This window comes from Mirounga angustirostris, unplaced genomic scaffold (genome assembly GCF_029215605.1).
Source record: "Mirounga angustirostris isolate CCGP_5_RB_7025 unplaced genomic scaffold, mMirAng1.0.hap1 SCAF_11, whole genome shotgun sequence".
Classification (NCBI taxonomy): Eukaryota; Metazoa; Chordata; class Mammalia; order Carnivora; family Phocidae; genus Mirounga; species Mirounga angustirostris.
Window position 1 is genome coordinate 89,184,549 of NW_026991719.1, and position 565,732 is coordinate 89,750,280.

Here is a 565,732-nt window from a genome sequence, read left to right on the forward strand (position 1 = left end):
AATGTGGCTTCCCACAATAAAAGTATGATACCAGGCAGTCACTTACATTGCCCCAGTGAAGAGGCCCTTGGGATGTCTGTAACAGGCATTTGTGGAATTTCTGAATTCGGCCAGCAAGTCGTCTGGGATGCATATACAGAAACACTAACATATGCATATACATATATATTATATCCCTCAACAATGCCCAGCTGAAGTCATACATCCCCTCTAACTATGTTCCAGGTGGGACTTGACCTACACACATTTTTGTAGGATAGTGCTTTGGACCTGTTAGGGTGGTTGAGGGTTGAACCCCTTTTTCTTTTGATTTTTTAATTATTTTTAAAGATTTTATTTGTTTATTTGACAGAGAAAGAGATAGCAAGAGAGGGAACACAAGCAGGGAGAGTGGGAGGGGGAGAAGCAGGCTTCCCACGGAGCAGGGAGCCCGATGCAGGGTTCGATGTGGGGCTTGATGCAGGGCTCGATCGCAGGACCCCGGGATCATGACCAGAGCCGAAGGCAGATGTTCAACGACTGAGCCACCCAGGCGCCCTCCCCCTTTTCTTTTTAAAGATCCACCGTTTTTTCTCACACCAGAAGGATTTGCCATCCTCCATTCACCACTAGATGGCTCATCATTCAAAAAAATCCTTCATTCCAAAAAGGTTTATTGATCAAGTTTTCCACAATCATTTGAGTACTGCCCTCATGAATTTCAGCCGTATCAGAGCATATTACTATATACTCTTTTTGTTTCATTTTGGTTTTAAAATATTTATTTATTTATTTATTTATTTATTTATTTATTTGACAGAGAGAGAAAGAGCACAAGCAGTGGGGAAAGGCAGAGGCAGAGGGAGAAGCAGCCTTCCCTCAGAGCAGGGAGCCCGATGCGGGGTTCGATCCCAGGACCCCAGGATCATGACCTGAGCCGAAGGCAGCCGCCCAGGAGCCCTTACTATATACTCTTTTGAATATTTTTCTTTAAGCTGGCTTAATTTTTAACTTAAGTATGCCTGTTTTAGAAGTAAACTGGAAGATGAGGGGGGAAAAGCGAGAGATATACATAGATGAAAAACAGAATGGCGCCAGAGAGAAAGAGCTGCAGCAAAGATTGATGGGAAGAAATCATGGGTCTGGAGGTGGTGATTCAGGAGGCAAGGGACCAAGACCAGTAGAAAGCAGAAAGATGGAGGGTGCAGGTGAGTAACAAGGGATCTCAAAACTGAGAGGGAAAAGCTGGGCAAGAGACAAGGAGAGGAAGGCGTAGAACCTGGGGATGAGGAGGGTGTGAGACAGGTATAGAAATATTGGCATAAGAAGTTTGTATAAGATGGGCAAGCCAGAGGCTGAAAGAAAGGTGGAGCTCAAGGGAAAAGTGCGGGCATGCGATCTGAGGGGCTGAGGAGGATTAGGAGGTGCATCAGATGCTCTTGGCCACCTACCCAGTTTTCATGACCTCTCCCTTCCTTTTTTCCTTTGGGGAACACTGGGAAACACTGTTCAGTAACCAAACCCCAAATTGTGGCCCAATAGACCACAGACTTTTAATGCCTTACCTGTAAACCTTGTGACCATGCGTGTTTGAGAATTCAGAATTGTTGGGATTTTAGAAACTCAATACGAGTACATGCTAGACCTTAGGTAACTAACACACCCAGTGTGGTCCGGGGCAACACCCCATAACCAAACATGTTAATATTTCTGCAGCAAAACGTATGATCTGTCACACTTAGTGGGATAGACAAGGACTAGGAAATAGCCTCAGGTCAGTTCAGATTAGGTTTTGGCACCTAAGGAATTTTGATGCCAAACTTAAAAAAAAAAAAAAAAAGCCTCTTGACTTTGAATCTTTTAGATTGTGCACATTGCTTATGTCTTGATTCTGAAGCTGGGTCATGGGTACATGGGAGCTTGTCATGTTACTGTTTATACCTTTTTGTGTGTGTAAAATACTAATTTTTTTAAGTTGGCTCCACGCCCAGCATGGAGCCCAGCGCAGGTCTCGAACCCACAACCCTGAGATCAAGACCTAAGGTGAGAACAAGAATCAGACACTTCACCAACTAAACCCACCCAGTTGCCCCTGTGTAAAATATTAACATTTAAAACCTTTGAATGACATGGGTTCATGTCTGTTCTGAGAGGGCACATGATTCGGTACTCGGTTCACAGCAGGCTTACTAAATACTTGTTGAATGGAATCAACTTGACCTAGCCCTCCCACCCTCATTATTTGTTATTCTTGCCCTACAAAAAGCAACAGATGCTCTGCTGGTTAGGGAGGTTAGTCTGGTTGTGAATATAAATAAGAGTTAAGCTGGAACAAGGACCGAGCCTAGGAAAAATTCATTTATTCTTTTATTCATTAATTCGACAAATATTTATCAAGGACTGCTATGGGCCTAGCACCAGGCCAGAAGAAGAGAAGCCATTGGAGGCACCACGTAAACAAAATTTCATCTCTACCATTGAGAAACTCACGGTCCGGTGGAGGGGATGATCTGCTCGTATCTGAGGGTGATTTAATGGGCTGAGTGCCACAGGAGAGACACTGAGGGCAATGATAGCTCTAAGCAGGTGTGCCCTCTACCTGGGCGTGCCTGGGTATATTAAAGAAGAGCGGTGATTATCACAGTCTCCATGCTGCTACAACGGAAAATGGCAATGTGCTCTCGGTGTTTCCTAACCTATGGGAGCTTAGGTCTTCACAAAACTGAGTTTCTGAGGTACCCAAGGCTTCCTCTGCACCCAAGAAGGAGGGCAATGGAAGCCCGTGGTTAGGGGCCTTCCAGTGCTTAATGAGCATCATTGTAGATGACCCCCTGAGAAAAGTTATCATGGTCTCCTGGATGATCATCTGAAACATTCCCTGACCTTTCGGCCCCTGCTCCAGACAGTCCTGCCCCAACAACCCACACAAGAAAATGCCTTCATAAGTCAACATTCCTCAGAGAAGAATTTTTCCTGGAGCCCAGAGGCAACAGAATTTTTCCAATAACGAGATCTTGGTTTACTTCTTCCTTGATCTTGGCTTGACTCACCTCAGCCTGGGTCTAGACTGTGATGTGGGCCACAGAGATTCTTATCTGGGGATAATAAAGAAGTTGAGTAGATAAAGTACTTAACATAGTACTTGGCACATAGTAAGCACTGTAGCATTGTACCCACCTCATAGGGTTGGTGTCAGAATTCAATCAGATTACCCATGTAAAGAGCTCAACACACAATAAAGATTAGCAACTGTGATAACGGTGCTAATATGATGATGGTGCTAATATGATAATCATCCTGGTCAAGGAATGCCCCAGAGCAGTGAATTCCACCCCAGAATCTACATCTCGAAGAAGCTGATCCTTGTGGGGTCAACGCTTCGGTTTGGGAAGAGGAGCTGGTACTCAACAAGGTCTGTAAATCCCACGACGGTGTACTCAGAGCCTAGAGGAAGAGGTTGGGACCCCTGCATATCCACTCCAATGACATAACTGTCATAGAGATCACTAATGACCTCTTTCTTGGTAAATTCGATCAACCGCTTTCAGCCCTTATCTTCTGCAACCTTTTTCTGTCAGCAGGCAACAATGGCATGGTCAAGTCTTCCTTTTCTCCTTCATGACACAGTGTGTTGACTTACATGACACCACACCCTGAGGTTTTCCTCTTTCTGGCTATTCCTTCTGGCTCTCCTTTGCAAGCACTTCTTCCTCCATCCATCTCTTAACTCCTGCTAACCATCAGGATTCTTTCTTAGGCAGCCTCCTTTTCTCATTGGACATATTCTCCCCTGAGTAATCTTTTCCACACCCATGGGTTCAGTGACCCATATGCTGATGATTCCTAAATCTCTAGCTCAGATCTCTCTTATGAGCTCTGCACCCACAGATCCAACTGCTAAGTGGACATTTCCTTATGGAAGTCTTATGAGCACCTCAAATCTATAAGGTCCTAATTCAAGTTAGCAGCTCCACCCCATGTCTATAAACAAATACTTTGCTTCCCCTCCTATGTTCCCTATCTCCCTCTCCCTCATCACCTACATCTAATCAATGTGTAGATAGATCTTCTAGAATATAATCTGAATGCATCCACTTCTTTCTGTTTTCATTGTCATCATGCTAATCCAGGCCACTGTCATCTCTCACCTGAAATAATTTTCTAATGGGTCCCCTTCTTTCCTGTTTTTCTCCTCTCCAGTCCACTCCTTATGTGAAAGCTAGAAGGGGTTTTCTGAAACAGCAAAATGATCGGGTCACACGTCTGCTTAAAATCTTTTGACAACTCCTCATCGTTTTTAGGTAATAATAATTACAGCTTGGATTTATATAGTATCTAATATATGCCAGGCATTCCTCTGGGATATATATTGACAACATCCGATGAAGAACGGAGGCCTAGCAACAACTGTGTGGGTGAGTTTGAAACTGGATTATCCAGCCCTAGTCGAGCCCCTAGAGATGACTGCCTCAACCAACAGCTTGATTACAACCTGAGCCTGAATTATCTAGATAAACCACTCCTAGATTCCTGACCCTTAGCAACTATGTGAGATAATAATGTTTGTGGTTTTAAGCTGCCACGTTTGGGGGAAATTTGTTACACAGCAGTAAATAACTAGCACACTACTCTAGAATATTACTTCAAACTTCATTCATTCATCCATTCATTCATTCAACCAATAGCCATTTAATGAGTACCAAATATGAAAAATATGAGTACCAAATATGAAAACTACATCTCTGCCCACCCTCCCTTACCTTTGCCTACCCCCATCACAGCAATAAGGAATTATCTATCCCTCAATCCCAAAAGGTGACATGAGTCTTCATGGGTTTGTGCTTTTGTGCTGCCTGAGCTATCCTTTGCCTCTTTCTTAGCCTGGCTACCTCCCAGTCTTCCTCGAAGTTGGGTCCCTGTATCCCCTTCAGTCTGAGCTACATACTTCCTGCTCCATTAACACTCTATACCCACCTCTCTTAGCATTTACCTCACCATAGTATAATAGATGCTTTCCTTGTCCAACCAAATTGAACCTTGAGGAAGGAACTATGTCTTACTCATCAACATGTCTCCCTGCTTGAAAGCTTGTAGAATGAATGAACCAATGGGTGAATGAATGTAAGCTCTGGGGGCGGGGCAGGTATCTTTGTCTTCTCTGTTCACTGATGTATCCCAAATGTCTAGCATAATGCCTGCTACAGAGTAAGTGCTCAATAAGTATCTGTTGAATGTTGTGGAAAGTTTAATGAAGAAACAAATAAATGAATACAAAGCAAATAGCCCTTGAACATAGGAAAAGGCATTCAATCACACTTCCACTAAATTAAAACTAACTTAAATTAAATTAATGTATTAATTAAAAGTAAACTTGCAGACTATTTCCTTTCTTATTTAATTGGCCCAAATCTGAACATCTGATGGTATTTGGTTGTAAAGCCTTGGGGAAGTGAACACTCTCACGCATTGCTGTTGGGAATGCAAAATGGCACAACCCCTATGGAGGACAACTGGGTGAGACCTATCAACATTTAAAAAATATTTACTCTTCTGGGTATCTATCTTACAGATAGCCTTTCACACTTATGAAACAACACATGGACAGGGCTATTTGTTGCCGTGTTGTTTATAATAGTGAATGGTTGGAAATAACCCAGATGTCCATCTACAGACAACTGGATAAATAAACTGTGGTGTATCTGTACAATGTAGTATCATGCAGTTGTTAAAAGAAGATGATTGAAGGAGCTGTCTATGTACTGTATACTGAAGTATCTTCATGATACATACTACGGTGAAGAAAGCAAAGTACAGAAAAGGATCTAGAGTATGCTACCTTCATGGAAGAAAGCAGGAACATATAAAAAAGACACACATCTATTTGCACAAATATTAAAAAGTTATACAAGAAGTCAATAGAGGTGGTTACCTATTCGAGGCAAGAGGAGTGGACAAAGAACTGGGATAAAGGAAGACAGGGTGAGGCAGGCCTTCTTAATGTATTCCTTCTTGATGGGTTTGAATTTTGAGTCATGTGAATGCACTACCTACTTCAAAACATTAAATTACAAGAAAAACAGCCAGCTTGTAGCTAGCTATGCATTTGAAAAGACAAACTCATTCCCTGGAACATATGAATATGTTTCTCCCAAGGACATGTGTGTTCAAACAGGGACTCAAAGCAGAAGCCAAAGAAATCAACCATGCATTGTGAAATTTTAGGCAGCTACAGCAGTATAGTGAGGGAGAGGGGACAGAGCCTCGCAAGGCCCCCTGCCATCAGATCCTCATCCCCTGTTTGCCATCATACCCACACATTCAGCAAACAGAGCCCAGAAAGAAGCTCTTATATCCCAGGGCTAATACCAGGCCCCCAGTTGTCCCAATATCTGCAAATGCTAGCCCTGGGTAGTACAAATGAATTTCTTTTGCAAATGGAGAATCAAGGCTTTTTGACAAAATATATGTGCAATAGAAATGTAGAAAGGTGCCCTCGGTCTTCCAGAAACAGGAAAAAAAAAAAAGAGAGAGAGATAGGAAAAGAAAAAGCCATAGCCAGCCATCTATATCAAAGCCCGAGCTGTTTATTTGGTGCAGATCTTATGATCATGAATGTCTCAGAGCTGTAATTCTGTCTGATTACCCTGTGTTGTCAGGAGGGTGGAAAACCCCACAAGATTGATGTTTTGTGTGGCAATAAGGTGGCAGGCCTGCAACTCTGAGCTTATCTTCCATGAATCAGGAGCCGGGCTCAGAGGCTTCAAGAGACAGTGACATTGTATAATGATTTGTGTGTGCGTGTGTGTGTGCGTGTGTGTGTGTGTGTGCGTGTGTGCGTGCGCCTGCGGAATGAGGCCTGTCAAGCCCAGATTCGTTAGTTTCTGATGCCATTGGCTTCCTCTGTAGATAGTCAGGCCAAAGGTCCCCGTGCTCAACCCCCTTCTCCAGTTCATTTTGTGGCATCAGTGTATCTAGGACAGAGTGGTATGTATACTTGAGGGGCAGGGGACAAGGCTGATTTGGGTATGGGCTCTGGTTTCTAATCCCTGTCAAAAGGCAGATGCCTTAGGAACTATCGGAAAGCTGTTTCATTGGGAAGCCCAGTTCAGTAATTGCTCATAGCTCTTTCCCAGGGCACCCAAGGAAAGAGGGGCCCATTTAAAACAAGAGTGACAGACGCCTGGGTGGCTCAGTAGGTTAGGTGTCTGCCTTCAGCTCAGGTCATGATCCCAGGGTCCTGGGGTGGGGCCCCACGTCAGGCTCCCTGCTCAGCGGGGGGGGGGGGGGGGGTGCGGGGGGCGGCTTCTCCCTCTCCCTCTGCTCTTGGCCCTTGCTCGTGCACTCGCTCTCTCTCTCACTCGTTCTCTCTCTCGCTCGCTCGCTCTCACTCTCTCTCTGAAATAAATAAATAAAAATCTTAAAAGATAAATAAATAAAACAGCTTCCACTTAAAAAACATAAAGTAAAACAAGAGTGACTGTTCAGTTGGCCTATCTGTTGACCTCAAGCATTTAGGCTATCGCACCTAGAACTTAGGTCCAAACTTTGTAAATTGGCCAATTTTAAATAGCATAACTATCCAAAATTTGACTGGAGAACTAGACTTCATAGAAGCTGCGTGACTTTGGAAAAGTCACTTAAACTCTCGGAGATTCCACTTATGTATAAGATAAGGATAATAATATCATCTAACAAGGTTGTTGTGTGGATGGGATGAGATAGATGCGCACAATGAGTGCCTGGCACTCAGTAAGTACCCATCGTTACTGTGGAAGTCTGGGGTTCAGAAATGAACTCCACTGCTTACTAACCATGTGACCTTTGGGCAACTTACCTGATTTCTCTAAACTTCACTTTTCACAACTATAAAATGGAGCTAATAATCTTCGCAACCCTATGAGGCAAGCACCATTAAGCACAAGTTAAGAACTTAACCACAGTGCCTCTCATAGTAGTCATTCAAGAAATGACAGCTAGTAGGAGTAGTTACCGGTGGGAAATGAAGAGGGGGAGAAAGGGGAGGAAGAAGAAGAGGAGGAAAAGGGGGAGGAAGAGAAGGAGTGGGGGAAGAAGAAGAGGAGGGGGGAGGAAGAGGAGGAGGAGGGGGGAGGAAGAGGAAGAGGAGGGGAAGAAAAAGGAGGAGGAGGGGGAAGAAGAAGAGGAGGAGGGAGAGGAAGAAGAGGGGGAGGAAGAGAAGGAGGAGGAGGAGGAGGACAGAAATGTACATAAAAGCTACAGGAAGAGAAATTTGGTTCAAATGCAAGAACTTAGTGCCTCTGAATTTGTTTTCAAAATTAAAAAATCACCTCACCCCTCCTCTCACACACTTAAAAAAATCTGCCTCCAAACTCCTTAGCATTATGTTCAAAGACTTTTAGGGTTTCTGTCCCCTTACTATCTTTCCAGCATCATTGTCTTCTGGTTTTCTTCCTCTATGCTGCAGCTCAGACAGGAAGTCCCACAGTGCTCATGCCCTGAACACGCAGTGCTATTTATACTATTATTATTAAATTGTTATTTATATGATTATTTATACGATGTATTGAATACTTGCCATATGTAAGCATCTTCCATGCATCATCCCCACCAGACTGTAAGCTCCATGAGGAGCAAAACCACCATCTCTATCTATTTACCACTCTAGCCCAGTGTCTAGCATGGTGCCTGGCACATGCAGCGCCCTCGGTAAATAGTTTTCGATGCTTGAATAAATGTAATCCTCACAGCAATTCTATGAGATGGGTGTAACCATCATGCCCATTTCACAGAAAAGAAACTGAGGCTTAGCGACATTAAATGAAAGTCATAGAAGTGTGGAGCTAAGATCAGACCCCTGAGAGTGGAGCCACTCTCTTGCCCAGCTTATTTTCTCCAACGCACACCATGAATTCTCATGTCTTCCTTCTTCTGCTCATGCTGCTTGAAATGGTTTTTCCTCTCCGTCCGTCTGATAAACTCATCTTTTTTGTGTGTGTGTGAGATGGAGAGTGTGTGCGTCGGGGAGGGGCACAGGGAGAGAGGGATCTTAAGCAGGCTCCACACCCAGCACGAAGCCTGACTAGGGGCTCAATCTCACAACCCTGAGATCATGACCGGAGCAGAAATCAAGTCAGATGCTTAACTGACTGAGCCACCCAGGTGTCCCGATAAACTCATCTTTTAAGACTCACTTCAAGTGTCATTGCCTCTTACAATTAACAGACTTTTTATATTATATTTTATTCTAGAGAATATTTGAGATGGCTTTCAAAATGCATAACAGGAAAACAAACAAATAAATGGTAAAATCATAGCAAAGAGAAATGTAGAATTAGGAAAAAAAAACAAAGATCCAGGAAGGCAAGATTCATCTAGGAAAATGCCTGCTGAAAGATTCTCCTGTTCCTAGAAAGGTAGGCCACACATTTATTTCTAAGCGTGCTGGCAGCCAAGGCAAGGATAAGAGACCTGATCTGTTATAGGACTCATAGTGTTTGTAAGTTAAAAAAAAAAATTCTCCCACCTTTCCATTTTTAAAAGAAGCTCAGTTTTTCTCTGGAATTTGAGAGAAATACCTTCTGAAGCTTCTCTAAAGAGAAAATACCCTGTTAAATGCAAATTTTAAAGAAAAAAAATTAAAAATTAAATAAAATGTTTTATCAAAAAATAAAATAAAGAGAGGGGTGCTTGGGTGGCTTGGTTGAGCAGGAAACTCTTGATTTTGGCTCAGGTCTGATCTCGGGGTCCTGGGATCGGGTCCCATGTTGGGCTCCATGAACAGCAGGGAGTCTGCTTGAGGATCCTCTCTTTCCCTCTCTCTGTCTTTCCCCCTATTCTCTCTATCTCTCTCAAATGGATGAATAAATCTTTTGAAAAGATAAAGAGAAAATACTTAAGATTTAGTGCATGTCATTCTCCACAACAGTCCTCCGATAATTTTTTTAATGGTTTTTTAAGGAACTTCCACACCCAATGTGGGGCTCAAACTCACAACCCTGAGATCAAGAGTCACACGCTCCCCACTAACTGAGCCAACCAGGGACCCCCTACGATAAATTTGATAGCAAATTGCTTTTTTAAAATATCACTCATTGCAAAACAATGGCTTCCTCTGAGGGGTGCCTGGGTGGCTCAGTTGGTTAAGTGTCTGCCTTTGGCTCAGGTCGTGATCGCAGGATCCTGGGATCCAGCCCTGCATCAGGCTCCCTGCTCAGCAGGGAGTCTGCTCCTTCCTCTCCCCACCCCCTATTTGTGCTCTCTCTCACTATCTCTCTCTCTCAAATAAATAAATAAAATCTTAAAAAAACAAAAGAAAACACCAAAACAATGACTTCCCCTGAGAAATCTTTCTTAGCTACTACCCCCCAACCTATCAATGTTTCGCTAGGGCCCTTCTGTGTTCCCATAACATCTTGTCCTTCCTCCTCCCAGCTTACATTATAATTATTTCTGTATCTACATTCCTCATTAGACTGAGAACATTTTGAGAACAGGTAATACGTTTGGGTCATCCCTGTATGTGTGCCTCAACTTCCTCACCGGTAAAATGGAAATAGTCATGGTTCTTCCTTCCTGGAGTTGTCAAGATCAGTAGACGAGTTAATGCCTGCGAAACGCCTGGAACAGTGCTTGGTACATGGAAGGCACACAGTGACTATGAACTATTATCTTCTTCTCAACAAGTACAAGCTTAGCACCAGGCATTCAACCAATCGGTGTTGGAAGAATGCATAAATGAGTGAGCCTCAGATGGAAGCTTGTGGATTCTCTTTGCCTAGAGAGCTCTCAAACTATGGAAGAAAACCGTTAGTCTTAATTTTTTTACCACCCCCCCCCACACACACAGCTTAGATCTTTATTCAAAGGTCACTTCTCAGTGAGGCTTTACCTTGACCTCACTATCTAAAATTATAGCTCACCTCAAAATATTTCTTAGATCCCCCTTCTCTGCTTTGTCTTTTGCCTTAGCACTTCCCGCTCTCTAACATACTATATGTTTGATTACTCATCATGTTTTTTTCCTGCCCCTCTCCATTGGAATGAAGCTCCAGAAAGCCAGGGATGTCCTTTGTTTCTAGATAAGAACCTGGCAAAGAGTAGATGATTGATAGATATCAATTGAAAGCATAGTTGTATGGCAACGAGACAGGGCAGGCACTAGAAGGAGGCTAGCGAGGTGCCCAGGGCAGAACATTTAAGGAGGTACTCACTCTTGAGACAGTGTTCTGGGCCTGCCTTGGATGACCTTGAAAGTGACTGCCACATTACACTTTGCAGCTTAGGCACTTTGCTTGTCTACCCCACTCCTAGCCTGGAAGCAGGGAATGGACCAGATGACCTAGTGAGATTCCCTCTGGACCCGGGCATTGGAGTGCTGGTAAATATTTACCAACCAGCTCGTGTGTGTGTGTGTGTGTGTGTGTGTGTATGTAAGGGGAAACCCTGACTTGTGTTGCAATGTGTGCTGATTTCTGTGGCATAGATATTCCCACCATGGCCAATTTCAAGCCATCAATATGATGTCTCTGAAAATAAGAGTTGCAAAATATGCCCAAATGGCTCTGTGAGCTGATACAAGTTGACTCCAGCACACCTCTGGCCAGGATTCTGGGACTCATACTAAAGACAGCCAGGGCCAGCAGGAAGGGCGGCAGAATTAAGAACAATGGGTGAATCACAGACCTGTACCTCTGAAACAAATAATACATTATATGTTTAAAAAAAGAAAAGAGGATGGTAGGAAGGGAAAAATGGAGGGGGGGCGAAATCGGAGGGGGAGACGAACCATGAGAGACTATGGACTCTGAAAAACAAACTCTGAGGGTTCTAGAGGGGAGGGGGTGGGGAATGGGTTAGCCTCGTGATGGGTATTAAGGAGGGCAAGTATTGAATGGAGCACTGGGTGTTATACACAAACAACGAATCATGGAACACTACATCAAAAACTAATGATGTAATGTACAGTGATTAGCATAACATAATAAAATAGAATTTAAAAAAATAAAAAGAACAGTGGGTGAATCGGTATTACCCATCTCCACCACCAAAAAATGGCCTACACGTTCATATCCTGAATGCAGGGCGAGTGGCATTACTTTCGACTTCCGAGGGATGAAAGGAGGAACTTCGGCGTTTTCTGAGGACTATGAGCCAGTCCCTCTGCGAAGCACACAATTGTATAAAGTGGCTATTACTATTATGCCCATTTTACAGATGAGACAACTAAAGCATAAGATAAGTGACTTGCCCGAGGTGATACATGGAGCAAGTGGTAGAGCCCGGGTTCAAAGGGAAGCCTGGTCGATTCCAAAACCCATGCGTTTTCTCTTACACAGCATAATATGGTTCTATGGCCTCAGAATGTGGTGAAATCACCAAAGGTATGTACTGAGGAGTTTTTGTAGGCCCACGCATGTCTCACGGGCTGTATTCCAGCGAATTCCGTTCTCCCTATCTGCCCAGGCTTCTACTAACCCCAGAGGACAGGCGTCATAGCTGTCTTGTTTTCTATATTCAGTGACTAGCACAGTGCCGGGCACATACGTGGCACTGAGTACATAATTATCTAAGATGAAAAGGAGAAAAGTAAAGAGGGAAGAGGAATGAATTTTTGGCCCGTGGATACTGTTAGTGTTTATGGATCACTGGAGAAGACTTGACGCAAGAACTTTGCCTGGATAGCCCCAAGCAAATTCCTCTTTCCAACTTTCACTAATTAGATGAAGTTAAAGCCAGCAGGAGATTGCTTCTTCTCTGTTCTGCCAGAGGCTCACAGGAGCATGGGCTTTGCGGACGGATTCTGGGATTATCTTCAGCACAGATTGGGTTTCCTGGTGCGTGCATGGGTCGGTGCAGTGTGGGTGGCCACTCCAGCGTGGGTGCCTGGCAGGCAGCAGCAGCGGCCTCTGATAGCTTGAGTGTCAGAGGAAATAGCCACGGGCTCCAGGATTCCCATGGCGAATCCCTAGAGCGAGCAATCCTTCCGTGGGTAATTGAAGAGTGATTGAATTCAGTCGCTGGCTACCTTTCAGGATTCTTCAACTGGGACTCTTACCCAAGCACCTTTCATGAGATTTTAAAAAAGAGAGAGAGAGGGGTCATCTCTAGGTTGGGGATTTTCCTCCCTCTCTCTCCCTCTCTCTCTCCCTCCTCTTCTTGAACATGGCATCAGTGCCAGGCCCAAAGTTGTCCAGACTTGAACCTTCTGGACTGATTCGGTGGCTGGGTTTAGATATTCTGACAGCCTCCAGCGGAGGCAGCCTGCGGGCTGCACGCATCCCCGAGATGTCTTTTGCCCAGGCTGCTTGACATTTGAGAATTATTTTTTGACCATTTGAAAATAGCAAAAAGCAAGGAGAGCTGGCATTTAAGAACATCAGCTCTCCAGATGGGAACTAGACGTAGCATGGTGATCCTTTTGCAATGTATACAAATGTTGAATCATGATGTTGTACATCTGAAATCAATATAATGTACGTCCATTATACCTCGATTAAAAAAACAACAACACATCAGCTCTGTTGGTGTCTCTTGAAAATCTGGAAGCTCTGCCAACTTTTGGCATGCAGTCCGATGTGAGGTCACACTGGGCTGGCGCTGCCTGGCAAGTGCCCTGCTTGAACAGAGCATGCGCTCCCTCTTCCTGCTCTCCCTCTTATCTGTCCAGCACTGAGGCAGGCAATCAGGTACCCGTTATCATCTTCCTTTGCACTGGTGGTTCATAATCTGGATGGGCATGCGCTCTCCAGTTTGCCATGGAGGCTCGCCCACCACGCCCACTAGATTTACTTACTCCAGTTGCCTCGTTGGGTCCAGTCGTCACTAAGTCTGTGTCTGAGTCTCTGACTCCTACCTACTCTAAGGGCACAAGGCTGGTCTGAGACATAGGCAGGGTCCGTCGCTGCCAGCTGCCTGGTGGCCCGCCTGTCTGAAATTCACACTATCAGTCCCATCTTAGGTTCAAGGGCTTCATTGTCTTGCCCTTTCAAGATAAAAACGTGTCCCATGGGAGGCTACACTGCTAGGCCAGTTCCAAGTCACGCAAAGGGGAGAGGGTCTGCCTCGGAAGCACCTTGGGAGGGATTTAGGATTGCTAATGTTGGCTGGTCTCCAGCAACAGAGAGACAGGGAGAGGGAGGGAACGAGACGCAGGACAAGTAAGCTTTGCTGAGGAGAGCGCAGGGAGAGGGACTCAGAGCCTGAGGGCACAGTCCCTGCAGGGAGGCGCTAGTGGGTGGCATGGGGTCCTGTGAGGCAGGGGAGAAGGGATGGAAGGCATTGCTCCAGAGGAGGAGAGGCAAGCGCAAAAAACCATCCGCCTTCTGTGGCCAGAGCCCCTCAGAGAAAGAACCAATTCATTCTTTCGAAAAGATAGCTTGGTGGCGTGTAACTCACAGGTGGTGTGAAGGCCGGAACTCTATAAACAGACCCTCTTGCAGCTACCAGAGGCTATTTTTGATCCTCACAACATCATATGCTGGGCAGACAGTGGCCCTGTTGGCAATCAGAGAGAGTGAAGAGATGTACCAATTGGCAGCTCCCTGGGGAGAGGGCTTCTTGGTGGTTTTCCCATTCCCAGCACACTCTCTGCGCTGCCCCTTTGCCATCCCCATTCTGCAAGCCCGGCCTTTATTAGCACAGTCCCTCCCCAGCATCCTGGAGCCTCGAGCGGTCTGTGTGAACCCCCCTCCCCCAGGGAAGGTGAAGCTGCCCAGACAAGCCCATCCACCATTCCCTGCCCTGCTTCTCCAGACACCAGCTGGATTCCAGAACCTTCCTGGTTCCTTCGCCTCTCCCCTCTCAGAGTCCTTCCTCGTGGGCAGCTCTTTCTTGCTTCTCTGAGCCGGGGCTTGCTTTCTGGGCTTCAGTTAGAATGGGTTCAACTCTCCAGGGAAAGGGCAGTTTTGAATGCATGGAGTGGTTTTGAATACACAGCGGATTGGGGGGGGGGGCAGCCAGAGCTGGGGTTATTATTCTGGTGTTTGGGGACTACTAACCAGACAGGGTCTATGCAATCCAGGCAGTGGAGAAAAGGAGGGGAGTGGATGCAGGGGGCAGGAGGGGGTGGAAAAAGCAGGGGGACTCTGCCTACTGTAATGTTTTTCTCCACATCTCCCCCTCTTACTGACTTCCAGCCTCAGCCATAACCCCTGTGCCTCTCTGAGGGTGCCCCGCACCCTCCACATGCACACCATTGCTCAGGGGCCCAGCTCTGTCCCCCACATTTCCTCCTACTACCTGGGCACAGACTGCATCATGCTGATTTACAGATTAGTCAGACGAGCGCTTAACACCCACCTCCCCTCAGCCTTGGCAGCTTGCATTTCCATGAGAGTGACAAGAAGGGTGGAAATACTTATTATCTACTTTATTTTATATTGAAGTCAATCCTCTCAGGGCCCCCACTAGTCCCCTCCAGCAGTGGTAGGTACCTGGAGAGGCCGCATGAACTTTTCAGGCCACTGGGAGCGCTCAGGAAGTGGTAATTTACTGGAGTCAACCCTTGATTCCTCCCATGAATTACCCACTTTGTGGATTATCTGCTACTAATGCCTTTCTCTAAACTGGCTTCCGGTGCCTCTCCAGCTCATTTCTGAACTGTCTTTCCCCCCTGCTCTCTTGACAGCTTGTGGATGTGTGCTTAAGGAATGCAAACTCGAACATTTGCCTATGCAAAATGGAACTACAGAGGAAAATTGGCTGGGGGCAGGGGTTGCAAAGTTCTAGTTCTTTCCTACGCCAGCCAGAAATGATTTGGGGCCCTCAATGAAATCCCCAAATTCTGAGTGCAGACTGTGTGCCAAGGCCCCAGGTTGGTAGCTGGGGCGGCAGTCCTTTTGTTCATCCTGGTTGGTTTCTTTTTGTTCCATCGGGTGTCCCAAGCTTGGAAGAAGGTAGATGTGAAAGAAAAGATGGACACATAATACGAATTATACATCATCACCATCACCATCATCATCATCATCACAAAGACAGCTAATGTTTCACAGAACCTATGAAGTGCCAGGCATGAACTCCCTTAATTGTCACAGCTCTGATTTGAGATATTTTTAACCCTGGTTTCGAGGCAAGGAAACCAAAGTACGGAGAAGATTCAGTGACTTGTCTGGGGTCACGCAGCCGGCACCGAGACAGCCTTTATCCAGGGGTCACTGGTTTGCTGTTACACCACACTAACCTGCCTCTCACTACACACATTCTGTTGTTACAGAACATTCTGTTGTGGTTTTTCATTGTTACAGCACTCCCTCCAAACTTCATAGCTTAAAACAACCACCGTCTTTTCCTTGTTGGTGATTCTGTGGGTCAGGAGTCCCAATGCAGTGTGGATGGCTTGTCTCCACACCAGGATGTCTGGAGCCTCTGTGCAGATAACTCCAAACAGCAGGGCCTGGTCAGGGTAGTTTGACGGGGCTCCTGTGTCTGGGGCCTTAATTCCTTACTGTCTGCTGGGCTCCCGGCTTCTCCTCCACACGTCCTTTCCATCTGGGTAACTTGGGCTTTCTTGGAACATGGCGGTCTCAGAGTGGTCAGACTTCTTACATGGTGGCTGGCCGCCCCTGAGAGAATGCGGACCCTTTCACGCTGCTGGAACTAAGCACGGTGTTATTTCTACCACATTCTAGTAGCCAAAGGAAGGCAAGAGACCAGGCCAGTTTCAAGGAGAGAAAAAACAGACTCCACCCCTTTATGAATGGGGTGGCATGCATGTACACTGAAAGAAGTCATTCGTGGTGGCCATCTTGGGAGACTACCACACCGCTTATATATAGAATATACACATCATTTATATTATATTTTATATAAGGTAATATATTACCTCATATGTTTCTATACATACACACACACATCAAAATTGATGAAAAAAGCCAACAATTACAGAGTTTTTGACCCATACTCTGCCACCATTGACCCTACCTCAAAAGGCTTACTGAGTGTTGATACCCATTCCCAGGCCTAGATCCCACTAAGTGTTTCAGTGCCCCTTCAAGTAGCTTAGCCAGGTCTCCCAGACCCCAATAACTTAGAGGACCATGATTCTAGTGCTGACCCTGGGTCCTACCTGCGTGGCATTATTTCTTTCTTCCGAGACAGACACCAGGGGAGCTCCTCAAATAGGGTTCTATCCCAGGACAGTAACCCACTGGGACTCACACCGGGAAAACCAGCCAACCTGGCAGATCCCACTGCCTCAAGTGAAGCTTCCGCCATTGAAGGTTGCTGGCTGTGTGGTGCCAAGGGGGAAGAGTGGACCAAAACAAAAGCCCTCAGGAAACCTGAATTTGTGATCCTGGTTCTGCTTTTCTGCATGTGAATGAGGGGAAGACAAGAAGGACGTAGCCTAACCACAGCAGACATCTCTTTGTGAGTTATCATGTCACCTCACTGTCTACAGATCCCAAAGGCCATGAATAAAGTGGCTTTGTTAATCTCCCCTCCCCTCCAGATGTGCTTTTGCATTCTTCTTTTCCCTCCTCAAAAATGGCAGAGCCTTGGGCGCCTGGGTGGCTCAGTTGGTTAAGCGACTGCCTTCGGCTCAGGTCATGATCCTGGAGTCCCGGGATCGAGTCCCGCATTGGGCTCCCTGCTCGGCAGGGAGTCTGCTTCTCCCTCTGACCCTCCTCCCTCTCACGCTCTCTGTATCTCATTCTCTCTGTCTCAAATAAATAAATAAAATCTTAAAAAAAAAAAATGGCAGAGCCTTTGGCATGAAGTGCAATGCTCCACTACCATGCTCAATCTCTTCCCATTCTCAGCCTGGCTGTCACCTTGTTCCTGTTGCTGAGAGCTCATTCATTCATTCATTCAATATTTATTGAGGGCTACTGTATGCGAGGCACTGTTGTAGGCACTCAAGATACATCAATAAACAAATCAGACCCACCTGCAGGGAGCTTACATTCTATTGAAAGGTAATAGACAATAAACTAAATAGGCGAAATACACAGTATGTTAGGTGACAAGTTCTACTGGAGGAAAATAGAACCGGAAAGGGAGGCAGAGATGCAGGGATGGTTGGGGGTGGGGTGCAAGTTTAAATAGTGTGCACAGGGAAGGCCCCTCTGAGAAAATGACATCCGAGCAAAGAACAAAAGGTGAAGCAGGGACTTATGTTGAGAATGGGGTCTAGGAGGAAAAAGACAGAAACAAGAACAGTTAGGGGGGAATGATAGATTGGATTATTGTTCTTAATTTTCACTTCCTTCCTGTTAAAGAATTTTATAAAAAAGAAATAAAAATAAAAATAAGAATTTTATATACATTTCCTGGTCATGTGACTTTGCAGCACTTCCTTCGAGAGCAAGAGGAATATATTTTACCACCCCATTGTTGGTGGACATGGCCACATGACTTGCTACGTCCACCGGAATGTCAGCGGACATGATGCTAGCAGAGATTTTAAACGTGCTTGCCTGATTTAGCTTGGCCTCTTGCACATCTCCCATCTGCCACGAAAAGAACATGCCCTAGCTGGCTACTGGTCCCAGAATGAAGAGATACAAGGAGAAGATACGAAGTTGATTCTTTTTTTTAAAGACCTGTTTATTTTAGCGAGAGAGAGACACGGAGAGAACGTGCACGTGGGGGGGAGGGGCAGAGGGAAAAGGAGAGAGAGAATCTCTAGCAGACTCCCTACTGAGTGAAGAGCCTGACCTAGGGCTCAATCCCACCACCCTGAGGTCATGACCGGAGCTGAAATCAAGAGTCAGATGCTTAACAGACTGAGCCACCCAGCCTCAGAGTTCAACATTTCTTCCATAGACTGTCCTGGGTTCTAGACTTTGAAAAAGCAACAATAGGGGTGCCTGGGTAGTTCAGTAAGTTGAGCGGCCTACTCTTAGTTTTGGCTCAAGTGATGATCTCAGGGTGGTGGGAAGGAGCCCCACATCAGGCTCCGCCCTCAGCAGGGAGTCTGCTTGAGATTCTCTCCCTCTGCTGCTCCCCCCACTTGTGCATACACATTCTCTCTCAAATAAATAAATAAATCTTAAAAAAAAAAAAAAAAAAGAGCAACCATATCTCCACCTTCCTGAATTGTTTAGAATGCTCCGGAGCCTCTACCCCAGCCTGACCCATCACTCTATTTCCCCACCTAGTGGTGGCTTGGAAATTTCTGTGTTGAAGCAATCTCTTCTGGAAGGCCTGCAGGGGACTTTTCTTGAAGCTGCTTTTGAGTTAAAAGCACATGGTTGTCACTTGGTTGTGTGCTATTCGAAGCAATAAAAAGAGTCATTTTTTTCTAAAGATAGGTTTTGTTTACACATTATGTAAGATTGAGAAAATACCAATTTTCTATATCCGATAATAGAAGTTTTTACGGTCAGTCTCACATGATTTCCCAATAGTCAGTGGCCACAGGGCATCGCTGATAGGATGATCTACTTTGTTCCAGGAACTGTGCTAAGTGCTGAGAATACGGTGGTGGGGCAGATTACTGTGTAAATTTTTTGTCACCCAGCCCTGAGAGTGTGTTCCAATGCATTCCAATCTTGTTACACTCAGGAGTGCCCACGCAACTTGCTTTGGCTAATGAAATTGAGTGGAAGTGACTGGGTCATGTCCAAGGAGATGCTTCCAGAGCCATAGAGTGATAACACTGAGGTCTGTCTTCTCTCTGCCGTGAGAACACCAATATCTCAGATAGGAGCTACTCTATGAATCTGGGTCCTGGAGTGAAGACAGCCAGAACCAACCCTTGGCCAAAATGCAATATCAGCAAGAAATAAATGTTTGTTTGGGGGAGTCATTTGTTACTGCAGCATAACTTAGACTACACTGATTACCAAAAATTGGAAATGAGACAGATGTAGTCATTGTCCTCATGGGATTTACAATTCTGTGGGAAAAAAAAAAAAAAACATAGTCAATAAGTAAGAAGAATCAGAGAAAGAGAAAAAAAAATTACTGCAAGAAATAACATGTACCAAAAGGGATTATCAGTGTGCATGGGTGTGTTCACGCACGTAGACCCCCCCCTTTTACAGAGGTGGCCCGGTATGGTAGGTTGCTGAGCCTTGACCTATAAAGCAAAAGCCAACCCTCCTTCCTCTCTTCTCCATCTTCTCCCTTTTCCTCTTCTTATCCCTCACGTTCTCCTTTCCTTTCCATCATACTTTCTCCAAATCCTGTCCTTCTTTTCTTTCAACTCTCCACATTGGTGTGCACATATATACACATATATACACACACGCACAGAAGAAGTGCCTTTGAGACTGAACTTGATAATCATAACCCTGGGAGCCCTGCGCTGCTTTAATTACAGCCATTTATTCACAACACCTCGCACATTTTCTGTCTTGTTGACAGTATTTGGGAAGCAGCAGCTGCTCCCTTACTTTCGCGTTGATTGCTACTGTTTTGCCTTGCGAAGGAATATTAAATATCACAGTTAAACACAAATCTTCTTCAAGGCAGCTTCTGTTCCCAGCCATTCAGATCCCGTCTCTCGCATTCAGCTGAGCTCTGCAGAGCACTTTCAGATTGGCTCCTCTGCTCGAGTTATTTCAAAATGTCTGGCTTTGATTTGATTCCAGACTCCGCCCTGATCCTCCAACATCTCTGCTGCCTTTCCTCTCTAGTTTCCTTCAGTCCCTCTCAAGATGACCTATCTCGTGCAGACCAACTCTCTGTGACTTTGGTCACGAATTCCATGTGGTTTTTAAGGATTCTAGGCAAATCCCTGCCCTCCACCCTAGCTCATTGCTCCTGCAATGACATGATTACAAGTGCATTCCTTCATCCAAAGGCTTCCAGGTAACTGGTTTGTGCATTTTTCTTTTTTAAATCATGGACCCAGGGGCTCCTGGGTGGCTCAGTCAGTTGAGCATCCAGCTCTTGATTTGGGCTTGGGTCATGATCTCGGGGTGGTGAGGTCAAGCCCTGTGTAGGGCTCCACACTGAACGTGGAGCCTGCTTGGGATTCTCTCTCTTCCTCTCCCTCTGCCCCTCCCCACTCTCTCGCTCTCACTCTCTCTCAAAATAAAATAAAATAAAATAAAATAAAATAAAATAAATAAAGATTATGGACCCGTTAACTATCTGATCAAATCTAATGACTGCTCTCCTTAGAAAATTGCACATCTCCACACCATTTTACATACAATTTCAGGGGATTCTTGGATTTCCCAAAGCCCATTCACGCACCACCTCTTTAGGGGTAAAAAAGTCCCAGGTGAGGTTAACTGATGAGAACACCCATCTCCCTGGGAAGGGTCAGCATCTATCAGTGGGAATGAGTATAACAGATTCAATCCAGAGGTTTTAACAAAGAAGATAACATGAGGACGCAGGGAAATTTAGGTGACTTGAAAGGGCTACTTAACTTCAGGTCTTTCCTCCCACTTTCTTCTTTCTACGGTCTGACCCATGCCCAGGCTCTTTCTCACTGCAGTCTTATTTCAGAGAGCCCAATGCCCAAGGGCATTGCCCCAAAGCACACAGGATAGACCAACAGGCCTGACATTTCCCCCACTTGTTTTGAAGTCCCAGGCCACTTGTCAAGGTTGACTCAAGCACCAGCACATTCCCCGCACCCATCTTTTCATTTCTGAGATCTGTAGGAAGCATGTGCTTTCAACTGAAGGCTAGCCCAATGGTGTGACAAGGATGGCAGTGGACACTGGCCTCGGAGTTTAACCTCTGAGTACTTATTTACACAGTAGTGGACACATCCTGGCCAGTTTTGGAAAGCTGCTGCTTTTTCTTCATGACTGGCGAGCTTTGACAATCGGAAAAAAGTAATGCAGATGGGAAATGGTGTGCTTCCTGCCTTGGAAAGCATTCTAGGGCTTCCTTTGATTTTCATAAATAAATAGGCAGATGGGGGGGTGGATAAAAGAGTGGATATACAGAATTGCAACTGAGAGGCTGAATTGAATGAGAACAAAAAGGGAGGAGTTCTTTTATGGGATCCCACAAATGCAAATGAGGTGTTGGGGAGCATGAATATTGAAGCTGATTGGCCGAGAAAGGGAGGCTGTGGTGGAAAGGTCAGGGAATTTGGAGGGCTCCTAGCCTGCTATTAGCTCTGTAACCTTGGGCAAGTCACTTTCCCAGCCTGAGAGGCAATTTCCCTGGTGTCAGAATCTGGTAGACCCATGGCCTCTTCATCTCTAACTATGTCATGTATGTGCTTCCTGAAACTTCTCGCCCAATCAAACAAGTGGGGTGGCTGCCTGGTTCATAATCCCTCTTGTCTTGGGTGGGGGGGTGCCTCATGGTGAAGTGGTTGAGAGCACAGGATCAGGAAGAAGAATGGCTTTCCCACCTGTGTGACTTCAGGCAAACCCCTCTGAACCTCTCTGAGCCTCCATTTCCTCATCTGTAATATGGGAATGAGAGTATCCTTTCTTTAGGGTGTCATAAGGCTTACATGAAATAATATATGTTAAATATTTAGATCAGGGGCACCTGCGTGGCTCAGATGGTTAAGCGTCTACCTTCGGCTCAGGTCATGATCCCAGGGTCCTGGGATCGAGCCCCGCATCGGACTCCCTGCTCGGCGGGAAGCCTGCTTCTCCCTCTCCCACTCCCCCTGCTTGTATTCCCTCTCTCGCTGTGTCTCTGTCTGTCTAATAAATAAATAAAATCTTTAAAATAAATAAATAAATAAATAAATAAATATTTAGATCAGCTTCTGGCACGTGGTAAGCACATATGTGTTAATCATGATTATTATTCCCTGAGAACGACCCATTGTATACATAAAGGTGGACCCCCCCTCAACACACACAGGAGCTATGCCTATATGCTAAGTGACACTGCCCTCCAGTCATAGCTGGATAAGGCTGGAATAGATCCTTGGCTTAGATTGGGCCAGTGGAATTCTCACTCCAGGAGACATAAATTTTGAATGGAGTAAGGCAGAGAGGACAAGCTGTTGGAGTTGTTCCTTTATGGCAGCACTTTGGAGCATGTTTTGTATGGCCCTTACAGTGCTTTTTCATTGTTAATATGACTAAGGAGCCAATATTTAACAACCAGGGAATGTCGTATAACAATTCACAATTCTGACTTCACTGGATCCATCAGCACTGGGCCAAATTCCTATATGGTAACAATTGGCAAAGGAAGTAGCAACTGCCCTGCTCACTACAGGTTCCTTCGACTCTGCTTGACCCCCTGAGTTTGTGATGCTTACACCTCGAGGGCACGCTACTGAGGTGCCCTGATTTCAGCTATTCCTGGGCCATGACTATTGTACTCCACCTTTGGGTCTATGAGATACTCCAGAATCCCACAAAGCATTCCCCTCAACACTGTATACTCCCTTGAGCTACCTAGAGTGTCTGTTACTTACAGACAAAAGATACCAAAGATGCCAGGATGGCTAGACTCCCATGATAGAGCCTCCAAATTAGCTCTCAGTGTGACTGGTTCCAAAGAGCTGACAAATTCTGTGAAGCAGTCTGCAGACAAGCTGATTTATTTATCTGGTTGTCAAGGGTTGTAATAATAAATTTTTCTATCTGGAGTTTCTGTATACTAATATCTAAAAGAACGTGTATTCTGAACTAATCTTCCTAGAGAGATCTAAATTCAAACACTTGGTTCTATTATTCCTAATATTACCATTGTATATTTCAGATCACATGTCCTAATCTGGTGGTTAGAAAATACACTCACCATCTACTTCAAATCTTAGTATTTTTTTTTTTTATCATTTGAAGTAGCTCTGAAAAACATTAGGAGAGGGCATGATATCACTTGAAATCCATTTTAAGATCTTGATAAGCTCTCTTTAAAAGTGGTTTTCAATGGATATTTTCTTGAACAGGCATAATATTATGTACTCTCTGCCTAGAAATCACTACTTCCCTTCTCCACATGTAAGAGCCCTACTCAAGCTTCAAGGTTCATCTTAAAAGCTATCTTTCAGGGACACCTGGGTGGTTCAGTCAGTTAAGCATCCGACTCTTGGTTTCAGCGCAGGTCGTGAGATTGAGCCCTGCATCAGGCTCCGTGCTCAGTTGTGGATTCTGCTTGAGATTTTCCCCCTATCCCTCTTCCCCTGCTCACTCTCTCTCTCTCTGCCTCTCTCTCTCTTTCATTCTCTCTCTCTCATAAATAAATAAAATCTTTTTTAAAAAGCTATCTTTCAGATAAAATTCCTCCCACTCACCTGGGGAGACTATTCACTTCCACCAGTATGTTTCTATAGCCCTTTGTATACGCTTCGATTGCAGCACCTAGCATGTGGTATTACAAATATCGGTTTACTTATCTTTCACACAGACAAGAAAGATCTCTTGCCTGTAAGTTTCTTGAGGGTAAAATTCTTGTCTTATTCATCTTTGTGGCCTGAGCACCTAACTCATAGTAGAGGCATCACCAGTGCTTGCTTTATGGAAGTTTGTTATTGAATGAATCAAAGTTAGACTAGAAAACATTTCTGGGAAAGATGTCTCTGTAGGGTCTACATAGAGGTGAGAAACGTGGATTGCAAATACGGAATGGCAAGGGATAGTGGAATCTTTGGCGTCACCTACAAAAGAAAAACAAATGGCGCACGTCACAAATAACTGGGGTGGGTTTTTTTTGAACTGTGAGGATAAATTAAGGAAAATGGCATAAAGCTATTAGGAGGAGATAGAAAGAATGCTAAGATATCAAAAATAAATATATTTCCACAGTATAGACTTCAACAAAAAATGTTGAAATTGTTTAAATGATTATTTATGGAAAAGTACATGTGCTTTCAGTTAAGAGTGGCTGCTTGACAGAGTTATGGTTACTAAAGCATATGAAAATAATGTTACAAATTAGAAATGGAGGGAGGCTTGGGGCAGAACATAGAAGTTTCCATAACTACCTTCAGAAAACTTAGCCCAGAGGAAGAATGAAAACATGGATAGTATGAATGGAATACTCATTCCCAGTAGCTGGAAAATTGAAGCCAAGACCCAAATAGCTCTATGAACTGAAGTCATCTAAATAAACCAGTTGGGGCTCTGAGAGAGGCATCTGTGATCAGCTAGAGACTTCACAACTGAACTTCCTTGGAGCCTCAGAGCCCAGGACAACCTTAGGAGAAATGAAACACACCAAGATAACTAAATGCAAGATGGCAGAAGGTGAAACTAGAATTAACTTAAGCTGTGCCGTACAATAGGTAGGGAATGATAAAATCTTGTATCTGTTTATTTATTTGTCCAGGTTGTAGCTGAAATTGGATGCCCAAATTCTGTGATTGCAGAAATAGTGGGCTGGTGATCCCAGAAGATGTATATTTGCATAAATTGATAAGCATGGTGTAGACTTTGGGGTGGAGGAGGCAGGGGCCTGAGGAGCGATGAGGAAAATGGAGGAAATATTTTTCTATGAGTTATCTATTGCTGCATAAAAATATTACCATAAATTTAGCAGCTGAAATCAACACACATCTCTTATCTCAGTTTCTGTAAGGAATTTGGATATGGTTTAACTGGAGCCTTTGCTTCAGGGTCTCTTTCAAGGCTGCAATCAAAGTGTCAGCTGGGGCTGGGGTCTCACTGGAAGGTTTAACTGGGGAAGGGTTCACTTCCAAGTTCACATGGTCATTGGTATGATTCGGTTCTTCATGGGCTGTTGAGCTGAGAGCCTCAATTCCCTCCTGGTTGTTGACTAGAGGCCTCCCTCAATTTTTTGTCAATTGGGTTTCTCCAACAGGCTGCTTGCTTCATCAAAGCATGCAAACCATGAAGGCAATAGAAAGAATCAGCTAGCAAGACATAAGGACAGAAGTAACTTCTCATCACCTTTGCCATAATCTTTTGGTGAGAAGCAAGTTGCTCAGCTAGCCCACACTCAAGAGGAGGGTATTACACAATGATATACCAGGAGATGGGGATTATCTTAGAGTCTGTGCACTACAGTCACTGGGTCTGTGCTCTAGTGGTTCTAAAGAAATTGATTTTGGGTCCAGTTAAAATGAGTGTTAGAGAATCTATGTACTTTGGGTGATTCTGTGCATGAGGTGTGTTGCTTTATGGTTCAGGTGACAAAGTGAGTCACAAAGTTGGGGAGAGACCAACCCTCCTCCTGCCTACCACTCTGCTATAGACAACAGTGCTGTTCAGGATGGCCACTAGGAGAGGACAGCTGTGCATTGTCCAGAGTGTTCTTACGAGGGAAGAAGCTATGACAAGGGACTCTAATAAGGAAGCTAAGTGGCATCTGGGTGGCTTAGCTGGTTAAGCGTCTGCCTTCTGCTCAGGTCGTAATCCCGGGGTCCTGGTGGGGAATCTGCTTCTCCCTCTCCTTCTGCTCATCCCCCCGCTGTGCTCTCTCTCATGCGTGCTTTCTATCTCTCTCTCTCTCACTCAAATAAATAAATAAAATCTTTTTTTTAAAAAAAGGAAGTAAGATTCAAGAACATGAGAGGACACGTTTCTAAGCATAAAGTGAAATGCCCATTGAGACTCACAAATATAACTGGAGGAGTCTTTGAGGGAATTCTGTGTTCCTCCTTATGGAAGTGTTTCTGAGAGCTTGCATTTGGTGTCATTTGGGCATTAAATGTTCATATGATCTCTTCATGAAGCCTCTATTCATATCTAAAGACAAATTCATTATCTTTCCTCTCAAACTCATTCCTCCTCCAACTTCCCTATTTCTGATAGTAGTCTTTCAGGCTCAACACCTTGGTGTAATCTTCAATTCACTGGTACTTTCCTAGAGTCACTGCTGCCAAACTATTGATAGTTTGGACTCTCAATATCATCTGGTGCATCAGTTATGCCCTGTATCAGTTATAATATAGGCTCAACTGCACATGACAGAGCACCCAAAATGACAGTGGTTTAAGCAAGGGAGATGTTTATTTCTTGCTAATGTTAACATAGGAAGTCCAGGGTTAGTGATAGCTCCACAATCATTGGGATCCAGAGCTCTTCTATCCTGTTGCTCTGCACTTCCGTGAAACACAACCTCCATGCCTGGGCCAATGTCACATCATGATTCAAGATGGTTGCTCCACCTCCAGCCATCACATCTGCATTCCTACCAGGAGGAAGAAAGAAAGAGAAGTATCCTCCTTTGAAGGATACTTCCTGAAAGTTGTGTCCACCACCAAAACATAGCTTATAGCCCATTGGCCAGAACTTAATCACTTAGCCACCCATAGTTCCAAGGGAGACTGGAAATATAAAATAGATTCTGGCAGCCATATTCCCAGGTAAAAATTGGAGGCTCTATACTAAAGAAGGAGAACTGATAATGGGAGACAACTATCAGTCTCTGTCTTGGACTATCAAACTGAATTGGTTCCAAACTTACTGAACTCAAATTTAATTCTAACTTTAGAGCTAGAAAAGGGACCTTTAGAGGCCATATGGCACAATCTTGGTTTTACAGAAGAGAAAACTGGAATCCAGAGACGAAGTAACTTGCCCATAACAAGTTAGTGGCGAACTTGAGATTAGAACCTGACAAATTCATCTTTGTAAAGTCTTCTACTGTTGTTAATTGGAAAAAATATATAGTTGAAAACCAGAGGTTGGGGAGTTAAGAAGGTTGAACTCATCTCAGTCATGCCATCAGCAAGTCATGTCATGTTGGACAAGTCACCTCATTCTCTCTTGTCTCAATTACATTCCCTGTAAAATAAAGAGATCGGACTATATGTCACCTAGTCATTCTTCCATTATTGCAATTCCATATGATCCTATGATTTTTATGATTTTTCTAGGCCTTCAGTTTTTCAATGGTGGTCTATTGCTTGCTGGTTGGGTGTTTGAGGCCTTCCACGAGGGACCCCAACCTACCATCCCCCTCTTCACACCACACACTCTCTAGTCCCTGAACACAACCCACACTTCCCTTTTGCCCCCTTGCTCATGCTGTCCCCTCTCTTTGTAAAATAAACTGTCTCACCAACCCCCTTCTTTGGCTGCCAGTAATCTTCCCCATGTGTCAAGGCTCATTTTTAGAGAAATACATACATAAAAATTACTAAGCACTTATTATGTGTTAGGCCTTGCTCTGAGAACTTTACATGTATCGACTCATGTTATACTTACAATAAGTCTATGAGATACATGCTATTATTATCCCCATTCTACAGAGGAGCAGACTAAAGCACAAGAAGTTAAGTAAGTTATTGTGACACAGAACATGCTATTCAAATGTCTTTCATCTGCCTCTTCCTGGGCACACATTTCCCACATTGGGCAATCTACCAAATGGGAGAAAATATTTGCAAATGATATATCTGACAAGCGGATAATATCCAACTCATACAACTCAATTGACAAAAACCAAACTAAGTAAAAAACAGGCAGAGGATCTGAATAGATATTTTTCCAAAGAAGAGATACAAATAGCCAACAGGTACATGAAAAGGTGCTCAACATCATTAATCATCAAGGAAATGCAAATCAAAACCACAATGAAATATCACCTCACGACTGTTAGAATGACTATCATCAAGAAGACAAGAGATAACAGATGTTGGCGAGGATGTGAACAAAAGAGAGAACCCTCTTGCACTGTTGGTGGGAATGTAAATCGGTGCAACCACAGTGGAAAACACTATGGAGTTTCCTCAAAAAACTAAAAATAGAGCTACCATATGATCCAGCAATTGCACTCCGGGAATTTATCTGAAGAAAAAGAAAACACTGACTCAAAAAGATATATGCACCCCCACTTTCATTGCAGCATTATTACAATAGCCAAAACATGGAAACAATAACTGTCAGAGAAAGACAAATACTGGATGACCTCACCTATATGTACAATCTAAAAACAAACCTTGTGTGAATTTAAGGTGTAAACATGATGATTTGATACATGTATATATTGGGAAATGATTAGCACAATAAAGTTAGCTAACACATCCATTATTTCACATAGTTACCATTTTCATGTGTGGTGAGAACATTTAAGTAAGATATACTCTCACAACTTTCAAGTGTACAATACAGTACTGTTAACTACAATCACCATGTGGTACATCTCGTTCCCCGAACTTACTCATCTTCTAACTGGAAATTTGTACCCATTGACGAATATCTCCTCCATTTCCCCCTTCCACCTAGTCCCTGGCAACCACCAATGTATTCTCTGTTGGTATGAATCTGGCTTTTTTTTCTTTTTTTTAGATTCCATCTATAAATGAGATCATATAGTATTTGTCTATTTCTGTTTAGATTTATTTCACTTAGCATAATGCCCTCAAGTTCCTCCATGCTGTCACAAAAAGCTGGATTTCCTTCTTTTATTTTTAGAGATTTTATTTATTTTAGGGGTGCCTGGGTGGCTCAGTTGGTTAAGCATCTGCCTTCAGCTCAGGTCATGATCCCAGGGTCCAGGGATTGAGCCCTGCGTCCAGCTCCCTGCTCAGCAGGGAGCCTGCTTCTCCCTCTGCCCTCTGTATGCCACTCCCCCTACTTGTGCACTCTCTCTCTCTCTCTGTCTCTTTGTCAAGCAAATAAATGAATAAAAAGATTTTATTTTATTTTAGAAAGAGAGTACACGTGTGAGTGGCAGGGAGGTGCAGAGGGAGAGCATGCGAGAGAGAATCTCAAGCAGCGTCCGCGCTGAGCACAGAGCCCAAAGTGGAGCTCGATCTCATGACCCTGAGATCATGACCCAAGCAGAAACCAAGAGTTGGTTGCTCAACCGACTGAGCCACCCAGGCGCCCCCTGAATTTCCTTCTTCTTATGGTTGAATACTATTTTTTTGTATATACACCACATTTTCTTTATCCATTAATTCACTGATGAACACTTAGGTCATTTCCTTATCTTGGTTATTGCGAATAATGTTGCAATGAACATGGAGGTACAGATATCTCTTTGAGATAGTGATTTCATTTTCTTCACATATATACCTAGCAGTGAGATTGCTGTATCATATGTTAACTCTTTTTTAAATTCTTTGGGGAACGTCTATACTGTTTTCCACAATGGCTGCCTGATCTACGTTCCCAGCAACAGTGCACCAGGGTTCCTTTTTTCCACATCCTCTCCAACACTTGTTATCTCTTGTCTTCTTGATGACAGCCATTCTAACAGCTGTGAACTGGTATCTCACCGTGGTTTCAATTTGCATTTCCCTGATGATGAGCATCTTTGATAAGTCTCTTAAATATCTACTAATCTCTAGGTACTCCTCACTTTCTCTTCTTTTATTCTTTGTAATTTTTTTTTAAAGAAAATTAGTAGTTTGTGCCTTAGAATTTCCCATTATTTGGATCAATGCCACCTCTTTGCTTTCCTGGTTTCCCCCAATTGGATCATCTTCCCCTTATAGGAACCCTGCTCCCCAAAGGAATTTCTAGCCCTTTAATGGCATTGATCTTAGCCTACTTGGTCTTTAAAGTAGGAGTGTGTACTTGCTCTCCTAAATAAAGGAATAATATCCTTTTCATCTCCATGTGACCTTTCACCCCCACCCCAAGAACTTAGACTTATTTTTTGCAGACTAGGAACTCCATAACTTTTGTCGGCTTGTTGGACTGATGTGCTGGTGTCAGAGTGGCCGTTGAGCTATGGGCTTGGCTGAGAGAGTGGGGGGGTCTTGCTGTTTGGAGAGAAAGCCTTGCCCAGGAAGGAAGGGTGAAAATGTTGAGGAATCAGGCACTGGAGTCAGACATTATCCAAATTTTGTTTGAGGCAAAATGTCACTGTTTGCTGGCTGGATGACTTTGGGCAAATCATTAGTCTTCTCCATATTGGTCAGGGTTCTTAGTTGCAAGTAACAGACACTGAACCTAGTTGATTCAAGCAAAGAATAGGTGTTTTAAAGGTACTCTGCAGAAGAGTTTGGAGGAAGGAAGAACAAGGTTGAGGGCAAGAAGCCAAAAACAATATCCAGAACCACACCATGGATCTATCCTGGCAGGGAAAACAGTGCCACCACCACTAACAAAAACTCCGAGCGCTAGGTGACACAGTTTGTACTGTTTGAGTCCCTGCTGATTCCCACATTCAGGCAGAGGGTTAGAATCAGTGCTGGTAATATCTGGAAAATGTTTAGAGACTACATATGCTTTCTTGGTGTCCTGACAATTGTCATCTAATGAATCAGAGAACAGTCAATTCCAGAAGAGGAATTCGACAGATTCTAGAATGAAAGCCAAAGTCTTGGTGCTATCATTTATCACCCTACCAGAGGAAGACAAAAAACAGCCCCATCCTCCCATCCTCTCCTGTGGCTCTTCAGGAAATATTTCCAAGGTTCCAAGACTCAGAAAACAACTTCTGAGCATTGGATGCAGAGCTAACACTGCCTCCATCAAAGTTTTTACTCCCATCATGTAACTCTTCTTCATTTGGACCCCATTCTCTCCAAAGCTAATCTGATACACTAATTTTATCTGAGAGGTTAATGATTCATAAAGAATTATGGTGTAATGTCTTCTCCTTCATTCTAATAAAAGCTATCAATTTATTAATGCTTTCCTTCCTTCAACAAACATTTATTGAACTTCCATTATGCTCTAGGTACTGTGATAGATGCTGGAGACACAGAGTGAGCTAGACAGACATGGTACCTGCTCTAATGGAGCTTAAAGTCTGGTAAAGGCAGACAGACACACAATTATAAAGAGATGTATGGCGGCTTTAAAATATGTCCACAAATGTTCTTATACTCTTCCTTTCAAGAGTTGAAACTCAATTCCTTTCCCTTTAAAAAAAAAAAAAGATTTTATTTTATTTTACTTTATTTAAGTAGGCTCTATGCCCAGCGTGGAGCCCAGTGCAGAGCTTGAACTCATGACCCTGTGATTAAGACCTGAGCTGAAATCAAGAATTGGGCGTTTAACAGACGGAGCCACCCAGGTGCCCCTAAAGATCTTATTTTTAAGTAATCTCTACACTCAGCGTTGGTCTCGAACTCACAACCCTGAGATCAAGAGCTGCACATTCTTCCAAATGAGTCAGGGGTCCCAATTCCTTTCCCTTTGACTGTGGATTGAACTTAGTGACTCACTTCTAACAAATAGAATGTGGCAGAAGTAATGATGTGTGACTTCTGAGACTTGGTCATAGAGGCATTGCAGTTTCCTTCTTTCTTCCTTTTTTGGATCACTTGCTCTGGAGGAAGTCACTGCCATATTGTGATGACACTCAAAAAGCCCTATGGGAAGGTCTATATAGCAAGGAACTGAGGCCTCCTGCCAAACGCCATGTGAGTGAACAGTTCCTCCAACCCCAATCAAGTTTTCTGATGCCTATGGTCCCAGTGAACATCTTGCCTACAACCTCATATCAGATCCTAAGTCAGAATCACCCAGCTAAGCCACTCCTGACCCACAGAGACTGTGAAGTAATAAATGCTTGGTGTTTCAAGCCACTAAATTTTGGGGTAATTTGTTACACAGCAATAAATAACGAGTATAAGGTGTAAATGTGCTGTGAAAAAGGAACCACAGTGTGCTACAAAAACATATAAGAAAGGATCTTAATCTAGTTTGGAGAGTCAGTTGAGTTACTGAGGAGTCAGTTAGGCTGACACCTCAACAAAAAGGAGGAGTTAGGCAGAACATAGGGACTGATGTAAAAGGGGAAGTATTATGGGCACAGAGAAACTTATGTGTGGAAGCAAAGAGAAGAAAGTAAGCATGATGTTGCACTCCAATGGGTGTGAATAAAACTCTAGAATGAGATGAGTTAGAAAGACAGCTGCAGCCATTCAAATGCAAGCGGGTAGGGACTTGAACTAGGGAAGGGACAGTAGAGGTGGTAAGGAATGAGTGGATTTGGAAGTTATTTGGGAGATAGAATCAATAGATCCTGTCTACTTGGAGATTTGTTGGAAAGAAGTTGTAGAAATTCTCTTCTGATAATGATTTTCTCCTTGAACAGGAGGCGAGGTCATTTGTTCAGATGGGATTGGGAGAAGTAGAGAGTGCAGTGCTTTAAAGGATATGGAGAAGTTTTGAAATAGCTGGAGCTATGAGTGGGGGATGCTCACAAGGAAAATAATATTAGGATTGACAGACAGCACTGAGGACCCATATGGAGGTTGGAGACTACAGATTTATGGAAACATCACTATACGCAATTACTTGATTTTCTCTATGTTCAGCAGCTCAGGTACAGGAATGGGGAAGAAGATTACCTGAATTCACTTAAGGTTGGAGGTTTTGCCTGGACAGGGAACACAGAAAGGCAATGCAACAAGGATTTGAGTACAATCGGAGTGATAAAAAATGGTATATAAGCTGAGTTGGGGAAACAATGAGAACAGGAAGGAGGCTAATAGACTGAGGTATGATACACATACCTCACATATACATACCTGGGTTGTGATGTGCAACCCTGATCACCTTTCAGTGAAGGACTTTTGCCTCATTTGCTGGGAATGCTGTCACATGCTGCCTTCAGCTGTCCTGCCAGGCCTTTCAGGGATTGCTTCATAGCTGCCTAGAGCTAGCTGTCTTACCCAAAGTCACACCCCTTCTCCAGTGGCCCACTTCCAATGACTGACTGAGACAGGGTGCATAAAGGCCTGGCTACCTTGGCCCAACTCAGAGAAACACTTAAGGGCCATAGTAGCCTCAGAACTTCCCTGGGGGATTGACCAAAGCTGTCACCGAGCATCCCCACTTCTGCCCAGTTCTGCTTCCGTCACCTCCTTCCTATAGGTATGTTTTAATCCCAAGGGCACTTCTTCATGAACGTCTTGCACACTAAACTCTCTCTGAGAATTTGCTTTCTGGGGACCAACCTGTGACATGGTGTCTCTGAACTGAGTCACAGTGAGGTTGAAGACTAGTATATTGGGAGTAACTGATCGAGTTTGAAGGATGAAGGGGTGTGGGCACCGGGTAAGATGTCTTAGTTGGTGATTTCAGAATTGGAGCAATTCTGGATGATGACAAGGAGAAGGGTGTAGCCAAGAGAGTGGGCAGCTAAAGTGGGATGAAAGGCAGGGTCGTTGAGAATGGGGAGGTCGCCAAGAATTCACTAAATCAACAGGCATTTATTGAGAATCTACTATATTAGCTATTTATTTTTGTGACCAAATTACCCCAAAATCTACAAGCTTAAAATAGCAAACATTTATTATCTCACAGTGTCTGTGGGTCAGGAGTCTGAGCATGGCTTACTTGTCTCTATCTGAACATCTCTTACAAGGCTTCAATCAAGGAGTTGGCCGGGGCTATATCTCAAGGCTTGACTGATCCATTTCCAATCCCTTTCAAGCTCACTCACATGGCTACTGGCAGGCCTCAGGGGCTCTCTGCATGTTGACCAGAGATATCAGTTCCTTGCTACCTGGGTCTTTCCATAGGGCAGCTCACAACCTGGTGGCTGGCTTCCCTCAGAGTGAGCAAGCAAAAGAGTGAGGGAGGGTATTCAAGACAGAAGCCACAGTCTTGTAACCTAATTTCTGAAGTGACATTTGTCACCTCTGCTGCATTCTATTTGCTATAAAGGAATCAGAGTTCAGCCCGCACTCAAGGAGAGGGGATTACACAAGGGCATGAATAAGAGGAAGTGGGGACCATGGGAGCCATCTTAGAGGCTGCCTACCACACCTACTTTGTGCAGGGCACTATTCTAGGTGCTAGAGATGCAGCAGTGACCAAGCTTTTTTTCTTAACACATTCAGGCTGGGGGAGACAGACAAAAACAAGTATACAGAAAAGATCATTTAAGGACATTTGGGCTATGAAAATAATAAAGTAAGATATTGTGCAAGAGAGTAACTGGGTGGCCAAGGAATGCCTCTCTCAAGTGACATTTCAGTTGTGAACTGGAAGGATGGGAAGAATTTATCCATGCTGAAATTTGGGAGCAAAACTTGCCAGGTAGAGGGAAGAGCAAACATAAAGGACTTTGAGGAATGAACTTGGTGAGTTCATGCGCTAGATCAGACTGAGAGAACCCAAGAATCCTAGAAGAGAGACTGCGAGTAGTTGGGAAACCAATCATGCAGGGCCTTGTAACCCATGCATGGTGAGAAACACGGACTTTATCCTAAAAGCAATGGGAAGCCATTGCAAGGTTTTAAGCAGATGGGAGACATAATCTAATTTCTGTTCTAAAAATATCACTTCGCTATAGGGAGAACATAGACTGAATTTTTGAAGCGCTGAGTGGAAATCCAGAAAGATGGCAGGATTTGAGATGAAGAGGAAGGCAGGAAGGTAGGTGCCTACACCTTCCTTGAATAATGGGCACTTTAGTAGACAGACCACAGTGCACAAGGGGGAAAACAGAGTATTGCGAGCTAGAAGGAGCTTCAAAGAAGTAGAGGTTCTGACATGAATGTGGAGGAATACTGGTCTGGAAGCAGCACTGGGGAACGAGGAGGGCACCTACCCGGCCTTCTGGCATGGAAGTTGATAGGCTATGAGGGACTGAGCTGCTTCCGTGAGACGGGTCTGCTCAGGAAACCAGGTTTTAGTTAAAGCATCAGGACTCAAGAACCCTGGGTGAGGAAGTCAATGCCTGAACCAAGTGGTGGAGAGCCCTTTTGTCATCAGGCATCACTGACTCATTGCAGAGATTAACCAGGGCCCTTCTCCAACTCAGAGCCCTTCTCTGACCCTCATCAAATTCGAGGCAGAAAGAGACACTATAAATTCTGAGAATTCGGAGGTGTTAGCAAGATAAGCTGCTTTTTGAAATTAATTTAGGTTTTCGGCTTCAGCCTTTGAAATTCCAATTAGGTTATTAGCCAGCCACCCTTCACAAATCTTCAACTGCCCTTCATCCTTCTACCTACTGCTCCCCTGTAAATGACTCAGCTAGGGCAGTCTGCCCAGGAACACTTTATTTTCAAGGCCAATGGAACCAATCAAGAATGGTTCAGCAAGGCCCAGAGAAATAACTGGCCAAGCTGGAAATCAGCAGGCCAAGGACCAGATTTGACCCTGGAGTTGGAAGTTCTTTACCTTTCCCCTAAACCAGTGTTTCTCAAACTTCCTTTTTTTTTTTGGATTATTGTTCCACCAAGGAGTCTTTTTAGACATTTATTCCCTAATGTCTTCCCATAAAATGTTAATACCACAGATGTAGTGGAGATCTGTTTGTGCACTGTTGCCCTTTGGAGGGCCACACCCCACTGTAACATCTAAGATCCCTCTACCCCCAAGAACCAACTTCAGCCCCCTAGGCGGTGATATCACTCCCACTGAGAATGCATCCTCGAATGCAGAAAAGCACCTCCAATGGTGAAGATTGGAGGCACAGGCGCAGAGCCTGTTGTGAGATGGTTTAGAACTGGGGTCTGGAAGAAGTTAGCCCCCTACCCAAACCACATCAAATATGGAATATATTGCTGCTGCAGATAGAACTGTCACTGATATTTAATAAATGGGAGGTCATTTGCTCATTTGTTTTGTTTCTTAAAGTCCACATATGAGTGAAATCATATGGTATTTGTCCTTCCCCGAGCAAAGGATTAAAAAAAAAGAGAGCGGGGCTGCAAACCAAGAAAGAGACTCTTAACTCTAAAGAACATACATCACAAGGGAAGGGGGTGGTCATCGCAAGGGAGGGGGGTGGAGGGATGGAGAAAATAGGTAATGGGGATGAAGGAGGGCACTTGTCATGATGAGCACAGGGCGATGTATGGAAGTGTTGAATCACTGTATTGTGCACCTGAAACTAACATAACACTGTATGTTAACTATCCTGGACTTCAAATAAAAAACTTAACGAAAAATAAGTAAATAAATTGGAGGTCAGTTTGGACATCAGCCTTCTGTGCTTTGCTGATTTTATTCTTGATTGGTTCCATTGGCCACGATGGTTCTTCTTGGGACTGAGAGCTGAATTGAATTCCGGGGTGATGGAGAAACTCCTGCACCAAAGGTGACCACGTCGAGGGACGCTGTCGTTCCACGAAATGAGCCATGATGGGCCTCTCTCACCACAGGACCCGGCAGTGTCTGTTCGGTGGAATCTTCCAACCATCTGGCAAGAGGAGCATGTGTGGCCCTCCAGGAGGGCTGCCCTCCCTGTCTCCTCAAACATTGCTCATCAGCTGGAAAGTAGCAGGGCAGAGGCGGGGAGTCAGACAGCTCCCTGGAGAGCAGCCTCTATCTGAGCTCCCTCAAGGGAGGTGGGGGACCCTGCCTGGGGACTGGAGCTGGGGGAGAGGAGGCCTCTCCCCCAGCAAACACTCTCAAGCTGTCAGAAGCGAGACAGGCTGCCATGACGAGATGCTCTGCTATTAACTGGGCTTTGGTTCACCTGAGCCCCATCTCCCCACTGAGCAACATCAGGCTGTCTGCCTCAATGTTCAAGCCCAGGTTTACGTATGGAGAGCTTAGATAGACTGTATCCATAAAGAGAATCGCTGAAGAGCTCTCAGGCTGCCCTATCTTATTCTCTCATCTCCCAAGTGTACCCAGCCTCCCAGCATGTTCCCCAATACAAGTGTGATCGTGGAATAAAACAAAATCGGCATGTTAGCCTCCTTACTTGAAGCGTCCCCCATTAGGCACATGTGACGGTCCCTAGTGCCTTGCACTCCCCTGAGCTCACTGACTTCCTTTGGAGAAGACTCCCATGGGTACTGAAGGATGCCCCCCTAGTTATTACAGAGGAGAACCCTCCAGCAAGGTTCTTAAGTCTGACCAGTAGGTCCCCCACCGCAGTACGTATCAGAACCATCTGGGGAGCTTGTCCGGGCAGAGGGCCCAGAGATTATGGTTCAGTGGGTCTGGGGTGAAGCATGAGCCTTGGGATTTCTTTCATTCTTTAAGATTTTATTTATTTATTTGTTTGTTTGTTTATTTATTTATTTATTTATTTTTTATTTGAGAGAGATAGAGTAGAGGAACAGAGGGAAAGAGGGAATCCCAAGCCGACTGTGCTGAGCAGAGAGCCTGACATGGGGCTCAATCTCAGGACCTTGATATCATGACCTGAGCCGAAATCAAGAGTTGGATGCTTAGCCAACTGAGCCACCCAGGTGCCCCAGCCCTGGGATTTCTAACAAGCTCCCTGAGTGATCTGGTTGCTCAGCCATCCAAGATGAAAGTTTGGGTAGTATTGCCCTAGGGAGCTCATGGATGGGCTTCAGGAACCTCACGGACCCCCAGCACCCCAAGCAAGCTGTGTGTTTGGCGCTTTTGTCCAAGGAGAGGCCCACACAATTAAGAGACACTACTCTAAGACAGTAGTCAGAACATACTGTTTAATTTCATGGGAAGAAAAAGCAAATACAAACCAACAGAGGAGGCCAGGGGATCCCCTGGGGGAAGCTGCCTATCGAAGGAGAAAGTGCCCCCAACACGGAAGAAAGACCCTGTGGCACCCAGAGAGCAACAGCTGAGGTCTGGGGAACCCTGTGAAAAACATCAAATGTCCTTCGAATCATCCCTATCAAAGGCTTATTTGAGGAAGACTCAGGCCTCTATGAAAGCCTGCTTTGCCCATGAAGGACTTCCCCCTTCAATAGCACCTTTCCCTCTTGGAATGAGGATGTGCTTTGCTTGTACTTTAATGAAAGAAGAGAGAAAGAGAAGTGGAGGTAGGGAGAGGAGGAGGAAAAAAGAGGGAGAAATATCGAAAAGGTCATTTCTGATCTACATAACAAAAAAAGATAAAAGAGAGCTTCACATGCGATTCTCCCTGTCCTTCTCACACACACACACACACACACACACACACACACACACACAGTGGGATGGTGTTATAATTGACTGACCGCATGGCATAATTTGAGAGACCACTGCACAAAAGTATCATTTTCCCCATCTGTCACTCCACCTTTTTAGCTTCGTTTGTCTTGAATCCTGAGGGTTTTTTTCCTCTTTCAAATTTTCTGATCAGAATTTAAATACTCTGGTTGGAGACGGGGGTTTCAACCATCAGTTCTTAACCTGGATCCATGGATGCCCCTAGGTTGTGGGATGCTTCTTTGGTGTGTATCATAATTAGCATGATGTGTTTAAATGCAGATTCCATGGCCTCATCCATTTGGAAAGAGTCTGGTTCCTTCGCTCTAGAGAGGGGCTCAGGAATCTGAATTTTAAACAAGGCTCCCAAGAGATTCTTTTTTTTTTAAGATTTTATTTATTTATTTGTCAGAAAGAGAGAGCACAAGCAGGGGGGCAACAGACGCAGAGGGAGAAGCAGGCTCCCCGCTGAGCAAGGAGCCCAGTGCAGGGCTCGATCCCGGGACCCTGGGATCATGACCTGAGCTGAAGGCAGCTGTTTAACCGACTGAGCCACCCAGGCGTCCCAAGTTCCCAAGAGATTCTGCTATAGGTTGTCCTTAGGCCATGGTAACAGGACTCCAGAAGGTTGGGAATGCCCTGAAAGTAAATGCAAAGTTGTAGGTGTGTTATATGTGAGTCTCTTTCTGGGCCACAACTTTAATCAGATTCTGAAAGATTCCCTGACCTGAAAGAAGATCGTCACTAGCCGGCTAATATTTTAGCAAAGAATTGCAAAAAGAGGATCCAGAAGGAAAGAAACTTCCTTAGACTATAGGTAGACTCAGGAAAAGATTCTCAATAGTCACTTTGCTACCTGCTCTGATTGAGAAATGGAAGAAGAAGAAGAACAAGAACAAGAACAAGAAGAACAAGAACAAGAACAAGAACAAGAACAAGAAACTATACGAAGTATCAGGACTAAAGTGAAGGATCTTTAACCTGGGGAAAAAATTTTTTCAATCTACATCACAAAGAGCTGATTTCCTTACTATATAAAGAGCTGCTGCAAATTAATAAAGACCACTAAACCAATAGAAAAAATGGGGGACAGATGGAAACAGTTCACAGAAAAGGAAACGTAAAAGACAAACACATGCAAAGGTGCTCAACGTCACTTATCGTAAGAGTAATGCAGTTTAATATTGCAGTGAGATCTCGTTTTTCATCTATCAGAATAAGGAACATGAAAAAGTTGAATAACACACTGTGCTGGTGGGATTAACGGGCAACGGAGCCACGTGTCTAAAAGTTACAAATGTCTGCACCATTTGATGCAATCATTCCACTTTTAAGAATTTATCATACAAATATACCCCCCATGGGTAAAGATTATTCATTAGCAGAAGGTGGCAGAAAACCTTAACATCTGTCAATAAGAGACTGGTTAAATAATTCATGACAATCCATACAACGGAATAGGATGAAGCTCTAAAATGGCTAGTCTTTGTATGTGCTCATGGAAAGCGTCGTTAAGATGCATGGTTCTGCGAGAAAAGCAAGTTGCTGAACAATGAGTATGACATGCTACCATTGGGGGTAAGAGCATGGGCCTATCTGCTTGTGTTTGAGCCAAAGGCAGATGCAGGGTCCTGGGATCGAGCCCCGCATCGGGCTCCCTGCTCTGAGGGAAGCCTGCTTCTCCCTCTCCCACTCCCCCTGCTTGTATTCCCTCTCTCGCTGTGTCTCTGTCTGTCTAATAAATAAATAAAATCTTAAAAACCTCCCTCACTGAGGCCCCAACGCCATCTCCTATGGGTTAAAGCTCATTTCCATGCTTTAAATGCTCTTCCACAGCATTTTCCTTAATCTCTTCTCGGTCTGCTTTATGGTTTCGATACTACTTTGTATCCTGGTTTCTCCCAGATTAAAAAAAAATCTCAGTGGGGGCACCTGGGGGGCTCAGTCAGTTGAGCAACTCTTGGTTTCAGCTCAGGCCATGGTCTCAGGGTTGTGAGATTGAGCCCCGCATCGGGCTCCACACTTATTGGGGAGTCTGCTTGAGGTTCTTCCCTCTCCCTCTGCCACTGCCCCCCCCCCAAATAAAATAAGTAAATCTTTTTTTAAAAAAAATCTTAGTGGAGGGCGCCTGGGTGGCTCAGTTGGTTAAGCGACTGCCTTCGGCTCAGGTCATGATCCTGGAGTCCCTGGATCGAGTCCCGCATCGAGCTCCCTGCTCGGGGAGGAGCCTGCTTCTCCCTCTAACCCTCCCCCTTCTCATGTGCTCTCTCTCTCATTCTCTCTGTCAAATAAATAAATAAAATCTTTAAAAAAAAAAAATCTTAGTGGATAGGACTCCTTCTTCCCCACCTCTGTCTGCACCCCTCAGTGCCGGGGCAATGAACATAGATGGTTCACGGTAAAGACAACACAGCCCTCCTTACAGGACATCCCCGGCAGGGGTGTGCTCTAGATTGTACCACAGGAGACATCGGCATGTTGGGTGATAATAGTCACAAAAATAGGCCTTAACTGGGCCACCTTGCCATGAGTCACTTGATTCACTCAGATGTTTGAAACAATGTCTCTCACCAGCCAGCCAGGCATTAGCAGATAGGACTCAGCAAATAGTCTGCATTTGTTAGATACCCTGTCCAGTTCGCCAGGCCTGGAGCAGAATGGGGCGCCCTTATGCTTCCCCTCTCTCTTCCCATGCCCAGAGCAGCCTCGTTAATCAAGCAGACTCACTTTTCCATTCACCCCAGATACGGCCTCAAAAGATGGCGGCTACCAGCCTACCAATCAGCTGGGATGGGCATACAAAGCAAAATCTATTTGCCATCCCAGGCCTTGAGCAGATTCATACCTCCCAGGGCAGAGTAGCCTTCCAGCATATTATAGAAGCCCTCCGAGGGGCATTGAGTCCCAGGCATATTCTAGGCCTGCAAGAGTTTTGATCAGGCCACTCGGGAATCTTGGACACTGACGGGCAAATATACCAGCCCTGGTAGCACTAAGCCCTGACTGGTGAACAAGCTGGCTCTGCTGCTAACTTGGAGGCAGGCAGACCTCTTTTAACTGGAATCCCGTTTATCAGAATTTCACGTCACCGGAAACCTCCCGCTCTTTCTCCTGCCTCCCTCCCCAAACAAAAAAACCCACATTATACTTTTAGGGAGTAGAAGAAACAGAAAGGAAACAAGCTCCTATCAGGATTTCCGTTTTATTTTTAATTTTTTTTTTTAAAGAGAGCACGCACGAGTGAGGGGGAGGGGCAGAGGGGGAGAGAGAGAGAGAGAATCCTAAGCAGACTCCACCCCCAGCGCCCAGCACTGAGTCCAAGGCGGGGCTTGATCTCAAGACCCTGAGATCATGACCTGAGCCGAAATCAAGAGTCAGTTAGGCTTAACCCACTGAGCCACCCAGGCGCCCCAAGATTTCCATTTTATTTTATTTTTTTTTTTTTAAGATTTTACTTATTTATTTGACAGAGAGAGAGGGGGAGAGAGGGAGCACAAGCAGGGGGAGTGGGAGAGGGAGAAGCAGGCCTCCCGCCAAGGAGGGAGCCCGATGCGGAGCTCAATCCCAGGACCCTGAGATCATGACCTGACCTGAAGACAGTCGCTTAATGGACTGAGCCACCCAGGGGCCCCCAGGATTTCCATATTTATTTATTTATTTATTTATTTATTTATTTATTTATTTATTTATTTATTTATTTTTATTTGGGACAGAATGAGAGAGAGAGCACATGAGAGGGGGGAGGGTCAGAGGGAGAAGCAGGCTCCCTGCTGAGCAGGGAGCCCGATGCGGGACTCGATCCAGGGACTCCAGGATCATGACCTGAGCCGAAGGCAGTCGCTTAACCAACTGAGCCACCCAGGCGCGCTGGGATTTCCATTTTTAAAACAACGTTACCAGAATATGTCCTGAGGTCTGGCCACAAGGGGCCAAGTCCCCTCCATCCTTCTCCTGGGGTGATTTCCTCTCCCACGTCTGGATAGCAACCAGTGGTGTTCATAATTATGACCCATGAACTTGAAGGACATCCAGCTCAACAGAGACTCAAACGACGGTCTCACGTTCAGGATCTCCAGCCTTCCCATTAGTTTCAGTCAGGAGTCTGCAAACTAGAGCCCAAGCGCCAAATCCAGCTCACCACCTCTTTTTACAAATACATTTTATCGGAACATATTTTTGCTCATTTACATATTGTCTATGGCCGCTTTCATGGGACAATGTGGCAGAGTTGTACAGCGTGACAGAAACTGTGTATAAAATATTTACTATCTGGTCATTTATAGAAAAGGTTTGCAGACCCCTGGCTTAGACCACCTTTTTTTTTAATTTTTTAATTTTATTATTATTATTATTATTTAAGTAATCTCTACACCCCACATGGGGCTTGAACTCATAACCCCAAGATCAAGTGTTGCATGCTCTGCTAACTGAGCCAGCCAGGTACTCCAAGATCACTCTTTTTTTTTTTTTAACGTAAGCTCTATGCCCAACATGAGGCTTGAACTCACAACCCTATGATCAGGAGTCACATGCTCTACCAACCAAACCAGCCAGGCACCCCTGGCTTAGGCCCCTTTTAGAGCTGGTCCTATACCAGTGATGGATGCTTCCTCCTTCTTCCTCCTCTTCCTTTTTCTTCCCTCCCTTCCACTGATGCTCCCCAGACACACACACACGTGCGCACACATGCACCGCTGAAGGGAAACCAGCACTGGCTAGGAAAAAGGAGAAGGAGAATGGAAAAGCAGATGTGAATGCCTTTCAGAGACTGAGCCACCTGTGCATGGAACACAGAGCTAGAGAACCGTGTATTTCTTAGTGTACATTTGTGGAGGCGAAGGGGTAAGTTCAAGATGAAAAAGCATGTGTTGGCAATGGTGTTTTTACACACACGTAACAGGTGTGTGGTCTCCAAGAGTGTCACTGAATCTCAGGCTGAATTGGGAGAGCCACCCGCCCCCTTGCAACCCCAAGTCACCTTTGATTGTCCGCTCCTATTTTCAGCTAGGGGTTGGGGTTTGCGATAGGGATGGTGTGGGATGGGACACGTAGGGAGAATTTCTTTAGACATCTCTTCTCTTTCCTCTCTCTCCAGCCTCCTCTCTCTCTTTCCCCCAGCAACTTCAGGCAGCAGCAGAGGGAAGCCAGCTATTATGAAAACACCAATTCGCAGATGAATCTGGGTAATAGATAAAAGGCTTAGTTAGCTACTAGTGGACGCATAATATTGATTTGTTCATTTTTTTCTTTCTTTTTTTTTTTTTTCCAACTGCTTTGAATGAGTGGCAGCTAATTTGCCCAGATTGTCAATTTGGAAAGTTCCTAAAAAGAGGAATGGAGACAGAATGGACTGAGGGCTGAAGACAGGGTGACGATTTACACTCTCACTACATGAGACAACCAGGTTATAGCAACACCAGGTCCCTCCAGTCCGCCTGTGGGCTTCAGAAATTTCTATTAAATCACAGATGGCAGCATGCAGTGGTCCTCAGCTGAATGGGGTCAGGCTGAACTAGAAGCTTTGGCAATGGTCTGTTCTAGTTGCTCAGGAAAATAGATCTAACCTCAATCAAAGAAGGCTGCTTGGAGGAAGTGACAGTATGAAGGAACTTTAAAAGGCTGACAACCTGATTTTCATGAAGACATAAGAGATATCAGGAGGAAGGACTCGCCTGGTTCAGAGCTTACAGGAAAAACTGGGAAAGCCTCAGACACTGTTCTTAGGAAGGATACCAGAAATGAAATAGAACCTGGCGCCAGCTCTCTGGCTCTTGCCTGCACTGCATTAGTCAGTAAATGCCCCACAGTCTGCCCCCCGACCGGGTATGTCCCTGCTCTGGCCACTTTTCTGCCTGTCAAAACCAGCTGTCCGGGGGTGCCTAGGTGGCTCAGTGTGCCTTTGGCTCAGGTCAGGATCCTGGGGCTTGATCCTGGGGCTTGATCTCTCCCTGGGGTCCTGGGATCGAGTCCCGCATCAGGCTCCCTGCTCAGCCGGGAGTCTGCTTCTCCCTCTGCCTCTGCTCCTTCACCCTGCTCGTGCTCTCTCTCACTCTCTCAAAGAAATAAATGAAATCTTAACAAAAAACACAAAAACACAAAAACAGCTGTCAGGAATGGAACTGAAGTATGCTAATTCCGCCTGAAGTGTGAAGGGCTGGGAAGGCTAAATGTATTAGCTCTCCCGGGGAGGTTTGCGTTGTGATAAAACCAGAACTTCATTAATAACGGGAGTTCAGGTAGGAGGGGGGCTGCCCAGAAGTGTTCTGGGGAGCAAAGAAGTTTTCTCCATCCCCTGGATAACGCCAATATTGCTGGAGTGCTCTCTGCCTCTGTCTCGTCGGCTGTACCATGGGAATAAGAGCATTCCTCACTTTCTAGTGTTGTTCTGAAGATTAAATAAGATAATTAATGCATACAAAGTATGTAGCGCAGTGCTTGGCACATCATAAGAACTAAGCAAATGTTAGATCTTTATTACACTGCTTACTCATAATAGCAGCCCCGAAAAAACCCACACATACTCTTATGCTGGGTGCTGTAATTATTGTACGTAGGTTGCACTTACATACAATTGTGCAACGAGCTGGAGAAGGCACAGAGAGGGAGCCTCCAATAATTGTGGAAACAGGGGCTGCTGCCCAGGGGAGTCCTAGACAAATGATCTCTTTTCTGCGGGAAAAGGTGAAGAGGATGCCATCAAAATGTATAACTCGAGAGCATCCAGAAAGTATGGGTGGAGAGGCAATACAGCGTATTGGTTAAACACTTGGGACCCTGGAGTCTGATAGACCAGGGTTTAAATTCTAGCTCTGCCACTTATTATCTTTGTGACCCTTAGGATGTCATTGTGAATATAAACAAAGACCAACCAAGTAAGAACAAGCAAAGGCTATTTATTTTGAGCTTGCTGTAGAGTCAGTCACTTTTACTTAGGCTAAGGCAGAGACTCAAAGGCAGGCAGAGGAGTGGGGACGTTTTATGGTGGAGAAAGGAAAGGGGACAGGTGTGCCCTGATTGGATACTGTTGGCCTGGGGAAGCTGTAAGCAGGATACATAGAGGCAGAGTATCCCTTTTTTTTTTTTTCCATTTATTGGGGTTTTAAAAGTTTTTATTTAAATTCCATCATAGTTAACATACAGTGCAATATTAGTTTCAGGTGTAGAATTTAGTGATTCATCACTTACATACAATACCCGGTGTTCATCACAAGTGCCCTCCTTCATCCCCATCACCCATTTAATGCATCCTCCTGCCCACCTCCCCTCCAGCAACCCTCAGTTTGTTCTCTACAGTTAAGAGTCCGTTTCTTGGCTTGGCTCTCTCTTTTTCCCCCATGCTCACTTGTTTTGTTTCTTAAATTCCACATATAGTGAAATCGTATGGTATTTGTTTTTCTCTGACTTATTTCGCTTAGCATAAGACTCTCTAGCTCCATCCACGTCATTGCAAATGGCAAGATTTCATTCTTTCTTATGGATGAGTCATATTCCATTGTATATATACATACATACATATATATATTCTATATATATACACACACAGCCTCTTCCATATATATACATTCCATATATATATATTTATATTTGTATATATATACAGCCTCTTTATCCACTCATCAGTCGATGGACATTAGGGCTCTTTCTATAATTTGGCTATTGTAGATAACACTGCTATAAACATAGGGGTACATGCATCCCTTTGAATTAATACTTTGGTATTCTTTTGGGTAAATACCTAGTAGTGCAATTGCTAGATCATAAGGTAATTCTAGTTTTAACTTTGTGAGGAACCTCCATACTGTTTTCCAGAGTGGCTGCCCCAGTTTAGAAGCAGGGTATCCTATGTGATCTGTTAGAGGTACATAATTGACTTTCTTCGGTTGGTCCTAAGTTGGAAGCAAGGACAACAATTACGGAAGCCGTCAGTTATTAATCACATCCTGGCCATTTGGGGCCAATTGTTACAGGGATTATTATTTGGTTCCCCGGATTATTGCTAGAGATAGCAGGCTGACTTTCTACATGTCTAATTTATAGCACGCTGCCCTCATGGTCTGGCCATTATACATTTGTAAATTCAGTCTCTCATTGCTTAACTTCTCTGAACCTCAGTCTCCTCAATTTAACCGGGGTATTAAAACTTTGATTTTGGGGCCCTGGGTGGCTCAATGGTTGAAGCGTCGGACTTCAGCTCAGTTCATGATCTCAGGGTCCTGGGACGGAGCCCTACGTCGAGCCCCGCGTTGAGCTCCCTGATCAGCGGGGAGTCTGCTTCTCTCGCTCCCTCTGCCCCTCCCCCAGCTCTCTCTCTCAAATAAATAAATAAAACCTTTTAAAAAAAACTTCGATTTTTGAGGATCTGAGATTTGTGCGTAAACTTTTGGGCGCAGAATCTGGAACATAAGTGCTCAATACATGTTACCCATTGTCTTACTGGCTTGTTAACAAAATCCTGAAATAAGATAATTTAGTGAAGTGGTATTCCTCAGAGTACAGAGAAGGTAATATTAGCAGGAAAAAAGGGAAAACTTAGTGTGCCTTACAAAAGATCTCGAACACATAATCCATGCCAGCAAGAGCTAATGCATATTAACACTAACTATGAGCCAGATACGAATCCGAATAGGTTACATGTAGTGGCTTATTTAATTGTTACAACCAGCTTATGACGTTGATCCTGCCAACATTGTCATCGCCATCAGACAGAGGTAACTTTGACATGGAGAGGTTAAGTCACTTGCCCAAGTGTGAGCAACGAGTGTGTGGGCCAGGCAGCTGGGCGATAGTCTACATTCTTAATGATTATTGCCATTCTCGCAAGAGATTATGCACGCTGAAATGAAAAACAGCTTCAGAAAAGGAGTGGATAAAAAAAATCTCAGTTATTTCTCCATAAACTAAATGAAGGGGGAAGATGGGGCTATTTGGGATGTTTAAAACGTCCTTAGTCTTTGACCATGGTGACAATACAAGTCATTTGACACATGCCTCTCCCCTCACTCCATTCACCTGCTTAAGTCTGACTTGGATCACAGTTGGAAGCCACTTCCTCAGAGAAGCCCTTGCTGATCTTCCAGACTACATTCCCCCAACCCCCACCCCTGCCCCGCCCCTACACCTACCATAATTGACAAGGTATGTAATTATCTAAAGTCTGTCTCCTACGCTCGACAGAAGGATTCAGCGGGTCTGTTTTGCATGCCATTGTATCCCTCATTCCCTAGCACAGGGCTTCACAACCTGTTTTGGCCTGTGGGCCAAATCCAATCCAAAGTCTGTTTTTATAAATAAAATTTGAATTGGCACACAGCCACACCAATTCATTTACATGTTGTCTGCGACACCTTTCACACTACAAAGGCAGAGTTAAGTAGTTGCAACAGAGGGCACAGTGTCCTGCAAAGCCTAAAAATTATTTACTGCATGACCCGCTATGGCAGAAGCTTGCCAACTCCTGGCTAGCTCCTTGGATGCTCAACAGGTATTTGTTTAATGAATGAATATACTTATTTATGTATTTAACAAACATTTACATAGCACTTACTATAGTCAGACACTGTTGCAAGTGCTTTACAAATATATTTTTTAAAGATTTTATTTATTTACTTACTTACCTACTTATTTATTGTTATTAGAAAGAGGGAGAGAGGGGCGCTTGGGTGGCTCATCTGTAATATGGGAATGAGAGTATCCTTTCTTTAGGGTGTCATAAGGCTTACATGAAACAATATATGTTAAATATTTAGATCAGGGGCGCCTGGGTGGCTCAGATGGTTAAGCGTCTGCCTTCGGCTCAGGTCATGATCCCAGGGTCCTGGGATCGAGCCCCACATCGGGCTCCCTGCTCAGCGGGAAGCCTGCTTCTCCCTCTCCCACTCCCCCTGCTTGTGTTCCCTCTCTCGCTGTGTCTCTCTCTGTGAAATAAATAAATAAAATCTTAAAAAAAAAAAAAAGAGAGGGAGAGAGAGAAGAGTGCGAGTAGGGGGAGGGGCAGGGAATCTCAAGCAGACTCTGCACTGAGCACAGAGCCCGAGGTGGGGCTCAATCTCACAGCCCCGAGATCATGACCTGAGCGGAAATCAAGAGTCGGACCCTTAACCTACTGAGCCACCCAGGCGCCCCAAATGCTTTACAAATATTAATTTATTTATGCCTCATAACAACCCAGTACGATAGGTGGAATTATTATTCCCATTTTACAGAAAAAGAAACTGGGGAGCAGAGAGGTTCAGCGTCTTGCCCAAAGTCACACAGGTTGTAGGTGGCAGGGCTGGGATTCAACCCAGGCATTCAGGCTCTGGAGTCCATGCTGTCTATGCTGTGTGAACAGTTCATAGGTGGGACCTAGTGTTTCTGGTGTTCTTAGGAGAGAACTGCTGAATGGTTTTGAGAAGGGGAAGGAAGTGGTCAAAGCAGCAACAGGCGATAAAGTGGTCTAAATCCACATAGCCCCTAGGACTTGGTTGACGACAAGGAGATGCTGAAAAATACAAATTAACAAAGCATTGTTAGGCTCTCACCGTAGCTCACAGAACCAAGCAAGTTTTCTCCAAAAATGAGCTGACTGTGTTATTGTCTCTCTGCTTGGGACTGGGAAAACCATTGATTAAAGCTTCCAGCTCACTCAGAGGTGGGGACAATTTGTTTTTACTCCGTTATGTGGCCAAATACTCCACCCCTCTCCCACCAGAACCGATTGTCTTTCAAATCCCACCCGGGAACAGGGCAATAACAAGCGATCGGTTTGGTGCAATTCACCTCTACTCCTGAAAAAACAAAAACAAAAAAAATGTGTGAACTATGTTTGTTGTATTAGACACTTCCTCTTTCTGTCTCCACACTGCCTGGGGCTGTATCCCAGCTGCTGGTAGGGAGAGGCCGCAAATGACATCAAATACAATTATAGCTTCAAGGTACAATCCTGGGCCACCAATGAGTCATTGCTGTGGCTTTGGCTCCTTTGTGGTGTGCTGGAGGAAATCATCTTGCGGGCAAGCCTTGGAAGACCTTGCTGCACATGACTGAGGATGAGGGGTCAGCAGAAGCAGCTAATTAAGAAAAGTCCGAGAGAGACCAAGAGAGTCTGTCTGTTCTTCTCTTCTTGGTGGGACAAGCAGGATGCCAGGATACCACATCTGTGTTGGGGGCCTGGGCTGGGAACCTGGGTGGAGATTGGGGTTAGGCCTGCCTGAGGGTTTCAGAGCTTGATACCAAAGGTGATCTGAAAGCCAGTGATCAAGGGAGAAGCTCAATCTTAAATCCAAGCCGAGAAGCACCTGGGTGGCTCAGTGGGTTGGGCATCTGCCTTTGGCTCATGTCATGGTCCCAGGGTCCTAGGACCGAGCCCCCAGTGGGGCTCCCTGCTCAGCGGGGAGTCTGCTTCTCCCTCTCTCCCCCTGCCCTCCCTCTCTCAAATAAATAAGATCTTTGAAAAAAATATCCAGGCAGACAGCCCAAATGAAGTGCCAATCCCAATGGACAGACAAGAAAATCTGGGCTCTTCCAGAGAAAACCAGGCACAGAAGACCAGAGCAAGAGGGATAGGGACAGTGGGTCAAAGGCAGAGCCAATGGAGACTCCCTGAGCTCTTGGGACAGAGTTGCAGAAATTTTTATTGGGCGACTCGGCCTTGGCTTTGAGTTGGGATGACCCTCCTACCACCACCAAAGAGAAGCAGCGTAGCGAGGCGGTTAGGAGCACAGACTCTAACATTGCACCACCAGAGTTTGGATCCCAGCTGTACTGCTTATTAGCTCTGTGGCCTGTGGCTAGTCATTTAGCCTACTTAAGCTTCAGGTTCCATATCTGTGAAATGGACATGGAAAACATGGTAGTTCTTACCTCGCAGGGTTGAAAAAGTAAGATAACATGGTCAGTGCTTAGCACACATAAACAATAATAAATATTGCTGAATATTATTTTGAAGGGGTATCCAATTGGCTCAAAGGATAAGTGTAAGACAGTTCCAGGCAAAACCTGCATATTACCCACCCCGTGACTTGAAACGCATAAGCGGGTCCCCTTAATAGGAAGCAGGAGTTAGGCCCACTGCTCTACTCCGAAGCACAAGGCCAGTGAAATCCCTCTTGACCTCCTCTTCTGGAGGGAGTTTTCTCTTTCCCAGCAACCCTTATTCCTCCAAATGAGCAGGTCCTGCTGGCCTAATTCTGTGAAAGACAAAAACCCATACAAACATAGGTGATAGAGACGTACAGTTTCTCACCATCAAAAACTATATGGATTTCCCAAAGAAGGGTTTGGTCACATCCCTGGAATATGTAGGACGGTAGGAAGGGAAGGGATGGATTTGGGGACCTTATAATTTTGGAGTGATGTGGGGCTGCGTAGCAGAGAAATTGTTAAAGGGAAGGCCCTACATTATACCACAGGGATCTTTATCAACCTTCCTGTTTTGCAGTGTTTAGGCCAGTGTTTTTCTAAGAATAGTTTACTCAGCACTTACATCCGAACCTATCGGGGGAACTAGCAAAAAATGCAGATTCTAAACCCCTGGAGTTCTGACTCAGTATTTTTAACTAGTTTCAAGTAGGTTCTGTTTTTCTATTTTATTATACAGTTTTTGAGCAGATATATTCACATGGCAAAAAACTTCACATATATTAAAATGTATAGAGTGAAAGTGCCTTTTAGCAAACCCGTCCCGGCTCTCATCGGCCCAGTTCCTGCCCTGTCCTGCCCCCACCGGTCATATGAACCTAGGTGTTGGTGCTATTCGTTTCTTTTGAATCCCGTCAGGGTTTCTTTAACTTTTTTAGATATCAAGCAAAGGCAAATATATGTTTTTCACTTCTCCCCCAACAAAAATTAGCTCTCTTTACACACTGTTCTGTGTCTTTAAGAAAAAATAATGTAACTTACAGATCTATCCATATCTGAGAAAAAAGGAACCCTTGTGCACTATTGGTGGGACTGTAAATTGGTGTAGACACTATGGAAAACAATACAGAGGTTCCTCAGAGAATTAAAAATAGAACCACCATATGACCCAGTAATTCTATTTCTATTTATTTACTCCCCCCCCAAAAAAAACCAAAAACAGTCATTTGAAAAGATGTACCCATCCCTATGTTTATTACAGCACTGTTTACAATAGCCAAGGTATGGAAGCAACCCAAATCGCCATCGATAGATGAATGGATAAAGAAGGTATACATACATACAATGCATATGTACGACAGCCATTAAAAAAGAATGAGATCTTGTCACTTGCAACAACATGGACGGACTTCGAGGGTATTATACTAAGTGAAATAGTCAAACAGAGAAAGACAAACACCATGCGATTTCACTTATGTGTGGAATTTAAAAAAACAAAACACATGAACAAACAGGCAAACAAAAATGCAGAAACAGACCCATATGTACAGACAACAAACTGATGGTTGCCAGAGGGGAAAGGGATGCGGGGGATGGGTAAAATGGGTGAAGGGGAGTAGGAGGTACAGGCTTCCAGTTATGGAATGAAGAAGTCACAGGGATGAAAAGTACAGCACGGGGAATATAGTTGTTGGTGGTGTAATAGGGTCGTATGGTGACACATGGCAGCTACACTGGTGGTGAACATACCATAATGTACAAGGCTTTTCAAATCACTATGTTGTACGCCTAAATCTAATGTAACATCATGTGTCAATTATTCTTCATTTAAAAAAATAAAAATAATTAGGGGCACCTGGGTGGCTCAGTCGATTAAGCGTCCAACTCTTGATTTCGGCTCATGATCTCAGGGTCACGAGACCGAGCCCCGAGTCGGGCTTCACTCTGGGCGTGGAGCCTGCTTAAGATTCTCTCGCTCTCCCTCTGCCCCTCCCCCTGACTCACACTCATTCTCTCTCTCTCTAAAAAAAATAATAAAATAAATAAAAATTAAAAAATTAAAGATACATAAATTAAGGGAAAAAAGATCTTTTCCTATCACAGAGAATGTCTAGTACTTTTCACGGCTCTATAGTATTCCATTGTGTGGATGTCCCAGACTTTATTTCACCTGAGTCACTTTTGGATGGACGAATGGGTTGTTTTCCAATCCTCTGGTAACTCACACCATCAATGGATGTAATAAATTACCTTGAACATGTGTCATTTTTCAGATGTAGGATACATTTCCACAACTAGAGTTTCTTCTCTGGCTGATTCTGGTGCACACTGGAACTTAGGAACCACTGGCTTAGGGTTGCTGATGTGATAGAGCCAAGTTACATTTAAGCCCTGCTGTTAGGATGCACAGAATGGCAGAGATGGAGGGGGGGGGACCCTGAGAGATCTTCTTCCTCATTTTACAAATGAGGAAATTCTCAGGTGGGGAGAGGAATTTGCTCAAGGTTACACAGCATGTCGGTAGTGGAGCTGAGACTGGAACCCCGGCCTCCTTCCTCCTAGGCCAGGGCTCTTCTGCCTGTGATTATCATCGACAAATAAATGTGGGGTGTCGCGTGCCGCGTACGAGGGTCTCTAGCTGGAGCAGATGAGGCAGGCACTGGAGAGATAATGTAATGTAGCCTGTGGGAAATATACCAGATCTCTGCGCTCATGGAATGGCAGACTTTCAGAAAAGAGCAGAATTCAATAGGCAAACTGTTCTACAAACTATTGTGAGCCCCCAACTGCTTTCCACAGAATGGAGAAAGGCCGATGGTTCCCTATGGATCTCATTTAATCCAAATTCTGGAAAAAGTAAAACCTTTGGGTTTCCGTGCAGCTCCTTTAATGGGCTTGCTGGAGAAGGGAAAGTAGCTGGTGCCTTTTACCGAAAACCAAACTCCTGAGGGAGATGATTTGGGGTTGGTAAGTCTCAATGGAGGTGCAGCTCTTGTTCTGGAGACCCATTTCACAAAGTCCAGAAGGCCTCTTTGAGCAAACCAAGGTCTTCTAGAAGGAACAAGTGACCTCTCAGAGTCCCCCATCCCAGAATCTCTTCCCCAACATTAGAGATTTACTTTTCAGCGATGGCCTCTAAGGAGATGCTCACGGTCTCTGTCACCTTTTCTCCACCATGGAGGTAAGGTGGGATGGTGTCAAAGCAAATTTCATCAATCTTAAAGCTTTACAGATCCTTTTGTATCATCTTCAATCTTGTTCTCACTATCTTAGCCAAATTAAGTGGAAGTCTGTGTGTGTGTGTGTGTGTGTGCTTACCAGGTTAATCATTTTGTGAGGTCCTATGCAAAAAGGCGGGACAGTTTGTTGTCCTTATGTCTGATCTCGGTGTAAAAAGAGCCAAGGGGCGCCTGGGTGGCTCAGTCGTTAAGCGTCTGCCTTCGGCTCAGGTCATGATCCCAGGGTCCTGGGATCGAGCCCCACATCGGGCTCCCCGCTCCGCGGGAAGCCTGCTTCTCCCTCTCCCACTCCCCCTGCTCGTGTTCCCTCTCTCGCTCACTCTCTCAAATAAATAAATAAAATCTTTTTAAAAAGGGAAGGGTACAAAAAGGAGCCAGTATCCTCATTGAAGTGTTCCCGGCAGGCATCGGGGGAGCCTGGGATTTTGAACTGCAGGGGCTGTGAGTCCCAGCCAGAGAACATGCGTTCTTTATCCCATTATCAGCCACTCTAAGGTTCTCATTTTGATGAGAGCAAGACAATTGTTAAGTGGAGTGCTCCTCACTTACCAGCTTAATCAACCATAGCTGTAACAGCCTCTCTTTTGGCTGGTCAGCAATCACTTGTGATTCCTGAGGGAGGCGAGTGGGAGCGGGGGCCTTCAGAAAGTAGCAGGTAAAAGCAGCTGAAGGAAATTAAATTGTAAGTGTCTTTAACTCTGACACACGTGTGGCCGAAGGCAATCCGGAGAGCCCAGAGCTGGGAGCCCTTCACTCCGTTTCTAGGCTCTTAGGTCACTCTTTCTTGAGGTACAGAATCATCTGGAAAGCTTGTCAGGAAATGCTTCACCTCAGACCACTGAGTCAGAATCTCAGGCATCGGCACTTTCTTACGTCTACTGGGGATAAAAACTGCTGCCTTGCTGTGAGGAACCTTGGTTTAGGGGTTCCTACTCGTTCCATTCAAATAGGTTTCAGTGTTGTCACCATATGGAAACACCATGATAATGGCAGAGCGTATTAACTGAGCACTTACTATACGTCAGCCACTGCGCTAAGTGCTCTGCCCATTAGTATCGCACCTATAAGCCTCCCAACGTCCAAGTGAGGCCGGGGATGTTATCTGTAGCTCAGCTTTAAACAAAAAATCAAGGTTTGGAGAAGCAACGGAAAACAGCGAGTAACTGGCCGACCTGGGGTTTGAATCTAGGTCAAGCCGTCTCCAAAGGGGGTGATCCGAGCCATTAATCGTACCCTGCCTCCAACAATCATTCTAAAGCTGATTCTCATGGCACTTAGTGGTTCTTAAGAGACACCAGAAAATGGGAAGATGTGGAGTTGTCACAGCTGTGGAGGGACGCGGCGTATCTCTGATACCATTTTGTCCCCAGACCTTTTTTTGTTTTTTTTTTAATCTTCTCTCTCTGTCCTTTTATACCATCTTTGGCACTGTCCCCTGCTTGCTAAGTGTAAATCTGACTCTTCTGCTTACCCGACCTTTCAGCATTCTGGACACTGATATTTGTTTGGGTGGATAGTCCGTTACAAAAGTGAGTGAATTCAAGGCATGCTTTCCATGTAATAGGTGTTCAATGTGTCCTCGGCATGCTTGCCGTCCGACTGCCCACTTCGCTGGCTCAAAGTTTCCTTCGGCCAAGTCCTGTGATTCTCCACTTCACCATATCAGTGCTGGAGGTATGGTTGTGCACTTATATTGATTCCCGGGGGGGAAAAATGCATGAGAAAACTCTGATAATCATTGAACAAATAAATATCACTATTTATAGTTCAACTTACCACTTCATAGTATGGTGGTTTTTAAAAACACCAACCACCACAGTCTACCAGTATGCTGGCCTTCAAGGGGCCACCACAGACCTGCTTTTAGAAACTGACCTAGCTGGAAACAAGCACAAGTTGGGTTCCTTATTTTTAGAAAGGGCATTTATTATTGGCCTCTAATAATGCCAAGTACATAAATAAAGAGGATAGCCTCCCTGGATGGTAACAGATGGCAACCCCAGTTGCCTGGGTAGTCTTTACAAGTCCTTTCTTCCTCTCCGGGTCTCATCTGAAATAGCAGGACCTTGGATGAGATGACAGATAAAGGTCCTTCTATTTCTAAACCTTTAGTGCAGAACACCCAAAGTAGGCCACCTTCCAGAACAATCTTCCCACAAGTACTATTAGTTACATGCTCAACTGCTCTAATAAGAGACCGTCAAATATTGTGTTTGAAACAAAATAGCTTATTTTTCATTTACTTAGTCCAAGTAGGTGGTCCAGGGCTGGTATGGAGGTTTGAAGATGTTAAGAATACGGGCTCCTATCTTCTTGCTCCCCATCCTGTTAACATTCCAACTCATAAGGAGGGAGAGCATGGGCATTGGAAGGCATGCTTCTTTCCTTCTTTTTTTTCATGTTTCTTTCTTTTAAGGGTCCCGTTCAGAAGTCACATGAATCACTTATACTTGAGTCCTATTGGCTAAGAACCTAGTCACTTCAGGGTGCCTGGGTGGCTCAGTTAGTTAAGCGTCCAACTCTTGGTTTTGGCTCAGGTCTGATTTCAGGGTCATGGGATCGAGCCCCACATCAGGATCCATGCTCAGCGTGGAGTCTGCTTGAATTTCCCTCTCCCTCTCCCTCTCCCCCCAACTCTCTCTCTCTTTCTAAAATAAATAAATCTTTAAAAAAAAGAACCCAGTCACTTGGCTGTATATAGCTGCCAGGGATGTTGGGAAATGCAGTTTTTACCTGGGCTATCATATGCAGGGAAAGCTCCAATTACTATAGGAAAATATGAGGATAGATATTGTGGGAGTCAACAAGAAGTCTCTGCCAGAGCACTATATTGTGAAAGAATTATCTTGTTTATCTCTTTTCCCCCTCAAAGATTCCTTCTTGGTTCACTGGCTTGTTCCTCACTGGCTGTAACCAAGCAAGAAAATTCTTTTTTTAAAAAATGTATTTATTTATTTGAGGGAGCAGAGAGGGAGAGAGAGAGAGAGAGAGAAACAGATTCTCCAGTGAGCGCAGAGCTGGATGTGGGGCTTGATCCCACGAAGCTGAGATCATGACCTGGGCTGAAACCAAGAGTCAGATGCTCAACCAATTGAGCCACCAAGCAAGAAGATTCTTGATGAAAGAAGTAGGAGAGTCCCATGGACTGTTGTGAACTGGGCCTGGAGCCAGTCTCAAGTGGACTTTGGCTCTAAGAGGGGTGGAATATCTGTTCTCCAAGTGGCTATCATCTATAAAATCTGATTAAGTTGCTGGAGAAATTCACCCCAATCTTTGAATGAATTTCATCCTTCAGCTGGACTCAAACCATAGGCATTTTTAGTAAGGTGTTGGTAAGAACTGGTTGCCATTCTTCTTTTTGGTCCACTTATTTGTATTAGCATACATGTTGTTTACCATCATAAAGAGCATAGTTTTTGATATCAGATTAGTGTGACTGAGGAAATCTTCCACTCTGACCTTTAGTTTCTTCATTTGTTAAAATGCAGTAAAACCATCTAATTCAAGGGATGGTTGTGAGAATTATGTAAGCCAGGGACTATGAAATCACCTGGAATATTGTGCATATTAGGCACTCAATAAATATCCTTTGTATTAACACTAACAATACCATGAATGATTCATTTACTAACTGCTCATAATGTATGTGCCAGGCAATATGCTAGCTTCTACATAAATAGCTGGTTCATGTGTGTAGTTTTTAATATCTTAGAGTCATAGAAAGCTCCTTTACAAATAGTTGCTTAATTAGGGCTTTGTGAACGAATGTGGGTTACTGCTCTCACTTAATAGAGAGCAGAAACTTGCTGTGTATCTGGCAAAGGGCTTGGATGGGGGAGGGTGCAAGGAGAGAGTGAACCAATGGTCCTAATTTGGTGATAGTTTCCATTTCTTTCTTCCTTCAGTAAAACTCAATTTACTGAGTTTTCCCTGCTCTTTTGATACTTCGCCTGTCAGGTCTGTCAGAGAACACCTGGTATGTCAGAACTCTAAGTCTTAAAAGTCTTAACAGTCTTAACATTCTCCCTCTCTGAATCATGCTACCTTGAGACTAGTGTGGTATAGTTGACCCTTGAACAACATAGCTTTGAACTGCACGGGGGCCACTTTTTTTTTTTTTTAAGATTTTATTTATTTATTTGAGACAGAGAGAATGAGAGACAGAGAGCATGAGAGGGAGGAGGGTCAGAGGGAGAAGCAGACTCCCTGCCGAGCAGGGAGCCCGATGCGGGACTTGATCCCGGGACTCCAGGATCATGACCTGAGCCGAAGGCAGTCGCTTAACCAACTGAGCCACCCAGGCGCCCCCGGGGGCCACTTTTTTGATACAGAACTGTAAATGTATTTTCTCCTCTTCATGATTTTCTTTTTTTTTCTTTTTTAATTTATTTTTTTAAAGATTTTATTTATTTATTTTGAGAGAGGGAGAGAGAGAGCTAGCATGAGCAGGGAGAGCGGCAGGCAGGAGAGGGAGAAGCAGACTCCCCCCTGAGCATGGAGCCAGACACGGGGCTCTATCCCAGGACCCTGAGATCATGACCTGAGCTGAAGGGAGACGCGTAACTGACTGAGCCACCCAGGCACCCCCTTTATGATTTTCTTAGTAACATTTCCTTTTCTCTAGCTTACTTTATTGTAAGAATACCATATATAATACATATACAAAATACAGCCACTAATACTCTCTCTGCTCTCTATAAACCCCACCTGGTCCCTATTAACAAGAGAAAGAAAAAAAAACCCTCAATGCCCACCCCCACAAGCCAGCCCTGTGGGAAAAGTCTCTGAAGATGGGATGACAGTCCAGGCATCTGGAGCAAACTGGCAGGCTCTATTTAATGTATAAAAATTGCTGAACACACTTTCCTTTTCCTTAACCCCAAGTAAATATACCCTAGAGTTTCATGACAGTGGTTATGGTTCCTGCTTGATTGAGGTTTGGTGGGCTTTCCAGAATTTTCTCTCCATACCTCTCCCTTTATTCTCTATATTATCAGGATTCTTTTTTAAAAGATTTTATTTCTTTATTCGAGAGAGAGAGAGCACAAGCAGGGGGAGGGGCCAAGGGAGAGGGAGAAACAGATTCCCCCCCGAGCAGGGAGCCTGACGCAGGGCTCAATCGCAGGACCCCAGGATCACAACCTCAGCTGAAGGCAAACTCTTAACCAACTGAGCCACCCAGGTGCCCCTATATTATCAGGGTTCTTGATTGTAAACAGCAGAAACCAACTACAGCTAACCGAATCAAACAAAACAATCCAAAAGAGGGATTTATTGAAAAGATATTAGGGATGGAGGGCTCCCAAAACCAAGGGGGAGATTAGAGAACCAGACTTGGAAGATGACATGAACCAAAGGGGTCCCAGGGGCCACCAGGAAGCACGCAACCTTCTTTCAGCAGAAACATATGGACTGGACACTATTGGTGAGGCTGGGCGTTGTTGAAACTACAGTGACCAGGTACTAACTATCCCTGTCTCCCAGTTAATTTCTCCAGAGGGGCACCTGGGTGGCTCAGTTGGTTAAGCGACTGCCTTCGGCTCAGGTCATGATCCTGGAGTCCCAGAATCGAGTCCCGCATCGGGCTCCCTGCTCGGCGGGGAGTCTGCTTCTCCCTCTGACGCTCCTCCCTCTCATGCTCTCTGTCTCTCATTGTCTCTCTCGCAAATAAATAAATAAAATCTTAAAAAAAAAATTAAAAAAAAAATTTCTCCAGATTCTTCATCCCAGGAGAGGGAGAAGGAGAGAAGATCTTTATCCTTTAACTTCCATAGTTGAGGCAGGGTACTGTATCCCACCATATCTCACATCTTGGGAGCTCTCCCTTCAAATCGGAAGAGGATGAATGATTAGACAGTAAACAAGTAAACTAACAAGCAAAGCCTTCCACACAGTGGTTTTCAAATCACGTATTATTGAGTTGTGAGATTAATTTCAGGGGTGTCCAATTGACTTTTTGTTTTAATTTTTAATAGCTTTACTGAGGTGTAATTGACATAATTGCACATATTTAAAGTAGAAAGTTTGATAAGCCTTGACAGGTGTATGTACCTGTGAAAACAGCAATACAATCAAAATAATTAACATGCCAATCACCCCCTCAAAGTTTCTTCAAGCCTCTTGGTAATCCCTTGGTCCTGGCCCCACCCCGCTTTCCACCCTGTTTCTGTCCCCAGGCGACAACTGATCCACTTTCTGTCACTATAGACTAATTTGCATTTGCTAGAATTTTATGAAAATGGAATCATATAGTATATACTCTTTTTTTTATAGATTCTTTCACTCAACGTAATTACTTTGAGATTCATCTTTGTTGCATGTATCAACAGTTCATTCCTTTTTGTTGATGAATTACAATTCTATTGAATGGATATAGCACGGTTTGCCCATTTGCCTGTTGGTGGACATTTGGGTTGGTGATGGTTAGTTTTGTTTTTTTTTTTTAAAGATTTTATTTATTTATTTGAGAGAGAGAGAATGAGAGAGAACACATGAGAGGGGATAGGGTCAGAGGGCAAAGCAGACTCCCTGCCGAGCAGGGAGCCCGATGCAGGGACTCGATCCAGGGACTCCAGGATCATGACCTGAGCCGAAGGCAGTCGCTTAACCAACTGAGCCACCCAGGCGCCCGGTGATGGTTAGTTTTATGCTTCAGACTTGGCTAGGCTACAGTCCTCAACTATTTAATCAAATGCTAATTTGGGTATTGCTGGGAAGATATTTTGTAGATGTGATTAATGTTCACAATCAGTTGACATGAGGTGAAGGAGATTATCCCAGATAATCTGGGTAGGCCTAATTCCATCAGGAAGAGGAAATTCTGCCTGTAGAATGCGACTTCAGTTTTGCACATAAACTGTGATGTTATTGATGCTCTTTGTCAAATTGAGGAAGTTCCCTTCTATTTCTAGTTAGTTTTCAGTCTTTTTCAGAAATGAATGTTGGATTTGGTCCATTTTTATCTATTGAGATAATCATATGATTTTTCATTTTTCATTGATATGGTTATTAATTGATTTTCAAATACTAACCAAATCTTACATTTCTGAGATAAACTCTAGGTGGTCATAATATATTACCCATTTTTCATATTACTGGATTCAGTTTGCTAAAATTTGGTTTAGAATCTTCGCATCTGGATGTATAAGGGGTATTTGTCTATAGCTTCCTTTTCTTGTACCAACTTTGGTAATGCTGTTCTCATAGAATACGTTTGGAAGGTTTCCCTCCTCTTCAATTTTCTGGAAGGGTTCGGGTAGAATTTAAATCATTTTTTCTGTAAATACTTGGTTAGGCTCACCAGCAAAGCTGTCTGGACCTGGAGTTTCCCTGTGGGTAGGGTTTTAACTACAAATTCAATTTCTTTTATAGATACAGTGCTATTTAAGTTATTGATTTCATCTTGAGTGAGCTTTCATAGATTGTGTCTTTCACAATTTGTGCATTTCATCTAAGGTGTTGACTCCTTAGGAATAAAGTTGTTCATAATATCCCCTGTTTTCCTTTTAATATTTCTATTGGTGTCAACTCTCACATTAATTAGTAATTTGTTTCATTAATTGGTAATTAACTGGTAATTTGGTGTAAGGTAAGGGTCCTACTTCATTTTTTTGCATGTGGATATCTAGTTTTCCTAGTACCATTTGTTGAAAAGACTGTCTTTCCCCATCGAGTGGTCTTGGTACTAATCATTTGAACATATATGTGACAGTTTATTTCTGAGCTCTCTGTTCTATTTAACTGGTCTATGTGTCTGTCTTTATGCCAGTACCACGTTATTTTTTATTTGTATTACAATTATGGACTAGAAATTGCTATAAGCTTGGGTAAATATTTTGGATTAATTGCAGAAAAACCTTTCAGTATCCGAACATTTTGTATTTTCAGTACCATACTGTTTTATTACTATAGCTTTTAGTATTTGTTTTGAAATCAGGAAGCATGAATCCGCCAGCTTTGTTCTTCTTTTTCAAGATTGTTTTGGCTATTCAGTTCCCTGGAGATTCCAAATAAATTTTAAGATTTTAGGATGGGTTTTTTTTTTTTTTAATTTCTGCAAAATACATCATTGGGATTTTGATGGGGATTTCATTAAATCTCTAGATCACCCTGGATAGTACTGAGATCTTTTTAAAAAAGATTTTATCTATTTGAGAGAGAGAGAGCACAAACATGGGAGAGTCAGAGGGAGAAACAGACTCCCCGCTGAGCAGGGAGCCCGACGTGAGGCTCAATCCCAGGATCCCAGGATCATGAACTGAGCCAAAGGCAGAAGCTTAAGTGACTGAGCCACCAGGTGGCCCGATAATATTGACATCTTAATATTAAATCTTCTAATCATGTTGGGAAAACTGGCGAAGAACATGCTAAAGAATAAAACTAGACCTCTATTTCAGGTCATTCACAGAAAGTAACTTGAAATGAATTAAAGACTTAAATGTAAGACCTGAAACTGTAAAACTGCTGAAGAAAACATAGAGGAAAAGCCCCTTGACATCGGTCTTGGCAATGATTTTTTTTTTTTTTTTGGATAGGGCACTAAAAGCATAAGCAAAAAAAAAAAAAAAAAGCAAAAATAAACAAGTGGGGCCACATCAAACTAAATGCTTCTGCACAGCAAAGGAAACCATCAACAAAATAAAAAGGCAACCTATGAAATGGAGGAAAATATTTGCAAACCATATATCTGATAAAGGGTTAATACCTAAAATATATAAAGAACTCACATAACTCAATAGCAAAACAATAAATAATCTGATTTAAAGTGGGCAAAGGATCTGAATAGGTGTTTTTCCAAACAAGATATACAAAAGGCCAACAGGTACGCGAGAAGGTACTCAACATCACTAATCATCAGGGAAATGAAAATCAAAACCACAAGGCAATATCATCTCACACCTATTAGAATGGCTATCATAAAAAAGATAAGAGATAACAAATGTTGGCAAGGATGTAGAGCAAAGGGAACTCTTGTATACTGCTGGTAGGAATGTAAATTACTACAGCCATTATGGAAAGCAGTATGGAAGTAAGTTCATGAAAAAATTTAAAAAATAGCAACTTTAGGGGCGCCTGGGTGGCTCAGTCGTTAAGCATCTGCCTTCGGCTCAGGTCATGATCCCAGGGTCCTGGGATCGAGCCCCGCATCGGGCTCCCTGCTCAGCAGGAAGCCTGCTTCTCATCCTCCCACTCCCCCTGCTTGTGTTCTCTCTCTCGCTGTGTCTCTCTCTGTCAAATAAATAAATAAACTCTAAAAAAAAAAAAAAAATAGCAACTTTACTTCTGGGTATATATCCGAAGGAAATAAAATCATTATCTCAAAAAGATATCTGCGCCCCTATGTTCACTGAAGCATTATTCATGGTGGCTAAGACATGGAAACAACCTAAGTGTTCATCAACAGATGAATGGATAAAGATATGGTACATACACACACACACACACACACACACACACACACACTGGAATGTTACTCAGACATTTAAACAAAACGAAATCCTGCCATTTATGACAACATCAATGAATCTAGGGCACTGTGCTAAGTGAAATGAACCAGGCAGAGAAACACAAATCCTGCATGGTATCACTTATCTGTGGAATCTAAATAAACAAACAAACAAACGAATAAATAAATAAATAACTGCCAAACTCATAGAAACAGAAGAGAGCAGAATGGTGGCTGCCAGGGGATGAGGGAAATGGGGAGATGTTGGTCAGAGGATGCAAACTTCTGGTTATAAGATGAATAATTTTTTTTAAAGATTTTATTTATTTATTCATGAGAGACAGAGAGAGAGATAGAAGCAGAGGGAGAAACAGGCTCCCAAGGAGCAGGGAGCCCGATGTGGGACTCGATCCCAGGACCCTGGGATCATGACCTGAGCCGAAGGCAGACGCTTAACCATCTGAGCCACCCAGGCGCCCAAGATGAATAATTTTAATGTACAGCATTATGACAATAGTTAATAATACTGTATTGTATACTTGAAACTTGCTAAGAGAGTAGCTCTGAAGCATTCTCATCAAAAAAAAAAGGGTAACTATGTGATGTGATGGATGTGTCAATTAACTTGATTTTGGTAAGCATTTCACAATGTGTACATGTATGAAATAATCACACTGTATACTTTAAACATATATAATTTTATTTGTCGATTATACCTCAATAAATCTGGGTGTTGAGGGAAGAGAGTTGTCACCTCGAGATTGGACCCATTAAATCTCAGTGCCAACACTTGATAGATCTTTGGTAAATATTCCTGGAATGAAGGAAGGGATCCCCAGTGATAGCTGAAGGACTGCAATGTGCCTTTGGTGACTGGATGGGGTTTCCCTCAGTTGGGGTCAGAAGGAATTTCTGAAAAGTTGTCAGCTATTGGATATAAGGACTTAGGATGGAAGAGATTTGTTGCCAATGGTTTTAAACTCTAACAAGACGTTCTGGTTTTAAATGTATTCAAATCTGGGGTGCCTGGGTGGCTCAGTCGTTAAGCGTCTGCCTTCGGCTCAGGTCATGATCCCAGGGTCCTGGGATCGAGTCCCACATCGGGCTCCCTGCTCGGCGGGAAGCCTGCTTCTCCCTCTCCCACTCCCCCTGCTTGTGTCTCCTCTCTCGCTGTGTCTCTCTCTGTCAAATAAATAAATAAAATCTTAAAAAAAAATAAACGTATTCAAATCTTACTGCATCACTATGATCTGTAAGGTATCTGTCACCTCAAGAGTTCTATGATTTTGAGAAACTCAAGAGAATTGCTGCCTAGTGAGGAACAGGTAGAAAGTTTTCAGTGTTTCTTTGGGGAAATGTGCAAATGAGAGAGGAAAAAGAAAAAGTAACTTCAGATACAGAAAAAAATGAGATACCCAAAAATGTTCAGTGAACAGTTAATATGGTACTTAACTATTACCAATTTTAAAAGGCCCATTTATTTCAAAAAATATATCTGAAGGAAATAAAAATTCTTAAAGCACTGTTTTGGTTTTTTTTTTTTTAAATTGGGGTATAACTGGCATATAACGTATTAGTTTCAGGTGTACAGCATAATAATCCAACATTTGTATACGCTGTGAAATATTCACCACAATAAGTCTAATGACCATCTGTTACCATATATAGTTATAAAATCTTTTTTCTTAGGATGAAAAGGAATGTTTTGAAAGATATTTTCACTTGGTATGGAACTCTAAGTTGATTACTTTTTCAATACAAGAGTCCCCCCCTCCGCCCCGCTTATCCATGAGGAGTATATTCCAAGACTCCCAGTAGATAACTGAAGCCATGCATAGTAGTGAACCCTAATATACCATGGTTTTTTTCCACACATGGATACCTATGACAAAGTTTAACTTATAAATTAGGCACAGTAAGAGAGTAACAACAATAACAATATTCTGTGATAAAGGTTATGTGACTATGCTCTCTCTCTCATAATATTTTACTGCACTGTACTCACCTTTCTTCTTGTGATGATGTGTGGGCTGGAACTAATGACTTGTTTTTAATGAATAAATTAAAGCAAAGGTGGTGGGATGTCTTCTCTAAGATTAGGTTATAAAAGACTGTGACTTCTGTCTTACCTTCACTCTGTCTTTCTGGCTCTTCTTGCTGGTTTACTCTGATGAAGCATGCTGCCATGTTGTGAGCTACCCTCTGGACAGGCCCACGAGGCAAGGAAATATGGGCGACATCAGACCAATAGCCATGGATGATCTGAGGCCATTAGTCCAACAACCAGTGAGGAATCATGTCCTGCCAGCAACCACATCAGAGAGTCTGGAAGCAGATCCTTTCCCAGTCAAGCCTTGAGATGCCAGATCTAGAAACAGAGGACCCAGCTAAGGAGTACCTGGCTGTCTGATATACAAAAACTATGAAATTGGAAACATTTTTCAAGCTTCTAAATTTGGGGATGATTTGTTCTGCAACATTAGATAATGAATACAGATTTGACTATCAAGGAGTGACCACTGCTTATCGAATACATGAAAACGTAAGAGTGGCTTTGGAACCTGGAAATAGGTAGAGACCTAAATTTCCTCGAGCAGCCCAGTGAAGAACATGTTTTGGAACCTGGAGGAAGGAAGATCCTTGTTACATAGTGGCAGAAAGCTTGGTGACATTGTTGTTTGCAATTACATGGAAAGCAGAACACATGTGTAATGAACCTGGTGATTTAGCTAAAGACATTTCCAAGCAAAGTTTTAAAGGTACTACTTGTTTTCTTCTTGCCACTTGAAGTAAAATGTGAGAGGAGAGAGATAAATTGAGGACAGAACTGTTAAACAAAAGAGAGCCAGAAACTGGTGGTTTTGAAAATTTTCAGCCTCTCCAGAGAGCAAAAGATGCTAAAATTAAGATACTAGAAATTGGCCAAAGTTGAGGGGGAAATTGCCTTGTTGTGTGGGTTGTGGAAAACTCAAGCATCATTCAAGTGGAGGCGATCTGTTGTTTATAGAGCCTGAATTAGGTGCCAGGGGATTTATATGTATTCTCTTTTTTAGTTCTCACAAGACTACCCCCATTTTACATATGAATGTAGTGAGTCATGCTGCTACTGTATGGCATAACTGAGAGTCAGACCCAAGCATATCTAACCACAAAGGGCACTTGCCCTATCTTGCCCCTCCCACAACATAGTAGTTGGAAGTTTTGCCACTGGAATAAGGCAGAAGTAGAGATACCGAGACACCAAGACCAACCTAGCATAAATACAAGTTTTGTTCGATTTTATACTAAATTACTGCCAAAAAGGATCAGAATAGATAGGACAATAGTGGATAAAGAGGGGCCAACATAATATCTACATAGACGGGGGATAAAAATGTCTGGGCTTATTGCCTTAAAACAAAATCTGAGTTGACATACCCCCATCCGGGAAAATGGCTTAAAGGACTGAGCTGATCACTCTCTGTTCCCTGACTTATTATATGAACCAGATCACTTTAGAGAGGCAGGTGACCCAATCCATAATTAAGACCTGAACAAATTGATCATTGATTTGCCACGGGAAAGGATTCCCAGGTAAATAGTATAATCTGGTTTGAATGAAAATTGCAGGGGGTCAGAAGTCAACTGCAGGGGTGCCTGGGTGGCTCAGTCATTAAGCGTCTGCCTTCGGGCTCAGGTCATGACCCCAGAGTCCTGGGATTGAGCCCCGCATCAGGCTCCCTGATCAGCGGGAGCTTACTTCTTTTCCCACTCCCCCTGCTTGTGTTCCCTCTCTCGCTGTGTTTCTCTCTGTCAAATAAATAAACAAAATCTTAAAAAAAAAAAAGAAGTCAACTGCAAATCTACCAGGCAAGAAAGAATGGAGCTGAGAAAGAGAGGGAGGAAACACACACACACACACACACACACACACACATGCACGCACATGCACACCCACATGCACACACACACACGCACATATAAGCATTCAAGGGGAACCTACAACTACCATTCTAAAATCCAAGAATTAAAGAAAGACAACCAACAAATAAGCAATAAAAATGTATTTTCTCTAGAAGAAATTCAAGTGCAGTACAGATGCTATAAAATAAGTAAATTCAGAGTTCTCAAAGAGATAAAGTACATCATCCATACAAATAAGAAAATACTTAATTCTATTCAACAGATCTGGATTAATAAATGGAAATGCTAAATCATAGCAAATAAAAATGTATGTAGTCATTTAACTCAATAGACACTATAATATCTAAGATACTCACTGTCAAATAGGGAATTGAGAACTAAAATAGAGAATATCACCTGGAATGTGGTATTTAAAAAAAGGAGAAATAAAATCATGAGTCATCAAAAGACATGAGAGTTGAGTTGACCAGCTCTAAGATATGTCTTAATGAGTTTCCAGAGGAAGAAATAAAGGAAGTGATGGAGAAACCCCCTTTTAGGAGGAAACATTAAGATTTTCCAGAAATATAATAGCAGGAGTACTCTGATTAAACGTATACACTGTGTGCTGAGAAGGTTAGTGAAGAAGAAGAAGAAGAAGAAGAAGAAGAAGAAGAAGAAGAAGAAGAAGAAGAAGAAGAAGAAGAAGAAGAAGGCAGAGGAAGAGGAGGAAGGAGGAGGAAGGAGGAGGAAGGAGGAGGAAGGAGGAAGGAAGAGGAGGAAGAAGAAGAGGAGGAAGAAAAGGAGGAGAAGAGGAAAGAGGAGGAGAAGGAGGAGGAGGAGGAAAGAAAAGAAATGGTTCCTGGCACTCTGAGGAAAAGTGGTCTAAATGTGTGACTATGCAAACTTTTGTTAGGACCTTGGAAAGATCAAAGGAGTCAGAGTATTCTTCACGTTAAACACCAAGGGCCCACTAAAGCAATTAAGTATATGTTTCACAGATTCTCTAATTGAACAATAGGACTCTAGGAAACTTGAGGACGTTGTCCCTCAGTTGGCTCGGCAGAGTCCCAAGGTAAAGAAGGGATAATTTTATTTTTTTAATTTTTTTAATTTTTTTTTAAAGATTTTTATTTATTTATTTGAGACAGAGAGAATGAGAGAGAGAGAGCACATGAGAGGGGGGAGGGTCAGAGGGAGAAGCAGGCTCCCTGCAGAGCAGGGAGCCCGATGTGGGACTCGATCCAGGGACTCCAGGATCATGACCTGAGCCGAAGGCAGTCGCTTAACCAACTGAGCCACCCAGGCGCCCAAGAAGGGATAATTTTAGAGATTTTTAATTATGTTTTTATCTAATAAGTAAACCCTGAAGAGATTCACAGAAGCCCCACAAACTTTTCAAGAAAACTCTGTCAGCAGAAACACTGTTGGCTTTGACTGAAAGAGAGAGAGAGAGATGGTACTAAATAAGGAGACAGCCCAGAATTCTACTGGCAATAAGGCGACTGACAAGACTACCTATTTGCAAACACGTGCCACCTTTCATGAAAAAAAGGACGACTCAGAGGGTGGATCCAAGAGCCCAGAGGGTGCAGCTAAGTGCCATGCAGAATTATTCCTGGGCCTCCAAACTTAATTATGTGCTAACATTTTCCTGGTAGATTTCAGAATTGCTATGGACCTCCTTCCATTTTGAAGAGAGGCATCTATAGCAGTTATTCTATGCCTGATCCATCATTGTCTGTTGGGTGGGAGTTAGGGAACAGAGAATTTGTCTCTTGTTTTGAGATCTTCAAATCAAGAAACACTGGTAGTTGTATATAAGGAAGTATATTTGAGGAGGATCAAGCACCCTGGATCTCATTTATTTATTTTTTAAAAATACTTTATTTATTTATTTATTTATTTATTTATTTGCCAGAGAGAGAGAGCAAGAATAGGGGGAGCGGCAGGCAGAGGGAGAAGCAAACTCCCCACTGAGCAAGGAGCCTGATGTGGGACTTGATCCTAGGACCTGGGAACCATGACCTGAGCCAAAGGCAGACACTTAACTGAGTCATCCAGGTGTCCCCCTGGATCTTATTTATTTATTTATTTATTTATTTATTTATTTATTTATTTGAGAGAGAGAGAATGAGAGAGAGCACATGAGAGGGGGGAGGGTCAGAGGGAGAAGCAGACTCCCTGCCGAGCAGGGAGCCTGATGCGGGACTCGATCCAGGTCGATCCAGGGACTCCAGGATCATGACCTGAGCCGAAGGCAGTCGCTTAACCAACTGAGCCACCCAGGCGCCCCGCCCTGGATCTCATTTAGATGAAAAGATTCTGGGCTTTGAGCTGATGGTACAATGAGATGAGTTTTTAAGGAATCTGAGTGGTGGGTGAATATACTTGGCCTATGAAAAGGACATGAATCACTGGGGGATAGAGGGCAAACTGTGCTAGATAGCTTCTGATAATGATCCCCACCTCCTGGTATTCATATCCTTGTGTTCTGATGAAATCTGCTGACAGGGTGACCTTCCATATGGAGAAACTGAGGGTGGCTTCTGGCCAACAGCCAGTGAGGAACTGAGGCCTTCAGTCCAATGGCCTGTGAGGAACTCAATTCTGACAATAACCAGTGAATGAACTTGGAAGTGAATCCTGCCCCACTTGAACCTTGAAATGACCAAGGCCCAAGCCCACAAATTGTTTGAAGTCTTGTGGGAGACCCTGAGCTGAATGAATCAGGTAGATTGTACCTAGATTTCAGATCCATAGAAACTGAGATAATACATAATATGCAGTTTCATTTAGCTACATTTTGTGGTGATTTATTATGCAATAAATAGTTCACTATTTTTTTCCTTCTGCAATGTCTAATTAATCCCACTCTGTGTATTTTTTTTCATTTCCTCACTTATTTCCTTCTATCAGTACGGACTCATAGTTCCCTATTTAATTCAATGTGCTACAATCAGATACTTTAATTGTTTATTTGAATGTGCTGAATGTCGCACTTTGACCAATAGAAGCTTCCTGGCTTATATTTCTTTTGACATGTCTCTGTTATTTTTTTGAATACTTCCTTGCTTTTTAAAAGTACAATAAGATTTTCCAAGCTCATCTTGTACTTTTCTTGCCACAGCTTTGGAATCAGCTATTTCTTTCTCTCTCTCTCTTTTTATTTGGTAGATATCCATTTATTTATCTGAGAGAGAGAGAGAGGAAGGGACAGAGGGAGAGGGAGAGAGTGTCTTTAGCAGATACCACACTGAACGTGGAGCCTGATGTGGGGCTCAATCTCATGACCCTGAAATCACGACCTGAGCCCAAACCGAGAGCCAGACACTTAACCAACTGAGTGCCCCTCTATATTTATTTCTATACTTAGCCAAATATATATCTATACAACCTGAGGTGGGCTGAATAATGACCCCAGATCCTGTGGACATGTTCCTTTACAGTGTAAAAGGAAATTTGCAGACGCGATTAAGTTAAGGATCTTGAAATGAGGGTATCTCCAGGATTACTTGGGTAGGCCTGATATAACCATAAGTGTCCTTACAAGAGGGAGGCAGAAGGAGACTTGACTACAGAAAAAAGAGATGTGATAATGGAAGCAGAGGTTGGAATGATGCACTTTGAAGATGGAGGAAAGACACCATGAATGAAGGAATGCAGGTGGCTTCTAGAAGCTGGAAAAAGCAAGCAAACAATTTTCTAGAAGCTTCCAGAAGGAATGCAGGCCTGCTGACACCTTGATTTTAGAATTTTGACCTCTGGAACTGTAAGAGAATAAATCATTTAAGGCACTAACTTTGTGGTAATTTGCTATAGCAAGAAACTCATACACCACAAGTTCATATCAATACCTCCAAGTCCAACCCAGTATTTCAAGGCTCATTTTAGTTTACCCTTTTCCTTATTTGCAACTCCCTTCTAGAACAGTGAGACACCTGACCCCCTTCATCCTTAATCTTCCTGTATGGAAACCGAACTCCCAACTCTGCTATCACCATTTCTGCCTACAGATTCCCTTCTCACTCCACACATAACAATGTGCATGAATCTCACAAATATTACATTGAGCGAAAGAAGTCAGATACAAAAGAATATAACTTCTTGATTCCATTTAAATGGATGTGGAGAAGAGGCCATACTAAGTAATGGCAACACCGATCAGAATAATGTTATGTCTGAGGCAGGCTTATAGACCAGAAAGGGGCATGAGGAATTACGAAAATGTTCCAAGTCTTAATCCAGGTAGGGATTACACAAGTATATATATACATAAAGCTTCATCGAGCTGTTCACTCATGATTAAGACTTTGGATTTGCTTTAATGTATATGTCAGACATCTTTAAATATTTTTAATTTTTAATTTTTAAATTTTTTTTGAGAGAGAGAGCGTGGGAGGGAGGGGCAGAAGGCGAGGGAGAGAGAATCTTCGAGCAGACTCCCTGCTGAGCGTGGAGCCCAACCTGGGGCTCCATCCCAGGACCCTGAGATCATGACCTGAGCTGAAGCTGAGTCAGACACTTAACTGACTGATCCACCCAGGTGCCCCTTAAAATATTTTTTAAAAAGACAACCACCGTGTTTCCTTTTGGAAAGATTTTCAGGGACACCTGGGTGGCTCAGTCAGTTAAGCGTCTGCCTTCAGTTCAGGTCATGATCCCTGGGATCAAGTCCCGAGTCGGGCTCCTTGCTCAGGGGGAAGTCTGCTTCTCCCTCTGCCTGCCACCCCCCCCTTGTGCTCTCTCTCTCTGTCAAATAAATAAAAATTTTTAAAAAAATTTTAAAAAAAGGAAAAGAAAGATTTTCGGATTGCAGAAGGTGGTTGCCTTTTATTCCAGAGTCTTTATGAGGGTTTTGCAACATTTAAATCTCTAATAATTTAAGAATAATTCTGTGAAAGTCTAGAAGTGATCTCTGTTCACCAGGTAGGGTCACAGTCATGTGACAATGGTTAAGTACAGTTTAAATTCCCTCTACCCATCCTCCTTGAAATTATGTCTTCCTTGACAATTTTCATTTGAGGATTGCATTACATCAAATTTTGCTGCCAAGGTGAGGCTTTATTAATACTTTCATATTTGGGAGACATCTGGGTGGCTCAGCCAGTTAAGCATCTGCCTTCAGCTCAGGTCATGATCTCAGGGTCCTGGGATTGAGGCCCCATCAGGCTCCCTGCTCAGTGGGAAGTCTGCTTGTCCCTCTGCCTCTGCCCATCTCCCTGCTCATGCTTTCTCTCTCTCAAATAAATAAAATCTTTAAAAAATACTTTCATATTTTGCCATCTCAAATTTGTATAATTCAGTTTTTTAAATGAGCAAAAGATTTGAATAAACATTTCTCCAAAGAAGATATGCAAACTGTTAATAAGCACATGAAAAGATGCTCAACATTACTAAATCATTAGAGGAATGCAAATCAAAACCGTAATGAGATAGCACTTCACATCCACTAGGATGGCTATAATCAAAAAGACAGATACTAACAAGTGTTAATGAGGATCTGGAGAAACTGGAACCTTTGTACATTGCTGGTGAGAATGTGTAGCCACTTTGGAAAACAATTTGGCAGTTGCTCAACAAGTTAAATACAGAGTTATCATATGATCCAACAAGTCCAGTCCTAGGTATATACCCAAGAGAATTGAAAATACATGTTCACGCAAAAACTTGTACATCAATGTTTATAGCAGCATTATTGAGAAGAGCCAAAAATTGGAAATAAGCCAGATGTCCATCAATTAACAAATGGATGGACAAAATGTGGCATAACCATACAATAGAATGTTATTTGGTCATCAAATGAATGAAGTAGTGACACATGCTACAACCTTGGGCGAACCTTGAAAAACGTTATGTTAAGAAAAGAAGCCAGACATAAAATACCACATGTTGCATGGCTACATTCATAAGAAATGTCCAGAATAGCTGAATCCATAAACACTCCTCTGTATTTTCTTTTTGTCAAGAAGAAGATACACGTTTGAGATTTTCGATCAGCTTATACAGACATACATCCTACTTTCCAGACGTGAAGTGTCAATCCATCATACAGCTGCATGGTAATTTATACAATCAATTCTCTATTAAAGAACACATGGATTCTCTTTGTGCATGAGTATATACTTTTGTGTACTACTACAAATGCCAAGAGGTTAGTGAGCTGTCTGAACGCAGGGGGACAAACATGAAATATTTTCTTCTCCAATTAATGTTTTAAATTAGCTCAAAGCTCCTTCCCTTTCCGTAAATAAGGTCATATGGGCAGCATTCCTGGTTTTCTAGCCAATTTTATATGATATGTTCAATCCATTTGTGTCCAACTTGAACTCTTCACTCTCATTTCTGTTTCTGGCTGTTTTCCTATGCCCCTCAGCTCAGGCATGCCCTGTGGCCTGAGGGACTTGAGCTCTGTCTTTTCTTCCATCCCTCCCCTCTAATGCTTCTTTTTTTTTTTTTTAAGATTTTATTTATTTGAGAGAGAGCGAGAGAGCACGAGCAGGGGTGGGGAGGGGCAAAAGGAGAGGGAGAAGCAGACTTCCTGCTGAGCAAGGAGCTGAGCAGGGAGCCCGACGCGGGGCTTGATTCCAGGACCCTGAGATCATGACCTGAGCGGAAGGCAGATGCTTAACCGACTGAGCCACCCAGGCATCCCCCGCTAAAGCTTTTGATTACTCAAGAATGGGGGCAGCACAATGTTGTGATCAGAAGAAAGGAGTATGGTTATTTAGTGTAACGGTCAGATTGGTCAATTTTGTCCTCTGTCTAGTAGGCATCCATGTGTCTCTCATGAGCTCTTAGGTGTGTCATCCTTCACAGGTGTGATATTTCCCAGCTGGCTTCATTCTGTTCTTACTCTGGCTCCTGACCCTGATGTGTCCCCCTCCCAATTATTATCATTTATTTTGGTTTTGGTCTCAAAGAATCAAAGAGAAAATATTACAGTGAACTAGTATGTTGAAGTATTATTTTGTGCACATTTCGTGTCAATTATATACATGTTGCAGTATACAAGGTGTTTGTGATCTAAGAAGCTGGGAAGCCACTCCTCTGAAAAGTTAATGTTGAGCTCAGGAGGCCTGGTTTCTGGTCTTAGCCCTGCTGTGTATGAGCTTGTTGGTGACCCGGAACAATTCCCTACTTCTCTCTGGACCTCATGCTCCTTTTCTGGAGGGGGGTTGAACTTGCGTGTCTCTTCCGGCTCTTCCTCGTTGGAACGACAGTAACGACTAAGACCCACACTGATGGAGAGCTAACAATGTGCTAGGCACTGCTCTAGGCACTTATGTGCCTGGAGTGGTTTACGTCACCGCAGTTCCGTGCTGTGGATGATTTGTATTACCATCCCAATCTGTAGAGATGAGAAAACGGAGGCCCAGAGAAGTTAAGAGGCAGAGCTGGAATATGGAGCCATGCCTCTGCTCGGTGGGGCTACGCTGCCTTTCTCTGGTTCATTTTGAAGGGGAGATACCGGACCCCTCTTGGCTCAGTGACTACTCAGTGACTTTCCAGGACCCTGGGGCTTTAGTCACTCTTCTTTGGGAAGGTCACTTGGAGTGCACAGACTGGTGTGACATCATGGCCTTAAGTTCTGGCTCCCTTGGGTTCCTCCCGCATTTCCTCTTATCTCATCAAGGGCATAGTTTTATAAATACCAGATTCCCACAAGTTGGTACAGCCACTTTGGAAAACAGTGTGGAGGTGCCTCAAAAAATTAAAATAGAGCTACCCTATGACCCAGCAATTGCACTCCTGGGCATTGACCCCAAAGACACAGATGTAGTGAAAAGAAGGGCCATATGCACCCCAATGTTCATAGCAGCAATGTCCACAATAGCCAAACTGTGGAAAGAGCCGAGATGCCCTTCAACAGATGAATGGATAAAGAAGATGTGGTCCATATATACAGTGGAATATGACTCAGCCATCAGAAAGGATGAATACCCAACTTTTACATCAACATGGATGGGACTGGAGGAGATTATGCTAAGGGAAATAAGTCAAGCAGAGAAAGTCAATTATCATATGGTTTCACTTATTTGTGAAACATAAGGAATAGCATGGAAGACATTAGGAGAAGGAAGGGAAAAATGGGGGGGGGATTGGAGGGAGACATGAACCATGAGAGACTATGGACTCTGAGATACAAACAGGGTTTTAGAGGGGAGAGGGGAGGGGGATGGGTTAGCCCGGTGATGGGTATTAAAGAGGGCACGTACTGCATGGAGCATTGGGTGTTATACGAAAACAGTGGATCGTGGATCACCACGTCAAAAACCAATGATGTATTGTATGGTGACTAACAAAACATAATAAAATTTAAAAAAATAATAAATACCAGATTCCCTTTGTCAATCTCTTCCATCAGTTCCCTCTCAACACAGCTCTCTGCTATCTCTTACTTTCCAATATTAGTTTAATATTCTTCATACCCAAGTGCTTTCTAGCCTGACAGATAAGAGAGAAATCAGTGTGTGTGTGTGTGTGTATTATCTCTGGCCAATAGTCAATATTAAATTTCCTCTTTTTGGACCATGCCATTCAAAACAAAGTCCAACACACTTCTTGCTGCCTCATGAGTTCCAAGAATTTCTGTGGAATCTGCTGGGTTCCCTGTTCCCGAAGCCCTCCTGTCTCCATAGTGGCCCTTTGGAGTCACATAGCCCCCAATCTACAGGCCCTGTGAGTTCTGCCCCATCTCTGGGATCAACCCTGCCCTCCCGCAATTTAAGGGCCTCTAATTCAATGCTCAGGCTCAAGGCAAGTCCTGCTATGACGCAAACTGGGTATCTGTTCTGTTCTTGCCCGTTTCCCTGCCCTGCCCCAGGAATCAGAATTCTCCAATGGCCGTGGCCTTGCAAACTTGTGACTTCCATAATGTGCCTGTTATCTCTGAACACCAGCTGCTTCTAGAGTTCCCGGTGCACTGTTTAACACACCTGCCAGGAAATTCCAAGTCCTCGGCCCCTGAAACTTACTCCACCTGCTGAATTAGGTCCTTCTGTCTAGGATGTGTTATATGAAAGGACGGGGGCCAAATAGATGTTCTGATTTCCTTGGCATTGCAGTTTATACTAGGACATTGTTCAACGTGTGGTCTGTGGAGCTTTTTTAGAAATGCAGAAAATTGGGCCCCGCCCCCTAACCTAGTGGATGGGAATCTGCATTGTTTTTTTTTTTTTTAAAGATTTTATTTATTTATTTGACAGAGAGAGACACAGTGAGAGAGGGAACACAAGCAGGGGGAGTGGGAGAGGGAGAAGCAGGCTTTCCGCAGAGGAGAGAGCCTGATATGGGACTCGATCCCAGGACCCTGGGACCATGACCTGAGCCGAAGGCAGTTGCTTAACAACTGAGCCACCCAGGCGCCCGGGAATCTGCATTGTAAAAAGATCTGATCTAGAGGGAGCAGGCTGCCCACTATCAATGGATCAAGTCAGTGAAACAGCATTTAAGCATCTTCTGCTCATAGGATCACTTACTCCACTGAAGTTTAAGCTCCACGAAGGGCAGGAAATTCACGTGTCTTGTTCATTGCTATATTTCCAGTGCCTAGAACGTGTTTGGCAGATGGTAAGGGCTCAATAAATATTTGTTGAAGAAATGAGCAAATGAAAGGATGAAGGGAGGAATTTTACCAACTAGATGGCCTTGGAAAAGTTGCTTAGATTCTCTGAGCTTCATCATTTTCTTCATCTGTAAAATAAAGCTTCATCTCTACTTCCAGGTACGAGGATTAGGCAAAAAGTAGGTGCAGAGTGGCTGAGGTCTTGTTCTATGTGATACTGTCTGTTTGGAAGAGTCTTATTTGATCCATCTATCCATTTATTCATTCATTTAGCAAGAATTAATTGGATATTACGTGCCAGGCACTATTCTAAGTGCTGGTGAGTAGAGCAATGAATAAAATGAAGTCCCTGTTCCCAAGAAGTTTACATTGGGAAGAGACAGACATTAATCAACTAAAATTATAATATAGCAGATGAGGATATTTCTCAAGGGAAACAATAAACTGAGTAAGGACTCTCTGTGGAGATAACATTTGAGCAGAGACCTGCAGAAAGCAAAGGGATAATCTATGTGGATATCCAGGGAGAGAGTTTTCCAGGCAGAGCTACAGCCAGTGCAATGGTCCAAAAGCGGGAATATGTGCGGTATGTTTAGGGAACATCAAGACTAGTGTGACCGGAGCAGAATGGTAAAATAGCAAGAATGAGAGGGGGGCCAAAATCATGTAGGGCTTCGCGGTCATTATATGGACTTTGGCTTTTACTCTGAGTGAAATGCGGAGCCATGGCAGAATATTCAGTGAGGAATGACATGATCAAAATTAAATTTTAAGTAAGTTGCTCCAGCTACTGGGTTGAGCGAGAATAGACTTTAAGAGATGAAGGGCAAAGGGCCGCCTAGGTGGCTCAGTTGGTTAAGTGTCTGACTCTTGGTTTTGGCTCAGGTCATGATCTTGTGGTTGTGGGCTAGAGCCATGTGCTGGGCTCTGCGCTCAGTGCAGAGTATGCTTCAGATTATTTCTCCCTCTCCCTCTTCCCCTCCCCCCCTAAAATGAATGAATAAAATCTTAAAAAAATGAGAGAGATTAAGGACAGAAGCAAGGAGCCCAGCTGGGAAGCTATTGCAGTAGTCAAGTAGGAGATGATGGTGACCAGGATCAGGGTGGTAGTGATTGAGGTGGGGAGACCCAGTCAGAGGTGGGGAGACCCGGTTAGATTCTGACATTATTTTAAAGAGAAGTCTGATACATTTTGTGGATGTCTTGGAGATGGGGTGTGGGAAGAAATGGAGTCAAGGATGTCTGCAAGGTTTTTTGACTTCAACAGTTGGAAGGTTGGAGCTGCCATCAACAGAGATGGGAAGGATTGAAGGAGAACCAAGTTTGTGGAAGGGGAATCAGGAAATCTCAAAGTGTCACATTAAATTTGACTATTAGATCTCCAAGAGGGAATGTTGAGTATAGAGTTGGAGAGATGCATGTGGAGTTGAGAGAAGTTAGAACCTCAGATACAAATTTGGAAATCTTCTGTGTATCCAGGGTAGTTAAAGCCACAGAACTGGATGTGACCACCTAGTGAAGAGTATCGAGAAAATAAATAGTCCAAGGTCTGAATTCTGGGGCAATGCAATGGTAGAGGTTGGAAATGAGAGGAGAAACCAAGAAAGAGCATGGAGTAGGAGCAGCCAGGGGGGCAACTGGTGACAGACTGTTGTCCTGGAAGCCATGGGGAGAAAGTGTTTCAAGGAGGAGTGTTTCTGTTTGGGATGCTGATGAAATGTCAAGCCGGATGAAGATCGAGAATGGACCATTTGATCTGACAACATGGAGGTTCATTTGTGACCTTGGGAAGAGCTACTTTGATGAAGTGAAAGAGACAGAAGGCTGATTGGAGATGATTCAAAGGAGAAGTGGAGAAAAACTAGAAACAGTGAATATAGACAGCTCTTCCGAGGAATTTTGCTGTAACAGGGAGACGAGAAATGGGACAGAAGCTGGGGGGGGGGGGGGCGGGGATGTAGGGTCAATGGAGGACTTTATTTTTGAAATGGTAGATACCACAACATGTAAATAGGAAGAAATTATTGAGGCAAGAGAGAAGTGAGAATTTCTGGAGCCATGTTCTTAAGCAGGTGGGAGGAGGTAAGATTAAGGGCACAAATGGAGTTAGTGAAAGAGCCAGGATATCCCTTCCTTCAAAGCCTCTTGCTCTCCACCACCATGCTACAGGGCTACCCAGAGAATACCCATCAGGCATCGCCCAGAAGTTGGTTCTACTCTTTGGATTCAGGCCACCATTACCACTTGGCTTTCACTGGGAGGAAGAATTAAATAGAGGAAACATTATTTCAGCTTATCTTCTGATTCCCTAAAAGCCCTTCCTTCCCCCTTCTGATTTCATTTGTCACACTGGGGGGAAAAAATGGACTCTATAAGAAAGGCCAGTGACTGTTCGGTCTTATTTGTAATACTGGCTTAGTGGGCAAAGAGTACCAGTTGTCTCCCTTCTGTTTCTCCTCTTATCCTCCACAGAGCTCTAATGTTGCTCTTTCTGGTTATTATAGCAATCCAAGGAGCCACAGTCATTTCTGCAGGTGCTTTTTTCACCTGCCCGGAGGAATAGGCAAGAATCTTGGCAGATGGGAGTAAGAAGGAGGGTGGAAAGCAGGGAAATATCAGAACCACCCTGTTGCAATCGTGCTTCTCTGTAGGGTTTGAGAATCACCAAGGAAATTCCCTTAGGAAAGGGCAAGTCTTTTTTCCTACCTTCCCTCTGCTCGCCGCAAGGCAGCAGATACAGATGTGCTTACTCTGTGGGCCATTTGCGGTGGCTGGAATGGCTCATCCCAGAGATGTGAGCCCACCTAGAGTAGGAAGGGCCAATGACAAGAGATTGACAAAAAAATACCAGCCAGGTTTCCCAGTCAGGTGGCACTATTTGAACATTTCAGGCTGTGTTTGAAAGTAAATATATACAGATGTAGTGAAAAGAAGGGGTACCTGCACCCCAGTGTTCATAGCAGCATTGTCCACAATAGCCAAACTGTGGAAGGAGCCAAGATGTCCTTCAACAAATGAACAGATAAAGAAGATATGGTTCATATATACAATGGAATATTACGCAGCCATCAGAAAGGATGACTACTTACCATTTACATCGACATGGATGGAACTGGAGGGGATTATGCTAAGTGAAATAAGTTAAGCAGAGGAAGACAATTGTCGTATGGTTTCACTCATATGTGGAACATAAGGAATAGTGTGGAGGACCACAGGGGAAGGGAGGGAAAACTGAATGGGAAGAAATCAGAGAGGGAGACAAACCATGAGAGACTCTTGACTCCGGGAAACAAACTGAGGGTTGTGGAAAGGGAGGTGGGTGGGGGGATGGGGTGATTGGGTGATGGCCATTAAGGAGGGCACGTGATGTGATGAGCACTTAGTGTTACAAACAACTGATGAATAACTTGAACTCTACCTCTGAAACTAATGTTGGCTAATTAAATTTAAGTTAAAAAAAGAAAAAAAAGAAAGTATAATTTTCTGGGCCAAGGGAAAAGGAGAAGTGGAAAGAGACAGGGTAAGGAAGAGAAAAGATAGAAGCAAGAAGGAAGGAGCAGTGACAGACATTTGGAGAGATGGCAGAAGAACAGGAAGTGAAAACCCAGGCTGATCGTGCCTCATGCTAGTTATTTGGCCCCTTTAGCCCTGGGTGCTGGCTATAACAAGATAGCCACTTTTGCCCTACCCCCTCCAGCTTGCATAAATACACACACTTCCATGTGAAACTTAGGACTTCGAACATTTACATCAGAGCAAGAAGGAAAACCGGAAGTCGTTTTTCTGCTCTAAATCTAAGTTATTCTTCTTTTCCTCTTCCTAGGTGTGCAGGGCCTTTTGACCAACATAGTACTCACCGTCTGCTCCTAAGAACCACCTTGGCGGGCATCCATTAAAAATGCCATATATTAGAGAGCTCGAATAATGCAACTGGAGCACAGTATTATGTTATTTCTTTCTTTTTTTTTTTTTTTTAAGATTTTATTTATTTGAGAGAGAGAATGAGAGAGCACATGAGAGGGGGGAGGGTCAGAGGGAGAAGCAGACTCCCTGCCGAGCAGGGAGCCTGATGCGGGACTCGATCCCGGGACTCCAGGATCATGACCTGAGCCGAAGGCAGTCGCTTAACCGACTGAGCCACCCAGGCGCCCCAATGTTATTTATTTCTTAATCTAATCCTCTGCCTTTAGATGCTGGAAATGAGAATTAGTCAGAGTCTAATCTCTCCAGAGATGTTTTCTTTCCAGGCAAGCCTGGTCTGTCTCCTATAGAAAACAGAATGAAATCCAATCTTCAGATGATGTGATGAGAAAGGGGGAAAAAAGCAGACAGGGCTAGGAGGGGCCCAGAAAATGCAAATGGCCCTAGAGGGCAGATAAATCCTTTTTTTTTTTTCCCCCAGAAGCAGCATTTTGGAAAGATCCCTTCCATTTATGGTTGACATGACCATCTCAGACAGATGACGTGACTGGGTTAAAATAAGCTTCGGTTATTGCAGTAGACCCAACTGAGGGGGAGAAAAATCCTGTTAAGGGCAAAAAAAGAGAATAAACAACACCATGAGATAGATCTCTTTCTTTATATTTTTTGTGTCTGTTTTTTGTTTTTTTACTTTTTTCCTTCTTTTACCTCGAAAGAATTGAGGGGCTCCTGGGTGGCTCAGTCGGTTAAGTGGCCGACTCTTGATTTCAGCTCAGGTCATGATCTCAGGGTCATGGGAACGAGCCCTGCATCAGGCTGGGCTCTGTGCTGTGTGTAGAGCCTGCTTAAGATTCTCTCTCTCCCCCTCCTTCTGCCCCTCCCCACCCTGCTCATGCTGTCTCTCTCTCCCTCTCCAAAAGATAAATAAATTAAAATTAACATTAAAATAATTGAATAGGGGAATGGCTTCTGCACTTAGAATTGGAGTTCCTTTGACCTGTGAGGGAAACAGAATTTTTGGACCCAATTATCCACTCATCCCTTTCCTTTGGAAACTCCGGACCAAATCCTGTATGTAAGAATTTTCTTTTTGCTTTTTAAAAATTAAACTCTTTATTTGAAGATAATTGTAGGTCCGTGTGCAGTTTCCCCTTACCCTCTTTATGATTTATGTGTGATAAAAAACACTTCACATTAAGACCTACCCATTTAGCAAATGTTTAAGTATATAATACAGCATTGTTAATTACAGGCACGATGCTGCACTGTATTTACTTTTTAAAGTCCAGTCACATTTTACTTTAGTGGATCCTGTCACTCTTCATCTTCATGACAAAGTTCATAAATATTCTGCCACACAACCTCTGAAAACGTAGGTAATGTCACGTCAGAGATGGCCCATTCTGAAGCAGAAAAACAGAAAGATTCTGAGTCTTATGCCATCACGGCATCTTACAGGTCACCTGCCGTGATGATAAATTATACCTTTCTTTACATGGAGTTCCTGCAAACCATCGTAAGCCAGAGTAAAGGAACCATCAGATATGGAAAGGAATGGAATCTGGAATTGTGCGGGGGACTAATAGTCTATCATGATCTCTACGGGTCAGAAAGAATGGATGGAGGGCTGATGAAGAGAATAGATGGAAGAAAACAGCAGGAAGTGGCCCCGAAGTTAAGGCTTTGCCACGAGTCTCGCCAAGCGGGGGAGGCTCTTGGCAAGAGGCTGGGGGCGAATGGAGATAAACCAAGAATCTGAGGATAAAATGCTCATTTTTTGAACTCTTGGTGTATATATGTGATGAGCATGCCAGAGGCCGATCCATGGGCAAAATGGGGACTCCTGTGTCTTATTCCTCTGTTCTTTCTGTCTCTGTTTCCTTAGAAACAAATCCATCAATATCCGGAGAACCCCATCCAAGAGGGAACTGCTCTGAAGATATTCAGTCCCCAAGGGTTTTGAAAGCAGATGTCAGCTATGCCAAATGAGTCCTTGAAAGAGCAAATCACTTCCTGATCTGAAGCAGCAAATAAAAAAGCATACCCATTTTGAAAGGTAGGAAGTATCACGCAGTGCTCAGATAATTAAAATACTGCGATCATGAGGCTGAGGTCCTGGGCGCAAACCCTGTGTGGCTCATTTGTCTCTCAACTCCCTAGGTCCAAACAGTAGAGACTGTGCTCCTGTTCATAGATTAGTCCTCCACACCTAGTCAGTCCTTTTGCAAGAATAAGCCACAGGTCATATGAGATCCTCTGGGCAGGAGGCAGGGTGGCGTGGGGGTCAGGCTCTGCGTTTGGATAGATCTGGCTTGGAAAGTCGCCCTTCCATTTATTACCACTGGGACCTTAAGCTAATTACTTATTCTCTCTCTCTCTCTCTTTCTCCTTAAGCCTTGCCCCCTGTCCGGGGGTTGAGATAATTTAGCACCTAACTACTCAATAAATGACAGTTGTTACTATTTTTTCATTATCGTTAATAATGTTGTAATTCTCAGGTGCGGATTGAGACACCAAGTGTAAATTTGGAAGCTGATTGCTACTGCCGTGCTTCCCCTCATGAATTCTCAGAAGAGATGCAAATTCACCTGGCCCTGGATACTCTTTAACCCACTCCAAGAGGGGGGTGTTATTATCAATACTCCTTCGTAATCTCAAGTCAAATGAAGTCTATCTCTTTTCCTCCACCTGACTCCTCCGCTGGAACAATGAATGAAAAGGCTCTTGGGCTCCCCACAAGCGGCCCAATCGCTTTATCTTCACTGTAACAGGGAGGAGATAGTGCCCTGAGTGCTTATCTAACAAATGGAGACCAGGTTAGGGTAGAGGACTTGCCTAGAGCTAGAATGGATGCGCTTACAGCTCTCAGAATCCTCCAGGGGTTCCCAAGCAAGCTTTCCAAAATTGCTTTCAGCATATTGATGTCCGACAGCGTTGCGATTCAGGAAAAGAGCAACTACAAACCGCCAGCTTGCCCATATCTCAAAATCAATTGGCACATGTACCAGATGCTTGGTTTCCTTTCTTTTTCTTTCTTTCTTTCTTTCTTTTTTTTTTAAGATTTATTTATTTATTTGAGAGAGCGAGAAAGTACACGAGAGGGGGGAGGGTTAGAGGGAGAAGCAGGCTCCTCGCCGAGCAGGGAGCCCGATGTGGGACTCGATCCAGGGACTCCAGGATCATGACCTGAGCCGAAGGCAGTCGCTCAACCAACTGAGCCACCCAGGCGCCCGTTTTCTTTCTTTCTTTCCTTCTTCTTCCCCTGCAGGAAAAGTGTGAGGTTCCTAATAACACCACTGCTATGTTGTGGCGGGACAGGATGTCAGTTCTACCTGAGGCTACAGCAGCGAAAGGGCATTCAACAGAAAATTGGTCCACTTGACCCACTCAGGGTAGATTTGATTTCTGCTTTAGGATTAAAGCATGCATTTTTTTGAAATTGAAAAGGGGGGAAAAATCCCTAAAGCAAACAGTTATGGAGTCCCTTACTTGCCAGGCAGGGTGCTAGCTACTTTCCATATATATTACCACATTGATCCTCACCACCACCCTGCAAGGTAAATACTGCAAATAACACATTACATAGGAGGGAAAAAAAGGCTCTGAGAGGTTAAGTCACTTGCCTGGGGATGCAAAAGCTCATTGTTGACAAGGAATTGAGTCCATGTCTATCTGATTTCAGGGCCAGTTTGTTCATTTACTTTGTTATTCAAATATTGACACATAAAACAAAGTTGATACTTTCATGTTAATTTTGACATCGGGTCTTAAAATATTTCTTGCAACACTCAACTTCTGCCAAAAAAAGCGATGTGCCTTTATGCATTCTAATGCTCGAACGATGTTTTCTGTGAAATCTTAGCTATAAAATACCTGTTTGCACATCTTACCTGGCACACAGTGTCCCTTAATACATATTTATTAAAAAAAAAAAAACAAACAAAAAAAAACAGTAACAAAGGATATGAGGAAAAACAGCCAGGAGAAATGAGCCTCCCTCAGGAAGATGCCGGGTCTGCCATTTCCATGCACTAACTTAGCTGGCAATGAATGAATGTATGTCTCTATTCAATGAAGCAATTCCTTCATTACCTCATTATGGTATAGACAAGAAAAGGGGTATCAGGGATTCCAAACTGCTGCCCGAATCTGTAAGGCCAGTTCTCCCACACTAACGTGCCCCCATTATTTTCAGGGAATATTGAAGCCAGAAGGGAATTTAGAGGGAGTGACTGAAATCCTTTCAGATTCCAAAAGAGAGAGCCAAGACCCAAAGAAAGGGAGTGACTGGCCCAAGCTAGTCAAATCCATCCCAGGTGTCCTGGCTGCCAGTCCCCTGTGCTTTCAACTATAATACCGGACTGCCCAGCCAGGCTTGCGGAGGCTGTGTCACGGACAGAGGAAGCAGCCCAAGTCCTGAAGAGTGCCCTCCTTTGCCCAGTATGCCACAGCAAGCTTTTGGCTCTGCCTGAGCTCGTGACATTTAACCACAGACCTTTCTTGGAACCCCTGGACAAAAGACAACCGCCTGACTGCTTCATGACTTAAATAGCCAAATAATGCCAAACTGAATTTCTGATGACAGAGTGGTACCTTAGGGACCATAAGCCAAGAAAACATTTTTTCCACGGATGGTCAATGAATGGAATTAAGGGCAAGTTTACATTTGGAAGCTTGAGGACCAAATTTTCGTCTTGAACTTTTTCTTTGACTTGGCTTGGGCTTTCTAGATTATAAATAAAAGGTTTAATAATGTCAGTTTCTGGTCAAAGTTAGTCTACCTCAAACCAAAGACCATTTTTTGGGGGGAGGGGGTAGGGTGTGCTGTCACTGAAGTTTTTATTTCTTTTCTTAGTAGGGACGTGACATGTGTCCTAAGTGTCTTCCCTCGTGAAAGCATGACTTTTTCATTACTTAAGATTTAAGGACGATAATCATCTTTTGGATTCTATATCAGCAAGATTACAAAGAGCCTCATGTGTATAATCTTCTTTGTCCCAGTCATATTCTTGTGAAATAGGGTGGGATTTGCACCTTTCGGCCAAATATGAGGACAGCAAGTCAAGGCAGCAGGTCAAGGACCCAAGGCAAAAAGAGATTCCTCTTGCAAATGTCTCTTACAAAAGAGTAACTTCTCAGTTTTCAGAGATTTTCCAGTGTCTGCTGTTTTTAAAATATAATCAGCCTAAACTACTCCTTATGCCAAAGGGGTGGGGTGACAAGTTCTGCTTCCCTTCACCACCATGAAGGTCCACGGTCACCTTCAGTACCCTGAAGCCGGGAGAGCTGATTTTCCCCCATGATCTCCCTGAAGGGAGCCTGGATTCCAGGTTGCCATTTCACCATGCCCTGCAAGGCTCCACTTTAAAGTTCATTTGCTCTTGTGACTGGAGACAAGAAGCCTCTGGCCTGTGTCCCAGCAAGGAAACGATCGGGACCTTTGTCTGAGTCTTTTCGAGTTTCTAAAATTTGACCCACCATTTTGGTTCAATTATGGCTTGCCTTTTACCCAGGGGGACAAAAATCTCCTAGTGTCTGTCTCGTGCCTCCTGTATTTGCCACTCGGCTAGGTGCTGTAGGGGGAGGGGATTAGAAAAGATTAAGACCCATCCCCTGCTGTCAAAGATCTGAGTGTGGGAGACAGGAGTAACAATGAGAGAACAATGGGAGGCAGTATGTGATTCAGGATAAAATGAGTAGTGCAGGCAGTAACTGCTATAGAAGTTCAGAGGAGGGAGAAAGCTCTGGGAGCTGGGGCTGGGGGTTGGGGGAGACAGCAATATCACGTGAGATCTGAAGGATGGGTAGGATTGTTTATGCAGATGTGGGGGAGGGCACTAAGCTCGAGGGTGTAGGCCTGCTTGTGCTCCAGTACACCCAGCTGCAGAACTGGGTATCCATAATGGGTAGGGTTCATTGAGCACTTTCTCTGCACCCGATACTGCAAAGGGTTCCACATAATTCAACTCATTTACAAGTGCGTCATCCTAGGAATTGGAGAATAACCAATAGCCCTAAGTTAATGGAAATTGAGGAACAGAGAGGTTGCATTAAGTTGCCCAAGGTGACACAGTCAGTAAAGGGAATTACAGCCCGGGTCCTAGAACCACTGGACTCTCCTATCTGTGAAAAAGAGGAATTTGGGACTCAGGTGTGGAAGTTGGCCTGGCTACAGTCATTAAAGGTCATTTTGCAAACACAGGGCCCTCTAGGCCAAATTGCCAACCAAGGTTCAGCATGAAAACCGGAGGGATTCATGAAGTCATTTACTGAATTCTATAACCTCATTCTCACTTCCTCGGAGATAGGAACCCTGAGGTCTCCTGATGCTGCACGTCTCTGCCAGGAGCGCTGCAACCTGATCCTTAATGTTCCTTGGTTATGTTGCAGAGGATTTAATAAAACACCTAAGGAGAATGAATGAGTGAGCCCTAGAATCAATTCCGGTTTGTTGCTGTTTGTTCTTTATTAATTAGCACTTGAAGAGCATCAGGCCTATGGTGGAGACCATACAAAGCTTGGAATTAGATAAAGCTACCTGGCTCTGAAGCTCTTTTTGTCGGGAAAACCAGACTTGGAAAGGATGGGAGGACAATGGCCTGATAATACAGCAGATTGTATTTTAATGTTTTGAGTCTGGCTTGCAGCCAACACCCAAAAGTGTTTCCTAGGCAAAGTGCCTAACTGTGTTTTTCCTGGATATTCTCCTAACTCACTGTGAGTCTTCAATAAATATTAAACCAACATGAAGTAGATGCTGAGGTCCTTTTCCTGCTTTCTTGTCCCAAGAAGAGCGAACTACAGTCTGAGGGTAGGAAACAGCAAGGAAGAGGGGACCTTGTTCCAATCAGAGGCTCTTATCCGATTCCTGGGCCCCTGCAACACCCCCCATTGTCCTGGCGGGCCTCCAGGGGCAGGGCACTCAGCTCCGTGCGGGTTGGGAAGCAGCAGCTCCCTTGCAGGGAGAAGGGAGGGAAGGAGGTCAGGGGAAGCTTCTTTTCCTGCAGCAAATCTACCACGGAGGGCACGGCAGGAGAAAAAGGGAGGAGGGCCGGGAGAGGGAGTGCCTGCGGCCTGAGTAAAGAGAGAAAAATAACTGGAGCAGAGCAGGAGGCAAAGGGGCCTCCATCCCCAGGCGCTGAAGTGGGGGAGTGGGATCGTGGCTACGAAAGGGAAGGGAAGGGGACATCCTGGTCCCGCAGGAGTCTAGTTTCAGGGCGGAAAGGCGGAGACGCGCCGAGCAGAAGGTCATGCCCAGCAAACGCCCCGTGAAGCAAAGCCGGCACAGCAGCTCGGCGCTAGACAGGCTGATTCATTCCCCCCGAGCTTGGTGAGGGCCCGCTGAGCGCCTACTATGTGCTCGGTGGACGCAGACGCGCCCGGGGGAACCGGGTCGCGGGAGCTGGAGGCGGCCGGGAAGGCTTCCCGGAGGGGGCGAACTGTGTAGACGGCGGCGAAGGAAGGTAGAGGTGCACACGTGCTGGCTCGAGGAGCGCCCAACGCGAGGCAGGCCGGGGAGGAGGGGAAGGAGGCGGGGACTGAGGCCGGAGGAGGGAGGAGGAGGGAGGCCGGGCGGAGGGACGGCCGGGAGGGAGGGTGGGAGGTGTGAACGGTGGGAGCGGTGGGGGGGGAGCGCGGGAGGTCGCGGCGGGGAGGCGGCGAGGCGGGGCAGTCGCGGCCCGAGGGCTTGGAGCGCGGGGGGGGGGGGGCGCGAGGCTGCGCGGGACGCCGGGGGCGGGGGGGTGGGAGGCGGCGAGGGGGAGGAGAGAGGGAGGGGAAGAAGGAGGAAGCGAGCGCGGCCGCTGCAGGGGGAGGAAGACGGGGAGGAGGAGCCGCGCGCGGTGGCGGCGGCGGCGGCAGCTGCGGCCGCCGGGGGAGCCGAGCGCCGGGGCGCGGGGAGCGCGCGGAACGCGGGAGCCGAGCGGCCGCCGACCCCGGGCCGCGGGCCGAGCTGCGGGTGAGTGGAGCCCCGAGGGGCGCGGCGGCCGGTTCCCGGGCCGGGCGGGAGGCGCGGGCAGATGCGGCGCCGGGGCGGAGGGAGGGGGCCGGCCGAAGCCCAGCCCCCGGCTGGCCCGGCCTCCCGTTCCCCCCCCCCTCCACTCCCCGCGGCTTCCTCCCGCCGCTGCCTGCGCCAGGGGGGCAGGTCCCGGGCTGGCCGCGGGCGGGGCGGGGGGGGGGAGGTGCTGCCCGAGGGCTGGCGTCTGGGGCCGGGGGTGGAGCTGGGGACTCGGGGGTGGACCCGGGGGCGGGCGGCCGGCCCGGGTCGGCGCTAAATTGGCCGGAGGGGCCCGTCGGCGGCGAAGTAGCTAGCAGGGGGCAGAGACGGCCACGCGGTTGCAGGAGTAAGAGATCCCCCTGTGGCGAGTGCGTGAGACGAGGAGTCCGGCGTCCCTGCCATCCCCGTCGCCCTCCCCGCCTGCCCGGCCCCTCTAGCTCCTCTCCTGGCCTCCGCGTGTCCCCTAGCTCTCACCCCCGCCGCTCCCCGGTTGGCTCCCGCGGCACTGCCGGGTCCTCTCGGCCCTCGCCCTGACCCTCCCGGCCTCCGGCTTCCCCTGACCCCTGCCTGCTTCGCCACTGCCCCTGTTCCCTTTTTCTGCCCTCGCTAGTTAGCCCGCCCCGCTTCGTAATTCCCGATGCAATTGCCTCTTTGAGACCTTTTTTTTTTTTTTCTTCCTCTCCTTCCTTTTAGATTGGCCAACGGCTCCTTTCAACCCTGCCTCGTTGGTGGCCACTGGAGAAGCGCGGGGGGCTCCCCAGACAGCCGTGGGGACAAGTTAGAGCCAGCACTTGACCCCGGGCCTCGCGTGTAGCTCCCCTCCCCCCCCGCTCTAGGTGCCCCGGTGTCTGGAGGGGGGGGGTGCGGGTGCGGGGGTGTGCCCTCCGTACACGTCCCAGCACCCGGGCAACCCTCGGGGCTTGTGTTCCATCTCGCTCTTTCTTCCTGCACGGTGGTCGAGGGGAACCACTTGGCATCATGTCCCGGTATAGCTACCAAAGTCTCCTGGACTGGCTCTATGGGGGCGTGGACCCCAGCTTTGCAGGCAATGGGGGCCCCGACTGTGCTGCCTTCCTCCCTTGGCAGCAGCGGCTGCTGGAAAGTGTGGTGGTCCTGACCCTGGCCCTGTTGGAGATCCTGGTGGCCCTGCGGCACATCCTGAGGCAGACGAAGGAGGACGGTAGGGGTGGCCGTGGCTGCCAGCCAGATAAGGTGACCCAGCGGCCAGAGGAAGGCAAGGAGAGCCTGAGCAAGAATCTGCTCTTAGTAGCCCTGTGCCTGACCTTCGGGGTGGAGGTGGGCTTTAAGTTCGCCACCAAGACCGTCATCTACCTGCTCAACCCCTGTCACCTGGTCACCATGATGCATGTGAGTCTGTTGACTTTTTCCGTGGCAGCCTTAGTGATAAGAGTCATTTTGTGTGCTCAGGACACTCGGAAGTGTAGGGCACTTCATCCGGCGGGAAGTGGGACCCTTAAAAATGATTTTCCAAGGGCTCTGCCACCGTGTTCCTAGGAACCCACTGGCACTCTGGTGGGCTATCCCTCCCCCCACCCCCAGCCCTGCCCTGGCCTTTCACAAGCCGGAAGTGCAGCCCCAGCCAGGTGCCCTTTCTGAGTCACATCTGGGGTCCACGGCCTGCCCCCATCCCCTCTGCTGCAGTTAATTTCCCAGAGGCCTGATGACACTCTTTCCTAGAGGTGGTCACATAAGGTTCCTTGTCCCCACTGTGCTACTTTGGGGAAATACTTTTATGGGTTTCCCTTAATGACTCTTTCATTTGGGATTTTCATGGTTGAGCAAGGTCTGCCTTTGAACTGAGGTGCTGGAGCCAGCACCAAGCTCCTACTAAGTGCGCTCTGAAACAGGCTGACTCGTGAACTTTGGGTGGGTGATCTCTATCCATGGTGAGAGGGTTGTTTATTTTTTGCAGACCTCTCCATCTTCTTGCTCTTACTCTGTTCCCTGTGGTCATGGTCTGGGGTGCTCAGAGAGCTGATTTCTTTACCTCCCATTAGCGGTGCTAAGAAAAACAAATGGGACTGAAAAGGAAAGTTGCCAGATACATAAAAATAATCTGGGTGAGGACCAAGAGTGAGACTGTCTTTCTGTACTCAGCCTGTGTGGAGAGATGTTCTAAAACTATAAAATCATGGAGGAGGAGGAAGAGGAGAAAAGGGAAAAAAAAAATCGTTTTTAGATTTCAGGCTGTGAGAAACCTGGTGTGTTTTATTCAGGGACAGTTTGGAAACCTGTCATTAGCATCTTTATTGCTTTTATATTTGTAGAAGGTTATTCTCAGGAGACTTGTGACAGTCTGGTGTGGGGCAAGAGGTTGAGATTATTATCTTGGTTTTACAGGCCTGGTGGGGCCCAGGGACGGGAGGTCGCTTGCCTGCAGCCCAAAGATGAATTAGCGTCTGGGTTGGAAAGCTAACCCACCCTCTTTGGGGTTGCAGGCTGTCAGTGGAATGACAGGGCTGTCTCAGGGGAGAAGCCGAGGCTGATCAGCATGGCGCTGCCTACTTGCTCGGTCTGTGTGCTAGGCACTCCTTTGATTGCAGCTTCTTGGCCTCAGTTTCCCAATCTGTAAAATGTGGTCAGTGGCCTCGAGCCCCTTCCCGTCTTTACAGACGTGGCAGGGAGGTGTGGATAGCTGTGGAATAAAGAGGGTGTTATTGGTCGGGTGGCTGGCAGCACCGAGCGGGGCTGGAGGGCAGCATTTTTTTCTTTTTTTAAGAGAGGGCTTCTTGGGATGTGATGCCATTCACAAGAAGCCCAGGGCTCTCGCAGCTAGACCTTCTGGGTAAATTTGAGCCAGTCCTCTTTCTTTCTTTTTTATGAATGGGCTTTTTGTTAATGAGAGGAAACAACGCATCTCAGCCGCTGCTATGTGAGGCTCTTGGGACAGGAGTGCTTTTTTTGGATGGCAGGTGGTGAGGGTCAGAGGGTGCCTCTTCTACAAAGGGGTCTTGAGGCCTCTGGCAGCCACATATCTAGAAGGTCAACAAAGGACTAAATTCAGCCTGACTGGGGCTGCTGCTGGTGTGATGACATCAAACCTGGCAGCACCAGGGTTTTCAGTGGAAAGGTTTTTAGAAGCTTTCAGAAGCCTCTGGAGACACGGTTCTGGCATTAATTAGTTGTGTGACTTTGAGGAAAAAGACACTTGCTGGGCCTCAGTTTGCCCATCTGCAAAATGACACAGAGCTGCATTTCCAGCTCTGGGCGGTCAGCGTTCTCTGATTCTTTTCTCCTTAAGTAGTGGCCGGGGATGCAACAGAGAGCCGGCTATTCTGGAAATGCTTTTGGCCTCCTCGTGTGGAAAAAGGGAAACTCGTTTCTTCTTTGCTGACGTCAGGTGGCCTTGTTCATCTTCTGCTTCCTGTATCTCCCCAGTAAAGTCGGCCTGACCAGGCCACCCTTGGGCACACGTGTAGATGATGGCACTTGGGGCTGGCGGCTGCAGAGGGATGGGTGCTTGGGCAGGAGGTGAGGGGGCTGTCTAGGGACTGATTCCTGTCACCTGTGCTTTTTCTTTTGTCCTGTGCTTCCCTTAAACTCTGAAGCCCTAGGGCCGAGGCAGAGCACAGAGTCATGCTGAGGAATTCTTGAGCCTGACCAGGGTTATTCTCCTTTGCTCTTTACTCCTGTCACTGCTTTGTGTCATTTAAATAGTCACCTCAGGCCTGCTGCGGGCCCCAGCCTTTGGTCAGTCCCACATCCCATACCCTGCCTATGGCTCTTCCTGGGAAGCAGGGAAGTATGGATTTTTAAAAGTTGCTGTGAGTCCTTAAAGAAAAATTAACAACAGATGGTTGGAAACAGTTTTCCGACTTGACTGCGGCAAGGACTAAAGATAGCAAGTCTGGTTAATAATACCTTACACTTATCTGGCACTTTACTGTTTATAAGGCACTTTCACGGACATGATCTTGTTTAGGGTCATGATAGGTTAGCCGGGGCCTGGAAAAAGAGACGTTAAAATGTTTCCTGCGGCTGTGTATATTCCAGAGGGGCGATGTTGAGTACAGACAAACGCTTTGGCAAGTGAACTTGCTGAATTAGGCTGCACGATGGCAGGACATTCTGTGGAGTTCAGAGGTCCTGAAAAGGCAAGGGACACATTGGCTGAAATGAAAGAGACAGCTTAGCAGAAACATTTCTGATGTGTTTCTCTCCACAGGATGACTCAATTTGGGCTTCATAGAAAGGCCTTGTTCCTCTGAGTCCACCTAAGTTTATAACAAGGACAGTATTGCTTTAGGCCAGGAAGTGGAAGAGTTGGAGGGAAATTGGTTAGTCTCCCCATCTCCCATTTTTCAGTCTGTAAAATATTTATTCCCAAGGCCTTTTTAAACAGCCCCTCATCATAGCCATGCTGCTCTTGGGTGACTGCCAGCTTTAGAAGCATAAGGAAGGGCCGTTTTTGTGGCTGAGTTCTGGTCTTGATTAATATTCCTGCTGTCCAGTTTCTTTTTGGTCTCATCTGCTTTCTCGAAGGCCCCAGGACTGTGGGTGATAGCGGTTTGTGTGATCCAAGTGCCAGTGTCTCCCATCTCAGCTTAAGCCAGAGACGTGGGAGGGTTCTCAGGGTCAGCAAGTGCCAAGCAAGAATCACACACCGTTGTTAAGCCCCTTGGTGAATATCAGGGGTGTTTCCCAATTACACCAATAAGTATTTCTTCAAACATGGCTACTTCCTTCATGCGTATTATTTTGGCAGGTGGGAGTGACAGGGAATGAATTTACACAGCGATTATGCTATTTGCCAGAAATCACCCAGCAACGTCATGGCAGAGGCGGCTTTAACACTGAGCTGCCACTGTGGGAATCGAGGCCTTAGCAGAAAGCGATTCTCGTAGCCACTTAAGTCCCCAAGTCTACAACTTCTCAGCAGGAGGGTTAAAAAGCCAGAACTTTGACTGGTTGTATCTGTAAAGACTGGTGTTCTTCAGCTAGTGGCCCTTTATCGCCCTTGCATCCTGCCACCTTGTCTCTGTCCTAGGAATGTAATAGAACGATCCCATTTTGGATGTCTTTTCGAATTGTCCAATTCCCATTGGCTCTGAATGTGTCTGTGTTGACGACTCCTGATCAGGTACCAAACTTAGTGGGGCACAACATAAGGCAAGCTGGAAACAAGCTGGATATTTGCTAAATTAACAGTCGATGCCATAGACCCCGGAGCCCCAAGCCACTGGTTTTCAACCAGTAATTCTGAGTGAGCCCCATGATGGATTTATTCTAGAGAAGGACCTGATGGATTTGAGAACTAGGCTTTTTGCAAACCTGCTCCCCCCCCAACTCCTTGACTTGAGACCAGCCATACCTCCTCATCCCCATCTGTTGTCTGGAGCACTGATAACAGCTCTTGCTTGGAATTGACATTGGTGGGTAAATGGGTACAATGAGGGATCCTGCCATCTGCTGACAGCTCATCAGATGGACCGTGTCCTTTGTCATCAGTCCAGGGGGACACAAGAGGATGATGTTTATATGGGCCTCAGCAGTGAGGCATGACATTCCTTTTTAGTTTGTTTTATTTCTCTCCCAAGGAAATCTGCAGAGGATTTTTCCATCTTCCATTGTTACAGTCTTTTGGGGGCGTCCATTATAAAGAGAAGTGGTGTGGATTGGTGGATTAAACACCCCACAGACGGCCCTGGGGTTGAACCTTATGATGCCAGTTTTGCTCATGGCTTGCTATGGGAACCTGAGCAAATTATCTCATCTTTTCCTGTCTCCGTCTTCTTGGTGAAACCGGCCGTGTAGAGGGGAGAGCATTTTAATCCTGAGTAACTATGTGGTCACTTAAACAGAGAAGCCGGGCAGAGCTGATCAGATGACCAATATATATATATATATTTTTTTCTTTTTACCTCAAACTCAGAAACTGACAAACCTCAACTCTTTTGCACCTTTCTTGATAGCTTTTGGAATTCATTCCTCTAAGCATTTCTGTTGCTTTTCTCTGGCTCCCAGCCCGCGCCTGCATACCCCCTTTTTTTTTTTTTTAAGATTTTTTATTTATTTATCTGAGAGAGAGAATGGGAGACAGAGAGCATGAGAGGGGGAGGGTCAGAGGGAGAAGCAGACTCCCCGCTGAGCAGGGAGCCCAATGCGGGACTCGATCCCAGGACTCCAGGATCATGACCTGAGCCGAAGGCAGTCGCTTAACCAACTGAGCCACCCAGGCGCCCGCCTGCATACCCTTTGAACGTACAGCCTCTGAAACTGGACGCTGTGCCTCCTACCAGTCCATACCCAGCACCTGCTAATACAACCCAGCATGGTTCCTGCTTTCAAGTACCAGTGCGTCACTGGCTCCTACCCATGGGGTGATCCCCAGGCTCCCTGGGCTTTTTGCCCCTTTGCAATAGATGTGCCACCATCATCGGCATCATCGGATTTGTCGTGCGTGTATGTTCCTCCCCGCTGTAGATCCTCGTGAAGATTTTCTTTCCAGATGACCGGGACCCAAGTCCAGTTATTCCAGTCATTCTGGTAACACCTTTTGTCTTCCTTTCTCAACCCTCCGAACATTCCTCAGACTATTTGGCTGGCTGACATATGCCTGTGTATACTCTGAGGCAATTTTATGTTTGGCTTGTTTTTGCATGTTTGTTTGGTCTCCACTGTTAGCGCAAACAAATTTTTCTTTAATGGAAAGGAGTAGTTTTTTTTTTTTTCCCTTTGTAACTCCCTGCAGAGTTTAATACAATACCGGACGTGTACATTAATTGTTTAATGTGTACCTGGATAATGCTGACTGACCGACTGACAGAGCTATCTTTTTTCCTTCCTTTTTTGTTTTGTTTTGTTTCCCTCCAGTGGTCCTGTCTATGTTCCCTTGCGGTCTGACGGGCAGGACTCCTGTGTCTCTTGTGCCTGTTAGGAGAATCTCCTGTCTGTTTTTTGAAATAGCCAGAGGAGAGAGGTGGTTTCAGCTCCAGCTCACACAACTTTTTTGTCGAATTTCCATCACAAAGAGCCAGTTATGAGAGCTACAGCCTGCTCTCTGCCCAAAGTATCTGCTCACTTTCATCCTAGTGAGGAAATTAGGCTATTGGATCTTGGTCTTAATCCCTTGGCAGACATCTGGACGGGCCTACTTTCTTCTTTTCTTTCCTTAATATCCTATAAATTAAAGAAATGTTATTAGGCTAGTGATTCACTTTCCATCTCTTTCTGGATTTTTCTGTGGGTAGCTCATTGTCATCGCGCCTCTTTGAAATACCCTCTGGAGGAAGAGCCAGGTTTGTCAACTTCTCCTGCTCTTTCAGATCTTTTTTTTTTTTTTTTTTGTACTTTCATATTTTTTTCAGCTTTATTGAGGTATTATTGACAAAGTTGTAAGGTACTTAAAGCGTCCAACGTGATGATTTGATGTAGACACATACTGTAAAAAGGGCTCCCCCTCATCGAGTTAACGCATTCATGGTCTTACGTATCTTTTGTTAAATTGAGAATATCTCATCCTGGATGCCCCCTCTTCTGCCAATGACTGGCAGAGTGGACGTGTAGAGACTATGCGTGGGGAGAAAAGTGATTCTGGAACTTTCTTTGTGAAAGATGCCCTTGGAAACTTGTTATAATGCAGATGCCTGGCTCTCTGTGCCACCGAGTCTGAGTAGGTGGGGGGCGAGGATGGGAATCTGCATTTATTACAGGCTCCCTGGTAAATCTGATGCCGGCGAGCCTTGGAGCTCACGTTGAGAGACATTATCTCGTAGCTAAAGTATTGGGTGGCAAGTTGGCTCAGAAGTTCATCCTGACTGGCGTGAATCTGGATGGCCTGTGGGCAGGGCATTTAGCCCTTTGGCAGCGCCTCAGTGTTTATGTAGGTGTTAAACATTGTGGCTGCAATTGAAAGTGGAGGGCCCCCAGTTATTGTGGGGTCGATTTTAAGGTAGCTTTAGCATTCCAGGGGCTTGTTTGGTGACTGGAAGTTCTGTCACTGTGAAGTATTTCAGCCAGGCCCCCATCACCTTCCAGTCCTTCTATATTCCCTCCCTCCCTCGCAGTCTCTAAGATCTTTGGGAACCAAGGGGAGGAGATATTGACAAATAGTTATTGCTTGCTAACTCTCTGTTTGCAGGACGCCCGATTTATTTATTTATTTATTTATTTATTTATTTATTTATTTATTTATTTATTTATTTATTTAAAAGGGGGGGGTGGGGCAGAGAGAAAATCTCAAATCCCAAGCAGGCTCCATACCCAGCGTGGAGCCCGACACGGGGCTCGATCTCACCACCCTGAGATTGTGACCTGGATCGAAATAAAGGGTGGGTCGCTTAACCAACCCTGAGCACCCAGGCGCTCCAGGACACTTGTTTTAAACGCTCATGGGAATTTGTTCCTTCTTGCATCCATTCAGGGACTATTTATCAAATGCCTGTTGTGTGTGATATATTGTGCCAGCCGCTGGAGACTCAAAGATAAATAAACATTCTTTCCCTTCATGTTGCTCAGTTTAGATGAGAAAGGAAGGAGTGCAACTAAATAACAATATTACCAGTACAGTGACAGATTTGAACAAAACACAGAGCACAGGGTCTGGGTTTTGTTTGTTTCTGTGTTTGTTTTTTTTTACCTACTGCAATTAAGGCCTTCTAGAAGAGCTGACATTTGAGCTGGCTCATGAAGAAGACACAGGTGTGTGAGAGCAGAGACTCTTGTTTGTCTTGTTTTCTATTCTAGGGCCTCTAATAGGGCCTGGCTCATGGTAGGTGCTCAGTAAACATGTGGGAATGAATGGGTAGGTGTTTGTTGGGTGTCGCAGGAAGGAAGGGAGTCCTTGGCGTAGGAAATGATATATGCAAAGGACAGGAAAGCATCTCGACTGTAACCGGGAGTCATTCGCATGTGATTATCAGGGGCAGATCTCATCTTATTTCTCCCTTGGCAAACCAAATAAAACTCCAGAACTACTCTGTCATTTCTGCGCCATTGATAAGACTACTGCAGTTGCTCATCGGTGCTCAGCTGGGGACTCATGAGCTGGAGCATTGTGTTCTTTGTGCCCTCCCAAGGAGGTCCTGCACTGTCAAGGACAGACACAAAGAACATTGATGAGAGCGAGCAGGCATTAAATACAGGAAATGAGCGAGCAGGCATCCTACCTGTGACCAGAAGATAATTTTTAGTGGCTCATGGGATGGTTGCTACGCAGAACCAAACTGATGCTGTCCTGCTGCCTTTCTCTTTCCTATTCCTCCCGCCCTGCTTCCAAGTCTCTCCCCCAGCCCAGCCCATCCAAGCTTGCCCTCTTCCAGAATAATCCAGGTTGCACAACAATCCCTTGTACAGTCCAAAAATGCCCGTTCCGTCAGAGGAGGTGATATCCACAGGGGAATGAAGAAGAAAGCAGTTCCATTGAAGAGATTCATACTGAAGCATGCATGGCTCATAGACCCAACCGGGAGTGGGGGAGAGGATTTTTCTTTTTTCTTTTTTAAGATTTTATTTATTTATTAGAGAGAGCGAGCGAGTGCACGAGCAGGAGGAGGAGCAGAGGGAGAGGGAGAAGCAGGCTCCCTGCTGAGCAAGGAGCCTGATGCGGGACTCAATCCCAGGACTGGGGGATCATGACCTGAGCCAAAGGTAGACACTTAACTGGTTGAGCCACCCACGCACCCCAGGAGAGGATTTTTCAAAAGGGCCTCATTACCCCAACCTGATCTCAAACTGGTGGGGTATGTCCCAGTGTTTTTGAGCAGGTGACCTTTCCCATGTTCCTTGCCCGGTTTTTGACCCCCCCCCTTCCCCAAGAACGGGGGTTGTCTTGCCACCCTACTGGCTGACCCCCACCCCCCCAGAGGAAGTCTCCCTGTAAGATGCTTGGATGTAGCAGTTCAGTCTGAAGGCTCGGGGAGGACTCCTCCTCTTCTGGGCCTCAGTCCCCTCTGTTTACTTAGCTCCTTCCCAGGGAAAGGGCTGCCAGCTAAACAGGGCATGGCTTGCACATCCGTCAGTGCATGGTGTGTCAGGGGACCTGGACCCGTTGCCAGCTTGAGATCCTGAAGGGGAGGGTTTGGGGCATCTCTCAGTTGGCCGTGCTTCCTTTCCAGTAGCTGCTGGAGGAAATGCCAGAGGGAGGAAGAAGGTAGGATGAGTCTTGTCCTGGGCCTGGAGGTTCTCAGGGCTGGGAATGGATGGCAGGAACCAGGAGGTTGGAGAGGTTTGGCCTGCTGGGCAAAAATGGTCCAAGCTCTGCCCTGTGGGCAGGTGTTTAGGTGGATAGAAGAGGGAGAAGCAACATTGTCTGGAGGAGAAAGCAGGAAGCAAGAGCCCGTTCTAATTCCGTCCCGATGCCTTCAGTCTCCCCGTCTCTATCACATATCGGTGGTGGTATAAACTCAGGGTGTATTTTGCCTGTGTGTTGAATCGCCTTTGCCAATCGACCAGCTGTGTTTGCAGAAAGACTCTGACTGACTGTGCTCTGGCTGTTGCTAGCCAAGAGACATTTCATTCAGGTGCTGATTAAATAAGGCACAGAGCCAGATTGCACAGTAAGGCCCTTAACTATGGCTCTGGGAGCCCTGGGTAAACACTTATTAGATGTTCTGGGCAGAGCAGTGGCCGAGGCTGCTGGATGTGAGGTGCTTTCTTCAGAAGTTGGGTAGAGATGAAGATAGGGGTGAGGAGAGGCTTCTGGAAAGGGTCTTGATCCTCTTGTCCTAGCTGAATCCGATCCGAATTGACACGGAAGGGCTAGACAGTCTTCCTCATTGGCCTTTCCTTGCCACATTCTTGCTGGGACCCTGCAGGTTTGGAGTTGGGGCACAGCAGGGGGCCTGAGGAAGCAGGGCGGTAGAGATGCTCCTTTTCCTCCTGTAAGTTCAGCCAAGCAGCTCAAGCCTTTGGACCATATTTCCCTGGGTTTGCATTTGAGCCGCTTCACCATGTGATGTGAGACGTATTACTTGACTGTGGCGAACCTCAGTTTTGCTCATCTGTAAAATGGGAATAATAGTACCTACCTCGTAGGGTTGTTGTGAGGATTTACCGAAATACATCCAGCATTTTGGGGAAGTTGTGGCTCATTGTGAGCATGCAGTAGATGCCAGCAAGTTTCTCATAGTAGCAGTATTACTACGACGTGTTTCGAGGCAGCTGGGGCGTACTGGGTGAGAGCCCAGACTCTTGGGTGCTAAAGGCCCAGGTGCAAATCTTAACTGCCAGCCAACATCAGGCACCCAAGCCCACAGGGGATAAGACCATAAGGATTAGGTACAGGAAGGCAGTTTTAAGAAGCTCCTCTAAGAAAAGCTCTCCTGGCATCTTCGTTTCATGTCGTGGGCAAAAATACTGGTTCCATTATGTTAGCGCCCATGTAATCTCCTTGGGGCAGGGTGGCTTGGCTGCCTGAGGCCTAAGGACAGCTTCCTGGGCAATTTGAAAAGTTCCCTGCAATCACCCAGTCCTGGCTGAAGAATTTGGAGGATGGCTTTCCTTGGTAGGAAGCTTGGCTTTCCAGGGACCTCTGGGCTGCTCTTCATCACTGGGCTGACTTCATGGGGCCAACTCTCTTGAGATTGGTAGCCTAGGAAACCAGTGAGTGTTTGATCCTCTTGTAGGGGAGGAGTGGTTTGGGGGGGTGGACAGAGACAGGTGTGTGGGTTTCTTTCTTTTTCTTTTATATTAATTCCTTTAGATTGAGGGGAGTGTAACTTTTTCACGTGCCACTTGTTACTGGGGTTCGGTAATCAGAGGAGAGAGGGCTGCTCCCAGAGCTCCTGGGACGAAGGCCGGTTTAAAGGAGACCAGTGCCTTGCCTTACCTGTCAGCAAATGGACAGGAGAAAAAAAAAAAAGTAGACAATCATGATAACTCTCCAGGATATGGTTAACCTCTCGCATTTTCAAGACCGGCTAAACTCAGAACTGCCTTTGCTCTGGGGGTTAAGCTGCCTTTAAGTGCAGCCTTCCAGGGCCAAGGCCATGGTCATATGACTTCACAGCCTTGGAGTGGGGTGTGGCCCCCCCTTGCACACGCCCCACCTCGAGGCCATTGGAAGGCCTCCGGGCATATTCCCAAGCATTGTTGGTAAATAGGCAGTTTCTTAGCTTTGGAGTTGAGAGAATTGGGAAGGCTAAGGTCATGTTTTCTGTAATAATCCTGGTTCCCTGGCTGGAGCTGGCTTGGAGGGCCTGTCTAAAACAAACAGCAATCTGAAGAAACAGCAGCTCTTAGAAATGGAAGGTCACTCGTTCCAAGACCTAGGGGAGATGGCAACAAAGGGTCCTCTTCATATCCCCACTTGCTCCTCATCCTCTTGCATTTGTTAAGAGTTTCCTTTTTTAAGTTCCAGGCACTTGAGTGTGTGTGCGTGCCTGTCAGTGCCCTTTATTCTCGGAGCCCTGCAGGAATGTTGCTGAGGGTCATGTGCCTAAGTGCCTTATTATATTCAGCGTTTTTCCACTTGCTCCCCGGGGCTGCCGTCGCTGCTGGCTACGGCATCGAGTGGGCATTTCTCCCTCCTTCCTGGGCTCCCGGGCCCACAAGGAAGGGCGGGGCGCCCCGAGGAGAGGGGCTGCTTTCACCTTCACGGCACCTCGCTGGACTTTCCAGTTCAGCTCTCAGAAGAGCCCTGCAAGCTTAGCACCAGGCCAAGGTCATGTTTCTGTGTTTGCTTGAGAGGTTTCTGGCCAGTGAGGGAAGAGAACGGATTGTCCCCCCACCCCACAGCCCCGGGGCTGTCCTCCCCGGGCGGGGCTCTTCGGGGGTGGGGGGTGGGGTGGGGTTGCTGGCTTGGACCCAGGAGGTCAGGGGTGTCCTTTGGGCCAAGGCTGCAGTGGACTCTTGGAGAAGCATGTGAAGCCTGCCACGTAGGGCCTCCTGACGCTGCAGGGTGTTTAGGCATACCTCACAGCCGGTGGTGCTGTGTTTGCTCAATGGACACACGTGGAAACCAGGCTGGGATCATCTGCCCAAGTTCCTTACTCCCCGCTTTGGGTCTGAACTGAAAAAACAATTTGCAGAGTACTCTGTGGTCTGCACCTGTTGTTGTCTTTTTTTTTTGTATCTCCCCCACCTTCCACGGACAGTTCTCAGCGAACTGAGGATTCACCCTGGCCCCTCGCACTTACATTTTCTCTTTACCTTCCCCTTGGGCTTGGGCTCTTGCTCTCTAGTCACAACTGTCCATCACTATGAGGACAGTTGGCGCCTCAGCTCCGGTAGCCGCCCCTCCCCCACCCCGCCGCCCGCCCAGACTTTTTTTTTTAAGATTTTATTTTTATTATTTATTTGACAGAGAGACACAGCGAGAGAGGGAACACAAGCAGGGGGAGTGGGAGAGGGAGAAGCAGGCTTCCCGCAGAGCAGGGAGCCCGATATGGGACTCGATCCCAGGACCCTGGGGTCATGACCTGAGCCGAAGGCAGTCACTTAACCGACTGAGCCACCCAGGCGCCCCCGCCCAGACCTTTTAAACCACTATATAAGTCCTGGACCAGAGTCAAGTGGGCAGAAGAGAGTCAAATTTAGGAGAGAGATCTCACTGGAATTTTCCATCATCTCTGTACACTCTCCGAAAGTTAATAGCAGTAATAACCCTTGTAACATTTGTGAGCACAGGTTCCTCCCCAGGCAAGGTGCTAAGTGTACCTACGGCCTGTACAGTACCTCATTTGCAGCCTTCTACAAAGGTCAGTTTTGTTTTATCTAATTCTTCCTTTGCCTCAGTTCTAACCGCTTTTCCCTTTGGTTGACGAAAGATAGCGTATAATGTATTCTAGCAATCCTTCCTTGGGTTTGCCAAAATGGCAGAGCGGGTGCCAAGTCAGAGCCGAAGGAAACCCCAGGGACCCATCAGGTTCACCTCCTCCCTCATTGTTCTGCATGAGCCAGTCGAGATCCAGAGAGGTGAAGCGATTTGTACAAAGTCACCCAGCTGAAGAGAAGCTCAGCCGAGTCTCCCGGACTTCCCCGTTCACTGATGCCCCACACAGCCTCCTTCCACCCCTAACCCATCCAGCACGAAAGGGGCTGGACTTTCGTTCTCGCCCAGCAGTAGAGAAAGAGAAATCTTGTGTTGTTTGAGCAGGACTCAGAAACGTTGGCTAGCAGGAGTGATAAAGGGCAAAGAGGGAAAAGATCAAAGTAATCTGTCAGCTCAGTGGGAGACGTCGGTAAACAACGAAGAGTCATAGAAGCCAGCCCTGGGCCTCCGTTACAGAATTCATCACTAACTGGCTGATGGAACCTAGCAGTGGCGGCTAGTCAGGGGGAACCTCTCTGTGCTTCAGTCTTCCTATGAGACGTGGAATGTGGTCCTTAAGAATGCAGGCTCTGGAGCCGGACTGGCCAGGTTCAAATCCCAGCTCCGTTGCTTTCCAGCTGTGTCAGGGCTTTGGGCAGGTTCAGTGACATTTCTGGGACTGTTTGTTTGTTTTTTGCTCTGCAAAATGGGGAGAACAGTATCTACTTTGTGGGGTTCTCGTGAGAATGAAATGCATGGCTACATGTATTTATTTATTTAAATATTTCATTTATTCATTTGAGAGAGAGGGAGGGAGGGAGAGAGAGAGGGAGAAAGCATGAGCAGGGGGAGGGGCAGAGGGAGATGCAGACTCCCCACTGAGCAGGGAGCCTGACAACTCCGACGACGATGACGACGAGGAGGGACAGGATCCCAGGACCCCGGGATCATGACCTGAGCTGAAGGCAGACACTTAACCGACTGAGCCACCCAGGCGCGCCTACATGTAAAGTATTTAGAACAGTGTCTGGTGCGCCGCAAGTGCTTCGTAAGTACGAGTAATGGCTGTTATCACCATAGGATAGGGATGATTTCTGCCCTTCCTAATTCATAGGGTGAGCATGGGAAGCATGTGAAATAAGGTCTGTGAATCGAAAGCGCTCGCTCAATGGGAGGAATTATCTTTCGAGAGCATGCACATTCAAAGGTTTATTCGCACATTGTCCCTAGGATCAGATAACTGATGGATATTTCTTTGGTGATCTGGTAGGCTTATATTTTATAAAAATGCTGAGGCCATCAAGCCATGAGTACTGTGCTTTTCCGCTCCCAGTGTACTCAAGGGTGCTTGAGAGTCGTGCACCTCAAGTAAAGTGGTTTGAGGACTTGAAATGAAAAGCAATTATACTCTTCCCTCAATGCTCCTATCTTAGTTGATGGCACTGCAGGCCGTCTAGAACCCCGGTTAACTCCCTTGAAACCGGGGCGCATTTCCATTCCTCCCTCTTCCTCCCTTCCATCATCACCGTGTCAGAGTGATCCTGGTTCTGTCTTTCATCATCTCTTCCATCTGTCTCTTCCTTCTTTGATTCCTCTGCCCTAATTCATTCGGTTGTTCATCACCATCACCATCACCATCACCATCTGGCTTATTATGGCAGCCTCCCGACTGATTCCTGCTCTGTTTATCCTTTACACTGCTGCCGGAATGATACAGGTAACGCACATGCTGGGTCATGGCACTCCATTGGTCAAAAGCCTTCGAGAGCTCCCTATTACCTTACGTCTTATGCATATTCCTAATGGTGCCCTGAGCTGCCTTTGCCAATCATTCATAGGCATGCTTTCCCAGTGAGTCGCCACGTAGGTCCCACATCCTTTTTAGCATAGCATTTTAGGTAGCGACTGTCAATCGTTTGGAGTTGGCACATAGACTAGGGCTGGCAAATAGATAAACTCTTTAGAGAAAGCCTGAACTCCTTATGATGATAGGATTCAGGCTCTCCTGTGGTCTTTCTCTCCAACCTTATCCTCTAGTACATTCTTTTTCCGTGTGTGCCTCTCTGAGTTTATACTCTGTTCATGCCATACCCTCAGCCAGAAATATTCTCTTTTCTCTTCCTGTTGAAATGCTAGTCATCATTCAAGGCTCAGCCCAAACACTGCCTCTTGTGAAGCTCTCTTCAAGCCTCCACCCCAGATTTAGCCGCTTTTGTCTATTTTAGCATTTAATTCTGCCTTGTATTACATAATTGTTTATGTATCTTCCCGTTCCTTAGAGTGTATGTTCCCTGAATGCAAAGCCTGTGTTTTTATGAATTGCTCTATCCCCCACAGCATCTAGTGCCTACTAGACTCCTAATTTGGAAAAAAATCCCTGCGTTTTTCAGATGAGGGAACTGAGGCTTAGAGGAAAAGGGTCATGAGTTCATTCTGGGACTTGTTCAGTTTCCGAGGCTTGAGACCTCGAGGCTGGAATGGCCAGCAGGCAGTTGAGTTGTGGTTAGGGCTAGAAATGTCGATTTAGGAAGCTGTCTGGAGGAGATAAAAGAGAAGACTGAGAACGTCGTGCCAGTCAGGGAAGAGAAGGAAGAGAAGTATTCCGTGGACTGCCTGCTTTGTGGGGCAGAGAGAAGACTCGGCGAAGGAGTCATCCAGGAAGTGGAAGGAGTTTCGGGCAGCAGGAGCAGGTCCCCTGTGCCATGTGACGCCAAGAGGGGGAGACCCGGGAGGCCTTGAGAAAGGGCAGTTGGAATTGGTGAGTACAGGCTGGTCCTGTGGCCAGCCACCCACCCACTTCTAAATAGTCACCTAGAAATGTTGGAGTGGGAGGCGTCGCATACAAGGACGTTTATGGCATCAGTATTGATAAATAGAGAATGTTGGGAATCAGCTCACCCGTTGCAGAATGGCAAAACTGGCCAGTGGAGTATTGCGCAGCTTTTAAAAGGGAGGCCCAACCTCTGCGTTCACTTTGAAAGATGTACGTGATATATTGTTAAAAATTAAAAAAAACAAAATAAGTTGTAGGGGCATCTGGCTGACTCAGTCGGTAGGGCACCGAATGGTGCTTACTCCTGAGTGATTAGGGAAAGGGGTGTACTCTCACTTTTTACTTAATACATTTGTGTCCTGTGGATTCAATGCAAGTACAAATTTCTTGTGCAGTTAAGAAAAAAAAAAAAAAGACTTTTTAAAGAAAGAAAGGAGATGACCGGCAGCCTAGGAGAACCGTTTCACTAGAAGAGGTCCAGTGGATGAAGGAAGCCAGCTCACGAGAGAAGATTTGGCAACGTGGAAGACATCATGTGTTTGGGAGGCCGTGCCCGCAGAAGCCTTGCTGCCTGTGGGGCTGGGGCGAGCGAGGCAGGGGGCACGGAGAGATGACCGACCCCTGGAAGGTGGCAGCTACTCCATTGCCAGAAGGTTCAGCTGAAAGGGGGAGGAAGGAGGGGAAAAGAATAGTGGTGAAGTGGCAGAGTAGGCAGAGGCTGATTAAGAAGGAATTAAAAAAGCAAACCCCACCACATGGTGGGGGGGGGGGGAAGGAGAGAGAGATGGGCAAGAGGGAGAGGGAGAGAATGGGGCAGAGGTGGGGGTGGAGGTAGGAGTGGGGTCTGGGAGAGACTGGGCGCTGAGCTGCAGAGGGAGTGAGAAGATTCAGTTTGGGGCAGGGAGTAGGGCAGTCCAGAAGGGACAAATTAAGTATCAGAGGAGTAGAGAAGCTTCCAAAAAAAAAAAAAAAGGATGAGATCTCAGGCCAATTAAGCCTCCAGTAAACAGAATGGTTGGGGCATGGACTGGACAAGCTAATTGCCTTCTCTGACTGAGGGTTGATCAAGAAAGCCTCCTTTCGGTTAAGTTTTGGTTGCCAGAAATGTTGCCACGTCGACTGAGTTCTCTTATGGCTCAGAGAACAGTCTGGCGAGTGAGGGAGGTAGAATTCTGGGGCCCCTTGCAGGCCTCGGAGTTAGCTATCTGCTGGACCTGTCACTGGGTTGGGGGCTAGAAGTGGACGCGGAGAAGGTGGAGGGAGACCAGGAGTCCATCCAGTCACTAAGGAAGTCACTTAGGCCATATAGTCACTAAGGAAGTGTTCGAAAAATTCCAGCGCCTGCTCCCTCCACCCCATTCTTATATAATTGTCTGGGCGGGGGCCTGGGCATCAGCCTTTTTTAAAAAGCTCTTCAAGTGATCCCGACGGGCAACCCCGGGGTGGCACGGCTAGCGTGGATGGCCGGATGCAATGCATTCCGAGGCTGAAGTGGGTGATCGCTAGTAAAGTGCTCATCCCATTGCATAGTTGCTAGCCTGCTGGGGAGAGATCACTGGTCGCCCTAAGATTCAGGAGTTCCTTGGTAATAGCTGCTGTACTTACAGGACCTCACAGTGGGCTGGGTTAATTGCCTCGCCCTGACTCATACAGCTTGTAGGAAGAGCGCCAGCCCCGGGGCCCTGGCCTTCCCCTTTTCCAGTATAGAGCAGGGCGCCTGGCACCTAGGTGTTTAATCATTGTCACGTGAAGTCACAAGGAGCTTTGTTTTCTTACGCAATGCTTCTTTTTGTTAAAAGCCCAGGAATGGGAAAATCTGACCTCTTTGAAAAGTCTGGTGGGAGAGAGGCTGGAGGAGCGCTGCCCGGCATGGGAGAAGCTTTGCTATGCCAGGCACTTTGCAGCGAACTGGTATCACTCACCATTTATTATGCAATTACTCTGGGCCTTGCATCATATCGGGGACCGTGAGATACACAAGGAATAGCCGATACGGTTTCTGCTCCCCAGGGAGCTTATTATCAAGGCTCATTTATAGTCTTAATTACTGCATTTTTAGGTGGCAGGATCGGTGCAGAACGGTGAGCAGGAAAATGCTGGAGGCCCTTCGGAATGCCTGTAGTTTAAGCCCTCCATTTTGCAGCTAGGGAAAGAAACCCAGCGCGGGAAGCTACTTGCCCAAGGTCACACACGCTGCTCGGGAATGGCCGCCTCCCTCTGTGGTCCGAATACACTGTTCTGTGCATCGTTTGAAGGACAAGGGAACCTAATGGCCCATGTGCAAACTTGAATGGGATTTCCATTTTGTGCTTTATGCTTCCAAGGCTTCCTTACAGTCGAGGGGGGTGGGGGCTCTGACATTGAGTCTTTCCTAAAACCTTGCCTGGGGAGGGCCAGCACCGGTTACCCCTGGAATTCTAGCTCAGGCTCAAGAAGCCTAAAGATGGCCAATTTTCCCTTTACTGAAACAGCCAGTGACTCTGTGACTGTATCTAAGCCCTCCCCTCCCACCCTGGGCCCCGTGTCTAATTATGGCACTTTTCTACTCTTTCTAGGGGGTTTTCCCAAACTTAGTGTGTTTATGACTTTTCTGCCTCAGTTCTTTTTTTTTAAGATTTTATTTATTCATTTGTCAGGGGGAGAGAGAGAGAGAGAGAGAGAGAGAGAGCACAAGCAGGGGGAGTGGCAGGCAGAGGGAGAATCGGGCTCCCCGCTGAGCAAGGAGCCTGATGCGGGACTCGGGATCATGACCGGAGCCGAAGGCAGATGCTTAACCGACTGAGCCACCCAGGTGTCCCTCTGTTGTTCTTTTTAAGGTAAACCGGTTGTGAAATGTACCTGAGGGGTAGGAGGTGCATGGTTTGATGTGTGCACCTGAGAATCAGTGCAGTGGGGTAGGCTCCCAGTGGTGCCAACATCAGGCTGGTTCTTTTAGCCCTGTTCCCTATCCGTGTCCAAATCAGAAATTCACTTCCAAGTCTGGGGCCTTCTCTGAAAAGTCAGGGGTAGGTAATTCAACATAGAGAGATACTGGGTTGCTCTTCCCAGCACCCTCTCCCAGCACTCACAGGATTAGGGCCGTCCCGTGGGCCAGGCTATAGTAATAGTCACAACTAATATTTATTGGACACTTACGACGGGCCAGGTACCCTGTGTGATTGATGTTCTTACTGGCACACCTATGTTATGGGTGAGGATAATAAGATTCAGAGAAGTCAAGTGATGTACCTGAGGTAACACAGCTAGAAAGTGCCCAAGCTGGTGTGGACACCTAGGTCTGGCTGACTCCCAAGCTGGTGTTAACTAGTAGGGTAAGAGAGCCTATCATTTAAAGAGGTTACCAGGTGTGTGTGTGTGTGTGTATTGATGAAGAATGATCTGCCAATTTTCTGCAAACTCATTTAAGAACTAACTAGTGAGAAGAGTCCTGCATGCAGTTTTGTTCCACTGTCGGGCACACTGTGTCAGGACACCTGCCACATCAGGTAAGTGACTTCCCTTCTGTCGAATTCATTCTCCGTATCTGTTAAACAGAGGGTTGGACCAGATACCTGAGCTCCCTTCCAGCTCTGACATTTCGTGACACTTTGGTTCATTTCTCACTTCCTGGCAGACTGGAGAAATCAGAGAACGGAATGAAGGACAAAATACATCATGGAGAGAAATGCAAAAGTGGGGAGAATCGAGTGATGCTCCCAGGAGCTTCCTGGATGGATCAATTAACCTCATAAGTCATAAGGCTTTGCCATGCTTAACACATTGGTTCTGTCTTCCCTTGGGAATTTATGAAGAAATAGTTTCAGTTACCCACATTAAAAAGTACTAGCTTTCTTATAGTGGTTATTATTTAATTTCAGGCCTTGTAGTCTCTCAGAGTATTTCTGAAGATCAAATGAAGACTGAATGGTAATAGGGCACTTAAGTATGGGGTGCTCATATTTTATTGCTCTGTTAGAATTACTAGAATTTGTGTTCTATTTTGCAAGAGGGCTTTGGAAGAGAGTGGTTTCTAGGAAAGAAGCAATCTAAATAACAGGTTGTATGCAACCCTACCTCCCTTCAGAGTTTAAAAGCAGATAGACAATAACTAGGTCTAGTGCAATTTACCTTTTATCTGTTTTGTTGTTAAAAAAAACCACCTTGTAGTCAAGAACACTTAAGGTTAATCTTTTTTTTTTTTTTAAGATTTTATTTATTTGAGAGAGAGAGCACAAGCAGAGGGAGCAGTAGAGGGCAGAGGGGGAAGCAGACTCCCTGCTGAGCAGGGAGCCTGATGTGGGGCTCGATCCCAGGATCCTGGGATCATGACCTGAGCCGAAGGCAGACGCTTAACCGACTGAGCCACCCCAGGCGCCCCTAAGGTTAATAATCTATAAGGCCTAGGTGATGCCGTAGTTGGAATGGTAGCTTTGATCTTAAAAATATTTTTATGTTCTTTTTGGGGAGTGTGGTGTGAGTGTGTTCTCGAACCTGGAGACCCTTATTTGGGATGGTGTGTGTATCCGCTTGGCTCAGGCAGGACTCTGAAAGGCTGCCCCCAGAGCCAACCCCTTCCGTCTGTACGGATGAGGAGCCACCATTAGGAGGAACAAACTCGTTTACCTGGGGACAGACGGGGGAAGTCCTGACAGGTGGGCTATGATGGTGGTGGTGCTTGGTGCGTGGTCAGAGCTGCACATACATGAGCCTTGCTCTTCCTGGCCCCAGGTTAAAGCGCTTGGGATGCTCATCACTTGTGGGCAGTCAAGTACGTTAGCCCAGCAGGGTTGCCATTCGGAAGGAGCTAACGGCCCGGTGGCATTCAAAACCGATTTTACTGATTTTTACCTTCTTTGCACCCGGGTCTGGGTCAGCGCGTATGGGATATATGTTCCAGCCATAATATCCTGGCTTTCAGAAACAGGTTTGGCAAAATGGCAGTCTTTCTGTGGGTTTTTAAAATATTGCTCAGTCATGCCATGAAATGGCATCAGCGTGTCATCCCAGCAACATCACAAACACTCACTTGGATACCCTGCTGGTTTGTTGATTTTTCAGCCTTCTCTCCTCATGATGATTGTTTGCACTCCCATTCTAATTTTGGCCTCTGTTTTCAGAAGGAGAATCGAAATCCATAGCTTCATATACACAGTGCCACTTCCCTCATCCATTTCAGGAATTAGTTTCTGTTCTTTGTTTTCTTCAAGCTTGGCAGAGGGCTTTGGAGTCAGACAGATCTGGGTTTGAAGCTGATTTCTATCACTCATGAGCTCTGTGCCTTTTAGTAAGTCATCCCTGTCACCCTGTTTCTCACTAATAACATGGGGCTAAGAATTCCATCTACCTCACCAGGTTACGGAGAAAATTAAATGAGTTCTTACTTGTGAAGCCCGGAGAAAAGTGTGTGGTACATAGTAGGTGTTCAAAATATTTGGTTCTGTCTTCCTCCTTCCCCCCAAGAAATGGAGCCGGTAGCCAAAAGCTTTTCTTCTTAAAACCTCACAAAGGCTTTCTGGCATTAGTCTGAACTAAGAGGCTGAGGTTTGCCTTTTTCTTTTGATGATGAAAGTGGCCATCAGGAACTCTGGATTGCGTCCCCACAGGAAGCCTGAAGTTGTTGACTTGTGCTGCCAGTGAAAGAGTCGGTAAGATTGGGGCAGAAGCCTCCAGAGAAAGGGCATGTGCTTCTGCTGATTGCCCCGTAGACCGCAGGGTGTGTGGGTAATGAGCTGTGCGCTGGGTGTGGGAGTTCGGGAATTCAGTGCCCAGCCTTAGGGAAAACGTGGGTGAGTGTCATTCGCTCCTGTGACAGGGGGCTCCCTGACATTTTACCTCTGAGATGGCTTGGAGTCCAATAGTTAGAAGCTTTGAGCTCTTGGTAATAGGCCTGTTAACTACTACTTCACATTAATAATATCAGCTTGCATTTATTTAGCGCTGCCTTTGTGCCGGGCTCGTCTAAGTGCCTTACATGTATTGACTCATTTAATCCTCTAGAATTCTAACAGGTAGGGTACAGAACAACTGAATAGCTTGCCCAAGGTCACACAGCTCGTGGTGGAGCTGGATTTAGACACCAGACCCAGGGGCCTCACCAACTACTCTGAACAGGCTGTAGTCATTTTTCTTTCTTTTTTTAACTTCCATGTTGTAATCGTCAGCTGCTGGTGTCTAGGAATGCAGTGGATTTTTGTTCATTATTTTTGTGTATAGCAACCTTGCCAAATGCCTTTAAATTAATGGTCATTAATTTATCTGAGGATTCTTTTGGGTTCTCTATGTTGGTAATCATAATCCACAAATAGTGAGACCCTTGTCTCTTTCTTTGCAGCCATTGTCTTTTTCAAAATAGCTTTCTTTTGCCTTACTGTTCTGGTTAAGGCCTTTAGTATAATGTTTAATAGAAATGGCAATGGGGGCACCTGGGTGGCTCAGTCGTTAAGCGTCTGCCTTTAGCTCAGGTCATGATCCCAGGGTCCTGGGATCGAGCCCCACATCAGGCTCCCTACTCTGCAGGAAGCCTACTTCTCACTCTCCCATTCCCCCTGCTTGTGTTCCCTCTCTCGCTGTCTCTCTCTCTCTGTCAAATAAAATCTTAAAAAAAAAAAAAAAAAGTGGCAATGGTGGGTGCTCTTATATTGATCCCTGTGCTAAAGGATACGCTTTCGGTGTTTCCCCATTAAGTATGATGTTTGCTGTAGATTTTTTTGTTGGTGTCTCCTTTATCAGACTATAGATGTTCCTTTCTATTCTGAGTTTGCTAAGTTGTTACATTTTTTTAGTCATGAGTGGATGTTGCATTTTATCAAAGGCTTTTTTCTTCATCTATTGAGATGACTTTTGTTCTTTAATCTTTCAATGTAGCGAATTACACTGATTGATTCATTAAACCAGCTTCGCATTTCTGGAATCAAATCACCGTGGTCATGATATATTAAGTTTTTTGCTCCTGAATATGGGTTGCTAGTATTTGCTTTGATGTTTTTACAACTATGTGAATCAGTCTGGCTCTCGTTTTCCTTTTTTATGTTGTCCTCATCAGGTTTTGGTATTAAGTTTATGCTAGCTTCATAAAAAGGATTGGGTAGTGCTTTCTCTCTTTCTCAACTTTGGAATAGTTCGTTTGAGATTGGAGTTATTCGTTTCTTGAATGCTTGCTAGAACTTGCCAGTAGAACTATCTGGGCTTTGATGTCTTCTTTGTGGGAAGATTGTGGACTACTGATTCAGTTCTTCTCATGACAATAGGAATTTTCAAGTGTTCCATTTCTTCTTTAGTTAGTGTTGGTGGTTTGTTTTTCTATGCACATAGTAACCATCGTGTCTACATTTTTCAAATCAATTGGTTTAAAATTATTAATAAAAGCCTCTTAACTGTAGAAACTGCAGATATTAAAAAGATATCCCTGTTCCATTCATATTACTAACTTTTTAAAAAGTTGTATTTATTTTTTAATTCCAGTATAATTAACGTATAGTTTTATAATAGTTCCAGCTGTACAATGTAGTGATTCAACAATTCTATACGTTACTCAGTGCTCATCACATACGTGTACTCTTTTTTTTTTTTTTAAAGATTTATTTATCGAGAGAGAGAGGGGGGGAGGGTGGGGGGCAGTGGACAGAGGGACAGAAACTCAAGCAGGCTGCGCTCTGAGCACGGAGCCCAATGTGGGGCTCATCCCACGACCCTGAGATCATGATCTGAGCCAAAACCAAGAGTCACACGCTTAAGCAACTGCACCACCCAGGCACTCCTAATATGTGTACTCTTAATCCCCTTCACCTATTTCCTCCTCCCCCCCACCCCACCTCCCGTCTGGCAACCATCAGTGTATTCTCTATAGTTAAGAGTCTGGTTTTCTGTCTCTTTTTTTCTTTGTTCATTTGTTTTGTTTCTTCTACATATGAGGGAAATCACATGGTATTTGTCTTTCTCTGACTGACTTATTTTTCAAAAGATCAATCTCACCGGAAGCTTTTACGTTTTATTTATCTTTTATAGGAAGTAATTTGGGCTTTGTTAATCCTCTCTGTAGTACATTAGTCTTCTATTTTGTTCATTTTTGCTCATTTTTAGAATTGTTTGTCCTTCATATTGTCTTTGAGTTTTTATCTCCTGCTCTTTTTCTAACTGAAGTTGGATGCTTAGCTAATTTATTTTCAGACTTTCTTATTTGACTGTAAGTATGAAAGGCTAATAATTTTGTGCTCCCTACTGCTTCAGCTAGATCCCACAAATTTCAATACGTAGTATTTTGTTACGTTGATCGGTTTCTAAGTATTTCATAATTTTCAATGTGATTTCTTAACCCATGGTGTTCAGAAGGACTAAAACAATTTTTTTCCTAAGCATTTGTTTAGAAATGTTTGGTGTGTTGATTCCTATCTTAATAATACTGTGATCAGAGAATGTAGTCTGCGTGGTCTGTTTCTTTGAAATTTGTCGAGACTTGCCTTGTGGCCTGGCATGAGGCCAATGTCCGCTAGATCAACCTTGTTAATTTTGCTGCTCTTGGACAGCCTCACCCCCCCCTTTTTTTTTTTTTTTTTTGGTCTGCTTCCTCTGTCAGTGGTTGGGAGAGTTGTTAAAATTTCCCACCATAAAGGTGAATTTATCTATTTCTTCCTTTAGTACTATCAGCATTACTTTGTATTTTTTGAAGCTAGGTTATTACATGTAGTAGGTTACTTTTTACATTTCTTTGTTACATCCGTTGATCAAATGTTCAATATAGGGGTTCCCATTGCAACTTAGCCTGTAGATAGATTAATAAGGATGACTTGGTGAAAGCAAAAGCATCCCTCTAGGTGGGCTGGTAAATTGGATTTTGAGCTCCAGGGAAGAAACACATTTAAAATCAGAATTGCACCTTCCCAGTTATAGAATTAAATTCTTAAAGCCATTTGACTTTGCCAAACAAAATTAACATTCTCATACCCTCTAGTGCCAAGGGCCTTTGTCATCATTAAAACAGTTTTGAAAGCCTTAATTCCTTTTGGGTTGGGCAAGAGGTTGGGAAGGAGAGCTTGCTTTCTCTTGGGCCTTACAGGCATTACAGTTGGCTGGTCAGACAGGTTTCAGACCCTTAGGCATTTTTCTTCCTACTGCCTAGCATTTTCTGTGGGACCTGGCCCAAGTCCCGTTACCTCTCTGCCTTTTTTAGGCTCAGTGCCTGTAATTATGTGGGTAGTCCTCCTTTCCCTTCCACCTGACAGAGGTGAGGTGTGCAGGAATTGAAATAATAGTTGCATAGCGGTTCTAAATAATTCATCAGCTCCTCTGCTCATTCTGCAGGAGGAAAAAAAAATAAAGTCTGTGGGAGACAAGTGCTCACAAGGACCAAGCAACAGGAATGATGGCAACGACTACACCTTTTATTAGATTTTCGAAGGGAATCAGACTACATGGAGCTGGAAGTCATACAGAGGCACAAATTACATTTGGTCACATTTGGGTGGGAATGGAACTTTTCAGCTCCAGCTCTGGAGCCTACATGGTTCTGTGAAATCTCATTTTCAGGCTCTGTTAGGGCAACCCCTGATTCTGATTCCATTTCCTAACTGAGCACTCTGAACTGGTCCTTCTCCACTAGGGCCTCCTTCCCTCCCAGAGAATTTCAAAGAAGGGGGAGCAGGTGAGCCATTTAGGACCCCCTGTTTCTGGCTGTCCTTTCATTTAAATGCAACTATGCTGCTCTCTTTCTCCTCTTCATTTTTGAAAACAAGCTTGTATTTTTTTTTTGAAATACAGAAGTAACACGTGATCATAAATGTAAAAACTTAAAAAAAATATAGGAATGTATTTTAAAAAGTGAAAGTTTCTGGGAGTCCATCTTCCCACCCTCCTTCTCTTTCTTTTTAAAGACCTTGGCTCATGTCAAAGAATCTCCCCTCCCTACCTTCTGATTCTTCAAATTTGCTTTTCTCACAAGAGCGTAGTGGAAAAGAAATTCCAATCTAATGATGGGGGGGGGATGGTGGGGGGGGAGGTGAGGGCGGAGGTCTAGATTCCACAGAATATGGCTGCATGAAATAAAGGTCAAGGCTGGAAGGAACTGGATTTGGAAACACCAGTGATTCACCTTTATTTTAAAAATGGATAAATTTTTGTAAGCGCTGGAATAAGATCCAGCTGTGTTTATATGTGTTGAGGGGATGGGTAGAGAAGAGGTACAGTCCAAATTAGATCCTCTTTGTGACATTGCTCTGTAAACTCTAATGTGCCCTACAAATCTGAGATTAGCGTTAATATTGGTCCTGGCTCTGGCATGTGGGCTTGGGTGTTTGTTAGAACAGCTAATAAATATCTCTCAGGGGGCCTTTGCACAGGAACTGACAAAATGGTATCCACTGACATTTCCAAAAGCTTCTTTAATTGCCCTCATTATCTTACTGTGTACCACATCAGTGGGGTAGAAAAGCAGAACTCAAGCTTCGAGAAGAAAGACCGAGAACAAGCGTAGTTTCCTGCTGATGCGCATGCACAGTGAAATTACCCACCTGATGTCAGGAATTGAAGAAACGTGGAAGCATCACAATACAATGAAGTGGGTGACAACACTCTCTAAACTGTAAAGCTGGGTAATAATGCGAAGGATCGTTGTCATCATGACTAGTGAGATTGGCTGTCACCCAGCTACTTAACTGTAATATGCTTCCAGGCAGTTCTGTGAGCGCCTTTCCCGTCCAGGTGCGAGAAAATGCCACAGAAATGCAGCCTCCTGAGAACTGTAAAAGCAGGCAGTTAAATTTAATAAGGCATTTGTCAAGAAGAGAGAAGATAATGACCAATTTTTGGTAGATAGATAGTTGCCTGCTGAAACAAAGCCTGTATTGAACTATTTTGGAGTGGGATGAAGCATTGCTATGACAACAAATTACTTATATTTGATTTAGAAGAAGGAGAGCAGTGCAGCTTAATGTTTCAGAAAGCTCGTGAGAACAATTGTTGGCGGTGGGTATATGTTAAAATATAAAATGTTAAGGATGATCTGTTAAATAATTGAGCACCTCAGTGTGTTTCGTATCTCCTCTCTCCTGAACCAATAACACACAATATAAATAGATTTTTGAAAACCAGCTAGCGGATTTACATGTGAATGGTTCTGTTTTCAGAGGTGCCGCAAATGAAATTCACAGCGTTAATCTGCTGCAATCCCCCAAAATGTCATGTATTTAAAATTAAAAATAAAACAACAACAAACACCACATCCTGGGGCGCCTGGGTGGCTCAGTTGGTTAAGCGACTGCCTTCGGCTCAAGTCATGATCCTGGAGTCCTGGGATCGAGTCCCGCATCAGGCTCCCTGCTCAGCAGGGAGTCTGCTTCTCCCTCTTCCCTCCCCCCACTCATGTGCTCGCTCGCTCTCTCTCTCATTCTCTCTTTCTCAAATAAAATCTTTAAAAAAACAAAAAACAACACCACATCCTGAGACCTATTTCCTTTGGTTTTATTCCATCCAGACCTGAAATTACGGTAGTTTGGAGTTTTTCATTCTGTAGATGATTAATCATCCTGGTGATTGGGAGTATGTTTATTTGAAAGGAAACTACTCTTAAGACTTTTTCCATGCTTTCACTGTGTTCATGCCTGAGAGAATGAGTAAACAATAGTTTGTATGAAAGGATTATTTGCAATGCGTCTAGGGAAGTAGGACTGGGGCAGGTGGTCAAGGCATAGAGAACCCGCAGAAAGCCTGTGAGTGTAGAGACTTCCTGTTAGCTCCTATTCCTTAGAAGCAGGTTTTAGGGTCTTGACCAGGTTCTATGGGTGGGTAGATCCTAGGGGCTCCTTGAGGGCTCTTGAGATGGAAACTTCAGACATTTCCTATTCTTTTCTTTTTGCGCCTTTCTCCGTCCCTCCTTCCCCTTTACGCATTGTCACATCTATCTTCCCATGTCCTTTTAGAACAGGAAAGAAAAGTAGGAGAAAGGAAAAAGCTTGGAAAATGGAGGACTGACTTCAAGAAGCCAGGAATACCGCCCTAAACCTTCAAAGGTCTCTCCAGGCAAAAGTCACAGATTTGCATACGGCCTCCCCCTTTCTTTGGAGGGAGCAATTTGATTGGTCATTATGACAGGGAGGCGGCCATTTCATAGGGCTTAGTAAGAGAAGGAAGTTGGAAAACAATAACAAGCCAAATCTTAAGTTAACCTTCCCCTTTAAGTGAGGAGTGGCCCAGAATCACAGCTGTTGATGAATCACAGACTCTGCCTGGCATGCTGTTTAAATTCCAACCTTTTAAAAGATTTGATGTTCTGTGTTTTACTAGTGGGCATCATGTCAGATCATGTTCCACCCTCAGAAACTTCTAGTGCTCCCAGTTACAAGATAAAATGTGACGTTGTTCGCCTGCTCCTTGTGGCCCTTCGCGGTGCGGAAATAGGCATTTTAGAAAAAAGATTGCCAAAGTAACACATACTCATTATGGCAAATTTGGAAAGTAGAAGGGTTGGCAACTTTTTTCTGTAAAGGGCCAGATAGGAAATATTTTTGTGTCTGTCACAACTACTCAACTCTGCCTTTTGTAGCACAAAATCAGCCATGGGCAATGGCAACATGGAATTGAATGTGCGTATTTTCCAATAAAACTTTATAGACAAATCACTGAGATTTGGTGTGTGGGGCATTGTTTGCCGAACCCTGGTATAGGGAATAAAAGTCACTTGTAATCTTGCTACCAAAATGTAAACATTTTTGCTTATTTTTCTCCTTTTATTCATATTGTTTTACATGGTTGTGACTATTCTATACTACCAGTTTTGTGCCCAGATTTTTTTTCACTTAACATTCCTGTAACATTTTCCATGTCATTTAAAACTTGTCAGAAGCATAATTCTTTTTTTTTAAGATTTTATTTATTTATTTGAGAGAGAGAGACAGAGACTGTATGCGCTGGGGGGGGGGGGGGAGAGGGACAAGCAGACTCCCTGCTGAGCGAGGAGCCCGACTCTATCCCAGGCTCGATCCCAGGACCCTGAGATCATGACCTGAGCCAAAGTCAGATGCCCAACCGACTGAGCCACCCAGGCGTCCCAAACTTGTCAGAAGCATAATTCTTAATGGCTATATAATACTTCATCCTATAACTAGGTCATAATTTACCTAATCATTTCCTATGATTTTCTCAATTATAAATGACGTTGCAAAAAAACTGCCTTGTGCATAAATCTTTGTATTTCAGATAATTTTGTACACCATTTTCCTTGAAGTGGAATGATCAGGTCAGGGGTCTGAATGCTTTTAAGGAGCTTAATTTTGGCTTTTCAAAAAGGTAGTGCCCATTTATATTCCCACCACAGTGCAGAAGACACTCTGTTCTACCTCATCCTTGCCAACAGATAACTCACAAAAGCCAAGTCTTTTTCAAAATGGCATCTAAATTAATATGTAATTCTTTGATTATTAGGTTGGAAAAATTTCAAGTGATGGTGGATGAGCTGCCACATTTCTTCTTTGGCTCGCTTGTCTGTAAACACACCTTGGGCCCTAACGCACTCCCCCTCTTGCTAATGCAGTTTTCCCTTTCATCCCCTGAGCTCCTGCATCAAAATTGTACTCATCCTTTAGGGCCCGATCCAGATCTGAATTCATCTCCCTGTCCATGCACTCCTCTCTCGTTCTTCTTACTCATTTGCTCTCTTTGCTCCCCATAGTACTTCTTAGGACCTTTATATAACTTCCTGCCTCCTGCAGTTTTCTGTGTATGGGCTTTCTCCCCAGAGCAGGGACTGGGCCATGTTATTTGTATTGGTTCCCAGAACCTAGCAGAGAGCTTAGTATTCAGGGGCCTGACTAATCTGCTAGTACTTTGTTGAGAGGTTCCTGATAATCTGCTGCATGTGACTTTTTGGAAAAAAAATGAAAAGAGCGATCTTGCAATCACCTGCAGTGTTTACAGAACTAGTTGGGAATTGCAGATAAGAATGCTTTTCTGGTTACCTCAGAAGGGCTGTATCCCTAAGTCCTGTGCACTCCTTTTTGTGAAATGTGGGTCCTCAAGTTTTCCAAGTGATGATACACAACAATTTTATCTTTATTTTTTTAAAGATATTATTTATTTATTTGACAGAGAACACGAGCGTGCACAAGCAGGGGGAGCGGCAGGCAGAGGGAGAAGGAGAAGCAGACTCCCTGCGGGGCTCGATCCCAGGACCCCGGGCTCATGACCCGAGCTGAAGGCAGACACTTAACAACTGAGCCACCCAGGCGCCCCTGACACACAAGAGTTTTAGCACACATCAGGCTACTCCTCTCTTGCATATATAGTAGAGTTAGAAGTGTCTGTGATGATGGAAATGTTTCATGGTTGCGTTTTCTGATATGATAGCCACTAGCCTCGTGTAGTGACTGTGCACTTGATATGTGCTTATTGTAACCGAAGGACTGATTTTTTTTTTCATTTATTTAATTTCAAATACTTGAAATGGAAATAGCCACGTGTAGTAGTGCCTACCGTATTGGACAGTGCAGGATCGTGTAGAATATTTAAAGGTACGGTCTCTTTTATGGCTAAGAGCTTGGGATTTGTAGTAATCTGCAGTAATGTTGAGTTCGTGGCTGCCTGGACGTCTGAAGAGGCATCCCAGATCCTGGTAGAACCCTGGAGAAGAGGGGAAGCTGTGAGTTTGGTTCACAGTGGCAACTACCTCCCAGTGGGAGGGAGATAGCGCTAGATTGGTAGGTTTGGAGGCAGAGCGTGACAAGCTGGAATGCCAGGAGCAAACATTTGGACTTGATACGGTCGGTAATATGGAGCCATTAAACATTCATGAGACGGGGAGTGACAGATGAGGGTGGTGTCGCAAGGTCAGCTCTGCCAGGGGCGGGCAGGCTGCTGGGAGAGGATGTGAGTTGTTGGCCCCTCCTTTATTGGACAGTAGTGATTCACCAACTCCATCAAACCCAGCCACATCAGAAAACAGAAGTGATTTATTTTCGCATTAGCTTCCAGTTATTGTGTGCCTTCCTGTGGCTCAGATACACACCAGCAAGGAGCGCCGCGGGCTCCTCGGCCGTTGTTGGGAGGTGGGAGGGAATGGCTGTCCTTCTGAGGGGAGGCAGGCCAGGGTCACTGCTGCTTCGCCAGGGGCAGGATTGCCCTCTGTGGCCCTGGCGCCTTGAAGGGCTCTCCGATCTTTCAGAAACAACCTGGGAGCCCAGCCATTCCGTCCTCCCTTGTCTGCTTTCTTGAAGGGCCCGTTGTAAATTGCTAATGTTTTTCATTTTCACTTATGTCAACCAGTTATGTTTCTTTGTTCTGTCTGCTCCTTACTTGTTACCTTGCTTATATTTCCATAACCCTGGCGTGACCCTTTAGGACGTGGGCTTAATAATTAGCTGTCACTGTTCTACAGATCTGCCCCTGGGCTCATTTTTAAGAAAAAGAAAGACGTCATCGAAGGGACCGTCCCTCTGCTCACCCTCTCCAGCGTGCCCAGTGAATGCAGCTGTGCCCATCGTCCACCCTGCCTGGATGCCCATCCTCTGGGTCCAGCTTGGCTCAGGGAGACAGCCCAGCTCAGAAGCAACCTCCTTTTTGGGAAAACACAGGTTCTGCTTAAGTCCTACCTAGAAGGAAGTCTTCCAAAAGCACTGACTGGGACAGGGCCTTGACTGTCCCATCTCCATGTGCCAGCAGGGCTCTGCACTTGAGAACGGAGTGCCCCCTCCACTTCACTCAAATTGACGGGCCAGTTGCTGAGAGAGCAGGTGGCCCTGTGTGGGCCTCCCCTGCACCTCCCGCTCTTGAGACACAGCTAGAGGGAGTGAGTAGCTCTTCCCTCTCCTGTTCCTCCCTGCCGCGTTGCCCCATGGGAGGAAACCGAACACTTCTTGTCTTAGGTTGCCGTGGGCGGTAAGGGGGAGATTTCAAAGAAAAAAGCGACCTGGAGCTGCACACTTCAGATTTCTGCAAAAATAAACGACCTCTTAACGGTTTCTTGCCCGATCACGGAGGTGGTAGAGTTGAAGGGTCAAGAGCGTGGATTCTTGCAGCATGTCCTTACTGAGCACATACTATCTGCTAGTAATTCTGCTAGACGTTAGGATCAGACCCTAGTGGATTCAACTTTGGGTTCTGCCAGTTGTTAGGTCTTGGAGTTTGGGTGAGTTTCCTGACGTCTTTGAACTTCAGTTTATCTGTCCATAAAATGGGAGTAAGGGTGCTCCCCTTGCATGGTGGTTGTAAGAATTAGAGAGGGTCTGTAGAGTACAGTTCCTGGGACCTAGTAAGGACTCAGTAAGAGGTAGTTATTATTATGTTTGTAATGACTTCAAGGTCAAGCCCATTGACCCAGTGTCCTTTTTCCCTCATTCCTCAGGATGCTTGCTTTTGCCTTCCTGGAGCTACATATCCTCAGAATGGGAAGCATTGGGTATGACAGATTTAATAAGAAAGATTTTCTTGACAGAAAGAGGGCCCCTAGGTACTGGATGACTGAGGAAAACTCTAGAGCCACCTTTGCTGAGGAAACCTGAGGTAATTGCCACCAGTCTGAAAGGTTTCTGCCCTGAGAGCCTGGATGGGGTGTGGTTGATGACCGTGCCTCCTCCTGGCCCTTTTGAGAGTCAGGTTCAGGGAAAATGACCTCTACTTTCTGCAGTTGTTGGGGTGGTGGGTGGGGGATATTGTTTTTGAGTTGGGGTGTCCTGGTTGCCCCACCTTGGGATGCTCTATTGGCCTGGCTTTAAGGAAAGCTTTCAAGTTGATCTCTTAATCTTCAGAAATAACACTGGAAATCAGTTAAATGCTATCATCTCCCTTAGAACACTAACTAGACTTTACTTAGCAGAATCATGTTCTTGGGATTCTGTGAGTCTAGATTTTGATTTTCTGTACTACCGGGACCAGAATTTCTTTTGTAATAATGAGAAGAAATGTACTCTTGAAAGATTGCTTGTGGTACAAATCTATATGTTAAAATCCTACTTTTAAGTCCAGAGGGGCAGCAAGCAAACGTAAGGAATTCCATTGAGAGCCTCTTAGGGGAAAAAAAAATCCTTTGGTAATGTGAATTATAGCCTTCAGATTTCTTGGTTGTTAAATCTTGATTTTAATGTGTCGGGTTTGCTTCAAGCAAGTCTGCCTAATTTTTAGGCTACAACTTCCTTTTCACGAAACAAGTGGGTATGTTCCTTTTTTTTTTTAATCTTTTTTTATTATTATGTTATGTTAACCACCATACGTTACATCATTAGTTTTTGAGGTAGTGTTCCATGATTCATTGTTTGCGTATAACACCCAGTGCTCCATGCAGAACGTGCCCTCCTTAATACCCATCACCAGGCTAACCCATCCCCCCCCCCTCTAGAACCCTCAGTTTGTTTTTCAGAGTCCATTGTCTCTCATGGTTCGTCTCCCCCTCCGATTCCCCCCTTCATTCTTCCCCTCCTGCTATCTTCTTCCTTTTTTTTTTTTTTAACATATAATGTATTACTTGTTTCAGAGGTACAGGTCTGTGATCCAACAGTCCTACACAATTCACAGCGCTCACCATAGCACATACCCTCCCCAATGTCCATCACCCAGCCACCCCATCCCTCCCACCCCCCACCACTCCAGCAACCCTCAGTTTGTTTTCCGAGATCAAGAATTCCTCATATCAGTGAGGTCATATGATACATGTCTTTCTCTGATTGACTTATTTCGCTCAGCATAATACCCTCCAGTTCCATCCACATCGTTGCAAATGGCAAGATTTCATTCCTTTTATAAAATACGGCATCGGAACCAGTATCATGGTTTTGCTTGATCTAGGTCCCTGGAGACTAAGACCTTCGAGCTATAGCAGTAAGTTGGTTAGTTCAGTTAGAATGGGGGTTCCTGGCTGCTCTTCCCTGCTTTTATTTTAAGGAGTTGTATGTAGTCACTTTTCATGATGACAGAACACAGAGTGGTATGATTAAAAAAGGGAAAAAAAAGAACTGAGTGATCTCTTTGCTTACTTCCTTCTATTGGTCTTTGCCTTCTCTTGTTTAGCTGAATTCCCTTCCCCCTATGTTCACCCACCATCTGAGGTTACCTGCTGCTTGGGCTCAGGTGCTGAGGCCATGTTGCTTCTGAGGCTAAGAGGACACACCTGAAAACTGACATTTGGGTCCTGACTTTTAGCTGAACTTAGGGAGATACCACTGCTAAATATCCTCTTTTGTTCCTGGATCCATATTGTGAATTTTGGCTCTGACTCTGGATAAAACACCTCTGCAAACAACAGATCAAGTGGGAAATCTTTCCATGAAATAAATCCATTTAACAGTATGACCTTGTAAACAAGTAACAAACATGAAAAATGCACACTCCCTCATCCCTGTTCGCCATACAGCCAGAACGTGGAAGTAGACCATTTTTGTACATTTCTTTGGTTTGATTTTGCCTGAAGTGAATTTTCAGATCAGACACATACCTGTTTGTACAGAAGTCTCAACAATTTTTGTTGCAAATGGATCTGAAAAGCCAGTTTGGTTGTCTGTAGTTTCTAGGTTCTATTTTGGTGGGTATCATTGATCTCCAGTAGTTAAGAGGTAGGTGAGAGCTATAGGTTTCTTCCACACAACCAGTATATTACAGTGAAAGCAATTCAGATCTAATTCTGCCCCACAAACATTAACAGCCTGATCTGTATGCCCAGAGACATTCTCTCTCTTCTTATTTCCAACCACTACCTTGGGTGAAAGGTTCCCTGGAGGTAGACATGACAATATTCTATTAGTAGGGTTCAGCTTACCTTCTTATTAAAAGGCATATTAGGTGTCAGAACATGAGAGTTGTTGAATCTCCTGAGCCCAAGGTGTCATTCCGAAGGGGTGAAGGACATTGGGCCAACCAGAGTCTTCTACCAATTCACACAAGGGTGGGAGTTACCTGAATGATATTTCTAACTGGTCTACCTATCTCGAACACCAAGACATTCCCCAATAAAATATAATTTCTAATATCCCTTGTTCTAATTAACAAGCCATCTGCAGGATTTTGGAGCTGAAGCATTTGAGTGTGGCTATTTTTCCATTAAAAAAATCAAGGCATATTTTACATTCTTTTTAGGATACAGTTCTGTGAGTTTTGGCAAAGGCATACACCATAATCAAGATCGAGAATTGATTCCATCACCCCCCCTTCCCCCACATTCCCCATTACTTGCTTGTGGGCTTTTCAAAATAAACAGCTTTATTGTGATATAATTCATCTACCATACAATTCACCCATTTACAGTATACAATTCAATGGTTTTTGGAGTAGTATTCATTTTTAAAAATCGTAGTAAAATATATGACATAAGGGCGCCTGGGTGGCTCAGATGGTTAAGCGTCTGCCTTCGGCTCAGGTCATGATCTCAGGGTCCTGGGATCGAGTCCCGCATCGGCCTCCCTGCTCCTTGGGAGCCTGCTTCTCCCTCTGCCTCTCTCTCTGTCTCTAATGAATAAATAAATAAAATCTTAAAAAATATATATATATGACATAAAATGTGCCATTTTAACCATTCGTAAGTGCATCATTCGGTGGCACCAATTATATTCAGTGTTCTGCAACCATCACCACTATTTCCAAAACTTTTCCATCACCCCAAACAGAAACTCTGTACCCATTAAGCAGTGACTCCCCATTGTTTCCTCCCACAGCCCCTGGTAACCACTGTTGCACTTTTTGTCTATAAGACTATATTTAACTAGGTACCCTATAGAAGTGGAACCATACAGCATTTGCTCTTCCGGGTCTGGTTTATTTCACTTCACATAACGTTTTCAAGGCTTACTCATGTGGCATATATCCGTACTTCATTCCTTGTTAAGGCTGGGTGATACTCTGCTCTGTGAATATATACATTTAGTTTATCCGCTCATCCGTCCATGGACACTTGGCTTGTTTTTCTTTGGCTATTGTGAATACTGCTCTGCAGTGAACACTGGCTTACAAGTGTCTTGTTCGAGTCCCTGTTTTCAATTTTTGGGGGGATGTATACCTAGGAGTGGAATTGTTGGGTCATAAGGCAATTCTGTGTTTAGCCTGTTGAGCAGCTGCACAATAGTTTCACAACACCTGAGCCATTTGCTACTCCCACCAGTGATGCACAAGGATTCTGAGTTCTTCACATCCTCTCCAGCACTTATTTTCCATTTTTCAAATTCTTGCCATCCCGGTAGGTGTGAAGTGGTATCTCATGGCAGTTTTGTTTTGCATTTCTCCAATGACTAATGATGTTGAGCACCTTTTTCTGTGCCTATTGGCCATTTGCGTCTTCTTTGGAAAAATGTCTGTGTCCTTTGCCCATTTTTTAAAAACTGAATTGTTTGTCTCTTTATTGTTGAGTTCACGATTCTGGGCTTTGATTAGAGATTTCAGTTATTAACTAATCACCCCTGGAGTGTGTCTTCTCAATTAGGGTTTTTTAGATGTTAACTGCAGTGTTCTGGTAAATGTTTTAAAGCACAGATTTAGAGCATTTGCCAATTTCCATGGTCCATTTCAAGTTACCAATCTGTCGTTATTAAAGTAACAAAGGAGGGGCACCTGGGTGGCTCAGTTGGTTAAGTGTCTGCCTTCTGCTCAGGTCATGATCTCAGGGTCTCTCTCCCCCCTCCCCCCCCGTTGGGCTCTCTTCCCAGCGGGGAGCCTACTCCCTCTCCCTCTCCCTCTGCCTGCCGCTCTCCCTGCTGTGCTCGCTCTCTCTGTCAAATAAATAAATAAAATCTTAAAGATAATAAAATAATAAAGGAGTGGGAAGAGATGCACATAATCAGCTCTTGCTAGCAAGTGCTGTTGGGCCTCCAGCACACCACTGAATGTTAACCAACCACCTTACAGTGTAGAATGAAACCAATAGACACACATATACACACACGTTCTACACTATAAGGTAGAACTGTGACACAGTTCTATGTTGAACGTATTTTAAATGAATTTGCAGACGTTACAAGTAAAAGTAAATGAAAATGATTTTCAATTACAATACTTGAGCTCCCTCACTGAAAGTAAGAATAGCTACCATTTGTTGAGCATGTCATATGCTAGGCACGATCCAAGTGTTTAATACATGGGTCACTGCCTTCTGTCCCACTCACAGGCTTTACTTACTGAGTGCCGACTACCATAAACAGAGCGAATGACTCTTTTTTTTTTTTTTTAAGATTTATTTATTTGAGAGAGCGAGAATGAGAGAGAGAGAGAGAATACATGAGAGGGGGGAGGGTCAGAGGGAGAAACAGACCCCAGGATCATGACCTGAGCCAACGGCAGTCGCTTAACCAACTGAGCCACCCAGGTGCCCCGCGAATGACTGTCTTCTAACCCCAGAGACATTCCTTTGTTACTTTGTACCCTCTACCCTTCCTAAAAATCTATTCAAATTGGAAGTAAAAGCTAAAGCTGCGGTGGTACCACCTGTCCATGAACTGTGGGAATTCAAAAATATTCCTTTGTGGATCGCAAAAAAACACAACCCCCCCCCAAAAAAAAACCCACACATGTTTTATAAGGAAAATGTAAGCAAGTCACAAATGGCCAAGAATAGAAAGTGAAAATCCTCCATAATCCCACCCACCAGAAATAATCATTAACAGCTAGCATTTATGATGTCAGAGCTTTTTCTTTGCATCTTTATTGTTTTACAAAAAGGGGTTGATGCTTTACAATCGGAAAGACAGCGGTGCATATAGCCCTACTTCGTTCCTTTTACCAGCTACATAATATCTGTCATGTGACAGAAGTGTAAAGGATCATGAAGGGTTGTTTTGAAGAAGGGGTGATAGGTAGCACAAGGCACAAAAAGGTTGATAACCACTGTTGGGAACCCCAAACAGCATCATTCTGTCTGCCCCCCCCCCCCCCCCCCCCCCCCGAGCTACCATCACTTACCTGGAATGATAAGATGAAAATCAATGTCAAGAGTTACAGGAAAGCTCTTAATCCCCATAGGGATAGTCATGAGATAAGGGTACACATCAGATTCTTTCACATTCTTCAGGGCTTTGCAGCTCTGGTCTTTTTTGTTTGTTTGTTTTAATTTTAGTTCCAGTATAGCTAACATACAGTGTTATATTAGTTTCAGGTGGAAAATATAGTGATTCCACCACAGCTCTGGTCTTTTGAAACCCTATTTAGAATCTCTTCAACTCCAGGGGCGCCTGGGTGGCTCAGTCATTAAGCATCTGCCTTCGGCTCAGGTCATGATCCCAGGGTCCTGGGATCGAGTCCCGCATCGGGCTCCCTGCTCGGCGGGAAGCCTGTTTCTCCCTCTGCCCCTCCCCCCCACTCATGGGCTCGCTTTCTTTCTCTCAAATAAATAAATAAAATCTTAAAAAAAGAAAAATCTCTTCAACTCCAGTTCAAGAAACATTGTCTTCAAGGCAGCACAGCCTTTTTAAATTCCTCTTCATCCGAAGAACTGTTGGTTCTCAGTGTTCTCAGTGTTTGTCAGTGTTTCTTCGTTTTCTCCTCTGTCCAGGCACCTGTCGCTAGCAAAGCTCCTGTTGCCTTTATCCGGTGAGGCATTTATCTTTGTTGCAACTGGGGATTGATAGGAGAGAAGCAGGTTATGTAGGGGAAGGGTACAAGCAGTAGAAGCGTCTGCCAGCCATTCCTGGTGACTGTCAAAATAACGTGCTTTACTCTCCGGCATGTCCCCACTCCCGGGAATGAAATAATCCAAGAATGCTAAGCTCCCAATTGCCATCTGTCAGTTTGTGATGCTGCCTGACTTGTTCTGGTTAACATTGAACGCTGACCTCATGTGGCACTCAGAGAAACGGAGAGGAAGATAAGATGATCATGGGGCGTAAAGCAAACTGACTGAGGGCCTGCCCAGAGATGGGCCAAAGGCCAGTGCTATCAGTTGATCGACGTTTGTCTATCTCGTGCTCTCTTCCCCGTTCTTGTTTACCTCAGAGAGTTGGCAGCGTGGCGTTTCCTCCTGTAATACAACACATTCGCCTTTTACCAGCTTGGAGAAGTTAGTTTAGTAGGGGCGGGGGAGAGGGGGTGCTAAGAGGTTTGGTTGGGGTCAGATGCTATCATTGTTCCTAACTAAGAAGGTAAGAATATGGGTGTCTGAAGCTCATGAATGGATGTGCCATGATCTTTCAAATTACATGCTAAGTATCAGGCTTGTACATATATATTTTACTGTGTCTTCTGGCCCATTTTACTGTGTCTTCTGGCCCATATCCCCTTCAAAGGCAAACCGCTCTGGGCCGGCTCTGCTGGCAGGCAGCGGCCATGATCTGTGCCTTCCTGGCCTGGGTTGATTAGACCAAGAGTTGGCCACCTGTCCCCAAAACAGCCCATCCATCACCTGGCAAGCAACATGGGTTTGACAGGATGAGCTGGGCCAATCATATTCCTCTCCTAGGAAGTTAGAATCGGGAAGCCGACTGACTAAGACAGTTCACAGCAGGGACAAGAGCCAAAAGATGATGGGGAGGGGCGCATCATGTCAGGCCACATCCATGCTGGAGTTGGGAGGAGACAGAAGCCATGAGTAAAGAGAAGCTAATAAGGGGAATAGAGATGCCCTGAGAGACAGAGCAGCTGTTCCCCACAACCACCTTGAACCCAGAACCACCTTCCAGTTCTCCTGAGGCCAAGCTTTATCCTGCACTAGGATTCTCATGGGATATATTTTCATTGTAAACCTCCCTTTTCTTGAGCCACCTTCAGTGGGACTCTGTTTTCTTGCAATAAAAATTGCCAGACCAACACTTGTTGTCTTTTGTGGTTTTGATAATAGTGGAGAAAAAAGATAACTAGGGTTGGTAAGGATATAGAGAAATTGGGACCCTCATACACTGTTGGCGGGAAGACAAAATGGTGCAGCTGCTCTGGAAAACAGCATGGAGGTGTCTCCAAAAATTAAAAATAGACCTGTCATATGATCCAGCAGTCCCAATTCTAGCTATTTCTCTAAAAGAATTGAGATCGAGATCTCAGGTATTAGCCTGCAGTGTTCCCTGCAGCACTGTTCATAATAGGCAAGATGTGGGAAACAACCTAAATGTCCATTGATGAATGGATAAAGAAAATGTATTTAAATACAATGGAATATTATTCAGCCTTCAAAAAGGAGGAAATCTTGGCATATGCTAGGACATGGATGAACCTTGAGGATCATATGGTAATGAAACAAGCCAGTCACAGAAGGATAAATACTGGATGAGTCCACTTATAGGAGGTGTTTGGAGAGTCAAACTCATTGAATCAAAGAGTAGAATGGTGGCTAGCAGGCATTATGGAGGGCTGGGAAATTGCTAATCGATGGGCATAAAGTTTCGATTATGCAAGACGAACAAGTTCTACAGATCTGCTGTACAACATAGTGCCCGTAGTTAACACTACTGTATTGTGCACTTTGTTAAAAGAGTTGATCTTACGTTGAATGTTCTTACCGCAATAAAATAAAATAAATCGTCAGGTCAGGCCTAGGCCTCGACCCTTTCGACTGTAGACTTTGCAGGTGAACCGACAACAGTTGGTTAACTTTTTTTTTTTTAAAGATTTATTTATTTATTTATTTGAGAGAGAGAGAGACAGAGAAACAGCATGAGAGGGGAGAGGGTCAGAGGGAGAAGCAGGCTCCCCGCTGAGCCGGGAGCCCGATGTGGGACTCGATCCCAGGACTCCGGGATCATGACCTGAGCCGAAGGCAGTTGCTTAACCAACTGAGCCACCCAGGCACCCAACAGTTGGTTAACTTTTAGGGTTAGCATTAAGTGCCAAAGTCTATCCTAGGTGTTATGGGGAGCAGTGGAAAAACACAGATACCTCATTATTTCTCTCAAGCTCAGTGCTGACGTACGAGCTTTAAATCTGTGTTCCTGGCAAATGGTGAGAATGGAAAGAGGCAGGGATCCTGACTGTTCACTTATCACCTCACAGCTCTCAACCAACAGGGGGCCTTCGTTATCCTATTTAACCTCTCAGTGGAATATTTGCCTTTGATTTATTCCTATTTCCATTCAACTCTTGATTATTCATGTAATAGAGGAAAGCATTAGTGTGAATAATAGCAGGCTGCCCCACCTTGGCCTCTCTTCCCTGCCACAGCGGTGCTGAGTTCCAGAAATGGAAACCAACTAGCAGGAGAGGTAAGGAGGCTCAGAAAAGCTGGGGCAGGGCCAAGCACATTAACATTGTTTCTTCTCCCACTTCTATACCTTCCTTCTAAATGGTCCCTCTTGAGTTCCTTTTCTGGTGCCTATAGGAGATTGCCGGGAAGGCGATGCCATCTGTTTGATTGAAGTAAAAATATGGGATTTTTAAAGACTAAAATGTAGTTGGGGGCAAGTTGACGGGGATGCTGGTTTTTCCTCTCCCATCTATTCAACCCTCCGTTGGCGTTCCGTGTCAGAGCCAGGCAGCTTTCTGACTGGCAACCGTTATTCTCAGTTCAGGATTTCGGACTCAGCTAGCTAAGATATCTTCAGTGGGGTTTCTCGAAGTTTGGTCCTTGAGCCACTTACATCCTTTGTGTGTGTGTGTGTGTGTGTGTGTGTGTGGCGTGGGGGGGGGGCGTGCTTATTAAAAATGCTGATTCCTGGGCCTTATCTCAGACCTATTGAGCCCAGATCTGGGGAGGGGAATCGGCCTGGGAATTTGAGTTGTAACCCACCCCTCTCCAGGTGATTTTTAGGCACACCCAACTTTGCAAATGACCACGCTGTAAAATGACCTGTGGGGACTTGGGAAATTGCCAACACTTCTGGGAAATTGCCAACACTTCTGTTCCCCTCACTGCTAGTAGACCAAGTGAGGGGGTGGGGGAAGTGGGGCATGGCAGGTGTCATGGGGTGTTTTTCTGAGTACAAATAGGTAAGGATTCTCCGTTGAAAGGAACGCCAAGAAGAAGGGGGGGGTGCCGCCACCATGCAAAATTTGATGGTACTTAACCCTTAATTATTTGTCGAATTACTGTCTCGAGGATTGAGAGTTGGTTAAGCAGGGACGCAGGATGATGTGTGTGTACGCCTACCAGCTCGGATTGCATGTTTCCTTCTAAAGAGACCACCCTCTTCTCTGTTTCTGCATTATCTGTATTTAGAGTAAGGACAGCTAGTCATCGCCAACATATTTGGGGTTCTGTGGTAATTTAAATATATAAATAGGAACTGCATGATGCCATTCAGTGATTGTACCTAAATATAACCCTCCTAATCAAAATGAGGATATTGTGTTTATTTTTAAGACCGTGGTTAGAGTGTTCAGTCTTTTTTTTTTTTTTTTTCTTCCAAACACTGGCTCTGTAGAGTAAAGCAAGGTCCTGTGTTTAGTTGCTTTCCAGGCATTCCCAAACAACTGTGGAATGGGTTTTGTTCCAGAAGTTTCTTTGGAAGTCTGTTTAGAATTCAGATTGCATTTTCCCATGGACACAGTATACTTGGGGGTCAGGTTCCCAGACCAGTTGGCAAAAGTCTATTTAATGTGAAGTAGAATGGAAGAACAGTCCCCCAGCCCCTAACAAGGGCTCCTGACAGTGGTTTTTTTTTTTTTTTTTTTTTTTTTTATGGAAAAAAGCACCAGGCTTTCAGGCCTGTGATGCTAGACACACATCCTAGATTCAGTCTACGAGTAGACTCCTAGGGATTTAGGGTGGGAGGAAACAGTTCAGACTCCTCTACCTGGCTTCCTAGACCTTGTATGATCTGGCTTCTGTTCACCTCTACAGTATCCATCCATCCCTCCCTCCCTCCGTCCCTGCCTTTCTTCCTTTCCTCGTTTTCAAGTAAGCTCTGTGCCCATTGTGGGGCTTGAACTCATGATCCCAACATCAAGAGTTGCATGCTCTACCTACTAAGCCAGCCAGGCACCCCTAGAGCATCATTTCTTACCATGTTTCCCCTGGCACTATATGATCCAGGCAAAAGGAGCTCCCTTGAGTTCCCTAAACTTGTCTGGGTAACCTCTGGGCCATTGAAGCTTTTACCCATGCTTTTCTCACTGCCTGGAACCCCCTCCCCTTGCCTGCTGCCCAGTTGATGGCTCTGTTACAGGCTCTCAGAACTCTGATCGCAGATTTTACTTTAGAGTATGATTTGTGTGTTTTATGTCATTTCTCTTCCATCCTGCCAGCCTGACTACTCCACAAAAGCAACAACTGTGTCTGTTAATTGCTTTGGTAGCCCCAGCACTTAGCCTAGTATCTGGCAGGTTCTTAATAACTGTATGGCAAGTGAGTGAATCATTTAGTCCAGGGGTTCTCAACCCTTTTGTGACTCCTGCGCACATAATGGATGGTCTTCATGTGCTCAACAGACTCAGCTAAGGGCCACATCAACAAGAAGGTAATACTTAGGTTGTGCAGAATTCCCACCTGCTGTCTCTGTAACTTACCTTTGCTCTCCGACCCAAGAGAGCATTACAAGAATGCAAGTGAGAAAGTGAACTATCAGAGGGAGAACAAGCAGAGGAATATATATGCAAGTGATTTGCGGACTTCAGTGTTTTAACTATTATTCATAACAAATCACTTGTGCCACCTCTCTCACCTGTTGAGACATCCCCGTGGCTGCTGAGCTAGGCAAAGAAAAGCCCCAGTCTAGTCCAACTCTCTCACAGATGTGGGCTCTGAGATTTAGGAAGGGCAAGTCTTTGGCCCGGTTTAGTTAGCAGCTGTTCTGGGATTATGGCCTGGGGTTCTAACTCTCAGGCCATTATATTTTCTTCTAGAAGTAGACATTCTCGAAATAAAGTCTGCCAGCTCTGAAACAACTTGTCTGTGTATTGGAGGTGGTCTCAAATCACTTGACCAGGGTCACTGCTGGGCTGGGTTGCGGGGGAAATAGGAGAGTGAAGTAATTTGGGAAGTACATTCTGTACTTTAGGTCGGGCTCATTAATGCTGGGCCTGGAGGAGACCTAAGTGAGTACAGCTTACCCAAGGCATTGCTTGCAGAGTTGAGACATAACAGATGGCTTTTCGTTATTCCAGAATTCCACATCTGTAGAGAGTGGAGAACATGACTGAATGCTCAGTGGGTATTTCTTGATTATGCGATCGGCTGAAATCACCCTGCTGGTGTGATGATAGTACCATTTAGAGTTTGTTGTTTTGTTTTGTTTTTATATACCACTGAGCATTCAGTTGGTCAGCATGAAGTTTGCTAAATGTTGTTTCTGTTGTGAGTTTTATGTAGTTCTGGAGAGCTAGGAGGGGCCTTCAGGCCATTTGGTTTGGGGCCCTGCTTCAGCTATTAAAAATTATATAGTGCCTTAAATACCTGTTGCTAAATGTTATTTGCACTTCTCGTTAGGACTCCTGTGGGTTTCTTCTGCTCAGAATAGAAGCTACCATAGGACTTAATGAAAGGACACAGCCTAATGGGTCACAGAGGTAAAGTTCAAAAGCATTTAGGAGACAGGCCCATCTGTAGGTCCCTGGAGAGGAAAGGAAAGCGGTGCTTTTCCAGGTGTAGGCCTGTGACTCAGGGTTGGATTCTTGCAGAAGGTACACGGCTGGACGGTGTAGCTCATTTCTCTACCTGCCTTCCAGTAGGACACACTCCGGGAGTCCCCCCATCAGGCTGGATTTTTCTCCCCATGGCGAAGGAAAATTAAATTTAAAAAAAATTTAAAATTTAATTAATTAAATAATTTAATTAATTAATTTAGAAAAAGGATTATAAGCCCAGAAGCCAAAAAGCTCAAAGGCTCGTGAGAGCCAAGCATCCTTCCATGGGGCCACCCCAAATCCCCCAGAGATGGGTGGGTCCATATCCTAAGGAATAATAAAGGAAAGCACCATTCGCAGAGACCCTTTAAGACAAGGTAACGTCTGGCTTTGCATTCCCTCTAGCCACCAGTAGTTTGCTTCCCCTGGCAGTTTTGCCTGCGAACCCTTCCTTCACATCACTCTGAATAAACGTTCATCTGTCCCTCTGGACCGAGGGAAACAGAATGTGCTAGAGGGCTACTCCCGAAGTCCTGCATTTCCCTCCCCACTTGTGGCTCCCAAACCACGAAATTCTGGGCCATTTGCATCTACCTCAATTCCTCCTCCACGTGGCCAAGAGTGGTTTGGTTCTAGGTACCATGCAAAGCTTCCTGGAGTGCACCGAATGTGGAAAGCACTGTAATTTGAGGCAGTTTTCAGAAAAGAGCCCCTTCTGGTAAAGAAAAGCCCTTTTTCCTCTTTCTTTTCTTTCTTTCTTTTCTCCCCCCTCCCCACCTCCACTTAGGCCTCATCACATTTTGTCCAATTTCAGCTCATCGCAGGCTGAATTTTCCTTTTGATGTCTGCTTTCCAGAATAGCCCCTGTCTGAAAAGGAGAACAAAAGGCCAACTCTGTACCTTTCAATTTGCAGCTGCTGCAACCCTTTTATCCATCTCCCTGCTTCCCTTCTTGGGAACAAAACCTGAGCTCCAGGGTCAGAGCGCAGCCGGAGGAAGAGCGCTTCCCCCCCCCCCCCCCCACCAACCTGAGCACATGTGGATTTCATGTTTCATTGTCATTCTGCTCTGCGATCGGGTCAGGGCAGGTAGGGAGGGGAGGGAGGGAGGGATTGGCGGGGGGGGGGGGGGGGAGAAAAAAAAAGTGGTTTGTAACCTCCACCAAAGCAGACGTTCCTGTCCTGCTCCCCCACACCCCTCAGAAGTCCGATTCAGAAGAAAGCATTTTTTTTTTAAGGGTGTAGTTTGCTAGTTCAGGGTTGCTTTCCAGCTTGAGGGCCTCTGTTCAAGGTACCCAGTTCCGATGATGGAGCGGGAGTCTGAGGTTTCGGCATTTGGGCGCTCGCTCAGACGCCATGCTTTTGTTAAACTTTAGCTTCCTGTCTGTTACTCAGTGTCTGTGCTCCCGGCTTGTTGTCTTGGTTACAGACTTCTTCGGCCTGCCTTTTTTTTTTTTTTTTTTTTTTTTTTTTTTCCGGAGGGGGCACTTTTTTTTGGAGGGTTTTTAAAAAATAGTGAGTAAGGACTCTTTTCAAGAACGCGGGGCTGTTCAGCAGTGGGGAGAACTGTGGTTTGCAAATGTGGTCATACGTTGAAAATCACTTGCGACACTGCAAAGTGGGACTGCCCCGGCCCCAGGCCTGACCAGGTGAGTCAGGGTCTTGAGGAGCGGGGCCCCAAGAATTGGGATTTTTATTTTCAGGGAACTGCCCAGATGAGTCCAAGGCGCCTGCAGCATTTAGAACCATTGCGTTTTAACAGCAAAGCCAAATACCTGGTTCTGGGCAGTTGAAACAGGACCAACTTTTCTGTACTTTGGTGTTTCCTTCTTGGGATGGGACCAGGAAAGCTTGAGGAGTTACAAGCCCACTGTGAGGGCCCTGTCATTACTGTCACAGACAAAAGAGCGACACCTTCCCTTCAAAAAAAAAAAATCCAATTATCTAGCTGGCTTGATGTCGGGCTGTTAACAGTGGCTTGAGGCTGTCTCGGGGATTAAAATAAATCTTTGCAGTTGCTTGAAGAAGGAGCTTGTCTGTGGGGAGGCACAGCAGTTTCCTTCCCTCAGTGCCATTTGGACAAAGCTTTCTGGGTTTTTGAACCCACCCCAACTTCTAGCTGCCTCCCTTTTTATACCCCAAGTGGTTAGCAGAGCTAGGCACTGTATCTTTGTTCTTTGCAAAATTGCCTTTTTGTCTTGCGATTCTATCATAAAAGCAGCGCGCACTCCCGATCCAAGCCTGCAACATTACAAGAATAGGACACATGACAAATAAAAAGCCCCTGAGAAGTCTGTCTCCTAGAGATTAACCACTGTAAGCATGTGTTCCCTGCAGGTTTCATGTTCAATTAGTTGTTATTTAAAAATTCAAACAATTTGAAAGGAACAGAGTAGGATGTAGGATTCCTTCTAACCCCTGACTTCCCAACTGTTTCTTCCCCCTGGAAACAAACCACCATTACCAGTTGCTTAGAAATCTTGAGAGACATTCTATACATAAGCAAGGCTTGAGCATTTTAGAGTGACCAAGTCTATCTCATGTACCATAGGGACGGCTATGTGCTCGTTTCATTTATTCACTCAACAAGTATTTGTTGAGCGTCTCGTATGTTCCAGGCACTGTGTTAGCTTCTGGATCTACAGTTAAGGACCAGCACACAGCCACTGCCCTCCAAGAGTTGACAGTCTAGCAGGGAAGATGGACATTAAAAAAAACCAACAACACTAGCTGCTATAAAGTGAGAAACAGTAGCAAGTGTCGTGAAGGAAAAGAACAGGGTTTACACCCATCCCTTTCCAAATAATGATCGTGAGTCCCCTTTCCCAGTCTCCTAATACAGAGGTGTAGATGGGAGATTGGCAGCAAAGACGTAACTCCCCAGCCTTGATCTTTGCCAGCAATTTTCTTCTTTCCCACCAGAATTTTCATCTGACAAAACGGCCTGGCTGGGAGTTAGGGTAATCCACCAGCCCCTTGATCACTGGTTGGTGGAGCGCTGGCAGTACTGTAGATCAGAAGACTTTTGCAGACGTACGGTGAACTTCTTGTAGCCAGGAACTCTGTCCTTCATCTCCTTGTGAGCCCAGAATCCCTGGCAAGAACAAACTGACGTAGGCATCAGGCCCCAGGTACTTGGCTTACATTCCTTTTTTTACCTTGGCTGCACTGCACGTGGTAGGTATTCTTCTTCCTATTTTTAAAGATGCCAAAAACCGGGGCCCAAGGAAGTTGGAAAAACCTTCCTTCTTTAAAATTAATGCTCCTATTTCTCCTCCCACCCCAAAGATCCTTGACCACAGTCAGATAGCTTCTCGGTGGCAGGGCTCTGCAAACATTTGCTGGCCCCCATGGCTGTGACCCTGACATAGTTGGTCTCCTTCCTGTGGGGAACTGGATACTCTCCATCCCTCCCATGGGTTGGCCTAGGCTCTGTTCCCTCCGAGTTGTCTGGAAGGGTTTTAAGACAACCAGGTCATTCTATTTTAAATATTTTTCTGGGATTGAGGTCAAGTCAGCAGCACGATCCTCTCTTAAATGGGTCAGCGGAGGCAGACTCCCGTGGCTCCTTGAAAGGTCAAGCCTCTCTGGACACACTACCCCTCTTCCCTTCTCGTCCAGCTGGTGTCCTCAGCTGGATTCTGGCCAGGGAGCAGAGTTGCGCTCGCACGTGTTTCCTTGGGGAACTTTTATGCGTCTGACACCGTGTTATGCACTTTGAGGAGTAGAGGCAGAGACAACTCTTTAAAAGCCAAACTATCGTATAGGGGAGACAGAAGGTAGTATTGGCTACAAACACGGTCTTTGGAGTCAGACCGTCCCGGGTTCAAAGCCCGACTCTTCCACTTACTTAGTAGTTGTGTGACCTTAGGCAAGTCACTTTCGTTATTAGCTCGTTTTCGTCCTATGTAAACAGGGGCTGGGTGGAGGATAGCCCTTATCTCCTAAGATGGTTGTGAGGACTACATGAAACAATACGCGGAAGGTGCTGAATGTAGGGCCAGGCACAGGCACTGCCGTTGCTGTAATTATTATTATTCCTGCTGCTGCTGTCATTATTATTATTAACAACAGTGGGAGACTAATGGAGTGATAAGTGTATAGCACCAGTAAGCACCAATGTAGTGCAGGAGAGGAATGATCACTTTTGGTGGGTGATCCAGGAAGTCTCTGGAGGAGGTAGGAGAAGTGGAATGAAATGTGGGAGGCTGAACTGAGTTGGGGCGGGGACCCAAAAGAAGGAACCTAGTCAGCGTTGGGCATATTCAGTCTCGACCACCAGCTCACCTGTCTTTACAGCTAATATCTCCAACCCTAAATGACTCCCCTTTTGGAGGGTCCTGCGTTACTACTTGCAGTTTAGAGGGGGGCCTTGTTGGCTGGGTGCTCTGGCTGAGCTTTAGAGGGTATCTGTGCCTCGGTGGAGTTGATGTGGGTCCTGACTCTGCAACTTGGTTTGTGGGTTTAAGGCCTCATTTTTATCAGCTCATCCAGGGAGGTTGGTTTCACACTCCACAGCCTTATAGGAGACTTTGCGATAGACCACAAGGTGGATGAAATGGATTGATGATGGGGGAGGGACCCGTGTAGAGACATAACACTTACGTCTATCAGTCGGGTCATATCCTTCCTGATAGCCAGGTTCTGAAGCCAAATTAATCGGGGACTTGTTTGGTAACTTAAAATCAGAACCATCAGGGGTTGAAGGGTTTTGAGAGAGACAGTGTAGGTACTTCATACCATTGTAGTAACCGGAACGTGTATCCTTTTTTCTCTCCACTGCTGGGAAAACATTAATGATGATTTTTCTCGTGGGTGTTTCTGTTTTCTAACTCTATGCAAATACTGTGTGCATGCCATGACCATGTTCTTTTTCTGCGTTTTTTAATCTTCTTAATAAGATTTGGAGAATATCCACTTCTCAATAGCAATATAGATGCAGTGGTTCTCTCACTGAGTGTTCTTTTTGGCTTTCTTCCTAAATTGTACTGATGTTTCTAAGCAGGGCTGCCACGAATGGCTTTGCACTGCACAACCCTAGGAGAGGGTGCCATTCACATAGACTATAATTGAATGGCGCCACTAGGGTTGTGCAGTGCACAACCTACACAACTGTACTCGGCGGCCCTGGCATAATGTCAGTGCTTTTTTCAATGAGGGCGGGGTTTTGGGGAAAGGTAGAGAGTAGCAGTTTGGAACGTTCTCGGAGACTTGGTAAGGGGGCTGAAGCAGTGAGCTGCCACCGTGATTTGGAAAGGAAGAGAGAAGTGCAGTTGTGGCTTTGAGGAGATTATCCTCTGGCCGTATCTCCAGCCTTTGGAGAGTTCTGCATTACTGCTTGCAGTTTAGAGGTGCACGTCCTTCCTCCTATGGGAGGACTACTGACCTTCATTCTTTCAGTAAATCATTTTTTGAGGGCCTCCTATATGAGGGTTGAAGAACAGGGAAAGATTTGCCCAGGAGGGAGCATTTGAACTGGGCTTTATGAAAGAAGCAGGAAATAAACACGTGGAAATGGGTTGTGAGAACAGAGTTCCAGGGGAAGGGGAAGAGCAAGAGGGAAGACAGATGGGAAACTGCATGGTGGGGTTGATGGGGAATGGCGAACAATTCTTTTGGTTTTATGGAAAGGCACATGCAGAAGAGTAGTGAGCAGTAATACTGGTTGGGGGGGGTTGTCAAGTGATGATCGGGGAGGGGAGGAACTTGGATGCCAAATTAAGGAGTTTGGACTTCATTTAACAAGCATTAAAGAGCCATCCTAAATTTGTTGTTTTTTTTTTTTTTAAACAGTTTATTGAGCTATAATTCACTTACTGTACAGTTCACCCATTTAAAGTGTTCAGTCAGTGGTTTTTAGTATATTCCCAGGTACGTGCAGCCATCACCACAATTTGGAACATTTTCGTCCCCTCAAAAAGAAGTTCCGTATCATTAAGCTGTCACTCCCCTACCCATCCTTCCTCCCTCCCCCTGCTCTAAGCAATGACTAATCTGCTTCCTGTCTCTACAGATGTGCCTGGTCTGGACATTTCATAGCGATGGAGTCACGTAATACACAGTCTTCTCTGACTGGTTTCTTTCACTTAGTATGTGTTTAAGGTTCGTCCGTGTTGTAGCATGGATCAGAAATGCACACCTTTTGGGCACCTGGGTGGCTCAGTCGGTTGAGCGGCTGCCTTCGGCTCAGGTCATGATCCCAGGGTCCTGGGATCGAGTCCCACATCAGGCTCACTGCTCAGCGGGGAGCCTGCTTCTCCCTCTGCCCGTTCCCCTGCTTGTGCTCTCTCTCTGTCTCAAATAAATAAATTAAAAAAAAAAAAAAAAAGAAATGCACACCTTTTAATGGCCCAATAGTAGTCCATTGCGAGGATATGCCACATTTTGTGTATCCATTCATTCACTGAGGAGTGGTTGGGTTGTGTCCACCTTCTGGCTGTTATGAATATGGCTGCTACGAACATCCGTGTATGAGTTTTGGCGTGGACATGTCTCTTGGATGTATACATGGAAATGGAGTTGCTGGGTCACATGATAACTGTGTTTAGCCGTTTGAGGAACTGCCAGACTATTTTCCAGGGCTGTGGCACCATTTTACAGTGTACAGGGTTCCATTCCAGACCACCGCAATGAGGCAAATATCACAATAATACGAGTTAAATGAATTCGTTGGTTTCCTCATACATATAAAAGTTATATTTGCACTATGCCATGGTCCGTTAAGTGTGCAATACCATTATGTCTAAGCATACTATGTATGTACCTTAATTAAAAAAATACTTTATTGCGAAAAATGCTAACCATCTAAGCTTTCAGCGAGTCACAGTCTTTCCGCTGGTGGAGAGTCTTGCTTCAATGTTGATGGCCGCTGCCTGATGAGGGTGGTGGTTGCGGAAGACTGGGGTGGCCGGGGCAGTTTCTTAAAAATGAGACAATGCTGAGGTTTGCCGCACCGACGGACTCTTCCTTTCACAAACGATTTCTCTGTAGCATGTGATGCTGTGTGGTAGCATTTTACCACAGTAGAGCTACAAAAATTGGACTCGATCCTCTCAAACCCTGCTGCTGCTTTATCAACTAAGTTGATGTCATATTTTAAGTCCTGTGTTGGCCTCTCAACACTCTTCACAGCATCTTCACCAGGGGTACATACCATCTCAAGAAACCACTTTCTTTGCTCAGCCGTAAGAAGCAACTCCTCAGCCGTTCAAGTTCCATCATGAGATGGCAGCAGTTCAGTCCCATCTTCTGGCTCCACTTCGGATTCTAGTTCTCTTGCTCTTCCCTTTGCACCTGCAGTTCTTTCCTCCACAGAAGTCTTGGCCCCCTCAAAGTCATCCGCGAGGGTTGGGATCAACTTCTTCCAAACTCCTGTTCGTGTTGGTATTTGGAGCTCTTCCCACGAATCATGAATGTTCTTAATGGCATCTGGGATGGTGAATCCTTTCCAGAAGGTTTTCAATTCACTTTGCCCAGATCCATCAGAGGAATCACTTTCTACGGCAGCTATATAGCCTTATGAAATGTATTTCTTCAATAATAAGACTGGAAATTCAAAATGACTCCTCGATCCACAGGCTGCAGAAGGGATGTTGCGTTAGCAGGCATGAAAACAACATTAATTGTGCGCATTTCCATCAGAGCTCTTGGGTGACCGGGTGCATTGTCAGTGAGCAGGAAGATTTTGAAAGGAGTCTTTTTTTTTTTTCCTGAGCAGTAGGTCTCGACAGTAGGCTTAAAATATTCAGCAAACCATGTTGTGAGCAGATGTGCTGCCACCCAGGCTGGCGTTGTTCCATTTATAGAGCACAGGCAGAGGAAATTTAACATAATTCTTAAGTGCCCTAAGATTTCTGGAACGGTAAATGAGCATTGGCTTCAACTTAAAGCATTGGTTTCAACCATCCGTAACCAGCTGCTTTAGCACTCAATAAGAGAGTCAGCCTGTTCTTCGAAGCTTTGAAGTCAGGCATTGACTTTTCCTCTCTAGCTATGATAGTCCTAGATGGCATCTTCTTCCCATAAAAGTCTGTTTGATCTGCACTGACAGTCTGTTGTTTAGTGTGGCCACCTTCATTAACTATCTTAGCTAGACCTTCTGGAGAACCTGCTGCAGCTTCTACATCAGCACTTGCTGATTCACCTGGCGCTGTTATGTTAAGGAGACAACTTCTTTCCTTAAACCTCATGAACCAACCTCTGCTAGCTTCAAATTTTTCTTCTACAGCTTCCTTACCTCCCTCGGCCTTCATGGAATTAAAGAGAGTCAGGGCTTTGCTCTGGATTAGGCTTTGGCTTAGGCGAATGTGGTGGCTGGTTTGATCTTCTATCCAGACCACTCAGACTTTCTCCATAGCCTCCAAAAGCTGTTTCACTTTCTTACCATTCATATGTTCACTGGAGTGGCACTTGTAATTTCCTTTAAGAACTTTTCCTTTGCAGTCACAGCTTGGCTAACTGTTTGGCTCAAGAGGCCCCGCTTTTGGCCTGTTGGCTTTCAACATGCCTTTCTCACTAAGTTTAATCATTTCTAGCTTTTGATTTAAAGTGAGAGACTTGTGACTCTTCCTTTCACTTGACCACTTAGATGCCATTGTAGGGTTAATAAATGGCCTAACTTCAGTATTGTTGTGTCTCAGGGAATAGGGAGGCCCAAGGAGGTGGTGAGAGATGGGGGACCAGCCAGTCAGTGGAGTAGTTGGAACACATACAACATTTATTGATTAAGTTCGCTGTCTTATGTGGGCGCAGTTTGTGACATCCGAAAACAATTACAGTCTAACAGTAAAGATCACTGATCACAGATTACCTTAACAAATAATGAAAAAGTTTGAAATATTGCAAGAATTACCGAAGTGTGACACAGAGATACAAAGTGAGCAAATGCCGTTGAAGAATGGCACAGATAGACTTGTTCAAGGCAAGTTTGCCACTAACCTTCCATTTGTTAAAAAAACCCAAAAAAACAGTATCTGCAAAGTGCAATAAAGTAAAGCACATCAAAATGAGGTGTGCCTGTATGAGGTTTGAGTTTTTTCTCATCATCACAAACACTCGTGATTGTCTTTTATCTAAGCCTTGCTTATGGGTATGAAGTGGTGTGTCCTTGTGGATTTGATTTTCATTTCCCTAATGGCTAATGATATTGAGCATCTTTTCATGAGCGTATTGGCCATTTGGATGTCTTCTTTGGATAAATGTCTATTCAAATCTTGAGCCCGCTTTTAATTGGATTGTTTGTCATTTTATTATTGTGTTTCGAGAGTTTTGTGTATTCTGGATACTAGACGCTTGTCAGAGATAGGATTTGCAAAAATTTTCTCATTCTTCGTGTTGTCTCTTTTCTTTCTTAATAGTGTCCTTTGAATCAGAAGATTTTAATTTTCGTGAAGTCCCATTTAGCTGTTTTTATCTTTTGTTGCTTGGCTTTCTGTGTCACATCTAACAATCCATTGCCAAATCTGGGGTCGTGAAGATTGACTATTATGCTTACTTTTTTTTTTTTTTTGAAGATTTTATTTTGTTATTTGACAGAATGAGAGAGCAGGAGAGCGCAAGCAGTGGGAGCAGCAGAGGGAGAGGGAGAGGCAGGCCCCCCACCGAGCAGGGAGCCTGATGTGGGGCTCCATCCCACGACCCTGGGATCATGACCCAAGCCAAAGGCAGCCGCTTAATTGACTGAGCCACCCAGGGGCCCCTATTATGTTTACTTTTAAAGAGTTTTATAGCTTTTGCTTTTACATTTAGGTCTTTGATTGAATTTGAGTTAATTTTTGCATATGGTTGTGAGGTGGTGAATGGTCTTGGCAGCCTTGTTGAAAATCAGTTGTGTTTATTTTTGGACTTTCAACTCCATTCCACTAGCCTGGGTGTCTATCCTTATGCCAGTACCACACTGTCTTTATTGTTGCTTTGTAGTGAGTTTTGAAATCAAGTCATGTGGGTCCTTCTACTTGTTCTTTTCAACTTGTTTTGGCTATTTGGAGTCCCTTACAGTTCCCTAAGAATTTTAGAATTAGCTTGTCAGTTTCTATAAAGAAGTCAGCTGAGATTCTGATAGTGATTGTGTCGAATTGGTCATCTGAAAATTTTAATGAGGAACATAGCATGATGAGGGCTCTGTTTTAAGAATAAGAACCTGACAATAATGTATGAACTCTAGAGTGAAGGAGGGGAGATGCTGGAGACCTGGGGATCAGATAGGAAATTGTTATAGTAGTTCAAGAAAATGAGAGGGACTAAACTAGGAAAAGATAGTGGGGATAAATGTGAGATATATTGAAAAGGTTGAAATGTCAACATGACAGGACTTGGGGACTGACTACCTGTGGGGGCTGAGGAAGAGGGGTACCATCAAAGATAGCTCCAAAGTTTGAAAATAGGCTAGCCGATTAGATGACAGTACTTTTTAAAGCTGTGTTTTATTCTTTTATTCTTTTTTTTTTTTTTGAGAGAGAGAGTGTGCGCATGCACGTGCATGTTGGGTGGGGCCGAGGGCAGAGGGAGAGGGAGAGAGAAAATCTTAAGCAATCTCCATACTTGGCACAGAGCCCAATGCAGGGCTTGATCTGATGACCTGGAAATCATGACCTGAGCTGGAATCGAGAGTCGGACGCTTAACTGACTGAGCCACCCAGGTGCCCCTAAAATTATTTTTGATTTACAGAAGATTTGTAAAGATATTACAGAAAATTTGTGTATGCCCTTCACTTAGCATCCTTAATGTTAACATCTTGCATAATCATGGTAAAATTATTAACACTGAGAAATTGTTATTGGTGCTCTGAACTGAACTATAGATTTTATTTCAATTTCACCAGTTTTTTCACAAACATCCCTTTACTGTTCCAGGATCCCACATTATATTTAGTTGTCATGTCTTCTTAGTCTTTTCCGTCCACGACAGTTTCCCATTCTGTCTTTCATTACCTTGACAGTTTGAAGAGTACTGGTAAGTTACTTTGTAAAATTTCCCTAATTTAGATTTACCTAATTTTTTTTCTTGCTTAGATTTGGGCAGTTTGGACAAAAACAGCACAGAAGTGATGCTGTACCCTTCTTGTGTGTCATATCAGGGGGTACACGATGATATGTCTTATTACTGGTGATGCTAACCATGGTCACTTGATCAAGACAGTGTCTGCCAGATTTCTCCCCTATGAAGTTCCTGTTTTTCCTTTGTAATGAACACGTAGCTTGCATGCAAAAGTAATACTTGGCGTTACTAATCAGAGTAGCTATCCATGGTTTCTGCCTGTAACAATGATTACTACAGTGTTTGCCTCATGTTGACTTCCTGCTTCCCTCATTCCTTCTGCCTTTGTCAGTTGGAATTCTGCTAGAAGAGTTGTCTCTTCTCTCCCATTCTTTGAGCAGGCAGTTAGAGAGGGAAGAGGTTAGGAAAAGAAGATGACATGTCCACATTTAGACATTGTTAGGTCTGAGGTACTGTGTGACATCTAGACGGAAATATCCAGAAAGCATTTGGTATCTGCATAGAAGCGACAGTTTGAGGTTAAGTGTTGGAGGCAAACACTATTATGCTTTTCCATTTTAGAATTTAGAACCCAGGGTTCAGGGTGGAGACCCGAGGCATAGTGGGAAATAAAACTGGCAAGGCAGTGTGTTGTTGGCGGGGGTGGGGGTGCATTGCTGAGGGCCTTCATTACCCTACAAACAGCCTTTGGACTTTGTTCAGCGTCTCATCCAAATGCCAATTTAAGATTTATCAGGAGGGAAAGATTGATAGTCAGGTCCTGGTTCAAAATCTGTAGCACTGTGTGCAGCAATTGAGAGCTATTTAATACCCCAAATTAAATAAAATCTAAGTGCCTAAAGAGTTCTACAGGCTACTGGAAAAAAAAAAAAAAGAGAGAGAGAGAGAGGCATTATCTGGAGTGATTGGCGAGGGCTTTGTGGAGGAAATAGAACTTGCCATGGGCTTGGATGGAGTTCGGAGTGAGAAGAGAAAGGGCATCCAAGAAGGAGGCTATCAATAGCTCGTGCGTATTTTATTCCTTACAGTATGCCAGGCACTGAACTAAGTGCTTTAAGTGTTCAGTCCTCACCTCTACTGTATGAGGTCGTCCCGTTGTAACCCCCATTTGACAGATGAGGAAACTGAGTCTAGAGGGGTTAAGTATCCTCCCCTTTTTGGCAGCTGGAGAAGGGAAGCCAAATAATACAGCAGCACATTGTTATGCAAGCATGGAGTTAGCACAAGCAAAGTTAGATGAACTGGAAACTTAACATGAGCTGTTGCTGATGTAGCTCACAGTAGGGATGGATTTTCTACTGAGATCAGAATAATTATAGCTCTTAGGTATTGAGTGCTAGCTATGCGCTAGGCGTTGTGCCAAGAGCTTTGCTTGCTCTGTCGCATTTGATCCTCTCCAAAACCTCGTGAGACATAGATACTATTTTTGTCCCTATTTTAGAAACGGGAATTCCTCCAGTTTCTTGCCCAAGCTCACTGTGCTGGTGAGTGGCAAAGCCAGCCTGTGAACCCAAGTTTGTTTTGACTCTAAAGCCCATAATCTGAACCACTTAGCAATGCTACCTGTCTTGCTTCCATTCTCTTAATAGGGATGAATTTGCCAGTGGGACCAGAAAGCTTGGTGTTTATGAGCTAAGCTTCTCTGGCTCCTGGCTAGTGCTTGAGTGTGGACGCTACAAAATACACCTCTCTGTGACTCTCCTTATTCAGTACCTCAGTGGTTGACCAACCCCATTCATTCTCTTCTAAGGTATAATTCAAGCAGGTTACAATCTGGTCTTTGAAGTCTGGGAACCATTCTGGTTTTAAGATGACCTTATAACCTTTTAAATCCATTTTATGTTGATTCTAAAACCCAACTCTTTATGACCCTTATTTCCCTTTTTTCTAAACTCTTGAGAGAAGGCTCTCTTTTTGTAACTTCTTTACACTGACAAAAGTGGTAATTTCTCAGAAAGAGGTAAGCAGAAGGAGTTAATGGAAGGACAGAGGGTGGGCATTTAACCAAAGGCTTCTTGGAGAAAAATATGCTTAATTTTGTATTTGAAGGGTAAATAGGGATTGGCCAGAAAATTTAAGGTGAGAAGGCCATTCTGGAAGAGTGAATCATATTAGCACTAGGGATTGAAATTTTAAAAATAAAATCACGAAAATATTAGGAAAATAGTAGGTGACTCTTCTATAATTCCAGGGTCGTAAGATTTTTAAACATGACATCAAAGACAGAAGCCATAAAGGAAATGACAATTATGCCTGATTACATAAAGATAAAGAAGCTTCTGTATATCAAAAAACTAACATAAGCAAAGCTACAACAGTGACATCCTGGGGAAAATATTTGCAATAAATATCAAATTATCTGTATTAAATGTCATTAAAGCATAAATGGTTCTTACAGCCCAGTAAGAAAAAGAACATACCAATTGTAAAATAGGCAAAGGCCAAAGATGGTCACATCCCCAAAGAAGAAATACAGCTATACAGCTGTCCAAAAAACAAGTTAGAAAATAGTCAAACATTTTTGGTCATTTGAAAACATGCCAAATGAAGGAATAAGTTGTATGTTTGTGTTATTGGGGTGGGAAATAATCTTCTTTCCACTCTTCTTTCTTGGCAGAGACCCCGCCCCCCCATAATAAAAGACCAATTAGCAGGAGAGAAAAACAAATGGAAGTTTGGTAGCATGTGCACCTCCTGCAGACATGGGAGGGACCCAGGAAAATTGAGTAACTCCCCAAAATGGCCTAAGCCACCACCTTAAATACCATCTCTAGCCTAGAGACAAAAGGAAGACATTGGGTGGTAGGGGTAGGGTAGGGCAGAAGGCCAGTTATGGGAGGGGACCAGGAAAAGCATGGTAATCAAGGGTAAGGTCATTATGAAGGTTGAGGTCAGTGTCTTCTCCATTGATAAGAGTGTCTAGAGTTTGAGTCATCCTTTTCTTGGTACAGAGGGGGAGCCATTCTTACACATGGAGATTTTCTTTATAAATGTAAATGTGTCCTACAAAAGGGTAACTTCTACTCACTTTTCAGAGCTTCTCCCATGTCTGCTGGTGTGTGTGTGCGTGTGTGTTTTAAATAACGAGCCTAAAATAATCCTTATGCCAAAGAGACATATTTCAGGGTGGCAAATTCTGCTCCCATTTCATGTTTTGCCTTTTAAACAGGTTGTAGCAGAAACACATTATCATATGTTGCTGGTGGGAGTATAAATTCAAAGAAATTTTCTCGAAGGCAGTTTAGAATTATAGGTTAAAAGCCTTAAAATGTATATTCCCTTTGAAGACCTAGAAATTCTCCTTGTATAAATGTAGACTAAGGAAATAGTAAAGGATCTGAAAATTTAGACATAACAACATGTGCAGTAGGAGGAGATTGGTTGAGTAAATTGTTGCATATCTATATAATTGAATGAAATTGAGCAATTAGAAAATGAGGTTGTAGAAGTGTGTTTATCAACATGGAGTATGTTCAAGGTACAATTTGGCACAAAGCATGAGGCTTCCAGGCTGAAGGACATAGACAGGGTCTGGAGCAGTCAAAGCCTTGCCTGCCATGCTTAAGGAGCTTGGGCTTTTTCCACAGATACTGACAAGTCATTGTAGGATTTTAAATGGCAGATCAGAATGGTGTTTTAGGTAGATCTTTCTAACAGCAGTGTGCATGGAGGTGGGAGACCAGTGAAGAGATTATCTCAGTGGTCCAGGGAGAGAGGATGTGGGTCCAAGGGTATGATCATTAGTGAATAGAGCCTAGAACAGACTTCGGGCAGTCCAAGGAATGGATCTTCTCTATGGTTGGTAATGGTTATAAGCCCTCGGGAATCCCCAAATTGCTGTGTACCATCATAGGAGGTAGGACCAGGAGAACTAGAACTGGAGGACTGGGCCTGAGAAGACTGTGTACCAGGCCAAACACCACTCCCCTGGTCCTCTCTCATGGTTTTTGTTTCATTTAGTTTTCCCACCCTCTTCACTGATTTACCTGGCTAGTCCCTCATTTAGGATGGTCTTGGCAACTGGCCCTTCTTCCAGATTACATTGCCATAGTACCAACACTTCCTCCTGTGAACAAAAATTAATCTTACTTAGGTGTCATGAAGATGGGGGTTTATCAGATCTAATGTTGGGGTGAAACAGTTGATGGGAGACTGGACAGTGATGCCAGTGAACTTGGAGCTGATGTAACTGTGGGAACAGGAAGGAGGACAAGTGATGTCGGAGAGGCATTTGGAAAGAGCTGAATTTACAAATTGCCAGTGTTAAAGAACAAAATTCAACAGGGTAAATTTGAAGATCTAATTGGCTTTATTAAGAGATTCATGGGGCGCCTGGGTGGCTCAGTTGGTTAAGCGACTGCCTTCGGCTCAGGTCATGATCCTGGAGTCCCGGGACCGAGTCCCACATCGGACTCCCTGCTCGGCAGGGAGTCTGCTTCTCCCTCTGACCCTCCCCTCTCTCCTGTGCTTTCTCTCTCTCTCAAATAAATAAAAATCTTAAAAAAAAAAAGATTAAAAAAAAAAAAAGAGATTCATGAGTCAGGAAGCATCCCCTCTAGCAAGGGGAGGGGGGAGTTGTACAAAACGCTTGGTTTTTATGGGAAGTAGGGTGGGGCAAGGAAGTTATTAGCAAAGAAGAAAAAAAGAAAAGATTGTTTCAGGCAAGGTCACCTTCCCTTAGCGAGAAGGGCAGAGGTTCTTATTAGGTGGATTTCATCATCTTCCTTTGGGGAATGGAGTACTTAGTTGGTGCTGACCAGAAAATTCCAGATTGATTGGCTTAAAATTCTACTGGGGGCGTTGAAACTGCAATTAAGTCTTGGTTTGTTACCTTGGGGGTGAGTGACTCCACCTTGGGCCTCTGGCTTTCTTCTAGCAAGGAGAACCTTGAAGTAGTACAGGGAGCTTTCCTGGGGAATCTGAGAGGGTATGGTTTTGAACAGAACCTGTGCATTTTTTCCCCTCCATTTTTAAGGATCCGAGGAGTATCAGAACCCAGCAGACCTGGTTTTGAATGAGGTGGGTTGGAGCTAAGATGAGTACGTCTTCAGGGAATGCTAGACTCTGCAACCCATCTATGTAAACTTAATTTGCTGCCAGTTTGGTTGCGTTTGGAGAGGTCTTGCATTGTAGTGACTAGATCCTGTGAGCTCTGTGGTGGTATAGATGTGGGGCCATTGGGTCAAGGGGCAGGGCTAGAGTCTAAAGAAGATAAGCCGTCATGAGGTGTGGACCATGTCAGGTGTGAGGTGGAAAGTGTGTTGAACTGGGAGTTGAACGGATCTGGGTTCTTGTTGGAAACTTTTCCCTTAGGTTCCTTCATCTGCAAAGTGGAATTTAATAGCAAGGCCCCTCTCATCTCTCCAAACGACTGGAGAGTAGAAGTGCTTTGTAGCACATCTCTCTGTTACCACTTGTCCTTGTACTTTTCTTCAGGTGCTGAACTGGGCAGATTTCAGCATGAATACAGAAGCGCCAGCTTGGTGCTGGGATATGCTCAGATACATTCCCCTCTTCCTACTGTCCTTGTTTGCACTTCTAAGTGTCCTTTCTTCCCACCCTATTTGCAACTGAAGGGATGGTTTAGCTTTCCATCTGCTGGTCTAAAACATGCTACCAAAATTTGGAGGTGGATGGCATCCCAGCAAGGAAGAAAGCAGGGATGTTCAAGCCAAGGCTAGGGGCCATCGGGCCTCTGAATTAAAATGTTATTTTCACATGGCTTCTTTGGTTAACAGTGGTTATGGATGTGGCTCCAGCATGCTAGGACAGAGAGGTTCAATGTCATAAATCTTTGAAGTTCCTGAGGGAGGCCATGAGTTTACCGGAAATGGAATATGATGAACTTGAGGTCTTTTTTCAGATCTGCTGATTCGATATGTCTACATGTATCTGATTTAAAGGTTGCTCAAAGAAGATACCCTTTATCTTGGTGATGGGAATAGACACACCAGATGAGAAAGGCCAAAGTGTTGATTAGAGTGGCTTGGCCACGTGAAACTAACTGTTGGAAAACTCAGTTAGGGTCAAAACTAGATTGATTAGCTGCCTCAAAAGAAATTAGACCCATCATTGGTTGGGGCTGGAGGATTCGCTCCCTTTAGTAGGTTTCTGGGTTTTTGGCATAGGGCTGTCATGAATCAGAGCCAGCCAAATGGAGCAGTTATAGGGGAATCTGCCCCAAGAATCTGCTCATCTCTCCTTGGCTGTGGGAAAAGTAAGAATTAACTGTGGGGCTCAGTGTAGTATTTTTGCTTCTTTGTTTAGCATGTTAGCATGAAGTATCTTGGCTATTCCAGAATCTCAGGAAGGCTGCTGTCATGGCTCTTAGGTGACTCCAGAAATATTGAGGACCTTTCCAAGGTGGTTGGGGACCCCTGTCTGCTCTCTGTATACTGTAGCTTGTGAGAGTGTAGCCTTTGAGGGGCCTGATGCTGGGTAACTGAGTGCAACCTCCAACTTGATCCCTTGTTTAAGGTAACTTTACTGCTGGGTCAGCGGTAGAGAATACCAGCTTTGTTTCTTTCCTTCTTGGATTGCTCCTGAGGGGTGGGGTGGGGAGTAGGGATAAATTAATGTTTGGATGATTGAGAGTCCAAATTGACAGTCCTTGTCCCAAGCCATTCAGGTCAGATGTATTTCAGAAGTCAGAAATTTTTGGATTTCAGAAAGGTAATACAGGGGCACCTGGATGGCTCAGTTTGTAGAGCACTTGACTCTTGATCTCGTGGTTGTGAATTCAAGCCCCATGTTGGGTGTAGAGCTTACTTAAAAAAATCAGAAAGTAATACAATGAATGTGGAATATTTTATATATACTCCCAGTGGGATCTGGGGTAACATCCTATAATCAAAAGATTATTATTATCATTATTATTATTATTCTTTTAAAGATTGATTTATTTTAGAGAGAGAGATTGAGAAAGAGAGCATGAGCAGGGGGAGGGGCAAGGGTAGAGGGAAAGATAGAATCTCCAGCACACTCCCTGCTGAGCCAGAGGAGCCTGACGTGGAGCTCAATCTCACGACCCCCGAGATCATGACCTGAGCTGAAATCAAGAGTCAGATGCTCAACCGACTGAGCCACACAGGTGCCCCTAAAAGATATTATTTTTTATGGAAGCCATATGAATACTCATCATAAGTGGAATAAATAAGTCCATAAATAGTCTCAGCTCAGTTCAAGTCATACTTGCTACCAAATTAGCTTTGAAAAAAACCCAACTTCCGGTTTTTAGAGCTTTTTAGATTTGGTGATTACCAGTGAAGGATTATGGGCCTGTAATTGTCATTGATTTTGCACTATTAATCAAATTGATCCACAGGGGGAAAGGCTCGTTCTTGGTGGATATTTCCTTGGCTGGGTTCTCTAATCAGGTATTTTACGGGTAATGGACTCCTGGCCACATTCCTTTCAAGACCCTTTCTCTTTTCCATTCTTCTTTCTCTTCCTCTTGGTAGGGATTCAAGCAGGTGTCTTTCTTTGTAATGATTTTCCTTATAGTGCCCTTTATTTCTAAATGTAGATTTTGAGAGAACCGAAGAGCCAAATGCTAAAGAATATACACATGACAGAGCCAAACAAGTGCGTAATGCAGATTACTTATTTTTTTAAAGATTTTATTTATTTATTTGATAGAGAGATAGAGAGCACAAGTAGGCAGAGCTTGCAGGCAGAGGGAGAGGGAGAAGCAGGCTCTCAGCTGAGCAGGGAGCCCGATGTGGGGCTGGGTCCCGAGACCCTGGAATCATGACCTGAGCCAAAGGCAGCCGACTTAACTAACTGAGCCACCCAGGCGCCCCATAGCAGATAACCTATTTTAATAAATGCTCACAGCAAGATAGGGACACACATCAATGACTTTGTAAACCACACCATTAAATCACTGTAGAGGAAGGAACTCCACAAATATGAGTTTCATTCTTTCATTAATCCTTAGTCCTGTTGAATGTCTCTGACTCCTATAGTAGTCCAGGCCAAGGTCAAACAGTCATCATATCTGGCTGCCAGGAGTGGTTGAATCTCCTGGGGCATTTGTTAAACATGCAGATTCCTGGAGTCCCAGACTTTTGAGGTCAGCATTCCTAATGGGGGAGCCCAGGAATCTGCATGTTCAACCAGTTGCTCTGAAGGGGTTTCTTTGTCTCCCTTGAGAACCAGTGCTTTGATGAAGGTCATACAGATGCAGTTTTTCTATAACCCAGGCCTAGGTCAAACCAAGTAGCATGGAACTGATTTGACTCTTAGAAGGACAAGGTTCTTCTTGTTTGGTTTGCTCTGGGGAGGAGAATAGAAGAGTAGAACTACCTGGTCATGGTCAAGCCAATCAAATGTGGGGGAGGAAAAATAATTTTCCCTCTGCCCTTCTAGGTTCTTTTTTTTTTTTTTGGAAAGAAAGATTCCATTTATAGGTTTATTTATTTTTTAAAGATTTTATTTATTTAATTGAGAAAGAGAGAATGAGAGACAGAGAGCACGAGAGGGAAGAGGGTCAGAGGGAGAAGCAGACTCCCCGCCGAGCAGGGAGCCTGATGTGGGACTCGATCCCGGGACTCCAGGATCATGGCCTGGGCCGAAGGCAGTCGCTTAACCAACTGAGCCACCCAGGCGCCCCCTTCTAGGTTCTTGACTGAGACCTCCCCCGCTCCCGACAATGTAATAAAAGACCAGTTAACAGGAGAAAAACAAATGGAGGTTTAATAGTATGTATACCTCCTGCAGACATGGGAGAGACCCAGGAAAATTGAGTAACTCCCTGAAGGCCCAAGCCACCACCTTAAATACCATCTCTAGCCTAGAGGCAAAAGGAAGACATTGGGTGGTAGGGGTAGGGTAGGGCAGAAGGCCAGTTATGGGAGGGGACCAGGAAAAGCATGGTAATCAAGGGTAAGGTCATTATGAAGGTTGAGGTCAGTGTCTTCTCCATTGATAAGAGTGTCTAGAGTTTGAGTCATCCTTCTTTTCCTGGTATGGGGGGTGGGGCATTCTTACAAATGGAGATTTCCCTTAGGATTGTAAATGTCTCCTACAAAAGGGTAACTTCTCACTTTTCAGTGCTTTTCCTATGTCTATTGTTTCTTAAAAAAATAATCAGCCTAAAATAACCCTTATGCCAAAGAGACATATTTCAGGGTGGCAAATTCTGCTCCCCTTCAAAATCAAAGGGAGGCTTGGAGCCTGGGCATGGCAATATTGGTAGGGTTGCTAGATAGAATGCAGGAGGCCCAGTTAAATTTGAATTTCGGATAAACAATGAATAATGTTTTTATATAAGTATATCCTAAATATTGCATGGAACATACTTACACAAAAACATTATTCGCTGTTTATCTGAAATTCAAATTTAACTGGGCGTCCTGTGTTTTTATTTGCTAAATCTGGCAGTGCTGGGTATTGATTAACCCACCCTTCCCCGTGGGAGGCAAACCAGATGGCATTTATGTACTTGGTCCCATTCATGGAATACATTTTTGTTTGTGTTGGGTTAAAAGCTTCTCAGACTGGCTACTATATCATATTGATGTTGAAGGGTTGAAAAATTGAGTCTTGTTCTAGAGGTTAAGAGGAAATGTTCTAGAGGCAAAAAAAAAAAGGCCTAAGAAAGGCTTTTTCCATCTTGCCCCCAAACACTCCTTCACTCTCTATCCCTCTCCCTCTCCCCCACTGTATCTCTCTCTCTCTCTCTCACACACACACACACACACAAACAAATGTCCACACACCTAGATGCCTGTGCAAACAGAAACACGTTTGGAAAACCACCTGCTTGCCTTTTTAAGTTTTTATATTGCATTTTTCATGTTAGAGTTTGGTTATTTATTATTACTGTTATCATTTTACTGTTGTTATTGAAGTAACATTGTCTAACCGTGTCCAGTACTGCTCTTGATAACCATACTTAACTCTTTTTTAATTGCAGATCTTTCTCCTGGCCTGCCCTCCATGTCCTGGGGCTATCGTCGTCTTCAAGTAAGGGAAAATTGGTTTTTGCTCTGTTGCCATTGCTATTCCGAATGTTCTGTCTTTGTGATAACCAAGGGTGATGAGCACATTGATGTGAACATCTTGGGCCTGCCCCCGCTTTGTCTCTGGGCTTCCCAAGGAACAAAAGTCTGTGAGGCCCAGTGAAACATGGGGATATTATATGCGGAGATTTGGCTTTGGTCAAGCCCTGACAAGTCCTTTTTAGTGAGTGTTTGTGGTGGTGGTTTATGGCCAAGTCCTGCTCCCTTGGAAGGTTGCTGGCTTCCTGCAGTTTCTCTCGAGAGCATGCTGGGGGCCACGCGTGGCTTCCCTCCTCTCAAGAATCATTGCCCTGTGGTCCTGCTGCTTCCCTGAGGAGCTGATTCTTCACTTTGAAGACCTTTGTTCTTATGTTTCCGTGGTTTTTTTTTTTTTTTTCCCTTAAAGTGCAAATTAAAGTGAGGGGAAGAAAAAAATCACCTTTACAAGTCCTGACTTTCTTAAAAATAGCAAGCATCAAATCCATTAAAGTGTACTGCAGGCAAATCATGTTTATCTGAAGGCAAGTTTGCTTAAAGGAAATTCTCAAGAGTCCCAGAACCCTCCTTTTAACCACAAGTTGTGACCATCTCGCTTATCAAGCCTTTTTATTGGAGTTGCTAATGAGCAGCTAAATTGACCAAATTAATTCCATCTCTTTCCCCCTTCCCCGGCCCCCATTTTGGAGCTGTTCCTGAGCAGAGGAGAAAGGAAGTGAGGGGCCCAGCAGATCCTTGGGTAATCGAAGAGTGGTGTAAATGGCTTTCTGATTTACTTAAGTCATTAAAGTGTTAGATAGGGGGAAATATACCCCATTTGCTGCTTCTAACAGCTCCTTGGAATAGCCACTTAGTCTCTTGCCTTACGTGAGTAACTTTCTGCTGGATGAGGGCAAATGGATCCTGATTTCATATATCTTGTACTTGAAAAGCTCCTAAGCGGAAGGCTATTTAACCGTTTCCCTCCTTTCACTTCCCAAAATGAGCTCTATTTTTCAGTGTAATGTTTTAAAGTAACATTTATTGGTTTTATTTCATAATTATTAAAGTAACAATTCTCATTAGAGGAAATACAGAGACACACAAAAAAGAAAATAAACATCACTCTTAATCTACCACCAAGAAATAATTTTGGTTACTGCTTTTTTTTTTTTTTTCTTAAGAAGCAGAGATCATATTTAGGATTCTTACTGTATCTTTTCTAAATTTAACTCAATTTGTATATATGTGTATGCATATGAAAATACATAAACATGACTGCGAAATTTCTTTTTTTTTTTAGAGTGGTTCTATTTTTTTTCTTTTGTCCTTGTTTTGTTTGACTCCTACCTCTGCCTTTCCACACCTGCAGGTTACCAAACCAGTATATATCCTTCCAGATTTTTCTCCACGCTCATTAGGTGTACACACATGCACAGGGATTTTGGAATGTTTTACTGTTGTTGTTCACTGCTTGTTTTACAAAAATAGAATCTTATATATACTGCAATACATCTTGCTTTTTCACGCAACAGTATCTCACGGGGATCTATCAAAGTTTATTGGTATACCTTATTCCTTTACAAAGCTGCAAAATATTTCATGGATGCACAACTTAGCCATTCTTCTCATTCCTTTTTAAGATTTTATTTTTAAGTAATCTCTCTGCTCAACATGGGGCCCGAACCTCTGACCCTGAGATCAAGAGGCCTGTGGTCCACTGGCTAAGCCAGCCAGGTTTTCCTAGCTCTTCTTCTATTCGTGAATGTTTATATTCATGCTTTCCATATTGCTGCCACTATAATCAATGCTGAAATCAACATCATTGGGCATATGCCCTTAAATACTGGTGCTTTCAATTTATACATACACACACACACACACACACACACGAATGTTTACATATAAATATACATATTTATGTTAATAGATATTTCCATACTGATATACAAAAATAGGCTGTTACAATTCACTTTCCCCGTTTGTATGTAATATATGAGATTATTCTTTTCTTCATATCCATACCAGCATAAGGTGTTATGATTCTTTTATAATTTTTGACAACTTAATGCATACATTTCCTTGGCTACTAATGAATTTCAGTATTTTTTTATCCAATTAAATTTGTTTTTTGAATTGTCTGTTCATACCATCTGCCCCTTTCTTATGGGTTGCTTAGGTTTTCTTAATTTGTAAGACTTCTTTGTATATTTTGGATATTGGCCCTTTGTCTATCAGCATTATTATAGATATTTTTCCCAAATCTGTATGTGCTGACTTGGCTGATGGTATATTTTTCTATGTGTTTTTTTTACATTTTTTCATATTCAAATATGATTACTTTCTTACAGCTTCTGGATTCCCAGTTTTAGTTAAGATGATTTTCTTAAAGATGGCTAACTAGTTGTGCTAGCATGATATATTACATAATCCCTACTTTCCCCTGTGAACTGAACTACCATTTTTGTCACCTATTAAACTTTTTATATATGAGGATCCATGCAAGGATTCTCTATTCTGTCCCATCTGTTTGTCTGTTTGTGCACTCAAATCATGTTGATTTGATTACATTAGCTTAAAAAATATTTTTCTTGTCTATTCATCGGCATTTTTTTTCTTACATGTAAATTTGAAGATCACTTTTATTCAGCCCTCCCCACCAGCCCTATTTGGATTCTAATTAGAATTGCATTAAATGTATATTTCAGTTTCTGTGAGAACTGATGTTTTAAAATCATGTAGCTCTTTTAATCCAAGAAATGGTATTTTTTTCCATCTGTTCAGATCTCGTTTTATGCCTTTCTTGATACATTTATTCCTGAGGAATTAATAGCTTTTCTGTCCGAGTTGAATATTGCTCACCTTTCCATTCCTAAGTGCTTCTTGCTAGACTAGAAAAAGGTTATTGATTTTAACAGTAGTCCTCATATCTAGCCATCTTCTCTTGTTAGTTTTGGTAAAATTTATTTTTATTTTATTCTGTCTTTCCGATGGTTACACCAGTAATTTTCTTCGGTTTTTTTCTTTTGCTTGAAACTCAGAGTGAAATAAAAATGGAGCTGGTGGGCCACTGTGTCTAAATGGATTTTAAATGGAGATTGTTTCTCCATATTTGCTGTTGGTGTTGGTTAAATAGCCCTATTACATGTGAAGAGTTTCCACATGTACTTAGAGATATTTTCAAAGAAAATGGTTCCTGCATTTTATCAAATGCTTTTTCATGTCTGTTGAGTATGGGTTTTTTTTTTTTTTTTCTGTTTAAGTTTTTGATACAGTGAGTTATGTGGATAAATTTTCTGGTTTCCAATTACTCTTATATACTGACGTAAGTCCTGCTGGTCACAGTATATTATTTTGATGCATTGCTGGATTCCATTTGTCAATCCTTTGTTTAGAACCCTTGCTTCAAAATTCATATGTGAGATGGGAGTCATTTTTTGGGATTCTTTTCATCAGGTGTAAGGATTAAAATGGAATTGCAGAGCACTTCTTTTTCTCTGGCCTGGAATAATTTAATTACCCTTAGAAATTACATGTTAATTTTTTTTACCTTTTTAAAAATTATTTTTCTTTCCTTTCTTTTGTTGTTGTTGTTGTTTTTAGAAATTATGTGTTTTTTGTTTTTTTTTAAAGGTCAGGTAAAACTCAACTGTGAAGCTCCTCTGGTCCTAGTGCCTTTTTCAGTTGGTATACCCTTAACCACCTTTCCAGTGTCTTCTATGGTAATTCATCTATTCAGATCCTTGGGTCAATTTTGGTCATTTATCATTTACTGGGGAGTTACCTGTTTCTTCTGAGTTTTCAGATTTGTTGCCATGAATTCAGTGGAACATGTAGTAGTCTCTTATTTTATAATTTTAAAACTCTCTCCTCATCTGTAGTCATGTCTTCTTTCTTGGGTTTAATCTTGTCTGTTTTTGTGTTTTCATTATTTATAGTTTTAGTCAGGTTAGTAAGTACTTGATCTATTTTTGGTTGCTTTATAGAACCTGGTTTTGGAGATATATATATATATGTATCTGATATATATATATATAGTTATATATCTACACGGTCAAAAGGTGTGTATTTATTCCTTTCCCTTTTGCCTTCTTTAATCCTCATTTTCTATTCTGCTTTATTTACTTAATATCATGTTTTCCCCCATTTTATTACAAACTCATCATCCACATCATTTTAAAATTAAACTTTCTATATTTTGAGATAATTATATAATATAATGAATATGATATCATAATACAGATGCAGTTGTAAGAAGACTACAGAGAGATCCTATGTACCCTTCACTTAGTTTCCTCCAGTAGTAACTTTTGCAAAACTGTACTAAAATGTGACAACCAGGATATTGACATTGGCACTGTCAAGGTATAGAACAGTTCCATCACCATGAGGGTCTTCCCTGTTGCCCTTTTATTTTTTTTAAAAAATTTTTAAAGATTTATTTATGAGAGAGAGAGAGTGAGCATGAGCAGGAGGGGCAGAGGGAGAGAGAATCTTAAGCAGACTCTGTGCTGAGTGTAGAGCCCAACGTGGGGCTCGATCTCATGACCCTGAGATCACGACCTGAGCTGAAACCAAGAGTTGCATGTTTAACTGACTGCGCCACCCAGGCGCCCTCCTGTTGCCCTTTTAGAGCCACTCTCATTACTCTCCCACCTGTATCCTGTCCCTGACCCCTGACAACTCATCTGTTCTCCATGTTTGAACCTTTGTTATTTCAAGAATGCTATATAAAGGGCGCCTGGGTGGCTCAGTTGGTTAAGCGACTGCCTTCGGCTCAGGTCATGATCCCGGAGTCCCGGGATCGAGTCCCACATCTGGCTCCGGCTCAGCGGGGAGCCTGCTTCTCCCTCTGACCCTATCCCCTCTCATGCTGTTTCTCTCTCTCTGTCAAATAAATAAAAATAAACAAAATCTTAAAAAAAAAAAAAGAATGCTATATAAATGGAATCATATAGTATGTTACCTTTGGGATTGGCCTTTTTTTTTAACTTATAATTCCTTGCAGATCCATCCAAGTTTTTATCATACACCTAATTTTTCATGGGTGCATACTATTCCACTGTGTTGAATTACGACAGGCAGTGTGAAGTTAAAAAGCAGTATTTTAGAAAATAGTTCTCAAGATAATAACTCCACCTTACTTTAGTATAGGTCCTTACTGTTTTCAAAGTACTTTGTCTTAAACGAGCTCATCTAATCCTTCAAATAATGCTGTGAGATAGGGACTATGTTATTCATACTACAAATCAAGCAGTTGGGGCCAAGAGGTATTGGATAGCTTGCCTAACATTACAGGGTGGCAGAACCAGGATTCCCTTCTTCCTTTCCTGCTAATGCTCATAATCAGGTTTACTGTGTGCCTAGGCATGGGGGGAAATACTTAGCATGGATTATCACATTTAATTCTTCCAACAAACCTATGTGGGTGGCAGAAATGGTATCCCCAGTTACATGAAGGAAACGGAGGCTCGGGAAGTTGAAGTGACCTCAGTGTTTTCTGCTATTTTGCTGTTCTGTTATTATTTTAGGAGGTAGAACCATGAAGCATCCTATTGAACACTCACAAATCTCAGTGTACACAGATGGGCACCATTGTGGTCTTTATGCCAGTATGTTCTGGAGGTTGCATTGACTAGCTCTGTATACCCATCTCTTGTTTTTTCTATTGGTCCTTTGCTGTGCCAGCCAAGCATGAGTTTGTCTGCTTCCCAGCTAAGCAGGGGCTGGCGTGTTCTTCTTGGAGGCGTGCCCAGACGCCGCAGGAAAGGGGTATGGTGTGCCCAGGAGGCCGCATGCCCCATGCTGGGCATGGGCTGGCAAGTCTTTTTGGGGTGGGGAGGGGGCGGGATTCTCCACAGGGTTCCCATGGTGTACTTGACAAGAGGGAATGGCAGCTCCCCAGTGTTCTGGCTGGGTCCCAGAGTGCTTCATTTATGTGCCCCTCAGTTGACATGCGACTGGCTAAGTCTGCAGCTAAGAAAGGCTTTCTCAGCAGCAAGCATGTATGCAGAGGATGGAACTGAGGTCAGCAGGGGTTGCTACCTGGCCTACCATCACAGCAACCTTGGGCACGGTGCTCTTTTGATCGCCAGTATCTCTAACTCCTAGAATTCCAGCCTGGCAAGCTTTTGGCTTCTGAAGGTTTCTACTCCCTTCTCTTCTTGGCTCCTCATCTCTGTGGATGCTCGTATAGCAGCACCCGAATTGCTTGTTGTGTTGTGTGTGGACTTGCAGGACTGTTCTCTGTCTCTTTGAATCTGAGCCATTTTCTTTTTACTCATTTTGGCTGTTTTGAGTGGTTCTTCCCTGAAGAGCCATATCCCGGTACCTTCGATATCCAGGCCACAGAATTCTTCCTCTCACTCAGGTTTGAGCAAAAGCCGTATATTCTTAGAGACCCTTCTGTGTGTACTATCCTGCTACGAACTTCAAAAAAAATTACCTGTCTCAATCACCTTGATCGCACATACCCAGTCCCATATGAACCAGCCTGCCTCGCAGGTTTGTAATTAATTAATTAATTAATTGAAGTATCATTGACATATTATATTGGTTTCAGGTATATAACATAGTGACGCAACAATTATGTATATTACAAATGCTCACCGGGGTTAAGTGTAGTTACCATCTGTCACCATACAGAGTTATTACAGTAGTATTGACTATATTCCCTATGCTGTACTTTTCATCCCTGTGACTTTTTTATTTTGTAACTTCAAGTCTTTACCTTTTCATCTCCTTCACCTCTAGTGCCTATCCCCCTACCCTCCTCCACTCTGGCAGCCACCAGTTTATTCTCTGAATTTATGAGTCTGCTTCTGATTTTTTTTTTTTTTGGTTTGTTTCTTTGTTTTGCTTTTTAGATTCTACATGTAAGTGCAGTCATATGATATTTGTCTTTTTCTGACTGACTTATTTCATTTAGCATAATACCCTCTAGGTCCATCTGAGTTGTTGCAAGGGGCACGATTTCATTCTTTTTGATGGCCGAGTAACACTCCGTTGTCTATATAGACTGTATCTTCTCTATCCATTCATCTATTGATGGATCACAGGTTCTTGATACATAAGACACCCATTTTCAAACCTAAGGGAGTGGAGGAAGGGCCTTGTTACAGCGTAGCCAGGTACTCCACAGCTCATCCCACCCATCTTACTCGTGCGTTCTCCTTTTCCTTCTCCTTGCCATTTTCCTCAGTTTTCTTCCCTTCAAATTTCATTATAGAAAATCCCAAACCTATATATATTATGCCAGTTACTCATTGTATATTTTCCTCTCTGAATTGTCACTTCATGTTCTCTGCCCAGTTATTACATAGGGGTATTTCTCTTCTTGTTGATCTGCATGAATCATCCATATATAGAGTATTAATCCTTTATCAACTTTGCAGGAAGTGTTTTCCCCCGATTGTATTCTAACTTGTTGATCATGCTTCTGATATACAGTTGACATTTTTGTTGGACAAATTGATTGGTTTCCAAGCTGCCTTCAGACCATGGTAATTTCTTCTGGTGTTTTTACGCCTGAGAAGTTTTCCCCTTTAAAGATCAGGTAGACAATCTGGTTTTTTTGTTTTTTGTTTTTTCATTTATTTTTAGAGAGAGAAAGAGAGAAAGAGCAGGGGGAGGGGCAGAGGGAGAGGGAGAGAAAGAATTTCAAGCAGACTCCACGCTGAGTGTGGAGCCAACACGGGGCTCGATCTCACAAGCCCGAGTTCATGACCTGAGCTGACATCAAGAGTCAGACACTTAACCGACTGAGCCACCCAGGTGCCCCGACAATCTGGTTTTTTAATTATTAAAAAAAAAATATTTAGCTATTCATTTTGTGAGTAGTATGAGGTAGGGATATACTTTATATTTTTTTCCTCAAATTGTCATTTTTTGGAACACTGTTTATTGAATAATCATTTCCTGCGATTATTGCTGTTGTGTAAATTCTTATGTATGCTAGGATTGATTTGGGGGGCTTGTACTATTCCAGTGATGTCTCTGTTGGGTCCCTCACCAGTTTCATACTCTCATCTTTGCAACAGCTAGCAGGCCAGATTTCTCTTTGCCATTGTTCATAGCCTGTTACTTTACCCCCACGTTTTTCTTAGCTAGTCTGAACCACTATTTCCTTCCAAAGGAACTTAGAATCTTTTTGTCAGATTCTTCTTCAAATTCTATTAGTTTTGGGGCGCCTGGGTGGCTCAGTCGTTAAGCATTTGCCTTCGGCTCAGGTCATGATCCCAGGGTCCTGGGATCCAGCCCCGCATCAGGCTCCCTGCTCAGCGGGAAGCCTGCTTCTCCCTCTCCCACTCCCCCTGCTTGTGTTCCCTCTCTCGCTGTCTCTGTCAAATAAAGAAAGAAAGAAAGAAAGAAAAATCTCAAATTCTATTAGTTTTGATGGGAATGACTTTAAACCTAAAATGTCATTAACATCAATATAATACAGTCTGTACATATAAGAAAAGATGTGGTAAATTTTTTTTTTAAAGATTTTATTTATTTATTTGAGAGAGAGAATGAGAGGGGTGAGGGTCAGAGGGAGAAGCAGACTCCCTGCTGAGCAGGGAGCCCGATGCGGGACTCAATCCCGGGACTCCAGGATCATGACCTGAGCCGAAGGCAGTCGCTTAACCAACTGAGCCACCCAGGCGCCCGATGTGGTAAATTTCTTAATGTATCCAAGTTTTCTTTTATGTTCTTTAAGGGTGGGCGCATGCATGTGTGAATCCCACATATTTCTCATCAGGGTCATTCCTGGACAGTTTGTAGTTTATGGTATAATTTATTTATTATTTATTATATTTTCAAAGTAGTTATTACTGGTACATAGGAAAGATTTTTTTTTTTTAAAGATTTTATTTATTTATTTGACAGAGAGACACAGCGAGAGAGGGAACACAAGCAGGGGGAGGGTCAGAGGGAGAAGCAGGCTCCATGCAGAGCAGGGAGCCCGATGCGGGACTCGATTCCAGGACCCTGGGATAATGACCCGAGCCGAAGGCAGCCGCTCAACCGACTGAGCCACCCAGGCGCCCCTATAGGAAAGATTTTGATTATACATGTTCATTTTATATTTGGCCACCATGCTTAACTATTTTAATAGTTTTTCAGTTGCTTCACTTGGATTATTTTGGAAATTAATGGTATCAACAGCCATATGGTAATCTTATCTCCTTATAAAGAGCGAAACTTCCCCCACCCCCCCACCCCCCATTGCAAGCCTGATTGTATTGGCTAGAACTTCTAGGACAATGTTAAATAATAGTGATACGGGCAGGAATTGTTTCCCTGCTTCTGATTTTAATGAAAATGTTTCTAGTGTTTTGCTGTTGATTCTGATGAAGGTTGTTGGTTTAGATTGGATGTCCTTTATAATGTTAAGGAATTCTCTTATTCTTAAATTACTAAATTTTTTTTTAATTAGGAATGGTTGTCAAATGTAGCTAATTTAGCTAATGGTTTTTAAGAATCTGTTGAGAGGTTCATTTGGGTTTTCTCCTTTGACCTCCCCATTTGGTATGTTAAATTAATAGATTTCCTAATAACAACCTTTGTGGATTTCTAGGGTCAGCTTTCCTTTTCCTCTGCATGCTTGGGGGAGATTCAGGATTGGCTTCTGTACTACAAATTTGATTGATTTTGCTCTTTGCCATCTCCAATGTGATATTTATTTCTGCTGCTGCAGTCTTCATTTCTTTCTGATTCTTTCTTGCTTTGCTGCTCCATCTTTTCTCCCCAGTTTGGTGTCTTTCCTTCTCAATATATATTTTTTTTAAGTAATCTCTGCACCCAATGTGGGGCTCGAACTCACGATCCCGAGATCAAGAGTCACGTGCATCACCGACTGAGCCAGCTAGGCACCCCTCCTTCTCAATATGCTTTATTCTGATGGCATTCTATACCTGTTTCAGCGAGTCCATGTTTTCTCAGATTCTACTGAGGATGCAGTTTTGTAAAATACTTCTTCTGGTTCAGACACTAAATTCAGACTTTTGCGCTTCCTCCAAGTCTTCAGAATGATACGCACTTCTGCTCCCAGAGGCTCTTGTAGGAACCATGCTGTTTTTTGGGTATGTTTATACATATTCAAAGGAGGATTTATTTATTATTTGTCCAAGATAGGGTCTCTGGATTGCCTTTGAGTATTATCATGTTCTCTTTGGTATTGGTTAGAAGCCCTTCTCAGCTCCTCTCTTGGTGGCAGGTCCATGGCTTCTAGCCTGTTTGCCAGTGCTTAGCAGCTTCATCAAGTGGGTTCTTGCCGGACCTGGGCGGAATCCCCTACCCCTACCACTAGGTTCTTTGATACTCTGAGCAGATATGGTATGTGAAAGACTACAACCTCCCACACACACTGCTACCTGAGTTCTACTTGGGCGGACTCCCACTCCCAGGACACAGTGCGCCAGCCCCAAAGCCATCACTTCCCGCCTTTTGATTTGGGGGAGTAGGGGTCAATCTCCAGATGCATATCGAGCAGTTTGATTTCCTTTGCAAGCTGTAGTCCTGGAGTGGAGGCATGACTGTCCAGCGTGCTGGTTACCAGATTTCTAAGCCACAAGGCCGACAGTGGCAGGATGGATCAGAGTCTTCCTGTCTTGTTTCAGGTTTCTGCTGCGTGTGTTGGCCACAGATTTTTTTTTTTCTCTTCATTTCATCATTAGCCTTACTGGTAGTGGAGATTTCTTCCAGAGTCTCGTAATAGGATGACCATCAGTCTAAGTTTTCAGTGATCTGGGGTTTTTTATTTTTTAATTTTTTATCTTTTTACCTTTTTCTGTCTTTTCGTAGGAATTTTAGTAGGAAGCTTGGTGGGGCTGTGTTATTGGATGTTAGCCAAGTGCTATTTTTTTAAAAGATTTTGTTTATTTATTTGTCAGAGAGAAGAGAGTGTACAAGCAGGAGGAGTGGCAGGCAGGGGGAGAAGCAGGCTCCCCGCTGAGCAAGGAGCCCCATGCGGGACTCGATCCCAGGGCCCTGGGATCATGACCCAAGCCGAAGGCAGACGCTTAACTGACTGAGCCACCTAGGCGTCCCAGCCAAGTGCTATTTTAAACAAGAAATTCAGTGCACATTTTGGTTTAGAGCAGAGGTCGGCAATCTTTTTCTGTAAAGGGCCAGATAGTAAACTTTCTGAATGTTGTGGGCCATATGATCTCTGTTTTAACGATGTAACTTTTTTGTAGTGTGAAAGCACCATAGACCGTACCTAAGTGAATGGGCTTGGCTGTGTTCCAATAAAACTTTATTTACAAACACAGGACGACCAGATGAAAAAGTTCTGGAGCTGGATGATGGTGATGGTTGTATAACAATGTGAATGGACTTAATGCCGCTGAACTGTCTACTTAAAAACGGTTATGATGGTAAATTTTGTGATATGTGTATTTTACCACACCAAAAAAAAGAAAAAAAATCCAGAACATAACAGGGTGACCGTATTTTGCTGACCCTGAGTTTAGAGCAATTAAATCTAGTACACGGAAAGAGAGGGAGTGAGGAAGAAATTAAATGTATCCAGCAGGACAGTGCCACTGTTGAAGCATACCTTAGTGAGAATGGGGCAGGGTTCTGGAAAACTGCGGTTCATTGTGGTGACATCATCCCATGGTCTTTAGGGATGGAGAGACACAGAGTTCATAGTCACACTTTTTGGCATAAGGATCAGATCAGGGATTTTGCACTCCCAAGGCCTTCCTTCTTGGTGACTGGCAGTACCTCCTGTAGATGCAGGGGTCTCTTCTCGGGGCTAGAAAATCCTAGCTTTTTAGTTATTAACTCTGCATAGCAGACTCACTGGGTAAAAAAGAGGAACCACTAGTCAGAGTCCGCTGGTTCTGCACCCCTCCTTGCCATGATTCCTGAGCCATCAGGATTCACCTGTCAGCTGGAGACCCGGGCCCTCGGCATCGGGAACAACGCCGTTCTGGGGACCCCACGCCACTTTTCTCTCAGCGGTGTGGAGAGGATGCTCCTGCTTCCTGGCTCCAGCCTTGGCCTCGCTCAGCTTGACCAAGACCTTGAAAGAGCTCCAAGTCCAACCGGGGTCTTCCATCTGCTCAAGGGAGCAGGTCTCTGGTGTGTTTAATGCTGTTCTTGGAGCGGAGTTAGCAGATCGAGGTCCATGTATATTACTCTCCCCCCTCTCCCAGCATGCGGTAGTTTGGACTTTCCTGGTTTCTGCTGGGTCTGTTATCCTGGCTGAAGGAGGATGTTGTCACCACGTGGTGGCACGCACGTACTCCCCCTTCCCAGTCTCCATGGATCCCAGCACCACAGAGCACTCTGAGTGCAGTCAGCCTCTTAGTTTTCAGCTTACTCGTTGGCACCCTGGCTGCTGGCTTTTTGTTTTTGTTTTTGTTTTTGTTTTTTTGAAGAGGGTGAAATTCTTGGTTTCACAAGGGACTGGGAAGCCAGCCTTTTGGAACTCTCCTCTGTCTGAGCTAGGGTATTTCGAAGGACCAAATGAAGGAAAAGGGAGTGGCTGTTAAGATTTCCCTGGCTTTGGGTTGTGATCAGACAGTTCAGCTGCCTTGTGAGCATCCACGGCTTAACGTGCCTGGTTATCCAAGTGTGTGCCGCGAGGGTCGGGGGTGGGGGGGGACTCGGAGAGTGAGTCACTGAGCGGTGCCGACTGAATGGCAGGGAGCTCTTCCCCTACCCTGCCCCGTAAGAAAAGTGCATAGCAGAGAGCTAGCAGACATCTTCCGCCTCGGAAAGTGTACCGTGGCCCTTCCCCCGTGAGCAAGTGGAAACCCTTAAATCTGCTCATTTTCATGTCCACAAGGAGAAGAGTGGATCTGTGATGCAAGTGGGATTATTTGGTCATGAGTATCTGCTGACTCAGTCTGGAGAGGATTTTGAAGGAGATGAGATGAAATTTCATCTGTGCTGCAGAGAGCAGGGGCGCGTTGCTGGCTGGAGAGAGGACTGTAGGCCGGGTGTGAGCCAAGGTAGGTGAGGGAAGCATGGGGCTGGGTGAGGGGAATGAGGGCAGCCTGACATGTGATCTTGGTGTTACAAGATTGATGCCCTGTTGGCCTTTGGGCCGCATGATATTACGAGAGTTCAGGAGCCCCACGACCTTCTCTTTTTCTAGATCCCACTTATTGTACTTTCAAATTTTTATTTTTTATTTTATTTTATTTTATTTTTTTTTTTTTTAAAGATTTTATTTATTTGACAGAGAAAGACACAGCGAGAGAGGGAACACAAACGGGGAGTGGGAGAGGGAGAAGCAGACTCCCTGCCGAGCAGGGAGCCCGATGCGGGACTCGATCCCGGGACTCCAGGATCATGACCTGAGCCGAAGGCAGTCGCTTAACCAACTGAGCCACCCAGGCGCCCCTGTACTTTCAAATTTTTAAACAGCGGGACTTGGAGCTGGGAGCCTTCCTCTTACTGGGACCGTCCTGAGTTCAGGAGGTGGGTGCAGGTTGGATCTCCTGTGTCTTAATGTCTCGGAATGGCTTGACCATCGCAGCACCCCCTTTTCTAGTGCTTGACACATCAGCTGCCCTGGGACCTCCAAAAGAGCAGCTTTTTGGCACCTTCACCTGGGAGGTGGCTGCTTTTGGGCTTAGCTTTGGACTCACTGCACAGGGTGTTTGGGAGACCGTCTCTGACCCGAGCAGCTTTATTAAGACTGTGATCTTGGCAAGGGAGAGAAAACCCTACGTATGAATGCTGCAGGTTAAAAGGGAGAGACACCTAGAAATCCATCGTAAGTAAGTAGCAATACAAGGAGACCAGTTTCTTGTCTTATGCAGAATGCTGTTCTGGTGCCTGCTTTCCTAGGAGCCATTAACCATCAGGTTGCTGCCTTGCATCCATACATATTCTTTCTTAATGCTTAGAAGGGGGAAGATGCTTTCAGGTTGTCCATGGGCCTCCTGTCCTTCCGTACGCACCAGAAGCTGCCTTCCTTCCCACGTGTACATATTTAATTTTGTTCTCTTTTGGGAGCTTTGGCTGCTCCAGTCCTGGCCCATATTTTCTGACTGAGTATTCTCAGTGCCCCAACCAAATCCTCTCCAGGAAATCTCTCTGAAGGTTTCTGGAGCGGGGACTGCTTTTCTTTTTTTTTCTTCCTCTCGGGCTGCTCGGCTTTAAACACGTGTTTGGATGTTTATCATCTCCTGGTAAAGGGAATGCTGGGGATACAGGTAACTTTTCCCATCTGGGAAAGCATGGAAGGCAGTATTCAGCAGAAGAATGGGGCTAATCATTTGGGGCCTCTTTTTACTTTGTCAGCCCACCCAGTCCTTATGGAAGCTAAGTGGCATATCTACGATGCTATATTATCAGGCAAAAGCAATTCCAGGAAAAAAAAAAAAGCAGTACAGCATAATAGATGAGGTTTGGGCAAGATCCGTAGGTGCTGTGCGGTGGGTAGTGAAGAGATAGAAATACTTTGTTTTTATAAAAGTCATCCACCGTCACTGGAAGAAAAACATTAAACGTTACAGAAAGCAACCATGTGGAAAATGAGAGTACCTGATAATTCCTCTGGTAATAATGTGAGTATAATGTCCTCCCAGGCTTCTGCATGTACATACCCATTTTTTATTTATTTTTATTTTTTTTTAAGATTTTATTTATTTGAGGCAGAGAGAGAGAGAGAGAAAGCACAAGCAGGGGAGAGGGAGAAACAGGCTCCCCACTGAGCAGGGAGCCCGATGCGGGGCTCCATCCCAAGACCCTGGGATCATGACCTGAGCCGAAGGCAGACGCTTAACCAACCGAGCCACCCAGGTGCCCCTGTACCCATTTTTTAAAAACCAAATTTGGGATTATTCTAGGCATCTCCAAAGATACGATTTGCAATCTCTCCAAAGTTAATATACCATGATTGTTTCCCCAGGTCATTAAGTATTCTTCTGCACATGATTTCTTTTTTGTTGTTGTTGTTAATTTAAAATCAATTAATTCACATAGAGTATATTATTAGTTTCAGAGCTAGAGTGTAGTGACTCATCAGTTACATCTCACACCCAGTGCTCATTCCATCAAGTGCCCTCCGTAAGGCACATGATTTCTAATGACAGCATTGTATTTGATAGCTGATCATTCAAATGAATAGAATGTGACGTATTTACACAGCACCCTGTTATTCCACCTGTGGTTTGCTGGACAAATACTGTTTTAAAGGAACCTTACGTGGTGCTGTGAAAGTAGATGACTTAGGTTATATAGTTGTGGTTTGGCCACCTCTTAAGTCTTCTGAGCAAGGCTGACAGTGTCAGCCTCCATTTCCTCATTGGTAAAAGAATGTTGTGAATAGTAACTGCTTCCTCAAGTGGTGGTAACAATTAGATGAGCTGCTCCATGTTCATTTCTTAGCATGGATCCTAACAGACTAATCAGTAAATGTTAAAAATACATAACCTGAGTTTTGTCTTGATGCTTCACCATCTTACGTACTCGTACCTCGCTGTTAGAATTAGGGTCCCAGGGAATGAAAACTGTTTTCATTCAAACAAGCAGAATTTCAGAATGCAGACTGCTTTCAGATAAGGAGCCCTGTTTATTCATTGAGTGCCTTGCACATCGGGGCTTTGGCCAACTGTCTGGACTTCACAGGAAAAGAAAGTTCTGCGGCCTCTGCAGTTGTATGCCCCATTTTGGTCTAGAGCAAAGCAGGTGGGAAACCACCAGTTACAATCAGTCCTGTATTCTGTCTTTAATAGTCTAAAGTCTTCTATCTTCGTGCGCGCAGGCAAAACCAGTCAAACTTTCTTGTTATACTTGTTTGTTTCTTTTCTTGTTTTTTTCTTTTTCTTTTCCAGCTCTTATCCTGAACAAATTTCAAACGTCCAGAAAGGATCAGGGCAGCACACCAAACACTTACATGATCTCTACCTAGGTTCAGCAGTTTTTGTCCTGGTTTCTGATATGTGAGTTAAAAAATGTGAGATCCTGGGACGCCTGGGTGGCTCAGTCGGTTAAGCGTCTGCCTTCAGCTCAGGTCATGATCCCAGGGTCCTGGGATCGAGTCCCGCATCGGGCTCCCTGCTCTGTGGGGAGCCTGCTTCTCCCTCTGCCTCTGCCTCTCTCTCTCTATCTCTCATGAATAAATAAATAAAATCTTTAAAAAAAAAAAAAATGTGAGATCCTGACTGCATTTCCTGCTGTCTAACAGGATTATGCTGCAGAGCCTCACACGGTGGGCAGAAAGTGCACGCTCAGGGCGCCTGGGTGGCTTGGTCGGTTGAGTGTCTGCCTTTGGCTCGGGTCATGATCCCAGGGTCCTGGGATCGAGCCCCGCGTCGGGCTCCCTGCTCAGCGGGAAGCTTGCTTCTCCCTCTCCCACTCCCCCTGCTTCTGATCTGTCTCTTTCTCTGTCAAATGGATAAATAAAATCTTTAAAAAAAAAAAAAAACAGTGCACACTCTCACTCAGGCCAATGGCCGATGGAAAAGAGGTCAGAGTGGAAGGACCCTGGTTAGTGGCAATAGATAGATTGTTTGTATAATACAAGTTATGGAAAATAAATCTCAACGTAGCTTATGGCTGAAGGGAAAGAGCGTAGATCCTGGTGTCTATCAACATGACAAGCTGTGTCGAGTGAAAAATGTAATTTGCAGAAGGATAGAGAGAGAGTATATCGTTTATTTCATGGGATAATCAGGAAGCAACAATGTATGTATATGGTTTGTGGATACATACAAATGTAATAAATCTATATAGTCATAGGAAGGAATCCCACTATTTCTGAATAAAGGTTTCCTCTGGTTAGGGAGTGGAGGGGATGGATAGCATTCAGGAGGGGTCCACAGGGCTTCAGCTGAATCCGTAATGTTCAAATTGACCAAAGTAGGATGGTGGGCACAGAGGTTCTTACTCTTTTTATACTTTTCTGTATGTAAGAAAATTTTAATTTAGAGAACTAGAGTGAAGAAACATTGTTTAAAAGGCTTCTTAGAATCTCAGGCCATTTATTTTGTGGTTGTCAAAGTGGAAACCGGGGGAGTTCAGTGTTTTGTTTTTCATACGTATTTTTAATTACCGTACTATAAAATTGACGTTTTGGTATACAGTTCTGTGAGTTGCTTGCACTTCTTCACTGTTGTGAATGATGCTGCTATGAAATGGGTGTACAAATGTTCCTTAGAGACCCTGCTTTCAATTCTTTTGGGTATATACCCAGAAGTGGAATGGCTGGATCATATGGTAATTTCATTTTTAGTTTTTTTGAAGAACTGCCAAACTGTTCTACACAGCTCCTGTACCATTTTACATTCCCACCAAGAGTGTATAAGAGTTCCAATTTCGGGGCGCCTGGGTGGCTCAGATGGTTAAGCGTCTGCCTTCAGCTCAGGATGATCTCAGGGTCCTGGGATCGCGCCCCATATCGGGCTCCTGGCTCAGTGAGGAGCCTGCTTCTCCCTCTCTCTCTGCCTCTCTCCCTGCTCATGCTTTCTCTCTCTCTCTCTCTGTATCTCTGTGTCTCAAATGAATAAATAAAATCTTAAAAAAAAAAAAAGTTCCAATTTCTCCACGTCTTTGCCAATACTTGTTATTTTCTGTGGGTTTTTTTTTGGGGGGGGTAGTAGCCATTCTAATAGTGTCAGATAGTCTAATTGGGATTTTGATTTGCATTTCATTTTCTAATGTCCCATGTGATTCCTTCTTTGATCCATTGGTTGTTTAAGAGTGTGTTATTTAATTTTCACAAATTTGTGAATTTTCCCATTTTACTTCCATTATTGATTTTTAACCTCATCATGTTGTGGTTAGAGCAGATACTTTGTATGATATCTACCTTTTCTAAATTAAAAAAAAAAAGATTTTATTTATTTGAGAGAGAGAGCATGAGCAGGGGGAGGGATAGAGGGAGTGGGAGAAGCAGGCTCCCTGCTGAGCCCAGAGCCCGACATGGGGCTCGATCCCAGGACCCTGAGATCATGACCTGAGCTGAAGGCAGACGCTTAACCGACTAAGCAACCCAGGTGCCTGGTATCTACCTTTTAAAATCTATTGAGACTTAACTTATGGCCTAACATGTGATCTATCCCAGAAAATGTCCCATGGGCACTTGAGAGGAATGAATTCTGTTGTTGCTGGTTAAAGGCCCTTTATTTCCTTGCTTTTCTTCTCTCTGCTGTTCTATCTATTATTGAGAGTGGAATGTTGAAGTCTCCAGCTATTACTGTAGAGCTGTCTATTTCTCCCTTTGAATCTGCCCATTTTTGCTTTATATATGCTGATGGTCTGTTGTTAAGTATGTAAATGTTTATAATTGTTACATCTTTTTGTGGTGTTGAACGTTTTATTAATAAATAATATCTTCTGTCTCTTGTAAACTGTTCTGATTTATAGTCTGTTTTGCCTAATATTAGTATAGCTGCCCCTGCTCTTTATTTGGTTACCATTTGCATGGAATATCTTTTTCCATCCTTTAACTTTCAACCTGTTTGTGTCTTTGAATCTAAAGTGAGTCCCTTTAGAAAAAACTGTTGGACAGTTTTAATCCGTTTATATCTAAAGTAATTACTGATAAGGAGGGGCTTCTGTAATTTTGCTAATTGTTTTCCATATGCTGTATAATTTTTTTTGTCCCTCATTTCCTGCATTACTGTCTTCTTTTGTGTTTGGTTGATTTTTCGGTAGTCTAACAATTTAATTCCCTTATCATTTCTGTTTGTGTATATTCTTTAACTGTTTTCTTTGTGGTTATCATGGGGATTACATTTAATATCCTAAAGTTATAGCATTTTACTTTGAGTTTATATGAGCTCAATTTAAATAACATACAAAAAGCTGCTCCTTTATAGTTTCATCCCCACCCCTTTCAGGTATCGATGGCACAAAATTACGTCTTTATGCAATGTGTGCCCCAAAACATAAAGTAATTATTTTCAAATGCATTAGTCTCTTAAATTATGCAGAAAACAAAATGTGGAGTTACAAACCCAAATTATAATAGTAGTTTTTACACACTGTGGTTTTTTTATTTTTTATTTTTATTTATTTATTTTTTTTTAAGATTTTATTTATTTATTTGCGAGAGAGAGAATGAGAGACAGAGAGCATGAGAGGGAGGAGGGTCAGAGGGAGAGGCAGACTCCCTGCCGAGCAGGGAGCCCGATGCGGGACTCGATCCCGGGACTCCAGGATCATGACCTGAGCCGAAGGCAGTCGCTTAACCAACTGAGCCACCCAGGCGCCCCACACTGTGGTTTTTTTAAACATATTAATCTCTTAAATTATGTAGAAAACAAAGTTGGAGTTATAAACTATTTAGATAATACTAGCTTTTATAATTGCCCATGTATTTACCTTTCCCACAATCTTTATTTCTTTATATGGCTTCGGGTGATGGTTTGGTGTCCTTTTATTTCAACCTACAGGTCTCTTTTAGCATATCCCTAAACCCCAGCAACCACTGATTAGTTCTCCTTCACTATAGGTTTATTGTTTAGGGAATGTCATCAAAATGGAATCCTGTAGTATGTAACCTTTTGAGACTGGCTTTATTCACACAGCTTTAAGAGTCATCCAAGTTCTTGTCTATATGAATTCATTCATATTTTTGTTGCTGAGTATGTATATACCACATTTTATTGGTATGTCTATACCACAATTTGTTCATCCATTCACCCCTTGAAGGGCATCTGGGCTGACTGCAGATTTTGGCTAGAGGTGCTGTGAACATCTGTGTAAAGGTTTTTGTGTAAACACGCTTTCACTAAACTAGGGTAGATAGGTAGCAGCAGGATAATTGGGTCAAATGATAAGAGTATTTTTAACTTTTAAGGCTTTTTATAAACTTTAGAAGAAGCTCCCAAACTGTTTTCCAAATTGTTTTTACATTTCCACCAGCAATATATTATGAGAGTTCCCATTTCTCTACAGTCTCTCTAACATTTGCTATTGTTAGTATTTCTATTTTAGTGATTCTTACAGGTGAGGAGTTGTATCTTATTGTGGTTTTAGTTTGCATTTCCCTAATGATATGAAACATCTTTCACTGTGCTTATTTGCCATCCATATATCCTTTTTGGTGAAATGTCTGTTCAAATTTTCTAGCCCATTTTTTATTGGGTTGTTTGTTTTCTTACTATTGAGTATGAATATTCTTTATATACTCTGGGTAAAAGTCCTTTGTTGGGTATGTTATTTGCATATGTTTTCTCCCGTTCTATAGTTTGTGTGGTCATTTTTGTCAAAGTGTCTGACACAGCGAAATTTTAAATTTTGACTAAGTTCAGTTTATCATTTTTTGAACGTCTTGTGTTTTTGGTGTCATGTTTAAGAACTATTTGCCTAACTAAAGGTCATGGAGATTTTCTGCTATGTTTTCTTATACAACTTTTATAATTTTACATTTTCTTTGAAGATTTTTTTAAAGATTGTATTTATTTATTTGAGAGGGAGCATGAGCAGGGGGAGAAGCAGAAGGAGAGGGAGAGGGAAAAGCAGACTCCCCAGTGAGCAGGGAGCCTGATGCAGGGCTCTATTCTGGGACTCTGGGATCATGACCTGAGCTGAAGGCAGCCAGTTAACTGACTGAGCCACCTGGGAGCCCCTACATTTTCTGTTTAGATTTATGATGTAGCTTTTATGTAAGTTGTGAGGTTTAGGTTAAATGCATTATTTTATATATTATGTCAAATTACTGTGATACCATTTATTGAAAAGGGTATGGCTTTTCTTCACTGAATTGCTTTTGCACTACTGCGAAAAATCAAATTACTATATCACTCTGGGTCCATTTCTGGACTGTTCTGTTTCACTGATTGTTGTCTTTTCTTGGCCAGTATTGTACTATTTTGGTTGCTATAGCTTTATAGTAAGCCTTAAAATCTGGTAATGTGATTCCTTCATCTTTCTTCTCCTTTTACAAAATTACTTTGGCTATTCTACTTTCTTTACCCTTCCATATACATTTTAGAGTCAGCTTATCTTGTATGCAAAATATCCTGTTGGGATTTTGGTCAGAAGTACATTGAATTTATAGATAATTTTGGTGAGAATTGACATCTTTGCTATGTTAAGCCTTTCAGTCTTTGAACATGGTATGTCTATTTCTTTAGGTCCTCTTTCATTCCTTTTGTGAACTTTTTACAGTTCTCAGTATATAGATTCTGTACATCTTTTCTTAGACTTATACTTAAGTATTTTGGTTTTGGGGGGAGATATTATAAATAGTATTTTTTTAAAAAAATTGGTTTCCAGGGGTGTCTGAGTGGCTCAGTCAGTTAAGCGTCCGACTCTTGGTTTCGGCTCAGGTCATGATCTCGGGGTCCTGGGATTGAGCCCTGTGTCAGGCTCTCCACTCAGTGTGGAGTCTGCTGGAAATTATCTCTCTCTCCCTCTGCCCTCCCCCTGCTTGCTCGCTCTCTCTTTCTCTCTCTCTCAAATAAATAAAATATTTTTAAAAATTGGTTTCTAATTTTGTACTATTATTATGTAGAAATATTACTGATGTTTATGTGTTGACCTTACAACCTTGCTAAATTCATGCATCAGTTCTGGGAGTTTTTTTGTAGACTCTTTGAGATTTTCTACATATATAATCATGTTCTTTGCAAATAGGGACAGTTTTATTTCTTCCTTTCCAGTCTTTATTATTTTTGGTGCCTTATTGATTTTGAGAGTGGGCACTCTTGTTCCTGATGTTAGTAGGGGGAGCATTCAGGTTTTCACCAGTAATTATGATGTTGGGTGTAGTATTATTTGAGAAGTCCTTTATCAGGTTGAGGAAGTTCCCTACTTTTCCTAATTTGTTGGTATTTTTTATCATAAATAGATGTTGATTTGTGGCAAATGTCTTTTCTGTATCAGTTGATATGATCATGTACTTTGTATTCTTTACACTGTTAATCTGGTGGAATTTATTAACTGAATTTCAAACACTGAATCAACTTTTCATTACCAGGACAAAAAACACTTGGTCACAGAATATTATTCTTTTTTTTCTTAATTAGGCTCCACATGTGTGGAGCCCAGTTCAGGGCTTGAACTCATGACCCTGAGATCAAGACCTGAGCTAAGATCAAGACTTGGACGCTTAATCAACTGAGCCACCCAGGTGCCCCCAGAGTCTTATTCTTTTTATATTGCTGCATTAGATTTGCTAAATTTTTTTTTGAGAGTTTTGTGTCTGTGTTCATGAGGGCTATTCATTTAGTTTTAGTTTTCTTTCTTTTTTTTGTACTGTATTTGTCTGGTTTGTTATCTGCATGGTAATAGCCTCATAAAATGAGTTGAGAAATGTTTCCTTCTGTTTTATTTTCTGGACAAGATTGTATAAATATTTGGTAGACTTAGTCACGGAAACCAATTGAGTCTGGAGATTTCCTATTCAGAAGATTTGAACTACAAATTCAGTTTTTTAAAATGACATGTTCGACATGTAACATTAGTTTCAGGTGTATAACATTATGATTTGATATTTATATTCTGAAACATTCATCATAATAAATCTAGTTAATATCCATCACCACACAGTTATAATTATTTTGTGACGATAACTTTTAAGATCTGCTCTCTTAGCAACTTTCAAATATACAATACAGTATTATTAACGATAGTGACCATGCTGTATGTTACACCCCCATCACTTACTTATTGTATAACTGGAAGTTTGTGCCTTTTGACCACCTTCACCCATTTCGCCTACCCTGACTCTCCACTTCTGGTGACCACCAATCTGTTCTCTGTATCTGTGAGCTCAGTTTTTGTTCGTTTGTTTTTGTTTTTTATATTCCACATATAAGCAAAATTGTATGGCATTTGTCTTTCTCCATCTGACTTATTCCCCTTAGCGTAATTTCTCAAGGGCCATCGATGTTGTTGCAGATGGCAAGATTTCCTTTTTTATGGCTGAATAATAGTCTGTTTTATATTTCTTTAATAGGACTGTTCAGGTTATCAATTTCATCTTGGGGGAGTTTTGGCAATTCGTGGTTTTAGGGGAAATTCTCCATTTTATCTAAGTTGTCAGATTTCTGTGCATAGAATTGTTACTAGTTTCTCCTTATTATCTTTTAGTTCCTGGGGGGCGTGGGGGGGTGCTCTGTAGTGATATCCCTGCTTTCCTTCCAGATGTTGGTAAGTCCTGTTTTCTCTCTTTTTGTCCATGTCATTCTTCCTGGAAGTTTATCAATGGTATTGACTTTTTCAAAGGCAAGCTTTCAGTTTCATTGATTTTTCTCTGTTGTTTTTGTTTTTACTTCTAATGATTATTGCTCCTATTATTGTTTCATTCCTTCTGCTTGCTTTTGGTTTATCTTGCTCTTGTTTTCTGGATTTTTATGGCAGAAGCTTGGATGACTGAGTTGAGATGATTCTTTTTTTTTCTAATATCTAAATTTTATATGTTATAAGCATCTGACACATTTTGATATGTTGTATTTTTATTTTTGTCCAGTTCAAAGTATTTTATAATTCCCTTTGAGAATTCCTCTCTATGAATTTGCCTTTCCAGTCACTTATAGAACTTGCCATCTGTTCCATACTTTTAGGTTCTTGGTTGTAATCAAGTGCATTAAATTGAAATATAAGTCATCTCACGAAGATTTTTCGTAGCTTCATTTGTTGTTATGAATAGTAATGTGATATTCATTTACATTGCTTTATTGAGAATAATAGTAGCTGCCATGTATTGAGTGCTTACTATGTCCTAAGCATTATGTTGATCGGTTTACATGGTCTCATTAAATTCTCTCAACAAACTTTTCAGCGAGGTACTGTCACTAGCCCCATTTTATGATTAAGGAAACTGACACACGTATTTTAAGTCACTTGTCCAGAGTCACTCAGCCAAAATGTGGTAGATCTGGAATTTGAGTGTAGGTTTGTGCCAAACCCTGAATTCTTCACCATTATACTACATTTCCTTTCATTATTTCATTTCTTGCCTTGTCAGTAAGATGTTATTTTCTTGAGGGCAGATACTATGTCTTATACTGATCACCTTTTCCCTACAGCACCTGGAACCATGTTAGACACATAGTAATGGATTGATTTATGTTTGTGGAACTCAATTTAACCAACTGAGCCACCCAGGCGCCCCTTGTGGAACTCAATTTAATGGCATGAACTGACCCGGAAGAGAATTAAACCCGTGACATTTGCCATATTGCACCAGTTTCTTACCAACTAAGCTAATTCAGCTTGGTCTCCTACACAAAAACAAAAAAAGCTGACAAAATATTTGTGACCATAGTAATGGCCAAGGCTTTGAGCTGTCAAGGAGATTTATAAGTATGACTAACTGAGCAGGAGTCCATCTCCAAGTTGTGCTGCTCAGTTCTGACCTTCAGTCTTGTCCTTTTGCTCTCTATGGAACTCCTTTTCTTACTTCGAATTTGTTTCACCGTTCAACTCTCTCACACGATTTCCTTTCTCCCCCTCCCCGCCCTTTGCATCTTGAAGCTTTAGGCGAACTCTTCACCATTTGTTTATGAAACACATATGTGAGTCTTACTATATACTATGTGCTCTTCTAAGCATTAACTAAGCTCACTAAGCATTAACTCCATATAACAATCCTACAAATTGGGTACTGTTGTTCCCGTTGTACGGATAAGGGAACTCTCACAGGACTTTCTAGGGGCTCATTATCCATTTCCCATACACAATAGAAATCTGAGCGGTAGGCTGGAGGTGGATATAAAGTGAAAACAAAAGCCTTTGGCTTTCATATGGCCAGTCACTTACCTGTTGGGCTGTGCTCAGGGTCTATAGAGGGCAGTGCAGGTATATAATTGGGGGATAGCTTTGCCACAAAACACCCAGGGGGTTCTGTTGCCCTTAGGCATTGCCCTCTCTCCCAATGGGCAGCCCAGAATCTTTTCCTACCTGGCCTACAGTCTAACTGACTCTCTCTCTCTCTCTCTCTCATACACACACGATCTCAAAACTTGGCGAGACCTGAGTGTGACTTCTCCCTCCGACTCTTCCTAGCTCTGTGATTTGTGGCAAGTCATGTAGTCACTCGGTGTTTTGATGTTCTCAACTGTGAAATTAAAGAAGATGATAAAGATTATAATAAAAACTGAGGGATAAATCAGATGAGGCATTTGACTACTTAACCCAGTGATTGGCATGTAGAAATGCTCTATACATGTTTAAATGCTTTTGTGATTATTGATGTGTAAGACCTTTTTATATATTAGGGATAATCCACGCTTTGGCATATATGTAGCTTGTAGAACTGAATTTTGAGGACCCAGAACAGGCTTGTCTTTATGTGGGAATTTCTTCGTTGTTTTGAATCTTGACATTGGTTTTATCTTCTCTATTTCTGACCTTTCATGGGCCCTTGGGATCAATTCCATCATCCTCACGATTTAACTTTTGGCGCCCAGAGAGCTAATTGGCTTTGTATAAATGCCAGCATTCTTTTAGGGCCAGTGGCAAAGCCTGGCACTGGAGTCCAGCTTTACCTGGACTATTAATGTGATGTTTCCCTCTCCCAGGGTGAATGTTTAGGCTGTGGCTAAACAAGACTGTTTATGCCCAGGGCCTCCCTTAGGCAGGCCCAGGGATAGAGTTAGGCCGGGCCTGGAATGGCCATTAATGACCCCTGCTCTAGGCACTTGAGGCTTGAGTGAGAGTCTTCAGCAATCAGTTCTCAGAGCACAGAGTACCCCCTGGAATGACCCTGTTGTAAAAGCATGGTAACCTGGCCAGCCCTGGGAGGCCGGAGTGACATCACATTGGTGCTGGAGGACCGTGATTGCTTGGCGTGGCCTCAGAGCATTCTCCCCTTGGTCACCCCTCTGAAAGTGTATTACGCCTAGGCCAGGGGATGGATAAGATGGTAGAAAGACCCCTGAAACCCAAAGGGAGGAAACAGGAGCCTCTCTGACTCTCCACCTGAGGTCACATTTGTGAGGGAGGGTGGCGGGGGTGGGGGTGGGGCTCTGGTATCAAGCAGCGAGAGGGATATAAGAGTTTGGGGTCTCAAGTTAGATAAACCTGGGCTTGAATCTTGGCTCTTCTATCTTATGTGTGACATGAACCAGGCCACTTTGCTTCTCTGAATGAACTTGGTTTCCTCGTCAACAAATGGGAAAAGTAATTGTACCTGTCTCAGAAGATTGCTGTAAAAATTAAGCGAGAGAATTTTTTTTTTTTTTTTTAATTTTTATTTATTTATTCATGAGAGACAGAGAGAGAGAGAGGCAGAGGGAGAAGCAGGCTCCCAAGGAGCAGGGAGCCCGATGCGGGACTCGATCCCAGGACCCTGAGATCATGACCTGAGCCGAAGGCAGACGCTCAACCATCTGAGCCACCCAGGCGCCCTAAGCGAGAGAATTTATGTAAAGCAGTTAATTAGATAACTTGCCCAGATTATGTTAAGTGCACGTTATCATCATCCTTGTGGCATTGGTAGAAACGAGCAACAGTAATAAACAGACTGCGGGAAGTGAAAACCATCCTTGGGGCTTCTGTGCTGTTCTCATGGGTCTCCTTGTAATGTCTCTCCATCTTAGGCACACATCTCTGAGCTTTGAGAGAGTACCTAGAGTTCTTGAGGGCCTTCAAAGGGCGCCTGGGTAGCTCGGTCGGTTAAGTGTCTGCTTTGGCTTCAGGTCATGATCCCAGGGTCCTGGGATTGAGTTCCGCACTGGGCTTCCAGTGGCGAGTCTGCTTCTCCCTCTCCCTCTGCCCCTCTCCCCTGTTTGTGCGTGCACACTCTCTCTCCCTCTCTCTTTCTCTCAAATAAGTAAATAAAATCTTAAAAAAAAACAAAAAGTATGGGCTGCTTTCCCCTTCCAAGCATGGGAAAAATCCTGGTATCTCAGGGGTGCTGTGTGAGTGTGTGTGAGTGTGTGCGTGAGAGAGAGAGAGAGAGAGAGAGAGTCGACTCAGCACTGGTTGTACCTGACCCATCAAATCTGCTTTTCTTCACGAGGAAGTCCGTGTGTCATTCTTTTCTTCTCCCTCAGTTGTAAAGGACCATTTGCCTCGAATGATGAAAGAAGCTGCTGAAGTCCACCCTCAGCACTCTCTCAGGCAGAGTTGGTTTCTGACCTGCTTGTTCTTGACTTACAAAGGGTTTCTAGCATATGCTTCAACAAGTCTGGTATTAGGAAATGATTATTTTTTTTTTTTAAAGATTTCATTTATGTATTTGAGAGAGAAAATGAGAGAGAGAGAGCACATGAGAGGAGGGAGGGTCAGAGGGAGAAGCAGACCCCCTGCTGAGCAGGGAGCCCGATGCGGGACTCGATCCAGGGACTCCAGGATCATGACCTGAGCCGAAGGCAGTCGCTTAACCAACTGAGCCACCCAGGCGCCCTAGGAAATGATTATTACCCGATGCTGGAGACCAGTGGTTTTCTTCTTCTCCTTCCTCCCCCCGCCCTTTTCCTTTTTTGTTTTGCCTTTAAGTCACAAAACCCAATCTGTAAAATCGATCAAAGCAAGCCTGAAGACTTTTCTAAGAAAGTCGGGGAGCGCAGTTGACAAAACACTGCAGTCGGCTGGCTGGTTTGACTTGCCTTTTCACGCCTAGGCCGCTATTTGGGCGAAAGGATCGGACATGGGTGTGTAAATAAACAGCCATGTCACACGAAACAGGTACCCCAGTGCTCTAATCACAGGGCACTCGCTTGGCGGAGGCCCTCTTTTCAACTGTTGCCTGAGCTGTGGCGGCCGACGCTGCTGATGGGGACCGACTGGACGTGTAGGGAGCACGGAGCTCATGATGTGATCAAGTGTCATAGCCAAAGTGTGTTCAGGGAGCATCTGGGGGATTTTTGAGACAGCGGTCAGAACATTTGTTTACGTGGCCTCCCGTAGGGCAGGGCATGACTTGGCACATTTTTGCCTGCCCGTGCAACAGAGTCTGAGTGTGACCTGGACTTTATCTTTTTTTTTTTTTTTTTCTTTTTCCTTTTCTCCCCCTCCAGGCTCCAGATGCACATGCTGAATGGAGCGCTTCTAGCTCTGCTGTTTCCTGTGGTGAATACCCGGCTGGTAAGTTGCCTCTTGTAAGAACGTGCTGCCAACGTACAAACCAGTTATTTGCTCACTCCTTCAGTATCCAGCGCTTGCCCTCATCCTGCGCTCACGTACCCATGTGAGCTTTAAAATATGTACATATTTCATACTGCGGTTTGACATCGCCCTTCTTGGACGCAGGGGAGCTTGATAGGTAGGGGTGGGAGTATCTGATGGAACTCTGGGGCTGCATTAAGAGTTCAGGCCAGAACCAGGAGAGACCACAGAAGCCTAAAGGAGCTCTTGAGAGGTTTGGTGGAGAGAAGGGGGGGCAGGGAGCCCCATTTATTAGAGGTTTCCAGGTGTTCTGAGGGGCTCTCGTTTGGATTCAGCCACATTGGCCCAGAATAATCTGATGGGGAGCCTCAAAGCCTGTCTGCTTTGCCAAGGGCCCCATTGAGCAAGAATTAGTTTCTTTCCCCCATTTACCCAAACCCATAGGGCGGTCTGAGCCACCCCATACCCAGTAGCTAGCCAGTAGACTCCCACTGTAGCAGGGGGCTGGGTGTTAAACGAGCATAGAGAGAAGAAGGAGCTATAGGGTTGAGGTGGCAGGGCCCTGTCCTCAGACTCCCTCATGTGGCACTGTGGAGGGATTAGCCAGCCATGTTAGAAAGCACAGGAAAAGAAATCACCTGTAAAATCCTTCCTACTGCTTTCTATTTTCATGACTTAAATTTGCCTCATGCATTCAAGATCATAGTTTAAATCTCAAAATGATAATCCTTCCTCTTTGGATAGCATTTTATAGTTTACAAGGTCTTTTCACATGACAGCTGTGTGATGTAGATAAGGGCAAGCATTATGGCCTCTCGTTACAGAGGAAGACACTGACGTTCAGGGAGTCACACAAGGTCCAAGTGGCAGAGTTAGGAATGGAGAAGCCTCTAGATCCTATACGTGCAGCAATACTTCACTCTCTCCAAGGATTTAGTCACACCCTCCCCACAAGTACTCATGTATACCCCTATGATCATTATATGTTTCTCGGTGCCTATTGTACATCAATAGAAATTAAAAGAAAATGCATTCATCTAAAGCAGTGATTTTGAACCCAGGCTTAAAATTTTGCTCCAGCCTCACCTAGAGGTACTTAAAAAAACAAAACAAAACAAAACAAAAAATGATGAACAACAACAATGGAAAACCAACCAACCAAAATGACTGACGGCCCGGCCCCTCCCTTGGAGTGTCTGAACTCTTGATCTGTGACACAGCCTAGGTGGGCATAGTGTTTTTAAAAAGTGTTTCTAATGTGGAGCTGCAGTTGAGGACCACCGATTTTGTGCAGTGGCTCTGACTTAATGTCTGTCCATAGCAGTTCACCCAAGGAAATGGCTAAGAAATAAGGCTTGCTGGACCTCATCCCCAGAAGGTCAGATTAAGAGGATCTGGGATGACACCAGGAAATGAGCATTGGTAATAAGTCCCCAAGTAATGTCGACTGCTGGGGTCCTCGGACCCCTCTTGGAGAATCAGCATCCTGGGTGATCGTAATTCCAAATTACTCCAAGTGTGGGACTCCAGGTGAGGTCTGAGGACCAGCATCACGAGGGTGCTGCCTGTTAGAAAGGCAGAATTTGAGGCCCTGGCAGAACCCCTGAACCGAGTGTGCCCGGCCTCTCATGACCGGGACAATACTGCCTGCCCTCTCCCACCCTGGCATTCCCCCCACCTCCCAGGAGGTCCGACAGTCTATCTACAAGCGTATGAATAAATACACCACAGCAACATTTCTGCACTAGGCCTGCTGACACTTCCGGAGTATTTACTGTGCGCCCGGTACTGTTCTAAGTGCTCTATGTGGGCTAATGTATTTGATCCTCACAATAAACTTCTGAGGCAAGGCATTGATAATTATCCCCAAGATCAAAGTGCCGGCAGGGTTGGTTTTCTCTGAGGCCTCTCTCCTTGGCTTGCGGATGGCCGCCATCTTGATGCCTTTTCACATGGTCTTTTCTCTCTGCATGCACATCCCTAGTGCCTCTCTGTGTGTCCAAATTTCCTCTTGTAAGGACATTGGTCAGATTGGATTAGGGCCCACCTAATGGCCTCCTTTTAACTTAGTTCTTAAAGGAGGTATTTCCAAATATAGTCACATTCTGAGATCAGGCCTTCAACATAAGAATTTTGGTGGGGACATAATTCAGCCCCTAACAGCTTTCTACTCTGTACAAAAAACAATGTTCCTCTCTCCTCCCCTCTCTCCCTCCCTCCCTCCCTCCCTTCTTTCCTTCTCTTTCTTCCTCTCCCCTTCTTCCCCTTTCTCACAGTAGATTTGCTATTATAGTTGCTATAACACCTAATACTTTCTGAATTCATATCAAGTTGTAGCCAGCCAGCTCATCAGGAATGTTCAAGAAACTTTCCTTAACACTGAAACTTCTTTGATGAGCTTAATGAGTGATTCCAATCAGTCTGGTAAATAATCTTGGTGCCCTTTTTTCTAAAATGAAGCTGAGACAAGCTCAGGGTGATGGTTCCATTTGCATGTGTCTTGTCAACTGGGTTTGGCTTGGTTATTTTAAATGGTTGGGACCCCTCCTGGGCTACCTCTGGCATTAGGACTTTTTGCTTTGCAACCCCTTAGTTGAGCTCAGACTGACTTAAAACAAGACACAGGAAGGGGTGCCTGGGTGGCTCAGTCGTTGGGCGGCTGCCTTTGGCTTGGGTCATGATCCCAGGGTCGTGGGATTGAGCCCCGCATCGGGCTCCCTGCTCGGCGGGAAGCCTGCTTCTCCCTCTCCCCCTCCCCCTGATTGTGTTCCCTGTCTCGCTGTGTCTCTCTCTGTCAAATAAATAAATAAAATCTTTTTATAAAAAAAACAACAACAAGACACAGGAAGACAGGCAACTCTATCTTAAGCCTGATGATCCAATTAGGTTGGAACTTAGCTTTTGACTTCTCTGTGCTCTTTCTTCTCGACCCTTTATATTTTTAATCTTCTTTTGTTGTTTTTCTGAGTAGTAATATGGAAGCAAGGAAAAGAAAATGAGCTGGTGTGTATGTCAGTAACACAGTCACACGTATACTCACATGTACAAGGACAGAGAAGGAGGGAGTTTCAGGAAATTGCCACTGTCAGCTAAAGGATTTGGGGTCATCAGTGCATTTCCATTTGCTGTGCTCTGTCCTGTGACTTACTGGCCCTGGGATTTGCAGACCAGCTAGGGAATGCCCGGGTCCCAGTTTCTCCTGGCTCTCTATCCTAGCAGCTGATACCTTGGAGGAAAGAACATGTATTCCAATGGCTCATATTACAAGGAAATGGTCTTTGCTGCCAGGATTATGGAGAAGGTCTGTTTCTGGCTTCAGATGAAGTGTCTTAAGGGCGATTTTTCTTTTGCTCCTTGGAGGGAAGGAGAGAAAATGCATCATGGAACTATTGATTATTAGATTAGCAGGGAGCTAAAAGCTTGTCTGATCTCATCTCATCTTCTAGATGGGGTCCTTAGAAGCCAAGGTGGGTGCCCCTAAAATCCAGCTCTCCTGACTCAGACTTCAGAGCTTTTTTCCTATTCTATGACTGGCGTTCAGGGCGAGTTTGAAAGCTGGTGAATCCAGATGCTGGAGATGCTTCTTAGCTTCTGTCCATCTAAAAGAGTTGGGTCATAGGTTTCTTTGAGAAGCTGAAGAAGACTGTAGAGTCTCTTCCCAGATAAATGCACAAACACAATTTTGCAGATAATTCCAGGAGACTGTCACCTGCTGTCCCCCCCCCCCCCGCCACCACTGACCCCTAGCCTATCCGTGGAGCCCATCTTAAGATCCCTCACCCAAGCTGACAGTAGCCCATGGCTTGATAAATCGATATGCTGCCTAGTTTATGAGCTCCTTGTTATAGCCATTGGCTTTGGGGCTGGTGGTGAGGCTGGGTTCCTTATCCATTGCCTGTGACTTAGCAAAATATATCTCTTCCAGGCCAAAACACCTTCTGGAAAGTAAAAGCCAAGAGGTGGGAGCTAAGTAGGTTGCCCATGGGACCTGGGTTACATATTAGATTTTCAGTTCCATCTCTTACCTTGCCAGGTTGATCTGGTCCTCAAGACTGAGGCCCTGGGCATAAGCTGCATCCCCAGCCCTGTACCTTTTCTCTTCAAATGCCAATGAGAGTTCCTTCTGAATGCAGAGTGTTCTGAGCAAGGGAGAGTGGAGACAGAAAACAAACTTAAAACACCATATCAGCCCCCTTCCCAGACTGAAGACTCCAGCCCGGCCTATATTTGTGGTTGCAGCCATCTGTCTTCTATGAGAATAATAATAAGAAGAATGGTAATGATTCTTTTCATCAAACTCCTTTCTTCTTCAAGGCCCAAAGCCTCGTGTTTATTATTATCTCATTATCAAAATTGCCCATTATTGTGCAACCCTGTTGATCTCTCATGGTAGTTCTTTCCCCCCTCCTTTCCCATTCTTGCCCGTTTGCTCGGCTCCTGTACTGTCAGATGGTTCTCTTGGATGTCCCTAACTCTGAGACCGAGCGGAAGGGGTTAGTAATGATATTTTCATTACTGGGGCAGCTCCCCAGCTTTCAGAGTCGTTATCTTAATGTTCTCAAGGTGCACCTCGTCCCCATGTGTGCCTCTTGGAAAACTTTGCTTTCACCAAGGCAAATAGGCTTGAGAAACTTACTCTTTGCTAACTGGCACATTGAAATGTGCTAATTGACCTAGAAAAGTTATTTCTGTGACTGGCAAATTGAGCTATTTAAAAAACTTATAGTTTGGATTTTGGACCTCAGCTAGGGACAGAATATCCCTTTGCTTTCCTGAGAGTACTTAAATTATGAAAAGCTTGGTTTCAGAAGAGGCCTTCGCTTTTTGGAGAATCGATGTGGGCAAAATTGTGCCTCGGATGTGAAGAGTCTGGTGTTCCTGGGCCAAACTAAACCAAATGCTAGGGACTATTCTAGAATATGTCTAATCACCACCTTTATTTTAAGGTTAATCTTGGAGAATCTTCCATCCTCCATGAATCTATCCCAATCAAACAGTCCACCCAGACTTTTATTGAGCATGCTTTGGTATGACATATTGTGCTGTGTGCTGCAGAAACAGCCAGGGTGTATTCCTGGCTCTCTAGGAACTTGCAGTTTAGTTAGAAAGATAAGGCATAAATTATGGCAGCATTAGAATTGAATCATGAAAAATGTATATCGCAAGGCAATTCAGGCTTAATTGCTAAATTGCAGTCGTTCCAAGTACTGAGATGGGAAGAGGATTAATGTTAGCATTTATCAGGAGCCTACTGTGTGTCAGGTAATTTACATATGTTATCATTTAACTTGCACAAGAACCCCGTTTTACCTATGACGAAATTGGGGTTTAGAGAGGTTGAATGATTTGCTCAGCGTCACATGGTTTCTTTTTTTTTTAAGATTTTATTTATTTATTTGAGAGAGAATGAGAGAGAGAGAGAGAGAGCATCAGAGGGGGGAGGGTCAGAGGGAGAAACAGACCCCAGGATCATGACCTTAGCCGAAGGCAGTCGCTTAACCAACTGAGCCACCCAGGCGCCTGAGTTACATGGTTTCTAAAATGCTACAGCTAAACTCATGCACCCTGCACTCTAATGCACTGTCTCCTGGAGAGACCAGTGGATTAAGTGGTCCAAAAAGTCTTCAGAGAGAAATAAAGCTCCAGCTGAGCCTCGAAGGGTGATTAGACTATGCATGCAGTTGCAGACAAGCAAAGCTGTTCAACTAAGGGAGTGCCATGGCCGGGGCATGGGGGTAGGATCCCGCACATTCATCACTGCACACTCATCACTAAGATTCTGAGGAGCAGGATGGAGAATCATAATTCTGGTGGTATGTGTAGACATTGTCACTTATTTGAAGGCCATCAGAAGATATCCACAACCCTGCTTCTGTTACGTCTTTTCACCCTTTATCATCGTGTTTAGATTCCTGTGCATTTCTTATCCTTCCCACCTCTAGTGATAAGAATTCTTTACAGGTGGGGATGCCTGGGTGGTTCAGTCAGTTAAGCGTCTGCCTTTGGCTCAGGTCATGATCCCAGGACGAGTCCCGCAAGGGAGCCTGCGTCTCCCTCTGCCCGCCTCTCTCTCTCACTCTCTCTCTCTCTCATTGCCACTCTCCAGTCCAGTTTCTTGTAGCAGTCAGAGTGCTATTTAAAAAGTATAAACTAGGGGTGCCTGGGTGGCTCAGTCGTTAAGCGTCTGCCTTTGGCTCAGGTCATGATCCCAGGACGAGTCCTGCCATCGGGCTCCTTGCTCAGCAGGGAGCCTGCATCTCCCTCTGCCTGCCTCTCTCTCTCACTCTCTCTCTCTGACAAATAAATAAAATCTTAAAAAAAAAAAGAATTCGTTACAGGTGGATGTGACTTCACAACCAGAAAAGCTCTTGCACAAATATCTCACCCTACTGTATTAAGAATATGGATGTCTGGGGGCGGGGCGCCTGGGTGGCTCAGTCAGTTAGGCATCTGCCTCCGGCTCAGGTCATGATCCCAGGGTCCTGGGATCAAGCCCCGAATCGGGCTCCTTGCTCAGTGGGGAGCCTGCTTTTCCCCCCTCTTTCTGCCACTCCACCTGCTTGTGTGCTCTCTCTGAAAAATAAGTAAATTTTAAAATCTTAAAAAATAAAAAGAATATGGATGTCAGGAGCAAGGGTATGGATGCAGGTTCATATCCTGGCTGTGCTACTCCTGTGTATGTGTGCACGCACATGTGAAAAAGAGAGAGGGAATGAGAGAGGGAGAGGGAGGGAACTTGGCCAAGTTACTTAACTTCCGTGGACCACAGTTCTCCCATCTATAAAATGAAGGTGATAGTAGTGCTTACTTCTTAAAGCTATCCTGAGGATTAAGTCATTAATATGGGTAAAGCTTGCAGCCCAGCACCTGGCAAACAGGAAGCGCTCAATCAGTGTTAGCTGTTAGTTATTAGTCTGGGATCCTCACAAAAATCCTGTGAGGTGGAATTGGCATAACCGTTTTATAGATTGAGCCTTCCGAAGTTTTTTTTTTCTTTTAAAGATTTTATTCATTCACTTGAGAGAGAGAGACAGAGAGCACACAAGCAGGGGGAGAGGCAGAGGGAGAGGGAGAAGCAGTCTCCCCGCTGAGCCAACCTGGAGCCCGATGTGGGGCTCGATCCCAGGACCCGGAGATCACGACCCAAGCCGAAGGCAGACGCCCAACCATCTGCCCAGAGCCCTCCCAAGTTTTAAGTAGCTTGTATAGGGACACAGAGACAGACCTGGCCTGAGAGTTTTGGTCCTTCTGATACAAAGCTCATGGACTTCCTCCTCTCTCCTAATTACTTAAATTGATTTTCAAGTATTGAGCCAAATCAACTCTTTGTGGTAAATTTTATGCAATACCCATTAGAGATTTGGGGGATTGATTATACTTTTAGGATTTTTTAAAAATAAAAATAGGATATGCTCATTGAAAAACCAGTAGGAATATAAAGAGAAAGCTAATTATTTTACCCACCAATGTTCAATCCTGCCCCCCCAGGGGTAAGTTGTGATAAAGGCTTGTGTATATCTCTACATTTTTCCTTTGCTCATAATAGGCATTAGACTGTAAACATTGCTCCAGTATATTTTCTTTTAACCTAACAGTAGGTAATCAGTAATCTTTGCAGATAATGGACGTAACTCATTCTTTTTTGATGGCTGCTTAGCACTCCGTAGTTCGGTTGGACTGTATATTCAGCCAGTCCTCTGGGTTCCCAGCACTACATCATAACTAGTCTTTGTGGGCAAGGATAGTCTTTTGTGGTGTCTACCCCCTGTAAGACCTTGTACCTAGTATATGGTAAGTATCCACAGATAGAATAAATGAATTAGTCAGCAGTCTAAACCTGTCTTGCTCAGGGAAATCCCAGGGATCCCTCTCACACATGTCCTGAGATCTTGAGAGTGAAGACAGAGGGATGATAGATGACATTTTTCCCAGGTGAATTATTTTTGTAACCACTTAAAATAATGATGTTTTCCTGATTACAACAAAAGACATGTTTATGGGTGAAAATTTGTGAAATACAGAAAAGTATAAGTGAAAAATAAAAATCACCACCAATGCAAAGGTGGTTATATTTCAATACATTTTATTTTAAGATTTTATTTACTTATTTGAGAGAAAGAGTGAGAGAATGAGCAGGGGGAGGAGCAAGAGAGAGAGAGAGAGAAGCAGACTCTCCGCTGAGCAGGGAGCCAGACACGGGGTTCAATCCCAGGACCTTGAGATCATGACCTGAGCCAAAGGCAGACGCCTAACCGACTGAGCCACCCAGGCGCCCCTTTTCAATACATTTAAAAAACAACAACAACAAAAAGCATGAGATTTTTGTGCCTTTGTCTTTACAAATGTATAAATGTTTTATTTACAAAAGTAATACCCGTTCATAATGAAAAAAATTTTCTTTTTTTTTTTTTTAAAGATTTTATTTATTTATTTGACAGAGAGAGACACAGTGAGAGCAGGATCACAAGCAGGGGGAGCGGGAGAGGGAGAAACAGGCTTCCTGCGGAGCAGGGAGCCCGATGCGGGGCTCGATCCCAGGACCCTGGGATCATGACCTGAGCCGAAGGCAGACGCTTAACGACTGAGCCACCCAGGCGCCCCGAAAAAAAATTTTCTTATCTATAAATTGGTGCCCAGGTGAATGGAGATAATGTGCGGTAAGCACTTCGAGGAGTGCCTGGCACATAGTGTCAAATGCTGTTGCTGTTACTGCTGTTTCCAATATTATCTTAGAAATCGAGGGGCGTTCCTATGGGCATGTGCTTTTTGTGATGTTCCTCCACAGTACTTTGCCCCCTGCCCCTTAAGCTGTTGGGTGATGGTGAAGTAAAGGGGGCTTTGTTTCTGAATTAGCCATGCTGAGCAAGATTAAAATTCCCTGGCAGGCTTCCTTTTCCACACTAACAGCACCTTTGTTTGTTGCATTTGTTTCAAAGACAGCCTGTTTGCTTTGAGAACTGGCCAGCTCGCTCTCCTCCATTCTGACAGGTGAATTAGGCCCCCTCCTGGTTTTTCTTCTCATTTGAAGAAAATGTCCAGACCTTTGGGTTTGCCAGTGAGGCCCAAGCCCTTCAGCCCATGGAGGGAGGGGCAGCAGTGAGCGAGAATACCAGGCAGTAGCCTTTTTGCCTCCAGAGCTTGTTGGTTCTCTGCCCTTGTTTCATTTTCTTAAAATGAGATTAGAAGGGCCAGCCTCCAGCAGTTGTAACCGATGCTTTTCATCCAACCTTGAGCCATTAACCCCAAGTAGTATATCTTTATGCAATAAAAGCCTTATCTGGTGGGTGATATCACTCTCTCCAGTCTGTGGACCAGTTGTTCTTATGTTTTTAAATTTTATTTATTTGAGAGGGAGAGTGAGCGAGGCCACAAGTTGGGGGGAGGGGTAGAGGAAGAGGGAGAAGCAGACCCCCTGCTGAGCAGGGAGCCTGATGTAGCGCTCAATCCCAGGACCCCGGGATCATGACCTGAGTCGAAGGCAGACACTTAAGCGACTGAGCCACCCAGGTGCTCCCGTGGACCAGTTGTTCTTAACCCCGGCTGCATAGTTAGAAACACCAGAGCCAATTTAAAAACATACCCATTTTCAAAAAGCACCCCAGGTAATTTCGATGTGCAGCTCTGCTGTGCATCCTGTTCCAGTCCCAACCTGCTGCTGAGTGGCACTTGGCGCTTTGAACGAGGTAATGTCACTTCATCGAGCTTCCCATTTCCTCATTTGTCAAATGGGATTAGTAATATCTGCTCTCTCTACCTCACAGATAGGTTATAAAGAAGAGATAACCGATAACAAAAGATAACAAAGAGATAGCAAAGAGCTTTGGAAAGTTAAAAGCACTACACAAATGAGTACTTGCCTGGTTAGCTCTCCCTTCAGTCACTTTTTCTAGGGGGGTTTACTGAGGATGTAATTCACATACCATAAATCTGTCCTTTTAAAATGTACAATTCAATGTTTTTAGTGTATCCTCAGAGTTGTGCAATCATCACCACTATATTTAATTTTAGAACATTGTCATCATCCCCAAAAGCAGCATTGTATACCTGTTAATAAGGAAACATTTTCCTCTACCCTTCAATATTCTTCTGGCTGGTCTAAGAATTAAATTGACACAAGACGATTAACAGGAGAAAAAAATGCCTTTGTACATAGAGAGGTCCCATAAATATGGGACCTAAGCAATGACCAAGAGGCAGCTTTTATACTTTTTAGACAAAGAAACAATAAATTTAAGAGGAACTGACAAGACAAAGAAAACTTAAGTTTGAGAGCTTTAATTTGTAAGGAATTCTAAACAGAATTTGGGCTGGGGTAGTAAATTACTAAAAGTAATAAGATGTGTTTATAGAGGCTTCTTTGGCCCTGGATTCGTTGCCTTTGCTGATAAGGAAGTCTCTCTACTTTCTGGTGCAGGGAAGGTAGCTTTCACATGGAAACTGTATTTCCTGCTTTCTGGAGACAAAAGGCGGAACATCAGTGTTTTCTTGCACTGGCTGTTTCTTAAGTAACTTTAACTTAAAATAATCATGCCACCGTGGCAGATCTTGGGGCAGCTGCCCTGGGCCCCCAGTACCCATTCGTGGTGTCTCTCTATTCTCCCCTCTCCAGGATCTTGCCACTGTTAATCAACTTTCTTTCTATGGATTTGCCTATTCTGGACATTTCATTTAATTGAAATCATATAATATGTGGCCTTTTCTGAATGACTTCTTTCGTTCAACATAAAGTTTCAAGTTCATCCATTTCTGTTGTTGCATGTATCAGTACTTCATTCTTTTTTATGAGTGAATAATATTCCCTTGTATGATATACCACATTTTGTTTATTCATTTATCCACTGATGGCCATTTAGGTTGTTTCCACCTTTTGGCCATTGTGAATAATGCCACGGTGAACGTTCTTGTAAAAGTATCTGTTTGAATGTTAACTTTTGGGTAGATATCTAGAAGTGGAATTGCTGGATTATATGGTAACTCTGTTTTTTAACCTTTTGAGGAGCTGCCAGATTGTTCTCCAAAGTGGCTATACAGTTTTATATTCCTACCAGCAGTGTACGAGGGTTCCAGTTTCTCTGCATTCTCACCAACACTTTGTATTGTTGGACCTTTTTTATTATAACCATCCTAGTGGGTGTGAAGTGATGTCTCACTGTAGATTTGATTTGCATTTCCCTGATGATGAATGATGTTGAACACCTTATCATGTACTTATTGGCCACTTGTATGTCTTCTCTCAGGAAATGTCTTTTCAAATTCTTTCCCATTTTTTGTTGGGTTGTTTGTTTTTTATTGTTTTGACAGTTTTTATATATTTTGGATACTAGACTCTTATCAGATAAGCGGTTTGAAATATATTCTTCCATTCTGTGGGTTGTCTTTGCATTTTATTTATGGTAATCTTTAAACTCTGATGAAGTCAAATCTCTAATTTTTCCTTGGCTGCTTGCGATTTTGGTATCCTAAGAAACTATTGCCTAGTCCACAGCCATGAAGTTTTATGACTGTTTCTCATCAGTTTCATGGCATTAGCTCTTACATTTAGGTCTATGATCCATTTCAAGTTAATTTTTATATGTAGTGTGAGGAAGGGGTCCAAATTCATTCTTTCGCATATGGCTATCTAGTTGTCCTGGCACCATTTGTTGAAATGTCTTGGACCGCTTGTCAAAACTCATTCAAAAATAAAAGTAAGGGTTTATTTCTGGGCCATCAATTCTATCCCATTGATGTTATGTCTCTCCTTATGCCAGCACCACACTGTCTTGATTATTGTAGCTTTGTAGAAAGCTTTGAAACTGGAAAGTGTGAGTCCTCCAGATTTGTTTGTCTTTTTCAAGATTATTTTGGCCATTCTGGTGCCCTGCATCTCCATATGAATTTCAGGATCATCTTGTCAATTTCTGCAAAGCAGTCAGAGGGGTAGCATTAAATGTAGATCAGTTTGAAGAGTATTGCTCTCTTAACAATATTAAGCCCTTCAGTCTGTGAACACAGAATGTGTTCTATCTATGTATTTCGGTCTTCGATGATGTTTTGTAGTTTGTAGAGTGTAGGTTTTACCCTTCTTTGGTTATGTCTATTCTTATGTATTTTCTTCCTCTTTTTTAAAAAATGATTTTATTTATTTGGGGGAGAGAGAGAACAAGAGAGAGCATGAGCAGGGCAGAGGGAGAGGGAGAAGTAGGTTCCCCGCTGAGTAGGGAGCCTGACACGGGGCTCCATCCCAGGGCCCTAAGATCATGACCTGAGCCCAAGGCAGATGCTGAATCGCGTGAGACACCCAGGCGCCCCTGTGTTTTATTCGTTTTAATGGTATTGCAAATGGAATTGTTAATTTCATTTTCAGATTGCTCTTTGCTACTCTAGAAATACAGTTCATCTTTTCTGAATTGATCTTGTATCCTGCAACCTTTTGGAACTCATTTATTACTGCTAATATTTTTGTCTGTGTGTGGATTTTTCGAGTTTTTTTTTTTTTTTTAATGGATAAGATCATGTCATCTGCAAATAGAGATAGTTTTACTTCTCCTTTCCCATCTGGATGCCTTGTATTTGTTCTTCTTGCCCAGTTGCCCTGGCTGGAACCTTTAGTACAGTGTTTGGTTTTTTTGTTTTTGTTTTCAAAAGATTTTATGTATTTCTTTGACAGAGAGAGACACAACGAGAGAGGGAACACAAGCAGGGGGAGTGGGAGAGGGAGAAGCCAGCTTCCCGTGGAGCAGGGAGCCCGATGCGGGGCTTGATGCGGGGCTCAATCCCAGGACCCTGGGATCATGACCTGAGCCGAAGGCAGACACTTAACGACTGAGCCACCCAGGTGCCCCTAGTACAGTGTTGAATAGAAGTGGCAAGAGTGGACATCCTTGTCTTTTCTCATCTTAGGGGGAAAGCATCAGTCTTTCATCATCGAGTATGATTTTAGCTGTGGGTTTTTCACAGATGCCCTCATCAGGTTGATGAGGTTTCCTCAGTGACCTTTAATAAATGTTTACTATTGGAGAACTGTGGGTGGTAAGATATTGCTTATTGTGGAGTTACGTAGTCATTCAAAGTTTGGGATTGCTTTGGGTGAGAAAATGTCACTTAGTCCCAGGGGAGGCATTGCAGTACTTCAGGGGCTCAGAGTCATCTACATTCAAATTAAAATATGGAAGCTTAAGCATATTTGAAAGAACAGATAAAGCTAATAGAGTTTCTCTTAAATTACAGTGATACTACATTGCCCAGAGAGAATTAAAGGCAAATAAAAGGATACTTCAGTGCTGGCATATAGTAGCTTATGGAATAGTAGCTGGTTATGGAATAGCTCATATGCTTAGGGTAGGTATATTAGTCAGTTCAGACCGCGATAACAAATGTAAATGTCTCTTACAAAGTGTAACTTACTCCATTTTCAGAGTTGCTTTTGTGTCTGCAGGTTTCTTCAAAATAACCGGCTTAGAATAACCAGTTTGCCAAAGAGGCATATCTTGGGGTGGCAAAATTTGTTCCCCTAACAGAAACAAAGAGATTAAGCAATCCACCTAAAGGCACTGAGCTAGTGAGTGGCCAGCTTGCAGGTTAGAACCCATGTTTCTGTTTCCAAAGCCCATTCTCTTTCCACTACACCACCCCACCTTCTATATGGTATCCCAAGTCCTTGACACTCAAAGTGTGGTCCACCGGCGGCAGAATTGGCCTCCCCTGGGAACTTACTAGAAATTCAGTCTTGGGACCCATCCTAGACCTATCGTCTCTGTTTTAGCAAGATCTCCTGGGGATTGGTGTACACGGGAAATTTTCAGAAGGCCTGGGAAGCAAGATTGAGAGGAAGCAAGTGATCGATATAGTGTACAAAGGAGCAAAGGCAGCTCAGTCCTACTCAGCTCTCGTTCTGCTACTGTTCTGTCCTTTAAGGAGACCTATCTTCCAGCAGGGGTGGGTGGGGCATATATGGTAAAAATGATCAGGAACCCAGCTGTTGCAACTGAGGCCTAAACTATAGGGCTTGGCAAAAATTGAGGTATTTTGCACTTTACAGTATGGAAGTTATACCTCAACAAAAAAGAAAGTAGAAAATTAGGACCTGAAATCCTAAAATCCACTGCAGGTGAATTTTACAATTCATAGAGCATAAATAGGTGAGGAAAGTAAAGTCAAAATCGCCATTTTGAGTTTTGAAAGGAGCAAAGGTTAAATACTAGAAGTTCTAGATCTAAGAGATACCCATTTGGAAGAGCCTCCAGCCAAATGGAGGAACATTGTATGAGGCAGTTGGTCTCTGGCCACATGGAACAGGACCAGGAGCCAGCACAGGCTCCCCAGAATACATTATTGTGTAACTTACTATGTTTTGTTTTGATAGGATTATTCCAATGTTAATTAGGGGAAGCCAGAGTATAATCCGGATGTTGGTAAGTCATTTTCCCAAGAACTAAGCTAGACAAGCTAGGGAGAACGAAGGTCTTGGTAATGGCCAGCGTGTAGTTAGCTGGCTTCATGGTTTGTTGAACGAATTTAAGGGGTTGATGGCAACTCAGATCAAGGCACAGATGTCTCCCCAAAGGGTCAGATTTGCTTGTGTCCCAAAGCTGGGAAAGATGGCTATGTTGGGCGACAGTTTCCATATTCCAAAACATCCTGAGGAACAGAAAGGAAATTTTTTAGGAGTCAAGGTACAACTCAAATATTTGCTTCAAAAAATCAACTGGATCCTAGCACTTTCAAGCTTGGGAGGCCCTGAGAAACTCAAGTAATCTAACTATGTCATATTGCACATGATAGAGCCCAGAAATCGTATGGCCAGTGAGCGACAGCTTTATGACCGGAACTCAGGTCTCCTGACTCCCAGACCAGTGCTCTTTCTGCCTCCCCAGTTGCATAAGTACTGAATGGGATGCTCAGTGTGTGTGTGGGGGGAGGGGGGACAGCTGGGTGGACAGCTGTGGGCACCAGCTGGGTATCCTACCATTTAACTCATTCTGACACTGCCTGGAGGTAGTATCAGATCGCACAGGTTAAGGGCTCAGTCCTATGAGACTGCTCCCCATTTCTGATGCCAATCACAAGTCCAGCTTGTCACCTGTGCTTCCAACTGACTGGCTCTAAATTGGAGGTTCCCATGACCCACCCCCCCCAGGTTCGATGAACTTGATAGAGTGGCTCACGGAAGTCAGAAACATTGACTGATGTTTATCAGTTTATTAGGAAGGATCTTTGAAGGGCAGCCAGATGAAGAGGTATATAGGGTAGAGTTCAGAAGGGTCCAAAGCAGGTGTGCCATTCACCTGGCATGTGAACGTATTCACCAGCTGGGAAGCTCATCGACTCTTGTTGTTCAAGAGTTTTTATTACAGAGCCCGATGCGTAGCCACCCTTTCCCAGAGGTCAGTGGGCATGGCTGAACATCGCCCCCCCCCCCCATCGCTTTCTGGTGACTGGCCCCCTCCTGAGGCCCTGGTTCCCTTGGCGGTCATAGGCTTAAAGCCCCACCTTGTGGGGACTGGCCAGCCACCCTGCAGCTGGGCATGAGGTCTGGGGCACAAGACAGGTGTGTCCTGTGGTGGTATTGTCCTTTGAATTATCACCCACCCCACCCCCGTCTTCTGAGGCGGCATTGCTCTGGGGCAGGGGGGGCTGTTCCAGGCATCAGCTGAAAGCGTTTTAATAAAAATGGAACCCAAAGGAGGAGTGATAAGGTATCTGATTTTAACCCGAAGTGAGAGAACACCAGATGTTTCATTCTGTCTGAAGGTTCGAGGGAGGAAAAGCAATTAGCAGCTGCTACTGATTTAGCAACAGGCACCTGCTAAATGAAAATCTGTAAAACCGGCCAGGCTTTGGCACCAGAAGTGCGTATGCCGCTTCTCAGACATTTCTGGGAATTGTAAATTGTGTTGGCCTAAAATAGGTTGTGGGTGGCAGGGGGGCGAGTGGGCTCTAGAGAAGCGAAACATGTCTGTATAGACCAGGATCGTGTTATTCTGAGATGACAGCAACTTAAAATGGCTCCTTGGTGGGCAAATGGAAAGGAAGGGAAGAGAAGGAATCTTTCAGAAGCTGCCTGGTTACTCCCTGCTTCTCCCCTGACTCATAGGCTGTCCCCTGGGGTCCGTTCCGTAGGGGCAGAGCGCGGGCTGACAGAAGGGTCGGGGGAGTCCTGCTTCGCTTCCTCTTGCTGATCCGGAGCATACCTCTCCCCTCTTCCAAGGACAGTGAGTTTCCAAACACAAGGAACTCTCAACTGTGGGCTCCCAGCAGCTCCTGCCCTGTGACGGTGACAGACTGTTGGCTCGGGGAGCCATCTGGACATCTTCTGCTGAGCTTGGGCTTTGCTTTGGCTTGGAAAGAGGCCTGTCTATGGCTTTCTGCTTTCCAGAATTCTCTTCCAAGTAGACATTAACTACCGTTCTCCCCCATCATGTTCCCGAGGCCCACACTGAGACACAAACAGTGGGAACAGGAATTCGTGGAGGGGGCTTTGGGGACTCTGTGTATGTGTTGGAGGGCTGGGAGGACACGGGGTTCTATATGGGGTCGGTGTTCAAGATGCGACTGATTATGAAGAGGCCAGTTTGTCATTGGTCTAGATGGTTTCGAAAGAATCGGGCCACTTCCATTTGGGCCTCATGCTACATTCACTGCATGCAACTGTTGTTTCTCAGTTTCCAAACTAGGCCAGAGGTCAGTTGCAACTTGGGCCAGAGGGAATGGGCCCTGTCTGGGGAGGAGTGATGGCCGCTTTCCCGTGGAACAAGGGCCAGGGGGTGCTGATGGCACATGCGTGGCCAGAGCTGTCCTGAGAAAATATCACCTCGAACTTGATCCTGGAAGGGTGTTTAGGTGTCCCTCAAGACCCAACTCCAAGTGCCAAAGGTGGGAACCAAGAGAAGATTCTTTTTTTTCTTGAACCGAGTAGGCCGTTAGGCAAGAATTGTCATTCCAGATACGTTTGAATTTGGAAAGGAACTGTGAGAGAAGGGTGGTGGGAGATCTGAGATCCCTACTCTCTAGCCAGGATTGGGGGAGCTCCACCTTTTCTGGTCTGTTCCCCTGATAGACCTCATTCCCATCAATCAGTGTCAGTAAGTAGAATTAACCACAGCACAACGCTGTATCCTGTGACATATCCTGTGACAACAGGCTCCCCTAGAGAGAGATCTCCAGGTACCCTGTCTATGACCCGAGTGCCCAAGGGGCGCTTATGGCTATATTCTATCTTCCATCGACTATTGCCAGGAATAGAAGTCTGGGTCTTGCTTTCCAGCCTTGTGCGGTAGTGTCCTTATTGTTAGGAGCAGTCAGGAGGACGTTCTAAATCTCTTCATGGGTTTGGCCGTCTGTCTGTTCTCGGTGCTCTCCTGCCATATCTCTGAATAAGTTGATAAATACCTACTAATCTGTCTAGTATTGTGCCAAGTTCTGTGAGGTATCAGGAAGCCCATTTAACCCTTCATGTGGCCAACATAAGCCCTTGGAATACAGATTTCAACCATCTTTGGATTCATGAGTACTTCAGAATACTAGAAATCAGCATTTAGAGTGTGAATCGGGTGTAAGACCATAAAATTCATATCTTGTTCGTAATAGTTGATATATAGCAGGTGCTCAATAAATATTTGTTGATTGAATGAATGAATGAATGGGTTGGTGTCTGGGGGATCTTGAAGGTAGATACCAGTGTTGATGAGTCCCCATGGCAGTATAATTAGAATCTTCCAGGTCTGGGCTCACATGGTGGGGGTGGAAGACAGGACATTTCAATAGCAGGGGATCAAACCATCATGGACTTGAGTCATTTGTAAGTCAAGTTTCAAAGTCAAGGGCTGCCTCTATACTATAAGGGGCCTCAGCGCACATCAAGGTAAGGTAGGTCAGAGGTTAAGAACGTGAACTCTGGAGTTAAGACTGCCTGGCTTATATCCCGGCTCTGTAACTGACCTTGGGGCAGTCGCTTCATCTCTATGCTTCAGTGACCTCTTCTGAAAAGGGGGGATTATAACAATGATCTGATACAGTTGTTATAAGTATTTGTTAATACATACCAAGTACTTAGGACAATGCCTGGCAGAGAAGTACTACGTACCATTAATTATTAATTACGATTATTGTTCTCGTTATCTTTATTGTTGTTTTGAACATTCGTCATATATCTATCCCTATCAGTACGTTATCCAGGGAATTACCAGTCATTTCTATGAGAAAGTATTCTGAGTTTCCCACCTACCACTTAGACTTTTGGAGCCTGGCCTACTAGTATTTCTCCAAGGATAGGTTAAACGCTCTGGATAGGTAATCCAGATTACCTTAGGGAGCTTTATTAAAGTATAGAATGCTGGGCCTCATCCAGTTCCAACGAAGATTCTTCGTCTACAAATCTGATGAAAATAAAGAATCTGTGTGTTCTCTGTGTGTTGGATTAGCCAGGAGCTGCTGCGAGTCAAAGTTTATTATCCTTCAGTGCTAGTAGAAAACCTAGCAGGCGTGGAGCCTGGAAAGAGCTAGAGAAACAGAAGAGAAGACCAGAAGTAGGGAGAGAAGTGAGCAGAGTCTACTCATGTCAGGAGGTGGTCAAGTGCCATCTCTGGTGGCCTCCAGGGGACCTGTGACATTCACCTTCCTTTGATTTAGAGATTCATGAACCTGGCTCATGCTTGTAGCAGAGGTGACGAGCCTGGTCAGGGGGAGATGTGAGAGACAGCAGGGCGGAGAGGCCTGTCTTCCAAATGGCTGGCCCACTGGCTACCTTCAAGCAAGGGCCCCCAAAGAGTAGAATACTAAGCACACTCCCTGCTCAGTTGGCGGGGTGCTGAGTGCCCTTGAGCGGTTTTGACTGGGCTGAGAACCAAGTCTCAGATGCCTTTGTCCTCTGCTCTGCTCTCGGGCTAATGTGGGTTTGGTCTTAATTCAAGCCATCTTATGCTCAAGTCCTTTGAAGGCACTAAAATATAGACAGATGGTACCACAGGCTACCTGGGCCGACGGGGGACCGGAAGTTAGCGCCTGTCCTCACGTACCTCCTGCTCTACGTGGCTTACATATTCTGGGTGGCATCTGTAACCCAAGTCAGGGGAGATGATGCCTTGGTCCTGTCAGGGGTACAGAAGGCCCTCAGGGCCCTCTTTTGACTTGTAGCCACCCTGGCTCCTCTGCAGGCCTTTTGAACAATCTCTCTCCTTAGCCTTTCCTTGGAGTTCTCTGGAGAGAGCTGCACAAATATTTACTTTCCCTCCTTGAGTAAAAAGTCAAGTAATGTGTTCAGGGCTGGACTTGCAGGTCCCGAAGTACCTTCTTGTGTACTCAAAGCTTCTCTCCTTTTTCCACATGAAATTCCGGCTTTGGCTCAGTCTGAAGAAGGAGTAAGTGTGGATTTAGTGACTTCAGGGCCCCCTGGGTCCTCTTTAATGCCTAGTGCCTGTTTCACGGTAACTCAGTAGGGTCAGGCCTTCAGGCTGCGTAGTAGACCCCATTTCTTTTCTGTCAGGGGGAACCGCCTGGAGTATAGAAAGACAACCGTGGTCAAGGTCATGCATTCGGGAGCAAGGTGTCCTGGATTCCCATCCTGGCTGGCCATTTAATGAGCCTTGAGACCTGGGGCAAGTTATTTGATTTAACCCCCACCCCCTTTTCTTTCTAAACCCACCTGGGGTGCCCACAATTGCGGTGATCATATTTATAATCCTTAACTCCTAGCAGACTCCGCCATTGGTCCATGCATGGCCTGCTTTAATTTTCTTCATGGGTGCATTTATTTATTTATGCATAATGTAATAAGCAGTTGCTATGCACCCAACCCAAGAACCAGCCACATTGATAATACAGACATAAGCTGTATGTGCTTCCTCCATCCTGCTCCCTACCTCCTTACCCACCTTGACAGAACCACTAACCTGAAGTTTGGTTATTATTCCTTTGCTGTTTTTGAAAAGTTTTATCTTTCGCTCTCGTATGTACATAGGAACATTATATATGTATATATATAAAACATTATATATAGGAACATATATATATAACATATTATATAATATACATATATGTTCCTACATAAGATATTATTTCATTTTAGTTTTTCTTTACCCTGATAAAAATGATATTATGTTGTATATTTTAGGTTTTTTTTTTTTTTGAACCTCATGAAAATGTTATTATGTTGTATATAGTCTTCTGGGATTTGCTTGTTTTCTTCAACATTATATTACTAAGATTCATCCCTGTTACTTAGTATAACTCTAGTTACATTTTCACTGCGGCGTAGCATTCTGTCCTGTGAATAGACCACAATGTCTTTCTCCGTTCTCCTTGAGATGGGCATTTGGTCATTCCTAGTACCTTGCTATTATAAGAAAACCTCTCTGCACCTCAATTTCCTCCTCTTAAAACTGGAGAATAGCAATAGGAACTACGTCATAAGTGTGTTAGGAAGACGGAAGGCGTTCACAGTTGCACTTCGCTTGGGCTGCCATGACGGATACCATAGCCTGGGTGGCTTAAACAATAAAAACTTATTTTCTCAGGAGTGTCCGTTTCTTCTGAGGGCCTCTCTCTTTGGCTTGTAGATTGCGCCCTTCTTCGGCTGTCTTCCCGTGGTCTTTCCTCTGCGTCTCTGTGTCTTAATTTCCTCTTTTTGTGAGGCCAGCAGGCATTAAGCTAGACCCCACCCATTGGACCTCATTTTATCTTAATTTCCTCTTGAAAGGCCCTGTCTCCAAAGACAGTCTCATTCCGAGGTACTGGGGGTTAGGACTTCAGCCTATGGATTTGGTTGCGGTGGGGCGGGGGGACGGGATGGAGGGAGGACACAATTCAGCCCATAAAAGTTAGTAAGTATACACCATTATGAGCATCATTGTCTTCCTCCTCCACCTTGTCCTCCTAATTCCTAAGTCCTAACTCCCCTCCTAAGTAATTCCTGAGCCTGTTAGAGGTAGGAGAAGAAGAGCTAGTGGGTATCATTTTCATCTTGGATAAAGGGAGTAGCTAAGTGAGGCCTTGCAGCATGCATGATGGCTGACTGACCCCAGATGGCCACTTCATATAAGTTCTGTTATGGGCTTGCCTGGCCGAGGCAGGCAGCTCTGGGTTGCTGTATCTCATACCCCAAAAGGCACTTCCTCAAGTAGCTGGGCCACCAGAGTAGATAGCATCTTTCATGTGTCGAAAATCTTCTGTTCTGACATTAGGGAACTGGCCGGGGGCAGTTGGCTGACAGCCACACCCCTGTTCTGCTCTCCTGAGGGCTCTGAGCACCAAGGAGGAAGTCAGGAGCAGCACTGATGGGGTTTGGACTCCAAAATGAAGGACCGGTCTCCGCCCCGCCCCCCCCCCCCCCCAGCTGTCACTCACCAGTCCCTCTCTCCACAGCAGACCATGAGAATAAGATGGAATACCCCGTACCTGGTAGGGCTATGGGCAGCTGTCTTTACTGGGGCCAGGGGTGGGCTCACAGGGGAAGATACAGGGAGAACAAAGGATTTTGGCGGGGATGGTGGTGGTCTATAGACCTTCCCCCACTCCCGTTACGTTACGTGTTATTTTCTTTACATGCATAGATACTCTGAGAGAGGGGGTTCGGAGAAACTAGAAAAATTCACACTAATCATCCCTAGTAGCTGAATGCATCATTCTGGTTAACGATTCCTGCAGTGTAGAGATAAGGAGACTATAACATGAAAGTTCTCCCCTCCCACTCCACAGAGGTGATTGCTGCTAACAGTTCAGTACATTCCTCTTTTGACCTTTTCTTTGACTTTTAAAAACTTTTAGCTTCATGCTTAATGAATGAATACGTTCATTTGTTACAACGCTCCAACTATACAAGTCTAGCGGATCCAAAGTCAAGGTCTCCCCTAGCCCAACCGCCCCTCCCCAACCCCGCCCCCCTGTCCAGTTTGCTAAATATCTTCCCAGTCCTTTCACTATGCATTTTACGTACACCTAAAAACACAAATACTCATTTGTCCTTTTTCTTCCACAAAAAGGATCATGCTTTGTACAATGTAGATTTGCTCAGGGTTTTTTTGAAGATTTATTTATTGATTTGAGAGAGAGAGAGAGAGAGAGAGTGAGCGAGGGGAGGGGCGGCGGGAGAGGGAGAGAGTCTTAAGCCAACTCTGCACTGAGCGTGGAGCCTGACATGGGGCTTGATCTCAAGACCCTGAGATCATGACCTGAGCCGAAACCAAGTCAGGCGCTCAATGCGCCACCCAGGTGCCCCTAGATTTGCTCAGTTTCACCGACAAATGGTTGTACCTCCCTTTTTTTGTAAATGGTTGCATAGTTTGTCCTCCAGAGTATTTTTTGATGACTTTCCCCCTAATGGACAGTCTACTTTTTTGTTATTATGTACTTTTTGTTAACTACAAATGACGTTGCATTGAGCATCTTTACACATACAGCTCTGTGTGTGAATACAAGCATCTCTGTTAGTATAAATTCCTAAAAGAGAGTCAAAGTGAATGCGTATTTAAAAATTTGGGTAAATATTGACCAGTTGTTTTCCGAAATGAATGCACCGAGTTTTTCCTTCCCTTTCCTATATCTTGGGACTTGCTCCATATAAGGTTGTACAAATTTACCTCATTTAAATTTATTTAAATTTTTAAAATTTCCCGACTTCTCCGGGATCGAGTCCCGCATCGGGCTCCCTGCTCGGCAGGGAGTCTGCTTCTCCCTCTCCCGCTCCCCGTTTGTGTTCCCTCTCTCGCTGTGTCTTTCTCTGTCAAATAAATAAATAAAATCTTTAAAAAAATAAAAAATAAAAAAAAATTAATAAAATTTCCCGACTTCTTATTGTTGAAATTTTCATAGCAAAGAGTTGAAATGATAGTATAGTGAACAATGACACGTGCCCTCCAGCTAGATTTAACAACTAACATTTTTCCGTATTCTGTTTCCACCACAACCTCTTCTTTTTCAAAACAAAGTTGCAGACATCCTGGCACTTCAGTTCTAAATACTTGAGCCCGTAGCTCCCGAGAATAAAGATAAAGAAAGGCTCTTGTACAACCACAATACTGTGATCAACTCAAGAAAATTATCCACAATTCTATAATACTATCTACTTTATCTGATAATCAGTTTATATTGAAATTTCCCCAATCGTTCCAAGAATGTCTTTAATTTTTTTTTTTAATATGATCAGGATTCAGTCGGGTTTCAAGATTGCTTTTGACTGTTCTATCTCTTCAGTTTTTGTTTGTTTATTTTTTAAACATCTATGAAGAGTTTCCTGCCTTCTTTATGCATGGCACTGAAATTTTGATGAATCTGGGCCAGTCTTTTTACAGATTCTTCCACGTTCTGGATTTGCCAGGCTATTTTCTCATGGCATGTTGTTGATTTTATTTTATTTATTTATTTTTTTAAAAGATTTTATTTATTTGACAGAGAGAGACACAGCGAGAGAGGGAACACAAGCAGGGGGAGTGGGAGAGGGAGAAGCAGGCTTCCCGCCGAGCAGGGAGCCCGATGCGGGGCTCGATCCCAGGACTCTGGGATCATGACCTGAGCCGAAGGCAGACGCTTAACGACTGAGCCACCCAGGCGCCCGGCATGTTGTTGATTTTAATGGCGGCATGGTATTCTGTTCCATGAGTATATTGTGGTTTATTTTAGGTTGTGGGTATTCCTTTTGTGGCTCATCTAAGTGGTATTTAGTCCCAAGGAGTTTGTGGCACCTGTAGGCCACAGTAAAAGTCTGTGGTCAGTTAATGAAGACAAAGTGTTCCAAAGCCAAACTCGGTTGGCAGGAACATTACCAAAGGCCTCAGTTAAGAGTGAGCTGCATCCTTTACCCTTCCTTTTCCCTGCTAAAGGAGATGGATTATTGTTTTGGTCTGTTCAGGTTGCCATAACAAAATACCACAGGCTGAGTAACTTCTACAACGGAGATGTATTTCTCACTGTTCTGGAGGCTGGAAGTTTGAGACCGGGGTGCCAAAGTGATTGGGTGACGGCCCTCTTCTGGACCGCAGGCTTCTTGCTGTCTCCTCACAGGGTGGAAGGGGACGAGGGAGCTCTCTGGGACCTCTTACATGGGCACTGATCCCATTCACAGGGGCTCCACCCTCATGACCTAATCACCTCCTAAAGCCCCACCTCCTAATACCATCACATCAGGGCATGAACTTGGGGGAGGGACACAAACATTCAGACCATAAGCAATTATCTTTTCTGATTCTCTGATTTCTTTTGGGATTCTGCAGTCTGGGGCTGAGCTTAGACCAGGGTCTGCCCTTTGTAACCACCTGTTCTTAACTCTGCACCTCATCATCAGCCACGGACTCTTCTGGTAAGGCCAAATCTCTTGCCATGTAGCACGAGCTCTGAGGCTGTGAGCTCCCTGGACTTCTTCCATGCCCCTCTCTCATACAGTGATTCTCACTTCGGCTCATCCTTCCCTCTCCATCTCCTGGAGCCCAAGCTAATCCTTCTCTGGTGCTCCAGGTCCCAGCCCATGCCTGTGTAGGACCTGTCACCATCCAGTGCCTCCTGCCTGTCCTGCTTCTCCAGCTTCTCCCTTCCACTGGCTCCTTCCCTCACCCCATCAATATGTCCAAGTCTGCCCCATTCTTCACAGTTATTTCTCTGTTGATACTAGCCTGGGGTTATGACTTCTCTCTCTCTCCACCCACACATTCTTGTTGAGAGGACCACAGCCCAGGGGTCTGCAAAGTGGAGTGCGTAGATGTTCTGGGGGGTGCTTAAGGAAAATACTAGCACTTCTCTGCATCTTAGAGTTTCATCTTCTTACTTTTCCATGCTAGCGTTTTATAAAATACATGTATCGATCATAACGTACAGATACACACGTATATCATTTGCCTTTCACCTTTCCAGCTTCCTTGAGATGTAGCCCCACATTCCCGCTGACATAGGCCTCACAAACTCAGCACGGGACTAGCTGCTTTTCTTATACGCTGTCTCCTTCAATCTGCTTCCTTGACCGTAAGCCCCAACATAAGGAGAAGCCCCAACATCCCAACAGCCACTAGACCCTCAGTCCCAGGGTCATCTTTGGCTTCTTTCCTCCTCCTATCCATTCAATCCAAGTCCTGGTGATTCAACTCCCTTACCTTCTCTCACAGCTGCCCAGCCTCGCTTCTCTTGCTGCCTCTGCCTTAAGTTTGATTTAGACATTCCTGTTGCCGGTCCCTAACCGGTCTCCCTGCCTCCGTTCGCGTCCCCTGCACACAGCCACCAGCAGGAGCCCCTCACAACTACACATCATACATGACTCTCCTTCACTTTCTTTTTTAAAACAAATATTTTAAAGATTTATTTATTTATGAGAGAAAGAGAGAGAGAGCATGGTGGGGGTGGGTCAGAGGGAGAGGGAGAGAGAGAATCCCAAGCAGATTCCCTGCTGAGCATGGAGCCCGATGCGGGGCTTGATCTCAGGACCCCAAGATCATGACCTGAGCCGAAATCAAGACTCGGACACTCAACCAACTGAGCCACCCAGGCGCCCCTCTCCCTCACTTTCAAGGAAAACTCAAACCAGATCCCATGCTTGATCTATAGGTTTTTCCATGATCATTTGCTACACTGACCTCATCCCTTTATCCATTTGCCTCGATTAGACTATGAACTCTTGTAGGGCGGGGACTGTGTCTTTATCATTGCTGTATATCCGGAGCCAGGCATATTCCCTGCCACCTAGTAGTGTCTCAGTAAGTGGTTTTTTTCTTTCTATTGATTGGATGAAAGTAAGACTAGGACTGTCATGGGTAAGAAGATGAGAGTGGTATTGACATTCCGTTGAGAAATAAATAAGTGTCCAGGGAGAAACTTTCACCTAGAGATGGGCCCAAAGAATGAATCACATCGGGAAGCTAAAAGTTATCCTGGTCGTCACCTGACAAATACACTGATGTGTGACTTAGGGCTATGGGGAAGGCCCAAACTCCACCCTCTCTTGCTGGAGGCTCTTGCTAACACAGGAGACGAGGTAAAAAGAGCTCCAGCTTTTGACCCAGAGAGGCCTGGCATTAAGTCTTATTGGCTGGAGGGGCGCCTGGGTGGCTCAGTCGGTTAAGTGTCTGCCTTCAGCTCAGGTCATGATCTTAGGATCCTGGGATCGAGTCCCACATCGGGCTCCCTGCTCAGCGGGGAGTCTGCTTCTCCCTTTGCCCCTCCCCCTGCTCCTTCTCTCTCTCTTGCTCACTCTCTCACGCTGTCAAATAAATAAAATCTTAAAAAAAAAAAAGTCTTATTGGCTGGAATTGAAATCTTGCCTTTGCCACTCACTGGCTGGATGAATGCTGAAGAGGAGGACGGTGCCAACCACTAATGTGTACATAGTGTATGCCAGCATCGGGCCAAGAACCCTGCATGCATTACCTCACCTCATTTCACCGCAACTTGATGCAATAGCATCATTATCATTCCCGCTTTACTAATGAGCCAGGTGGAGCTCAGCGAGACCAAGGGATTGGCCCAAAAGTACAGTGCAACCAAACGATGGAGCTGGAATTTCAATCTTAGCAGCCTGACTCTAGGCTGGACATATTTGGAAGTCATCAGTCTCCAGATGGCATTTAGAGCCAGGAGCCTGGATAAGGTGATCTAGTGAGTGAGAGTAGCTAGAAAAGAGAGCCAAGGACTTGGTTCTGGGCCCCTCCAATAGGAGGGACAGAAGGAAGGTCCAGTAAAGGGGGTTGAGAAGGGGAGTCACTGAGGTCAGGGAAGAACAGAGAGTGGCATTCTAGAAGCCGAGTGCAGAAAGCATTTTAAGGACAAGAGAATGATCACCTGCATCAAAAGCTGCTGAGGGGTCAAGGAAGATGAGGCCCGAAAATTGGTCAGGACCAGCATGTTGCTGACTGCACAAGGTGCCGAAGATCTTCCTAACACCCTGGCATGGGGAGGAAGAAGGGGTGGCTATTTAAAGTTCGTACAAAGAAGTCACTTGGGCTAGGGGGAAGGAGGGCAAGAGTGTTTCTCTCTTCCGATGAGAGATTATAACTTATTTGTTTTCTGAGGGTAATGATCCAGTGAAGAAAAGGGATGGTTGCTGGTGCGACATCCTTGAGTCGGCAAGAAAGGATAGAATCTAGCGCACAAATGAGGGGACTAGCCTGGGCCTGCGGTGTGGTGGTTCCTGAAGAGCAGCAGAAGAAAAGGCAGCTGTGGGGATGGGTGCAGAGAGGAGGGAAATGTGGAGGTGGTAGCTGGTGGATGTTCTTTTCCTGTCGCTCCTTCCCCCCGCCCCCAGAAATGGAATAGGAAGCCGTATCATCAGCCTGGGGAGGATGGGGGAAGGTTTGAGGAAAGTGGGATCAGTTGTGAAATAGTTGTCTGGGAGAGAGGAGAGTGAATGGATTTGGAAATGTAGACGGATGGTAGGGTAGCATTAGGGGCCAGCTCCCAACCTGCTGTCATGAATTTAAAGGGTCAACCGCATAGCTTCATATTTTTCTCTGGCCACGCTCTCTTGCCCCGAGGATAGGGACATGAGCGCAGAGAGTCAGATTTTACCAGCAATGTGGCTTTGCAAGGCAAGTAGGATGGAGGGGGGAGAGTGTTTGGAGGGTTGAGAATATGGCAGAGGGACTGACAGGCAAGTATGGAAGCGAGGACGGCAGGTCAGTGAGGGGCAGTAAAAAGGTGGCAGGATCAGTGGACCGGAGGTGCCAGTGAAGTTGGAAGATGGATAGGAGGCGGGTGAGTTGGCCAGGTAGGAGGAGGCGGTTGGAGAGTGGGGTGCATGACAGGCTAGCGCTAACTATTGAGAACACACGAATTTTGACATGGGAGTGTTGGAAAGAAATGGCAAAGGAGGCAGGAGGCACTGTCTTCAAGGACAAAGGGGAATGCCCGGGGAGAGGGTCTGTAGGTGACTGCGGCAGACAGAGTGGCAGGTGGCGGAGGCCAAGGGCAGGAGATTGAAATCAGGGGAATGGTGAGGAAGGAAGCCGAGAGAATGGTCATGGAAGCGCCAGCAATGTAGAAGCAGCAGAGGGGAGCAGACAGGACCCCTCCTGGCCCCGTGGCACAAGGCAACATGGCAGGCAAACCACCCGGCACCTGAGAGGGCTGTAGGGATGGCAGCATCCTCAGAGGGGAAGGGAACCAGGTTTTCATTAAAGCAAGAAGGTGAAGGGATCGTTCAGGGGACAGTTTGAGGATACAGGGGATTTTGCTAATGAAGAGTCAGTGGGTTCCAGAGGGTAGCTGCCCAAGTTTCTAGAATTGAGGGAAGGTGGCAGATGAGGTCAGATTAGGGGGGATTAGAATTCAGGTGTTGGGTGGTGACCTGGGAGTTTAGGGCTTCTTTTTTTTTTTTTTTTTTAAGATTTTATTGATTTATTTAGAGCACAACAAGTACACACACAAGGCAGGGGAGGGACAGAGGGGGAGGGGAGGGAGAGAATCCCAAGCAGACTCCATGCTGAGCATGGAGTCAGACTCGGGGCCCGATCCCACGATCCCGAGATCACAACTTGAGCCGAAACCATGAGTCGGGTGTTTAACCAACTGAGCCACCCAGGTACCCCAGAGTTTGGGGCTTCTTATAGTGACTGAGGTGACCAGGGATGGAGGGCACAATGGGATTGCTTGTCTCCATGGCAAAGCATGGTGGTGCAGCTGGCAGGGTTGCGCACTGGGACAAAGGAGGTCATACTCTGGCCATGGACAGAGTCCATGCCCGTCATGTTTTAGGCAGTCTGAGCCTAGAGGCCTGCTGGGGTTTATCAGTCTACTCTTCGGATAAAAAAAAGGATGTTGACTTGGGTGTGAGAAGGAAGCTAATGACCTGTGTAGTTTAAAACATTTTTAGTGATTTTTGTTTTTCAATTGCTGTGATGGTAGGACTTTTGGTCTAAAGCCTCAGGAATCTTCCAGCTAAAAAGGCACCAGGATAGGTACGTTGGAGTAGCATTCCAGATGTGAGCTCTGTAGGGCAGAAATGAATCAGCGAAGCGGAACTCCTGGGGCAAGTATGGCACTTTCCAGATCGTGTTTGTGAAAATGGGGAAAAGAGGGTGGTGGAGGCTCTGAGAAAGTTTTGGGGATTCAGGACAGATCCAGTGCTCAGTAAAGAAAACTACCCGTTTTCTTCTTCAATGCTGAATGTCCTTTACCCCTGTCCTTGCCCCGTCTCTTCTTCGTTTTTTTTTTTTTTTTAAAGATTTTATTTATTTGAGACAGAGAGTGTGTTCGAGTGGGAGGAGGGGCAGAGGGAGAGGGAGAGAGAATTTGAAGCAGACCCCAAGCTGAGCATGGAGCCTGCCGTGGGGCTCGATTCCACCACCCTGAGATGACCTGAGCTGAAACCAAGAGCCAGACATTCAACTGACTGAGCCGCCCAGGCGCCCTGCCCCGTCTCTTATTTGGATGTCATTTCACAGCTCTGTGGCTCAGTTTCCTTATCTGTCAAATGGGGATGACCATTGTTCTTGCTTCACAGCGACTTGTAATGGTTAAGTGTGATAGTACCTGTAAAAGTGTGTAACCCAGCGCATGACACATAAGTACTTAGTAAGCATTGTTACGAAATGACAAGGGGTTGATTCTTGCTCCCATTCCACTCCCTTCTTCCTGCCACTTGGGTGTTTTTTTTTCTCTTACGCTGCCCTCTTCTCTTTCATCTCCTCCCTCCCTTCCTCTCCCAGTTGCCCTCCCCCCCCCCCCAACACACACACTTCGTCCTTTGCCTCTATCCCCTTTCTCCTCTCTGGCTGGGGCTGTCGGCGGTGCCCACACCTAGTTTTACACTCTCCATGGCCCTTCAGAGGTGGGGAACTCTTGAAATAGGGGGTGAGGCAGCCCTCCGAGGAAGGAAAATGTTTCTGGGGGGGGGCAGCCTCCCAGCCACCCTAAGATTTGTGACCAGGGTGCCTAGAAAGTCACAGAAGGCTAGTGCCAAGAGCCTCGGGAGTTGAGAGGCCTGTGTTGTCGGCCAGGTCTAGCCACTGCATGGTATGGGGGCCTGGGCTCACAGTGGACCAGAGCAGGCCGCGAAGGTGAGGCGTGTGTGAACAGGGAAGGGCTGGGCCCAGTTCCCATGTGGAGGGTTACCACATACCCACTGAGCAGAGCCGTGTCATGCTTCTTTAGGAGAGAGGGGAACAGGAGGGTAGTGTAGGGTACCAGCTGATACTATAAACTCTAGAGCCAGACCGCCTGGGGTTGGATTCTGGCTCTGTTACCACATGAGCTGCGTGTACTTAGTCCGCAAACCTCTCTGTGCCTCAGTTTCTCATATCTGGAGATAATTGGAACAGCACGGTTGTTATGAGGACTGGGTGAATTGATAGTGAAGAAAGTGCTTACTAATTCTAGGCATATAAGTACTGTATGCATGTGTGTTATATTAAAAATTTTTTAAAAAATTGAGACACCTGGGTGGCTCAGTCAGTTAAGCATCTGGTTTCCGCTCAGGTCGTGATCCCAGGGTCCTGCGATCGAGTCCCGCATCTGTCTCTCTGCTCAGCGGGGAGCCTGCTTCTCCCTCTGCCTGCCACTCGCCCTGCTTGTGCTCACTCTCTCTCTGACACATAAAGTCTTAAAAAAAGACCTCTAAAAATTAAAAAAAAAAAAATACAACAATCTTAGAACAGTGTAATTCTTTTCATTTTACTGGTGCTGAAATAGGTGGAGAGGTTAAGTGACTTGCTGGAGTCCACAGGGCTATTAAGGGCATAATGAAATCTAGAAACACAGATTTGACAGACTCCCAAATTGTGGCTCATAGCCGCAGTGCTAAACTGCCTCCCTGGACATGCAGGTGAGGAGTGTGGTTTCCAGGAGGCCAGGAGGCCAGGAGACCTGGAACGGAGGGAGAAGCAAGCAGGCGCTGAGAGTCCAGGGGATGAACAGCAGCTAGGGTCCAGGAGGTGAGCAGAGGTCCTGCTTGAGGACATGGCTGACTCCGTGCTGGGGGACAGCTGCCTGGCTCCCCAGGCCTGTTCCAGGGAGAGGTCAAGTCCCTTAGGTGGCCAAAGATTCGGATTACAGCCAGAGGGCTGAACCTTCTTCCTGGGACCTTTTCCTCCTTGCCTGTTTTCTGGGTGACCACAGTCAAGCTAGTTAACCCTTCTGCACCTCAGTTTCCTCATCTGTCAAAGAAGGATAAGGATACTTGGCCTGCCTACCTCACGGGGTTTTTGAGAGGCATCAGTGGCTCATGGATCTGGAAACAGTTGAAAAAGCATGAAGCAGTCCCCAATTCCAGATGAGAGGGTGAGCCCAGACCCTCTTACTGTGAGTCTCCAATACGGGCCTCCGAGGCCTCCAAAGCTCATGCTAGTGATGTCCACTGTCAAAGCCTTTTCCATCAATTCCAGCATGGTCTGTGGAGCCATGTAGAACCTCGTCTCTTTTGGGGGGATTTTACGTCCCTCTGTGAGTGTAAAATAGTAGTTGAGCCCTGTCTGGGTCCGTGGGAAATTTTCCTTCTGTGTGGGCTTTTCTTTTCAAGGGCCAGAACCAGCGTCTCTTTCCAGGGTCCACAGTCATCCCAGCCCCCATTCTGGGCGCTCTGCCATCTTTTGGTTCCAGCCCTTGGCACAAGGCAGACTTGGGCTGTTGTTAGCACAAAGTCTTGGTTCTGTGCTTGCCTTGTAGGGAACAGGGAGGCAGCTGACCCTTCCCCCGGGTGTCCTTGTCGCTCTGGGCTTCCCTTTAGGGGTGTGTGTGTGTGTGTGTGTGTGTGTGTGTGTGTGTGTGTTGGGGGCCGTGGAAGCCCCAGAGGCCAGGCCTTGTGCCAGTTGCTAAAGTTTTTTTTTTTTCTCTAGAATTGAGTTGGCCATCCAGCTGTTTCCATTCCTTGCCCTCTGCCAAACTCTGTGGCACGGTCCACCGTGCCAGGTGGAAACCACGCTCTGCTTCAGGAATCTGGAGCTTCCATTTTGAGAGAGTCAGAAAGCTGCAGCGAGTGAGCCCGAGTGTCAGAGGGAGAGGGAGGGTGGGGCTGCTCTCTTTGGCAAGCCTTTGTCAGAATTGGCCCAGCTGCTTGGTCTTCACCCAAAAGTAGGGCTAACTCTGGACCGACCCCAAATATCTAGCAGGGAAACTATTCTTGGATCTAGACCAAGCCAGACCTAGAAACTACTTTTTTTTTTTTAATCCAGAAAATGGGAATAAGAAATCCTACTACACATGTTCTTCATGTCAGCTGAGAAATAAGCTTTTAGACCGCCCACCGCCTTCTCAACAGGAGGAAGAAGTGACATCAGGTTGTGTTTCTTCAAGTATATCCCATACACTACTGAGGGTTATGTGAACAAAAAAGAAGGGGCGCCTGGGTGGCTCAGTCGTTGGGCGTCTGCCTTCAGCTGAGGCCATGATTCCAGGGTCCTGGGATCGAGCCCCACATCGGGCTCCCTGCTTGGTGGGGAGCCTGCTTCTCCCTCTCCCACTCCCCCTGCTTGTGTTCCCTCTCTCGCTGTCTCTCTCTGTCAAATAAATAAATAAATAAATAAATAAATAAATAAATCTTTAAAAAAAAAAAAAGGCACTGGCTCACTAAGTTTGGGAAACACTAGATAAACCATTTTAAGCAGGTTTTGTAGTTGCAGAGACCACCCAGATCCTCACTATACCACCAGGATACATGATGACTCTCCAGGGGGATCTAGTCGATGTAACATTTCTTCCACTGTAACTAGCTTTCTTCGTGGAACATTCTTTAAGCACCATCCCTGCTTTGGAAGCTGCCAGCCTAGGTCCTAAGTGTCTGTCCCTTCCATTCTTTTTCTCCCTTATTGTGAAGGGAGGTGAGCCCCGGAAACACATGGGAGGGGGTTACGATGTGGGTCCCAAAGAACAAGGGCGTTTCGCTTCAGAAGCCATTGACATGAGTGCTTCCTGCTCTGAAACACCTCTCCCTGTCCTGTCCTTACAGCTCCCCTTCGAACTGGAGGTTTACTACATTCAGCATGTTATGCTATACGTGGTACCCATCTACCTGCTTTGGAAAGGAGGTAAGACCAGTGAACCATACCTTTGTGCCCCTGCCACACCTCGCCGTGCCCTTCTGTTTGGGGGGATGGCAGTCTGTTGGGTGTCTGTCAGGATCTTGGGCTCCTGCCTGGCTGGCTGGCTGCAGGATGTCTTATGCCACACGCCGGGGGTGGGGAGATGGGCACTGATAAGGCCTGCAAAGAGTCTGGGGGGCTTTTCAGAACCATCCTTTGTGGGCGAGCACGGTGCCACTAACTCTGTGTCCTAGGGCCTAGGCCTTGGGCTCATTGTCTGTGGTGGCATTGGGTTTGCATGGAGCCCCCCCTCCCACACACACACTGTCACTCGCTCGTGCTGAGCCTTCCCCCTGCCTCAGTGTGCAGCACAGGGTAGAAGGAGAGATGGAAGCCCCCAGCCCTCTCAAGAGAGGGACCTTGTGCCCTTGCTCATTATATCCATCCTCTCAGAACCAAAGAAGATATTGAGATGGGCAAGAAGTTCAGGGACTGTGGGGTTATAGGATGGAAGGAAGAAGCAGGTAAGAGAACAGCGATCACCTGGTAAAATAAACCATTGATGACCTTGCTTTTGTCACAAGGGAGAGACCACCAACTTGGTAGAGACAGCCTAGGAAGGAAACTGACTGAACTCTTTGTGACCTCACAGTGACCCTTGAAGTATCCCCTCCCTCCTCTATTATACGGTAGATAAAAGGGGAGTTCCCATCCCTTCTAGAAGAGTTGTCAGAGGCCTCCCTCTCAGGGCTCTAACCTTCCTGAAAGGCCTGTACCTGGAAGGCCTCCCCTTCTAGTCTCAGCTACTAGCCTCTCTATGTTGGTTGCTGGGGCTTTTCAGGGAGGCCGCCCCCCACCTCAGTTCAAGCAGCAAGGGCTTCATTTCTGGTCCTTGAGGCTGGCTTAGGCCAGAAGTTCTCGAGATTTGCCAGTGGAGAGATTGGCCCCCTGTGCCCTGGTTTCTGTCAGCGTTCTTAGGGTTTGTCTGTGTTCTTTGAGGCTGTTTTTACCCTGTGCAGCCACTTGGGGTCTCACCACGTCAGAGAACACTTCCTTTTAATTTGCTCTAAAGGCACTGTTCCCCCGTCTAAGCTTTAAGGAACGTCTCACTATCCAGGAGCCGTGGGCCAGTTTTCAGGTCTGTCTCCTGTGGCGCAGGAAACAGCTTCTAATAATATCGAAGTCTGGGGGATACATGCTTTCTGAATAGAACCGGGCAGGCCACTGTCTCGAGCTCCAGACAGCCCCCCCCCCCTTGCTGGACCACCAAGTTCTGGACAAAGGTGCGTGGCTCTTAGTCAAACCTATCTGTGCTCTGAGGTGCCCATAAAAATCTGTTAGGTAGCCGAGCTGGACTGTTCTGACATGGGAAATACCAAGTAGCCATCCCCACTGCCCCCTCCACCCCACCCCCCCACAGAACCCCACAATCTGGGAAGCTGCAGCTTCCAGAAGTGACAGAGGCCACTGCGGCCTTGTGTTTGATCTATTGCTGCACCGTTTGGGGGGAACCAGGCGGGGGAAGTAGAGATTCCAAGGTTTCATTCCAATTTATTTCTCACTGTTCGTGATTCTTTCCTCTCTCCTCTGGTACGTCTGTAAAAACTCTAACAGTAACTATAACCACAGTAAACACCAGCTTTGTCTTGAGTGTTGCCTGTGTGCGAGATACTTTGCTAGGCTGTTCTGTGCGTCTTCTCATCATAACCAGCCCTGGTGGCAGATGCCCCTTCGACAGAGGAGAAAACCAGGGCTCAGAAATGTGAGGTACCGCGAGCTCCCAGCCTTAAGGAGCGGAGCCAGGATTCAAAGCCTTCCCTCTCAGACCAGTGCTTTTCCCCACGTGCCTTGTTGTCCTAAAAGGCAGGTGCCTGTCTCCTAACCACATCCGGTTGGGAGTCTCCCCTCCAGCCAGCCGCCCCCACGGTGTCTTTGTTGAACCCCTACTACGTGTCCAGCATTCGCACCACGGGATCAGAGATTCCCTGCCACAGGGAGTCCCTGTCTAGGGGGGGACGGGAGCATTGTACTTGTAATACAGCGGGATTAAGTGCGACCGAGGGCACTAGGGGAACATAATCCGGTTTATTTGTTACCATTTCTGGGCCCTTGTAAAGCCTCCGCTTCCTTTGTGGCTCTTTGCTGTCATCTGCTGTTCGCTTGGGGGAAATTACGCACGCTTCGAGAAAAGGCTAGCTTTCCTAAGGCGGGTTTCACCTTTGGCCCCGAACCTCGGACCTGGGCCTTGCAGAGGGCGAATCCATCCAGAGTGAGCAGTGGGGAGATGACTCCCCGTAAGTCAAAACAGCTGAGGGGTTGGGAGATTCTCTTTCCTAGAAGTCTTGTAATTTTCCAGACATAACTGACGTTGGAGTGTTTGCCCAAAGCAAGACAGCTCTCCTGTAGATACCTCCCACGGCCAGGAGCCCTGTTCTCCTGAAAGGCAAGGTCCCGCTGCTTTCTGTGGCTTGGGGGTGACTGGGTGGTGCTCAGTGGGATCCCATTCCCCCTTGGTTTCTGTGGTCTTCTGGCACCGTCGTAGGAAACAAGACATCCTTTTTACCCCCCACTGTTCTGTTCTTCCTCCAGCCTGTCTTTTAATTTCTGTTTCCTCTCCTCCCAGCTCCTTGCCTTTGGCTCTCTGGAACTACAGTTGATCCTTGAACAATGCGAAGGTTAGGGATGCCCCCCCCCCATTTAAATCCTAACAGCCTCCTCTTGACCAGAAGCCTTACTGGTAAGAGAAACTGTCAATTAGCACCTAGTGTGTATTATGTACTGTATTCCTACAGTAAAATAAGCTGGAGAAAAGAAAATGTTATGAAGAAAATCATAAGGAAGAGAAAACACATTTCTGGTACTGTTCTGCATTTGTCAGGAAAAAATCCACATCTAAGTAGACCTGCACGGTTCAAACCCGTGGTGTTCAAGGGTCAACCATATAGTTTTTAGAACCCCATCCCCACTGACATAACCAGCTCTCCATAGAAATACCTAGTCCTCCTCTCTCTTGCCTGAAGCTCCCTCTAACGGACGCTGCTCTCCCTATTCAGCCACATAGGCTGTCGGCCCCCCTCCCCGCGCCATCTCTTCCAGACCAGTATTTCATTTCTCCCTTCGATGAAAATGCTTTCTCCTTTACCATTCTCCCCACCTTTTTTTTTTTTTCATCACTACTACCACCCTTGGCTGCTTCCCCCATATTCCTAAATGCCTTTGGCCCCTGGCACTCGATCGTTTCTATTACAACTCCCACCAGTATCCATGAAGGTTTCCGGTGAAGACCACTCGTCCCACTCCAGCTTCTCGGAGTTTGGGCTTCTCCACTGCAGTGACTTCTGTGTCCTTTTGTCTTCAGCCAACCGACCTTGCCCTCCCCCTGCCCCTAAAACTCCTCTATCTGAGATCCTTAGCCCCTATGTCCCTTTTTGTGACCTGAATCTCTACTCTTTCAGGACTCCTCTCCTTCCCAATCAGCTCGTCCCACTATGACCAATTACTGGAGCTTTCCTTTCACCAGCTCCCAAAAGTGCTTCAGCCCTTCGTCCTTTCCACGGGGATCAGCGTCCAGTCCCAGTGCCCAGCCTTGGCCTACTGGGGGAAACCTCTCGAGTCATTCAGATTGGGGCCACTAAAATTTCATGGTCTGTTATAATTGTGCTCTCAACACCATTGCTCTTGTGTTCTGTCTTTGGTCAGCTGTGCTACCCATTGCCCTGAGAAGTCATGTGCTGAACCTTTACCACCCACCTCAAACTTCCCGTCCTCCCCACCGTCAACCAAGGACTGAGAAAACAGAGATTTCCAGGTGGGAATCCCCTCCGTTATTTCCCGCTGCTCTAAAAGCTGCTTCACCCACTCCCATCCTTACCTGTCGTCTTGGAGGAAGTGGTGTTGTGGTTATCTTGCCTCCCTTCCCATCCTCTGGAACTCCGTGCCATCAAGTATCACTCGTGTACTTGAGTTTTCTTTTCTTTTCCTTTTGTTTCATTTACCTGGATTTTCAACTCTTTCTTTCACTCCTGGCTTTTCAGCCAAGAAGGATGCTGAAGTCTTCCCATTCTAAAAAAGAAAGTTTCTCTCGACCCTACACCGTCTCTTCTCACCTTCCCTTCCCAGCTAACCGTCTTCATAGATTATTAGCCAAACAAGATTTCCTAAACTTCAGTTCTTCGGGCATGACAACTTGTGCCTTATCCACAGAGCCATCTGTATTATTATGTATATAATATATGTCCTTAAGTCTACTGATTTTTCTTTTTCCTAAAATATATTTGTTTGTGGGGCGCCTGGGTGGCTCAGTTGGTTAAGCGACTGCCTTCGGCTCAGGTCATGATCCTGGAGTCCCGGGATCGAGTCCCACATTGGGCTTCCTGCTCAGCAGGGAGTCTGCTTCTCCCTCTGACCCTCCTCCCTCTCATGCTCTCTGTCTCTCATTCTCTCCCTCGCAAATAAATAAAATCTTAAAAAAAAAAAAAAAAGGATAGTGGAGAGTCTACTTCTCCCTCTCTCTCTCTGGCCCCCTCCCCCGCTCTCTCTCAAATAAATAAAAATCTTAAAAAAACATTTTTATATATTTATAAATAAGTATTTATACATTTATATATTTATAACTATATATTTATATATATGAATTTTTTTTTTTTTAAGATTTTATTTATTTATTTGAGAGAGAGAGAATGAGAGACAGAGAGCACGAGAGGGAAGAGGGCAGAGGGAGAAGCAGACTCCCTGCCGAGCAGGGAGTCCGATGCGGGACTCGATCCTGGGACTCCAGGATCATGACCTGAGCCGAAGGCAGTCGCTTAACCAACTGAGCCACCCAGGCGCCCCTATATATATGAATTTATAAATATACATATATATGTTTTTCTAAAATATGTTTGTGCTCAATAAAATCCCGGATTCAGTGCACTGGTGACGTATTTTTAATACACTTTAAATGCATAGCTATTAAAAATGAAATGTTTACCTGTTTACCACCTGAAATCACCCCAGGAACAGAACATAACTGTGGGTGGCACTTGCCTGTATTTGATGACCCCGTCTACTCAGTTACCTCCCCTCCCTCAGAACACTGACATGGGATATCTCTCCCCGCTGCCCACCTCTTCACAGAAATAACACTGCTGACCATTACTAACAACGCCTACCTGACCAAATCTAGTGGCTCCCTCTCAGACTTTATCCTGCCGGAGCTCTCTGCTGCAGTGGACATTGTTGATCCCTCCTCTTTGGAATGCTCCGCTCTTGAGGGCCTGCCTCACTGACCATGACTCCCCACGCCTCCATCAGTTATTTTGCCTCTGTCCCTGACATGTTCGTTTCCCCAGAGTTCTGTTCCGGGCTTGCCTCTTGCTCTGCTGCTCCCCAGATGGTCACATGCTCACACAGTTCGGCCACCAGTCGGAGTAGTCATGGCCGCCGCATTGCTGTCGGCAGCCCAGCCTTACGAGATTTTCATGTCGTTTACTCAGCATCTCCACCTGAATGCCCCAAGCTCACCTCAAACTCAGCCTGTCTGTGCTGTACTCATTTTTTCCCCCTCAGCCCTGCTGCTCTCCTTGTGGTCCTTGCCAGATGGCACCACCCTGTCACCCCAGCTAGAACCTGGGAATCATCCCCCTACCCCCGCATCTATTTTACTCATTCATCTGACACATATGTCTTATTTTTTTCTGGCTGCTATAACAAAATACCACCAACTGGGTAGCTTATAAACAACATCAATTTCTTGTTCTCAGCTCCAGAGGCTGGGAAGTCCAAGATCAAGTCGCCAGCATGGCTGCCTTCTTGGGAGGACCCTCTTCTTGATTCCTAGCTGGCCCATTCTTGCTGCATCCTCACATGGTGGACGGGGCAAGGGAGCTCTCTGGGGCCCCTTTTATAAGGGCACTAATCCCATTCGTGGAGGCTCCACCCTCATGACCTAAGACACCTTACAAAGGCCCCACCCCCTAATATGATCCATCTTTGGTGGTTAGGATTTCATCATATGAATTTGGAGGGACACAGACATTCAAACCATAGCAACTTATTTGCGTACTCTTTCTGCCAGGCTCTATGCTGGCCTTTGGGATGCCCTGATCGGTGAAAACCAGATACCATCCCTTCCCTCATAGAGTTTATAATGTAGTGAGAGGAGACATGTATGAATCACATAATCACACAAATAAATATATAGTTATAACTGAGGTAAGTACTCCGAAGGAAAGGAACATGCTTTAATGAGAGCTAAGAATAAAACTAACACATACTTTGGAGGTTTGGGGGAGAGTTCCCTGAGGAAGTGACATTTCAGCTGAGGTCTGAAGGATATGTAGGGGGTTCACTAGGCAAGAGTAGGATTGGGGGGGTGCACCCTTATAACCTCACAAAACTACACGTACGACAGCACTGTGGCAGGAGGGAAGGGAGATCCAGGGGGAGGACGGGTCACCCCCTGGTGTTCTCCATCCCTAGAGCCAGTGAAAGTTTTAAGAAGGGGCATAACACCAGCTTGCTCTCCTGTTGATTCCTCTCCTGTGTAAATCCTTTATAGAGTTCAAACTCCAAAATACAGAAAACCATTCTGTAACAGATCACCTTCCCACCCTTCCCCACGTCCACGTGGTGCCTCCTACAACTCCATAGGTAACCGCCATTTTGGATTTTTGCATCTCCTCCCAGAGTTTCTTCTCACACATATAAGTAAATTCAAAAACTATTTTATTTCCCTCCTCTGTAAGACACACATCCCCAAATAGCATACTGCGCGACTGTTTTGTTGCCGTTACTGTTTTCTTTAGCAGCATTTCTCTCCCTGTAAGCCCATCGGAAGCTTCCTCATTCTTTTGCACAACAGCTTGTGCTTCCATTGTGTGGATGATAGAATACAGTCTAGTAGAAATGGCAAGGCTTTATAGAGCACTAGGAGGTGCCAGACATTGCTTCAAGCTCTTCGCACACGTGAACTCATTTCATCCCCACCACAGTCCTCTTAGGCAGGGTTGCTGTTATGTCCCTTTTGCACATGGGGAAACTGAGGCTCCGCTAGTAAGGGGACGCACACGGGATTTGAACCCACTGGTATGGCTCTGGGGTTCTTGCTGTTAAACGTAACACAAGGCTACGACAGTACATCGTAATTTTTTTTTTAAAGATTTTATTTATTTATTTGAGAGAGAGAGAATGAGAGAGAGAGAGCACGAGAGGGAAGAGGGCAGAGGGAGAAGCAGACCCCCTGCTGAGCAGGGAGCCCGATGTGGGACTCGATCCCGGGACTCCAGGATCATGACCCGAGCCGAAGGCAGTCGCTTAACCAACTGAGCCACCCAGGTGCCCCAGTACATCGTGATTTATTTATTCTGTCTCCTGTTGGTAGACATTTAGGTTGTTTCGAATCTTGGGCTAATATAAATAACACTGTGCCATGCGACCTTGTACCCACGCTGATTTGCATGTGTGTGCATGTATCTAGTACAATAAATCCCCCCTAAGTAGAATTGCTGAATCAAAAGAGTATGTGTGTTCATAATTTGGATGGATGTTCCCCAATTCATAAAAGTCATACCAATGTAAATGCCCGCGGCAGTGGGTAAGAGTGCCTGTTTCCACACACCCTCCCTGAAAGAGTGTATTCCCGGTGTTTTTCAATTTTTGCCCATCTGATGAGTAAAAATAATGGTGTAGCAAATCAGACTTAATTTGAATTTCTCTTACTTTGGGTGAAGGGGAGCATCTATTCACATGTTTGAATTGGCATTCGATTTCCTCTTCCTTGAACTCTGTGTTCCTGTCATGTGCTTATCTTTCCCTTGTGTTGTTAGCCTTTTTAACAAAATTTAATCTTAGGAGGGGTGCCTGGGTGGCTTAGTCGGTTAAGTGTCTGCCTTCGGCTCAGGTCCTGATCTCATGGTCCTTCTCAGCAGGGAGCCTGCTTCTCCCTCTCCCCCTGCCTCTCCCACTGTTCATGCTCTCTCTCGCTCTCAAATAAATAAATAAATAAAATCTTCAAAAATTGTATCTTAGGAGCTCTTTATATATTTGTTTATATTTCTGTATATTCATATGCAATAGAAATATATTTCTAGATTTATGTATATTTCTATATATATTTCTATTTCAATATAATCGAGATATATTTCTGTATATTTGTATATAAATATTAGGGGAGTTCACCCTTTGTGATCTGAGCTGTGGATATTTTTCCCCGTTTTCTCACTCGTCTTTTAACTTTGCTTATGATTCCTTTAGGTAGACTGTTTACATTTCTGTGTAATTTATCTGGCTCTTACCCGTAGAGCTTCTGAATTTGGAGTCATGTTTAGGAAGTCCTTCTCCACTACCAGGCTACAAAAAAATATATCCTGTATTTTTTTTCCCCTCCTGTGTTAATAGTTCCATTTTTCTTTTAAAGCTTTAAATCTTTCATCCACTTGGAATTTATCCCAGTAGACAATGTGAGATAAGGACCCGACTTTATTTCCAGATGGTTTCTCATTTGTCCCAAGACTGTTGAGCAGACAGTCTGGCATGATCAGGCGTGCTTGTTGGAAAGATCATTCTGGCCACTGTGCGGAGAGCTCGCCATGTCCTCCTGCTTTGCCCTCCCCAATTTTTCTCAAGTCCATCACTCTTCCTACCTTGGCTTAGGCCTTACTCCTCTCTCACCTCGACCATGACAGCTGACTCTGTGTGATCTCCCTACCTCCAGCCTCCCCGTCTCCCCCCAGCAACCTGTCCCTGTAGCTTCCAAAGCTGGGCCGAAAGCCCAAATAGGATCATGGCACTTCCCTATTTGGAAACTTCCAGTGGCTCCCCCTTGTCCCCAGAGCACAGTGCATTTTCCAGGGGGCACAAAAGGCCCAGCGTGCCCTGGCCCTAGCCCTTTTCCCCAGCCTCTTCTCTTTATGCTCCTTCCATCTTTGTACCCTGCACTCAGGGGATACCAAAATCCATAGGGTCCCCTGTATTTCCCGTGCAACTTTCATGCCTCCGCGCCCTGAACACGGCAAGACTTCTGCTGGGAATGCCCTTCTCCAACTTGGTGGCCCGGAACACGTTCTGTCTTCAAAACTCAGCCTTGTCAGTTAGCTCCTCCAGGCAGCCCCCGGAAGTGTTCTCCGACTGTCCCTCTCACACTGCACTCCAGGTATCTGCCTTTCTGCCTGAGGACAGGAAGGCTTCTTTTGTTCTTGGTCTTTCGGGGCTGAATGAATGAAGGACTCTATAGAGCCACAACTAGGCACTGGCTAAGTGTTCTACTTTGCCTGATCTTGATCCCATTTAATCCTCATAAGTCCACGAGACTTAGGTCATCCGTGACCTTGGATGAGAAAAAAACAAAATCACGTCTTCATTTGTATTAACTCCTACTGACGTCCCGCGTTTCCTTCAGTGTCGAATCGTAGACAACTGCCCGCAGTTGCTTTAGCAGGACTCGGGATGTTGTTGTCAATGTAAATTGTTCTCCTATTACGGCTGCTATAGGGATTTCACAAAACCCTTTGCACTTCTTCATTACCTGAGCATTTCAAAGCCTTAATTTTTAAAAGTATTTTGCTAACTATTTCAGTATTACTGTTTTCTAATGCGGTGTCTTTTGTCTACATAAAAACTTTATCCTGCGGGGCGCCTGGGTGGCTCAGTCGGTTAAGCGTCTGCCTTCAGCTCAGGTCATGATCCCAGGGTCCTGGGATCGAGCCCCGTGTCTGGCTCCTTGCTCAGCGGGGAGCCGGCTTCTCCCTCTCCCTCTGCTGCTCCCTCTGCTTGTGCTCTCTGTCAAATAAATAAATAAAATCTTTAAACAGAACAAACAAAAACTATATCCTGAGAGAGAAGGACCCAAACCACCCCCAAGGGATCCATGGCACCACAAAGGTCAGGAGCCCCTGCACGAGAGTTTCATCTGGCACTGGAAACCAGGCAGGCGAGCTTCACCACCAAACAGCACTGCTTCTCCATGTTGTCGCTGAGTTCGGACGGACTGTGGGTTCGAATCCTGAGTCTGGTGCTTAGGCTAGTGCCTTAAACCTCTCTGCATCTGTTTGCTCATTTGTAAAAGGAGGACAGGAATAGTACCTATCTCATAGGGGTGCCGTGAGGGTTCGATGAGCTCGTATATGTAAATCCACAGAACGATGCCTGGCACATGGTGTTGTATACTTTTATTATTAACCACTGTAATACTGCCTCTTGTTAATTACATGTCTGTCTTCCATCTAGACTGTGGGCTCTTGAGGTCAGGATGGTTCCTTGCTCAATTCTGAACTGACAGAGCCTTGCACCTATGGAGTGCGTGTTTGTCAGCAGGTTTAACGTTGCTGGCATCCCTTAGATGCCTGCTTCTCCTTCGAGCTGCATGATGCCCCTGTCTACTGGTTCTCCTCCTCTGGTGGGCGGTCGTTGGGCTCCTTTGCTCTGCGTGCTCCAGAGATCCTGGTGTTCTCCATCCCTAGATCTCACTGCAGGCTCGAGAAACACCACAGGTTCTTCAAAGGAAACTTGTCTACGGTCAGGCTTTTCAATTCCATGCCCCTTCTTCCCACCTGCTCTTTTTCTTCCTCTTCTCTTTCCTGTATTACTGGCCCCACCGTCCACCCAGGGCCAAAGCCAAAAACCTGGCCAGAAACTTTCTGGATCCCTTCCTGCCTCATCCCTGATGCCAATCAGTTCAGAAGTATTCTGATGATCCAAATTCTCAAAATGCTTGCAAATTCAGCTCTTCCTCTCTGTTTCCATCCCCTCTGCCCAAGTCTAGGCTCTCAGCCTCCGTTGCCAGGGACTACTTCATTTTCTCATGTCCCTGCCCCCCGATTGCCCCCTACGTCTCCCCCGGTCTGTCCTCCATCCAGTCTCCAGAATGACCTAAGGAAAGAACAAATCTGATCAGATTTTGCTCCCCTGCTTAAAAATCCTGTCTGGAAGGCAGACCAAACTCTTTTACGTGGCATTCAAGATGGTTACAGTTCGACCCTTATCCATCTCTTTGACCTCATTTCCCATCGCTGAGATTTCAACTCCCATTACTTTACCCTCTAAGCGAACAAATCTGCTGACAGATTTGGCCCACCTGCCCCCAACACCGTATCTGTATACACGACAGCTTGTCTATCTGGAACCTGGCAAACTCCATGTCCTCTTTGAACATTAGCTCAGTGATGCTGCCCCCAACCCCAGCGCTGTGTCTGACTTCCCTAGGCAGCCTAAAGCACTCTTTCCTGAACGTTCTCTTTATACTTTCTATTTGCCTTGAGCGTTGCAACGGCCTCATCCGAGTGTTTATCAGCGTTTTGCCACAAGGTGGCAGTAGTCTCATCTTTTTGTCTTTTCAGGATCTACAATTAAGATCACTGTTACGTTAATTTAAATTAATAATCCTAAATAATTAAACTGGTAGTATTTATTATAATTAAGATGCTAAGGGAGCGAGGGAGAGGGCAAAGTCTGTGAGGCCCCAGGATTTCCGCCTGGGGGGCTGGGGGAGATAGGGTGCCACTCACAGAAAGGGCCACAGAAGGAAAGGAACATGTTTTAGGAAGGAAGATTTTTTTTTTTTTAAAGATTTTATTTATTTATTTGACAGAGAGAGACACAGCGAGAGAGGGAGCACAAGCAGGGAGAGTGGGAGAGGGAGAAGCAGGCTTCCCGTCGAGCAGGGAGCCCAATGCAGGGCTCGATCCCAGGACCCTGGGATCATGACCTGAGCCGAAGGCAGCCGCTTAACCGACTGAGCCACCCAGGAGCCCCAGGAAGATTTTTTTTTTTCTCAACACTTGAGTTTGAGACACTTCTAGGCTCTCAGGCTGAGATGTCCAGGAGGCAGTCGGATGGAATATTCTGGAGGTGTTCAGGGGAGTCTGGGCTGGAGGCTGACTTCCATGTCATTGGTATAAAGAAGGTGCACACACACACGGGAGTGAATGAGATGGTCCAGGGTAGCTACGTTGGTGGGGTGGGGGAAGAAATAGAACTTGGAGAAAAGGCCTCGGGGAACATCAGCTGTGAATAGGAGATAAAACAAAAGGAGCCTTATGCGATTATAGGACCAGCCAGAGCAGTAGCACGGGGTAGGTTCAGAGAGTTCTGGCAAAGTATGGCCATTGGAGAAGAGGGGGTGGGAGGGAAAGAGCAGGGTGTTAAGGAAGGAGGGGTTAAGGGTGTTGCAGAGCTAAGGGAGGGATTTCTCCCCCATCCCCGCACCCTGCCTTTTTCCTACCTTTCCTTTCCCCCTCCTCCCCTGGCCTCTCTGCCCAAGGCTGGGCAACTTCAGGTGCTAAGGCGAAGGCCACTAGTGAGAGGGAGTGTTTTGAAGGTACTAGGGAGGCAGGGGAGTGGAGGAACCGTGGGTGCCAGCCCCTGCTGAGAAGGAAGGGGCTTTGCAGTGGATGGAGATGGGTCCTGACAGGAGGAGTGAGCGTGGCGGGAGATGGGAGAAGGAGAGAAGTCTGGACTGTTTGCGTGCTGTCCAGTGGAATTCTTGGTGACGGCGGAGATGGTCTAGATCTGCTCTGCTCAGTACGGTAGCCACTCACTCCATGTGGCTCCCGAGCAGAGGACACGGGACTAGTACAAACCCAGGAGCTAGGACCGAGAAATTTTTTTGCTTGATTTCAGTTTAATGAATTTGCATTGACATTGAATTGGCTGCAGGTCCTTAGTGGCTGTAGCTACCATATTGGACAGCGTAGCTCCAGGAGTGTGGTGACTAGCACAGAGGGGGCCCCCCTGAAACAGATTTCCTTGCAGTTTCCTGGCACTGGTCTGTACAGTGACCCCGTTTTCTCCGGGGGGCTCAGCAGTCTGCGCAGAGGGGCAGAACATCTGGCTTGAGGTATCCATCCAAGTTTGGATCAATGGTGTTGAAGATCCAGAAAGCGAGGGGTGTTTGGGGTTTGGGACAGAGTTTTGGTAACCCTGCCACCCACTTTCGTCCTTTCGGGTTTCCAGCCAAGGGCAGGTCACCCAAGGAACAATAACAGAATGGCGAACAGAGTGCTTACTTTATTATGAGCTGAGCGGGCACACCCAGCACCTCCAGCTCGGGAAGGCTGCTCTGGCAGGCGGGGCCAGAGCCCACAGCTTTGGTCTGGACACCTGCATGAGCCTTCTGCTCTGGACCCTGACTACCTGCAGTGGCCAGATTTGTACACCGGGCCTGAACTTCTTTCCCACCCAGTCAAAGGAACCGAGGAGCTCGAGAGGAAATTTGAACAGGCCTGACTGCCGGCCTATGGATGAGACGGTTCTGAGATGTGCCCGTGTCAAAGCGGGACTAACCTCCTTTCAGACCCCGTTCTGTCGCTTACGAGTGGTGTGACCTTGGCGAAGTTCCTTAACTTCTCTGGGCTTCTGTTCCTTCATCTGTAAAATAGGAATAGTGCCCATCACTTAGTTCACACTATGTAAATTTGCTCTCTGTATGGTTTCTGTTTGCTAAGGTACCATGACTCTGCCTACCAGTCTCCTAAAATGTGGTCTGAGCTATTTCTTAGGTTCTCACCCTTAGCAGGCCACCCCTTGGGGATGAGGTAGTGAGGGGGTAGGGAGAAGTGTGGAGCGGCAGGGAGGAAGAGGGCTGTCTGCCCGCCTGGGAGTTGAGGGGGCTAGTTCAAGTGATCAGTCATGGGGTCCCAGATGGTATGGACGGAAGAACGAGGAGGAGGTCCATGGGGGTGGGGGTGGGGGAATCAAGGGATCAGAGGTCACCAGGAGGTGTGCGGGCTCGTGCCCAGTAGAGAAGAGGATATGGAATCTGAAACAATGGAGAGGCTGTGGTAGAGGAATAGAACTGAGGCGGGGTGGCTGGGGGTGCTCCCTGAAGCCAGTTGTGGGTAGGAAGGTGGCGTGGAGGTGCGAATGTGTGGAGTTGAAGAGGTTCCAGAGGCCAGGAGGTTAGGATGTTAGAAGTGGCCCCTGCACGGATGGTGAAATCACCCAGAGCAATGACTGTAAGCTCAGCGAGATTGATCCAGGAGGAGTCTGATAGTGACCTGGAGGACGAGAGGAGGGGGGTGGACCATGGTGACAAAGAGAAGGTGAAGCTTGCAAGAAGGAGACAAGAGTAAGCATCCAGAAGCAGTAACGGGAGGGGGGATCTTCAACTCCCCTTCTCCCCACACGAGCTTGCTGCGAGCACAGGAGGAGGAAGAAGAACCTCCGCTCAGAGCAGCCCAAGGGAGAAGCAGTGTCCTGGGGGAGAGCCAGGGCTCCGCAGGGTGAGGAAGTACCAGGGCCATGCTGTGGGGGTGGCAGGTATGGAAGGAGGTTTCCAGGGGGTCCAGTGGGATGGGTTGGACGGAGGCCAGCTGCAGGAGGGGTGGAGGAGAGCTCCCACACTACTTTTGGACCCACGGGGCTCGTGACCCAATTCCCTGCTCTGGGAACTCCCTCCCCTTTTCTCCATCCCTGTGGGTTGTTTTGGTTGGGTGGGTGCGGTGGTTCTATTTAGGCAGGGGATCTTAACGTGGAGTCCACGAATAGGAATAAGGGGTCCATTAACTTGGGTGGGAAAAGTTGATGCTCACCATTGCCTTGAAATCATGGTAGCAGTTCCACTCACTGCTGGAGCTCATTAAATGCATTAGTAAAGAAACACGCAAGGACTGTTATAGATCTGTTTTTCCTCTCTTGATGACTCCGTTTTAATAACACTGGCTTTTCCTGTAATGCTTTGCCTTTTATGCATTCAAAACCCTGTTCTGGGGAGGGCTTCACTGGTGTCCCCCACTGCCAGGGGATCTGTGCCCCACTCCCGGAGGGTGAAGGAGCCCTGCCTCGACGCTACTTGGAAACCCCTTTCTACTTCACTAGAGGGAGCTCTTGTTTCAGAATTGGGGAGCCGGGGACTCCCAGGCTTGACATGGGGTAAGAAAGGTATTTTGAAGCGCAGGCAGAGCAGATGTCCTTTGGAGACATTTCAGGAAACTGGGGTGTAAGAACCCCAAGGTTGATGCGGGCAAGCCACGTGTCTCTGGAGATAAGCTTTAAGCTTACCTCCTGGAGGTTGAGGGTTAGGACACAGCCAATGTGCTGGTTTCTAGGACAGTTAAAGCAAGAGTACTGTGGCCAGTGAGGGCTTGAAAACTGGCCCCAAGGTCATACTGACCTCAGTCTACCTGTTTCTTCCCCACCCCGCCCATTAGCCCATCCCCCCTCTTGTCTAACTAGCCTTAGGGTGCTGGGAAAGTTCTCTCTCTCTGGCTTCCCACTTCCGCTTTGAAGGCCAGGCTAAGGGCAGGAGAAAGGCTTGGGGGCTGGGGCAGATTCTGAAGGCTCCTGCAGTGTCCGTGGGGTGAGGGAAGAGCTGGAGAATTTGAAAAACTGGCCAGGGGCTGAGGCTTACGCAGGGGGATGGATTGGAGAGCTTCCGACGACCGTGGGATTTTTCCCCATGGAAGAGGAAGGAATTGGGGCTCAGGCGTGCTTTGTAGGAGCACAGGATTAAGTCAAGTACTCCCCACTGTAATTGTAGCCGCTTCCAGGAGGCACTGCTTCTCACAAGGGGCCAGATTGGGGCCCCTCTCCTGGATTCAGGTCTCTGGGGCCGGGCCCAGGTATCTGATTTTCTACAAGTTCTCGAGGACAGGGGTTCTCACAGGGCGGTCCCCAGACCAGCAGCAGCAGCTGCCTAACTGGGGAACTTGTTAGGAATACAGATTCTCAGGCTCCTGGCTCTAGGTCCCATCCCCAGACCCACTGAATCAGAAACTCTGGGGTGGCGCCCAGAAAGCTCCCTTGTACCAAGCCCTTCAAGGGGGTTCTGATGGCAGCTGAAGTCTGAGCACCACTCCCCTTAGGGATTCTGATACATGCTGAAGGTTAGGCCTCATTGCCTCAAATGATCCAAGAGTCGCCCCCCACTTGCTGACGCTAACGGCATAAGGTGTGCGAGGCGCCAGGGCATGTTATGGGTTTAAATACCACTTTTCTGTAGAGTATCTCCATGTTCCTTTGGCTTTTCTATTCCTCCAATGCTCCTGCAAGGTAGAGGGGACCTGAAATTTCCCTGCAAGTGGGCAGTGCTGCTTAGAGGGGTTTCGATCCACACACATAGATGAGAGTGGACGCTGGGACCTGGGTCTCTGGACTCCAGTGCTGAAGCTGCTAGGGCCAGGTCTACCTGTTAGATTTGTTGCCAGCTCAGAGCCCTCACTCCGTGGGCTGTTGGCAGTGGGCTGGCTGGGATCCTCAGAAGTGGAGGGGGAGGTCTTTATGTTGCCTTTAGCCAGAGGCGGCATGGCCCAGTCAGCCCCCACTTTGAAGGTGAAGCCTGGCCTGAGTGGGCTCTCTGGCCCCTCAGGATAGGAGGTCGACAAGATGGACCTTCCACCTGGACATCTACCTCAGGACAGCTTCTTGTACATTACACAGACTAGAAGGCACAGTTCATTTGGTCAGATGCCTGGATGAGGGGGAACCTGACTTGGGCCTGCGCCCAGTGGCGAGAACGGGAAATCCCACATCCGTGGTCATCTTGGGATCGTGCCCTGGGCAGCAAAGGCTTGCAAAAGCTCGAACTGGAGGTGCCTCATGTAGAGGGCACATAAAGGTTCGGGATGGCATTGTTGTTGGGAACTAAACTAGTCGTTCTCTTCCCTGTTCCCAAGCCTGCACCTTCTCTCACGTTCCCTATCCCATTGAGTGGTACCACCATCCACTCATCACCCGGGCCGGAAATCTGCAGATAATCATTGGCCCTTCACTCCCCTTCTCCTCCACATCCAGTCGGTGACCAAATCCTATCAATTCGACCTCCTGATCATTTCTCAAATTCATTCCCTGTATTCCTCCTTTGGTTCAGACTGGATCATCCCTGACTTGTTCAGTTTGCAACAGCCTCAACACTGGTGTCCCTGCCTCTAGCCTTGCTCTTCTTCAGTCAGCAGCCGGACTGCAAGCTCTGTCCCTTGCTTCGAAGTTTGGTCTGCGGGCCAGCGGCACCTGGGAGCCAGTTAGAAATGCAGACTCTAGGTCCCCACCCCAGACGTACTGCACCTACCCTTTACCAAGATCTCCAGGTGATCTGTAAAGTCCAAAACATCTCACATGGCAAACAGAATTCACAAACTGACTCCCATCTTGTTTATCCCTCCCTCCTACATCATAGTCCAATGATACTGAACTGCAGAAAGTTCTCGAACATACTGGGCTGCTCACTTCATTCTTTCTGCAAATACTTATCAAACCCTTACTTTGCATCAGGCACTTGCTGGGGATAAAGCAGTGAGCAAAACAGATACATATTATCCTTGCTTTCCCGGAGTTTACATTCTTGTGGAAAGAGACAGTAAAGAAACAAGTGAAGTGTATAGTAAGTCAGATAATGTTGAGTGCCACAGAGGAAGAGGTAAAGCAGAGTAAGGGGTACAGGGATGCTGAATGGTTGGGGAGGCTGCAGTTTTAAATGAGGTAGCCTCATTTAAAGGGAAGGTCTCACTGAGAATGTGACATTTGAGTAAAGGCTTGTAGGTGAGGGACTGAGCCATTGGATACCTGGAGGAGGAATATGCCACGAAGAGCAAAGAAGTGTACAGGCCCCAACACAGGAGTGTTTCTCGAATATTCCAGCAACAGCAAGTAGGTCACTGTGTCTAGAGCCATGTGAAGGAAGGGGTTACCTTGTAGGAGATGAGGTCAGGGAGGTGCTGTAGATGAGGGGTCAGATCATATAGAAGGCCTCACAGACCATAGGAAGGACTTGGCATTTTAGTCTTAGGGAGATGGGCGGTCATTGGATGGTCATTGGATGGCGAATGAATTTTAAAGGGGTCACCCAGTTGCTATGCTGAAATTAGACCGCAGGGGAACAGGGATAGAAGCAGGGAGACGTGTAAGTGATGTGTGTAATAACTCAGGCAGGAGAAGCTAGTGGCTGGGGTACTGACAGGAGAGCCAGAGAAGAGTCGTTGGATTCTGGGTACACGCTGAAGGTGCAGCCAGCAGGATTTGCTGATGGATCAGATGTAGGGTGTGAGAGAAGGAGGGGTCAAGGATGACTCTCGAAGGCTTATGACCTGAGTAACTTAGATGGAAGACCATTAATTGAGATCAGAAAGACTAGGAGGAGGGATTTGTGCTTGTTTATTGCTTTTTTTTTGCGGGGGGGGGGGGCGGGGAGGGGGCTACAGGGTGGAAGTAACAAATATCCCCAAACGTAGGGGCTTAAAGCAAAGACTTATTGGACTACACCAAACTAAAAAGCTACTGCACACTGAAAGCTACCATCAACAAAATGAAAAGGCAGCCTACTGAGTGGGAGCAGGGATTTGCAAATGACACATCTGCTAAGGGCTTAGTATCCAAGATGTATAAAGAACTTACACAGCTAACCACCAGAAGACCAAATAATCCAATTAAAAATGGGCAGAAGACCTGAATAGACATTTTTTCCAAAGAAGACTCCAGATGGCCAACAGACACGTGGAAAGGTGCTCAGTATCACCCATCATCAGGGAAATGCAAATCTAAACCACAGTGAGATACCACCTCGCACCTGTCAGAATGGCTAGGATCAAAAAGGCAAGAAACAGCAAGTGTTGGCGAGGATGTGGAGAAAGGGGAACCCTCCTACACTGTTGGTGGGAATGCAAGCTGGTGCAGCCACTCTGGAAGACAGTACGGAGGTTCCTCAAAACAATAAATAGAAATACTGTACAATCCAGTAATTCTGCTGCTGGGTGTCTGTCTGTCTGAAGAAACTGAAAACACTAATTGGAAAAGTTCTATGCACTCCTCCATGTTTATTGTGGCATTGTTGACAATAGCCAAGGTATGGAAGTGACCCGAGTGTCCATCAGTAGATGAATAGATAAAGGAGATGTCACACACACACACAGAGTGGAATATTACTCAGCCATAAGAAAAGGAGACCTTGGGCGCCTGGGTGGCTCAGTTGGTTAAGCGACTGCCTTCGGCTCAGGTCATGATCCTGGAGTCCCGGGATCGAGTCCCGCATCGGGCTCCCTGCTCGGTGGGGAGTCTGCTTCTCCCTCTGACCCTCCCCCCTCTCAGGTGCTCTCTCTCATCCTCTCTGTCTCAAATAAATAAATAAAATCTTTAAAAAAAAAAAAAAAAGAAAAGGAGACCTTGCCACTTGTGACAACATGGATGGACCTAGAGGGTATTTTGCTAAGTGAAGTAAGCAAAAAAAAAAAAAAAGATAAATATGATTTCATTTATATGTAGAATCGAAAAAACAAAGCAGTTGAACAAACAAACAAAAACAGAAACAGACTCCTAGATACAGAGAACAGACTGGTGTTGCCAGAGGGAAGGGGGTTTGGGGGATGGGCAAAATTGGTGAAGGGGATTAAGAGGTACCCCAAAAAACCCCAGCGATGTCCCATTTTTCACAACTGTGTGGGATGACTGGGTCCTTCGTTGTTACAGACCGAATGTTTGTACCCCTGCCCCCGCAAGTTCTTATGTTGAAATCCTAACTCCCACTGTGATTGTATTTGGATGTAGAGCCTTCGGGTGGTAGTTGGGGTTCAATTAGGTCATGAGGGTGGGGCCCTCATGAATGGGATTGGCGCTCTTGGAGGAAGAGGCCAGAGAGCTCCTTAGCCCCTCCTACCGTGTGAGGCTACAGCAAAAAGATGGCTGTCCTGTGAATCAGGAAGTGGGCTCTCCCCAGACAGGAATCTGCCTGCACACTTGATCTTAGACTTTATAGCTTTCAGAACTGTGAAAAAAGAAACATCTGTTGTTTAAGCCACCCAGTCTATGGTTTTTTGTTAGGGCGGCCCTAGGTGACTGAGATCGTTTTCTACTGGTCTTGCCTGGGCTCACCTGGAGCAGTTGGGACAGCTGGGCCTCTCTATCCGCATGGGCCTTTCGTGGCGTGGGGGTCTCAGGGCAGCAGTCCAAGAGGGCACGCTCCAAGGCACAGGTGCTTATCAAGCCTCCGATGGCATCTTTTTTGATGATATCCCCTGGGTCAAAGCAAGTTGCATGGCTGAGCCATGTGGGTCACGTGGCCCGATCAGTGTGGGAGAGGAATACATAAGGACGTGGACACTGGGAGCCAGTATGGTAATCACCTGCCATAGGAGCCAAGGTCCAAAGTTGGCTTTAAGAACATGAGATGCCCATTTAGGGATCCCAGTGCAGCTATGGCGCGGGCTATGAGATGTGTGAGCCTGGAGTTCGAGGCAGAGGTCCAGGCTGAGATGTGCATGTTGGAGTCATCGGCACAGAGATAGTATTCAAGCCATGAGATTGGTTGAAACCACTGAGGGAATGGAAGTGTACAGGGAAGAGAAAACCTCTGAGTTCTGCAGCCTGACCTCCTATCCTTTAGAGGTCAGGGAGAGGGGATGGAGAAGAAGCAGGCCCGTGGAGCAGGAGGAGAACAAAGAGAGAACGGTATCCCGGAAGCTAGGCAAAGAACGTTTCCAGAAAGGTGCAGAAGATGAAGCCTGAGAATTGACGATTGGATTCAGGAGTGGAAAAGTTATTTGTGACCCTGCAGGGAGCCATTTTTGGTGGAGTGGGTGGAGGGGGGACGTAGGAGCAGAAGCCAAATTAGAGCAGGTTAAGAGAGAATGGGAGGAGAGGAATTGTGGGCAGGGAGTATGGACAAGTATTGTCAAAAAAAAAAAAAAAAAAGATGTGAGCCATGTACATAATTTCTAATGTTCTAGTAGCCACACTCAGAAAAAGAAAAAGAAACCGGTGCCATTAATTTTAATAACATCTCTTCTATCTTATTTAACCCAGTATATCCAACACCTTCTCATTCCAGTGTAACCAGCATAAAATCATTACCAGTATATTTTACTTCCTTTGAAATCCAGTGTGTATTTTACACCAACGGCTCATGTCGGTTCATGCTAGCCACCTCTCGAGGGCTCAGTAGCCACACGTGGCCAGTAGCTACCATATTGGATGATCCAAGCATAAAGAAATCTTTCAAGGAGTTTTGCTCTAAAAAGGGGCCAAGGATCGAGGGGGAAGCGAGGTCAGGTGTTTGCAGTGGCTGGAGCGGTACCGAGTAGGTGAAAGGGGACAGAATCTGGATACAAAGGGAAGGCTGGCCTTGGCTGGGGTCCTGGGCGGGTCACCCATGGCAACGGGGGTGAGGGCAGAGCACATCGGCCACTGATGCAGGTACGTGGTTAGAGGCAATCATGAGAGCTTTGAAAAAAAATTTTTAAAGATGTATGTATTTGAGAGAGAGAGAGAGTGAGAGAGAGAGGGAACAGGAGCAGGGGGAGGGGCAGAGGGAGAAGCAGACTCCCTGTTGAGCAGGGAGCCTGATGTGGGGCTCGATCCCAGGACCCCGAGATCATGACCTGAGCCGAAGGCAGATACCTAACCGACTGAGCCACCCAGGCCTGATCCTTTTTTTTCTCAGTGAAGTAGGAGGCAAGGTCATCATCTGAGAGTGAGGCATAGACCTATTGGAGGTTTGAGAAGAGAGGAGACCATATTAAGTTGTTGCCTGAGAGAGTGAATGGACAGGGGAGATGTACTGTGATTGCCTGGCAACACGAAGGATGCACTTGAGCTCTGTGATCACGAATCTGAAGTGAGAACAGTCAGCGCTGTTGTTTTTCCCTAGACACATTCAGCTGTGTGGGTGCAAGCAAGGAAGAGGAGCAGATTGGAAATGAACCAGGGCTGGGTTGTTGGGTTTTGTTTTTTTTTCCCCAAGATGAGTACGATCGATCATGAGAGGCACCATGGAGTCAAAGGTGTATGCCAGGGATCATTAAAATGATGGCCATGGAATCTAAGGAGGGAAGTGGGAGCCGTGAGGGACAGCAAGAAGATGGTGGGACCTACCAATCCCAGATTCCGGCTGGGTCAGAGTGTTGGGGTCAGGGTGAGAGTGTAAGCTGGAAAGAGAGAAGTGGTAGTTGAAGAGGGAGTATTTGATCTATGGGGGGTTGCAGATATTCACAAGTCTGAGGTCTCAGGCATGACCATGGGAGTGAGTGGCTGAGGTACCATAGAGGACAAGGTCGTTGAGGAGCGGGGGGCCAAGGAACTGAGAGACCGGGATACTAGAAGGTTCATCCAGGCATGTGTTGAAATTATCAAGAAATAGGACAGGGATGGTTTTGGAGAGAGGGGTACCAAGCCAGGTACTAACACCCTCAAGGGATGTTGAGGGCCATGACCCGTATGTCTGTAGACAACCATAAAAGGGAAGAGTAGTGGGGTGGTACTGGATGGTGGTTGTAGGGTTTCAGGGAGAAAGGAGGGCCAGTGGTCTGGGAACAGCAATGCAAAGAAAGAAGTTACCTACTCTACTTACATGGGCCAAAGGAGAAAAACCAGTGAGACTACCTTCAAAGGCCAGAGGGGAAGCAGGCTCCTCATGGGCAGAGGTAGGGTGGGTGAGAGCCAAAGGATGAAGGGGACGTTCAGAGAAGTGACTGAATTATTGGGAATTTGGGTAATGATTTCTCTGTGACTTTGCAGATCCTGTTCCTTTTCCCTGGAATTCCCTTCCTTGTACACCTGAAAAAACTTCTCTTCAGCTTTTGCCACCTAGCTCCTGCACCACTATTTTCCCAAAATTGCTATAGCCAAGAGTACGTGGCCAGCATTTCGCCAAAGCCAGGGGCAGTATTGGTCTCTGCCTCTATAGAGAAGTGGAATTTTCGTTGGTGGTGGGAATGTTCTACTTCTGCCCTGCCCCGTAGGTTAGCCACTAGCCACATGTGGTTATTGAGCACTTTGAAATGTGGCTGGCGCAGCCGAGGAATCAAATTTCTAATATTATCTAATTTTAATCCCTTTACGTGTAAATTGTCCCATGTGGCTGGCGGGCTCATCTTCGATCCTGTCTTCTGGGCAGGGGGTCCTCTTTCTTCTGGCAATGATCGGTGCTTTAATCTTGTTCCGTGGACTCTTCCTCATTGATCTCTCCACCCCAAGCTCTGTGTCCAGGCCATTTCTCTCCTGAGCTCTCCACGTGGACACCCCATAGGCATTCAGTGTCAGCACGCTCCACATTGAAGTCCTCTCTCCCCTCACTCAACTCAGTTGCTGAAGTCATAGACTTGAGAGCTGCTCTAGCTGCTTTCCTAGCCGTCTCCGTGTCCAGAGCAGGCTGACTAGCCCGAATGGAAATCGGACCGTGCTCTCCCCTGTGTAAAACCTCCCAGGGGCATCTCATCGTGTGCAGGGTCAGGGCCAAGTTCCTGGCCATGGCGAATGAGGTTCTTCATGACCTGACCCCAGTCTCTCCAGCTTCATCTCCTTACACCCGTCCCCTCCCACTTTATGCTCCAGTGACACAGACCTGCTTGAGATGACATGCAAACAGCTTGCCATGTCACGCCTCCACCCCTCGTGGCAGGCTGGACCCACCGCGCGGAGTACCCTTTCCCTCCTGCGCGCTCCGACCCCAGCTCCTCCTTGTGCTTCTTCAAAACCCACTTGAGCTGTCATCTCCAGCTGCCCCTCCCCCATGTCCCCCTTACTTACCTGCTTACACCACTCTTATTTTTAAAAGATTTTATTTATTTAATTGAGGGAGAGAGAGTGTGAGTGGGGGGAGGCGCAGAGGGAGAGGGGCAAGCAGGCTCCACGCTCAGCACGGAGCCCAACGCGGGGCTTGATCCCAGGACCCTGAGATCAAGACCTGAGCCGAAATCAAGAGTTGGACGCGTAACCGACTGAGCCACCCAGGCACCCCCCTCGTCGTTCGCTCTTAAGTGCCGGACAGTTGTCAGGGGTGGGGACTGTCTTTGCCCCCTTCTCCCCACCACCTAGCATGGGGTCTGGTGCCCAGTGTTGGATGAAGTGAATGAGTTGAAGGGAGCAGGACAAAGACCGGGGAACGGGATGCCACCCTGCCTGGCCTCATCTCCTGGATGTAAGTCCTTCCTGGGTGGGATTATAGGACTGGAGAAAGGGCCCCTGGGAGGCCTCTGGGGATCTGTCTTTGCTGCTGCTGGTGGTGCAGGTGACTTCTTTTCCAGCTCGTGTGACGCTTCCTTCTGGCAGAAATCGATGTCAGAAAAAGCTATTATCTTGGTTTCCCCCCACCTTTAGAGATGAAACACTTCTATCCTCCTGGGATACATGACGCTAGCAGAAAAATGTCACATTTCTTTCTTAAAGTAGAAAAAAAAGTTTTATGTGTTTAATTTTTCCAAAAGTGCTTAAGTTTCTCTTTTCCTTTAGAAGAAAACTGGTTTTTCACTTGGATTATCCCAAGGGCCACATTCAGGTATATGGAAAAAAAAAAAGGAATGATGCCCATTTGCGTACAATTTGCATATATCTATGTAGAGTGGATCATTTATTCTCAGGGTGCTTGCTTGCTTTCTGATTTTTTTTTTTTTTTTTTTTTTTTTTTTAGTTTCAGAGAAATTGAGTCTTTGATTATCTGTACAACAAAAAGAACCAACAACAGTGAAAAGGCAGTAGAAACCACAGGCAACCCCCCCCCACCCCCTTCACAGAGAAGGTCCCTTCTTTGCAAGAGCCCCTGGCTTCTCCCAGTCTTTTCGGAGATTTGGGGTGGCTGTGGTTTCGCCATGATAAAAATAGCTGCCCGCTATGTGCCAGGCAAGCTGCTCTATTTACTTTTCTGTATCTCTTATTCCACTTGGCAGCCCCGAGAGGTGGGTGTTACCTCCAGTCTTCATACGGGAAACGGTCGGAGAGGGGCAGCACCATCTGCCCCAGGTACCCCCCCTAAGCAGTGGCAGAGGCGGGCTTCCCACCCAAGGCTGTCCGCCCCCCAGCGCTTTGTGTTAAACCGCCAGGCTCTGTTTTCCCTCCGTGGCATGTTGTCTGGTGTTTGGCCTTCGACACCTGCCATTACCAGCCAGGGACTTTTCCTCACACGCTCATGGTTTGCTTGTCATTTGAATGGTGGTTGCACAATATCAAGTTCACCTTATCTCCCCATTTGGTTTGTTTCCCGGTCCTCGGTGTTACAGGTGGCGCGGTGTAAATATCTTTGTGCAAATAAAGGATGGTCTGTTGGGTGTTTTAGGTATTCGACGCAAGTCCTCTAAGTAGGATTGCCAGGCCACAGGGTTTGATAGAGTTTGATGCTTCCCTGGAAGGTCTGTGCCGTTCGATCGCTCACACCGTGGTGAGTGCCTGCTGTACCAGGTGCTGCAGGTAAAGGGATTCCGAAACGGCCCCTCATTCGTAGAACTGACAGTCTGGCGTGGGGCGGATGGGGCAACCCAGAGTGGTCGTAGTAAAGCGGGGGTTGGGGCAAGGGGCAATGAGAACGTGGACCCCTGGCCATGTCTGAGTGTGCCTCTCCCCCGTCGCATGGGGGCAGAGACTGCGGGGCAGGGGAGGAGCGTGATAAGGAGAGGGGCTGCCCAGCAGTCCGGGCCTCATCCCAACTTTCCCCAGGCCTGTGGCTGAGCTACCTCAAGGCTGAGGACATTCCTGGCCGCCCCCTCCCGTCCCTTGGCTGCAGTGGCCACCTGGCCCACGGGACCCGTCACTGCTGCCCAGCTGCCACTAGGGGGAGCCAAGCAGAGGACGGCGGTGGGGGGACGGGGCGGGGGACTAGCTCCAGCCTTGAGAGGCGTGAGCAGGAGCCTGAGCACCTGCTGGTCCTCCAGGTCCCCTCTTCCCCTTAATACCCCCAGCAGCCAGGGGCACAACACGGTGCCCGATTCCCATTCATCCGGCAGACAGGAAGGTGCGCAAAGTCTTAGTGCGCAGCTCAATGGCTTTTCACAAACCAAGCGCGGTGCCAGATGCTAGGGACCCAGAAACGAATCCGACAGGGTCCCCCCCACCAGGCGCTCTGGTCTAGAGAGGTAGACAGACAAGGAAAGAGACTGTACGACTTGGTGTGGTGGTGGTCTGGACAAGTGGCAACAGGGGCAGTGAGCGGCAAGCAGCCTGGCAGCGTCTAAGAGCCCAGGGCCCTGCTCTGACTTCGGCGGTTCCACTACCCAACTCCCGGCCTTCCGTGTCTCCATCTCTAACCTGGAGGAATGAGTTTGATGCCTTCCAAGGGCCTTCTGACTCACAGGTGCTGTGAGCCCGGCTCTCGTGCCCATAGCAAGCCTGAGCGTCTCCCCCAGAAGACCCGCCTGACTTCAGTCACCCCACCTCACTCCTTCTCCCTGCCACACCCCACCCCATCAGGTCATCTCATCTACCCAACAACCTTATGAATTAGGCAGTGGCATCATTTTATAGATGAGTGAAACTGAGTGAGACATGTCCACTTGGATATTCTGCAGACGCCTCGATTTCAACACGTCTGAAATCAGCCTCATCGTCTCCCTACCTTCTGCCCCAGTCTGCCTTCTCCCCTCTTCTCCATCACAATCAGTGGCACCATCAACCCAATGAGGCCCAAGCTAGAGGCCTTTCTAGATTTGTCCGTCCTCAGCCTTCCTCCCCAGCATCTATCCCTCACATCCTGGTGAGATATTCTTCCACTTTTCTCCAGCCCTACCTCTATGCCCTTTGAGGGCCGTCCATCCCCTACTTCTTTGGGTTCTTGCAGCAGGCCTCCTATCCATCCTCCTGCCTCGACATTCTCTGCCTCCGGTCCTTCCCCCGCACGGGCCAGCACATGTCTGATCACATCACTTTCCTGCTGCTTCCTGTGGCTCCGCAGCAGAGCTCCGAGCTGGCCATCCACAGGCTGAAATCCATCCAAGAAGACGTGTTTTGTTTGGTCCGTTGAGCATTCTTAAAACATTTTGAATTATTTGCCAACATTTAAAAATCAGGAAATTCCACACGAAAGTTCGTATTTCTGGCTCCTCTTGCAAAACTGAAAAAACTGGCAACTCTGGGAACACGTCCCAGCAGGGCAGTGGTTGGATGGAGCTGAGTGGCGGTTGCCATCTTTAGAAGGGGCACGGACTTTCCACTTGGCCAGTCCCCAGCATCCTTAGCGTCTCTTAGCCTCTGGTCACTCTCCTCTCCCAGTTGCCGACCTGAGACTTGTGGCATTGGGGCTCATGGCCCTGCAGGTATGGGCTGAAGCCCAAACCAGCCCTCAACCAACATCCGAGTCTTACTCCTCTCACCACCCCACCACACCCTCCCCTGCGGCCCCAACTCTTACCCACGGTTCTCCGAATTGCCTTGTGCCCGGGAGCTCATGTCTGCATGTCTGCCTTTGTGCGAGCTGCTGGTTCTGGAACGCCTGGGCCCCTGGTTAAGTCCCATTGGTCCTTCAGGACTGCTCTGTGCCCCCTCTACCGAGAAGCAGTCCTTGTTCCTAGGTCTTCCCCCCACCCCCGCCTCCAGCTGAGTTCTGTCCTCCCATCATAACGGGGCACAGAGCACAGGCATCCCACCATCGTACTGGGTTCTCATTGTCGGTTGGCGTGTCTGCCTCCCCTGGCAGGCTGGGAGTCTGGGATTGTAGGGAGCCTGTCTTCTTCATCTTCCTATACCTCAAAGGTTAGCACGGAGCTTGGAGACATAATAGATGCCTGATAACTGGTGAATGAATGGATGAATCAGTGAAGGACCGACTTGGGAAAATACTACTCCAGGATGTAACGTTGCCACCTACTTGCTTGGGATGGAGGGTTCCAGCTTCGTTTCATTCTGGAGCACCCTCCTCTCCAAGCCCCCATTCGGAGTGACACCCCCACAGCATCCTATAAGCCGTACCCCTGCTCTGCAAGCTCTGGAATGCATCCAAGCCTCCTGGGAGGGTAGTTCCTAGTGACGCTGGAGGGGAGAGACATCATTCTTGCTGTTCCGGGGGGAGGGAATTGCGTGACGGTCGGGAAATAGCATAGCCGTTGGATACGGCACATTCTGTAATTATCCGAAGCATGATAATGATGTGCTCATGATAGCATCTCACACCCATCGAACACTCACATTGTGCCCAATCCTACACTGCGAGCACTCAGTACATTATTCCTGTCATGCCTTGCCACAATTCTAAGAAGTAGGTAGGTCTGGTTATCTTCGTTTCACGGATAGGAAAGCTGAGACTTAGGGAGTTTCCACAACTTTTCCAGGACCACGCAGCCCGGACATGGTAGAATCTAGATTCGAACCCAAATCTGTGGGCCACGGAAGTGAACCTTCCCAACCACCGCGCCACACTTCCTCAAAGACATCTCTCTTGAGAAACATGAGGGAAAGATGAAAATGAATGTGAAAGTGAAGGATGCAGATTATATATACTGTTAGACTCCAATTAGTAATTAAGAAGAAACCAACCAACCAACCAGCCAACCAACTCCTGAGGCATGGGGAAAACCAGCCAGTACGCAACACCCACAAGTTAGCAGCGTCGTGTGTGGGGAGTAGAATGCCCGGGATGGGGGCGCCTGGGTGGCTCAGGCGTTAAGCGTCTGCCTTCGGCTCAGGTCGTGATCCTGGGGTCCTGGGATCGAGCCCCGCATCGGGCTCCCTGCTCAGCGGGAAGCCTGCTTCTCCCTCCCCCACTCCCCCTGCTTGTGCTCCCTCTCTCGCTGTGTCTCTCTCTGTCAAATAAATAAATAAAATCTTTAAAAAAAAAAAAAGAAAAAAAGAATGCCCGGGATGTGTTGTTCTTCATTTTCTCCATCTCGTTTCGACTCCTATAACGTTTTCTACATTTCCTCTAATGAGCATGCATTGCTTTCATCATTAAAAAAAAAAAAAAAAAAAAATCGCCCCTCTGTAACGGCCCGGGCAGTGTGTGGCAGAACAGAGGACGGAAAGGGGGCTGGCTGGAGTCGCCGGCGCGTCTGTGGGCCCGTCGTCTGAGCAGTGAGAGGGGACGACCCACTGGCGCAGCTGCGGCCTCAGCACCCCACCACACCCTCCCCTGCAGCCTCAAGGGGCAAAGGAGAAGTGAGTCTCACCGTCTCCCCTTTTCCTCCAGGTGCTTACACCCCAGAGCCCCTCAGCAGTTTCCGGTGGGCCCTTCTCTCAACTGGCCTCATGTTCTTTTACCACTTCAGCGTCTTGCAGATCCTGGGCCTGGTAAGTTTGGTTCGGTCCCCTTCGATCCCCCTCTGCGCTGGCGTATCGTTTTGTTTTGAAAATACAAGATGCCAAAGGCCAGAATGTCAGATTGTTGTGTCTGGGTTGCTGATTTATGCTCCACGGCCTGGGCCTCTCCAAAGGGTTTTCGGAAGCCTTCAGTGTTGACCGTTTCTTTCATCCCCGGGGAGGCAAGGATGCCCTTCGCTCACGACCGCCCAGGTCGAAAACAGCGAGCTGCGGAAAGGGGTTTGCTGTGGACCCTGTGGAGGGGGAGGCAGGACCTTGACCCTGGCCTGGGCCTGGAGAGGAGGCTTCCGACCTCGGGTCCATTCTGGGCCGACTCCCAGGCCCTGAGCTGTGTGGCCAGTGGCAGTGCCGTGTCGGGGGGGCCTCCCGTGGCATTCTGGGGTGTTCAGACCCGCCCGGAGCATGGATGCTGGCTGGACTCAGTAGTTGAGTTATCCAGAGCCCAACATTGCTGAGCGCATGGGTGTCTACATCGGTGGCAAAGCAAAGGAGGAAGAACTCAGGGCTGCGGGGGGTGGGGGGCCAGGAGACCCACGGTCAAGGCCTGGCTCTGCCACCGTTCTGGCGGAGTCACCTCACCGTCGAGGGCAGAGAGCTGTCCACCCCTCTGTGACATGGAACCAAACCCCCAGCCTCCCCGAGAGGTGGTGAGGACTTGTCTCTAACGTGGACGGGCTGGAAGGGCTTTGGAAGACAGGTGCCGCGGCCGTCCTCGGGGCAGGAGCGGCATGTCTGGTTTTGTGTGCGAGCGGCAGGAATGCAGCTTCGGCCGCGTGGAGCCTCGCGGGGCCTGGCCGGACTAAGGCACGTGACTGAGGTCACCAGTGGCTCGGGAGGAGCAGTCCCTCTCTCTTCCCCACCTTGGCATACTGCTCTGCTCTGGTTTGCCTGGGGGACAGTTTGAGCTCTTTGCCAGTGGTGTGAATGCTCCCGCACGTGAGGACGACTTTCACACCTTACTCTGAGCGCTCTCCACTGGGACTGCTTGATTCCGGAGGGGTCCGTGTCCTCATGTCACCATACATACCATGCTCAGTCCCACCTGCAGGCCTGGGCCAGGCCGCGCCTCCTACAAGGAAGGCCCCACTCACTCCATTCCTTGCCATGACCTCCATCCATCCTTCATGAGTCCATTCAGGGTGCCACTTACTTCGTGAAATCTTCTGTGAGGACTCAGTGGCCATTCTGTACCCTCCTCCGATCTCATGGTGGGGGAAACCTGGTGAGTGAGCATTGTCTGGTTTGAGGTCAGATGTGGTTGCCCAACCAACTCGGTTGGTTGCCGGTTATAAGTGGAGGCAGGGACCATGTCGTTGACTATTCTGTCATCCCCTGACACCTCTCCGGGGACTAGGCACATGGTAGATGCTTAGGAATGACGGCAGGCTCTGGACCCAACTGGAAAGCAAGACTGAGCAACACCAGACAGCTTTTCCACCGGATGGCCTCCCCAGTCACTTCCCCAGGGCTCTAGCCTTGACCCACTCCCCAAAACCCTACGGCAGAGAAATCCCATCATGAACAGGTGGGGATTGGTCAATCCCTCCTTGTCTAGTCCCCCATTAGGTAGAGATGGCTGAACTGGCAGAAGCCAGAGAAAGCCTCAGGATGGTGAACGCTCACTCTACCTCCCTTGTCCCTGCAGGTCACCGAAGTGAATTTGAACAACATGCTGTGTCCGGCCATCTCAGACCCATTCTACGGCCCCTGGTATCGCATCTGGGCCTCGGGACACCAGACTCTCATGACCATGACCCACGGGAAGCTGGTCATCCTGTTCTCATACATGGCTGGGCCCTTGTGTAAATATCTGCTGGATTTGCTCCGGCTTCCAGCCAAGAAAATAGACTGAAGGTGCTTGTCTTCTTTTTTTTTTTTTTTTTTTTTTCCTCCCCGAGGAAGCAAGTCCTGACTTGACTTGGAGAACACCCAGTTCTTGACGAAATCATGGGGAGAGGGCAGTAGGATGTTTGGTGTATTTCTTTTTCCTTCTCCTCTCTGTCCCTTTCTTCCACCATGCTTCCTTCCCCAGCTCTCCCCCCCAGGATATCTCCTGGAGCCGGGGGGGGGGGGTCGTGCCAAGGGCTGGATTCTTTCTCCTCCCCTTTGGCTCTTCCTCCCTGCTCCTAGTGGCCTTACATGGGCGACAGTAGTCAGTGGTTTTCACTCTGCTTGTTGGTGCTTTAAGGACAGCTGGTTGAGAGGACGGGAAATAACAAGCGGCAGTTCTCTTGGCACTGAAGTGATGAGGTTTGGTTGGGTTTCCTTTCTCCACTGCCAGGGACCTCCAGGCTTACGCTGGGGTCCCCCCTTTGTCTCCAGCACAGCCCCCACCATAATGGGACCAAGGCCTTGTTTCTATACCAGCGGCAAGCCAAGAGCCAAGGGATTTCCCAGCTTATGGCCAAAATAGAACCTGCCAGAGTCTTCCCACTGGTGTCCCATGACTCAAAGCAAGCAGCCAACCAGCCACTCCCTCCAAAATGCTGCCTGCGGTGGGAGGTGGGGGCGCTCCTTGGCCCCAGGACTAGATTCCGGTGAGGGGGATGGAGAGCTGTTGCGATGGCAGATCCAAAGTGAACAAGTGGAAAATAGCCACCACTCTTTACTAGGCAGGACCTTGGGTAAATTCTGCCTGAGAGAACCAAGAAGTGACCCATATCCCGATCAGAAGTGAGCGTTAGAAAATCATCAACGGAAGTGGTAACTTGAGAAAACTGTGATTTGAATCATGTGCTCCATTTTAGTTGAATGTTTGATAGTAGATGCCATTTTAATCTTGAGTGCCCCTCAGTGTTTCTCTCTCTCTCTCTCTAAAAGGCAGCTTCAGGGAAGGGTGAGCTGGAGTTGGGTTTTTTGCCTTTTTTTTTTTTTCTTTTTAATTTGTTTGCTCCCTTGTTTTTGGAAGTTTGAATTCGGAGAATCCTTGCGTCAGGGGCCTGTCTCCGCAGGGGCTCCTATCCCTCCGTTCTGTGCTTTCACAGACTATGTCAGCATCCTGGGTTGGGGGAAGAAGATACAGATCCCGCTGATGTTGTCACCCTAGGGCCATGTGTCGTCACTACAGCCAGATTCCATGCTGAATTGTTTCACATGGGGGCATCACACACTCCTCCACCCTCCACCAAGCCCACCCCCAAAGCCCATGTCTGGGTTGCAAAGGACGTGCCAAGAAATCAGGTCCCCGTGGGTGCAGGTTCAAGTGCTTTAAGAGGAAGACCTTTTGTCCAAAGACTTGAGCTCAGTCACGCAGGGACTTCAAGGAGGGAACCAGTGGCGGGGCATTTGCTGACTCCTTGTGGGCTCTAACTAAGGACAAGTTTGCCTAAGAACAGGAAAGGTGATTCAGTGACTTCCTCTGATGGCCCCACCCCACCCCTACTCTAGGGGTTGCCCTGGGCTGGTCCTGTATTCTGGGCGTTACTGTATTATAATAGACCTAGATTGAGCTTCAGCGACTCAGTGGTCGGACCTACAGAAAGCAGCAGGGTGCAGGAGAGTCTCCTGGAGCAAGGTGAGGCCCGGGAAGTAGCCGCGGGAGGGACCGCCCTTCTGCAGAGGCCTGCTGGCGCAGAGACGATCGATCAGTTCCCAGGACGTGGTGGGGGAACCCGAGGGAGAACACCGAATACTCTGACTCCCCTTGAGCTCCTCCTGACGCATACTCTTCATTTTCAGCACCCCCCAACCCCCGAGGGCTTGGCCAAGTTTGTCTCAGTGCCTCTTACTGTCGGGGTGTCCTCCAGAAGGGCCCCGTGAGCAACTGGATCCACCCTGCCCGCCATAGGGATGGCCGATAAGAAAATGCCCAAGGCCTCAGTGCCCCTTGGCTCTTTACAAAAAGAGAGGTTGGAAGGAGGTCACAGGAGGAGCCCCTGGAGGCATGTCCTGTCCCCTTCCAGAACATGGAGTCTCCATAGGCAGATGGTGTGTGCCTGGGGGGGCGGGGCGGGGAGCAGCCTGGGTGGGGCAGATGCTCAGCGTCGGAACGCTGGGGTGGCGCAGTGACTCCGCAGACCCGCCCTTCCTCCCTGTCTCCGTGGCGCGGCACAGGTGGCCAGTCAGCCCGGCCTCTCCGGCAGCCGCATGCTTCTAGAAGCTCGCCTTTGCCCTGCTTATATAGCTCAGTGCCCCATTCTGGCTGATCCTCTCTGCTGCTTGGAAGGAAAGAAGAAAGGGAAAGCCACGTGCCTGGCCAGGCCAGAGGCAGCTCCACCTGTCAGGGGAAGGGGGAGGTGGAGGTGAGCCGTAGGGCCAGGGGGCGATCAGAAACATGCAGGTGGAGGGAAGAGAGAGCGAGCCCAGTCCATAGGCCGCACGGGGACCCACGGCTTGTGTTCGAGGTGTGGGGGTGCGGCAAGCACCTGACATGGTCTGCACCTCTTACCTTGGGCCCGGCCCGTGGAGACAGAACCTGAGCCCACCTAAGGCAGCCTGCCTTGGAGGGTGGCCCCCCGTGCCAGGGGCCCAGGCTTCCCAGCTCCTGCCGAGGGCTTTCCTGGCAGGACCAAGGTGGTTCCCCAGCCACCTTGGCCAACTTTCCAGATGCCATTTGGCAGCGCATGGGAGCTCACCGTGTGTGTGTCTGAGAGTGTTCAGAGAAGAGGACAGTTTCTTTTAAAACAGCCCCAGGAAGGGGAATGAGTGCTTCTCCAGCCCCTTGGGTAGCCTCTGCCAAGGATCTGGGCCAACGCGAAGGGTCCACTTTGCTGGCCAGCTTGTGGCAGCAGTTCAGAATAGCCGAGGTGATCACGCCTGCTTCCGGCCCCATCCCTCTTCCCAGTATTGGGTTCTGTACACCAAAGATGGGCCGGCCCATCTTCTTCCCGGAGGCCCAGGGACGTGTTCGTCTGTCCGCTCGGAGGGCGGTTGGGTTTAGTGGGACAGTCGGCTTATTTGCCGTCTGCTACCTCCAGCCTAGCCTCTGTCAGGGTTCTGCTCTCCGTGCTCCTTGCTAATTCAGCGTTTTGTGGAGTGGGCACAGCTCCCCACCCACAGCAAGTTGTCCATCTGTCTCCGCGCACTGGTGTTGGGGCCTGGTGGGGCCCCCCCAGGCTGAGTTGGGCAGCTCCGGGGGGGGGTACCAGAAAGCCCTTCCTCCCCCTCCCTGGATTTGTAGCCGTTGATCCAGAGTCCTCTGTCCTCTTTGGGAGACTGAAGGGGAGGTGGGGGGAGGAGACAAGAGGTTCAGGATGCGGGTGCTGGTTTTGGTAGCTCGAGAGCAGACAGAGGGTGTCCTTCGGGCCCTGGCGTGCTCCTCAGCAGGCCCCCGCCCGGGGAGGGGTCCCCCACCGCACCACTGCCCTGCCCTGCCCTTTCGGAGCGGGTAGAGTCTGTGAGATGGAGTGAACCTTCTTCTGTATATAGAGTGAGCCAGTCTGTGCTCAGGAAAACCTAATCGCTTGTTGTTGCTCCTGTTACTTTTTTTTTTTTTTTTTTTTTTTTGTACACTGGTTTTCTCCTCGTGGCACGGAACAAAACAAAGCAAAAGTCGTCTCAAGCAAAGCTGTTGTTTTTGGAAACTTTCTTTCGCTGTGAGTTTTGTACTATAAAGAATTCTTCATTTATATCGGTGTTACTGTGGTAGAGAGAATAAGATAGTCTTATTTTTGCCAGGAAATTGGCAAACGCCTCTGGGCCCCCCCCCCCCAATCCTTCCCCATCCCCGGGTGGATTTGCCGTGTACTAAGCAGACCCCTCCCTGGCACTCCACACCCAAGGGCCCCCTTTAGAACCCGTCTTCATAAGCCCCCTATATTTTTGCCAAGCTGGTGTGCTCGCTGCCCCCCCCCCCCCCCGCCCCCGCAAACTAGTTTGCTCACCTCCCGGGGCATTTTGTAATGCGTTTTCTCTGTTTTGTAAAAAACCTTTTGATTGTACCAAAATGGTTTCTGCAGTCACCTTTGGAAATAAATGGTCATTAATTTGTGTACCTAGCATTCTAGAATTTTAGTCTTAGGTGTTTCTGTGGTTGAAGATCCCCGAATGATAAAGGACCCCTCACCACGGGACTTAACTGTTACAATGTTTTCTTCATTTACTCTTATTAAAAGATTTATGAGAACCTAGGCGTCTTGGCCTTCCTTCCCCGAATCCTCTTGGAAGTCCCTCTGCTTTGAAAAGTAGCCAAAAGGACCATTCGCTCCCCCCACCCCGTGGCGGACCACCAAAGGGCAGCTCTGGCCTGGGAGCCCCGTGGCCGGAAATTCCCGTGCACGCTGCCTGCTTCCACTGGGGACATAGGAGGCCTTTTGCTCTTGGCGGGGACTGTCTTCTGGGGACATCCGCTGGCTTCACTGAGCACCCCCTCCAGGTGCGCTGGGCCAGGCTATAAATGAGCCAGGGCCTGCAATCTCGGGGCCACAGAACCACTAGCTGGGGCCAAGCCATGTCCCCCGGTTCTCCACCTGTAGAACGATAGCGACATCCGTGTGCCCCGCATGGCGCAACATCCCTCCACACACATGCCCTCCTGTGATCCCCACAGCCGCACGCCAACTGGCTGGTAACGCTGTCCCCGGTGGACGTGGGAGGGCAGACACCGAGAGAGCAGGCTCTGAGCTAAAAGAGATGCTGGGACGCCAGGCCAGTTGTGTTAGACTCCAAAGCCCATGCACTTGGCGCTCTCCTGGGACTCCGCTGCCCGTCGGGAGGGCCGCGATTATCGGGCGGACCGCTGCCTGGGGGCCCCCAGCCCCGAGAGGAGTGGGAGCAGAGCCAGGCGGGGGTGTGGAAGGCAAGCAAGAGGAAGGGGAACCCCTTGAATGTGCGAAGCAGAGGAGCCAAACCCAGCTTGTGACCCCGGGGAGCCCCAGAGTAGAGCTGAAAGGCACGGGAGTAAAGGAGGGCAGGGACGCAATGCCAGGCAAGAGCTGGGCCCGGGGGCAGGACAGAAAGATGGGTCCCGTGGCCTTTCTACGCATCTCCCTCTTCAGAAAGGGCTGAACGGCCGTGACCGAGGCCATGGCCTTCTCTGCCCTGGGCTGTACATCTGCCCCCTGCCCGCCGTCTCGGCTCCAGTCCTGGCCCCCTACTGCCGGCAATAAATGCAGATCTGAGAGCAGCCTTCCCTGGGCCCCCCGGAAACATCCGCTGCTCCATCTCCTCACCCCCACGGTCCCCCGCATCCCAGGACCACACACAGGGAGAGACCCTTTGCCCCCAACGTCTCGTGGTCCACTTTTCCCCGCTGGGCCGTCTTCCCCTTCTTTGCCTTTTTTCTTTGCGTGGCTCTCTCAGCTCCCCGGTCTCCCTTCTTGTCCAAAGGCCTGAGCTCAAGTGTCAGCTCCTGGGCCAGGCTTCCCTGAGCCCCAGTCCGAGTTAGGTAACTCTCGGCTTGGCTCCTGCCAACCCCCACCCCTCCTGGTGCTCACTGCAGGGCGCCATTTGCCCCCCTTACTAAGCAACGCATTCTGGCTGGTTGGCCGTCTGTGGACTGAGCTCCTGGAGGGCACGGTGGGGTCCCATTCATTCTCCTGTCCCTGGCACAGGACCTGTTCCATAGAAGGTGCTCAGTGAACACCCAGCTCATCCCGGAGCGCTGCAACATGGTGGGAGGCACCACCACCCGAGGGAGAAACCCTGCCACATCAGCTGTCCCCCATCCCATGGGCTCTCCCGTGTGGAGCTGTGTGCCTTTGTCTGCCCAGGAGCCTCCCGCCCCAGCCTGGGGGCCTCCGTGCCCAGCCTTCCCCAGACCTCTGGGTGGAGGGTGGCCAACGCATCCAACTTCTTTTCTGTATCCTTGGTAGCTGTTCGGTCCCCACCAGGGTCACCCCTCCGTTCCCTGGGGCACACGGAGTTGGCGTTGGCACGGCCAGAGCCCCGCCAGCCCACGGGACATGCCACCTACCCCTCTGAGGGAGAGGGAGCGGCTTGGGGTGGTTACACCATTATTCCCCCCCTCCCCCCAGTGAGTTTTCCCCTTGTCCTGCTTTGCCAAGGCCAGTGGAGGGGCAGAGATACACCCGTCAGTCTGACAAACGCCATGGCTTATTCAAAGGATATGTGGTTTGCTAACCTTGGCAATGGGCAAGGCCGGCCTCGTCCAAAGTCAAAGACTCTCTGTTACCGCCCGTCCCCACCCCTCTCCCAGTCAGCGTTTGCCCAGCATCTAGATTGCACATCTGGCCCTCTGCAGCCGATTGTCCTGACTTCAGGGCGGCTCCTCCATCTCGGCCAGCCGGTAGCCCCGGAGTCTCGCGACGGGGCAGGTCTTGGCAAGGAGGTCTGACGCTTCCTTGACCAAGCTCTGACAGGTGATAATGGGGCCAGTGGCCTGAGCTGCATGGGTGTTCTTTCCAGCGATGCCTCCCCAGCTGCCCCTCCACTCCCTGGTCTCTCCTGCCTCTCCCCACCCACCTCGCTCTGGCTGTCCCTTCGGCTGTCCCTTCCCTACTTTCCAGAAGTCCCTAAAAGTAAATTTTTAGAAGGAGGCCCTGGGCTCTTGGGTCTCCTGCCCGCCCTGGGAATGGAGGGGCCTTCCTGCGCACTCCAGAACACACCCTCAGATTTTGAGAACATCAGAGCGGACGAGATAGAGACCACGAAGACAGGAGCTTGTAGATTTTCCTGCGTATTAGAATCACCTGCGAAGCTTTAACCAAAATCTCAATGCCCAGGCCTGATTCAGAGCAAGCTTTTGTTTTGTTTTCACTTGAAGCTTCCAGGTTGTGAGTCATCTCTTTGCCCTGACCCTCTATACCGGGGCCTTTTTCAAATGAGATTTTTAAGACCTACCAAAAAGTCTGAAGAATAATACCCAAATCCAGCTTAACAAAAAGAACCTTACCAAGACAGTGGGAGCCCCGTCACTCCACAAATTTGGAGAGTGTTCCTCAGAGCCTCCGGGAGTCTGGAGAAGCCACCCCGGGGGGGTGAGGGACAGGTGGGGGCAGAGCGGGTGAGGTTCTGGCCTTTTCCCCTTGCTTCACCCTGAACAACTCCCAGTTTTGTTCTCTTTTGTACCTTGAGGTTCTGTAAATCATTCCATCGGGAAAGATGTTTAAAAGTCACTTATTTCCACGCTCACTAGGCCTGTCTCCACTCAATGCCTAGATTGTGGTCGTCCTGAAATAGTTGAAAAAGCATTGCACCAGCTCTCAGCGGTTCTCCGTCCCCTCGGAGGCCCCGGGTGCCCTTGGCCGAATCATACCTCTGAACCCCAGGGTGCTCTGAGACACCCAGGGAGAAAAATGGCGTTATAAAGTCCTGTTTGGTGTCGGGGGCCCTATTTCCAGACAGTGTAGTTACTCTGCCTGTTCTCAGAGCACGGAGGTTCCTCGGGGTTTTGACTACACTTATGTAACTGTGTGGTTGGGGTCTCTGGGGTGTGTAGCAGAGGTCATGCCTCAGTTTTAAAGAATGTTTCTGTATTTCATTGACTCTCAGACCTCTCCCCCTCTTTTTTTTTTTTTTTTTCTTTTTAACATCTCTAAACCTCGGCTTCATCTTATAGTCAATGGTACGACATAGTTCAATCAGAGCTTAGTTTTCTTTTCCAGAGGTGCATAAATTGGGTCCATCTTACAGCCCCACAACCCGAGGGGCCTTAGAGTAGCTGAGATGCCAGAATCGTTGCCTTTGATTCCTCTTCCTGGCCCCATGAGAGTCACCCTCCAGTAGAGAAAACCCCTTTGGAAAAACTTACACACTTTCAGTGTATAGTCTCTTTCCAACACTCCATCTTCTCTTTCTTTCCTGCCAGCATCCACGCAGGCCGGGCAAGCTCCCTGCTTCCTGACCAGAGGCGGGCTCACTTTGCTGGGTGACCTCTTGGGGCAGATGGTTTGTGGGCCAGGAAGGGAAGGCGGTGGGGTGCACCTGCATAAGGAAACCCACTGTGCCAACCACCAGAGAGGGAGGGAGGGAGGGAAGGAGGGAAGGAGGAAGCCAGAAAGAGTTGGGGAGGGAACCAGACAAGCCAGGCCAGCCATCCCCAACAGCTCTGGTTTCTTTTATTTCCCAACCACAGCTTGGCCAGACAGCCCAGCCTGCTTCCATGGGGAATTCCCAGGGCCAGTCATTGTCAGAAGTGAGCCAGGAGGGGTGTAGGGGGAAGGAGCCCAGCCTTGCCCTGGACTCCCAGGGTTGACATGAGCAGCTGTCTGGCCCCCATGGAAGAAGACAATGATTTCCTCACCTCCTCCCACAAGGTGGAAGAGTTAGGCAGTGGGCCTTTCAAGGAAAAGCAGTACCTTGGCCTGGGGCAGCATAAGCTGTGGACACTGACCGCAGTGGGAAATGGCCACTGACCTTCCCTCGGCCCTGACAGCCACTCTCATTAAGCTTGGCCTCTGTGGCCTTTAGGCCAAGCTCTTCCAGAAGGGGAAGGAATGTCTGCAGGGAGATCCAGGGATACTTGGGCACAGGAAGCAGTTTTTGGACATCTCCCCCCCCCCCACCCCACCCCCAAGAGCTTAGCAAGACATGATCAGCCTGGATTACAGCTGCCCTCATGTAACTGGGTTAAAGTGTTGGCCTACTTAGGCCCCTCCTGCAGTGGCCTCCTTCAAAGCTGATGAGGCCGATTAGGAAGCTATTTCTGAGCCCTAGTTGTGTACCCAGAAGCCCGGGGGCCTTCCTCCTGTGACAAGAAAGACAATAACTAAGGCTAGACAGCCAAGGGCAGAGTCTGCCCTGCCTGTGGGAGAGAAGTGCTGTCAGACCTCGTGTGTCCTCGTAAAAGAAGGAGTCAAATACTGTCAAGTCTAAGTATCTGGATTTTGAACTTCAAAAACCCAAACCAACTAGTTTTCAGCCAAGGCCCTTGTCCCATGTCTTTGCCATCGCCAGCCCTAGAGAGAGATTGTGGAGCGTCAGGTTGAAGCCTTCAATGATAGTCACTAGCCTCGATTCAGTAGGAGGGCATTTGAGGGCGATTGTGATTTAACCTCTCTGAGCCTCAGTTTACTCATCTGTAAAATGGCAATAATGGTAGTGCCGACCTCACAGAGCTGGGGGAAGATTGACTAGAGAAGGCACTTATCACACAAGAAGCACTCAGTGAAGGTTGGCTATTTTAATTATTTAAAAGGGGTGATCAAGACCAGTGGTTGCTGGGCGGCCGGGGTAGGGAGGGATAAATAGGTGAAGCACAGAGGCTTTTTAGGGCAGTGAAACTGCTCTGTACAATACTATAATGGTAGACACATGTCATTAAACATTGGTCCAAACTCATAGAATGTACAGCATCAAGAGTGAGCCCTAATGTAAATGCTAGATTTGGGGTGATAATGACGTTATCAGTGTAGGTTCATCAGTTGTAACAAGTGTACCACTCTGGTGGGGGGAAATTGATAGTGGGAGGGAGGCTGTGTGCAGAGAGCAGGGTGGCAGGCAGGGAGTATATGGGAACTCTCTACTACTGCTCAACTTTGCCGTGACCCTAGAGCTCTAAAGCTCTAAAATTACAGTCTAGGGGCACCTGGGTGGCTCAGTCATTTAGCGTCTGCCTTCGGCTCAGGTCATGATCCCAGGGTCCTGGGATCGAGTCCCACATCGGGCTCCCTGGTCAGCGGGAAGCCTGCTTCTCCCTCTCCCACTCCCCCTGCTTGTGTTCCTGCTCTCGCTGTGTCTCTCTCTGTCAAATAAATAAATAAAATCTTTAAAAATAAATAAATAAAATAAAATAAAATTACAGTCTATTTGAAAGGAAAGGAAAAGAAAAAGGTGATCAAGCTAGATTGTTATAAATTTAGGATGTTAACCATAATCCCCACAGTAACCACAAGGAAGAGAAATGAAAGATATAGAAAAGGACAAGGGAATCAAAATGATTCACAAGAAAAAAATCCATCAGACACAAAAGAAGGCAGTACTGGAGGAACTGAGGACCGAAAAGAGATATGCCATACAGAAAACATATAGCACAAGAGCAGAAAAAAAATTCTTCATTATCAGTAATCACTAAATGTAAATGGGTTAACTTGCTAATTAAAAGAGAGATACTGGTAAAGTGGATGACAAAAAGACAAGCTCTAACTATGAGCTGCTTATGAAATAGTGTAGACCCAAAGACACAAGTAGGTTGAAAGTGAAAGGATGAAAAAGATATTCGGTGGAAATAGTGGTCACCAAAAGAGAGCTGGGGTGGCTAAATCATAGCAGGCCAGATAGATTTTAAGTGAAAAATTGCTAAAAGAGGCCAAGAAGGGCATTTTTGTTGGTAAAAGGATCAATTCATCAAGAAGATAAAACAATTATAAACATACACACCAAACAACAGAGATTTAAGGGATATGAAGGAAACATTGACAGAATTGAAGGGAGAAATAGACAGTTCTACAATAATAGAAACTTCTGTATCCTGCTTTATATAATGGATAGGACACTTAGTCAATAGATCAATAAGGAATAGAGGACTTGAACAGTACTATAAACCACCTAGACATCAAAGACGTACACAGCATACCGTACCCAACAAGGGGAGAGCACACATTCTTCCCAAGTGTACACGGAACATCCTCCAGGACGGGCCATATGTTAGGCCATAAAGCAATTCTCAATAAATTTTAAGATATGGAAATCATACAAAGTATCTTCTCTGACCAAATGGAATGAAACTAGAAATCAGTAACAGAAGGAAAACTGAAAATATGTGGAAATTAAATAAGACACTCTTAACCAATGGATTAAAGAAGTCACCAGGGAAATTAGAAAATGCTCTGTGTATGTATCTATGTTTTTATTTTGTTGCCATACCAAAACTCACAGATACAGCAAAGGGCTCTGTTCAGAGTTGAAATTATAGCTGTAAATACTTACATTAAGAAGGAAGCTCTGAAATCAACACCCTAACTTTATACCTTGAGGAACTAGAAAAAGAAGAAAAAACTAAAGCTGAAGCCAACAGAAAGAAGGAAATAATAAAGATTAGGGCAGAGTTAAAAAGAGAATAGAAAAAAAAATAAGGTCAATGAAACCAATAGTTGGTTCTTGAAAAAGACTGACAAAATTGACAAAACTGAGCTACACTAAGAAGACAAAGACACAAATAACCAAAAATTGTAAATGAAAGCAGGGATATTACCACCAACCTTACAAAAATTATAAGAATTATCAGAGAACACTATAAGTGGTTGTATGCCAAAAAATTAGTCTTCAGGAAATAGACAAGTTCCCAGAAACACATGAATTACCAAAGCTGGCCGCCCTCCCCCCCCAAAAAATAGAAAAGCTCAATAGACCTGTAATAAGTAAAGAGATGGAATCAGAATCAAAAAACCCAACCAGGAAAAACCGAGACTTCACTGGTGAGTTCTATCAAACATTTAAAGATTTGACAGTAATCCTATTCAAACTCTTCCAAAAATAGAAGAGAAAGGAACACTTCCTAACACATTCTATAAAGCCAACAGTAACCCAATACAAAAGCCAGACAAAGATACCATAAGAAAAGAAAACCACAGACCAGTATCCATTATGAGCATAGATACCAAAGTCCTCAACAAAGTATCAGCAAACCAAATCCAACAGCACATTAAGAGGATCATATCACATGACCAAGTAGAATTTATCCCAGAAATGAAGGGGTCATTCAACATAAGAAAAATCAACCAATGGGGCTCCTGGGTGGCTCAGTTGGTTAGGTGTCTCACTCTTGATCTCAGCTCAGGTCTTGATCTCAGGATCGTGAGTTCAAGCCCTGTGTTTGGCTCCACACTGGATATGGAGCGTACTTAAGAAAAAAATCAACCAGTGTAGTACACCACATCAAGAGAAGAAAGGAGAAGTGATCATTTCAAAAGGGAAAAAAGGCATTTGACAAAAGTCAGCGTGCTTTCATGACAAAAACATCGAACAAACTAAGAATAGAAGGCAAGTACCTCAACGTGATAAAGGGCATTTATGAGAAACCCACAGCTAACATCATACCCAGGAGTGAAAGACTGAAAGTTTTCCCCCTGAGATGAGAAGCGAGACAGTAATGCCTGCTTTCACCTCTGCTATTCAACATTGGAAGTCCTAGCCAGAGTAATTAGGCTGAGAAAGAAACAATAGACACCCAAAATGGAAAGGAAGAAGTAAAACTATATTTGCAGGTGATATGATTCTCTCTATAGAATCTCATAAAACACACACACACACACTACTAGTGTATAATTAAGAAAGGAAGGAAGGTAGGGGGGAAGGAAGGGAAAGAAAGAAAAGGAAGGGAAGGAAGGAAAGAAAGGGAAGGAAAGGAAGGAAGGAAGACAAGGATAGTTTAGTTGCAGGATATAAGATCAATGCACAAAAATCAGTGGTGTTTCTATATTCCAGTAACGAACGATCTAAAAAGGAAGTTAAGAGAAACCATTCCATTTATAATAGCATCCAAAAGAATAGGATTCCTAGGAATAAATTTAACCAAGGAGGTAAAAGGCTTGTAACTGAAAGCTATAAAATATTTCTGAAAGAAATGAAAGAAGACTTAAATGGGAAAGCATCTCGTGTTCGTGCATTGGAAGACTTAATATTGAGATGGCGACAGTCCCTAAAGCAATCTACAGGTTCAAAGCAATCCCCATCAGAAGTCCAATGGCCCCCCCCCTTTTTTTTTTTGCAGAAATGGAAAGGCCAACCCTCAAATGTATAAGAAATCTCAAGGATCCTTGAATAACTCAAACAATAGTGAAAAAGAAAAACAAGGCAGGGGGGACTCACACCTCCCAATTTCGAGACTTACTACAAAACTAGAGTGATCAAAACAGCGTGGTACTGGCATAAGGGTAGACATATAGAACAAGGAAATAGAATTGAGAGTCCAGAAATAAATCCAAACCTCTATGATCAATTGATTTTCAACAGGGGTGACCAGACCATTCCATGGGCAAAAGAACAGCTTTTTCAGCAAACAGTATCAGGACAACCAGATAACCGTGTTCAAAAGAATGAAATTGGGGCCTCTGCCTCAAACCACATGTAAACATTAACCCCAAATAGATCAACAACCTAAATAGAAGGGCTAAAACTATCAGAAGAAAACATAGGGGTAAATCTTTATGACCTAGCTCTTGGCAATTGATTCTTAGGTTTGACACCAAAAACATGAGCAACAAAATAAAAACATAGATACATTGGATTTCATCAAAACTAGAAAGTTTTGTTCATCAAGGGACATTATAAAGAATGTAAAAAAGACCAACTACAGAGTGGGAGAAAATATTTTCAAATTATTTTCAAATTATTTCTCTGATAAGGGTTTAATATCCAATATACATATACACACACATATCTATATGCCAGTATACTATGTATATATACCATCACAACTCAACAAAAGACAACCCAATGAAAAACTGGGTGAAGGATTTGAATAGACATTTCTCCAAAGAAGATCTACAAATGGGCCAATTAGCACATGAAAAGGTGTTTCAACCTCACTGGTCATTAACGAAACGCAAATCAAAATCACTGTGAGATATTAGTTCGCATCCACGAGGATGACCATGATCAGACAGACACTAACGGGTATTGGTGAGGATGTGGCGAAATTGGAAACTGCATACACGACTGGTGGGAAAAGTTTGATGGTTCCTCAAAAAGGTAAACATAGAATGACCATATGAGCCAGCAACTCCATGCCTAAGTATATACCCCAGAGAAAGGAAAATGTATGTGCCCACAGAAACCCCGACACAAATGTCTACGGCAGTGTTATTCGAAAGAGCCAAATGTTTGAAATAGCCCAAATGTTCATTAGTGGATGAATGGATAAGCCAGTTTGTGATATAGCCATACAATGAAATATCATTCAGCCATAAAATAGCAGTCAGCCATGACTTAGACTGACCTCAAACACGTGATGCTAAGTAAAAGGAACCAGAGACAGAAGGTGACATTTCGTGTGACCCCATGTGTATGATATATATCCAGGGTATGTAAATTCTGGGAGAGGCCAAAAGAAGATTGGAGGTTACTTAGGGGATGGGTGAGGGGAGAAGGGGGAGTGACCTCTTATGGGGATGGGGTGTTTTTATGGATTGATGAAAAAGTTTTAAACTGCAGAGAGCTTGTGGTTGCACGGCGTTGTAAATCCATTAAATACCGCAGAATTGTGTGCTTTAGAGGTTCATTGTACGTTATGTGAATTTCACCTCAATAAAAGACAACATCAAACAAAGGAGGTGAAAAGAAGGGAGTTTCTTTTTACCTCTCGAGTGTCCTGTTTGCAGGACTCACCGTGTAGCCTTCCTTAGAACCAAGGGGGTCGCCTGCACTTTCCCAGCCTTGGGCTATTAGCGATTTCGATTTGACCTTCTCCAAGGCCACAGATTCTTCTGCAGTGGGATGAACCCAAATGGGGGAAGAAGGAGCCAATTCGGCCCATCTACCCCACCGGAGCAATCCCATCCTACTTGAGCAGCCATATTAACCCCGTGCCCCCTTCCCACCCCCATCATTCATGTGTACCACAGACCACGGCTGCTGGGCAAGGTAAACCCAATCCAGGTCACCCAGGGGCATGGCTTCATGTACAGGGGTGACTATGGCCACCCACCACTGTCCCTGACCACAGTTCTGGGAAAGGGGCCGTGGCCGAGGCCAGTGCCAGCAGGGTGGCAAGGTCTCCATGCAGAGTTCCTGGAATTCATTTGAATGTCTGAAGTGGAGACAGTTTAGGGAAATGTGTGCATTACTCACGCTAGTACTGCCCTTCCAAAAAGATGGGGGTTTCCTGCTCTTTCCAGGCCCAAGACGCCCTTCCTACTCTGCCAGGGTGTGTGGGAGTGGGGCATGATTACCCCATCCAGCTGTTTGCTCAACCCGTCTCTGGTGCCGATGCACACCGATCCACGTCTATGGGTTGACACCTATCCTAACCTTGGATCATTTCAGAAGACCGTTGAGACGGAAATGCTGGATCGATGAAAAGTGACTAGAGCAACTCCTAGTTTCAAATCTGCCTGGTGTTTAGGCCACGACTCCAGCCTTCAGCAGCTTCCTGTCAGTTCAGATGTGATTTACCTGCTCTCTTGTGTACTGGTTGTGTTTCCTGTTTTACAATAATCCAAACTGAACACTGCCTTCTTCCTGGCCTACGTAGCAGGGGAAAGTCAAACCAAGAGGGACTCTGACTTTCCGCGCTGGCTGGGTCACCCATACCATCCTCTCTCTCCTCCTGCTCCGCGAGTAGATGTTTTCTCCGGCTCCTCGGGCCTCCAGGATTCTTTTTTGTTTTGTTTTGTTTATTTGCTAGAGAGAGAGAGAGGGAATGACAGTACAAGCAGGGGGAGCGGCAGGCAGAGGGAGAAGCAGGCTCCCCGCCGAGCAGGGAGCCCGATGCGGGACTCGATCCCAGGACCCCGGGATCATGACCTGAGCCGAAGGTAGACGCTTAACCGAATGAGCCACCCAGGCGTCCCGGGCCTCCAGGATTTTTAGTGCAAACAGCCTAGTCTGTGCTGTTCTCTCTGTCCCGGTCATGGGAAGGGCCCGGAGCCTTTGAGAGGGCAGCTTTGCAGCGAGAAGAACAACTCTCCAACACCAAATGCCATTCCACATGCACGTAAACCTACTTCTTCTATGAGCACACATTTTCTTTCTCAACCAGCTAGCGCATTGCCGCCAGGGAGCAGGATAGCTGGGGGGACCACAGGGGAAGGGACAACTCTGCTCAGGTGCCCCTCTGAGGTGGAAGTAAGTTAGGGGGGCCCTATAAAGCCAGCCCAATGTTGCATAGGCCCCGGTCTGAACGACTTTGCCCAACTAGACCAAATTTGGATGCCCCCCACAACTCTTAGCTCTGAGCAGACTGTTCGTTTGTTTTTATGACATTAACACTATCATCATTCTCAAGCCAAGCACGGGGCCATGCCCCTATGGGGACAGGCACGCAGGAAATATTGATGGATCACGTTGAGCCTGACATTTGGGAGGAAAAGGCCAGAATGGAAAAGGAGATGAGATGACAGCTTGCCAAAGGCCCTCAAAATACCTGGGCAGGTTGGGGCTCCAGCCATGGCTTTCAGATTGTCCCGTGGGACCTGGCGTTCTGTTGGAACCGATCCAAGTTTCCGTACACATTCGCTTCAAAAAAACAAAACATGTGTATAAATGTATGGTATTTAAAAACTGTAATACAACCTGAAAGAAGCCCCCAATGCATACCTAATGTTGTACCTCCAGAATTGCAGTTGAACACCCACCAGTGGGTTTAGTGGGAGATGTCGGGTGGCCTCATTTCTGTTCAAACCTCAGGATCGATGCGTTTCCTGCCTGAACTTCTTGAAGGCCTCGCCAGGCCTGGATCAGAAGGTGGTGACTGCACCAGGATTTCATGGTTTAGGTCTGGACATACCCACTGTCCTAAAACTATAGGAGTAAGATATCCCCTCTTCTCTGTGAAAATCAGAACCTTCTTGCTGTCGGGCAGGCCATACAGAGTACAGAAATAAATGGGGTGCTGAGGCTCTGCCTCCATCATCTGTCACCCCGATTATAAATTTTTATAGTCATCAACACAGCCTTGTTGTTCTCATTAGCGTTCTAAGGAACCGGTGTGCATCTGTAATTTAGAACAACAAAATACCACTTTTAATCTCGTATCTTTAACATAATGAGATGTCAGCTGAGATTTTGATTAAAAAGCAGAGAGTCTTCCACCATGGAGGGACACCAAAGGCTGAGCAAATGGCTGGCCCCTTGTGACTCAGCTGTGTCCTTCTAGAATGGGAGTGTGAGCTCAAGGACGCCAGGGCAGTTGGTGAGCACAGAGGCACGTCTCGCAGCCACCACCCAGCTGCGCGCTCCAGACTCAGCGCGCACCCTACATCTAACCTCTGTCGGGCTAATGTGATCATCTGTCATGCTGGAAATCTGCAAGCACAGGTCAGCGTTCAGTTATATAAGGCACACGGCCTCTACCAGGCCTCTGGGCCGGTTCACTGAAACCATTTGAGATAGTCGGTGCAATACGAACATGATCTATTCAGGGTCGTTTCTAAATCCATTTGTAACCAAGTTCTCAGGACGAGGTAGTCTGGCTTGAGAAGAGTGCTTCGTTAGGATCTAAGGCAATTTCCTCCCCGTCTTGAAAGATTTCTTTTCACAGGCCTGGGGTCTGATCAGGAGATTGTCCTACGAGCTATTGGATCAAGGGAGGCCTTTTAACGTAGGAGCCCAAGCCGTCTCCCCAGGGCCCACCTCGTGTGCGTCCCCCCATAAAGCTAGTCCTCCTGCAGGCGAAAGCCTGGGCAAACGGGGAAGCTGCGACGGCTGAGCCCACACCCACACGTGTCTTGGCTCCTGTGGGCAGAGCTGCAGGAAGTGGGAGAAGCCATTCTCCGAATGGGCGGCCATTCACTAGCTCTCCCGACTGGCAGCTCTGAGTGCGCGTGTGATTTCAGCACGGCTGATTGCCCCCCAGCTCTACTGATCGGACCCCTTGGGCATGAGGGTGTTTTCCATCAACAGAGAGGAACGGCCGTGCCGCTCCTCCGAAGCAGTGGAGCTATTTCCAAGGTGCCTAGTGGGTAATGAAATCCAGGGAGGAAATGCTGAAGCTCTGCGAAGAATTTAGGTAGGTGGAGTTTGATTATTGAAGTCGAAATCTGTCCAGACCATTGAGTTAACCACTAATGTGATAAAAAATGAAGGCTGTGGGCTCGTGCAATTACTTCGTTCTACCTGAGCCTATTAATATTGTCTCAATCATTACAAAAAAAAAATCCCATGTACCATTAACCATGAATGATGGAACTGGATAAACCTCGAGCAGATGGCCGCCTTAATGGAGCACTATTCAACACCGCAGTAGTCCTCCGGGATCTGAGATGGCTGTTTTTAGCCACTGTGATTGACATCAGCACGTGTCACCAAATTCACACGGGCAGCGGGGCTTTGGGGCAATGCAACAGAAAATCAGCCCGTGTGCATTCACGAGCAATTAATCCTGAAATATGCATGGGACGGCGTAGGATTTAGCACTGAGACAGCAAATGATTTAGAAAGAGCCCGAGGTATTCGAGCAATGTCCTCGGTGGCCTTTCCACGGCGGAAGAGATAAGGCAACAGCTGGGAGAGAGGTGGCCCACCAAGAGCTCGCCTTGTCTCGATGCAGGCTCTTAGCTGGCCCGGGGAGGTCAGCAGCACCAGCTGCCTCGCCCTCTACACAGATGGTTTCCCCAAGCTCGGGCTGGGAGTAGAGCTCATCTCCTGCCACTCCGGAACTGGAAGAGCAACTGGGGACACGTTTTGAGCGTATGGTAGGCCTAGTGCGTGTGTGAGTGTGTACCCGCTCGGAGCAGCCACATCTGGGGCGTTTTCAGATTCCGCTCCTCCCGGACCGAGAACATGGCAAAGCCTTGAGGGCAGAAGAGAAGAAAGGCTTCCCCCCTCCTGAGATGCTCTCGCCCAGACAGCACTGCTGACTGTCCCCACCAGCTCGCCAGAGGGAAACACCTGTTGATCACACACCGTCCGGAAGGAATCTGGAGCTGCGTAAGCACGGCCCTGCTACCACCGGACTTCACGTCTGATGCTCGCCCCAGGTCCGAGGCCAGGGCGGACTGTCCAATAAAGGCTGGACTCAGTCACCAAGCCAGGCTAGAGGGCCAGGCGCAAGGAGGACACAGGCAAATCATAGGGGAGGTGGGGAGCAGCTGCGGGTGGGTGAGGTGTCCCGAGTGCCGGCTTGGAAAGAAATCGGCATCAGCTCCGTTTCCAAGTCTTCGACGGTTAGCATTGTAAGAGGAAGCCCCCAACGGGACCAACAGCCTTACGATGAGGCAGGCAGGTTAAAGAAAGAGACACCAAACGGTAACTCAGTTTTAACGTTTTATTGGGTAAATGATTTTAAAGAGAGTAACAATAGTGTCAAAACTACTACAATATCTTTCCACAGCCATACCTTACAGACCCACGTAAACCTTCTCATTTTTTCCCTCTCGTTCAGTTTTAATATTTTCAAGCTATACATATCATATAAAATGCCCATTTCCAATAGTTTCTTCAAACTATTAAGCAATTAAATGTGGAAGGAAGGAGGATCTAGTTATACTTGGAGGGGGTTTCAGGTAATCTGCGATGTCTCACTGTAATCCAAAAACAGGTTACTACGAAAGAAGGAAGAGAAGAGCTACTCCAGGTAGCTTTTGCTCATTACGAGTCTCACCACTGTATCACCAAGAACTCTGTATGCTGGTGACGGATTCAAAGTAATTTCGGGGAACATACAAAACACTAAAATAACTTAGAAACTAGATCCAAATATTTCAAAAGTAATCGACTTTGATATACAAAAACAGTCAGAGGTGGTTACAAAAGTTTGTTTTCTCAGTGCGTCTATGTACCAGCGCAGTTACTGGGTCCAGAGCAAAATAAAAGGTTTCTCTTCTTCTGAAACAGTAATAAAAAACAAGGAACACAGATCTTTGTATATAAAGGATCAATGCTGGTCTTCAGAATAATGTAATCGGAAACCCTTAAATCGAGAGGCACACAACGGGTTTCTGCTTTTAAAAAATAAGAGGAAAGTCACCAGTTTATTTCAATGGAGGAGGTGCTCACACCCCTCAGATAAACTTAATTCAGTTGAACGTCACTAGCAAAAATCACTTAGAAACTGTACAAAAATAAAAAAGTTAACACATTTAATCCTGCAAGGTTTCTGTAAGGACTGGAAGGCAGGCGTCTGGAGCAGCATTTGGGCATGGCTGGGGGCTTCTTTGGTTTGCTCTAACACACGTAGGAGATGGAACCTATTCCAGAGGACAGTTTCAAACTTCCTGCACATTTGAAGACATGGAAAGAGGCCAGTATACAAACTTCTGGTGTGCTGGGCACTGGGACTGTGTGTACTGGACTAGAAACTCTTGCACCTGCTTGAAGGGGGAGGGCGGACGGAGAGCAAGGCTTGCACCTTCCTCCATCAAGCACACCGGCCTCTCATGGTTAGGGGAGACTGGGGCGGGTGGGAGCACACTCTCGTGCAGTCCGAAGGCCACTTGATGGGGGTCGGGGGGGGCTGGGGTGGTGGGGGGGGCAATTGTTCTTTTAGAATCTGGTACCTGGCTGACTTTAAGGACAAGAAAACCTTCCAGAAACGGAAGCCTTTTGCTACATACCAAAGTAAAACGCGTACTGTTTTCCCAGAGGAAAAAAAAAAATACCCAGTTGCATTTGAGAAATAAAACACAGAAATGGAACTAATTAACATTTAAAAGGGGGGGCAATGTAAACTTTGTGCTACTCAAATGAAGTTCAAGTATTACTTCTGAGCTGTTTAAAGATCACTGAACTTATACAATATTCTGGTGATAAGAGTGCAATTCACATTTGTGTTTCTGGACAAATAAACCACAACTGGCTAAAACACAAACTGTGCAATCAGAATCTTCGTCTGAGTTAAAGACACATGCTACATATTTCAACATGTTCCAAGGTCATTCAAACCACAGACTTAACAGCTTTGTACTATACGATGAAGGTGAAAGGGCCTAGCGTTTTTCTGTTTGAAGTACACCATTACAGTCTGCACGACACCCTTTACGCTACAAAGTCTTTTTAGTCAACAGCTATTTAGAGACCAAAAGAAAAAAAAAAAAAAAAAGCACTGTGCATTCATTTGAAAACAAAAGGAGACAAAACTATCCTTTTCCCCCAAGCCATGGTGGGAAATATTGCTGACCTCGTCCTCTGAAGCCTGCAGGATGGTTATTTCTTCAGTATAACATTATTACACTGGTAAGAAAAAATCTGTAGAACATCTGCATATATCAAGAATTTTTTAAAAATCTGATATGATTTTTAGAGTCCGCATGACCAGTCACGTGACCTGCTCAAGATTGATTAGCACCGTTAAATACATAAACACACATATGTATGTATGTACGTGTGAGTAAATGTATACACACACACATATGTATGTCATAGATCTTTTCTTTGAAAAACAACAACAACAACAACTTCTAACCATGAGCTCACCCAGGACAAGGAGCCTGTTGAACTGATGAGATGATGGATAAGATGGGTCAATATTGGTCTATTTTGTCTCTCTTCAGTTTGCTTGTTTTATTTACTTTTTTTTTTTTTTTTTTGCAGCAGACAGTATCATTCAGCTTGTGCTCAGTTTCCCTATAAGGGCAAGAAAAGGTTTCCATCAGGTAGCCACCTGGTTTTATGCTGAAAGATGAATCTGCTCCAAAACTGCTCCCAAGGAGAAACGAAAGGACTCAAGATCCCTTGCTACAGCCCAACAGCTAGCTTTCTCTGACTAATCTCTAGGTTCAGTGGAACTGGCTACCAGGATTGCATTTCAGGCTAACAATTGGCTTCTTAGTTAAGGCATCACAACTGAAAATGGTTATTTCAACAACAGGCGCTGTGGATGAAGGAATACCACCAAACCTCTAAGGACTCTGATAAAAAATGAAAGCAGTTTCCTCTGCCACAGTGGCAAGCGGAGGGAATTCAGGCAATCAGCGCACCAACTAGCAAAAGGGTTTTGAATTCGGAACTAGCAGTCTGTCACTTGTCACAGCCGACTCTAGGTATAAGCTCCGCCATTTTGATTTTCAGTGACATCTCAAGAGTTTTAGACTACATATTCTGCACCATACTTATATTCATCACTTGATATACTGGTTTCCTGTTGGAAAAAAATTACACACACACACACACACACACTACAGGAAAATGAAGGTAATCTTTCTCCAGAATCATCTGTCATTTTTCCTGGGGATAGACACACGGACCTCCTACTCCTCCTGACGTTGGGAAGTTCTCTTTGTATGCACCGTGGGAAGACCAGCCCTGCAAATGGGCTGGGCTGTAACAACTCTGTCATTTCTAAATGCCGGCTCCATTTTCATAGGTGTAATGTAACATCTTATCAACATAGTAAATGTGTTTCTATCAAAAGTATGTAGTGCAGAAAGACTCCAGTCTTATCCCCATGACAAACATATCTGAAATCATGGCATATATGAACTTTTGTTTCACTAGGTTATCTTTACTATTTCTTTAAATAGTCACTAAAATTGTCTCCGGCCAATCATGACTTATTGAAACCTAAAGCTAACAGGTTTAAATTAATATATAATAGACAAATGTCTCTTTTTTGGTTATTTGCTCAAAATAAACTTTTTCACCTTAAAAAAATACTTAAGAGTAAGGAATTCATCTAATCTGCTGTTTCACATATAGACACAATAAAATTTTATAAGAATATTTCTCTAAATTGCCTTTTTTCCCCCTAACCTCTCTTAATTCCATTTAATTATATTCTTCTCAAAGGCACTAGATTCTCTATCTGCTCTCTTCCTGATATTTGCTGCTCTTCAAAATGATTTCTGTAGCATATCTGAAAGGTAGCTTGTACTTTCTTAAAACAGTGTTGTAGTTTGTTAAGTTGGTTCTATAAAGTGATGAAGCTGTCTCTTCTATGATAACCAGCACAATAGGCATAAATGATTTCTCACTCTCTGTGACAAGCTCTATCATGGACCTTTGCATGTTCTCTACTAGAACTAAAGTTCATATATTTTAACCATGGGAAAAACACCTAAGGAGTGAAGACCCACATACTAAGCTCTCATAGCAAAATGCGTTTTAGACAAATTCAAGAGTAATATACAAATACCTGAATTTGATACGAATTGCTCCCAAACTCAGCTATCAAAAATTCCCTATCTTACTGAGGAAAAACTAGAGAAAAACCTAAATAAAATCCTTAAAAACTGCACAATTTCTTCCATCCACAGTTGAAAGAAGGAGGGAAGAGAAGACAGAAGGAAGGAAAGAAGACAGGAGGGAAGGCAAGGACAGAAAGACAGGAACCTGATTGAGAGAGCAAAGCAAAATTCTACATAATATGGCAAGGAAAGAAAACCCCAAAAGTTATATATGCTGCAAAAAAAAAAAAAAAAAATCAATGATCTAAAATAATAAAACAGAATCTTCTTAACAAATGCCACTTTCCTACCCGTTACCATGATGATCTCAACTGATGATGTCCAAGCTTCATCATGGCAACGGAAACTATCATCATAAAATGGTACAGTAAAAGAGATAGCTAGACCAAGAAGGGGTAGGGTCTCCTGGGAAGAGGTCTGCAGAGAGGCCCAGTGACTGGCTGTGCGGCTCAGTGTCAGGAATAATGGTTGTATGGCGGAAGGGGATGCCCAATGCCATTTTGGAAATGATGATGCTGGCGATGAGCAAGGTATTCAGCATAGCTCAGGGTCATCTTTTCACTACGGTACCTGAAAAAGTCAGGGAAGAGACAAAGTTAACATCAAGAAATAGATGACACGCCAATGTCAGAGCTAGGAGGGACCTTAGAGATAACTTTACAGACCTGGAGAGACAGAGGTCCAGAGAGAAGTCGTGACTGGCCCAGTGCCACACAACCAAGTGGCGAAGCTGAGATCTGAACCCGGGAATCCAAAGTCTAAGTCCAGTGCTCTTTCTGCTCCACTGCTCCTGGTTTCAGTCATTCTAGAAATTTCCATGCCCAGCCCCCTCCACCAGCCCCAGTTTGCTAGCAGGAAGGAACAGAGGAAAGCCAACCTATTGCCACTGTGTATGCATCTCATTCACTTGACTGTTCTTTCTTCCAGGACCTTCCCTCTTTGTCCATTCCCTTCCCTTCATCCACGCATCTACTCAGGCCTTGCCATTTGGTAAGAATAGCAACAACGAAATGCTTTTCCTAGTACTGGTATCCCGAACCCTCTCTTTCCCCATCTCTGGCTCTCCTTTCACCCCCTCACTTCTCAAAAGTGTAACTTGCGTTTTCTACCTTCAGCCCTTCAACTCATGCTGCTCCTCAGCCCCGTGTACCTTGGCTCCTGCCACTCTTCCATGGAAACTGCTCTTTCAGAAGGTCACCCCTGCTTGACCTCTCCATTAGGAGCCCACGCGCCACTCCCTTCCTGAAGCTCTCCTGTGTCGTGGGCTCTACAACTCCACACATCCCTTGTTCTCCCCGCTCCGCCCCCGCCACCACTGTCTCTCAGACTGCTTCTTATCTGACTATTCCTCCTACTCCTGCCTGCTAGGATTTTACTGTGTTTCTGCCTTCAGTTTTTTTGACCCTATACTCTCTCGGCCCCCTCAGGAAGCCTTACCTTTATAGCTTCAGCTACGACCTCTTCACAGATGATCCCAAATCACCATCTCTGGCCACGAGTTCTATCTGTGTACACTTCTGGTGACATATGGGACATTTCTATATACAGATACCCCAGGAAGCACTTCAAATCCAGAATCAATGCTGAAACGTGACTCTCCTCCTGCGGTCCCTCCCTTGGCTAAAGGGTGCTTTGGTGCCTTGGTGCTTTTCATCTAGAGGAAAGCCTTGACCTGTTCTTCTTCCCTACTTCTGAATGATGACTAAGTCCTTTTGTTGCTTCCAGTGTTTTCTCGTCTGTTTGCTCCTTTCTTCCCACCCCACTGCCACAGTTCTTATTAAGGCTTCCCATTCACCTCCTTTGGATGGCTGCCCCAGATTCGTAGGTAATAGCAATGTCTCCTAACTCCTTTTCCTGTGTCCCATTCCAGTCTTACACCTCCCCAAATCCATCTGTTTCAAACCCTTCAGCAGCTACTTACGGCCTCTAGAATCAGGTCTACGCTTCCTAGTCGGGAACTCAATACCCTCTATGATATGACCCAACCCACCTTCTGGGCCATGTTTCACTCCCATGACCACCTTCTGTATGCACACTGAAAGACCGGCCAAATCAGACTGTTGAACCTTCCTCAGAACTTGGCTCTATACTTCACCACTCACATGCCTCGACTCACTAAATCAATCCTTTTCCTCCCCCAGCCTCACATATTCTACCCATTCTTCCAGCCCAGTCTCAAACCCCCTCCTCTCTGAAATGCTATATTATCTAATCCCACCCCTCATGTAAGTCCTCTTTCCTTACTTTATGACTTCAACACCATCCATCACATTCTGCCTTACATGCATCATTATTTTTGTACATGCCCTTCTATTCTCCTAGACTGAACTTGGGGAAAGCAGAGAGGGAGGCATTTTCAAATGTGTAACTCCTCAGAGCTGGGAAAAGTCCATTTTTAGACTATAGGCATTCATTGTGGTTTTATGGAATTGAAACAAATGGAAACAGCAATCCATTTTCCTAAAATGTTGGATATTTTTAAAAAATAAATATCCCCATCATCCCACGGAAAAATGTATTTGGCATTGGTGAGTCTAGCTCAGTTGTGATTTTCAGTAAGCTTCCATGATAGACTTCTATTGCTGCCAACATCCTAAGGTTAAATTCAAATTTGAAGAGTACTTATCAGAAGCCGGGGGTTCCGCTAAGCAATGTCCAAAGCTAGCCAAGGGCTAATTCTGGTAACATTCTTCAATAACGTAGTCTACAGGCTTAGAGGACTTGCTCGTGTAGAGCCCAAGGAATCACACAGAGCTAAAGGTGGGAAGACTGGTACGTCACACAAGCCGAGTTCCATCATACCCACCCCCAGGATGGCCCTGCCATTCATTTCCATTCGGTTTCAGGAAAGAAAAGCAAGTAAGAGAGACCAAAGAGATCAAAGGGTTATAGACATACGCATCGAAAGGTACTGGTTAGCCTGGCGCTAGAAAATGCCTTCTGTACCTGGTCAGTTTTATGGTTTTCCTGAATTCATTAGTTATCGGAGCTTTATATCCTCCTTTCCTCAGTAAGGAGTCTATGGTCTGAATATGGTCCCATCCTGTGGAGAGTAGACCAGATAAAATACCAGTCAAGCACATGTCACAAGCACTTTCGGGCAAATACAAAATGACTTTGTAGAGGTCAGCTATTACTGTCACCAAATACCATCAGCTCCTTTGGTCCTAGAAACAGTCACACAGAAGACCTAAGACTTCCTCCTGTAGAGAAGCAGGTCTGGCCCCTGCATACCTTAAGTGCTAGCTACCCGTGACGGCTGACAACATTGGCTTTTTGATCTCAATCGCATTCAAAGATGAGACGTCTAAGAGGCTGGCAGTGACGGCTCAGGCGGGTCTCGGTATTAAACCACGAACACTGCCCTCTCCTCTAACAATGACATCTTTAAAAGGGAGGGAGAAGCCTAAATGTCATAGTGTCAACTCAGTAGTAGTCAGGACTCCCACACTAACTCATGGCAATTACCGTCCCTGATGGTATCTTCTGGAGTCAGTTAAGTGTATCTGTGTGAAGTATGCAAAGACATTTTTATTGGTTCTGATGTGGGATGGTATGCTTAATATCCGAGGCCCCCTCTCCCTCGTATACACTTTATGAAGCCAACGGGAACTACAGGGTTGAGACATTTTTGAAAACAACCCCAATAAATCTTCCGAGAGCTGTCTTAAAGACTAACTCTCTTGTCGGGGTGGGGGGCGTGTAATGATATGAAATTGTACGGTTATATAGCTCACATTTATATGAACCCAACATGAGAGAAACCCAATTACAGATGCTTTCTGATGAGGGGGGAAAGCTCTGTAAGATAAAGAAAAAATATTCATTTCAACTGACGTGAAAAACTAGAATTTCATAGTGGCTAGAAAGGACAAGGTGTTACAGAGTGAAGAATTCTTTTGTGCTACAGTGGTGTTTCATAAACATTTGTGCTCTATCTGCCAACACAGAAACATGTTTGATTAGGAAGTGCAGACCAAGCAGATCAAACACGAAGACTTCGTGTAGTCTTGGTGCTCCTGATCTTAATGGGAAACCTACAATCCTCACAGTAGCCGAATGAGGCCCCGGCAACCACCTGACGAGGAAACATTTGATATTGACAATGTACCGCGGGGCTGACGGTTAGACAGAAGGCTTGTTTATGCCAAATACAGTACACTGGGATTATGAGAAAAGGGCATTTCGAATTCATAGCAAACCACTGCCTAAAAAGAAAACCCCACTTCTACAAGGCTTTGCTCTGGGGAAAGTTATACTTTTGCGTGTTTTTGCTCTCCAACTTTAGTGCAGAGATTCAACTTCTGTGGGAGTCATTCACCGATCTCATGCAGACATGGCAGTGCCAGGGGCAGAAGAATCGTTTCTTCTCGTTTGAGAACTGCCAGGTCAGAGAAGCGCACTTCAATGTGTGTATTTGTTCAACTTCTTCAGCAGATCATAGGAAATAAAGTACGACAATGACCTTGCTCCTTTGCAACCTCCGGTAGGTAGGTGGCGGTGCGTTTTGATCCTTTTTCATTGATGAATTCTATTCTAATACCATGTACACCGACCTGAAAGAAATGGGCAGTTTTATTAGTACAGTCTTCTTCATAGAGATTGAAAGGAAAAGTTATAATTTAACTTCCAAGACAATGCAGTTCTTCCTTTCCCCTGGTTTCTGGAAGGGCATATCTATATACACAACATTTTTCTCTTTCCAAAGCACTGACTTTGGGTTTGAGGGCCATTATGATGGCCGTGGAGACTGAAAACATCGATGGATGTGCCCCCGACGTGCATTGGGCTATGCTATTCTGTCTGGACCCAGAACACCCATGCTGCTGTGTGTAGAATAAGACTGTCGAGGGCAAGAATTCTGCCCCCACTCCCAAACTGTGGCTCACGACACTAAGGAACTAGAGCAAGGGAGCTGACTTCAAAGAGACAGCAAACACGCATCCTGTTTTCAGATAGAAGCGCCAGTTTGGATTAAGTTCCAAAACTTCCGGGGCTGCCAACTCCCTTCCCAGGCTGTCTAGTCTCTTCAGGACCTTGAATTCTATGTAGACGAGCAAACCCAGATAAGGCTGAAAAAAAGCCAACAACCAGATCCGACATCATCACCCATTCCATGTAGTATTTCTAAAATATATGTCACGGCTTAGGTGGGTCCATGGCAAACCCTCACCGTCTGTCTACATCACTGCCCTCATGCACTGTTGCTAAATGTATGAGTGAGAAAGATGTCAAATCCCTTTGGGGGCAGGGTATTTTTGCACCGTTTCTTATATATGAACACAGAGATCACTATAACTTTATGGGAAGCACACAAACTTCTGGTGATGCCCTAAGAAAGGGAGTTCTCTAAGTGACTGTGGGCAATTTCTTGCTAATGTTTTAAGAAAGTAACATACTGTTTTACTGATTAGCATCTAGTCAGAAGGAATCGGTCTTTTTCCCCCTCGTACCCCACATAGAATCATATACAGAACTGAGGATCACAGGTCTTCTTTGTAAACACTGGTAAGAAAAATGAAATTTCAAAAGCACAACAACTCCATTCCATTCTCCCAAATCTACAGTTGCTTTAGGCCAGTGGTCCCCAAGTGGACTTTAGTACGGTGGCCCAAGGGACCTGGAGGGAGGACGTGAGACCAGGGAAACACTTTCATCCAGGAAAGAGGCTTCCTTTCAGAGCAGGTGAGTCAAGTCTTAGGCCTTGCCTCTTTCCATCTGTAGGCATGCAGAGGTCTAGAAGAGGAACAGGGGTCCATGCAAACTTCTTTTGCTGCTTCTGCCCTTAGCCTGAAATCTTCCACTTTTTCGGGGAAGAAAAAGTCCTCTGGAGAATCCATCTTGTTCTTTCCCCAGGTCTTCTTCACATGTCCATCCATTAGAGCCTGTCAGATCTTCCGAGAAGTCTGTTTTTTCGGAAAGCCTTATCTCTGTGGCTATTTCTTCTACATGATATCAGTATTCTTATGAATCTCCTTCTGCTGAAGATGCAATCAGGGCAGCTGTTTAAAAACTAACACAATAAGGCCTCCCAGACCCTGTGGGAAATGACTGTGGACAGCTGAGAAGAAATATGAGTGCTTAGCTATCGGGCCTTTCCAGGATAAAGGACATCTACTAATCTCCCGAGTGCCTGACACGGTACGGAGACAATGACAAATCTGCAACAGTTTCCATATACCGGCTTTCTGATCTGTGACTTTGAAGTTGTTTTTCTTTCCCCTTCAACCATAGCAGTTCCTTCATAATTTGTTTTTAAAAATACACAGCATAAATAATCTGTGCTCCCATCACTCACTGAAGTGAATTTTGCATGTTCGACTCAATTTATCAAAAATCTGTCATGTTCAAATTGGAAAGAATTTTGGTGTTTATGAGGGCGTCTAATCAAAATTGTTGAGACAAGGAATGTTACCCTATTTGTGAGATGAGAGTGTTAGACAAAATCAGGGGTGTTTAACTGGTATGGGGGGACCTGGGGGCTGTGAAGTTTATCAGAATTTCAGGAGGTTTCATGCTTCAGCGGGTATGGTTTGGAAAAAGAACAACTCCCCAGGTGATTTTTATTCTAGGTTAACTAGAAAACCTCTAATAATTGGTCTAGCTCTGACAGACTGTGGCTGTGTATTGAAAAAAAAGTGATTTAGACAAATTGGAGGTAATTTAGACACATTAATCCTTTCTTCATAGGAGTGCATTGTGTTCTTTAACAAAAATATCAGAGATTTTGAAGCCTAGTAATTTAGCAATTAGAAGTGGTTATGACCAGCGGTATGGTATGTGAATAATACCTCAGTAAAGCTTATATATATATGTAAATATAAAGAAGGAGGTTAAGACCAAACTGGAAGGACATGCTGACCAAAATAAAAATTACTCATGAATAAAACTGATTGACTTTTGTATTTTCAGAAGGCCCCACCATCAAATTTAATATGACAAAAAATTATCAAAATTCTCCCATTTAGAATTAGTACATTTACAATTTTTAGTTCTTTTCTGTGTTCCTACGATTCTGAACAATTGAAAAGTACCTGCAAATGGAAATGTAAGTAGGGTGATCTTAAAGTGAGCCCTTTGGGAAAAATAACTTCTTTCATGGATTAAAAAATATACTCCACAGTGACAGAAAGCCAAAACCAGAGTGACGCATTTCTTCAACCAGTGGATTCGGGAGAATGGCAATCATGTTCTGACCAGAATCAAAGCATAATAGCTTTTTGTCACCTGTTGAGCAACAGCATTTTCCTTACTCCCAGAACCACAGACACCACCAAGTAGTCATACTGCGCAATCAAAACAGAAGAGTGGAAAATGGCCTGCTGTGGAGAATGACTGAATCTGGCCAACCTGTGGAAATCATTGGCTTTGCAAAGTAAGTCATCTCCACTGACAGGAGCACCAAAACTAATTCTGTATTGTTTGAGGGAGGAATCGGCCACAGCTGCAGCTTCAAAATGTAACCCTCATGTATAATAATCGAATCCTCTCTGAGACAGAGTGGAGAATCCCTCCGCTGAGCAGCACCCCAAGAGACAAAGGCTCCAGTTGCAATTATCCGCTAGCTAAGAGATCAGCTAACCAGGGAACTGGGATTCCCTGAAGCAAACTTCTGCTAAAACGCCACCACAGTGTCGCAGTAACTTTCCATTTCTAGGGGTGGATAAGGAGGTAGCATATGGGAAGACTATGTCACCCTACTACCTCTCACATACCCCTAACCACCACTGCCCAAAGTATGGCCAGGTAGGCAAAAACGGGAGACTTGCAGATCTAGCCTTATGGGAGTCTGCAGGTCACTGTCAAAATTATTAGAAGGTCTGAAAAAAAAAAAATGCTTTCAAGGCCCATCAGCTGTGATAATATCCTTTTAATCAAGACTGTACTTTTGCTAAGCAAAGCTATAAATCAACTCGAATGGTAGTAAATTAAATGTAGGACTTATAGATAAGAGGATATGGAATTAAACAGAGCTGTATCTGTGTGTGCTGAGAGAACAGTAAGACCCGTTCAACAGATTCCTATTTCATGCTAAAAAGAAAGCCATATTTATTCTGAACCATTACACAGCGAGTGATTTTTATTAATGCTATTATACAATCTTTTGTTTTTAACATAGCCCAGAATGATTAAATATCAAGATTAATGTTAGGACCCTAAAATAGATCTTGATTATTCCGGAGTTGATTATTCAGTTTTGGGATTATGCATCCCCAGCCCCACCTTGCCCCATCCTCTTTCCTCTTGTCTATTTCTCTGTTTGTTCACTCCTCTGTCAGAGAGCATGTGGGCACACACAGAGATACATGCAAATTAATCAATTTTGCTACAAAGTAAAAGGTTTGGTAGGAGAAGAGATTATAAATAATGGCTAAAATGAAGCTTCTAGACTCTGCAGATTTCATTTGTCCTCGTTATCTGGCCCCTTGTTAGAAATGTGGCTTCATTTACAACTATTATCCCCTAATGCAGTGACTCTCAACACAGGAGCATTAAAAAAGTGGCCCTCCCACCCCATTATAACACATATCCATATTCTGCTCCTCACAACTGCACACAATTTGATATCCCCTAGTCTGTCTATAAGGCAAGTGTTCGTCCTATAAGCCACTATCAGCACTACAAAAGGGCCTCACTGTTACTTGTGAGCCTGATCAACAAGCCCACAACCTTGGATATGCTCAAACATGAAAAGGAGTCATCTGGCTAAAAGCATCAACGAGCATAAAACGTGCTCTGGCTAAGTCAAATGGGATCCACATTAGCCTTGGACCATTTGGATCCACAATTACCTCCACAGTCCTGACCCTTAAAACTAAATCTGCCCCTGATCACATCCTGGCCAATAAAACCAATTACCTCCCCAGGTTCATCTGTCTTAGCAAATGCCACAGTTAGCCCCAGTCCTCCCCATTAACCAAATGTTGGGTTTCCTTCGTAAAACAGTACGGCCCTAGCTCGCTCCACTGATTTTCAGTGGGTTCACCTTGAAATTTCATATGTGTGTGTGTGTACATGTATATCAGGAAGTCAAGGAATCGAAAGTGGTTTGACATGTCTTTGTTGATATTATTTGGCAAAATATGCTTTGCAATTAACAAAGCAGCCAGTCACTGGTCATTCACATAAGACTGACCTGCCAGGCTCAATATGCCAGTTCCATTGAACTGAATAAAAGGACTCTGTTCCTAATGAGAGGAGCTCAGGATATTTGGCACACCCTCTAACCTTTAGAGGCTGGCATCATAGAAGACACACATGCTCTTTCACAAAACAGCCCATGGTACCACGGACAGAACAAACACTGCACTGGACAGCCCATGGGTCTGACCCAGAGTGTGGAGTTTCTTATATTCTTGGGAGGAAACAGCCATATGTGGTATTTCTCCTAAAAACCCCAAGCCACAATGCAACACATTCCACTCTTTCCCTCATAGCCCCACAGAACCTTCTGCCCACCCCCCCACTCAGCCTTCTGAAGACACTGACTCTTCCTTCTCCCAGTGAAAACAAATTCGCCATAAAAGAGGAAAATATTCCAAACTTGGGCCTACTCCAAGTTTATCCTCTTGAATAATTCTCATTGGGGCAAGAAAAATTAAGATTTTAGTCATAAAGGCTGATGACAATTCGTACAGATCCTAATGAATCACTTCCCCCAATCGCAATCCTACCAAAAAAAAAAAAAAAAAGTAGACTACATACTGTCCTGATCTGCCCATCAAATCCTCAAAGTTGTGAATTTACATCACCTCAACCCACCCACCAATTTCAGAAGTCTGAAATTTGGAAGGTGCCCATCTGATTAACAGTGCACACTTAACAATTGTTAGCACTTAACACTTCAGAATCTCGCCAAGTAATATATTTAAAAAATAGCACTGTCGCAAATCACTTTTTGGGCTCAGTAATTTTTACTTCTGTCAACCTCACCAACCACAAACATGTATAATTTTTTCCCGTTTAGAAAAATAGTACATGCATATTACTGCAAACAAAACAAAACAAAACAAAACAAAAAAAACCAACATCTCCTTAGAAAGTATAAAGGGGAAAATCATGATGGCCTGCCATCCTAGGACCACCTAGAAACAACTCTTGCCTTAGTACCTTGAAAGATCATCTCCTGAGCCAACTAGGATAACACCAAGGACTATCTTGTTGGGTTGTTTTTAGTCTGTTATCTGACCGGTGTCTATAGCTATCCTTGCTTGCAAATCTCCTTTGAGTGAGATGCTTCCAGAAACGGAAGGAAGACTAGAAAAATAAGTCAAAAAGGATAACCGAGTGCGAAGCCACCCCGTGGGCACAAGTCACCTTTTAACATATTCTACTCTGAAAACGCTGCTTCGTTGTCCATGTCGGAAGCTATTTTTTCTATTGTTATTTTGGGGAAATGACTGCAAAGGCCTCCTTGACCAAAATGCATATGTACTGCTCTTCTCTCATATCCCTGCAAATGAGTCACCTTTAGCTTTAGAAATTAGTTCAGTCTCCATGGACCAATGCTTGGCTTTTGCAGGGCTTACCAAAGGGCCAATTAGTGCCAATTTTGATTCATGTAGGAGACTCAGACATCTTGTCTATCAGGAACACAAGCCTGCCAATTTATTTCACAAAGGCCACCAAACAACAATCTGATAACATTTACTTTAACTGATAGCAGACACACAGCTCTACAGTACCTGAACTAGCCAATAATCACCCCCGTGAACTTTTAAAGAACTAGTTAAGATTTTAAATAAAGCATGGCTAATGACGAGGTGCTTTGAAAAGCTATGAAGCCAAACATGTTTATGTATCATGTGCAAGGAAAGAGACTGATCTTAGCTGAGGTTTTGCGGAGAACAAGTGACAGCTCAGTGTGCAATTAAGGAAAAAAAACCGCAATTCTCTGTAATGATTAATTATAACGAGCATTCCTTAAAAACTGAACATCCCGAAGCTTTCCAAGAAAGTTCAGGCAACACAGGTGACCTTTAAATAAAAAGCCTACTTTTCATCAAAAGTTAGAAAAATGCATTTCTACCATTTTTTTTAAGGGGATGAGGAAGGGAGTGAATTTACACACAAAGAAACTCAAGTTAGGAAATGTTCTTAAAACCTAGGCACGGGAATCAGTTTGCTTTTCAAAGGCTGGGGGAGAGAAACACCTCTTGGCCAACATATTCAAGGTGAAATAATGTTGTTTGTCTGATAAGAAACAGAAGAATCTTATATGGGTCAAACTGTACATGGAGTATCTGGCTCAATGTAGTTTTACTCTGTCTACAAAACAGATTTGTTCCTAAAAGGTTACATATGTGCTGCATTTATGTAAATGGATTAATTTTGAAGTCACCAGGAAGGCAGTAAAGAAACCCTAGAGTGAGTCCATCTGCAAAGCAAACTATCTTTGTCAAGTGAACAGTCACTCCCTAATTGCTTAATTTAGATTTATACATATAACGTTGACTTAAACCAGGGGATGATGCAGTAATAAAACAAGGCATTTGCTGTTTAGAATATTTTGTCTTCCTGAAGAGAATTCTTTGGTGGAAAGGGATTCTGGAATGCCCAATTTCAAAAATTGGACTGGTTTTCACCTTGGTTGCCACCTTGCCATTTTAAAAGTTAAGGACCTCTTATGACTACTCTGTGGCTAGTGGTGATTCGTTCTCTGGAAGTAAAATGAAACAGAAGCCATTTTAAAAAGGGGGAGTCACAGCATCACACTGTGTCAGCCTCCAGAGAGACCATGGGTATTATTTAGTCCAACTTCTCCAGCGTCCTGGTGAGGAAACAGAGATCCAGGAAAGAGCAGACTATAATACAACTACTAGGGAAAGGGCTGGAAGGGTCTGTAGATTTGGGGGATGAAGCAGGGAAATGCCCTTCCGCACCACCAAACAACATGCTGAGAGAAAAGCAGGAAGCAACTGGAGGAGGCTGGAGGACGGACTGTGCAAGCCCATTTCACCAACAGTACCAATAGCTAATGCAAATTTCCATGCGTTAAATCACCTTCTAGAAGTTACTTCACTTTGTTCGGCTTGCTTCCTCACTGGGCTTCTAATACACTGAAGTGTTGATTCACAGCAAATTCTTACTAGATGGTCAGGAAGCTTGAAGTACTCCTTTCCCCAGTGTTCCACAGCACTTGAAAAAACGTTTCTAAGTAGAGCATCAGGACAAAGACTAAATTATTGTAACGATAGTGACATCTTATACAAAAATCTCAAGGTCCTTGAGAAAATACCGTGAAAAGCATTTTCCTAGATATATAAAGCCTCCTCGCCCACCCGTATATGTATTTTTTCAAAGGTCGGAATCTTTTTTTTTTTTTTTTTTTTAGATTTTATTTATTTGAGAGAGAGAGTGAGAGCGAGAGAGAGAGCAAGAGAGAGCGCACAAGTGGTGGGGAGTGGCAGAGGCAGAGGGAGCAGCAGACTCCTGGGGGAGCCCGATGCGGGGCCCGATCCCAGGACCCCAGGATCATGACCTGAGCCGAAGGCAGATGCTTAACCGACTAAGCCACCCAGGCACCCCAAAGGTGGGACTCTTAAGTTAGAAGAGAAGCAAAGCATCGTATATATCATAGGGAAAAATCATGAAGGGGGGGTGGACTGAACATATACAATGAGAAGTCATTTCACTGGGTGAGTCATGCTAAACATCTGTGTCTGAATGGAAACTCTGTTTTCAGTGGTACATTGAGAGGAGCTAGAAAAATGTAAACCTTGAAGGGGTGAGAAGGAGATCATGACCTTCTAAAATATATGAGAGATAATGACGGTAGCCAATTTACTCATCTCATCTGTTTACGCTTGTGAAGGTTGTTACAAAAGCGCACTATTATTAACTGCAACCAAACACATCAGAAATGGAGCTGTGCTGACTCAAGAGGTGTGCTTTTTAAAGTGAAGTGCAGCACCCTGAGTACCGAGAGTCTAACAAGCTCACGGACAATGACAGATGCTTGGATACTTGAGGGACAGAGCGAGACTAGGGGCTTGGGGTCTAGCTCTATAGTCCAGGGATAGGTTTTTGACATCATACAAGAATCATGCTGGCCAGCCCCACCCAGCATGGGTTGATTTCATGTAAGTGTTGGGTGCTAAAAAGGAACAGTCCGTCTTAAGGCCACGATGCGTTCCCCAAGTGACAGCTGTATACACAGTTGAGATAGCAGTGATCCAGGGAGCTAGATAGAACTAAAAGTGCCTTGTGGTTCATGAAAATGTTACTGACCTATTGGAACGTGATCTAATGGTCTACTTTAGAATACAGGAAATATTTCTTCCTCATGCCTCCAAAATGATCTGGTCTCTAAAGCACAGAAATAAGAGATGCCTGACGACAATTTAGAAAATACTTTGTCTTCCAGTCAGCAGACTGCTACATGAACTCCCCTTGCAAGATCACTGGTTGTATACTGGCTATATACAAGTTCATCGACAAGCAAAAAGCTTACTCATTTATATCATCTTGCAAATGAGCAACCATGAGGTAACACACCTAGAATCACCCCTCAAGGCAAACTCTGGCTGTTGTAATGTCTTTGGTTTTATATCCTTCCAGATCTTGAAAAACAAACATGGCTCCCACATCATGTGACTACACCAGTTCTAGCCTATAGATTATTTTAGAGGACTTCAACATACTGCAAGAGCTTTTCTTTCTGAAGCACCATGTCTGTCCATCATCCTGTCATATGGAATTAAGAGAATGCTGTCAATTGAAGAACACACAACCACGGTCATAAGTTTTCGTGTTCAGACACAAGGCAGATCACTTCAGATATCACCCTAGGAGAACAATTTTCCTCATTTAACAGCCATTTTAGCCTTGTAGGTAAATATCTCAATTTATCAGTTAATGAATTTTTTCTCCCCCAAATCATTCAACTCTTCATCTTTCTCATACCTACCAGGGCAAGAAATAGATCATGACGGGGGCAATGAGGAGCAATTCTTAGAAGGGTGGGGTCGGTGTTCCAACTTGTCTGTACGATCTTTGTGGATGGTTTTGCTGTTTTTAATCACGACCCAAGCTCCTTGACATGCTACCCATAGACACTCATCTTACATGTTATGATTCTTACGTTGTTGAGGAAATAAAACATGGAGGCATTACTGACCATTCTGTCAATTCAACCTTGAATTGAAACCAGTGACATCCACTTGTGAAACCATTTATTGGGCTTCACTCATGTTATCAAAGGGAAGCATTCTAGCCTCTAAAACAAAGTCTGATTGCTGTAAATCCTACCTTCCTATTAACTTCCACTATACAAATAGAGACATGTTACCAAAAGAGAGGTCCCAGACAGGCTCAGTTAAAAACCTCGAAGTAAAGAGAAAGACAGTAGCCAGCCCTGTGGTGGTTCACTTGTTTCCCGATCATTTGAAAATTAGGTGGCTATGACCACCGGTCACATCCCTCATCTTCGTGACCACGGGGATGTCTGTCTTGTTACCAAAGTGACTCACCTCTATGCTTTGGGACCTCTAGACTTCGCCCTCTTCTGCTTTGATCTGGGCATTTTCGCCCTTTAATTAGGAATTCTATTGCAGTAACACGCTTCACCAGTGGGGGTCAACTCTCAAACTGTACTTCTACCAGAAAAGCCCTAGGTGAGAGGCTTCTGTTTATATCAAACATACTCGTTACTGAGCTCTACCTTGAAAATACTCTATTAAAATTCTGTCACCATCTCCTGTTTCCCCCTGTAGCATCAACATATGCAGCGCTGTGCACTTCTGGTTAAATTTAGATACTTATGAGTGAATAGGAAATTTCATTCTTGGAAGAAAAGTTCTACCTATTTGACAGTCTGAAATTTCTCAAAGTAAAATAAATGTATCCTTTCATAATATAGACTGGACCCCCCTCATAAAGGAAATTTGCAGTATGAATCATTAACTTATAATATAAAGATAAACCATAAACAAAGACTTTCCCACAATCCTTTTTTTTTGTATTTTTTTATTATGTTATGTTAATCACCATACATGACCTCATTAGTTTTTGATGTAGTGTTCCATGATTCATTGTTTGCGTATAATACCCAGTGCTCCATGCAGTAGGTGCCCTCTTTAACACCCATCACCAGGCTAACCCATCCCCCCACCCCCACCACAATCCTTTTTAATAATGTCTGTATATTCAATATGATCTCCGTTACATGAACAAATAGGCATATTTATTGATACAAAGACACAGAAAAATAATTTAAGGGAATATTCCAAAATGTTAACAGTGGTTATCTCAGAACGGTGTAATTACAAACGGCTTGCCTTTCTTTATATTTTTTGAATTTTCAAAGTTTTCTTCTTCAATAAATTAGAATTACTATACTATTATGGACAATAGGTTTAAATATATATGCAGATGCATATATGCCTTTTTATTGTGGTAAAATACACATCATGTAAAATTTACCATTTTAACCCTTTGAAAGTGTACAATTCAGTGGCATCAAGTACATTCACAGTGTCATACAACATCCAGTTCCATAATTTTTTCCTCACCCTAAATGGAAACCCTGGACCCATTAAAAGCCATCACTTCTCAGTCAGCCCCTGCCCCAACCCCTGGCTCCCACTAACACACTATCTCTGTGGATGTGCTCATTCTGCATATTTCGTATAAACAGAATCATATAGTATGTGGCCTTTTGTGCTTGGCTTCTTCCACTTAGCATAATGTTTTCAAGGTTCATCCATGTCACTACTTCATTTCTTTCTATGGCTGATTAATATTCCATTGTATGGATATCCCAAATTTGGCTTATCCATTTATCTGTTGATAGGCATTTGGGTTGTTTCTACCTTAGGGCTATTATGAATAGTGCTGCTATAAACATTTGTGTACAGCTTTTTGTTTCAGCATCTGTTTTCATTTCTTTGGGGTATATACCTAGGAGTGGAAATGCCTTGACATATACTTTAAAAAATAATGTTTTTAATTCTACTTTGGCATTCTGTGTTTCAAGTAACCAATGCTTTTTCAGAATTATTAAGGATGACCCTATGACATCATCCCCACAATAATACCATTCCATTTGTAATCACTGACTATGGTATATTTTTTTTAAGCCCAAATCACATTCTTGTGCTTAAAAAAAAATCCAATTTTCAGTCTTACTCTTTGGGGACAAATTTCCTTATGCTAAATACTTCCAACTATGACGAACTAACTGAAAAGGACAGTCTTTCCCTCTTAGCATAGCCATTCTAGCAGGACCTAAAATTCACTTTCAAATACTTATATGTTAAAAGCACAAACATATATTTATTTTTGCAGAAAGCATCACTTTCTGGTTAAAGTTACACCAATAGACACCAATATCTAAGCCTCGAGGAACGTATTAAATATACAATATGTAAGGTATGAGGGTTAATTTTAGCTGTAGACAGTGCTTGAAGTGGGCTAAAGGAGATGATGGTGGTGTACTCTGTGCTTCCCCATATTTATTGAACTACTATTGGATCCTCCCATTTTTCCTCCCCTCCAAATACATGCATGCATATTTATGAAATATACATTCATGTACGTGCCACACATGCTCACACCTGTGCATGTGCAACCCCCCCCCCCCGACAACTGTGCTTCCACCTCAGTGGTGGCAAGCAAGAGTAAGTGTGTTTTGTAGCTCAGTCATCCTTAGATTTCAGGCTTTACCCCGTTATCGTTCCCCCTACCCCGCCCCCCACACACGCAGGGCACTCTGCAATTCAGAAAGCAGAAATAAAATTCTAGCTAAAGAAGAGGAAGCAGTAGCCTTAAAACATTAAAAGAATCACCCACATTTTAATATTGGTTAATAAGGAAGGGATATAATTTGGGATCATTTAAAAATACTGAGGAATGTTCCTATGATATGGGTAGACTTCTCTTTAAGAAAAATTCAAATAGGAACAATGAACTTATAGAAAGCAATCAGGAAATTTTAATTCTGTGAAAGGTTTTACCCAATCCAACTTTGCTAGGTTCAACACTATTGATTAATTTTATTTTTCCCATTACAAAACATCCCCGAATGCTTTCATATTCTGATAATACTCCAAAAAACCCGACGCACTCCAAAACTCAGAAAGAACTCTTTTATCCTACTTTCTACGGAATGTTTATATATATAAAGCTCTGGCCTAACAACAGTAATTTATATCATAGGGATTTTTTTCCAATGAAGGTTAAGAACTTTAGAAATGTCTTATTCTGTATGTGGAAAACTGAATGGCAGTGGAATAAGTTGTCCAAAGTCTCACAAGGAATCAGAGCAAATCCCAAACTAAAAGTCAAGTCCAATTAATTATCAAGACAGTGATCTGTCCACAAGGCAGAATACCTCAGTTACCATGGGATGTGGTCATTCTAAAAAGTCAGTAGAATTAAAACATATAATACCATAAAGATCTAGTCATGTCATTTATGAGTGTTTATGTGAGAGAATGCTAAGTGCATCACTGAATTCCCATTGTTTCATTCTTGTGGTACTTTTTTCTTTATGCTTGGTGTATACTTCTTTTCTCTGCCATTAGACTGAGAGGTGCTTCATGGTGGGGACCAAATCTTAGGACTCTTGTATATGTAGCAACAGTGCCTTGAACACAGGAGGCATTCAATAATGTGTGCACGATTGTGTGTGAAATTTCATAGACATACACTCAACTGTCTTCTCGCAACGAGCAAAACAAATCATGGTGAGAACCTCTGAACTTCCTTAGAAACCCAACCCACACACTAAAGAATAAAAAATAAGATCAATCTAGGCTACCTCGAACATGACAATGCTCAGAGATCACTGAGATATAACCTTAATATTATTTGTTAGAGTGTTTAAGTGCATAAAGTAAGGTAGCCAAGAATGAATTAACATGATTTAACTGTAGTTAACCGACACCCTGTTTTGTATCCACATGCTGATTTCCCCAACTGGTGTATTATCCTCACTCTTTGGCTCCTTGCTTCCAAGAAGTTTCCTCTGACCACCTAACTGCTGGGTGGTGGTTACACCAAAGTACATCAGAATGGAAATAAGAGGAAAAATAAATTCCAATCAGTCCTTCTTACTACTTATTAACAGCTTTTATGAGGTGCTGTGGTAAAGTAATCAGACAAAAATAAACAGCCAATTCAGTATGGGGATTAAAACGACACATGGCGCTTTGCCTTAAAACAAAACAAAACAAAACAAAACAAAACAAAAACAACTCCTTCATTGATATCTCATTGATCAACTGTGAGGTTTATTTATCCACCTTACTCTCCACCTCCACTACAATAGAGAACGGGCTGAAAGAGTCAGGCGTTACCTTCATTTTTCTTTCCAACATTTCTATAGTCTTACCTCCCAGTCCAAATAATCACAGACATCTTCAAAGTTAGTGAGCAGAGACACTGAGCAGAACAGCCGTGGCAACTCGTCCCTTGTCATTGGGGGAAAACGGCTATCTTTAAGGGCACTGTTGAAAACAAAGCAAATATTAAAGCAACCACTAGATATGAAAAAGTCCTAATTTCAAAGTCATTTGAAAAAGGTAAGAGATTGGGGTGCCTGGGTGGCTCAGATGGTTAAGTGTCTGCCTTCGGCTCAGGTCATGATTCCAGGGTCCTGGGATCGAGCCTCACGTCAGGCTCCTGGCTCAGCAGGGAGCCTGCTTCTCCCTCTCCCTCTGTCTCCCCCCCTGCTCATGCTCTCTCTCTCTCTCTCTCTCTCTCTGTATCTCTGTGTCTCAAATGAATAAATAAAAAATCTTTAAAAAAAAGAAAAAGGTAAGAGATTTTTAAAAAGTAAGGTGCCAAAGGCACAAATAACCTTCAAATGTATTCAAAGGCCCCAAAGATTTTAGGAGTCATTTTTTTCATTCAATAGACTATTTATTAGCCAATCCTGTGACCAACTGTAAAGAGCAAATGATCAATTATATTTCCTGTACAGTCATTTCCTGGTCTACTTCCCTGTTACTTACAGAATCTGAGACTACTTTTACTTTACTTTTGAGAAGAATAAAAGCCAGACTAGTGGAAATTTGTGGGAAGATTTCTAGATCTAGGGCTGATGGAAAAAAAAAAATGTATATAGTTAAAAAAAAAGTTCATATTAGGTTGGCCATTTACCACAGAATAGCACTCAGAGTTCAAAAAAGATCAAAATTTCATTTTCTTCAAGCAAAGGAAATCAAAGAAAATTAAAATAATCATGCAAATTACAGACTAAAAATACAAGGATTTCGGGCCCCCTATAAAGGATAATTCAAGATATGACTCAAAAATTGTGAAAGTACAGGAAATTGGGCTAATCTAGGAAATAAAAGTATGATTAGGAGACCATTAATCACATCAATGGATTTCTGAGTACATCAACTCTGATTGGACCCTGTAATCAAGGGTAATATACTACAGTGCCGAATTCTAGAAAAACCCTTACTATAAAGGACAAAGATGTTGGAAGACCATAATTCTTTCTGCAATAGAAGAACAGAAAGAAAATACGCAGACACACACACACACACACACTCACATATAGAAGCACTGTGTGTTTCTTGTACTTTTCAAAGAAACCACTTCCTAGTCAAGAAAAACAAACATACCTCTGATTACACTTTATACTAATGGCATTGCTGGCATTTGTGCCATCGATCTTCAAATTCAAATGTCCTGTACAGCAGCCAGGCTTAGAAACTATTTTCATAGAGTAATCCTTAGAAGGTACAGAATTAGAGCCTACAAACTGCTTGGGTTATAACAAAGTTCCATGGCCCTTAGAAATCATTTAATTCCTTTTTCAGTGACTTCCTCATTGCTGGAGTTTTGTTTGTTTGTTTGTTTGTTTGTTTTTCATTTTTCCATCTCTTACTTTGCATTCTGAAACTCACTTAATGTATTGTACAAACAAAACCACTATGTTTGTGAGTGTTTTCAATGCATTTGGGTGCTCGCTCAATCCTACTACACAAAGGAAAATGCTTATAGAAAGATATGTTCTATATAAAGTATAGATTTTTTTTTCCCATTCAAGGAGCCAAGATTAACCAAGGAAATCAGGACATCTGTGATAATTTATACTCTGAGAACAGCATTTCACTGTTTTATAATTTAACAACATAAATTTTCCTACAGTTTGGCCTCTTTTATTTTCCTACTGGCAAATAAAGTTTCATAAAGCATTTTCAAGTTCTCCTTCAAAGCCAAGATAAAGACATATATGTGTGTATAACCAACACCCTCTCTCCTAACAAACACACATACTGAACAGAAGTTCTAAAACATAGAAGAATCTCATGCATAAAAACCAAAAGGTCGATCACACTTCCCATCCTCTTGCTAAAAAGAAAAAGAGAGAGAGGGGGGAAAAGCCTTATACATTGGAATAATGTAAAATACGATTTTCTTAGGATTATAGATTTTTTTATTATGGTAAAATATACACAACATAAAATTTACTGTTTTAACTATTTTTAAGTGTACAGTTCTGTGTGATTAAGTATGTTCACGTTGCACAACCACCACCAGCATCCATCTCCAGAACTTTTACTATCTTGCCCAAATGAAACACAGCATCCATTCAATACTAACTACTCACTTTTCCTTCCTTCCAGCCCCCGGCCAAAAAATGTAACTTACATACACTTTTCCAATTTCAAGTAATTAGAATAGTATAGTCGCTAACGTTTTTGCTATATAACAGCTTATGGAGACAGAATTCACAAACCAATGAAATTCATCCATTAATGTATCCAATTGAACAGCTTTTAGTATATTCACAGAGTTATACAACCATTGCCACTATCCAATTTGAAAACATTTTGTCACGCCAAAAAGAAGCCCCGTACCCATTAGCAGCTAGTCTCCACTCTTCCCTTCCCCCAGCTCCTGGCAAGCGTGAATCCACTTTCTGTCTATGGTCTTGCCTATTCTAGATATTTCATATAAGTGGGGCCTTCTGTGTCTGGCTTTTTATCATAATGTTTTGGAGGTTTCATCCATGCTGTAAGCATGTACCAATGCTTCATCTTTTCAACTGCCTAATCATATTTCAATTGTGTGTCTTTATCAGATTTTGTGATCCGTTGATCTACTGAGAAACATTTGGGTTGTTTCCACTTTGGGGCTACTATAAATAATGCTGCTATAAACATGCATGTATGAGTTTCTGGGTGGACATAGGTTTTCGTTTCTTTTGGGTATAGATACATAAGAGTGGAATTGCTGGGTCATATGGTAATTCTATGTTTAACTCTTTCAGGAACTGACAAACTTTCCACAGTGGCTGTACCTTTAATTGCCACCGGCAATGTGTGAGGGTTCCAATTTCCCCATATACTTACCAACCCTTGTTATTGTCTGCCTTTTTAATTATAGTGCTAGACCTCCTTTAATGAAGAGATCTGTAAAAATCTCTCTCTAGCTTTTACAGTCAAACAACACACATCCTGAAGTTGCCATACAGTTAATTTCTCAACACTCTGAGGCAAGTTATTTTGTTTACTTTTTTTCCTAGCAAGCCAACGAAAGGTAAATTTTAGCTTAGTGCAATTCAAACTATTTCAAATCAATGAGATCCTCAAGTACCCAAAATATAACTCCCATGATATGGAGCCTTATTGCTCAATCATTCTGGGTTTAAAAAAAAAAAAGGTTAGAACAATGAGTAAGTGGGAGAATACAAGCACGGCTAATAAGAGAAACTGACAATCATGCCTCACCGTACCAGGACTCAAATGTATTAAGTTCAAAACTGAAATAGTGAAGGTACATTAGTCATGATGGAAACAGTCTGATTTTACAGAAACAGTCATTCAAACAAGACACTTAATTCTGGCTTTTTTTTTTTTTTTTTTGTAACTCTAAGTAACTTTTCATTAAATTCATGAGCACAGAAAAATTCCCAAAGGTAGGAAGCCCTCAGTATTTCTGAATGCAAATTCCTAGGGAAAAGAACTAGCAATGAAAGCCTAGCAAGGATTTAAGAGATTATAAAAAAGACAAAAAATGCAGCTGGAGACTGACCTCAGAGCTGCTAGGCTGGTGTGGATAGCTGATAAACAAGAGGATTCAGCCTCCCTTAGCCCTGCTTTCTTTAGCATATAGAATACGCAGTGTGGAAGATGAAACTTTAGAAGGGCTATGCCATCAGGAGTTGGGCAGTGACTTGCTTGAGATGACCCAGCAAGTTAGTGACGCAGGTGGAGACACAACCCCGATTCTCTGACTCAAGTCCAAAATACTTTCTAGGAGCCACACTTTAGTTGCCACTTTTGGATGGATTTGTATTATTTTTTTTTATTATTTTTAAATTAAATGCTTGCCTCACTTGGCAATTCTGATCTCATTCCTCTAGTGCCTCTGCCTAAAGAAGATAAATAATAATTTAATAGCATTCATTAGTAGCCAAAGGGTAAATAGAGCTAGACTTCCTGTCTACTGGAAATCTGCAGGAGCAAAAAAGATTTTAAAATATTAATATTGTCCATGGAAAACATTTTATACCAACGTAGTGTCTGGCACTTTACATTCTATGCAGCCTAAGAAACTGACAAGCAAGGAGATCTTGTAATAAATTCATATGAAGTTCTCTTTGCTACAATAGGAAGCCATTTTCTAATGTTTAAATATTGCTGAAGTGGGGGCACCTGGGTGGCTCAATAAGTTGAGTGTCCAACTCTCAATTTCCGCTCAGGTCATGATCTCAGGGCAGTGGGATCGAGCCCCGTGTCAGGCTTTATACTCAGTGGGGAGTCTGCTTGGGATTCTCTCCCTCCTTCTCCCTCTGCCCCTCCACCCTCTAAAAAATAGTATAAATAAATAAGTGAATATTGCTGGGGGGGGAAAACCCCACTTATATACAAAACCAGCCAGCTGCTCCATCACCCATGTGATGGATGGGTAAGGTTTAAACAACAGTTTAATTCACATATCAAATTCAAATATATTCAATTCAAATTGGCACCTCACCAAGAATATATTTTACCTAATTGAGAAGCAGCATTAACATCTGTCGAAGTTAATATCTAATGTTAAATAGCACTTTAATGAAAATGAACATTTAAAAAAAGGAATTAAGAGTTTAGCTATCAAAGAATCAAAGTTTGTGACAGTGCCTGGAAACTATGAGGGGGAAAAAAGAAACAGCCAAAAAGAGACAAAATCTTAGCTAAGGCTCATCATAAACAATAGAGCAAGCAACGGAAATGATTTCAGTGAATCTAGCTAGCTAGCCATTTACTCACTCATTCCTTCACTTTCTAAAACTTTGATGACTTTAATCACTTAACCAGTGGAAAGTTACCAAACTGAGAAGGGTTTCATATTACAGGCCATCATTTTTTAGGATAAGGAAACAATTAAAACCAAAATTAAAAATCCCTTTTGGGGGGCGTCTGGGTGGCTCAGTCGGTCAAGCGTCCAACTCTTGATTTCGGCTCAGGTCATCATCTCAGGGACCTGAGATCGAGCTCCAGGTCAGGCTCCACACTCAGGCCAGAGTCTGCTTGAGATTCTCTCTCTCTCTCTCCCCCCTCCCTCTGCCCCTCCCCCTGCTCGCACTCTCTCTCTAAATCAATCAGTGGATAAAATCTTAAAAAAAAAAAAAAATCCCTGTTTGGATAGGTGAAGAAAAGCAAATCAGGCATACATTACTCTAAAATTTAAAAAAAATGTTTTTCATGAGGGGTTTCAATCATCTGAAAATTCTGCCATTTCTCATCAGAGAGTCTGGAACAGAACGCACATGTGACATGTCTGAATTCCAGAAACTTAGAATACTAGAATCCTAAACCCAATTCTGAAAAATTATCCATAACCTCTCCTTCACATTAAGCAGCAGTTTTAGCTTCCCATTATGAAAAAAAAAATAACGGATATAAAACAGAATGCAAAAAAAGTGACCATTTATCAAACCTCAGGGTAGAAAAGAACAACAAAGGACACGATTACTTTAGGTTAAGGAAGAAGGGAACCCTGTTTTGGTGAGTAAGGGCAGTGATCCAAAAGGAAATTTTCAATTGAAAGCCACAGGCAGGGGCGCCTGGGTGGCTCAGTCATTAAGCGTCTGCCTTCGGCTCAGGTCATGATCCCAGGGTCCTGGGATGGAACCCCGCATCTGGCTCCTTGCTCCGCAGGAAGCCTGCTTCTCCCTCTCCCACTCCCCCTGCTTGTATTCCCTCTCTCGCTGTGTCTCTCTCTGTCAAATAAATAAATAAAAATCTTAAAAAAAAAAAGAAAGAAAGAAAGAAAGCCATAGGTAAAGTGTTCTGTAACTGGGGGATGTTTTTCCCCTTTAGAGTAATAAATACAACCTACTTAGTGCTCGATGCATATAAACATTAAAACTTATTGATTTTAATATACATTTCAAAATGTGATATGATGGGTAATTGTTGGGGAATGGAGGAAAGAACTAAGGGATGGAACAAAAGGAAAGGAAAGAAAGGAGGGACAAAAAAAGAGAAAGGGCATATATACAAAGAAAGATGGAGAGGAAGAGAAAACAAGAAGCGAGAAAAGGAAGTGGGAGGCAAAAAAAAGGGGGGGGGAATAGAGACACACACACAAAAGGACAAAAAGGGAAAGCAAGGAAGGGTGGAAGGTAGGAGGGAGGGCGAGCAAAAGTGCAGTAGGGTCCCACAGGTTTTCATATGTGTTATTTGGCTCCTATCCTATAGGATTCACTTAGGCTTTAGAATGTTATCGGCTGCTGCCCTCTGATTAGTTTAAATTTCTTGAATTGCTCTAATCTCACATTCTTAAAAGTCTTTACTCTCTGTGATAGCTACAGCTGCCCACCAGGAGGGAAGAATACCCTCTGGGCTGCATGCTGTGATGACTGCAGCAATATTGTGGAGAATCTGCGTCTTCACCACAAGTTCTCACCTCGCCTTTAAATTGGGAGAATGGGTTGTGGGTCTGATTTAGTGGAGCACAATTAAAACTGGAAAATACAAGATACGTAAAGAAACAGATGGCTATATGTTTAGTGTAGATGGCAGGTGTTCCTCATTTCCCTCCCTATAATGTCCACAATAACGCTCTGTCTGCAGATTTTCTGGATTTACTCTATCTTGTTTTTAGAAATGAACTACTCAGAACAGTTTTTGTTTTAATTATTTTTCAGATGAAAATCTATCGAGTACAATGAACACAATTTAATTTTCTCTTTGTGACCCAGGTTCATATTTTTTTTTATTGAGGTACAGTTGACATACAATATTATATTAGTTTCAGGTGTATGACACAGTGACTTGACATTTGTATATACTGCAAAATGATCACCACAGTAAATCTAGTTACCATCTGTCACTGTACCAAGTTACTACAATATTATTTACTGTATTCCCCATGCTGTACATTACATCCTATGACTCATTTTATAACTGGAAGTTTGTACTCCTTGAGCCCCTTCACGAACCATTTCATCCCTGCTCAACTCCCCACTCCCCTCTGGCAACCACCAACCTGTTCTCTGTATCTATGAATCTGGGTTTTGTTTTGTTCGTTTTCGTTTTGTTTCTTAGATTCCACATATATGAAATCATATGGTATTTGTATTTCTCTATCATAACATAATACCCTTAAGGTTCATTCACATTGCACAAATGGCAAGATTTCATTCTTTTTAAGATTTTGTTCTTTTTTATGGCTGAGTAGTAGTCCTGTGTGTGTGTGTGTGACATCTTAATTTATTCATCCATTGATGGATACTTAGGTTGTTTCCCTCTCTTAGCTCTTGTGAATAATGAACATAGGGGTGCATATATCTTTTTGAATTAGTGTTTCCATTTCTACCCAGTAGTAGAATTGCTGGATCACATGGTAATTCTATTTTTAATTTTTTGAGTAACCTCCATACTGTTTTCCACAGTGGCTGCACCAATGTAATTCACACCAACAGTGCACAAAGCTTCCTTTTTCTCCACATCCTTGCCAACATGTGTTCTTTCTTTCTTTCTTTCTTTTTTTTTTTTTTATAACAGCCATCCGGATAGGTTTAAGGTGATACCTTATTATGGTTGTGATTTGCATCCCCCTGATGATTAGTGATGGAGAGCATCTTTTCATATGTCTTTTGGTCATGTGTATGCCTTCTTTGGAAAAATGTCTACTCATATCCTCTGCTCATTACCTAAAAATACTTTTGTTGTTGTTATTGAGTTGTACTGAGTTCTTTATATATTTTGAGTATTAACCCCTTATCAGATATATGATTTGCAAATTTCTTTTCACAGTCAGTAGGTTGCCTTTTTGTTTTGTTGATGGTTTCCTTTGCTGTGCAGGAGCTTTTGATGTAGTCCCATTTGTTTATTTTTGCTTTTGTTTCCCTTGCCTTTGGAGTCAGATCCAAAAAAAAAAAAAAAAACCCATCACTAAGACTGCTTGCTGTTAAGGAGCTTATCACCTATATTTTCTTCTTCTAGCACTTCTATGGTTTCAGGTCTTATACTCAAGTCTTTAATCCACTTTGAGTTAATATTTGTATATGGTATAAGATATTGGCCCAGCTTCATTCTTCTGCGTGTAGCTGTCCAGTTTTCCCAACACCATTTCTTGAAGATGCTGTCCTTTCCCCATTGTATATTCTTGCCTCCCTTGTCATAGTTTACCACACATGCACAAGTTTATTTCTGGGCTCTCTATTCTGTTCCACCAATCTATGTGTCTGTTTTTAATTCCAACACCATACTGTTTTAATTACTACAGCTTTGTGGTATAGTTTGAAATCTGGGAGTGTAATACCTCTGGCTTGGTTTTTCTTTCTCAACACTGTTTTGGCCACTCAGGGTTTTTTTTTTTTTTTTTTTTTTGTAGTTTCATATAAACTTTAGAATTATTCTAGCTCTGTGAAAAATGCCATTGGAAGTTTGATAGGCATTGCACTGAATCTAGAGATTGCTTTGGGTTGTATGGGCATTTTAACAATATTAAATCTTCCAGTCCATGAGCATGGAATAGCTTTCCCCTTCTTTGTGTCTTTTCCAATTTCTTTCATTAGTGTTTTACAGTTTTCAGTGTGCACAGGTCCTTCACCTCCTTGGTTAAATTTACTTCCTAGGTATTTTATTCTTTCTGATATGATTGTAAATGGAATTGTTTTCTTGATTTCTCTGATAGTTCACTATGAATGTACAGAAATGCAACAGATTTTTGTATATTAATTTTGTACTCTGCAACTTCACTGAATTCAAACAGTCAAACAGTTTTGAAACTGTTAGTTCCAACAGTCTTTGTTGTGGACTCTTTTGGGTTTCCTATATATAGTATCATGCTATCTGCAAATAGTGACAGCTTTACTTTTTCCTTTCCAATTTGTGTGCCTTTTCTTTCTTTCTCTTGCCTAATTGCTGTGGCTGGGACTTCCAATACTGTGTTGATAAAAATGGGTAGAGTAGGCATCCTTGCCTTGTTCCTGGTCTTAGAAGAAAAACTTTAAGCTTTTCACCATTGAGTATATTATATTAGCTGAGGGTCTGTCATATATGGACTTTATTATGTTGAGGGTATGCTTCCTCTATACCCGTTTTGCTGAGAGGTTTTATCCTAAATGGATGTTGAACTTTTCAAATGCTTTTTCTGCATCTTTTGAGATGATCATATGATTTTAATTTTTCACTCTGTTAATGCGCTGTATTACACTGATTGATTTGCAGATGTTGAACTGGAATAAATTCCACTTGATTATGGTATAGGATTCTTTCAATGTACTGCTGAATTCAGTTTGCTAATATTCTGTTGAGGATTTTTACACCTATGTTCATCAGGGATATTAGCCTGTAATTCTTTTTTGGGGTGTCCTTGTCTGGTTTTGTTATCAGGGTAATCCTGCCCTCATAAAATGAGCTTGGAATCCTTCCCTCCTCTTCAATTTTTGGAAGAATTTGAGAAGGATAGATATTAAATCTTCTTTGAATGTTTGTTAGAATTCACCAGTGAAGCTGCCTGGTCCTATATGTTATTTGTTGGGAGGTTTTTGGTTACTGATTTGATCTCCTTACTAATAATCTAGGAATCAGTCTATTCAGATTTCCTATTTTTTTTCATGATTCCGTCCGGGAAGATTGTCAGTTTCTGGGAATTTATCCATTTCTTCTAGGTCGCCCAACTTATTGGTGTATACTTGTTCATAGCAGTCTCTTATGATCCTTTGTGGTTCTACTGTATCAGTTGTAACTTCTCTTGCACTCCTGATTTTATTTATTTGAGCCCCCCCCCTTTTTTTTTTCTTGGTGAGTCCAGCTAAAAGTCTGTCAATTTTGTTTTTTTTTCAAAGAAGCACCTCTTAGTTTCACTGACCTTTTCTATTGTCTTTTTGTCTCTATTTCGTTTATTTCTGCTCTGATCTTTATTATTTCCTTCCTTCTACTAACCTTGGGCTTCATTTGTTTTTCTAGTTCCTCCAGGTATAAAGTTAAATTTTTTATTTGAGATCTCTCTTATTTTTTTGAGGTATGCCTATATGGCCATAAACCTACCTCTTAGAACTGCTTTTGCTGCATCTCATAGATTTTGGTATGTTGTATTTCTATTTTCATAGAATGGTCAAGAGCTTATATCCTGGAGTCAGATATACCTGCATGTGGATCCTGGTTCCATTGCTTACTAGCTGTGTGACATCTGGGCAAGTATCTTAACCTATATGAGCCTCAATTTCCTCATCGATAAAATGGGGATGATAATACTACAGAGCTACTGTAACAAGTAAATAAAATAATAATACCTGCATAAGTACCTTGCATACACTAGGTGCTCAGTAAGTAGTGGCTGTCAAAGAACTTTCACTGTAAGTTTATGCCCACAGGATTGCCCCCATATCATGGCTCAGGGAAAAGGAAGGGAGCCCCAAGAATAAGAATGACCCTTCAACCTTGATATGGGGACTCTAAACAAGTTGGTAACAAACTTGATATGGGGACTATTGGTAACAAAGAAGGAATTAAATGCAGCCATCTCAAGGGATAATGGTTACTTTTCCAGGTATGGTCTTTTTGAGAAGCCTTCATTTCATTTTCAAAATATATTAAGTACCTGCTATATGCTTTTTATCATGTGAAGAGCCATGAGGATATAAGAATAGATTACAAAACAATATAGGGGTATATGTAAAAGACTTATTAAAATCACATACAATAGGAATGCTGAAAGAAATGGTCAGACACGGGGCGCCTGGGTGGCTCAGTTGGTTAAGTGACTGCCTTCGGCTCAGGTCATGATCCTGGAGTCCCTGGATCGAGTCCCGCATCGGGCTCCCTGCTCAGCAGGGAGTCTGCTTCTCCCTCTGACCCTACCCCCTCTCATGTGCTCTCTCTCTCTCTCTCATTCTCTCTCTCTCAAATAAATAAATAAAATCTTTAAAAAAAAAAAAGAAATGGTCAGACAAGGTTCGTTTCTTTTCTAGAAAGATCCGTTTTACTCTCTCTGCTACTGGTTTACTGGTTACCAAGTGACCCAGAATCACAGGTAAATTTATAGAAATGAAATGTATACACAATTTTTTTTAAGTTAACCAATCTACTACATGAAGTAAGGTGCTTCTTCGTTAAGAATTTCTATTATCCCACAGGCGTGCATTCATATGTTGCTTTATGACTATTAGTGTTCCTGAACTCGATTTTAAAAATCTCCAGGGAAGGGTGCCTGGGTGGCTCAGTTGGTTAAGCATCTGCCTTCAGCTCAGGTCATGATCTCAGGGTCCTGGGATTGAGCCCCGCATCGGGCTCCTGGCTCAGCAGGGAGTCTGCTTCTCCCTCTCCCTCTGCCACTCCCCCTGCTCCTTCTCTCTAATAAATAAATAAAATCTTTTTAAAAATTTAAAAATATCCAGGGCAAGGATTGGTCTTTTACTTCCATACAAGAAATGTTGACCAAGAAATGCAGTTCCCTGAACTGTGATCAATTTATCTTGAATGGATTTAAATATACTGTTATTTATCATACTGGTTATGCTACGTCAAAATTCTTAGGAACAAAACAAAACAAAACACTTTCTCAGCAGCAGGCACAGAATAAGAAATGAGAAGCTCTACGCTTTCCTCATCTAAACCACTGGTTTAGAGGTTTTGATCTTGTCAGTAAAAAAAAAAAGTTTGATCATGCACCCCCAATATGTATATTTATTTATAAAGTATAATACAATGTACTACTATCACTAGCTAACATGTCCAAAGTACAATATATATTTGAGTAAGCTTTGTTGTTAAAGATAGCGTGTATAAATACATATTTTCAGTAATGTTCTTGATCATTTCTTTCTTATTTGGGGGCTGACATCTTGTCAGGTCTCATTAGATCATCTTCATTTTTACTTTATGACTTGTCCAACCAAATTATAAGGTAGTTTGTAGAAGTGTCAGCTAGCTCCACCGTTTTCTTGTCTTTGCCTTGTGCCTGTATTATTACTATTGTCACCCATCCATTGTTCCTGTGCGGGAAATCTTCTTAAGCCACTTGTCCACCCTGCATGGGTTAGTCTGTCTAGCTTTAGCTAACATACGAACAATGGTCAGATGGCTTCAGAAGACTCCTGCAAAGAAACCACCAGTTGAAGATAATACCGAGAACCACGAACCCACTTAACCAGATGCATGTAAAACTGAAGTCCACTGCAATATGCTGAAAGCAAATGAAAGGAGTACGCCACTATCAATTTCCATCAAATCATGGATCTCATACATTCCTCAAGATCCCTCATTTAGAATGTGGCAGTGAGCTTCAGATATAGACCAAATGAGGGCATCAGGGTCAGTCAGATTTTGTGGGGTTTAAGTACTTTCTTATATTTTAGGTAAGAAAGATCATAAATTGAATTTCTATTTTTTTCTTCTCACCCTGCAAAGGATCATCTAGGTGCACCCCTCTTTGGAGACTGCAAAGCTATAGCTCCTAATCAAATTCTAGGACACGGGTTCTAATCTACCTAGATACATGATACTATGAGCAAAAACAGCTTTAAATACAAAAGAGCTAGTATCTCTGGAGTAGCTATATGAGCCAAGTACTATACTTGTATTACCTTGTTGGAGTCCTCAAAACCAACCCATTTTATAGATAAGGAAACTGAGGTTCCTTGAGTTGAGTGAGATTAAGCAACTTGCCAAAGATCATAAAACTAGGTAACAGGGTTGACATCTGAACTCATCAGGGCTGCCTGCTTCTAGAGCCCCTTCTCCTTTCATGGTACCACTTCTAGGATGTTAGCAAATCAACATAAATGTATGCATACACATTTAATCAATTTTAAGGAAAAATGTCCCCCAATTAATGCTGCTTCCCCTGGGGTTTCACTGAATGCTTTAGGTTCTAAGTGTGAGCAGGTCCTGAAACTCAGATAAATGGTACTTGTTTTAGTCAAAGTATTAGCTTGTTTTTGTTCTCCTGTTTTCTCCATTTTGATCTTGGTGATTCAGAGCTGCTGCCATTGAAAAAGATGTTTTATCTAAATTTAATAAACCCTATTAGTGGGACACGAAGCCTTCCCTTATTCTGAAGCCTTTCCACAACTGGAAATTTCATCTGCTGGAAGTTGTAATAGCGTTACCGAAGAACTAGTTTTGGACATCTCTAGACTGGCGGGCCTGTTTCTGATTTTTAACTTTGCTTTTCCAACCTGAATGAATAAGCTCTCTCATGCTCCCTACACGAGAGTCACACAATTTTTGTCCTCTCCTCTTTCCGTGGTAATCAGTCCTATACATTAAACCCTGAACTGCAAAACATGTTGGCACTGTAACTTACGTACCATGTTAGGGTGGTCTGGTCTCACCCTCTGGTTTACCATCCTTTCTATAACTACTGCCAGCCCTAGATGGTACAGATGTGCTGAGAGCTGGCATGCTGGTTCCCACTGTGGAGCCTCTGATTTTCCCAGATGTCACTGATGGGGGACTATTGGTAACAAAGAAGAGTTCAGTCAGTCTTCAAGATGAGGTACAAACTACACTTATCAACTCGATTATGCTGAGGAAGAGAGCGAGAAGGAATCCAGTCCTCCCCACTGCCTCTGAGATGTCTTTCATCTTTCTTTGTTTTTTCATCTTTATTTTCCCTCTCTTCTTTCCTCCTCCCCCACCTTCTGGATGTTTTCCTCTTTTCTTTCCTCGTTCTACTCGAGTCAGGTAAGGAACAAAGAATAGTAAATTGTCATAAGGAGGAGATGAAAGAAATGAATGGAGGTGGGGGAGAGAAAACCCTAAGACAAAGGCCAACAGCTGTGGCCTCCACCAGACATCGTAACAGGCCAGGGTGCAAGGCAACTGCAGGTTCTTACGCTCTGCCATTGGGTCAAGATGACCCATTTCCTTGGGTACTGGTTTTAATGTTATAGCTGAGCTTTTGGGGAATAGATGGGTGATAGTGACAGAGAAAGGTGCAAGATCCACTGTTTGTTTCTTTCTAGGGTTTTAAAGGTAACCCTGAAAAGCAGAGGGGGCGGCTGGGAAGAAAAGTCGAATGCCTCAACCCCCTCACTGCTTAAACAGGCAATGGTTATAGAATCAGTTCCTTGGTTTGTATACTTTCCAATGGCATATTTCTCTATAATGAAGCAAAACTACATGTCTGTTTCTAAGGCTTCTGTAACTTGCCTTACATGGACTGAAATGGAACTATTTTAATTTTTATCACTGTGTGATATCTTTGGGGGAAAAGTATCAATCGTTCCTCTCATCTTTGTTTTGTATGATTCTTCATAGTTTCCAAAAGGTCTTCACATCTTTTAGTCTAGCTGACCCTCAAAACAGCCCCATGAAGTAGACAAAGCGAATGCTACCTTACATTAGAAACCATAATAGGTGTCCTTCAAGAACAAGGCCCCCTATAGTCATAGAACCATCCAAAGTCAGCGCTACAAGCACTCAGAGATCATCCACCTTGCACTCTTCATTTGACATTTAGGGGAACTAGAGCAGAAAGTGACTATACTCTGCCATCTCCTGACTTCCCTCATCCCCCATCTGCTGACCTTTCACATATCTGTTGACCTACTCTGTCTTAATCCAGTAACACTCCAGAACGGATGTTCAAGGAGCAAAGAAAATGATGCCAAAGGGCACCAGGGAAGAGCTAGAACAGTAAAGCAGTGAGCTTCCCAGCATAACTCAACACTGCCAGGCACCCGGCACTTGTCGGCATGCTGAAGTCATGCAGAATCTCGAAACTGAGCAGGTCAGGGTGGGGGAGAAGCAGAGCACCACCACCGTGAGGGTGGTGAATGCGGTCTTCACTAGTCCCCTCCTTTGCATTTCTAATTCACTCCCTTGTCTCACTTAATTCTTACACACCTAGGAGGTATCGCTTTTTTCCTCATTATGCTTTCTCTTTGCTCTTTTCTCCCCCTTGCAGTCCATCCATTCTGTCCCCTCAATTCTCCCTAGTTACTGAGCTACAGAGAAGGAACGCTCAACAGAAAAGTTATACATTTTTTTAAAATAGGGTATTTAATGCCCTTTTATCAAGCTCTAACGAGAGAATCTGTCCCTGACGTAAATGCCACTGTATGTTCTGGTTGTGTATGTATAAATATGTCAAATTAATTTTTTTAAAGATTTACTTATTTATTTTAGAGAAAAAGACAGCGTGCACATGCGAGCAGGGGGAGGGGAAGAGGGAGAGAGAGAACCCTGAAGCAGACTCCCTGCTGAGTGCTGAATGCGACGCAGGGCTCGATCCCAGGACCTTGAGATTATGACCTGAACCAAAATCAAAAGTCAGCCACTTAACTGACTGAGCCACCCAGGCACCCCTAAAAATGTCAAATTATAAGCTGGTCAGGGCAAGATGACCTCAATGCCCATTTTCAAGTAAATATCACAATGCCATGCATAGACTGAGGATGAGAAGAATCCGTGGTTTCTGATGTACGGCTAACCTCTCCGACTTTAATCCAACCTACTTTCCAATCCCTTAACTTGGAATAGATTTTACTTTATTCCTTTCAACAAATATGTTTAAAAGTGAGCCTGATCAAACAGAAAAGGGTATTTTAGCTCTCCAACTCTTGATTGGTCATATCTCGATAAACCCAATTTTCAAAGGCAAAGAAAAATTCCACTTGTATAGTTTTCCATTCCATTACCATTAAACATTACTCAATTCTCCCATTGAAAGGGTCCTACGCTGATTTTGTTTCCATGAGACAAGCACATGGGGTAATAAAATATGTTGGAAAAGCTTTGCACTATGCTGCTGAAATCACGACAATTGCTGATTCTGTACTACAGTACGTATTAGGAAAACCACAGTAGATACAAAAAAGGAAATGGCATCATTTGGGGATGGAAAAAATGCAATGGATAAAAGCCATGCAATTTAAATTCCAGTCATGTGACAAAAGCTCTGTCCCCCACAGCAGAACTTGCCCCGAAGAAGTGGCAGTGCTAATGATTACTGGTGGAAGAGAATCTCTATGAACGTGAGTTCATTCGTTCACCAAATATTTATTCAGTACCTGCTGTATGCCAAGCACAGGTATACTTCCAGGGGCATAGTATGTTCAGATGCAGTTCTGTGGGACACCTTACTTCAGAGAAGTTTCGCTACACTCCCTTGACATGATTGGCACCTCTAGACACAACCCAGAACACCTAATGACAAGTTCAGATCTCATACACTAAGTCACATTTTAGAGATGTAAAACAGAAACCAACAACAGAAAGGGGGGGCACCTAAATTCGCAAGGCCTTACTACTTTTTGCTTTATAGATATTATCCTGTTTGTAAAAGAAAATCTACCAGGCTAATAGGCAAAATCCTACAGAAACTCAGTGACTAAGTTTTTGACTCCTTCGTACCCACGGGTGTGTTATAGTATAAGGTCATTAGACCATGAGCTCCCTGAGTATGGCAACCATGTTCATGTTTGCTCACCACTATATACCTGGTGCCTAGCATTCAGTAGCTGGTGAGTAAATATTTAATGAGCGAAAGAAAGCATAGAGGAAGGTAGTCTCAAATTTCATATACATATACTGGTAATATAATAAACATTAAAATGGGCCTACTGGTTTTACTTTATTAAAGAGCCAACATTGCCCTAGATGCCAAATATCTGTTTATTCATCAACTTAAAAAACTCTCCACTGAAGTGTGTTTTTCCCCTGTTTTATGTCTCTGAAATGCTATTCATTTAGGTGGTAACTGGCCTTCTTAGTCTTTGGTTAAATTACTGTGCATTCACAGTGCAGCACAGTTTGGCAACATTTTTCTATCCCAAACTCATGGACTGCTATAAATAGATAATAATCCACTTCCATGATAGAGTTACAGAGTTGCTTTGATCTCACAGGCCTTTTTCCCCCAAGGAAAACACAGATGCTTTGCATCCTGAAGGAGCTCAATGGCCTCTTATGTTTGTGGGGTGATTATCACTATTTTGTTGTAGTTTGAAACATATAGGGACCCATATTACTAGTCTATTTTTATGCCTTTCACACCTGCTTATAAAGGAACATCTTACGAACTGCATGAATCACCCATCAGCAAGGGCAGGCATAGAAAAAAAGCAGCACAAGGTAACAGTCTCTCTAAAGGAACACGGACCTAAAGAAAATCAGACATCGGTTCACAAAAAAATCCTTTACAAAATCCTGTGCCCACTCTTCTGGTTCTCTGTGGGATGCTGGGGGAGAGAGTGTCCAAAGGGAAAAGGGGACTTGATAGAGATCAACCCTCGGAAGCTATGAGAATGATCTAGTGGAAGAAGAGCTGCTGCATACTAATACACACGTTCTCTCAATCACATTAGACTTTCCAATTCCCAGGTCTGGTTTGCCTTTTACAAGGAATAATATTGGTTTAGAATGCTGTTCAGAGCCTGCTCCGCAAACCTGAGAGACCAGGTTACAGCACCTCATTTTCCTTTGCAAGTGCCATGCCTTCTCCCTCCCCCATGTAACTAAAAGCCACTTCTTAGACGTTGGCAAACAGGATTAAGGAAACTGAGAGAATATTTTCTGTGGACTTAACTTTCCTGGAAATAATTATCAGGGATGGAAAGCAAACTCTTCGTAACAGAATACGTCATTAATTTGTGCTCTACTAATGCAAAATTTGTGCTAATTCAAAGAGACCTAGGCTGACTGAAAAAGAAGGGTCTGCTATGCTCAACAAATCAACTTCGTAATTAAGGTTGTGAGGGAAGTACAGAGAGAGCAACTAGTTTCAGGACTTTAGAATTAGCCATCTCTGTGCACTGTACCATCAAAATTATGAATCTTTTGTGTAGATGAAAAGGCAGCTCTCTGGATGACATCTCCTCGGTAGTATGCTCTTCACCCATTTTGAGCTATCTGTGGCATTAAAACAAACAAAACTACTTTAAAAATAAACATTTCATTCATTCTTTATTGATCATACTGACTTCCTGCAATTATTTCGAGTTAGGGAGTTTTTACATCCACTTCAGTGTGGCTTGTTACTCGCCTATGGTCGTAATCACACTGAAGGATCTGTAAGTACAAGACTTATGGTAGGTCATAAATAACTGAATCAGAAATATGGCGCAGGCCTCCTGACTGAGTTCAATCACTTCCTGTTGGATCTAAAAAAGTTGCAAATTTTTAATACCTTGGGTTACATTGAGCTGTAAAATGGGAGAGGGGAAAAAAAAAGCTTCTATCCCCTGAGGTCATAGACCTACACACCAGAACAAACAAAATAAAAGGCAGAGCCACAACCTTCTTGGAAAACCCATAAGTTAAGTAGGAAATATGCAGTCATTATGAGACAGATACCAAATGAAAGCTGAACACAGTAGCATCGCTGTCCAAAGGAAACATTCCCAGTGGTGGTTACTCCTCACATCTCCATATTGGCTCTCATCTTACTCTGTGAGCATGGCTCACTGCCTTAGAGGCCCAGGTACCTTGTCACAAGGACACGTCTGACCACTCAGATTATATTGTGAGTTCCTGGATTTGTGCAGGTCTCCTTTAAGTACAACACACAGAACTAGCATATCATGGATGGGTATTCCACTAATTTCGCTTGGTTTCAGGTGATAAGACTCCCTCTTTTCATAAACAGAATTGTAAATAAGAACAATAAGATTAAAAAAAAAAAAAGGCTCCAAGATTTCCAGTTTCTATAGAAACCTTGAAAATACCAGAACCACCAAATGTGTTTGCTTAAGAAAATTTGGGACACTAAAATTGATAGGGATCCCACAAGAATACTGAATAAAATAATCATAGGTCAATGTTCCAAAGTGAAATGCTAGCCGGTAAATTTTATAGGGGAAAAAAATCTGCAAAATGGTTTTGGGCAGGAAAGTCTGTACTCCGTTTTACAACACAGGTCTCTCTTCATCTACTGGGTTGATCAGCTGTGACATCTCTATCATTGGTGTTAACTGAGAGGAATAAGAGGGTCCACAGTCCAAAAATCATCTACAACTGGACACCATAAGCTTGTGACTCATTTAAAATGAGAAATTTTTACTTTTAAAATTATGCGTGGCTTGGGCAAATATTTAAGGTAGTTGGCAAACACAGGGCACAGACCAACTGCTGGGCAGGGTGAGGAAGCTTGGGGTGGTTCCGGCTTGGGAGGACTTTTCTGTGGAAGATCATAAATGGCATAATCCATACCTGGATAAAACCAAGCACAGACTATGAATTTTCTAAATAAATATTAAGAAACAAATGTAGTCATAATACAAATTCACTACTTAATGCCAGACTATTGTAATACATTAACATTTTTTTTAAAAAAGTTTGCGACCTTTTATTTGAAAAACAAAACAAAACGAAACACTTTGACTATGTCTAAAACAGCAACCACCCTGTCCTTTTCACTGAATTTCAGGGCTTCTCTTCCTTTTGGAAAAGACAAGTGGACATCTGTACCTAGGGGAGCTTCGCCCCCCACCCCCAGGGAAGCATTTAAATCATCTCATGGTACTAGCTGTTCGTTTTCACTGCCCTATATGAACACTGTTCCAAATGTAGTGACCCCTGCTGATACCTGGAAATGTTATTTTCTTTGTTAATGGAAATTACGGCAAGAGGGGCTGGATTTTTTGACTCCAGGAAACGGCCCCCACAGGCAGCTCTGAGAATCTAGGCAAGTCAAGAAAGCTCAAGCGTCACAGGGCACTCCTACACACATTTCAGAGGACCCCTTGGCTAGAATTACACCAGTCTAAGTAAGAGTTTCAGAGTTAGAACATCACTCAGCGACGATATAAAAACAACTCTCCTAAATTGGAATCATATTCACAAAACATCTGGAAAGTTCCCCAAAGGAGAAGTGATTACCCAAAAGTATTGCTAAATAGATGGAAGAGAAGATGCTGACTTGTATCATAATACAAAAATCAGTCAGTTTCCATTGTCCTAGACAAATCAACAGATGTGCTGTTTACCTTTAAGGAAGCCTGGAATCTATTTTAATTCAGCCTTGAAACCCAGACATTCTTAGGTAATAAGTACAGATATTTAAATTCCATAACAACCACCCAGTGTTTACAAACATTTATTTCTTTATAGCTTTCTCGTCCACAAAATGTATATTTGGTTACAAAGAGGAATTTTGAGGGTTCAGCTGTACTTTCACAAATGTTATAACATCAGTGCTCCTTCAAGCAAGTGGTAGCCCTGTAAAAAACAATCTTTTATTGTCTAAACTTTGCTTGGTGGCACGGGCCAAAAGAAAACAATGCTATTTGGGTCTTGCTCCTCCACTGTCTTTATTAGATGTTTACATAGGATAATATATTAAATAATACTATATCATGTAATAATATATTAAATCATATGCTCTTCTGTCACTACTATGTCCTGAAAGGAAGCAATGTTCAATACATTCTTAATTTAAAAAGATCCTCCGTGATCAAATGGAGAAACAAAAAAAAGGGACCTCAAGATTAAGGTCCAAATCACTTTGATGTTAAAAATGACTCTTTTACAAGCAAGCAATTTGCCAAACGTGTGCCTCTTCCCAGGCTGCCCATCAGCAGTGTCATCTCCTCATCATGGAAGAAGGAACCTTTGGACCTGTCTTTAACTTGTCCCTTTACCTCCCTCCCCACACACAGTCTCCTCTTGTTCTGGTGCTCCCATGTCTCTGTTCTGTGTCTCCTTACATCCTCCCTGCTATTAATCTAATTCACATCTGTAGCATCTCTCATTTGGAGTATTTAAAATTAGCCTCCTAACTATTCTCTCATCCCTATCCTTACCATCCCATCCTATATATAAGCAGCCAGAGTCATCCCTGAGCGACACGACTACTCTGCTGAAAATCTTTCAACACAAATTCGATGCCTTGAGAATAAAAACTCCAGCCCCCGTCTACCATTTTATCTCCCACTATCCTTACTAGGGCTCAAGCCACACAGGGTTACAGTTCTCCCCTGAACAGCATGCGCTGTTCTGTCTCCTTGTATTTGGCTTAGAAAGTTTTTTGGACACAGCATGCATACCTTCTTCACATCCTCACTTTTGAATGTTGAAATTGAGTCTTAAATGTCCACAGAGATTCAGCTTAAATGTCAGTTCTTCGGTGAAACTTTCCCCCAGCATATGCAACCAGAGTTGGTTTCTCTCGCTTCCAGCAGTATTGTTTATAAATCGAATGTAGCACTTACTATGTTCTTTGTCGTTGTTTTGCGCACGCGTCCATCATCTCTTACAAGACTAAACACTCACTGGGCGAAGATACCATGTATTATTTGTCTTTGTACCTCCACAACCTAATACAGTACCTTGCTCAGAGTTATGTGCTCAATAAATGTAGAATTCAACTGAACAGACCTTATTTCAGCCTGATGTAATTGAGAAGCACGACTGTCAGGATTTATAATAAATTCTATCTTTAACTACAGCTGTGTTGTTATAATTGCTGCTTATTTAGAGAAAATACTGAATGCATCTTTCAATCAAGCTTTGAAACTACAGTAACTATTCTAAGTTTGAATTACCTTATTAAGAAAAGAAGTAGAACAGCAAGAACACTGAAATCTGTAGTAAAATAATGGCCATGAAGAAAGCCCTTTTACAGTAGATTCAGCTGAACAAGTTCAGTCAATAAACCACAAAGACAGTCTTTTTTTTTTTTTTTAACCCGGAATATAAAAAGGGCAATATTAAGCATATTAATGAAAACTAGCTAGGAGACACTGGGTAGAGCCTTAGTTCTCAATTAGTAACTGCGCCCTGCTGCAGCTGGATCTGGATCTTCTCCCACTGAAGGGCTGAGTAGATTTGATCCCACTTAATTTCCAAGTCTGACAAAATCACAACTTGGAAGTGGCCTAACCACTGGCAATTGTTAAGCACAGTAAATCCCTTCTCCTTCTCTAACCCCCTCAGATGTCCTACATTCACAACTTTTGTTTGAAACCAGATGTTTTGTGGAAATTAACACATTCTTATCAAATACATATCAACAGCACTTCTCCCCCGCCCCCCCCCCCAACCGAGCTTTATTACATTGAATATTCTGCTTAATCCCCAATGGGTTTATTCATTACACAGTCATCGCATAGTATGTATGGCCCGGGGAAACACAAGGAAAGTCAGGCTCAGAATAGGGTGGGATCCATTCAGAAGCGAATATTCCCACAGTTGATAACTGAGGACAAGATAGAGGCCGCATCTCTCAAAAGGACTTTTTTTTAAAAAAGGATTTTATTATTTGAGAGGGAGAGAAACGTGCACACGGGCGCGTGCGAGCACGAGTGGGGGGAGGGGCAGAGGGAGAAGCAGGCACCCCACTGAGCAGGGAGCCCGAAAGGACACAGGGCTCCATCGCAGGACCCGGGGATCATGACCTGAGCCGAAGGCAGACGCTTCACTGAGCGAGCCACCCAGGCGCCCCTCAAAAGGCCTTTTTCAAACTTGCTAAATATAATGATCCAAACGTCGTCACAATCCCCAGCCCAAAGTTTCTTCCCTGGGGAAAGGGGGTGAGGTCCTGTTCTGTTTGTTGAATTTAAGTTTTATTTCTATGTCAATACAGCCTCTCTACATGGTTTCATTAACAGAATCATTAAGGATAATTCACTAGATATTAATAAATGGCACAACGTGAAGACATGATCAGGGATTGCTTACCTGAAACTCTGGCCCCCCTCACCCAAGTTGTTCAGCCATCACAGGTAGATCATTTCTAACAAACCATCACCCACTCACCCGACCTTTTTAGGACTAGGAGCTATAAAACTTCACAGAAATGGCCATCTCTCTCTTATAAGAAGAAGAAAAGAAAGAAAAGAAAAGAAAAGAAAAGAAAAGAAAAGAAAAGAAAAGAGAAGAGAAGAGAAGAGAAGAGAAAAGAAAGAAAAGAAAGAAAGAAAGAAAGAAAGAAAGAAAAGAAAAGAAAGAAGGAAGGAAGGAAGGAAGGAAGGAAGGAAGGAAGGAAGGAAGGAAGGAAGGAAAGAAAGAAAGAAAGAAAGAAAGAAAGAAAGAAAGAAAGAAAGAAAGAAAGAAAGAAAGAAAGAAAGAAAGAAAAAATATGTGGACACCAGTGCCACTATGAATAAAGTGTCCTTGAAACAATTCCAATAAACAGCCTTATGGCACCAGATGCTTGTAAGCTACAACTGTGCGCTCCAAGTAATACACGGGATCTTGGGCTTTCTGGTTCTCCTTAATCTCATCTGTAGAATGAGCATGTATAAGTTTTTCTGTGGGAGCACTTTTTTAAAAAAGTTTTATCAATTTCAGAGAGAGAGGGAGGGACAGTGAGAGAGAGAGAGAGAGAAGGGGAAGGGGCAGAGGGACTGGGGAGCCTAACGAGGGGCTCGATCCCACTACTCTGAGATCACGACCTGAGCCAAAACCAAGAATCGAACGCTCACCCGACTAAACCACCCAGGCACCCCTGTGGGACCATATTTTAAACGTCTCATGGTTTCATTTTTTTTTTTTTGAAGATTTTATTTATTTATTTGTGAGAGAGAGAGAGCACAAGCCGGGGGAGAGGCAGACAAAGCAGGCAGACGGAGAAGCAGGCTCCCCAGTGAGCAGGGAGCCCGATGCAGGACTCGATCCTGGGACCCTGGGATCATGACCTGAGCCGAAGGCGGTCACTCAACCAACTGAGCCACCCAGGTGTCCCCACTTTTTTGGTAGCAGACCTTAACAGCTACAACTAGAATATCTTAAACATTTTGTCTACCTAAAACCGCTCATAAGAATGAAGTGTTCCCATCCTTTGTCAGATGACAACTGATGCAGTTTTACAGCAAAAAGTTCCTTGATCTAAAATTATAAATAGAAAACAAAATACGGATATGTCTCACCTTAGGTTATGTCTAGGTTCCTCCAAATGAAAGGAAATCGCCTCTGCAAATTAATGTTATTTTCCTATGATTCACCTGTCCAGAGATCTGTTACCTTCACTTCTCACTTCCCTTGCATAGGCCGTGGCTCCTAATACTTGAATTACCTTACCCCCGCCAGTACACAAGTACGGTGGTATACTAAGGGGCCTCTCTTATTCAAACATTTATTTTGATCGATGCCTAATCACCCACAGCTACTTAAGGGATGCAAAGGTGTGAAAAATTTAGCTCAGGTCCTTAAGGGACTACTAGCCTAAGCAAGGGAGAGAATCATGTGCAGAATTAAGCACGCTGCAAGGCAAGATAAAGTGCTGTAACAGAGGTATACCAGCCATAGTACTGAGCACACAAAGGAAGAAGCAGGAACTCTGGGGGTTTGGGGAAAACCCTGGGCGGATCCTTTGGGAAAGAGAACACTGCTATGTGACACTGGAGAGCCATGAGCATTTACTAAGTTATTTGCCTGGGAAATCTAAAATGTTCTTCCCGGAAGGGTTTCTCAGTCTCGAACTTATAATGGGATACACCTTAGACAAGAGACAGAACGGCAGCGATCAACTGTGACATTTGACGAGCTGGCAGAATGTCTGCTCTCCCAGGACTAGTCACCCTTTCCTCTCACCTCTCTGGTCTCTGACACAAGCCTACAAATGACGCTGGGGTGTATCGGTTAGCCTCTCTGACATCCCGGAGACTCCAAATGTGACTGACTCCTAGGCAGGCATCTCCAGCCGTTTGCTAGTTTCTCTTTCACGGCATCATTAATTTGCCCTGTTGCCACGATGAGTCTCTGGTATGTGGGGCTTGAATATGTGAAATGACAACTTCATGTGCCGGCAACATTCTTGGAAATCCTATTAGGAGACACGAGGCATGGACAATGTATCCAGCAACGCTGCCATTCATTTTATAATAATTAACAGGCAGTATATGAATTTAAAAAAATGGAAAGGTATTTTCCCGTCAGACTTTGAAATGCCTCTATCCTGAAAACAGACTTTTGATGATGTGCAATTTGTTTCAGATAAAGAAGTTTTAAAATGGGTCGAGGGCAAAAACAAGATACAATGCCCAAGGTTCTAGTTTTCATTACTGTTTACCTCAAAGTTGAAAAAGATAATGTGCACATAAAAACCTGTATACAATTTTAAAAAATACATTTAAAAAATCTCCCTTGCTCTTCAAATACTCAGATCCCCAAATCCCAAATGCAATCAGAAAGAGAGACAATCCGGATAATTTTTTATTATTTAAAAAAAAAAACCTTCTGATTTTAAGAAATGTAAGCATGGTGCAACAGACATAATCCATGTCCAAATACACCTAGTTCCTTCTTAAAATTCCTTTTTCATCTCTACGAGAAACATGTCAGTCGTGGATATATTTGTCCTCCGTTTATATAGCTGTTTCTTGTTTTATGGTAAGTTGCCCCAAGGAACGTCAACTTGCAAAAATGAAAACTAAAGCAATAAATTTGATCTAAATTACTTGGAAATTTGGAATCTGTTTCCTTAATTATAATTTCTAAGGAATGGACTAACTTCTTACCCCCGCAATGCCTCCCCTTTTCACCAGGTGTAGAGAAGAGCAGAGCTGGGGCTTTTATCTACAGACCCTTTATGGGGAAGCCATCCCTAAGCCCTTGCAAAAGTCAGAGTAGATTTCGGCGGCTTGTACCCGACTAGAAACCTGAAGGCTGAACTTGTATCCCATGTAAATTGCTGGGATGAGATGCAGATGTGGCACAAAGCAAGTCAAAGCTTGGGGGGGGAGGGGTGTCCCTGAGGAGATGATCCGTTCTGAGGGGACTGAGGGGGTTCAGAACACCAACCTGGACCAAGAGGATAGCTGTGAAGAAAACGGCCGTATGAGGGAGATGGCGTGCCGCAGGATTCTAAAAGGAAAGAGGATCCAGGAGAAGTTGAGTAAAGATTGGAACTTAGGGACTGCAGGTGTGAGGGATTTGGGACTACTGAGTTGAGTAACCGAGTCCCTGCATGAAGAGAAGAGTTATTCAGTGTGTGTTTGTTTTTCCTGTGGATGGAGACCAAGGGATGCCGGTTGAGTTAGGAGAACAAATAGCTGTAAGCAGCTTTCACAGAAGAGGGAGCGATGTCACCGGAGGAGAGAGCAGTATACACTGTGGCTGGGAACACAGACTTCAGAGCCAGATAGAATCAGGTTCAAATTCAGGTGCGGTCACGTATTAGCTGTGATTCAGCAAGTGACTTAACCTAAGTCCTGTTTTTCACTAGCTGTAATACAAGTGAAATACCGTCAACATCACATATAATTGGCAAGATGAAATGAGGTAACTTACATAAAATACTTCAGATGGGTCCAAGACAAACACACAAAGAGAAGTTATTATTGATTACTGTGATTAGGAAATTTAACTAGTAGTATGTTGGAAGCCATGTTTGAGGAAAAGGGAAATCTAAGATAAGAATAAACGTCATACATCCTTATCTGTGTGTATATGTGCGTACGTGTATATATTTGCCTTAGGTTTTGCTTCGGGCTTGTCTCACAGATTCTGTCACTCCTGTAGTTTTGGTTGAACAGCTCTTATGGAAATATGCCAAAAACTTGACACAAGGCAGATAACTTGGGTGTTGAGACTTTACGTTACAAAATGATTGTTCTATTACAGGGTGCCTTGGAACGGTGTGCTTCTTAACATGAAACAAATATAAATATATTTTCCTACTTTTATAGAGGCCTTCTGTTGTGAAAATTGTGGTGACAGTCCCAGGCAATGTCAGAAGACCTGTGTTCTAACTCTAGTTCCAACTTTGTACTAGGGATTGTTGGGCACTAATAAAAGATCTAGTATCTATTCTATCTTGGAATCTATGGAATCTCTGGCCCAGCCAATTCCAGAAGTCTAATGTAGGCAGTGAGAAAAGCTGTGGTGGCAGCAGCTTCAAAGGTTTCAATAATAGGGGGGGAGTTAGGGGTGCTTGGATGGCTCAGGCGTTAAGCGTCTGCCTTCGGCTCAGGTCATGATCCCAGGGTCCTGGGATCGGGCCCCGCGTCGGGGTCCCTGCTCGGCGGGTAGCCTGCTTCTCCCTCTCCCACTCCCCCTGCTTGTGTTCCCTCTCTTGCTGTGTCTCTGTAAAATAAATAAAATCTTTAAAAAAAAAATAAGGGGGCAGTTAAAATTGTTATGGGTGGGTGGATGGAAGTCAGTTGTAAAGCTATGTATCTTACCACTCCTCAACTTCTAAAGGCTCAGACATTACTCAGAGGGTAAGTTTAACCACTGCTGGTTAGTGTGGCTTTCTATAAAGAATAAAGAGCTAAATATAGGCAATCTTTGACTTCTGGCGCTTCAACTAAAGTGATGTGGTAACTGGAGTTGGGGCACTGGGTTTAGAGGTGTCTGAAAAGGAAATGGTTTACTTAACCAGTAGTGAGTTCCAAGTCAATGGAGATATATTCAGAGAGAAGCTAGACGCCCATTTCTTAGGAGATTTTAAGAGAGATACAAGTAGCTGATAAAGGTTGGACTAGATGACTTGTAAGGATTCCTTCAAGCTTGTGCTTCTTCAGTCACTTCTAGAACCTATCCCAAGAGATCAACCTTATGTTAACTTGCTTTCAAAAGTGTTCCGGATAAGGACCCCTGTCCCCTGGATCGGTCTAACTCCAACTGGCCTTAAACTATCCCTCTCACTACCAGTCAGAATCAGAAACTTCTAATAGCTCAAGTACAGTGGCAGCAGGGAAAGGTGACAGAACATAAGCTGACAAAAGCAGACAGAAAGGAAGAGAACAGAAATGGTCATCGGGATCAAGTTGCTATGAAGTGATGAGACTGTTTTCTATTTATTTGTCTTGATGTGGCTTGGTAAACTACTGCTGAGGACAATTTCAAAAGGGAGAGACAAACGTGTAAGGTTAATCATTACAAACCAGTGTGTCAAGTGTTATCACAGAGGCCTGAACAAAGTGCTGAGCGAACACAGAGACTGACCAACTTTCCTGTGGGAGTGTCAAGGAAATTTCATAGAAGAAGTAATGAGCAAGCTGTGTCTTGAAGGATGGGTAGGAGTTGACTGGGTAGAGACGGAGAGAGGGATGGTTGGCAGAGAAAAAAAGGTTCAAAGCCAGAGAGCCATGAAAGACGTGTATTTGGGAAGTGGTGAATAATTGTGCATGGCTGGAGTGTGAGGGTAGGTCCTTAAAGGCCGTGCTTCTTAAGAAGGATGGGAGTAGGGGCGCCTGGGTGGCTCAGTCGGTTAAGCATCTGCCTTCAGCTCAGGTCATGATCCAGGGTTCCTGGGATCGAGCCCCGCATCAGGCTCCCTGCTCAGTGGGGTGTCTGCTTCTCCCTCGCCCTCTGCCCCTCCCCCACTCATGCTCTTTCTCTTTCAAATAAATAAATAAAATCTTTAAAAAAAAAACGAGAAGGATGGGAATAGGAGATGGGGGAGAGGCAGGGGCAGACAGAGGGTGATGACACTGTAAGGCATTAACTTCACTCTAATTGAAATAGAGCTTTTGGAATGACTTTGGTTTTTACTCTAGGCAAGACAGAGAGAAAGAGGGGGACTTCTTGTCTCAGGCATAAGGATTAACAGTAACTGAGGAGAGTTCAGTCATGCCAAGGGTTGTGTTCATGCCCACTGTGGCTACTGGGGTAGAATTAACTATTTGGGAGAAAGCTCAGTGTTGGGTATTCCAAATGTAGCATGTTTCCTATTGCCGAGACGAGGCTGAAGTTTTGGGTGTGGTACGGAGTCATCCACATGCTCTTGCCTGAGCCCTCTTGTAAGTGGGTGCAGTCTGTGTTCAGCTAAACAAAGCTGGCCCAAATGAGGATTGAACTCACAACCTCATTAGCAGTGTAAGTCTAACCAGCCTCCGCATGTGGTTATTTACTGCTCTTATATGCAACAACCGCTCCGCTCACTTCCAAGGTGTAGCAGACTTCTCCCAGCCTAGGTAAGCAAATCAACCCCCCTTAGCTAGGGAGCAAAAGAAGGTCATCTTAGAAGAGTGGCTTCGGTTTAAAGTGAACCTGAAGAAGTTATTTTTTTTTTAAGTTCTTCTTTTAATTCCAGTATAGTTAACCTACAGTGTTATATTAGTTTCAGGTGTACAATAAGAGAGTGATTCAACACTTCCATACATCACCCAGCAGCCTGAAGAATTTAAAAAAGATTCTCTTTCCTCCTATCCTCAGTGAAGTAGCAATAGTTGGGACCTTTTAAGTTAGCTTTGTGGACCATATAAAGCAGTTCTGAAAGTAGCTGGGTATAGCAACAGGAAGTTGAGTTCTGGGCAATCCCTTTAATTAAAGCTTCTGACGAATTTTTTATGGCTTCTTCTAATCTCTTCTGTCACCACTAGAAAGGACACAAAAGTTGGCATATCAACATATAAATTTAAAAATGAGGGGCGCCTGGGTGGCTCAGTCGTTAAGCATCTGCCTTCGGCTCAGGTCATGGTCCCAAGGTCCTGGGATCAAGCCCCACATCGGGCTCCCTGCTCAGCGGGGAGCCTGCTCCTCCCTCTCCCACTCCCCCTGCTTGTGTTCTCTCTCTCGCTGTGTCTCTGTCAAATAAATAAATAAAAAATAAAAATGAGGGTTAAAAATGGGGATAATATCATGCTGATCTAATTGAATGATGAAGCCTATAGTTACAATATATTTATTTACAGGATAATTTTGTGAGCTGAGGTAAAAAGTACAAAATTAATAAAAATGAGCTTTCTGAACAGGAGACAAATCGTAAATCTATTCTTGCATGACTCTACTGCATTTTCTTCACTTTTAAATTTTAAACATGTGGAAAATGCAAAGTTGATACTAATAATTAGAGCCTCATTCTCAATAGAATGTATTAAATACCATTTCCCACCATGAAACTCTTGTTCCAATAGAACTTTTTAAAAAGCTACCATTTGTCCATGCCTATTTTATTATATAGTACGGGTTCTTAAATTTCTTTTGGAAAGAAGCAGCCCAGAAAAGGTAGCTCTTTAGGACAAGACTTTTATATTGAATATTTGTTCTTTATTTAAAAAGTGAAAGAGAATGTAAAAAAAAAAAAAATCTGGAAGTTGTTTCTACAACAAATGTATCTACGACACGAGATAGAGGGCTAACAATAAGTGTTTAGCCTTTAAAGAACACAAAATTGTTATCAATGATGAAAAGGAAAGTTTCCCAAAGGCTACTATTTTGGATATCCACATCTGAGGTAGTTTAAAGTTTGAGGGAAGGGCAAAGAATATGGAAGAGGGCTTTGTTTCTTTGCCTTTTAAGGAAATCTTTGAAAAAGTATTTTCTCATGCTTATAAAATAGGAACTAAAAATTGAGTATTATTTGCTGCACAATGCCTCATCATTCAATTATTTTAAAGTACTCAAGTTACTAGCAACATCGTCCCCTAGAAATGGTAACATGTTATTTGTATGCTACTCTAGACGGGAATCATCACCTTGAGCATTCATTGGTGTAAGCATCTTATTCTTCCAGGCCACTAAGATACAAATCTCTTCTCTCATTCATTCAGGTCCTCATGATTCAAATACTTTAGATACTTATAAGTAGACTCAATATTTATTTTGTAAATATTCAGACAAAAGTAAATATATTGTTAAATGCCTCAGTAGGTTTTAGACCGCATCTAATATAATAATGATTTCATACAATATTTGGGTTCTAATTTATCTTTACCACTTCAGTCTTTCATCTGAAAAAAAATGAAGAATATCTCAAGCAATGATTCTCAGGAAAGGAGGTAGATATCAATTTACTGTACTGAAACAAAATATGAATTCATGTTCATGGGACAAGAGAGAAATAGAATCTAAACTATTAACTTTTCATTTTCTTCATTTGCCAAGCATCAGGGCTATAACCCAACTGGACCTAGTTGCTCTTTGGTGAACTGTGTGTGTGCACACACACTCTTTTAAATGTGCTGTATTTCTGAGGTTTTAATTTTTTCCATATTAAGTTCATTTTTCCCTTCAAAATATGTGTTATTAATCTCTCAAAAAATGCAATACCTTGTATGTGGTGCTTTGATATTAACAATTGATACACATCCCTGGAATCTGGGACTTTTTGTCCATATAGAATAAAAACAAACCAAAAAATGGTATAAAGTGTTTTGCTTTTACTCAAAGTGGATAAGGCATGGGCCAAATGAAATAATTTCATAAATTGCTTTAAATAGTTCTACTTTTTTATATAAACAGTTTATATAAACAGTTCCACTTTTATTACAGATGTAGAGTATCTGTTCATCCAGTGCTACTTCTGACTCTTTAGTAAAAATCACTTTCTATCTAGGACCATAATTATTTATGTAACTTATCTCTCCTACTATATTATAAATTCCTAAAGGCAAAATTTAGACCGGATTTGCAGGATGAACTGTTTAAACATGATTAAAGGAGAAATAGCAGCCTCCCAGGGGCAAAGCAATAAAGCTTATAGACAGATGTAAGAATAGGGTCAATTTCTTGTAGTTTACCCTCTTCTTATGAAATGCAAGAACCCAGAGCTCTGACATTGCAAAAGCCTATTTTCAGCTTCTCTTGCACCTTCACCTTTTTACAGATGGCCTTTTCTGCTTTTCTACTCAAAGGCATTGTGCCTGTGGCCCTTCAAGCTGAACACAGGGATTCCTACTAGAGATCTGAAGATCTGAAAAATGTGATAAGGAACTGGAGTCTGACATACTCACTACGCTTAATTTCTGTGGTAGTAGGTGCTTTGTGAATCCAGATAGTTCTAATTCAGGAGCCATTACCCACACTGGGAATGGTTCTTACTCTTTAGTTTCTCCTTCCACATTCTGCTGGCCATTTTTTGGTCACATCTCTGTACATTTAGCACAACCATGGAACAATGAAAGAGTGCATTAAACTAGTGGCTAAGAAGAGGCTTCCAGATTTCCACAGATTATATTTAGTCATGCTACCTTATGAATAATTTTGAGTAGAGGGTATATAACGATCTAGGTTCCAAACTACACCTTAAATTAAATGCTTAATGTGATCTGAGAAACAATTTCTCATTTGGTAACTTAGACACTGAAACTAACAAATTAGGTACAAGTTTTAGAAGTCAGGCCAACGTGCCTTTTGTAAAAAGGCAACAAAATGTAGACTGTAAATTAATTAATTTTGCATATTGTTTTTTGGGTTTTTTTATTTGCGAGAGAGAGAATGAGAGAGAGCGCGAGAGGGAGGAGGGTCAGAGGGAGAAGCAGACTCCCTGCTGAGCAGGGAGCCCGATGTGGGACTCGATCCCAGGACTCCAGGATCATGACCTGAGCTGAAGGCAGTCGCTTAACCAACTGAGCCACCCAGGCGCCCGCATATTGTTTTTGATACATCTAATTTATTTCTCCAAAAATTACATTTTAGCCAGGAGTCTTGCCATGGACACTTGCCAAAAATAGTCTGGCCTGAGCACCTCCAGAATGAGCCTCCATGACAATAGTGTACTTAGAAGTGACTCATGTACAGCTTTTCTTTTCATGAGAAAAATCGATCTGGGTGATGCTACCATGAGCACTAATATTAAATGAGGAGTGGAGGGGGACTTGTTTAAACCAATTATTCTCAACGAGCCAAGTCCAGTTACCTAAAATAATCAAGAATAACAATGATCACAAAATAGTCCACTCTGAGAGGGAAAAATATAATTATGCTGCTTACAATGGTTTTAGCCTCATACTGCCTTAGAAAAATGACAGATTATAATACTAAATATAAAAGCGAATTTGGTTTACAACAAAGCTAGTCACCCAGAAGAACCCAATCTAGCCAGGGCCTTTGAAAGGAATAAAGTAGGTCTGTCAGCTATTTCTAATAGCTCAAAAATCCTAATAGAAAATGAACATTTGTAACAGGGAAACAATCGTTCTCTCTTTCTCTATCTCTCTCTCTCTCTCTCTCTCACACACACACACACACACACACACACACACACACACACACGGTGACACCCCTCACTCACAGAAAACAAACTCCAAAACAAAACACATCACCTTTAATGTGGTCACCCTGTTCCTTAGAAAGGAACAAACCTCCATTGCTAATTTTTCAGAATTAAGTAATGCAACAAAGTGGCATAGTTCAGAATCAAGCTCCAGACGCTGCCCACGCACCTGCATGATTATTTCACTGCTGAGAGGTGTAAATCCAACAAAGTAAATGAGAAGAAAAGAAAGTCTTTTAAGCTTGATGACAGACCACATTTCTGTTTTACAAAATAAGAACACCTCTATTATTCACTTATATGTTCTAGAAGAATTACCAACTTGAATTTACATAAAGAATCAGATCTACACTTTGCCAGGCACCTTAATAACCAAAATTTTAAGGACTCTTCTTTGTCTGAGACGTCTGTGTTCATCTATATGAGTCGTGATTCTCTTCCTATAAAAGTATGTACTCTAAGTACTAAGAGAAAGGAAATAAGTTTGCCTTGGCTTTCTAACATGTAACAGCCATAAATGCAAGGACCTTGACAAATACTAGACTTTGTTCTTCTTCAACTGGGACAAAGGATATTTCTACTTGGAAGCTCTGACCACTAATAAATATAATCACTGGTGAACTTGAACATGTCACCATGGATAAACTTCTATCAATAATTCTGAGTGCTCCATCCTGCTTCTTATTTGCTCTAATCTTTCCTGCTTTTACCCAGAGTCTCCGAGGACAAGGAAGGAATAGTCCTTTCATAGTTCCACGTTATAATTCTCATAAAGTCTTTCTGCTATAGACACAGCAATTATGCATTTTTACAAATGGGAGGAAATCAGCCTATTTATAAGGTTTTAGTTCAGCCTAAAATCAAAGTTTCAATTAGGAGAACATAAAACTTGACTATGACAAGTGTCTGAATTTTAAAACTGTATGTTTATAAATAAAAATGTAATCTACGATAGGCATTTCATTTAAAAAGGACCTGGTCACTTTTTAGATTTAGGTTTTAGAGATTAAGGGACCATAAACAAACTGGGTCATTGTCTTGTATAAAATGGTTAGCTTTTAAAGTGAAAAAAAAAAAAAAAAGGGTACTCAACTGGGTAATTGTATGCCCATGTTCATAGCAGCATTATTTGCAATAGCCAAGAGGTTGAAGTCACCCAAATGTCCACAGACACATGAATGGATAAACAAAATGTGGTAGATACATATAATGAAATATTACTCAGCCTTTTAAAAGGGAAGGATATTCTAACACATGCTACCACATGGGTGAACCTTGAAGATAATATGCTATACCAAATAAGACTATCACAAAAGGACAAATACCTTATGATTTCACTTATATGAGGTATGTAAAAGAGTCACGTTCAGAGACAGCAAGTAGAATGATGGTTGCCAGGGGGTGGGGGGGGCAGCAATGGGGAGTTAGTGTTTAGTGGGTACAGAGTTTCAGTTGGGAAAGATGAACATGTTTTGGATGTGAATGGTGGTGATGGTTGCACATCAATGTACAAAACTGCACACTTAAAATTGGTTAAAATGGTAAATTTCATGTTATGTATATTCCACAATAAACAAGGATATATCTGAGTAATATTCTGAAAAAAACAGTCTACCTAATCACAGATGAAGACAGTGAAAAACCAGATATTCTAATTTTTTTAAAAAGACCTCTCTACCTGGTGAGTCTTTAATTTCACAGTTTACTTTTTTGTTTTCATTTGATTCCATTTGTAAATTTTGTGACTTATGGGTTTTTAAGATTGAAGAACTAACTCCAAGAATCCCCAACTGTCACATTTAAAAAAATTTTGTTCTTCTCAAAGTCTAGTCCATTATTTACGTGTGCCAGAGAATATAATTTCTTATCATACCAAAGTATATTTTTGTAATAAACACTGTCCCTTTCTTCAGTATTAATCCAAGTCAGTTTTCTTCTGACTAGTCTATACAACCCTGTATTATATACTTTTTATAATCCCATCTGTGGATTTTCTGGAATTTAAAATAATGTTCCAAAATTTCAACTGTGACAAATTATCGATCCATGATTTATACAATTTGTAGTAACTCTCTTTCAAGTTCATTATTTTCATGACAAAGCTGTAAAACATAATTTCTCAGAAAAATTGATTTTGTCTTATCTTAAATGTCTTAGTTAAGAGCTTGGACTTTGCAGTCAGATGCCCTAGGTTTGAATCTTGGTTCTACCGCTTACTAGATGTGTGAGGGGATAAATTATTTAAATTCTGTAAACCTTGGTTTCCTCATTTTTAAAATGTGGTATTGATACCTAAGAGCTTTGAGTAGCATACATATAAAGCTCCTCTGCAGTATCAATATGTAGCAAGATTTAATAAAGGGCAGCTATTAATAATAATACCATCAACAGCAGTTTTGTAGAAATGGTAAGTGCCCCCCTATTGGACTGAAAGGCATTATGTTGCAACTTTTCTAAAGTTGACCCCACAGTTTTAACTCTAAGACAAATCTAGAAAAAAGAGCAATTGTATATTGTAAGACGTGTTTTCTTTTGTTCATCACTTCCAAATAACTTCATTCTTATTGTCATGTAAGCAAAAGGAATCAAGCCAAACAGAAATGAAAAGACCGGGTATGTAGATGTGTATACACACACACACACACGTATCTAGTGTGTTATACACTATTTCAGGAAGTTGTATAAAAACATGAGAAAAAAAGGTGAAAAATAAACAGGAAGAGCTATAGACTACAATGAGGGTAACCACGTATACAAACGTAGGCAAATTTCTAAGCTGAGCTATTTGATTCATTCAGAATCACATTATTGTCAGAAAAACACACTATAATTCCTCTGGTAATACCCCTAGGAGACAGATCGCCAAGTGTGGAAAAGTTGAATATTTTCATCCCTTCTTATCAGTGTAAGCAAAAAAGAATTTCATATTTTCTTTAAACAAAACCCAGCTGCTACTACAGTCACTATCACTAAGGATTTCTAAAGTATATAACATTTGATACTGGGATTTCTGCCACAATTTCATAGAAAGTACAAAGGATTTCTGCACTAACCACTTATACTCCCCAACTATAAAGAAAAATGAAAATTTTACGGCAGACTTATATTTCTGAAAATGTGTTCCTTGGGATACTAATGGCCTAAGACAATGAATGGGGTGGTAGGATAAAGGTTCTGGGGCGCCTGGGTGGCTCAGTCAGTTAAGCGGCTGCCTTCGGCTCAGGTCATGATCCCAGGCTCCTGGGATCTGGGATCCAGCCCCACATCAGGCTCTCTGCCCCGCGGGGAACTTGCTTCTCCCTCTCCCTCTCTCTCTGCCTGACGCGCTCCATGCTTGTGCTCTCTCTTTCTGTCAAATAAATAAATAAAAAATCTTTAAAAAGAAAGGGTTCTGTGGTCAAAAGAGTTGACGTTTGGGAAACGCTGCATTCTAGATCTCACTCTTAGAGATTCACAACACTATTAACATAACAGGTTCTGAGAAGTCCTGCAGTGAGCACAGCTGTTTAAATTTGCTTAACCAGTGTTCCCCAAATTTATTTGGCCATAGAATCCTTTTTTTCCAAGCAATAACCAAGGAACCAGGGTTCCTCATAACAACTTATTTTAGGAAATGTGTCATAAATTGCCTTTGATTAGCTATTAAAAGAGTAATTTCATATGTACCTGTCCCAAAAAGGTAGTCACTGGCAGAATTTGCTAAAGTTCCAAAATGAATCCATGGTATTTCATGTCAGGAAAAAAAATCTAACTTGCTTAGACTAGCCTTTACACTATCTTTAGGAAGTTCAAGTCATTTCCAGAATATGTGTTTTGACCCCTTTACTGCTTGTATGTTCTTAATCAAATCCAAACACTCAATTCTAATGCCTGTGCAAATATAAAAAATGAAGGTGACCCTCCAAGCCTTTGCTTTTCTTTCCAGGCTTCACTGTAAGCTAAGAAAACCCTGTAGCTGTGAGCTGCACCTTCAAATATAAGAATACTAAACTCAGTTACCAGCATTTTATTAACTGGTACCACGAGCCGCATTTATGCCATCTTAAAATAAAATAATGAGTATTTGCAATGTTTTTTTTTTTTTTAAGATTTTATTTATTTGAGAGAGAGAGAATGAGAGAGAGCACATGAGAGGGGGGAGGGTCAGAGGGAGAAGCAGACTCCCTGCGGAGCAAGGAGCCCGATGCGGGACTCGATCCAGGGACTCCAGGATCATGACCTGAGCCGAAGGCAGTCGCTTAACCAACTGAGCCACCCAGGCGCCTGAGTATTTGCAATGTTAATCCGGAAGCAAAGTAGTGACTGAATATTATTTCATTCCCTTAACACCTCCCTAACATCCCTATTAAGTATATAGAACAAAATCCTGTAATTACTACTTTATCTATTGGAGGTTAAGCAACGTGCCCCAATTACCAATAGTCAGCAGGGACCAATTTCTTGTTGGACTGATACTTGTGCATATTACAACTATAGAAACTGTATCAGATAATCACCCTGAAATATGAACAAAAACAGGAAATTCCTTTACTAATAACTTATTATTTAAGGAATTTTCTTCTTTTGAAATAGTTTTGGAACATAATTTGCTAGAAATCTAAACTTGAACCAAAAACAAAAAATCAGATGGCATGCTCGATAGCTTTTTGTGAGTTCGGAAATTAAAAACAAAGTCTTAACAACTGCAATGAGGCATTCATTACTTTGTCCTTGTGTTAGAGGAAACAAAATAAGTAAGCTACAATTAATTCTGGGTAAAGTGTGAATGTGAATGATTACACTGCCAGGCTGTGGCATGCCTTTCTTCCAAGGTTCTCCCCTTCACTGCAAAAGTACATAAAAGTGTAGCAACACGTGTAAGATGACGTAGACATCAACAATTCTTAAAAAGCCTAACAGAGAAGACACTGTGTTATTATGGAAATAATACATTTTGGGAAGCCATTGACATTTGGGCACTGATTTCCAAGTTACACAAAATAAGCTGGCCTTTGAAGGAAGACACTTTAAAACATCTATGGCAGAATACATATAACCACAATATTTTATATTATGATAATATGCAGCAATAACATTTTACCAGACATAAGGCAAATGGCTGAAGAGAAGGAAAAATCTGATGTGAAAGGAATCAAGAATGTTAACACTTTAGTAAAGGCAAAGGAGTTAAAGTAGCAGATTCAAGTTTCATAAGTTGTTGTTTTTTTTAATGTAGAAGCAGAGGTAACAAAAATTGGTCTTCACCTGGTAAGTGTGTACTCCCTGAGTCCTGAATGCAAGTTCATGGCAGAAAAAGTACCTATGCATCCACGCAATCTTTTGTCTCGACCGATCTTCCACGTTACAAACAGTGGGCTGTAACGGAAGATAAAAATAGGGTCAATCAATTCAACTCAAGCAAGTTATTTATTGAATATTTATTATATGCAGGGTTAGATGCCTGAGATATAAAGACCACATGACAGGCCCCCAAGGGGCTGGGTCTAGCCGAACGGACTGCATTTAACAACAATTATAGCTGGAATGATTGAGTGTATCCTATATGTGAGGCAGCATGATAAATGTTTTAAAATTACCTATATTAATCCTCATCAACCATTCTAAGAGGCTGAGTAATGCTATTACCAACATTCCTATTTTACAGATGAGGTAGTCCCACAGTTAATACATAATGAAATCGGAACATCAACCTGGACAAAGCCTTAACCAGCATGGCTGACTGCTCGAGGCCTCATTTAAACCTCAAGTTACTGATTGATTCATTAAGTCTACTTTAGAAAAACCAAAAAACAACAACAAAAAAAACCAACCCCAAATTTCAACAAATACTGAATATCTCAGGGCAAAGTATTGTGAAAGGTTATGGGAAATACAAGGTTGCCTAAAACATCCTCACAGCTCTCTAGGAGCCAGTACAGAAGGCAGGCATTTTCACAACTAACTCACACAGGCAAAAGAAAATGAGTGCTATAAACTATGTCTGAAATGCCATGAATGAAGCTACAGGGATAGAAGAAAATTTCATCGAGTCTGATTCTCTTCAGCTTGGCCTAGAAAACTGAGTAGGGTTTAGAGAGGTAAAGGGCAAGAGCAAACATTAACAAAATAAGACTCTGGAAACAGAAAAATTATTTTAATTTTTAGATAAAAGTATGGCCAACAAATACAATCTCTCAAGCATTAAATACAATGGCATCAAGAAAGTTGTGTAGTTTTTTTTTTTTTTAAAGATTTTATTTATTTATTTGACAGAGAGAGACACAGCGAGAGAGGGAACACAAGCAGGGGGAGTGGGAGAGAGAGAAGCGGGCTCCCCGCGGAGCAGGGAGCCCGATGCGGGGCTCGATCCCAGGACCCTGGGATCATGACCCGAGCCGAAGGCAGCTGCTTAACCGACTGAGCCACCCAGGCGCCCCGAAAGTTGTGTAGTTTTAAATGAAGTTTAATATAGTAGATTTTTGGATCTGGCAGGAAACCAGTGACAGCCCCAATTAATGGCTGAATCTAGAAACAATTCTAGTTAGAAGCAACTTGATATGTAAGTTTATATGAAATAAATTAATTTACACATTTTAGCACATTGTGTAAAAAAGATAAATACCCTACAGTTGGGGGTGGTTCATGTTAATGTGAGTATTCACAGTATTATGGGTATGAAATAGTATATTTCTGCTTTCTAAAAATTTAAATTGTAGGGGGACATACCATATGTCATGTATTTCTAATAATATGTTGTTGAGTTGGAGAACACATTCTGCATTTAAAGTACTCTCTAGTCAGTCATTAGCAGTTGGGTGAAAAGATCCTGTTCAAGTACTTCAATCACCCATCTCAAACATTTAAATAATGCCGAGTTCTGACAGGCAGCCACAATGGCAGACAGGTCCCGAAATAACGTATACAAACCAGGAGCAGTGCTAAGAATTACCTTCTTCCAAGAACCAAATTCTCAGGGGCATTGAAAAAAATGACCATAAGGCCAAATGATTGTCGATGTTAGTATTCAAGTGTTGGATGACCTACATCAAAAGTACGAAGATAAAAAGCAAAAGAAAAATTCCAGGTTTTCTGCTTTCGATGTCACATGCACCTAAACACCTTATAACTTGAGACAAGATACTGATGCCCCACTTAGCGCATTTCTCTAATAGCTTTTGACTAAGAATTATCAGGAAGACAAGAATTAGACACATAACTCATACGAATACTACTATCTAAAATCCTCACACTATCTTTATTTTTTTAAGAGTTTTTTTATTCATTTGACAGAGAAAGTGCGCACACAAGCAGGGGCAATGGCAGGCAGGGGGAGAAGCAGCTTTCCAGCTGAGCAGGGAGCCCGACGCGGGACTCGATCCCAGGACCCTGAGATCATGACCTGAGTAGAAGGCAGACGTTTAACAGACTAAGCCACCCGCACTCTACACACTATATTTAACAATGAATTTCACCTCTTTATTTTTCACTTTGTAATTTGGTAGAGTCAACGTCTCTGTCAACCATTATGTGGACAGGAAGATACCAATCTTCTCCCATAACGACACCTATACAAATCATGTCTCCATAACACGTCCTTTGGCAGATTCAGAACAAAGTGAATCACACTGTAACATATATACTAACATGTCTTTAAAATATCACATGATGGCTTCTCCATGTAACAGAACGAAGTTGTGTATTCTCTTCCTCAATGACTTCAGTGAGAAACCTACAAGTGTGAGTGAATTTGTTTCCCATCAAAAACCCTAGAGATGAAAGTCATTTAAAAGTGCTTTGCCTTCAATTATCTTCTTTATCCCACTAAAATATATATGCACATCATTCTTACCATAATCCTATCTATTCAACCAAACATTCAAAACGTGTAGGGTAAACAGAAAATGAATACAAATTAACCACTATATTAGGGAATAAGTTGGAGGGCATTCTAAACACATAGTAGGGAAAATTATATACAGTTTCTTATAATGCTGTGCTATCACTGATGAAGGGATGATGAATTCAAGGGGTAGGGTGCTAGAGGATAAACTGTAATTTGCCAGGTAGCCTGGGAGAAAAGGTACTCCATAATAAGCAAGGGCTTAGAGATGTAACAGAAAGTAGTGTGATAACCTTGATAACTTGCTGTGGTCTCTTGCAGATTTAACATTCTATGAATTTTAGGCACTGTTGAATATTTGTCCTCAAGAGCCCTCAAAACAGGTAAAGCAGATGCAGAGTTGTCTGCACTCTCCCTGTTCCTTACCGGCCCCAGGCAACACCCACTTTGGGGGTTGCTGTGGCGGGGAAATATCTGTGGCAAAGATGGGAGAGATTGCTACTTGACAACCCCACTGTGTTTAGGACAGATGCCTGAAGATGGAAGAAATCAGACATTTAGGAGACAGAATACAACTCTGCCTTCACAATCTGGGGCTCTAATTTCTCATTTACAAATGCTCATCCAGTGTACTTTACAAAGAACACGTATGTGTTCAAACAAAACACAGACTCATAGATACAGAGAACAAACGATGGTTGCTAGAGGGGAGGGGGGTGAAGGGGGGTGAACCAAGTCGCTGAAGGGGATTAGGAGGTACAAGGCTATGCTATGTACAGTGCAGGGAATGTGGTCAATAATATTGTAACAACTTTGTATGATGACAGATGGTAACTAGACTTAATTGTCATAATGTATATAAATACTGAATTACTATGTTGTATACCTGAAACTAATACAATATTATATGTTGGTTATTTTTCAACAAAATAATTTAAAATTGGGGCGCCTGGGTGGCTCAGTCGTTAAGCATCTGACTTCGGCTCAGGTCATGATCCCAGGGTCCTGGGATCGAGCCCCGCATCGGGCTCCCTGCTCGGTGGGAAGCCTGCTTCTGCCTCTCGCACTCCCCCTGCTTGTGTTCCCTCTCTCGCTGTGTCTCTCTCTCTGTCAAATAAATAAATAAAATCTTTAAAAAAAATCATTTAAAATTTTTTAAAAGAACATGTATATGGAATTTTAAAAAACAAAATACCTACAAGCAACATTTCATGGGGGAAAGAACTTGGGAATGAAGCATTTTAAAGTACACTAAAACAGAACAAACATCACTGAGCACAAGAGATTGTATCTTGTGTGTGAGAAGTACTTTGTACAGGGCAATGGCTATGGGAACATTCAATACGTATTACCTAAAAATAGCAACAAAAATTTTTCTTTCCCCAATGCACAGAGGGAAGAAATAGGCAATTTTATTCTTAAATGTATTATTAAAACAGGTATGAGTTCCCGAAAGGATGTATGACATCAACGTAATCAGAGATGGATCAAAGTAGAAAAAGGGATTCGAGCCTGTTGAGAGGAGCTGCTTAGTGACAAGGAACTAAGGAAAACGGTTCATAGTAAGACAAAGATTGAAGGTTTTTGGAAAAGACTTTTACCATATGGTTTGAAGCCACCTACATGTGCTGAAAAACAATACTACAAGCTAGAAAGGGGCTCAAAATGAAATGAAATATTAATGGAAATGTTTATTTGAGAGTAACCAGGCATAGCTTTTTAAGGAATTTTCCTACTTGTGAACATTTTGTACCACTATGTTCTGAGAAACCTTTGGAGGCAAGGAAACTCTCTCCATTTTTCCAAGTCTGTAGACAGGAACAGGAAGTAACCACCTAATCTAGGTGAATCTTCTCTGCCAACTGGCAGCCAATACCATCAGGTCAATAGTACTAGCTCTCAGGGAAAGGTAGTTGTGTGGCATTAGCAAAAGTACAGAAAAGCAATGTAAATCTGAACAGGATATACCCCAGTCCAAGTTGCAGTGCCACTTCCTATGTCCCTCTTTTGAGATTACTGATACAGACCAGAACAGATTAGACATATATTTGTGGGAGAGGCGTACAATATTTTACCATAAACCCTATCTCCCCTCCATACCGTGGCAGAAACAGGTTACAAAAAAATAGCCTTAGACATTTGCAAGCCCCCACTCTGGCAATTTGCTCTTCTCTAGAATGAGATCTGTAGGGGGTGACATTAACAAGATGATATCCATCCCTACCAATATAATGCTAATTAGTATAAATGGGTGTTCAACAAGGCTATTAATATTATACATAGATATGGGAAAAGAGAAGCTACCTAGCATGGTTCTTTTCCTTTGCCATCAAATCATGATTGCTTCTCAACTATGCTCAGGTCCTTCTGTTACTTAGCTCAGTGATCCAACTAAATTACTCATAACATCCAACTCAATACCATAATTCCCCAGGATCTAGGAGCTCAGGGAAAAACAGAAATGGTGGAGTCTTCCTTCCACTGCCAGGTTAAAACACTTTGCTTCCTGTTTCAACACAAAGAAGTTACCTACCTCATTTACAGATCACATAAACTACAGATTCAATTTGTAAAAAATGTACTCAATGCAGTTAAATCCTGTATTAGTCTACTTGGGCTGCCATAACAAAATACCACAGTCCAGGTGGCTTAAACAACAGAAATATATTTTCTCACGGTTCTGGAGACTGGAAAGCACAAGATCAAGGGTCCAGCAGGGTTCTGTTTCTGGTGAGAGCTCTTTCTGGCTTGTAGGTGACTGTTAGGTACTCACTTGGCCTTTTCTCTGAGCGTTCAGAAAGAGAGAGAATGAGCGTGCACGCACACAAACTCTAGCGGCTCTTCTTACAAAAACACAAATCCTTTTGGATCAGGGACCCACCCTTATGGCCTCAAGTAACCTTAATTATCTCGTTACAGGCGCTATCTCCAAATACCATCACGGTGGAGGTTAAGGTTTCAACATATTCATTTTGTGGGGCCACAATTCAGTCCATAGCAAACCCCTAATGAGAGTTTTAGCACATCGTTCACGGTTTATATAATCGTCTAAGATTGTTAGATGAAGGACATTTTAAGAGATTATTTCCTCTTCATTTTACAGGTGAAAAACCAAAAGTGATCCAGTGAAACTAAGTGCAGTCACCTCACTGGTTAGTGATAAAACCTGGCTAGTTCTACAAATCTTACTACTAATGTCATTTTTCCCCCAGTATAGGGAAAAAAAATTGTGAGTAGCAAAGCTAGATGTCTTCTAAGATACCAGAGAATAGGAAATTCTTATGAATACACAAATCTCATTCTCCTCCTCCCAGGAAGGGAGAGAAAGATCAGCTGAGAAGATACCAGGACAAACTAGAAATGCTGGATCAACCTAGACACACTAAACCAACTTTACAAGCTTCTATACTATTCCCATTAGAGGCCCATAGCAAAACCAAGTATTTTATCTTCGATGGCCTCCCAACATCCTTTCTGACTCCCTCTCAACCCTCTTCTTTCATTTCTTCCTCTTCTGATGAGCTTTCATCAGACTCAAGTGATCTAAAAGCTACAAATTTCTGTCCAATCAAAATTCCCGCCAAATGAAAATTTCCATTTACCATCTATTAACAACCATGTAGCTAGGTATTGATCTGTTTAATTCATATTACTTAATGAGGCTCTTAAATGAGTGAATGAATCATTAATGGATGAATGAGGCTTAACTCTTCCAGGTAATCTGAAATTCAAATTAAAGAACCCCGAAAGGAGAACAATAGGAGGTGGTAAATGGGGGAGGGGCAGGGAGAAGGTAAAGTTCCCATACATTTTACACTTCTCTCATCCACACCGATCCTTTACTGCAGATAAGGAAAATACATTAAAATACATTAATACATTACATCACCATTACAGCCTTACTCTTTCCCTCCAACTTTTGTAAATAGCCAGTATCCCATGGGGCTCAGGAAAATAAGGAGACACTGCTCAAACAGACAGCATGGGTTAGTATGGAAGACCACAAATATCTGAAAATGGGAATCAGGAATTACAATCTTACAGTACTTTTCTTTGCCTGGTATTCCCAGAAATTCTATTACAGCAACATTATATTCTCCACCCCCCATTTTTTTCCCCCATTTTTTTTATTCTTATGTTAATCCCCATACATCATTAGTTTTAGATGAAGTGTTCCATGATTCATTGTTTGTGCACAACACCCAGTGCTCCATGCAGAATGTGCCCTCCTCAATACCCACCACCAGGCTAACCCATCCTCCCAACCCCCTCCCCTCTAGAACCCTGTTTGTTTTTCAGAGCCCATCGTCTCTCATGGTTCGTCTACCCCTCCGATTTCCCCCACTTCATTCTTCCCCTCCCGCTACCTTCTTCTTCTTCTTTTTTTTTTCTTAACATATATTGCATTATTTGTTTCAGAGGTACAGATCTGAGATTCAACAGTCTTGCACAATTCACAGCGCTTACCCGAGCACATACCCTCCCCAGTGTCTATCACCCAGTCACCCCATCCCTCCCACCCCACCCCCCACTCCAGCAACCCTCAGTTTGTTTCCTACAATTAAGAATTCCTCATATCAGTGAGATCATATGATACATGTCTTTCTCTGTTTGACTTATTTCACTCAACATAATACCCTCCAGTTCCATCCACGTCGTTGCAAATGGCAAGATCTCATTCCTTTTGATGGCTGCATAATATTCCATTGTATATATATACCACATCTTCTTTATCCATTCATCTGTCGATTCTCCACCCCCCATTTTTATAATGCTAATTTAACTGGCAAATGCCAGAGGAAGAGAGACAGCCTAAAGTCTTACAGATGATTGGGAAGGTTGAATGGGTGTGTGTGTGTGTGTCTTATAAATCAAGTGTAATAACCACCAACATATAACCAGCCAAATCACAAGCATACTTTAAGGGATTAGCTTGATTCTGTCAAACTGTGAACTGAAAGAACCATTTCTTCCTCTTAGCAAGACCAAATCAATGATTTTCAGTAAACTTAAAAAAATTTTGGTCTTAGACTTGATACATTAGGATAGCCTGTCTTATTTTATTTCTTAGAGCCCAAATTAGATGAGAAAAGCCTGCCTGCATTGGAAAAAAAATATTATATTTACACATATTTTCGAGTCTTAGTTTAGACTGCAGCGAGTATTAATTTAATATATGGTAGCATCTTAAGGATGAAGCTCATAAAATAAGCTTTAAATGACAAATTGCTATAGATTTCCACAATGAAATAATTTATATTTGGAATTCCTGTTCTGAAACAATTTGTTCAAAGAGCTTTAAGGGTTGGGAGTCAGCCTTTACTATGAAAAGAATTAATTATTTTAATATAAAACAGACCAGGCAAAACAAGACCTTCTACTGAAGGTTTAAGTATTCCAAACTCAATATAAGCACAGCTGAAAGAGTCAGGAGAACTAGATTCAGAGGTTTCAGAATGCTTTGATTGATACGATCAACTTTTATTTTTTTTTTTTTAATGCCCTTAAAAACTGTTATGGAACTGTGTTTGGTACCAAATGTTTTGTTCCATTGGACAATTCATATGCTGGATGGATACGGAATACTTAACACTTCAAACAATGAAAACAACTAAAGGTTTTTGTTTTGTTTTGTTTTTCACTTGTATCTTACCTCCCCACTAATGATCGATCTTCTCCACCATCTTGTCTTATCCTCAGAACCCACTCCATGACCAGAAATAGAGTAGACAGGAAATAAATAGGCTGAATGACTTAAACATTAATATAAAGAGCTGTAAAGTTATCTAGCTTCTTCATTCTAGATTTCCATCTTGCTTCCTATTCCAAGGAGATCCAATGTAATGAGCCAGGTTCGTAAGACCTTCAATAAATCTGTGATGTAGTTGTTTATGAAGTTTTCTGGGTTTAGAAAGGTAACCGCTTTGATTTTAAGGTCCTTGAATTGGATTACTTGCTCCTTTGAGAGAAAGGAGCTGGACAGACGGCTTTGTAGCAGGAATTCCCCCAAGCTCTTTGCATTTTAGGGGTTAGAAGGAAAGGCAGGATCTAGGGACAAAGCACTCAAATGAGACCATATTTTTATCAGGGCTACTTATGTTGCCTTTGCCCTCCCCCACTCCCTCCCTTCTTTTACCTTCCAGAAAACAGTTCAACCTCTTAAAAACCTCTATTTTGAAGTGCCCAAGAGGTTGGAGTTTTTTTCTTTTTCTTTAACATGGAATTGACATCCTCACCTCCAAAGTGCTTTTTGAAAATCAACTTTCTTTCTACTTCCTACTAAAGTATAGCTTACATACTATAAAAGCACCCATTTTAAATGTAAAATTCAATGAATTTTGACAAACGTATACATACACATAACCTAAAGTGCAATCAAGTTATAGAACATTTCCATCACCCCAAAAAGCTCCCTTGTGCCCCTTGCTAATAAATTCCCTCTCCACACTACTGGACCCTGGCAAACATGAACCTGCTTTCAGTCCCTATAGTTTTTTGCCTTTTCCAGAATTTCATATAAATGGAATCATCCAGTATGCAGTCTTTCGTGACTAGCTTCTTTCACTTAGAGTAATGCTTTTGATATTCATTCATGTGTTTAGTCCTTTCTATTGTTGAGTGGTATTCCACTGAATGGATATACCACAATTTTGTTTCTTTACTCACCCACTGATGAATATTTGGGTTGCTTACAGTTTGGGGCTATTATATATAAAGCTTCTATGATAATATTTACTTTCAAGGTTTTATGGGAACGTAAGTTTTCATTCCTCTTAGGTAACTATCTACAAAGAGAATTGCTGAGCTATGAGTAGGTATACGTTTACCTTTATAAGAAACTGACAAACTATGTTCCAATTGGCCATACCAATTTCCAGTGGCTATACCAACTACACTCCTACCAGCATTGTATGAGTGTGCTAGTTGCTCCACATCCTCACCAACACTTGGTATTTTTTTTTTAATTCAAGTTAATGTGTAGGGATATCTCATTATGGTTTTAATTTGTAGTTCTCTGATAACTAAGGATATTGAGCGACTCTTCAAGTGCTTAATATTTATGCACAAATTTTCTTTTGGGAAGTGCTTGTTCAACTCATTTACTCATTTTTAAATTGGATTGTTGGTCTTCTTTTTACAGGAGTTGTAGGTTTTTAAAAAGTATGTTCTAGATACCAAGCTTTATCACAAATGTACATTGCAAATATATTTTCCTAGTCTGTGGCTTGCCTTTTAATTTTCTTAATGTTATCTTTTGAAGAGCACACATTTTTAATTTTGATGAAGTTTAATTTTATGAATTTTTGTTTTCTGGTTCATGTTTCATGTTGGATAGAGGAATCTTATCCAAAGGTCATGGAGATTTTCTCCTATTCTCTTCTAGAAGTTTTGTAATTTTAACTTTTACATTTAGGTTTATGATCCATTATGAGTTACTCTTTGTGTATACTGTGAGGTTCATTTTTTAAATCTGTTAATATTTGGTGGTGGATTTTTGTGTGTATGAACATAAGGAATATTGATCTGTGGTTTTTTCTTCTTGTAGTATCTTTGCCAGTTTTCGATATCATGGTGATGCCAACTTCATAGAATGATTTGGGAAGAATTCTATCCTCTTCTATTTTCTCCAAGTTTGATTTGTTCCTTAAATATTTGGTAGAATTCACACTGAAGTCATTGGAGCTTAGAGTTTAATTATGGGATGATTTTTAATTACAAATTCAATTTCTTTAATAGATAAAAGGCTATTCAGATTTTCTAGTTCTTTTTGAGTCAATTTTGGTGATTTGTGTCCTTCAAGGAATTCTTCCATTTCATCTAAGTGTAGAATTTATCGGCATAGACTTATTCACAATATTCCTTTGTCCTTTTCATGTCTGCAGGATCTATAGTGATGTCTATTCTTCCCTTTCTGATTTTAGTAATTTGTGTTAATTTCTGTTTCTTTTTTATCTGTATCGGTCTAGCTATAGGTTTATCAATTTTATTGATCTTTTCAAAGAGCTGGCTATTGGTTTCATTGATTTTTCTCTGTTTTTAGTTTTCTCTTTTATTGATTTCTACTCTTACAATATTTTCTTCCTCTTGTGGTTGAACTTGCTCTTCATTTTCTTGCTTCTTAAGGTGGACTGTTAGATTATCAATTTTAGACCTTCTTTATTTTAAAGCTATAAATTTCCCACTAAGCACTGTGTAAGCTACATCCTACAAATTTTAATATGTTGTGTTTTCATTATCATTCAGTTGAAATTTTTGTTTAAATAGTCTTCACATCCAGCATGGAGCCCAATGCAGGGCTTGAACTCACAACCCTAAGATCAAGATCTGAGCTGAGATCAAGAGTCAGATGCTTAACCTACTGAGCCATCCAGGCACCCCAGCTCAAAATATTTTCTAATTTCTTTTCTAATTTCTTCTTTGACCCGTGGTTTATTTAGGGTGTACTGTGTCATTTCCTAATATTTGAGAATTTCCCAGATATCTTTTGGTATTGATTTTTCATTTAATTCTATTTTGGTTAGAAAATATACTTTGTATTATTTCGATTCTCCTGAATATACTGAGGCTTGTTTTATGGCCCAGAATGTGGTCTATTTTAGCGAATTTGAAAACATATTCTGGTAATGTAAGGTCCAGTGTTTCATAAATGTCAATTAGGTACTGTTGGTCAGGTATAATAGTGTTGGTCAGGTTTTCTATCTCCTCACTGATTTTTTTTTTTTTTTTGGTCTACTTATTCTATCAATTACTGAGTTAAGAGTGTTGAAATATCCAACTCTAATTGTAGATTTGTCTATTTATCCTTTCAGCTATACCTGGTTTTTTTCTCTTCATGTTTTTTGAGGCTTTGTTAGGAGCACACACATTTAGTATTGCTGTGTTCTTGATGAACTGACCACTTTACCATTATGAAATGTCCCTCCTTATCCCTGGTAATACTGTTTGTCCTGAAGTCTAATTTGTCTCATATTGACATAGTCACTCCAGCTTTCTTATGATTAGTGTTTGCATGACATATCTTTTTTCATCTGTTTAATTTTAACCTATCTGTGTCCTTATTCTTAAAGTGATTTCTTATACACAGTATACAGTTGGGTCTTGCATTTTTATGTAGCCTCTTAACTGTAGTATTTAGGCTACTTATGTTTAATATAACTTTGATATGGTTGTGTTTAAGTCTACCATCTTTATATTTTGTATTTGTTTTTACATTTCCCATCTTTTCCTTGCTCTTCTTTTTTGGTCTTTTTCTGGATTAAATGAGTATAGTTTAGTATTCATTTTTATTACCATTATTAGCTTGTTAGTTATGCCTTTCTTGGTGGTTATTCCAGGTTGTATATGATGTATCTCTAGCTTATTACAATCTACCTTCAAGTAATATTACATCACTATACATATAACATAAGGACCTTAGCAGCATACTTCCATTTCATTCCTTCCATCCCTTGGGCCTATTGTCATATCTTTTAGATCTATATACCTTACAAATTCCATAAGAGATTATTAATTTTGCTCTAAACAATCACTTAACTTTAAAAAAAATTTAAATGAGGAAATGAGTCTTGTATATTTACCCCACACTTACCACACTTATCTGGCTCTCTTCAGTACTCTGTAGAGATCCAAATTTCCATCTGGAATCATTTTCCTGCAGCCTGAAGAACGTCCCTTAATATGTGTTGCAGTTCAGGTCTGCTGGTGACAACTCTCAGTTTTTGTTTTTCTGAAAAAAATATATTTCACCTTCATTTCTTTTTGCTTTAATTTTGTAAAGATACTTTCATTGGAGATAGGCTTTGAGGTTGATAGTACTTTTTTTCTTTCAGCACTTTAAAAATGTCATTCCATTGTCTTCTTGCTTGCGTTGTTTCTGATGAGATGTATATAATTTCTTATCTTTGCTCTTCTGTATATTTTTTTCCTCTTAGCTTCTTTTCAAATGCTCCCTCTACCACTGGTTTTCAGCAATTTGATTATAATAGACTTACTGTGGTTTCCTTTGTGGTTATCCCACTTAAGAGTTCATTGAGCCTCTTGGATCTATGGGTGTATAGTTTTCATCATAATTGAAAAATTTTAGCCATTATTTCTTCAACTATTTTTTATGACTATCCCTCTCTCTCCTTTCCTTCTGGGAATCCAATTACATGTATACAAGTCTGCTTGATAATGTCCCACAGTTCACTGAAGCTCTTTCTTTTCTTCACTTTTTTCCATTCTCCATTTTAGATTGGATAATTTCTATTGTTAGATCTTCAAATTCATTGATCTTTTCTTCTGGAGTCTAATCTAATCTGCTATTAGTTCCATTCGACTTTCTCATTTCATATACTATACTTTTCAACTGTAGAAGTTCTATTTGGTTCTTGATAGGTCTTCAATTTCTTTCCCCATTTTATTCATGCTTTTCTTTCAAATGTTCAACACAGTTTCATAGCTGTTTTAAATTCCTTGTCTGCTAATTCTATAACCATCAATTCTGGTTCTGTTTCTATTGACTGACTTCCTCCTGATTATGGGTCACATTTCAGTGCTTCTTGGACTATCTAGTGGTTTTTTGGATATCAGACATTATAACCATTATATTTTTGAATGCTTGGATTTTACTGTCTTCCTTCAAAGGGTGAAGTTTGTTTTGTCATGCATCTAAATTATTTGTGGATAATTATTTTTCAAAGCTTGGCTTGAAGTTTTGTTAGTTTGGGTTCAGAGTAGCCTTTACTTTAGGGCTAACAGTAGCCCTATTACTAAGATATGACCCTTTTGGGGTTCTATTCAATACTCTGGGTGTTCAACAAGGTCTCTCATCTCTTGCTGTGGCAACTCAAATGTCTTTTAGTCCTGTATGAGCTCCAGTAAATATTCAACTTATAGCTTCTGAGCAATTGTTTTTTGCCCAGCCACATGGTGTTTCTTCAACCCATGTGCAGATTTGTATTCAGCCAAAGATAAAGGGGACATTTTTGCAGATTTCTGGAACTATTGCTGAGTGGCTCCCCACCCCCAGTACTCTGCTCTACAAATTCTTGCCACCTAGACTTCCCTGAGTTCCTATCTCTGTCTCACCAATTCAACAAAACTGCAGGCTCTGCTTGGGTTCCCTCTTAAAATGCTATGGTCCAGAAACTGCCCACAGGAAACAAGCCAGAGTGACTGTAGGGCTCACTTCATTTGTTCCCTTTTTCTTAGGGATCACGGTCCTGGGCTACCTCTTGCCCAATGTCTGAAAACAGTTGTTTAAGATCTTTTGCCCAGTTCCTAGCTGTTTACAAGGTATGTGAGGCAGAAGGGAACAAGTCTTATCCCAGTTAAAACTTCTTGGACTGAAGTGGAAGTCCCAAAGCCTTTTAAAACTGAGTCACTTTAAGGGTCAAACTCCGTGGTAGGTTTCACATATTATATGTGGGAAAAGCCTACCACAAATAGAAGACCACAGTGAACAGGAAAATGGATCGGGAAGCAGAAAGTAAAAGGGACAGATCTCTTCAGCTCTGACAGGTGGTGAACTCAGAAGAATATGAAGTGACTCAACCAATTTCAGGGGCAATGCACTGCTCAGAATCAGAAGGTTAGAGATGTCAATCTTAAAAAATATCAACTCAAGAACTCTAAAATCCAAAGTAATGAAATAAAAAAAAAAATTCAAAGCAGTCAGGTTGAAACTGAACTTGACAAAAGTGTCAGTTAACAGTCACACTGGTATTTCCTTCTTTAAGTTGATGCCAAAAATAGCCCACTCCTCTTGTTCTCCTTCCATACAAGTTAAAATGAAAAAAAAAAAGTAACTGCAGTTTGAACAACCTTATTTACAACAGCTAAAAAATCTTGAGGAAGTTATTCATTATCATGAATGATGTCTGACATACATATGTATGTGTGTGTGTTTTGTTACTGCTACTTCTATAGGGCTATTTTTTCAGCTATGACGATGTAAACAATCTTATGGCACAGCTACTTACCTCACTGCTATACTAGATAACACTGAGTTTATCAGTCTTAATGGTACAAATCTTGCGATCACAATGCCATCCATTCTACAGAAGGGCAGTTGCTTAAGAACAAGCCCCATATTAAGGAAACCAAATATGCAAAGTATTTTTTATGATGGAGCAAACAGAGAAACAATATGATATGTGCCATTACATTATCCTATCAAAAATTATTTTTAAAAATTTCCCGCTAACAGGGGCACCTGGGTGGCTCAGTCGGTTAAGTGTCTGCCTTCAGCTCAGGTCCTGATCCCGGGGTCCTGGGATTGAGGGATTGAGCCCCACTGCATCGCGCTCCCTGCTTGCTGGGGAGTCTGCTTCTTCCTCTCCCTCTGCACCCCCCCCCCACACTCATGCTCTCTCTCTGGCGCTCTCTCTCAAATAAATAAATTAAATCTTTAAAAAAAATTAAAAATTTCCCATTAACACATCAGGCAATATCATGATAGCTCAATGTTCAGAAAGCAAGCACAGAACAACAGAAATTTCCCCAGAAAATTAGGACAGCAGGAGCAAGTCAGTGCAGAGCCTCTGAGAAAAAAGCAAAATCCATGAATGACACTGGCTGAGAAACTGAGGTAAGAAGGTAGTGAAATGAGGATAATTGCTTACCTTCTTGCTTTACACTTCTCTTTAGGTAGTCCTATATAGCTGCCTACTTCAAAGCCTGTAACTTTGTAAACAAATGAAACAGAAGCGAAACAAAGGGACCAAACTCCCTGGGAAGATAAGAAAGAACACAGCAGCCCTACCAACAAGCGCCAGTACAACAACTTCCTCTGTATATTTAAATACTCTGGTTTAAAAAGCCTCCAGCTGAACCGCTAAGTACATGGAAGAGTACGGATTAGCCAAAGGTGTTGTACCGGGTCTGGAAATGATGGGTGACCTACTCAGCCTCATCACGTCAATACAAGAAAGAAAGATCTGCCACCTGAGCTATTGAAAGTGCTCATTTCTGAAAGCTAATTTTTTCCCCTCAAGCCTACCTCGTCCTCTCCTTTAAAGCCAGCAAAAATACCCCAAGCCTTTGCTTTGCAGATAAATACCACAGACAAAAAAAGTATCTTATTTTATACTTGAGCTGTCTCTACTTCCAGATCCGAAATGCACCTATGGGACTCCACACTCAATCAATCCAGTGTTTCTATAGAGCTGTAGAACCAAAGACCAGGGAAAATGTCATTTCTCATGGGGCTTACCTCTCCCACCCCTTCTTGACATTAAATGCTAACCAAATTTCCAGTTAAAGATGCAGATCTCAGGACTATATGTGTCTCCACTGAATATTGCTAGACTGATGAAAAATCTTGTTATTTGAAGAGTCCTTCAGTGACCAGCTTACTGCTTTCGAACTTGCCCTGAGTCTTTCCTCATTCTGGCAATGTAAATGTACCACAGAAGCACCACTTCTTCAAAGAAATGAAACTGAGCTATGGCAGCATTATTGTAATTAGCTATAAGGAACAGTTAATCAGTTAAAGCCAAGTTGTTTTCTATAGGAACACGTTTCTCGTTCTGTAGTGTACAAGAGCAAAATTGCCAAATGACTTTTACTTATAATAAAATAGTTCTCATATGGACTACAAAATTACATGTGTCTAGCCCAGTGCATGATTCCCTAAGAGGCAGTTCTCTTTGCACTCCAAATCTGAGAAGATCAATACTGAACTGAATTAGAGACGTTTGGATTATAAAGTTTACAATAAAACAAATGTAGTTTTATTTCTTTATGGTACACTCATACTTACCTGCCCTTCTTCTCTACTGAGGTGGTACTTTAATAAATAAGGTAAATAATTCAACAGATGAGAATAACTGTTAATGAATACATCAACTATCTGTATGTAAATGAAGTTCTTTTACACCTAGAAGAAAGCCAACCCTAATTCCAACCAGTCCACATGAATGACCATCAATTTCAAATATGGAAAAGGAAAATATGATTGGAAGACAAATCAACAATGCTTCTATTGCTGAAAATATGGGAGCTTTTAAAAATAATTTCAAAGCATAACAGGAAAATTCTGACTACCTAAGACAGATTTAAATTTTTAAATTACAACCGTATAAAGGAATAAAAGTCAGATAAAAAGGAGCATTCCACAAACGATCATGACAGTATGTATACATTCATATATATATGCACACACACACGACTAAAAATAGCTAACTTTTACCAAACACTTCCTATGTGGCAGGCCTTTCTCAAGGGTTTACAGGTAATAACTTTTAAATCCCTACTACAACCTGATGAAGTAGATACCATTAATACTCTCCATTTTACAGATAAATTGGGGATCCAAGGGGGCAATTAACTTGCCAGTGGTTACATAGCTACTAAGTGGTGGGGTCAGGATTTGGAACTAGGCGTTGTGGTATGGCCCCAGCGCCACCTCTGTTTATCACAGTCTATGAATGTGTGTGTGTTGTTTGATACAAACCACCTAAAAAATAGTATCCCAATGGGGAACTGAATTATTGGCTTTAAAGACTAACACCTGGAAATTAGAACAAGCATAAATAAAATTGTTGACACTGTGCATATCATAAAAATTAAAATAAACAGAAAGTTAAAAACATAAAAACACTAGAAACAAGAACTGCTGTAAAGATGAAAATCTGCAGAAAATTATGTCATAATAATATAAATGGACTGGGTTTTAATAAAAAGCATCCCATTGAAAGAAAGGATCAAAACACTTATATAACATCTTTTATTTACTATAAATGTAATGCATGTTCACTGTAAAAACATTTTGGAAAACACAGAAAAGCAGAAAGGAGAAAATAAAAATCACACATAATCTCACAAGCAAAGAGAATGAAAATTTACATTTCCTGACAGTCGTTTTCTGCGGAAATATGTTCACATAGTTAACATCATACTGTATGTTTCCGTATAGTTTTTCAACTGAATTGCATAAACATTTTCTTACATGGTTAAGATTCTTCAAAAATATTTTAATGGCTCCATGACATTTCATCATACAAGTGTACCATAATTTAGGTAATCATTTCCTTCTTGTTAAAACTGTGAGGCACATCTCTGTGCACTAAAGTTTATCCAGATCTCAGATTTATTTTCTAAGAATAAAGTTTTTTTAGAAACATAATTACCAGATGAAAGTATATGAACATTTTTTAAAGCTCTTGATGCGTTTTACCAAATTGCTTTCCAGAAAGACAGTGCCACTTAAAAACAAAAAAAGGACTTCATTGAGTTAAAACTTCAAGAATATTTATTTACAACCAGCATTTATGAATCATTTTAATTGGTGGCAGCTGCTTTAAATGTTCTCATTGTTAAACCAGTAAAACACCACAATGGAAACAGACTGTCTTAATTTAAGGTCAAACGGCAGTTATAGTTTAAAAATTAAACTCAAGTATATTTGCCTCATGGTAAGAATGGCTTCCTTCCAACTTGCAGACTCCCTGTTCTTCAAAACTTTTAAAACACTTATGTCCAAAAAAAAAAATTACTCTATGGTCTTACGCCATAAAACAAGCAGCATCTGAAGAGGGTGCTTTTTTATACTGTGTTGTCTTAAACAGAGTCAAGTTGATAGATATTTAAAAATCCATCTATTTTCATTGTTCCTCGTGTAACACACTATAAGGCAAGAGATTACATTTAAAAAGTAAAAAATAAACACAACTCAAAGTATTTGTTTAAGAAGGGCACATGATGTGATGAGCACTGGGTGTTAATATGCAACTAATGAATCATTGACCATTACATTAAAAACTAATGATGTACTATATGTTGGCTAATTGAATTTAAATAAAACAAAGAGAAAAGTACATTAAAAAAACAAACATGGATCTTCATTAAAAAAAAAAAAAGTATGTATTGGGAGATTGTTTCTCCAAAGGTGTTCTATACCTAACAGCCTTCCTCTACAATCTGTCTTTAAGCACTTGGCCATGTCCTTATATTCCAACTCTATTAGGGTTACTCACAACCATACAAAAAAACCACGGTCTTAGTCCTAAGAATGAAAAGTAGAAACTAAGGTGTGTCAGAGGCAATGTTCCTTTCTGAGGCCATCTTCCTAAGAACTGACTTTTTCAGAGCATCTACCAGGGGTCACTGGTAACTATCACAATCTCATGGTTTGAGCAAAAATTTTAAAGCGCTTTATTTTTCTTCACAGTGTATATCTCTACCTGTTTGTTTACTGTCTCCTTACTAGATTGTAAGCTCCGAGAGGACAGCTTGTCTTTTGCATGGCTGTATCCCTAGCCCCTGGCACATAGTAAGGACTAAATACATGTTTGTTGAATGAATGAAATCATTTAAATAATTTAAAATGAATAATTTAATCTAATGAGGATCACACTAATAGGGACTGTTGTTGCAGGTCTAGGCCCAACAAATACTGTTTTTAAATGTATATTGGGCATCTAACTGTGGCACACAGAATTTTTATCAAAGGCATGGGGCACTTGGGTCGCTTGTTTAGTCGGTTGAGCGACCAACTCTTGGTTTCGGCTCAGGGCGTGATCTCAGGGTCCTGAGATTGAGCCCTGCGACGGGCTCCACGATCAGTGGGGAGTCTGCTTGAGATTCTCTCTCCCTCTCCCACAGCCCTTCCCCGCCCCCACTCTCTTTTTCTCGCTCAATAAATAAAAATCTTTAAAAAAATAATTTATATCAAAGGTATAAACAGCTTTCTCGGGCCTCCAGGCAGAGTTTAAAACTCATACTTTATAGAGATATCTCTTAGGGAGATAAATGTCTCAGGGATAAAATCAGGGGGAAACCTAAGAGATGTTTTGTTTTGTTCCCTGTTTTTAAAGATTTATTTATTTTAGAGGGAGAGAGTGGGGGGGGGTGCAGAGGGAAAGAGAGAATCCCAAGCAGACTCCCTGCTGGGCACAGAGCCTGCAGGGCTCCATCTCATGACCCTGAGATCATGACCTGAGCCAAAACCAAGAGTTGGACATTCAACCAACTGAGCCACCCAGGCACCCCAGAGATGTTTTTTTCTTAGAATTCTAGTGCTTGGATACTTCATATACCAGAACCTCAGAGTTCAAATCAATGTGGTATAATAGGATAAAAGTACTGGAATAGGGTGGGAAGAGGACAGAAACAGGCTCAAGGCTCTACTCCAACATTCATTAGTCTAAAGACCGTGAAAGAGTCCTCTAATTCCCTTCAGCTTCAGACATGGATATGCAAGATGGGTATGAGTGCACTGTCTGCTCGATGGACTGCCACAGGAATCCTAGGATACTAGGCATTTGAAAGGTCCTGAAACCACCAAGTATTTATAATGCTGTATCAATAAAGGTAAAATTATTGTTAACATTTTTGGCCAATGAGACCTCTATTAAATAACCCCTCAATAATTGTTAAATTCTTTCCTGGGATACCTCGAGAAGGAGGGATACTTGAGTATTATAATTTAGTGTTATAATTCGTTATAGTAAGTATTACAATTTCACAGGTGGCTCTTGAATGGATTCTCTATCCGGGGAAATGTAAGATTCTGGTGCTAACAGGTGCACCGCACCATGAGAGACTGTGCCTTGCTCAGTTGAGTGCTTCAGGACTTGAAGAACATTAAGGAGGAAAGTGAGAGTCAACATTCAATGAAAGCATACTATGAGTCAAATATGATCAGGTGCTTTCACATGCATTTTACTCTTCACAACAACACAACTTTCAAAAGGCATTTACAGATGAGAAAACAGGCTGAGAGGTCGGTTGACTTCAGCCTAGGACACTGCTAGAATGGGGCAGACGTGACATTATCACCCAGAGCTATCTGACTCCAAAGCCACAGAAAAGGTTTATCATCTTCAGATAAAAGTGAGCTTCTGTGCCGTTTCCTTTCTTGTTATTTCAATCATTCTTGTGGTTGATACATGGGCTAACAAAAACATGCTGGTCCACTCTATACCATCAGGAACAAGAGAAGCAGTAAGAAAGTTCTGAATACACAGGGAAAGGGTAATTCTCGATCTGGGGAAAAGCAGTTAAATCTGGCCCCCAGGTGCAGGTGGGTAGAAGAGCCATCAGAGTCCATTAAGCATGCACTGGATGACTGTTTAAAAGATTTAACTCGAGGGGCACCTGGGTGGCTCAGTCGTTAAGCGTCTGCCTTTGGCTCAGGTCATGATCCCAGGGTCCTGGGATCGAGCCCCGCATCGGGCTCCCTGCTCGGTGGGAAGCCTGCTTCTCCCTCTCCCACTCCCCCTGCTTGTGTTCCCTCTCTCGCTGTCTCTCTCTCTCTGTTGAATAAATAAATAAAATCTTTAAAAAAAAAAAAAGATTTAACTCGGGATACCCTCAGCAACGACAAAAATCAATTTCCAGTATTCCCCATATGATAAACAACCTCGGGATCAGGGATTTACAGAGAGGTGACTAAGGAAGTCTGTTATCCCCAAGAAGTATACCTAGGCCAAAAGAAATGCTCTGTCTGACAAGACCCAGAGAAATACCTGGTAAGAGTCTCTTTATTTCTATAGGAACAGAATACCACAGGAAATGTTTAATCAGAACAGAGCAAAACTGGACATCAAGGAAATGGTTCTGGAGGTGGAACGTTCTAAGCAGAAGCTAGTCAAATCATGGCAGGGCATATCCAGAGCAAATACAAACAAACAAACAAACAAACAAACAAAACCAGTAAATCATCAAATTTCAGGGCTAAAAATCTAGGGCAAGAGATAAGGAGAATTCGGAGCATAGTTACCTTCAAATACCTAGAATTTTTCCAGGTTTGGTCAACACAACTAGAAGCACGGTTTGGTTTTGTGTTGCTCTGATAGCCTTTTGGAAAGCTGAAAGCGTCCTCTTAGACCACAAGAATCTGGGAGTTCTCTTTAAGGAAACCCAACATCAGGGTAGCTAGGGAGTTGTGTGGATTCCTATACTGCCACTCCTTTCCCAGCAAATCTGCCAACTGGCAAATAAGGCAGAATCTTAAAATGTCACTAATAGTTAAAAGGTGAAGGCAGTGACCATGAATGGTAGGTTCACAGGCACAATCCTTGGTATATATTCTTCCCAAGCCATCGGATACCAAGGAATGTGACCTAGGTGAAGCCAGAAGACAAAATTAGCCTACCCTTCAAATTCCTCTGACCCCTGTATCTTTACTGGGGGGTGGGGGGGCGGGTAGGGAGTGGGGGAGGCCGAGGTGAAGAGGAGGGACACAGTCATACAGCAAGTATGGAATCAAGCTTGACCAAGGCCACAGAAAGTGCCCAAGGAATGCATTGCCCAGAGGTCAGTCTGAAATTCATGGAGTTCTCCCAAGGTTGCTGTCACCAGTGCCAGCAACAGAGGCTGGAGCTGATGAAACCAATGCTGAAAGTCGTAAGGAGCTCTTCACATCCTTTAAGTCTTAGACTAAATACCACTTTCTCAAAAAGACTTTCTCTCAACCTATCTAAAGCAGAGGATAGCAACTCTGTTGTTCTCTGTGTTGATCCCTGTTTACTTAGCCCAAATAAAATCAGTTTAGTCTGTTTCCCCCACTAGACTATAAGCCTAATGAGACCAAAGACACCATCTGCCATGATTGTCATTATATCCCCCGTGCTAGTAATGTGCCTAGAACACAGTAAGTGCTGAATAATAATTTAATAAAAAGTAGTCTATGACAGTGATTCTCAAAGTGTGTTCCCTGGACCTCCAGCACTGAGGTCACCTGGGAACCCAACCCACCTGAGATTCGAATTCTCAGGCCCCACCCATGACTCACTGAATCAGAAACTCCGGCAGTGGGGCCAGCAATCTACATTTTAACAAGCCATTCAGGTGACTTTTATGCATGCTCAAGTTGGAGGACCACTGGTATAAAACAAGATGTATAAAAATGCAACTATCAAGAGTACAGAAATGTACATTTCCTGGTAGCGGGAAGTATAAAGGTAAAGGTTCTTTTCTAGTATGGGGTTGGAATGCTTAGCCAGGTCATCCACAATTCTGAGGCCGGTATGCACACAACTAATATTTTATCTGGGATATGGCAAGGATTTCCAAATAGTGGCTACTAAGTAGAAATCTTGGACAACTTACTTAACCTCTCCAAGCATGTTTCCTTATCTGTGAGGAGGGACTAATACCATCCCCACAGGTTAATAAGGATTAAATGAGATTTTAAAAAAAATTTACCCAAGTTCTAGTGCACAGTAAACAATAAATGGGGGTGGTGCTGCTTCTTACTGAATGTTTTGGAGGCCTGTGAAGATGAGTATCTCACAGGTGCAGTCTTCCACCTCCAAGAAGGCCCTGGAAAGAAAGAAAAGTGTGCTCTTTTTCAAAAGGGTAGCACCCAAATGCTGGGATATAAGTAGCTTAGTGAAAGTGTAAGGATACATCATTTGCTGGATTTCAGAGCCAAAAGACACCAGAGATAAGTTAACGCCTGAAGGGTTAAAGTAAGGGGAGGAAACAAGCCGGGAACACAAAGAGCAACTGCTAAGCAGCGGGTGAGAATTACTGGCAGTGAAAATGGCCGAGCTGAAAGAGCAAGGTTATGCCGTGATGGACTCTTCTCATCTGGCAAGAAGGAAGTCCTTCTGTGTGTGGTATCTGCGTTTTCCGCACCAAAAATTGGTAGTCTTATGAATCTGAGTATACTTATGGACACAATGGGCCAAATAAATCAGGGCTGCCCTGGGAAATCCAGAATATATAGTTACTGTCTGGAAATGGTCTATTTTTATAAGAACCCAACACCAGTATGGCTAAAGAACTGCACAGAATTTCACAATACCCTCATACAGTCTCTGGTTATGACTCACCCTGAATGATGAAGGCTGTATGGGCACATGACCCTGAAAAACTTAGAGCGTGTGTGAGAAGTTACTTAGGGTCATCTTTTCTTTCTTCCCATTCCACCAGATCCTTTTGTTTTATAAAGTCATTGGCCAAAATCTGGAGACCTTAGTAAAAGATCATCAGGTTTATCTCAAGTATCCTAGATTAGCTACTACTAAATTTTAATACCAGCTCAAGGATTCTTTTGGACGATTTCATTGCCTTTGATGATGGTGAGGAGGAATACAAGGTCTTTCAACACTGAATCATGTGCAGGAGTTAGCAGTTTCTTGAGATCCAAATGGATAGCTTCGCAGAATTTTATAACCACTGGTTATAAAAATACGGCTGGTTAGAAAAGTTAATGGCCTTACTGCCAGTGATTCTGTCAATTATGAGACCTGCTGCCATCAAGTCAGTCACAGGTAGGCGAGTTTGAACAATTTACCTTCTTGTGAAAGTAGCGGGTTAAAGAAAGATAAAGGAATTCTATTAGAATTTAAGAGTAGATTGTCAAAAGAGGCGGATGGGGTATAAACCACCTCTTGCTGTTCTATCAGTTTTCCTTCCAGGAATGCTTTTCCCAAATAGAAATCAAAATGCAGAGACACACTGACTGTGCAGGCACCTAATGAGACTGAGGCATTGTTTAATCAGAGGATCTTCCATTTAAGGAAGATGGCTATGCCTCCAGACCCAGTTGAGTTAGAACTTTCAAATCGTTCTGGTTTCCTCTCCAACCCTGGAAAGGAGAGGTCATCTTGCTGTTGGGAGTTGGAGAGAACACGACCCACCATCGGGCCTCAGTCAGAGTGACCGCAATTAGCATGACTTGATCTAATTGCAATCTGGAGCTGTTTACACCTCCTTAGATAACCAAGGGCTCCCTGGTTTCCTGAGTATCTTCATTCTGAGGAAGAAATTAGCATGTATACTGCTGCTCAGAATTCCTCACCTCAACCATTTCTTGTAGCTCAATGTTCCAAGTTACTAGTCTACTTGACACTGTGTAGTACCGGTTAGAGCTGGGCATACTATGCCCTTGGAGGACTGAGTCTGTTATCTGGAGGCAAGTCAGAACTAGGTGTTGGTGGCATACACTTGTCTGGACTAAGAGAGACTACAGAGAAAGCTAAGAGATTTTCCTTGCCCCACTCTTTGTCAGTAGAATGTGGGGGCCACCCCACAGGGATAAACAAGATAAGAAGCCAAACTACAGTTGATAGGGTCAATTTAGTACAACAAACCATTATGAAGCACCTTTTCCACTATCTGCTAGGTCCTAGGGCTCAGAAATGAAAAAGACCAACCCTACTTGTCAGGAGCTTATAGTCTGGTAGGTGGAGGAGAAAAGTATGTAAATAGAATTTAATATAAAGCAAAATAGCTATGAATGAGAAGTGATGGGGCAGAGAAGAAGGCCACTTAATGTGGGAATTCAGGGAGCCAAGAAAGGAGAGGACCATGACTGGGGAAAGTAAGTACTTTAGCTTAAGATCTGTGGCTCAGAGCCACCAGATAGTATATATATCAAAGGTAGAGTAAAGGAAAGAGGGGAGGCTAGAAAGCTCCTGGTCAGAGCCGAAGGCACACCATTGCTTTTGGACTTCTTTAGGTGACTAAGGCTCTGACAGGGTGGAGACTTCTCTCAGCACAATGGCCACTCGCACGTATACCCTTACCAGTGATCTGATTTGGTAGAGAAATGGGAAAGAGCGGGTGTAAAACACTCAGCAGGGTACACGCCACATAAGTTCCGAGCAAACATCACTGTTCTTCATTTCTCCTCACAAGCTCTACCAGAATTGCAGGAGTCAGATGGTGCACTCTCAGGAGTTGAGAAAAAACTGCGATCTCTGAAGTATAGCTGGAGGCAAAACAACAGACCTTACTCTGCAGGACCTCAACAGCGTATGGCTGACGGACCTCTCCAAAATCCATTGGGTAATGGTATAGCCCTTCTCTCTGGATGAAGAGGGTGAGCCTAACATGAACCTCTACAGCGCCACCCACATTATTTGGTAAAACGCCAAACCATACCATTTCTTTCCTGTACCACTATTTGTACCTACCCTTCATCTCAAACCTAACTTCACAGCTAATCCTTATGTAAACCAGAGTCCTCTCTGAGCTAACCTATTCCAGTCTTCTCTTCAACAATGACTCTACTTTTTTTTTTTTAAAGATTTATTTATTTATTTTGAGAGAGCGAGAATGAGAGAGAGAGAGTACATGAGTGGCGGAGGGTCAGAGGGAGAAGCAGGCTCCTCGCTGAGCAGGGAGCCCGATGCGGGACTCGATCCCGGAACTCTGGGATCATGAGCTGAGCTGAAGGCAGTCGCTTAACCGACTGAGCCACCCAGGCGCCCCGACTCTACTCTGTTTTAAAGGTGACCAATCCCTCACTCTGATTCAACTGTACAATGCCTATGCCAGTATTTCCCAACAGATTAAAAAATCAAGTCAAAATGAACAGATGCTTTAATTTCAAGCCTTTCTCCCCCCCCACCTCCCCTGATTCAAGATTTCTCAAATATCTTCATTTCCTGAGAGTTCCCTGAACAAAACTACTCAATCAACTTTGTTTATTATCCTCACTGATTGTAATACCTAGTCTACTCCCCCCAAATCAAATTCTAAATCCCTAGGATTTCAAACATAATTCAAAACCTTCCGTGAATTTGAAATCCTTCCCCAATAAGTGAAGTCCATCAACTTTAATAGGACTAATATGCCTCCCCCATTCTCCTGTATAATCATGAATACCCAACTCCCCATTATCCACGTGTGGCCATTTCCCCTCTTTTCACTTACGGGCTTGGGGTATGCCCACTCCAGTAAATGTGCTGGATGGAGCATGACAGGAAACAACTCACAGAATGAGGGGAAAAGTCGAGAAAAAGAGGCAGGGAAATCATTATTTTGTACTATTTGCATTCAGGTCTCTTACAGAAGCAGGGATAATGAGAGGTGATTACATATACATGTAAAATTTAATTACATCAAATTGTATTAAAAGTTTCTTGAAATAGAAGTCGTAGCCATAAAAATAGGCACCTGCTTAGTAAAGTGCAAAAGATGCTTCACTTATGTATGTCCCAGTGGAAAAGCAAATTGGTAAATTATTCGAAGTAGACTGGAAGTTTATAGGCCAAGATTAATATAAAATGTGCGTGTGTGCATAAATACACATACTTGCAAGGTAAATGTGTCCATCCTATTCACCCTTGTAAGGAATCTTGCCAAACCAAACTGTTCTTTAAACTCCTATTAGTCCACAGTAAATTGTCAAATACATAGATGGCGCCCAAGTGGTAGCTGGCAGTGATCTTCAATCCAGCTGAATGAAAACCTACCCAAGCCACGTGCAGGAGGAAATTAATCTTTAATCATAAAAACACTCAAGAAAAGGATCCTGCATGTTACAGCATTCTTATAATTGTACTGGAAGATATACTGTAATTTACTTAGTATAGCCAAGAATTTATAGAACCATGATTCAGAGTTGCACACAATCTGATTTTAGCACCGAAGCTGAAAAATAAAACCTACTGGAATCAATCCAACTTGCTTTATTTCCTGGAATACAGGTAAAAACCCATTATAGTTTAACATCAGGATAACAGAGCCTCTAAATAACAATGCTCTCTCTCCTAATGAACCCCCAGTAGTTTGTTGATTTAGTTACAAAAAAATTACTTACAGCAAATAATCAAGGAAAACAAATGTTTTCTTCAATTCTCTTCCAGTAACAGTCACTCCCTATAATGAAAAAATATTCATGTGCTGCTGGCAAAGCAACTCTCAGTTGATAATTCACTGTGAACTTGAGATCTGAAGATTTTCCCCCACAGTTTCATTCGGCACACCCCCAACGCTTACCTCCTTAAATTTTATACACAAGCAAACATAACTAATATAGATGTCAAGTCCATTCATTGCCTATGCCATGGACAGAATCTTCAGAATCAAGCTATTTTGCAACTACCATTATCTATTTTAACTTGTCGCTTGTAGAAGATTGATGCCAATTAGGTTGTATGCTTAGTCTGATAATTTTATTTAGTTACACGGCTCATATAAAGTCTACACAACAGAAGATGCATTAAAAAATACATTTCCATTCTTACTTGTGTGTTTGTACAAGTACTGATATGTACACATGGAGCTCCAATGATGGAAGTTTTAATGAAATATTTAATGTAATTAAAATTCCATAAAACATTTCTAGTGCTCAACAGTAACAAAAGGGCCAGTGGTAAAAATGGACAATTTTCAGCCCAATTCAATGGCATATAAAGTTAAGACCTGATGGAATTAGGTATTCTTAGGGCATAAGGCATATGCGACTTCTCAAAATTGTACTTACTAAACATAAGCATATAAAATAGGTTCTTCGTGAACAGAGCTTTAAAATGCATCCTTTTCTAACAGAATGTATTTCTTTTGTACACGTTATGAATTCTTTAAAAAGCCCTTATCAGGGATTATTCTTATGGCTATTTTTTTAATATTCAGTGGAACCAGAACCTAATAACCTGCTTACAATTTATCAAGGAGTTCAGCTACTGTATTTTCTTCCTTTCAATATTATAATGCTTAATGTTTTTGAAATTGCACTACCCCATTATTAGTTGGCTGACTTCGTGACACACTCTTTTTCTCTCCTACAAATGTGGTATGTGTGGGTATGTTAATTCAAAATAATTTTGGTTTAAAACTTTCCTGACACCTTTTGAAGTATCAAGAGGTAGAAGAGAAAATAACCTCTTAACTTCCTTGCCTTAAGAAAATTTTCAAACAAAACTTCGCTCAACACTTTTATATGCAAGAATATTCTACCTGGCTGGATAACAGTAGAGTGATGAGGGGAAGGGAAAGAAGGTACAAAGATGAAAATATGGGGTCTCTGCTACCTAAGGAGCTTACCATCCAATGTGGGAGGTAGATATGTACACAAATAATAGAAAATGTTCACTGACTGAGGTATTAGGGAGGGGTGATGAGGGTTACAGGTGAGGGTCAAAGGTGCGAGGGCGTGTCAGGTCTGAAAGGAAACAGCGTCAAAGTTTCAAATTGGAACACTGGCGTCATGCTGAAGATTTCAAAGTACACTCCATTATCCTACATACGTATTCCCACTTATGTGCAAAGAGGTACATGCAGAGATGCTAAATACTGTTATCCGGGTTGTATTCTGCTCTGCAAGCCATGCCCCTATGGTGCTATATCCTCCCAGAGAGGGCATTTTTTTTTTAATCCACACAAAGGCAATACATGTGCTAGCTGTGGCCCTTAATACATGGATATTTATTGTCTCCTGTCTTTCTCTCTACCAGCAATGCTACCATCTCCACGTCCATCAATAAAGCACTAGTTAAATGGTACGTCCTTACAGTGGAGTATCTTGGTACATCCATGCAATGAAATATCTTGCAGGCATTAAAAAACAAACAAACAGGCACTGTAGTTTAATTCTATTGTGGCAATCAGTTTTTTGGTATTGATAGTACACTACAGTTATGGAAGATATCATTAGTGGGGGAAGCTGGGTGACAGGTACATGGGAATCTCTCAGTACTATTTTTGTAACATCTTGTGAATCTATAATTATTTCAAAATAAAAAGTTAAAGGAAAAAAGAGAAGAACGAGGCATTTCTAGGTGGGCCGATATAGAAGTATGTCCAAGATGGACTCTTACCTGCAAAAAGGGTAGAGAAAAGCATGTATAGTATGCTCCTCTTTGTGCAAAACAAAAGAGTACGTACATGTGCATAGATGCTAGTATATACATCGGCTATCTGTAAAGATACAGGAGAAACTGGTGGCAGCAGCGATTGCCTCAGGGGAGGGGAACTGCACAGCGGGGAGTCAGGGGCGGGGGCGGGGGGGCTCCATCTCATTGTCCCCTTGCGATGTGTGAACGTCATACCGTGTGCACATACTACTTCTTCCAAAAGAGTTCATCCCTAGGGAACACAGTTTTCCAACCAAAAGGTTTTAAAGTATCCCTTCTATCTGATGTATTACTCTTCACCCAGCTTAGAAGGCCCAGGGATTGGGGACTGGGATTTAGGGATAGGTTCTTCCACTGATCCAGCATTCTGGGTTCTCCTGCCGGACAGTGAGTTAACTACTCAAGGGCAAGGGGCCATAGCATTAGCTGTACCTGGCACACAGTCGGACATATTTAGGGACACAGACCGTCTTGAATTGATTTGACCTCTTATCCCATCCCTTTTGACCTACTCCTAAAACCCCAGACCTAAAAGGATTCTTTACCATTGATTCTGCCCCTGGCATGATGTTTAAAAAAATTAACTTCTCATTAGCATGAGTCATTCCAAGGTCAACGACTGTCTATCTCCAGACACCAATGCTCAAAAAGATGCAGGCTTATTCTAGTAAAGGCAAGACTTTTCGTGGGAATATGGGTGATTTGTAAATTTCCTTTTGGTTTTCACATCTGTGTGTCTGTGAACCAGATGACTCTCCAGTCAGCTAAAATCTTCCATCCACGCTCATCACTCCCTAACTTCTATAGGCTTTATTCGTCCTTCCATAGGATGTTTACTCATTTGTATTACAGTTATCTCAGTGCATAACTTAGCTCTCTGACTAGAGTATAAACTTCTTTTTAAGACTTTATTTATTTAATTGAGAGAGAGCGCATGCATGCGAGCAAGCAGGGGGAGGAGCAGAGGGGGAGGCAGAGCAACAAGCAGACTCTGGGCTGAGTGCATGAGCATGAAGCTGGACCGGGGAGTGATCTCACGACGCTGAGATCATGACCTGATCTGAAATCAAGAGTCCAAGAGTTGGATGCTAACAGACTGAGCCACCCAGATGGCCCTAGAGTATAAACTTCTTAAGGGCAGGGAAGCCTTATCTATCTCATTATTCCCAAAGTAACTAATATCTAGGTCAATCATCTTTGGACAGTTCATTTAATTAAGACTTTCTAATTTAAAAATTAAGTAACTTAAAAATCATTTAACTCATAACTGAACTAATTTGCTTAAAACAGTATAGTGGGATGGGGCGCCTGGGTGGCTCAGTCAGTTAAGAGTCTACCTTCGGCACAGGCCATGATCCCGGGGTCCTGGGATCGAGCCCCGCATCGGGCTCCCTGCTCAGCGGGGGGAGTCTGCTTCTCCCTCTCTCTCTGCTGCTCCCCCTGCTTGTGCTCTGTCAAATAAATAAATAAAATCTTTTTTAAAAAAAAATAGTATAATGGGTTTGTTGTGAGGGCAAATAAAAGACTCTTACAAGTATATTACAGAAAGAAATTATGCTGTCATAACTAACAAGGCTCATCCCTTGAGGATGTTGATCTGAACTCGTGGAGGTCAAACCAGCACCTTCTTTATCTGTACACTGGAACCTCATCCTCTCGCTTCCTCAACCAGCTACAGTTTGCTGCTAAGCTGAAACATTACTGCAAAATTGCTAAGCTACTCTCTCTTTAAACTTGGTAAACAAATGCTAAAGAAGGAGACTAAGATCCCTGGGGGGCAGAGAGGAGAAGATGGTAGTCCCTTCTGAGAGCACCGGTTCAAGAGCTTCCTACTTACAAGGAATCCTGCTTTGTCTGCTGGACATCCCTGATCCTGACAGCCAGCCCCCAGAAGCAGTGCAGTACTTGTTTCATGCTACTTGCAGCTGGTTCAAGATCCACTCAAAACTGTTCAGAGCTTTTAATCATTTTGTCTGCCACATTACTTCTTCCTCAAACAAACAGAACTGAAAGCAAGTCAAAATTAGAGCTAATTGTCCCCATAGAAACCAATCACCAATATTATAATGTAAGTTATAATGGCATTTATCATCTTGAACTGTTAGTCCATTTTACACTTCATTAGTGAGTTAGGTTATGTAATTTCCAAAAGTTTATGTTATACTAAAACTCTCTAATTCTTCTTTATTATTTTTAAAGTGAGCATTAATATAAAATCAAATACTACAACACTTCACAAATTGTCCTTAATAATGTCTTGATAAGGGCAAGAAACACATCTTATCTATCTTTGAATCTCCCACAATGCCTTGGTTGGTAAATTCTTCAGAAATATTGATTCGCGTTAACTTTTTCAAGGATGCACTTAATCTGCACATTGACAGATGACTCATTTCTAAAATTCAGAAATTTCTATAAAAATAATTCAACATTTTTTTATTGATGTGCCATACTTATTTCAGAAAAGAACAAGTTTTTTCTACAGTCTCTTAAGACCTCCATCTGAAGGGTGCTTGGGTGACTCAATCGGTTAAGCATCTGCCTTCAACTCAGGTCATGATCCCAGAGTCCTGGGATCAAGGCCCAGGTTGGAGTCCCTACTCCATGGGGAATCTGCTTCTCCCTCTTCCTCTGCCCCTCCCCGTGCTTGTGCTCTCCCTCTATCTCTCTCAAATAAAAATAAATTAAAAATCTTAAAAAAAGACCTCCATTTGAGCTAAAAACAACTTTCCAGGCACCATCTTTGTGACAGATACTGCACATCAGACTGAAGGTCCATTTGAATTAGTTCTGGAAGAGAGGCAAGCAAGCTCAAGGAAAGATTTTTAATTTGTCTTCAGTTCCTTGAGGGGTGTCATAAAATTCTTAACATATTAATTTTATTATCAAAAGACAAATATGTGCCATTAACCACTTTTAGGAAAGGGGAGGGCTATGTTATAAAGCCAGTGCTTGAGTATTACAATTCTTACAATGTTAGAAATCCTACCAAGAAGAAACAGGCAAGGCTTAAATTCTCTATGCTACAGTTTTCCCATCTTAAGAACTGGGTAAGGGCAAACTCTTAGTTCAGGAGATTGTTCTAAGAATTGATAATTATGAAGTGCTTTTAGTGTTTTATTAAGTTTATCTGGAAAGAGGCCAAAATATTCTATGTAGGCAATATAGTTCAACCTGTTTACAACATATGAGAAACAACTTTCAAATAAAACTTAACTTTGAAAATAATTAATCTATAATCTCACTCCCAGAATCTAACCTGCATGCCATCACAATGAGAGTTCTAAAGCTAACTACCAATTCTTTATCCTAGTTTGAGTCATTTTCTTAATGGCCACCTTGGGAGTTATAATTAACATCTAACTTTCAAAAATCTAGTTCAGATTAATAGCAACCCATGTCAATAGTTTGCAAAATCTCCCTTCCACTATAGCTCTGTTCCCAACCCTGCTCCTTTAAACTGTCATTCAAATGACCTCTTTGTACATGATAAACCCATCAACAGTTTTATAATTATTGCTTCACTCAACTGTCTTGTAAATGAGATAGGAGAACAAACATTACAAACAAGGATACCTTTACACTGTCTTTTGTATTTATCTATGTAGTCACCTTTACCAGTGCTCTTTATTTCTTTGTGTACATTCAAGTTACTATGTAGTGTCCTTTCATTTCAGCCTGAAGGACTCCCTTTAGTATTTCTTATAGAGCAGATCTGCAGCAACAAATTCTCTCAGTTTTTGCTTATCTGGAAATGTCCTAATTTTTCCTTCACTTATGAGGACAGTCTTGCTAGATATAGGATTCTTGACAATCCATTTATTTCAGCCCTTTGACTATTTCATCCCACCACCCTTCTAGCCTCCATGGTTTCTGATGAGAAATCAGCTGTTAATCTTACTCAGAATCCCTTGTCTGTGATGAGTCCCTTCACTCTTGAAGCATTCAAGATTCTCTTTGTTTTCATCTTTCAACAACTTGACTATCATGTGTCTAGGTGTGAATCCTTCTGAGTTTATCCTACTTTCAGTTGAGCTCCTTGGATGTTGCAGATCAATGTTGTTTTGTTTTTAACAAATTTGGGATGTGTTCAGCCATTACTCCTACTATTCTGCTTCCCCACATTCTCCTCCTGGGACTCCTATTATATGTATATTGGTATACTTGACGGTGTCCCATAGGTCTCTTAGGGTCTGCTCGTTTTTCTTCATTCTTTATGTTCCTCAGATAGTATCATCTCAATCTCTCTTCAAGTTTGCTGATTCTTAATTCTGCCACTCACATCTGCTGCTGAACCACTTTAGAAATTTTTCATTTCAGTTACTGAAATTTTCAACTCCAGATTTTCCATTTGGTTCTTTTTAAAATAATTTCTATCTCTACCAATATTCTTTATTTGATGTGACAGTCATATACTTTAATTCTTTAGACATGATTTCCTTTTAATATAATTATAATAGCTCATTTAAAGTTTTGACTAGTAAGCACAACATCTGGGTTTCCTCAGGGACAGTTTCTATTGACTGCTTATCTCTCTGTATATGTGTCATACTATCCCGTGTCTTTGATTGTATTTTATTTCTTGTTGAAAAGTAAACATTTTAAATAATGTAACATAGCAAGTTTGGAAATCAGATCCCTCCCCAAGGTTTGTTCTTCTTGTTGGTTATTTAGTGACTTTCTTGGACTGATTCTGTAAAGTCTGTATTTGGTGTCATGTATGGCCACGTGAAGTCTCTGCTCAGTTAGCTTAGAGGTCAACTAATGACTGGAAAGGGATTTTCTAAAATGTCTTGAACTGGTAGATCTTTCACCCTATGTCAAGAGACCCTGTGTGTGCGTGTTGGGGTATGCCTTCAATGCTCCAGCAGTTTACAGCTCTACCTTGGCCTTCATTTCCTTCTTCCATAGGTTCTCAAGGTCAGCCAGAAGTGAGCAAATAGGGGCTTCTCAAGTCTTTCTTGGGCCTACACACAGCCCTACACATATGTGTGGCCTTCTAGATACCCAGGAATATCTTAGCGCTTGCTAAAGCCCCCATCCCATCCCCAGATTCTTTTAAGTTTTCTGGCCAGCCTCTGCTTTGCCCTCCTCTGGTATCACTAGCTCAGGCAGATGTAATGTTAAACAATTGCCCTTGATTGCTTTCAACAAGTACCCCTAGGATAATGCTTTTCCACTGAGCAAGGATGAATCAGGTCAAATAGAGACAAGTTTGTGAATGGAGCCTTCCCAGGGAGCTGCCAGGCAGGTCAAATAGTGATGATTCTTGGCGATAGGGGTATTTGGGGAGCTTTACCCCTCCAGTGGCTACTGGTTTCCTTGTGGAACTGGATAAAGGGAGAAAGGATTAGGGCAAGTTAAAACACAACAAAGCTCACTGTTCTTATGGAAAATCATCTGGTTTTGTTGTTGTTGTTGTTGTTGTTGTTTGAAAATCATCTGTCTTTAATGAGTAAATGCTTGGGTTGTTGGAAGTCTTTGGTTAATTTCCAGAATTCTGAAAAAGTTGGTTTTGAACATTTTTGCCAGTGTCCATGTTGCTTTTATAGAGGAGTAGATCTTCTAAGGTCCTTACTCTAATATTCTGGAAATCCCTTCTTTTCTTGAGTTTGAAAATCATTCTAAAAATTGTGTTTTCTAAAAAGACTGTAAACTTTAGCTCTTAAAAGTACCCAGAAAAATACGTGGGATCCTTGGTGATGTCTACACATAGATTGCTAGGTTAAAGTATTCATGAACATCTACAAAATTAGAAGAGAAAAAATATGATCGGCCTAGATTTACACTCCATTTTACCTTTGGTAACTACAAGGAAATAAATGTGTTTTTTGATAACAGATGCAATAGAAGCATTTATTGTTATCAATATTTGGCTTCATTTCAAGTATTTTTTATTTTTTTTATTTTTTTTTTAAGATTTTATTTATTTATTTGACAGCAAGGCAGGAACACAAGCAGGAAGAGTGGGAGAGGGAGAAGCAGACTCCCCGCCGAGCAGGGAGCCCGATGCAGGGCTCAATCCCAGAACCCCGGGATCATTACTTGCGCCAAAGGCAGACATTTAACCACTGAGCCACCCAGGCGCCCCTCAAGTATTTTTTAAATGTTACTTCTTTTTAAAGATTCACATTATGTTAGTTTTAAATAAAAGAACATGAGAGACTATGACTTATCCAAGTCATGGTGGGACTGAAAGCACAGCATCTAGTTCAATGCCTAGAGTCCTAACAGATGAAAGGTTACTAAGAAAAGGTCTCAGTGTATTTCTTAGAAATGGGGTAGATGGTGATTATAAGCTCTAAATCTTGAATTATATAAAGAATCATAAACATTTTAAAAACTCATTTTAATAAGACATTTACTATTTTACCCATACAACTGATGATTCATTGTAATGTTGCCAAACTGGATTATAAGTTATGAAAAAGTTTGACCACAATGATAGCATTATCCTAATACTAAATTGGGAGATGTCAAACATATTATAAGTGGTTCTTCATTTGGATAGTTCCAGGGGTCCTGAATGAATTTAGCTGCAGGTATGATGTGAAAACAACCTTCTCATATATGTGTGTGTGTGTGTGTGTGTGTTTGAGAAGGGGAAGGTGAAGTGGGGAGAAGAATGAGTACAAACACATAATACTTTCAAAATAACTGACCTGCCCCTCTTAGAGTAGCACCTGGAATTGTACACAAAACTTTGGGTGTAGGGATCATGATGCAGGGCACAGAGTCATGTTGCAAGAAGAAAAATGTTGAGAATCACTCACTAAATGTTTAAAACACTATAAGAGGGATTACAAAGCAGGGCGCCTGGGTGGCTCAGTCGGCTGAGCATCCAACTCTTGATTTCAGCTCAGGTGATGATCTCAGGGTCCTGGGATCAAGCCCCATGTGGGGCTCCACACTCAACATGCAGTCTGCTTGTCCCTTTCCCTCCCCCTGCTTATTCTCTCTCTCAAATAAATAAAATCTTAAAAAAAAAAGTGATTACAAAGCCATTGAAATCTTGTCTGAGAAAACCAATTTAAATGGAACAGATCCTTAATATAGAGGAAATCACTCATTCAAATCAACAGTAGTCTCAGTGACTCTTATGAAGCCATCATTCAGAGTTTCACTGTCCTATTCCATACATACTTTTTAAAACCAGCATGAGCATACAAAAAAGGTATATAACATGGTAGGTTTTCACTACTATATGTCTTTAGAATTCATGGACTTAAAATCTGCAATTTCAGGAATTTATGAGCAACCATTAAAGTCCTTGATTAAATAATTTTTCATTTTGCTGAGACAGTAATTTGAAGAATCTGAACCTTGTATACTTTAAGGCTAATATGTATGAATAAGTTGCTAAATTAGTAAGTATAACTTACTTACTTTCCAACTATGCTTGGATGTTTTCTTTGCATTGTAAACTATGCAATAACTCAGGAAGTGAACAAAAAATTGTTTTTTTAAATGGCCCCCCAAATAAAGCACATTTCTACAGCTGGTGATTAATATAAGGAAATGGTTTAAGAGTCATAAAGCTGTGTTGGTTCTTAGCCAGAAGATATTAATTTTGGATAAGTTAAAGACTAATGTGTTGAATTCAGCTTTGACTCAGAACTATGACATGAACAAGTCTGCCATAAAACATTTTATGAGGAAAATTACATGCTAAAATATTATTTGTGGTTTCGGGATAACTTAAAATCCCTTGGGTCAGGCTTCTTCAAATCTGTTTTCCTTCATCTAAATTATATTAATGTGAGAACAGACACATCAAGAATTTCCATAAAAACAAATAAATGTATTCCTTTTTTTTCACCAAATGTAGGATATTCACTGTGGTTTGCTGACCCTCTAAAATCCATTCTTAGGCAGTAGACTAAGAATTCCTGACTGTAGAAATATTAGGAAAGAAGCACTTATCTAAACATATGGGAACCTATAGTTTAAAACAAAACAGCAGGGGCACCTGGGTGGCTCAGTCAGTTAAGTGTCTGCCTTTGACTCAGGTCACGATCCCAGGATCCTGGGATCGAGCCCCACATTGGGCTTCCTGCTCAGCAGGGAGCCTGCTTCTCCCTCTCCCACTCCCCCAGCTTGTGCACTCTCTCTCTGTCAAATGAATAAATAAAATCTTAAAAAAATAAACAAACAAAATAGCAGAAAATAAATAGTACCAAACAGGCTTCCAAGTATTCCAAGATTCTGTATGAATGGAATCATAGAGGAAAAGATAAGCAGGTGATTAAAGCCTATGCCATACCTCGTTGAGAATCATAAACACACGTCCCTCCTGTGTATAGCTACAGATAGCCAGGTGAGTCTCCAAATAGCCAACAATATCAAGTAAATCCATAAAGATCTTACAGTGTCAGTTATACATAAGGACACAAAGATATCTACTTCCAGGTAAGGCACAGGAAGGAACACAATGGAACAGCTCTCATTCTCTGCTGCAAAACCTCCCTAGGAAAACTTCCAGAAATCTTTGAGATCTAACACTGCCCTGAATTCAAAATCAGTCCAGTTAAACACACTCCTTTAGATATTCAAATCCGCTGTTTGAAAAAATTTCGAAGTCATAAATTTACAACCTCTGTCCTCATCGCTCCACACCCTCCAACCCAAATTGGAAGACTAGCAGAACCAGTAACCTTTCTAGATAATGCAAAGTGGTAAACGCTGCTAAAATTTAAGTGGTAGAAATTATTTAATGCAGTTGCTACAAAGTCTGCAGATATTTAAGACTGCTGCTCTCAATTTTGGAGTGGGAGAGATAAAGAGTCAAAAACACTAAATAAAGATAACAACAATTCTGAGAACAAGACAGCACCAGTGGCCGTGCTGCGCTGGTGCAAGTTCATTAAGTCAGTAAAGGGTTAATAAGTGGTTATTATGGGATGGTGAATAATTATACTCTTCATGGAAATGAGAGAAAGCTTCAAGACTAAAATGCTCCTCTTCTGTAAAAACTGACCTGAATTTCTCTAGGCTGAACTGAAACACGGCAAAGGTCCTGAGAGCAGCCAATGGAGACAGGAACCAGGACCCTTTGGACCCACACCCATTTTTTCACTTTAAAATAGGACTTGCTTGTTCTCTTGCCATAGCCAAAACGGAAAACCACTGACTTATTTTTTTCCTTGATTGTGCTCTACACTATGGAGGCCACTGCCCATGTAACAAGCCTATTGTTTGAAGCCTGTGAGAAGTGAAATTGGCATCTCAATAGTTCAACCCTGTATAAACAAACGCACCTCTCCTTCCCTTGATGAGAGTATTCACCTTTGCTAATAAAGATTTTAAGCATATCGAAAGTGATCATGGACCTTTGTGTGGCCTGTCCTAAGAACCACTGGATTCCATTTGGCCTCCTACCCTATTATGTGGCAGGGGTCCGTGATCACAGACATAGGCCAAACTCCGTCTCTTCTTCAAAAGCTCGGACTCAAACATATTTCACTACCACTATTTTAACATCTGGTATTTCTTTACCTCACTGTAGTAACAGGTAATTCAAATTACAGTTTATTCATGATTCAAGTCTATGACATGAGGGAGAGCTCGTTTACTTATAAAAAACCTAAACTGACTACGCAGAGAACACTGCTAATGAGCACTGTGCCAGGCTGTTTTTTTACTTCCTGAGTACATTGGCACAACATTCATGGCTATGTGGCTAGACCCTGTCAGAGATCAATCTAACAGGAAATAATTTTCTCCTATTCTGAAACATATTCTGGGGGATAAAAGAAGAGAGTTGCTGAAATGAAATGAAATGAAATGAAATGAAATGAAATGAAATGAAATGAAATGAAATTTTTACAGTGATCCCTAAAAAAGAAGTTTTGGGTTCTAAACGTATGTCTTCATATAATTAAAGACAAATCATCAACAAAAAGACTAAGAATTTGCTCCTTCTTTTTCAAAGGGTAACTGTTGGTCAACACATAAAATAAAAAAAAAAATATGCTGTTTTATTGTAATCCTGGAAACCATTTTAAAATTTTGTTTCTAAATAATACTATGAAACCTTTACAGATTTTGCTTACATAGTCCGTGTCTTAGAGGTGTAGCATTCTCGAGTAGGGCATGTTAAGAACCCTGAGGAACATACCCCTTAGACTAATCGATGTTGAAGCTAATTTAATAAATAACATCATTCAATCATTAGTACACAATTCTCCTATAATTATTATAATTGCCAGTACCTACCTCATGTGAGTTACTTTTATAACATCCAAGTAAAATTCCTTCATTAATTTAAGGAGGAAAAAAGTGGTTTAAAGCCACTTAACTCTGTAATAATTAGGGTAGTTTACTTTTAAATTACATTATCTTTGTTGGTACTCAACTCCCTCAACTTCATGTCTGAGACACTGAAGTTTAGAAGAAAAAAAAAGAACACAGAACATAGAAGGCACTCAGGCAGAGGGTGATGTAACCAATGTTAATCTAACTGACTTATGCTGAATGTCTATTGATAAACGAAAGCACTCTGTCTACACAGCAGACTCCTGCTTGTGTTATTTCCCAGTCTCTTGTCCAGGCTTCATGACATTCATGCCATTAAAGGAGCTGCTGAGGCATAATTAGCTGGACAAAAGGAAAATTTTACCAAGAAAGAGGCAATTCACAGGCCATTAATAGCTTAAAATTGTCAACTGGCAGGCCTTCATTTCCCAATCCTTGAATTATAGCAACAGTCTCCTGACGGGGTCCCCTTTCTTGCTACGATCTCCCCGACTTTAATATACCTTTGATTAGTACCCACTGACTACTATATAATGCTCATTCTGACCGCTGTGTCTTTAAATTGTTTCCCTGTCTAGAATGCTTTATCCCTCTGTGAAAGGTCTACCCAGCCTGAATCCTACTTTGTGCATGGAGCCCTCCTGTATAATCCCAGCCCACATTAGTCTTTGTCCAAGCTCTAACAGGTCTCATTGTCTCCATCATTTATTCAGCCATTAAATCATGTGACCTCATCATCTGTTTCATGAATCTTGTCTTCTCAGTATGACTGCAAGCTTTTTAAGGGCAGGAAGCATGGCTTACGCCTATTTTATAGAGCCTCTCCCCCACAACCGCTATATCGCTTGCTGCACTGAAATGTTAGAATTTACAATATTAAGAGGAGTACTAGCTGAGAATGGTAGGTTTTGATGTAAGATACACTGTCTTAAGATAATGCTAGCAAATATATCTTGAAGCTTAAACAAACACTCACTCTAAAATGTCTACAAGCAAAGGGATAATCATAGTGGGAATTCTTCTTTCTTCTCTAAAACTGTAAAGCCATCTCTAAATGGAAGAAGTTAGAAACTGCTCCGAAATCCAAAGTAATACGTCACAACTCAGTGATAATATTAAAAAATGTCTGTACCTCTCCTAATGATAATGAATCTCACACAGGTTGTATACACAGTGAGGCAAATAAACAACTTTCAAGTCTTGACCATATCTATTATTTCACAGATTCCACTAGCACACTTAGTATATGTGCTCACAAAGTGAGTACTCCACTAACCACCTTTAGGTATAAGCTTTTCATTAAAGCAAATAAGAAGCAATTGCAAGAAGTGCTCAACTACAGTGGTTTACATATACACACACGGACTTAAAAGGCCTTACTTATAATAGGCCATTAGGCAAGGTGTTTTCCAATTTTCCGTCTCTCTAAAAAACACATTTCCTCAGAAACGTCAGGTTCAACTGTCAAAACGAATGTTCTCCCTCTGCCTTCACCCTTCCACCATTAAGAGTGGGTAAGCAAGGGCAAAGTTCCTACCTGTCAAAGACGTTTCCTTATATTATTATTAGCAAATTCATTAGAAAGCCCTAAAAGACAGAGAATAGGAATAACAACTTACAAGGAAAGCTAGAAAATCCAGTTCTTTTCAAATACAGGTAGGTGGTATTATTAAGTATACTAATAAAGTAAATGATAAATGCCATGTCAAATACTAACTGACACGCTACTAGTTTGAAACATTTTTTACTGGTTATTTCTTACTCAGATGCCTTTAATCTAGTTTACTCATAGTTTTCAGTAAGTTTGGAAAAATAAATACTTGAAAGCCTAAATTAAGCTTTCCCATAAATAAGCTCTGTGCTTATACATGTTTGTAAGATTAATTTTTAAAAGATTCCCAAAATTCTTATGAAACATTAGTTGCTTTAGGTAGAGCCACTATCGTGCACCTTCAAAAACTAAGCTAAACATGGTGCTTATAGTTATCAGTATTGTACTGTACACTTAAAAATTTGGAAAGAGGGGCACTTGGGTGGCTCAGTCGGTTAACTGTCTGCCTCCTGATTTCAGCTCAGGTCATGATCTCGGGGTTGTGAGATCAAGCTCCGTGCTGGGCTCTGTGCTGAGCGTGGAGCCTGCTTCAGATTCTTTCTCCCTCTCCCTCTGCCCCTCCACCCCTGCTCTAAAAAAAAAAATATATATATATATATATGGAAAGAGGGTAGGTCTCATGTTAATGCGTTTTTTACCACTAAATAAATACATCAATCAATTTTCTAAAAGCATCATACATCTGTATGATTAAAGAGAAACTGATTAACCAAAAATGACTGACACTCCAGTAATCTGAGAATGTAACTTGCAAATAAGATTGACCATAGCAGGCCCTGTTGAGACACACTGGAGAAAAGCTACAGAAGACACGATATGATCAATAGAATGCCCTCCTATTGACTGCATCCTGCAGTCAGAAATTACAGCGGGGTCTATCCTTTAATATTATCCGTTCCATAATCTCTGTTATGGAGAATGACTGTCAGCAAGCTCTATAAACAAAACTTCATCCATCTATTACCACCTCAATACAGACCTGAAAGTAAGACACATCTGAGTATCTGAGGATTTACAATTATGTTCACTGACAAGTCAAGAAACAGAAAGGATCATGATCAGAGAGTGGTTACATTTATCTGTTTGGGGTATACTTAAGCTACTTGTCCCATGGCCCCCAAACTTGCCCAGAGGCCTCATTCTCATTTCAACATGGTCTCTTGGAAGTACTCAGGGACGCATATGCAAGTCTTCTTGTATAGCTAAACTTTATGCTGTGCATCTGTTTCTGGTAGGAATATATTTATATATTTTTTTAACAAGAGCACCATAGCCGCTTATTGTGAAGGAGGGACACCCAGGATTGTAAAGCGTGAAATATGCCTGTTGGAGCAGCTCTACTCCAGGCCGGGCACTCAAGTCTCCTTTTTCCGCCCTGAATTCAGGCTTTACCTCACTTGACTACGGTTGTGTTTTTCTCCCTCCCTGGCTCCCACGCGCCCTCTAGTCCTGCCTCCGGCTCTATGTGGCTCTCCTTCTCCACAGAGCTAATGCTTTCACAGTGTGAAAGAGTGGCTTTCTGCAAAACAAGTTGCCAAACAGGGCAATGATTAGAGGAGTCTGTGGAGTAAAACACACCACAAACCACACATCGCCTCATTAGTGTCAGAGAAATAGAAGCGGTATCATTCCCATTTGTTCTTGTGAGGGTTTTCTGAATTGACAAGAGGGTGGGGTAGACGGGCCCATGAACTGAACAAACAATTTTAACCACTGACTACCGGGCACCTCGTCCTGACATCAAAGAGCTATTCCACGAACTCAGTGGCCAGGCCGGCGGCAAGTTTTTGGTTTGTAGCGCCAAAGAAGTGAGCAAAGTTGTTTGTTTATTTGTCTTAATCACGGGAAACTTCATAAAATGCACTGAGGGCCATACTCTAACATGGAAAAAGGCCAGAAGACTTCATGAGGTTCTCCTTTACTGACTAAATCACCAACACCATCTTCCACTTACCAAATAACAATTTGCAAAGGATGTAAAAAATGCACCCATCATCTACACACTTACCTCACCGCTGTTCAAAATCAGGATACAAAAGGTACTTCCCTTGCTACAGTGAGGTATGTACTGAGGCCCAAGTTTCCCCAGCTATATAACTTATTTGTACCCCAAACCACCTAGGCCTGTACAGTCGCTAGGCTACACACGGAGTAACAATGTCACAGAGAAGGTCACCGGTGTGACCAGCACACAAGCATCTCTTTGAGGCCGTCACAGTGCTGTGGGACCTGGAGGCTGACAGCACAAAAAACCAATGTTTCCATAGATTCCGTTCTAGGAGAATGACTCAAAGACCCACTAAGGCCCAAAGCAAAGCAGAATTTGGTGTTAAGACCTTGCAGCAATCCAAAATCTCACCATAAGATACGTTACTAGAATTGCATGTCATATGCTTACAGAAAATATATGGAATGGCAAGGCAAGCTACACAGGCTGTTAAGTCAATCTCACTACTTTCCATTACTAGAGAGCTGGTCAGCATCTTCTGGCAGGATATTGCATAATACAGTCAACTGTGCTCTCCCAGCATTGCATGTGGCTTTGGGTCACAGTGTGGATTATCTGTAAAATGAAACGGGAAAGGCAAGAATCATCAAGACCATCACAGACCTTATTTAAAAAAAACAAACAAAAACTAATATTAGTAGGCCTGGACTCAAGTAGAACTTTTCACATTTTGCCCATCCACTGTAGATCACAATGATCACAAAGCAACATGGCTGATCTTGTCCACTGATAGCATCTATCCTTCCTTGTCAGCAAAGCTGCAAATGGATCCAGCTTGATTCCTTTACTTTCTAAGCCTGAGGATACAGGACCTAGAATCGAGTACCAGGCAGTACTTGCAGTCCTTCAGAAATTTCCTTTAACCCACATCTGAAACTAAAAATTCTTGAGATGGTTCTCCATGAGGCTGTATTTTGCTGAACGCTGTGCTAAGATACACACTAAGGAAATCTAAGAGTCGCTGGCCGCTGTACAAATTGATGATATATAATATGTATAATATGTAAAGCTACATTAGGGAAACCCAACATACTGTCAGGTATTTTTACTAGCAATACAAAGCTGAAAACTACCACTGATCTCTACCCATCTGAGCATTCAAAGTCACAACTGGGGCAGGGGAGGCTGGAGAGATCCAGGAGACTGACCAAATCGTCACAATAGTTCTGTTGCTGCTCTGTGGTTCTGTTAATTGAAAAAGAAATGACGCTGGATAACTGCCGACACTTGAAAAACACATAATAAAAAATCTGATTTCGCCTGACCAACTAGTTTTTTCTTCCCACTCCTTCACCTCCCTGCTTTTTAGTGGCACCACAATCCTCCTGGTTCCTCGGGCTTGTAAACTCTGAATTAGGTTCAAAGCCTCTCCCCGCTTCACTTCCCCCAGCAATGGGAATTTGGTCGAATTTTTTTTTTCTACAATGCCTCTTTACTTACATGCAGTCCCCTAATTTCAGGTCCTCGCCCAAAAGCTATCTGAGCTATCTTTATACTTGATGCGAATTCTATAAACCAACGTGTCTTCTTCTCCTTTCTCTCAAATTAGATAGATACATTTGGGCATAGATGAAGAGGGGGAAGGGGAGGTTCTTACACTTGTGATCAAATTTCATAGCCATTCCAACTGAGCTGTTGAACAAACTTTTCCTGAGCACAAGAATAGCTAGGCACAGAGCCAAGAAAAGAAGAGGCAAGGATGGCAGCCAAGAAACAGGTGAGCTGCAAGCTTTCTACTCCTACACAAAAGCTGGCCCTGGAGTGCGAGTCCCTGCATCTGCTGATAACTTCTTCCATTTCTTGATTTTGCAACATTCCTATATTCATGAACTCTGCCCCTGGACTGGCTCCCCTACTTTTCCAATGCCCGTTTTCCTAGCGCCCTCGGAACCTCAAGCCTAGCTGGTCTCCTCTACCGTGAGACTCTTCTCCTTCCAAGTCATCTTAGGTCCTGGAGGACTCTTCTGCCAGCACTGTTCTCCTCCTCATGTGAGAGACCATAATCAGACCCAGTATCTCTTATCCAGCCTTCCCAGAGGGTTCCCAAGACAAAAGGCTACTTGTAATTTCCTTGAAGTTTTCTGATCTTTGAGACCAGAGCAAGGGGGTGGTATGGAGAATGCTGGGCGTGCAAGTTGCTGGCTGAAGACAGCTGCTGAGAATCCCCAAGTGCTGTGATAAGGGGTGTGGTGGTGAGCAATGAGTTCAAGAACTGCCAGGAAGACTTCAAGACCTACCGGTCATACCAGACTCTTCACCAGTAATTTCTGCCCCTTTGCCATTTCAGAACTTGGCTCAAAAGTCATCCTCTTCCCAAAAGCCTTTTTCCTGACCACTCCTTTTTTCCACGGCATCACCATGCTGATGTACGATGTTTCCCATTTTTTAACTTCATCTACAATCACGTATATAGTGCACTGTCAGCATTTCAAGCGACTCTGATGTCTGTGTCATACCTTGAACAAGACTGGAAGCTCTGTGAGGATAGAGCGACTTCTCTGGTTTCCAACCATGGAACTCAGCATAATGTATATGCTAAAAGAAATAACAGGTTTTTTTCCCCAGTGACATATAATTTCCACCCAGCTCCTCAAAACTAACATTTTTAAGGTTGAGCAAGTTTGAAAGTATGATACATTAAGAACTGCAGAAAATACACCCACACTGGATAGAAAAGATGCCACTTATCATTGGACCAAACATAAACTATGCTCCACCCAACCAACTGCACTATTACACCACACTTCTTCCTTCGGGCTCTCTTATTTCTACTACATATGCTTGTGGCTCGTTTCTGCTCTTAGTAGCTCAAACTCTAAAGAAGTTTACTGTTGGGGAATCTACTCTTCCCACCTACACAACCACTGGCTTCCCACACTGTCTCCAGTGTCCTGTGAGCAACTGCCCAATTACTGATCGTGGAAAGACAGCTTACACATTGAAGGTCCATTCTTGGCAGCCCCTGGCTTTTACTGCTGGTCCTCACTTAGCTTAATTGATTCAGAACAGTATCAAAAAGAGACATTATTACACAAGTTCAGGGGGAAAAAAAAAAAAGACTATTGAAGAAAATTTAAATGTAAAAGCCATGGTCATTGTGCTGCTTTAAAACAGGCAAGCATGTGTGACATTGAGAGAACAGAATAACGCCTATTGAAATAGGGAACTTTGACTAATCTCATTGCACAAGTTTTAGCGTTTCACACATATACATTCTCAAAAAGTAAGGTGATCTATAAATGGGAAGCACAAAATCATAATCCTTTGCGGTAATACATTACAGTGTCTTAACACAAATACAATTTCAAAAAGTGAACGGTTTTCTAAAGACAACAATGTGAATGCTAGTATTTCTCTAAGAAACACATACCGAGGGGGAAAAAAAACTACTCATGCATATGGGCTAACAGAGCATTTTTCACTTTCTCAGTAGTGGTCTTTCTTCCCATTGGACTGAGAGATCCCAGCAAAGACTCCTTCTTCGTTGCCACCCACTAGCTGCGACCTGAATGCCGCACAAACACAATTCATAAGCAAGCGAAATTATGAGCTAGATTATCACTCCCTTTGGCCATATGGGGGAGAAGGTAAAATAAGCATTGAGTTTTTCTTTTTAACTAAATATACCTTGTCCTACATACACCTTTATGCATGGATATAAAAATAATTTTGTAATTTATATTTCTACATCCTCCCATTTCAGTCACTGGCTGTTTTTACAGCATAAATGACAACTGGGGGCGTGCCTTCTTTCTTTTCTCTCAGTAAGAGAGGACACCAGACTGCCTTCCAATGAAAATCAACATTGTTGAAAAACAACCCATAAAATACCTTCAAAGATGCTCAACAATTTTCCAGACAATACATGTCGTTGTTTTGTTTTTTGTGTGTGAAGAAAAACTATACATTATGGCCATTATGCTATAGCATGGATGAGGAAATCTGTAGAGGCCTAGTAGCATCATCTGCGATAGACAGATAAACCTTCCAGCTATTCTGCTCAGTCTTCATTAAAAAAAAAAAAAAGACATAATAGAAATATGTGTTTAAAATGCTGTATTAATATCACTTTGACCTGAGCTGCATTATCAAATCACCTTTTTAACGAACATGTCATAGGAGTGTTACTATTCTGGTGAAACAAAGTGCTTGCTTCACCTTTCTAAAACAACCCAATTCTTCCCAAGCACACTGGGAAACAGTAATTTGACTACTGTGACAAGACAAGAAAGAGTTAACCGTTCAAACACCTGATCAGAATCTCTCAAGAACTGCATATCCAGGAGTGGATTTTTTTTTTAATTATATTTTATTTACTGCGATGGAAAACTGTATTATTGATGTTAATGGTAAAGTATCTTTTATGTGCCATGGTCTATACAAAATGTAGTAGTGCATTAACTTCAAAGGTGGTAAGAAGATTAAAACAAATAGTTCATGGGACGTGACATGCAACACAGCATTAAAAATATAAGACTGAACAATCCCAGTGCCTTGGCAGGATCCTTTTATATTTCTTTGTTAATGAGGGAAATTCTTAAAATCCAATCCAGCAAGCGTAAGTGTAAGGAAAAGCTTTTAAAATCTTATCACAACGTGTTATTTAGTGAGCTAATCATCAAAGCATTTTTTACGGCAACAGAAGGGGGCTTTACTCATCAAAATCAATACAACTCACTTTAAGAGATCATATTTATGCTGTTTTTAACTCCTAAAAGGTGCCCTTCGCGTTTAACATTTCTGGGGGAAAAAAAAAAAAAAAGACCTAAAATCATACCACCGGTTTCCAACAGCCACTCCTCCCCCCACCTCAGACTGAAACCATCCCAAGAACCTGGGACTCTTACTAGGATCTTGGCAGCATTCAATCTCCCAGTTTGCTAAGTTAGAGAGAACATGACAAAGGCTGGTGACATGGAAACAGGAAGTTCTCTACTGGAAACTGGCAGGGAAAATTGCCATTCCCTTACAGTTGCTGCACTACGTTACTGAGGTCCTCACTTCTCTAACCCAGGGGGTCTCAACGTGTGGTCCTGGGAACTGTGGCAGCATCACCAGGGAGCTTGTTAGAAATGCAAATTCACGGCCCCACCCCAGACCGACTGAATCCAAAACTCTGGGAATGGGGCCCAGCAATTTGTGTTTTAACAAGCACTACAGGAGATTATGATGTACTCTAAAGTTGGAGAACCACTCCTCTTCAAACTTTAATGTGCGGAAGAATCACCTGGGGAGCTTGTTAAAATTCAGCCGGTCTGAGGGGTGACCTGAGAGCCTCCATTCCAAAGCAGCTCCCAGGTCAGGTCTTGTGCAGACCACACTGCAAGGGTTTTCCGAAACCGGTGGTTTACCGAAATGACCCAGGGTGTTTATAAAATACAGGTTCCCAGGCACCACCCCAGACCAAATTAATCTGAATCTCAGGCGAGAGGGCTAGTCGAATACGGTACGACCAGTGGTTCTCTGCCTCAGCTGCACGTTCAAAATCACCTGAGGAGCTTTTAATAATCCTGATGTCCGGGCCCCATCCAAGACCAATTAAATCGGAATCTCTGGGCTTGTGACCCAGGTCTCCACATTTTTAATAATTCCCCAGTGGTTCGAATGTGCGGCCCGAGTGGAGAATGGCTGCTGTGGAGTCTAACTGGCCCCCACACCTGGCACAGTGGATCCCTTTATTGTAGCAAATGGTTTCCTATAATGTGGCTATCTGGGTTCCCACATATGAATCCAAGAGCTCTGGTTTTGAAGAATAAAATGCACCTCAAGTCATTTTTAAAATCACATCTCAAACCTGATTTCTGTGGGCAAATGTGCCTGGAGAACCGAGACCGAGGATTTAGTAATGCAGTCCTCACTTTTAACGTGAATGTCATGTGTCCTCCATTAAACAAGTTTTCACTGTCCTCCCAAGCTGTAGCTACTGCTACCTCTGTGCAATGAGGAAGATGTTCCAACAAACAGAAGCCAACAGTGAAGAAGAATTTGTAACCCTACAGCCTGTCCACATATTGGCATCCCCTCCTTGAACCTGAAACGGACAGAGGAAATTTCTAATAACCCTTCAGAATGGAAGGGTAACTGCTCAATCAACAACTTTTGAACCTATACAAGGCAGATTTCACCAGTTACAGACATGTTGACAGAGAAGGTTCTGGGAAGGGATGAAAGCGATGTGTTTTGACACAGGAGAATCTGATTTGTTGAAAGCATGTCTTCTGGGGTGTGTGTTGGGGTGGGGGGGAAGCAGAGACAAGACCTGAAACACTGTTGCTCATGACATGATACTAGTAACTCAGGGTCTGGGAAAAAAAGAAATATGTCTATTTACAGCTTATGCCCCCCAGCACAAAGCCGCTAATAAGTACGTGAGGCTATTAAGTATGTGATATGTAAAACAGAAAATGTGTGGTGGTTACTAAGGCACCGTCAAGTTATTTGACTCCCAAACACTGCTTTTAAGACATTTTCTTGAATTTTCCACAGCACACCTCAAAAATGACTTTAAGATAAATGAAGATAAGATGCAGTCCTCTTTCCACTTAAGCAAACTTTCGTTCTCCCCTTGGTCAAGTTCAGTGTCTCTTCTAAGTTAGTTGTTTTGTTGAACACACGACACATTCAAGGCCTGCTAAATGATAATGGTTATTATTCTTCCACCATCGTTTCGACATATCCCCAGCGGTCAAAAGTGTGCCTTATTTGGTCTGTTTAGTTCCATGAAAAAGAAATCCAGCGGATGGGGTATTCGAAGACAAGCAATACCTATACACATGTGCAAAGTAGCCACTGTTGAGATGACATTTTCAAAAAGCATTTTTTGTATGAACTGGTCAAGCTCACTTTCCTTTTAAACTTCTTGTTACAGTCATTCAGTTAACCCAAACTCACTTTAAAATGTGTGAAAATAGCACCTCCTGAAAAGCGTGTTCTCATATGCTTTGGAGCAATGGAGCGTGAATAGTAAAACAGCCTTTGCCAAACTCATGTAACTGAACAGGAGTGAATTTTTGCAGTCCCATGACTTTGCAGAGCCAACCTATGTATCATCCCACGACTGGCTTTAATACATCATAGACATCCAAGAGAAGACAAAAAAGTCACAAATAAGTGACTCAAGCTAATATTTCATAGATTTTTTTTTTTTACATGGCAGTCTCTTTTAAATGAATCTGACTTCTTAACCAAAAAACACATTGGCTAAGTAAAGGTGTGGGTTTAGGATTTAAGCTCCTAGAATTAAAACTATGGAATTTATAAAGATATTTAATTTATTGGGCAAAGTGTCATTCTGGATGCTCTTTCATGCATTTTTATGAATAAATGCCCAAAGATGAACCAAGTCTGAATGAAAATACACAGACCACAAAAGAGTGGCAAAAATACAAAATTAAATACATTTAAAGCATTAAAGCCAAAGAAAACAAACAATACAAATTTACAATTTCCAGGACACTTTATTGCAATTTCCACTTTACATATTAATATTTTTAGTCTAGGCAGAAGTGTTTATACTTATCCAGTAGTAGTCTAATCCTCTAATCTCACAAAATGAAAAGCAGTTTAAAAAGAACATCAATTCAGGTATTTATGATATGGGGACAAGGGGCACTTGTCTTAGCAAGGAAAAGGGCTGATGGTTTTCAGTATAAGTTTCACTGAAAATTTTCTCTATCATTTTTGTTGTTGTTGATGCAAAGTACTCATAATAAAAACAATCGCCCTCTGTGTCATTCTGCCCTTCCTTGGGCTTTACATTCTGTCTAGCATTTAACTCAAGTCCGTTTACACTCCGTTTACACATTAAAAAAAAAAAAAAAAACATATGCCCCATCTCCCACACATCCAAATGGACGGGGATTAGAATTAACCTGCTTTTAGCTGTAACAGTGCTATTTTAAACAATTTCAACCACACACTTGAAGGGTAAAATAACTGAAAGTACAAGCCAAAAGAAAACATAAAAATTCCTACACACTAACTGTTGGATTGTTTAACTATTTCTCAAATCGTCGAGCCTAACACAGATTTCTTAAAAAGTGAAATTGACACAAAAGCGAATGCACGCTTCATGTACAAACTGACAGTGGTTCTATGGGGACAGCTCTTTTTGAATGAGCTATTACCCAGACGGTGGAATTAAAAAAAAAAAGGTCTCACTCCTCAAATGTGAGAGAGCTGGCGGTGCGCTTCACTAGAAACACATTTTAATGGGTATGTTCGGATAAAAATAGGTAGTAAGGGAAAATGTGTTTTAAAAAAAACCCACCTCCCTCCCCAGGACACAAGGAAACCCGAAGGAAAAGACGGGTAACCTCATAAGCTCCGGAGCTAAGTTCCATCACTAGCAGAACAGAAGTTGGATAGTTGCTATTTTTCACCCTGCCGTGGGATAGTAACTCTCCCTGTGCAAGGCACGCGGGGCGGGAATACTGGCGGGGCTTTCACGTGTGGTAAATGGAAACCAAAGTGAGGAGAGGTCAACACCTTGAGTAATCCAGATCCCCAAAACCAGGGCGGTGGGGACGCGGGGTGGCGAAGGAGAGAAGGGAAGGGTCAAAACTCCTCGAAGTTATCGCAAAGAGAAAGCGAACACCTTTGGGAAACTGTGAGCCACCTCTTGCAGCAGCACCCTGTTCCAAGTGTGGCGTGCCTGCCTCGGAGGGCAGAAAGCGCGGGGTGTCCTTACTTAGGTCGAGTGGCTCCGGGGACCCGGGCAGAGAGAGGGGCAGGGGCAGCCGCCGGCGGGGAGGCGGACTCATACTTTGCTTCAACTCTGAGCCCCATCCCGAGCGCAAGAGAGAGAGAGCGGCGGAGGGCACGGTACTCACTAGGGCTCGTTGGTGAACCGGGGGGTCCGGGGCTGCTGGTATCCGTACAGGTGACAGTAGAGCACATCGAAGCAAAAGCAGCACATCTCCGCTGACACCACCATCTTCCGGGAGCCGGGCGATGAGGACGAGGCGGCGGACGACAAGGAGGGCGAGGAAGAGGTGGCGGCGGCCGGGGTAGAAAGTAGGGTCCCCACTCCGCAGCTCGGAGGTGGCGACAGGGAAATCCCCCCGCCGCCGCCGCCGCAGCCCTGGGGGGGAGAGAGGGTACAGCCGCTGCCGCTACCTCCTCCGGCTAGACCTCCCAGCCCGTTGAGCCGCGTGCCGGCGCCTCCTAGTCCCAGCTCCCCAGCTCGGCACTGGCTCTCTCCGCTGCAGTGGGAGGAGGAGGAGGCGCCACCACCGCCACCCGAGCCAGAGGGGGGCGAACTGGACAGTTTCTGCTTCTTCACCCCGCAGCAACCCGCCGCCATCTTGGAACAGTCTCCCCCACGCAGCGCTTCCGACCCATAAGTGAGGCGAGCTGGCGGCGGGGGCGAGCACGCTGCGGCCCCGGCCGCCGGGGGCGCGCCAGGGGCTCGCAGGGCGCGCGCGCGCGCGCCGCTTCCCGGCCGGCCGCCCGGCCACGCGGCTGCCCCGCGCGCGCCCTCGGCCTGGCGCGCGCCCCGCGCTTTCGCCGCTCGGCCCCTCGCGCCTGTCCCGCGGGACTCGCGCCTCCGCCGAGCCGCAGCCTCGAGCCCTGTGGCCCTCCGAGGATGGATGAAAGACGGGAAGCCCACTAGAAAGGAAGGAGAAGGAAACGAGAACGCGAAAGTGGAGAGTAGGAGCAAAGGAAGGAGGTGGGCACGCCCAGGGAGGAAGAAGGGAAAGGAAAACTAGTTGGGGGGGGGGGGGGAGAGAAAGAAGAAAGTCCGAAGTTAAGTATCCGAGCCCCAAAGCACAGCTCGATGACCGGCACTGCACATAGTGTTAGTGACACTTGAGCCGAGTTACGTGAAACCTGAGCCACCGGCCTCAAATACGCCGGTTTCCTAACTGCCGGAGCTGAGCAAGCAGGTGCTTGGAGCTCCATACCTGAGACCGCCCCTATAAAGTATGTACAAAGCGGTCGGGGAAATGGCCCCACTGCGGTCGCTTTAGTACCCACCTAAGCACGCACCCGGGGTTTTCCAAGATTATGGTAAAGAGGAATACTCTTTCCTTATTGACAAATGTTCAAGCTTGGTTGAATCTGTATACCCCTCCCTTGTTCCAACTTTCCCTCTCTCCCAGCCCCGTGCAAACGTTTTCAAAAGCAAAAAAAAGAAATTCCTAACCAACACCTCCCCAGTTCAAAGATGTTGTTTGTGCTCTGGAACTTGCTGCGGTAGGTTATTGTTCTGTTTGTTTGTTTGTTTGTTTGTTTGTTTGTTTTGGCTTGGGAGCAAAGCAATTAGAAAAATATCTGTATTCAGCACAGATCTTACAGGTAAATAGGGCAGGAAGTGCACTTAGTCACAAGTTGAAAGGTTTTGTTCTGGTATATAATTAGATAGTTCTTAGTATTCATTTAAAAAATTTCTCAATCAAAGGATGTTTGAATGAATGAGGAGGTGTGTGATTGAGTCAGCCCCATTCTGGGCACCTAAGACAAATCAAGTGCTAACATTCATAGAAATTAGCCTGATGGAAACAGAAAGTGTGAGTTATTTGCGTTGTGTCTACACCATACCATAACATCTAGACAAAGGCAAGTGTCTGTAGATTTGGAGACATCAGAGGATTGATTGATTTTGTCACCTTTGAGCTAAATGTGTGGGATCTTGCCAATAGCTGAGGGCTGTTCATTCCACTCAGGAGGAAAAAAAGTTTATTCATGCAATAAATTTTGAGCCTCTGCACCATCCTATGTGCACGACACTGTACTTATGTCGAAATCCAGGAGGTATGCTTCCCACTCTCAAAGAGTTCATGAATTAAGTCAGATCCGTGTACACAATCCAATAAATAACTATTATTTATCGAGCACTTTTCAGGTGCTGACTACTATGCCTTGCCTTACCCCACCACCCTTCAAAATAATACATTACCTCATTTGATCTTCAGAGTAACCCTTTGAGGTTGCTCATTTACAGATGAGGAAATTGAACCTCAGAAGTTACTTGCTCAACATCACACACCTAGAAAGTTATCGAGCAAGGATTTAAATGGCTGATTTCAAAAACCACACCATTGTGCCATACTGCCCCTCAATACCACTATGTGATAGCAAGGTTAGCGATGGATAGAAGATGGGGACATTAAAACTACAGTGGGTGGGATGGAGGTTAAACAAAAATAAGAGCTTTATTGTCATGGAAAGATTGAGAAACACGAAATGTTACGAAGGAAAGATGAAAAACCTCCTTAAAATGAGATTTTACGAAGTAGATCAGCTGTCGAGAATGGCTCCATGCAGCCTAACGACAAAAGAGAGGGGTTAACTGGTTTGTGGTACATGATCTCATCTTCTCAAACCTCATCATCTCTGTTAAAACTATCCTGTTTGAGGCAAATAACAATCCATTGTCCACTACTAGTGGAGTTAAAAAAAAAGCATTAATTTTTTTTTTTTAAATGTTACACGACAACTGGTACACTGTTAGGGTGTTTTGTTTTGTTTGTACTTTATCCTTAACTATCAGAGCTTACCTTTTAATTTGTTTGCAACTGGGTCAAATACAATAGCAGACAATAGGTACTGATTTACTCACCACTCCACTAAGAAGTGAACACTTCTGGAGTAGAAAACCAGTGCCATTCAGTGATATCGCACAACAGTTGAGCAAAGGAAGCAAAGTAGGATACCATGGATGGCTGCTTCTACTCGGGGAATTTAGGAAAGCAGAACGTAATCTCCCAATTTAGAATTTGGCCAGTAGACAAGAGTCTAACGCCCCTACTCTCGTGAAAATAGCAAGGAATCTTTAATAAGCACCATAATCATGTCCTTATTTCTGCACCTCATCTAAAAGACACAGCACTATCATGGCTATCGTACCAGGCTAAGGGACTGATGCAATGGGAAACCCTGAGACAAGGACATCCCAGCTGAATTACAAAAATAGCTTTTCCCCCCGAGGATTTTAAATGCCAATTTCAAGCCTCACAAGCATAAAGAAAATAGACAAACCCAAACATGATTGTTGCAGAAAACACACCATTACCTGACCACTAGGAGTTACGATCTCAAGCACTTTGTTGTATTGGCTGGCTCAAAGTGGAAAAAAAAAAAAAAACAGAAACCACTAACCTTTTTCTCTGTGTTAACTTCTCCTGAGCCTGGCTCATCTCCCATACTAACCTTGAGCCTCAACAAGCTTTGCAAATCCCCTGGCAAGTAGTGGAGTGGTGGTAATGCCTCCTTTTAGCCTTTGAGGAAATGCCTCTCCTGGCCTCGTTTTCTTGCAAAGTCACCGGTGTAGAAATAAACTTATTTCATTCAAACATAAGTGAAATCTACAGATCAAATTCTGTGAAAATGGGTTTTCAGTTGCTTTCTTGTTTGTTTGTTTGTTTTACATCTCAGCAAAGTGTACTGTAGATGGGAAAACTGACCTTGCTCAGGATTCTCTTGACTTTAAGTGTAAAGGTCAAAGTGTGATAGAGCACATGTGTTTCTACCGCCGCTGACGCTGGAGTGAAGTGATAATACCCTCCAGAGGAAACGTTCAGGTGTCTTCTGCTTTTTGTAACCAACTGTCAAGCTGGGAGGTAAAGATTCCATGTCCCTTTTAAATAAAAAAATAAAAAATAAATAGGCCATCCCTCTCTTTGTCAACAAAGCACATTCAAACTATAAGCATTTCTGCTTCTTCATCTGCCTCTGAATGGCTATTAACTAACTCTTGTCAAATGTTTTGTTATACAACTGTGAAAAACTGCCTGAACAAAGGTTATGCACATTATTCGCTCTGTGGTTAAACTCGAAATTGAATTTAACCCAATAGTTACTGATTATTTTATCATTACCTCAATGTGGCCACAGGTTTACAAATATAGTTTTTTTTTTTAATTTCAGGAAAAAAGAGAATTATTATAATTTGATCAGGTAGCGAAAACTTATTAACGTGGCAAAATTATTTTCTTAGGTTTCTGGGGCTGTGGGTGGGACGAAGAATGTGCACATAGTTCAATGAAAAAAAAAAAAACCTTCCATTTATGACCAAACAAGTGTTATTTTTATCCTCTGTCATCAAACTTTCTCAACTGTCATCCTTGAACAACTGCAAAATGTATTATTATTAGCTACCACTTTGATCTAACCTTGTACACACACAACACATGGTTGTAGTAGTGGAGGTGGTGATTAGTTCCCTTTTATAGTGGAATGAATATGCAAATAAATACCGGGATTCTTTACCTACTTTTCAATTCAGATTGATGACCCATATTTTGTTTTCTTCATGACAAAACAGATCTTCCCTCGTGGGTCCTTTCTTTATCTCATGAACAACACCTTAATGAGCCAAAGGACCAGGATCTACTTTGGACTGTTTTCTTTTTTTTTTTTTTAATTAAAGATTGTATTTATTTATTTGACACACAGAGAGAGAGAGACAGCTAGAGAGGGAACACAAGCAGGGGGAGGGGGAGAGGGAGAAGCAGGCTCCTGGCCGAGCAGGGAGCCCGATGCGGGGCTCGATCCCTGGACCCTGGGATCATGACCTGAGCCAAAGGCAGACGCTTAATGACTGAGCCACCCAGGCGCCCCTGGACTGTTTTCTACTTGTTTCATTTATATCTTCTATGGTCAACTGGAGTGCAGGCTAATTGAATGTTGTTTTGCTTGCTATTTCCTTGAGACAAAGTTATACAAACTCCTTAATGAGATTTAGATATGCTAATATCTACACCAAATGTAGAAGAATGAACAAAACTCATTAGTTGTAGCTTGGAAAGGGAAGCTTTTTCGGGAGGAGATGATCAAAAAGAGTATTAATTTGGGCAGTGAGAGGGGTCATGTTCAAGTAAAACGAAGTTGTCTTCTGTAGTTTGGCTACTCTTTGCTTAACTCTTTTTCTCTTTTCTCTCTTCCTTAAAGACTTCATCTCTTCTCTAGGCATATAATGGGGCGTAAAAATGTATATACCACAACTGTGCCCCACCTCTATATTTAATTATAGACATATAGTTATTTTTCTATAACTGCTCTCCTCATGTTCTGGAACACCTATTCCAGTTCCCTGGCAGCACAGTTATGGACAGGTGAGGAGTAACGTTGTCAATTAAAATATAGAAAATAAGTTCTGAATCAGAAGTCCCTTCTGGGCAAATATTCAATTTAAAGTTAAAACTCACTCATGGCAGTGAAGAGGGGGCAGATCGGAGTTCTATAACCTTGGCTGGATCCTGGCTGAAGTGTAGCTCATTGTGCCCCACTCTATCCATGGCTTAAATGTCCATAGTTTACAGTTTATTCACTCAGCATGGGCAATGCACAGTGATTGTGTCAGATACTCAGCCATCTCTTCTTATTTACTTACTGGAACAATTTCACCATCTCCCAGAAAACCCCATACCCATTAGCAGTCACTTTCCGTTTCCTCCCACTCCCCCTAGCCCCTGGAAACCAATAGTCTACTTTCTGTTCTTATAGATTTGCCTGTTCTGGACATTTAATATAAATGGGACCATACAATATCTGTCCTTTTGTGGCTGCCTTATTTTACTTAGCATAATGTTTTCAAGGTTCCTCCTTGGCACAGCATCTATCAGTATGTCATTTTTCTTTATGGCTGAATAATATTCCACTATATGAATATACTACATTTTGTTTATTCATTCATCGCTTGACATTTTAGTTGTTTCTACTTTTTGGTTATCATGAATACTGCTGCAGTGAACATTCGTCTACGAGTTTTTGTGTGGATGTGTGTTTTCATTTCATATATATATATATCCCCCTAGTGGTGGGAGTACTGGGTTATGGTGACTCCACATTTAGCCTTTTGAGGAACTGCCAGACTGTATCCAAACTGGTTGCACCATTTTAAAATCCCACCTGCAATGTATGAGGCTTCCAATTTGTCCACATCCTTGCCAAGACTAGTTATCTTTTTAAAAAACATATTATTGTAGCCATCCTAGTGGGTATGGAGTGGTATCTCAATATAGTCTCTTTTTAAAAGATTTTATTTTTAAGTAATCTCTACACCCAACGTGGGGTTCAAACTCATGACCCTGAGATCAAGAGTCACGTGCCCCACAGACTGAGCCAGCCAGGTGCCCCTCAGTGTCTTGATTTGCATTTCTCTAATGACTAACAATGTTGAACATCTTTTCATGTATTTATTGAGCATTTGTGTATCTTATTTGGAAAAACATTTTTAAAAATCTTTTGCCCATTTTTAAATTGAGTTATCTTATCATTGAGTTATAAGAATTCTTTTTATATTTTAGATGCCAATCCCTTATTGGACCTGTCATTTTCAAATATTTTCTTCCATTCTCTGGGTTGTCTTTTTCATTTTCTTAATGTTGTCCTTTGAAACAAAAAAAGTTTTTAATTTTGATGTAATCCAATTATCATTTTTTTCTCATACTTTTCATATTATATCTAAGAAACCATTACCAGAAGGTCATGAAGATTTTCACCTGTTACCTTTTAAGAGTTCCACAGTTTTAGCTCATATATTTTGGTCCTTGATTCATCTTGAGTTAGCTTTTGTGTATATTGTGAGGAAGGGGTCGAAATTTGTTCTCTTACATGTGGATATCCAGTCATCCCAGCAACATTTGTTGAAAACACTCCTCCTTCCCTGTTGAAGGTCTTGGCACCCTTGTCAAAAATCAATAAAAAATCAATAAAAGGATTTATTTCTGGACCCTCAATTCTACTCTATTGATCTATATGTCTATCCTTGTGCCAATACTACACCATCTTGATTACTGTAAAGTATGATCCATCTAAATTTGTCCTTCTCCTTCAAGATGTTTTGGATGTTCTGGGACCCTTGTATCTCTATATTAATTTCAGGATCATATTGTCAATTTCTGAAAAGCTGCCAGCTGGGATTTTGATAAGGGTTACCTTGAATATAGAGAAATTTGAGGAATATCAACACCTTAACAATATTAAGGCTTCTATTCCATGAACATAGGATTTCCTCCCATCTATTAGGTTCTTATTTAATTTCTTTCAACAATATTTTATTGTTTTCAGAGTATAATTTTGCACTTTTTTTGTTAAATTTTGTTAAATTTATTCCTAAGTATTTTATGCTTTTTGATGTTATGGTAGATGGAATTATTTTGTTAATTTCAGATTTGGATTATTCACTGTATAGAAATGCCACTAATTTCTATATATATACTGATTTTAATATATTGATCTTGTATCGTACAACCTAGCTGAACTAGTTTATTTTTCTTGGATTCCTTAGGATTTTCTATATACAAGATCATGTCATCTGCAAACAGATATTTTTACTTCTTCCTTTCTAATCTGGATGCTTTTCCCCCCCTTTTTCCTACTTAATGGCTTTGGCTAAAACCTCCAGTACAATGTTAAAAGGAGTTGGTGAGAGCAAACATCCCTCTGTCTTGTTCCTGATCTTAGGAGGAAAGCTTTCAGTCTTTCACCATTAAGTATGATGTTAGCTGTGGGTTTTTATAGATACTCTTTGTTAGATTGAGGAAGTTTCCTTCTCTTTCTAGTTTGTTGAGTGTCTTTTTATCCTGAGAGGTTAGATTTGGTCTAATGCTTCTCTGTGTCTAATGAAAAGATCATATGGTTTTTGTCCTTTATTCTGTTGATATGCTGTACTACATTAATTGATTTTTGAATGTTAAACCAACCCCCCAATACTGGGATGAATCCTGTTTGATCACAGCGTATAACCCTTTTTTATGTTGCTGGGTCAATTTGCTAGTATTTTGTTGAGGATTTTTGCATTTATATTCATAAGAAATATTGGTCTGAGTTTTACTGTGATGGCATTGTCTGGCTTTGGTATCAGGATAATACTGGCCTCATAGAATGAGCCAGGAAGTTTCTTTCTTCTTCTAATTTTTGGATGAGTTTGAGAGGAATTGGTATTAATTTGTTAAATTTGTTTTGTTTTATTGACTCAGTCTTATTACTTACTTTATGTCTATTAAGATTTTCAATTTCTTTTTAAGTCAGTTTTGGTAGTTTGTGTGTTTCTTGTAATTTGTCCATTTCATCTAGGCTTCTAATTTTTGAGATAAAATTGTTCATAATATTCTATTATAATCTTTTTTATTTCTATAAGGTCTGTATTGATGTCCCCTCTTTCATTTTTGATTTTTAGTAATTTGTATCTTCTCTCTTTTTTTCTTGGTCAGTCTAACAGGAAGTTTGTCAATTTTTCTGGTCTTTTCAAAGAGCCAACTTTTGTTAATTTTCTCTATTTTTTTATTCTCCATTTCATTTGTCTCTGTTGTAATCTTTATTTTGTTTCTTATATTTGCTTGGGTTTTATTTGCTCTTCTGTTCTAGTTTCTTAGAAAATATTCCATGTGCACTTGAGAAGAATTTGTCTTTTACTGTTGCTGGATGGAATGATCTGTATATGTCTGTTAGGTCCAGGTCTATAGTGCTATTCAAATACACTGTTTCCTTATTGATTCTCTGTCTGAATGATCTATCCATGGTTGAGAAAAGTGTATAAAGTCCCCAATTATTATTGTATTACTGTTTATTTCTCCTTCTAGCTCTATTAGTTTTTGCTTTATATATTTGGGTGCTCCGATGTTGAGTGCATAATATTTACAATTGTTATATCTTCTTGATGGATTTACCCCTTTATCATGTGATATCCTTTGTGTCTCATTACCATTTTTACTTTAAAGTCTTTTTAGTATGATACAAACATAACTAGCTCTGCTTTTTTTTTCTTTTGGTTACCATTTGCTTGAAATGACTTTTTCTATCCCTTCACTCCCAGTCAGTGTGTGTCTTTAAGGCTAAAGTGAGTTTCTTGTAGGCAGCATATTGTTGGATCTTTTTTAAAAAATCCATTTGGCTATTCTATGTCTTTTGATTGGAGAATTTAATCCATATACATTTAATTATTGATAGGTAAGGACTTCCTACTGCCATTTTGTTTGTTGTTTTCTAGTTGTATTATAGATCCATTGTTCCTTATTTCATATCCTGCTGTCTTTTGTTCATGTTTGGATGTCTTTTCTGTTCTAGGTTCTTAAGGTTGAAGGTTAGGTTATTGATTTGAGATGTTCTTTGTTAATAAAGGTCTTATAGCTCTATAGTTCCTTCTAAGCACTGCTTTAGCTGTATTACATAAGTTTTGTTATGTTGTGATTTTGCTTTCATTTATCTCAAAATATTTACTTTTTTTTAAAGATGTATTTATTTATTTATTTATTTATTTATTTATTTATGTGAGAGAGAGCACAAGAGCATGAGCAGAGGGAGGTGCAGAGGGAGAAGCAGACTCCCTGGGAGCAGGGAGCCCCACGTAGGGCTCAATAACAGGACCCTGGGATCATGACCTGAGCCGAAAGCAGATGCTTAACTGACTGAGCCAGCCAGGCACCCCACATTTATCTCAAAATATTTTCCAATTTCCCTTTTTTTTTTTGCCCCATTGGTTATTTGGGAGTGTGTTATTTCCACATATTTATGAATTTCCCAAATCTCTTTATTTATTTATAATTTTATTCTTTTGTGCTAGAGAATATATTTTGTATGATTTAGATCATTTTAAATGTTTGAGGCTTGTTTTATGGCCTAGCATATAGTCTATCTTGGAGACTGTTCCATATGCACTTGAGAAGATTATGTTTTCTGATGTTATTGAGTGGAATGCTCTATAGATGTATGTTAGGTTTAGTTCAAGTCTTCTTTTTACTTACTGAGGTGCAAACGTGGATCATGCATAGCCATAGTAAAGAATTTGGCTTTTATGCAAAGAGCCAAATGAGAAGCCATTGAAGGATTCAATATCAATTTTGCTGCTTATGTGGAGAATGTATTAGAGGAAAACAGAGAGGAGGTAAGGAGACCAGTCGAGAAACATCCATAATCCAGGATAGGCCCCACTGGCCCTAGGTGGTAGCAGTTAAGATGAAATGAAGGGAGGTATTCTACATAAATTTTAGAGGTAGAGTCAATAAGGCTAATATAGATATGTTATTGAGGTGAGGTAAAGAAAGGAATTAAGGATACTGCCTAGATTTCTTGTTTAAGTAGCTGAATAAGTGGTGGTGACATACTGAGATGGAGAAGATAGGGACAGAAGCTGGTTGGAGGAGGTATCAAGATTTGTGGCATAAGGTATCTGTTCGATATGCAAATGGAGATGTCAAATAGATCATCAGATGTGCATGTCATGAGCTCATATGAGTGTGTTGACTAGAGAAATAAATTTGAGAATTATCTGAATATAGATGGTATTAGAAGCCATGTCTGGATGAGACGACTTAGCAAAGGAATATAAAGAAAAAAAGGAAGACCCAGGGTCAAGTCCTGAAGTATCACAATATCAGGAGAAATCAGCAAAAGAGATTAAACAAGAGCCGTCAGTGAGGTAGTGGAAAAGCCAGCAATGTCACGTGCCAATATCCAAAGAAGAAAGTGTTTTTAAGATGGAGGGAATTGTTAACTGTCAAATGCTGCAGGAAGTTCAAGTAAGATGAGGGTAGAGAAGTATCTATTGGATTTGGCAACATGGAGGTTGCCTGTTGCAATAACAGGAGTAGTTTCCTTGGAGTGGAAGGGCCAGAAGCCAGACTGAAGTGGGTTGAAAGGTGAGTAGGGAGGTGAGGAACTGCAGATAGTGTATACAGACAACTCTGTTGAAACATTTGGCTCCAAAGAGAAACAGAAAAATGAGGGGATGGCTGGAGAGGAATGTTGGGTTAAAGGAGGGCTTTTTTTCAAAATTACTGATAGTTTCTAGAGCTACTATAAATACTTATTATTATTACCATTAGTAGCAATATTTCTCTGGTGGTCATCATTACAAAATTTTCAATGAGGTAAGCCTATAAGCAATTCTTAGCCAGATGAATTAACCCAGACATGCTTCTATCTTGAAAAGCACAAATACTGAGATCTCAAAGGATCAATTATTATTCTTTCCTAGTCTCATAAATAGGGAGATCGATAAGATAGGATCGGGCAGAGAAGAGTGAGGACTGGGCTGGATGAAAATGGTGAGCACAGAGAGAAGACAGGCAATAAAATGCCTGGGTTTTTGTAGTGGTTGGAGAGTGATGAGAAGTAGACAGTCGAGAGGCAAAGAGGAGGGCGTGCATTTTATAAACCAGCAATGGGGTTCCAGTGAAAATTTTGATGCCATGATGTTTTTACATCTTCAGCAAAATTTTGCTCTCCAGAATCACAAAAGGGCCTAGCTTGGGCATAGCTTGTCTGGGGCCATAGTAAAGATCTACTCCCAGGCCTAGAGCACAGCACCCGTTCATTCCTTGTACAACTTTGAGCAAGTTACTTAACGTCACTTTCCCTATCTCTTAAATTGCATATTAGAACACACCTCATGGAATTGTTCTAAGGATAAAGGAAAAGAATTCATGAAAATATTTAGAGTACTGTCTCTATTAGTTAGGGTAGACAAGCATTTATTGAGCATCCAATCCACTTTGTGCCAGACCCCATTATAGGGATGGAGAGATGAGTAAAGTGGTTTCCTGTCCTGTAAGGTCTTACAAACCAGGCAGAGTAAGAGAAAGACTTACAAACGGATAATTAAGAGTACTTCACCTCTTTTCAGCAACCCCACTTGCATGGCCACACGTGGAATATTTTCATTTAGAACTATTTTACATAGAAAATCTTTAACTTTAAATCTCCATGTTAATCAGAAACTCCTATGCAATCACCTCTCTCACTCCCTTACTCCCACTAAAGTGTTTTGTGATCTCCTCTCTTTGTGACCTCATGTCACTGGATCCATTTCTATTCTCCAATCTTCCTTTTATCCCCTCATTTCCCCACCTCCACTTCACCTCCTTTCCTGCTCAGCTTGATTCCCATTACCAATAATTTTGACCAGACTTTCACTAGCTTCCTCAATTCCCTCATACTTAGTGCCTTCAACCACATCTGCTCTGCTAACCTCTAATCCTGGATCAACTTCACTGTATGTGGTTTTTTTCCCCCTTCTCTTTTCCTTGGGTTTATTTTGTTGTTCTTTTTCTACCTCCTTAACATGGATGCCTAGCTCTTTCATTTCATAGCCTTTATTTCTTTTCAAATGTAAGTATTTCAGGCTATAGCTTTTCCTCTAAATGTTGCTTTAGTTGCATCCCACAGGTTTTGATAGGTAGGATTTTCATTTTGGGTCAGTTCAAAATATCTCACAATTTCCGATGTGATTCTTCTTTGACCCATGGTTTATTTAAAAGTGTGTTTTTAAATTTTCAACATATGTGGTTTTTCTGGTTCTCATTTTGTTGTTGATTTATGGCTTCATTGCATTGCGATCATAAAATGTCATTTGTATTACTTTAATCCTTTGCTTTATGATCCAGTACATGGTCAGTTTTGGTGAATGTGCTATGTGGGATTAAAAAGAATATGTATTCTTCAATTGTTGAATTCAGTGTTCTACACATTATTATTAGATCAATTTTGTTAATTGTGGTATTCAAATGTTCTGGGTACGTATTTTTTTTATCTATTCTATCAATTATTGAGAAAGGTATATTAGAATCTCTCATTTTGATTATGGACTTGTCTGGTTCTCCTTATAGTTTTGTTGATTTTTTTTTTTAAAGATTTTATTTATTTATTTGAGACAGAGAGAATGAGATACAGAGAGCATGAGAGGGAGGAGGGTCAGAGGGAGAAGCAGACTCCCTGCCGAGCAGGGAGTCCGATGTGGGACTCGATCCCGGGACTCCAGGATCATGACCTGAGCCGAAGGCAGTCGCTTAACCAACTGAGCCACCCAGGCGCCCCAGTTTTGTTGATTTTTGCTTTATTTATTTTAAGGCTACTATTAGGTTCTTGCTGATTTAACATTTTTATGTCTTCCTGATGGGTTGTATTTTTATAAAAAAGAAATGATCCTCTATATCTTTAGTAGTGCTTTTTCGCCTCAAAATCTATTTTGTCTGATCCTCATATAGCAGTACCAGCTTTCTTTTGGTTAGTATTTGTGTGAAATGTCTTTTCCCATCCTTTTACTGTCAATCTTTCTGTATCTTTATGTTTTAAAAGTAACTATTGTAAATGGCATATGGTGAGATTTTTTAAATGTAGTCTGACTATCTCTTAACATAAGCATTTAGTTGATTTGTATTTAAATGTAATTACGTATATATTTGGCTTCAAATCTGTCTCATTTGAACTTCCTATTTGTCTTACGTATGGTGCCTTCTTTTGTTGTGTGCTTAGTGACTTTTAACTAAGATCTGCTCACTACTTCGAAAACTTATTTGTGAGAATATTTTGAGGTTTAGGAGGAGGTGTGTTCCTGCAGAGAGGATTTGCATTCTGCCAGGTGCCTGCTGCTACGACCAGTCTGGGTCTACTTTAAATTCAGAGCTTAAGGTATTTTGGAGCACCTGGTTAATGTGAATTTAGGCTGCAAATCTTTATTAGATGAGATTGTATTTAAACCTCTCGGGGCAGGTGCCTCCCCCTCCACTCAGTTCCAAGACTGCTTTCCTCAAAGTTTCCTTATGGGTGCATAGGGAGTTATTTCTGGCTCGTAAATACACTGATGGGTTAGCTCCTTGTTATTCCAGTTTTACCTGGGGAGGAACTCCCCACCTTGGGTAGGCCCTTGGCATTGTGTTTTCACTTCACTTATGGCTTATTCTCTGAAGTTTAATTAAGTTCAGCAAATTTTTTCAAAGAAGTGACTACATCAGGGGCACCTGGGTGGCTCAGTCGTTAAGCGTCTGCCTTCAGCTCAGGTCATGATCCCAGGGTCCTGGGATCGAGTCCCACATCGGGCTGCCTGCTCCGCGGGGAGCCTGCTTCTCCCTCTCCCTCTCCCCCTGCTTGTGTTCCCTCTCTCGCTGTGTCTCTCTCTGTCAAATAAATAAACAAAACCTTTAAAAAAAAAAAAAAAAGAAATGACTACATCAATCTGCCTTCACTACCAGCTGGGCTTATAATTCCTTACTACCTTCCCAGCTCTTTGATACCTTGAAGATGTTTGTTGCGTTTTGTCCAGCATTTTTAGTTGTTTTCTGTGGGAGAGTCAGTTTGCACACATAGCCCACCATATTACCAGAACCCTACCATATGTTTCTGCATGCCTGCTCTGAGGCTGCAAAACTGCTAGGGGAAAATCGCAAAATTGAACTGATTGGCTGGCTCCATAACAAATTTATGATTTCCAGCCTCAGCTGGGCCTTTTCTCTATTGTTTTTACAACTCTTTTATTCATCTTTATTCAGTTCCATTTCTCATTTCCCACAGCAGCTGTTTCAACCCATTACTACACTCCTCCAATCCTCCCACCCCATCCCCTTCCTTCTTTACTCATTTTAGAAGGTCAGGCTTGCTCCTTCACTACAAAAAAAAGAAAAAATGACTTGCAGGTGGGAATTCCCTCAACTCTCCTTCATTCCATTCCTAAGTGTTCTAACCTAACCTTTTTTTTTTTTAAAGATTATTTATTTATTTATTTGAGAGAGAGCAGAGTGAGCAAGAACATGAGTGGGGGGGAGGGGCAGAGGGAGAAGGAGAAGCAGGCTCTCTTCTGAGCAGGGAGACCCACATGGGACTCGATCCCAGAACCCCTGGATCATGACCTGAGCCAAAGACCGATGCTTAACCGACTGAGCCACCCAGGCACCCCTCTCATCTCCTATCCTTTCTTGCTTCCTTACTCTCTCTTGGAAGAAGGAGTGTTCTTTTCTTCCTCCTTTCTAGGTCCTGCAGTCTAGAATAGTGCTACACAAAGTATGGTGGTTACCCTTTCTAATCCTCAAACTGTTTGGTACTGATCCACAACAACATAAGCACTGAAACGCAGAGTAGGAATTTAGAGACCTTTATAGCAATTTATTAGAATAATTGTGTGTTCATTGGAGTTAATAACAAAAGATGGGGGCTTATATTTTGAGTGATTTTAACTCCATTTTTCTAGTAATTTTTATTGTATTTTACAGAAGTACCAGCCTGCGACAGATTGGCAATTTAAAAAGCTGATCATTCATCACAGATAGTTTGAGAAGTACTGGACCAGAACTCATCCTCCCCTGACTTGTCTGAGACTCAAGTCCATGCATTAGCCCTCTCCTCTCTCAGAGCTTCCCTCTTACCCTCCATAGGCATTCTCCCACTTTAAACAACCTTTCTCTTCACTTTGCTACCGTGCTTCTGTCTGATTTCTCACTTTCCAGTTACTGCCAGGCTTCTTGACAGAATAAGCCTCATACACTATTTTCCTCTCCCTTAGCTCCTTTTATGCCAGCCATCAAACCGCAGCAGTCTGGCTTATGCCCCCCAAATACCGCTCCAACAAAAGCTACCAGGGAAGTCCACGTTGCCCAATCCATAGTGGCCCCTCCAATCCTTGCCCTATCTGACCTCTAGTCTTCATTTGTGACACATGATCACCCCTTCCTTCCAAGACTTCTCTTCTGTGTCTTCCATGCCCCCTTTCTCTTCTAGCCCTCATCTGACCGCCGCTTCTCTCAGTCTCTTTTGGGATCTTCTCTTACTCCAGCTACCTGTCCCTCAAGCCCCGATTTTCAGCTTTTTCTTTTGCTCTACACTTGTTGCCATAAGGCTATTCAATACCTGTGGTCTGATGACTCCCAAGTCTCAAACTCCAACCGTGACTTCTCTCAACAAGCTGCAGGCTGATTTTTCAATTGGCTTATTAGACAATTTCACCTGGATATCACAAAGATACCTGAAATTCAACATATCTAAAACAGAAATCATTCTCAACAACCTTGGCCCTCTTGGGTATTTTCCATTTTACTTAATGTCCTCTCCATCTACCTGATTACCTGGGCCTGGGAGTCATCTTGATCTCTCACTTCTTAGACTTAGTTTGTCAATATTACCTCAAATCCATTCGGACTTCTATCACCTTACTTCATCAACTGTCACCAAGAGCCACTTGATTACTCTCTCTGTATCTAGTGTCACCCTCCTCCAGCCCATCCTTGGCATTTCTGCCACAAAGATGGCAGATTTTAAAAATGCTGTTCCTGGGGCACCTGCGTGGCTCAGTGGGTTAAGCGTTTGCCTTTAGGTCAGGTCATGATCTCTGAGTCCTGGGATTTAGCCCTGCATCAGGGTTCCTGCTCAACAGGGAGTCTGCTTCTCCCTCTCTCTCCCTCTGCCCCTCCCCACCGCTCATTCTCTCTCTCTCAAATAAGTAAATAAAATCTAAAAAAAAAATAAAAATAAAAAATGCTGTTATGGTTTTGTCACTTCCCTGCTTGCACCTTTGGTTGGTTTCTCATTGCCTTTAAGAAGAATCCCAAACTCTTTAGCATTGCATCTAGGAACATTTTCAATCACACCCCAGACTAGCTCCCAGGCCTTGTCTTTCATTGTTGTCCCCCACCCCCAGACTTTGTACACCAATCAGATTGTTGACAGTTCCTTGAGCATGCTATGTTCTTTCATTTCCCTATTTTTATTTTAGGGAAATGTTTTCCCTTCTTTGCCCATGTTGTTACTTCTTTCTGGAATTTTCCTCCCCACTCCTTTTCTAGCAAACTCCAATTCATCCTATGTCTTTTTTTTTTTTTAAGATTTTATTTATTTATTCATGAGAGACAAAGAGAGAGAGAGGCAGAGGCAGAGGGAGAAGCAGGCTCCCCGCGGAGCAGGGAGCCCGATGCGGGACTCGATCCAGGGACTCCAGGATCATGACCTGAGCCGAAGGCAGTCGCTTAACCAACTGAGCCACCCAGGCGCCCCCATCCTATGTCTTAAATATAACCTCCTCTAGCAAGCTACTCTGATATTGTAGGTCTATTCTCCTCCACTTAGTTTCTACTTCTTGAGGGCAAGGACAGTGCCATCTCTTTTTATCCTTGGCCCCATGACTAACATATAATGTTTCTCAAGTGAATGCAAAAAGGCAAAAAAGAAAAAGAAAAGAAGACACTCTCTGTGAATGGCATAATCTTTAGAAAAGAAAATTCTAGCTCCTTGGATAGTGGGATCTGAAAGTTACCAGCAACAGATTGTCAAAGAGCACATTGTGGATTCATTTCCTCACATCTCAAAGACAAAAGCCATACATTTTTCTTCTTAAATATGCCATACAAAACATAGTATAGTAGTAGGAGCATTGTGCATGTTTAATAAATATATACAGAATTGAAATCAACTGCTAAAATGTAGATCCACGGTGACTGCCGACTTACAAATAACATGCCTAAAATTTAAAAAAAAAAAAAAAAAACTACCAATAGGAGTTGTAACAAAATTTTTGGTAGGATTATTTATTGAGACGTTATTTTTTTATATAATTTGTTTCAGCTGTGGTAGGTCATTTTCCCTCCCCCAAATCAAAACATGGCCAAGTCTTTCTGTTCCCTTGCCTTGGGAGCTTTTGTTTTATAAAGTCAAAAGCAGAAGTTGCTAGGCACCTAGAAGATCATCTGAATCCAGAGCTTTTGATTTCAAAAGGCTCACTGAGAGAAATTATGCTGGCTTGTCCCAGAGGGTTAAGAGGTGAGCACTTCTGAGTAGAGGGGGCAGAAGCTATCTGACCTAGAAGTTCTAAAAGTCCAAGACTGGAGAGGAGGTGGGAGTTATGACAGATTTCCTTGAGCAGCAAGGATTAGCCTTGCTCCCTTTTAGTGCCCCAAAGAAGAGACAAGATCTCAAAGGAGAATGGCCGCATGGTGAACTTAAGAGAGGCTGGATACTACTAGACCATGAGACTGCCAACCTTAGCAAAGACACCCCCTCACCAATGTCCAAGGGGGGCGCAGAAGCAGCTGACACCTCTTACTACAAGAGGCCTGTGCATTTGCATGATAAACATATCAGTATGGACAAAAGGCAGAGGGCCTGCCCTGAAAGTTCTGGTCTGCATGATTTGCTAGGGCTTTCAACAACCTTGGCAGAGGGAGGGCCTCTAAAAACCACAAGTGAGAGTGAACTTTTAGCCAGCTGGAAAAGTGGAAGGCTCAGAGCAGATTCCATTTGTTGTAGGGATATTAAAAAATGTGATGTGGGGCGCCTGGGTGGCTCAGTTGGTTAAGCGACTGCCTTCGGCTCAGGTCATGATCCTGGAGTCCAGGGATCGAGTCCCGCATCGGGCTCCCTGCTCGGCAGGGGGTCTGCTTCTCCCTCTGCCCTCTTCCCTCTCGTGCTCTCTGTCTCTCATTCTCTCTCTCTCAAATAAATAAATAAAATCTTTAAAAAAAAAATGTGATGTGTTTGCACCGGGGCGATGTGGACCAAATTTCACTGCCTCGATTCTAATTTGGTATTCTTGGTAACTTATTTGTCCACTTTGTGCCTTAAATTTATACTTCTAGAAAACTAAGACAATGCCTTCCCCCCTCGACCTTACAAGGTTCTTATGAAACCAAAATGCAATAAGGTAAGACAAATTGCTTTGAAAGGGTGCTAAACAAATGAACATACTTCAGTAAAATGCAGAATCAGTGTAAAATCAAAACATATTTTAAAGCTTTTTGTTCTATATTGAACCTACAGGATAGATGATGATAAAACTTATGGCAGAAGTATATTTATGATCTTAATCTGAGTTGCCTATATTGAGATATAGTTCTAATATTTCCTCCACAAATGTACTGGTTGTTTTCCTCAGCTTTTTTTTTTTTTTTTAAGATTTTATTTATTTATTTGAGAGAGTGAGAATGAGAGACAGAGAGCACGAGAGGGAAGAGGGTCAGAGGGAGAAGCAGACCCCCTGCTGAGCAGGGAGCCCGATGCGGGACTCGATCCCGGGACTCCAGGATCATGGCCTGAGCCGAAGGCAGTCGCTTAACCAACTGAGCCACCCAGGTGCCCTTTCCTCAGCTTTTTTTAAATTGCTTTGTGTTTTTATCATTTTCAAACGAAAGAAGTCCAGATATGTGCTGTTTTCCTCTTGAACTATATCTTCAATAATTTGATCTTTAATGAGAGTCAGTGTTATCCCTGGGGTGTAATGAATCATAGCAACGGCTTCATAACGTATATCCACCAGTTCATGTTCATGATCTTGAAACATTTCTACCTATCTCATTGCCAGTGCCTCAGGCAAACCCTGTACACGAGAGTGTCTGGATTGTCAGAATCTCAGAGCTAGATGTCCTAAGTGAAGGGAGGCCCTACATCACTCACAAGAGGCACCACCATTGCATACTCATGGTTAAGAGCAGTGACTCGGGAGGGTCATTGTACTGCATCCTGCCCGGGTTTGAATCCACTCTACCACATAACGACTATTTGGGCAAATCATCGGGCAAGTCCTTCGATCTCAGTGAGCCTTGGTTTCCTCTGTAAAATGGGGGTAATAAGAATACCTTCTTCGTAGGGTTATTGGAAAGATTCTATCATATAATGCATAGCAAGCCCTTAGCACAGTGCCCGACATGTAATGCATACTCAGTAAATGGATGGTAACTCTTATAAATATAAGTGGGTCAGGGCGGATGAATCTAGGACCACTTTGAAAGCAAAGATCTGGTTTTGCTAGAAAGGTAAAGTATCACTAGGAAGTACCATCTGGGAAAAACTGTATAAACGTGTGTGCCCAATCTTGATTTGACCTTCTCTAGAGGGCTGGAACTTTGTCCTGCTTACTGCTGTATCCCAGCATAGAACAGTGCTTGACATATAGTAGTCACTCAGTAAACACGAGTTACATCGATGGAACTGGGGATTACCAGTGACATAGACCCCAGAGCTCAATGGTACCCAGTACACAGGGGAGAGCTTAGCACAGTGTCCTGAACACAGTAAGTGCTCAAGAAGGAATGAGTGCTGTAAACACCTCAGACAGTTTTATGCCTCCTCAGGTCATTGCCTTGTTGGATAAATTACATCACCCGAAGTTGAGCTTTCCTTCCGTTGCCTGTTTGATCAGCTCCACGGGCCTACCCTAACTTTAGAATCCCTTCTTCATCATGTGCATTCATTTGACAAATACTCCTTGAACATTTACCATATGCCAGGCATTATGCTAAATGCCGGGGACCTCCCAGAGCTTACCATTTTGTAGGGAGACTGGCAGCACACGAGCCAACGAACAGACACGAGGATTTCAAATAGCGATAAGCACTAAGAGAAATTTAAGGCAGGGTCACATTATAGGGGGTTACTTCAGATCGGGTGGTCAGAGAAAGCTAAGGATGTGACACCTGAGCTGGAGGTTGAAGATCAGTTGTGGAAATAGAAGCATCTTGTTCTCTTGGAAGGGCCCCCGTTTCTTTCAAAAAGCTGTGAAAAATCTCTCAGAAAATGCAGGATAGTGAAGCAGAGGTTTCATATTTTTAGAGGTCAAGTGCTTCACTGGATATCAAGGTTAGGTCACTTAGGGATCGTCCAGACCAATGCTTTCCTATATGTGGTGTGTTCCTCTGGTGGTACATAAGATGATTTTGGGTGGTGACAGACGAACGTTACTTATTTTGATGGGCATTTAAAAATGCATCTGACATCCAACTCATGATTTCATGATTACTCTTGCTTAAGATAGAGTCATGGCAGTTCGCTTTCCCAAGACCAATCTGGCTGGCAAGAAGGGATCCTGGGTAGGCTTATGGGGATAAGGCTAAGGTGGAGAAGGCTGCCACCACAACCTCCCTAGAATGAAAGCGAGCCTGCTTAAAAACCCTGCCTATAATTTATGTTGTCTTTGGACATGGCAAAAATTGCGCAGGTCATAAAAAATTGCGCAGGTCATACATAGATGGAAATACTTCTTTGGGTCCTACCTTTGAATCACTTCTGCAAAGAAATTATTAAGAGCCTAAATATCCAAGACAGTGGCAGAGCCCCTTGGTGATCAAGAGAAAGGTTTTTGGAGTTAGAACTGGATTTGAATCTCAGGCCAGCCATATAATTGCTATATGACCTTGGGCAAGTAGTCTTAACCCCAGTATGCCTCAGTATCCTCATCTGCAGGGATGGGGATTCTAGGACCCACCTCTTAGGGTTATTGAAAGAATTAAATGAGATAATATACATGCGAAGTATTTTTCCCAGTGCCTGGCACATAGTAAGTGCTCAAAATACATGATAGCTATACTTATCCAAGTTTTCTGGGGCAGTCCTGATTTCAAATATTCTGTTCCATTTTCAGACTATGCGCTCCTATTTGAAATGCCAAAATGCGATCGCTGTGCGCTTCTCTTCAGCCTTTGAAGGAGGCTTTGTTTTTTTTCAGGCATAAAGACATAAAACTGCCTCCAGTCTCTGCACTTGATTTGAAACCCTCAATCCTAGCCAGAGACATCTTATTAAGACCCAAAGCAGACTGGTGCCCACGAAGAATTGGCAGGGCAGAGGGCGGAGAAAGAGGTATGCTCTCAGAAGTATTCCGTCAATAAAGTTCTTAGTTTTCCACAGAAGTACGCACCATGAATGGGCAGACTAGAAACCAGGGTGGGGGGGAGCCTTTTAACCAGGTGTTACCTTTCATTTCCAGTTCTTTTGAAGGTTTTGCTTTAATTAACACAAAGGTGAAATTCAGATTGTAGATGGCCTGACACTGCTCACGATCATTTTTCTAAATTATCCACACATCCTTATAACCATCCATACAAAATGCCCTGTAATAAAACTGCATTGTAATTACACAGCTGTCGGCCCTGGTACTCAACCTGCAGGCTACAGCTGCCCTCTGACATTCATTATAATCAGGTTTCACCTATTTACAAATAGCAGGGTGAGGAACCCCACCACATGGGTTTTTCTCTGGAATCTATATGCCCACTAGCGTCAGCCAAAACTCAGAAAATGGTCTTTTTAATATTTGAACCAATATGCACATATCCAAGCCATACCCTCCTTCTTCACCAACTCCTACGTTCTGCATACCATTGTAAAAACAGGATTTCTTTTTTTTTTTTAATATTTTATTTATTTAACAGAGAGAGACATAGCGAGAGCAGGAACACAAGCAGGGGGAGTGGGAGAGGGAGAAGCAGGCTTCCCGCAGAGCGGGAAGCCCGATGTGGGACTCGATCCCAGGACCCTGGGATCATGACCTGAGCCGAAGGCAGACGTTTAACGACTGAGCCACCCAGGCGCCCAAAACAGGATTTCTAAGATGGAGAAGATTAAGCCATGGGCCAGGCAGGCAACAGCCTGGGCTGCCAATTTAAAAAGGGTATTTACAAATCTCTGGGCTAAATCATAAACATGGTGCTGACTAGCCTTGTGCTTCTGCCAGCACTTCCCAAAGTAACTGGTGAGATGGAAGCTGGCCACCTCTCTCGTGAAGGAGGCTGGGGCCCTTGAGTGAAAAATCAAACGCAAAAAGAAGCCAGTCCTCACCAACTGTGAGATTAACAAACTGCGAGTTGCTTCAAGTGAGCAACTCTCCACAAGCAGCTAGGATTATGAAACAAAATACTGCATGCCACAGGGCTGTTTATCAAGAATGAGGGGTTGATTCTCTTCTCTAAATTTTAAATCCTTTCATACACCTCCCTGAAAGGTGCCTGGTTTGGAAAGTTGCAAGAGGAAACTAAAGACAGAACGGGAACTACAGGAAAGGAGGAAATGGTTTCTTACCAAGAACATTAAAAAAAAAAAAAAACACGGGGGGAAATTCTAAAATCTTTTAAGTGTGATTTTGTAGCTGTATCCCTGTAAATTACCTCCATCATATTCAGTTTTGAGGGACAACACAAAACAAAAGAAATGGAAGAAATCAGTAGGTTTTGCTCTAGTTGAAGGCAATAAAACCTCATTGTCAAGCTCATAGGCTCAGGTGTCAGCCTGCTTGGGCTTAAATCCTGGCGCCACAATTTATTGTGTGACCTTGGCTAAGTCACTTCACCTCTTTGGGCCTCACATATTAAATGGGGATGATGATGACGGTAACCACCTAGGATTAAATGAGATAATGCACGTAAAGTGGTTAGCACAGTGCCTGACACACGGCGAGTGCTCAGTAAATAGCTATTATTGTGATAAGTGTATGTGGTGAACATATCTTGAACACAATTAAAAAGGTATATACTTTTACTAATAGAAAGTCTCTCCCTACTCTCATTAAGTAAATGTTGAGCAAATATTTTTAAAGTGTTGAATTGAAGAGGCACCAGAACATCAGGCCTGCCTGGGGCATTTTCTTGTCTCGTCCATTCTTGCTGAGGAGGGCAGTTCAAGGACCACCTCTGCCACTTACTTAGCTACTAGTATGCCCATAAATCACAGAACCTCTCTGAGTTAGAATTTTCTTATATGAAAATGGGGATACCTATGTAAGAGATCAGTGATGGGGATTGTGAGAAAGATTGTATATAAAAAAGCACTTGGGCCTATTAAGCACTCAGCAAATGTTTATTGACTGAATCACAGAAAGGAAAGAATTCTATGGAAACGTTTTTTAATTTTTTTTCATTATGTTTTGCTTTAAATCACTGACAAGATTATAGCCCAATCTCTATTGATTACTGAACAATATTGCTTATTAGACACTCCTGTAATCTGTTTGGCTAAGGCATAGCCTGATTTTTTGCACAAAGAATGAAATTTAACGCAGAAACAGAAGTTAACAGCATCAAAATGATTGCAGGATACTCATAGAACTACTAAAAATATTTGACAGCATTAGCTAACTTGAACTCTGACAGTTACTAAGCAAATTTGGCTGTCTACAGAAGCTTCTCCCCAAAGATAATAATGTCAGGTAGATGGTGTGGTAATAGGTAAAGAGTTCTTACAAATCAATAATAAAAAGGCCAGTAGAAAAGTGGACATATGAGCAGATTATTCAAAAAAGAACTACAAATGGGGCGCCTGGGTGGCTCAGTTGGTTAAGCGACTGCCTTCGGCTCAGGTCATGATCCTGGAGTCCCGCATCGGGCTCCCTGCTCGGCAGGGAGTCTGCTTCTCCCTCTGACCCTCCCCCCTCTCATGTGCTCTCTCTCATTCTCTCTCTCTCAAATAAATAAATAAAATCTTAAAAAAAAAGAACTACAAATGGTCATATGATTAATAGGCATATGAGAAAGTGTTCAATCTCACCAATATTCAAGGAAATGGTAAACTACAGTAATATACTATTTTTTGCTAATATAGTATTGCTAAAGATATTTTAAAATATGCTATTAGGGGCTCAGAAAAACAGGTACTCTTATCCATGGCCGATAAAACTTTCTAATGGACAATGTGTGTACCAGTACCTGGCATACAGCATGCCCTCAATAAATATTTCTTCAATGAATGAGTGATTTTGTTGCTGGCATTGGAATACATTTGCAGATGTCCAGGAAACTTTTAACTACAAAATTTAATCAAAACTTGAGGACAAAATTCACGGATTGTTAGTAATGCGAATTCCCACTTTTGAAACACATAGAAAACTCCCTCACTTGACTACAACTGTTTTAGTGATGCGCCTTGGTACAATATACCACATTCATAAAAACTACCGCTGAATTCACATAATGTACCACTGTTATCATCATTGGCCCCCAACCTTGTGGGAGTTTATAACACACTGTTATTGTTAGCTTGATTTCAGGCCATCTTCCCCTTTTCCTCAAAATGCTGTATGGCATATCCCTTTTTAAAATTAAAGTGCCTCCTATTTAATTTTGTTTTGAGAAATTTTCAAAGAACTCATGATGATCCTCGGGATAATTGTAGACACCCTACAGGGTGGTGAATTTAGGGCTGGGAATCACTGCTTTTTGCAGCTATCCATATGATACTTTTCAATAGCTTTTCACTAGTCCCGTAATGTACTCTCCTCACAATATGAACAGATCTTTTCTGTCAATAAAGAAAGCATAATTTTGTTAATGATAGGTATGTACCTTGTTATCTCTATTTGGCAGACTTAGATGTAGTGCTGTCTTTTGGAGAAAAACAGCTGTTTCCCGATACCATCAAAGCAGGCATTACTACTGACAAAGCTCTCTCATAAAGTAACTTACAACAGTTCTAGGTGCTGCCAGATCTGCTTATACCAAAAAACTCTGTGGGAGTTAGGGCCCTGTACTTTCTAATTGCTAACCGCTTTGATTGCAGCCTCCTGCTCTGATATTACAGTGAGTGACATTTCCATGATTCCATCTATACACATTTTCTTCTCTTATAACCACATTGCTTCAGTGTTATGACACTTTTGAACTTTGTGAATACTTGCCCAGAATTCTGACACCTCCCTGAGTAGCACATAAACAGTTTGGGGCTGTTGGAAATTGACACGATGTATTTTGCTTATTCTGGAAGCATTAATTTTAATTTATCCTTCATGTATTTATGTAAATGTAATCATTTTGAATACGTGGCTATCATTTTTTTTTTTGGCATTTCTCAATTATTTGGGCTGGGTTCTCACCCCAAAGAGTAATTATTACAGTGAGTTTTCTATAAAAAAGATTATTACAGGTCCTTCAGTGTTTTATCCACCAGATCAAGGTATTTTTGTATTTAGTGAGCTTCTCAAGACCTTTGTTGAATTCACTGATGTTCCAACTCCAATCTTCTTTTACATTTAGTTTCTCGACATTAGAACCCAGCAAGAGGGGCTGTGGTTGGTTATCTCATGGGTGGCTGAGTTGGTTAAGCGTTTGCCTTCAGCTCAGGTCATGATCATGGTGTCCTGGGATCTAGCCCCATGTCACATCGGGGCTCCCTGCTCAGCAGGGAATCTGCTTCTCCCTCTTCCTCTGCCCCTCCCCTCTGCTTGTGTGCTCTCTCTCTCTTTCTGTCTCGAATAAATAAAATCTTAAAAAAAAACAGCAAGAAAAAATATTTGAAAGCTGGTAATGATCTGAGTGACTTGTTTTTCCTTCTGAACTATTTAAAGAAAATTCCTTTCTGCATGAATGCTTAGGCTCTCATTCTGTCCCTACAACTGAGAATTCAATAAAACACGATCCATACAAACTATGAATTTGCCTTAAACTGCATATTTACATGCTACATTGTTAAATACAGGTTTTGAGCAAAAAAAAAAAAAAGGCACATGGCAATTGGAGACTCATGATGCTATCTTGAGAGCAATGACTAAAGATTTTAAAAAGTAAGCCATTGGCATATCCAGGCTTTGGATTACTGAACAGCCACTAAGAAGAATGAGGTACAGCTTTATGTACTCAAATGGAAAGATGTCAAAAACACACTGTTGAGTAAAATTAGAAAGTTACAGAATAATATATATAGTAAGGTATAATTTATATAGAAATATGTATGTGTGTATGTGTTCTTATGTATATATTCATATTTATGGATATACATAGATGATGGTCTAGATGGACATACACCAAACTGTTACTCTTATTTCTGGGAAGGAAATGGGAGGCGGAATGGGTATAAAAATAGATTTTTACCTTTCACTATATAGTTTGGTAAAATTAAAAATTTTTTTAAGTAGGCTCCACACTCAGCGTGGAGCCCAATGCAGGGCTTGAACTCAGGACCCTGAGATCAAGACCTGAGCAGATTTCAAGAGTTGGATGCTCAACCGACTGAGCCACCCAGGTACCTAAATTAGAATTTCTTTACGAGTATATGTTACTTTTGTAATTTTAGAGGCTTTCTTTTCCTTCCTTTCTTTTTTTTTTTAGTAAACTAAAGCCTCCTGTGAAACTTTCTCATCCCCACACCTGAACTATCAAATGAGCAGGAGAAGTTCAGGGATGGTACCTTACTAGCCTTGAAATAAAGTAAAAGTAAAGCAACGATAATAGTAGTTGCCATGTGTACAACAGTTACTTTGCCCTAGGGATTTCACAGGAATTCTCTAATTCGTTCTCTCCCGTAAGCCTGTAAGGTAGGTTCTGGTTCCTATTTGAAGTGAAAAAACTAAGTCTCAGGGAGATGATGTAATCTGTCAAAGTCCACACAACTAGTAAGAGCAGATGAGCAGGGATTTCAGCTTGGATTTATCTGGCTCTTAAACCCATGTTTACATCAGCATTATTCATAACAGGCGAAGAGTGGAAACAACCCCAATGTCCATCCGCTGATGAATGCATAAATAAATGTGGTATATCCATTCAATGGAATATTATTCAGCTCTGAGAATGAATGAGCTACTGACATGTGCCAACAGCATAGATGGACCTTAAAAACATTATGCTAAATGAGAGAAGCCGGCCACGAAGGACCACTTGTTGTGTGAGTCCATTTATAAGAAATGTCCAGAATAGGCAGATCCATAAAGGTGGGGAGTAGAATGGTGGTACTCTAGGGCCTGGGGGGAGGAGTTGTGGGTTAGTGGAGAGTGACCGTTAATGGGTATGCAGTTTCCTTTTCGGAATGATGATGATGTCCTAAAATTGATCGTGGTGATGGTTGCACAACTCTGTAAATGTACTAAAAATTAATTGTACATTTTAAATAGGTGGATTAAATCTCAATAAAGCTGTTATTGAAAAATTCACTGTGAATTGCTCGTGCAGTTCCCAAGTCTGATTAGAAGCATTAGCACAATCGGTAAACAGCTCTCTTAGACCTTCAGATAGCTGTCACATAAATCAGTTCCCCCAACAAATACTTATTGAGCACTCACTATGTTAGGTAATGGGAATCCAACAGAGAAGATGGGGAAAAAAACTGCCACCATGAAGCTTACATTCTAGTAGAAGTAACAAAATCTCATGACATTCGTTAAACATCTACCATGTGCCAAACAGTGTTTTAAAAATTTGTGTATGTATTATCTCATTTAATCTTTCCATCAACATTCTGACATAGGGGCTATTATTATTCTTAGTTTGCAGACAAGGAAACTGAAGCTCAGAGAAGTAGAGTAACTTGTCCAAGACCACATAGTTAGCAAGAGATTGGAAGAAAATCAAAATCAATTGTACCTGATTTTTGAATCTGTACACCTAACTACATTATAAATTTTGCATCCTTATATTGAAATATTGAATCCAATAGCTCAATGAATTTATGTTTCTTCTTTTTTTAAAAAGCTTTATTTGTTCATTTGAGAGTGAGAACATGCATGAGTAGGGGGAAGGGCAGAGGGAGAGCACAGAGACCTATGTGGGGCTCCATCTCACGACCCATGAGATCACAAGCTGAGCACAAACCAAGAGTCAGAGGCTCAACTGACTGAGCCATCCAGGCACCCCATCTTTCTTCTTGAAGTATTATTTTTCAGTGGTCTCTATTTCTTTGACTGTAATTCGTTAGTGAGACCCTTCTCATTAGAAAAATGGGAACTGAGTATTTATGCATTAGTAAAGATCAGCTAGTATAGATCACATGTATAAATGAAATTTGACATTCTATTTATTTATTTTTTTTTAATTTTAAAAATTTTATTATGTTATGTCAGTCACCATACAATACATCATTAGTTTTTGATGTGGTGATCCACTATCCATGTTTTCGTATAACACCCAGTGCTCCATGCAGTACGTGCCCTCCTTAATACCCATCACCAGGCTAACAAATCCCCCCACCCCCCTCCCCTCTAGAACCCTCAGTTTGTTTCTCAGAGTCCATAATCTCTCATGGTTCATCTCTCGCTCCGATTTCCGCCCCCCTTCATTTTTCCCTTCCTTCTCCTAATGTCCTCCATGCTATTCCTTATGTTCCACAAATAAGTGAAACCATATGATAATTGACTTTCTCTGCTTGACTTATTTCCCTTAGCATAAACTCTTCCAGTCCCATCCATGTTGATGTAAAAGTTGGGTATTCATCCTTAATGATGGCTGAGTAATATTCCATTGTATATATGGACCACATCTTCTTTATCCATTCATCTGTTGAAGGGCATCTCGGCTCTTTCCAAGGTTTGGCTATTGCAGACATTGCTGCTATGAACATTGGGGTGCATATGGCCCTTCTTTTCATTACATCTGTGTCTTTGGGGTAAATTCCCAGGAGTGAAATTGCTGGATCATAGGATAGCTCTATTTTTAATTTTTTGAGGAACCTCCAAACTGTTTTCCAAAGTGGCTGTACCAACTTGCATTCCCACCAACAGTGTAAGATTTTTGAAAGATTCAAATGAAAATTTATTTAAGTATTTTCAGACATATGGGAAAAACCTAAGTTTTTTTTGACCTTCCAAAGTAGGTGCACCTAACACACATATTACATATGTTATATATGTATTTATATAAAATATATATTTGTAGATATACTATATATTTGTATATTATACATTAATATATACAATATGTATTTTATATTATAAATATATATACATATAATACATAAAAACAGTTGCTATGAAACATACTAGACAGTGAACCTAAAACTGCTTTAAAATATATAAAGCCTATTTTTAAAAAATCAACAATATTTCAACCTAAAAATCATAACTTATGAAGGTGTTGATATATACATCAGGGAATAAAAAGTAACAACTTGATAAACACTTTTTGTTTTACACTTTTACTTTGAAAAATATTTACGATGTTACTTGATTTGATTAAAGCCATTTGAGAACCCGATTCCTTGATTTGAAATGCAAGCACACTCTTAATGATCATAATCAAGGCCAAAGAGTTTTTGCAGCAAACAATTAGCTTGGAAAACAGATGTGTAAACCCAAAATAATTAAATAATTTGGTAATCATTCTTTCTTGCTTTAGACATTAAACGGGATTTGATCATTAGGCATGACACATATTTAATCCAGTCATTAAATATAGTTGTATTTTTGAAGCATGAGACGAATCTTGTATTCCCACTGAGCCTAATTCTCCAACTGGTGTGTCAAGGATGACGATTGTATGGCCACAGGAGGGAAGTCCTCCATGATTTATGCATGGAGGAGAAAACACTACACTGTCCCCCAGTGGATGCAGGGCATGTTTCTACACCCCCACTTTGTGTGGGAGGCAGAGTGGTTATACCTACCCTTCTTGGATTTCTTCTCAAAGGGAGGCCCTGACCTTTTCCTCCACACTCACTTTCCAGTCCCTATCTTCAAGCAGAGGTGCCTACCAGACTCACTTGGGTACCTTTTTGCAAAAAGTACTCACCTGGCCACTTGTCTCCCCACTGGAGATTTATTTCAACAGAGGAATGGTTTCTTTTCTTTCTTTTTTTTTTTTTAAGATTTTATTTGACAGAGAGAGAGAGAGACAGCAAGAGAGGGAACACAAGCAGGGGGAGTGGGAGAGGGAGAAGTAGGCTTCCCGCAGAGTAGGGAGCCCGATGTGGGGCTCGATCCCAGGACCCTGGGATCAAGACCTGAGCCAAAGGCAGACACTTAACGACTGAGCCACCCAGGTGCCCCAGGGGGCTGGTTTCTAAGGTAAATGAAAGTATGAGCGTTTTGAAAAGAAATTACTTGCCATTTTATGAGAAGAATATATTTAATGAAATTAAAAATGAAAATGGTGATTTTGATGTCCATCAAGGCTGAAAGCACCCCATTATCTTTGAGGCATTCATAGACATTAATATCTGTGGCATGCTTAGAGTTGCTGGTTCTTTCTCTGTAATTATTTTGAAGTGGGCATAAACCTCAAGTGGAGTATAAAATGCCAAGAGAGTGTTCTCAATTTATGGGCTCGAAGAATTTTTTTCTGCACCATTTTAGTTTGGAAGGGGCAAATTAGGATGACAGAACAATAGTGGATGGGAGCTATAGTACAATTAAATTACATTCTAGAGCGGGGAAACTCGAGACCCACAATCCTAAGAATTATTAATAGTTAGGGTTGACACTTTTTGAGGACTGACCATGTGCTAGGCTCTGTGCTGAATGCTTCATGTCCATTTTCTCATCTGACCCCGACAGCCACCTGTTCGCCTTCATCTGACAGATGAGCAAACTGAGGCTTAGAGAGGTTGTTTTGTCCAAGGTCATCCAGTTGGTTATTTGCAGAGCCCTGATTCAAACTTACATTTGCTTGATTGCAAAGCCATTAGTCTTAAAGATTAGGCTATTTTGACTCTATTTGTTTTGGAGAGCTCATGGAATCCACTCCAATCTGTCCTCACAATGAACTCTACTGGGCTTTGAAAAAGGCTGAAGAATGGCAAAGAAATTTTGTAGGCTAGAAAGCTAATGAAAGTGGCCAGTGTCCTCTGAATAATGAGATAGACCAGGCTCAGAGGACTGGGCTCTGGAACCCAGAAATCAGACACATCCATTGAGGAGCAACTCCAAGCTTCTGTGGGTTCTACTTCTGACCCAAGGAGGAAGTCCTAGCCATGGAGGTTAAAGTACTGCTTGGAAAGGAAGAGGAAGGCCATTGTTTGATTTAACACACCCTTCTAGAGTGCTCTATGGGCTGGGCATTGGTTCATACTTCTCTAAGCACTTTACAAACATTAACTCATTTAAGTCTTACAACAATTCCCTGGAAATAGGTACTATTATTATTCCCACATGATGAGTAAACTGAAGTTCAGAGGCATTAAGTACCTAGGCGTTCTGGATCTGATGGCTATGTTATGTTGTTTCTCAAGAGAGAAACTTGATTTTTCTGTCTCTTGTGCTTGGCATCCTTTTCCAACCACTCCTGGGCACATCTACTTTGCCAGCAAGTTTCCCCTACCCCACTGGCTTTTCCTCCACCTGTGACTTTCTGCAGTGTCCTTGACAAGCCCTTTCTTCATGCTCCATACTGCCTCCCTTGGCATTACTCATGAACAACTCGCTCTTTTCACCTGCCAAACAATTTTTCCATAGAGTATCACTTCTCATCTTGGAACTGAGGATGGGAAGTATTGTTCCTATTTTATAAATGAGAAAATTAAGGCGAGCAAATGCTTAACATTTTATCCAACTGTCTACTGACAGAGTGGACCAGAATCCAGGTTCTTTGGCTCTTAATCCAATGTTATTTTCCCATTGTACCATCTGATTGGTTTGATAAATCCATTCATTCATGCATCTGTCTGTATATTCATTCATTTTATAGCCAAAGGCAGTGGGTAGGGGAAAAGGCAGGTATAAAAATCTTTGCTCTTAAGGAGCCGAAACACAACTGAGATAAGGTCTCACTATAAAAAGTTGAATACTACAAAGTTACAAATACCAAGTGCCAAATGAGATGTCTAGTCAGGTCAGACAGGAATTTTGAGGCTGGGCATGCAACATCAAAGACTGCTTTATCAAGAAGGTGAGTCTTGAACTTGGCATGGAATGGCACTTAGAACTTAGAGAAGAGGATGGAGCAGCACTTCCCAGGCTGGGGGAATGGTGTGCACTAAGTCAGTGCTTCCCAACCCATATCATGTCATGGCATGCAGAGAAAAGCATAGTATTTGTAAAGCACATTTGGGTAAACAGAGGAGGCAGCTTCAGCCTAAAGACAAGTGACCTAGGAGCTTCAACTGCATTGTCCCTGGCTCAGCTGAGGACAGAGGGGAGGATTCATAGCCTCGGATACTTGTAATATGCTTGGGAAGGTCCGCACTAAGGTATTGGGTCCAAAGATTACTGACAAGACCCCAGGGCTGCAATAGAAGAAATATCTAGAAGAACCATGGAAGATACCATTAGAGAGAAAAGTTAAGAGCCAAATGATAAAAGCTCTTTGAATTTTATTCCATAGACCTACAAAACAGGTAGGCAAAATCCATACAGTGTTGTTTGAGAAAGGTCCTAGTGACATCAATATGGAGGATAGATTGGAGGGGAGGCAAGTAGTTAGGAGGTTATTGTCTGTGTAGGAGATGAGGGCATCTTGGACTGTAGAGGTGGTAACAGAGACTGAGAAAAGTGGGCAGAGCTGCGTTATATTTTGGGCTTATCAATGACCATGTGTGGTGATAGATTGCATGTAGAAAGTAGGAGAAGTAGAGGAGGCAAGGATAATTTACAGGTTTCAAACTCGAACAGATAGGTATGAATGATGAGGCCATTCTTGAAGATGGGGAGGCCAGGAGAAGTAGAATTTCTTGGAGAGGAGGGAAAAATGAGAGGATGAGTTTCAAGTTGGCATTTAGAAGCAAGGAAACCAGTTAGGAGGCTATTGCAAACAGCCAAGTGAGACAGAATGAGATCCTGGACAAAGACAGTAGCAGTGGGAATGGAAAAAATGTTGGGTTGAGAGACATTATAAAGGAAGAATCGATGGGATTTTGTCATGGACTGAATCTAAAGCTGAAAGGTAAAAGAAGGCCTGAAGACCTACATCGCTTCTGTTCTTGATCTTCTTGGTGATGCTCATGGCTTAAAATACTATCTATATGCTGATGACTCCCAGATGTGGATCTCCAGCCTAGACACCCCCCCCCCCATGCTTTTATATCCAACTGCCTGCTTGACATAGCATCCTAAATGCAATGCATCTACAACTGAATTCTTAAATCTCCCCCACCCCTGCCCCTCCCAGCCCCGCACCAAAGCCTACTCCACTTGTCAAACCTGCTCCTCACAGTCTTCCCCATTGACAACTCCATTCCTCCAGTTGCTCAGGCTGAAGATCCTGAAATCATTCTTGATTCTTTTCTTTCTCTCACATCCTACATTTTATTCTATCTGCAAATCTTGTTGGTTCCACCTTCAAAATATACCTAGAATCCAACTACTTTTCATCACATAGTGAAAATCACAATGATCCATGTCCCGGTATAATTGCACAAGCCCCCCAACTCTTCTCATTGCTTTTGTTCCTGCCATCCTCACCCAAGTCTATTATCCCCTTACTGATTTGAAAGCCAGACTAATCTTATTAACATGGAAGTCAGATCATGTCACTCCTCTGCCCGAAATTCCTCCAGTGACTTGGATCTCACACACAGTAATTGTAAAACTCCTTACAATGGCTCACGATGCTGTATACCACTCAAATATCAATATAATGCACTCACTGACTTCCTTCAGGTGTTGGATCGAAGGCCCACTACGCACTGAGATCTCCTCTGACTGCCATGTCTAGAGTTGTAAGTTTCCCCTCCCCATTCCCTCTCTGCCCTCCCTGTTTTATTTTTCCCTATACTTTGAAAGCTACTTGACATTATATATTTATTTATTTTAAAAAAAATCATCTCCTTCTGCTAGAATAAGGGGGCTGGCAAGCTTTTTCCTTTCTTTTTCTTTTCTTTTTTAAAAAGATTTTTTTTATTTATTTGAGAGAGAATGAGCAGGGGGCGGGGAGAGGGAGGGGGAGAGGTAGAGGGAGGAGCAGACTCCCCGCTGATCAGGGAGCCCGGCATGGGACTCCATCCCAGGACGCTGAGATCATGACCTGAGCCGAAGGCAGACGCTTAACCCACTGAGCTACCAGGTGCCCCAAGCTTTTTCTTTTTTAAGAAGGGGCCAGATAATAAACATTTTAGGCTTTGTGGGCCAGAGAGTTTCTGACACACCTACCTAACTCTGCTGTTGTTACACAAAAGCAGTCACAGAGGACACCTAAATGAATGAACGCAGCTGTGTTCTATTAAAACCGTATCTACCAAAACAGGTGACAGGCCAGCTTTTGCCTGTGAGCCACAGTGTGCTGATCCCTAATGGAAGGCAAGCCCGAGGAGGGCAAGGCTTTTGCTTCACTGCCGTATCCCTAACATCCAGAACAGCACCTGGCATGTAGGAGGCACCGGATATCTTTTCGTCGAATGAATGAATCAACAGGAGCCTGGACGAACGGGGGAAGGCGGAGGTGGAGACCAGGTGCAGCATCTTGAGCAGGAGCTGCTTCTAGCTAGGTTTGCGGCATATCAATTCTTCCCCCTGCCCTCACTCTGCCTACGCTACGACTTACAGCTCGTCCTCTGAAGTAGAAGTTGCTTTCGTTGCCTGTGCAACAATCCTGATGTGTGAAATTTCATCTGACTTCCTTTAGTGTGATCATTTGTCTATGCGATCCTCTTGACTCAGATTCTCTCTAATAACAATAATAACTCAAATACTCAGCACGAAAAGCAGGACGCTGAAATCAGTATTTTTAATTAATTTAAAACCACTGCCAGTGATAACTTCTGTGGACAACTCGACACGTTTCAACACTTCATCACATTTTGAAGTACTCTCTGAAGTTGAACAACATTTACTGTTACGATATGAAACATTATTTTCCTTCTATGCATTCGACGTGAATGGTTTGTTCTGATAAACTTCAGCTTTCAAGTCCTCCCACCAGGAGGAATCACATGGTAAGAGATATGGTAAATGAAGTATTCACTGGCTCTTATTGGCCTTTCTCTCATCCTTCCCTGGATCTCTTATAGGCACTAAAAATTTCCTGGAGTTATATGCCTTCCTGTGGAAAATGCATATTCCACTCATTCATTACTTCAGAGTCCTTCACACACTGCTAATATTTGCTGAGCATTCACTATGTCCGTGGCACTGGGCTGAGGGCTTTATATATATTAACTCATCTTAAGTCTTAGAAAACACCTAAGAGGTAGGTACTATTATTATCATTTTACAAATGAGGGAACCGAGGTCCCAAAAGCTGAAGTAATTTGCTCAATGCCCCACAGCTAGCAAAAAGGGAAGCTAAGGTCTGAACCTAGGTCTGCCTGACTCCAGGGCCAAGATGTGTTCATTGTTCTCTCCCGCCCTAACAAATATTTACCATATACCACGCAGTATACGAGACAGTAGGTACAAAAGCGAATAGGGCCTGATCTCCCTGGCCTCCCAGAGCTAACACCGGTAGGGGCTGTGTGGGTGGGAGTGGAGGCTGTCGGATGCAGAAACTAAAGAACTTTCTGTTTACGGAGAGGTTGGTGAGAATGTGGACATAGGTCCATGAATGCATGAGATTCTGCAAAATAGGGACAGAGGGCTACCGACTAAAAGGGAAAAGGGCCCCCACATGTAAAGTTCGGGTCAACCAGTAGGACAGAAAAATGCTGCTCTCAGGGACTTAAGCTGACAAAGTTTCCCACTGTAGAAGTGGGACTGGCTGCTCACCAAAACAGCATTTATTGATAAGAGAAGAGACTTCTGTATATGTCATTAATAAACAATGTTTTAAAAAGTAACCAGTGGAAAACACCACTGTAGCCTTGTAAATGCTATGCCTGGGAAAGTCCCATCAAAACTAAAAAGGGATTCACGATATCACGACATGTTGACCATTATAGAAATAAAAATTAAAATCATTGGAAAGAGAAGTTGTTTCTCTCCTTCGACGCCCTGACCTGCTGACATATTTATTGGCTTTCTGATAGGGCAATGAATGGATGCATCGGGCTGCATCTTTTCAGATCATTTCACGCTCTCTACTAACCTCCTTGCTCACCAGTAACAAGAGCCACCATATAACAAGTACTTGCTCTGAACCAAGCACTTTACATAAATTTTGTTATTTAATCCTCACAGTAGCCCTATGATCTCATAGGGTTTTGTTATTAAAACCCATTTTCAGATGAGGGAACTGAGGCTCAGAGAGGCTATGGGATTGACCCAAGCCCATAAAACTAAATGAGTGGTATCGGATTCCGGAGGCTGCTGTGACAAACTACCACAATCTTGGTGGCTTAAGACAGCAGAAATTTATTTTCTCACGGTTCAGGAAGCCATAAATCTGAAATCAAGGTGTTGGCAGAGCCATGCTCCCCTCCAAAGGCTTGAGGGGGAGATTCTATTCTTTGCCCCTTTTTAGCTTCAGATGGCTACAGACTTTGGTTGGCCTTTGGCGGCATTACTCTGATCTTTCTCTCTGTCTTCTCATGGCCTTCTACCCTGTGTCTCAGCCTTCTCTCATAAGGACACTCAGTCATTGGACTTAGAGCCCACCCTAATCCAGGACCATCTCATGCAGAGATCTTTAATTACATCTGCAAAGACCCTTATTCCAACTAGGGTCATATCTTCTGAGGTTCCAGTTGGACACATATTTTGGTAGGACATTGTTCAGCTCACCACAAGCAAGTAGCCTAGCTGGGATTCTAACGTATATCTATCTGGCTCCGAAATCCTAGCTCTTTTCACTAAACTAGGCTACCTCCATCAAACAGCCTTTTGCCTTTATTTGGTTTCCTAATTAGATTTCCAACTGGAAGGAAGGTGCACTGATTGATGTAAGTTTGCCTTGTAGTTAATTATCAAGATGAATTAATAAAATGACATTTTGGCTTCTAAAACATCGCCTTATGGGTTTAAATCGTGTGAAATTTGTCCCCCAGAGCCTAATCACTTCCTGGTTTAAACTGACAAAATTGAGTTTTGGAACCTGTGAAACTAAGGATTGGATCTTGGCTATAAGGACCAAGATCCCTTCAAGATATAGGCATCCCACAGCCTACAAGCCATATCTGTTTCTTTACTATATAAGTGACCACAGTATAATGAAATGCTACCAACTTCTGGGCACATGGAAGAATCTCTGATCGCTTAAGAGTTTAGAGAAAGAATTTTGATTCCACCTGAATGTTATATCCCAGAAAGACTCCTCATAGTGCCTACTGTGTTTGCTCCTGAGCCTCAGCTCCTGTCATCAAGTCACAGAGAAAGAGATGTATCTAAGAGTTCATTATCACATTAAGATGAGAATCTGTAGAAAAATAGGGATCCAGGAACATTAGGGACTTCCTGTGTTTCTACATTGGTCTCTTTGCAGGGCAACTGCCCCAGCTAACTAGTTGAGATTGGCCTGCTCACACCTTGATTAGGAAGACAGTATCCCTAGAGATGTGTTTCTCAAATTATGGTAAGTCTGTGGACCACCCATAGCCATAGACCACTCATTACTATCCAAGGAGCTTGTTAAAAATGCCAGTTTCCTGGCCATTATATCAGGCTTACTGAATTAGTATTTCTTTTGATTTAAGAGAGGGAGAGAGAGAGAGAGAGAAAGTGAGCGGCGGGGGGCGGGGGTGGGGGTGGGGAGGCGGGGAGGAGGGCAGAGGGAGAGGGAGAGAGAGAATCTCAGGCAGGCTCCACGCCCAGCACGGAGCCTGACTCAGGGCTTGATCTCATGACCCTGAGATCATGACCAGAGCTGAAATCAAGAGTCCGATGCTTAACCAACGGAGCCACCCAGATGCCCCCTGGATTAGTATTTCTGAAGATGGGATTTAGGAATTTGCATTTTAAAACAGGTACCTGGAGTAATTCTAATACACATTCTGGTTTGAGAACCACTGCATTCTGATGAAATCAGGCCTCTGCAACATTGAAACACAGACTAAACTCCCCAACGTTCATTCGCAATTCCAGCCAATAACCAATTGCAGTATCACATTCTTGCTGCATGATCTGTAGCTTTAGTTCATGTGACAATATCATTTTCTATAGCTCGATCTAAATCAAAGCAGTTATGGCAAAATTTCTTATCTACCTCTCCTGAGACAATTTATGTAATAACTTTTGGGAAGATGCAATAACCTCTCCTTCATGTCTGAAACTGATCTCTCAGGTCCTTTTTAGTTCCAACATTCTCCTTTCTATGAATGTTCCTAGCGTTTCCACTCTTGTTTGTGCCAAACACATTGCTTGTTACACTCTTAAGCAGGCCTATTTCCTTTCTTCCAGGCAACAAGTTCTAAAGAAGACTGGTTGAAGGGGTGCCTGAGGGGCTCAGTCGGTTAAGCTTCCACCTCTTGGTTTTGGCTCAGGTCATGATCTCATGGGTTGTGAGATGGAGATCCGAGTCAGGCTCCATGCTCAGCGCGGAGTCCGCTTGAGATTCTCTCTCTCCCTCTCCCTCTGCCCCTCCCCCCTGCATGCTCTCTGTCTCTGTCTCTCTCCCTAATAAGTAAATAAATCTTTAAAAAAAGAAGAGTGGTTGCCCGTGATTTTCCTGGATGGTTTTTCTTTCTTTCTTCAGAGAGGGAGGGGCCACGGGAGAGGGGGAGAGAGAGAAAATCTTAAGTAGGCTCCACACCCAGTGTGGAGCCCCGTGCAGGGCTCCATCTCGAGATCATGACCTGAGCTGAAATCAAGAGTCGGATGCTCCCTCAACTGAGCCAGCCAGATGCCCCTCCTGGAGGTTTTTTAAATAACATACACTTCCTTGCTATGTTGTTGGGAAGAGTGAACGAGAAAAATCTATGTAAAATGCCAAGCATAGTGCCAATTGAGAGGGAGCGGTTAATAAACGTTCATTCTGCTTCCAGTGCATTGTCACAATAATATCTCTTGAATTATTGAAGATACGGCACTGAGAACGGCAGCTGAATGAAAACGAGGGAATCAGCTGTATTGACAATATCAGGTTTATTTGGCTGGAGGGGAACGGGATAGAATCCAAGTCTCTGGGGGGACCAGCTCAGCTGCAGCAGAGTGAGATGGCCCGAGGAGGGCGTGGGTTCCTGCCGCGCGCACACTGCCTTGGAGAAAAGGCTGCAGGAAGGTTTTGGCCTACGACGCAGCTTCTAATCCCTGGCATGCTTCCTAAGTTAGTATTTCTCAAAGTGTGTTCCGTGCAGTACTAGTCCCTGGGAATGGACGTTTGATAGCATTACCTAAGAAAGCGTCCCCACGAACAAGAAAAGTTGTCAACCACTGTGTTCATCAAATGTAGTTTCCCAAGTGCCAGAATATTCAGAGTCCTTAATCTGTTAAGAGGCAACGGGGATCTCCAAGAGAGGGATGGGGGACAACGGGGTATTCTAAGTTTCCTGACCTCACTCACAGCCATGGTCGTGAGGGGATAGTGGTTCTGAGGAACACAAGCATGAGAACACCGCGCCAAGGTCACTGGTGCCCTCCTACTTGCTAACACGAATGGACACTTTTTAGCCCTTATGTGACAAAAGTCGCAAGAGAACAATTACATGATGAACCACAAAGTACTATCCCTCCACCCCCTAGTGTCCTGGTTTTCTGCTTTGCACGGCTCAGATTCTGTGTCCACCATTATATTCACTCTTTCGCACACACCCTGGCCTCTCCTGCCTCTCTGCCCTCATCATATCTGCGAGACAGACCCCTAATCTTGGTTAAATCCAACTTTGTCTGTTCTAAACCTGCCCCAGCAGTTGAACCAGATTGGGTAAAAACTTAAAACCATGATGACTAGGCTCACTTTAGATTCATGACCACTAACTTCAGGTGGGCCCTTAGAGCTACTGTCCAGTTTCACTACATTTCCTTTGTCTAGTCATTCTTGAACTCTCCTGGATGGCCATTTGACACCCTCCTTCTCCTCAGCCTTCCAGCACCCCTTCCCCCATCCTTCCTCTGAGCTACTGACCTTGTTTCCTATTTCCCTGAGAAGATAGAAGCTTTCAGAAGAGAACAACCACAGACTCCTACAAACCTACTTGTATCTGTATCCATATACCCTGTGTTCCCTCTTGTCACTCTAAATGAACTGCCTGTGATTCCACTGAAGGCCGACCGCCTCCACTTGTGTACTAGAACCCGTCCTTCTTGGCCTAATCAAGGTCATTGCTCTAATCATTTTCCCCTCCTTCGGTTGACATCAGCAATTTTTCTTCCACCAAACCGACATCTCCAATGTTAAAAAGAAAAACTCTTCACTTTACTTCAGCTACAGCCCCATTCCTCTTTTTTCCCCCTCTCAGCAAATATTCTAGAAAGAGTTGTCTCTGTTCATCAGCTCCAGATTTTCTCCTCGCATTTTCTCTTGAACGCTCTCCCATAAGGATGTTCCCCCCATCACTCCACCAGAATGATTCATGTCCCTGTCAACAATAGCTCCTCAATGTTAAATCCAACGATCGCTTTTCCATCCTCATTGTATTTGACCCAATAGTGGCATTTGACAGAGCTGATCACTCTTTTTGGGAAACCTTTTTTCGCTTGGCTTCCAGAACGTCACACCTCCTTGGTTCTCCTCCTATTTCACTGGCAACACTATCTCAGTCTTCTCAGGATTTCCCTCATCTGTCTGACCCTTAGGATCTCTGGCAACTGAACTTGCAATTCTCCAAAACCAGAATTTCCTTATACCCGCTTCTCCCCCAGTTTTCTTTCTCTATTCTTCTAGATGTTCAGGGCAAGCTCAAAGTTTTCCTTACCTCCCCCTTTTCTCTCACACCCCATATCCAATCTATCATCGATACTGTGCACAACGTCTTTCAAAATTATTTAGAATCTGACCACTTCTCACCATCTCCTCTGCTATCACCTTCATCCAAGCCAGCATGCTTAAAACCCTCCCACACTTTTTACATTCTTCACAACAAAAGCCAAAGTCCTTAGAATGATCTGTGAGATTCTATTTGAGGCATCTTCTTCCCTGTTACCTTTCTGACCTGAACTCCTACCACTCTCCCCCTTGATGACTCAGCTCCTGTCATATGGCCTCTTTGCTGTTTCTCAGACACACCAAGATAACTCCCAAAAGCCTTGGCCGTTGTCTCTAACTAGAATGTTCTTTCCCCATAGAGCCACAGGCTTACTCACTTGCTTCCCTCAGATCTCTGTGCAAATGACACCTTAACGGAGATATTTCCTTGGCCACCTTATTTAAAAATTGCCACTCTCTGCATGCCTCCATATCACTTCACACTGCTCTGTTTTTCTCCATAGTACTTATGAACTTACCATTTTCCGACATAATAATATTTGCTTGCTTGTTCCTTATTTGCCTTCACTGCTTGAATGTAAGCTTTGGGAATGCACTTATTTTGTCACTCTTATATCATCAGAACCTAGCACAGTGCCTGGCACATAACCGGTGTTCCATAAATATCTGTCAAATAAACCAAGAATGATTATTTAGTGCAACACTAGTTCTTAGACTCCTGGCATCCTCCAGTGAGGACAGAGCACTCCCATGACCTAAAGCGACCCTTCTCTTCCAAGTGCAAGACTTCTCGATACCACATTCCTGGTGATGAATTTAGTGTTTACATGAGGACTGCCAGGAAGCTCCATATAGCCTGGAGCAAAACGCTCTGTAGTTAGAGGAATTTAATTCCTAGAAAGATCTTTGCCAAGAGCCCTTTTTGGATACATAATATTTTTGAATAGGTATTAAATATACATGATACCAAATGCCAAATGTTCAGTGAGCAAGGAGTGAAAAGTATACTCCACCACCTCCTACAGCTACCACCCTATTCTAAGCCGCCCTCATTCTGTAAACCAGGGTTATTGCACAAATCCTTTAGAAACATAGGTCACCCTGTTTTGTACCTTTCTTTTTTCTCACTCGATGCCTACATCATTCTTTGCAATGGCTGCATAGTTATCCATTGTGTAGCTGTTTTGTTTTGCGCTTCGCTGGGTCTATGAGTTTCCTGAAACTGCACGTGGATATTTGAGTGCATGAGTATAGGTACATCTTTCAGCAGCGAGGGCTCATGCCTCTTATCAGATTCAAAGGGCACCAACACCTAAAATGGTTAGGAATCATTATCCTGAGTTTAAATCTACCTTCCTGAAATTTATAACTCCTTGGTCCTAATTCTGCTATACGGAGAAGTTCTGTCAGAGCCTGGTACATAGCTGGCATACAACAAATATTTGTCAAATGAATGAAGGGATGACACAAAATGAATCTACTCCATCTTTTCTATGTTCGCTTTTGATTGGCTTGAAGAAAGACATGCTCTGGGCGCCTGAGTGGCTCAGTCGGTTAAGCGTCTGCCTTTGGCTCAGGTCATGATCCTGGAGTCCCAGGATTGAGTACCACATTGGGTTCCCTGCTCAGCAGGGAGTTTGTTTTTCCCTCTGCCACTCCCCCTGCTTGTGCTCTCCCTCTCTCTGTCAAATAAATAAAATCTTAAAAAAAAAAAGAAAGACATGTTTTCCTAAGTTATCTCTTTTCTGAAGCTTAATGGCTTAGTTCCTTGAACCCTTAATTTGACATGGTATCCAAACCCATCTGCTTTGTCCTCCCCTGAACAAGCTGTAATGTGGATTTTTTTTCTCCTGAAATATCTTCAGGGGCAAGTAGATAATTTTTAAAAAGGTGAGGTAAATCAGGTGTGAGACAAAAGATGTTTCCAGGCCAATTTCATCCCATGGGCTTGCAGTTGGCAAGTCTGAAAATTTGGAACTCGTACAGTTTGTTGGTATTCCTTTCACACCTTCTGCATTCTGTTGCTTGGTGAACTCCACACTGTTCAGGACCCAGCTCCTCTGTGAAGCTTCTCTGAGTGCCCTTCCCTCTGACAAAGTCAGGTATTCCCCCACCTACTCGCGAACATTTCTTACAGCACTCTGTGCTTATTTATGGCTATCTCTCTCATTAGATCTTGAGCTTCTTACGGCAGGGAATGAAGTTTATTCATCAGTATTGTCTCAGCTCCTGGCCAAGTAGATGCTTGCAGTAAATGTCGGTTATCTTTCTTTTGGAAGGGTTGAAATCAGAGAGGGAGTAATTTTTTAGATTTCTTTCAAATTACTTGATTTTTAAAAGAGATGTTTGGACATTATTTAAACAAATTATAGCAAAAGGAAAAAAGTGAAGTAAAAGTAAAAGTCTATCCCTCACATCTATGCTAGAAGTAACCAGGGTAAAAGGTTGTGGTGGGCATCCCGCCGGTACTGTTTTTATGCATAAAAATGCATAAATGTGTATACACAAAATATAGAAACACATGTTTCTTAGATCCTTGCTTTTTCACTTAACAATGCAACACAGCTGTATCCTTTACCAGTTCATATAATTATACAGACATACTTACATTATTTTTTATGGCTGCATTGTATTCCATTTGAAGGATGTACCATAATTTATTTAACAAATGCCCTATTATTGAACAGTTAACTTATCTACTATTGTTCACTATTTATTAACAACGCAAGTCAAAACACAGAGACACACTGAATAAAATGTGACTACAAAAGTATGTAGCTGAATTCAAGAGGCAAGAAGGAAAACTCCCAGATTCCAGAAAAAAAAATAGAACTCAAAATCACAACAATGAGCATGAATTGAAGTTTCATAACTCATGGAAATAGTGGGACTAGATATATACTTTAGAAACTGAGGTTTCAAGTTCTTTGAAGGACTTGGAACTGAATTAGAATCGTGCTTCCTGCACAAAACAAGGAGCAGAAGAGATCTGCCTCATCTGTGAATTGAAACCAGATTTGCCAAATAGCCAGGGACCCAATAATAACAGATCTTATTTAGTACGTACCATGTTCCAGGTACTTTTCTACTATGTGTTTTGCATATAATAATTTACTAAATCCTCACAAAAACCCCATGAAGTGGGTACTATTATAACCCCATTTTACAACTAAGGAATAAAGCATTTAAGTAACTTGCTTAAGGTCACACAGCCAGGACATGGCCGATACAAGATTCATATCCAGGGGCCATGCTCTTAATTATTATGCCATACTGCGTTTCCACAAACAAGATGTAGGCCATCTTCTCTAGAATGGGGTTGAAATAGACTCACCCATAAGAAGTTTAAAAATTTAAGCCTGAGCTACACACTGGGATGAGACTGGAATCCATAGTACCCACAGAGTTCAGAAAGCTGAGCTGAGAAATTCACATAAAAGCTGGTCCAAAACTGGGAGTGCCATAGAGCTCTGGTAGAAGCAAATGGAAAACTGCCGTGAGGGCCACCTCTATAACTCAGAGTCAAATTCTCACAGAATACAGCTCCTACAGAAGAGAAGCTCAAATGGAAAATTATAAAGCAACATGAAGAAACTCACAATAAGAGTTAGTCAGTATGGGGCGCCTGAGTGGCTCAGTTGGTTAAGCCACTGCCTTCGGCTCAGGTCATGATCCTGGAGTCCCGGGATCAAGTCCCGCATCGGGCTCCCTGCTCGGCAGGGAGTCTGCTTCTCCCTCTGACGCTCCCCCCTCTCATGCTCTCTCTGTCTCTATCTCATTGTCTCTCTCAAATAAATAAATAAATAAAATCTTAAAAAAAAAAAGAGTTAGTATGTACAACAAATGGAAGAATTCAGTTCTAAGGAGCTACAGATACTACAGCAATCTAAACCAACTTTAAAATATTGTATGTTTAAAGATTTTAAGAGATCAAAAAGAAACAGAATACATAAATCAAGACTATATATATATGTGTGTGTATATATATACATATATATGTATACACACCCACATCAAAGAAAAGTTCTAGAAATGAAGAATATAGAAAATATGGGATGAGCATTACAAGATCTTAGTTCTAGTCCCATTGAAATGTAAAAAAGTCAACTGGCAGGTTAAACTACAAATAAGAAAAGGGAAAATTAGTGAAATAACAAATAGAGCTGAGATATTCATAGAACCTAACGCAACACTATAAAAATGCTAAATGTGAAAGAGAAATTAAAAGATACAGATGATAGACTAAGACACTCTCCATACATCTAATAGAAATTCTAGAAGGAAAAAAAGTAGAAAGAGATAATGTTTGAAGAGACATGGCTGAGGATTTTCCAGAATTGATGACACGAGTCCTCAGGTTAAAACCCTGTACCCAGTCCTAAGCAGAATAAATGAAGACAAACTGATAACTCCTGGATGCGTCATGGTGGGACTTCAGGACATCAAGGATAAGGGAAGAGTCTTAAAACTTACCAGAGACAAATAATGCTGCAAAGTATTTCTGGAACAAAGGGTCTGCACATTGAAAAGAAATGACTGTTTTTTAAATGAATGAGTGAATCAGTGAGTCCAGTAGAGTAAGTATTTCTCTCAATCTAGGCATGATATTTCTTCTAGTACAGCCTGAGATTGCATCCCCCAGCTATTTTTTTTTTTAATATTTATTTATTTATTTTAGGGAGGGAGGAGGGGCAGAGGGAGAATGAGAATCTTAAGCAGGCTCCACGCTAAGCTTGGAGCCCGATGCAGGGCTCGATCTCACAACCCTGAGATCATGACATGAGCCAAAACCAAGAGTCAGACACTTAACTGATTGCGCCACCCAGCCACACCACCCCTTAATTTATATATTTGCAACTGCATCACTGCGATTGATTCATATTGAGCATGAAACCAGTTAAAATCCCCAGGACTTTTTCAAATGAAAGTCTGTCCTTTTTAGTGTGCACTTGGGCAATTAATTTTTAAAACTCAGGGGGCGCCTGGGCGGCTCAGTTAAGCGTCTGCCTTCAGCTCAGATCATGATCCCAGGATCCTGGGATCCAGCCCCACGTCTGGCTCCCTGCTCAGCAGGAAGCCTGCTTCTCCCTCCGCCCCTCCCCCTGCTTGTGCTCTCTCTTTCTCACATGCTTTCTCTCTCTCTCAAATAAATAAATAAAATCTTAAAAAAAAAAAACTCAGATGTAGGACTATTCAGTTATTGATGAGATGCTTGGGAGTTGGAGCCATTTATAGAAGGCTTCATAAAGGAAGTAGGAGTTAGGCTAAGTAGGACTTATTCTAGATAGAAGGGACAAAGGTGAGCTTCTAGTTTCCTTGGATGAATGTAGCAAGGATGATGTGGTGCGTGAATAGGCCATAGGGTCAGAAATGTGCTTGGGGTGGATGTGTGAAAGGTGGGGGGATAAAGAGATAAGGTTCAAAGGCAGTGTGGGACCAGATAATGGAGGGCCTAAAAAGCCAGGCAGAGTGTTTGAACTTGATAGCATATGTGGGCAATTGGGAGCCACTTTAGGCTTTTCAAGAGGAAATTCTATATTACCTAGCCAGTCAAAGAAAGGTGAACTAACCCGGGAATGGGCAGGGAGACTGGCTGAAGTAATCCAGACCCTTAGTTCTCCCGCTTCTGGGTTACTGACAGGTGATCCAGACAAGTAGTCAAGATCAGCAAACACCTCAGGGACCCTAAGGCAACTTGACGTTGAACCACCCGACTAGTGGGAACCATGCGTAATAACGCTGCCGTGACCAGGCTAAAAGCAACGTTTAGAAAGCATAGTCTAACAGCAAACTCCAGAAGATTTTGAGCTAAGAGGGAGGTATAAGAAAAGGCAATGGATGCAGGGGAACAATAGACAGACTAGGAGAGTGGAATATACACTGAAGTGAGCACTAGAAAATCTTAGTTTTGGTCCCAGCTCTACCTCTTAGGAAGCACGTGACCTGGCGCAGATTCTACGTAAACACTGAAGCTAGCTTCCTCATCTGTGAATGTAAGCTCTAGAGGGTGGTCACCAGAAGTGCTTTGTTCACCATGGTATCCCTAGCCCCGGGTCCCAGGCCTAGCATAGAGTAGAGCCTCAGGAAATAGTGGTTGAATCGATGCATGAACGAATAGATGGAATGAACCAATGTCTACCCTGCCTGCCTCATCAAGCTATTGTGGGATTCAGATGAGATCAGGGATGAAAAATTATTACGTGAAATTAAAACAACAAGCCATCCCCCGGTAAAATACTACAGCTGCTACTGAGAAGTATATTCTTTGTTAAATTAGCTTGTATTGAATCGTAGTGCTTTCAAGGCAGAATGATAAGTGGGCTGATGATATCAAGTTTTCTCAGTATGGAAAGTAAGAAGAATAGTGAAAATGCAAGACTTTTTAAGTGATTTGCCCCGTTTAGGCAAGGAACTCATCGGGAACTGTGTTCTGTACCACATTCTGTCCTTGGCACTCAGCGGGCTTATGGTAGGGGTCATGAACGATATTCATTACAGTTACCATTCATTGACTACCTACAATGTGTTATGTCCTATCTGTCCTTAAAAATAAACAAACAACAACAACAAAACAAAAACCTGAGGCACCTGGGTGTCTCAGTCATTAAGTGTCTGCCTTCGGCTCAGGTCATGATCCCAGGGTCCTGGGATCGAGCCCCACATCAGGCTCCTTGCTCGGCGGGGAGCCTGCTTCTTCCTCTGCCTGTGCTCCCCCCTACTCGTGCTCTGTCTCTCTGACAAATAAATAAATAAAATATTTTTTTAAAAACCTGCAAAGAAGGTAACTGTATTGCTATCTTAGAGACAAGAAAACTGAAGTTCGGAGAGGTTAAAGTCACCTGCTTACAGCCATGGCGAGGCGGTTGCCAAGCTAGAAATTGTATCTCGAGTCTATCCCTGAAGCCAGTGGGAAGAAACTGCAGATACACAGATTTCTTCACACCATAAGGATGTCCTTGCTAAAAGACAGTGCAGTCCAAAGTTGGAAGGGGTTACCTCCCGAGCTAATGAAGATTTTTTCACTGGAAGCAGGATCACTGCATAATTTGTGGGGCCCCATGCAAAATGAAAGATCCCTACACCCACGAAGCTAGTGCCCAATGGAAGTTTTCAAGCAGACGTTAGCCGGCCTCTAGACAGGAACAGAACGTGAGCTGAGCCCGAGGCTCTGTGAGCCCAGATTGGGTTTGAGTAGCTCCCCAAAGCCACCAGATGAGGGGGAGTTCTACAAGGTGACTCAGAGCGGTCCATGGTGCTCCGATCATGAAAACATGAAGCAGCACAAGCACTCAGGAGAAAACAAGATAGGAATTCTTCTCATGGCGGTGAGGCATGATAGAAAGAGTCAGAAGGTGTGGGTCCAAATTCTGGCTCTGCCACTTCCTGGCTAGTGTGTGCCTTTGAACAAGTCACTTGAAACTCTCTGAGACGGGGGCACGTAGCTGGTTCCGCCAGGAGAGCACGCGACTCTGGATCTTGGGGTTGTGAGTTCAAGCCCCACGTTAGGTATAGAGCTTACTTAGGAAGAAGAATAAAAAGAAAAACCTCTCTGAGACCCTTGTCTCACCATTATAGTGCCTGCCTTGCAGGGTTGTGGGGAGGTTTCAGTTAGAGGATTCAAGACAAGAGTCCCTGGCACTTAGGAGGCCCTCCATAAATACTAGCCATTACTTTCTTTCTGTTATTGAGGTGGGAAGTATGTATCTGGTCATTTGCTTCCTGTTGATCCCTTAATAGCCCAGTAAACAAGTTGGCCAGAGTTCCCCTCCCCACAGGGACACAGAAACCCACTCCCACTGTGTTCTTCCTAATCAGCACGATCCTGATGGTGGGCTGTGGGCGAAGGTGGTGTAGAGCCCCTAGTAATTGGTAATAACAACGAACCTTCAAGAAGAATGGGACTCGCCAGGTTTTCCCCAGCCCTGAAGACACTCCCTCACAGAAGAGGACGGTTTAAATCCAATCTGGAAATCCCGCCAGGAGAATGTTTTGCCAATGCTGACTTTTCACACTATCAGAAGTAAGAATAAAGTTTCTTCCTGCCCAGCAAAACTACACATGTTAGCCACTCGGGATAGCAAGAACCACCGCTCTGTCTGCAAGGCCCCTGTCCCACCTCTTCACAATGCTGAGAAACAGCCTGCATAGCAGAGTACAGATGCCCATAGTTTTTCGGGAACTTCATTGTTTCTTACACACTAGAGAGAGAATGGTATGGGAACTGAGGAAACATTGCAGTAAATCCCTGAATAGCTTGGCGGCGGCTGCTGCTGCTTCTTCTTCTTCTTCTTCTTCTTCTTCTTCTTCTTCTTCTTCTTCTTCTTCTTCTTCTTCTTCTTCCTCTTCCTCTTCCTCTTCCTCTTCCTCTTCCTCTTCTTCTTCTTCTTCTTCTTCTTCTTCTTCTTCTTCTTCTTCTTCTTCTTCTTCTTCTTCTTCTTTTTTGACAACACCCAAACCAAACCATTAATTAACTGGGCAAAAGGCTGAAACCATTATATACTAATCCCCACCCCAACCCCATGTCCATGTGCTTCACAGCAGTTTCTTACTCAGGACGGGTGAAATATTTCTTTTGCTTTTATTTACAAAAATATTTTTCATTTGGCCTTGGGCTCAACTCATAACTTCTCTTTCCACTAGATTGCATAAGCCATATATCTACACCCATTTTAATTTGTACAGGGAGTGTGGATTTTAATATCTACCCTCACCTCTGATACCTCTCCACTTCCATCCTTTTCTTCAGGTCCCCGATTTCCTGTGGACATTCATTTTGAAATGTGACATACTTGCTCTGCCTAGTTTCTTTTGCTACCGTGGGGCAAGCAGAGCTTTGGGGCCGTAAATATGAAATATTTCCATCATGACCTATCTTTGGGGATGGGGAGGTCCTTAATGCTGGAGAGAAAAACAGAGGAGGTCGTGGAAGTTCAATGAATAATCACTTATTTAATAGATGCTTATATTCTTTCATATCTTGCCCCTCTCCTCCATCCCTTGGGCCACTGCTCTAGCCCAGTTTTTAGCCCCCCCTTCCTGGGACTGTCGCAATAGCCTCCTAACTAGCTGCTCTATGGCTGGCCTCTCCCTCTTCAAACGATCCTCAACATAGCTGCCAGTCACCTCTCTAAACCTCACACCTTGTCTAAAGATCCTTAGTGGCTCCCCATTATCTTGTGAGTAATGTACCAACTCCTCATCCTGGCATTCAAGGCTCTCCTCAGTTACACGCTCACCCATCTTCCTTTTCAGCCTCTTCTCTCATTACTTTCTGCCCCTTTCTTTTGGCTTCAGCAGAACCTGAAACACTTGAAATACTCCTTGTTCCCTTTTTTTTTTTTTAAGATTTTACTTATTTCTTTGAGAGAGAGAGAGCGAGCAAGCAAAAAAGAGCATGAGCAGGGGGGAGGGGCAGAGGGAGAGGGAGAAGCAGACTCCCCGCTGAGCAGGGAGCCCGATGCGGGGCTCAATCCCAGGACCCTGGGATCATGACCTGAGCCGAAGGCAGACGCTTCACTGACTGAGCCACTCAGGCGCCCGACCATTCCTTGTTTCCAGAGCACTCCCTCTGCTCTCCTGCTTCAGCGTTTCTCCCACCTGGAATCACCTCCCCTCCACATAGCTCTCCGGTCACCATCCTCTTCATTCTCAAGTGCCACTTACTTCACGAAGCCTTTCTGGGATCCGTCAGCTGGATGCGAGCTTTCCTCTCTGTGAACTTCCCCAGCAGTTAGCATTTCTCTTAAGGCACTCATCATATGGTGCTTCTCATGGCTATAGCAGTAATGATGTTAATGACTTACACTTACTGAGTGCTTCCGATATGCCAGATACTGTGCTAAATGCTTTTCAGATATCAGGTATACCACAGGCTTGCAGTGTTTTTGGCTTCAGGATCTTTACATGCTTAAAAATTATTGAGGACACCAAAAAGTGTGTTTATTTGGCTTATATTTGTCAATATTAAGCTTATTAGATATTAAAACCAAGAAGTTTAAACAAATATTTATTGATCAGCTTATTAAAATGACAATATTGGGGCGCCTAGGTGGCTCAGATCATGATCCGGGTCCCGGGGTCCTGGGATCGAGTCCCGAGTCGGGCTCCCTGCTCAGCGGAGAGCCTGCCTCTCCCTCTGCCCCTCCCCCTGCTCGTGCTCCCTCTCCCCCCCACATAAATAAATAAAATCTTTTAAAAAATAAAAAAATTTTTAAAAATGACAATATTAAGCCCATTGCATATGTTAATACAAATAACATTTTGAATGAGAAAGAACTATACTTTCCAACCTCCCCCAAAATGTAGTGAGAAGAACAGCATTGTTTTCTATTTTTGCAAATCTTTCTACTATCTAGATGAATAGAAGATAGCTGGATTCTCCTATCTGCTTCCGCATTCAACCTGTTGCAATATCACACATCACGCAGCCTCTGGAAAACTCCACTATACATTTGTAAGAGTACAAAAGTAAAAAACGCAAAAACAGGCCTTGGTATTTTTATGAAAATAATGTTGACCTCACAGATCTCCGGGGGTTCCCTGAGGCACACTTTGAGAACTGCTGGTCAACCTGAAAGAGCTAACATATATAAAGTGCTTAGAATCGTGCCTGGCATGTAATCAGTAGTATGTAGGTGTTTGCTATTATTATCTTCTTCAATCCCCGCCATCCCCGCCCCGCAGTGACATGATGTAGGTACTTATTATCCCCATTTTACAGGTGGGAAAACTAAGGCACAGAGAAGTTAAGTAACTTGTCCAAGATGGTACAGAGGCCCAACCTAGGATTTGCAGCCAGTTAGTCTTTCCCCAGCACCTGGGCTCTTAAGCACACTGCTAGGTTGCCTCTTAACCTACTCAGTAACAGAGTTAGGCACAGAGGTTACGTCTCGGTACCCCCAGGGTCTGCCTGACCCATTGAACTTTGAAAAAGCCTGGTATTTATGAATGGCTGCTCAGCAGTGGTCTCCGAAAGTTAAATCTTGGGCATGACGAAATTGACCCTCAGGGTCTGTGGAAGGCGAAAAAGTTAAAAAGGAGAAATTCACAGACTTTGGAATGAGACAGACGTGGCTGGCTTCACATGTCAGTTTGGCCACTACCTGGCTGTGCAAGCTTGGCCTGGCTTTTAATCTGTTTGAGCCTTCGTCTCCTCTTTTGTAAAATGGTGCTGTAAACTTTTTCATAGATTCATTCAGATTAAATGTACGTAAAGCACCTGATGTATCAGAGATGCTCAGTAGCAGTCAGTTTGCTTTATTCTTCTTTGACCTCATTATGGAAACTCCAGGAAGGCAAGTTCTTTTGTTTTCTGGGGTTTTGTGTGTGTGTGTGTGTGTGTGTGTGTGTGTGTGTGTGTCTGTTTTGGTCATTGCTCTATCCCCAGAACCCACAAGAGTGCCCGGCACACAGTAGGCGCTCAATAAATGAGTGATCCTGGATGAGGTAGCACAGCACAAATACATACTGGGTGGCTCAGTACTGTGCTGAATTTACTGAATTGAAGAGTTGTGCCGATTAGAGTGATTATAGTGCCCCCAGGTAACTCTATTTCCATGAATAATAACTATTTAGGAAGACCCCATGGTGGGTATGATTATGTCCACAACTGCCAAACACCTGCCAAGGGGGCGTGCCCTGGGGGCCACCCAATTCCCTTCTGTGAATTGTTCTCTGAGAAGACACATTTGAGTGGCCCTTAGAGACACCAGAATGACAACTGCTGGCTCTGTCAATCTGGTGGGATGTGGACTTTTTTCTTTTTCTTTTTTTAGAGGGGGTGGGTGGGGAGGAGCAGAGGGAGAGGCAGAGAGAGAATCTTAAGCAGATTCCATGCGCGGGGTGGAGCCCGACGCGGGGCTCGACCTCACGACCCGGAGATCGTGACCTGAGCCGAAATCAAGAGGCAGACACTTAACGGCTGAGCCACCCACCCACCCCTGGGATGTGGACCATTTTTTTTTTTTTAAGATTTTATTTATTTATTTGAGAGAGACAGAGAGCATGGGGGGTGGGGAGGAGGAGGGTCAGAGGGAGAAACAGACTCCCCACTGAGAGGGGAACCCAATGTGGGACTCGATCCTGGGACCCCAGGATCATGACCCGAGCCAAAGGCAGACGTTTAACCGACTGAGCCACTCAGGCGTCCCTGGCACGTGGACTTCTAACAGCAAGCACAGCTCCTTCTCCATGCTCCTTACTTGCTCTCGCTCTTAGACCCCATCACTGTGCTCACCCCTCCGATGATGTTTTGAGGCCCCTCCCTGGTTTTCTTTTTAACAACAGGCTTGCTCTTTCATGATATTCAGTATCATCCCACCCCTGTCCCCTTTTCACTGCACCTTTGAATTACTCTCTAGTGTTCCATTCTTGATTGCTTTCCATTTCTATGATAGCTTTTAGGAAGCGCCGTCTCGTGACCTACTTTCTTCGTAAATGGTTTGGTAAGATTCTGATTTCCATCTGATATTAATTCTCTATGAGACACGAGAAAGAAAACAATCTGCTTTCAGCAGTTCTTTAAGTGTTATTTTAAATTGTAAGCCACAGAAGGGTTCTGTCAGGCTGTCCCCTCCATTTCAAGAGACTTCACTTTCCCTCAGTGACGAGTTCTAACTTGAGAGCAGGAGAACAGTGCAGCCCCTCCTGGTTTTCTGCTTAATCCTACTTTTCTCCTCTGGGTCCACTACTGGCCTTCCTTAGGGTGACATAACTTCCCTGGCGCCTGATTTTTACCTATTTTGAAAGCAGGTATTGTTTCTTCAGCTCCTTCTGAAATGTAGTTGCTGAGGTAAATACCCATCCCCCCAACACACATTCGCTCACACACATACTGAAATGAATAGACTTCCCAATACTGATGAATAAAACTCCAGGGATTCCTTATTTGAAATACATGGACGGCCTTTGGGTGGTCTGCGACCCGCCACCCCCTGAAATTTATCCATTCGATAATTTACTGAGCATCTACTATGTGATGGACACTTCAGTAGGTGTATCTGGATGTGTCAGATAATTTATTCTTTACTACACCTCTAAGAATAGATTACTATGATCTGCATTTACAGTTGAGGAAACTGAGTCTCAGGGGAAATGACTTGCCCAAGATCACTCAGTCAGGAAGCAGGAAATCTGAATTTGAAAGCTAGTTCTGATTCCTTATCATCATCAGGCCTTCCAGACACAAAAGGAGCAGGCGGCGGCGTTTCAACACATGGGAATGGGACAGGGCAAGAAAGCTAGAATGAATAACACGACTGCAGGGACAAGCATGGGAAGAGCAGCAGGAATTCAGGTGGCAAAATTATGCTGGGAGCAGAACCTACAAGGCTCAGAAACTTGAACTTTTTTCCATCAACCCGAGGGAACAATGAGAGAATCTGGAGTCAGACGGTGACCTAATCACAGATGTGTTGTCGGAAAATAAATCTGATTCGGCTCTGAATCTATGGCTCCTCTATAGCGTTGTTAGTATTTTAAAAAAATTCTTTGCTAAGAATTCTTCATTCACTCCAAGCAGATGCTTTAATCAGAAATCTCTCTTTGTATCTAAATACAGTAGTGAAAATTCAGAAGGCCATGTGGAAAAAACAGAGAGGAAACAAAGCACACACAAACACAAGATAATTACGTAACAAGTCTCAGAAGAAAGAGCACAGTGGGTCATGATGAACTTTATTGCACAGAATGTGAGTAAGCAATGTCCCAGTCATAGAGGAAGGGAAACAGCAACCAAAGCTCTACCATCAACAAGGATCTGGGAGACCCAGGAGCGCTGTGGGAATGGCATTTTTGGGCTTTCTGATTCCTTTTGTTAAAAGAGCAGAAGAGAACCTACGAAGGAGGCCAGGGGGAGCCATGGAGTTGAGCGCTAGACTCGATGAGGGAAAAGAGAGAGGAAATAAGAAGGAAGGGGGTAACCCACAGCTGGTTTTGCTGTGTCAACGCAGTTAGACAACCAAGGCGAGCAGGCTAGCTTTGGAAGGCTACGCCGGAAGTACACAAGCGTGGGGAACAAATCTCCTACTGGTAATTAGGTTGTTAAATTCGTTTGTCAAAATAGTTGGCTGTCTCCTAGAGTCCTCTCTCCTTCTTCCTTCTCCTCTGTAGTCAGTGGGTCACCAAGTGGCTGCGAGGCTACCTCGGAAGCCGAGCCTGACTAAAGGCCTTCTCCTGACTGCCACTGATGGGGTCATGGTGTTAAATTCCATACTCTCTCTCACCTGGACCAGGCTTCCTGCTTCTAGTTAGTCCCTTCCTCCCTCTAGGTCAGGCTTCGATCAGCCTCAAGACTGAGCCTCCTAATACTTCCCTGCTTATAAACCTTCTTTGGCAATCCATTGCCTATAGGACACAGTAGAACTCCCTTAGTTTTGCACAGCGAAGTGGCAAAGAAACCAAAGGATTCTACCCCAGGCCCATGGATGAGGGGGCAACTAAGGACTTATGCCTCGGATGAGAAACTCTTGAAACAAGCCAACTAGTAGCTTCTTCCTCCTCATCTCAGAACCATCCCTCTTCCCAGTTGTGTGTGTATATGGTGGTTGAGCGGGTGTTGAGTAACCTACGCTTGAGCTTGACCTAATGGTAGATTGGAGAAGGGTAAATGGCTCTTTCTCAGTTGCGTCTATGAGACTCTTTCTCCCAGGAGACTTCCCCCATAATAATCTTCTTTCCCACCATGGCCCATCTCCTTTCCAAAGACGATAGCACCCTTTGAACACTCCTCCCCTGAAGCACTCTTATTCTTGCTTAGCAAAACTCCTTTCCCAGGCTTGGAGAAAGGAAGGGGACCCCTTTGACAAATCAAGAGTGAATTAAAAAAAAAAAAAAAAGGGAGACTCTCACGGTTGACATCCTAGTCCAGCTCACTCTTATTTATTCTTCTGCTGTGCATACCTTCACTCTGACTGCCCAGCCTACTTCTCCAGTCTCATCCTCCACTAGTACTGTTTCTTTCCACCCCTTGGGCGTCCCAACACACTCTAGCCTCCATCATACTGAACTTTTCAACATCCCTCAGATAAACTAGGTCTTTACAGAAGTTCGTGAACATGGTCCCCTTGCGCAGAACACCCTTACTCCTCTTATCTCGCCAGTAAATTCCTACCCTCCTTTAAGATCCAGCACAACTGTTGCATCCTGTGGGAAACCTTTCCTGACTGCCCCAGATAGATTAATAGCCCTCTTCTTTGGGCTCCCCTAGCATTTTTGTTTCAAACCTTCACTATGATACCACACTTATGGAAATACAGTGTAATGACTAGAAGAGGAGGCTCTGGAGGCATCCTGCTTATGTTTGAGTCCTGACTGTTATTTATCAGCTATCTGGTGCCGGGCCAATTACTTCACCTCCTTTTGCCTGCTTCCTCACCTATAAAGCGGAATAAATGAGATCATAATTGCAAAGCCATTAGAACAGAGCCTGTCAGATAAATAGTAGGCATCCCCATCTCTCCTTATGTTGTATTGTTACTATATATATAGCACACTTATACATATATAGTAGACCTATATTATTATGAGTGTATTATTAGTAGAGCACTATTTAACTTTTACTTTAATTTTTTTTTAATATGTCTTATCTGCCCAGCTGGTTTATAAGTGTTTTGAGGACAGGACCTTCGTATTACCTTCTCCTCTCTAGTGCCTTGTGTAAGTATGGGCTCATTAAATGTTGGTGGGAGGGAGTATATTATAACGGAAAAAGCACTAGAGTCTGAGAAAGTTGGGTTTGAATCTCAGTTCTGCTCCTAGTTGTTGTATGTTCTCCATTGCCCTGAGCCTCAGTTTCTTCATCTGTAAAATCGGGTGATAATAATACTCCATAATGATGTTTTGAGGATTAAATAAGTCAGAACATGAAATGCCTAGCACATGGCAGACATTCGCTAAATGGTTCTTGTCATCAACTTTGTGTCCCCCCCCCCCCCCATTTAGCTTCATAAATACCTGCACTCGAAGGAATGAACCTAGCTATCTTCTGAAACTTGGGGCCCTAGGGGAGTCAGGCAGGCAGGATAATTCCATTTATTCCTAGGAGTCAAGAGGAAAATGTGAGTCATCTCTATTTCATAGATCACTCTGAACTGGGGCACCGTCCTCCAGAAAGCAACAGACATGACCTGCTCAATCGCCATAAAAATCTGTTCTGTAAGGATTACCCTGACACCCCCATCCCCTCCCCCGTATAGCTCATTAGACACAGTCCCCCACATACTATGTAGAAGGTGCCCACTTTTCCTAGGATGGGCAGAAGAAAGAGTTGCAAAATTACTTGTGGCATCAGAATGTCTATAAATCCATTCCCCTGGCTTCTTCTGCAGTCTCTTCCCTCTTATTTGCTAATTAACTTTCTCTGCACTCACTCTCAGCCTAGCCCGAGTCTGTGAAGACTGTCTCCATCCTAGCTCCAGCAGAAAAATGGAGAAATGGCAAGCCTGGAAGAACGTAACACTCTAGATGCAAATGCTCTGGATTAGAATCCCACCTCCACCACTCACTGCTGTGAGACCTCGGGCTAATCCCTTACTCTCTGTGTAACTCCATTTCCCTACCTGTCAAACAGGGGCAAGAAAAGTACCTTCCTCCTATGGGTTTTGTGAGGATTACATGAGTTACTACATCTAGAAGGCTGTCACACAATAGGTGCTATTTAAACATTAGCTATATTAACAACTTCATCAAGACATCATTCGTAAAGGATCAAACCACAGAATTCACCCATGCATACAGTTTGGTGGTTTTTATTTATTTATTTTTTTAAAAAATTTTAAATTTATTTATTTATTTTAAAGATTTTATTTATTTATTCATGAGAGACAGAGAGAGACAGAGAGGCAGAGGGAGAAGCAGGCTCCCAAGGAGCAGGGAGCCCGATGTGGGACTCGATCCCAGGACCCTGGGATCATGACCTGAGCCGAAGGCAGACGCTTAACCATCTGAGCCACCCAGGCGCCCAGTTCGGTGGTTTTCAATACAGCCACAGAGTTGTGCAGCCATCCCCACGATCTAATTGTGACACATTGGCATCACCCCCAGAAGGAACCCTATAGCCATTAGCATACAGCCATTCTCATCCCTGGCTCCCTTCCTCAGCCCCAGGTAACCGCCGATCTATTTGCCATAGAGTTGCCTCTTCCGAACATCTCATATAAATCGGAAGACCTGGCAACCCTAGGCTGGGGCATGTACTCTCTAGCACCATGGCTTATTTCACCCCTGCTTGCACCTGCAGACTTTTCAGTTTTAGACCTCTTAGAATCATGGGCCTTAGACTGAAAGCTACCTCAAGAGCACATCAGGGGGCTCCTGGGTGGCTCAGTTGGTTAAGCGTCTGCCTTCGGCTCAGGTCATGGTCTAGGGGTCCTGGGATCAGAGTCCCACATGGGCTCCCTGCTTAGCGGGGAGTCTGCTCCTCCCTCTCCCTCTGCCTCTCTGTCTCTCTCTGTCTCTCCCACTGCCCCTCCCCCCACCCATGCACTTGCTCTCTCTCTCTCTCTCAAATAAATAAATAAATAAATAAAAATCTTTTTTTTTTTTTTTAGAGCACATCTGTTTCCATTCCCTGCTTTGGGGCATGTATAGTATTATTACCCTTAATTGACGGAATATTAATGAAAACCCATAGAGGTTCTGACTTGCCCAAGGTCACAGAGCTATTAAGTGGAACAGGGAGAACTCCAACCCACGTTTTCTGTTTCTCAACTCAGTGTTCTTTCAACAGTGTATCTTTCCATTCTAGATATTGCTTAGTAGCATTCTTCTGGCACTTTCTGGTCACTACTTGGTGTGCTTGGACAGCTTTTGATATGATAGCTGTCTCTCTGAAACTACATTGTAACGTCCCAGAGAACAGGGGGTCCACATCATGTTCTGTGAAAGACTGGAGCGTGGAGCATGGTGCTTTGCACTGCACGGGTGCTCAGCAGATATTCGCTGGCTTATAGATCAGCAGGATTGTGAAGAACTCCTAGTATAACCTTCCTTCAAAACTTGTGTGTGTGGAAATGGGCTTATTGTTTAGAGACAACTGTGTCTGGTGTCTGGTGCCTTTAAGAAGTTTCAGCATTGCAATGACTTGGTGAGGCAAGCTGCTTGGTGTGGATAGGCTGGCTTAAGGGATAATCTCTACATATTTCATGCAAAGCTTTTTATCCTAAACTGAATATGTCAAAAGAGGGAGTGAGTGATTTGTTCGCCAAAGGAACTGTCTTTTGATCTAAGGGAGGGATATGGAAGGGACTATTATGGAGGCACCTTACTTTATCTTGGCTGTTTTCTGAGTGATAAGAGGCAAAAGGAAATAACAGCCGATGTAGGGAAAGTGGTTTAAAGCCTTGCCATAGAAGATCAGGGATTTTCAAATCGGAGGGTGCATCAGAATCCCTGGGAGGGCTTGTTAAAATGCGGATTGCGGTGGCCTGCCCCAGACTTTCTGATTCAGTAGGCCTGAAAATGAGTGGGCCCCAAGAATCTGCATTTCTGACATGTTCCCAGGTGACGCCGATGCCACTGATCAGGGATCACACTTTAAGAACCATTGCTTTACATTAACAAGGTAGTTGTCTCAAGAGTAGTTAGTTTGAGAGATCTCAGCAAAAGTTAGCAACGGGAAGAATAAAGACCATGGGGAAAGCATTCGATGTACGCAGAGGGGAAAGCATAAACTGGGGGCGCCTGGGTGGCTCCGTCGGTTAAGCATTTGCCTTTGGCTCAGGTCCCCATCTCAGGGTCCTGGGATCGAGACCTGAGTTGGGCTCCCTGCATAGCAGGGAACCTGCTTCTCCCTCTCCCTCTCCCTCTGTCCCTCCCCTGTTCCCCCCCCCCCCCAGTTCTCTCTCTCTCTCTTGCTCACTCTCTCTCTCAAATAAATAAATAAAATCTTAAAGAAAAAAAGAAAGAAGCATGAACTGGCCAGGAAACCAGAAGGGGTGGATTCTAATACCAGTGATATCTTCTTAAGCAGTGTCCAAAGCATAGTTAAGTACAGTTTAATTCACATGTCCCTGACTTAGTTTACCAGCGTTTTCCAAATCACACGCTCTGGAACCCTACAAGATGTTAACAGGCATTATTAATAGGATCCATAGTTAATAGGATCCATGGTCTGAAAAGGTTGAGGAAATTTTGAGTTAAATAAAATTAAACAGAGTTGTTTACTGCAAGTCTTCTCAGAGCCTTTAAAATGCTAACATGCATGGCGAATCTCCAAGGGTAGATAGAATATGCAGCATTTCTCAGACTTAGTTGACTAAGGATGCTTTATTAATGCCTGGCTAGTTTTCTGTAGAATACGGCTTGAGAAATATTTGTTGGTGTATACCCTAGTGACAAAACATTTTATCAATGGGTGAGGCTGCTTATGGCGATGGAAAGAGCACTGGACAGGGAGATGAAAGGTCTGGGACTTTGTCCTGTTTCTGCCATTTTGTTCTGCCACAGGTTGACTTCTTGCTCCCACGAAGATGGGTGTGACTGAAATTTATCATTCTTTTGCAAATGTTGGTAGCCAGTAACCCCAGCCAACACGCACGCACACACACTTTTTTAACCTGGAATTTACCATGCCCTCAGCAGTATTCAATCTTCAGAGCCAAAAGGGTGAGAAGCTCTATGCTGAGAGTTTGATAGGAAGGAAGAAAGGAAGAAAGGAAGGAAGGGAGGAAGGGAGGGACAGTCAAGAGTCAAGTCGTTGCAGACCATGATTCCAACTGCAACAAACAGGCCTAGAGGCAGAGACACATCCTGTGTTTATTTGATTCCTGGCTCTCAGAAAAAGTTTTGTTTCACCAAGGACACTGAGTCAGCTTATTTGTTCACCACAAAGCACTGGAAGTGTGTCTGTCCCCCATTTAATCATTAGTGTTGTTTGGTTTTTTTTTTTTTCACTTGAACAAAATACAATGTTTCCCCAATAGAGAAACACTGCAAATTGAATGTGGCAGGGTGCCACAACATATCCACGTTGATACATAGTTAAAGTACATGCCCACATTAAATAATGGTTTGAAAAGAAGCTGATGGGATTTCAGATTAAATTAGTACTTGCTAAATTCCTACACCACACACGAATACATGCAACATGGGGTCCCCACTAGTTCCTTGTGAAAGCTCTCTTTAAAAATACAAGGGTAGGGGCGCCTGGATGGCTCAGTCGTTAAGCGTCTGTCTTCGGCTCGGGTCATGATCCCAGGGTCCTGGGATGGAGCCCTGCGTCGGGCTCCCTGCTCCGCAGGAAGCCTGCTTCTCCCTCTCCCACTCCCCCTGCTTGTGTTCCTGCTCTCGCTATTGCTCTCTCTGTCAAATAAATAAATAAAATCTTAAAAAAAAAATACAAGGGTAACTTCAGCTTACAAAAAGTAAAATGTTCACAAGCTTTCTGTCTTTTTTTCATTTCAAAGCGAAAATAATATTTAATCACAAGGGAAAATACATATGCTAATAAATCTGATCAGCAATTCGCACCAAAGAACCACAATGAGAATATCAGCACTGCTTTTAACTACAATGTTTGAGAAGTCACAACTCAGAAGCAGCTTTATAATCTTTTATCTTGAAATCAGACCTCCTGTATATCTTGAAGCTAAGTGAATTGAATATATCCAAACGGTCTCAGGGGACTCCTCATTGCCATAGAGCCCCAAAGCCCAGGGCTAAGTAGAAATCGCACGTGCTGTCATACAGCCCAATAGAGACAGTTCTGGTGAGTTCTCGGATCGTGGCTAGCTTCAGGAGGGGTTGAGCTGTATTGACTAAATTGCTCACTCCAGCCCATCTGCTGATTCATCCAGTCAACCTTATCAGTGAAGTCAAGAAGGTGAAATTGGTTTTTCATCTAGATTTTGACCATCGGGGCTTTCAAGAAAGAATTTTCCTGAGTCTTTCTTCTGAAACCCTTTCTGCAATTTCCCTCTATTTCCCATGGTTGTTAAAAGTTATTTACTCTTGAGCCAGCCTCAGTCGGTTGCTATTCTCTCCTATCTACTTTTTGTCAAGGGGAACATGGCTATTCAGAGTAATCTCAACTTCAAAAGGAGGCTGATTCACTCTGGAGTGGGAAGTTGCGAGAATCGCTGTGGAGCTCTTTTGCTTTGCCCATTTCCTTCTACAATTTTAAGTTATTTTCTATTGATCTGTAGTTTTAAACTGTGCCAAAAGCTCTGCTCTTCTTGTGTTGCTTCGCAGTGTTTCTACTGAGTTTTTCTGGGTTTGCTTTTATATAATGAAATCCCCTTGTTTGGTTTTCTGCACATTCACACCAAGGCTGTGAATGTCCACAAACTCGATTCAAAGCTACAATTGAATAGTGTATTAAGAGTACATGCTCAGGGGCATCACATCAGTCTATGATGAATATGGATTAAGAAGCACTGACTTAGACTAGTTTTCTGATAAGTGGTGTAATATTAATGATTTCTCTTCCCTCCTTTTGAAAATAGTAACTGCAATTTTCTTTTTCTCAGATTTATTTACTATTTGAGAGAGAGAGCAGAGGGAGGGGCAGACGGAAAGAGAGAGAATCTCCAACAGACTCCCCGCTGAGCACGGAGTCTGATACGGGCCTCGATCCCATGACCCTGAGATCGTGACCTGAGCCAAAATCGAGAGTCAGTTGCTTAACCGACTGAGCCACCCAGGCGCCCGGCAACCCCAGTTTTCTACATCACGATTGCAGCCTTCCCATACTGCTTTAATGTAGAAAATTTGCAAATTCCTTTGCTGGGGCTACAACTCCATGGCAGTGACAGAACCATTTGAAGAATGTCTTCTGCCACAATTTCCCCTTTGTCTATGTCTTCCATTTTTAACTTCTCGTTTCTTCCATATATTGTCTCATAAAGGAGGCATCCAAGTTGTTTGGTGAGAAGCCGTTGATATACACAAAGCCATCATATGTGGATGAAAAGCATACACTGTCAGTCCTCTCTCTCCCGCCAAACACCCAGATGTTGGCAAGTAGTGCACAAAACAAACAGCCTAGTCATTGAACAATATCACCTCCTCCTTTTTATTCATCTGGATCTTGCAGCATCATGCAGACATGGCCAGCTTTTACCCATGATTTTGTCAAAGACTGAAAAGAATATGAAAAATATTATGCTTCTCCTCTGATGAACAATTATCAATGAACTCTTTGTTCAGAAGAGCAAGCAGATAATGTTTCACTTAGAAAGACCAGTAATACTGAATTAAGATAAAATTCCCATGGGACAATTTTTTTTTATTACATTCTCATGAATCACAGATGAGTTTATTATGATCCATGCTTGTAGGAAAGAATGACAAATGAATTCATATTGATTAGACATTTAAAATAACATGTCCAAAATGCACTGTGTTACATTAAATATCAGGCAATTATTCATCTACCAGCTTTGAATGTAAGTGGAAGGAATATGGGGTCCAAAGCCCAAAATGGAGTGAAAGACTTAAGTGCTCAATTTTCCACCAATTTTTAAGTCTGTGTTTGATTGGGAATTTTTCTTTTTTTTTTTTTTAAGATTTTATTTATTCACTCAAGACACAGGGATACAGAGAGAGAGAGAGAGCACGAGCAGGGGGAGAGGCAGAGAAAGAAGCAGGCTCCCCGCTGAGCCAGGAGCCGGACGTGGGGCTTGATCCCAGGACCCTGGGATCATGACCCGAGCCGAAGGCAGATGCTTAACCATCTGAGCCACCCAGGCGCCCCTGATTGGGAATTTATATAGTTAGCTTATTATGCCTAGAGCGTTTGGAAGGTAGCTGCCGCTTACCACAAAGTGACTCAGTTGACGTCCTAAGTTACAGACTGGGAGGGGCCTGGGGCTGCAAGGGTCTCTGGGCCTTGAAATTATGTTTCTCTGTCTTCCACACAATTAAAACAACTGAGAAGCACTGAGGAGGTGTCAATCAAAATATTTGATGGTATGAGTGTACATGAGTGTGATTGGGTGAGCTGGGGTGGGGGGCTGCAGGTGGATTTGAAAGCATAAGGCGAGCTTCACGTGGAAGGGCCCTGGCCTTGGCCTCCCCTCTGAAACTACTTGACAGGGGCATGTGTTTGCAGGATACATGCTTCCTGGATTAAGAGCACATTCGCACAATTTGCACATTGTCCTTCTACTCCCGGACTTCCCACCAGAGACCACATCTCCCGGGAGAACAGGGAAGCAGTAAAGCTTAAGCCTGGGTTCAAATACTAGTAGCGTTACTAATTAGCTGGATCATCTTGGGCCAGTTAACTGCCCTGAGCCTCACTTTCCTCTCCTATAAAAGGGGCTAATAACAGTACTTACCTCATAGCCATTGTAAGGAATAAATAAGTGAAGGCATGGAAATTGCTTATCGCACTGTCTGACTTAGAGCAGGCACCCATTCAGTGTTGGCTATTATGATTATTGACCAGTGACTGTGTACCAGGTGCTTTATCTTCATCCTTGAGCCTCATAACAACCATATGAGGCAGATGCTACCTTTCCTTATTTCCATTTTACAAGTGAGGAGGCGGAAGCTCAGTGAGATAAAGTACCTTGCCCAAGGCCACACCCTTAAGAAGAGCAGAAACCGGGCTTTGAGGCCTTCACCCCCTCACTCCCAAGGCCCATGTTCTTTCCAGTGCTATCCTCGCATCCATGCTTCTGAAGATTCCTCCACCTCATTACAAGCAATGAACAGGTCGAGAACCCCCAACATCTCTGCAGTTTCCAGGTGTGGGGGAAATTGTAGAAGATTCTGAAATGAGCAAAAGAAGTGACTGGATTGCCTCCTCTCGGTGTGATTTTGGGGAAAGAAGTGACTGGATATCCTCTTGGTATAATTCTGGAGGCTCTGGGGATGGTATAGGTCCAGTCTCTGGTGGAACATATTTGATTATTGCTGTGAATATTGACCAATGTTTTTGGTCTTACATCCATTTGTAAATTCGGTTTAGCACTCCACAACCAAGTACAAATGTCTGTTGTTCTGAGTTCTCCCTTGCACCAGTTGGGATATCTTACTGGTTTCCTCACTCCTGGATTAAATAGAGGCTTCAACGTGTTTATTTAAAACAAACCACGGCCAAGTCACCCTCCTTTGAAAAGGGGAATTCTTTTTCCAGGAAGCTCGCCTCTTCTCTGCTCATCCTCTCCCTTGCCTACCGTGGCCTGAGAGCCTCTTGCCACCGAGATACACTCAGAGCGAGCAAGGAAGCCAAGGGCAAGAGTGCTAGTTGGAGGATGAGGAGGCCTATGGCCTCTTACAGGCTCTGACGTACTTGTTGGACCCTGGTGGATGGTCCACTTACCCTCTCCAAGCTTTTGTTCCTTCACTTGGAAATGGAGTCTGTAAACTGTACCACAAGGTTGCTTCTGTGACATTTTCCTTGGCCTTCAGGGAGAGCAGACCAACCCTCTATATGTCCAGTCAGCACACGCAGGGCTGTGTGTGAGTCGTTCAGCTGCTGCTGGCCCGCCACTTGTGGTCCCAGGCTCATACGCCGAGATCCTGAGCTAGTGGCTGGGGCTTCTAACAGCACAGGGCCAAAGATCCTGCTCAATTCAAGGGTGACTTCCAGATAACTGTTGGGAGCCAGGCAAAGCATTTGACCCGGAAGGCAGGGAATGTATATAGGTTGCTTCTGGGGTATCCTGTGGGAGTCGGCCTGAAACCTTTGGTGTGGGCTCAGAACTGGGTTCCCTTCTTGGGTCTCCTCTAAAATCCTCTGGTGCCCCCAGGCCAGAGGGTCTCCACCTCATCCAGGGCTTCTATGCTATCCCTAGCTTAGTGGGAAAGTACATCGGGTACTTTCTGCTCCAGGTCCCACATTAAAGAGGAGCCTTGCTGCTGGATCATCAGACCGTGACTCAGAGAGACCTCACCTCCTGTCTCCCTGCCTCACCAGAGCACAAGGACGGACCCTTTCCTCACCTCTCCCCCCGCAATAGCAGTGCCCACGTTTGGGAGGGTTTACCTTGCATCTGGCACCGTGGAAGCCCTTTGCATGCATTTCCCCAGTAACCTTCACGCGACCTCGTGAGGGAGGTGCCGTGTTGCCATGATTTTACAGAAGAGAGAATGGGAGCTCAGAGCACGGAGGTGGCTCACTCAGGGTCCTACTGATAGTACGTCGCCACTCCAGTGCAGGTCTCACTTTTGAGAGGCCTCGTTTTCCCACCTGATTTTAATTACACAATCCTGTGCGGGGTTGAGGGCGAGAAACAGGGTGAGGGAGGGAGAGGGCAACTTGCATGTGCCTCCAGAGGGTCCAGTGGGGGCTCTTGGAATTTCCTAGGAATGAGGCTGGGGTGAGCCTATAGAGTCGCTCCATGCCCCGGACATGTGGCCCACAGCGGATTGCAGTGGGTCTCCCTGTAGTGGACTTCCTACGTGCCAAGCCCCTGGCTACAGCAACGCAGGTGCATGAAGAGAGCTCCAGTGTCCTTCTAGGCTTGAGTGGCTCCTGCCTCCAGAGATCATAGAATTCATCAAAGAGCACTCCGGCTCTCCCAAGTGGAAAGTTGTGTTAGAACGAGCATAGACAGATTAGAAAGAGCATAGACAAAGTGGACATTTGTCTTTTTTTTTTTTTTTCCCTCGCCGCCTCATATCTAAATGCCTTTCCAGCCTTTGAAAATCCTGACCTGCTCGGTTTTGAGCCCCTTCAGCCCGCCCGTGCTGAGCGCTGGCATCCAGTATTACTCCACACGTATCTGTTGCCTGAATGAATGCGGTCAATCCTAAGTCTGGCTCTAAAACGTATGCTTTAAAAAATGTACTATGAAATTTACACAAAAGTAGAACAGTGCAACAACCCTCTATGAATCCATTATCCGGATTCAATAGCTGTCAAGATTTCTCATGCTCGCTTTATTCATCTCCCCTTCTCTTTCTCTTTTTATGCTTTGACTTAATATTTTGGAAAAAAAAAAAAATCCCAGGCATTATATCAGTTACCTCTACATACTTCATTACGCATTTGGAAAAAATGAGGGCTATTTTCTGATAACGAAACCTACAATCATTTCTTTAAAACCATGCTTTTGAGCACTATAAAGGGTCCCTCCATTCTGCTTTCTTCCTCGCCCCCCTCCCCACCGCCCCCCCACCCCCACCCCCGGTAGGAACCATTTCTCAGGCATCTGCTCTTGTGCCTTTGCTGAGCTGGAATTACAGCTTGATGTGTATTGGGTACTCACAATGTGTCCTTTCAGGTAAGCAGGGGGCCAGACTGCCTTCTCCCTGTTTCACAAGGTCACAGAGTCAATTAGTGGCTGATGAATGAGACTCCAGCGCCGTGGCTGGGTCTCTACAGCCCCAAACACAGTTTGCAAGCAAATGAAGTGAAAGCGGTTCCAGTCCCAGGGACAGTCCTGCATGGTTTCTGTCGCTGTCCAAGTCCTCGCCACTCAGCCTCAAGCAGATCCTGTCCCCGGGACAGTTCGATCACGGCCCATTGGGACGGGCAGCTGGACGGGATCAGTGGGACCTCTGGGTTTGCGCTCCTCCCTCCGACTAGACCGCAGCCCCCACCTACAGACAGGCCAGCCACACCCCAGAGCTTTTCTCCCCTCCTTGCCATGTTTCTGGAGCCGATTCAGGGGCCCTCGGCTCTCCTCTCTTTCTAGGTTTCGACTTGCTCTCTGCCAAAGCTGAAGACTCCTCAGCACCCACAGGCCAGGACAGGGCAAACACCAGAAGTAGCCAAACTAGCTCTGCTGCTTTTCCTGTTCTTGCTTCCTTCCTGTTTCAGGGACTTCTTAGGAGCCCAGGCACTCTTGAACGTGACCCCCATTGCTAATTCCCTAGACCTCTTCCTTGCCCTCCTCTCCCACCCCGATTTTCCAGATAGGTCTCTTGGGGCCTTGGGTTGGCTGATGAAAACTGGCTCCGCCAGTGGAGGATTGATCAGTCTGGTCTGACCGGGACAACGGGAACCACCGACTATTTAAGGGAGAAGCAATTCGGTGTGCCGAACTGGTTGCACAGCTGAGGAGGGAGCTTTGATGCCAAGCAGAGGACAATGAGGCAACTGAGAGATGAGCCACATGGCAGGGAGCACCTACGCTGGAAGCTAAGGGCTGGGTCACTCCATGGAAGCCAGAGCCACAGTAAACCTGGTTGGCAGGGCCGGAGCCATGAGGGAGATGTCGTCACTGCTGGGGATATCACACGAAGTGGAGAGTCAGGGGAAGAAAGATCTCTTTCTCCTGCTTCCCAGTGTCCCGCCAGTGCCTTCCACTGGCCAAACCCACCAGAAGCTGAGGAGCAGCCTGCAAGGGTCCACTGGTGTCCCCCACTTGCCTCCCTCCCCCTCCTACTGCAATATAGAGCAGGGAGGGGAAAAGGAAAGCATGGGCTTAGGAGAAAATCGGCCTGGGATCAAGCATGGACCCGACCTAATGGCTGAAGATACACTCCTCCTGTCCACCCCTCAACCACTAATGTATCTGGCTTTATGGGACCTGCAAGTCTTATTTAGATTCCGCCCAGTTCTTCACCAGATCTCTCATTTCCCCTTCCCCTGCACCCGCCCCCCGCCAACCCCGCCCCATGCACAGAGTCCAGCAAAGATAGGCAGGCCATTTTGCTTTCTGGCAATTGTGACACATTCATTGGCTCCCAGGACTGTGTAAACCCAGCCTTCTTGCCTGCAGGGCTTCGGCTTGGCAGGGAGGCTCTGAACTGCAATGTTGTCAGGCAGGTGAACCTGCTGCCATCACAGTCCAGAAAGCATACCTCTTGATTTTCCAGGTGTTCGACAAGTTCAAATGTGTAGGTGAAGGGAAATGCCTGGGAGGGGAGAAAGAAAAGCACCAAACGACACGCTTCCCCCACACCTTATCTCATTAGATCTTCCCAGCCCTTCAAGGTAGTTGCCCTGCTGCCCATTGTAAAATGATAATAATAACTTTTTTAAATTTTGGAATCATTTGAGATCTATGGAACAGTTGCAAAGACAGTACAGAGTTCCTCTACATTCCCCCAGTTTCCCCCTCCTGCCAACATCTTACCTAACCATCTGAGGTCTGTTTTTACAAATGAGGAAACCGAGGCTCAGATAGGTTAAGTGACTCGCCCGAGGTCACAGAGCTGGGACACAGCAGAAGAAAGACATAAATCCGGGTTGTTCTTATTGCATTACACCGGTGGGTTCAGTTATCTGCTTCCATCTCATTAGGTAGGAAGTCACTCTCTAAACCTGGAACTCTTCCCTTCACCTCGGAGCGGGCTGGCAAACATGCTCAGGGAGCACATCTTCCCCAGAGCCACAGACTGTTTGCGCTCAAATGTCCATCTGAGGCCGTTTAATTTGGGGAAGGCCAATAAGCTTCATTTTGTTTGCCAACTTTAATTGAGCGCCAGAAGTTATTTGGGACCCCACATTAGGAACAATCCTAAGTCCATATGTTTGCTCATCAGAAAAGAAGGCTGTGATCAATTACGGATGCTTGTCTTGCACATTGAGGAGGAGAGCGGTGTGGCCCATGTGACCCATAGGCCATCCCTCAGCAAGGCTCCTCCTTTCCCCAAGGAGGCAACAGCATCTTTGCTTCATTAGTGGGCACAGCCAAGAACAGAAGCCAGGCTCCTGGGTTTCTCTCCACTTTACAATAAACTTGGAGTTAAGGTCACAGGAGCTGCCACTTAATGAGTGGTCCGCTTGCTGCCAGGCATCGTGCTAAGCATCTTCCGCTTTCCATGCCTTTTGTGTGTGTGTGTGTCCGTGTCTGAACCTGGTACACACTTACTACCTTACAGTTCTATAGATCAGAAGTCCAATACCGGTCTCACTGGGCGAAAATCAAGGTGTCAGCAGGGCTGTGTTTCTTTCTGGACTCTAGGTAATACCGTTCGGGCAGTTGACAGCATTCGGTTCCCTGTGGTTATGGGACTGGGGTCTGCCTCTTTGCTGTCAGCTGTGGGTTGATCCCAGCAGCCAGAGGCTGCCTCAGTGCACCTGCTCGTGAGCCCCTTTCTCCTCCTCAAAGCTGGTGGTGGTGGGTTGAGTCGCCCTCACACTTCGTTCGAGTTTTCATAGTTTTCTCTTTCATAGTCAAATAGCTCTCACGGACTCATCTGCCTTCTTCTTGCACTTTGAAGGGCCAGTGTGATGACACTGGGCCCACCTGGGTAATCCAGAATAATCTCCCTATATTTAAGGCCTAGTAAGCCTTATTCCGTCTGCAGAGTACCCTTTTGCCATGTAATGTAATGTAATATTCACAGGTTCAAGAAATTAAGATGTGGAAATCCTTGGGGTGGGGGGGGCAGATTATTTTGCTCAACTACGGTTCTTTACTGTGTACCTCTGTCTTTCTATGAAGTCTATAACGTCCATATTAAATTCCCAGCATTCATACACAGAGAGTTAATATAGCCGTGCAAACAGATAGGAGTTTGAGGAGGTTCTGTCTACTTACGCACCTTTGGTATCGAGTTGAGTCCATTCCTTACTTTTCATCCTCACAACAACCCCGCAAGGTAGACATTTTTATCCCCAATTTACCTAGACTTGGTGACGTAACCAAAGTAGCCTAAGGCCTACAGCAAGCAAATGGTAAAGCTGGAATTTAAACAGAGGCTGGTCTGGCTCCAAAGCCTACACCCTGGGCTCTTCCCTCCTACAAATACAACGTTGAATTTGCCCTCCTGGCCTACAGCAGGTGGAGAAATGACCCTGGTCCCACTGATTTGGTTAGGATTGAACTGTGATGAAAAAAAAATCTTTTTGGTTCTTAATAATTTTCTAAAAAAGATTTGCTTGCAGGCCATTACCTAGATGGAACTGATTTCTTTGGGCTATTTCATGTTAGATGTGTTAAAAATTGACACGTTAGGAGAGCTGATGTGAAAAGTGACCTGTTTCACTTACAAATAAATGATTAATATAACCTCATTGTGTGACAAGACTGCATTACTGATTCTCTCACTTGGCAGGCTCAGAAAAACAACAGGTCAGACAATAAAGTCCATGCTAGCAGAAGACTACCGTGTGGGATGACCATGGATGAGTCAGGGAGAATCAGAAGATAATTAACTAAGAGGAAGCTCTATGGAGTCCAAAGATAATTTGAAAGTGTTCCTTCTCTAACCCAAGAATAGCTGACATTATTAGCAAAAGCGATGAATGGGCTAAGGGGAAGAGGTGAGTTAATTAGAATTATTAGATAGAACGTTTTAAAGAAATTGACAGGGATCAAATTTCAACAGGAAAACATTCCATGCAACAGACTTCATTACAGCGATTCAACATTGATTAGGGGCATTTTACGGACGTGGCTGTGACCTACGTGCTCAGGGGACCTATAAAGGTACTACTACACTCCTCCTTCCCATCGACGGACTAGATCCCCAAGTTTGGGCAGGACGGTAAAGAATCTCTGACCTACAAATATGGGTGCGATTTATAAAACTGTTTCTGTAAACTAGTATCGTGGGCCACTATACACATAACTTGTATGCCAGATATTACGACGACCATCAGGCTAAATGCTCAAGCAGCAGAGAAACCTCGGCACTAGGAAATGCGCTGACTGTCCATCTATATTCACTTTAGTTGCCCAAACTATTCTAAATACGAGGAATCCCTTCCTTGGAGGCCCCAATGTGGCCTTACTTATTGCTTATGGCCATAGGTCCTTTCGAAGGGTTTAGTGCCCATGCCACCCTGGTTATTATAAATTTTGAGTGTCATCTCTCTCTGCTCAGAGGTGTCAGTGGGTAGCCCCCTACCCCTTCTGGCTCCTCCTCTAGTGTCATCTCTCCCCAGTCCTCACCGTTCCGGCTCCTCCTCAACCCGCCATGTTTTGTTTCTTAACATAGGCTCTTCCCTTTGCCTAGAATACACTTTCTTTCCTTGTCTGCTTAAGAATTGCTGCTTGTCCTTCGAGTTCTATCTCAAATACCTTTTTCTGTGAAGCTTTCCCAATGTCCTCAGGTGCCCCACTAGCCCTCCCCGATCTGCCTCTATTATAACGTATTTCACTGTATGGGAGTCGTGGGTTGGACTTGTGCCCACTAGAGTGTGAGCTCCTTGAGAAGGACTGATTTATTCATGGCTGACTCTCCGGGGCATAAAGGAGGGATTCAGGGCTTATATGTTGAATGAAACAATGAATGTCCTGGTCCTTATTTGTCTTCGGTGGCGATTTCCAGGGCTTTTAAATTTGGGCTCCCTTTTTCTGCCAAGAGGCGGTGAGAGCCAGACAGATGGACCTGATATTTAATGAGTTTCTACTAAGCACCGGGCATTTTGCCGAACAATTCACACACGTGATCTCATGTCTGAAATAGATGGTTTGATGTCCTTCTGTATTTTCCCGATGAGGAAATGGAAACTCAGAGCAGTGACTTGCCCAAGGTCACTGGGCAGGTGGGAGGTGGCAAAGCCAAGATTTGAACCAAGGTTTTTGGTCTCCAGTGCCTTCTCCCCTTCATGTGTATAGAGGGCAGGGCCAGTTTTGGGTACAACGGTGAAGTAAGTCGCACTTGCCTTCGGTGTCTTCAGACTCCCACTTTATCTCACCACAGTGTCACCCACCCCTGCAGCACCTGCTGTGGCTCCTACAGCCAGCCCGTCCTTGCTGGCAGCTTCATCCTTCTCAGCTCGTCCAAGACCTGGAGACAGGGCAGGCTTTTCCCTGGACTTCCGGGCTGTGCTAACCTTTTCCAGAGCACATATTTACATTTCAATGGTACCCTCTCCCATCACAGTCTTGAACCCAGAAGCTGGTGGTCCCTGTGGGAGCTGTGTGGGTCCCTCCGTGGTGTGGTGAGGGGGCCAGGCTGTCTAGGGCCCTCTTTCAGCGTACACCAGGGAGGCTCCTCCTGCAGCCGAAAGGGGCTTAGCCTCTTCCTCAGACAGCTGAAGGCTCTGGAGTCAGACCAACAAGTGTTGGAATCCTGCAGGACCACTTGCTGAGTGTGTGACTTGCTGTAAGTCACATAAGCTCTTTAAGCTTCTGTTTCCTCTACTGTATAATGGCTCTAACCATGGTTCTCACTTCCTAGGGTTGTTGTGAGGATGACAGGAGGCAACACAGGTACTGCTTATTCCCTCACTTCTCTTTTCCCCCTTCTTTACCCACGTGTCTTTTTTCAAAATCTCCCCTTCCTCTCCTGACCCTCTCCCTCCAGCACCCTCAACCTTTGGCAAAACTCCCTCTCAAGACTTCCCGGGGCAATCCCCATCCCAGATAGTCGCTCCTGATGTCTGACTGCGTGACCTGACTGGAATTCAGAAAAGAGGGCCCATTCCTCTGAGGCGTGTTGCACAGATCCATCTTCATTAAGGAAGGGGAGGGCCTGGTGGCCCCACATCAGAAGGTGATGGGCGCTGGTCCCCCAGCCGCCATATCTCTCCCTCTTGCCTCAGAGCGCATGATTCCGATGAGTCCAGTTGCGGGGGCGCCTGGGTGAGGCAGGGTTATTATTTATATCTGAGTGCAAATTCCTTTATCAGAGCCTTTCCTGTCAGGGAGAGGGGAGGGAAGAGTTATAGGGAGCGGACTCCCCAGGGAAGACGAAGGCTGGCGAGCAGGGGTGGGGTGTGGGGGTGTGGGAAATCAGCCCACTGAAGGCTGTGTCCCCGGCTCAGTTTTGCCTAGGGTGGGCCCCATGTGTTGCAACAGTTGTGTGGTTTGGAATCACCAAGGTTGGGAAGCCAGGCCTCAGAGGGAGTGGCTGTAGGCTGAGCTCATCCTGAAATGATGTGGGTTGGGATTCCCAGAGGGCAGAGAAGAGGACCAGGGTGGAGGGCACGCTTTTGTGGGGGTCTAAGGACAGAAAGAGGGCCTTCATTTCTTTAAGCTTGAAGTGTAGGTGGTGGGTGTGGGTAGGTGGTAGCCGAAAATGGCCCCCAAAGGGGAGCTCCTTTTTTGGACTGGGAACAGAAGGAGAATGAGCTCAAGGACTGGCCCCTTTTCTTCAGGAAGCGAAGGACTTCTGAGGGTGTGACAGAGTTCACTGGGTGTTTCTCCTCGAGGGAGGTTAGCCCCTAAGTGAAGGTGCTTGGCCGGTGGAGGATAATTGGGTGTTCCTCAGTCCAGATAACCAGGTCCTCAGGTGCCCCTTCCTGTCGGCTTTTCAGCTTTCTTTATCCCTTGCCGAGCTCTGCCATCCCCTGGAATAGGTGTGAGAGAGAAAAGATGGCCGGTGTTTCCCTGCCCCTGCTCTTCACAGAACACACCTTAAAAGGGGGGGAGCAGAGACATGACCCCCCACACAGTGATTCTACGGCACCCTGCAAACCGCACATGAGGATGCTTATTCTGAAAATCTGTGGGCGTGTTCGGAGGAGCTACGGGGTCAAGTATTTGACATCAGTGTAACAATAACAAAAACCAGTTCTTGACCACTTGGTTAATTCATTGCCAGGGCCCACTTTACATATAGGTCTTGAAAGTGGGCTTAAGGGGCGCCTGGGTGGCTCAGTTGGTTAAGCGACTGCCTTCGGCTCAGTTCATGATCCTGGAGTCCTGGAATCGAGTCCCGCATCGGGCTCCCTGCTCGGCGGGGAGTCTGCTTCTCCCTCTGACCCTATCCCCTCTCATGCTCTCTCTATCTCATTGTCTCTCTCTCATAAATAAATAAAATCTTTAAAAAAAAAAAAAAGAAAGTGGGCTTAAGGTGAAGAGCACTGAGGAGGTTTCCCCTCACACACACACGCACACACACACGCATGCACACGCACAGCTCTCTTCCTCAAAATGTACCCATGGTAACGAGGCAGCAGAGTTGGGGTACGTCAGAGACACAGGATGACAAGACATGACACAAGCTCTGTCCACAGTCCTCCTGTGGAACCAGAGCCCCCTTAAACAGATCCACAGTCCCATATGTCTCATTCCTAAACCCCCAAAGCTCGGAAAACTGAGAGCCTTTTGTAAGGGTACGGCTAACTCATTTGGCAGCGACACTTGAACCGGCCTGAGGCTATTTACAGTCTTTCTTTATCACACCGTATGTGAATATTCATGTGTTTGTGCTCCAGAAATATCCACGTGGTTGATTACTGGGTGCTCCCTCCGACCCCTCCGGAGGTGATATAGAGTATCATGCTGTACGCACCCTATCGCCTTTTAAAAAATCCAAAGCATTCCCAATTCCTTCTGTTCTAAGACACATCTCACTGTCTCGTGGTGATGGGTTCGGCACAGCCCCCTCACGGGCCTGCGACCTTCTCCAGTGCCCAGCATATGGTCTGGCGTGTGGTTGGGGCTCTACCGATGTTTTAGGAATGAGGAACGAACGGACTTTGGCGGTTAAGGAGACTCACTGTCATGAAGTTCTTTCTTAGTCTAACCTCATGCTGCCATTTGTGTATTCTCTGCCATCCATAGCGAGGAAGAACAGCTGGTCAGCTTCCTTCATTTTTTTTTCCCTCTTGGGGCTAAATCATCCTTATAATCCTAATACCTTTAACCTTTTCCCCTAGATCCTCTTTTCCAATCCCTTAATTGTCTGCATTGCTGTCTTCTGAAGCCTTTACGGGTCCTTTCATTCCAAAATTGTGGCCTAGTACTTAGGATGGGGTTGCAAAGAGCTTGGCTATTACACATAATAGGCCTTCCGTTTCTATGGTGAACTTTCCAATCAGTTTCATTTGGCTGGGTTAAGAGGCTTTGCCTTTTAAAATACACTTACGGGGCAAACTGGAGGGGCCACAGATGACTTTCTCTGAGCCCGCTGGTGGGTAAAAGGAAGGGAAAACAGCACTATCTGACTGTAAAAAAACAGCAATTACAGAAAGTTGAAAGCAACAGGTAATACATGTAATAAGAACCTCCATGCAAAAAGCACTATTGATAATTACGGTGACCTTAGCCTGTCATTTCTACTTCAGGGGAAGCAGCCTTCTTTGTGTGCATCATGTGCCCTTTCTCTAACAAGATTGCTAAGGGCCATTTCTGACCACTTACTTTCCATTAAACGTGGGGCGTGAGACTGACTTGGTCTGGGTTATTGCAAAACCACTGGATTAAGTTAAAACCCTCACTAATTAAGCCTGTTAGACTTCCTGTAACTCACGATTTTTCTGGGCAGACATTAAAGCGTTTGATTCAGAGGCAAAATTCATTGTATGAATAACCAGGAAACAACAAAATACGCATGGTAGCATTTTCCAAAGCAAATACGGTCATCCACATTCTGTTGGAACTGCCGTAATGATTTCTCATAATAACCCATGGTGTTTCCTTTTGGGGTGGAAACTATTCACACTGCGAAGGAGATACAGAGAGAAGCTTTTAGCCCGTTAAATTAGACAAATCTATTCAGGTGTGTATGTCGCTGCTCTTAAGCATGAATCAGAGATTTCTGTGGGGTCTTATGTAGGTGCATTTTCTGAGAGGAACCGCTGGGTTTTTAAAGTGCTGGTCATTCTTTTTTCAAAGGTCACATTACAATTTTCCTAACCTTTCTTGTGTTGTTAAATACCTCAAGGAAAGAGATGTAGGATGCCTAATTGCAAGGGCAGGTTGTAAGGAAAGGAAAATGGAAATCAGATGACCAACCGCTCCCAGGGAGGGGTCTTAGGGGCGGAAGGAACCCCCTCTGGGCAAGTAGGTGGGAGCAAAAAAGCCAGATTAACCTGGAGGGGAGAAGTTGTTACTGTATGAGTACTTTCTTTTTTTTTTTTTTTTTAAGATTTTATTTATTTACTTGAGAGCGAGAGCAAGAGAGCAAGAGAGATAGAGTGTGCATGAGCATGCACGAGTTGGGGGAGGGGCAGAGGGAGAGGGAGAAGCAGACTCCCCACTGAGCAAGGACCCTGATGTGGAGCTTGATCCCAGGACCCTGGGATCTTGACCTGAGCCGAAGGCAGACGCTTAACCTACTGAGCCACCCAGGCGCCCCTATATGAATACTTTCTTCACTTCAGCATCTTACCAGGCCCGGCAGGCTCCTTAAGAAAGCTGGTGCTCTAATAAGTGAGCGAGAACCTGCCCTCATCGTTATGGAAGAGATTGGCATTTTCTGTCAGTTTCTAGATGTCTTTGGCCAATGGTAGTAATGGTCATTTTCTCTCTTTTATTTCGAAAAATCTTTTTTTTTTAATCCAAGTGTGGTGGACACACAATGTTACATTAGTTTCGGGTGTACAATATAGTGGTTCGACATCTCTCTCTGTTATGCTGTGCTCACCACAAGTGTCGGTCCCATCTGTCACCACACGACACTATTACAGTATCACTGACTATATTCCCTATGCTGCACCTTTTAGTCCCATGATTTTTATTCATTCCATGATAAAGGCCATATGTGAAAAACCCGCAGCTAACATCATACTCAATGGTGAAAAACAGAACTTTTCCCCTAAGATCAGGAGCAACACAGCGATGGTCATTCCCGCCACTTTTATTCAGCATAGTACTGGAAGTCCTAGCCACAGCAGTCAAGAAAAAGAAATGAGACATCCATACCGATAAGGAAGGAGTTAAACTGTCACTCTTCGCAGATGACATGAAAACCCTAAAGACTCCATCAAAAAACTACTAGAAGTAATAAATGAATTCAGTAAAGTCGCAGGATATAAAACTAATACCCAGAAACAGGTAGCGTTTCTATACCTAACAACGAAGTAACAGAGAAATTAAGAAAACAATTCCATTTACTATCGCAGCAAAAAGAATAAAATCCCTAAGCATAAACTTAACCAAGGAAGTGAAAGACCTGTACTCTGAAAACTACAAAACATTGATGAAAGAAACTGCAGATGACCCAGACAAATGGAAAGATATCCCATGCTCATGGATTGGAAGAATTAATGTTGTGAGGATGTCCCTACTCCCCGAAGCAAGCTACGGATTCAATGCAATCCCTATCAAAATACCAATGGCATTTTTCACAGAACCAGAATAAATAATACTAAAATGTGTATGGAGCCGCAAAAGACCCTGAATAGCCAAAGCAGTCTTGAGGAAGAAGAACGAAGCTGGAGGTATCACAAGTCCAGATTTCAAGATACACTACAAAGCTGTAGCAGTCAAAACATTTTCTCTCTTTTTTTAAAATTTTTTTTATTTTTTAAGATTTTATTTATTTGATAGAGAAACAGCGAGAGAGGGAACACAAGCAGGGGGAGTGGGAGAGGGAGAAGCAGGCTCCTGGCCGAGCAGGGAGCCCGATGCAGGGCTCGATCCCAGGACCCTGAGATCACGACCCGAGCCGAAGGCAGACACTTAACGACTGAGCCACCCAGGCGCCCCCATTTTCTCTCTTTTAAAGATTACAGTAAGCTACCTTGTCGCCTTTTTAAGGGAACATGAGCCCTGTGGTAGGCTCTATGCTGTGTGCTTTACATCCCATATCTTTTTTAATCCTCATAACCATCCTTCAAAGAAGGTGCAGGTATTACCTTCAATTTCCACAAGGGGAAACTGGCTCAGAGAGGTCAGGCAACCTGAGCAAGGTCACACAGCTAATAAGATGGCAGAGCCACAACTTAAACCCAGATCTGCCTGACTCCAAAACCTGGTTCTGAACCACTCTGTAAGCCCTTGTAAAGTCAAACAGCCACCCTGAGAACCTTGACTGTAATTTTTTTTTTTTAACCAAATAGCAGAATATCTGGTCTGGTTGATTTTGTAGACTTTAATTACAGCAACTGAAAGGAGGTTGGCCTCTTCTGAGAGTTCTAGCTGAGGGGCTTTCTATTGCTTTGTCTAGGGATTTGTTCTTCTCACCCCCCCACCCCCTCCTCTGGCACACCTTCACTCACCCCCCAACTGAAGAGGAAGTTCTTCCAAGGAATGTTCTAGACCGATTCTTATACTCCTCTGCTTTCTATTGCCTGGGTAGTGCCACATACATAGTAGGTGCTCAGTAAATAGTGACTGATTAATGAGTGATTGGAGGTCCCCCTCAATGATTCCTGTGTTGTTCAAGACCCTTTCTTAATGTGAAGCAAACAGGTGAGAACATTCAAGATGTCTGTTACCTTAACCTAGCTGCTTGCACTAAGATGACTTTAATATTGTCTCTGCCCAGGAGCTGAATGCTCTCCTTGGCACCTGGGTGATTGGGTTTTCACCCTCTCCTCCAAAAGCTCTGACACTGCTTGAGGTGATTAAACATGCAGCCCACTTCACCGGACATCTTTTCAGACAATTCTTGAATTTTCTAAGGAAGTGGTCACCATATTTAAATATAGTTCCTAGTTAATTCTGCTTCCCAGTCCTTGTCTGCTCCATGACTGCATCTCGGATTTCTATTGTGGAATGAGACAGGGTAGGAAAAATAAAAACACATTCTGCCCCACAAAACCTTCTAATTTGGTCCTAGAAGATAAAGTGGAAACATGCAGGATGGGACCAGTAAAGTTCGCAGAAGCCAATTTTCGGCGCACACCACGTGATTCCTAGAATAGCAACAATAACTATCCTTTCCTGGGGGATTACCTTGTACCAGGTCCGCTGCTAAGCATCTTGTTGGCATTCAGTCCATTTCATCCTTAGAAGGACGCAATGTAGGTAGGTACCTTTATTATTATTAATTCTATCTTCCAGGTGAGCAAACTGCAACTCAGGGAGTCGAAGTGAAAACTCCATTAAGTCCCTCAGTAGGATGAAGTATAGACCCTGGGTTGAAACCCAGGGCTGTCTGATTCCAGAGCACATACCCTTGGCTACAGTGCTCTGCACGGTACTGGGAGGGCTTCTCAAATGGTTTGGGGCTATCTGTGTGATGCTGACCAAGAAAGTGGTTTAAAGGCTGGTGGAAGAAAGCCTTGGGGCTGACGCTCATTGTCTTCCTATCTGCAGAAGAGAATTCTTTCCTTTTTCAATATCCTATGGGGAATCTAGCTGCAGGCAAAAGGCCATGGGGATCTGGTGAGACTCAAGTTCTAACCTGGCTGTATTGGGACCTGTTCTACTGTTTATTAGGCAGTCCAGGGCTGGCATGGAGGATGGGCTGGGGGCTGGGGTGCAGAGAGGAAGGCATGGTATCTGTACCCTGAGGTAGTGGCACGCTGGGGCTGGGGTAGGAGACTCAGCTGCAGGAGCTGAGCTCAGTGGGGGGGGGGGGGGGGCGCCCAAAGAGAGTGGCAGCAACAGGTTACAATCTAGACAAACAATTGGCTTTGGTAGAAGCAGCAGTCCTACCTACCCAGCCTAGCTAGCTGAGCTGATCAAGAAGAGGTGGGGCTTATGAATCCCAGCAAGGCACTGGTAGCAAGGATGGGACTCGATTCTGATTCCTTGGGGGCAGGAGTGAAGGGGGTTGAGCGACCAGGGAGAATGAGACAAAGCCCCAATTCTATGGGATCTGAAAGACGAGATCAGTGGCTCGCAACTGAGGCAATACTGCCCCCTAGGGGACTTTTGGAAAATTCGTGAGGTCTTTCAGTGGCCTGGACACAGGGATGCTATAGACGCCCTGCGATGCCCGGACCGTCTTGCAAAATGAAGAATAGTCCAGCATCCCGCATGAGTTATACTAAAAATATTTTTACACATAGGCACAAAGGGTTTTGTTCCTCCCAGCACCCCACAGTTGCAATGGAACTATTGTGTAAAGCGATGGAAAATCGGCTTTTTCTCCCCCAGACGTTTAACCAGACTTGTTATCCATTTCAGAAAATGGCGTCGATAATTGTGATGCTGCGTTTGGAATTAGAGTCATTGATGCAATAGTCTTTTATTGGTTTGTAGCTGTTGCATTTATGGGGATTCTAGTTGAAAGCACACGCCTTTGCCTCCTTCACTTCGTCTTTCAGTGCAAATATTTACGTATTTAAATACACGTAGTTTATTATGGATTACTTTCATTTCCTCTTGATGTGGCAGAACGTTTATTGATCTTTTTGAATTCATGTGTGTAGACAGATTACAGCATCTATGAATTTCATTTCAGGATAGTAGAGGGGTACAACAAAGAAGATGTATTGTAAGAAAGAGGTGTTGATTCTGATGAGGTTGAAAATGATAGTGCTAGCCTGTCAGCTTCCTAAGGGCTAGGACCATGTCTGTTTTGTTTCCATTTGGCCTAATTAACCCAGTGCCAGGTCAGAGTAGGTGCTTAGTAAATTACAGGCGAGTGAAGAATGAATAATGAACGTGGACTGAAGCATAGAGCCAGAGACCAGGGATCTAGGTCAGCGGAGTAGGGGGATGAAGCTGGCAGGAGACGGGGACTCTTGATTGCCAAAAGAGGGCAGGATCCCAGTTATGAGAAGGGGGCCCCGTGCTTCTCACAGGCTTCTCGTTTCAAGCCATGCTTCAGCCCAAGGACTGAGGTCAGAGGGTCCCAGTGGCAGAGAGAGATGTGTTCACACCCTCGCTTGCTGGTATCAACCCCAGGAGCCCTAAGACCCCACCAACTAAAGGGAAGTCTGTTTCCCAGCAGGGCTCTGCCTCTCTGCATTGTGTTCCCCAGGCTGAGGCAGAGGTGTTCCCAGGGAAAATGAGCCTCGAGTGTAGTCCCTACGATATGTCAATGTCTTGTACATCCTCAGTGGGCTCTTAGGTGGATCCAGTTCCCCATTTTTCTGCTGTTGCTGCCATTGTGTTTCACTCTCCTGACCCTCATCCCCATCAGTGATGTGTAAACCCCTACTTTCTGGGTCCTATCCTCAAAGGTGACTGCTCACTCTCCGATAAATGAATGGCTAAAGCTTTTAAGGCTCCTGATGAGATAATGGGCTCCTTTCGTGTGTGTGTGTGTGTGTGTGTGTGTGTTGGGGGGGCAGGGGTGGGTGAAGGGAAGCACTTCTCTTAGAGATAAAATAAAAAATGGACAGGGAGGATCGAGCCCCCTAATGTCAGAGGCGGAAGTGACCCTGAGGTCACCTGGTTCATGGAACAGTAGAATCATAGGGGCATTTGGTTGAAATTCAGATATGGTGGTTCCCAGCTCTCAGATAGTCTGATTCAGTGAGTCTGACTTGGGGCCTGGAATCTGCATCCAGATCTTAACAAGGAGCCTGGTTCGGGAATCCACTCAGACTGACCTTCTCCTTTTACTGGAAGCCCGCTGAGTCCCAGAGAGGGTCAGCGACTTGCCCAAGGGCGCACAGCAAGTCACCAGGCAGAGTCAGAGCTGGATGGAACTCAGGTTTCTTTCCACTGTGTTGGTTGTGGGAACATCCGACACTGTGGCTGGTTAGCGAGATCCTTGGCATGAAAAGAAAGACCTTAAATCTCACCGCAGAGACTGACTTCCCCCTCTGCCTGTAGGTAGGGGCCAGAGGAGATGCTAAAAAGTTGTTTCACCCTATTCCCAGCGGTAGATTTATGGCAGGGGTTTAGGAGAGAAGCAACAAAAACCACACCAAAGGTAGCAGGGTAACTAAGAACTCGCCGACACCTTCGACGGTGCGTGTCCATGGAAAGCCAAGTGAAATAATGGAGGCAATTATCCACCTATTTTGTTCGAACACTGACTGAAAATCTCCCCACAACTGGGGAAAATATCATCTTTTAAAAAAAATGTCACTTCAAGTTGCCGGAATGACTTCGACTCCCACTTCCCTTTCTTTTTTTTTTTTTTTTCCCTAGAGACACCCCCCTACTTGCCCGTCTCCTGGGGGGAGGGGGCAAAAATGTCCACAGCCCCAGGAAATGTAGAGGGAGAAGAGCAAGCCTGGATAGGAAACACCAAATGAAATGAAATATAAGCCAACTTGCACTGACGGTGGTATAAACCCTCATCCTTGCAAGATAACCTTATGGATTCTAGGTCTGTTCTAGCCCGAGCCACAGAACACATCAGATTCCTTTGGCAGCCCCCTTGGAAGGTTCCCGGGACAGCAGCTGCTCCATCAGCAACCGAATGAAAAACAATGCCAGATTCCTTTATTTAGAAAAGACACCTCCTGCTTTGGTTCCTAAATGGTGAATCTGTCTGCCCTCTGCCCCCAGCCCTCTGCAGCCAAAGCTGCCCCAAATGTGAGGTTATCTCAGCAGAGATCAGCAGGTATTTGCCTATTTATAAGTAGCAGAGCTGCAACGGGTCACCCCACTCCTACCGTGAGCAAGAGGTCAAGGGGCTTATCGGAAAGGGGAGGTGCCCGTGGTGTGGACAGTAAATCTTGGCATGGGGGGGGGGGTTTGTTCAAGAGCACCAGGGACGGACCCAGGGCAAGCTTGGATGCATATCGTTCCCATGAAAGTCAGCACCCCTGGGACCTTACATTTCTGCCCAGCTCTGCCACCAGTGATTTGTTACGTGACCCTGAGAAAGGCTCTTCCTGTGGGCCTTGCTTCATCATCTCTGGGGACACAGACACACCACTTAATACATGATGCCGTTGATTGTGACAACTGGCCTGCCATCGGGAAAAAAAAAAAAAAAGCTGAATCTCTCTCTCTCTTTCTCACTTCTTATTCCAAAATATATTCTACCTTCGTCCAAGGTTTAGATTTTAAACAGAGAGATCATGGAAAGATTGGAAGAACGCACAGGAGAATATTTTTTAACTCCTAAGGTAGGAAGTCTTGGCAAGGCAAGAAGAAACCCTAGGAGCTATAAAGAAAAACAATGACAGATTTGACTCTGCAAAAATTGAACAACTTCAGCTCGGCAAAAGAGATCTCATGCAAAGCAGAAAGACAAAGGACAAACCAGGATAAAGTCACACACAGAAGGCAGACAGCAGGTTATTATTCATAACGTTTTAAGAGCTCCATTATAGGAAGTGCATTATTTTCCTTATAGCACTCCCCCTGATCTGCGATTGCATTATTTATTTATTTGCTGATTACCTGTTTCCCTGACTCCCATGTCAGCTTCATGAGAGCCGAGGCTTTGCTCATTCGCCACTGTCCTCCTAGAGCTAGGACAATGTCGGGAACACAGTAGGTGTTCAGTAAATACTTGTCGAAGGAACGTAAGTAAGCATGAGCTTCTAGAGATCGGCGAGAACGTGATGAACAGTCCGCTAGTAAAATGGTCCAAGATTAATGAACAGGCAGTCCACAGGGGAGACGCAGAGGGCTTCTGCCGAATGAAAGTGTTCACAACCTCAGTAATAAATGAGTAATAATAATGCAAACCAAGACAGCGTTTAGATCATTGAAATGTCACGTCTCACCTTGCGGGGTGGCCCAAATTTTAAAGGTTGCTAAGACCCCCGTGTTTGTGAGGATATGGTGAAAGCGGTACACGCATTTGCGCTTGGAGCCCATCTAACTGAGCACAACTTCCGGAGAGTGGCTCGAAATAATCATCTGACTCAGCAACGTCTTCTTTTAGGGGTTTCATCCCTTGGGAATGGTCTATGTCTGAGGACGTTCCTTTGTAAAGAGCAAAAAGTTGGAATAAGTTATAGCGCCTCTAAATAATGGCACGCTAGGTTTCACAACGCTCATGATTAAGAATGTGGGTTCTGTGCTCAGACTGGCTAGATTTGACTTCTTCCTCTTGCCTTTGTGGGCTGTGGGACCTCGCTCAAGTTTCTAAACCTCAGTATGCCTCAATCCTCTCATCTTTAAAATGGGAACAATACTAACACCTTTTTCATGCCGTTGTGAGGAGGACAGAAGCTAATCCAAATGAAATACTTAGCACCTGACACAGAGCATTCACTAAGTGCCACCCACTACTATCCTCACTATGTACTCTAATGATGACAATAGGGACGGAGCCACAGATTAGGACAAGCAAGCTCTTTATACGCTAATATGCAACGATTTTTCCAATATAGTGTGGCGACAAAAGCGAGCTGCAGAAGACTTGGTAGAGTAGGATCTGATTTTTGTTAAGGGTATTATATGTTATACGTAGGAAAAAAATCTGGAAGAACAGACAGACTGTCAACAGTGGTTACCTCTGGGGAACGGTATGGGGGAGGCGGATTTTCACTTCAGTAATGATTAGAATTGTTTGAAACAAGCATGTGTTACTTTTATAATAAACAAAAGACGTAAAGGGAAAAAAGCTCCATTTGGAAGTCTGAGGACAGTTAATCCCACCAAGCCTCACATCCCCCAGTCATTGGCTACAACCCAAACGTGAGTCTCCCTGCCTGTCATCTGTCCTCTCCCAGACCATCCCCATCCTGCTCTTTGCTTACATTCCCCACTACCCCTGACTCATCTGTCTCCCTCCTACTGCCCTCTCCTATTCTTCTTTGCACCGGCTGGAATCCCCCCTCCCCCCCTTCCCCCGCCCCTGCCTCGCGGGGGAAACAATCCCCAGAACACGGTTCTCCACCTTGGCGCCTGCGAGTGCTGAAACCGGTCTCCACGGACGGGCTCACGGCTTTGCCTGCTGCGCCCTCTAGTGGACGCTGCTCACACCACAGGCACCCTAGGGCTAGGAGGTGGGGTCTGTGCTCCAGCTTCTCCTGTTTGCTTCCAGACGTTACTCCTCCGCCTTCGGCCAAGAAATCCTCCTTCTCATGTCATCTGGCTACAGCACCCTCTTCTCTTCTCTCCTCATCGACCCTTCTTTTTAACCACCCCCCTCCTGGCCAAACCACCCCCACTCATCCACTCAACGAAGAGTTCGACATCTGGCTCACTGTCTTCTTCTCTACCCCAAGTCCTGGCATCATTCTGGGTGAGTTCAACATCCATGATCCATGTGCAGGACACATCCCCGTTCTAGCCATATCATACTCCATCACCAGTCAGACCCGCTCCATCTCAGCACCCCCTGCCATCCGCATCCCATTCACTGACCCCCAAAGCTCATCCTTTTTTTTTTTTTTTTTTTTTAAAGCCTAGGAAGATCTCCGGGCTCTTAAGACCTCTTCATTCTCCCACCCAGTCAGCCCCTCCCACCTTCCTCCCTTCCGTATTCATCCTTGAAACATGATGATGATGATGATGATGATGATGATGATGATAAAATAATAATGAATATATATGTGCCAGGCATATCTTACACCATCATTTCAATAATCTTGTGTAATTCTCATAGTAACTTTATGAGACAGGTACTGTTGTCTTTTTTTTTTTTTTTAATTGTTTTACTGAGTTGACTGGGGCTCAGAGAGGTTGAGTGACTTACCCGATAGTCCCACAGCTAGTACTGGACAGAGAGGAGACTGGAAGCCAAGTCTGTTTGCCTGGCTCCTGGAATGTAGACCTTGGGATCCTGCCTATATCCTAAACTCCCTTTGCCCCGTGTCCTTCTGACACATCCACCAGGCAAAAACCCCAGCCCGGATAAATTTAACTGACAGCCTCCTCCTCTGTGCTTGCACCCAGATGGAGGAACACTGCTGGAGAAAATCCCATCACTTTGTTGATTAGTCCCACTCGAAAGTCATAGTTTCCAACCTCAGCTGGGCCCTCAACTCAGCTGAACAGTCCTTCTAAGTAACTGTCCTGAACAACGGCACTTTCGAACTTTCTCCACTGCCCTCTGGAGTCAGACTGTCCGGGTTAGAATCCTGCCTCGGCCACTTCCATGCTCCATACCGTGCGTGCCTTTAAGGAGGGGTGAGGTGGAAGAGAAAGGAACGGGGAGGGGGGTGGGGAGGGACAGTTAACATGTGCGCTATGCCAGGTGCTTTGCATGCAGTATCTCATCTAATCCTCCACCAGGGAGATGCTCTGGTTATTCTTGCCTCTCGGAGGAGAGGAGACGAAGCCACAGAGAGGTTAAGTCGCATACTAAGGTGACACAGAGAGGGTCGGTGGAGAAGCCATCTCATTCACTTAGACCTTCCTTCGTCTGGAGCGATTTGCCGTGACAGGCCGCAGGTCCCCCTGTGACCTAGCTCACGTCCTCCCATCTACCCTCCATTCTGTAGCCGGAGCAATCTTCCTAAAATGTGTATCTGACTATGGTACTGCCCTGCTTACAATCTTCCCGAAGTTCCCCCACAGCCTTCAGAATGAAACCGAAACCTTTCGTCTTGATGATTTACTCCCCCCACCCCCCCCCACCCCCGCCTTCCTGCCGGGTCCACTGCCATCTGCCTATGAGCTGGCCATTCTGAACGATTTATGGCTACCCAATGATACCTCGTTTTCCTCTAACTTCATGCCTTTGTGTATGTTCTGCCTGGTCTCGCCCCCCCGGGTCCCCCCCACACCCCTTTCCTGCCCGCCTGTAATGGTCCTTCCCCTTCTGTGCTCTCTGTTGCATTTAAGCATTTTTCCTAGTATGCTGGAATTTCCTGCTGACTTGTCTGTTTCCCCCCACTAAACTGGGAGCTGCTTGAGGGCGGGGACAATCATCCCCATCTCCGTGCTCCCCAGGGCGTCGCACTAGAGCCTGGTTAAATCCGTTTGTTGAATGACTGACTGACTGAATGAATGGAGTGAATGAGGGAGGAAAAAGCCCTCACTTGGAAAGTTTAGTGACATGAGCTGTATGGTATCTGGTTCTTGGCTGAAGCTGCTACAGTTTTTCCCTATGACTACAGTGCTGTAAAAGTATGTCTGCACGTGGATAAAGACTGGAAGAGAACTTTCCACACAAAATTAAGAGTTGTGTTAGAGTGGTGAGTTGATGGATGCTTTTTTTTTTTCCTGTTTTCCAAAAGGTTCTTTGGTGCTGCTTTCTGACTGCTTTGGCAATGTAGCAGACATTGCAGAAATAAAATCTGGGGCTCCCATGGAGGACTCGACAACCAATGTGTACTGATGCCCAGTGTACCCTGCTGGGTTCTGGGTGCTGTGGGGGGGGGGTGGGTAGAGGCAACTCATTCTGACTCAGGTTCACATGGCCAGGAGTCTTGCCAATTCGGTTGGATTTGCTGGAATAAAATGAGAACTTTCAAGAATTTTCCAAGCTCCTGGGTTGAGGTACTTTTTCTCCCAAAGCTGGGCAGCAAACAAAGATGGCTTTTGTTTGCAAGGAAAATACTCATTCCTTCGATTTTGTCCTGCAAAGTGCCTTCTGCAGCTTTGGGGAGGGAGGTTCTGAACTGCTGACTGGGGAAACTGATTGCCCATGCTTGTGTGGTTTAGAAATGACCAAAAATGTTTCCCTTTTTCTGGCTCTCGGATACAATGTTTAGGAATTTCATTGGCAAAATGATGAAATTGTTCCTTTACTGCGGTGGGATTTCCAAAACTACATGTCGTGTGTTAACCCAGAAGAGGCAAAAAATGGCAAGCAGCACTCGCCAAGATTCAGATGATGAGTCCTCTTGCCTTTAGTGGGTGCTAACTCCCTCCGCAGAGTCAGGTGCTATGTTCACGACCTGGGAGCTATCTCATTTAAAACTTGCCACGGGCTTCGGAGGGAGGACTGGTGCTGTCCCCACATGAGAGGTGGTAAGACTGAGGTTCAGAGAGACTCGGCTCTGAAGTCCCGTGACCGGGGTGGGAAGCAGAGCTCAGCCAGCTCCACCGGCAAGCTCTAACCATTTGGCTACCCTGCCCCCAGGTCGGTGTTGCAGACAGGGGGCCAGAGGTATAATTTATTTTTATTTAACCAACAGGCACACAGTATGTGCTTTACAAACACTAGCTCATTCAGTTCTCATTGGGACTGTTATTTGGCACTTTGTGTCAGAGGAGAACACACACAGGCATGGGGAGGTTAGGTCGCTTGCTCGGAGTCAGGCAGGTCAGTATGTGACAGAGCCAGACTCCCAGTCCAGGCAGCTGTGTTCTGCCATGTGGCTCTTAGCCTTGACCCTGTGCTGGACAGCATAGTACTCCTTCTGCCCCGTCTGCACAGCCCTGGCTCAGACACACTGAAGACAAGGGCCTCGTTTTACAGGTCCTAAAACCAATTTGTACCTTTAGCACCTCTGCCAAAGGAGAAGGGAGCTTTCTCCTGACACCTTCACTTACTACTGCCCGTTCTGGGTGTTTCGGGGAGAGGTAGGTATCCTCGACAGCTAGGCCCTGGCTGGGTGAAGGGCTTTTGGAATCAAACCCACCTCTTTGCATTCAACACAGACTTCAGGATAATGCCGTCCCAAGGCAGTGTGCTCGGAAGTGGCCAGGAGCCTTTCTCCCTACCTTCCCCCCCCCAGCTTGGCCCGCCTCCCCCCTCCCCACCTCTTCCTATCACTCCTCACCACCCTGCCTCATTCCCCAGAGCCACTGAGACAGAGGTGGCCGCTGAGCTCCAAGGGAGGGGGAGTCGAAGGGGCAGCAGTGCCTGAAAGCTTCGTTTGACAGGGGAGGAGGCACATCTGGTTTGGGTTTTCAGTTCAGTTCAACAATGATTTATTGTGGGCCTGCCAGATGCAGAGGTTCTGGGCTAAGCTAGGCAGGGAGAGATGCACAGATAAAATATCGTCCGGGCCCCGAAAGGAGCTTTAGAGGTTGTAGAGCTATGGGGACGCGAATGAGCAATTCTGATGCAGCGAGCCCTGTGCTGAGTGGTTTACCTTGCCTACTTGACGTCTTCAGACCCTCCCAGGTGTTCTGTGGTGGGGGTGGGGAAGCTCTAATTGCTTCATCTCACACGAGCAAACTGGGCCTCCCGGAGGAAGTGACTGGCCCAAGGGCATGCCGCCATTAGGAAGTGACCGAACCACGCCCAGAACCTAGATGTGTCTGGGTCCCAAGCCCACATTCTTAGCCATTTACTTCACCCAGCTTCCTAGAGATGAAGAGGATGGTGATGACTAGCACTTACCGAGCTCCACAGGCTAAGTCTTGTGTTGAGTGGGTGGTGGATAGCGTTATGTTATTGGCAACCTCCCAGATCCCATTGAGGCAGGTTGTTACCCCCTTTTCCAGAAGAGAAAACTGAGCTTGCCGAGAGAAGTAATGGAGTTGGAATCTGAACCTAGGTTACACCAGCCCACCGGCCTGTGGCCTGAAAGGGGCAGATGCAGGGTGCCGTGAGGGGTCGGGGGTGATGGCACAGGGCCATGGTAGAGACGGCATTTGGATTTGACCATGAAGGGTGCGTGCGGTGTTGATAGGCAGAACTGGGAGAGAGGACCTGCCTGTCGGAAGAGAGATCATGAGCAAAGAGCCGCGTTGCATTGTGGGGCATTTTGATGGAGAAGCCTGCAGGTCCACCCAGTCTGTGGGCAGGTAACCCCCCCACCCCACCCCCCACCCCAGGGGTGTAGGGGAGCAATAGCAAGGAAACCGGATACCGCTGAGGGTGTTCGCAGTTTCATCAAGTTCAGGTTCTGGTTTTCCAGTGAAGAGCAGGTACTTGACCCAAAAGGCATTTCAAATGCTACTCTGGCACAGCCCCCGAGGAACAGCCCCTGGGGGCTCTCACCGAGTGCCTGCTACAGTGCCCAGAGCTGTGGGGAATACAAAAGCAAGTGCGGCAGTTCCTCGGATGTGTGCTCAGGGCCCCCGTGTGGTCGGGGAGATGAGATACACACAGGCAGTTTGCGATCAGGGCCAAATGAGTTTTCCCCAACGGTCAGATTTCCAGGAACATGAAGATGGGGTGGAGTGGAGGGCGGGGGTTTGTTGGGAGGCACTGCTAGGGGATGCTTCACCAGGAGAGTGGGTTTGGGCTTAGAGGGCTATTTTAATAGGCATGGATGAAGAGGAGGGCAGGCAAACTGAAGATCAGGTAGAGCTCCCAGTGTGGCCAGCACCACGGGCTCTGCAGAGGCAGGCTTCCCTTCCCACCCGAACCTCTGCTGCCCCCATCCATGTCTTGACCTCTGGGAGTTTACCAGGGAAGATGGGGACTATATGGGGTCAGAGGCAGCCTGTGGGTGCTGGGAAGTGAGGCTGGGTACCCGATATTCCTGATCCTCCAATTTTCTACACTTAGCCTCAATTCCTGGCAGCTCCCCCTGGCTGCTGAATTGTATGTGTATGTGTGAGCGGTATTTTAAATTAAGCAGTGAGTGCTTTCAGCTCATCATAAACATGCTAAAAAGCTTCAGCCGTGGCCTGAGCCCACCCCCGCCCCTTACACTCAGGCGGCAGCTGGGGCCACTCGACCCCACACTCTAATGTGCGTTGCCTATGACTCACCAATGAAAAAGACTGTATGTTTCAGTCTTCCTGGGTAGCTGATCCCTAGTTGTGGTGGGAAATCTCAGTCCGAATTGGAAGGCAAATGGCCTCAGCCCCGCCCTACTGCCTGGGAATTCTGCAACATACGGAGCGCCTACTATGTGCAAGGCATTGTGGGTAAGTCCATTAACCTCTCTGGGCTTTCCGTTCCTCATCTTCAAAATGCACATAATCATCCTCCTCGCTTTTCCTCCCTGCCGGGGCTGTATGTCCCAGCCAAGCTGTCCTTTTGACTTCTGGAGCATTCTCAAAGTCTTTTCCTGCCCCGGGGCCTTTGCACATGCTGTTCCTGCTGCCTGGACTACCTTTGCTCTTGCTTTTGACGTGGGAGGCTTCTGGACCTTTCAGTCTCAGCTTAAATGTTACCTCCTGAGATAAGCCTTCTCTGACCACCTCAGTTCCCTTCTGACCGTCCCTGATGTTCCTTTTACTGGCAATCCTTCCTTAATCACACTTGCCTCTCTGGGTGATTATGTCTGTTTATATTTGTCTGTGTATAGTCCGTCTTTCCTACTGGAATGTAAACGCCAAGAGGACAGGGACCTTGTCTTTATCGCTCGGCAATGTGTCCCTTTCACCTGGAGGAGGGCTGCTTGGCACATAGTAGGTTGACATAAACAAAACCATCTGGGAAATATTTTCTCCCTGAGGTTCTTGCCAGACATATGGTTGCTGAGGGAAAAATCATGACAGAACTGTGTCATTCCAAATGAAAAAAAAAAAAATCAGGCTAAAGGGAGGAGTTTGTTGAGAGCAGTTCTGTTTTAGAAACCAGTCCTTAGAGTCCCATCACCAAACACAGTCTTACGAAAATCAAACAAAAGGAACAGAAAGCATGAAAAGCTTTTCACTGGGTGCTTACTATGTGCCAGGGACTGTTCTAAGTGTTCTACACAGTTTATCTCATTTAATTCTCGTAATAACCCAATGACGTCAATTCTATTATTAGCCCCATTTTACAGATGAGGAAATCGAGGCTCTGAGATATTAAGTAAAGTGCCCAAGGGCACACAGTCAGTGAGAGGCAGAGCCAAAAGTTGAACCCAAGGCAGCCTGAGCCTGAGTCCATGCACCAAGTCACCTGTGGCCCCGGGGGGCACCCACGATACCCTGCGGTCCCTGAGCATACTTCTCCCCAAGCACTAATCACACTGCAGGGCAGGGGCTTGTTTATTTGTCCTTCTCGCTAGACTGGGAGCTTCTCAAATGCAAGGACTGGGTCTTCTTTACTTTTGCTTCCCCTGTGCCTGGCATAGAGCTCGTTCCAGAATTATGTACCAGTCGGTATTTGTTGGGTGAATGAAGGAACGAGGGAGGGAGGGAGGGAGGGAATCAGTATTCCTTTATTATGTCAGGCTTCAGGCTTCTGGGCTCATGTTTATTTCCCTGGTTTATATTAAAACGTAGCAGCGGAGACCAAGGTATTCTGGAGCAAGGGGTCCCTCTCACCACGGGCTACAAGGAGGACCGGCTCTGGGCAAACCGGGGCAGTGTCTACAGAGCAAGGCGCTCGATTCGGAGGGTTTCATTTTTGTCGTCAGTGTAAAAAAAGTAGCTGGACCTGTTTAGGACTTAAACAAACTTGCAGTGTTCAAATCCCATCTCAAATCCTTTGCAGGAGGAGGCAGGGTGTGGGGGAGGCGGAGGGGGGGAGAGTTATAAATAAACAAATACCCACAAACCGGCTGGTTTTTTAAACAGAATTTGCTTCAATCAGCACTGTGCCACATTTTCCCAACTGGCCCCCGTCATGAGAACAAGTGGGAACTTTCATACTGAATGGCTTTATTCCCCTCCCCCCCCCCCACCAGATGACTGGCAGGAGTTTTGGCCCGGGAGGCAGGTTTCAAATCCTCGGCACACAGTTTTTGCTGCCCTACTGTGCCCCGTCTATCACACGCACAGTGCCCTGCACAACATACCCAGTCGTCACACCTGCCGCTTCGGCCCTCCAAAATAATTGGATCATTGTTTTATTAAACCAGTGAGAGAGCTGCAAGCCTGTTAGGATTATGTCATTGACATTTGCGTGAAAAGGCAATCATGATATGCTGGTCATTTCACACAGCTGGGAATGCAACTGTGTTGTCATTGTTTGAGGCTCTTAGCCGAGCCTTCTGACTTCATTTCGCAGCCCAATCAGTGTAAATAGATCGCTCTTGATGTATGCCACATTTAAACGGTTTTCTGGCCCTTCAAAGGACCAGGCAGGACCTCGCTCTTTTCATGCACAGGGACTGTGTTGCTTGTAGGCACGGTGGTCTGAAGGTGAGAGATGCTAGCTTTTTATGCATGTGGGAGTTGAACACCCTAGTGGTAGGATGCTGTAATACAGGGGCACTTGTTCGCTCACTGCTCATCCGAGCCAAGGACACTTTTGGCTCAAGAACAAACAAGGGCTAATGTTGTCGGTGGGGGAAGACTGTTTAGACAATTTATGAATCAGAGTTCTGTTGCTACTTCTATTGTGTGGTAGTTTCTGTAGGACGTGTGCTTTGATTGAAGCTGTCAGTGTGCCTAAGCTTGGGTCTCTGCTAATGAAATTTAAGCATATTTGCATTTATCAACAGGTATTAATGATGGCAGAACATCTTACTTCCAAACACAGACAGGATTGGCATTGATTATAGACGTATAAACAGAGCTCAAGTTCATGGGCCAATTTTTCTATTGCAACTCACCGATCCTCTTCTCCTACCGGTATGCTGGCTGGAGTTTGATGGCATGTGGCCACTGATATATTCTTTAAAGGAATCTACTGCAGACACCTGTCTAGCGCTCTCTCTCTCTCTTTTAGAGATTGTATTTATTTATTTGGAGAGAGAGTAGGGGGAGGGGCTGAGGTGGGGGGGGAGAGAGAGAATCCCAAGTAGACCCCAGCGCGGGGCTCGATCCCATGACCCTGAGACCGTGACCTGAACCAAAATCAAGAGTCGGATGCTCAACTGACCGAGCCACCCAGGTGCCCCATCCCTCTTTTTAAAACTTTTTTTTTAAGTAATCTCTACACTCAATGTGGGGCTCGAACTCACAACCCTGAGATCAAGAGTTGCACATTCTATTGACTAAGCCAGCCAGGCACCCCCTGTCTATCCCTCTTCTGGTCCCAGTCCCTATCAAACCAGCCCTTACCAGCCACATCGAGGTGTGACAGGCAGAGCCAACCCGAAAAGGGAGTCAGCCGAAGAGATGGAGTGGCTTAGATGCAAATCTCCCAATCCCCACCACCATGACTACAAAGAACTCGGTTTCCTCAATGTTCCTTGGCAATGGATTCCAAGTCCCTTGCCTTCTGGATGCTTTGGTATTTATGCTCTGCCCGGTTCCTGCTCTTGATCTGTGTTATCCTTAGGGGTGCAATTTCCCTTTCTGTTAAATGGGGCTCTTGCTGGGACCAAATGGGACACCATACCCTGGCCTGGCATGGTGCCTTGCAGACAGTATATGCTCAAGAAATGCTGGTTGTCCTCTTCATTTCCCTGTCCAACTTTCTCCCACTTCTGCTCTCTGCACATCCAACAATGGCCCTGGACCAGGACCCGTTCCCTCCTCTGACTGGCAAGCCAGGTCACCTGCCCCCCGCTGAGCTTGGCTCCCTTCTCTGGCCGCCTTCTGTTGTCATTACCTGTTGCCATGTGGCACTCACTATAACCACGGGCGAACCTCTGCTGGTTGCTGACATTAACCGATTGAGTTCTGGCAGGGAAGGATAGGTTTGCAGACAGGAATTTGCATGTCTGGGCCAGACACAAGACCGAGAAGAGGCAAAGCCATATTTACCTGCCCTCTCCAATTGTGAGCAAATCACCCACGTTCTGGTTAGAACCAGATGTTTCACACCCATGGCTGTGAATGCCATACATCACGCGGCTGCTTACAAGGAACCCAGAGTGGTTTCCACCTCAGAAATGTAACCAGCATATCACGTCTCCAATTTCAGAAAAGCGGCTACCATACCTCGGGACTTGTCCCTTGAAAATGACCACTTTGTTGGGTGTCCCGTAGGGACTTTAATTCGGAAGCCCCGGGAGCACTTCTATGCTCTTTCCAAGGGGATCTCTGCTTGCTTTAATTTACAGGGAGGTAAAATATTGGAGAAGATAAGAGATCTTCCCCAAACTCACCTGCTCTTTGAAAAGGCTCTTCAGTTGCCTTGGCGAACAGCCAATCCAAACAGTTTAAAAAAAAAAAGTCAGAGAATGCAGGAATCCTGAATGCTATTCTTGGTGCGTGTCTAAACAAGAATGGGGGTGGTGGGGGCAAGGGGGCACCAGGAAGGTGGGGGGAAGGCCACTTTTGCATCCTAGGCAGAGAGCCGATCCTACTCCATCATGTCGGGTCTCCCCTCTACTCATAAAGAGGAGAGAGGACAAATGACATCACCACACCTGACTTCTCTGCTAGGGTCACCTGCTCCCCTTGAGAGTTTCTCCAGTGTGGCAGGCCACACCAGGGCCGAGAGTGAAGGGTCAGCCCATGATCAGTTCTCAACTGCTTTGACTTGGGTTTTCTGTTTGGGCTTCCTTAGTTATTGGCGCAGCTGTTCTGACCCATTTGGGAGGAGGTGACATGATCAACTATACTGTATGTGTTGGAGTCATCCTTTTCAACCCTTAGTCCCATCCTGAAGGGCTCTCTGAGCTCCATCTACTGGGTGGGTCTGCTGCAAAAGAGCGCCTTCTTTCTCTGCATCCATGGGGAATGCTTTGTTCTGATAGTGTTCCTTTTCCCAGTGTTTCCGACCTCGGGTATGACAGGGTCAGAGATAGGGGGATGAGCATTTAGCCAGCTCTCGTTAGGAGTTAGGGCTTCCTTTTCCAGACCTGTGAGGTATGTCTTACATACTATATCTCACTTCGTTCTCACCGCAAGGCTGCGAGGCAGGTACTGCCATTATCTTAATTTTACTGCCGAGGAGCCTGGGACTCGGGGTGCGTAATGCACGATCGCCCAATGGATGGGTGGGTGGCTGGGATTCACACCCAGGCTGACCTAAGTCAACTGCACTGTACTTCCCCATGTAGCATATTTTGGGCCAAAGGGAATCCTTAGAGAAGTTTTCCTATTTTACCTTTTGCTAATAGTTATTATTATGACGGCTGTTTATTAGTACGGTTACTGATGCTGCTAGGATTCTTAGGAATACTGTCGCCATGTATCTAGCCCCGCATTCTCCCCCCAGCACTGGTAGGTGCTTTATACCCAGCCACCAACTGTAGGGTTCGAACCTAGGCCTGGAGGAGTCTGGTGCTCTCGTTCTGCTTTTCTGTACGGCGTGCAGTGCAACGCGGGAGGTGTAAGGAATGCACCATTCAGGTACGTTATTGACTGTGGCCCAGCTCCCAACATTCACTCAGTGTTTATTGAGCACATATTAGATGAACAGTCCGTAGCTCCAGCCCCGGAGTTGCTCATCAGACTTTCCAGGTGGACAGATATGAACAGCATACCTTTCAAGGTCTTACATTTGCCTGCTGTAAAAACCAAGCATGACCTGTAATGAATCTATCAGACTTCGTCTAAACAGGGCTCTGCGAAGGGGTGGAAAGAGGCTTGCCACTAGCTGGCGACAGTAAAGTGCTCAATAAATGGGGGCCACGACTCCTATTTTGGGGTCCCGAGGTAGAAACAGAAGCCCAGAGCGGGGAAGGGGGCAACCATCATTGTCACTTTCCCTTTCTGACAGCTGAGGCTCAGAGACGTTAGGTAGCATGCCCTGGGTCACACAGCTCTTGGGCGGCCAGTTGTTTTCTAAGCCCAGCGCCCTCTCATAGCCACTAAGTTGTACGGCCTCCCTTACCTTCTGACTGAACTCCCAAGTCAAGTGTTCTCTACAGTGTTTGCCTGAAAATTAAAATTAAAAATCAAGGACAATCTTGTTCAACTGAGCCAAGAGGATAAACATTAGAAATAGCAATTAGTAGGTAGAAACGTTGCCAGCAAGAGCTATACAAAAGCGCAGAAAGACATCCAAGGAAGTTAACAGTGACGCGGTGCGGGAAGCGGTTGCCTGTTGATGGTTCGTTGGCTCCCTGCCCACCCTCACCTTCCTCCTGCACCTTCCCGTCCCGCAACTAGAGCACAGCCCACCTAGAGACAGCCGGGGCTGCCACGGGAGGGCACCAGGCCAGGAACGGCAGGCCTCGGGCAGCAGGGCTGTGGGCTGGGAACCATAAATAACCACGTTAATGAAAAGCAGCTTTGGCCAGCAGCCTTGCCATTTCTTGAGAGATTCTGCGCCTCCTCTATGGACCTAGTTACACGACAAAAAGGCCTAGCCTCGAGCCTCCAACGCGATGATAATTACGGTAATTAGAGTTGCCCTTTAGTGAGCACTTCCTAGGGGCCACGCCCTGCGCTGAACACCTACATCCATTTACTCAATTGCCCCCTCGCACAGCTGTCTGAGAGCGACAGCTATTGTTTCCCCCCATTTTTGCACTGGACGCCATCAGGCTCGAAGAGGCTAAGTAACGTGCCCCAAGTTCATACAGCTGGTTGGAACTGGAATTTGAAGCCTGAAGCATCTGGTTCCCAGACCAGAGCTCTTAATTCCTGTATTTAATGAATGTCTGTTGAAGGAATAAACAGATGAATGAATGGACAAATGTATTAATTCATTTCACTTTACTTTAACAAACATTTATTGAGTGCTCCTTATGTATCAGCCCCTGTGCTAGGCATTGAGGATTCAAATGTTAAACATTTAAACACAGGCACGCCCCCTACGTGGTTGCTGCCCATGAGCTCACAAAAGCACTCTCTAATGTGGCATGATTTCTTCTGGGGAAAAGTGATTTGAGTTTTTTGAACAGCGGTTTTTAATGACGCTATTAAATTTAACCCCAAGTTGGGGGTTGGGCACCAGTGAGCCAAGCGTTTCAAATGAGAATGTGCCTTTGATTAATCACTGATTCGGCCAGGGAATGGTTACTCCCAGAAATGGAGCTGCAACTCCTATCACTCTAGATAACTGTTTTTCCATCTATCACGTCTATCTCCTGTCGAACTCTCCCACGGCACAAAAGTTATCTGTACTCTAATGGACAATTATGCCATCTATCATCCTGCCTGTCCTGCTGATTGCTGGCAGTCTACTTGCCCACGGAGGAGACTTACAAGTAGTCACGACTAATGATGCACGGGGAAATCGCTCGTCTTTACACATTTTAAATCCATGCAGAATGAATGTCTTTGCAGGTTCCCTTTTTAGCTGCATTTGTTTTCCTGGTTATATTAAGAGCGGGTTATACATTCTTCACCTGCACCTGAAACGTGGCCTCCGAATATTTCATAAGCCCTCCTGGCAGCAGGCCCACAAATGTTACAACGACAAATGAATGAAATAAACCCACCTGGGGTTGGAGCAGAAGCGCAGGCCCTGGACCTGGGGCTCAGGTGGCTGGTCATCACGTCAGGGCGATCCCCATCTGCCTTTTCCTTTCCGGGTATTTTGAAGAGAATCCCAAGTTGATTAGGGTCGAGGTGAGGACTCATGGTGCTGAAAGTAAGGGGTTGAGTGGATAATGAGAGCCCTGTTGGACTCCCCGAGGCGACAGCTATGAGATTTGAGGACAGGAATGCCCCCTCCCCCACCCCCACCCCCACCCCAAATCTGGGAACACATTTAACTTTTGATTATGGTAACCAGCATGGCCGGCACAATTGGGAGTCACCGGTTGCCCGGGGTGAAAATCCAAGAGCTGTCCTTCCCACATCCTTATTTCTCACCTTTACATTCAGCCAGTCGCTAAGCCCTGCTAAGTTTACTTCCTAAGCAGTCCTCCAATTTGAGCCATTTTCTCCAGCCCTCCTGCCACTGCTTTGGTTCAGGACTCCTTACTGTTTTCTCTTGCCTTGATTCCTTTGATAGCTTCCTGCTTTTTTACCTCTCATACCCTCTTCTGTGGCCATTCTCCCCAAAGTGGCCTGAGTGATCTTTCTAAGATGCAAATCAGATCATTTCACACACACACACACACACACACACTTAAGTGTAACAGCTTCACAGTGGAGACCAGAGGCTCTCAAAGTGTGGTCCCGGGGCCGGCGGCTACAGCATCTCCGAGAACTCGTTAGAGCAGGTACTTATTAGAGACCTCCCGAGTCAGAAACTCTGGGGGGCGCTCCCCCCCAGTTTGTGTTTAACAAGGCTTCCAGGTGATTCTGATAGTGCTCAAATGTGAGAACTCCCACCCTGAAGTCATGGTTTAGAATAAACTGGAGGAGCTTTTAAAAATCCCAATGCCTCCCCCACAGACTTATTAAATCTGAGTCCCTGGGGGTGGGATCTAGTCATCGGTGATTAAAGCTCCCCCAGGTGATTCCAACGTGCAGTCAAGGCTGAGAACTACTGCTCTAGAGGATGAAGACCCGATTCCTTAGTTTGCCATTTCCGACCTCTTTGGTCGCATCTTCCCACGCTCCCATAGAAGGAGCTCATGCTGCGATTGAATCAGAGGGCATCATTTACAGCTCTCTGAGACCAGAGACAGTCTCTTACCGCTGTGCATTTGCACCACTCTTCCAGTAGCTCGTCCTCCCCTCCCTCCCTCTCCTCACCTAGCTGCTGTCTTCTCATCGACCACACGACCACACGTAGCTCAGAAGACACCTCTGGGAAAGAGACTTCCCTGACCCTTCCAATCGGGGTTAGATGACTCTTCTCCGTACTCCCACAACGTCGATAGCATGGCACCTGCCACATCATCCTGTTATTCTCGGGTTTGTTGTCTGCCCCTGCACCCGTAACTTAATCTGATCCTAGCCCTCAGCACGTGGAGCTGTCCTGGTCTGTTTACTGAACTGCCTCCATCACTGCGAGCAGCTTGAGGCCAGGGGTGGAAGTCTTGGGCATTCCTGCATCTCAGCCCCTAGCACAATGCCCAGCACTTGTCTGGTGCTCAGTAAACACCTGTAGAATGGACAACTAAATAACATGAAGCCTCTTTTCTTCTCCGTGTCTCCCGCCACTATTCCTGTCCAGGCCCCCCCATTGCTTTGTTGCAATAGTCTCCTGATTAAGCCCCACCTCTCCTTTCTCCGATTCCCCTGTACGGCATCCAACATGTGGTTTCCAAAAACCACACTCACTATATCCCTCCCGTACTCAAACACGTTCAGTGATTCCTCCCTGTCTGCAGAGCCAATATCAAAGTCACGTTCAAGGTCCTTCCCAAGGACGCCCTGCTTTCCCAGCTATACACCGCCCCCCCTGCCCCTGCTCCCCTATATAGGACTGGCCACAGCATTTGTGGGCCCTGGTGCAAAGTGGGAATGTGGAGCCCTGTGTTCAAAAGTTATTAAGACTTTCAAAAACAGTGACAGCACATTAAACCAAGCATGGGGCCCTTACGAGGGCCAGGTCCTGTGTGGCCTGTCCCCGCATGTATCCAGAGTGCTAGCCAAATGAACTCACTGGTCCCTGAACCGCTCTTCAGGATCGTTTGCTCCATGATGTTAGTCAGGCTGTGCCCAGTCTCCTCTACTCCTCTCACCAAACCCACAGAGCCACCTGTCTGCCCTTCAAGGATCTGTCCCAGTTTCACCTCCTATCCTTCCAGACCACAGCACTTTCTACCACACAGACCGATCTCCGTGGTTATTTTTATACGTGCATAGCCGTGTCTCTCTACTGGATCTTAATCTACTTGAGGGCAGGGACTCTCTCCTGTTCCTCTTTGTACTTTGTTACAGAGCTAGCGCAGCCCTTTGTACTCATCTCACTCTTTGACTGACTTGGGGGGGAAGAAAGGCCTCAGTCCCGATAACGGAGTCTGCCAAAAGGATACTAGACACCAAGAACCTGACTTGAATCCCTCGTTATTAGCTGTGTAGCATTGAAAGAGTCACTTTGTTCTCTGAACCCCAGCCTTGCCGTCTGTAAAAAGATGATACTTTTTCTGATTATTTTCTGCCAGTATCTTGTTCTTTGTTAATGTTTTCAAAATCTTCTGCTTTTTTTTTTTTAATACATCTAAAACTTGGGGCGCTTGGGTGGCTCCATTGTTAAGCGTCTGCCTTCGGCTTAGGTCATGATCCCAGGGTCCTGGGATCGAGCCCCGCATCGGGCTCCCTGCTCCACGGGAAGCCTGCTTCTCCCTCTCCCACTCTCCCTGCTTGTGTTCCCTCTCTCATTGTGTCTCTGTCAAATAAATAAATAAAATCTTTTTAAAAAATACATCTAAAACTTAAAAAAAAAGTTCTATCACAAAATTGTAATATCTGAATCTGTGAGGATCTAATACTGGTTTTTGTTGTTTCTGGCTTCATTGGGTGCTTTGTGATTTTGGATTATGAGTTCATATTCAGCCACACTTTATCCATGGTAATCCGATGAAAACTGATGGAGGGTGTTTTCCTTTAGGGAGGATTTGTGTTTGCTTCTTCCAGGTGCTGCAGGGCACTATTTAGTCCCAAAGGCAGGAGCCATGTGTTGTTTGTCTATACGAACTGGGCTCAGCTCAGGGTCTTGTAGATGCTCAACATGTATTTGTTGATTAAATGGATGAATGAATAAGACATTGATAAGCTTCCTTTGGAAGCCCAATAAGAATTGTGACCTCTGGTGGTAACAAAGAACTGTAGGTATATCATAACTGCTAACATTTATTGAGTTCTTTTTTTTTTTAAGATTTTATTTATTTATTTGAGAGGGAGAGAGAGAGAGAGCATGAGTGGGGGGAGGGGCAGAGGGAGAGGGAGAAGCAGACTCCCCATTGAGCACTGAACCCAACTCAGGGCTCAATCCCAGGATCCTGGGATCATGACCTGAGCTGAAGGTAGACTCTTAGCTGACTGAGCTGCCCAGGGGCCCCATTTATTGAGTTCTTATAATGTGCCAGGTATTGGTCTAAGAGCGCCATGTGTATGAACTCATTTAATTCTCTCTACAACTCTGTAGAGAGGTGCTATTATTGTCCTCACTCTACAGAGGAGGAGCCGGGCTCAGAGGGGCTGAGTAACTTAGCCAAGGTCACGTAGCTAGGGAATGGTAGAACTCAGATATGAACCCAGGCACCCTAGAGACGTAGCCACCACCATCCTATATTGGAGAAGAGATCAACAGCAGTGACAGTAGCAATAGGGTGGAAAATTTAAGTACTGCCAAAGGGACTGCAAGAGCCATGTGTGCTTGGGACTTGGCATGGTCTTGGATTGTCAGTTAACCCTTGCCTGTAGCGTTTCTCCCCCCAACTAGAACAGGGGCTGTGTCTGAAGGCAGAAACCATGGATGGCTCTTTGAGATGCTTAATATATATGTGCTGACCCAACAAATGAATGTTTTGCCATTATACATGAGTGCTTTAAATAAATTACTTCACATCTTGTGTGTCAGACTGAAATTGGTGATAAAGCTTTCACTTTGTTTTAAAAACTTGCAAATGCCTAGATGTGGCCATAACACAGTGGTACAATGACACCTTGCATTTATCCTCGGATATGGTACTTGGGACCCCCTGGGAATGAAGGAAGACATTTGGATCCTGCCTTCACAGGCCCCGAGGCTGTTAGGAACCAAAGGCCACTGTGTTTGTAACCCATTCCCTTGGCTCCTGTCCAAATGCAGGAGGGCCTGAAGGAAAGGGGGGGCTTTATTTGCTCTTATCCTTGCCAAGGCGAGGAAAGAATTCTAGTGTGGACTCTCGGTAAACATTCTAGGTCTTCCCTGCTGCGCTGCTCTGAGGGAATCAACTCCCTAGTTTCCAGCAATCTTGGTTCAATATTTACCTGGTGGGGGGACAGGGGAGGGGGGTTGGGGTGGGGTGGCAGGGTTATGGTGAGCCTTGGGACAGGGTTCCAGAATGAAGAGGAGTGGTAACCAGGATCTTAGAAGCGCAGATTGGGCAGTTAGCCACCCGAGTTCCCAATTTCGCTTTCCCTATGGGTGGGAGGTGACTATTATAAGGGTGAAGGGAAGGACTTTGGTCCCCTGGCAGGAAGACAGGCCCTGGAATCGGGAGTCTGCTCCATGACTGTGCTAACATGCTCATTGTCCCTAGCCTGCTAGGGGGCATACAGCAAGTCCTTCCCTCCCCCGCTTTGCCCCCCGGCCCCCTCAGCAGACCAGAAACCTCCCCTGGGATGTCATTGCTGACGAATGTAATGTGGGTCACGTTGGGTTTGAGGAGTTTGAGGGACATTCGGGCAGCTGGTGAGGTCTGGGCTGGAAAGAGAGATATGAAGATCAGGAGCATATAGGGGAGAGTTGAAACTGTCCAAGGGGAGTATATGGAAATAAAAGCAGAGGAAAGGGCTTACAGGGTTATTATGGTCTGTAAGGTAGGAACAGGGCTCGGGAGGAGTATGGGCTTGCAGAGGCTTCGTGTATTCATCCATCCATCCAGTCAACATTTATTGAGGTTTCTGCCAGATACAGAGTTTGAAGAGGAAGTTGAGGATTTAAGAGGGAGAAGGGTTAAGAGGGGATCCCTGGGTGGATTCAGATGAAGGAGAAAGGAGGAGCTGAGTGCCTGGGCTCTCTCTTGCCAGGACAGCACATCTGTTAACACAAAGCTGCATCTGTATCCCAGCCAGCTCTCCCCTCCCCCACTTCATCACCTCCTTCCCACCCACCCCACAAGACGGGGAGCCACATAGTGGCTTCCTACACGCCTTTACCCCCCATGTTCTTTCTAAGCAGTTAACGGGTAGCGCCGGCGACACCCCTTCTTAGAGCTCAGGCAATCCCCAGGGTCGGGCGGCGCTGGGGGTGGGGGGTTGGTTGAGAGTTTCGAGAAAAGAGCTGGAGAAGGAGCTGTCTGTCTGTCTGTAATTAGCTCCAGCTGCCGTCTCACGGCAGCGTTGGGGGCCTTCAGGGGTGTGAACGCACGCGTATGAACCTGAGTGCGTGGCGCCTCATCCCTATCACTCTATTTTTCAAAGTATTGTGCGCTGGCTTCAGCCTCCCAGCTCTGCAATCTCTGCTGTCCCTGAGGATCCCGAAGGACAGAGTGTTCCGCAGGCAGCACCAGCTTGAATCACTAATGCTGCTAAGCAGGAGGACAACAAATATAGGCCCCCATATGTCCTGGATACGCAAGCCCCCGCTCTCTCCCTCCACCCCCACTTCCTGAATGTTTCCTGCTGAGTGAAGCCCCAGCTCTTGAAGTTAGCAACACCGCACTTCTGCACAGCCTTCTGGCCGAGAGCTTTCACAGCTGTCACGCTGTGCACCCTCAGACAGCTCCGAGGGGCAGCGTGTTACAGGTGAGGACCCCGGGGCGCAGGCAAGCAGAGCGACTTGCCCCGGGTCATCGGGCTGGTTGGCGGCAGAGCCGCATCTGACCCCATCCGCTTCCCTGGTATCCCTTGGCTGTAGCTGCTGTTCTCTCGGGGCTCCTGAGAACCTCCCAGCCACGGCTCCAACACCTGCTTCAGCAATCGCTGAAAACTGGGACCTCCTCAGCCGAGCCCAGCCTAAGAGCTACTTTAGAGCCTGCCACGTGTGTCCACGACCATGCCAGCGCTGACGGGGGCCTCAGACAGGGTACAGCATGCCCCTGTCCTCAAAGGGAATGACAACTTCTGGATTCACCTCTCTCCTACCCCAGCCCTGGGGGAGGGTGATGGGTAGCGAGGGCTGTTGAGGAAGGATGGAGAAAGATGGGGAAAGAAAGGAAAAACCAGAGTCCCCGCTAAGTGTCGGGCACAGTGTGGAGTACATGGGTTATGATATATGTCATCTGTATGATGTGTGTAATAACTATGGATACACACACATACACACAATCAATCCATCAGTTTCCATGGATTAACTCATCTGTTTAGCTGACTCATCCATGCAAAGAGTTTACGGCGGTGTCTAGCCCCTAGGGATCGCTGAATGGATGCAAACTAGTCCTCCTTCTTATCATCAACACCTTCATTATCGTTACCTGCACAAGTATTAAATACATTATCTCATTTAATCCTTCCAGCTCTGGGAAGTAGCAACTATTATTTTCAGCTGCCACTTACACATGAGGAAACCAACAGCTTATCGTATCCAAGCCTGGGGGAATACTGAGAATCCAAAAGGGAACCCAATATGGTCCCAGGCAGCCTTTGGGGATCTTTCCATATAGTAGGAGAGACCGATACACACAGTACTCATAGTCCAATGGGTGCTATCATTGAGAAACGTAGCATGGGGGCACTATGACCTGGCATCTGGGAAAGTGAGGGAGGCATCACAGGTGAAGGATGTTGGAGCTGGATCCAGAGGGATGGAGGGTTTTTCCAGGAGGAGCGGTGGAGGGTAGGGAAAAGCATTCCAGGCAGAGGGAACAGTATCTGTGCGGAAGTTCATGGTCCGGAGGGTGGGGCAACTGGTGTGGGGTGAGCAGCTGGCAACAGTGACAGGGGAGTGGGAAAGGTGGTGGCTGGGATCAGCTTATCCAGGGCTTTGTTGGCCAAGCTGAGAGTTTTGCACTTTGATCGGTGAGCAATAGGGAGCCATCAAAGGTTTTTATGAAGGCAGACAAATGACAGCCCAGGAAGACAACCCTTTCTGGGCACCAGAGTGTGGAAGGACTGGAAGGGAGAGAAGCCAAAATCAGGTAGACCCATTGGGAGGCCATCCCAAGGGTCCCGGCAAGAGGTGCCAAGTGCTCTGGACCAGGACTGTGGCAGTGAGAGCAGAGAAGAGGGGCCATTCCGGGGACGTGTCCACACGGAGAAACCACAGGGCTGGGTGTCATGGAAGGCCAAGGAGACAGAGAAGGTGACAACGACCCTGAGGTGGCGGCTTGGGTCCGTGGTGATGTTGTTAAAGCAAGACGGGGAACACAGACTATTAGTTGGCAGAATGACGAGTGGAGACAGGTGACGAGTTCAGCCAGGACACGGATGCCAGTGGGGCTTGTGCGTGGACATGTCCAGCAGGAAGCGGGGTGGGAGATGGAGGCAGAGATGCCACCAGGGTCCCAGTGGCAGTATTGGTTGACGCCATGGGACCAGATGGAGTGTCTCCTCTCCCATTTACTCCTCCAGGGCAAGGGCTGGGGACAGAGCCAGGTGAAAGGTGAACGTTTGGTGGGGGCCACCAGCCCAGGGTGAGAAGATGCTCTTCCTTCCAGCTCCTTCCAGAAACCTCCTCCCATTCCCTCAGCAGCAGCGGCCACTTTCCAGGGCAAAGGGAGATGCTCCGTGTGCATAACTCATGTCCACACAGGGGCCACGAGACAGGGAAAGGACAGTCATTTCAGCTTTTGAATTCTTGATGGGGGTAAGGGGGTGGGGGCATTTGGGACAACTGGGCATTAGGGACAGAAGAGACAAATTCCACAGCTATACAATGACCTCTGGAGCATTCAGTGCGAACAACGGAGTCTTCAGTGCGAAGGAGCCAGGAGTATATTCACGAGGCATTTTTAAAGATCCAGGCTGCGCGAACCACAGCTGGTCTCCTAGGAGTGCTAACACTTTAAGTAGACCAGGCAGGCCCCATAACCAAATCCCATAATCCCATAAATCTATAACAACAAGTTAGGCATGAGGGTTTTAGTCACACTCTGAATTTGTAAGAGACCCCAAACTGCCATCTCCTTTCTGAGCCTCTGCATGACCCCTACCCAACTCTTTCCCCAGACCATGTCTCCAGAATGGCTTTGGTCTCCCCTGAAACCCTGAAGACATCTTTGGATTTCTCTATTAAATCTCCGGGACCACATTAATAATGGTTCTAAACACTTTACACGCATGAACTCATTTATTCTTCATGAGTATTATAGACCCTGTTTATGCATATATATAATATTTATAGTAACAATAATAGTGGATGTTTGCATGGTTCGAAACATGTTGTATGAGATAACTCCTAATTCCACACGAACACCACCACGAGGTAGGTGTTATTACTACCTCTAGCCCCAACCAGCTCCAAATGCCTCAAGATAAAGGCTCTCTGTCCATTTGGCACCTCGGGCTGATTTAGGTCTGCAGACCCCTGCTCAGGGTCTTTGTGAAGCAGCCTAGAAGCTGCTGCCTGGGCCCGAGAAGGTCCAGGACTCAGAAGGCAGTTACGCGTCCTCCCGGAGAGAGCCTTGTAGGCTGGGGCTAGTTCTAGGAATCTGAGTCCTATGACTTTGTCCTCCCGGCCTCCCGCCCCCTTGCACAAGAGGGAGCGTGCTCTTTCTTCAGGTGTGGTCCACGGAGAGCTTTTTAAACGTGTCAGTTCCAGAGATGAGCCCCAAACCCAGAGACTCTGTATCTCTATGGAGATCGTAGCTTCACCTTCGAGAGGATGGAGGCCTGCCTTCTGATTCTAGAGGTGCCACAGGCATGCCTCGGGGTCCGTCCTCCCCCGCACCCCCCATCCAAGCGGAGAAGTGAGGAGGACTAGAATGCAGAGAGCACGCTGAGGGCATGCCTGCACAGAAAGCAACGCTCTTTCTGCCACCACACCCCTTGCAAGAGAGCGGATTCTGTATCCTCAGGAGAGGGTGGGGAGGGAGACGGGAGAGGAAGTGGAGGAAAGCCTCTTGAAGCTGTAGCACCCTGGAGCCCAGACAAGGGAATGTCCCGAGGGAGGGAGGGAGGCAAAGTTTTAGGTGGGACTCTTTTCCTTTTTGTTAGTGCTTTGGGACCTGCACCATTCTGGACCCCACCCTCCCAGAGATGGGTCCCTTTCACCGCTAGAGAGTGGGCAGCGAAGCTCAAGATGGTGTGGCTGGGGGAAGCCCAGGGAAGGATTTCATGAATCCTTAGCAGAGATGCCATCTATTTAGTTAGCTGGGGAATGGAGTGGAGGCCGAACTGGTGGGAGGAAAGGCTTGGGGACACTTGTACCTCGTGGGATTCGGAGGAAAAGGAGCAGAAGGCTACTTTAAGGAAACGGTGAGCCCCCTGAAAAGCTAGCCGTGTTAGATCTGCACTGTGCAGGACCATCTGCTGTTCTAACCCATTCTCGGATGATGATCCATACAGCAGAGAGCTGGGGATCTTAGCCTCTGTTGGTTTTTGTTAAGCGCTTGCTCTGTACCAGGCACTGTGCTACGCTCTATGGGCATCTGCTAGATCCGACTATTATTGTGCCCATTTTATAGACGAGGCTCGGATAGGTTACATAACTTGCCCCAGGCCACACAGCTAGCGAGTGGCAGAGCCAGGATTTAAAACCAGTTAGTCTTGGGGAGCCAGGGTGGCTCGGTCGTTAAGCGTCTGCCTTCGGCTCAAGTCATGGTCTCGGGGTCCTGGGATCGAGCCCCGCGTCGGGCTCCCTGCTCCGTGGGAAGCCTGCTTCTCCCTCCCCCACTCCCCCTGCTTGTGTTCCCTCTCTCACTGTGTCTCTCTCTCTGTCAAATAAATAAATAAAATATTAAAAAAAAAAAAAGAACAGTTAGTCTTACTCCAAAACCCTGTCTGCTAGGCCCTAGGAAGGATGTGGGAATGGGGGCTGCCTTAGAGCTTTTGGTGAACGAGGTGAGTCACTGTTATTGATCGTGAATCCCCGGAGGTATGAGTTCAGGGCTGGTCCCAGAGGAAGGAAAGGGTGGGAACAGAGTCTCAAAGTCTAAGTCCCTGTGTGTGCCCCTCCTTAGACCCACCCTCCTGGGCTGGAGAAGTGCCAGGGTTGAGGGGTAGCCATCTGGATGGGTACGAAATCTGTTTGATTCTTTGCGCTGAGATCTTTTAATCATTTTGAGAGCCCTAGTTCAGTGGCTCAGGTAACCGGGTAACTGAGGGTGCCCCAGCAGGGAACTCTCCTACCTCCTGTCTCATTCTAGTATGTGGGATTCTTCCTCCTCCCTGTACCCCAGTATCATGAAGTGGGTCTTTGTCTTATTACCTAAGTCCTGAGTCTCTGCCTCAGTAAGTTGCCTTGTACCCCACTGTAGTGAGAATAGAACCTTCCTTTCTTTTGCCAGCTGAGCTTCTTGGTACTTTTGGCCTTGGCCAGGGTCCTGTTTTTAGACCCCTGTGCTGGGACTCATCTTTGTACCTAAAGTGATCTCATGTTCCTCGTCTCTCTTCTTCCTTCTATCATAAGCTGCTGTCAGGATGGGATGCATCCAGGTGAAGCTTAACAGGTTGACCCTCCCCAGAGGTTGGCATTTTAACTGATGCCAAAGCCCCGAGTCAAAGGAATTATGTACTTAAGAATTTTCAAGCCCTTGGGAGTGGATAGGGAAAGATTTGGAAGGGCAAGGGAATGTTCTTAATGCTCCTGGAATGCCATAAGGCAGACATAAAATTCCGACTACTGCCAAGCCAGAACCTGGATTATTTGGGTTATAATCAGAATCCATCACATAGCACGAACTCCCTCCCCCCCCCACAGCACTCAAGGCTTTGACGAAAAAGTCTTCCAGACCATTACCTTCCAGGATCCAAGCATCTTTTTCTCAGAGCTCTTTGGAAGGAGGAGGGCTGAGAAACTCCCTGAGTTACCAAAGACCACACAAACAGGCAAGCAGTCAAAGCAAAACCAAATTCCTCCTGAGGCCGGTTTCCTTATAGAGGCTGAGAACTCATTCGGTCTCCAGCAGACACAAGGTGAATTTCCTGTTTTAATTCCTCCAGAGCCGAAATTAACGGTCTGAGAAATTGAAGGTGACCAGCCTTGGTCTAATGAACATCTTACACTTTTCGGCATCTTATGCTAAAGACAGAGTTCCTTCGACGGTGCCGTGTGGAAATAACAAGGCAAGACCCCTTGGCCGTGTCCTGTCCTTCTTCATGGCTGAGGAAGTCATTACAAAAGCCTGGAAGGACACTGTGCATAGGACGGCTCATGGCCCATTTTGCAAATGACTTCCTATCAAAGACACTCCTCACCCTCGCCTCCAAACGAATTCTGTACCCGAATCTGATGATTCGGTTTTGGTGTCGAGGGAGTGGGGGTGGGAGTAGGTAACAGGGCCTGGCTCTGTTATCCTAGGCCATTTTGAGGGAACTTCAGTGGTCCCCAAAATAAGGGCTGAATGTCCCCCCTTCAGAGCTGCTTGAGGACTGACTGGCTGACCAGAGGCAGTCCAGCCTCTCAGGAAAGTGGTAAATAAAAGCATTAGAAATGCTCCTTTCTTGGGGAGCCGGTAGGCTATTTTGTCCTCTTTCCATTAAAATAGGAAGGCAGCGAAAGGGACCATTTCACCGCAGATGAAGCCTCCCCATTGTGGCAGCCTTTCTAACTGCGCTGAACCACACCGCTCCTCCTTCTTACCATGGAAGAGTTTCTAAATTCTCATGTGCCCCCCCACCCCCTGCCGCTTACCACATCTTTCACTATTTCAGCAAATTGCTGCATACAAGATGGAGAAGCCAGCAGGGGCTGTGCCCACAATAGTAGGGATGTGCTTCTCCCGTTAAGTCCAACATGAGAACAGGAGACCCTGAAGGACAGGTGAAGTTTCTGGTATGCCGGGGGCTTGGGAAAGAACAAAGAGGCATTTTCATTCTCCCAACTAAAGAAGCAGTTCGGAAGGGGGGTGGGGGGATTGTCAGGAATTCTTCCAACGCCATGGGCCTGTCCACACCTGAATCAGATTTTGATGACCTTCCCCAGACCCTGCCCCCCCTTCCCCCCTCCCCCAAAGCCAGCGTGAGTGGCAGTGAGCCCCGGTACTTACAGGTGCAGAGGATTTTAGGGCAGGAAAATGGAGACCACAGGCTCCTGAATGCCTGTCGAGTCACTTGCATCAGATTAGGAAGTGATGTTTGGAAGAATAAGATGTTGGGAAAATCTTATCGTTCTCCGCCCCCCCCCCCCGCCCCCTCCAGCCCTTGTCTTTTCAGTCCACACGCACACTCAGACCACCCCCTAGGACATCTGTCTCTCCAGGCTGCCTGGTGCCTCCGCGTCCCCTTACCGTGAGGGTGTTGGCAGCCACACTGCCTCTTGGAGCCTGTGGCCGGGCCAGGTAGTCAGGCTCCCGGGATTAGGTTGGCAAGAGCGTCTGTCCTCCAAACGATCAGCCCGGAGAGAAAGAGAGCGCGAGCGAGCCTGAAAATGGGTCCAGGACTGCGGGCTCCAGGTCCTTAACATGTTCCTGGCGTATTCCGAAAGTGGCATCCACAGCAGAGAAAGTGTCCCAAAATAGCTCAGGCTGCCAATGCCTCGCTGAAACCTGAAAAAGAATTGCTGAATTCAAAGATCTGGGTCGCTGTGGGTGTGTGATCAAAGTGCAGATTTGTTGGGGGGAGGAGGGACTCCAGCCATGAGCTTCAGGGAGGCACAAGGTCACCTGGGGCACGGCCTGCCTTCTCCTTTCCAACTTGCTTGAATTGGTGGCCATGTCAGAAGGCTTGCCCGTGCCGAGGCAGGGGACTGGCAAGAGGTCCCGGGGATGCTGCTTTCATTCCCAGATCTCTGATGTGCTAACAATATAAAATAGCAGCGCTCTATTTCTGCATTTCAAACGAGGGAACTGATAAGTGGGCAAAGGTCTCTTTAAGGTAATGCTTCATTACTGGTGGAATTCCCTTTCCAGTAGATTTTTTTTTCATTACCTCGGCCTTTGGCAGAAGTCAATGTCGGCTTCTTAAAAATCAACAGAGAAGAGCAAATAGTAGGGGCTCTGCGACTTTCTTGGGATCTGGGAAATCTCCCGTCTCTGGCTTCTGAGCGGATGGCGTCTATATGTTGTTGCCAATGGCCCTGGGAAGGATGAGATCCCCACCCAGACATACTGTCTCGTTTTAGTATTTGCTGAGATCTCGGGATGCTCTCCTTTCATCATGTTGAGAATTTTAGGATGATCTGCAGAGAGTGGGGTGTCAGTATGTAGAAAGTTCAGCATCTGTCTTTCTTGGACCCGCCTCGGGTTGAAGAAGATAAAGCACAGAAGTTCGTCTTTAGTACCGGCTCAGCCTGACTTTTGCTGTGTGACTTTGGGCAAGTCACTTCTCTTCTCTGGACCCCAGCTTCCACTTCTGTAAAATGCAAATAATGACAATCCCCATCCTAACCCTAACGCAACGGTGTATAGCAAAGATTAATGCGAAGAGTCAGAAAGATGCCACTATGGGACGGGCTTGCCACTCTTGGTAAATGGTGGCATTCTTTGGTTCTTCGGGGGACCCTCCTCGTAGCCACTAGCATCCTGGCATTAACGTGCGTATGGTGCGCCTGATGCACACACAGTACTAGGCACCGTGGGCTTCATGCCTAAGGGTCGGCATCATTTCTGCCTCCAAGCTGTGGGCCTTTTGGTGTCTCTTAAAGTTCAGGAGTTTGGGATTAAGAAAAGCACTATGGTACATATCTATTATGTAAACACCCCTAGTGGGATCTGGGGCAGTCTCCTGTGCCCGAATACATTAATATTTATAACTGGGATAAGTGAATAGCCTGTCGATTCGGGCCCCATTTTGCCACCAAATAAACTTGCCATAAAGTTTCAATTTTCAGAATCTTTTAGTTGTTAGAAAGGCGGGCAAGGAACTGTGGATGAATGAAAGAAACAAATACGAGCGCCTGGGTGGCTCAGTCGGTGAAGCGTCTGCCTTTGGCTCAGGTCATGATCTCAGGCTCCTGGGGTCGAGCCCTGTGTCAGGCTCCCTGCTTGGCGAGGAGTCTGCTTCTCCCTCTCCCTCTGCCCCTCTCCCCTCCTACTTGTGTGCTCTCTCTCAAATAAATAAATAAAATCTTTTTCAAAAAGAAACAAATGTTTACTGCTTGCCACGCACAGGGTATTGTTCTAAGTAGTTTATGAGACGGGCATTTATTGTCATCATCCCAGGCTCAGAGAGCTCAAATCACTCGCCCAGGGTCCCAAAGCCAGTACGAGGCAGAGCTGGGATTCTAACCCACAGTTCAGCTTCAGAATCTGTGCTCTTAACCGCCTTCTCTACCTAGTCCGTGGGGGTTCAAGTGAGCCTTCGCATGCCTATAGGGGCCAGGCAAGTCACTGTGGAAGAGTAGAGATGGGTGGGTGGGTACCGAGCAGACTGGTGAGCCAATGCCTCACGTACAAGGAGGAGCTAATTTAGCTCCTGCTGACTGTTGCCCTGTCAGAACGAGGAGTCGAGTCTCTCTGTTTTTCCCAGAGATGCCAGAAATTCCTCTCTTTACAGGAAGCCTCCTGACTTTTCAATGTTGGCAACTAATTACACAATGTTCGGAAACATTGTATGGGTCAAATGAAATCCGCCTGCCGTCTGGGACGTCTGAGACGGCAAGTTTGCAAGCTCTGCAACGTGGAAAGAGACAGGAAAGTGCTTTGAAAACTGAAAGACGTCTTCTACAAACAGACGGTCCCATTTTAAGGTTAAGGTTGTTGTTGTGGTGGTGGCGGTGGTGGTTGTTTGCCCCCTTGCCTGTGGTCCCGTTGTTTTTTGAAGACTGGCGTTCCTGGCCTGATGGAGATGAAAAGTCGGAATTCAAGAGAGACTTCAGTGAACTTGAACGCTTCATTCCTTTGGCAGGCTGGATAAATGAGAAGCCTAGGTGTACTGGATGGGCTAAGCCTCAGAATTCCTGCCACACCCACGGGCCCCTTCTAAGGAGTTTCCATCCACAGACCCTAGCTGGGGAAAGTAGCAGTTTCTTATGAATAGGTGGTTATGTTTGGTACCACGTGACCCGGCTTCCCCCTGGCAATAGCTGATTGAGCCAGGAGAGGGCATCTGATCCAAGAGCAGTCACTCGATAGGCTGGCAAGCAGCCTATGAGAGACCCCGGGATGAGAACTTTGCCCAACAAGCACAGTGGTGGTGACGAAGTTTGGGCCAATGAGAGTCTCGCGCTTGGGGAGTTTGAATACGAGCCCTAGAAAGCGAGAACAGTCGGCACCAGGAGCAGAAGCTGAACACAGAGACGCAGGGCCCACGAATAAGCAGGACCAGGAGAGATTACTGAGCCTCACCTAGGTGCCAGACACTTGACACATGTTTTGTTGTTTAAATCATTCCAAGAGCCTGTGAGGTAGGTGCTGTTACTCTCCCTGCTTTACAGACAAGGAAACTGAGGCGGAGTCATTAAGTGCTGGGGTCGAAGCCCAGGCTTGTCGGATGGAAAAATCAGGCTGCACGACGCCTCTAAGCCAATGGTTCTTAAACTCTAGGGTGCGTCGGGCAGAATCGCTTGGGTCAAAATGCGGATTCCTTGGCTTCACCCCAGACCTACCAAGTCTGACTCTGGGAAAGTGGAGCGCGCCTCCCCCCACCCCGTCCCTTCACCTCCCCCCCCCCACAAGTATGCATCTGCACTGTAACAGTCCTCTGAAGGGGCAGCTGACACAGAGACTCCCCGACCTCTCAGAGAGATGCAGTTTGGGAGAGTAGGCGAGGTACTGTATACTGCATTGCCCTCACCTTCAGGAACAAGGTCAATGTCAACAGATGGGGTCGGACTCCAATTTAAACTCCTTAGACTTGGGGCCGTTTCTGCGCGTAAGAGGACATCAGTTTGTCCTCTTTCCTGATCCAGGAAGTGTACACTGTTTTTTTCTTCCAAGATTTTATTTATTTATTTGAGACAGAGAGAATGAGAGACAGAGAGCATGAGAGGGAGGAGGGTCAGAGGGAGAAGCAGTCTGTCCAGAGGACCCTATCTGCTCTGCAGGGTACAGAGCTCCCAGCTAACATGTGTTCACTAAGCATTTTCCACCGAGGAATGCAAATTGCAGGAACTTAGTGCACGGGCAACAAAGAACAGGAGAGAAAATGACCAAATACGGAGAGATGGGTTGCAAACCACGGCATTCTCAGGCTGCTCGTGGCGGGTCTTCTCAGCCCTATGATAATTGTGTAAGAATTCCATCCGCGCCCTTATTGACGCCATTGATAAAAATGCTGACCGGGACAGGATGGAGGCTAGCAGCCTCTTTCTAGGTCGCTGTGCAAAGAACCCCACTCTGGCAGTGGTATCGAGCCAGTTTTGAATCGATCCGCCTTTAGGAACTCTGCCTCGGGAAGCCAAGTTCCAGTCTGAAAGTTGCTTGGAGAGCCTTCAGTCGGAAACTGGTTTGTGGTCCAAAGGCTTAATGGCATCAGGCACGTATCAGACATGAGGGCTGCGTCGTCCAAGGGGTGGCATAGGTCAGATGTGTTGGCTAAGTCCCGCCTCAGCAGGGCTCGAATCTGCGCTTGGCAACTTTTATTTCTCTCACGTTCGTTCCTGCGGCCGCTTTCTTTATCTAAACTTAGTGTCCTCGCTTAGGCTAAGGTCAAACTCTGCTCTTCCCTCTTCTGGCCAGAGAGACTTCCTGTCGTAGAGGTATCTGATCTTATGTGTGTTGATATTTTAGCTTTCAGTGATTCCCTAAAGCAGGTCCTTGGACAAGTGCCCACCTTCCAGGAAAATTGCAGCAGCCCTCCGTGCAATGAGAAAGCCCGAGGACTATGTAGTCCACGTTTTGTAAAGTGAAATCTATTTTATTGCAACGACTGTCCTTTATTCTGAGAGCATTGCCTGCTCTTTTGATGTTTAAAGAAAACCCTTGTTATTTTTTTTTTTAATGGAATGATAACTTGGGGTTGTTTGGTTTTGTTTCTTAATGCCTTTCCTTGGAAAAAATAAAAATCTGGCAGCCCACAGTCAGTCCCCCAGTTCTTTGCTTTGCAAGAGCTGTGAGTCAGGAAAGCTGTTCTAGGTACCTCCTATGACCACTTATGTCCTAAGTGCTTATAAATTACCTGCTTCATAATCTGCAGCAGAATCTCTCCGAGGATTGACATCAAGCTTACAGCTCTGGAGTTTACAGTATACCGGGCTGTAGTTTCCTTATGTAAGAAAATTGGGACGCTGCCCATATGTAGTCCTCCGGTATCCCTCCTGTTCTCTCCGATTCCACAGATCCTTCAGGACGGCACCTAACGTGAGGCAGTTCCGTTTGCTCTTCTTATAATGTTCTTTTCCCTATAGAGTTGGACATGCATATACATGTTGTTTGGGGAATTTGCCACACATCCAGTGAAAGCGTAATTCCCAACTAACAGTCAAATCCTTCTCTTTGGAGCTACCCAGAACACACCTACCCTCTCTTCCATATGACAGCCCTTCACAGACTTGAAGACAGTGTTGTGACTCTCCCGTGAGTTAAGAGCACCAGCTGAGTCAGACAGACCCGAGTGACAAGCACAGCTTCACTCTCTCAGCTGTGAGAGCCAAGGTAAGTTACTTGATTTTATTTTCTCTCTACTTCAGTTCTTTAGCTGATTTATAAAAGGGGGGTAAAAAACCCCACTTCATTGGTTTATTGGGCAATAAATAACGTAATGTATGCAAAGTGCTTAACACGCTGGCTGGCAGGGTGAGCATTCAGTAAATGCTGGCTATTTCCACACACCCCCCCCCCCGCCACTCCTCTATTTATAAAGAGCTGGGTGGGCATTTTAAGTGTCAGGGCTGTTGGGGAGCAAGGGGGGCGAGGAGGGTTTCTCCCTCCCTAATTGACCAGGGAAGTCAGAGGACCCTGAAATAGACCAGGTATTTCTTAATCCGGAGGTGGTCTATTTTCAGTTATCTGGGCGCCTATTTGCTGGGGCTGGGGGAGAGCATATTGTCGAGAATCTAGGGAAAGGTTTATTTTCAAGAGCTGGAGAGCTGTTTGTTGACATATTGAACCGTCTCTTGTTTATTCTTATTTCCCCGAGCAGCTAGCCATGCAATCCCCCAAACTCAATTACCTTTTGTGAGGCGGCGGGAGCATGATACCTCCTAGCCGTATTGATCAGTGCAGACTGGGCAGAACGTGAGGGACCTCAGAGATGCTAAGCAGCAATTTCTGGGCTTTTCCTGCCTTAGAAGGCCTCCCCTCTCTGTGTTTGTAGAGACACCGGCATTAATAAAATACAAGTCCATGCCCCAAATGGACCAAGCGTGCAGCGAGAACCGTGTCTCTCTCACTAGCCTCCTTCGAAGGAGGCTGATGACGAATGGTCACCATTGACCAGAACTTGGAATCCTGGAGTGACCAGTGCCAGAATGGTTTTCCAACTGTAGCTCTTTGCACACACTGGGTTTTGCAAGCAATTGCATGATATGAACTCTGAATGCCATTGCAGCTAGAAAAAGTTTGGGAGGAGACACACCCAACTGTGAACAGACAGAGGAATGGGACTTGAGGGGATGGGGGGTGGGGTAGGCTCGGGACTCGCTTTATCTGCATGTAGGATTTCACATTTTTATTCCTAGATTATTTATGTAATTATCAGCCATAAATAAAAGTTAGAAAAATGAGAAATTGCTTTTCAAAACAAAACAGAGCAGAACAAAATACAAAATAAACACAAGCCATTGGGGATATTTTTCAGAGGTCACTACTGACCGAGGAGCCAAGTAGTGCAAGCCTTAAGTGTGTTGGGAGAGAAAGGTTGCTTGGGTGGGGGAGACGTTGGGGATCCCTGGAGAGAGCTTGCAGGGAGAGCAGGAGAGAGGGCTAGACATAGAACCCCAGGGGAACACACCTTTTTGCAAAAGAAAAATAGCTTTTTTTCCCCCCTCGAATACCAGTTCTATGGGTCCATTAGAGACAAACAAGAAAATACAGATAAGAAAAAGACAAGTCAAAATCCCCTTTAATTCCACTGCTCAGGTATGGTCACTGCTAACATTTTGCTCTGTGTCCTTCCAGAGTGTATTTCTTCGATGCAAACATATAGGTAGTTATTTTATAAAAATCAGCTCATCAGTTTCAACGGCTGCTACAGATCCACCATGATTTGTTTAACCATCCAATGAATTGTGTTCTAACCACGGCATTTGAGGTCATTGCCAAATTTTTATGATCCTAAACAACCATGCTTTCTAGCTGTGTGAACTTGGGAAGGCTAGTTAACCTCTCTCTGCCTCTGGGTCCTCATCTGGAAATGAAGGTGATAATCATACCTACCTCGTAGAGTTGTAACACACGAGATCACGTACATAAAGTGTTTGCACAGTGTCAGCACGGTAAACGCCAGCTTCCCTGATTAGGTATAATAGGAATCACAGTTGTTGCTGTTGTTGTTGGCTTTCCTGTGAGTGTCTTTTGATTTAGGGGGGAGCTCTGGGGTCCAACGGACCTGTGTGCTTGTGGTCATGGCAGTTCACCTCACCGGAGCTCAGTTTTCTTATTCGTAAAGTGGGGATTAATAGGACCGAGCTCACGGGGTCAAATGAGAGAATGTTTGTAAAGCCCTCAGCGCAGTTCTTGGCATGTGGGAAGAGCTCAAAGTCAGTTGGTGGTATTATTATTACTATTACTATTATGATCATTATCACCGTGAGTCAGCCACTGGTGAGGGTGGGAGGAGGAAAGTGGCAGTGAGTCGAGCGCTTGGAGCGTTTCCAGCCACTCGTCTGATTCCAAAGAGAGGAAATGATTTGGGGATCCACATTGACCCGGGCCGCAATCTGAGCTTTGACGTTGACTAGCTCTGCGACTCGGTCACAACTTCTCTTAAGTATCAGTGCCTACTTCATAGGTGTGCTCAGCCCGAGGGTCCAGGTAGTGTTGGTGGCTGATTGCGAGCATGGGAAGATTTACAGATGATCTGCATGCCTCCCCCGCAACCCTCAGATTCTGTGTCCCTATCTACCTGGGCTACTTGAACGTCACCTGAAGGCTTTGCCTTCCCCGGGGCTCAGGGACCAATTCTGCCCTGAGTCTGGTGGTTAAAAGGATCATGATTCGGAAAGCTCGAGGGCTCTGGTAAACCTTTCTGCTAGTTCGACTCTGACCTTGTGCCCCGGGTGCGGAAAGCAAGCTGGAGCCCTGCTTCTGTGAGCAAACCCTCACCTGGTAGGCTCGGGACTGGCGTGCTTTTCATGCTGGCTGCCTGCACACCCTAGAGCCTCGCTGTCAAATTCTAGCCCCGTGGCGGGGACACGGGTTGCCAGATTTCCCTCCGTGTATGTGACACGGGGGCAAATTGGCTTTTTATTATTACCATGGCAGGCCTCTATTAATAGCACCCACGGTCCATCGTCTCAAACCCTGGTTTCCCAGCACCTGAAACCCTTGGAACTCTCCTGATCGTTGCACTCAGCCTCCGGCCCCGGTTCCCCTTACCGCTACCCGCTGCCCGCACTTCCACATCACAGCCTGGCCCCCCGGACTCCTGGGTCTGCTCAGCCGCAGAGGGTATGTCTCAGTTCTGTCTCATCTCTGGAATTGCGTGAATCTCCTCTTTTCTCTGGGACGGCCAGAGGCGGGCAGAGGGGGCTGGTGCAACTATTGGGGGTGAGGGGGAAGAGGGGTGGAGTTGCATAGGCCAAGTGCTAAAGCGGAGCTTCTGGAGGGCTGTCAAATGAAAGGCGGCCAGAGGCAAATGTCAGAGCCTATATAGAGGCAGGAATCTGGGACCAGAGAGACGGAGCAAGCACTAGCAAGTCAGGAGCAGTGGGGCGGGTGGGCGGGCAGGCAGGCAGGCTGGCTGGCTGGCGGGCAGGAGGGGGGCGTGGCAGGGGATAGCTAAGGGAGATTGCAGAGAACAGCTGCTGGTACTGGGTCTTACTTTAATGAACTGGCTGGGCATGGGGCATAAGTAAATGGGCCAGACTAAAAGAGCCAGGGGCGCAGAGGACATAACTCTCTTCTCCCTAACTGGCAAGGTAAGATCTTTCGGGGTTTTGCCTGGTGGGGAACTGTGGCGTGTTCAGGGATTTTTCTGAAGATGGGAAGTGGACATCTATGAATGCTCTTTCGACTCATCTTTCCCACTGCACCAATTATTAGGGTAACCAAGGTGCCAGCAGGAGGCTAGTATTTCTTTTCCTACACCCCTTTCCAGGGCTGTCCAGGCTGGAGATTGGCAGGGGGTGGGGAGGTGTTGGTGATGTGACTAAGAGGGAGAAAAGGCAGACAAGGCAGATCATTATAGCACCGTGAGATAGGACATTATGGCATAGTAGGGGGCTCTGGCGTTGAACGTAGCCGGCAATCTGTGTGACTGCAGGCAAGTTATTGAGCTTCTCTGGGCCTTAGTTATCTCGTTTGTAAGATGAAGATGGAGTGCTGAAATCGCTTAGCGTTGTTGTGGGGACCAAAGGAGATGATGCGTGTAAAGTGCCTAGTGGGGTGCTTGCTGGTCAGCGCATGCTCAGGAAATGTTCACTGTTGGCATTTCTGTTGCTAGTATTGTCGTTATTATTATGGAGGCACGATGCCACGAGATTGATGACTTTTGTGACATTGTCCCAAATAAGCAAGTGTTCCGTTTTTGGCATGGGCAGGCTGCGGCGGTGCGTCAACATTGTGTAATGTGCGTCTTGGTTTCCAAGCTATGTGCCAAGAAGCCCCTTCTGGGGCTGCTTATGGGGGCGGGCCGGGAGGTGAAGCTCTGGGATTGCCCACCCACGTGTCATCAGAGAAACTTGCAATCTGTACGTGAAATCTGTACGCCTATAGGTATTCAAGTGATGTTGGAACGGTAACTTAGTGCAGCGTCAGGGATGCCAAAGGCTAGGCAACACCGAGGAGGGGGTGATAGTAAAGAACAAACAGTTTGTACCGTCGCGGTGACCCTATTTAGCCCCAGCCCTGGCTACTCTGAGAAAACTGGCAGAATGGGAAGAATAATGCTATCACACAGGGTATAAAATTCAAATGGGATAATGCTTGCAAATCCCCGTACCTTATAATAGACAGTTTGGAGTTGTGTGCACTTGCCTAAGTATAGTGCCCAGAACGCACTAAGTGAGCAGCGCATGGTAGTGGTAGCAGTTGCTGTGTTTGTCAGTAATAAAAATGATAATATGCAGGATTTTCGGTTCACGGAATGCTGTGATAATAAACAGGATTTTCAGTCCATGGATCAGATAAATGCCTTGCTTTTCCTGGAAGAGACCTTCAGGGCCATCGGAGTAGCAAAATGGGGACTAAACCCCTGGGCAGGACTCAATGAGCCCTAGGAACTAATGATCAGCCCGGGGCAAAGGGCTTTCTCCTGCAGGTCCGCCAGCGCCTTGGCTGCCTTGTGAGCGCTCTGGTGGGAGAGGGAGCCTGCACCTCTCACAGTTTGCCACAAGGTGGCGCTGCCGCTTCATTTGCTCGGGGACGGCCGAGGCTCCCGGCTGCGGAGCTCGCCGGCATTTAGAGCTTTTAGCAGTGGAGGGGTGGTGCCGTGCTGTGGGACTGAGCGGGTTGGTTTGAAGAGAATAGGGCTGGAAGGGATCTTTGCTCTAGCTTTCAGTTCCTTCGTTGTCGCACAGCTCCTTTAACCTGATAGGCCCATCTCTGGTGCCACATAGCTGGCAACGCGCGGAAAAGGTCTCCATCGCGAATCACTGGTCTCTTTCCCAATCTTTTTGATACTGGCTTTTGACTCCTAAACTTGTTTCCTGTTTACAGATTTTCTTGCCGTTTGGGCTTCAGCAGGACACCTTGATCTCATCACGTTAGGGACTCTCTCCGCACTATCTGTGGCCATGGCCGATATGTCGATACCTTTACACTCACTCCGATTCAACAGTATGCTGAGGGAGGAAAATGTCGACCCCCCAAACAGGGGGTCGACCTTCTCTGGACCAATAATAGAGACCAGAGCAGATGTCCAAATCTTACAGTCCCGCGTACAGCCTACAGTCTCGACGTCAGCATCAGCCCCTGGAGGGATGTCTGCACAGTTGATGACATCCGCAGCCTTTGACACCATGTCTGCACCTCTAACGGGAGCACCAAACACTGGAGCACTGTCCCCACCGCTGATGCCAGCCTCGGAATCTGGGGCCCTGTCCCCATTGCTCATGCCAGCTTCAGATGCGGAAGCGCTGTCCCCCTTGCTCATGCCAGCCTCAGATTCTGGAACGTTGTCCCCATTGCTGTCCACTTCAGACTATGGATTAATGTCCCCGGGACTGATGACAATTCCCGACTTTGGAACAATGTCCACAGCACTAATGGCCGCCCCACATTCCGCAGAGATATCGCCCTTGGCAATGCCCGCCTCATCCTCTGGAGCCATGTCTGCACCTACAATGAGCACTCCAGCGTCTGGAGCGATGTCCACACCACTGATGCTGGCCTCAGATCCTGGAGAGCTATCCCCACTCCTGATGCCAGATATAAACCCTGGAGTGATGTCCACGCAGCAGCCAATGCCAGCTCCAGGCTCTGAAGCAATGTCACCATTGCAAATTACCGACGAAGACACTGAAGCAATGTCCAAAGTCCTAATGACCGCTCTGGCCTCTGGAGAGATATCTTCGCTGCTGATGTCAGGCACAGACTCCGAAGCCATATCCTCACTGATAATGTCAGCCCTCTCTTCGGAAACAACGTCAACCCAGCCAACGAGCACCCAAGACTCTGGCGAAATCTCCACCCAGCCAATGTCCGGCCCGGATCCTGGAGTAGTGCCTTCACGGCTCATGTCAGCGCCAGGTTCCGGAGCAGTGTCCACACCACTCCTGGCGGTCCCAGATGCTGGGGATGTGTCCACATTGCCCAAGGCAGCTCCGGATCCTGAATCCGTGTCCCCACTGCTAATGACGGCCCTAACTTCTGGAGTGATGCCCACCCAGCTGATGTCAGCCCAGGACTCTGGAGGGATGCCCCCGCAGCTAACACAAAATCTAGACCCTCAAATCATGTCTACTCCACCAATGAGAGCGGCAGTTCCTGGGGGGATGTCCGCAGGGCCGGCGAGAGCCTCAGACCCCGGAGTGACGTCCACACCACGAATGAGAGCTCTAGCCTCTGGCAATATGCCAACACTGCTAAAGACAGTCCCAGACTCCGCAGCGATGTCCACCCCACTGATGACGGCCACAACCTCCGGAGCCATGTCCACAGAGCAGATGTCAACTGTGGCCTCTAGGGTGATGTCCACGCAGTTAACCATGGCCAGAACTTCTGGAGCGGTGTCTACAGGCTTCCTGAAAGCCACACCGAGTGGGGCAATGTCCACATCACGAATGAGACCGCCAGCCTCTGTGATGATGTCCACGTCGCTAAGGAGAGCCCCAGCCTCTGAAACAGTGTCCATGCTACCACCGCCAGCCCCAGCCTCTGGGCCCGTGTCCACACTGCAGATGAGAGCCCCTGTCTCTGGAGCGATGTCTGTGCCACAGAGGAGAGCCACAGCCTCAGGAGTGGCAGCTGTGCCGCAAATGAGGGTCTCAGCCTCCGGAGCAATGTCCACCCCGCTGATGACAGCCAAAGCCTCTGGAGCCATGTCTCCACTGTTAATGAGAGACACAGCCTCAGGAGTGATGTCCTTGCCACAAATGAGAGCTATGGCCTCGGGAACAGTGTCCAAGCCACTAACGACATCCAAAGCCTCAGAAGCAATGTTCATGCAGCAAATGGCAACCACAGCTTCTGGAGACATCTCCACGATGCTAATGAGAGACACCGCTTCTGGAGCTATGTCCATGCGGCAGATGACAGACACCGCCTCTGCGGGGATGTCCATACCACTAATGAGAGCCCCGGCCTCTGGAGACATGGCCACGCCACAAATGACAGCTGCAGCTTCTGGAACTATGTCCATGCCTCTAATGGGAGCCCCAGGCCCTGGAGCAATGCCCACAGCGTTAATGAGAGCCACAGCCTCTGGAAAGATGCCCAGTCAGCCAATGAGCACCCAAGACTCTGGAGGGATGTCCATGTCGTTCATGAGATCCATGACCTCTGGAGGGTTGTCCCCACGGCAGATGCAAACCCCAGCCTCTGAGATGATGCCCACACCAAAAATGAGAGCCCCAGCCTCTGGGGTAATGTCCACACCACTAATGAGAGCCCCAGACTCTGGAAAGATGTCTGCACTGCTCACCAGAGCTTCATCCTCTGCAGAGATGTCCCCACCACTAATGAGACCCCCGGTTTCTGGAGAGATCGCCACATCTCTGAGAGTCCCAGCTTATGGGGCCATGTCTAGTCCACAAATGACAGCTCCAGCCCCTGGAATGATGCCTATGGCACAAATGAGGGCTCCAGTCCCTGGAGCCATGTCCACACCACTAATGAGATCCACAGCCTCTGAGGGGATGCCCATGCCTCAAATGACAGCCATGGCCTCTGGAGGGGTGTCCCTGCCCCTGATGAGAACCCCAGCCTCTGGAGTGACATCCGCACCACAAATGATGCCCGCAGCTTCCGGAGAGATGTGCACATTATCGATGCGAGCTCCAGCCTCTGGAGTAATGTCCCCACCACTAGTAAGAGCTCCAGTCTCTGGAATCATGTCCACACCACTAAGGAGACCTTCGGCCTCTGAAGCTGTATCCGCAGAGATATCGAGAGGTCTAGCCTCTGGAAAGATGTCCACTGCACAAATGGCAGCCATGGCCTCTGGAGGGATGTCCAAGCCATTAACGAGAGCCACAGCCCCTGGAACAATGTCATCGATGTCAGCCATGGCTTCTGGAGACATGTCTGTGCCGCTAATGAAAAGCATGGCCTCTGGGACAGTGTTTGCACTGCAAACAAGAGTCACAAGTTCTGGATCTATGTCCTTGCCACAGACAACATACGCAACTTCCGGAGGGATGTCTGTGCCGCCAATGAGAGCCTCAGTTTCTGGAATGATGTCCATGCCCCTTCTGAGAGCCACAGCCCCTGGAGGGATGTCCGTGCCACCAGTGAGGGGCCCATTTCCGGGAGCCATGTCCACCCCACAGATGGCAGCCACAGCCTCCGGAATGATGTCCACTCTGGAAATCAAAGCCACAGACTCTGGAGAAACATCTGCCTCTCACATCAATGTCACAGCATCTGGATCAAAGTCCACACCGCGCATGACGGCCACAACCACTGAAACAATGAACCCACCACCACCCCAGGAAGTCCCATCCTTTGGCATGCTGACCCCAGCACTCTGTTACCTCTTAGAAGAGCAGGAAGCAGCCCGGGGTGCATGCTCTGTGGAGGAGGAGATGGAGGTCGATGAAGAGAAGCAAATGAAGGTCTTTTTGAATGACTCAGAGAAAATGGCATTTCTGGTGTCCCTTCATCTGGGGGCAGCAGAGAGGTGGTCCATCTTGCAGATGGAGGTAGGCAACCCCCTCTCAGATGAAAACAAATCTTTCCTGAGCAGATCACAGGGCTTATATGACTCCCTGTCCGAGATAGACATCCTCAGTGCTGTTCTTTGCCATCCCAAGCAGGGCCAGAAGTCAGTCAGGCAGTACGCCACTGACTTCCTGCTGCTGGCCCGACATTTGTCTTGGTCCGATGCCATTCTTCGGACCAGGTTTCTGGAAGGACTCTCGGAAGCTGTTACCACCAAAATGGGCCGGATCTTCCTGAAGGTGGCCGGCAGCCTAAAGGAGCTGATAGACAGGTCTCTCTACACTGAGTGCCAGCTGGCTGAAGAAAAGGATTCCCCGGGCAGCTCCGGCCAGGTTCTGCTGTCAGCCTGTAAGCGGAATAATGAGGAGGCCATGGAGAATGAACTGAACTCTTATCAGCAGACCGAGGAGGTAATGATGGGGAAATACACTCAAGGGGAGTGGTGGGCAGTGATGGGGAATGCACCCTGCTTCTTTGAATAGAATAAGGAAGAGGCGAGAGGGAGGCGTTGAGCTTCTAGCCCCTAACCCCCAACCTGGAGTTTCATCAGTGGCCTGGCTGTGCAGTTATTGGGGGCGTATTAACCACTTTGAAGCAATGCCCCGGCCCAAGTTCCTGGGGCGGGGGTGGGGAGCGGTCTGAGATGGCTAAAGGTCTAAGTCTTCCGATTATGAGGGAACCAGCTGGGGCCCAACTCTCCAATTATCCTAGGGGAGATGTCATCTTTGGGGGGCCGAGTCCTACCTACAGGCACATCTGTTGTGGACCCAGGTCACTAGGGAATTTGGCCAGCCTAGTCGTCGGTCACACATTATGCACATGCGGTACATTAGCCAAGTTTCTCAAACTGCTAAGTTACTGACGTCATCCAGGCAGAACCCCCTTATCATAGTAAGTGTGGCTCTTACCTCTGCTGGTTTTTTTTGTTTGTTTGTTTTTCTCACTCCCAGCACCAGCATGTTCCCAAACGCTGTTACTACCTGAAAGAGCATGGAGACCCTCAAGAGGGTCTGCATGACCACCTTCGCCAGAGCACAGGCCATCACAAGGCCCCCACCAACAAGTAATGCTTTCTGGAATCTTCTCCTGTGATGTCTGACTCCGCTGCTAACTTGAGGACTGGTTCCTGGACCCATTCCATTCAATTACATCATAAACCTTGTGGCCTTCCCCCTTCAGCCTCCCCAGGCACAATCCCCCACCCCCTCGTAACTCCCAGTTGGCTGACTTGACCTTCTTTTTTTACCCCACATGCCTATGACCGGCCCTGACAATCAGAAGTGTGGACCTCAAGAGCGTTTGGTGTGTGAGGTTCTGAACTCCTATTGCCGTCGAGACCAGTCCTAGTTCCTGGTCCAGGGAAAAGTCTAAGCAGGAGAAACCATGTCCTACCTCAAAAACACCTTAGAGCGTCTTGCCACATGTCATCAGGCAAATGTGAGGAAGCCCTGGTCCCATTTCACCCAGCAGGGGATCCTATAAGGAGAGTGATGCCCACTCCAAAACCACCCTTTTCATATGCCCCAACTCATAGCACCTAAAGTGGGTCGCCAGGGCCCTTGCCCTGTTTACAGTCTCCAACCTGAACCATTCGTTTTGACCCACAATAGTAATTATAGTAGTGGTAACATTTATTGATTATGTATTACGTGACCGGTACTGGGCTGACAAGCACCATCTCACTACACTCTCATCATAACCCAACTTGTTCTTGTGTTGTCAACTTCTGACTTCTTGATCTTTTGTCTATGGCCCTTGTTTTGTTCTTTGGTGTCAAATTGCTAGTTCTGATCTCTTGGTGGCTCCCTGAGTAATTAGCTGCCCCCGCTCCCCTTGGCTATTGTGCTTCATGACCGGCACTCTTGATAAAGGTCTTGGTCTTTAAACAGGCATAGATAGTTAGGACATTCTATGAGCAGTGTTTGCCTTCAGGTGGTGGGATTGTGGGTGTTCTTATTTTCCTCTTTCTACTTCTCTGTACTTTCCAGATTCTCTGCGGTAAGCATGTATTACATTTGTAATCATAAAAGTCAATAAAGTTCATTTATGGAAAAAAAAAAAAAAGAATAAACCGTGGCTGACAGAATTTGATTTACGGAGTCCTTCATTCAATCAATATTGATTATCTAACATGCGTCAGCCACTGTTTTAGGGACCGACAGATTAAAAACTCCAAGAGAATGAAAACTCCATTCCAGTGGAAGGGCAACGAGCAAGAAAAGACATAAGTAAGATAGACTGAAATCGTGGTAAAGGCTATGAAGACAAGAAATCGGGACAATGGGGCATCTGATACTCACAGGGCCAATTTATTTATTTAATAATAGTCCACATAATTGGGTTACTCAAAGATCTTTTACAAACAGTAGGAGCGGCATGATGAGAAACATACTGTAGAAAGTTAACTTGGCAGGTGTCAGAGAGCAGTTCTGAGCCCCCTGTTGTAATTCTACAGGTGACTGACTTCCCAGCGACTCAGTCGAGGGCCGGCGCAGTGGGGATGGAAAGAGAGGACAGGCACCAAACGCTCTCTGAGGACTCACATCTGCTATTCCATTACCCTAAACACTGGGTCTGCTTCTAGGAAGAGGAAAATGATTCTCAGAAAAAACAAAGATTGGCAGACAAATTAGCGGCCCCATGGTAATATACATAAGCATCTGGCTCTGCAGGCTGCCTGTAGATGTATCAATCACCAGTGCTGTTGCCTCTGGGGGGGAAAAGAGGGGACAAGAAGTTGGGAAACCCAAATTCAAGGCGGGGGAGAGGCTCACAGCTCTTAGCTCAGCAAAGCATGGAAATGGATGTACGGAATCACAATTGGCGTCTGGAAAATGTCTATGAGAAAGAAAATGTCTTAAAATTGAAACTTTTTTTTTTTTTTTAAGAGAGAGAGAGAGATAAGGAGCGGAGGGGCAGAGGGAGAAGGAGAGAGAGAATCTCAAGCAGGCTCCACTCCCAGTGTGGAGCCCGATGCACGGCTTGATCTCACGACCCTGAGGATCATGACCTGAGCTGAAATCAAAAAACATCCGCTGAACCGACTGAGCCACCTAGGCGACCCCAAACTGATTTTCTTATAGCCGTGAGCATGGAGAACAATAGCAATTCTTTTTTAAAGAACATGTTATCATTGAAGTAGAGTTGACGTTCAGCGTTCGATTAGTTTTAGGTATACGACATGATGATTCAACAATTCTGTACATTACTCAGAGCTCATCACTGTGAGTGGACTCACCATACAACATTATTATGATATTATTGACTATAGTCCCTAGGCCGTACTTTGCATCCCTGTGACTTGTTTATTTTCTAACTGGAAGTTTGTACCTATTAATCCCCTGATTCTTTTCTTTATTTTCTTCCCCATGTTTCTTCCCTTTCCTTTTGCCTCTGCTCTTCTTTAAGCAAATGTCACTAAAGGTAAATGGAACAAAAGAAGCCCAATCAGATCCTGCCGGAGCTCAATGCCTGCTTGCTCCTCTACCCACCCCAAAGGTTATATTTAGAAATGTTTCAAGAGCCACTCAGCCTCTACATAGAGCTGGGCTATCATATGCCCAAGTACTTGAGACAGTTTTGTCTGCTGTAAAATAGTGTTCAAGTTTCCCCGGGCCTCGCTGGCCTGTGGGTAAAAATAAGGTCCCATAAGCAGTAAAAACTCAGATGGCACTGGCCCCTTTCCCCACTCGTGTGTTACACGACTTCAAGTCCTTGAAGGTTTCCTCCAGGGATCTGTGGAAGACCCTGGCGGGTTCTCGTGTTCTGAGCTCTCCGGTTCCCACCCTGCCTCATGGCATTCAGCTGCCCACGTTGCCACATGAGGATGGCCTCTCCGCCCCAGCTGCTGGTGGGTGCCTCTGGCTGTGGGAACCCAGAGGCCCCTGCTGGGGTGGGGCATGGAATCGGGCTGCCCTCCCTTCAGGCAGCTTTGGCCGATGGGTCACGGGTGGGGGATGGGCCATGGGAGGTGGTGGTGGTAATTCTCCTCCCCCTTCTGTGCCATGCTCTGCCCCTTTGTCACCTGGACACCAAAGCATTGCTTTTACCCTGTATCCCAGTGAGGCCCATGGGAGAAGGGTGGCTTCAGCTGCTTCCTGTGACAACCTCTCCCCGGCCACACACCACCTCTCCCCTTGCCCCAGCTCTCCAAGCTATAGAGGGATTTTTGTTGTTGGTGTTCCCCTTATGGGTCATGTGCTTCCTTCCTTCTCACCTCGTCCAAAAGCTCTGTGCATCTTGAACACATGCAGGGTGGGGGAGGCAGGCGGCTTGATCCCCTTGTGATCTAATGGAGGCTTTATAGGACAATAGGTACTGCAAGCCACTCTACCTCTCAGGACCTTGGTTTCTCAAATGGGAATAATCATCACCATCCCACTAACCTCACAGCATCATGGAATAAAAGCCCGGAAGGGGTTTGTAAAAATCAAATGCAGGACATACAAATGTAAGATCTCGTTACTTGTAAAGCTAAAGCTCGGCCCTGAGGAGGTTGGGAAGTGGAGGGTAGGGCTGGTTGGGACATCTTCAGCATCCGATCTCTTCAGGGGTTCTATTTAAACTGTGGAGGAAGATCTAAAAGAAAATTCTTGACTGAAGACTGGCAAAAGCCACCTTTTAATATGAGTATCTGTTGAGTATTGACCAGGGGCCCAAGCTCTGGACTAACTTCTTTACCTGCATTGGCCCATGTCCTCTTCAAAACAACTGTGAGATGTGGGTGCTCTCATTAACCCTATTTTACAGACTGAGAATCTCTGGCACAGAGAGGTTAAGTAACTGGCTCAAGGCTCCAGAGCGAAAAAGTAGCAGAGATGGGATTTGAACATGTGCGGTCAGGCTCCAGAGCCCCTAATCCACTATGTATATACATGGCTTTGTTATTCCGAGCCAGATGGCCACTGGGAAGATTTACCCTGTGCCCCAGAACAAATCTGCCACCCAACAGCAGCCAACATTCGAAGCTCATAAAGTTTAGGCCTGAACAAAAATGGCCCTGCTTTCCCTTTTCACTGTCTTAGGTCCAGATGTGAATCCTCCTCGGGGTATCTGGGGAAAGTCTGCAATATTCAAGGAAAAAGGAGTAATTGTGTGGTGCCCCAGGGCTCAGGAGATTCTGCCCAGGGGCTAGCTGCAGCCTCAGGGTGGAGCAGCCTCTGTTCTGAGCTCTGGGCTGGGAAGGAAGCTATGATTCTCCCCTGGGCATCTTCCCATTGAGAAAAAAAAAATTCATCCTGGGCCCAGGCATCTGTAGAAGGGTATAGGACCCGAAAAGTGGAAGGGATTTTTGTGGCTGCACCAAGAGCTGGCTCCTCTTTCTTAACAGCTCCTTTCCCCTCTTTTTCAGGAAACGGGGGAGGGGTAAGGAAGAAAGAGATGATCGATCATTTGGATACTCCGGACCCCTGCCTTCCAACACCACCCTCCCCTTGGAAGGTTATCCTAGTTCCAACCCTGGGGTGAATGCTCACATTAAAAAGGCATCAGACACTTCCAGTTTAAACAACTTGATAGAGATAATCTGGAGTAGCTTCTCCCATTACCAATGCAAAGACATGCTGGTTAAAATCTGTGTGTGGGGGGGTGTGGGGTGGGGAACTCACAGCTGAGCCTCAAAAAAAAAGAAAGGGAAATCCCCAGGGGCAAAAAACCAAAGAGGGATTTTAATGGCAGACCAATAAACTCTTGAGCCCTCCAGGGCAGAAGTGATAGAGTAGGAAGAGATACAACCTAGCTGACAATGGAAAGCTCACACAGTCCTTCAGGAGCAAAACCGGAACGTCTGACCCTCCAACACTGCTCACCTACAACTCAAGAGTCAGTATGAAATGTAGACATTTTCCAACAAAGACTGAGTCAATTCACCATTCCTACAAAAGGTGCTGCTCTTAGAGCCAGGCTAGGCTTGGGGAAGCTGGCAAGATTTAAAAAAGAAAAAAGCTCCCGTCCCTTGACAACCTTTGCTGAAAATTTCACTGGTCTAAGCACTGGTGTATAATCGGGTATGGAACAATCTGGCTGTGAGTTTCCCACGATACCCTCTAATATCTTTTTTAAAAATCTGACAATTTTTTGGTCAGACATTTACTGAGATATACCATATACTTCACCCGTGTATTTTTAATTTTAATTTTAATTTTTGAGAGAGAAAGAAAGAGTGTGAGCAGGGGGTGGGGGTGCAGAGGGGCAGAGGTAGAGGGAGAGAGAGAATCCTAAGCAGGCTCCATGCCCAGCACAGAGCCCGACGTGGGGCTCTATCTCACAACCCTGAGATCATGACCTGAGCCGAAATCAAGAGTCGGTCGCCCAACCGAGACTCAGGCACCCCTACTTCACCCATTTAAAGTGTATAATGCAAGGTGGGTTTTTTTGTTTGTTTTTTTGTTTTGTTTTTAGCATATTCACATAGTTGTGTAACCATCACTACAATCTAATTTTAGAACATTCGCATAACCCCAAAAAGAAACTCTACCAATTACACATTCACTCCCTGGGCCCTCTTCCCCCAGCACCTGGAAACCACTAATCTACTTTCTGTCTCTAAAGATTTACCTCTTCTGGACATCTCGGATAAATGGAATCATATTACATGTGGCCTTCTGTGGCTGGCTTCTTTTGCTTAATATAATGTTTTCAAGGTTCAATAATGTCATAGCATGTAACAGTAGTTCATTCCTTTTTCCAGTTGAATAATATTCCATTGTACGTATATACTATGCTTTATTTATCCCTTCATCATTTGGTGGAGATTTTGGTTGTTTCCACTTTTTGGCTATTATGGATATTGTTGCTATGAACATTCTTCTACAAGTTTTTGTGTAAACATTTCTCATGCAAACGTAATGGAGTGAAATTGCTGGAGCATATGATAATTTTATGTTTAACCATTTGAGAAACTGCCAAACTGTTTTTTTGAAGTGATTGCACCATTTTGTATCCCCATCAGCAGTACATGAAGGATGCAAGTTCTCCACATCCTCGCCAACACTTGTTACTATCTCTTTTGGATTATAGCCATCCTAGTGAATATCCCATTGTGGTTTTGAATTGCATTTCCCTGATGGCTAATAATGTTGAGTTTCCCTCTAATATCTTTTTGATACAAACTCAACAATCTTGCAACACATTACCATGATTATTGTTGAAAGCTTCACTTTGGGAGAGTATTCTGCAAGAAGCTACAGCTCCTTTGCTGTCCAGCCCACCTCCAACTATGCTCTTTCCCCAAACCTTCTCAGAATTAGACGGGAAGGGTTTAGAAGGGCAAAGTCTCATGGCGCCACCCAGGCCCATAACAGCTTTATTTCTATTGCTGCTTTCTGCAACAGAGATTGCCTCAGAAGAAAGGTGAGTGTGGGCTTATATTTCAGGTTTTTCTGGAGGCCCAGAAACCCTAGCTCAAAAGAAAATTTGCAGAGCCATGTGGCCTCTTTCCTGTGGATTCTTCCTCCTTGGACCGAAACCAAAAATAGCCCAGACAAATCATTCATTGCTGTGGTCTTCTATTGGGCTAAGACACCACTCAGAGTTTCTCCATAACGCAATCACCCAGAGAGAGAGAGAAAGAGAGAGAGAGAGAGGATGAAACAAGATGAAAATCTCCATCCCAATTCCAGCTGTGCCAGTGGCATGTGTGATCTTAGGATCTTAGGCAAATCGTTTAACCATTCTGGGCCTCAGTAGCCTCATCTTTATCATTGTTTGATTCTTATTAGAGGTGATAATTCCTTTTTTGTTTGGACAGGCTCTGGGTGTAGGACGGTGTCTAAGCGGCCTGGGGTGAGGACTGCTGGGTGGAAGCCCAGTGTGAGCCATTGCTAGAGGGCAGCATTGTATCAATAATTATTCTAATGACACTGGCTGAGGTGTGGTCGCCTCGGAATTCTTTAATTCAAAAATGTAGTCTTTTCCTCACCCATAAATAGCCTTTTCACAAAAGGAAGGTAATTTCTGCAAATCTGTAGAGAAACCAGAGAGAAGAGTGCATCTGGCCCCCTTCACGTTTCATTGTCCATTAACAAATTTCAGATTGCAAAAGAGAGATAGTGTATTATAATTTCTAATTAAACCTATTTGCTTTTGGTCCCAGTTGGATACAGTTGCACAAATATCTTTTCCTCCTTGAAGACCCCACCAGCACCATGTTGGAAATGTTCAAATTCATTTGCAACCTCTCCTAAAGATTTGATTTACAGATTCAGTGACAGAATTTCTTATTAGAACACTTACTATTTTCAATTTCCTCCTTCCTTGGCTTGTATTTATTACAACCAAAAAAATAGAATACTTAAGCAATGGATCTGTTATAAAGAATCATCCAGGGGCACCTGGGTGGCTCAGTCAGTTAAGCATCTGCCTCTTGATTTCAGCTTTGGTCATGATCTCAGTGTCATGAGATCGAGCCCTGCATCGGTCTCTGCACTCAGTGGAGTCTGCTTGGGAATCTCTTTCTCCCTCTCCTTCTGCCTCTCTGCCCCCCCTCTTTAAAATAAATAAATAAACATTTTTTAAAAAAGAATCACCCAGAAATTCCCCATTAAATCTTTTGATTACTTGCCACATTTCACCGTGGCTAAGATTCTGCATGTCAAGGTGGCAGCCCAAGTCACTCATCTAGGCAAAAAATATATGTGGCTGCAATAACTGGTCAAACCATGTATTTCTGGCTGTGTCCCCTTCAGCTATTGCAGGGCAAATGAGCAATTAATTAGTAATGTCTGCTAAGAACAGGGATCTGGGTGTACAAGTTGAGAAAATTGCCATCCTTAAGGTAAAGTCATGCAAATGGACTTGATTTATTATTAATCATGACGACAATAAAGAAAATAGTATTTTTAGGGGCATCTGGGTGGCTCAGTCATTAAGCGTCTGCCTTCAGCTCGGGTCATGATCCCAGGGTCCTGGGATCGAGGCCCGCATTGAGCTCCCTGCTCAGTGGGAAGCCTGCTTTCCCCTCTCCCACTCCCCCTGTTTGTGTTCCCTCTCTCGCTTCTCTCTGTCAAATAAATAAATAAAATCTTAAAAAAAAAAAAAAAAGAAAAGAGTATTTCTAATAGCAAAGTAGGATATTAGTGAAAGGGAACTGGGGTATCTCAAAACACCTCCAGACTACGACTGGTCCTGGGTGGGAGGGTACAGCTAATCCTCAAGAACTTCTAGAATCAGGGACTTGAATGCCACCAGTGTTCTTGGTTTTTCTCTCTGATTCTTAGCTCTGCATCTCTCTGCACACTGACGTACTTCTTTTCTCTCTATAGGCTGGCTTTCTCCACGTGGTGGGTAATTGGAACCTCTAGAGCGACTCTGTCCAATATGGCAGCCACCCATCACATGTGGCTACTGAGCACTTGAAATGTGGCTAGTCCGAATTGAGATGCGATGGCTGTTAAGTATACAACACACACTAGATTTTGAAGACTGAGTATGAGAAAAAAAGAATCGAAGCATCTCATTAATTGTAAAAAATTGCATGTGGAAATGATAACATAGTACATGTATTGTGTGAAATAAAACACATTAAAATTAATTCCACCCATTTCCTTTCTTAATGTGGTAATTAGAACACTTAAAATTACATACTTGGCTCACATTATATTTCTATTGGACAGCACTCCTCTACCACATTGCAACTTACAGCTACTTGGGAAGTGGTTGATTGAGTTCTCTTGGAGCAAAGCACAAAAAATGAAAGAGGCCTTGTTGATGAAGTTGGTCCAAACGTCCACCAGAGGCATTCTTATGTGGTGCAAGGGGGTGGATCACGTGAAGGCACAGCAGCTCCACCTGGGACATAAAGTTGGGTTAGCCAGAGAGACAATTCCCAGAAGCATGGAGGGGGCTACTAGATTGATAAAGCAGAAGATATTCTCTAATCTGGGATCATCCTAAACGCCTTCTCTTTTTTTTATCCTCAAGCTCCAATAACCAATTATGTAGCAAGTTTTATTGATTCTATCTCCATCTACTTTTCGCCGTCCTCAATGTATCATTCTCTTAGTTCACTCACTGTGTTCTCAACTGGGGCTATGCAGTCACTGGCAAATGACTTTTAAACAAGTGTAATATACAACCAAAAGACTGTCTCTTCTCTCGAGCCAGGCATTTGGGAAGACACACACTTATTTCCAAACAAGATGGTTTCAGTTGTGTCCAGTTTCCGCCACTTATCATACATGTGAACAGGCCTTGTCACTTAGCTTCTCTGGGACTCAGTGTGCACATCTCTAAATTGGGACTAGTATGAACCCTACTTACCAGGGTGGTTGGTATTACTCAGGGAAAAACCATTGTGAGAGTCCTTTCATATGGACACCTCCTATAGAACTGCCATAGTTGCAGGGATATAAATATTTTCAGCAGCAGCAACTCTTCTTTCTTTGAAAGTAGATTTGATTTTGCAAAAGGTCAGAAATCACTGAAAGTCATGTCTAATGAGATGTGTGCTCAAACTGGGTAATACCAAGTCTGGCAAGAGAGACAGAGAGAGAGAGAGAGAGAAATAGAAAGCAATGATACTATCTTTATTATCCTTTCAAGAGAGGTTCTGAAAGTGTTTATTGCAGTAGCAAACATTGCTGGGCTAAGTGGGTAGTCTTCAGCACTTGCATGTGGAAGAACTCCAGTGTTGCTTTTATATGTACATTAAAAACAGTCTGGGGCGCCTGAGTGGCTCAGTCGGTTAAGCGACTGCCTTCGGCTCAGGTCATGATCCTGGAGTCCCGGGATCGAGTCCCGCATCGGGCTCCCTGCTCGGCGGGGAGTCTGCTTCTCCCTCTGACCCTCCTCCCTCTCATGCTCTCTCTCATTCTCTCTGTCTCAAATAAATAAATAAAATCTTGGAAGAAAAAAAAAAACAGTCTGACTACTGGCTGGCTCAACCTTGAAAATAACTGTGCTTTAAAGAACTTTTTCTTACAAAATTGTTTCTCTCAAATATTGCTAACAACCCTGTAGCAGTGGGGTAGGTCCCATTCCCAATTTAGAGACGTGGAAACTGAGACACAGGGTTGCTAAATGATCCACTTTTGATGAAAAAACTGCCCAGAGACAGAGTCTGGATGTGATTGGACCATTTGGCTCTGAGCCTTGTCTTCTTTCTGTTGAATATGCTGTCTTCTTGGCATCTCCATTTTCTTTTTCACGTAAATTCATAATAATGATAATAATTACAATGATAAAATGGAAGTGCGGAGAGGTGAAAGGATTTGTCCAAGGACACAGTTAGAGCTTAGGTTTGGATGCAGAGATCACCCTGTTAGTCTGCTTGCTGATCTGCTCTTTCCCCTAAGCAGCTCACGCATTTATTTTTTACCATCAACACCCGCCTGTCTACTGGCCCTGCCTATCTACTAACACCTGCCTGTCTACTCGCCCTCAACATCATACCAAAGTCCTCCTGCTGCCACCATTCTTCTGGCATAGCTTTCTCTGATGACCTCTTAGATAATAAATCCGGTGGCAGGCACACACAGGTAGTATCATTTTAGAAGTGGGGGGGGTCCAAATCTGTGTAAGGAGACTATAACCACAGCAGCAAATGAACCAGAAAATGTCAGAGGCTTAACACAATAGAAGTTTATTTCTCACTCATGTAATAGACCAGTGTGGGTGTTCTTAGTGGCTAGCTTTCAGCCACGGGGTGTTTCGGGAACCCTGAGTCCTTCCATATTGTGCCTTGGCTATACTCCGCAGCCTGAGATTCCATTTCATTGGTGAACACTAGTCACACGGCCTCATCTAGATGCAAGGGGGACAGGAAACTATAGTCCCTCACTGGGCTGCCCTCTCCCTGTAACAGTGGTACTTTCAGGAAGAGAGAATGCAAGTATTAGTGGACCACTATTCTTTTCTATCACACAAGCTCAGAAATGTTGCAAGGTCACACAGCTATTAAGTGGTAGGAAAGGGGATTTGAAGCCAAGTCTGTCTAAATCTACAATTTGTCCTCTAAATTATCATGCCTTCTTTTGATGAGAGAATTATGTTCTTAAAAAAAGAACTCAGCTGATCTATCTCATGACCTCTAATCACACATTGCAAGGTAGAAGTACTCAGGAATTCTGAAATGATGATAATAATGTTCAGTTTACTTTTGCACTTTTGATCCACATCCTCGCCTTCCAGCTGATCCTTTCCTGGTATTTCCATGTTAGAGTCTACCACTCTGAATCCACTAATTTGTCCTACCTAGTAGGAAATTAATTTGCCTTTCATTTTCACATACACTCCAACAGGTTGCACAAATGGTAGTTTCATTTATTCAAGTATTTTAAAAGCAAATAACTCAATGCGAATAACTGGTTAATTGAAACATTATTAATTGGCTGTTCGAAACTCTAAAACCAGTTCTTTGACCTGCCACCAATTCCTTCTCTCTTCAGAAGTGCTTTGAGACTCTGAATCCAACTGTGGATGGAGCCAAAAGAAATATTTACATTTCCGTGTATCCATGTTGTCTGATATACGGTTGACCCTTGAGCAACTGTCAAGTTGACCCCTAACAGTAAAAAATCTGCATATAACTTCTGACTCCTCAAAAACTTAACTACTAATCACTTATTGTTGGTCAGAAGTCTTACCAATAACACAGACAGTTGATTAACAAGTATTTTGTATGTTATATGATTCATATACCATATTCTCACAATAAAGTAAGCTACAGAAAAGAAAATATTATTAAGAAAATCATAAAGAAGAGAAAACACATTTACAGTACTGTATTTATGGAAAAAATCAGCATGTAAGTGGACCCACGCAGTTCAAACTCTGTCTTGTTCAAGTGTCAACTGTAAATCTCCTTCCTTTATTTTACTCACCCCAATTCAAGTACTTCTTTCCAGAATCCCTGATTAGGAAATGTCCTGGCTGCCTTGAAATAATTGAAATACATGATCTTTGCTAAGAATGCTTGAATTTGTGAGAAACTCCTGGCGATGGCTGAAGACAAAGGTGTAAGCTTTACTAGGTGGGGACCCGAGTGTCACCAAGGTCAAGATATCAACTCCCACTGTGGCCTTGACTCAAGCTTTTATTTTCCCTCTGGAGAGAAGACTGTTCACCTCTTAGCTAATACTTGGGAGGGGCCCAAAGACCAACCTTCTACACCAAGAGGTCCCATTCTGAGTTTAAACTATGCCCATGACTAGAATTCAGATGTCTCCTTGCATGTAAGTCTACTTGCATGAGGGACTTAGAAATTTCCTAGGAGAGAATTCATCCCTACTGGAGAGGGAGCTAGGCCTACAGTCTTGGTCCAATTACAGAGCCCTAGTATGGGAAAGGACGACTGACTTGGAGGAACACTGTGATATCTGTCATTTGGTTGTGTTGCTAATTCAATATCCCTTTATTAAGTGTGAATAAAATGGAAGAATCCTTTCTTCTACTTCGCCATAGAACTCCATGCAGCTTTGGTGCCTTGAGGACTCCAAGTGTCAGTCCCAGTAGAAGTAGGAGCTGTGTCTGGAAGAAGTGACAGCAACCAGCAGATACTGTGGTACCCAGCAAAAGCCTGTTATGGAGGCCATAGAGTTGAATCTCAGAATGGCAAAGTGAGTCATCATTGTCACAAAGGAATAACCCATGTTTTTTCTGACTTTGGTGCCTAATCCTTGCAAAGTTTTCTCTGAGAGTTCTGGATGTTGTCTCTCAGGTAGGCACAAAGAAGTACAGTCCAAAAAAGCATGTGGTGTCTGCCATTTTCCCCCTTAGCACTGTAGTAGGCTTTTGAAGACATTGCTTCAACCCCAACTCCTGAAATGAGCACATAATTAGGAACCCTGACAGGGGCAAAGGTCATTCCTTGGCATTTGAATTGGTATCAGGGTCTGTAGACCCCAAACAAAGTGGCCACATTCTCATGATCCAAAGAGCATGAACATACGAACCATGTGGGGAAGTCCAATTCTTTGTGCTAGAAAGATCGATGTGAGATGAAAACCGACCCAGGTAAAAATGGAATTGCAAGGGCTTAGAGCTGCAGCTCTTGAGTAGAGCCAAATGGGGATGGCTTAATCCACAGAAATAACTGCTTCGTGTTACTGATTTTCAGAAATTTTGTTGTATAGAATTTGGCTTATTGATCTATTACACTTTCAAGACAGCACAGAACATCCAGTACTATCTTCACTTCTGACATCAGGAGAAGGAGATCATATATCCCTGAATGCAGTTTCCTCTGATGAGGCCCAAAAGGCATTAGCCACTATTCTTGCTGTATCTGTTGCCTTTACTTGGCCTTGCTACTGGAGATTCTACCCCTATTCTGGACACTTTATCCTCTAAATTTCTCTCTTTACTCAAACTGTGTCACAGAGAATATTTGAGCTTGATAAGGCAGTAGTGATCTTTTTTACTGGGGCACAGATAATTCAGGACAGGGAAGTGTGAAAAACTTGAGGAGAATGTACATTTGCAAACATTATTTGCTCATGCATTCATTGAACATTTATTGAGTGACTAAGTTATATTAGGCTCTGTCTGAAGTGTTTATTGACTACATATAGATTTAAATGAACACCTATACATGAATGTGTGACTATGAGTCTATTCAAATGCTCTAAAGATGAACAAAACTGATATGGGCCTTTTTCTTTTGGTATATATTCCTTTTCCTTCATCTAACCACTCCCCCCTTCCATGCAGAATTGTAGGTGATCCAGGAGAGACCCAATTCTGGTAGGCACATAAATGGCTCCCCTAAGATGTCTGCATTCTACACACTGGAAACTGTAAATATGTTAGGTTATATGGCAAAGGAGAATGAAATTTTGCAGATGGAATTAAGGTCATTAATTAGCTGACCTTGAGATGAGATTATTATGAATTATCCAGGTGTGCCAATATAGTCACAAGAGTATTTGTAAGAGGACGAGGGAGGCAGGAGAGAGAACCCGAGTAATGCAGCATGAAAAGGACTTGGCCCTATGTTGCTGGCTTTGAAAGACGAAAGAGGGGAGCCAAAAATTGAGAAACACAGGAAACCTCTAGAAGCTGGAAAAGGCAAGGAAGTAGGTTACCTGTGGAGCTCCCAGAAGGAATGTAGTCCTGCCTATCTCTTGATTTTAGCCCAGTGAGACCAATTTGGACTTCTGACTTCCAAAACTGTAAGATCATAGATTTGTGCTATTTTAAATCACTAAGTTGGTGGTAATTTGTTACAGCAGCAACAGGAAAACACATACAATAAGAAATTGTCTAAATCAGTAATTCTCAACCTTGATGGCATAATACATTCACCTGTAGATCTTTTAAGATCCTAATGTTCGGGTCACACTTCAGACCAACCAGAAACTTGGGAAATGATATTTAGGCATCATTTTTTTAAGCTTCCCAGATACTTCCAATGCATAACAAGATTAAGAACCACTGGCTCAACTAAATGATTTTTTTGGTATCACTACATTCTAACGGTGAAAATCTTGCTTGGCTGAGCACAGTCTCTTCTTACCTCTTTCTACCAGTTTGTCTTTCAGCAGGACAAGAAAAAGTCAAAAGAGAATCAATGCCCAGAATCCCTGGGACCTGAGGCCAGACGAGAAGAGCTTAACACATCCTCTCAAGGAGCTGAAATGGAAGGTAAAGCAGGGGCAGGTGTTCTCACCTAGCCTCTGTTTTGGTAGATCCATTCTTTTCTGAGTGCTTGGATGTGTATCTAATTGTAAAATGCCATTTGTTTTATTTTCAGTAAGGCACCTAAAAGTCATTGGAAGATGAACACAAGCTGCCAAGTGCATCTTCAAGGGTGACCTCTCCAGACTTCCATGGAAGAGAGCCAAGTCAATTGCATGCCTGACCAAATAGACCCGTCAGTTACCAGAGACAAGTGTGACCCATGTCTGTGTTACTGGCATCAGCAAGCTGGAGCTTGGAGTTCTTGGCCTAGGTAATGTAAAACTGAGAGTTGTTTTCTAAAGAATGGGGACTAAGGAATAGGGCGTATATGAAATTAACTGTCTTTAGCAAAAATGAATTATATATACCCTGAACCTGATTCCTGTTATAGATTCAACCAGAATTTACTGTGGCAGTTTGGCTATGACATATAGGTAATGTGGGCCCAGACAGTCATATTAAATCTTTCTGGCTACAAAAGAACATGCCATTTCATTGCCGGTCTAACAACAAAGCTTTCCAATGGACTATTTTCTGATCTGGCAAGGGGGCTGATAGATTTCTATACATTCATGGAGAGCATGGAGAATACAGAAAGCCTGCTTTAGTCCATAAAGGTAGGACATGTATATAAGGCTGCCATGATCCACTCTTCCCTGGGTTAGGGTTTGGTCCAAGGCAGATCAAATGCTTTCTGTAGAACTGACTCCAAAAACCTGAGCAGGGACAAAGCGCCAAGACTAGGGGTCTGCAGGCTGTGACTTGCACCAGTTCATTAGCAGTGATTATATGCATCTCTGCATTTAATACCAACATAATGGTAGCTTAAAATTGACTATGATGGGTGTATTTATGCCACAGAGCTTGGCAAATGCTACAAGTCAGTCTCCCCAATCCTCTCTCCTCCAAAGAGCTGGTTGTTCAATATTCACCAACACACTGGAACTTGCAATACAGTAAAACTGGGTCTGAAAGGTATGGTGAGAGGACGAGGAATGTTTTGTTTGGAGAAGAAAGATCTGAGTGAACCTAACTGTTGCTAGGGGAAGAAGGCTCAGATACCTTCTTTATTTCTCTAAAGGGTAAATCAGAGCTACTGTGCATAAATGCCCATGTGTATGTGTATGTGGCAGAGGATTAAATGGAAACTGGATTCAACTCAATATAAAAACCAAGAATTTATTAATGTTCAGTATCATTCAAAAGGAGACAATTTTATCTCAGGAGATAGTGACATTCCACAGCACTGGAAGTGAGCAAATAGAGGCTTAAAACCCAGGAGGCTAAGAGTTCAAAACCAGTACGAGGGGAAATATTTCCTAAGAGCTCAAAGAATGCTTCTCACCCCATTTATATCATTTCCCTCCTAACTGGCTGGCTTCTTTCTTCCTCAAGGTAGGAGCTTATGGGAACACAGGAAGAGCATGAGGGTCTTCACATCCCAATCTTCCTTTCTCTAGATTGACATTGGTAAAGAAGGTCTTTCCTCTGACCAGCTACCTCTATGTATCTTAGAAGAAAGCTATATATATATATAAAGTTATAGTTATAGTTATAGTAATTTTTTTATTTTTATTTTTATTTGCCAAGTATCTCTGAAGGCACAATGCTATCCAAAAGGGTTTCCCAAAGTGAATTAAAATAAGCATTCTACTCGAGCCAGGAGCAAAAACAACAACAACAACAACAACAAAAAAAACGCATTAAATTAAGCAGGCATTGGACACAATTATACTACAGTGGGAAGAGTAGTTACATGTTTACATTGCTTGAAACCATGTTCTACAGAGTCATGTCAAACATCGCAGCTATGAAAAATAAACATAAATAGAAACAGAGGAATTTTATTAGATTAAACGTCTTTTCCTAGCAGCAGCTCGTGGCTCTCTTTCGTCCACTGTCTGTTTTCATTAAACCAATCATGATTTCTCGAAGCCCCGAGGCGCATTAACAAGGACTGGTTTCCATGGTTTGGGTAGCTATCCACCTGCATGGGATGCTCGAGGTATTCACGGGGAGAAAGGCAGCGGAATTTTCAAGTATCTCCATCTTTTAGCACAATCTACTTGGCTGTTGATAGAATGGAGTGAAAATTCTATGGGTGGCATGCACATACACAGTTCTTAATGTCATATATGTGGCTGTGAGTAGTATATATGTATCCTGAGCTTGGTGGTACTTAGACCTAGTTTAGAACAACAAACAGTTTAGGATTAAAACAGAGTTATAAGGAAGTATTTCCAGATGGTCAGACTAAGGACTTCAAAAAATCTGCTCCTCCATAAAATGAACAAGAACTCAAGGAAACATTGTCAAAATGAGCTTTTTCAGAACTCTGAAAATTGACCCAAATCATTCAGCTACCCAAGAACTATTTATTCAAGAAAAATGGCTAAATCTCAATAAGAACAATGAGCTTCGTGATATTTTAACTTGCTCTGTTCCCAATTCCTCTCCTCAGCTCAGTGGGAGCCTTACAAACTAGCAGCTTCACAGCTATGGTAGTTTTAAGAACCAGTAACCTGGCAGCCACTGGAGGAGGTGAAGTGGGTTTTGAGCTCCGTCATAAAGCCCTAGTTTCAGAAAGTTGCAAATATCCTTACTTGGCTTGCCTAACACCTTCCTGGAAATCTCCACTTGCTAGGCTTGTCTTTATTTGACCTGACTCAGAGCTTACTCACTGGGAACAGTCTGTTCCCTGGGCCATTTAAACAAAAATAATGGTGCTAGAAAATTATGGAGGCAGGACAAATGATATGTTAGGTGGGGTGCTCAGGGAGGTCTTCATTTATAGGGTGATGTTTGTTCAGACACCCAAGCTAAAATGGTGGAGTGAACCACGTAGCTATTTGGGGGCAGAAGAAGGGAATTTTAGACTGAAATAACAGCAAGTATAAAGGCCCTGAAGTGGGAGCATGCTTGGTTTCTTTCAGAAGCAGAAGATAACTTGATTCTAATCTTTCTTCCTCTGTCTTTACTGACTCGGGGATTCATTGGCTTTCATGACTTCAACGACCATCACTATAGCACTCCTCACGAGGCCTCTGTACACTATCTCCATATTCAGAACTCATTCAGAAAAGTTTTCATGAAACACTGATTCTGTCAAGGTATTCCCCTGCTTAAGAATGTCTAGGTGATTCCTATTTGCCTACAATAAAAAATCCAGATTCCTCCCCAATTCTCCGAAGACCTGCACCAATGTGATCTTGTGTTCCATTTATCACTTGTGCTATTTTATAAACTTTGATTCCTATTAATTCCTGTCCTGACCACTTCAGCTCAGCTAGTCCTCCTCACCTGGATGTAATTTTTTTTCCTTGTGGCAGAATATACATAGCATAAATTTTACCATTCTAACTGTTTGAAGTAATTACTGATAATGAACCTTACTTTTGCCATTTTGTTATTTTTCTTTTAAAGATTTTATTTATTTATTTGAGAGAGATAGAGAGACAGAGCATGAGCAGGGGGGAAGGGCAGAGGCAGAAGCAGACTCCCTGCTGAGCAGAGAGCCCGACCGGGGCTCGATCCCAGGACCCTGAGATCATGACCTGAGCTGAAGGCAGACGCTTCACCGACTGAGCCCCCCAGGTGCCCGTTACTTGTTTTCTATAGGTCTTATATCTTTTTTCGTTCCTCATTCCTTTCATGACTGTCCGCTTTTGTATTTGGTTGGGTCTGTTTGTAATGGCACATTTTGATTCCCTTCTCATTTTCTTTGGTTTATATGCTGTAGATATATTCTTTGTGGTTACCACAGGGATTTTACATATAACACCCTCAAGTTATAGGAATTTATTTTATTTTATTTTTTATTTTATTTATTATGTTCAATTAGCTAGCATATAGTACATCAATAGTTTTTGATATAGTGTTCAATGATTCATTAGTTGAATATAACACCCAGTGCTCATCACCACATGTGCCCTCCTTAATACCCATCACCCGGCTACCCCATACCCCCACCCCCTTCTCTTCTGTAGCCCTCAGTTTGGTTCCCAGAGTCCTGAGTCTCTCATGGTTTGTCTCCCTTTCTGACTTCTCCCCCTTCAGATTTCCCTCCCTTCCCCTATGGTCCACGCTGTTCCTTATGTTCCACATATGAGTGAAACCATATGATAACCATCTTTCTTTGCTTGACTTATTTCACTTAGCATAATCCCCTCCAGTTCCATCCATGTTGATGCAAATGGTGGGAATTCATCCTTTCGGATGGCTGAGTAATATTCCATTGTATATATGGACCACATCTTCTTTATCCATTCATCTGTTGAAGGGCATCTCGGCTCTTTCCACAGTTTGGCTATTGCGGACATTGCTGCTGTGAACATTGGGGTGCATATGGCCCTTCTTTTCACTACATCTGTATCTTTGGGTAAATACCTAGTAGTGCAATTGCTTGGTCGTAGGGTAGCTCTATTTTTAACATCTTGAGGAACCTCCATACTGTTTTCCAGAGTGGCTACACCAGCTTGCACTGCCACCAACAGTGTAAGAGGGTTCTATAGGAATTTATTTTAAATTGTTACCAACTTAACTTCAATTACATACAAAAACTGGGTCATATTACAGCTCTGTCACTCTACTTTATGTTAATGACATCAAAGATTACATTTTTAGCGCTTTTGCTCAGGCTGGTGGCACTGGCAAGATGGGCAGGTGTTGCAGTCTTTGTACTGCCAGGAGGTTCCATAGCCACCAAAGAGATCAGAAGTGGCATGATAAACAGTACAAGAACACCCATTTGGGCACAGCCCTGAAGGCCAACCCTTTTAGAGGTGCTTCCCATGCAAAGGGAATTGTGCTCGAAAAAGGGGGGATTGAAGCCAAATAGCCAAATTCTGCCATCAGGTCGTGTGTCAGGGTCCATATGATCAAGAATGGCAAAAAAGTCACAGCCTTTGTACCCAATGATGGCTGTTTGAATTTTATGGAGGAAAATGATGAGGTTCTGGTTGCTGGATTTGGTCACAAACGTCATGCTGTCAGTGACATTCTTGGAGTTCGTTTTAAGGTTGTCAAAATAGCCAGTGTCTCTCTTTTAGCCTCTTACAAAGGCAAGAAGGAAAGACCAAGATCCTAAGTTTTGATGGTGAAAACATGACAATAAGTTCTCAAAAAATATGCCAAAAAATTACATCTTTATACATGTGTACCTACCCATTAACACAAATTTGTTATTTTTAATGTATTTGTCTTTTAAATCCTATGGAAAATAAAAAGTGGAGTTATGAACCAAAATTATAAAAATACTGATTTTTGTCTGTGTAATAGTCATTTATCAAAGATCTTCATATTTTCATATGATTTTGAATTACTGTTTAGTGTTCTTTTGTTTCAATTTGAAGAACTCCTTTTAGCATTTTTTGTAGGATAAGTCTAGTGGCAGTGAACTCTCTCAAATTTTGTTTATCTGGAAATGTCTTAATTTCTCCTTCATTCTTAAGGAGCAGTTTTGTTGAGCATGAAATTCTCAGTTGATATGTTATTTTTCTTTCAACACTTTAAATATACCATGTCATTTCACTCCAAGTTTTCTGCTCACAGTCCAATAATAGTCTGATTGAGGATATCTTGTATGGGACCAGCCACTTTTCTCTTGCTACTTTCAAGATTCTGTCTTTGGCCTTTGACAATTTGTTATAATGTGTCTTAGTATGACTCTCTTTGGGTTTAGCCTACTTGGAATTCATTGACCTTCTTGCATCTGTATATCCATGTCTTTGCCCAAATTTGGGAAGTTCTTGGCTATCATTTGTTTCAATAATCTCATGCCCCTTTCTCTCTGTCTTCTTCTTCTTAGACTTCCATAACACATATGTTGGTCACCTTGATCATGTCTTCTAAGACCTTAGGCTCTATCACTTTTCTTCATTCTTTTTTCGTTCTTCTCAGACTTGATAATTTTAAATATTCAGGCTTCAAGTTCACTGATTCTTGTTTTTCTGTTTGAGTCTACTATTGAATCCCCCCAGTGAATTTTTCAATTCAGTTATTGTACTTTTCAGCCTCAGATTTCAGTTCATGTCCTTTGAATAATTTCTATCTGTTGTTTTTCTTATTTTCTTCATATATTGTTTTACTGATTTCCTTTATTTCTTTGTTTGTGTTTTCCTTTAACTCTTTGAGCATATTTAAGACAGTTGTTTAAAAATCTTTGTCTGGTATATCCAATGCCTGTGTTTCTTCAGGAATGGTTTCTGCCATGTTATTTTCTTCCTTTTATTGGGACATGTTTTCCTGTTTTTTTACATGCCTTGTGATTTTTCTGTTGAAAATTGAGCATTTGAATAAACACATACCTCTCCCAGTCTTTGTGAATTGGCTCTGCACTAAGGCAGACCTTCAGTAATTAGAAGGACACATTGTGAATCTTTGGATCCACCCAGCGTGAACACTTAAGGTCTTCTGTGGTCTTCTGTGAGCATGTGTCTTGCCCGGCCTAGTTTGTGTGTTTTTTCTACAATTCCGCCGTTTACATGGATGCCTTTAAACATCTTAATTTCTCAAAGAGTCTCACCCCAGCTTCTTCTCATGACCCTAGATATTCTATTGTATTCTTCCACCCATATTCTCTTATCCCAGGTGTTGGAAGGCCTGTAGTCCTCCTGCAGTTTTCATGAGCCATGTCCACTGTGTATTTCCATGATTTTTTCCAGTCTGAGATCTGAGTTAGGTGAAAAAGAGAGTCCTCACTCAGGTATCCCTCAGATAGGGCAGGATGTTGCAAATAATGTGTGCTCTGTTCCCTCTAGTTCAAGAAAGAAAATGAGGAACTGGGCCAGCACTTCCTTCAGACCTTGCCATACTGCACTAAGGATGAAGTAGGGGCAAGGGTAAATAAAAATGACATAGGGGTGCCTGGGTGGCTCAGTCAGTTAAGCTCATCTGACCCTTCATTTTGGCTCACGTCATGATCTCAGGGTGGTGAATTTGAGCCCTGTATTGGGGCTCCGTGCTGGGCATGGAGCCTGCTTAAGATTCTCTCTCTCCTTCTCCCTCTGCCCCTCCCCCACTGCTCTCTCTCTCTCTTTCTAAAAAAAAATGCCACAAAATTTCCTATTGCTTTGAATGTGGCTTTTTTTTTTTTTAATTGGGTGTTCACTTGGTTGCTGTAGACCTTTGACTCTTTTCCAGAGCTCCTATAACATTATTTTAGCCAGCCTCTAGTTGTTTTTCAAATGTTTCTGTGGGGAAATGTGGACCCATAGCTTCCTAGTCTGCCATCTTACTGGTATCACTCTTGGGTATGATGTTGGGTTTGCCTTTGTCCTTCCTTACATGCCATCACTTCTACCCACAGTATTCTTGTTTCTCTTTCCCCTACTTATTAGTTTAATGTAATGGTGAAGAATATGGGCTCCAGAGTCAGTCAGACGTCGCCTTGAACCAAGATGTGTCACTTACTTGAGATGTCATAATGTCGCCGAGCCTCAATTTCTCATCTCTAAGATGAGTGTGCAATAATAGCAATGATACTTCCATTTCAGGTAATAAGATAATGTCTTTAATGTACAGTCCAAGCATATAGTTATTCCTTAAGGTTAGTTGTTGCTACTGTTATTTTTATTACTGCAGAGAAATACCAATTTTCACTTACTAGCTCTGTGACCTTACGCAAGTTACTTAACCACTCCAAGATTCAGTCTTAAGATGTGGCTAATTATAGTATGTACCTCATAGGAATGTTAGGATTAAATGAGATAATGCCTATGAAATGCTTGTAATAATGTGGGCAGTAGTGCTCAAATGAACGGTTAAGTGATTTAGGGGAGTAGCAAAGGCGAAATCCCAGTTGTGTGGAACGATTGGAGTAGTTATGAAAAAGTTAGGATTTAAGTTTGGCTATGAAAAATAAGTATAATTTGTGGGGGTGCCTGGGTGGCTCAGTTGGTTGGGCCTCCGACTCTTGGTTTTAGCCCACACTCAGCATGGAGTCTGCTTTGGATTCTCTCTCACTCTCCCTGCCTCTCTGCCCCTCTGCCCCCTCCGTGTTTGTGCACAAACTCTCTCTCTCTCAAAATAAAAAAAAAAATAAAATCTTTAAAAAAATAAGTATAATTTGTGGAGTTGGAGAAAGAATGAGTAAATTCAAAGAAGAAGCAACAGCATATGTAAAGTTCAGGGAGGTGAAAATAAGTGTGGTATGACAGAGAACAGTATAGATATTATTAATGTTGAGGAGCTATATGAAGCAAGTGTAGGAGCAAATCAGGGACAGACTGCTAGGGGTGTTGGTATTATTTAAAGTACCACTGCTATAACAGATTAACCCTCAATTCCCAGTAGTTTATAATATAATAAATGTTTCTCATTCAACTCATAATCTGCTGGGGGTGTTCCTGGTTGAGTAGCTTTCCACTTATGCCATCATATAGGGACCCAAGATCCTTCCATTTCATGGCTCTGCTTCCTCTAGGTCCTTTGCATTCTTTCCATCCAGCTGGAGGAAGGGAAAAGAGAGAAGGGAACAGTGTGTATAGGAGGTTTTTATGGGTCAGGCTAAGAAGTCATATGCATTACTCCTGTTCACATTTCACTGGCCAGTACTCAGTCACATGGCTACACCTAAATGCAAGAGAGGCTGGGAAATATAGTCTGGCTTTGAAGAGTCTATGAGTTTGTTATGATCGTTTAATCATGTGAAGATATTTCTTTTAAAGAAGACATTGATTCAATCTTTGTGTGACACATTGGCTTTTTATTCTTAAAAAATCCATCCAGAAGTCGGATAAAGACCTTTATAGGCTTTAAGTGGAATGCCAAAAAGATGATCATACACACCCCCATACACAATTTAAAATTTAAAAGAAAAGTATCACTAAACTATAAAATAAGTATGATGAAGTTCAAGAAAGTTTTGTTGTGTTTTTTTTTTTTTTCCTCCATGGTGACTACTTTGATTCTTTTTAAAGAAAATTCAGTATCATTTTTTTCCCAGAAACTTTTTATTCTAATTTTGGGGGCAACTTTGTTGGTGCATCTGTTTTGGCTATTTATTGGGTAATCCAGTTCAAGTCTGGCCTTTCAGAAAACCACCTTAGTGTAAAATTATTCTTTGGTTTCACATTGAGGAGCTTAGGGCAAGTCTGTTGAAACAGGGGGCCATACCGCCACTCCCTCCCTGCTTTCACATGTTGTTTATAGATGCAGAAAAAAAGGGGCAGTTCAGAGAGATTTACCTCAGACGGAAAGTAAGATGGCTGTTTTTTTCTGGCTTAAGACTTGCTGTACAGACCTGCTCTAGAAAATAATTCAAAGGAAGACCTATTTTAGCAGGAAGAGCCACAAAAGGGAGTGTTTATTTATTTATTTATTTATTTATTTATTTTTATTAAAGATTTTTTTTTATTAAAGATTTTATTGATTTATTTGACAGAGACAGTGAGAGCAGGAACACAAGCAGGGGGAGTGGGAGAGGGAGAAGCAGGCCTCCCGCTGAGCAGGGAGCCCGATGCGGGACTCGATCCCAGGACCCTGGGATCATGACCTGAGCCGAAGGCAGACGCTTAACGACTGAGCCACCCAGGAGCCCAAAAGGGAGTGTTTAGACTGAGCTTAGTTTTCGACTCTCCATTAAGTGGTGATTGTCGTTCTGAAATCCAGACCTACAGTTCACTACAAAATAATGGAGTAGAAAGTCAAAATCAATCAAGAATTATCAGTAAAATTTAGCTGCTTTCTTAAAATAGCTCTAAATGACATGTGAGAATGAGATCAGAACCAATGTTTCAAGTGTAGTTATAAAATTATGTTTCTTCCTTTTTGTTTCCCTTTGTCCTTTATTTTTTATTTATTTCATTATGGTTATAAAGTCTGCTACCCATTTCATGTTTTATCATTGTTAAATCATATGAATCATTCTTATGTAAATAATATTGTGGATATAGCATTTCTCTGCAGTTCTTTAATATTTGATTATAAGTTTTAAGACTAAGCACTACTAAGTCACTTGAGCAGTGATTGCAGCTCAACCTCAGAGAGAATGAGGAGGCAACATGTCCACCTTAGAGAAGACACAACAGGCTCCCCAAAGTGACCATGTTGTCTTAAGGTGATGAGAACCTATACTACAGTGTTGGCAAGGTCATAAGGATGAATTTTGTTCAATGAGACATGAGGGAGGGAAGTGGGCAGTCCTCTAAATCATATGATCAACAGTAGGAACTAAGACTAGAGGACTTGTCTACTGGGTGACTATGGCCCAAGGAGGTAAAGGTAAGAATCCAAAGTGACTTACTCCAAAATTTCAAGTTTATATGACTGGAGAGACAGAAGAAAAGGGGAACAATTTAGGGGAAACAGTAATGGGTTAAAATTGGAATAAGCTTGATTTTGGGGTGGCTGAGGACCATTGACATGGGTGGTGTAGAGCTGGGAGTTAGAGAAAGAAGGCCATTGTTCCAGGGAGATTCCTGCTAGAGCCAGAATTGGGAGTCATGTGCATCAGTGAATATGAAAAGAAAAAAACGCTAGGGCTGAAAGGACCATGATAAGGGGATAGAAAGTTGGGAGAAGAGTTTCTTGAAGAAGACTATGTAGATTTGAAGAGTGGACAGATTGGGGAAAATAATATGGGTAGAGAAACACCATGGTGTAGACAAAAGCATTACAAAAAATGAAAGCAACAAAAACACAAAGCATATATTCTTTTCCTCTAAAATATCACTACCCTCCAACCATTTCTTTGTGGGTTCCTGGATCCAAAGCATAACAAGGGAAATTGAGATTCTGCCGGAAGACACATTACCGCACGTCTCCAAAAAAGAAAAGATCTACATGGTACAAAAACAATGAAATGGTTATGTCCCATATAGGAAATGTTAAAGAGCAAGGTTTTTTGTTTGCTTTCGTTCTACTCGTTTGCTTCTAGAATGCTGTAGTTAGGATATAATCTGACCTTTCAATATACAGTTGACCCTTGAACAACATGGGTCTGAACTGTGTAGGTCCACTTATATGTGGGTCTTTTTCAATAAATACAGTACAGTAGTGTAAATGTATTTTCTCTTCCTTATGATTTTCTTTTTTTAAAAAAATATTTATTTATTTGAGACAGCGAGAGTGGAAGGGGACAGGGAGAGGCAGATGGAGATGGAGAGAGAGTCGTAAGCAGACTCTACACTCAGTGCGGAGCCCAATGCAAGGCTAAATTTCATGACCCTGAGATCATGACCTGAGCTGAAACCAGGAGTTGGAGGCTTAACTGACTGTACCAGCCAGACACCCCTTTTCCTTATGATTTTCTTTTTTGGGGTAAAGATTTATTTTTAGAGAAAGAGAGAGAGAGAGCAAGTGGGGGGGAGGGGCAGAGGGAGAGAATCTTTCAGATTTCCCACTGAGCACAGAGCCAGACACAGGGCTCAGTCCAATGACCCATGAGATCATGACCTGAGCCAAAACCAAGAGTCAGACACTTAATGGACTGAGCCACCAAGGCACCCCCCTTATGATTTTCTTAATAACATTTTCTTTTCTATAGCTTACTTTATTGTAGGAATACATTATATACATGCAACATACAAAATATGTGTTAATCAACTGTTAATGTTATCAGGAAGGCTTCTGGTGAACAGCAAGCTATTAGTAGTTAAGTTTTGGGGGAGTTAAAAGTTTTATGTGGGGGCGCCTGGGTGGCTCAGTCGTTAAGCATCTGCCTTCGGCTCAGGTCATGATCCCAGGGTCCTGGGATCGAGCCCCGCATCGGGCTCTCTGCTCTGAGGGAAGCCTGCTTCTCCCTCTCCCACTCCCCCTGCTTGTGCTCCCTCTCTCGCTGTGTCTCTCTCTGTCAAATAAATAAATAAAATCCTTAAAAAAAAAAGTTTTATGTGGATTTTCAGTTGGGTGGGGGGTTGGTACCCCTAACCCCCATGTGGTTAAGCGTCAACTGTATATATGTATTCTGTATTGGTGAAGAGGAGGCAATTGGCTAGAACTAGGATGTAATACTTAGGTCCCTTTCTTTTTCTCCCTGACTCACTTTATTTTTTTAATCCTTTTGAAAAATATTTTAACACCATTGTAAATATGTGAAAGATTTATGGAAACTCAGGACTCAGCACTAATTTTGGGTCACATACTTGCTCAGTGTGAAGAGGATGTCAATGTTTCTGTTCTGTACTTCTATCTTAATGGGTGTATTATTTGAGTAAAAAACTAGACTTTAGGCTGTAATATAGAATATTAGGTGTTAACTCCAAAACAGATTTGTTTTTACTGAGATTCAAAACGAGTTTGTTTATATGTTTGAAATTAAGACTCATTTTTCCCTAGATCAAACACATATTTTTTATATATTTTCCACCCACAAACAAGTGCCATCTAAATAGAGAAATATACACTTAAGCAAGCAATGCATTCTTATTGATACAGAGTATTTCTGGCAGAAAGTCATATATCGATGTAGCTTTCAATTCCAGCTTTGCTGAAGGCCTTCCTTCTAAAGAGAATCTCTGTTCACTTTAGTAGATATCCCCCGAAATAACCATTTTCAGTTGAAGCAGTGTTTTTATTGTTTTTCTCCAGCTAATTTGGTTGATTTGTTGCTCTACAGTTGTTTGCCACTATGTACAGATGAAAATAACAAATAACCACTATAAAATCTGCTTTCAACATGGAAACATGTCTGAATTAATTTTCCTAGTAGAGGCTGAGAAACCAGGAAACAATCAATGTCTGTTTTAGGGTGTTGTGGCCACCAATTCCTTTATACCTTCCTGATAAAACCAAACAGCAACAACTACTACAATAACCCAACTTTTGTGAGCACCATATGAAATACATCACTTGCCTTGTCTCATTGAATCCTTACAATGGTCCGCCAAGAGGACTGCTATTACATCCCTGTTTTGCAAAAGCAGCTGATTTAAGTTATTTGCTTCAAAGTCACATGGCAAGTGGCAGAGTTGAGACAGGAACACAGGCTGATCTAATACCAAGGTCCTGGCTGCTCTATTTCTTCTCAGTGTGAGGTTGTACTATGGACAGCCCAAATAATTTGGAAAAGGAGAAAATATGGTGGAAACTGTGATGAAGATATAGTAAATATTTTCTCTGTTTGTAAGGGTTTATCTACATTCAAAGAGTCAGACTGGTTTGAAAGCTTTTACTTGACTCCTTCCCCCTACTCCTAGTTTGCTGCTCAATTAGCATGTATCTAGAGGTAAATGCCAAGTGGGTCAATTCAGGTCTTTATCAGAATTGTGTCAAATATCATCTTCTCAGTGAAGTCTACCTTGCCTGCTATATTAAAAATTGCACCATTCCCCCACCCCAGATACTCCCTATTTCTCTTCACTGCTTTAATCTTCTCTTTAGCACTCACTGCCATCTAATACATTATGACACTAACCTGTTTATTTTGTTCATGTCCCCCTAACCAGGATGTAAGCCCCTCCAAGAACAAGAATTGCTCATTATGGTATCCTCAAAATTGTGTCTAAAATTGTGTCTCATACATGATACTTTCTGTGGGAAACCCAAAGGACTCCACCCTAAAATTGCTAGAACTCATACAGTAATTCAGCAATGTGGCAGGATATAAAATCAATACACAGAAATTAGGTGTAAACAATGAGACAGAAGAAAGAGAAATTAAGGAATCGATCCCATTTACAGTTGCACCAAAAACCATTAAATATTTAGGAATAAGCCTAACCAAAGAGGTAAAAGATCTGTACTCTAAAAACTACAGAACACTTATGGAAGAAATTGAGGAAGACACAAAGAAATGGAAAAACATTCCATACTCATGGATTGGAAGAACAAATATTGTTAAAATGACTATGCTACCCAGAGCAATCTACACATCCAATACAATCTCTATCAAAATACCATTGACATTTTTCACAGAGCTGGAACAAATAATCTTAAACTTTGTATGGAACCAAAAAAGACCCCGCATAGCCAGAGGAATGTTGAAAAAGAAAAGCAAAGCTGGTGGCATCACAATTCCGGACTTCGAGCTCTATTACAAAGCTGTCATCATCAAGACAGTATGGTACTGGCACAAAAACAGACACATTGGTCAATGGAACAGAATAGAGAGCCCAGAAATGGACCCTCAGCTCTATGGTCAAGTAATCTTCGACAAAGCAGGAAAGAATATCCAATGGAAAACAGATAGTCTCTTCAACAAATGGTGTTGAGAAAATTGGATATCCACATGCAGAAGAATGAAACTGGGCCACTTTCTTATTATATCATACACAAAAATAAACTCAAAATGGATGAAAGACCTAAATGTGAGACAGGAATCCATCAAATCCTAGAGGACAATGCAGGCAACAACCTCTTTGACCTTGGCCGCAGCAACTTCTTGCTAGACAGGTCTCCAAAGGCAAGAGAAACAAAAGCAAAAATGAACTATTGGGACTTCATCAGGATAAAAACTTTTGCACAGCAAAGGAAACAGTCAACAAAACTAGAAGTCAACCTACAGAATGGGACAAGATATTCGCAAATGACGTATCAGATAAAGGCCTAGTATGCAAAATCAAACTCAACACCCAAAAAACAAATAATCCAATCAAGAAATGGGCAGAAGACATAAACAGACATTTCTCCACAGTGCTTGGCATATAACAGTCAATGAATGTTACCATCATCATCATCATTACCATTATAATATTATGAGTCTTCTCATATTTTATCATGAGTATTTGACATTTACTACTCAAAACTGTTGTGGCTTTAGGGGACCACAAAACCAAGGGCTGTGGTTGAAAACATGGGGTGGGCGCTGGTATGAGAATTATTCTATCCATAGGGCAGAAACCATGAATTACTTTTATGGGGTTGCCCAATTAAATGCTGACACCAGTGCAGTGGATTTTGGAAAGCTTCCTGGATTCTGGACAACCTAGGACACAGACAGAGTTGAGTAGGGGAAGGCAGTCCATCTGAAATTTTAAATTTTGGCACTGAGGATCAGCTCTGCACATACACTACTACTACCCTTTTATACAGACAAAAGGCTGAGTATAATTCCTTACATGTAATGGTTTTAACAACTAACCAATCAAGCAAGACAGAGGGGAAGAAAAGTGGTAGAAGTAGTAAATGAAGTCAAGGCCATCATCACCACTTTAGGTTCTGACCATAAGATATAAAGTTTTTTGGTGACCACATAGGATAGACAAAGAAAGAGAGGGAGATGGAACCCAGGACAAAGTCTGTTCACTAGGACAGTGCAGGAAGGGTACTCAGGGTGGATGGTACTTGAAAATCAGCTAGGTCATCATGAAGTAGGTCTGTTTACATGCAGCAGAGGCCCTAAACCTTGGACTGAGATCTGATCCTGGGGGAAAATTTGAACAAAAGCCAGAGTTGCTGGGAGGATCACTCTAAGAAGGAAAGGAGTATTTGAATGATTATCCAATTTAGTGACAGAAGGATCTTGAAGGTGTGATTAGAACATGTGGAATTGTTTGCAGGGAGAAAGGAATTCAAGTCAAAGAGAATAAGGTAGGCAAAGCAGTGGAGTTGAAAAAGCATAGAGAGGCTGAAATGTCAGGGTAGAGTAGGTCAGTGATGTGGGTCAAGGCTGGAAAGTTAAGTTGTGAATGGTTTTGAACACCAAGCTGAGAGTTTTAGGATTAATTCAAAATAGGAAACTGTTCAAAGTTTTGGCATAGAAGCACAACATGCTTAGAGCTATGCCTTAGAAAAGATTAATTTGTTAGCAAATCAGAGGGTAGGCTTCAAAGGTGTTAACCTGGAGACAGAAAAACTAGTTAAGAGACAATTGCTACCGTCTGGACAGAAGAGAAATTGGGACTAAACTGAGGTTGTGGCAGTGGGGATGGACATGAAAACCAAAGCCAAAGCATTCAAGTAAGTCTGACGGAGAATGGCATCTGATGGTCTCCAAGACAGAAGAGACAGGAGCAGATTTGGCGGGTCTGTGCTGTGGGGAAGAAATGGGCAAGATTTCTATGTGAGAGCTTGGCCTATGTGAGAGCCTGGCCGAGAGCTTACCATTGAGTCTTAAACACTTGCTTAGTAAAAATTCTCTCATAGGTAGAATCAATTTTAAAAAGAAAATTAAAAAAGCTGCCCACTTTTGCTTCTTTGGATCCTCTGCCAATTTGAAATAATTCCAATTATTTACTTAGATTTAAAAAAAACATACCACCACATTCCGGTTTCACGGTTGTGGAATAGAGACACTTTTAGACCCAAATTTTGAAAAAGACCTGATTTTCAGGACAGCCAAATGCAACTAAAGACAGAGACTGGAGTAAGTTCAATTTTGCTGTATTTTTGAGGCCACCGAAGTTCAGAGCAACCAAAGTGAATTGAGAGGAACCAAGAAAGCCAAATAAAACAGTTAAGAGTTGAGCGTCAAGAAAAACTTCATGACCATGCTTAAATTGGAGCCTTTAGTTAGGAGGCACTACAGGCAAAATTGCAAGTAGCCTTGAGCCTTTTTAGAAATAGCTAGTGTTTAAAATCATACTCATCTAACATCCTTATGTAAGACTTCTTATCTTGAGAAAGCTTAGGAAATGCTGGCCTCAAATTCTCCCTTGCGTTTTTTTAGCATAAGTTAGATACATTGGAAAGCAAAGACATGCAGCCTGGGTACTGGGAACAATTTCTTGCACAGCTGGAGAGAAATATGGTTCATGAAATTCACACAAAACCTCCTTTTGGGTAAATGTCTTATCTCAGTTTGGTTGAGAACTTTTTGAACTGTTCGAGTGTCACTTTTGTTCCTATTTCCCCAAATCAAATACTCTCTTTGGGGCAAGAGACTCAAGGTCTGACAGAGTTATAAGAAAGGCCATTAGGCAAGAGACTAATTTTAGACCCCAAAACACCTCCAGACTGAAAGTGGGGGGGTGGAAAACCATTTACCATGTTAATGGACACCAAAAGAAAGCTGGGTGGCAATCCTTATATCAGACAAATTAGATTTTAAACCAGAGACTATAATAAGAGATGAGGAAGGACACTATATCATACTTAAAGGGTCTATCCAACAAGAAGATCTAACAATTGTAAATATCTATGCCCCTAACATGGGAGCAGCCAATTATATAAGCCAATTAATAACAAAAGCAAAGAAACACATTGACAATACAATAATAGTAGGGGACTTTAACACCCCCCTCACTGAAATGGACAGATCATCTAAGCAAAAGATCCACAAGGAAATAAAGACTTTAAATCACACACTGGACCAAATGGACTTGACAGATATATTCAGAACATTCCACCCCAAAGCAACAGAATACACATTCTTCTCTAGTGCCCATGGAACATTCTCCAGAATAGATCACATCCTAGGTCACAAATCAGGTCTCAACCAATACCAAAAGATTGGGATCATTCCCTGCATATTTTCAGACCACAGTACTTAGAAACTAGAACTCAATCACAAGAGGAAAGTCGGAAAGAACTCAAATACATGGAGGCTAAAGAGCATCCTACTAAAGAATGAATGAGTCAACCAGGAAATTAAAGAAGAATTTTAAAAATTCATGGAAACAAATGAAAATGAAAACACAACTGTTCAAAACCTTTGGGATGCAGCACAGGCAGTCTTAAGAGGAATGTATATAGCAATACAAGCCTTTCTCAAGAAACAAGAAAGGTCTCAAATACACAACCTAGCCCTACACCTAAAGGAGCTGGAGGAAGAACAGCAAATAAAGCCTAAGCCCAGCAGGAGAAGAGAAATAATAAAGATCACAGCAGAAATCAATGAAATAGAAACCAAAAGAACAGTAGAACAGATCAACGAAACTAGGAGCTGGTTCTTTGAAAGAATTAATAAGATTGATAAACCCCTGGCCAGACTTATCAAAAAGAAAAGAGAAATGACCCAAATAAATAAAATCATGAATGAAAGAGGAGAGATCACAACCAACACCAAAGAAATACAAACAATTATAAGAACATATTATGAGCAACTATATGCCAGCAAATTAGATAATCTGGAAGAAATGGATGCATTCCTAGAGATGTATCAACTACCAAAACTGAACCAGGAAGAAATAGAGAACCTGAGCTGACCTATAACCACTAAGGAAATTGAAGTAGTCATCAAAAATCTCCCAACAAACAGATGGCTTCCCAGGGGAATTCTACCAAACATTTAAAGAAGAATTAATACCTATTCTTCTGAAACTGTTCCAAAAATAGAAATGGAAGGAAAACTTCCAAACTCGTTTTATGAGGCCACCATTACCTTGATGCCAAAACCAGACAAAGACCCCATCAAAAAGGAGAATTACAGACCAATATCCTTGATGAACATGAATGCAAAAATTCTCACCAAAATACTAGCCAATAGGATCCCACAGTACATTAAAAAGATTATTCACCACGACCAAGTGGGATTTATCCCTGGGTGCAAGGTTGGTTCAACATCCACAAATCAATCAATGTGATACAATACATTAATAAAAGAAAGAACAAGAACCATATGGTCCTCTCAATAGATGCAGAAAAAGGATTTGACAAAGTACAACATCCTTTCTTGATCAAAACTCTTCAGAGTATGGGGATAGAGGGTACATACCTCAAGATCACAAAAGCCATCTATAAAAAACCCACAGCAAATATCATTCTCAATGGGGAAAAACTGAGAGCTTTCCCCCTAAGGTCAGGAACACGGCAGGGATGTCCACCATCTCCACTGCTATTCAACAAAGTATTAGAAGTCCTAGCCACAGCAATCAGACATCAGAAAGATATAAAAAGCATCTGAATCGACAAAGAAGAAGTCAAACTCTCATTCTTTGCAGATGATATGATACTTTATGTGGAAAACCCAAAAGACTCCACCCCAAAACTGCTAGAACTCATACAAGAATTCAGTAAAGTGGCAGGATATAAAATCAATGCACAGAAATCAGTGGCATTCCTATACACCAACAACAAGACAGAAGAAAGAGAAATTAAGGAGTCAATCCCATTTCAATTGCACCCAAAACCATAAGATACCTAGGAATAAATCTAACCAAAGAGGCAAAGAATCTGTACTCAGAGAACTATAAAATACTCATGAAAGAAATTGAGGAAGACACAAAGAAATGGAAAAACATTCCATGCTCATGGATTGGAAGAACAAATGTTGTGAAGATGTCAATGCTACCTAGAGCAATCTACACATTTAAAGCAATCCCTATCAAAATACCATCAACTTTTTTCAAAGAAATGGAACATATAATCCTAAAATTTGTATGGAACCAGAAAAGACCCTGAATAGCCAAAGGAATGCTGAAAAAGGAAAGCAAAGCTGGTGGCATCACCATTCCGGACTTCAAGCTCTATTACAAAGCTGTCATCATCAAGACAGTATGGTACTGGCACAAAAACAGACACATAGATCAATGGAACAGAATAGAGAGCCCAGAAATGGACCCTCAACTCTATGGTCAAGTAATCTTTGACAAAGCAGGAAAGAACATCCAATGGAAAACAGTCTCTTCAACAAATCGTGTTGGGAAAATTGGACAGCCACATGCAGAAGAATGAAACTGGACCATTTCCTTACACCACACACAAAAATAGACTCAAAATGGTTGAAAGACCTCATTGTGAGACAGAAATCCATCAAAATCCTAAAGGAGAACACAGGCAGCAACCTCTTTGACCCCAGCCGCAGCAACTTCTTCCCAGAAACATCACCAAAGGCAAGGGAAACAAGGGCAAAAATGAACTATTGGGACTTCATCAAGATAAAAAGCTTTTGCACAGCAAAAGTGCTAGTATCCAAAATCTATAAAGAACTTAGTAAACTTAACACCCAAAGAACAAATGATCCAATCAAGAAATGGGCAGAAGACATGAACAGACATTTTTCCAAAGAAGACATCCAAATGGCCAACAGACACATGAAAAAGTGCTCAACATCGCTCGGCATCAGGGAAATCCAAATCAAAACCTCAGTGAGATACCACCTCACAGCAGTCAGAATGGCTAAAATTAACGAGTCAGGAAACGACAGATGCTGACAGGAATGTGGAGAAAGGGGAATCCTCCTACGCTGTTGGTGGGAATGCAAGTTGGTGCAGCTACTCTGGAAAACAGTATGGAGGTTCCTCAAAAAGTTGAAAATAGAGCTACCCTATGACCCAGCAATTGTACTACTGGGTATTTACCCCAAAGATAGAAATGTAGGGATCCAAAGGGGTACATGCACCCCAATGTTTATAGCAGCAATGTCCACAATAGCCAAACTATGGAAAGAGCCAAAATGTCCATCAACAGATGAATGGATAAAGAAGATGTGGTATATATATACAATGGAATATTATGCAGCCATCAAAAGGAATGAGATCTTGACATTTGCAACGACGTGGATAGAGCTGGAGGGTATTATGGTGAGCAAAATAAGTCAATCAGAGAAAGACATGTATCATATGACCTCACTGATATGAGGAATTTTTAATCTCAGGAAACAAACTGAGGGTTGCTGGAGTGGTGGGGGGTGGGAGGGATGGGGTGGCTGGGTGATAGACATTGGGGAGGGTTTGTGCTATGGTGAGTGCTGTGAATTGTGTAAGACTGTTGAATCACAGACCTGTACCTCTGAAACAAATAATACATTATATGTTAAAAAATAAAAGAAGGGGCGCCTGGGTGGCTCAGTCGTTAAGCGTCTGCCTTCGGCTCGGGTCATGATTCCGGGGTCCTGGGATTGAGCCCCACATCGGGCTCCCTGCTCGGCGGGGAGCCTGCTTCTCCCTCTCCCATTCCCCCTGCTTGTGTTCCCTCTCTCGATGTCTCTCTCTGTGTCAAATAAATAAAATCTTAAAAAATAAAAAAAATAAAAAAATAAAAGAAGATAGTAGGAAGGGAAAAATGAAGGGGGGGAATTGGAGGGGGAGACGGAACAATGAGAGACTATGGACTCTGAGAAACAAACTGAGGGTTCTAGAGGGGAGGGGGGTGGGGGGATGGGTTAGCCTGGTGGTGGGTATTAAAGAGGGCACGTACTGCACGGAGCACTGGGTGTTATATGCAAGCAATGAATTATGGAACACTACATCAAAAACTAATGATGTAACGTATAGTGATTAACATAACATAATAAAATAAAAAAAAAGAAAGGCCATTAGGTTTGGACCTACTCAACACTACTGGAAGATCTGCAATTAGCCTGCTGAGACTGTGATTATCTAATGTGAACATAAGCCGAGCAAATAATTTTGGCTTCCTAAATTCCACTTGGATGGACCAATCTATCTGAGGTGATTGCCTACACTGATCAAATAGACCAGGGACTCCTAGTTCCTCTTTCATGATCTTATGGAGGGGCTATTTGACAAAGTCAGATCTAGCTAGTGGGTTCCAATTAGTAGGGTCTCAAGGGAGCATAGCAAGAGCCTGTGTTGCGATGATCTTCAGGAATGACAAGGTGATTGAAGAAGCTTGGGCCTGTGTCTTCGCTTATGGTGGCAGAAAGTTGTTCTCAAACATACTGGTGAAGCCCAATAACCAGTCCTCCTAGGATCTGGTGATTTTGCCACCTTTTAGATGAGCCACAGTGGATGGTTTTAGGGAAAGGTGATGGGCCTGGTCTCAGATATCACCGTGGATCAAGTGAATCCTAAGTTTGTTGCCAGTCATTTCCTGGAAAGCAATAACCATATAGGTTGTGACTAGCAAATTATCACCGGCTGAACTAGGGTGACCATTGTCTGGATTTGCATAGGATAGAGGGGATTCCCAGAAAGTGGGACTTTCAGTGCTAAAACTAGGACTGTCTGGGGCAAACTGGGGTGCTCTAAAACTGGTCACTCTAATCTTAAGCATTCACGAAGTCCAAGCAAATTAAAGTATAATCTTTAGCATTCACTAAATGAGGCAACATAGCATTATAGTTACAAATACACACGATGCATTAGACATACCTGATTTCAAAGCTGGTTCTACCACTTATTACCTATATGACTGAAGGTCAATTAACTTCTCTGATGCTTAAAGTCATCATATATAGAATATATACATACACACACACACACAGACATGTATATATAGTATTAGAATATTTAGAATATATATAATATTAGAATATATATTTTTATACACACACACACACACACACACATATATATAGTATTAGAACCTACTTCAAAGGGTAGATGTGATGATTAAATAAACAAAAAATACTGTGTCAGTCTCAATGCCTGGCACATAGCAAGTGCTCAGTGCTTGTTAGAAATTATGTAAATCAGCTCTGATTAGGTTGGAGGAGGGATGTCGCACTTGTGGAGGGCGGAGGTGGGATGATGGTGTATAGAGGCCTGTCAAAGGCTCCAAACAGCATCCCCATCCGTCACTGACACCTTCAAGTACTATTGGATCTGCTCGATTATCTGTCCCAAGTGGCACAGCAGTGCCTGGACTTGTGGCAGACCCTTTTCTTGTTCTGGGCTCCCCCTCAAAAAGGCAGCTTTCGGGGTCACTCAATAATAGGCTAGCATAACACATCCAAATGGGGGAATATGTTGCCTTCAAAATCCAGGGATGATTTCCCACAGGGAGTTGTGACTCTCTTGGTTGTAGAAGGTGCCAGAGGCAACAACTTATCTTTTGCTTTAAAAGGGATATTTCAGCATGCCCCATACCACTGGATCCCTAGAAATTTCACTAAAGTAGAAGGTCCCTGAATTTCTGTTAGATGTATTTCTTACCCTCTGATAGGCAAATGGCATACTAATAAGGCTAGTGTAGTTGCTACTTCTTGTTTATTAAGTACAATCAGCCTAATGTCATCAATGTAATGGACCCGTGTGATAATTTGTGCAAGTTGATCAAGATCCCTATGAACTAAATTATGACATAGGTCTTGGAGAGTTGATATACCCCTGAGGTAAGACAGTGAAGGTGTATTGCTGCCCTCGCCAGCTAAAACTGCTTCTGGTAAAAGACATTTGTCAAATAATTGCTGCATACCAAGCACCAGAGGACATGTGCATTTGCTCAAGCAAGGAAACCATATCTGGTAGAGCAGGTGCAAATTAGAGTCACCGCCTGGTGAAGCGTAAGACAATCCACTGCCATTCTCAAAGATCCATCTGTCTTCTGCATAAACCAAATAGGAGAGTTGAATTGGGGATGTGGTGGGAATCACCACCTCTGCATCTTTCAAAACCTTGATAGTGGCACTAATCTCCACCATTTCTACAGGAATGCAGTATTGCTTTTGATTTACTATTTTTCTAAAACTCTCTACCAGCAGTTCTAATGACTTCCGCTTGGCCTTTCCTACTATAATAGCTCTCACTCCACCAGTCAGGGAATCAATGTGGAGATTCTGCCAGCTGCTTAGTAAGTTCATTCTAATTAGGCATTCTGGAACTGGGGAAATAACCACGGAATGAATAACCCACTGGACCCACTATGAGATGGACTGGAGCTACAACTCCATTGATCACCTGACCTCCATGAGCCCCTACTCTGACTGGTAGGCCACAGTGATGTTTTCGGTCTCCTGGAATTAGTGACAGTTCAGAGCCAATATCTGGTAGTCCCCGAAAGATTGAATTATTTCCATTCCTCAATGAACAATTACCCTGGTAAAAGGCCATGGGTCCCTTTGAGGCAGGCTGAGAGAAAGACTAACAGTATACATTTTCAGTAGTGTACCAGGGTCCTTCCTCAAGGGGACCCAGCCTCCCTTTCATTCAAGGGGTTCTGGGTCTCTGAACTGGTTCAAGTCCGGGAATTGATTGAGGGGCTATGGCTTTCGTTATTATGATTCAGGTTAGACTTTCGTTCACTTGACCTACAACTCTGCTTATACAGATCAAGTAAGAATTTAGTAGACTTCTTATCTATTTCACTTCTAAGAACACCATGATCAATTAGTCAGTGCCAGAGGACTACATGAGCCAGACTATTTTAATATTTTATTCATTTATTTGACAGAGAGAGACTCAGTGAGAGAGGGAACACAAGCAGCGGGAGTGAGAGAAGGAGAAGCAGGCTTCCCCCAGAGGAGGGAGCCCGATGCGGAGCTCCATCCCAGGACCCCGGGATCATGACCTGAGCCGAAGGCAGACGCCCAACGACTGAGCCACCCAGGCACCCCGAGCCAGACTATTTTGATTGCTGCTTTTATTCTGCTACCCATTTTGGTCAACATGTCCATGTTGCCTTTCATGATTGAGTGCTGCCATTTGACCCCTGCTATCCTGGGATTCAACTACTTTCATTTTATTTAGGTGTCCCAGTTCAGTGACCATAATTCCCCTTGTCAAGGTCTGGTGTACAGAAAATAATTATCATACAGCTTTCCAAGGATGCCAGAGCTCCCCTCACAAATTTATTTGTCACAGTACTGGTAAAAGGTGTGTCTTCTGGACCCACTCAGGGTGGCTGAGTAGTTTTTATATGACAAATCCACTCTAACATCCCAATCTCCATAAGCCTTTGAATCCCTTCCTCTACATTAAACCAAGGCAGGTCCAGCATTCGTAACTTGCTCACAGTTGGCCACAAAAGGGTTTCGGCCAACCAGCCAACCAAAGGGTTAGAGCCCTTTTGAACTCCCCAAGCTGCAACATTAAATGCAGAATCTCTGCTTAGTGAGTCTATATCAGATTTTGCCTGACCCAACTTCATGTTCTTTCTACCACTATCCCACACTCCTACTATCTATTCTCACACACATTCCCTGGGTTTTTGTCTGTATACATTAGAACACTCAGGTTGTTCTTTTGGAATGAAGTGTGCCTCCTCATGGGTCACTCTGCACCTCACCTTTAGGCTTCTGCTGGAACTTGAATCTAGTTATAGGGTCTAAAAGTGAAGTAGGGGAGAGGGGTGGGTCATGAGGAGATTTGGCAATGTCTTGCATGGCAACTGCCTCAGGGGAGGCCATTATATTTCCCTCAGGCAATGCAAGGTTAATCCCCCAGAAAGGGGTAAAGGAGCTGCTTCTATTGGGAGCAAGGAGGCTCCTTCCACCAATTGTGGAGAGGCGTCTTCCACAGACAAAGAAGACTCATCAATATTTAGGGACTTTTTTCCCTAGCTTCATCAGTGTCTTCCCCACACATCCTCTTTCCAAATTTCAGGATCTCATTCCTTCTAATCAATGCCCTTGTTTTAACGGTAGATACACTAGGAGGCTGGGAGTTCAGTTTGAATTGTAATTCAGCCTGTCACAGGGTGAGATTCTGTGTTTGATTTTCAGCAGTTTCAGCCCCACAGCTATAGGAGATAAAAGTCTCCTTCAGGGCGCCCATGGAAGCCTTCAGGGCATTTATGTGGCACGTGAGCTGGGAATTCAAGTCCCTGAACTTATCCTTTTGTTTTCATACTTTGTCTAATGACATGAAGCCAAACCAGTCAATCTCCTTATATTCATTAATTTGACCAAGATGTTTGAAACTGGCATATATATAATCACTCACGTCCTTGCTTCTTATAAGTGGAAGATGAGAAGCATCCAATGGTGATATTTTGCGTATCTATATTACCAGATCATACCACAGACTATCCGTGCTCTCTTTATTACTGCAAATAGAGTCATTGGTGTCTTTAAATCTAATCAGATTAGACAGATAATTCCAGAAACCCCAGAACCAATTCAGAAAACTCATCCTTAAAATTCTGTTCTCCTAGAACCACTCTTGGCAGCAAAATCTACATTAGTCAAGTTTTCCAGAGAAACAGAACCAATAGGATGTGTGTGTGTGTGTCTGTGTGTGTGTCTCTGTGTGTGTGTGTGTGTGTCTGTGTGTATGGATATGGATTTATTATAAGGATTTAGCTCATGTGATTATGGAGTCCCAATACCTGCAGTCAGCAAGCTGGAGATCCAGGAGAACCAGTCCTGTAGTTCCAGTCTGAGTCTGAGGACCTGCAAACCCGGAGAGTTGATAGTGTAGTTCCAGCCTTAAGGTCAACAGGCTAAAACCCAGGAAGAGGTGATATTTCAGTTTGAGAGTGAAGGAAAGGAGAAACTGATGTCCTAGCTCAAGGCAGTCAGGCAAGAGGAATTCCCTCTTACTCAAGGGAGGGTCATTCTTATTGTTCTTTCTAGGTCTTCAACTGATTGGATGAGGCTCATCCACATCAGGGAAAGGAACCCGTTTTACTCAGTCTACTGATTCAAATACCAATCTCATTCATAAATACCCTGGGGTGCCTGGGTGGCTCAGTTGGTTAAGTGTCTGACTTTGGCTCAAGTCATGATCTCAGGGTCCTGGGATTGAGCACCATGCTGGGTTGGGTGCTCAGCAAGGAGTCTGCTTCTCCCTCTCCTCTATCCTTCCCCCTGCTTGTGCTCTCTCTCTTGCAAATAAATAAAGTCTTAAAAAAATACCTTCACAGACACACCTGGAATAATGTTTGACCAAATGTCTGGGCTCTCCATGGCCCAGTCAAGTTGACATGTAAAATTAACTATCACAGTACTTTTAATAACAAAAAACTGGTTTTCAAGTGACATAGTTAAGAAAATGAGAAGACATAACAGACTTTGGGAGAAAATATTCTTAAAGATCTTTATTTGGCATTATAAAGAGCTCTTACAATTCAATAATAAGAAACCAAACAGCTCAATTTTTAAAAATGGGCAAATGACTTGAACAGACACTTCATCAAAGAATATATATGAATGGCTAATTGGCCTATATGTACCTGAAAAGGTGTCTAAAATAATTAGTCACTAGGGAAATGCAAATTAAAATCACAATGAGATACCATTTCACAGCCACTAGAATGAATAATACTGGAGAGACTACAATAACACACGTAGATGAGGTTGTAGGACAACTGGAACTCTCATACATTACTGGTGGGTATTGAAATGGCACGGCCACTTTGTAAACTAGTTTGGCAGTTTCTTATGAAGTTAAACATGCATCTATCCATGACTCAGCAATGCCACTTGGAAGTATTTATCCAATAGAAATTAAAACATGTGTCTAAAGACTTGTGTACAAATGTTCATAGCAGCTTTATTCATAATAGCTGGAAGCTGGAAACGATCTAAATGCCCATAAACTAGTGAATAGATAAACTGTGGCATATCCATAAATGGAATACTATTTGGCAATGAAAAGGAATAACCTTTGGATACTGGCATGGGTGAATTTCAAAAGCAGTATGCTGAATAAAAGAAACAAGACACAAAAGAATACATACTGTATGCCTCCATATATAGCATATTCTACATCAGCCCAAACTAATCTATGATATCTAAATAACACTACCAGTTATTTTAGACTTGAGGGAGATGGACTGCAAAGGAGCATAAGGGAACTTTCCTGTGTAATGGAAATGTTCCAAAGCTTAATTGGTGGGATCGTTATATGAGTATATACATTTGTCATCAAATCACACATTTAAATGGACACACTTTAATGCATGGACAGTATATCTCAATAAAGTTCACTTGTAAAAAATATTGAATGTAAAACTTTAGTAGATACATACAGCAATAGACTAGACATCACTGAAGGGAGAATTGCTGAACTGAATGAGAGATTTTATTCAATGAGATCTCTCAATGAGGAAATCACCCAGAATGCAGGACAGAGGGCCAAAGAGAGAGAAAAATGAAAGGTAAAAGAACAGGTTACAACATTTATCTAATGGGAGTTCCAGGAAGAGAAAACAGAGATAACAAGGAGGCATAATTTTAGTGGTTGAGAATTTTCCAGAATGGAACACTGACAAATGTGAAGATGTCCACTGAAATCCAATTTTCTTATGAAGAGAAATAAATGAATGAAAATGCCACGTTTTCATTGGAGAAATAAAAATGAATTAACTTTTAGCCACATCACTATCAGGTTTCAAAACATTGGCTCTAGCAGCACTTTAGGATTTTAAGTGCCCTTGCTGATTCTTTTCCAGGTTGCCTTTCTCACTACCTGAACCTTCTTTTGACTGTCTCCTCCTCAGAGAAACTGATGAGCTTGAAGGGGAAATCTGAAGAGCATGGTCACTGAGCTTCTAGAAGCTTCTTTTTCTTTTAATCTCATCCTCTAGAGATCTGGCAGATGTCTGCATTCCAGGCACTCTTATTGGGTTAATATTTTCATTTTATATCTGTTTGTGAAAGAAAGATCTTTGGCTTTCTTAAGAGGATTTCAGACACAGAAATAAAGAAGACTAGATAGTTTGGACAAAGGGATCTTCCTAGAACACTGAAACACTACTCCCTAAATGGCCACTGTTCTATGCAAGCACAAGACTGGCTGCTGGACCAGTGTGAACCCCATCTCTACATCTGCTGTAGCAATGATAATCGCTCCGTAATCTAGGGCTTGTAGCTCACTCCAATCTCCTCTTCTTTCTATCATAAATGTACAACCCCTTCACTGCTCCTTAGTATCTCTGAAGTGTGGGCCAGGAAAAGGAGGTGAAATTTAAAGGAGCCGATCTGGCTTCTTGTGAGCAGCTCTTGGTTCGGTAGAGGAGGAGGTTGAAAATGTGGCAGAACAATTTTAAGGTCTTAAAATAACTGGACTTCGATGATCCGTGCTCTTTATGTAGCTCTTCTCCGTGTCTTCATTGGCAGATTGGGCAGTAGCTGCTGCTTTATGTATCTTTTTATTTTATTTTATTTTATTTTTATTTGTTTATTTAATTTATTTTTATTATGTTCAGTTAGCCAACATATAGTACATCATTAGTTTTTGATGTAGTGTTCAATGATTCATTAGTTGTGTATAATACCCAGTGCTCATCACAACACGTGCCCTCCTTAATACCCATCACCTGGTTACCCCATCCCCCCACACCCCAGTAAGGTGATGAATATGAAGGAGGGCACTTGTCATGATGAGCACCGGGTGTTGTATGGAAGTGATGGATCACTAGATTCTACACCCAAAACTAATATTACACTTCATGTTAACCAACTGGATTTGAAATGAAAATTTGAAAAAGGAAAAAAATTTTAAAAAATTAAAACTAAAAAAACCCCCCACAAACCATTACAGCTGGTTCTTGATCTAAAGGAAAAAGAAAAATTTCACATATTCACACCATTAGAAGTGTCACTTTTTCTCCCCCCAGAAAAAACATTAGATTGGCGTGTCAGGAATGCAGATGTTTGTCTGTATCTGCGGATTCCAGCCTTTCTCACAGTCCCCTTGCTAATTGTTCTGCCAGGCGGGCTTTTGCTTTTTACAAAACAAACCTGACCTGTGTGTCACTGCCCTTTTTAACAAAATTCAATCTCAAAAAATAAAATAATGAAGGTGCCCTTAAAGGACGTATGGAAGGAAAAAAGGAAAAGCTTAAGTCAATAGAAATCGAATAAGAGGTTGGAACCTTGGGGTAAAATTGCACGTAACTAATTGGAATTCTTTTCTTTTCATGAGATAATAAAATTAGGCTCCTTAATAACTATTCCTTGGGATTAAATGAATGGCCTGAGGATATTGAGAGGGGAGGACGGGGCTCGTCTGTAGTGATTAGGGGACCCAAGTCTGTTGCAACAGACAAAATGCTCAACTATATTTTCTGAAGAGTCAAATAGTTTACTGGTGGTTTAACAGAAGTGATGGACCAATTTTAGCCAGAATGACAGAATTATCTGAGTCTGTATGGAGAGAGCACAATCTAGATGGAAAAAAAAAAAGGAAATAACCTAAATCAGCCTTCCATATATTTATGTTTCCATGGCATCAAGCATGAGGAATGGGGGAAACAGCTGAATGATGGATTCAATTTAGTTATTTTACCTGGATGCCTCTGCAAATACTCTGAGTCTTTTAAGCGCACTTACCATGCTTGATACATCGTTTCTCTTCCACACAGTGCTTACCATGTAAGAGCCTACAATGACCGCTCGATCAAATGGTCAGTAGGATAGTTGTCCGTTCTGTATAAAGGATTTAAGTTTGTATCAGTCTGCAGAACTGTCTGGTAAAGATGTCTACATGGTCCCCAAAGACTCCTGTTCCCATTCCATATGGGAGGGTTGCCTTTTAGTGGCTCTCCACCAGGGGCTGCATTTCCAGCCCCACCTCACATTGAGGTGGGGTCATCTCATCAATTCAATGTTAGAGGAATTGTTTTGTGTCATTTTTAGGCCAAAGTGGTTAAGAAGCAGCAACTTTAGTCTATCTCCCTGTCTACTGGCTGAGTGGAGGGAATTCCGAAGGCCCAGGGGAGGGCAGAAGCATGAGATGAAGGGAGCGAAGCCCTCCGTGGAACACTTGCACAACCAGAACACTCCTATTGGCCTGTGCAATACTTTTACTTTGATAGGCCACCCAGAGTCTGGAGCTTAATGTATTAGAGAAGCTAGCCATATCTTAACTGATACGCTGTGAATTTTAGTATCTAAGGGCCAGACTGATCTCTGGAAAGCCACTTCTGTGGAGTCTGCATGGTGCCTGCAGAGAGGGGTAACAAGACCTTCTGGTAGGTCTCCGCGGCCACAGCTCTGTCACCGGGGAACTGTGCTGGATGTCTTCTATTTGCCCTTTCCAAGTCTCCTCTCCACCCTTTCCTTCCCTGCTCTCTGCCCTCTGTAATCTGAGCTGTATGGATTACATCAAGCAGCCCTCTTGCCCTCTGGCATCTGGCAGGGTTTGGCTCATAGGAAGCTCCCCCAGGAGGTCAGAGGGAACGAGGAGCGTGAGGTCAGAGTCTTGATTCCCTTGGCTCTCTCGTTGTGAAGTTTCCTGGGGGTGGCTGTGTCCCTCAACCAAAGGTCACTGCTGCTTTCAAAGCAGCCTTCTCCACACCAGGCTCCCTCCTCTGCCTTCCAGAAACCACCCTTCATCTTGTGTCTTCAGGCCTAGGGCTGGTGATAGCTTTCCTGCTTCTAGCTCTGGGCTATGGTGCTATCCATTATGGGTTCCCTATATCTCATCCACTTTTATATAAATAGCCCCCCTTTTTTATTATGTTATGTTAATCACCATACATTACATCATTAGTTTTTGATGTAGTGTTCCATAATTCATTGTTTGCGTATAACACCCAGTGCTCCGTGCAGTACGTGCCCGCTTTAATACCCACCACCAGGCTAACCCATCCCCCCACCCCCTCCCCTCTAGAACCCTCAGTTTGTTTCTCAGAGTCCATAGTCTCTCATTGTTCCGTCTCCCCCTCCGATTCCCCCCCCTTCATTTTTCCCTTCCTACTATCTTCTTTTATTTTTTAACATATAATGTATTATTTGTTTCAGAGGTACAGGTCTGTGATTCAACAGTCTTACACAATTCACAGCACTCACCATAGCACATACCCTCCCCAATGTCCATCACCCAGCCACCCCATCCCTCCCACCCCCCACCACTCCAGCAACCCTCAGTTTGTTTCCTGAGATTAAGAACTCCTTATATCAGTGAGGTCATATGATACATGTCTTTCTCTGATTGACTTATTTTGCTCACCATAATACCCTCCAGCTCCATCCATGTCGTTGCAAATGGCAAGATTTCATTCCTTTTGATGGCTGCATAATATTCCTGTGTGTGTGTGTATACCACATCTTCTTTATCCATTCATCTGTTGATGGACATCTTGGCTCTTTCCACAGTTTGGCTATTGTGGACATTGCTGCTATAAACAGTGGGGTGCACGTACCCCTTCGGATCCCTACATTTGTATCTTTGGGGTAAATACCCAGTGGTGCAATTGCTGGGTCATATGGTAGCTCTTAAATAGCCCCTTTTATGTGTCAATTATATCTCAGTGATGCTGGGGCTGGTGGGGGGAATAGCCCCTTAATTCAACATCTCTCAAATTCTCCTAATTTGAATGTGCCATCTGTTTCTTGTTGAGACCCTGACTGTGACAGGGAACCAGAATTAGATGCTCATGAGATGGTCTCCATTAGTCAATATGAATGGGGCCCATTGGATCTGCCAGTCTCATCCAATTCCAGTTGTGTACACTTTGGGGGAGGACTTCTCATTTTCATAGCAGCCATAGTGGCTGAGGACAGTGAATTTTTACCCTATCAGAGGGATCAGACTTTGTAACCTAAAACAGTTGGCTTCAAGTTTGACACTTCTTCAAAATGTTATGTAGGTGAATTTCACTTTCTACTATATCTGTGCTTTAAAGAAGTGGAACACGGTACCGAAGAGCACTTGGCATCAGTTCAAGTTAGCCTTCAAATTAGGCTGTCTCCACTGCTTATTAACTATGACCTTGGACAAGTTACTTTGTCTCTATAAGCCTCGCTTTCCTCATCACTAAAGTGAGGATAATAATATTACCCCCTCATGTAGTTGTATTGTGGACTAAATCCTCGACTCATATTAAGGGCTCAGTAAATTCTAGTTCCATATAATTATATATGCCTGACTAAAATCGATGCTCCAAGAAGATGGACCTTGTTTGGCTTCTAAATTCATATACCCTCAGTAGCTAAATGACACTTATTCCAGTTTGAGAAGCAAGCATATATTTGTATGAAGCCTAAAGTTATGTTAGGAAAAGCAAAACCACTATAAGGACCAATATTGCTGATTTTTGATTGCTGATATTTGATGTCTCAGAAGAAAGAAAGGAAGGAAAGAAAGAAGGAAGGAAGGAAAGAAGGATGGACGGAGAGAGACAGAAGGACAGAGAGAGAGAGAGAAGTGTCATCTTAAAGAGGCTATAGAGCATAGCAATTAAGGACATAAGTCGGGTTCAAAATCCTGACTCTGTTACTTATCAACAGTGGGACCTTGGGCAACTTACTTACCCTCGATGTTCTCCAGTTTTTTCATCCATAAAATGAAACATAATAATGCTTATCTGTCCCATAGGATTGTCCTAAAGATTGCAGGAGTTAAGTAAAGTGCTTACAACAGTGCCTGGAACACAGTAAGCACTATGTAAATGTTTATTATTATTTATTATTTCTTGGAGAAATGCAGAATTTAGTTTTACTTCCTTACACATCATTTTTATTTTGAATTACATATGGAGGGAGGCTATATGTTTTTCAAGTGCTTAGTGTCATTAAAGATTTTAATCCGGCCTTGCCCTGCTTCAAAGTGTTTCTATACTCCCGAGGTAATACACTCCCGAGGTAACCCCCACCTTCTTAGAGTAGCCCACCCCACTTCCTCTCTAGCTGCCAAAATTATATGCATCCAAGCCTGCCTCTAAGTTCCCCAGATTATTACTTGTTCTTTCTCCTCTGGGTTCTCACAGCACTCTGTTGATCACACTGTATATGTAGATACTTCACCCACCAACCCAAGACTTCTTCTTTCTATCCCCGTAACTCCCAGTGTCTGGCATATGGTAGGCTTTCAATAAATATTGATTGATTTGAAACATGTATTCAGCCACAGTCTATGCAATGGTCTCACTTGGCTTTAATCTTAACCACAACCAAGCAAAATAGGCATTTCAATCCCCACTTTATAGTTGAGGAACTCCAGACTATAGTAGAAAGAGCTTTTGTTGTCAGGACCAAATCTCTCTTGCCACAAATTAGGCTTACTTCCTCTTCTGGATTAACACCTTATAACACTGTATACTTTTATTTTATTTATTTTTTTATACTTTTAATAGTAACTTAAGAGCATGATGTTTTCTTCTGTGCTCAAGAAAACTGGGAATTAACATATTGGTCTCATTTCGACATAGATCCAAACACTTTTCTCACGCTAAATCTTAGAAGATAAATCTTTCTCCCAATGAAGATATCAGGGATAAGGTAGAGATCTGTGAGCCAATGTTAGAGCCATAGTTTCAGGTTAGAAATTAGCACATCCAAGGAAGTTTCCAGGAGAAATCAGTCCAGGGGCCCACCCAGTTAGGAGTCAGAGTTCCGTAAGCCATGATCTAAAACTTAGTCTGAGAACCCAAAGTCACATAAAAGGGTCAAAGCCTAGTGGAGGCTTCCATAGAGACAGTCACCAGAACAGCCCTGAGGATGGTCAATGAACAGAAAATGATAAGCAAATTTTTCCTGACCAGTCAATCCAGAAGATAAAGGGTTGACTCTCCTTGAGGAAATCAGATCAGCCATAATATGAGGAGCCTTGACACATATCGACTAAGAGAGAGACATTTGCCTGTTTTTCCCAATTACATGTTACAGGCCATGCCCCAATTCTGACCCTACGCCAATCTGACAGAGTGAAATCACAACTACCAACATAATTTCCACTAATAAACTAGAACACTCTTTGATTAAAGTCACCAGTTTGTAATTGATAGCGAAGTTAATTATCAACATTAATGTCTGAAACTTAGTTACCCATTCTGGTTTGTTAGTTTTTTGGCAGAGGAAAGAGAAGAAGGAGGAGAGGACGTGTGTTTTGACTTAAAATGCAGACCTTATGATAAATTGTCATTGAATTGGTTATTATCATTGAATACTTTTTACTTTAGGTCATTTCACTGGGCAAACAGTACTACAAATCAAATCTCAATTAGCGGGTAGAATAGATCTAAATTGTTTCTGGTCAATTTAATTGAAACAGTTGACTGTTTTTGTGGATATGGTCTTGGTGTAAGGAGAGCCATATTTGAAATACAGTTTATAACATAAACAAGCATGTCTCTGATTGTGCAAACAAGCTTGCAGTAGATGGAGTCTCTTTAGAATGAGGACAAATCTATGGGCACATGATGGAGCTGAGTGTATTTGAAAAGGTTCAGTTTCTAAATTGTCCCATCTTAATCAGATGGCCCATTAACCAAGAGAGCAGAATTTCTGGGTCTCTGCCACTGAGGGGTCATGGTCCTGGGTTAATGAATTGGAGTCACTGATTTTCCATCATGTCTGATTCATGAGTTCTGTCTAGATTCTGTTTCAAGCCTTATTCACCAAGGAGACTGTCTTCTGCTCACACCACAAAAGAGAGAAAACCTAATGAGAACTAAGTGGAAAATAAAGAGTTGTTTCTTCTTCAGATTCATTTTGGCTCTAGAGTGAACACACATGCTTGAGGGTGTGTTTTTGTAAACCTCCCTTCCCCCCTTCTCCGAAGTTACTTAGTTGGCTTACCCCATGGTTGTGACTAAGTTGGAACAGTGTTCCTGGGTGTGCCTTTTTCTTTCTGGAGGGAGTTCAGAAGAAGCGGGATCGGATCGTTTTGACCTGGAGCAGACTACAGTTGGGGTTGTTATCCCATTATAACCCTTTGTCCTTGGGATAACAAATCTTTTGTGTTCTAAGTGCCCTCACCTTTAAGTGTCTGCAAGGATGTCAGAAGACACAGTGAGAAACAGACATTTTTGTTCCCGTGGGAATTACTGTTGGATTCTACAAAATTTGGCTATGTGTCTAGGATCCGGTTGTTATTTGCAGGGCACAGTTGAGAAAAATGTCCCAATAGACTATCTCAAAGCATATGTACATGTTGCTTCACCCACATAAATCTATTTTGCATTTTAAGTGTAGTTTAGAGTTGGTCCCCACACTTGTTCATCCCTGAGAGTCCCAAAGGACAGAATGTAACATTTGTACACTCAAAAAAGTTTAAGAAAAACTCCTCAGTCCTACTCAGACCTCAAGAAGAGTTCTTTTAATGACTATTAGTTACTCCTTTAACTGCTAGAACTGTGACCTGCATTTTTCAAATCTCTCTATAGGTCTAAAAGCCCTATGCCAGGATCACAGGCTCTCTCAGACTTTTCCTTGCCCGAGCTGTTTCAATGAGAAGTCAGACTTCTTTGTTTCCAAGCTCCCTTGAGCTCATTTTCTTCCTTTCGCTTTTCTTTGGTTTACATTTTTTTCCTTTCTAGAAGTGGCCACATGGACAAGTAGAGGAGGTAGTTGTGCGTTGTGATTTGAGAGTTACTGTGGGAGGTACCACTAGAGAAAGCCACGCAAGGAATTCCACTGCTCAACCTTAGTGTCTCATCTACTTGCCAGGCATGCCTTATGAGATCCTGTCTTTCCTTGCAGTAGCAAGGCCCAACGTCTTTGCTTCTTTGCCCAACTTGGACTCTTTCTCCCTAAACCTGGTTGCAGAGTTGATTGCAATCTCCCTTGGCCCCTTGCCTCTGTGGATGCTTCTAATGATAAGCCCATGGGTCATTTGAGGGTCTAAAGCAGCCTACAGGGGGGGTTGGCAAACTCTATTTCCCTGGCCAAACCTGGGGCTCCTGTCTGTTTCTGTAAATACAGTTTTACTGGAATCCAGCACACCCATTGGTTTACATACTGTCTATGACTGCTTTTGCACTCTAATGGCAGAGGTGAGTAGTTGTGACAAGAGTCAATATATGGCCTGCAATGCCTGAGATATTTACTATCTGGTATTTTGCAGAAGAAGTTTTCTGACCCCTGCTCCAGGGGTTTAAAGGCTGATCACTACAGGAGAATGGGCACAAATAGCAAAATGGAACCAAGCTGCAAAATTTACGACTTCTTATGTAATGGTTTCTGGTCAATTGTTTCTGACTCCTAAAATGAAAAATCCGAATCCAAATGGGCTTCAGGTGATTGCTTTTAATTCTGTGGGTAGGCCTTACCCTCTCTGCTTCATGCTTTCCCTTTCTTTCAGATATGGAGACGGGCAGGTAGATTCAACTCTACAAAGGTCTATCTTCTCAGCCTATAGTCTCAAAACGCAATCCAGGTGAAAAATTCAGATGCCTCCTTCATACAACGGAGGCAGTTTGTATCTCTGGGACCCCTAGACCAGGTGACATTTGGGTACACTAGGTTTCTTCTTGCTCTCTGCACTTCCTACCCCCAACTCCACCAGAAACATATCTACGTGGGTGCTCTACTTATTTCTTACTTGGGGTTAAATTGTAAATGTGCTCTGGAAAAGGTTGACACATCCAATAAAATCTTGGTTTAATTCTTTTTACTAGTTTCCTGCCAGAGGGCAGGACTCTAAGTATCAAATGGCTATCTGCTTCTGAGCCTAGATATTCTTTTCCCAGAGCTGAAGCTACTTAATTCCCTTCTGCAGGCTTCAGCTACATCTACTCTCAAGGACCAAACCTAGCCTTGGTCAAGAAGGATTAACTGTCTCCTTGTCTAATACTCTGAGAAAAGACATTAGGTTAACCTTGTTTTAGGCAAGCCCTGACTTTGTGTTCCAGCTCTTAGGGCCCTGCAGCCTTATTTCCCAATTATTCATTTTGTCTTGCTTCATAATCTCATACCTCCAGTTCTACTTTGTCTGTATCTTCTTGGGACAGGAATCCTGTCATAAACCCCAAACCCAGTGGTTGGGGCCCTGCCATCTGCCAACATACTTCCTGGATATTGACTTCCTATCTGGATTTCCAAGTGTCACCTACTTTTGGATAACCGGTTGTTATACTCTGTCCAGTCTAGGGGAAAACATTATTTCATTTTAGATCCCCCCAGTGACTACTGCTGGACCAATAAACGAATAATTACTGCATCCATGCTGAAGATTCCCTCTCTTGTTCTTAGAAACCAATACTGATTCAATTTGGGAGTTTCTTTCTCCCTGGTGGTTCCCCCTGGGCCTCCCCATGGTGGATTAGAGCCTTGGAGGTCCAGGAACACCAACCTTGGCTGGGGAAAGAAGTATCATATAGTCGATGAAAGCTCATGGAAAATTTGACTGATCTGACCTTTTTGAGGCTGACTAATGTGATTTTCATGGCTATTTTTTGTCCTTCCCTATTTACATTCTTAGTATCATTTTCATGTACTTTTCCCACTTTGTTTTTAACTTGCGTCTTTTTCATAATTTGTGCACCTTGCCTCTGATGACTGAGAAATTGGGTGAAGACTGCAGTGTGATGATTGACCCTCTAGGATGAGTTACCCTGGCATGAATTGTGAGGTGTTGATTTAGAGGCCCAAAGAGGTTAAACTACAGCCCTAATCTCCCCCAGCAACTTCACCATGGCATCCGGCAGAGACAGTTTGAATGAGAGAGAGTCCTGGATGGAGAGGGGAGAAAGAACCCTACTTTGTTTCCTCTGGAAGCAGCACGTAGCACAATTCCTGATAGAGTATCTACTCATGAAAGCATTTGTTAAATGAATAACAGTGTGAGTTTTTAAAATGCTGGCTCAACCCATGCATTCAGTTAACATTGTCTGTAGGTTGTTAGTAGGGGTTTTTCCGTGTGTGTGTGTGTGAATACTCTTTTCTGACCAAAGTAATTCATCTTCATCCCTCTGTTTCCCCAACACATGAACAGTGATAAAACACAGTTTGTGCAATTGAAGAGCATCTGAATTTCTCCCTAAAAGAGAAGTGTTTTAAGCAACACAAACCTGAAAGCTCTGAGGTAGGGTAACAGCTCATATTTATGACATTCAATAAAATTCCTTGCTTGAAAAGAACATTCCCTTCCATGAATCTTGGATGACATGTGGGTGAACTGAAGATAGTGAGAAGTTAAACACTGGCTTGGGTTTCAACACAGCTTGGGTTCATAAAGCACAGTGTGCCTGGCCTTGTCAGATGGACAAACCCTACGGCCACAGACTGTTCCCGATGCCTATCGGCTACACCTAGTGGCCTATAGCTTTGGTGAAGCCCAGAACTGGTGGAGAAATTTTCCTGCTGTCTGTTCAGACCATGTCTCAGCCAGTTTTAAGATGCAATGATTCTTTATCATCTTACAGCCTTTTTGAGCTATTGAACATCTTTTTATAGATGAGGAAACTCAGAATCAAAGAGATGAAGTGGCCAATTCATCAATCACCCAGTTAGATCTGGGACTAAACTTGAACTTGGCTTTCCTGATTCCCTAGTTCAGGGTTCTTTTGATCTCCCCACTTCATCATCTTGACCGTGGTGACACTAATCATTCTCCCTGGGTAGCTTGGCTCTATGGCTGTCTCACCACAGGGGTTATATCTGTCTGATGTTAATAACCACTGGTTGAAAAGCAGGAAATAATAGTCCATAAACCCCAGTCACTTAGTTGATTATCTGACCAAAATGACTACATGTACCTGTGGACAAACAAAACAGAAGTCTTCACCCTTCCCTCAAAGTAGCAACCTCTCTACAATTGCTCCATGTAGGGTGAACCAATTTAGCTAATTGTGCTAGAATATGATTTATTAGCGAGAGAAGCAACCTGATGTACTTTGTTTCCTTCAGTTTGCCTCAGAACAATTCTGAGGACTTTGCTCTCATTAAAAGCCTACCTACCTACTCAAGACTCTCCGATGACCTCTACTGGCACATAGATAATTAACATTTATTGTCTGCTATGTACAAGATGCTCCTCTGGGCACTGTGTGTGTATAGAAGGGAAAGTAGTCCATGAGCAACAAAGCATACATGGTTTCTGCCTTTGAAGATCTTACAATCCAATTAGGGAGGCAAGGCTAATACTTGAAAGACATGCATAAAGCAATACAAGAGGTGTATAGCCAAATGCTGGTGTGGGTGCTCCCGATTATGAAGAGGGACAGATATCCTTAGTCTGTGCAATGAAAACTTATCGGAAAATATGGGACTTGATCTAGGCTTCAAAAACTTCTTAGGATTTGTTTTTTTTTAAGATTTTATTTATTTATTTGACAGAGAGAGAGAGGGAGAACAAGCAGGTGGAGCAGCAGGGCAGAGGGAGAGGGAGAAGCAGGTTCCCCACCGAGCAGAGAGCCCAACATGGGGCTCAATCCCAGGACCCTGGGATCATGACCTGAGCTGAGGGCAGTCGTTTAACTGACTGAGCCACCCAGTTGCCCCCTTATTAGGATTTTGATAGGCAAATATTTTCAGGTAGAGAAATAGCCTAGAAAATTTAAGAGTGAGAAACATTGGAGTTGGGGCAACAATGGGATAATCAGTATAAATGGAGTAGAGAGTATGTCTGGGAGGGGTAAGCTCAGCCCAAACTCCTCTGCCTAATCCTCAAACCCTACATCGTCTGCCCTCGTGTAGTCATGCTACAATCCAATGACTTTTCTTCTTCCCAAAGGGTAGGCTAAAAGACCATTATCCTGCTAAAGTCTAATGTCCTAGTAGTGTCACCTTCCTCCACATCCAACTGGGACTAAAACCAATTGCATTTCAAAAATTGAGTAGCAACTCCACCAAAGCCTATTAAATCAGTGTGAGCACCCAAAGAATAGATGTAGGACATTGCTCCTTAAATGAATGTTTTGCCCTGGAATGAGCAATGTTGTTAGGGATGATAGGGAAAGTCATGGAAACATTTCTGGAAACTTTGGATGATGGACTTAATTGCCTTCAGTTTTGAAAGGGCCTATTTGTCTTTCTCATTTACAGTAAAAATTCAGTGAAAGGGAAAAGTTGCTTCTAAATAATGGCAGGAAATTACCCAGTGTTTTAGAGAATTAGCTGGCACTTGGTGGAATTGATCCACCTATTGGGCAAGCTGTGTGTGGTGTAAGGTCTGAGACATTCCCTAGTGCTCCCATTACTGTTTCAGATCCTTTGTCATGCCAACAGTTTGGGGGTGTCTTCAAACAAGCCTCCAGTGCTTACTCACAAATAAGCCCTAACTCAGCTGCAAGGTCTTTCATCTGAAGATGACCCATCTCACCTGTGTGTGAATGCATTGTCCCATAATTACCCCAACAGCTGCATTTTGATGATCTGCCTGGGGAATCATTGTCAATGAATTAAATATAGTCAGCTCATCTCACCAGTGAATAATGTGCTTCCCGGATTCCACCAAGTTAAAATGAACCTCTCAGATCCTTTGTGTCTGGAATGATTTCCAGGGAAGAAGGAGTGACCGAGACTGTTGACACTTTTCAGAACAAACACTTGATGTCTTTGACACTTGCTCCAACTGACTTGTCTTGGGATAAGCTTGTATACCATGTAAGGTGACTGATGCCACAATCATCCCACTGTTCCCTTGTCCTCCTGTTTGCACACATCAGTATTGTTGGTGTTTGAATGAAAGCTCCTAGCAGGCAAGGAACATGCTCTTCAGAACTCTGCTCTTTAGAGTTCCCAAGACAGAAACAAAGCATCTTTCCTCATTTTCAAAATGGTTGTATAGTTGCTTGGAGACAGACTTGGGGCAATGTGGTTGGCTGTGTCAGGCTCCAAGTCCCAGATAGATATTAGAGTGGGTTAGATAAATAGGAGATGAGATCAAATGAGTAGCAAATGTCCAGATATTTCTTTTTATTAGTTTATTTGCCAAATTCTACCCATAACCAATTAGGGAAATGGTGGCTTTTCTCTCTTGATGCAATTAGGTGCAGATTTGGAGAGCAGTTGAGTTTCAAACAGAAGTAGTCCTTACATCCAATGGCAAAATGGTATTTATGTATTTAGGGATAGGAGTTAAGGTTGCTTTTCCTCTAAAACAAGGATTCCCAACTTCTCTCAGAGGAGGAATTACATGGATAGAATTCTTAATCTCTCCTGTGGTGCCTATAGGAGTGTTGAAGTTGTCCTTCTCAAGCTTCTTAGAGGGAGAGATTTAGGAAACACGTCATACGTGGGACATGTCCTTGGGAAACCCATTTTTGAAACATGCATATATTACATCGATCCAATTTCACTTATTCAGCGAGGGAGTTCTTTGCTGACTGGCTGATGCAGCCTGGAAAGAATCCTTCTCTGGTCCTTTCCTGGCTACAAATTATTCAGTTGATACGTTCAATACAACCATTCTCTTCCATTTCTGTAATTGACCTTTGGGCACTGTGGTATAGGAATGGTGCCTGATTTATTCATATCTCCCTGTTCTATGCCCTCATAAAATCTCCTTCCACACTCACTCTGGGGTTGGTTGTGTGATTTGCTTTGGCCATTTGGGCAGTAGCACACGTAGTGCAAGCAGAGACGTGAAAATTGCTCGTTTTCACTGCTTATAGGAATCTATAAAGAACACCAGATGAAGAAGCTTTTGCCCAGGCTGCCGAATGAAGAGGTATATGGCGGCTCAGTACACCCACTCCTTTGCCCCAGTCATTAGCCTACAAAACATCAGACACATGGGTGAGGCTCTCCTAGATCATCAAGCTGTAAGTTGACTCATGACCTGACCACCGTAGCATAGAATAAAAAACACAGCAGAGATCACCCCAACAGGCTTAGTTCAGAAGAATCATCACAACTGGCACTGAGGTGAGGCAAGTGAAGTGCCTAGGACATAAAATTTAAGGAGGCACTCGCTTGCAGAATCATACAAGTACAGGGTTGACAATTGCATGACCCTAAGAGTGAGTGCCTCCTTAAATTTTGTGCCCTAGGCACCTCACTTGCCTTACTCTAATCCCAGTCCAGTGAACCACCAGGTGACCCACAGAATTATGAGCCAAATAAATGGTGGTTGTTTTAAATCACTAAGTTTTGGGATGATTTGTTACACAGCAATAGATAACTGGTATATGTTGGCTACTTCCAACATTCTTCTCTCCCCCCCCTCTTTATTTAGAATGGCAAAATAAGCCTGTAAGGAATTGAACTGCAAATCCCATCTGGTCATTAACTCCTCCAGAGTAGATCCCCTGATGCAGTGGATGAACAAAAAGTTTTCCACATGAGCTATAGATCCAAGGCATCACTTGTTCTCAGGATGCTTTATTCTAGGGGTTAGTGGTGTACCATTTTCACAAAGCTGGTGTCCACTGACCTAATGGCAGGATGTAGCTGGCTCCTTTTTCTTGTTTTTCTATACTTGGCTATGTCGCTGTGTCTAATGAGCCCACACCCACACCCTTGGTCTCCTCAGTAGCATTCATTAACCTCCTGGGCCAACTTGACTGCTTTGTGCATTTAGACCCTCCCCACGGTCATCTTCTAAGGTGAAACTAAGAGAAGCTAGATTAACATGACCTAATCTCTCTTTATCCTATGAAAGAAAACGCTTCATTAAAATAACAGCATCAATTGTTATCTTTCAATATTCTGTGTCTTCTTAAGAAGATGTAATATGAAGTAAGGTTTAAGGAACCATACATTCGGAGATACACTTAGTTCCTTTTATCACAATAAACTGCAAATAATCTACCCTAGATAGCACTTACTCTGTCTGATAGAGAATCTTTCTCACATACTTCAGATGTCAAAAAGCTGACCCCTCAGTTCCCTGTTTGTATATTTCAAGCAGTTCGAGCAACTTCCATGCTCTGATGGTTTTGTCCTGCTGGCAATTCATCAAGTGCTTTGCTTTTATTTCTAATTGCATTAGTGGAAGTTTCTAGTGAGTGACCACATCATACTAATTTCTGGAACTTAACATTTTGTCACTTTTTTTTTTTTTTAAGAAAAGGAAGATTGTGTTCTTTTCACGTGGCTTTCTCCACCTTTTCCTCCTTTAGGGGCTTTCCTATATCTTATACTTTCTAGATCTTACTAAAGTACTAAAGAAATGTCAGGATCTGTGACTGACCTGTAGACATGTTGAGATGGTCTCTTTCCAATCAAGCCTTCTCTGGACCTAAAACAGCTGTCTTTCCCCTGTTGCCAGCCAGGACTGGGGTTTTCTCATACGTGCTCCCAAGCATCCCTGACTCCTTGTGTATATTACATTGTCCCACTACATTACACTCATGGCTTCTTATTTATATCCTACAACGTAATGTAAATTTCCCAAGGATGGGAATGCTATCTCATTTTTCTCTATATCCTCAGTACATTGCCTTACACATAGTAGGTGCTCAGTAAATTTGGTAGGATTATTCTATGAATTAATGGATGAATCAAGACATAAATAGGACTGAGAGCTAAAGCTGGAGAACCACTGTGGCCCTTTAGGGTATATAATAAAGAGCTTAAGAGCAAAGGGCTTTGGAATCAGAGGGGTTTCAGTCTCTCACTCTTAATCATACTAGCCCTGTGGCCTTAGGCAACTTACTGAAGCTCTTGGTGAGTTGATTTTGTTGTCACCTGACACAATGCCTGGCACATAGTAAAGAGACACTCAAAGATGGTGGCCTCTCTTGGTAATGAGGGTAGTAGAAATAGGCATGACAGCATCCTTTGGGCTTTCCATATGAGGTCAGTTTTCACTCTGCAGGGCTCAGGATTCTGAGAATGCAGGTGCCAAGAGGATAGCTGTGCATTACATCACCGGAAACAGTTGAGGCCATTCCTCCAAGGTAGAGAGAAAAGTACAAATATCCAGGGTTCGGTAGTTATTGCACTGAAAAGAATTGGTGTGCCCATAAAATTAGACTGCCTTTAGTGCTTTTTATATCAACGCACCAGAACACTCTTACACCGACAGATGAGAACAACTTCGAAGCAGTTGAGTGTTGGCCTTTTAAGTCGTGACCTTACTTGGTTACCCGCTTACACCAACAGATGAGAACAACTTCGAAGCAGTTGGGTGTTGGCCTTTTAAGTCGTGACCTTACTTGGTTACCCGCTTACACCACAGAAGCCGCTACTGCTCAAACTTTCTAGACTTCCTTTTTGGCAAATGCCTTTAGAACCGGTTTTGAGACACATAAGAAACTAGTTGTTTTTTGGGTTTTTTTTAATCTTTCAGTTGTAGTCACACAGCCCGCGCCATGAACATATACCCTGCCATCTGACTACGGACATCAGCACTGGCCTTTGACCTGGATTCCACAACATAGTTTCCCAAGAGCCCAGCTTCCACTGTGACAGACTTTCTAATCAGTGGGGAGAAAGGATTCTTTCTCTTGGATTTGCACAGAATGGTTCTAAGAGTGGGAAAGTGCCATCTGTTGTTTCCTAATAGACCTTGGGGTATTAAATGTGGAACATGCCTTTAAGTATTTTTACTTCAATTTCTGCTAACCAAAAAAAGGTGATATTTCCTCCATATTAAATAAAAACACTGATATTTTTTACTTCAAAAACATAATAGGTTCCATGGTAACAAAAAGGAAAGCGGTGTATGAAGGGAAAAAGAGAGTTGTTTCCCATCTTCCTCTTCCTCCAACTTTATCCTCCTAATGTGGTCAGTATTATTAGCTTGATGTGCATATTTCCATACAGTTCTATATGCACATACACACATAAACACACAGGCTTCCCCCCTTTTGTGACCACACTATATACATTATTCTACAATCAATTTCTACTTGCCAATACCTTATGGACGTTTCTCCTCTGGGTCAGTACTGTAGATCTAATACATTCAAAAAATATCTGCAGAGTATTCTGTTAAAGAGGTGTACTTGACTTTATTCTATCGTCCCCTTATTGATGGATATTATATTGTTTCCATCTTTTATGCCATTATACATAATGCTGCTTTAAATTCCATATAAGCTTGTACTTTCAGTTCTATAGAGGACATTGCCCACAGTGAGAATACTGAGTCGAAGGGCATGTGTATTTAAGATTTTTAGAACCACTGCCAGAATACAAAAAGTTCCAACAATTCCCACTCCCACTGGCAGTGTATGAGGGTACTCACCAGTATTGAATACTATCAATTGCTTAAGTTTTTCTTTTTATACTCTGAAAGGTAAAAAGTATTTTCTTGTGATATTAAGTGAGGGTACTTTGCCTTGTCACATACAGCTTTGCCATTTGCATTCTGAGACACTTTCTGTTGGGAATCTGAGTGAGCAAGTCGAGATTTTCTGCTATGATTCACCTGTTCATAACCTTTGCTGTTTTTCTTTTCTTTTTTTTTTTTTTTTAAGATTTTATTTATTTATTTATTTGACAAAGAGACAGCGAGAGAGAGAGAGAACACAAGCAAGGGGAGTGGGAGAGGGAGAAGCAGGCTTCCCACTGAGCAGGGAGCCCGACACAGGTCTCAATCCCAGGACCCTGGGATCATGACCTGAGCTGAAGGCAGATGCTTAATGCCTGAGCCACCCAGGCGCCCCTCTGCTGTTTTTCTGTTGCATGTGTTGTCTTTTTCATGTCAAATTGTAAAAGCCTTTAAAAATAGGGGTATCAACTCTTAGCCTGTTGCGTGCATTGCAAATATTTTTCTCCCAGTTTGTTTCTCTACTGAAAAATTTCCATTGTCTTCTGCTTGTGAAATTCCTTTCAAGGAGCCATTTGGACATCTCTTTGTTGTCAAAAACTTTCCCTTACATTTAACCTAATTCTTTGTGTTGCAATTCACCTCTCTTTCCTTGGGTTCTGTGCCTCATTATTGCTCTCCATCTCCCCAAAGACAACTGAGCTGTGTCTATTGGAGCTTTTCTCCTGACTGAATGGAGTGAATTGACTGACCAATTTAGTCAAGTATGTCCTTTGACTTAGATTTTTCCTCTCCATTAAATTGACTGGTTGTTGACTGAACTGACCTTGTTAGCCAGTCTTTTTGGCACTGTGAATCTGTGTGTGTGCACCTGTGTGTGCGTGGGTATGTGTGTGTGCACGCCCAGTAGCAGAACCACGACTAGGTGGTTTCAGTTGTTGCCTTCCATTGAACTGGCCTTCCTTGGTCCATTTCCCTGCCATTGCAATTAGCAGCCTCATGGTGGATATATACCACTGCTTATAGGAATTTATAAAGAACACCAGATGTAGAAGCTTGGGCCCAGGCTGCTGAATGAAGAGGTATATGGAGGTCCAGTACACCCACCCCTTTGCCCCAGTCATTAGCCTACAAAATGTCAGACACGTGAGTGAGGCTCTCCTAGATCATCAAGCTGTAAGTTGACTCATGACCTGACCACCGTAGCATAGCATAAAAAAACACAGCAGAGATCACCCCAACAGGCTTAGTTCAGAAGAATCATCACAACTGGCACTGAGGTGAGGCAAATGAAGTGCTTAGGACATAAAATTTAAGGAGGCACTCGCGTGCAGAATCATACAAGTACACGGTTGACAATTGCATGACCCTAAGAGTGAGTGCCTCCTTAAATTTTGTGCCCTAGGCACCTCACTTGCCTTACTCTAATCCCAGTCCAGCGAACCACCAGGTGACCCACAGAATTATGAGCCAAATAAATGGTGGTTGTTTTAAATCACTAAGTTTTGCATAGAGAGATGAGTTTGATCGATTCAACTGAGAATTCTGTTATGATTCTTCCTCTGAGCTTATAGAGCAAAACTGTGAAAAAAGTCTATTTGGTTGTTTATGTCCCCCTGTCTCATCTCTCAGGGCCCTGTCTCTGGTTACTTTCCTGGCACCGTGTTCATGCTCCCTACACCTTTCTTTCTCCCCTTGTAGCCAAATATCTGTCTTATTTTCCAGCAAGTAAGTTTCTTTACACAGTGGTTGAAAGTAACACCTTTTTCTGGGTGTTGAGAGCTGAGGTAGTAAGAAAAAGGCAAGGTTATGGTTAAGAGATGGGTGAATGGGGGAACTACATTCCCCAAATGGATTCTTCAAGAGGCTAGTTCTGTGGGGGTGGGGGGGTAAAGAGGGCTTGTAGGGAGAACATTTCGGTGGCTAAATATTGCATACAGTCAGACGGCTGGGTTTAAAATTTCTTGGTCGTGTGTTTACTGTGTAAACTTGGGAAAGTCATTTTATCTCTCTGGGCCTTGGTTTCATCATTGGTGAAATGTGGATAAGCACAATACAAAGATCATAAGAATGGTTGGTGGATAGAATAAGCTACTGCTTGTAAAATACTGAGCATGAGGCCTGGCACTGTAAGTACTCAGTTAATGTGAACTCTTCTTATTCATAAATACCTTTTGGAAACCCTGGATTATACAGATCACATCTCAGAGTCTCTAATCGGCTGATGTTCCTAGCGTATCACCGTAAGAGAAGTAGAAAAAGAAGTAAATGCTTTATTAGATCATGGAACTCCTCTTTCCATTCACATAATTCTCAATGAACTTGTGCTCTGTGGAGAACACTTTGGGAAATACCAATGTAGAGAAAGAAGGCATGATTTTGAGAAAAAGCACTTGCATTCCAGACAACTCTCTTGTTCATGTGATTTCAAGCGAGTCATTTAATCTCTCTGGGCCACAGGTTGCCCACTTGTAAAATGAGGAGCATGAGACTGTTTTTACCTGCCTTACAAGTTACAGGGAGAGAGCTTTATAAGCTGCCACCAACTATACCAACCTCAGGCACCAGGAGCAGGAGTGATTGTCGTGAATCCAGGTGTGGAAAGAGGTAAAGGGAGGACTCCTTGTGTGTCGAGTTCAAGGGCATGATTAGTGAGACCTTTCGATGGCAGTAATTAGGAGTGAAGTGTGCATACAACATAGCTCCCTGGAGCTTGCAGTATGAAGAAACCTGGATTTCTAGGCCCCATCCAGGTTTCTGGGCCTTTTTCTTACTGCAATTAATTTCCAAAGCAGAAATGCTTAAAAAAAAAAAAAAAAAAAAAAAAGAGACAGGAGAGTTCTAAAGAAATCCAAGCACTCTGTGATCTATTGGTCAAGGCCCTGGCTTACATACTTTGTTGCTTTCTTCAATACGAATGGATAGACACTGTGGAAATCAAATATATTCTTAATACATACTAAGATTTTAGTGGCTGGAAATATTCTCCAGTATTTTCTCTTCAGGGCTTGTTAAAAGGCAACCTACAGAAAAGGCAATACTTAGCTGAAATAGCAGCCTGATGGGGGAAGATCACCTGGGACAGGAGAGCCTCCTCAGCACTCCCTCAAATCAGATTGCAGGGACAACTGTCTCTTTCCACTACAGAGTGGACCAGGCACAGGTTCAAATTACTTTTTCCTTGGCCTGTTATTCCCAGACTCATGCAACCCAGTGGAAAGACTATACAAGAAAAGCATGTGACTGACCCTTGTCTGTAACATTTTGGCCGGATGTTAAGCTTCCTTGCCTTGGATCCACCCACTATTTCCTTAAACAGTAACTTTCAGCATTTCTTCCAACTGGTCTAAATGCTCGATGAGTATGCTGGAACGAGCACTGGGCTGGGAGTTGAGACCTAGAGGT

General features: G+C 44.0%; 3 protein-coding genes, 1 non-coding gene and 2 pseudogenes across 20 annotated transcripts; 3 read left to right on the top strand and 3 right to left on the bottom strand.

Annotated features, from left to right (window-relative positions):
• Positions 1 to 43,011: 43,011 nt before the first annotated feature.
• Positions 43,012 to 43,084, bottom strand: TRNAR-CCU (transfer RNA arginine (anticodon CCU)). Its single transcript has one exon. It is a non-coding gene; the product is annotated as a tRNA-Arg (tRNA).
• Positions 43,085 to 87,745: 44,661 nt separating this feature from the next.
• TMEM164 (transmembrane protein 164) lies at positions 87,746 to 267,161 on the top strand. 16 transcript variants are annotated; one of them, XM_064574467.1, is made up of 9 exons: positions 88,237 to 88,378; positions 89,111 to 89,785; positions 154,169 to 154,218; positions 182,099 to 182,165; positions 215,014 to 215,092; positions 218,786 to 218,894; positions 243,867 to 243,967; positions 245,643 to 245,851; positions 267,023 to 267,161. In XM_064574467.1, exons 2-8 carry the CDS (start codon positions 89,396 to 89,398, stop codon positions 245,801 to 245,803), a joined length of 957 nt encoding a protein of 318 aa, XP_064430537.1. In that variant the 5' UTR covers positions 88,237 to 88,378; positions 89,111 to 89,395; the 3' UTR covers positions 245,804 to 245,851; positions 267,023 to 267,161. The 16 variants fall into 16 exon arrangements, 15 of the variants coding, with proteins under 15 accessions (XP_064430539.1, XP_064430537.1, XP_064430538.1 ...); XM_064574468.1 differs by having other exon boundaries at positions 267,026 to 267,160; XM_064574469.1 differs by lacking the exons at positions 88,237 to 88,378; positions 267,023 to 267,161 and adding an exon at positions 87,746 to 87,884 and having other exon boundaries at positions 245,643 to 247,848.
• AMMECR1 (AMMECR nuclear protein 1) lies at positions 264,745 to 377,408 on the bottom strand. Its single transcript, XM_045881498.3, has 6 exons — positions 376,889 to 377,408; positions 325,090 to 325,200; positions 286,949 to 287,063; positions 273,080 to 273,170; positions 271,561 to 271,657; positions 264,745 to 269,184 (listed from the first exon to the last, which is right to left on the bottom strand). Exons 1-6 carry the CDS (start codon positions 377,359 to 377,361, stop codon positions 269,070 to 269,072), a joined length of 1,002 nt encoding a protein of 333 aa, XP_045737454.1. The 5' UTR covers positions 377,362 to 377,408; the 3' UTR covers positions 264,745 to 269,069.
• Positions 377,409 to 492,173: 114,765 nt separating this feature from the next.
• On the top strand, positions 492,174 to 503,593 carry RTL9 (retrotransposon Gag like 9). Of its 2 annotated transcripts, none has more exons than XM_064574480.1 (3): positions 492,174 to 492,677; positions 497,841 to 501,913; positions 502,454 to 503,593. In XM_064574480.1, the coding sequence occupies exons 2-3, from the start codon at positions 497,918 to 497,920 to the stop codon at positions 502,568 to 502,570; spliced, it is 4,113 nt and encodes a 1,370-aa protein (XP_064430550.1). In that variant the 5' UTR covers positions 492,174 to 492,677; positions 497,841 to 497,917; the 3' UTR covers positions 502,571 to 503,593. The 2 variants fall into 2 exon arrangements, with proteins under 2 accessions (XP_064430550.1, XP_045720445.3); XM_045864489.3 differs by lacking the exon at positions 492,174 to 492,677 and adding an exon at positions 495,979 to 496,102.
• Positions 503,594 to 521,772: 18,179 nt separating this feature from the next.
• Positions 521,773 to 522,204, top strand: LOC123835483 (small ribosomal subunit protein uS12-like; annotated as a pseudogene).
• Positions 522,205 to 539,320: 17,116 nt separating this feature from the next.
• Positions 539,321 to 540,670, bottom strand: LOC123841480 (uncharacterized; annotated as a pseudogene).
• Between the last annotated feature and the right edge of the window lie 25,062 nt (positions 540,671 to 565,732).

What these genes read in the sequence shown, in the direction of transcription:
- AMMECR1 (XM_045881498.3), bottom strand. Translation starts at nt 377,361, where the DNA reads ATGGCGGCGGGTTGCTGCGGGGTGAAGAAGCAGAAACTGTCCAGTTCG. An exon ending in GTGATTATTTGGACTGGGAG is followed by an intron (nt 273,171 to 286,948) that starts GTAAGACTATAG and finishes CATTTCTTTCAG; the next exon opens with GTCGGTGTACATGGTATTAG. An exon ending in AAAACCATAAAACTGACCAG is followed by an intron (nt 269,185 to 271,560) that starts GTACAGAAGGCA and finishes TGACTTTTTCAG; the next exon opens with GTACCGTAGTGAAAAGATGA.
- TMEM164 (XM_064574469.1), top strand. Translation starts at nt 89,396, where the DNA reads ATGTCCCGGTATAGCTACCAAAGTCTCCTGGACTGGCTCTATGGGGGC. An exon ending in ACCTGGTCACCATGATGCAT is followed by an intron (nt 89,786 to 154,168) that starts GTGAGTCTGTTG and finishes TTTTAATTGCAG; the next exon opens with ATCTTTCTCCTGGCCTGCCC. An exon ending in TCTTGCAGATCCTGGGCCTG is followed by an intron (nt 243,968 to 245,642) that starts GTAAGTTTGGTT and finishes TTGTCCCTGCAG; the next exon opens with GTCACCGAAGTGAATTTGAA.
- RTL9 (XM_064574480.1), top strand. Translation starts at nt 497,918, where the DNA reads ATGGCCGATATGTCGATACCTTTACACTCACTCCGATTCAACAGTATG. An exon ending in CTTATCAGCAGACCGAGGAG is followed by an intron (nt 501,914 to 502,453) that starts GTAATGATGGGG and finishes TCTCACTCCCAG; the next exon opens with CACCAGCATGTTCCCAAACG.